This window comes from Gallinula chloropus (assembly GCF_964237585.1).
Source record: "Gallinula chloropus genome assembly, chromosome: 17".
Taxonomy (NCBI): Eukaryota; Metazoa; Chordata; class Aves; order Gruiformes; family Rallidae; genus Gallinula; species Gallinula chloropus.
In genome coordinates, this window is record NC_140102.1 from 3604082 (window position 1) to 4180797 (window position 576716).

Sequence of the window (576716 nt, forward strand, 5' to 3'; positions counted from 1 at the left end):
TGAACAGCCAAGCAAGGCTGAATTTCATTGAGTTAGCCTTTGCACATGGCTTGGTGGGAAGACTGGTCTGTGTGTATTGTTTCTGGGTATAATTTTGGATGCTTTAGCATGACCATGCTAAAGGGTCTCCTAGATTACAGCACTACAACTTTAAGACATAAAATGCTTATCACTGTTAAAGTAGAGATTGCAAATATACTTCTGACACGATGACATGCAATTCCTACAGCTGTGCCACTGGATCCACATCTCAAGGACATAATCCTATCTGTGATATTGTGGGGCCTTTATTTTGCCCAGTAGGTGGAAGGTAAATTATTTCCTTCCTTTGATGTGTTGATAAATATACCATCAAACATCCAACAGGTTCCTGAACTTCCTCTCCATTCAGGAATATCTGAGACTTCCTTCATGCTGTAGAGCTGCTGCTACCTCAAGGTTCCCTGTTTCTCTGCAGCCTTGAATTGCAACTTACCCTGTTGTGAGAAGAGGAACATCATCTTTCCTCCATGCTCATGGGGTGAAGGTAAGGTCTGATCTCTTTAAGGGTTTATTCAGTTGCCAGAAGGATGTGTGAGCCTATCTGCACACAGAATTGGGGAAGAGTTGTGCAACTCACATCCATACTGCAGGCTATAGAACCAGACTCTCCCAGAGTTCACTTGTTTCCCAGGCCTGTCTTAGTCTTAGATGTTGCTGCTTGGTTGCAGTCATTAAACTCATATCTTTGCCTGCTGAATAGGCTCCTAAGTTTCACATTTACAGTGTGGTAATTATCTTAATCATACTATAGTATAGAAGAAACTTCAGTGAGGAAAATAAAACCATACTGCTCTTGTTGGACAAACTTTATTTCCTTTAATGTTCTGTGCTTGTGTCTTATTACCTGGACCTCTCCCACTAATAAGCTTTTAATGACTGTTCCCACTGATATCATAGCAGCAGATTCTTTGCATGCTGTCTTTGTTTCCTGGAATAAAATCAATTAAGCTTCTTGTCTCTCTGACCCCATCTTCTATTAAGGCTTAGCACAACAATTAGGAGCACATTATGGTGTTCATTCTTTTATAATTTTGGTTCTATGGACATTGCAGCAAGTCAGGTGTCAGTGCAAAGATTAACTTTGATGCAACACAATGCAGTATTTGTATTAAAAGTCTTCAGTGATCTAATTACTATACTTATATCATTCAGTTTTGCAAAAGTGATTTAATAAGCTCATGATACTTTTCAATCCTTGATTTTTTTTGGTGAGTATTCCAATGGACAAAGTTATAAATTGGTGGCAGGCAGTTTTGAAGAATTTCAGACTTGAAAAATAGAGCTGCTGGAAAGATACTTCTTGAATCTGATGTTTCCAAATTAACTTAAAGTTGAACATTTCAAATGGAAGTTTTTTAAATATGAGTTTTTGTAGAAAGCTAGGGGTGTTTTTTCTGTCAAAACTGCTTCAACTTACTTTTGACCAGCTTTAGAGAAAATGTTCTTCAGTTACTATAGCTAATGGCACGATCACTTCATTGCAGTAGGGAAAATCAGCACTCCCCTTTGCATTCTTTTTTAAAATTCCTTTTAACTTTAAGCAGGTTATGGGACCTAATTGATCAGCTCCTGCAGTCTTTTGCTGCTAATTGGCTAGATGTCAGATGATAAAGGGAATAATATCAGTTCCCATCATTTCACAGGAGACACTTTGTACTAGATATTTCCTTTTCTCATCAAATGCAGCACATGTGGTTCTTCTGTGTAAGTCCTGTGAGCAACCAGGAGAAGAAAAAGGGTAAAGGAGCATCTGCATTTAGTTTGTTCACTTGTGATACAGAGAAGTAGTCCTGTCCTACAACTATCAAGATTTAATTAAAAACTGAAAAGAACAGAAACAAATTGAATTGCAAACTTGGTCATGTTATCATCAGTTCTGCCTTGGCAGTTTCTGGAATATTGAATAAATTGCTGTACTTGCTGTGATAGCCTCTGTTGAAAACTTCAGTGACATTTCACTTTGAAAAAGGAATTCATTGTTCCCCCCAAACGTGATGTTCTGAAAGTCAAATTTCCCTTTCATGTCTATAAGCAAAATTTTCAAAGAAATTTTTTAAAATAATTGGACAGAGCTATTCATAGGACTTAATGTTCTTCAGAAAACTCTAGCTTTGTTTATGAGTAGAATATGGCTTGTAAATAAGAACAACAAAATATCTGGAGTACAGGCATGTCTTGCCTTGCTTACTGTGAGAAAATGGAAGGTTACCTTTAAGTCTCTTCAGTTTGCCATGGTGGTGGGCAGCACTTCTGTCAAACCATATAGAGACCATGCTCAGGACAGAGTCATGAATCAGTCAACTGCTCCCCAGCTTTGCCTCTACCATCACTGCCTTCACTACCTGCACAAGTCTGACACAATTCATTGATCCTGCTGTAGCTCCTAGAATGGGTAGGTTATTACCATAAGAAAAGGATGGCAACAGGACACCAGACACTATTACTCCATCACTTCCCAGCCCCTATTCTCAAACACAAGGAGACCAGTGACCTAATGTCTAGCCCCAGTGTAGGTAGCAATGGCAGAAGGAGGGGGATATATCTGTTAATTGTGTGTAAAGACTGTAAAATAGTGTATAAATACAGGGCTCTGTTCCTTTTCTGTACTGAAACATGAAAATGCTGTCTTTCAAAGGAAAAAAAGTCATCTCTGTGAATGTCATCTGAGACTGATAGCTGTGCTTCTGCACACCAGGCAGAAGTTTGGATTATGCAGTGATTACCATACAGCCTGGTCTTAAAATAATTGTGTAGCAGAAGCTGACAACAGACCTACGGAGTGTCTGAATCTCTCATATCTGTAGAAATACTCTTGAGTACAAGCAAACAACAAGCATAGGTGGACAGAAAGTATGTTATCTGAGTCCTGAATGGCTCTTAGGAGACTGAGGAAATTAAGGAAATATGGAAATCATTTGATCAAATCTTTCCTCAGTCAGTATTTTGTTGGGTTGGTTGTCTTCTGCCCAGAACCTAGATGAAAGGAGCTAAAAAAGCACAGAATCAGCAATAGCAGACTCAAAATTTGGCTAAATATTATATTGACTGATCTAGTCACTGGTTATCTGGGATACAGTTCATAAAAGTATGCAGCTTTCTTATTTGGGTAGGCAATGTGTTCAATTAAAGAAAGAAGTGTTTTTGTTGAAGGTGATTTTTGGCAAGAGGGAAGAGTTTTCTGACCAGGTTCCTCTTTTCATATGCTTTCATAGCTCACTGAATCAGAGAAGCTGCAGCCTGGTCCCATGTTGGGTACTTAAGTAGACAGCTGCCTGCCTACTCAAACAGCTTGCACAGGGTAGAGTTCTCATTATTTCTCAACAGGTATCTGAAAAAAGCCTTCTTGCTTAGGCTCTGACACACTCTAATTATGAGATGGAACAAAGAAACAACCCAGTTTTTTAAAGAGGAGTTGAGTTGTGATTATTCTATTGATGCTAAAACTTGCTTTGATACAATAACATCCCACATTACAGCTACAAAAATTCTTACAGGGCCTTACAGTCTCCTAAGCAACTGCACTTTCTGCTAAGAGATTTTCTGCTCTAGAGAGGTGCAGAAAGAGTCTTTGTCTCTGCTTTGTCTTTACAGTAACTGAAAAGAGTGTGAACGTTAATATGTCTATTTTAATAGTATTTAATGTAGAGGATCTAGTGATGGTCAGTGCCTGAAAATTGAAAACAAGGAAAGGTAAATTAATTTGGTGGCTGCAACAGAAATGTTATTTTAATACTTGTAGACTTGAGTATACAGGTGGGAAAGAACAGCTTGTGACTTTCAGCATCAAGGAAATCTCAGCAGTTCAGTGTACAAGATGCACCTAGATCCTGCTTTGCCAGTGAAAAATAGTTGATGGAATGACCTGTAATCCTTTTTGCATCCTCCCATGATATTCAAATCCTTCTTGTTCTTCCATAGGTGAGGACACCATTGGGACAAATGAAACGTTCTTGGCAAATTCCATTCTGTGTATTTCTGCCATCCCAAAGCCGTCAAAGAAATTAGATCACTTGTTATCCCTTGGCAATTCACAGCTTTCACACAAGGCTTCTCTGTACAGTAGATATCTTTTTGTTTTCCTTAATTAACCTTAAATGTTTTAAATGTGGCTCTTTTTAAAGTCCCTTGAAATGAAGTGACAACCATAACTGAGCTATTCTGAATTTTGATCATTATATTTCTCTAAAAATAAAAACTCAATATGAGATTCATTTAGAATTGTGCACCTGGGGAACCTCTGATTACTGCTTGGAGTATTCAAGACTATTAAAATGTTCACAGTGAATATTCCTTTCTTGCTCGTGGCACCAAGGGAGAATATCAACTCCTTGAGGACTGGAAAGCAGTGAGGGTGCTTACTCTGGTGCCAGGGCACAGATCTGGGTTACTTAGGAGGATGGTGTGTCTTAAGTGATGAGACAGATCCTTTATCAGCTATTTAGTTCCTTTATGAGTCATCTCAGGTTGTGAACACTTTCTTCTCCTGAAGAAAAAAAAAAAATCCCAATTAGGTCATCAGAGCAACTCTAGCAGCAGTGAGGGACCTGGTTTTGTTAAGAGACACTTTTACTGGTGCAGGAGCTTTGGCCTGTGCTGGAATTTCTAGGCTTGTCCTCACTATGAACCTCAACATCACAGTACTAAAAGAAATTTGATTTCCTGTAGGATTTCTTCCCAGTCACTTTGGAGCTGTTACAAGGTTTTCTGCAAATCCACTGGCTGTGTTGTCCATCCAATGAAAATGCCAACGTGTATTTGTGCCTTGAAGCACTTGCCTTCCAAGTTGTTCCTCTCTCTTCTTCAATAGTAAATGAAACCAGAAGGATTTGTACTGGTTTTATCTATACTAGCTGCAAGTTGAAAGCTAGGGCAATAAATGTTTGTTGTCATGTTTTGAGGAGGACTAAAATCATGTTGATGTACTAAAATAGCAGCTATTATATTGTTGTAGCTAAAGAAAGGCTAGAATACATGTTGGGATGAGATGCAAAAAATCAGTGCACAGGAAAATGAAACACTCCAGAGGAAAACTAAGCATTCAGAGGGGAACTGTGCCTTGTAACACTTCATGCATCTGTCAGACACTGAAATGAATTCAAGTTCACACTATACTGGGTTTTTATTTCTTATTCTATTTTTGGTTTCAGATAAATTAATACAGTGCTTAATATTGGCCCTGTGTAACTTGAGCTTTCTTTATACAGCGTAAAAACATAGAATTCAAAGGTGTTGCCATTTTCACATATGGCACCACAACACCAATGGAAAAATTATTATGTTTTAAAGTCCTTTTTCCCTTCCTTATTTAGGTACTAGAGAGAGTTAGAAAAACTATTAAAATGCAATAAAATTCAAGCAGAAAAGTAAACTGAAGAGCTGAAACATAATTATCTCTTCCTGCAAATGATGCACAAGCAGCATTTAAAGCTACCAAATAAATGATACGAGTCATTTGATAGTGTATTAGGACACTGAGGAAATTTAGATACAGGACCAAATTGCACCCTGATGAAACGCCACTGTCACTAATGAAGTTGAACTCAAAAAGAATTTGTCATGTGCAGGAGTCCTAATTGTTCTGTAGGTCATAGTCTATTTTTAACCTGCCTTAACTAAATATTTGCAACATATAAACTTTGTACTTCAGGAATGATAAATCTGACTTTTGAAAAGGCATTGGTTAAAATGGATTTTATGGACCCAAGCATACACACATAAGCAAACAAACCCATAGTTCTGGTCTAATTACTACTGATGTTGGCTAACCTTGCTACTGGTAGAATAATTGTGTTAGAGCCTTCCATCATTTCTCTGGAAATATTTTTTTCTTTCCAGTGACTGCTCACCTTTTCAGCCTAAATATTTATTGGTTTCAGTATTGTGGTGATTTATTTCTATTTGTTTTTAATTTCCTTGTGCAGTGTTTCAAATGGTACCACAAGCTATGAATGGCTTGGTGTTAAATTATGTAGAGGTGCCACATTGCTCTTGAATGCATGTTTTTGATGAGGTTATTAAAACTCTGACAATACAAATTACCATAGCAACAAAAAACATAAATTCACAGCCTATTCCAACCTCTGGAGTATGAAAATATTTTAGAGCACTCAAACGCTTTGCAGCATAGCGCAGCTCACATGGCTTGGTTCATTGTGTCCTAATATATATCAGTATTCATTGGTCCTCAAGCTCTCCAACAGGCAAGAAGTTGTGACTTTGTTTTGGGTTTGGTTTTTTTTAATATGAAGTATTGGTTCCAGCTCAGTTCCTTGCTGACGACTTCCTCTGTGACCTTCAGGTGATAATTTCAGTATGATATTTCCACATATAAAGCAAGAAACAAATTTCTGACAAGATTTGTCTCTGATAGTGATAGAGTGGGGCAGGAGTGCCCCACTTATCATCACTTATTATCATCTAAGGGATAATACAATAACTTCTCATTTTTGTTTTAATGTTTTAAGAACACTGGCTTTGGAGTAGGGTCTGTTGTGCAAGATGCTATAACAATACTGTAAATCCTTATTTTGTAAAAAGCTATTAGTTAACAGGTCTCAACACAGTGCTGGAATCGAGGCATTTTTGCTTTATAGTAGTGGAAAAATTGAAGGTAGAACTAGGATTAGGAGAACTGCTTCCATTGTCCTCAACATACTTCATAGCAACAATTTTACTACTAATCAGCACTTGGTGTTTGGAGCCAATTCCATTGGCACCTGTTCTTTATGTGAAGAGTAGAGTTAAAACCCACCTTTTCTCTCCCTATTCAGGTTGTTGACCTTGCTTTATATTTAAAATTACTGTGCAATTCAGAAGGGTTTGCTTGGGCAAGATAATGTATGTATCTGTAGAAGGCAGACTGAGAAAAGAACAGGAGTTCCTAGGTTTTTGATACCTTTCTCGTTATTGATGCAAGTAATTTCACTGAAGCCAATAGTGTAGTCATAGAAGTAAGTAGTAGTGATTTGGACTAAATTCTTAGAAGAACAGGAAAGCAGTAGGGCATGGTTTCATACCTTTGTTTTTTTAGGTCAGTTTTGTATTCCAAGGTTTATAGAGACATTAGATGGTGACCATATGGTCTATTAAGGTAACCCTACTATTTCTATTGAATGTTTCTGTTGTGAAGTCAAACTGCATCTGGTAAATTTAAGCTGGAAATATGTCCCTATTTTCTCAAGACCTCTTGTTCTGATGTTTAATACTAAAGCCTATATAATCTGCCTGGCAATGGGATTCTTTTTTTCATTAAAGCACTGTATATTTGACACTGCATGTGTGTGAATGCTCAGATACACCATTCAGGTTTCCTACATTTTATAAATGAACACTCTGTCCCTTTTACCAGACAAGGACATTAAAGCTATCAGCAGGTAATGAGTTTTGCCTCAAGTTTGTTCACTGGCTAAAATATACAATATGAATATACTTTATGGCTTGATTTAGTGAAATATATAGTGCAAACAATAATGTATTACGGTTATTCTGGTTCAATCATAAACAAGCAAATAAGAATCTGGATTTAACAGCAAATTACATTATTTAGAACCTGCATCATCTGTTTTTATCCCTGCATCTAAATATAGGTTACATAATCAGATTTATTTTATGGAAAGAAGGTATTCATTTTAAACAATTTATACCATTTAAAACATTTAAGTAGTTTTAAAATGTTTATTGCTTTATTAATAGGCTGTAATTCAATTTTGGAATAAATAGGATTCCTAATCTGCAGAAGCTATAACATGGAAGACTCTGTTTTACAGCTCGTTTATTCCTGTGCTAAATACCAGCAGAGAACAGAATAAGTCTCCACTTGTTGAAGACTGAAAAAAAAACCTTCTGAGACAAAGCATCTATATCTAGTTAGAACTAGTATTGTTTTATACAATTATAATAGTTAAAAAACTTTCCAATTCTTATTTTCTCAACACTGTAACCTTTCCGTGCAAAACTGGCACAATTTTACTAAGTAAATAATGTCATTCTTATCATAGCTCGAGCTCAGCCACAAGATACTCTGTTTAGTCATCAGTAAAGGATCCAATTTGTTCTATTTTTACTTCCTCTGCAAGTGAGAAAGCAGTGCCATGTTCCATTGCCTTTGCTGGCATTAGCTTGCAGGAACCAGCAAGAACCTAACTTGTTCTGCAGTACCATGGGAGGAGTGAGTTTTAAGCCAAAATTCCAGTTGTCTTATTGGCAACATTGAAAAAAAAAATCTGTTTGTGCCAGACTTGTCCTAAACAGTTGTGACAATGCATGAATGGCTCTGTTATTACTTCTCCTGTATCAGAGTGAAGTGTTACCTTATCAAACCAACCAAAAGTCTGCACTAAGGATTTCCAAGGCCTGAAAGGAACTCTGCAATGGTTGTAAAGAATAGAAGGAAAGAAATATAAAACCACAACCAGGATTTTTTTTTTCTTTCAAAAAGGGTCTGGGAGAAAGTGGAGAAACTACAGACCAGCAAGTCTGACTTCTGTCCTAGACAAAATGGTAGAAAACTGTAATAAACTGAATTGATAGACACCTAGACAAATATACTGGAGAAGAGACAACACTGTTTTTGTAGAAAGAAGTAATATTTCACAAATCCATTAGAGTTCTTTGATGGAATCAATAAATATGAGGAGAAGGGTGATCTACTTTGTGCTGCATTAAATGGATTTCCAAAAAAACTTTCAAATAAGATTCATCATCAAAACTTTTGAAAGTAACTGAGCTGTCACAGCCAAGAGGAAGGCTGTTTCTGAGAACTATGCTTTAAGAAGCAGCCAACAAAGGACAAATATCCAGGTTTCAAAACAGAGAGAGATTATTAGTGGGTCCCCAGAATAGTGTGTTGCAAAGTGGACTAGAAATGGTTGAACAAGTTGAAAATTTTTTTCTGACCTACATAACTCCTCAAGGAAGACAGTATTCTGAAGTAAGGAGCATAATAGTGGAATAATTTAATTTGTTAACAGAGTAATTATGCAAATTTGTAACTGCTCAGGGGGATTTTACTGGGCAGCCACAGAGAAATGGGTAATGCCAACGAAACTGTCAGTTGTTTCAGCCAATGCAATGGACCACTGCAGCATGGCAACTCAGATTCTTTACCATCCATCCATCCAGTGATATTCCTGTTTTAGTATCTTTATCCCTAATTTGAGTGGGGTTGGAGCAGGTAGCCTCCTTAGATTCCTTCAATCCTAAATTATGCTATCATTCTGTGGTCAAGAAAACATCACTGAGGAAAGCAGGGCTTGACAGGATTGCATCACTGGTGCCAAAGCAACCCTCATGACACAAGTCTTTCACCAGTTCTTAAGAATTATGAGTTTTTTCTGATGCAGACTTAAAGAAGCTTTCAAAGGGACTTCAGACTGAAGTTATTTCTGTACCAGGTGTGGATACAGGAACATGCTGCTGGTCCCTCCAATCTCATTTTCATGCTGGTGCAAGGAAATGAAATGATCATAAATTCTGTATCAAGTTCAAAGAACCATCTCTGAATGTAACCCCTTTCCAGACATTGAAGGTGACTCTCTAAGGGAGTTTCCTCTTTATGTAATTTGCATAAGAATACTCAGAAAAGATTTATCCAAGGGCCAGTGTTGTTGGAAATGGTGGTAGCTGAATAAAGGTATCATCAGAGCAAGACCTTATGGTGGAAACAGAGGTTAAAAGGAATATGATAGGACTAGATCTGCAAGAAGCAGCATTTCAGAGAATTATTTGACATCACAAAGCACTTTATTTTCTTTCCCCCACAGTAAACCTGAGTGATCTTAATGACAGAAAATGAGATCCAGCAGGTGTAAACTGCAGCAGTTAAATATTCATGAGTAAAAGTAGGAGCAGGAACTGAATTTAAGTACAGGGGTCAGTACAGGGTAAGATTCTTCAGGGCAGTGAAGCAAAATAGCTGTCAGACTACAGTGAAGACAGTGATGAAAGGACAGCTTGAAAGAAAATGGTAATGGTCAAAGTCAGCTTATAGGTAAACCTATGAGGAAGAGACAGATTGAAAAATGTTCTTGAAATGTGGCTGAACCATTTGCAGAGATAAAATATTTTGTGCCAGAGACTTCAACAGAAACACTGGAGCAGAATTCAGATGAGATATGAAGACACAAAGGGACTGACTTCTCACCTTCTGCATAGACACTAGGTAGTGTCTAGAGACTAGATACTAGGTTGCTATTGATAAATCCACAACCTTTCTTGCAAGTAAGTGTCTCAAAACAGATAAAATAATGAACATTCTGAGGGGTGGCTCTTCCTGATTTTTCTTGAATGGAATGTCACTAGGAGAGAAAAGATGTCCAGTAGTGAACCAGTTAGATCAAACATTCAAAGTAAGGAAGATAAGCTGGAGTATTCAAACTGAGAACTGACTTTGTATCATGATTCAGAGACACTTGCTTTCCTGATAGAACAACAGGAACAATTCAACTGCCTCAAATATTTTGTATTAGCACAATTTGATGATACCTTCTAACAAGTAGCTGTTGCAAATATTATCTGCAAGAGTCAGGATGTCAGATGTTTGCAGAGACAATAACTTTGAAATAGGAACAGTTCACATTCTGTGGCCTAGAACTGCTTTATAAAACCATTGCTCCATAGAGTGTATCTAGAAGGGGTTCTTGCTCCACACGTAGGCTGGCACTGTGCATTTCATGCCAATATGTATCTGGAGAGCATGGGATCAAAAAGTTAGTTAAATCTCCATCAAGGTGACTAAGCATCTAAGCTGGGCATGTGTCAAGGAAATAAACCCAGTTGCTTTCAGCTACATATGAATCACCATCCAGTGAACAGCCCTCAGTGTATTACAGTGTTGGGAAACATGTCTGCACAGGGACAAGGCTCCTCTTGACTTTTTATGCATGTCAGAATCCATTAAAAAAAGGTGCAGGTTTTAGAAATTCCCTCCCAGACTGCTCAAAATCCCCCAAAATCAACAGCTATTGCAGAAATTTAGGCCTTTGGATAGTATGTTTGGGCTTTGATTATTTGCTGTTGGTTTTGGGGATGGGGAGTTAGTATGTTTTTATGGCACAAGATATTCAGAAACAGAGAGAATCTCTGAACTTCATTCTTCAACTGAACAATTCATGAACAGAGAAAATGGTATCAGAGCTATTCACTGATGTCCTGCTTTATATTCCATCACTTCTTGTATTCTCAGCAAGATAAATCTGGATTTTTGATACTAGTTATAAAGATGTGCTTGAAGGTATCTTCGACTTCCAAGTAAAAGCAACTTGCTTAAATCTTGAAATCATTTAGGCTCTTTTATTACTTTTTTTGGCTATTTGTTTGGGGTTTTTTTAATAGTTGTGTGCAGTTGTTATGTTTTTATTAGAGCAATAGTATCTTAATCTATCTTAAAGTACAGTTTAATGTTCCTAGTTATTTTTCTGCAGGAGGATTTTAGAGGCTTGCAGAGAAATCTTTTTTTGATCAAAGCAGCTGTAAACATTGCATTGTGCCACTGCTGCTTTTCTGAGACATTGTCAGCATATAGGGAAGAAACAAAGACAAAGAACAGCTATGTTGGGTTTTTTCTCATTCTTCTTAACAAATGGAACTAATTGAACTTGGAATTTCTAGTTAATTTGAAACCATTTGTTTGCATGATGACTAGCTTGCTGAGCTACTTCTGGGAATTCAGGTCTGCTGGTAAGATTTATAATTTGGATATATTTTCAAACAGCCTCATGTTCCAGGGAACCAGGGAAAGAAGTCTTGGCTTAATGTGGAGTGTCCTGCAGTACCTATGGGGCTTTGTTGGGGTTTTGGGTTATTTTTCCATGCAGGGAGATCCCTTTCAATTATTCAGTGCATGCCATTCCCTGACTTTGGTTTTCCGGTTTATGGTTCAAATGTGATGATGATGGTGATGATGATGATGGTGGAACAGAAACCTGTGAACAGAAGTAGCATATTTCATTACCTATCTTGTCTGGGGCTGAATACCATACCTGGGCCAAAATGAAAATAGAGATTGTACATGTGTTTGAAAATACAACGTGGCACAAGTAGAGTCTACATAGTACCTTGCATGGCACAGTGTACTGCAGTAAGCTAAATGATTGCAAAATATTTAGGTCACTCCCTAAGACACCAGTGTCTCAAGATTGTTTAGTAGGAAGTAGGATTAGAAGCTGCTACTATTCCAGCTCTGAGAAGACTGGAAGATAAAAAAGCAAATTGATAAAAAAATTGCTTTAAATATGCACCACTGTCCAGAAAGCCAGCAATGGCTACTAACTGCTCAATTTATTCCAACAAAAATGGCCTTAAATAGTAATACTCAATACAAAACAGGTGAATAGTACAGCAAGAAAAGTCTGAGGCCTCTAATCCGTAGTGATTTGTTAAAGATCCTTAGAGGGTGTAACACTTAAAGTTATGCCACAGAGGTACTGATAGAAGAGTGATGTTTACTTAAGTTTCTCAAACTGCCCTTGGGCACTAGTATATGGCTTCCCCCGAAATAGTGTGGTACAGAGTTGAATTCTAGTTTCAGTTCAGAATGTTACCTTCTCAAAAGTCTTGGGTGCCAGCTTAATAAAAAAGGTGAGGGGCCCTCCATTCCTGCAGTTGCGATTTGAAACTCTTGTAAATACTGATGTTGGGCACGTTCCAGTCCTATATGTACCTCAGAGCCTTCAGAAGAAGCCAGAGTTCCTCTCTAAAGACATGAGGAACTCTATTTGCAAGCACTGGAATCACTCAGGGTTTTTTTAAAGTGTCATTGGGCTCTGTTTAAAGCCTTTTCAAGAAAGACATCTTCATCTAGTAACCTTATGTAGTGTACATCCATGGAGGAAAGGAGTTTAATTCATTCACTAAATGTTAATATACTAAAGAAATGAGAAGAATTGACCCTACCCTTAAAAGATGATTATAGAAAGTTAAGGCATGCTTAGTATAACATCTGGATGTGTAGAAATGAAACCATAGTGAAGTGACTTCAAACAAGAAAGTACTAGAAGACTTTCTGGCTCTTCTAAGATTTCAAGGGTTACTTAAGAATAACAGCTTTCTGTTATTGACTCTCTTCTAGGCTGGGCAGTGCTCAACTATCCCAGCCAAATACCCTGGTGCTCAAAGCCCTAAATGCATCAGGATATTCCCTCTGTTTCTGAATTAATACTGCAAGGGACAGAAGTGCTTGGTGTCCAGCTCATGCACATGATTTCATGAGCTCTGTGTAACCAACCAATAAGAAAATCTAGTTAGATCAGTTCTTTTGCTTCCCTACTTAAATGTTATGGGACACTGGGGAAAGAAATGGGGTATTTATGACAAAATTTTCAATCTGTTTACGTTTTTGGATGAATGTTAGTTAAATGCTGAAGCCTGGGAACACTGAGTATTATCTTGCATTTATAAAATATATACTGTTCCAAAGGATTCCCAAGCATGTTATAAAATTAAATGGGATTTTCAAGAGGAAGTTTTAGATAAGAATAAAATCTGTTGGGGAGGGAAAAAATCAAATGAAGAAAATCTATTGCCCCATTCTTCAAAATATCTGCAGAGGGTAGCTAGGTTGTTTTTCCCTACACTGATAAATGTATTTGGTGCTCTCATTTTGCAGTTTCCATCAGAATACTATTAAACACTTCTAGGAGGTGTCTTTGCCCTATCATTGTAGAAAAGGAAACAGAGGCAGAAGGAGATAGAGTGACTTTTACCAGGGTCACATTGGAAATGCCTGTAGAGGCAGAAGGGGTATCTTGATTTTCCCAGGCCCACATCAGATTCTCATCTATTATGAGTCTGGCCATTAGGTAATACAGACCAGATTTAAATTGATATAAACCTCTGTATTTGGCCAGGAATTAATGGGGATAGGGCACTTTAAAGCGCCTGAGCATCTGACCACAAGCTGTGATACTTGTTTGTGTGTGGAACTGATCACGTTTCTTTTACCTTTAGAGTAGTAGTTAACTGGGAAGAGTGGAGCTATGACTGGTCTTTGCTACTGTCCCTTCAGAAGGGATTCCCACAGTGATTTGGACAGTTACTCAGGGCTTCTTTTTTTACAGAATTCATATGTTTTATAAAGTTCAAACCAGTCACAACGTGAACTTGGAACCAATGTAACTTTTCCTTTGTACCATGACCTTTGTGGAATGTCCATCAAACCCTGGCCAAAGCTTTATGATGTGCAGACAAAATTTCAAATTTGAAATTCACATCATAAATTTGAAATTTGTCAAATTTCAAATACCTGTATGTATGTTTGTTTATTTTTTTAAAGGTTTTTCACAGTTTGAAGAAATTTTTCCCCTTTAGATACGAAAATCTGTGTAAAGGGATGGGAGGTAAACATGCTAGTTGAACTAAAATGGTTTGTATGCTGTTGCCTTATTAATCATGGTTAGCTGGATGTTTTCTATAGCATCAGCAGATTTAATTTACAGTAGAGGCTTGTTAAATACATAATCAAGCACTGCACAGAAATAACAAACCTTTTAAACTAGGAATAAAAATTACTCCTAACCAAGGAATAAAGACTGAAAAGCCATAACTTCCTCCTGTTGCTAATCTGTTAAATGCCATCTATTAAATTAATGCCAGTAGAGGATACAATCTCAATTAATTTCTATGTAAGGGCTGTATTTGAATCTTGTGGGTACTTGTTAATTTAGGTGTCACACCGTGGCCACTTCTTGTGGCCTCTCTAGTCCCCGACACAGGTCAAAAGTGACTCAGAAGATTGGTGCCATCCTGGTAGATCATAGAGATAATTATTGAGAAATGAGCCATAGATCTTTCTTTCATTAGATGGCATAGAAGCATAAGCCAAGCTGTACATATCCTACACAACTTTTGCAATGTGTGATTCCCATTTTCTCTGTGAAAATTGGAAAGGAGGAAAGATGAAATTATGTGCTCAAGTTTACACAGAGTATCTGAGTTTAACCAAAGAGTTTCACATAGCTCTCTGAATTCCTAATCCATATGATATCCAATTTTCTACCTTATAGGACTTCAAACTTTACTTTGATAGGATCACAGGTACTACATGTAATTTCTATTTACATGTAATCAAAGGGTATTACTTACTGTGGTACTTCCTCCCTTTGCTCAGCACAGACTGAAAGCTGTGTGTTAGACACCTTCTTTCCCTATTTTTCTTCACTGATAAAACATATTACTCCAGAGTGAAAAACTTGCTGGTTTGTGTATTTTGGTGTGGAGCAGCCAAACTCATGTTGTACGTCAGTATGAAAAGGTACTGCAGTAGGATTGTGGAAGTGTTGTCCTTCCTATGAATGGAAGCTTTCAGAAATTTAGACCGTTCTACAGGAAACAAAAGAGATGGTTTCCATAGCTACTTACATTTCACCATGAAATTCCTCCTGGGAAATACTGGAAATTAGGGCTTTTGTCCTCCGCTTAACCCCGGAACCCTATATGTATATTGTACTTCTAAGACTAAGCATAAAAAAAATGAGATGCTTTTGTTTACAAATCTCAAGTAGTCTGGGAATACATCAAGTCAGCATGACTGCAAACAAAAGAAGAATGGTTGCAAATGGTTGGGCAGTTTTTCTAGAAAATCAAATTATTTTTCAGATGTTTGTGAGAGAGAATTTCACTTGAAGTGTGGCCAGGGGGATCTCAGAAGGTACCTGCATCTACTGTGACAGGAAAATAAGTTATTCTTGTAGCAAAACATAAAATACGTGGTGAAGTCAAAGCCATTATAACAATCTAAATATGAAATATATTATGCAATGTTTAAACAGATCAGGATCACTAGGGACTTAGTACTTTGGGGAAGGATTTGACCCCTTTTTTTCCTGAAGAAGAGCCTTCTCTTCCTGACACGATGCTCCCCTCGAGAGCGCTCACACCTTTTGAACGACTGAATATGCTTAAAGATAAAATAATAACCGATTACACACAGTGCATTTTTATTAACACTGCAGTAATGCAGGTCACCTTCAAAATAGATTCCTTTTAGAAAACAAGCAGAATGGCAGTCAAGCTATGATTTTAGGCAAATAATTATCTTAAATGCTTAGTGTCTGTTTTATTTTTATAAAATAATGTATTAGAATAAGTCTGTTTTTAATGACACTGAAGCGAGGTTGGAGGTTTTCAGATAAGAGAAAAATGTTGGCATGCAATTTTCAACCAGGATTTGTGAATTATTCCTAGTTCTATATAATCCTTGATCTCCTTTGTCAAGTACTAGGGCTAATACTCTTGGCCCTATTTTTAAAGATAATGAGTAAGTAGCATGGGAACTTAATAACTTGCCCAGGAAGTTCAGTCAAATTAATTGATAACATAAAATATCAAAACAGAAGTGGATTCATCCCCCATAAATGCAAGCAGGGACCTTTCCAAAGTCCCGTTCAATTCTGATGAGAAACCATATCTATTTGTACAATTGCTGCAAAATGGATTTATGCTTAGAGTGCATTCCACCTCCGTTTCTGTCTTCCTGTACTTGTGGGGAACACAAATTCATGGATTTGTCTGTCTTTTTGCTGCTTTTGTTGGGTTGCATTTTGTAATAATGTTTGTATCTCAGAGAAAAACAGCTGCAGCCAAGTGGGTAATACACAAATATTGGGGGAAATTCTAGGACATCAGTACAGAAATACAGGCTTTTACCATTCCCTATACATCGTTATCCTGTTGCACAGGTTCTTGGCATGACTGTTTCAGAAATGGCTGTGGAACCAATTAATAATAAATTATTGATATTGGCAGCTGCTGTGCGTTTTTCCCCAGCTGTTACTCACACTTAGACATGCCACATTTCTTGAATTCTGCTCTAATTTACATAAATGGGTGAATTAATTATACGGACAAACGAGATTTTTTTTTCACACCCCTTTCCCATTTGAATACAGGAAAGAGCACTCCCAGGCTCCCTTGTTTAAGTGACAAGCTGTTCTCCTTCCATCTATGACATTTTTGTCTTCTTCCTCTTATGCCAGGGGAGTTCTGGCCACCTTCATACATGTCTTACCCCAGTGGGAGATTACTGCCTAAGAAGTTGAAACAACAGAAAAGAGCTGTGTGGTATTTGGAGATATAATGTTCTTTTTTTTTTTTTTTCAGTAGTGGAAATGGCACCTGAGTAACTGTGATTGTTCTTGCCTTTGATTTTGAGTCTACTCACAATTTTTGTGGATTTCAGCTCAACTTGTTTGCTCTCAACAGTTTCCAAAGAAACTATCCAGGGCTCTTGCGTTCATCCACTGTTGTCAGTAGAAGGTAAGAGGCTCAGAATTGACAGTCCACGTCATCATGCAGTTAGCTGTATTACTAAAGAGCTGCAAAAACTTAAGTCACCTGTAGAAGGAAATTTCTGGGCACAGGTCTGAAATTTACAGTAGAATTGAAAAAAGGGCTTTAACACTATTATAACCAGTCTTCAGCTGTAGGTCACTCCTCCTCACAAATGAAAACTTAGAGATATTTCTCATGACAGAAAACCTACCAAGCTCAGAGATAAGTTAACTTATTTAAAAGACTGAAGACAAAGCCAAGGAAAAGCTAAAAGCACTACAAAGAAAAGGCACTTTAATTATGAGGTTTGGCTTTTCCTTTGTTTACTAAGCACTGTTGTTCCATCTGCAAGGTGTGAGCAAAACTTAAGTTTACAATCTCAGAGTAAACCTCTGCAAAAGTAGAGTCTAAGTATTAGACATTTTTGAAGCCAAACCTGAGGTTTCCTTTTCCTGAGAGGTAACAGAGTCTGATAGTTCAAGCAGAGATTGCTAGCAAAGAGCAATTCTGAGTTGCTCTTGCTCTGTCTGAAGAAGCCCCTTATCTTTTAACTAAGGTTTGTGTGTAGTCACAGTGTTGAGTCCTCATTAGAAATCCTGTCAATATTGTGGTGGTGTTTTAGGCCCTTCTTTAAGAGCCCAACCTTAACAAAACACCCTAGTGGATAGCTTGCTGCAGGTTTAATAATGATTTTTCATTGCTGGATGATTTATTCTAATTATCTTTCTTTTGAAGTATTAAAGTCAGCAGGAATGTTTCTTGTGAAGTTTCAGAAACAGGATACTGCAAGAGCAACCTCCTCACCTTATCGCCTTCTGTTTCTCAGACTGCTGTTCAATGCTTTTTTCATCTGTCACTGCAATTACACTGTATTTATGTCAGCCGTGTTTCTAGCAGCCTCTTAACTAATAGGACTTCAAAACCTGGTATTAGGGAAAGCATGTTGAAAAGGAACAAGAGTCAGTGTTTCATAGAGACTTTTGAAGTCACGGCCATAGCAACATTCCAGGACACCTCTGGACAAATGGGGGTGGGGATGGCACGTTGCTGATGAGTGGGCCAGGTCTGGTTCACTTTGCAAACAGAACTCTGTTGGCTGGTGTGTTTCCAGATCCTGCTCCACGTTACTTTCTCTTATTCCTAGTATTTGCAGATTGCATTTGTCCTCTTGAATAGTTCTTTACATAAACATTAACTTCTGCCCAGGAAGGGGATAGAGAGAAGGGGTAGCCTCCACACACACACCTCCGGGAGAATCTCCCATTGCTGTAGATAAATGACCAGCAAGTACTGTGAGTGCATGATGAGCAATGAGAAAAGTTCACCCTCTACAGGGATCCCCCCTCTACAGGGGGAAAGAGCCAAGAAGCAGAGATCTGACAACCATCAGTTTCCATATGGAGAGTTGAGCTCTCATGGTACCGACACATGGGTTGGAAGGTGACCTACAGAGGTGACCCATACATAGACAATGCAGGATGCATTGATGTAATCTCAGACACCTGGGTCAGTGCTAGCAGACACATGATACCTCATTCAATAGCACAGACATTAATTTCGTTTTAAAAAAAACCCAGAAAACCAAACCAAAATGAACAAACAGAAAAATCTTGTCCAACTCTGATAGAATAGAGACCAGCTGAAAGGGCTGCTGGAGCCAGTCAGGCTTCCAGGATGCAGCAGATCTTCTTTTGACATAGTACCATTTTGATACTCTGTGCTGGTAACTGCAAGAAGCATCTGAGTGATGATTTTAAAAGTGTTCTAGTTTCAAGATTTTTTCCTACTGGTTGAATCTGGCCTTTCTTCTTCAGAACAGAACTAGTTGTCTCTACTTGTACGTACAGACGTTAGAACCTCCATCTCCAAGTTTTGAGTACCAGCTTTGCTCTCTGTTGGATTTTGGGGGTTTTTCTCTGTGTGTTCTTATTCCCTGGGAAGTGCCTGGATCATTTCTTCAAGGGTTAGGTCTAGCAGATGAAAGCATGGTTCTTTCTGCAGGAATCATGTTCAGGACTTGCTCGCTATCTGATAAAAAACCTCAGTAACCAATCTTCTTACTTAAAATACACATCCTTGATGATTACTTTTTGTTTCGGTTCTCATGACAGAGATTCCTTTTGCCCCAGTGTATTCTTCTTTGGCTTTTAGCTAGACTTATCTCTGCTGAAAGTGTCCTATTAAATCTAGGATTCTGCATTCTGCTCTCAACAGGGGCCCATCCTGCTGAGCCTTGTAGGTTCATGCCTATAAATCTGAACTTTCTGGCTAGGATCTGTAAGTTTGTTGCCAGAGGATTTGGCTCTCTTTTCATCTGACCTTTATGGCTCTGACTCCTCTTTTGAGATTGTGCCTCTTCTCCTATGCTCAAAACAAAGCACTTTTAATCTCCATGTGGTATTTAAGTCTCCAATCATGATCTGATTTCTTTTTTAACCTTGTGGTCTAGTCTTCTTCCCCCTTAAGCTAGCTTTGTTTGGAGGGGATCAGTTTCTGTCTTCCTGATCAAAACTGATCCTGGCGCTCTCTAGTTCTGCTCATCCAAGCCACTGTAATCCCATAAGAAGCATCCCACAGACAATTATGCAGCCAGATGTTGTTTTCTGAGATGCTAATAAAATAGCAGTTTATCAAAGCTATAGTCAAGTCTCCGCTCATGTGCAAGTGCTGCTAAGTTGGTAAATCAGGTGCAAGAGTCAGAAGAGAGGGACTGTGAAACCTGCTATTGATATTCTGTATTTATCCAAAGTTCTTTCTTTATGCTTACTCCTGCAGAAAGTATGTGCTTGAAAACCCTTTGTCAAGATTGTTTCAATTTGTGTTGAAGGTAACTTGGTGATTTCTGTTTGCAGGATGTCTGTGTAGCCATGGGCACAGCCAAGAGAGGGTCAATGGCTTGTCCAGCCTTCTGCTAAAAGCAGGATACTTGCATATATGTGGGAAATGTCAGAGCTGAGAGCAGAACCACAGGGTGTTCATCCTGTCCAGTTGTAGAACCTCTAAGGTGGGTGACTAGTCTTACCTCTTAGTTAATGAGGTGCTAGTCTTCTTCCATGAATGATTCTCTGAAGAATCTTGAATCTTTGAAGTTTAGGGAAGCTTAGGTTTAGTTCTATAATGCTAGACAGTATGAGTAGCTTCTCTTCCCTGCTCAAGTTTTCAGACTCCTAAGGTAACATCAGAGAAAAAATCAGTAGCTTTATCCTCTAGCACCTTCACACAAAATACAAATGCTTAACCCCCATCTTAAACTGCCAGACTGTTATAAAACTAAAATAAGGCCAAACATTAGCAAATGTGCTCCTTCTCACACAAAAAATCTCAACTTTGCTCAAGATGAAAGTGGTTATTATTTTAAGATAACATACAGCATTGGCGCCTCTGAACTACAACATTTATAAACCATAAGTCTGCTGACAGTTGGCAGCAGTGGTGGATTTTGATTAAGTAGGCAAGCACACTGGAAAAACAAAAAATTCTGTTGAGCCTCTGTATTTATCTCTTCTCCAGACAGAAGGGTGGGTGAGCATCTGCCTCCACAGATGAGTGTGAGGCGGCTCCTTGGCCAATATACATTGCAAACAGATTAAAGACACCCAGGCTGTAGTTTTTTGTTGTTGTTTCTAAGCGGGAAAAAATATATAGGGAAGATGAGAGAGGAATTATTTACAACCTAATCATAACCAGCCTCATACAAACTTCAATTGTTTTTTTCAGAGGGGAAGCGTCCAGTCTCCACGTGCATTTCACTGTCTATGCACCTAAGTACCTAAAAAGATGCTGTGAAAACTCAACTTTGATACCCGTCAAATACCCCACTGGTATTTGATATAAAACTGACTGGGAACTGCTGAAGTGATTCTTGCAAAAGTGCCACTTCTTTGTAAGGGAAAACAGAGAAATTATGGGAAAATTAAGATTTTATTCAAATAATTGAAGATCTCTGAATTTAACACATGAACACAAGAATATATGAGAAAATCAGTTGAGTTTCTACTTGTTGAGTAGATGGCTTAGAACATCAAAACCCATGTCTCCAGGATACTTCACCTCATTTTTACTACTTTTATTTGACAAGTGAAAGATCTACTTGACAGTGTTCAGATTTAGGAGGGGTTTCATTCCTAAACTAGATCCTGGACCTGTAGTATAGAGAAATTAGTCTTAAGTCTTATGAGTAGCACTGCAGCATGGAGTCAGAATTTTATTGCTAAGGTGACCTAAATAGCATCCATTGCTAGAAGGAGATGATTTCAAAGGCATAGATGGTCTTAATATTGTGAGCTGGTGAGCAGAGCCTGAGCTGTGTGGGAAGCTTACAGAGATTTTAATCAGTGAAGTAAAATTTCTGGAGAGGATTCAATCTACTCTTCACTTTTGGGACCTTGAAGTTTCCAAAGCCTATCTTAACAGTAATTGACATAGCCAAATGTGGCAGCAATATTTAAGGATGATCTTACCAATCCTGAAAAAGAGCTGTTGTGATTTAAGTTTTAATACAGCTTTTGAATGCAGTCTTCTTGCTAACTAAATGTTCCATCTGGCTTGGCTGGTGTTTGTCCAAGTTTTCCGATTTCTTGACCTGTCTGTGCAGGTGTGGACTGTGTACTTAATTTGTATGTATTTTATTAAGTAAAAGCAGTGTTGGGGAGCAATGCTAGTTTCATATCCCTGAAAAAAAGAGGTCAGCATCCCTTAGAAACTGGTAAATTTCAAGTCTATTCATACTATTATTCCAGTCCTGAAACAACCAATTACAAATTGCTTAACAGAATTTTAGACACGATGGTACAAACCTGGTTCAAAGCCAGGGACTTAGAAATGGAAGCTATTCTATTGAACTGATGTAGCAAACATCTCCCTGCCAGGTGTTTATAAGCATGTTAAAAATAGTAGACACTGTGATCTAGGCGTCTTTCATATACAAAGCATACGGGATTTAAGTATTTCACAAAGTATTCACAAATTTGCCCATTTACATGTGGAAAACTAAAACACCAGAAGGCAGCAACTAGCCCAAAGTAACCCTGCAAACCAGCAGCAGAGCTGATGATTGAACTTCTGAACTGCAGTCCAGGCTCTACCCTTTAAGTTACATTAATCATTACTCAAAAATGTCACTGGTAGCCTCCTGTGTCCTTTAACTCTCGTATTACAGCAAATTGTCTGCTTGCAGTAACACAGAAAATGTGACTTCCCAATATTCACTGTGTGCAGATAGATGTAGTGATGAAAGAACAAGGAAGGAAACATCTTTTGATCCACTTACCAGCCAACTCAGTTCATAGGCACAGCATAACTGGTCTGTGTTTGGGGTGGATGGAGGGTGAACTATGCACAGGATGCCCTGTGAAAGAAGGTTTGGGGATTGTTCTAAAATCCGCTTTAAAAAGTAAATACATTAAGAAAATGGAGCTTATTAGTAGGGCTGAGAAATAGAAATCAACATAAAGAATGACAGGGGAGAACAGCCATGAGAAGAAGAAAAATAGACCCCAGCTTGTGTTGCTCTCTGACCTGAAATATAGAGTGGTGAGCTAGTCAGGTGAGAAATCTGCACAATCGAGAATAAAACTCAGCTGTCATCTCATAATAAAAGTGACTAGTGCCTCTGGGAATGAAGAACAAGCTATAGCTAAGCAAATTGCAGGGGCTGTTTATCATCACATAGTGTTGTACGTGCTTTTCATTTACATGTTACTTTTTTTCCCCTCCTTTCAAATTTCACCCATAAGTCATGGGGGAAAAATCTCAATATTCAGCTCCATTAGACAAACTTATTCTTTGAAATTAAGGGCAAGGAGCATATGGAAATTCCTACAATAAAGAACAAACACTACACCCAGAATAAAAATCAGCACTGTGCAAGATTGAAATGAGTGCCATTATGAATTATTTTGAATCAGACCATGATATGATTGAAATTCAATTACCTCTTCTGCTTTGAAGGGCCAAGAAGCTTGGTGAACACCGAGTTAGACTGTAAGGATTAAGAGACAAAAGGATCTATGTTGATCGTTTTTCTTGGTAATTCTCTTCTGGCTTGATGTTTATAACCTATTCTGACAGCCCAGAGGTTATATATGGTAAATGTTGCTTATGTTTTAGTTGTGCAGCTAGTCTGTTCATCGAGATTATTTGGTGAAAGGCACAGTATGCACAGTTGATCTCTTAAGTAGCCAGTAGGTCTTTGGTAGAATCAGCCTTGTTAGTAATTTGCCCTGGATCTCTGATTCATAGTGAAAATTTAAGAGTAAACCACTTTAGATCTAGTTTGCATATTTTCTTTCTACTTGTCTATGTTCAAAGGCTTTTTTCTTCTTTTGTTAGAGGATACACCTTGTCATTAAAATCTGATTTGAAATTCTAGGGTGAGTGCATAGTCAGTGTGGACCCAAATAGTGCTACAGTTATAAAAAAAATAGGTAACATATTGAGTGTTCAAAATTTTATGGCTGTGGCCTTTTATAGTGCTGAGTGGCAGTAAGATAAGCATTCAAGCCTGTTGGTCATGAGAAATAATTTTAGTAGCAATTTATAATGCAAATTATTTTGTTAACACTTTTCTATGAGGTGGGTTTTTTTTCTCAAAGTGAAACATAGTCATCCTCAAAAATGTTTTGAAAAGGACTAAATGAATCCTTTATGCTAATAAGAACTGACATTTTTAGTTTCTGTAGTTGAGGTTGCACAGATTGTTTTACAGGAGCTTTTGGGAAGGAAGTTTTTGTTTCCTAAAGTAAATTGTATTTGTTAATATAAAAACTTAGTTATGTTCACTATGGTGCTACAAGTCTAGCTTCATACCTCAGGAAAATCTTTCCTAGTGATTTATGTTTATGTCTATGTTTTTAACTGATGTGCTACAGGTTATGGATGTGGTGTTCCACAGATTTTATGTAGGTACAAAAGTTGGTTGACTAGGACAAAAACAGACAGAAAAATGATACCATATTTCCAATGCAATGAAAGTGCATCTCTCTCCACCTTTGCTCCTCTTTGAACAGCTGCTGTATGTTAACAGGCATAGATCCATTTTTATTGAGTATTAGCTGAATTGATTTTTCTAAAGAAAACGAGGCAGCATTCAGTGAATGAAACCTTCATGGATTTGTGAAAGTCAGATAAGTCTTTTAACTTGTCAACCAATTTGAAACAAAAGGTTTTCTTTCTAGAAAAAGGCTGCAACCTTTTGTTACAGCCTTTTTCTTTGAAGGGGGTGGTGTGTGTCATTCAGTTCCAGAAGCAGATGAATTTGCAAAGCAGGATTATTGTTTTCCCTCACTGCCATCAGGGTAGAGTGAGTGACTTTCTTGCTACTGAAAGAATTTACTCTAGGTCAGTGTTACTCAGCCTTGAGTCTGTAGTTCTGTGGTGGACTTGAGAGTCTCTAGTGGCCTTTGAGGAGGTGGTTTACAAAACAATTCTCAAAATACCTAAAATCAACTCACTCTTTCCCCTCCAAATTGTAAGCACTAACAAAGAAGGAAACAAAGAACAGGGAAAGCATCACACCTCATTTTTTTCTGGCTACAGATGAAAATGACTTTGTGGCATAACAAAGGAAGTTGAAAAGTACCACTTATAGATTAAGATTTTAGGAGGGAAGAGAAGGGCAGATTGCTAAATTTTTACTCCTTCTCTTCTTGACCTTCTGAAAGCATTTTCATCCTTGATTTACTATAATCCAGATCATCTTCAAAAGGCTACATAAATCTGTCAAGTTCATGTGTGATCCTCAATGTAACATGCTGCTTCCAAAGCTTAGAAAGCAATGGGAATCGAAGCAGAGACTACTTCTCATAACCTGTTTTAGAATAACCAGCTAATTTGGAAAACTCTAAAATCAGTAGTGCCTCAATGTACAGTTAATTATGTTGATCCCATCTGAACACCAGCATGTTCCTCCTATTGAAGCCTCCTGAGAAAAGATGACCTTTCTGATTGAAGGTAATTTTCAAACAGCCTCATGGAGACATGTGAGATGCCACATTAGCTCTGATTTCTGTCAGATAATCTCTGTGGTCTGTTATTTGGGCTGCTTAAATTGCTGATCACCTCCCACTGCAGACCTGGTCAGAATGTCCAATAGGACAATGAGGTAAACTCTAAGTTAGTCAAAGCCTTATTTGGGAATTCTGTTTTGTTTACTCTAACCTCTTGAACCTCTTGGTATGCAAACATCCACTGTGCTGGACGACAGACAACAAGGTTGAACTGAAGTATACCCCTTCTCATTTTCCCACAGCACATTCCACTGATTTAAATCACTTACAAAAAAGGTGATATGAGCATCTCAGATTCATTTAATATGGAAAAGCTTGTAACTTTTGACTTTCTTTTTGAGTTATGCAGTTATTTGGCTACATCTGCTCTCATCCTGTTCATTTTACACAAGCATCTCTGCAATTCCTGTAACTGTATACTCAAGGACTTTAATTCAGGGTTGAAATGAGCCATGCAGATGAGGCAAACTGCAAATTTAGAAAAGATTTAAACATTCTCCCAGTTGTGTGGGTTTTCTATTATTATGAAGATACACTGCCCTTTTCTCCCATGCAAAATGTATCTACCCAATGGGCAGATAAGTAGAAGATAATGTTTCCTTTCTCTTATATTAATGCAGTGTGTAGAAACACTTGTCCTCAAAAGAATCACTTATTCAGGTTTTCCACTTTGATGCAACCACAGGGGATTAAACACAGGAATTATTTGTATTGGTATGAGCTTGTGTGGAAGGTTTGTAGACCCGCAGGTCCTATGGTACTGATTACTTTTGCCAAAAGTTTTATATACAATTATTGAGTTGCTGGAGCTTTGACAGAGGGAGCACTTTATAAATGCAGAACTGGATTCTGTGCATTTTGTAACTTTCTGTCACCAGGAGCAAAGGACATCACTTTGGTATCAAACTTCCCATAGTTGATTGGCAGTTCTCTGAATGCTTCTGAGCCATCTTTGGCTGTGCAGACTTCAGAGTAGCAGTAATATTTTCACATAATTTGTTGTATCCCATAGCTCAACAGACTTGCTTGGTGATGTGGATCATCCTGGATGATGATGATGATCTGTATCTCTCAGCTGAGCTGTTATCTCCCATCCTTGCAGGCAAATCTTTAAACATTTCCACCAGGATGGAGAAGTCAGTATCAATTTCAGTGTGGAAGCAGAGGAGATCTTGCTTTTGTAGCCTACAGAATTTAGGTTTAAAGAGAAAGCTTGGGCTGAGATTTGTGTTGCTGAGGAGATAATGCGTTTGTAGACAGATTTGTTCTTTGTTTGCTCTCTTGTAAATATTTCCTAATTCACATTTTTAATATGAATTCTATTCCTTTCTTTCATGCCCTTTCAATGTGTGAATGTGATTAGCAATATTTTTTAAAACTAATAACTTGTAAGGATTGCAGCGCCGTAACAGATACAAACTGGATTTGAATTCCATTTTAGAACTCATTCAGAATAAAAATAGGCTTTAGGCATGTATGCAGTCCTTGCACATGTCCCCACACTAGCAGAGATATCATGCAACATTTTGTTAATGGCTGTAAAAGCAACTATAGCAAAATAAAACCCTTTAGGATAGAGAGATGCATATAATTAGAGTTGTAGATCTCAGATTAAGTCATTTATCTTTGACTCCTTATGAGATGCATTGTCCTATGCCCCTGAATACAGTCTGCACGCTAGCAATTACACAAAGGCAATTGCTATAAATGCCTTTGCCTTCTCTGGAAATTAGAATTCAAATTTTGTCCTTTGAAACACTCAGCAAAGTATGTCTCTGAAATTAACATTCAATAGGTAACACAGAATTATTGCCACATCCATTTCCTTCAGCTCAAACTAAAAGCCATCCTTAGCATGGTTAGTTCAATCACCATTTCCTCTTGAGAATCTATGGGCTGCAAGCTGGCTTGCTCCTTTCATTATATTACCAGTGGCTTTTATTTTAAAAGACAGTCATATATCCTGGAGCCCAAACTCACTGGAAGGTTGCTATCTTAAAATATACCTTCCTGTGGCTGAAAATTCAGAAAATAATAAATAGGTATTCACCATGAACTCAATAATAATGCCTTACAGATGGAGTGGGATGGAGTAACATGTTTCATTTGGGCTATTAAATTTAGTAGAGGTTAGATAAGATCTTAATAAGACCTTAGCTCAATTTACATAGGAGCCTGGCTCCTTCTGTCGTATGCAAGTACCTGGACACAGAGCCACAAAAATTCTTAAGCAAGGAAGACAGGGACCTGGTTTTGGCTTGATCCTGGTAGTGTGTATGTGATGAATACTTAACTTTGACCTCACATTACCATCAGTGCTCAGTTCATTAGCTCTGGCATTGGTGCTTTCTGGGTCTCAAACTGCTGTGAAGAACTTCCTGTATCTTCCTTCTTTAAGCACCATATGTAATAGAGCTTCAGGCACATACAAAGATGGTATCTTGTCATTTAAGACCTCTTTTAAACCTATTCACACTTCAGAGAAAAGCAACAGATAGAGATCATCTGTAAATACGGGTCAGCCTACTCTTAGACAAGGGCACTGGTGAAAGAACAGCCTGCTAATTTTCTAATTGGAGCAAGCCTGGAACTGATAACCTTTTTCTTTCTGTATGTTTCCTTCACTTTTTGGTTTTCTGTGGGAGTTTTGTTTGTCAGCTTGCTTATTTTGGTTTGAGTTCTCTGATGGAATTGGAATTTGAGTTGTGATACTCTTCTTGTCCCTTGTCCCTTGGCTGTAGCCCGTGTCATTATTTTCAATAACTGAAAAAAAACAACTTTCACAGTCTTTACCTGTGCACTACAACATTTCTGCTTATTTATAAGAAATAAAACTCACCAGTGATCATAAAAAAAGCATTCCAAAGAAAATAATATTCTCCATTTTCCAATCTCAATACCTGTTCTGCTGAGCAGATCCCAGCTTCAGGTCCACTTGCAGAGGAGAACACTCTGAATGGATTTTTGAAGTTTCTGATGTCTTTTACTGCTTTTTGTCCTTAGTGTCAGTGAATGCATGAGAACTAGACAGGTACTGTCCTCTTCCAAAAAATAGCAAAGCACACCAAAGTGGACTAATTATCTTTAGAAAAGCACTGGTTTCCTTTGTAGAAATTCAAGCTATTGTCAGGTTGAGAAGTAATCAAGCAAAAAACTTCAGTGTAGCTGAATACAATTGATTGTGTTTCAAGGATTACAGGCAATTTAAGGCATGGTAGGAATGCACTTCCCTTTTTCCATTTTCAGCTGTTTTCCAGTTACAAAGTACTCCTGTTCTGGCATGAACATCTGCATTCATTTGGCCAATGACACATTTCTGATAGAACAATAAATTCTCTGATGGTATTAAAACCTTATATTTTTCCATTCTCAAACTTGTGTAGACAAGAGTAAGAGATGATGCAGAAGAGAAAAATTATGTCTCTGTTATTGCAATAACAACTTTTTGTCAACACTTGATTTTTCTTGTGCATTTCAGCACTGAACAACCCAATAGCACCTGCCTCATGCATTTGAAAAGTAGAGTTTCCACTGAGGGCAGGACTGAGAAGACCTTTCCACCCAGTTTTTCCTTCATACAAAGACTAATCCAGGCACAAATTCATGTACTGAGTTACCTTACATTTTTTCCCATCAAGGCCTACTTATACAAAATGCTAGGCATCTTCACTTCTCTGTGTAATAACTAGGAGTGGGACAGCCTTCAATTTAACTGATATTAAACTTTCTTCTGGTCACTTTGCTTAATTATGGCCATGAGTATCTCAACTGAAGCTTCTGTGAAATTGTGTCTTATTCCTGTGAGAAGAGATGAGATTGCAGATTTGACATGTTCCTCCTGCAAGCTATGTATGTGCATCAGCTGGGAGAATTATGTCCACAGAACAATAGAAAGCTGCTGTTCTTATTTTACCATCTTTTCATTCTCTTTTCCTGAATTGTTATTCCCTGAGAACCTACAGATGATATACTCAGAAGAGGGGAGAAAAATCAAAGTAAAAAATGTTGGTTACTTAAAAAATCTTTTAAAAAATATGAAATATCTACCCAGTCCTAACAGCATAACCCTGCAGGGTACACATTAATGACCCATTAATGCACTTCTCAGGTGGTAAATGGCCCATTAATGCTCCCTTGACATACCAGTTTGTATAATTTATTCAAATTCACAGGCAGGGCATGAGGGAAGAGGGAAGCAACACCACAGAAATGGGTATTGAGACTTTAACATCACAGGTCTTGCTCTTTCTTGGGGGGGTGATTCTATATAGATGTCTTTCAGTCACATCTTTTCCTGAAGGAAACCAAACCCTGTAACCAAAGAGAATGTTTCTCATTGGACTGTTAACATCCGTAAAGCAAAGAGGCTCTTTTCTCCCATGTTCTTTTGCAGCCCATTCTCACATCTGCAGCATCCCTTCACTGAATGTTTTTTCCTGAGCTTTGTCTGCTCCAGTTCCATTTAATAGACCCATAACTTCAGAATGTCTGTATTTCTTTCCCTAAATGTCTCAGTATCCCAGTCACTGAAAACAAGACCTGACACATCAAGAAGGTTTTACTAGTCACCTTCATATTAGTGGGGCATCAGCAGGAGGCTGAGACCACACGACTGTAGGGGGACACAAATCACATGAGAGGTGCAGAGCACTCAAGTGAGAGCAAAGCACGGAGCCACATTTTGCTCCCAATACACCTGTGTCTTATTCCCACCATCCTTCCAAAAATCTGGCTCCATCATGGTTCAGAGGTGGCTCTGGGCTTCACACTGCAGCAATAATGGTAAATCTTGCAGAGAAAATCACCATCATTGACATCTCACCCTTTGCCAAGACTAGAACTGCTGTGGCTCTTGGCCAGGCCAATAGCAATGGTGATCTCCCAAGCCTGGCAGGACCCTAGGAGTGGTCTGGTTGTGACTGTGCAGTATTTCCAGGCTCCCTAGCTTCACTCTGAGCTAGTCTGTGTGGCATGACAAATCATACCTGTATAATCTGTATCAGATATTTGCCTAACACATTCTTTAAAATCTCCAAAGACAGAGAGTCCCTGTCTCTCCACACAATCTATTTCAGGGCTTAGTTATCCTTAGTTTTACAGAATGTTCCCTATGTCTAATCTATTTCTCCCCTGTTGCAGATTCAGCCCATTACTATTACTTCTCCCTAAAATAAGCACACAAAAACTGCTTATTCCTTTTCTCCTTTGCAGCAGCCTTTTATGTGCTTTGACGACTATTATCCCTTCTTTTTGCTGTCTTTTCTCCAGACTGCAGAGCCCCAGATCTTTCAACCTTCCCTAGTAGGTCTAGTACTTTGATCTTTCTTACTGTTGGAATGAGTCAAGTTTTTTGCCTGAAGTGTAGTTTCCAAAGCTCCATACAGCTGTAGGTGAGTGGAGAATGACATGGTGTGTCACATGGCTGATATTTGTGTTTCCTGTATGGTTTAATCAAACTTTTGGTTCATTTTCTGCCCTCTATAATCTCTAGCTTTTGCTTTCCACAGAAAAGAGACCAGATTGTGTCTTTGACACTTCACTTGTAAAAAAAGGTTGATCTTGACTGTAGAAGTTTGTATTTGTTCTTTGTGGGTTACATCCTTTTTTCACATCTACTTATTTATTTAGAAGTAATAAGCAAGAGGAAGATAATTCTTAATTTACCACATTAATCGCCACAGTGACCATCTGACCCCAGCTGAAAAAAAGTTTTTCCTCAGGTTTTGACGTTGAATTTATTTTCATTTTAATTTTTTTTTCATAAATAGGTAGTATTAGCTTTCCATCTTTTTTACATCTCAACTTAAAAACTGTCGTTAATTCTCTCTCAAATTCTTCAACTGCCATGTTAAAAAAGTGAAAACTCCTGATGGTTGTGTCAGCCTGTATTTCATTATCAAATTAGGAAAAAATTTCCAGTATTTCAAGTAACAAATATTAAGTTTGGCTCATAGTCTTTCTCCTTCCACTTATGGTTCAAATCCCAGACTATATGGGAGGGAAGTTGGACCTAGATGATCTTTAGGATCCTGTCCAACTTAAGCTATTCTATGATTCGATATTCTAGAGTCTTATCTTGACTGGTTTCTTTAATGTCCCAAGTGCTTTCAAATATTACACAGGACCTGTGGTGTCACTCACATGTTGAGCATGAAAATATACTTCTAGATGTTCACACTGCTCAGGAAACATCCTCTTATCTTCCTTCAGATGCTGAAAAGACTCATTTTTCAGCATGGCTTTACTCTCCAGCTCAGAGCTCTTGTTAATTGCTCCAGGGGAAGAATGTGCCTTACAGTCCTTACTGTAACAGCAACTTCTGCTTTCAGCCACTCTATCATCAGTAGTATTATTTTTGTTACATCTTCTGATCTCTGTCATGGGTAAAAAATGGCATGAAGGCTTTTGAAATAGATTGTGACAGTATCATGATATGTGATCAATCACAACAGAAAGTGGTTCTCTGGTGATATATGTGTGCCTAATATTGACATTTCCTGATTTTAAGCTCTTTGCTTAGTAATGCTGAGCAGGGGTATTTGGAAGAGCAGTCTGACCATACCTGTCCCCTTCAACGTTCATAGTTACTGAACATTTAAATCCCTTCTGATGGATCTGAAAGTATGATCTACAGCTCACTGCTATGCTGTGAACTATGGTAAATGGCCCATGACTGGTCTACAGAAGCATATTAAATACAGTTTGGTTTAAGATTTTTAGGAATGTCTAGTGGTAAAGAAATATGGATGGATGACAGACACTTAGCATTCCCCAAAAAAATGAGGTCTTCTGCCAGCAGTAGATTTTTCACTTCTGGGTTTAGATCAGCTTAGATATTTTTCAGATGAGTTGTGCTCTGTGGATGTCTCATACTGTAGCATACACTTGGGATGTTAATTCCTGATATCTTTATCAGGTAGTCAAACACATGTTAGCTCTATAGATATCTGTTCCACCCATGAACTAAACCATATACATGCATGTATGTGTATACATATATACATACAATGGAGCTTTGGAGGGTAATTATTTGAGCTGCAGGGTCATCTGAACTTTTGACACCTCATATCCATGCAGTGCAATCAGCATCTTTTTGTTCCCTCCCTGTGCTCAACTGAGCATGGTGGTGGCAGAAGGACAGCCAGAAGAGTGCTGTGGAACCTGTTGGCATCACTAACGATGCAGAACTGCCAGAATGGGCACACGGAGGCTTGGTGAAAAGCAGCGCCCACACACTCCTAATGAGGACAAAAGGAGGAGGGTGAGGCTGTGCTAGCACAGAGGCAGTGCCAGGCATCTCCTGTTGGTGGGCAGCCTGGAGAGAAAACAGTATTGTCTGTGTGGGATTTAAAGCTGTGTCAAAGCCTTCCTTCCCTGCAATGTACTGTTCCATCTGCTGTTTAAGCAGAAAGTATTAGTGTAGGTGGGAAAGGAAGTTATGCACCTAGGAAAAGCTGTTGTCCTGAGCTAGTTAGAAAAAGCTCATGGAAAGATGGGAGACACACCTGTGCATCATACAACAGAGGTTTTCCCAGGGAAGGAGCAGCAGGAAGGGGAGGAGAGGAAATGCAAAGAGCCAGCCTGGGTTGTGCAAGAGACAGGATTTCCCCTGACCCTCTTGGAGCTGCACCAGCTCACGCGGGAGCAGGATTCACACAGGGATCCCATCCGCAACCCAGCCAAGGCCCACTCCAGCTGAAGCCGTTTCAATGGAAACTGAGAGAAGAGCTTCCTCTCCTGACAGCGCTGCTAACCGCTGACAAGGTGCCTTTTTTTAGGGGTTGAGGAGGGCGTATAGCCAAAGGAATCCTACATTCCTTATGCTAAGTGCGAAGGTTGCCAAAATTAGCACACGTACCCAGGGTGCACAATAAGCCATTTCCCGCTTGATATGCCAAGAAGGCTGAGGAATCTGTGAATTATGCTGTTAGAAGGAAGCACGTATCCAGCATCTTGTCCATCAAAGCAGAAAACACCTCCAAATGGCAGCAAGAAGGAACTAGCACTGCAAGAAACAGTGATTAAAACCAGCAGCAGAACCTTGCAAATAAAATTCTGAGCTTGTGTAGACAGCTCCTAACTTCCTGCCAAAAGTGAAAAAGCAGCATACGCCAGAGCGTAAGCAAGCTCTTCAAATCTACTATGCAAGTGGCTCTTTCTCCAAGCAAGCTGGAGTTCTGAGTGCTGTCTTAAGGGAGACATTTCACACTACTTCTGTAGGTACCGGAGCAAAATTGCTTTAGCCATAGTAGCATTGCATGGCTCTTTATTCCTTTTTGCAGAGGTAATAACCATCAGCTGAATAATTTAGGCTAAAACATTTTGCCCCATAAAATTTTTTCCCATTGACAAACAGTTATTTCTGTCATCCACAATAACCATTTTAAAGGACAACAGAATGAAGCTGAGTTTTTCATTTAACACTTTCAAACTTTTTTTTGTTTGGGAGGCCTGATTTATTCATAGTATGTGTGATGTTTCAGCGTGGTGGCATTTGGAGCCAAGAATTGAAGAAAAATATGATCCATTGGCAAGAAAAAGGAGAGAGATGTATTTATTTCTTTTAAGCAACTGGCCCACTGTTTTAGCAATGAGGGGAAGAAAGGGACTTAATTTCTTACAAGAAATCTTTTTAGATTTTTATGTATTCATTCTGTGAATCTGACAAGGAAGATCGTGCATGTAGAAGGAGGTTAAGGCGTTCTCTTCCCAGATGCAGGTAGTCAGAAAGTTCCTCTAATAGAATTATACTTGTAGGAAAGCTGATGAAAGATCCAGGTTCATGGTTTCTGAGCAGGGCTACATTTGTAGAAGGAGAAACAAACCAGGTTCAGTGTCCATTGCTCTGGCCAGGCCAAATCCCCTGCCAAAATAGCAAGAGATGTAAGCAATTATTTGAAGTATAGTGGAAAAATGTGTAGGTTCTATGCTAATGTAAGATGTAGGTAAATGGACTTCTAATAGAAAACAAGCCAAGACCTTCTTAACAGTCCTGTTATGTTCCATGTTTGATCCTGCCTCATGTTCACTTACTTAAACACACTTTCTTGAATTGCAGACTGGAGCATGTGGACTCTCTCCCCTTTGCATGACAATACAGCCTGGTAACCCTTGGGCTTTTCTTTGGTCACCCAGATAGGATGAGCCATAATGATTAACAACATGTATTATTTCTTGGCTCTGCTTGTCTTTAAACTGATGATTCCATATATCCATTCCACAGCTTTTGGCATTGGCTTCACATCAGGTTGTGACCTGAGGTCTCAAGGGTACAAATAAGAGCAGCACGTATTCGTGGGGCTCAGCAGTAAATATGCTACTTCATGGCTCAGATTTTAGCTTAAGCAATACATTTCTGGAGGTATAAACAAAAAAGGACAAAAGAAAATGGAAATAAGTTTTTGCAGTGTTCTCTTTAGTTGCAGAGATCTAGTATCTGATTGCATCTTTCTTTTCATGGGTATGAGAGAATGGTCTTCCTGGGTAGTACCTACTGCTAGTGAGTTTGTTTCTCCTGTAAGCAGAGTCTTCACAACCAGCTTAGAATTGAAATATTGTTAGGCCATTGTCTAAATATAGTGGTAATATTAAAACCCACAGCAAGTAATTTCTTCCTTTTCTATATTGAAGATGAATTTTAAAAATGGAGCTGTAAATGCTGAACATTGAACACAAACATTTGTGTGTCATCTCCATGGAGGTAGAGGAAGCTGGAATGATGGAGGGAACCATGGCTGCAGGGCTGGCAACAAAACTGCTGTTGAAGAACAGGTCACAATTTAGGGTTTTCTCTGTTTGTCATGCAGCCCTTACCTTAAGGGCACTGAGGAAATCTGAGTCCAGATCGTGACACTATTATTCCCACTAGTTAAAATGCCCAGTGTCACTTTAATCAATGATTCTGATCTAAACTGCTGTGTGGATATAAGCCAAATGCTGCTCATATCCAGGTGCTGGTCCAGGCATACCTGGCATTCCAGATCTAACCCTTGTCATCAGATTTATCTGACACTTGTTTAAAAAAATGAGGACAAAGTTTGGGAAAAGTTGCTGTCAATATGGACTTTTTCTTACATTTGTAACTAAGTGAAAAGCTGAGCGAGCTAACCACCCTTCCCCCTTATGCTTGGTGCTCTTTGAAGGTGAGTACATAGTATTGCAGTGAGAGCTGCCAGAATATGAGAGGCAAATAAACAGGATCTGCCCCACTGTTTTGTAGCCAGAGTGTATAGCACCTAATCTGTAATAGGGGAAACCTGCAACAGCAGCTAGTCTAGGATCAGCTTCAACCTGTACCTGTGCAACACTCAGAGAATCACTAGGTTGGAAAAGACCTTTGAGATCTTTGAGTCCAACCATACCTGTCCTCTACTAAACCATATCCCTGAGTACCTCATCTGCCTTTTCAATGCATCCAGGGTCGGTGACTCAACCCCCTCCCTGGGCAGCCTGTTCCAGTGCCTGATAACCCTTTCAGTGAAGAACTTTTTCCTAATGTCTGATCTGAACCTGCTGTGGTGCAGCTTGAGCCCATTACCCCACATCCCATCACCTGTCACTTGGGCAAAGAGACCAACAACCAAATCTCTACACCCACCTTTCAGGTAGTTGTAGGCAGTGATAAGGTCTCCCCTCAGCCTCCTCTTCTCCAAGCTAAACAACCCCAGCTCCCTCAGCCGCCCCTTGTAAGGTTTGCTCTCTGGCCCCTTCACCAGCCTGGTTGCCCTTCTCTGGACACCCTCCAGGACCTCGATGTCTTTCTTCTAGTGAGGGGTCCAAACCTGAACATGGTATTTGAGGTGCAGGCTCATCAATGCCGAGTACAGGGGCACAATCACCTCCCTGCTCCTGCTGACCACACTGTTTCTGATACAAGCCAAGATGCCTTTGGCCTTCTTGGCCACCTGGGTACACTGCTGGCTCATATTCATACTCAGTGGATGGGGGCACAAGTCTGCCCAAAGCCTGCCAGCTGCAGAGGCCAGCATTCTACAGGCAAAGTGCTGAGTTAGGGTGCCTTTAGTGAATAATTCCTTTTTGTTCAAACAAACTCTGGAAAAGCCAAGTGTCCTGTGTGTGATCTGGAGTTTCTTCTTCTGTGGGGAAAGTTTGTGAGCTACAGATGTGTTATATTGTATAATGTAGTCAGGAAGAAGGAGGAATTCCATGGCTCGCAGCCTGCAGCAGGGGCTTGAATCTATCCTGGAGTCACTTGAAGCGCTCTCTTTTTCCTCTTAATATACTGGTTTTATTTCACTTTTTAAACATGAACAAGACTCTCAAACACACACACAAAAATGTTAACTGAACTCCCAGTGTGATAATCTTCAGAAATGTGACAGAAAAAAAGCAAAACTGAGATTTGAAGCCCCTTGCTACATGAGTGTACAATACCTTACACAAGACCATGCTACCACAGGGTAGCCCACAATGTGGCTGTAGTAGCTATTTGCTCCCTCTCCTAACGATTTGATATTCCAGGTTCAAGGCACCAGGTTCACTTCAAGCAGCCCATGGGTTTGAGGGGGTAAAATAATCAAAACAGAGACTTTCCTGAGTATACAGGTTGGATGTGACCCTGTGACATTTTGTTGTAGAGCAGGCTACTTTAATGAGTGCAAGAGCCAGTGTTCATCTTAAATCAAATCTTATTCCCTTGTGTATCCCTGCTGCCTCTCCAAAGCTGCAAATCCATTTCAAAGGTTATTAGTTTGGAAACACTTTAGGGGGTACATCCCTGTACTAAAACTGTAACTGCCTGCATTATTTTGGTGGCAATAGACAAAGAGAGAAAAGCTGTCTTTGATTTTTTTCTTTTCCTTTATCTACTGCATTGCAAGTATTTTTCCATCCAATTAATCCCACTAGGTTTCTAATTGAAGTGGTGGTTTGCATAAATATTAATCAGTCACTAAGAAACACAAAGGGTCAGGGGCACACCAAATGAAGGAGTGTGTTTGGTACGTGCTCTGATGTATCTTTGCTGAGCTCTCATAGTGCAGAAGATGCTTGTATTGTTTTTTCCCTAGCCTGTGTTGAGTTTTATTGTTAGTAGCAATATAGGTAAGTAAATTATGCAAACATGTTACTTGTTCTAATTCTCTCTCAATGCCACTTCAATGGGAAGTAAGTGGCTAAATATATTCTATGTTGGTCTGGTCTCTCAGTCCCTCTCTGTCTTAATGAATGGAGAAATATTTCTTCACTCTCCATAGAGTAATATGTTGTGAGGATAAATAAATTAAAGTCTTGGAGGCCTTTATATGAACAGGGTCCATGTAATCTGCTATAGAAAATTGCAAAGCAATGTTCTTGGTGCTCACCTTGGCGATGTAACTCATTTGCTGCTGGCACACGTTCCAACTCCAAACTGTGACAGATATTTTACTTGTAGGGTTGTTTTGATTTCAAATTTCATGGGCTTGATCTGACCACTTGATTTGACCCCTCTAACTCACATCTTAAAATAAGGAAAATGAAGGAACTAGTTATGAAGGTGGATTGGGAAGGAAGGAAAAATACTGGCCAGGTTTAGGTTTCTTTCTTTGTTATCAGCATTTAATTACAGAAAAATGCATCCCTCCATAGAACTGGCAATGTTCTGAAACTGCATCTTGTCTTCAGTTCTCCTCCTCCTTTCCCTGGGCATCCAAGTTGTGACCAGAAACAAGCCAGGTGGTTTGATGAGCAAATATAGATAGAGCTGCATAATGACTGTTCAGGTTCTGCAGGGCTTGAGACTGGGTATAGAAAGCAAATGAAGGTACCTGCAAGATCAGATTATTTCATCATAAAATTACAAAATCGTCCATCTTCCTGAGAGCCACAGAAAAATGTATTTTTTAAAAGAAAAACATTGACAGTGTCATACTTTATTCTACTCTTGGCACAAGACTGGAATTCGCTTTTCTTCATGACGTATTTCTGTATATTTGCATGAAGGCAGAAAATGACCATGACAAGCAAGATTTAGTTTTATCAGACAGAGGAAGGGATGGAGTTGGTTGCTGTAAACCCAAGGAAGTTGGCTTTCCTATCAATAGTTTTCAAAGAAGTTGGAGAAGGTGGACAAATGTGGCAAAATAGCGAAGCTTTGGTGTTAATAGTTTAATGTTATATATCCGTTTTCCATCCATTCTTGTACTGCAAAAAACAAATTCCCATTGATAGATCCAAGATGTAGCCTGGTGCTGTGTTCATTAGGCTTTCCTGATGTCATTATTAAGCCTGGTAAAATTGAAGACACTGATAAAATGAACTTGCCGGGGGAAAATGGTTCTGATGCATTTGTTTTTACAACTTACCCTGTGGTGACATCAGACAGCCTCACAGGTATCCAGGGAGCACAGATACAATTGGAAAGGGGACAGGGAAAGAAGATTCAATTTTTCTTCTGCTGAAATGCAAGGAGTTTTGGGGAAACACAGACAGTTCAGAGATATTTGCCTTCCTTCAGGCATGCCATCCGTGGTATAAGCTTCAAAATAAAACTCACCAAAGTGACAGTGCTTTCTTTGCTGCTACAGTGAGGAATTCAGCTGTTCCAGGGAGAATATTTTTTAACATCCTTGGGATGCAAGGCTAGAGAGAAGCCTCAGACCATTGCATATTGACAGCCATTCCAAATCCTCAGACATGGGAACTCTCTCTGTTGTCTGTCCCCATGCAATAGTCACCTTTCAGGACACTAAACCAGAAACTGTGTAACAGACAAAGAAATAAAGCCACAATATGATGGAGCTTGTCAGCTACTAATCTGATATCTACACACGTACACGTTCTGTGTCTCCTTGTATTAAATCATTCTGTGCAAGTATTTTGCTATTAAATAGAACAGGGTATGATCATAATCAGATGACCAGTATCAGTTTACCCTGTCTCCTTTGTCAAAGCTTTAAGTTATGATCATGTCACTTCAGAGCTCAGTGACTCTCATTTGTTGAACTTGGTAATCGATGAAGTTTGTTTTGAGGTTCTGTGTTAAACCCTGGTACATGTGGTATCAGACATACTGAGTTAAACTCATGTCAGATCTCTCTCATTGAGTTGTTGTGCCACTGGTTCAAATAAAAAGAGAATCCCTGAGAGTGGACTCAGAAAAGTTTACAAACTTGCTGCTATTTGCTGAATAAGGTCAGGATAAAAAGCTAAACTGCAGAGCAACCAGTGGTTGGGGCGAGCACAGGATTGGGGTAGGGAGACATCTCTGGGGGTGCAGGTTGGTCTTCCTGATAGAAGATGTCTTGAAAATCCTTTTCTTATGCCATGAAACCCTGTGAAGTTTTGACAAGCCCTGCTATTTTGTCTTCATGGAAACATCTCGGGGATGAAGGAACTACAGGAGCCTGGTCATTAGGTTGCTCTTTAGGAGACCAAAGATCTAAGTCTTTTAATCCTGCAAGACCAGATTTGAACCTGGGTCTGCAGTAACTGGCATGTGTCGCTGTTACACGCCTAGGGAAGGGTATAGCTCATGAAAACATCTTATGCTTTTGACAAACATTCACTTATAGATGAAATATCTTTTTTGCCAAAAAAATGATAAGCCATTTTCCCCTTGTCTCTGCCAATTCCTTTATTTTTCTTTGCTTTCATCCCCAAACCTCCTACCCTTTTTCTGTCTTGTCTATTTTGATTCAGCCCATGCCCTGAATGACTCCTGTCTTGCTATGTGCTTGTACAGTGTCTATCACAACGGGTTTCAATCTGTTAGCACCTAGAGGCATTAACATAATGCAGGTAATAAGGTCTAAATTTAACTTGCTCACAACTACTTTTACCCACTCTAATATGCATCATCCTCTTCAACTGACAGACTCGAATCGCATATAATAGCTGCCTAGCTGCAGTACACAGATGAGGAAGCTGATAGAAAGCATTTACCTTAATAAAAAGAATATTTTTCACTTCCAAAACCCTCAGCTTCATTTTTCCCATTGCTTTCAGAAGCTTCATGTCAAGATAGATTTTTCTCCCACTGTGATGCCATTAAATCTCATGGCTGGCATAAAATATGCTTTATGAGTTATTAAAGAATGTTACAGTAGCTGAATTGGGCAATCATTAAATAAATATTACTAAATAGTTTATAAAAAGAAAATTTAAGTGCTTGCCATTTTTACTCATTCTCCCTAGGAAGGATGATTTTATAGTTTTTCTTCTTTTATCTATTTTTATGTTCTGGAATGAACTCTACAAACTTCGTGGTTCATGCAAATACCTGTAAGATATTTACCTGATTAAGATCCTCTGAATAAGAAATAAATAACCAGGGGGTTCCTCAATTTCGGTGCTTAGTTTCATGAGTCTCCCAAATGAAAAACTCCAGAAAATTGAGTTCAAGTCCTTTGGTCTATAATTCTTTGCTTTTGCAAATCTTAATCATAGAGGTTACCAGTAATAATCAAATTATGTATGGGAAATTGGAAAGAAGTAATTCAGTTCAAAAAGTACAAAAAGAGTAAATCATAAGGAAGAACCTTTCAGAGTTCATCTGGACACTATACACTGGCTTTGGTTCTTGGCAAAGATTATCCTCTTGCTTAGCTCAACATTCAGTGTGCACTGTCCCCAGTGAGCCCCAAGGACATCCTTCCATGAACAGGAATGAGACTGGTGACAAATTTCCAGAAAGTCTGTGATGTTAACTACTTTAACTTCAGCCAGCTACAATACTGTCTAAGCACATGATCCAGCTTTCTTCAAGATCCAATGCCAGGTGTCCTGGTGTTTGGTTGGAACAGAGTTAATTATCACAGGAAGCTGGGAGAGGAGACAGCCAGGACAGGCTGACCCATACCAGCCAAAGGGGTATTCCATACCATATGACATCATGCTCAGTATATAAAGGGGTCTGGAAGGACAGAAGTCGCTGCTTGGGATCTGCCTGGACATCCAGTTCTAGTGATGAGCAAATTGCATTATCACCTGCTTTGTATTCTGAGTACTGTTGTTATTTTCCTCTTCCTTTGCTGTCCCAGTGAACTGTCCTTATCCCAACTCACAAGTTTTACTTTTTCCTTCCAATTCTCCTCCTTATCCCACCATCAGTGGGCAGAGAGAGTGATTGCTTATGGTGCTTAGCTGCTGTCTGGGACTAAACCACCACAGCAGGTTTCTAAACCACAGAGATAATCTTTTGGAAGTACCTGGCTCACAACCTGAACAACCAGTTTAAGAGGAACTTCAAAGATCCACAGAAACCTGTGCTGGACAGCTCTGCTTTACAGTTGTTTGTACTGAGTGGGACTGTATGGAAGAGTGTCCCTCTTCCTGAGCCTAGTTTACACTTTCTAATTAGCAGTTGCCTGTTCTTTGTAGTGCAAGTCTCACTTTGCTTGGGGATAATGTGCTACAGCTTAGATGCTGCCTATTGGGCTGAATTGAGACCAAAAGAACTTCTGTCAGTTGTGTTGTATCTTAACAAAGATTAAGGCAGAGCACAAGAACAGGTACAGCCAATTTGGTTCCAAGCTGGTGGGAGTAGCTCAGCAAGGAACAGCACTGAACTGAGCATTTTTCAGCTGTCGATTGATGAAGGAACAGCAAATTCACATCAAAATGAAATTCTCAGACCAGGCAGCCAGTTTCTGTGTGTAGAAATGTCATTTTGTCTGTCACAATTGGATTAATCCACTGCAGCTGACATCTGAAACCATAGGTACTCTCAGTGTAATCCACAGATCAATGTCACACAGGCTGGTAACAACTATTATGCTGTTTCAGTGTTTCCCAAGTAGAGATCATAGATTCCTGCTCAGTACCAGGGCATTAAAGACCCAAATATTATTATAGTTACCCAAAGATCAGCAGAAAGCAAATCCATGTTGTGATTTCTCCATGTTGCTTATTTATTTATTTTTCTTTGGAATACATTCTTATTTCTTTATTAACTCTTCTTCTTTCTGAAGGTCTTATAGCTTATGGTCCATTTGCAGCTGCCAGCATCTCTGCTAGCCTCATTTCTTCTTTGGTTGAAGCAAATTATGGGGCTGCAAGGTCTTGACCTTTTTCTAAATTCAAACATATGATGATTGGGTCCAAACCCTTGACATGCAGCTTCTCTTGTCCATCTCTACCATAACTGAATTTCTCCTGGCTCTTTTCCATTCAGTTGTCTTCCATTTCAATAGATTAGAAAATAGTTCCTACATGTTTAATTATGCCTCACTTCACTCTGTTCCTTCTAGCCCATTCAGGCTCCAGTACAGCGCTTTGTCTGCTGACAGACTTTCCATTTAGGCTGGCTGATGTTCAGCCTATTATACTTTCAGCCCATACTGACTGAAAGAAGTTGTTATCTTATGAGACCAGGAGCATATGCAGCAAAGTATAGTTGGCCAAAAATTAGGTCAACAATGTCACAGGTGTGCCTTACAGTTCATGATAAAATTGATCATTAAGAGCTGTGAAAACAAGGTTTAACAGTGGACAGAGAAGTAAAGAAGTAATCAGAAGAATATTTCCCTTTCCTCTTTTAACAAGCTGTAATTTTGCCATGTTCTATTTTGATCCCTCTGGGGCATATAGCCTGGGAAATCAAAAACTAAAAAAAGAACTAAAAAATGTTTTAAAAAGAGAAAAGTAATAATAAAATAGTTCTTGTGTTTAAATATTGCAGTAGAAAAGAAGCAACATAGAATCCCTCACTAAACCCATGATGAAATGGAACAAGTGCAAGCCTATAGATTTCAAAACAATTATTAAGTTCGGTTCCAGAGAGATGTTGGTGCTTAAATCTGCTAGCCTTCCTTTCAGGAAATGATCTCCCTGGAGGGCCCTGGTCCAGAAGCCCACTGAGGCCAACAACAGTTTTTCCACTGGCTCAAATAGTCTTTCAGTAAAATCTTAAAAAGCAGCTGGCACTTTGGTTATGTTGAGGTTATCACTGTGAAAACTCGACTGACTGTGGTAGCACCAGTGTCTTCTATCAATGTTACATTCACAATCCAACTAAAGTAAATGACATAGAAACACCAAACAGAGGATAGACCCTGTGTTGAAAAAAACCTGTCCAGAGTAGGAGCTTGCCTTTATTCTATAAATAATCATATGTTTATGAATATATTTAACTCAGCACATTGGGATGCGTGTCAAGGGAATTTTGACAAACACATGAAGGTGCTGGAGGTGAAATGAACCCTGATTTAGCTACTTGATTATCTTCTGCAAGGCAAATGCATTCATATTTCATAGATTCAGAGAGCTCACCAGTAACATCTAGTATAATGTGGTGTGAAAGCAGCACTTCCTCTGAGCCCAAGATATTTGACCTACCTTACATTAACTCCCCATCTCAAATGAATGTAGTTCATCTTTTCTTGCAACATAAATATGAATGGCATTTTAAACTGCTGAAGGTGTTTGTTTCCTCTGAGATGCACTTTTCATTTGTTGCATTAGCAGGACAGATGAGTGATAGCACATTGTATAATGCTGGGGAGTAAAGTACAAAGTCAGTGTGAGCTGAAATACAGTCAGGGATACTAGTTTGATTGTCCCATTGAATGAATGAATTATGTAGGGAAAAGTAAGGATGTGGCAGTCTTCAGGCACTGAAGTACACAACAGTTGGTGAAGTAAAAAGATATGGCAGTAGCTGTCTGATCTGTACAAAAAAATGCTAATATATTGGTTAAGGGATAGAGAGACTAAGCATCCTTCAGAGCTTGCTTTATGAGCTTGACCTGAAGTCTGCTGAATCCAATCAAAAGATGCTTATTGATGTCTGAGGATGCTGAAGCAAGTTTTAAGTGTTTTTCATCTGTTAACTTCAATTTTTAATATCTTGTCTTCAATCCATATGAACACCCCTAACTGATGCTATTGGTAAGTATGTGCTGAGACTGAGAACATTGTATGCTGGCCATGCCCCCCAGGCCTGACAGAAATGTCAATTAGACTTGTAATATGACAACAAAAGAGGAGTGCTAAAGAGACATCACATTTTTGGAAAAATGTGTGAAAATTAATGACAGAAGAGACGTTATTTTTTAGCAAAAAAGGATAGAATTTGAAGTGCAAAACTGAAACAAATCACTGTAATCATATCAGCCTTCTCAAGCTGCCAAATTCTACAAGACCTGGTGTGGTACACACATGCGTGTGCACACACACACACACTCCAAAAAAACCCCTGCTGCTTTAGTCCCCTAGAAAAATTTGTGGAAGATCCCTATCTTAAGAAGATAATAATCTTAATTAATTATTCATCGTAATTCATTAAAAATATTACCCAGAGCACTCATGTGGCTAAAATTGTTGAAGGAAGCGGATGACATACATTTTAGCCATCCTTGACCTTCCAGAGGTTAGGCCCTATTCTAACCATTTCATAGGGGCTTCACATAAAGCCCACAGAGAAAGAGTTCTGCTTTCAGAGGGCTGTTCATGCTGCATGTCCTAGACTGTGCCATGAGACTGGCTTCTCTGTAGTTGTTGCTCTTGCTCTACTGTGTCTCTGGATGTACACTCAAACCTGGGGCAGAAGGCAATCTCGAAGTGCGTCTGCCTGGGCCGACATTACACTGACAGGCCTGGGGCCACACTGCCCTGACAGGGCTCCAGTGGCTCCCCAGTGTCACCAGTAATAGCTGAGCTGCCTTAAGGCCCATCACTTCTGCAGTGGAAAACTCCACAATAATAGTTTTGCCATTTCTTGCAGCTATCCTTTTCACAGCACATTGTACAGCTCAAAAGTGGTCTCTAAACCAAGGCCTAGGCCATGACCAGCTTAGGCCATGACAGTCGTGGTGCTTTTCACCTGCAGTTCCCTGGGTACAGAGGGAAACAGCGTTAGTTCCCCTGGGCACTGTGCAGTACTGCTGCACATAGACAAATGCAGGAGGCAAGGAGAGGGTGTGAGTACTGGGATGGAGGAAAAAGCGAACTGGCTGGGGAGAGGGGATGACATTTAAGGTACTCTGGGATAAAAGGATTAGGAGGCATGATCCGTCAACCAAAGTGTTTCATGTAATGAGGACTTTCAGTGGAATTTTTAAGACTTTTTTGGGTATAGCCTCATTTATCTCTGTTGTTTAATAACTCCTCCCAAACTGGGAACTAACGTCTATTTCCTTTTCTGACACATAATTCACTGCTGTGGGAGGAGATTGTGCTTGTTCTCTGGATTTTGATATAATTTAGATGTGTTTTGAAGAGGAGGCTGGCACAAGAGTATCTTTAGTATCCCTTTAATGAAATGGTGTATTCTGGTACACTGCAGACATGAAGAACATCATGCTGGTAGTAGAATGCAGTACATTGGGAACCACAGGACAGCATATTGTAACTTCTGCCCTCTGCCTCATGGACAGGCTGTCCTACTCCAGGCTTTGGACTCAGGGAGGTAGAATCATTCTTAGTTCAAAAGACAACCACTGCAATGTCTCCAAAACATGATCTAGTCAGAAATAGCTAAGGAGTTAATTCTGTGCTGTAAAAATGTTATTTGGAAACTGCTGCTTTTAATAATTGCCATCTTTTGATATACTGGATATATTTTACCAATCCAGAACTAACTTTTATACTTAAAACAAAACTGAGAACAAAGGCTGCCTGTGTGAAACCTAACTGCTTTAAACACAGCTGCAGGTGCCTGCACAATGTACACTCTGAAAGGGAAGCACTAAAGTCAGAGAACTTAAATGGCCATTGAACTATTATGTACAATGAAAATTTTTGGCTAAACATATATTCTTATTCCACTTCATAGTACAGCATAGATGTCCCCGGGGTAAAAGTCACAGTTGGATATGAAAACATTGTACCAATGACCTAAGGAGTGCTATATGCATCTCAGCCCTCTACTGGAAGAAATTTGGAGCTTGTAAATGTGGATCTGACAGAAATAGGCAGACACTGATTTTTCTGATTCAAAACCATCTGTATTTTAAAAAGAAAGTATGTCCTTTTCATAAGGAAGAGTTGTAGACAGTTCAAAACATCCTCATGTACTTCCAGACCAAATAGAATAGGAAACTTTCAGCCTGGTGGAAAGTAAGACATGACTCCTTACACATCATAGTTCCTTTTCCCAACCCCTTCCTTGGCAAAAATTGGTCAGGCTTATGAACATCTCCCTGTGGAATAATATTCATGAGAAAAATCTCAGCTAACCCACAGTATATAGCATACTGTTTGCAGGTAGAGGGTAGGGATTTTTCCAGTGGCCAAAATATTCTGTGACTTTGGAAAAACATGTAAGTGGATTTTATTCTTACCACTGCACTGCACCAAGGCCATACAATGCCACTTAATGCATCTGATCTGAGGAAGATAACATAAGATATGCTAACTTTTGGGTTTCTATTCCCTGACCATATCATTTCTGCCAATTGTAGAAATAGCTTTGACTAGAAGGGAGGAAAACAGTAGAAGCATGATTTAAACTTCACTGTGTTGTAACTTGAACATTTGGCTTGCCCATATATTGTTATATTGTTACTGGAATAATTAGATAATGTGAAGGGAAAGAAAGCACAATTGCAATAAAATCTCTTTATTTAGGTGCCAGTTGCCCTTGAAGGTAAACCAGGTCTCTGTGGATGCAGGAAGCAGGGCTATCTCTGAAATCCAAGAAGAAAAAATGTTCTCAGTGGGCCCAAAGTTGTCATTTACCCTCCTGGTGCATTGCCAAAGCTTAGGTAAGACTGAAATTTGATGCAAGTTCCATAGGTGAATTAAAGAAAATTGCTTTCTAATAATTTGGTGAAAACCACTGCTGTAGTTCAGACGTGTTGACATTAAATAGCTTTTGATTTCTGGTTTGTTCCATAGTGCTAAGATGATGCTGGAGGCAATTAGCTGCATTTGGAAGTAGGGGAATGATTGATTGTTCTGCTTCCTCTCAGCTGCTTTGTGGGTTTAACTTTTATCTACAGTTTAAAATCAAAGGGTTCTTTTCTTTTTTTTTTAAGCTAGTTTACAATCTGTTGACAAAAGGGCCTTCCAACTGAATAGATCATCTGCACTTGCTTAGCTGGATTAAAAATGACAATTACATTTGATATTATTTTCTTGATTATTTCTTCCAGGAAAAATAGGCTTCATGGTGTAATTTCTGTTTTAATTTGATGACTTAAGAGCTTTTTTTAATCTAGAAATTTCTTCACTTCAGCTCTGATAAACAGTAATAGATCAGGATGTGTTTGATTTGGTTTTTAAATCACTGTCAGCTCTACATTTGCAATCGAAGTCAATGAGGCTCTGTGCTGACTTCGGTTAGAATGAACAAACAGGGATATAGACTCCTTTTGGATACATTTAAGTATATATCTTCAAGAATAGTCTTACACCAAACATGTCAATGAATGGCAATTACTGGTAACAAAACCACATCAATCCCCTGTTTGGAAAGCAATATTCCCTGATCTTAATTAGTAGGTGAGAGGCGTGGAGGGACCTTGGTTCCACGCACTACACTGTGAATGTCACAGCTCTTGCTAACCTGCACTGCAAACGTTTCCACTCTTGTCAGTTCTTCCCTGGCTTCACGTGTCACCCAGGAAAGACAGGACAGGCTGCCAGAATTGTTTCTACATGGCTGGTAGCACAGCCAGCTTTCTCTTGAGATGAACATTTACCAGAAGGCAGGATCTCAGCACCTTTTTGGAGTTAATACTATTTCTTTACACTCCAGCTGCTGTTTAAAAAAATAAAAGTCTCTGGATGAAAAAATGCCCACAGGGTCCAGGGGCTGATCTCCACAACAAACACTGCCTACAGCCACCGACCAACAGGGATGAAAAGGGGAGCTTACAAAGGCAAGTAGATTTACAAAACGGTAAGCAGGAAATGCCGCTGTAAACATCATTGTCTTGGCTTTATTTAGGGACCTTGGGGATAGTGCAAGCACATTCCATGTCTCTCTCATGCCTTGTTCGGTGGTTACAGCTCCTGAATAGAGAACAGAGACTGCTAAACTGCTGCAGCTGGCAAGAAGGAAAGATGAATGGGTTCAGAGCCTTGCTTCCAGGCCTTGCTGCAGTCTGCTCAAGTAGCTGCATGAAGAAGGAGAGATCATCTTCACTATAGAAAGAGAGAAGAAATTAGAGGAATATGAGCTGGAGGTATTGCCTAATCTCTGAGCTGCCCCTCAGGGCAGCTGTGAAATGCTCCTTTCTCAGAGCAGATGGAAACTTGCCATCTGTCCTACCTAGATTACATCTGGACAGAGTAAGAAGCTTTTGAATAGCAGTTGGGTTCAGCAGTTTGTTGTCATTCTCAGGGTCCAACTATTTGTTCTTAGGTTCCATCCTCAAGCTTAGCTTATAAAGACAATAGATCTATAAATTATCCAAAGAAGAGGGCAAGACATGCACAGACAGGCAAGACAAAGAGGAGCAGGATCAGAGATTTTAAGGCCAGGACAGAATTCTCTGTCTCAGTTTGTAGCCAGTGTGCATATTTATGATGCAGAGATGGGAAAGGCCCACAGAGAAAATACAGCTCACAAATCATACATTTCAGCATGCTGCAGAGTTTTTTAAAGTTCACTCATGTCTCCCATGCTTGTACTCCATTAATCATTCTTGCTCCTGAAAACAAGGGTAAACTTGTACCCCCGATCTGCATTAAGATCATGTCCATTTCATCTCACAGTTTTATCTCTTTCAAGGCAGTCTGCCTCAGCCTTCCTTCTCATACAAGTGAGTCAGACAACCACTGCTCTCTTAATGGCATATGGCAGCATGAGAGAACTGGTGACATACACCATCTCTTGATGTAAAGGTTCTCCTTAGAGACCTCTCCTCTGCCTCCAGTACAATCTCATGAGGTGTTGAAGGACAGACAGTTCCTTTTTTTGGTCTTAAACTCCTTAGGTAAGAAGCACTTGTCCTGGGATTAGCTGATTGGAATGTTTTCTCCTTCTGTACTTTGACCCACTGTGCAAAGTGGAATAGAAGTTGAAAGTGAGTGTTTTGTAATATTTTTACAATTTACTTTTATTTAAAGAAAACTTCAAATCAGAAGTTTATGACTGGTCAGCATGCCTTTTTTCCTTTGTGAATGGTCAAACTTGAATGCAACAAATAGGAGATCTGATTCTGGATCTAAGAAATCCTAATTTTACACTGATGTACTTTTGCTAGCTTCTGTGGTGCTGTTCCTGACTATAAAACTGCTGGTGGGATCCGACTCATACTCTTGAAGTTGACTCAAAGCTGCAGGACAAATGTGAAAAAAAGAAATGGAATAAAGCAGCTATTCCCTGGCATATGTTATTGCAGCTGAGTGTTGCTGAAACCTCTCTGCACTCTGTTCTCCTGTAGCATATGTGCTATAACTGAAAGGCATAATAGTATGAAATAAAAATTAATCATATGTTTTTCTCCAACACCACCTATCCAAAAAAAACGTGACTTCCAAATACAATCTAATTAAGCCTAATTCTATCACTGAGTTCAACAGATTAGAGGAGTGGATGTAGAAGTATTGCAGCTCTGCTCACTGGTCTAATAAAGCTATCTCTGGAGCTGAGCTCTACCATCAGTGCTAACCCCATGAAAAGGTTTTTCCTGCATCGCCATGGTGCTTTTGGTGTGCTTTATCAGTCCTCTGGCAGGATGTATTCACAACCAGTCCTGACCTTTCCAGTGGAACAGTTTTTTGGGGTATGGGACGTTATATCCTGCTGTTGGCTGACAAAAAGATTAGTTTCTGCTCTAGCTGGCAGTGGAATTATTCTTGTCAGTAATAAATACTTTTAATATAATATTTGGATGCTCTTGGTTCAAAAGTCACTGAAAACCAAATGGAGGCTTAGCCATTATGAAGATAATTAAAGCAAATTCTGAGAGAAATTGAACATATTCATTTCTACATAAGCTGGGATTTGTTCTTTCCTTTATGACAGCTGTAGGATTCTCAGCATGGTTTTCTGTATTTTACTATCTGTCCTTTTTCTTACTATCATCTGCACTGTACTGGTATTTATAGTTATATGAGATTATGATCAAGTCTTTTCCAATTCAATAGCCAAATATGAAAGCCCTGAGAGAATAAGGATGGAACATGAGAATATAATGCCTCCTGATGGAGCTATAGCTGCTTTTTCAGTCTTTCTGCAGAACATCTTTAAGACAGAAGGCAAGTATCATATAATCTAGTCAAATGTTTTTCATTCTTTAAACACACACACATGTGTGTTAGATCCCAGCATGAACAGGGAAACACTCTTGCTTTTAGCATTCCTTCTTCACTCTGCTGTATTGATTTGATGGTAAGTTGCATAGCATTACCTGCAATTATTTGTCATTTTGCTCTTAAAAAAATCATTTAAAGTCATGGCATGGGCTGCAAATGAGATGTTCACTGGGGTGGAACTGCAGAATCCAAGTTACACAAGCTTGTGCTAAAGGGAATTTGTCTTGCATATTTACAGTATAGCCTTCACAATTTCTGTCTATTTTTGTAGGAGCTGGAAAGACTAGAGATGTTATATAAAGGGAGAATTACACCACAGAGAGCTGGTTGAGAAATCAGAAACTGCTCAGTAAAATTCTTGGTAAGATTTAATCCCAACACTGAAAAATGGGGAAAAAAAGAGGGATAAATTGTCGCGAAACTGGTTGTAAAAACATGTGGAAGAAGAGTAATAAGGGACATGTCAGCTCATCATTCTAAATGGGGATCGTTTTCATCCAGAAATAAAGGGTTCTAGTTTTAAGCTAAGTGTCTTCTTCTGATTTGAATGTACATCCTGGCATCATCATAAATCCTCCTGCTAAACAAGCCATTAGCAAGGCCACTGCTAATTTCAGTGTACGCAGCATTGATCACAATAGAAATTCTCTCTCCTCCAAGTTCTTAACTTCGACTCCTCAGACTCCTTAGTTGTTTCTTAGGCAGAACCAGGAGGGTTCCCATACCTAATTACTGTTAGACAATGCAGCACAAAATCTGCATTTATACAAGTAAATAATGTATGTTAACATCAGTTCATAAATCAGATTAATCACCCACAAACAACAAACATGCAATATAAATGAGAATATTGAAGTATATACAAGCCAGAATGCAAAACACCACTTATCAGATGCTAAAAAGCACTTTACAATGTTTTCAGGAGACCACCTAGGGTGATACGTGGGCAGAATCCCACTGAACTCTACAGGACTGAAGGAGTGAACCCCATCTGCAGCAGGGGGAAAAGTGACCTCAGATACTCATTCACTGGTAAATCATGACCAAAAATATTTAATTTAATGTTGTTTTGATACATCTTTTTTTTTTTTTTAATGACGATAAGCTTAGCAAATGGCTTTTTAATTTTTAGTAATTAGGTTTAATTAAAATGTAAATGGAAGTTCAGAGGCACCACCTTCAAGAGATTTTTTTTTAAAAAAACAATTTAAAAAGTGGAATTGATCACTTACCATCAAAAAAATAGCAGAATTTCAAGTCACTGTGAAAGGGGCTGACTTAACAGCAGGTCACAACTCTCATTTCCCACATGTTCTTCCTACCTGCAAAAGTTTTCTGCAACAAAGGGGAAAAACCACCTTGAATTAAGCCATTGTTATTTTTATATTTTCTGCACACCAGAAAAATCAATAGTTCTGATTCTTGCCAAAAGCTCACAGTGCTACTTTGTTAGATCACCTGCATTTCAATATGATTCCAGAGATTAATCATTACTAGGAAGATTCTGATTCTGAGGTTCCTACTAGGCTTCCAGTTATCCTTGCAATCTCATCTCCTTATTTTAACTCTCAAATAAGTCCCAGCTTTGACTGAATGAGCTCTGCATCCTATCTACTGATGCAGAGCAACAGATCCTTCGTGTGTACTTCAGAGAAAAGGTTTGGCAACACATAACATCAGAGGATATAAACAGTTGCTCTTCATTCAGTTTAACCACTGACATCAACACTTTCTAGCCAAGAATGACATGTGTTGGGTATAAAGTTTTTCTAGTAGGGCAGTAAAACTTGTGTGTGGCCCCAGTTTCAGCCCTTTTGGTGCTGAGCTCCCAGATGAGCAAAGTACAGACTGCACCAGGGTAAGTGTCCCTGTGCTGTCACATTGCAGTGGTTGATCTTTAGGCACTAGCATCCCTGCAGTCACAGAAGCAAGTTCAGCTTTTATGCTTGCAGAGTTCTTGACTTCTTTGCAGAGTGCTGTCTGGACCTGATTTTTTTGTGGTCAAGTGCATGTCTGCTAGAAATATGGTTAAATTCAACTCTTGCTTCAGCTCAGAGGTTTCCAGGTAGGAAAGGGATGGCATTGATGCATTTTTTGAAAATATTTTTGAGCCCATCCCACCCCTGTTTACCCTGTGATCATGCAACAGACGTTTTAAGGGAGGAAAAAGGATGCCATTTACAGGAAGACTCATTTCTAGAAAGTGTGATAGAAGAGATGGGTTTTTTTTGTTGTTTGTTCAGAAGTAAAGTTCTAGCTCATTTTCCAGAAATAAGTTTGTAAAATAAAGGAGAGACCAGTCAAGAAGATAGCAGTGACCTCAGTCACAAATGTTTAACGGTAGTTTGCTTTCTGCACACAAATGTTCCTTGAATTATTATTATTTTTATTATTGTTGTTGTTATTATTATTCCAAAATTAATAAAAATATGAAGATAAAAGCTTTTAGCCAACATCTGGGCAAATACTAGTTATATAATAGTTCTGAATGAAGGAGGACAGCAGCAGTACTGATGATATGCCATTGGTTTTTTTTATTCATAGCTTCTAGAACATGTATCTTTCCCTCTGTAAAGGAGGAATGTAAACAAGCTCTCTATGTGAAACTGGAGAGGACAACTGGGGTGACCTCTACCAATCCACAACTGCTAGGGCAGCTATTGAGCAGCTTTGAATGGCTCTTGTTTCAGTTTGTGATAGCAGCTGTGATAGCAGCTCCACTCCTGATGTGGAGCATCCCTGGCGTGACAGTATTGAGGTAGCTATTCTCAGGTGAGAGATTTTTCTTCCCCACTTCATCTAGTAAAGACAGAGCATGTCAATCTAAGGACTTCCTCAGGAGCAGTGTCTCATGGAATCATACACAATCACAGAAAATACATCTAAAAGGGAACTCAAGATTTTGTCTCGCCCTATATCCCACCCTGGGGAAGGATAAAACCATTCCTGACTGTTCTTAAATATCTCTGATAACTGAAATCCCAGAGCTCTCCTGTCCCAGAGCTTATTCATCCTGATGTGGGTTGTATTATATGAGGGGCAGAGCAATACTGAGGGAGAGAATCTGATAGTTCCTTTCAGCCAGGGTACAGTTAATGTTAAATGGATGTAAAGATTTGGGTGCATGTAGGCTTAGGGGTTACTGCTAGATATTTTTAATTTGGTTTATGTTCTGGTGTATCAATGTAGTGGGCACGCATGGCATGTTGCAGTGCATCAAATTCACAGAAGAACACGTTGGTTTCCTTTATGTCCTGATTTAAGTATTCCAACACTGATAACACATATTAAAGCTCAGAGGGAAATAACCATGTTCATTCTGGCAATTCTGCCACAAGCGTGTTTTAAATTGTAAAAGCTCTTGGCAATGATTCACTTACTGAGTACTTTTAAGGAATAAAGAATCTAAATAATAAGGAAATCTGAGTCATGAGCAGCAGCCATGGAAAATATCAACTGACATAAAATAACAGTGGCTCGTGAACGCAATCCTTTTGCTCCCTCACTCTTCCCATAAAATTAATTAAGATTGGAAGTGACAGAAAGATGTCCAAATTTGTCAGTGCTAGTCCAGCATCCTTCAGTTCCTAAATATATCCTACTTCAAGCAGTCCCTCCAAGATAACATATTTGAAGTATTTTTGAAGAAATATTTTTAAAGTACTTGTAAAGACTTTTAAAAAGTTGTCAGTGTTCATTTTCCCTACACATCTGTGGAATTACACAAGAGGTAAATTTGGCCCAGTAATTAAGAACCAAATGCTCTAGTGACCTGCAAAGACCAAAAATAAACTTGCTTGCTTGAGGCAATAGATGACCTATTGGAGAATAAAAGTACTCATCATCTTCTTTGGGCAGCACTTAGGATTATGTGAGTCCCTTGTGACTAGGTTTTGAAAATTACCTCCCAATGGAGAAGTCTATTCCTATCTAACTGAGTAAAATAAGCCCTCATTTAAGTGGTTTTATGAAGGAGCAACATTAACCTATTCTTTATATTCATTCCACTAACTTATCTATCTCTTAAGTAACTCACTTTTCTACTAGTGACAGTCAACTGTAAACTCACCTTGTGGAAATGTTTTAATGCCAAATGAGGTATCATAAAAGGCTGCATGTACCATCAGCTGCTCAGACTGTATGTCAGATTTTCATTCCACAGCCATTAGTTCATTGTCCTACATTAACAATCAATATTTTATTAGTGAGCAGAATTTCCTGTCTTTTTACTTTTTTCTTTTTTTTTTCATATATTGTTGCATTTATTGTGTGTATGAATCTGGTTGTCTACAGGCAGGTAATGGTGGGTTGGTTGGGGGTAATAACTCACTAATTTTCTAATAATACATACAGTTTAAGGGGAAAGGTTGGCAACCTTAGTTGGAAGATTAAATGAGTGAGACTCCCAGAGATTCCTTTAGCTGGAGAAATTGATTTATAGCATGCAGAAAAAGCTTTCTTTTGGAAATTGAGTGAGCAGGTGGATGCAATTTATATAAATTAAACCTTGGGTTTGTTCCTCTGGCTTGAGGGGTTTTTTTTCCTGTTTCTAACAAAGCTACTGGTGCATAAACAGTGTTTGGTTCTTTTTCTAAATGTTGGTTCTGTACAGCTGTTTTTAATCATTGAACCTTTTTGAATCAATTGTAGGATTAATCTAATTGCAGGTTCACTCTTTACTCCTTATTCTATGGAGCATAGTGCAAAAAGAAAGCTGTGGCCAGGGAGAAAAATCACAGCTTTGCATTCTAGTCTCGTGTCACTTTCCTCAAACAGTCTCTGATCTATCATTACAATCAAAATTCTTTATCCTGAAAATTGCGACATGAAATTTTCAAGCTTAAAATAGCACTTCTGTGAAGCAGAGATTAGATTATGCAAAGTGTTAATGCAGCATTAACTGAAGAGTCCCAATTAAATAATTATAAATAGTTACAAGTCTAGCCTTTTTAATTCCAGAGCACCGTAGTTTAAAAGTTTCACACTTTCCTTCCTTCTTCCTCTGACAATGTTCGTGTCACTTAAGGAGGACTGAGACCTCTGCAACATCAGCTTTGCTTTTATTAAAAACAGAATACATAAAATTTCAGTAATAAAACTAACAAGTATTTCTTTGAAAACAGTTGCAGATCTCCCTGATTGATCTCCCTGAGACACAGTCAGTAATTTAGACGTGTTTTCAGAGGCTGTAAAAGGTGCATGCTGACACTATATGGTAAAAGTCCAAGTAGAGTGGAAACGATGTGTAGTGACTAACACATGGACATCTACAAGGTCAAAACCAGAAATATGCCAATTTAGTAGACTAAGTAAAATATTTTTTAAAAAATGTAATGATCTGGACTTTGAACACTTCTTAAAACCTCTCTGGACACTGGTATTGGGATCATGAACACATTTGTATACAGAAGTATTCAGGTGTACATACGGGCACTGCTGGCTGAGAAAAGTTGCATCTTGATGTACATTAAGACACCTTCTTTAGGAATTATTCAGGAAATCACAGGAAACAGAACTTTGTTGACAGTCTTGGGAACAGGATCTGAGCAGGCAACCTCTGAATTTTTTCTGCCCTTTGATTGTTGACTTTCCATGGTCATATACAGCTCTATTTCTTTTCACCTTGTCCCTCACGCCACAGTACACCTATGTGTATGTGTCCTTACAGCCCAGAGCATGTTTTTTTTTCTTGCTTATGTATTGAAAACACATTTTTCCCCCCTTGGTTCCTAGGCAGTGACTGTTGTTGCAGTTCACTAGTAAAATGTGGCTTGTATGAGATTTGTTAAGTCAAACCCAACTACTCTTGTATGACCTTTTTTACTCCTTGTTTCTTTTTTAATCTGTGCAGTAAAATCAGAAAGAAGCAGTGAGATAATTTCATTATTAGTTAAACTAATAATCTAATCATAAAAGATTATTACATGTCAGGTACAAGAATCTACAGAATTTTTACAGGCTAAAAAATTAGTTCAGCTGAATGGATCATTTCATTTCTTAATTCAGTGCAAACCAAATGTGCCTTGAATGCCTGTTTTATCTTCTTCTGCTCATGGAATTTACATTTAAGTAACAGTTACCCGAACAATTATAGCCTGATTATTTTAAAATTTTAGCATTAATATAAAAATATAAGCCTCTTAAACTCTTAGTTCTTCCCACTGGTTTCTGGCTGTGGTAGCCTTGGTTACATCAGCCATTCTAGTGCCCCAAGGCAAAGCGAAGGGGTAGTAGTTGGATACTGTTGGAAACACACAGTCCCCATTTGATTCCCCAGATGTTAATGATGCTTCATGTTGATTTCTGGTCCATTTTGCAATGATTATATTTACTTTACTAGGGCTGTCTTCTTCATGCACACCAGACGTTGCTCAGAGAAGCAGCAGTACTGCGAGCTGCAGAGCTCTGCTCTGTGCTGTGGAGACACTCAGACAATGGCCAACATGCTCTTTGTGAAAGTATAATGACTGTAGCCACTGTTGGCAGACTGAGGCTCCAGACATCTCTTGATTTCAAGTGCTGGTCACTTCTTTCAGGACTCTCCTTTGGTTTTTACTTCTACAAGTGTCTTGAATCACCTTTGGCATGCAATAGGAAAAACTATTATATCCTTGCCTAATCTATGATGAAATTAATGTTTCTCAATGGGATGATCTCCCTACTCTGAAGGGAAAGAAATTTCCCTTTCTATACCAGCCAGTTATGTCCTGAATAGATACAATTAATTATTTCACTAATCTCACTAAGCATTAGGTTAACGCTCCCCGCACGAGATCACTTCCCAATTATTTAGCTAGTAACATCATCAGCAGAACACCAACTTGCCTGGGGAATCGGAGGCAATCAACCATTACATAGCCTAGACACAGAGTACAGGCTCAACTCCCTGAAGACAGAGATGTAATGATACAGATTACTGAAATGATAGCTCTTGCACAAGCAGGCCTTTTTTGATTTTTTTTCTTCTTTTTCTCCAGTGGTGGAAGATACTAGCTCAATTGGTAAACTTGTTACAACCCATTGCATTCCATCAGAAATTCGAGGCAGCTGTAATATCATATTTTTCTTTTCTGCAGAGCCAGGAGAATAAAAAATAAACAACAGGATGGGCTATAATTTGTTTCTCCCCCACGGACATCAAAAGTTATGCTCAAATAATTCTTCTTGCTGTAGCGTGACAAGTTACCTCTGATTCATACCTTGTCATGACTTCAGGTAAGACACTAATTATTTACCTAAACCGTTCCATGTCTCATAATAATGTACTTAGCAATTTATTAGACTTCTTCATCTCTAAAATACCTTCTTCCTGAGGCAAGCATTTTAAGTGATCTATAAAGATGTGGATAATCAGAAGTCATTATCTCAACCTTAGTACAGCAGGGACAAAAGGGAGGCAATCTCATATCAAACTGAAGACAGGACAAACTTGAAAATGAAATTTGCACTTAGCATTAAGAAACAGGAATATAATTCCAGATTGGCTGATCAAAGCAGTGAGATAAAGAGTTTTTGAACTCTATTAAGGCAATCATACAAGCTGCTGAAACATTCGCTTGCTGGTAAGACGTCTTGCTTAATTGCTGAAATGAAAACTATGAAATGGCCCTAATCCTAAGGCACAGGAAAAGGAGAACAGCTATTCTGCATAAGAAACCTTCCCACATCTTATGTTTTATGAAATTTTCACCTCAGAGATTCTGATGTATGTCTTGGTGAAGGCTCTGTCTCCAATAGTGTAATCAGAACACACAACATTAATATTTAGGACTAACCTACTGAGGCTCTTGATCTGGCTGTATGGTACCTGGTAAACCAGGGATTCCACTGAGGTATTTTCTCTGATCACCTTGTTGCATATTAGTTTTTCAGTGATGCTGAGTGAGTGTCTACCTGAGTGTGTATCTGAACAAGAACTCCAGTTGTTATTCCAATAAAACATCTTAGAATGTCCCTTCACACAAACACACACACACATATACCCCGCTTCTGTCTTACTTGCTTTGGAATTTTAACCCAAACCAAGAAAGAAAAGGGAAGAAACCCAAATGATACTTTTAAACTGATACTTTTAAACTGATACCAGATGGCTGCTGGCTCTGAAGTGCCACAGGGTTGTGTACTGAATAATAAGCAAGGGAACCTCTTACAGCTTGGATCTTTTTAAGCATTGTGAGACAGCCTGTTGCATGTCAGAAGGATGTGGACAAGTGAAATAACTGTGGTGATGCAATGACTATGCAAGTTGTTTGTAGCAGTAAAATAAAGCCTGAAATACTAAATTAAGTATAGGATCCTGCCCAGAGAGGAAGAGAGAAAAGTCAGGATTATTAGCTCCATAGGTTGTTCTTTGTGAAATCTCTGATGCTTGAGATTTCTTGTGCATTCACTTGCTGGTTTACCAGGGATTGCCAAACTAAACTATTAGAGTTGATCAGTGTAGTGCACCTGTTATCTTTCCTTTTACTTCCTCTGGAACTGCTTTTGTGGAAAGCTACAAAGTATATTTGGCTTTTCAGGTAAATGCATTTAAAATGGCAAAACAGCCTCTCCCAGGTATTTACAGTGGCAAAATAGAGTAAACAAGGAAAAAAAAAAGAGGAGAGAGTAAGAGAAAGGAGGAAATAGTCAGTCTTTGAGAAGCAATACTGTATGTACTAGGGATTTAAAATTAGCTTTTTATTAAAATATTAAATTGCATCAGTTTGTTGTTTTGGAGGTTTGTTTGTTTATTTGTTTCCAAATAGAAAATATTTATCAGATCCTTTCATTAGGAATTTCTTCTTTCTTTTCCAAATCCACATTCCTCCAGGGAATGGTGACCCCTTTCCCTTCTTCTAAAAACTGGATCTCCAAAGGCAACACATCTCCTGTAACAGATCTTTCCCCTTGACAAGGAACAGTCATGACAAGATGAGAAAGCTTAGGTCTGACACTTGTCCCTTCTGCAAACCAATGTGTGCTCATCAACCAGTTAACCTACAGCTGGTATTTATTTCTGATGACAGAATTATCTAAGAGATAAGGCTCTAGCGTGTGACTCAGGAGACCTGGATTCTATTTCTGATTCTGGTACTACTGTGTGACACGGGGTTTCTCAATTCCCTTCTTTATCTGGTTTTGCTTTAACCCTTTTTGTCCATTGAGAAATACATTGCAGTGGAGTGAGGGGTCATTAAGGCTGTTTGGGTTTGTGGTTATCACTGCAACACTAATAGTATGTGAAAATAAAGCACAGAAGTTGGATCTACTGAGGAAAACAAGATACATGATCTTGTGAGGACAAGACAATGCAAAGACTGTGGGCTTTATCATTAAAATAACCTAATGTTACTTTACAATTATTTTTTTACATTATTTTCTATGAACAGTGAAATTACTGGTGTTTATTTCACTAAAACATAGATGCAGCATTATCTTTCCTGTTCCCCTCTCAGCGGGACAAATAGTGACCATGTAGTGAAATTTTAAGATACAGCAAAATGTGAGGGCGGTGAACTGATCTCTGAAATACTGTGTTTCTGGCTGACCTTTTTCTTTTAAAAAAGGAAAAAAAATCAATTCAGTTGTGCCTAAACATCTCAAGTTTGAAGATCAGCATTAGATTGTCATAATCTTTATTTAGTACAGTGTTGTGCTGAGTTATTTGTTTAAAGCTGACGCTTTCTGACAGTATTAGGTTACATCTTAGGCAGATACTGTGAGTTGTGTTTGAAGCTGCGTCTTGGATTTACTGCAGCTGCTGTAAATATCAGTTAAGCAACCTTCATAAATTATGCTAAAGGCATTTCTCAGTTATATAAGAATTATTCTGATATATAGATGAATTTCTGCCATCAGATACTTGTAAACTATTATAAATCTAGTGAATGTATCACGTTTGAAATTTTATATATAAGGGTCATTCCAATTTACAGTAGTATGGACCCGTCTGTTGTATTCTGTATAGCACACCCACAAAATTGACCTTGCAGTTAGTGTAGCTGTTGTAGTTCTCCCGTAGCCTGGCACAGCTTCCAAATATATAAGAAATGGTGAAGGTTTCTAAACCTGATGTTGTACAGCTGGAGAAAGAGGTTACTCAAATATAAGTTCTAAAGGTGCTTTGCTTTGAGCCCTGGGCACAAAGTCCTCACAAGGCAGCAACAAGCTCACTAATGCAACAAGCAAACAGAGATGCTTTTGGACTTAAGCATTAACTGCTGTCCTCACTGGTGAAGCCAGGAGACAGAGCCCATCACTGCACAGAAATTACTTGTGCAGCCTTCCATTTGATTCTGAGGTAGTGTAGCCTAAGTTATGCAAGTAGGTTTAAGGTTAATAACTGTGGTCAGTTATTGCCCACAGACCATCCTTAACTCTGTCATTGTGGGGTTTAACGAGCAGCTCCTGTGTGCCATCTCTTTCAAAGCCACAGCACCCAGCTGCAGTCCTTTGCAGCATGTACACACACCGGAACCGTGCACCTCATTGCTCCCTTGCACTGATTGTACTTTTGATCTTTCACTTTCAATGACTCATTTCTGATCAAAGGAAATGACAGGAAGGAGCGAGCCTCAGGTCAGCTTTTGCGTCTGAAGACATAACTGATCAGCTGGCAACATAAATCCTCAATATAAAACCCCCTAAACTCTGTCCCAGAGGAATAAGCCAGTTTTGTATGGCAGCCCTAAGGCTTGCAGTGACAAAAGCTCTTCTGCACAGGTCTGGGAAAGATTCCTGGTGGGACAAATTGTCCAGTTCTGCGTGGCATATAAGACACTAAGCAAATACAGGCACCAGGTAACTGAACTGAATGCATTTTGGACCACCTGGGTATGTGCAAGGAAACCATTTACAAGGCCAAAGACACCTGGTAGCAGCAGACATAGTAGGAACTCTGTCATAGCCTAAGTCTCAGTGTAATGAATCCTGCCTGGCCTTCAATTATTAGGAAGAGCAGAGTGAAAATGAGTAAGAGATTGGAGCAATAATAGACTCTCCAGTGACACCGTAATGACGGCAGCTTAAAAGCGACTGCTGGCTGGATGTCCAGGAAAAGTAAATATACTATAAATCATTTGGCTGCAGGAGTTCAGCTCTAGGCATGCTTCTCAGTTTAGGCACCTGTATCGCTCTCTGCTTTCAGTCATACACAATCTCTAGTGGAGCTGGCTGCAGTGAATGCATAAGAAATTGTCCTGCTTTCATCTGAGACAGAGTTAATTTTTTTCCTAGTAGCTGATGTAGTGCTGTGTTTTGGATTTAGCATGAGAATAATCTTCATAACACACCCATGGGTTTAGTTGTTGCCAAGTAGGTCTAGCGTCTACACCAAGTAAAGGATTTTCCAGCTTCCCAGGCCCTGCCAGGTGCAGAAGAAGCTGGGAGAGCACAGCCAGGACAGCTGACCCAGCCTGGCCAAGGGGATATTCCTGGTCGTGAACCTCATGCTCTGGATAGAACTGGGGCAGCCAGCTGGGAGGTGGGACCACTGCTGGGAAACACACTGGACATCAGGGGGTGGGGAGAGATTTTTCCCTTCCATGTGTAGGGGAAATGCATTTGTGCATCACTTATTGCTGCTGCTGTTATTATTTCATTGATGATGTTGTGGTTATTACTACTGTTGTTATTATTCTCTTCCTCTGTGATGATGTTTTCATCTCAACCCACAAGGTTATTTTTCCATTCTCCTCCCTTGCAGGGGGAGAGGTGAGTGAGCAGCTGCAAGGTGCTTGGTTACCAGCTGGGGTTAAAACACGACAGGAATGTATAACTTGTAAATATTGTGTGAGTTTTGGGGGTGCCCTATCCTCCATCTTTGTCCCACCCTTTTTCAATGGCAATCCTGGGAGTTGCAAATATATGTGTCTCCTCTTCTGCCCTCGCTCTACCTTAAAATATAAGGCCAAACCTCAGTACTTCCCTCTTCCCTTGATGCAGTAGTGTGAGAGAGCAGTGTGGATCTTTGGGTTACCAGCCCTTCCTGCCATCAAGCCATATTATTTTTGTGTAAGTAGAGCTCTGGAGATGCTGAACTGCCTCTGCCTGCCTCTGCCAAAGAGAATCTCTGCTAGGGGATAAATGAGATGTATGGATTACCTCTGTGATGCATTTCATAGCTGCCCTTGCACTGAGGGAGTCTCACTAATCCCAACCCAACATAGCAATAAGAATTCAGTAATTAACTGTAGAGACACAAAATTAAAAATTTAGAGTCGTCATAAAGCAACAACTGCCCATTTGGTACCTAGCCTGCAGCAGCATCTAGCTCCTCCAGCCAGGGCTGAACACATGGTGTGCAAACATGTCTGTACGGGTAAGATCTTGGAGTGTAAAACATCAAGTGGCATGGAAAAAAATGAGAGGGAAGTATGGCAGTCAATTATATTTATAAAGGGCCTGATCCCAAGCCCATTACTGAATCTTTCTATTAACTTCAAGACTAGCTTTGGACTATAGCCAGGTATATTTGCAGTGACAGTGAATCTATTATTATACCTTTCTGTCTGCAAAAGCAAACTGTAGGAAAGGGAGAATTCTTACAGTGCAGAATGTACTGAGCTATCACCCGCTTTTGGCAAAAACCTGTAATGTAGTTTTCCTCTAATAAAACCAGTAATAATTCTTCAGTCATAGCTTTATGATTAAACAACATTGAGGCAATGCTTTTTTAGTTCTTATCTTAATTTGCATAATTCCCAGGCTGCAATGCAGAAAAAACCTTTTGAGATATTAACTAGATTATAAAAATGTCATGTCAGATTTGAAAACTGTCACTAACATGAGAGTTCTAATTATGAATAAATTAAAAAAAGTGAAACTGCTTTTCCTGTGGTGAGAAGATTCTGCATTATGCACAAACACTGAAGCTTAGAGACGTTCAAAGGCTGAAAAGTAAAAGTGAGATAAGAGAATGGATTATTCTGGAAAATAGGCGAAAGTAAAACTGATAAAACATGACTATTCAAATGATATCTTTACAGGAGTCATTACAACAGAATTAATGTTGTGGGAACACAGAGAGAAGCAAAGTTATAAAGCATTCGAGCCAGTACGCCAGAGATTTGTTTCACTCAATGAATCCCAGCACTTGTAGCAACAGATTAGTAACCAGAGATGCAACCAAGGGTGTGCAGGACATGCATGGAGCCCTAGACCATAAAGCACACATGCACAGCTTGGCAGTGAAGAACATCCTTATATTTGGCAGCTGTAGATTACCTGAGTGCTGTGAAGGGTAGGCTGATTTCACTGAGGTTATTCTCATAGTTCAGTTCATTCCTAGGCTCTAATGTGTATCTGCCTCTGTGCTTGAATGTCTGTCTTCCTTTAGACTTAACAGATATCACTGGTTTTCCCAAACATCTGTCTCCTGAGTGGGACCATGGGCTGCCCCCAGCCTCCTTCCTCTTGAGAATGTACCCAGAGCCAAGGTCTGTACAATACGGGCAAGAGAAGTCTCATCTACTCCTAAATGCATTGTTACTTGATTTGTCCCAGAGTAAAACTGTACCAGAACACTTAGTAGCCTTAGGGAGATGATGTGAAAACACAAATTTTGACAGGAAAATATATTAGATGGTTGGGGAGCCTATAAACCCTTTAGCAGAGGTAACCACACCACTCAGATCTGGAAGCAGCTCAGCTCCGTTTGCGCTAGCTTGGCAGCCCAGGGCCAGCACTGCATCAGGCACGACAACCTCCCATGCAAAACAACCTGTTACATGCCTGACAGCCACCACATTGCTCTTCAGCACACAGTCTTCCTGGCTTGGATTGCCACCAGCCTAGAGAGGACTGCATCATGCCCTGTTGCACAATGCAGACATACTGCAAGGGACAACCACAAGTCCTTGTCTGCCAGTGAATAAATTTCATCTGCTTACCCATGGTGACGTTTTTGCTGATGCATCTTCATTCCCAGTGCTTTCTCTTGATGCCACATTAGGCCTCTCCTGTGCTACAGCCACCATTTCCACTTCAGTGTGGATAAACCCCTGGTGAACATGCAAGGCTTGTTGGAAGACTGCTTGACTCCAAGTCACACCATTGCTCAGCTGCCCTGATAACCAGGGCGGAACCTTTTTGCATCTAAATTAGATGAAGTCTGTATTCTTTGTGGAGGCAGAAGAGATTTGCAATTGCTGAGATATCCTAAAGATGATTAATTTAAAGACCCAAAATAAATAAAATCATTACCTCCATCTATTCTCTTGACAAAGATTTTTCAATACAGGAAAGAATGAGTAACCCCACATTTAGGTAGAAGCTGGAGTATCTGCTAAAGTGTTATTTCATGTTTAAACAGACTTAAATTTACCACATGTAATGGATAACAATATTTCAAAAAGAGACTTAATCTATTTCATTACATTTTATATTGCTTTGTTTAATAAATCATCTCCCACTAGAAGTCCAGTCTAAGATGAATTTAACAGACTTTATAAATGATGGGTCAATATCAACTTTGTCATAAATTCATTTTTACTTTGGATACAATCCCGGTGGGTACTTTTGTATTGCTTGCTTGCAAATGATCCATAATTCATAATTAACTTTGACATAAAAATGTGACAATGCATTTTCTTTTGTCAAGTGTGGGATTTTTCCCTTTAATTTTTCAGCAAAGAAAAATTAATACTACTTTAATTATGGGACTAGATAATGCTAGTTTCAGTTTACTTTTCTGTGTTGCATGGGATGGTTTAAAATCCATCCAGCATCAATAGGAGGAAAATTTAAAATACTCACTGGCAAAATGGAAGAATGGTGCATTTATGGTTGTCAGTGGTTCATGGAGGTTCAGAGGGAATTCATGTTCCCTAATGCAAACAAAAATGTTTCGATTCTCTTATTACTCACTTTGCTTTTGCACATATTTACAGCAGCTTCAGCATTTCTGTGTTAGCAAGGAAATGAGCTTGAGGCAGGAGGCTCGTTGTACAGATGAGACCATTGACTGGAAACATTCCATCTACGTGTGGGACCTGAGGGTGCCACTTTCCAAGAAAGCCAAAAAACCAGATGGCCCCCAAAAATAGTCTAATTATTGACATGATGTTTTGAAACACTCATGACATTTCGGTGTGAGTGTAGAGGATGTCTCAAGGTTACAATTGGGATGGGAACAACTGCAAACTTGGCTGTAAATGGGTGATGGGTAAAATGTGGAAAGCAAGTTGGCTAAACAGATTGAATACTGTCTTCAACTATGTGTTGTACAGGAGTGTGGAATGGGAACAGAAACAGAAAAGCCACATATGGGAGCCTATTTTAGCCTGAGAAACATGACTTGATGATCTCTGAGGTCTTTCCAACCTTAATGATTCTATGATTCTATGACTTAACATCTGTTGACTTTGGTATGGCTTTCTTTTCTCAAATCAATTATGTGCAAGATCCAGTCTAGAAGATAGAACAGTGGATCCTGCTGCTTCTGAACAATTCCTTCTGATACAAGTGCCACCCATGAGAGCTGCACTATTGAATTAAAGTATCATTTGGTTCCATTCTGAAAAGCAAGATTGGAATCTATCTGAAATCAATCTCTGCTGGTCCATCCATAGCTATACATTAACAAGATAATCTACAAGCTACACAGTTCTGGCTGGTGCAGAGAATTCTGAAACAGTGTTTCTGATAAATTCTTTTAATTGTGCTTGGTGCAGGAGAATACAGTCTATAGAAACATACTACATATCTCTCCACTGCTTCAGGGAAGATTAAATTAAGGGAGCATGCAGCAATCCTATGTAAAAGAACCATTTATCATAGGAAAAATTCCCAAAAGTCAATCTAAATGTCCACTTCAAGACTTATCACACAATTTTTCTAATCAAGAATATTCAGTAACTTCAGGGAAAATTAATTACCACATCTGAGCACATATACAACAGAACAGTCTGGTCTAGGAAACAAATCTCCCCACAAGTAAAAGAGCATGATGGGGGTGCTACTCCATGTCAGACCTCACAGTCACACTGCTGTTGTTTGCATTAAGTTCAAAGCTGAAATGAAAACCATGAAAAGCAAGCAAAGAAAAGCAGAAATACAGTAGGTGTAAAAAAGCCAAACTGGAAGCTGTAATTGCTGTGCTGCATGTTGCTGCATTGTTCTGGTTTGCAGTCATTTTCTCACATATCAGGTTGGGAATAAAATGAGAGTGATCTCATTCCCATTCAGCAGGCAAGGTACTTGCTGAGAAATCCCAAGTATAGCAACACAGAACATCTGTGTTTCTGGTTCCTCTTAGCTTCAGTGATCAGCATTCCTTCTTCTAGCTTTGCTCTTCCACTAAGGACATACAAAGGTAGTTTTGAACCAACCCACCTGTGACATGATTTCTCATTGTCCTAGGCATGGAAAAAGCCTCTGATGGTGAAAGTTTTCATAAGCTCTTTGACCATCTCGTGAGGTAGCAGCCAGTAGCATCTATCAGCACAGAAGTAAGAAAATCCATACTACATTTTCTCACTTCTGGTCTCTTTTGTTTTAAAAGCAAAGTTATACCTGCTTTCCTCTCTGCAGGTACTCCACCTGAAATGAGAGTATGGTGAGGTTTCCTTACCTCGTTATCCTATTTGGCCATGCTTATCAGATCACAACCTGGAAAAGATTCTCTGTGGAAGTCTTTTGGAGGGGTGATGGATGAATTGCAGAGGAAAGAAGCAGGTAGCTTTAGAGTGGTTGGAACTGCTGTATAATCTCTTGGCTTGGGCACTGATGTGTTTTGAGTCTTTTTCAGTTTTCCCCTACCTGATCATTAACACTGTTTGGAAAGAGCTCTGGTTTTCTTTCCCATTAATCATCTCTGGCACATCAGTGGCATTTTTCATTTTTTTCCAGTGTTCAAGGTCAGCCTTATCCCATGACAGGGAAGCCCTGTGTCTTTCAATCGGAGATCTGGAAATGTATGGGAGCTGAGGTCAAAGTTGACACTTCCAGTTAGCTCCCAGGCCCTCTGTGAGAGCATGGGGTGCTTGCTGGGACCTTGAATTCTGCAGGGGTTTTCAGATGCTGATTGGTTTTCCCTGTTTAAACTGGATATGGAAACACTGGCAGTAACCGTATGTTCTCCTTTGCTCAAGGCTTGTGGTGTACCTAGTGGTTACAGTGGCTTTTAATCCCTGTTGAGAATTACTCCCAAAATGCAGGACTTTAAAACTGCACTGTTAGTCATTTGTGAGTTAGGAAAATGTCTTACCTTGGCTGATACCATTCCAGTCTTTGATGCTACATATTTCTGTTGCAGTCAAGCATCATGAAAAACAGTATCATTCTAAGCAAACAAGTACAGAACCAGCTCTAAGAATAGGCAAAATGGGTGCCTACTTAACTTAGAATTCAAGGGCAGAGAAAGAAAGGGAAATAAATCCAAAAAGGTGCAATATTGCTTGTTTGGAAGCCATATTTGTTTCCTGTTGGAATTGGTGAGAGTGATGAATTTAATTTTCCTAGTAATTTCCTGAGAAGTTTGGAAGTAAATTAGGACAGGAGCCAAGAGTCAGCCTTCGTTCCCTACAGACTAGGCAACCACCAGAACTGGATAAATTAGCCAAAAAATTTGGCTGTGTTACTTTGTTTAAAGTCCTGTGATTGAGTTAAAATTCACTCTTAGGCTAAGCATGATAGCCAGGTCTATGTCTATTAGGAGCTGCATTTAAGTTGCAGTTTAACTGGCCAAATTTTGTTTGTCTCCTCCTGCCCAAATGTATCTGGCTCCTTGCAGTAAGTTTTCTCATGGAGAGTTTTCTGTACAGATGGGCAACCCATTTCAATTGTAGATCTTCACAACCTCCAAGCTAGCAGAGGGTATTTCCATAAACAGCTATTTCCAAATTCCCCAAGGAGATTCAGGGAATGGGCTTCTCCTTCCAGACTTTTGAACAGAGTTCAAAACTGAGTTACTAAACCCTTCTCAGTTTCATAAAACTGTTTGGTTCAGATTCTTGGAAAAAAACCTCTGATGTCTTGTTTTGTATACCTGTCACATTTCAGACTCACTTTGAATGTCATATTTAAACAGGAGCTTCATGTAGATTTGGGCTTGCTGCCATTCTGCAGGCAAAATTCACAGTGATTTGAGAGAGAGGGGCCCAGTAGAAAGCAACCAGAGTCTCTGTAGTTTTATTAATTGACAGAAAGGCTTTTATTGCTTTTCTGGAAAGACAAAAATTCTGCAGATAAAAAGTGAAAATGTTCTGCATCATAACACAAACAATTGATTTTGTCAACTTTTCAGCAGTTGTAATGGTGAGAAACATTTTATCGACAGGCACTATAAGCTTCTTTTGAGAACTTTGCTATTTAATAACTTCTGAGACAGAAAAGTAGAGGAAAAGTAGGGAAGAGATGTGATAGGCCAATGCAATGCAAGTTCTGACCTCATGCTAAGGTAATCCTAATGCAGTGAAGCTTTAGAGCCTTTCTCTTTCATTAATATAAATGAAAATCTACTGAATGAATTCAACTGTGTTTCTGGATATGATTATTCTTTAGCTGAATAAGCAGAGAACGAGTGATTATAATTCATCACTGACTTCTAGGTACACAGCTTTCCTTGTGCATTGTCCTTGTCATGGTTTAGCACGAGCCAGAAGCTCAGCACCACGCAGCTGCTCGCTCACACCTCCCTGAGTGGGATGGGGGAGAGAATCAGAAGAGCAAGAAAACCTGTGGGCCATGTGTGCAAGCAAAGCAAACCAAGGGATTCCTTCCACACTTGCCATTGTAGGCAGGTGTTCAGCCATCCCCAGGAAAGCAGGGCTCCATCACATGTAACAGTGACTTGGGAAAACAAATCCCATCACTTCAAATGTGCCATGTTCCTCCTTTTCTCTTGTCTTTGTAGAGACAGATAGAAAACTCATGAGTGCAATTTTCTGTTATTTACCTCCTGGACAGTGAGACTGTGAACTTGGTTAAGGCCTCAGGAAGCTCTGACTATATAAAGAAATATCCATCTCATTGTGGTTATGTCAGTGGTGACTATTAGCCTTTGCAAGGCACCCTCAGAAATTCACTGCTTTCAACTTGAGTCTGCTCAGACTGAACTAATGAATTCTACCAGGGACTTTAATGGGATACAAATGACTTAAATGGGACACAAACTAGGCCAGCTTGAAACACATTTAGAAATCCCGTCCATAATGAAGTACCACATAAGTTTTCTTCTGAAGTAGAAGAAAACTTCTGGTTTGGGTTTTACTGGTTTGAGTTTTACACATGCAAACACTGCGCTCAGAGCTGAGTTTCACTGTTCTAGTATCTCAAATCCCTTATGGATACTGCATGATTGCAGGCAGTAGCACGTGAAGAATACAGGCTTTGGCACAGCTGAATGGGTTCTGCTGGAGCTGATGGGCATCAGCTTTGAGTAACACCTGTAGGATTTGGCTCCAGAGTTTGTATTGTTATTAATTTGCTGTCATGTAGAGTAAACAGTTTTTCATCTTCAGAGTTTTGTGACGGCTTGCCATGTCAGCAGAGACAGGATTGATTCAGGAAAGGCCATTTCAGTTATTTTCTCTCTGGCTGTACAGCTCAGGAATCTGGCATTTCTGACATGAGTGAAGGAGAAGAAAAAAATGAGAAAGTCTACACTTCTATCCACAATATGCTACAAAAAGCAAAGGGCAGATTAATTGACATACATTAAATTCCACTGTTAATCATAATTCTGGCCTGATGCTCAGGTGTGAAGTGGAGAAACAATTGAGGGTAAGGGTGAGGCATGTATCAAATGATCTGGTATATTGTACATACTGTCATAGATGCCACTTGTTCACCTTTGTGATATGGGGGATATAGAAGGGAAAAGAAGATGATAGTATAGTACAGTTTCCCAGTGGACAGAGTGGATTCTTCATGCTGTAGTTTTTCCTTCCTGGATGTGTAGGTGTGAGATTAGCCTAGCAGTCTCCCTGTCATGTTAGTTTTGGCATGAACTTTACACTGTATGAAAGAAAGTGACATTTAGTTAATGGGAGAAATGAGCAAATCACATTTACCTCGTAGTGGTGTTGACCTTGTGAGTAAGGTAGGTCATTTTATCTACTTTGATCTATGTTTATGATCTCCTTTTCCTTTGCAACACAAATAATTAATAGCTGCATTCTACCTTCACTATAAAATTTGCAATGATGCTGCATGGCTCTGGTTTTGCTCAAGGAGCTTAATGCTGAAGTATTAAAGGAGTTGGGAGATGAATGTTTCCTTAGGAAAAGAATTATGTATCATGGTATGTATGGTTCAGCTCAATGTCATAATAATTATTTAGGCATTGGCATTGACCTCACCAGATTTTTTTTTCCTTTAGTATTAAGGATGGAAAACATTGTCACTAATAGCCTAAAGCAGATGCATCTGCTATCACAGTACTGAGTATCAAAGTGAATGATACAGCAGTGTTCCATCCCTGAAATATTAATGGACACCTTGATTTTCTGAGTTTCTGTCTTCAGTGAGTGCCTTAATCATGGTGAAGTGATAGAAGATCTACTCAAAGATCAGCTTCAAACCTAGAATGACAACAGTATTTTCCAACTGAGGAAATAATACCAAGGTACTCTGGGCACAGTACTTCATATTTAGACTGGGGCGGTATTCCAGGACTGTGTGGAATGGCACAGTACCTCCACAGACTGACAGAGGTTGGAGATGATTGGTTCCAATATGATCTCCTCACATTTGGGGAAACAGGATCCATTTGCTAAGCAGGTCATGTATTTAAGAGATGGTTTCTTCTGTAGTCATGAAACATCTGCCTAAGCACATATGTCCCTTAGCCAGGGGATAGACAAGGGTTTACAATTCCAGTTGTGAGCATAAATATAGCTCTAAATAGCATCTGGACCATGAAACCAAATTTAAAATACTGAATTGCAGGCATTTAGGGGAAAGGCAGCTTGACTAATGCTCCGTAATCACCAATTTCAGATGAAACTCATAAGGAAAAACAAGATGAGAGGGAGATTATGGGCTAATTCTGAATTTCAAAATAATTGTCAAGAGCATAGAATCTGTCAAGTGAATTCTGCTACTGACTGAAATTGAAGCAGAATTAAAATTTGCTTATAAATTGCAAAATCCTATATCTAGCCTCATTCTTTCCCACATCAATGTAACTTTCTGTCCTCAAGCTATAGTCTTCCAGGGGGAGCACACAGAAATGAAAGAAAACTTAAGGAAAAGGCTTATCTCTTTTTCCCAAAATCACAAACTCTGGTTTTCAGAAAAAGAAGACAAAAGTAATTGCTTTAGGACAAAGGGAAGCAAGATCAAATGAAGCCAATTTGACATGTGATTAAAAAATATATTAAAAAAAAAAAAGAGAAGTCATAATGAGAACATTGGACTTCTTTCCCAGAAGAAGAGGAAGTGGATTTAATGGAAAACATTTTTCTCTTTGATCTGTGTATGTGGATAGGTATTACAGCAAAGCAGCAGCACCCGTATATCATGGTGATGGCATCGTATGGATAGATAAATTTAAGACAACTCCCTGTTTATGTGGAAGGTTGTCCCCAGTAAAATCAGGGGAAAACTCTAATTAACTGCAAAGGAAGAGAGGGGAAGATTTCATCTCAAATAATTTTTTAAGGACAAAACATCTGAATAGTGACATTAACAGAAAACTGTCCTGCTACCTACCCACTGCTTAATCATAGAATCATAGGGGTTGGAAGGGACCTCAAGAGCTCATAGGGTCCAACCCCCCCGCCAAAGCAGCTCCCCAGCTCATACTGCACAGGTAGACATCCAGATGGGTCTGGAATCTCTCCAGAGAAGGAGACTCCACACCCCCTGGGCAGCCTGTCCCAGGGCTCTGTCACCTTCACTGTGAAAAAGTTCTTCCACATGTTAATCATCTTATTACACAAAGAAGGACTTTTTTAAAATACCTAACTGGAGATGTAAGATATCCTTAAGGAACTTCTTAATGCTGAGATGCTTTAAGCATGAGTAATTTCACTAAAAGTATTGGTACTAATCACCTGCTTTAGGTTTAACACGGGTGTTCGTTCTGTGCACACTGGTGCAAGGCACAAGCACGGCAATTGCTCCCTAAGTTTAAGGAGGACCATCTCCTATGAGCCCATTATTACTTTGCTGTTGATGAAGAGAAATTAAACAGAAAATCTGTTGCTAGACACAGTCAACTAGATATATCATCTCTCCTTGCTGAACTTTCTACAGCCTTAAAATATTAAGTTAAAATGCTTTGTTTAAACTAGGTGAGAAGCAATGAAGTACCAAAGATCTTACATGAGGTTAAAAAACTTAGAACTCACTGTTCCAAATGACCAGGAATAAATTTGCCTTTGAGCAGCTCTTCCTAAATTGTGGGTTATATCCTCTTGCAACTACAAGTCCCTGTGTTTAATGTGAAACAAATATAACGTTTATCATCATAACAATGTGCCACTCTGGTGTTTTCTCTGGACATTTGGGACACCTGTAGGGGATTTTCTAAATCTCATTATATTAAAGCAAAAGTGATTTTAGTTGCAAGATGTGAATTATATGGATCAGTGAGCATCAGTAAACAAGCTTATTTTAAACTGATATCTTGGAAAACCTATTTCTAAAAACAATTAGTAATGAATTACTTTTAGCACTTGGGAAGGTCATTAAACCGTGTTCCATACATTAGCAAGTGCTAAGAGTATTTACTGCTCAAAGTTGGGGATGGAAAAGCTGTGAAGTTTTTTCCAGCCAGGGAAATAGACTGGGCAGTGAGAATTGTCAGCTTGGGTTCAGGAAACTCAGCAGTCATGCATTCTGTGCATATAGCAGGGAAGTTCAAAGGGGCCGAAAGGGACATAACACTTTACATAAAGCCTTTCAGATCCTTCACCAGCTCTCAAACATCACATTCATCTTAAAAATATTTCAGGATTCCAAATAGAGTGAAATTTGAGGTCAGTATTTTTACGCCACTCTAGCAGTTCAAAGAGTTACCCATTTGCCCTCCTTGTAAATGCTGCTCTATCAAACTCTTTCATCACCACTTTTCAGCTCTTAAGCCACAGAGAAGAAGAAAGGAGAGTCCAAAAAATAAGTATACTAGGTCCACTGTCAAAATTGGTTTTAGACAATCAGTAAAATGACCTGGGATGAGTTCCTAGGAAACCTCAGCATGTTGTATCTGATGAGTTAGGATATTAATATGCAGTTTGCAGAATTCAAAACCGACACAAAGAGCTAGTTTAATTTTTAACTTTCTTTAAATCATGTTCAAATTGGGCTGTACATTGTGATTGTCTAAAGGAAGCTATGCTTTCTGGATACAAGATCTGTCAGATGCAGAAGCAACGACTTCATTAAGGTGGGCTGTGAATTAACAATGTGGATTAAAATATTAAAAGATTATCCCAAGTAAAGATGATGGTTATGGATAAAACTGGAGTCAGGAACATACCTTGGGTTCTGTACTCAAGCTTTGGTTTTGTCTTCCCTCAGACTCCATTTGTAATTTCACTATCAATGCAAATGCAGGAACTTCATTTCCTCACAGATTATACCAAGGCAATGCTACCTTTTAGCACCGTCTCTCTGTTTAGAATAATACTATAAATCATACCCCACTGAAACTAGTTCATCATTGAATCTTCATAAGGTGCTACCAAAATACAAATAATACAGGGTGCCCTAGGACAGCTATCTCACCATGGTGATGTAGAGAAAGGTGGAAGGATTCTACCTGAAGAAATTTGGTGTCGTATCACACAGATGCCAAAAGACTTATCTGAAAAACAGAAGAAAAGCACAAACTAGACCAGAGGAACTGCCCATCCAAGATTTTCATGGGTATCTCCTGATGGAGAGGAGAAAAAGTAAGCCATTTTTCTAAAAAAAAGAAACAATGCAGATATTGTTCTTATAATGGTGATGTTCACGGAAAAGAAAAAGGATTAATAAACCTGTGATTACTGTAAAACATCCTCTATTTTTTCTGCTTGATGAAAAGCAAATTCTACTCTGTATAAAATCCAGAAGACTTCACATCTCATTTCAGTGGGATTTAGTTCCAGCAATCACTGAGTTCAGTTTAAAAGAAATTAGTTATTTGAAAGAAATTTATGCAAAAAGAAGAGACAAAAATGGAAGATGAGATAGTTACAAGGCCAGATATCTATCTGAAGTCATGTTTCCTTCTAGTCAAATTGATTATAATGTCAAAGGATTTTCTCATCTGACCATGCATCAGAGGAGTGTGTGCAGATAAGTGGTCATCACTTTAAATGTTTGACTTAAACTGGCAAAGAGAGAGAAGTAAATTTTTTCCAAAGTTCTTCAGTGTATGTAAACAACTTAGTGTCTAATTCTGTTTGCACTATTGACACCTAGTCTTAAAGAGCCAAATTGGACAGCTTTTCCTTAGGTAAAACACCCATATAAATCAGTGAATCAGAGGCACAGGGGAAGGAGAAGGAATGAAACTGAGATCCTTTGGGCTACAGAATGTATGAATTCGTTTTAATGAGGTTTTGATTACAAGCAGTAGTGCCTTGGAGCAAAAACTACAGCAATAATCTCTAATGTATTATTTTGGAGGAGAAATTTAAACATTATAATGTTAATCCAATGAATGTCCATGTAGGCTAGCTAATGATGAAACACTGTATATTACACACTGCTAACCAACTAATATGAGGAAAGATGTCTTTTATGGGATTATGTAAAAAGAGATCAGTTTCATCAAGAATGCAGCTACTCACTTGGAAACCTTCCCATTCAGTGAGTCTCAGGAATCATGAGGGATCAAAACCAGATATAATGAGATCATTTTCCCCAAAGTGAAAATGCAGTATGTGATTAGCCATTATTGACTATTGCACAGAATGGAAAGGAGTTCAATCCCATATCCATATCCTCTCACATGATGAAGTCTGACTACAGAAAGAGGCCTATAAACATAATTTTTTTTCGATTGGAGGATCTAAGTTCTTTCATTATGGAGACATATTGTAAAAGGAAAATGGTGCTATTATACATAACTGATAGCTTTTTCTGAGACTACTGCAAAACTTCCAAAACAGAGCACAAAATGGGTGAATTAACCCTACAGTGCTTCAGCATCAGTTCAAAATTCACAAGAAGTTTATCAAACCATTTGCCTAAGTTGGAGTATAAAAAAGCCTGAACTTTTCATAGATTCTTACATTGTATCTTGCATTTGGCTCCAGTTGAAAGCTGGTCACCTGGAACATTCTGGTCTGAATGCATTTACGTGAACGGAATCCAAATGAATATCACAGTCCTGGGCTGTGAAATTGTGTGATGAAAAATCTTGCAGAGACTGAAGGGGTTCTCACCTAGGGGTGCTCACCTGTGTGTACAGAGCTCTTTGTGGTTTTTTGCTGACCTGAAGTTCCAAACTTCCAAATCCTCTTCTAAGTGGTCCTGATACAAATCTCAAAGCTACAGTCAAAACATTCAATGCTAGCAGCATTCTCAAATATGGAAAACCTCAGCACTCCTAAAATGAAATTCCTTTATTTTGTTCATTTGTCTGTTAGTAGGACCAGTAGCAAGTGCTATTTGTTCTTACACATCCCAGCAGAGTATGAGTTATGAGACTATTTTTCTCATACTTCCACCATCCAGAAAGGGGTATAAAGGATCCAAGGATCTGGACTGGGTATTGCAAGGAGGCAGTCTGCAGAAAGGAAAGCACATTAGCATTTTTTTACAACCCTCTCAAGCTGAGTTAAGTGAATGGAGTAGAAAACTGCACATCTGCCACAACTGAGTACAATGAGTTGCCGTCTGTTGTGCCTGCAGAGCTAAGAAATCTGAGCAGAAAAAAACCCCACTTCCTGGACAAAAACTGGAACAAGCCAAGGTGTATCTGGGAATCCTGGGTGGATGCCTGATAGCCTGAGCTTCTCTCCTTTTTCATGTATATTGTTTCTGCTGACACAGGAAAAGGAACACCTTCCCCATGGTGGATAAAGAATTGCTCCACAGGCTAGTCACTTTAGAAAAATACTTGATGTTTTTCTGATTTATTTTAATAGGGTTTAACTGTTGGAAATGAGGGAAACTAGCATGTGCCTGTCAGAATACTCAGTGGAATACCAGTGAGCTCTTCGTGTTCCTTGGTGGCAACCCAGCAGCGTAGAATCCGTCAATGCTGCAGACCTGCTGTTTGAAACTCAATGCTCTGCTTATTTAGTGGATCACATAAGGCACTGCCGAGACTAAGATATGGAGCCTGAGTTTCATGCAAAACCCTGTGTGCATTCTACAGCCCAAAATCCAAAGCAAACATGTTCTGACATGGCTGAGTGAAAATGAGTATCGCCTCTGTATTAAGATGCACTCAGAGATGTACTAAAATACACTCTGGAAAAGGAAAGAAAAAGAAGGGGAAAAAATGTTTTTATGAAGTAGACTGTGGATACAGTGAGTGTAAGACAAACACTGTGCTGAGCAGAAGATGCTGGAGGACAGCACAGGAGGCAGCTGGCCATCAGCCAGCACAGCCTGACTCTGTTGAAGTAACCTTCATCCAGCTCTTCCAAACACATGGTGCTTCCACACAGGAAAATGTGCCGCTTCAGCTCTGCAGCAGGGCTGAGGCTGCACACTCTGGGCACTCACTGGGCTCCTTCAGACACCCGCTGATGTGGTACATGAGGAGAACACACAGGATCTTCCAAAGCAGGCTCGCTGATGGACAACATACAGGAGCCTTCTGTGTGCAACAAAAGTCTTCCATTTTTATGAAACTCCCTGATCACGGGACTGTGATGAGAAGAAATTCCCTTTTCTTCCCTAGATTGAAGAATTACTGAGTGCCAGACATGAAAGCAGGCTCCCCACGGGCGCTGAGGCCATCACAGAGCCGGGCCCGGCCATGGCTGCCTGCACTGGGGGCTGCCACCATCTCAGAGCAGGAGATTGCTGAGCGCACCAATCAGAGAAGAGCTCCGCCCCCAGCCTGAGCTGGGTTGGCTGAACCTGGCTACAAAATGGTGGGGGTGAAGGGGTGGGGCTTCCTGCCCGCCTCAGAAGTGGTGCTTGTCAGGGGCCTTGTGGTTTGGCTGGCCAAGCGCCCAGGCCTTGCGTGAGGACTGCTGTGATTATGCGTGTTTTTCTGCCCCTGGATTAAGGTGGGTGATGGTTTAATCCCCCTTGGCTGCCGGTGCTGTAGTCCCTGAGGGCTTTGGGTGAGCACTACCTGCCGTTTGCTGTAGAAGCTGGAGCAGAGTGAGGCCTGTGGCTGACGCTGTGGCGCTGGGTTCGGAGCGGGGTCTCTGTGGTTCCCCCAGGGCTGCATGGCAATTGAAGTAAGAGCTGCTGGTCTGCTGGGCTTTGGTGTCTTGTGCAGCAAAGTGAGCAGGGGGTGATGGGGACCCCTTTGTGGAATTAGCTAAGAATTGCTGTGTAAGGGTCTTACCACGAGAGGTGAGTTTTTCTGAGGATGTAGGCCTTTGTTTCTGCCTGTGAGGGGGCATCTTTATTGTTAGCTTTCTGGATGTGGCTGTTAATTCCATAGAAAGCATTTTATATCACTTTCTTGTAAGCTTTCTTAGTCTATTTGCTGCTAATGATTTAGGATATACAGCTGCTTTCAGCTGGAGAATCTTAAATGTTGAGGGTCACAGCTGCCAAAAATTGAAGGCAAATCCTGTAGCCAGCCAGGTGTAGGGATTAGAAGAGCTGAAGAAATCAGGGCTATAATTGAACCCAGGTCTTCCAGGTGGTTTCCTTTTAATGCTCAAGGCCCTGATTGAGCCCACAGACTGAAAATGACTCAATGTGAAGTAGTAAAGAAGCATCTAGCTTGAGATCTTAGGCTCTGGGGTGTGGGAAGGAGGATTGCATTGAACTGGACTCCTTGCCTTTTTCTTCTGTTCATGGTTGAGGCTTCCATGAGCTCCAAAGGTGCACCTGCTGGGAAGTTGCACATAGAAAGGCACGTTTACTGGCACTGTCAGCTGATGTTTTTATGATATAATTAAATAGCAATTACTTTCCTTCCTTCCTTCTTCCTCTGTCTTCCTACAGAGAGTTGTGAAAAGAGCATGTTGAGATCTATTCTTGGTGAAACCGTGCAATTGCGCTTCTTTTTCTGATTATTTTAACAGACACTTTCTTTGCCTAAATCCAAAATAGGAAACCTGGCAGCATAAGTTTGAGGCACCTAAAATGTGATGTTAATTTTCCTGGGTCGGTGACAGTGCTAAAAGAGATATTTGATGGAGTTTTTTAATGTTTTGTATGCTTTTACAAAAATAAGACCTAATAACTATTCATTTGATGTTAATATATATATTGGAATATTGTCCTTTTTCTCCATTCTTGCTGTAAAATTAGTTTCTTTAGGTTAATTTCATGCCCAGTCATGCTTGTTTTCAAAGTTCCTGGATATTTTGTGTCCTTAGATTACAAAGCTAAGGTAACTTACAATGGTCAGACTGACCTACTTTTCTCTAGCATCCTCACACAAACATTTCCATATATACATTGTGTGTTTATGACTTTACATCTACAACTCTTTTTTTCTTGTTTTTCATAAATGATTTACTGTAAACTTGACGTTACTTGTCTTGACCCTATGGCAGGTTTGGAGTCTTCCATACTGGTTGTGGCTGTATTTCTGAAATACAATGTCTAATGAGTTGTGTAACATATGAAGAGAAGTGAAGCTCATTTAATATCAAATCATTGAAAACAAATCCAGCTGTCTCCCTTTTCAGAGTTAAATTCAGACTGTTAGCCTTAACTGCTATTAACGCCCCTTGAGGCAAGACACCACGTTTATGGCAGCTGTTGGTGTGGTATTGAGGTTTACCTTTTTGTGTGAAATTCTCATATTTTGCAGTTCTTTAAGTGAATAAGCCTGGTACCAAAAAAAAAAGTGTCTGCATAGTTACCCTCAGGAAACAGCTGTCCTGAAATGTAAAGCTTGGCCAAGCTGTGGCTCAGCAATGTGGCTCTTTTTTCCTTCTGTGTTGCAAAGTAATGTCAGTTTTAAGTCCAATGCATCTGTCCTTAGGAGTTTACCCAGAATAGGCTCCACATAATATCCTTCCAAACAATTCACCCTTAGTAATTTCTCAAATGTAATATTTCTTTTTGCTGCATCCTGCTTACACCGAGGTCTGGTATTGTGCTTGGTAACTGTCTTCTCTGTCCTCCAAATGAGATGTAGGATAAAAAAAATCCCAGACAAGGTATCTTTAGTGCCATTTAAATACTGAACAAAGCCAACTGAAATAAATAAAAATATATACACACACACTTTTGATAACTAACTGAAGTGAAGCCACATTTGTTTTGTGGCTACACAGCTGGATGATTACACTGGAAACAAAGGGATGTTTCTGGAGAAGAACTTGACCCCTTTAAAATCTGGCTATCATTTTTATAATCTCTAGCACACCTTTGTAGGAATAAAAGTTCCTGAAACCTAATGGATTCCCCAAAGGAAAGGAATTTGCATTGCAGCTCATTTATGAGTGTTAAAATAGAAGTTTATTTTCTGAACTGGATCTCACTGGAATTTTGGAAAGGAAAGCAGGCAGAAATCCACTTTAGTTGTCTCTAAAGGAAAAATCACCATGTCATTACTCTAGTACATGATTCTGTCCTAGACAGTTTTAGTGAATATAAGAACAAATCTTTTCTTGCTTGCTTACGTTCTTGTCTTGTCTCTGAAAGGTTTTTTGTAGTGTTTGTCTTTTAGTGTATTCAAATATTTTTATTCTATTTTTTTGAGCTTAGTATTGTTTCTAAGGAAACCATACAAAGCATTGACTATGGTTATATCTGCCATTAAGTATCTCTGATTTTTCAGCCTGACTGAAATTACTGCCATTGTGTATCAGCAGAGTCAAAGTGCTTTAGTACATCAGCTAATTTATTGACAGCATGGGTTAGTGAGAGTGTCAATAGAATGACAATCAAGCAGAATAAGTCTTATGGCTCATTATACTTTTAATCAGGGTTAGCAGACATAAATATAACATAGACTGTTCAATCAGACAGAGTAGTACTAATCCAGCGTTAAGATCTGCTACGTCTCCATCTCAGTTAATAAGAGTGGAACAACGTAGGTAGTATGGATGCATCTTATTAAAGCTGTGACAAATACATTTATTTGCTGTTATAATTTATTAAATTGGCAGATGATAGTGCATGGAAAAAAATTGCAGGTTAGACACGTGTGCTGTATATGGCATTATCTGTTGAGGTGCTGAGTGGAGCAGTGTGAAAGCTGAAATTTTTTAGCCTTGTGGCAACTATGAAATTCAGGGTGAAAATGACTATTTTAGACTCACTCTTTAAAGCTGCATTAAGAGAACTTGTTGGGGTTTTGTATAGTCCAGGTTTTGTTTTGACAGCTTTTTATTTATTTGATCTCTTACCTTTGTTAATAATAAAAAGGAATAAAGTTTGAGCCAAAATAATTTCAAATCAAAATGCAAAAGTTTCACTAGAAAACTTCTGGAAGAAGCATTTTGGAGTTTCCAGAAATAACTTAAATGTGAAATTTGGCAGAGCAGACTGTTGTTGAAATTTCCCATCACTCTTATGGTGTGGCATCAAAATGTTAATTTTCTGGAAAAATCTTATTAAAAATTTTGACTGGCCACATATGATTCTGCAGGAGTATAAAGAGATAAATGCAATCATAACAACCATAGAGCTAAGCAAAGTTACATTTAGCTCTTGGGACCCAGTGTTTGTCAATGGTGCAAATATTAAAGCTGTGCTCTCTACCCCACATATTTCTTACTTTCTTACTGTGTGCTTCCCATGTCAACTCAGATGATTATGAGATAAAGCAACTAAACAACATTGTGCTTTGCAAAAGTCAATTCTGAAATACTTGGTGCATTGTATGCAGCAGCAGATGTGTTTGAGAGCACTGGCACAGACCTAACCTTACAGTCAGAATTGCACCAGCTCCTGTGTTGCCCACCCAGTCCCCTTCCCCTCAGAGACTTCTGTGCCTCTCTAAACTATCTAGACTAAGTATTTAAAGTAATTCCAGATCAGTGCTTCCCCCTCACACATCTGTAGTTTGGCACAAAAAAAAAAATGATGTGCAGGAGATAAAACTTTTAAGATAAACTCATAGAAATAGTTTAAATCACAAGAATAATTCAGTACAGAATGTTCCTGACTGCGGGAAACAGAATCCAACTCGAATATTGTCAGATTTCTGGAATCAGAAAGAGGTATTGAATGTTGGAGGTAGTTCAGAAGTAAGAGTGAGCTGCAGGGACTCATATAAAAGGAAACATTAAAAGAGTGAAACACAGATAGTTTGGCTGAGCAGTGGCTACAGAGAGACATAACAGCACACAAATGTTTGAAGGATCTGAGCACCAGAGAGAGAGGAATTTTGAATGCTAAAAAGGCATTTTTCTAGGAGTAATGGGTAAGGCTTTACAGAGTACTTCAGGAAAATCTAAGAACCCTCAGCTCTGCAGTGCTGGGGTATTAGCCACACAGAGGGAGCTCTGATAGTGCCAGAACAACTGAAGTAGAGGTGGCACAAAAGGTTTCAGTACTGGGATGGCTTTTGTTTTCTGGCAAGTTGAATTTTCTGGATGTCTTTCATGACTTAGTTTTGGTAAAATGTGGCTGCCACCTCAATAGGCATATTTTTAGATTGTGCAGTCTGTATCGTCATTCCAAAGCAGGCTGTTTTGGTGGGAAAGACCTGAAAGACTCAATGCTTTATCGTGTCACAGCACAGAGGAGCACTAGACTCCAGAGTAGAGGAGGTGCACTGGATATGGAAAAAGCACCCACAATAAAGGCTTTCTCTTGAAGATGGAGATGAAAGCAATCACTTGCAGGCATCCTTTAGAAAGGAGAATGGAGGAGAACCTTTTCAGCTGCAGAGATCTTTCCCAGTCTCAGGGACTTGACCTTAAACTGTGATAAGCATAATTTACTCTTTGTACAATTTCTACTGAGGGGTTAGTCCCCTTGACAAGGTGCTTCTCTTTATCCAGCTATCCGTTAGCCAGGTGCAACACCAGAGAAAGTCCTCCTGTATATGTATTTATTGTCAAAACTGTTTGATACAATATGTCTCTTTATGGTGATTTTTTGTGTGTGTGTGATAATGGGACATCCCTTACCTTTCCAGAACATCTTTTTTTAGCCAGTCATTTTCACATACTGTGCAAGATGAAAACTTGTATTACTTCAATGGTTGAATTAGTAACAATTTGGCAATTGAAGAACAGCACTTTATTGTGAAAATGCTTCTGTAGCCATTAGCAACTCTGATTTGATGTCAGGCTTAACTGTTCCTTAAAACTGAAATTACTTGTCCTTGGAGATGCTGAATAATAGCAGGTGCCTCTGAGAGTAAACCACCATGTCTGTCTATCTTGATAAGATGTCTCTCTTAAAAGAAGAGGGATACTTTGACATGGCAAATAATGCCTGCACAAAATAAGTAGCAGGAAAGAAAATCTTGGATAAAAATACAAACCCTTCCTGCTTTCATCTTTCAGCCAATTTCCCAAGGTACTGATGGTACAACAGATGAATCGGATAGGAGGGTCTTATTAAACATATGCAAACTGCCTGAAGGCTTAGAGAGTCTCATGAGAGAGATTAGTAGAAATAGGTGGAATGGAGATTTAAGAAAAAGACAAACATACAGTGATCCAGTGTTCACTGACACACAGAAATGTGGCAGTGTTGTAATGTGAATTGTGCAGCGCTGCATGTTACAATATCACATGTAATACCCGGTGAAGGTAGAACTTAAGTGGGAGCTCCAGTTGTGTGGAGCAGAGCTCTGAGTGCAGAGTGGCTGGAATAAACTTGAGCTGCAGATCAAGAAAGTTTTGGCATAGCAGCATTCATGTGTTGACTCTTATTTTCATGGACCAGACAAAACTTGGAAGTTTGGAAGCAGTTGGGCAAGGAGACTAACTTAGTGGATTTAATGAAAAAGTATTTGCCACAATTGGATAAGAGAATATTTCAGATGCCTTATGTTTGTATCTATTGTTATATTATCTTTTCTTCCGTAGTAGAGGGACTTTTCAAAAGTCTCTCACCTCCTTAACTATTACTGAAAAATAATATAGTTAAAGAAAAATCAACTTTTTAAATCCAAATAAAGAGCTTAAGAGGAAAAATGTTGCTGCTTTTTAAACATATCCTTTACTTCCTCATTGAAAATGTGAGAACATAACTTACTTGATAAAAGTTAGCTTTTTGTCATTGGAAGTTGAATATTTGGCATAATTTTGTTTTGTGTTGTCCTCCAAAAATGAAAAGACTCATTGGAAGCTGTAGAGGAGAAAAGAAATAATTTATAAGCCTGGGTAGAAAATGGTGTATGTTACTAGGCCAGAAGTCTTGTAATATAATTCAGATAACTTCTTCAGGCAGAGAATTACAAATGCTGAGATTTTATAGTTTTGAATTCTGAAAATATTTTCCCTGAGGTTAATGGTGAAGTTTCAATCCAAGGTTCACCCTACAATTTTCTTTGAATCAAGCTTTCCAGAAATAGGGAGAGATATCTAAAATGTGTTCTCTTTAAAATGCTATTTATAATACACATACTAGTGTCTAGAAAGATATTTATAGTGTTACAAATGCATCTGGAAATAAATATTGTACTGGAAATAGCTAGATTTTGATTTATTCCTGGTGCCTAATAACGAGGCAGATGTATCCACACCCTGTTGTGAAAGTATCAGGAATTTATCATCTGTCCTTGCAAAGTAGAGACAAGGACAAGTTTGTAATATAAATAGGTGTGGTCACTGAACCCATTTGCTGCTGCTTACCTAGGCCAGGAGACAACCCAGAGAGTGAAGTAACTTCCCTGACAGATTTGATGCTTGTGCTGCTGCAGAACTTGATCAAAAATTCCCCCCATGTGTGATCAATAACTGCAGCCATTGAAGCGAAAATAGAACAATTAGTAACCCAAGTGGGAAGCTGAAAGGAACAGGCTAGTGAGGAATGACACCGATAGATGCCAGCAGTAAAGAGTGGGAAAATAAAGTAGAACATCTGTCCAATTTACCTAATTGTGTAATAAAAGTAAAAGGAATCTTGCTTCTCAAAGTATTGCACTGAAACTTCGTGCACAAAATATTCAAAGCATGGCAAAGTTTGAGGAAAGGAGAGGTGATGCTTTGTGTTTCTGGAAACCTGGCTGATGCGTTTTCTTCTGGTGAAGGTCGTGACTGACTGGTTGCATACTGAAACAAAGTCAGACACCTGCTTTCTCTTTCCAAACCTGCTTCTAGCCAGCTGAATCTTTTTCCCAATTTGTGGTGTTCTTTCACTTTTTACCTGTTGTCTGTCTTGTGTAAATCAAAAGATCTTTAGGGAGAAGGTTGATTCAGGTGGCTGTAACTTTAGCCTTGGCTGGAGAGTGGCAAATGTTATTTTAATACGAACAATATCTCATAAATAAGAAATCCAAGATTATGATACAGTAAAAATTACTTAGCCTGAGAAATCTCTGCCTAAATATCAAGGAAATGTTGGGTAAGTAAGGATAACAATTTTTCAATGCACGTGTTAGGTGAGAAGGAAGGGGTCTTGCTGTAGTAGGGGAGTGTCGTGTTTGAAATTCTTAACTCTGTACTAGGCAGAAGTTTAGGCATCTGTGTCATGAGATGATGTGAAAAGGTAATAGATATGGCCAACCAAAACCTGTAAAGTGAAATTCAAAAGAAAAGTTTCGATTACAAGAATTTCCAACATAATTTTGAGTTTGTGAGGTTTTGGGGTTAATTTTTCTAGATATCTCTTACATGAGAACCCTAAGAAAAGTGTTTTGAATCAGATGACAAGCAAGTTTCGAGATACCAGTGTCTTTTACAAGCTGAAAATTTTGGAGTTTGACTCAAGTTAGTAGTGATTCAACACAGCATAGGCAAGTACTGCATACTCAGAGAATTCCAAAATGTGCCCATTATTCACCATGCCAGCTATTAGCGAAATATGAAGAAACAGAAGTTTCAGTTATGAAAGAAATTAGGGTTTGGATTCCTATTGATGATAAACATAATTTTATATCCAAAACACTGGACAATGCCCCCTTAGAGAACAATGAAGAGTGTAAATCCCATAGACAATGGATGTTGAAAGCTGTATAATAGTCTTATCACTTTCTGTAGCAGCCTTGGTTGAGAGAGCTGTAATTAATTATAAGAAAATGACAAATGGTCAAGGCTATGCTGAAGGCAGTGGCCCTGGTACTTGACATTGTAATGCAACCAGGGAAAAGCTTGTCAAATCAAGGTTGTGTTAATTTATTAGGCAGCTATTCGTGCCAAGTTGAATAAAAGTAAGAAAAAAAAAAAGGTGGGATGTTACTGCAAATATTAAATATTGGATGGATTTTCATAATCTCTCTAACTTGAATAAAATTACTTTCTTCTTTAATCGGACTCCTGCTCCAGATGCTTATTTACCTGTCAGTCACACCTCACAGTAGGCCACTACTGGAAATCCATACATCATCATTAGTTGGTTATATCCTATAGTGGAATAAAATCTTTGTTTGGCCAAATGTGGATTTGATTTCTTGTCTATAAGTTACAAAGCTTACATACACACTCTTTCTAGCTTAATCTTTGCCAAAATACGTGTTTCAAAATACCTCCCTGAGCTCCTCCAATTCTTTATAGGGCACTCTGCAAAGTCACTGAAGTCCCAGGGTTCTATTGTTGGGTTAGCATTAGGGGAAGGTAGATGCCATGGCTGGGCTGTGTGTACTTAGGTGTCTGCTTATAATGCTTTTTTCTGTCTTGTTTATTTGAACCATAGTTCCTAATGAGAAGAACTTTCACTTTTCTTTTTTGGTAGCTATGTATGTCCCAAGAGAGGTTTCAATAGGAATATACTTATGGAAAACATTAATTCTAACATTAATATTTGTATGTAAACAAAATTGAGCTCTTTGCTTTCAGCATGTCTCTTTGGAAGCATTTGTTGTTTTTTTTTGTAGATGCAAAAAGTCATTTACTGAAGCAAAGTGAATGACATGTGACAAGCATTGTCCAAAACCCTGAATCCCTGTCTCCTTCCAACATTAATACACAGTCCCTATAAAATGTCATTGTGTTCTCAGTCCTTAGAGCATCATGTTACTGTCCAAATGAGCTTGTGTAGGAAACAGGCCTTCAAAGGCCAGGAAATATTCCACTAATTCTCCCTGAGCAACAGCATATGGGCATTTAGCACAGATGCTGTTCTAATTATGATACATTGGGAACTTTATGTCAATAGTCCTTAAATCTGCAGCTCCAGTTATACAACAGAGTATAGGTGACAGTTGTTATAAACCCTAAGGATTCTTAAGAGTCCCCTAATCTTCTTTAATCTATGCATTTTGGGGTGGGGTTGTTTGTTTTGGGGTGGTTTTAACTATAGAAGATTCTGTAAGGATAGAAAAAATCCTTTATGTAAGTGAATGACACTTCAAATTGTCTTTTATTCTCCTCTGAATATTGGCTGTCTGGCTATTTAAGTAGTAAACTTGCATTTGACCACTATCACGTCGTAGACCAGAATGTGGCAATGTTTACTGGTACTGCTCTTGCAGCTTCCCAGGTGGCTGTCACCAGCTCATCACTCCTGTTTTTCACTATTCATTAAACTATACCAGGAAGAGGCGACTGATCTATCTGTAAAATAACCAACCCCTCCTCCAAAAATGTGTAACTTTAAATCTATCAGTTGATTACTAATACTTATGTAATTTTGCAGCATGTATGTGATTAGACACACCTTTGGCTGAATGTTAAGCATATGTCTACTGTGGCGCAGTTCCAAGCAGTGCTCTAAATCTGTCTATATAGTGTCTAATATGTGGTTGGCATTTGAAAATAGTTTGGAGGGCTGAACTTCCAATTAATTTCTTGGTTTGCTCTGTAGGGTGGAGCTGGGGCTCCAGTGGTCTGCTAATGTGCAATTTCTTTCCACTGCTAGACTTCATATTCAGAGGATTCTTGCTGTTCTATTTGAATATGGCCTGATAATGGCCATAGTTCTCTACACTGTGTTGTGGGTTTGTCTATATGTATGCATGTGTGTGTATGTATAAATGTGCTGTGGTGTTTCTGTATAAAAGCTATATGAGGACTGCTTTCTGATACTGCAGTATACTAGTGATGAAGTCCCAAAGACTGATGCCACAACACTGCAGTAGCAGAGCACCCCGCTGCCTCTGCTTGCTGAGAGTTAAGAGGTGCACTGGATGGTATGCTTCTGTTGATACTGGCCATGCTCTAAATACTAAGCAACATACAGTCACCAATTTGTTACCAGAGGGGGGCCATTCAGACATGTTAACACAGTTAAAATGAGGGGATTCTTGACATGGATAAGAATCCCAGTGGGCAAAGCCACTTTTACACCAGTAGTGCAATTAAAGTTGGCCCTGAAGCAATTGGCCAGCTGGAATGAGACGTATTTTCTTAGTGCAAGTTTGCTGACTGAAGATGAGTCTGTGTTTTTATTTTTTTGTTGCTGAGGCTCAAGACATGAAAATGTGTCTGAAGTCTCTCATTTCCACCTATTGAAAATGCTTTTAAAAGGAAAGAAATAAACAGATGGCTCTCATTAGCACAAGAGTGCTTTAATCTTTTGCACATTTTAAATTTTATTTTCCTTTCAATGTTTGTAAGTAAATTGGTATAAAATTAAGACTTCACCAGAGCAATTGAATTTCACACATTTCAATCCATGAAAAGAGAGGTGGACTCCATCCAAATTGCAACAACTGATGTAATCCTGGCTTCACAATTATCTATTATGATCAACAAATGCATCCTAAGTGAATGAAATCCAGCAAGGCTGGCCCTTTCACATCTTACTCAAGCAAAACTCATTTGAAAGCCCTGGGTGAAACTGAGTATCTTGGCTCTACAATTCAACCAAATAACTTATTTTAAACTGGAAAGATACAGGGCTCATCATTTTGAGGAACACGTGCAAGAAATTGTGGATAAAAATTCCTTCTGGTCTATACTGCCAGAGTTGCAGGGACATCCAAAATAATCCCCCAATAGCATGTTATGGGGGTCACCAGGCAAGGATGTTAAAACACTTTGATTCTTCTCATGGCTCACTAGGCAAAAGGTTTCTATCTGGTGGGCTAATAGGAGCCTAATGCCCAACCCTGAAGAAGTAGAGGTTGCTAGAAAGTCCAGGTGCAGAACTTTGTATTCTGAGTTATACTTCTTGTTGGAGTGATCAGTAAGATCACTGAGGAATATCCTGAGGATATTCCTTGTAGCACTGAGATGACAACCCAGAGTTAGGTTATGAATAGTGGTTATGTCACGTTGTTTGTGAAAGCAGTGCTCTCTGGGCATAAGGGCAAATGCAAACAGAAGGTTTCTGATATCTGTCCTGTTAGTAGTATTCCATTCCTCCAGGTTTTCTGTGATAAACACTGAGGTCTGATCCTCTCCTATTTGTTTTAGAGAAGTTGAATATTGGAGAACTGATAGATTTGCAACATCAGAAAATGAAGTTAAAGACTCTTTGGGGGGTGGGGGGAATATATCTTAATTCTGTCCTTCTTAAAGCAGAATTGTGTATAAGCTATCTCTTTTATTTCCTAGGAGTTTTCTTAGTTTCTGAAAAAGAACGTTTGGGTTTGGTGCCACTGTACAGAATTCAGATTTTAAACGAAGCTTAACATTTCAGTTACATCAAGGTGTTTTGTTTTGAGCCCAGCTCTTTAAAATAACAGATGTTTTAATAGAAAATGGAGACCATCTCATTCTGGAAAATTATTTTTAAATTGAATAATTGAGCATTCTCACTTAGCTAATATAGAATTTTTCAGGTTTTGCTATCTAATTGCATTATTTTAGAGGAGGGAAACTATTTGAACAAATAGCATGTCAACATTTGAATAACTTTAAAGGATTTGGCACGTTTTTCTTGCAAATTTTCTTCTTGATATGAAACCAAAAAATGTTCCATGTCTGATTAAAGTACTTTGCACACAGTTCTCTGGACAGTCAGCTGGTTTGTGTAGGTTGCTGGGCAGGCCAGATAGCGTTAGCAGCGTTTGCTTTGCTGTATTTCCTAGGGCTGTCGGGATTTCAATTCAGAGTCATTCAGTCAGAGTTCAGATTAGAAGGAATTAGCTTTACCTCCTTTCTGTTACTTTTAATATTTAAAATCAGGTGTAAATGACACTACTGGTGATACTCACTTTCATGGAAGGAGTTCCCATGTCATCTTGACCATATTCTAAGCCCCAAAGCTGTATGGATGTCAAGAGGTCTTTGTAGACAATCCTCTAGGCTCGTGACAGAATAAAGTACACTGCATCTGTCAAGAGAAGTGTTTTTCTTTCTTGTTCTTAAGGCTCTACAAGATGAAGAGTCCACACACTCTCCAGCCAATCTTTTCCAGTGCTGAAACAACCTTAACTGTTGAGAGCTCTTCTGGCTATCTAGCCAGGAGCTTCTTTGCTATGTTTTTTTTACCTTATTGCTTTTGTTTCATCTTTCACAATGAACATACTGTTGCTTTGTTCTGAATGGCATTTCTTCCTGTATTTAAACACCATTGACATGCTCCTCCCTCAATTCATCTCAGTCTATGCATATATTTGCACCTGTACAGGCATATACGTGCAGGATGTGTTCTAGTTAAAAACATGGAACTCTGCTAATGATAACCACTTATTTTAACAGCAGTAGAAAAATGAGACCGTCAAGCTGTCTTTTGTCATCTGAGATACTTCTTGCATAGCCAGATAAAATTATGACAAGTGACAAGTCAATTATATGCCATGAAAAATAATAGTTCCCAGGAAGAAGCAGTCATACACAGTGGTGGATAATCTGAATATCTTTGAATTTATGCACACAAAGCTGAGTTTTAAAGTAAGGAGCACTGCCTCTTTGTTGTGATAGATACTTTTGGACTTAAATGTACATGCCCACATTCTTCAATGCCACCTTTTACAAAAGGCAAGTTTGTACTGTCAGTTGTAGCTCTTCCTTCAGTTACAGTTAGTTAATAAATACCACACTGCATCAACCTCTGCTGTGTCAGTAAAGGGTTACTCAGAATTTAGCTAATGGATCTCAGATGAGAAGTTCAGAGGTGGAGGGGTAAAATAGAAGTTCTTTCACAATGTTTTCTGTGGTTTCACTTGAATACTAGGTGGTGTTTGGGAATGCCCTGCTCCTGTTGGCAGCCACTTTAGATAAACACTGATATAATTCAGATTTTCAACTTCAGTTTGCTATCTGTTTGCTACTGGAGAGCCAGCCCTTCCCATGCTGTGAACTGACCAGGGAAGGTGGTGGGATGGTCCTGTAGTCTAGAACAGCCTCTGTAATCATTTAGTGAAGTCCTAGTTCATTAACAGCTGTATTCATGCCTTTATATAATTACTGGTGACTATTAAAGTAGTTAGAAATAGTTTGGTTCAGCTAGTAACCTACAAACTGATCTTGGAAAATCATTCTCATGGAAACAGTTTCTATGGTCAGATGCAGTACCCTAGAAAACAGCTCTACAGGGACAGTCCTTACATTTCCTCATCTCTCACATCCACATGTTCATTAAGATATATATGATCCTCACTCAACTAGAGATACTCAATTCTGTTAAATACCATAATTCCATTATCAAACCACATGCAACAGCAATATTCAATCATTTACTGTTGTTTTAATGTTTTTGGATTAGAAGGCAGTATTTTTCTTATCCTATCTCAGAGTTATTTACTATTCACTGGTCTGCTTTGACTACTAAGTTCTTTCTGCACAAGCAAAAGTGCAGGTCCCAAATTACTTGCAAGTCTAGAGTCACATGTGGCATAAGCTAGAATTTGTTGTACTAAAGCTGTTCACACTGCCAGAGTCTCTTTCTGTTTAGTAGATAGATTCTGAACTAGAATTGCCTTTTGACTATGCCTATTTACTTATATTTTAAGATCAAATTTTATCTTCTAAGGGGGGGAAATGTAGGGTCTGATCATGGATTCACTCAGCTTTATTTCATTCCTTGTGTAATTCATGGGCCTTAGGGTAGTTGTTCCTCACAGCAATCTAAGTTAGATCAACATCAAGCCTCCTGCTTCTAAGTGCTCCTAATTGAGCTGAAAACTACATAACCAAGTATCAGCAGCAGTTACCAGATCTCAGGATAACAGCTAAGAGGAGACTCCCAAGAGTAGGAATCCCTTTGAGCTGTGAGAGTAGAAAAAGGCAATAATGTGAACTGTATGCTGCTCTATCAAGATCAAATGTTAGATGAACTCTACTGAAATAAACTTTCCATGGCAATGCAATTTCAACACTGCCTGTGGATTTATTTTAAAGGCTCAGAAAAGCAAATAGAGGAGAAAGAAGGCAAATTAAGGCTTTATTTTAATCAGGATTCTTACTTTTGAAGTTTGCATTTTATTTTTAAATTTAGGATTTTTGAAATGGTTCTCCTTTCCTCCTTTCATCATCTGGCAGCAAATAGAAAGGAAAGCCTTTTATTTCCTTGGAGGTACCTATAAACCATGACTTCATCAAAAAGGATCTTGAGATGTTGACATCTAACCCTTTAAGGGAAACAAATTATGAAGGCCTTCCCACAAAGGTCTGACAGTATCAGTTAAGGCATTCCATGGATGGCCTTTTAAAAGCACATAAACCAGATACCCATATGAGTTTCAGGCATGCATATCTGAGGGCAAAATGTGCCCCAAAATTTGAAAGCACTGCTACAATGTTTTCTGTATGTTATCCAGGTAAATGTATTTTGTGAAAGGAATTTAAATCCCCAAATATCTGGAATGCTGAGTTAGAGTATCACACTTGATAGAAACCATTCTCTGAGGTATAAGACTGCTACTTTCATTCCATTGGGTGGGTTGTTAGCAGACTATGTGTTTTGTTAAATCTTTTTTTTCCTCCTTTAATGAAATTTGAAAAGATCTTTTTAGCCACAAGAATCTTTTTCAATCTCTTTGATGTTGAAGTATAGCACTGCTTTATTATTAAGGTTTTGGTGCTAGTATTTTCAATTTGTGTTTATATAAAAACAAGCTATAAATGTTCTTTCTTCTAGCAGCTAATAATCCATATGGGGTAGTCCTGTATCTTTTTCTTCTCAGGTTCTCTTCTGATGTTTACTCTCTCCCTGGAGTATGTTTTTCTTCCATCAAGCTTCTGTTGCCTTTCCACTTGTTCTTCTGTCATATTCAACCCATCCCCTCCATCTTCTGTCTTTCCTAATAGTCCTTTCCTCCCTACTGCTGCCTGCAGGCCTCCTTCACTTTGTTCTTAGTAAAGTGATGCTGTTCTTTTCTTTGCCAAGTTCTATCCCTCTTAGACATCAGATCAACTCTCTGTCTTTGCCATTATATCCTCTTGTAGCTTCCTCCTTCTGCAGGCCATCATTGCTGGCACACTCAATCAGCTTAAAAAGTCATTGTGTCTGCCACAGCCACTGGCTTGGGTTGTCACTGCCTGCTCACTCCTGTTAGCACATCTTTTCTTCCTTAATCTCCAGCCCATAACTGCAATTTGTAGTTATGAGTGGTTACCTCTGTGTCTGAGTCCTTGCCTGAGCTCCTATCCTTACCTTCTGCTGTCTAATTTCAGATTACTCTCTGCTTTGGCAGGGGGGGTCCTGTGTAAGCAAATAAGACAAGGTAGAAATAGTAAAGCTTTTTTCTTGAAAAACCTGCATGAAGTTATTTCATTCCCTTATTTCTCTATTTTCTCTCTGTCATAACAAAAAATCAATATACTTCATGATATTAAGAAATGTGAATTGAAATTAGGGCAGTTCATAATTTAATGCTGTTGATTTGCTGGTGTTTTTATTTAAAAATACATTGTTATTAGCACTGTCAGACTGTTGAAGCAGTTTATGGGGAAAAATACATGATGCTTCTCAGAGCTCCCACTTTAACACACCATGTCTGTCCTCACATGCACTGTTCTTCACCCTTTGTTAAGAAATTTTCAAACTTGAATAATGGAAAGAAAATATGGCTCTGTACCCCCTCCAGGAAGTGTGGGGCTTTGTAGTTCCTTGGTAAAGAATGGTGCATTAATGAACTCAGGCAAACACCTAACACTGATGCCAAACCAATTGCTCTGCCGTCCCTTAAAGCACTGGCTTTGTCTTTAGCATTGATCTAGACCTTAGGGAAAAGCTGTCAGGAGATGAACCACCTATTGATTTGGTCTTCAAAGCCTTCTGGTGTGTCAGTTGCTGTGAGAAAGCTGTGCAATGTAGGGAGACAATTGGGAAACAGTAACTTTGTTTTGAGTTGGCAACACTTCCTCTGAGTGTTCAAGCTTTCTGTTGAGCTTGGATGGGAACTATTGGCCAATTTTGCATCTAAGTAATCAGAGGGAAAGCCTTTGGGGTGTGGTTTCCCTTTCTCCTATAATTTCTGAAACGTGGTGTTCCTCATCCTTGGTGCAAGGTTGCAGTTACAGTGCTCTGGAGTTAACAGAGCTCCTGGGTAAAGAGGTAACATGGTAATACAGAAGTAAGCTGGATGGGAAAACAAAAATTTCATTTTGCTTATTCTGCATCTAGGAAACTGAGGCAAGAGATTCAGTGAATTAACCCAGGCAATGGAGCAGATCAACTGATCTGAATTGTAAGGGTACAATCCCCTCTTGTATTAGACTTGAGGCTTTTTTATTGACTGAGAAGTGAACCCAAGTCCATCTGAACAGGTCAAAGTTAATATAACATTTTAATTACCATTCCTGCATACTATTAAGCTTACAGATCTTCACTGTACTTAACAACTGAGACATAAGTGTATTACTTTTTACTGTAGAGAAAAATCTGGATCTTAAAATACGGAAAATGAGCTTGAATTCTCAACCTCATAAATGTTACTGCATTAAAACAGCTATGAATTATGGCTTGAGAGTCTGTTTTATGAAGGATATAGAAGCAGTGTCGTTGTTACTCCTCCTTCATCCACTGTCAGAAGTTTTACATTAGTGGTTTAAGTTAGGGCTGCAATATATATATAACTGAATAATTTGACATGTATGGATTACCAGCTGAATTCCAGCATCTATCAGAAAGATTGGAGGGGCTGGAGAAACCGGATTTCTACATGGCCAAGTACCTCTGTTTAAATTAATTTACTGCCTTCTTATTAATATATTGTGAAAATTTACTCATCAGAGTCAGTTCAGAAGCTGGGATCCTTTCTGATGTAAACAGGTTGGGCAGATGCCTTTTCATGTTTCCCTGTAACTTAGATTTAACTTTCAGCCTAAATGGTGGGGCTGTTAGTGCTGTTTGGGGGAAACACTGCTGCTGTTCTTGAGAGAAAAATGTGTCTGTTCATCTTCAGCCAACACATCTGAAAACTTGAAGTACTGAGAGGAGTGAACACTGGAAGGAACCTCTTTACAGCACTTGAAAAGAGCACAGACTTGCAAAAGAATCTTTCTTTCTCTTGCACCACAAAAGGATGAAGTATAGAAGGAACCCTTAAAATCAGAAAGCACTGTGTTTCTGCTTGTGATGCTGTAATATAGAAGACTCTACCCTTAAAACTGCCCTTAGGGCATCAAAAAATGTTTTTTCCAAGGGGAAATGCTGGGCTTTAGGGCAGCAGTAGGCATGATATATCACCTTGCTTCACTGTGGGAGGAAACATGCTAGTTCACTGGAGAGCTGTAGCTACAGGCAGCGTGCCAGGTGCCACATCATATGGCTTCAGCTCTTCAGATTGCTTCAAAAGAGAAAAAAAAAATCAAGTTGAACAAGTTCAGCCCCAACTGGCATTTAGGTTTTAGGTCTATTACAGACATGCTATTTCAGGCAGCATTTGTTGCAATACTGGGTCCTGGGGAATAGGTATGGGAGTCTAATGGAGGAAATGAGTAGTGTAGCTAGTGCCTCTATAATAGAACACTAATCCTACCTCTTTCAGAACTCTGGCTTTTGTAAATATGCTGTTCAAATCATGTGTAGAGTTTGGCCTTTTTTAAAAAAAATCTACCAACTAACCAGTATATTAAAGTAATGTCATTTGATGGGTCCACCTTCCTGTTGTCTTTTTTTTCCCAGCTCAAACATTACATCTGTTATCGCTTGTGCTGGAGGGTGTGATTATCCTCTATAGATAGAAATGTTCTATTGACTGAGTCAAAGGCATTTAGTTCGTCCAGAGAAGTTATTGTTTGGAGGCCAAAATGTCTCCAGTTCATATCCTAGTTCTTGTTTCCATTATTGTATGTGTGTGATATTAATTTCTGTCTTTGAGGGGAAAAAGAAATCCATCTAGTGCTCTGAGAAGAGGGGAGAAATGAAAGTGAGTGTCTGTAGACATCTCCCCTGGCATATCTTTCCATCTTGGCAATAACAAATAGTAAGGGCTTCAATTTAAATTCACAAATCAGTTTTTAAAAATGTTGGAAGCTGTCCCAATTTTTATCTTGGGTAACATAGTTTTCCTTTCTTGACTTGGACACGACTTATATGTTTGTGTTGTATAATAAAAATTTTAAAAATATCAAGTAATGCAAAAAAAATCGACTATGATACACAACACTTAGAGGAGAGCAGTGGCTCTCCCTAGTGTGGGGCCTCCAATATCAGATTAACCCAGCAGATCTTTCTACAGAAGTCAGTAAACTGAAACTGTGAAACAGTTAAGCCAAACAAAACAGCTACTATGATTTATATTTACTTAGAGAAATACATTACAGTCATCATTGCCTTTTATCTCAGTCATAGTGTAGAAAATTACCTTCCGCTGTCACAATTTATGAACACTCTTTGAATGTTTATCATCGATACACAATCATTACAACAGCAGAAAATGAGCAGGGTGCTTGTTAACAGCTCTTCATGATATTCCAGTAATTTAACTGGAGGTAGCAAAAAATATCAGAGATGGGGGAAAAAAATACAGTTCAAGTTACTTTCCACGAATAAAAGCTCTGTTGCTTGAACTCAAAACTTCCTGAAGGAGGTAACACTTGTTGAGTGAGTGTGAACTCTTTGAGAGGAGAAGTGTGAGACAAAGGTCCAGTAATGTTCTCAGGGGTTGCCAGACTGATCAGTCGCAGATCCTGAAGGTCTTGTTCCCAGCCTGCAATTCTTTCTTCAAGCAGTGCTTTCCTGCCTTCTCCCAGTGTTACTGGAAAAAGAGCTTCCTTTTTCCAGTAATGTTTTGCAGTTACAAGCTTACAAGTTTGGCCTTAAAAGTTCCACCTTTGAAATACAAGTCTAATTCTTGGCATCCTTCATCCATACCCATATCCATTTAGCTGTGTTATTGTATAGCTGTCAGCAAGCCAGAGTGACTCAAGTCTCGTAGAACAGCCATCCAAAACTGAACACACACAAAAAAGATTGAGGGCAGAGAGCATTCGAGTGGCTACCCTCCCTACCTCTGTGGAAGGCAGCCAATTAATTTATTTAAAATAAAAGTATTTCAGCCAGCTGGATAGTGGCACTTGGCTGCCCTTGCAAGGCCTCCTTGGCATTTACTCTAGCCATGGGGTAACTTAAGTATTCAGCATGTGTAGAGGTAGCTGTCGATACCTAAGGCTGTACACAGAATGAGGAAACACAATACCCCAGCAACAAGTAGCTCAGCATAGCAAACTGAAACACCCAAGCCTGACCCTTCTTGTTCAGTCAGTATGTTCATGTGGCTGTTGAAGTGAAAGGCACCAGTGTTGGACCACTCCTCAGCTCTCAACCTGCTGTCAAAATACGTGGCAGTCTGTTCTCTTGGAGGCAGGACTGTTAAAGTATATAATGCACAGGGCTGTGTACCTGCTTGGGAATGCAGGCCACAGCAGGGGAAAAGTGAGGAGGATCTATGCATTAGGACTTAATTTCAACAAATTGGTTCTTTGAATGCCACAACAAATAGATATGACTGAGTGGAAATGTGAGGCATTTCTTGCATTCAGAGTATAAAAACTTGTGTCCCTAAATGGAAACACCTAGAAAAACAAGGTCTTACTCATTTATATCCTACTTGAGACAGCATTCTTGGTTTTGAGCTATCTTTTGGAGGCATTTTTGTAAGCTGGACTGGTGTCATCTGCTGTGTGTGTTGAAGTGGGGCTCCCCATTCCTTGCTTAGCCTTCATGCTAAGTCTGTACACAGCAGTGGTCTCTATCAGGTGACTGTAGCAATCAGAGCTGTGTGCTCTGCACCTTGGCATGCAGGTTCTGACAGGGTGGAGTCACAGACTGCAACATATGCATGGGTCTGTGGTGTACAGTAAAGTCCAGACAAAGAAAATATGTCTGCTCTTTAATTATGAAATTCACTACAAGTGTCCCTAACTTTAAAAATGCACCACAGCATTGGAATTATTTAAGCAAGTATTACCACAGTTTCTTCTCTTCCTTATAAGAGATTGATGTATTCAAGGTCATGACTCGTGCTGCATTGATTTCTTGCCAGGGGATTTAGATCTTAAGTGATGGATTGTGTTGTGAACTGATAATTTTTTTAAAAAATTAGCAAAACTTCACAGTATGCCTTCAATTGTTAGTATTTACTGAGCAGTGAACGTATCACAGCTCTGTATTCTATTACTGCTTCCCTCTGGAAAGAGCATTTAGAAGACAAAAGCCCTTTTCAGTGGCCTGCCATGCTGTTTGATGGATTTTGAAAATGCATTCAAAAATGATGAGCTTGATGAGCCAGGCCCTTAGTTGGTATAAATCATCCTTACCCCACTGGATTACACCAGCTGTCACTCTCTGAAGAGTTGTCCAAAAGGGCCTTTCACTGGCTACCTGGCAGGGCTCAGTGTGTGAGCTCTCATGTGAATTGTCCTGATGTGGATTGTGTACTGCACCATCCGTGCTCTATTTTGGACACTGGGAGACTTTTTTGCAAGCCAAACAGAGCCTCACTGCTGCTGGACCCAACTGCAAATGATAGCATCCATCATCGCTTCCTTCCTACTCCACTCAAAGTAGGTTCATGAATCTGAACCATAGCAAAGCAAAACTTGGTTATCATTTATTTCAATCTTTAAACCAGTTTTCTTCAGCCCTATTTCCCCCTGTATTTAATTTTCTGCTATTCTGAGTCTTTGACTGCCATGACAGAAATGCTTGCTTAATTTTCTGTTTTTCTTCCTTTAATAGAAAAGGGTAGAGGAAATAAATAAAAGGGTTGCACTTAGTATCATGAGTGTTCATCCCAGGAGCTTTTCTCTCTGTAGATTTATCTAATCACAGGAACACATAATTAGTTGTCCAGTGCCAACTGATTGAAAATTAGACTATCAAGGGGGAAAAAATATGTCCCTGAGATGTGGAAAATTCAGGAATCATTCATCAGAATTCATTTGCTTTGATAGGGCTTTGATTGCTTTTTTAAAAATGTTCTGGTCTGTCCAAAATATAATTTTTAAGCAGAGGAGAATCCACTAAATTGTTTGCTGTGTGTGTTCAACTCCCAGCTGTGCTCTGCCCTTCATTTCCTTTTTGGTCATCTATGTTAATATATCAGTAACAGCATCCAGGTACCAGGTAGTTCAGGAAAGGGTTGCCTTGTGATGACAAAGATGATTGTTCTGTGAAGGTGAATGCAAAAACTGTATCGCTGTATATACTGTTGATGATGGATAACTGGATTATGGCTATCCACTGTTCCAGGAGTGAAGGGGCATTCCTCCCTGGATATGTCTTTAGGAGCCTGCACAGTGTTTTCTTACACCACCTGTAATTTTGTTTCTAGTGAGCACAATGAAAGTGGGTGTAGACTGCAAACTACAATGGGATGTCTGAATTGTTTTGCACATCCAACACGATAGAAAGCCCATGGAGACCATGAAGTCAGTAAGAACACTTTGCAGTGCTATGAGCCCAAATAGGGTTTTGCTCTTAGAATTAGTAAGTGAATTGCTGTTCATAACTAGCTCCATTTCCCACATTTGAGTTACGTAAATCAATGACTATATCAAGAGACAGACAACAGTTCACCTTGATTCTTGTGGTTGAACTTGTGTTGAGCATTTGCCATCTGAAGTGTTTAGCTGTACGTCCACTGGAATTCTGTGCTAACAGCATCTTCACAGGACAAAGGGCTGTGGCTGTGACTACGTGGAAAACACTGACCAAAAGCAGAGGTTTCCAATTGATATGAAGTATTCAAGCATGTGATACTGTTGCATTTTGGTTGGTTTTCTGTGCATTTGGAAACAGCCCATATAACTTCCCAATTTGTCAAATGCTGTTTAGGCTTTCAGTTCCTGATCACAAATATTTATTTCATTACCTCAAACCATCAAATCATAGGCACAGTGCTGAGACCAAGAACTGTACATGTGAACTTCTGGTTAGAGCACAATGAGGGAAGAGGAAGAAAGAGGTTTTGCCTGCTGCCACGGTCCCCAGATGGTAATACTGCTTGTTGTCACTACCTATAGCTGTATCTCATCATAAAACTTGGGGGAAAAAATCATCCTGTGTCAGCATTGTAATGTTACAATATCAACAAAGGAAAGGAAATTGTATCTCCCTCTGCTACTCCTTGTGCTGGCGTTCTCCACTCCATAGAGTGTGCTGGTTCTGGGGCTCTCTATCTTTTATGAGATTATAGAGGAGGCTACAGAAGGGCATGACATGCTCCACACCATTTGATACTATGCTGATATGGCTTGCTTCAGACAGTGAGAAGTTGGGTCCTTCCAGCCTGTACTGGAAGGAAAACTCAGGGTTTCTTTAAGTGATTGCACTCTCACATGGAAGCGAAGCAGGAGCATGGCCCTTGAAAAACAAAATCCCATTCTCCACCTCACCTATTGACTGTTCAGCATTCACCACCATGTGTTGCAGTGCTAAGACTCCAATAAGACTTCATCAGTCATGGTTTTGCAGTCCTGCTAAAAAGAAGTTCAGGTTTCATTAAACAATGCTGCACGCTGAATGGATAGGGTAAAATTTAGTGAGATTAACTGGGCTGTATTTCAGCTGCCAATCATTTTCAAAGCAATGAGCAATGTCAAGGTAGATGAAAAACGATGTATCAGAGAAGTGTCACCATTGGGAATGATACAGTGACTCCCACATAGAGAAGGGATGTATATATTTGCTTTAATAATGTCAGAATGAGTATCTCAGTTTTAATTTTTTATAATACCATTTGGCAGGTTTTGAAGGCTGGTGATATTTTTTTCTGGGAGGGCTCATATCTCTTCTTCTAGAGGTGAGCAGGAAAGAAACCCTTCACCAACCAGTTCCTGTTAATTGTAATATTATTCACTAACTCTTGCAATTATTTCAGGATCTGTTCCAAATAATTTTTAGCTGGATCCTGATGATAATGAACTTCCAAGGCCTGTTTTCCTACAGCTTGCTGTGTCATGCTAAATGGACTGCAACAAGAAATGTTGCTGTGCCTGAGCTGTACTGGAGCCAGATCGTAATTTGCAAATGTGTTTTTTGGGAGCTGCTGATATTTCTCACCACCTCCTTGCAGAGTGAGCAGAGCAGAACGCTTCCCACTGTTGAAATCTGAGAGTGAGAACTTTCAGGTCGATCTTAACAATGACCAGTACAGCATAAAGCAAGACTTTAAAGGGGGCTCAGGAATGTGAGGTAACCTACCTCCCTTCTGTTCTCTGACAGATGCTTGCAAAACACATGGGATTTTGGAAGGCAGAATATCTGCCTTCTAATGGGTAAGCTCCACCTTAGATATCTCAATTTACCCAGGGAATGTGCCTCCAAAATCAGTCATTGTGCTACTGGATGATTTAGTACTTGCCCAGCTGGTGGGTGGGTGTGTACGTAATGTATCTCTCTCTCACACCAGTTTCTCTCTTACAGAGAAGAATGCAGAAATGGGGAAGAGTAGAAGTAGGCAGTGGAAGAATTAGAGCACTGATACAAGGTAATTAATAATCAAATATGCTTTAAACTATATGGAGTCCAAGAGACAAATTCTGAGGTAGAGCTTACCTGTTAGTGAAATATTGATGCAGACCTTGGGTGCTCAGTGATACTCCAGCCTCAGCTCCTGTATGATCAAGACATGCTGTGTACAGAGAGGATGGACAGACTGTTGGGTCACCATTTGTTTAATTGGCAGTCATTACAGGAGCTTGGGTTTCTGCTACAATGAGTAGAATCCTGGAAACCATTTGGACAGGAGCATCTCAAATTGTTTTGGAAGTAGTATAATTATCTGGAATGTCATTATTTTTTATCCTAATGAAGTGGTTGAAATCTTGCACATTTTCCACTAGTCATTTCCAAAGACAATTGATCCATCCATGCACAAAAGATAACAACTTGACTGTCTGGTGGTATTTGCAAAGTAATAAAAACAGCAACATTCTTAGGTGAAGTAATACAATTAACATATCCTTTCTGCAAAAGGACAGCATGTTTCTTCTTTTCTTGTAATGACTTGGGTGGCTGGATAGCAGTTATGGGAGGTTTATTCTTGTTCTTCAAGGGCAACAATAAGCCATAGTAGGAACATACTGTAATTTTTTCTCCTCTTTATCAGGCGTTTCATTGTTCAAGAAAAAGTGTTTCAGAAAAAATGTAAGATGGGATGAATGAACAATGTGCCTGCTGTTTGTGGAGATATGCACAAAACAGACAGGAATTAAAAACTCTCATCACAAATGTAATTTTTTTTACTGCCATGAGAATGTTTTCTTCAGCACCATAATAGAAACTCCTACCATCAAATATTAAAACAATTCCTCAAAAATAAATTCTAATCACATTAGAGCAGTTACGTGTAATTTGATGGCTCTTAACATGTGGGCCAAAAATGTTCTTCAGTAGCTGCGCTCGTTAATGTCACTATCAGCATCTCTGTCATGAGGGTTTTCTGCAGATGCTTACCTCCTCTCCCAGGGAGGTAACCATTCTGGTGGCTGCAATAAAGCAATGCTTTGGGAGCCTCGCTTTTGGAGTTCAAATTTAGACCAGCAACACAGGAAAAGCAAATTGACAGATCTTGTTTTCAGTGCTGCTCTATTCTTAGAGAGGAGCTACACTGGGAGGATGAGTCGTTTTAAAGAGTTTGCCAGCAAATGGTAGATTCTCTTCTGGGTCACGAATTCTTGTCACCTTGTGTATTAATAGGATCTGCCAAGGTTTTATCCTAAGTTTCATTGCTTACAGTAAGTGGTACGGGTAACAGAACCACAAAGATTTGAGCATCTGTGACCCATATACTGAAGAAGGGAAAAACAGCCGAATAAGGACACAATGTTTGAGTCAGGAGCTTGATTGGTTTAGCAAAAATATGTATGTGATGCCCAGAAAATCCATTGGAGAGCACTGCAGCAGTGTAAAGCATTGTAGGTAATGTGGGATTATCTCAGATACCATGTGATGCCCTCACAGAAAGCTGCATGTTTGTGTTGTGAGGAGATTTTGGGAGTGCCACACTCAGACGTTGTCCTCTGACTTCAACAGAAATCTTTGTAAGCTTTCAGCAAATGGCCAGCCTTGTGTGTGTGGTTACAAAGCTTAGTACCACCAGCAATAGGTACTGAGGCTCCCACGCGTTGGTCTACATGTTTCATGCTATTTATGATAAAAAGAAGAAATTTAATTTCTCAGTCATGTTTCCTTGCATTTTGAAGGGTCAGAGGTTAGACTGCTACAGAATAATAGCACAGCAGATGTAATCCTGAGAGACTCACAATGCCAAGTCATACAGGATTGCTTGACTGTCAGCATCTGGTATTTATTCCTAGGCAGCCAGAATGTTTTGGACCCATTGAGAGACACAACTGGGAAAGACTTCACAGCAGGGACACCCAAAGGACAAGTTCTATGGGCACAGTGCATGTCCATGACTTTGAGGTTGTGGTTAATTCATTTTTCAATTTTGATGGAACCAGAATAGCTTGTCCAAGCCAGGGATTTGCTCTGTTAGAATGTGAATTTTCTCTTAGTGATAATGGCATTGCTGCTGAAGAAGGGGGTGGATTCTGTAGTATCCTCCACTGCATTGTATCCCCTCAAGATGTGGAAGCAACTGAGAATTTTTCTCTCCTCCCAATATTTCTTTCAATGCTGTTGACCATGACAGACCTTCAGTGTCAGGGATAGAATTGCCCTAGTGCATTAAGCTTCCCTGCACCACGGTAGCTGATTCTAGCAGACTTCATCACATTTGAATCTGTCCTGCTGCCTCCCTCCCATCTGCAGGAATAAACTGTCTCCCAGGTATATCTGGCAGATATTACTAACAGGATTGTTCTATGGAATAAGGGAACCTTAGTTTGCCTACTGATGGCAGTATAGAACAGTTAGCTTTTTAATTAAACGGTAAAGAAACAAATGAATAATTATCAAATAGATAATGTGAATTAGCCCTTATGTTATACATTAAATTCTGTTCCAGTTATTGGGCTGTAGTGCACTGTTGCAAAGCACTAAGCTGAAATCCATGCCCTAATTATTTGGCGTGATGTGAATGTTTCAGCTTTTGTACTAAATGAATGTAGGTAAAGATAAAAACGTATTAAAAAAGCTAGGATTCTAATGTAAGATAGGCCAATGCTAATTACTGGCTAATCATTGTGTTAGAGTAATTATACTATGTGCTTTCACAGCCTTGGTTAGTGCCAAGTTGAACGCTAGTGTGTAATTTGTCAGAGAGGAGTTAATTTTTCTTGCTATCGTAACAAGATAGCATTTTCCTCTTTATTTCTCAGTATTCTTCAGGAATGTATGATTTTTACCACCGTTCTAAACATTTTTCCTGTCTAATTTAGGGCAGGTTTCATTCTCTGTTGTACTAATGGGAGAGAGCACTACCAGGTCCAGTTAAGTGGATGTGATGATTACATAAGGCTGCATTTTCAAAATTATGATCTAGTATTGGCCTCCTTATTGGAGCCAGACAGACCTTTTCTCAAACAGGTATGATGGCAAGCAGTAATTTCTTTTGCATAACCAGCTAGGAAATCTCCCAGGCCTGATACTGCTGACAACCAGCATCAGCCTTCTCTTTCTGGATCCAAAGAAGTGCAGTCCTAAACTTACAATACACTTAGCATCCTAACTACCTGAAAGAAATACAGTCATGAAGCTGATAGCAGTGCAAGTCAACACAGTATTTTGAAAGAACTATTTACCATGATAGCAATTATGGGAAGATGGATGGTTTGAATCTCTAGAGGAAGTGAGTAGCTGGCAACAGCTATATTATTTGCTTAACTTTTGTTCCCATTATTCCACAGACATGTGGAATATATCATTAATTTTAAAGAGGGAAATAAAACCAAGTTGAAGGACCTGGATTCAAAGGCAGTACTAAGCAGCACCATTTATTCTCTCTGTAATGGCTTGAAAATTCTGTGTTGAGCTTAGTATGACAGAACTGGCAGAAGAGTGCTTCCAATTAAATACAGATTCTTTGCAGATTAAAATTAGAAACTTTTCCTTAGCTGAAGGGGACTGTGTTAAACTCAGTGGGGACAAATGGTTCTTGGATTCTTAAAAGTTAACACTATATCTCCTTTTTATACAGGTGGTTCTTCCTGTCTGGCTCACCTGGTAGAAAAGCAATTTTTTTTTTCTTTTTAGGTTTTATTAAAAAATAGTTATTTGACTTAATTTATTTCCTGCAAAATCTTTCTATCCTTGATATACCGAATCCCTTTCTTGATTCAGACTGTTTTGATCTTGGAGAACATGTCTAGGTTTTGGTATGGTTTTTTGCTATGTCTGAAAAATAGTTCCTTTTCTGAAGATTCCAGTGCAGGTTTTCACATGTTCCTCATGATCTCTAATTGGAAATAATCTTCAAAAGACCTCAATACCTGGCATGCTTTTATGAGAAGCTGGTCACTTATTTTACTACCTGAACAGATGAAGAGCTCTTTTGAAAAACCTGACCCCAGCTCTAAGTGCTGAACACATTTCAGAATCTGATTTGTTGTTTTCCAGCCTGCAGACAGTGGGATAATTATCTGTCTCCGGTATGAATAGTGAGGGAGAACCATGCTTCTGGTCTCTTGCCTGGGACTCCATGAGTCCACCTATACTAATAAATTCAATGGGCCTTGAGCACAGGCTCCACACTAGTGTTTGACCACCCTGAACACTCACACCATTAAGGGCAGTGTCAGCGCCTGGCCATGGTCAAGGATCACTTCCATTAAGGACAAAGCAACTTCCTATTGTGGAGGGAAAAGGATTAGTTGTAGGGATTAGAGCTTGTGCATTTATTAGGGTGAAAGGAGGAGAAAGAGGGGGGCAAGGCAGGATTTGTTAGTTGGTATGTGAACAGGCTGATGTATCCAGCTGAGGAACTGACAGATGATGATGCTGTTACTGGAAAACCTGGAAGCATTATTTAGTTTTATCTGCTGGTGATGATAGATTCTCTTGTATTTGCCTCTTTCCAAAGGATTTATTTCTTTTGTGAGAGGATTATGCTCTTCCAACACGGCCCTGAATGGAAAGTCTACTACCTTTCCTGATTTACAGAGAGTATAAGTGTAAACTAATGTCCCAAAGGTTGCCTTTCCAGGCTTTTCCTCAAAGTGTGATGCTACCAGGCAATTTGCCTCCACGTTGCAGGGTGACACAGAAAGCTTCAGAGGAAGCTAGTAGTAATGGGCCTCCTAAAGATGTCACTAGAGTTGGCTCCGGTGACAGACAGTGTTAGAGCTATCTGTTTATATCTAATATTAATGCCTTCAGTTTTGAAGAGACGGGCTAGAATCTAGGCTGTCAGCAAAAATGTCCCCTTTCTTCATCTGATGAATCTAAAAAACTGTCTAAACCTGACAGTGGAATCTCATTAATGGTGGGAAAAAATACCGACGTGTGAAGACTTCACGCCAAACAAATCTGAGGTAGGAAATCTCACCTCTCTTTTATGTCTGTGTTCCGAGGAAACGTCACCTGAGAGACATCACAAAGCTTCTGCAGAGACATCAGAACCACCCTCTGTGTTATGTGACTGTGCAGTAAGGCTCAGTGGCTGGCGGTCTGAGCGCCAAACGCTTCCTATTAAGCGTGTAGCCCCATTAACTGGCATATAGACGTTCAGTATCGTCTCTTTCCAGCCTGATCCTGCTGCTTTCAGAAGCAGTAATGAACTATGAAGCGGCTTTTTGTGAAGACAAAACCAGGCCCTGAGTCATAGTTAGAGCTAAGGCAGTGATTACTGCAGTGGTAACGGCTGGATTGTAGTGCTGACCTGCTGTAAATGCTTGGACAATCCTTTCCCACTTGGAGTTTCTATTTACCATCTTCCAGTATTTGTCTGCCTAGATTGCCAGGCTCTGTGGGGCAGGATTGGTTCTCATAATGTTTGCTGGGCTTTTCATAATAGAGTCTGAATCTCGGGTGGCTGCTATTAATCATGAATTATGCATTAATGGTAATGTTGTGGAGTCAAGTCACAGAATCTTATCTGATAACTGGCAGAGATGAGAATTATAGGCTGTATCTTACAGGTATGTGAACTGTGCTCTAAGTGGCAGAGCTGGAGGATTTGAAGGCAGAGTTGCCACTGGAGCAGGAATGGAAGGGAAACAGAAAAAGGGGCTTCACATTTTATGAAGCCTGCTTCTGTGCATGTCACTTCTCAGTTTGCTCATTGGCTTTAAGTGAGATGGAAAATCAGTTAATCTACCATGCAAGGTCATTTTAATAAATAATTGAAGGCAACTTGTAAGCAGCCCCTTGTAACTTTGAAGAGTTACTCCAGAGTCAGCTATGGGTCTGGCTATGGAGTTGTTGGCATGAGCAGGTGGAGGGCAGACTAGCTGCACAGAAATGGTGATAGCACATATGGAAAGCTATAGGAGGGAGACAAAATGCAGATTAGTGTCTGCAGTTTGAGATGGGTATTGAAATAAGGGAAGAGAAAGGACACACAACACAATGAGAAAGAAAAGGAAAATTTGCACGCTGTTGTAAATCTCCTGACATCTGTGGACAGCTGCTTCAGCATTTTGATTTAGATTTGTGATTAAATTTCCCATGAAATTAAAAAAAACCCTCAACATGATAAAGAAAAATATAAACCAGTGAAGAGGAAAACAGCTGACCTAACATTAAAGCAGAAGCAAAGAAACCTTCAAATAAGAATATCAACAAATATGTCAACAAAATCAGCTTATTTTCCTAGGAGAGGTAGCTACCCTCATGCTGATATAAGTTATTGCAGTAGATTTGCATCTGGGGTGATTAGGAGCCAGTGAATTGGCTGAGTCTCTGGCATGATATACTTGTCTAGCACGTTTTAATGGGAAGGAAACCAGACTGAAACGTGCTAGATGCAAGAACCCTGCAGATTACAGAAGTAATAAGCAATACCTATTATTGAAAATACTTGGAAAACCACTCTCAGACCTGAGATTTTTGCATCTTCTTATTGGTCAGTTAACAAAATACTGAGTCTGCATCAACCCACGAAGTCCACTTTTAAAATGGCAATTCCTGCACTCTGCCTCATACAACAGATTGCTTTGGTGAAGAATTCATCACCAAATGATATCTCTGATACAGTGAGAACTTACAACCAAGCTATTAAATACTAGGCCACTTAAAAAGGTTTGCAGTATTGAGTCTGAGTGTGACCTTCTGCTTCATTTGCCTGTTGAATGTATTAAGGTGATAATGATACTGGGCTCATCCTAGAACACTAGGCAGCCTGCCACTTATGGCCATCTTTCCAATCAAGGATTTAGTGTCCTGAACCTAGTCCAGGCTCTGGCTGGTTGCTTGACACCACTGGCACAAAGCATTAAAAAGAGCAAAATACAACATTGATGTGATTGTGAGGGTGGCTCTTTGAAAATACAGCTTGGTGCTATCTGCAGTCAAGCAGGCAAATAGAGCTGTAGGAACAGGTAGAGAAAACAGAGTAAAAGTAATTGTGCTTCCCTATGGTCTGTGGTGACCATGTACCTGGCTGGACCACTGTGGACAGTACTTGTCACCAGACCACACATGGGTAGTGCTGAAAACTTGCAAAGAGGCACAAAGGTGCTGAAAGGCAGGGCATGGCTGACACAGAGGGAGAAATTGAACAAGGTGGAACTTAACAGCTTGAGCTGGAGTGAGTGTGAGATATATAAAATTGTGAAGGAGATGGAGAAGACACATAGAGAATAGTTATTCATTACTTTATTGCTTTTTGTAACACAAGACACAGGGGTTCACAGTGACATTGTCAAACTGCTGGTTCAGAACAAATAAGAGGAATTAATTTTTTATACAAAGTGTGATTAAACTGCAGATCTTGGTGCCATAGGATGTTGTAGCAGCCTGAGGTATAAATGGTCTGAAGAAAATTCATGAGAGATTGGCTAGGTATGAGTGGCTTTTAAAGGGAAAGGCCTGGCTGCAGTTTCCAGCTGGAGTCACTGAGCCACTGGCTGCCAGAGGCAGCTCAGGGGGCTTAACAGGGATAGGATCTGATTTCTCTGGGCAGTCTGTCTTACCCACCATCAGAGGAGGATAGTGAGATCACTGCACCTTTGGTCTGATGCCATATTGTTAATCACAGAATCATAGGGGTTGGAAGGGACCTCCAGAGATCATCAGGTCCAACCCCCTGCCAAAGCAGGGTCCCTAGGACAGGTCACACAGGTCAGCATCCAGACAGGGCTGGAATATCTCCAGAGGAGGAGACTCCACAATGTTTTTACACTATTCCAAAAATTACAGTTTGGGGCACTAACCAATCAGCAAAGATTAAGATAAGAGATCCCAATGATTTTTGGCATATGACACTCCAGCTACCTTCCATGCTCAGTTACAGAGACAAGGCAGCAGTCCTCTGCTGTAGAAGTGAAAATTAGCAAGACCCCATCCTGTGTGGTGCTGCTGTTGCTGTAACAAGCTGGGTAACGCACCCCTGTTGTTTAGAAGCCTCTGGAAGAGAAAAGCCAGCTCTTCAATTGCAGTGTTTCGGTCAGTGGGGACTGCAGGGCAAGACCAGAACTCTTCTACTTCTTTTTTCTTTCTCCTTTCCCTCCTACATTAACAGTAGCAACAGACGTTCTTGTGTGCAGGACTTGTGCATAGGCAGCTGCAGGAGCCAGCGGGTGGCACTGTTGTTGCAAGGAAACTTTAAAAAAAAATCCTACCCCATGTAACACTTCAGGAATGTTTGGATGGAAGTTTTCCATTGAAAACAGCAGTTTTGCCGAAATTGAAACATTTCATGGCACATGTCGCTTCTCAATGAATTTTTAATGGGGGAAAAATGCAAATTCCTCAGTTTGACTTTATAATTGCAGTTTAGCTTGCTTTCCCTTATTGATTCTGTTTATTAGCTTATATGGATATGTAATTTCAATATAATTCTTAATTTTATAGGTTTTTTTTTTTAATCTGAGTGAATAAAACTCTCAAAAATTAAATGGTCCTACTTTGTGGAAAAAGAAACATTTTGATGTTCAGGGATTTATTTTTTTTTAGATAATACTCCTTTTTAAAAGCCTTTCAACTGCTATCCCAGGGGAAAATATATTTCTGAAGGTCTGAATTTTGTGTTGTCTGGATGATCTGTATTTTGATCTGTTCCAAACTGGTGGTCTTGGCAAGAGAACATGCTTTGAGGTGCTGTTTCCTGGTGCTATATGAGTGCTACCCAGCAGAACATGCACTGTAGTGGGACATCTCTGTGGTGTCAGGCAGGCAGCACCACACCTTGACATCTTTGTAAGCTGTCAGGGGCAGGAAATGGTGCCAACACGGAGCTGGCTGCAGTCTTAGGTAGTTACTGCTTTTTAAAAATAGCCAATTGGAGGGGTCCTGCTGGGAACAGCTCGCTGTCTCTGTAAATTAGCGTGGTGGAAGAGTGATGGGTGTTTACAGAGGGACTAAAGGTAGAAACTGGGAGGCAGAGAGAAAGAGAACTTGTGAACTGGAGAGGGAACACCTTCCCTTTTTCTGTCTTCCAAAATAAAAATAAACACACCCACTATTTATTTATATATGGCTTCTCCTGTTTGTTATGTCAAATGTGCTAAACGTGGTTTTGTTCTACACAGGGTAAGTTATTTATAGCGACTTCTCATACAGCCTTGTTGGAGGAAGCCCAAATTCTTCATTCTGCCATATGCAAAACTTACTGCAGTTACTGCAGACTTCTCAGATTCTGCCCACTTCATGTCAAGTTAGCACAGCTACAGCTTCACTGTGCAGAGCAGTGGGATTCAGAGTGACAAACACAAGGGCCCTGTGGAAATAAAACCAGGGACGGGGATTTTTGGCTAGAAGATCCAGAATTGGTACCCATAAAGGTACTTGTTTTCTGATTGGGATTGATGGCCATTATAAGCTATTAGGAGCAGCCTGTGTCTCTCTGGATTGCATGGCACAGCTACTGCAACACCATACAAAAAAAAAATATTCAAAATTTAAGCATATACAGGCACCTCACTGAAATGAAGGTACCTAATTAGGTCAAGAGAAATTCCAGAGACATGTTGCATGTAACTGTGCATAAATGGGTTTTTTACATCGGGCCATACATAAGGAGCTTTAGATGTCCTAGGGGAAGACCACATTTTCTGGGTTCCCTCCAAAGATAGGTAGCTGTGCTTTTGTTCTTTTAAGTGCTACACTGAACTCTTTGAGAAAGCTTAGCAATAAAGAGAAGCACATCCTTTTTTGGTTTAGTTTGACAGTTACTTTGGTGACTGTGTCAACAGTGGAGAAAGAACCAAATTGTGTTACTACCTCTGTCAATTCTTAAAGAGCACTGCAGAGTCCCCCCCCCCTCCCCTCCAGTGTGGAAGAGAAATTCACCCTGTGCTATTAATAACTGTGGGGCCTTTTTACCTTTAATAATTAACACACTGCTAGCTGTAGCTGAATGTGCCTCTTTCCGATTCCAATTACAGACCCATTTGGACCAGTTTCAGCTGAGGGAAGTGGCTGAGCAGCAATATTCTAACAGAGACCAAGATCTGAGTGAAATTGTTTTTCTTTGGCCCACACAGTAAAGAAAAGTTTGGCCCTCAGGTGTTTCAGAAGAATAAAGTACTTCTGTATCTCTGTCTTTCCAACCCAGGAGACTGCTTCAATAGCAGAGCCAGTTCCTGGAGCCTGCTGACAAACACACTCACCTGGCCTAAGGTAAAAGGAAATGTTCCTTTCAGTAGGTGACATCTGTTCACACACTTGCCACTTTTCTCCCCAATATTCTGCTGAGCAGGGGACTTGCTAACGTTTTATATTTGTGGGGTGTCAGTATGTGTTCCTTGCTAGTGTATGAGCAAGTGTGCTGGTTTCAGCAGGGATAGAGTTACTTTCCTTCATGGTGGCTGGTGTGGGGCTGCAGTTTGGATTTGTGATGACAACTGTGTTGATTATAATATGGAGACATTTTCATTTCTGCTGAGCAGGGCTTACGCAGACTCAAGGCCTTTTCTGCTCACACCATGCTTCAAGTGAGTAGGGTGTGGGTGCACAAGAAGTAGGGGGGGAACACAGAGGGGACAGCAGACCCCAACTGACCAAAGGGATATTCTTTACCATATGATGTCATGCTAGATGTCATATAGAAATGGCCAGGCTAGCAGGGAGGCAGGATCACTGCTTGCAAACAGACTGGGCATCAGGTTCTTCTGCTGGCAGTTCTTTTCCTCTGCAACTGTATTTGTGCATCACTTGGTATATATTTTTATTATTTACATCACCTTCCTTTGTTATCCTATTAAACAGTCTTTTATCTCAACCCATTAGGCTTTTTTTTTTTTTCCATTTTCCTCCCCATCCCAGTGCAGGAGGTAGGTGGGGGTTAATATGAGCAAGCAGCTGTGTGGTGCTTGGTACGAGCTGGGGTTAAATCACATCAGTGAGACAGGAGAGACCTGTCTTGCTCCCAGATTGGCTGGCCCTAGTGTTTTCTGCCTGAAAGAGTTGCTAGTGCAGCTCTAACAAGAGGTTTAGCATTTAGCAAACCTACTATGATCCTTGCAATGTGATTTACTAGTCTTGGATAAATGTTGTTAGTGTTTTGCTTGCAGACAGGCCAGTTTAACAGTAACAGGTTAAATGCATCTCAAACTATAGCCCTGCTTCAAAAGGTCTGCTATTATGCAACAAGAAGTAGAAGGGAAACAGTAAATTCTAAATTGTGATTACATAGCAGCTAAAACTGAGTGTTGTATATTCTGCCTTCCTGCCCTTGGCTGTGCAATCCTATACCTTCCATAATGTGAGAAGCTGTGGGAATTTGATCCAGCTGAAAAGTAGCTTAAAAGAACCCCCAAGTTTTTGTTGGTATGGCTTCCCACCCATGTCTGGATTAGCTCAAGCTATTACAGCATTAAACCCAGAATTAGTCAAAAGAGGTAGTGAAAGAGGCTTGGAATTGTATCGGATTATGTCACATAGGAGGATGTTTTTAATAATTATCACTCTGCCTTGGAGTTACACTATCAATCTTTTTTTAGTACTTGGTGAAGTGTTAATTCTCATTGTCTGTGGCATTTCAATGGCTATGCTCATTTTCAGCTACCTGTTAACAATTAATAAAGCTCTCGAGGGATCTTCTGATTTTCAAATTATTTTCTCACCACTTCAATTGAAGAAGTTGTGAGATGGAAACATTGTAGGGCTAAGGGTGAGAAATTCTTCTGCCGAGTTATAAATGTGGGTGGTAGCAGCTGGGGATTAGAGAAAATTCCACATACACCTACAGCAGTGTAAGAAAGGTTGTTGCAGTGTTAGATGAGGTGACTCAAGGGCATTTAAACAGCATATATGCCAGTTAGAAGTCATCTACACATGCTGACCCTTGAGGGACTGGCAAGCTCCAGAATGAGGGTTACTCAAAATCAGATTTAATTTTTCAGTAGTTTGAAAGCAGGAAGCAGATTAAGAATTTACTGCCATGAACATGCAGTGCATCCAAACCAATCCAAAAATCTCACTGCAGAACTCCAGTCCTGAATTTATCTTTCCTGGGTTCAGTCAGGGAATAGGATTTTATTTTCCTTGGCGAGCCTGGAGTTTTCAGTGAAAGGTTGAAATTATGTGGTTTATCTGTGCTATTCAGATTTAAGTTTCATTTTTTCTATACACCATTCTTTATGTAGTTTATTGCAGTGTTGGTTCCTCAAAGGCATTGTCATCCTGCCTTAATTTGCCACTGTGTGTAGTGTTTGTTCCCGGGTCAGGCTGTACATCCCATTAGGCATCTCCGCTCGTGATCAGAGCGTAGGTAATGAATCACGTCTGCCAAGTGTCTGAGCCACATCCTGGAAGATGTAGGCCAGGACAGCTTCAGTCACAGAGGAGAAAAGGAAAAGGTAAATAAATGAGCTGCAGTTCTTACACAGAATAATTGCTGCATTTAGAGTAAAATATACTGTATTTTGAAATGAGAAAACAGTATTTTCAGCAAAAATTGGATATGACTTGAAGCTGAGTTTTCCATTGGAAAACTATTTCTGACAGAAAAACATTTGATGGGTCTATGCTTGATCTTGATTTCTTAAATGAGAACAGGGATTCTTACCTGCTTCAGCAACATGCACAGTTTCTCAATGACTGGGCCTAAAACGTAAATGAACAACTTAAAATTGCAAGTAATGTCATGTTCTGGAATGGAAAAAAAATGGAGTGGAAGAAAACTAAGAAGCTGAGAAGGGTGAAGTTTTGAGGAAAATCTGATAACTCCAAGATGACATTTCAAAATTTTTAGCACTATTACAGAAAGTAAATAAAAAAAGTTTTTCAGATGTTTTTAATGAAAAGAATTTTAACAAGCTCTGTTTGGGGGGAAAAAGGAGTACTCACATTTTTGTCTAACATGAAAATGAAGACAGGATTGCTTCACACATTTTGGACATTTTGGTAGAGGTCATTTTTTGGGTTTCTTCCAGCCTGTTCACCCATCTGTAATCTTTTCAAATACCCTTAATCGAAAATGTTACACCAATAATGAGGAAAAACAGCATGTTCTTTGACAAAGTAATGTAAGAAAAGAAATCTGACTGTAAAAGAGAGCATAACAGGCAACAAAACTGGAGATTAGAGATCAATGGCTTCATCCTCAGGGTTCTTTGCAGTTTATGATGTGACCTTATGCTAGAGAGCCAGTCTGCTGGGGAGCAGTTGAGTGATGATTACATACAAAAGACATTGGACGGGGTCCTGAAGTTCTGGGTTCGGTTCTGTGTGGGTGAAACTGTTTACAACCACGTGTCAGTTGGCCTGTGCTCCACCTATATTGGAAGGGATGACAATACTTAAGGACAGAGGCTGATTCCTTAGTGTGTGTCTCAGTAGCAGCACAGTCCCACTGCTGCATCCCATCACTTACTGGGTCTCATAGGTTTGCCTTGGTTGGGAACCTGTTCTGCTGGGCCAGAACCCTTTATGAGATTTCAAACACAAAGAAAGTGCAAGTTGGTTTCCAAAAGAACCAAATACAGTCGAATATTCTACATGCAGAAATTCCACCAGAATCCCTGGTGTCTTAGGGTTTTGTGAGTCACTGTGACTGTGGTAAAGCGAAGTTCAAGTCCCTGCTTGAAGTTCAAATCCCTATAGTCCCTGCTGGGGGATAGTCAGGTGTGATCTTGTTCTGTGTTTGGACCAGAAACTCCATTGCAGCCTTGGCCAGCCTTCCCATAAAACTCATTGCAACTTAAAATGAGAGAATGTTTGGTTTAATTTCAATTGTTTTATTTTCTGAAAATGCATTTTGTCAGAAAATACTCAACCAGCTCTATTTTTTTTTTGTGCTACTGTGGTATTAACTGTAAATAATGAGTGGATTTTTAAAATGTCTGCAGGAAAAACGTCTAGGATAAACTTTCCTGTAACACTGGAAGATGCTAGTTAGATTCTTCTGATTCAGTGCTTTGTTATGGCTGGATTACCCTGATTCATGGCCATGCAGACTGTAGAAAAGCAGTGGGTTAGCAGAAAATGTAAAATGGGGAAATTTGAAAAAGGTATATTGGATTTACCTTAGGTGAGAGCAGAGCTCATGGTTAACTCTGATCTATGTCACAAGATGGTCACAAGATGTTTTGTCTACACTTTCATAGCCTTTCAAAGTCCACAAGAAGATGCATTTGTCATCTCCATGGAAAGTCAGGAAAACAACCAACACAGACTTTAAGACAATCCATGAGTAACTCCCATAAAAATGGTAGCTGCTTAGGAGGTGGAGATTTCACTTCTAATGCTGAGCTTTTCTCCCTGCAGAATATTGCTCCCACCCTATCAATATTTTAGAAAAGAAAGAGAAACCTTCTGCAGCTGCAGAGGCAATTTGGAGGGATTAAAAATTTATCCTGTTTTGAGCAAAGCTTTCAGCAGGTGCTAGAATCCACTTAATCACAGGTGGGTAACCTGCACAGCATCTCCTTCTCATGGCTGAACACTGGAGTGAGGGTCCTGGCAGTTCCTTCCTCCAAAGTATCTTCTGTCAGGACCTGCTGCCAATTCCAACCATGGTGAGCCACATGTTTTGCCCAGAATAGCACAAAAAGTCAATCTAAGATGTAAAAGTGACCTTTTTTCTCCCACTTTCTTTCATTTGGTGAGGAAACAGAGTTGAGCCCACTCTTGGAGCAGCTCAGTTACCATGGCAGGGTTACACAAGGCTTTGAATTTGGCTCAAGAATTAAAAGGGCTAATTAACATTAGCTGAAACTCAGAATTCGTGTTCTGCAGGAAACTTAGACAATTCCATGTTGATTTTCACTCTGAAGGAGAAAGAGGCATGTGGTTTAGAAACTTCGCTCCAAAATATCCCCCTTGCCAAGAGTTTTATTGGGGTGGAGAAAGAAGAAAATAGAAAACCTCCAGTTGAGATTCAGAAATTGAAACAAAACTTTAATTTCTAAAATCCTTCTGAACATATGCTTTCTTCCCATCTCTAAAAGAAGCCTAATTAAAACATTTCCTTTCAAGTATTTTTCCAGTTAAATTTCATCATGTTTATAATGTTTAATGGAACATTTTGCTTAAACAAAACAGAATTTTTCAGGTGTAGAAACATCACTTGGGAGTAGGGGACACTTCTTCCTTTTTTTGCTTGTCTATTTGACACCATCACGGTTCGTTTACTAATCCATATGAATGAGCAAATACACACAATTGCAGAGGACAGAGCACTTGTAAGTCTTTTCTACTCTCAAGAGAGCAAGTTGTGGCTGACAATGATAGACTGTGTAGAGTAACCATACCATTTGTTTACAGAGCTCATGCAATTTCCACCCACTAGAACTAATTGCTTTTATCAACACCAGTAATTAGAAGCACCAAAGAAAAATCAAATTTTCTGACTGGGAATGGTATAAAACAGTGTGTAACAGTGTAGTGTGACAGTTTAGCATAGGACAGATAGCATTTTGGGAAAATAATGGAGTCAAAGGTCTTGTTGATACATAGAAAACTGATAATTGGAGCTTCCTGCTACACTTGTGGACAAATAGCATACATTCCACTGCAACTTCTCCTGGTCATTTTCTTTAGAAGTCTCTATGAAAACACACTGGGATTTACAGGGACACACCACTTCTGATTAACTGTTCATTGGGAAAGTTTTCTCAAATGGAGAATGACACAGCCAAGAAGAATCACTGTCTCATGCAAGTAGAAAAATGGGCTGTCAGGAGAATCTGATGTAGTCAAGAGCTGTGGTTAAAAACCAGTCCTTGAATCTAGGTCTCCCACTACCCAAATGAGCATTTTAATCATCAGGGTGCTTGAATACTGTCATATGGGTGTCCATCAGCTTTGATCCTGTTCTGTTATCTAATAGGAACATGTTGGAAAGCTGAAAAACGTATTTCCAGTTAGTATGTTGCTCAGTGAGCCTATGGGAAAAGCAATCCCATCCCTGTCATTCCTGTCCCTGAACCACTGCCTGGTCAGACAAATGCTCTCCTGGACATGGGAAGTACTGGTGCCAGGACTGCATCGTTCCACCTATCCAAACTGCAAATATATCCAGCCTTATGAGAAGCAGTCTAGTGGGGCAGGGGGGGAGGAAGATGATTTTTCAGGCAGAGGATTCAAGCTTTGTACCTCAGTGCCAGGCAGGTTTCTGCATCATTTGTGATAGGTAATAATGTAAATCTATTTTTGACTAAGCTCTAAATAATTACTGCCAGAAAGCCATCATGGTGCTGATGAGTATTTATCCAACAGAAGAAAAACAGCATGTTGATTCTTGAACCACAGAAAGCCATAATTGTCATTTAAAATCTGGCATGTTGTTTAAAATACTAAATTCATTATCTTTCAGAATCTTTATAATTATACATCTAAACTATCACTCTGAATATATTTGCAAGTGTAAAGAGAAATACGTTCTTGTTCTGACAAGGGATTAGCCTGTTGGTTGTGTCATTTTTAAGATCTTCCTGCATCTAAATATCAAGGCCCAAACTAAAAATTAAGTAAATCCTAGCTGCACAGAATAAAAAGCCCATTCTGGTTCAAAGTTATTAGTTCAATTTACAGTTACCCAAAACGTTATAATTATAAAATTAAAACACTTATTTTGAACATCTTTGCTCACATAAGAGCAAACGTTCTTACTTCTCCCCTCACAATAAAATGACCATATAAGTTTATATATTTATCTCTTCATAAAAAGAAAGAAATGCTGGGGAAAAAAAGCCCCTGGAATATTAAAATTTCTCAGCACCAGATATACTAAGGGCTGTGACAGGGTATAAATTTTCAGAAATATTAAAAGGAGGGGGGGAAAGTCAAACTGTGACATTAACATGATGATAACAGCCATTGGCTCTTGTTCACTAATTCTACCCCAGACTTTCAGCAGTGAGATAATTGGGCTTTCAGTGACTTGTACGGGAATGGATCTGACTTGGATCAGACTCTGGTTTTTGGGCTGGCTGGTGTTAGGTGGAGTTACTCACTGGAAGAGTTTAGATAAAAATAATAACCCTCCAAACTAAGTTTTCAAGAGCAGAGACTGTATGCCAGACAGGTAAATCACAGGCAAGTCCAGATGTTTAAATCGGCTCCACACTCGTGTGATGTCTGAATGTAAGCAGAGCTCTTGAAGATCCAGAGCTTTGAAAGCTTGGGAGAGCAAAGGGTGCACCTAGTGCTGATCTCCGTGTGAAATGCTTTGCCAGTAGTGGGGGGAGGAAATATCAAACACCACTCCTACCTTAAGAAGCGTGTTGTGGCTTCACGCTTTAAAATGCTATTACAAGCATGGAAGATGTTATCAAAACTTGAGAGTTTGTAAGATGATTTTCACATCATTTCTTCCTGTTGGAACTAGGAACTAGGAGACACTGGTGAGAAGGCCTGCAGATCTTGTTTCAGATGTTCTTTCTGATGTGATTTCTGACTGTATATAGAGACCCCAGTGGTTCAATGCTAAGATTTAAAAGGAGTGAAGTCCCTCTTGTCATTTTAAACAATCTAGATACTGGTGAATATTTGTATCTTAAATCAAAGATTAGCATTTCTTTTCAAAGCTTCCTCGGTGCAGCAATGCTTTAGTGACATGTTCATTAATAATAACATATAATCTCTTGATTCTCAGTGACTCCTGAGCAAGGAAATTCAAGGAGCAGGACTGATTATGTCCCTTAGACTTTTTTACTGCTGCGTGTGCCATGTGTTCTGGCAAACAGCCTTTGCACACACCCACCCAGGGGTGCATCACTGCATACTGCCCCCCCTGCACAGCAGCAGCAGAGAAGCACTGTCTGGTTGTGGCCTGAGCTGGGTGAGTCTGCTCATCAGTCCATGTTCTCATGCTGCTGGGCAGCCTTCCATTTCATTGCAAAGACAACTTATTTCTCAGATAACACTCCTGTTCTCTCAAGTAACAGTGTTTTGGTTTAAAGTTGGCTATCAACGAGGTGCAGTTTTCTAGGAATTGCAGACCTTGGAGTGTATGGGCCACTGGGACAGCTTTCATATCTTGGATGTCTGGTGTACTATTTATCAATAGCATCAGGAGTTCTTGGGCTTGGTGTCAAGAGTACATAAGGAGCTCTAGTTATGAGAAACACAACAAGAATGTGGCCAGGTACTTTTAGTCTTGTTTGTGTGCTCCTTGTACAACCTGTGCAATTTTGTCAAATAGGGAGAAGAGAAAATATCATAACACTTAAAAAAAAATACTTTCAAAGTTCTGGTGCATATGATGTGTTTTATAGAAAGGGAATCGAGCTGAAATAGTACTGTAGTGACATGTGCTTGATCACTAAGGAGAGGAGATGTAATGACTTTGGACAGCAACTGTCAGGGTTAAGAAAGTTATTTGTTCCATTGGTTTATGGCGCAGACTAGTAGTATTTTATTGTCAAACAGAATTAGTTTTATATCAAGAAGAGTGATTACTTGGGTTCCCTGTGTTTGAGATTAAACTTGATGATTTCATGTCCATTATTGATTTAGGCTTTACATTCAGAGAAGTAGGGGTTTATATTTTACTTAAGGGGATTTGATCACTGTAGATGGAATCTTCAATGTTTTCTGCAAATAAATTAGTAAAGTTGCTATGCTTCTTACAGTAACTGAAGAAAAGTGAAGGGGGATAGAAAAAAAGCTGCCTTTATCTCAACAAGGCCAGTGCAAAAAGATCTAGAGAAGATGGTAAAAATGCTACTTGGCTTTTCCAGTGTGCAAGGGACATAGACCTGAGTGGGGCATGCACAGAAGCAGGAACCACACAGAAGACACTGTCAGTGGCACACTGCAGCTCCAGATGATATGTATTTAACAAAGGGATACCAAAAACTCACTGTGTATCATCTCTATCCTGAAATTACATCAAAGAAAAGAGGGACATCCAAGGTGCTTTCCAACATTAGAACAGGGTCAAGGAAGCACCAAACGTGGGCAGCTTCTGTAGGAGGCAAATGTGCAGAGTGTGCAATATGTGTCACCAAAAATAGCCCCTTCTGAAACATCTTAAATCAGTCTTTTAGAACATGCCACCAGAAACCAAGCAGGCAGTGCAGTCTGATGTGGGTCCTGCTCTGCTGCTGCTGGGAAATCTGTAGCCAAGAGAAGACAGATGGTTTGTGGCCAGCCAGGGCTCTGCTCCCTTGGGCAGTGGTGCATGTCTACAGAGGGAGGAGAAAAGCATTTCATGAAGGCCACTGTCAAAAGTAGGCCATTTCAACTCAGAGCTCTGCATGCAGCATTCCCCAAGGGATGGATGGTATGGGAAGCTATCTATTGTACCTTCACTGTGAGCAGTTGTGGGAGCAGAAACAAGTCCTGCTAGCTTTATTTAGAGCTGTCATATTCAGGCCATTATGATTCCAAGATCCCCTGGCTTCCAAAATCCTGTCCTTTGTTACAGCTCTCCTCAGACACCGATGTCTTAGGAGACACTGAACTACCATTGCACCTCAAAAATTTGTGGGGCAGTTTGGCTAGCACTGAGTCATACTACCTTTACTGTCACTCTTTCCACGCTACTCTGTGTTTGTACATTGCCTCTCTGACTTAGCCAATTTTCAAACACCCTAGAACAGGGACCATAATGCACATCTTTAAAAGTACTTAGACTTAGCCAGTGCCTGCATGCAGGATTTTCACCTGCATGCTTACATAGCCATGACCTAGCCAGAATCACTGTGCAGCTAATCTAAAAAGACCCCATTGTGCAAGTCCTGACACAGTGTAGGATGTAGGGAGCTCTGGCTCAGCACTACATTTAATCTCTCAGCCCCATGAGGTTTCCCATCTTCATCCTTGTCTCTACTTTGCCTACTACTACTAGATGGTAATTCAGGAAACCAGTTGTGTTGTGTTCCTTGCCCAGAATGCAGTGCACAAAACACTTTCTGTAACTAAGCACTTATTGCACAGTTAAATGGTGATACTTACCAAGATGTACAAGAGATGCTGTTGGCCAAGGCTTGTGCAATGCTATTTTCCCTTCTGTAGTTTGGGTTACTCCTAGTTCCTTTTTCCCTGCTGTGTATTTGGTTCATGAGGGACACAGCAAACCACAGTTCTGTCTCACTTGTGATATGCCCACATCAGGTGTTGACTACCTCAGGTTTTATTTTGTATTTTGATTAACACTCTTTGCATTTCACAGAATGGCATGGAGAACAATTGTGCTCCATCTTCTTTATTCCCTCCCATCACATACTTACAAACATTGTCATGATTGCTCCTGAGACAAAGAGCCTTCTCCAGGCTAAACAGTGCCAGCTCCTCACATGTCAGATGCTGCAATCCCTTAATCATCTTCATGGCCATTCACTGACCCTGCTCCAGTATGTCCATGTCTTCCTTAAAGTAGTCCAGAACCATTATATTTTTTTTTTTTTTTACAAATCTGAGGGTTTGTTTATCATTTTAGTTTCTCTGTTCAGTGAGCTGGTTCCTATTTAATGGATCACTAAGTTATAAGTGCAATAGCAATGACAGAGCATGTGTTCTCTAGTTTAGTGTGTGGACAAGTGCCCTCTTTTGCAGAAAACAGAACAACTAATATTGCTCAATAGCAAAACAGTTGAACCAAATGCCTCTCCCTGTGGTGACAGGTACCCCTCATTATGGTGCTGCTGAGCTTTTCTTGCTGTAATGCTTAAGCAAAAACCCTGCAGATGTGGCTAAGTCTTGCTGCCTGTCTCATTGGTTGACATCATAAATCACTTCTGATGCTTTGGAGAAACGTTACCAGTGGTACTTGGGGACACAAGCCCTGTTAGCTTTCAAGAAGATTTAGCCTTCTTCCCACTTAAAAGATTTGTTAAATGTATTTGATACTCTGAGAGGTGTCAAAACACATGTAGATGCCAAAGAATATTTGGAAAATCTTAGTAGCATTTTGCCAGGGCCTCATTCCCAATCCAGACCAGTCGTTAACACTGGTCAGGGTGGCAAGGATCTGGGGTCTGCTGTGTTTCTTCCTTGCTTATGTGCTCTTCTCCCTTGATCAGCAGAAGCTGCTGCCACCTTTCTCTACTCTACTGCAGTGTAGGAAAACAGCTGCAACATTTTTGTGTGTGCAGGATTATTTCTTCCCTGACTACAATGACAAACAAGTCTCAGTAAAGACAAGCCAGGTTTAGTATGTAAAAGCAGTGTTAAAAAAGATGAAACCAGGCAGAAATAGCTTCAGTAAAAAGAGCATATAGTTTGTAGTAATTAGGAGCCCTGGCACACTTCTAAAACATTTGCCCTATTCATGAAAAAAAGCGAAAAGCTGTGAATCTATTCTGTGTTCTCTTTTTATATGGTACAGATAATTGCATGATGTATCCTTTACAGAGCACGTGATGCTGCTACCGAGAAAATACCAACTAGTCCCAAATTCTTTGCTAATACAGCTACCTTGGTGTTTCTACTCTGTAAGCTTTAGTGTTACATTTTGTTATCTTTCAGGAAAGGGATTTCCAAGAAATTTTTCCATGAAAATTGGCAGGCTTTAACTGCAGAAACACCTTGTCTATGTAACCTGCAGATATAATGCATTTAAAGGTGAGTCATGCTCGCCACCTTCTCAACATGACATCTTCTGCCTTGAGTTTTTCAGAGGAGTGTTGTCTGCTAGAGGCTAGCTCAGGCTCTAGAGAGAGGGGGACTTCTGTCATGAAGAGTCCAGTATCCCTGCTAACAAACCAGCCTGTGAATATAAGCAGCAGGTGATTAATGAGGCCAAAGTAATGGCCAGGTTGAATGGCTCCAAGTGCTTTTATGAAGTAAGGTGGAAATTTTCATCTTTAAAATTGGTGGAAAAGGATGGCAAAAGGCCACCCTGTGCACTAGTATGTTTCTAGGTAGGGACACTATCAGCTTCTGGTAAGTCAAGGGAACTAGTAGACTTACATATTAGATTGACAAAAACACATTTCCATTATTTGGATTGCTGGCACATACATTGCTGACTCAGATCACTAGAATTTCCATTTAAAATACTATACATCCTCATGAGTTACAATGACCAAGAGCCTAAAAAAGTAAGCCACAGTAAAAAAAGGTAGAACAGTCAAATAACAGCTGAACATACAGCAAAATCCTTGCTTTGATCTTTGTTTGCCTTCAGAAATACTGTCAAGTGCCCTTATTTGAATGAAGCTTAGTTTAAAGTGGAAGCAGTCGTCTCAAGAATGCTACAGCAGCTCCTGGGTACATAATAAACTTGTTAAGAGAAGAGATGGCTGATTTCTAGGGTGTTACTGATGTCCAAAATCCTCCCCAGCACTTCAGGCAGGGTTCAGGAGGTGGAGCAGTCTCATGGTTCTCAGCATGGTAGGCATCAGCATCTTCTAACTTGAAAAGTCATCAGGAATCTCAAAATGGGTCACTACATCCCTACTGTCACCAAGTACCCTGCCAACTTTTCTTTTTCAATATACTCTCTGATGGTGGTATCAACAGAAAGAAATTCTGCTAGAGAAGATGAACTCTTTCCAAATTGGGTAATGCCCTTAGAAACTTTTGGCTTTTAGTGAGCTTATCTAGAGGAATACAGCTTCTGTAGGGCAGCAAATTAAATACCTTCAATTATGTGCTCAGCTCCTCCTGGCACAAACCCAAAAAGTCTGAAATCTTTTACTAGTCTGCATTTTGGTGATGCATTCTTTGGTGCTTTTAAACCACTCGCTAAGTTAGAATGATGCATTAGAGATGGCTCAAAGCCAGACAAAATCTTGAGCAGCTCTCTTCTGCACTGGGCCAGATCTATCTGAGAGTCAACACAGGCACCACACACAGTGTTTACAAATATGCCGGACAAAGAAGCTCATTTTATGCATTTGTTTTCAGTGATTGTGTAACCATGTACCTACACAAGTGTACATACCTCCATGCTTTTACATCATTGAGCTGTTCTAGAAAAGTAAAAGCAGCCTGTATTATCTGGCATTGGCTGAAAACCCTTTTCTTCATATTGGTGTCACAGAGCTGTCCTTGAACAAATCCACACTGTAGGTTTTCTTGACTTTACCTGAATCCTCTCCCTGTGGTTATGGACTTCAGTAGGATGTCAGCATGAGACACCATAGTGGTTCTCAGCTTAGATTTTTTTTCAGTGAAGCCTGACTCTGTCAGGGCCTTGTGTGAGCAGGGTTTTCAAATGTCCCTTTGCTAACTTGCTGTGTAACAGGGCAGCCATTGCTACTTCTGTGTCACACACAGGGACCTTCAGGATGCTGAAATGGCATCAGTATGGACCAAGAAACAGAATGCTGCACCATGTGTGTGTTCTTTGTCTTCTTCTGTATCACCACAACAGGAGGCACTTCCTACCTCGTTAATAACAACTCAACATGGTGCTTTTGTACAGCCACATGGGAAATCCCAGAATGAGCCTCAGTGAGGTAAGGAAAAGCAGCCACAGCCAGGCTGACTGGTAACGTATGAGGAAGTCTGGATGTCACCCTATGTGTCCTGCTTGGATAAGCAATGGTCTGCTGTTTCCTTTCTTGGGTACAGTCCCAGACCCAGCCCTTCCCTGGGTCAGGCAGACCTGGAGTCATCAGTTAGGCCATGGTGTCTGACAGGTCTGCTGTGGCCAGCAGACAATGTGCCAACAATGCTGCTGTGGGTATATTCAATGATGTGGTATTTGGGCTGAGCCTCTTCCCCTCTCCTACTTGGAAGATTACAAGCTGAGGAGAGCCCAGCACCACAGTGTTTCCTGTTTGTGTGGACCCCTTCTCCTGTTCTGTGGACACAGAGGTGGGGGCTTGGCAGCAGTACCAGTATGTGTTTATTCTTTAGTGAAAAAACTGCTGAAAATGGCCTTTTGTGCTTATGGTAGAGTTGGTTGGGACCCTACCTGACCTATTCTATTCAACAACTTGATGTCAATGGAATTCACATCCTCTGGCTTTGAACAGAGTTCTTAATTTTGCTTTTTGTACCCTGCTGCACAGCAATCTCTTCGGTCCTTGCCAAATTCCTCTTGTAACCTGTCTTTGTAAATCAGGATTTGGAAATGAACATGTGATTTAGACTTTCAGAAAGAGACCCCACAACATTTTCATTTAAATAGGCTGATCCAGTGCTGTGAGCTAGATATCAGTAACAATGGCATGTGTATGTATGCTACATCCTTACGTAGTGTAGTACAAGCGGCATAAATAGGTGTTATTTACCATTCCTGGGAGTTAGAGATACTCTGTTCCCTGTTTATACAAACCAATGGGGCCCATTATCAGGGCTTTAGACAAGGTGTTCCCTTCTGTAGGTTATTTCCCTGCAGTAGCCAGGTAGTTTTACTTAGTTTGCCTGTCTGTCTGGGGTTTGGCTCTGACCATTCACTGTATAACAGAATTGAATTGAATTGAATTGTGAAAGTGAAGCACACTTTTAATCTATGTTGGAAAGAAAATGAAGTACCTTGTCAAAATTAATTTTCCATGGAAGGAGGAATATTTTACCTGAAATGAAAGGTTGATTTATAGCATACAGTATAGCAAGTGGCACCTGTTTATATGTTTCAATTCCTTAAATATTTTAATGTTACTAATTCATAATGAACAATAATGTAACACTCTGCTTTCTTCAGGGAGGTTAAGCTTTTGTTACAGAATTTTGAAGTTTCTGTTGGCTTATTCTCTTTAAAGAAGTTGCAATTAACTCCTGCTTCACTTCTTTAAGCACCTTTCCTGATATGTGACATTTTCTGTGATGAGAGAGAATCACTGCAAAGATTATAGACCTTGAACTTCAACTAAAGAACAAATTTCATTTCCTACATCAGGTCTGACATCGATCCATACCAAATTTGTGCCCAGACTGTGCATTTCGTCTGGTATCTTGATCAGTATTGAGTGCATAGTGTACAGATCCCTTCTCAAGAACAATTGGTATGCATTTCAATGGACTTTTTTCCATTTTAAGATAGGAGTGTCTGATAAAGGAAAACCTAAACTCACACAAAATCCCATTCTATAAATTGTTAGTTTCATAGAATCATTTAGGTTGCAGAAGACCTTTAAGGTCATTGAGTCCTACTGTTAACCAAACACTGCCAAGCCTCCCACTGAACCATGTCCTTAAGTGCCATATCTACACTGTATCTACACATCCTCACTTTATAAAAGAAGTAAATTCACTTACAAATACAGAAACTATAAATTCCACAGGCACATGTACTCAGAAGAAAGGAAGTCTGGAATGATAAGCAGGGAAACATTCAAGTGTTGTTAAGTATTGATGTATGTGTTCCCCTTGGCACTCACCATGGTCAGACTGCTGAGCACAACTTCTGTGGCCTTTGGTTTGGTTAGCAGTGATACCCAGAATACCACCAATTCCTGATCACATTTAAAGTCATAATGATTCCAGTGTCACCTGGTATTATATCCTACTCACAGCAAACTGTAACCCTGCTAGTGTGCTACTTAAGCACAGGACATAACTAATGGGTAAAGTCTCAGTGTGGAAGTATTGTAAAATGTTATCATTCCTTCTAATGAATGCAGAAATTATAAACTTACTACAGATAGAGTTAGTTGAAAATGAATGCTTTGTAACTGTCACAGATTTCCAGATCAGAATTTTGGGTTTATGGCATAGACTTTTTGCTTTTAGAGCTTGCTGCTTAAAAAAAGATCTGATGGATAATATTTTGTCATAGGAGAGTGTATTCCACTCTACATCCCAGTTTTAAATTAGAGGATTAAAAATATCCATTGTTCATTTCCACTATATCTTGACCTCCTTGCTTGCTTTTTGTCATCAGATCCCATTGATTTTGTTTTAAACAGACCAGGCCAAGATTATCAAGAATGATATGACTTCATCTGCTTTGGTTTATAAACCCTTCTGCTGATATGTTGTGTTTTCACAAGTGTGTAACACTATGATACAGTCTCAGAACAGGTCTAAAAACATGATCCACTTGGCTTTAATTTCTTAAATAAGATGCCTCTTTCAATAAACCAGCTGAATTTTATTCCCTCAGAAGCTTTTGCAGGCACTAGCCACTTGGATCACCAGAATAGGGAAAAAAAGAGTTATGCTTCAAGGACTGTATTGGGAGGGTGCAGAATTCATAGCTAATTCTGCTCACTGGCTTAATTTCAATGAAAAAATCTCTTCAGCTTCACATTGACTGCACAATGCAACATGTCACCAGTAACCTGTAGCCACCATCAGTCGCTCCATTTGCTACCAGCCAGAGATGCTGCTGATTGGAAACAGCGGGGTCCAGTTTTGTGTAGTACGAAGAGATATCCAACCTCTTGGGCTCCAGACCTGACTGGTAATTGTCTGTCTCTGGTCCTGTCTCAGTCCAGCTCCTAACAAGACCAGTGGGAGTTTGAGCTGGGACAGCCTTCAGGATTTGGCCTATTTAATTTGTGACAAATATCACTATGCAGGCCTTCTGGCTGCCAAATCCTGAGGGCTCACTATTTTGGAAGAGCGAAAAAAGTTCTGTTAGTTGGGCTTTTTTTTCCCAAATGACTGCAGGTAATTGGTTTTGGTTACACAGCAGACACACATGGGTAGTTAAAATTTACACTTGTGGTAGTTGTTCTGAACAGTTGAATATAAATGTGTTTGTGTGTGTGAGAAATAGAACCAAAAGGATTTTTTTCTCTGTAAAAGCTCATAGCTTGATCTTTTGTAGTGAGTTGTAGTGAGCAGAGCACTGAAGTGTGAATAGATCCACTGGTATTTCTTTTACGATGCTGCTGAGGGAAGGGTGTCATAGCAATGGTCATACAGGGACCCAAGGTATCTGCTACTACAACAAAAGTGTCATTTACAAAAGAAGGTGGTTATTTTACTGTTATGAACATGAAGTTGTGACCAACTGGAATTTGCACCCAAAGTACCTTAAAGTTTAGGTTCTCTGAGGCACTTTGTTTTCAGTTTTCAAGCCATTCAGCCAATTTAATTTATATAAAAATGTAATTTCTAATGTATTGAAATGTCATGTTGATCATTAAATCAGCCAGGTGATGTTAAATCACTCCCAATAGTACAAAGGCAGCCCATGCCTTTGCAGTGAGTTTGTAGAGTCAGATCTTGAACATGGTCCAGCTCAAAACAGCAAAAGAACAATGGAGGCATCTCCTGAGCATTGATCTCCAGTCCTGTACTGTTGGGAGGGGGAGGTAGGGGGTGGCAGGTACACTGGGAGGTTTCAGGAGTCTCTGTTTCTGGGTCACTGTCTCCAAGACCTCGAGCAAAACTGAGCCTCAGTTTTGTGTTTCAGCATTAGCAAGCTGCTCTCTCAGCTCTTGCCATGAGGCCAGGAGTCACTTAGTTTTGAGGCTTTTTGATTCTAATGGGAATATAAGGGAATTCAGAACACTGAAACAAGAACCTGGCCTGTGATGATTCACACTGAAGAGCTTTAAATCCAAACATCTCTCTCTACTGTCCTTTGCAAGACAATGGTCACTTAGTAGGTTCTCCAGTTCTTTACATTGTGCTGGGTAAGCATGACTCACGGCAGGAAAAGAGGGCTGGACCACTGCTTCAGGGAAGCTGGGGTGAAACACTTTGAATATGTAATCTGGTAATTTGTGTTGCTTCGAGCAAGGAGCATGTGAACAATCCTTGTGCTGGTGATGCTGCTGATTTACTGCTCACACTGCAGGGGCACATCACCCTCAGCCCAACCAGCAGATCACCTTGACCAGTATAAATGCAAAATGGTGTAGTCAGTTTAAAAGAATAGATCACATTAACATCATGTTTATTTCTCCATCAGAATCAGCTTTGTTCACAGTCTGTCAGTTGCTGCTTTTCTGAAGAGGGTAGTCTTTATTTCAGACATCTGCCTACAGAAAATAAGGTTTCTTGTAAAGGGCACATTTAAAGATTAAAACTGAGGCTTGAATAACTTAATCAGCATACAAATTACACAGATATAAAAGTTCTCTTTCATTGTCTTAACTTACAGTTTATTTTGTACAGAATTCATCATGTTATACATCTAAGACTTATATTGTATAAATATCTTGGGTGTGATGTATATACATATTCAGTGTTATAGATTCAGCAATGAATGTATGCATTTCACAATACACTATAGTGTATTTCAATGTAGTGCACATGATTTATATTTCAGAAAAGAGCATATCCACTATGAAAAATTGGTATTTCATTCATAGGGTACTCTACCTTGAAATACAGGGTTCTTCCATTATAGAATGGACTGGTTGTACTGTGTTGTATGGCTGTAAGGTTTTCTTGTACATTCCCCAGTACACATTAAGAAACAGCAGCTCAAAATATTAATCTCTGTGGCTCTACATCAAGAGGAGAGCAGGGCACTGGTTTCCTACGTTCTGATTTAAATGAGGAAGAAGGTGTGGACAAGCCTCATGGAGTTAGGCTGGGTGTGATGGCCAAACAAACGAAGTTCTCCACAGGTAAGAACTAGAAGCTTTTCCTACTCCGTTCTCCATGTGCCAGTGTTCAGCTGCCAGAAACCACTCAGCTCTGATTACAAGAGTTGAGGGTCTGGCATCAGCTTGGTTTTTAAAGTTCACAAACTCCCCGTGACCCACTTGTTGCTCACAGAATTTTTCCTGGGTGTCTCCTGGTGTATGTGTTGATACTACATACTGTCTTTTCTTGACAGCAATCAAAAAACCACCCACAGTGTCTTCTGTATACATGCCATAAGTAAGATCTGCTGGTTTTTTAGTATTAAATCACAGGTGTTGCTTTCTTGGGCACCTACTGAAGCATAATTCTAATTAATCTGTCAGTATACATACACACATATTGTGCCTTTTGATCATTTGGCTACATTTGCTTTGTAATCTCAAAAGCAGAGATTCTTTTATTAATGTATAAATGCTGTTCATTTAACAGCAAAGTGGAATATTACATATTCCATGAATAAAACACTTAAAAGAGTCATTGAAAAAAAATTGAGGGGATTCAGAAAATTGTGGGCTTTTAAATAATTTAAAATTTACTTATATTTAAAGTCTCACATAATTTTTAAACTAAAATTTAAGATGTTTCATCCATATCAACTCACAACTGTATTTTACATCAAATATGTTCATCTAAATTCTCTATCCAAGTTTTACTGAGATAGAATTCTCTCTTCCCCCTTCCTTTGGTTTTTGGGTTGCCATTTTTCCATGTAAGAACTTTCACATAACAACTGGTGATGTAAAACAAAAAGAAAGCCTCTATCAATTTGCATTTATACATTTTTTTTCCTCACCCACTGCCAGATTAGGGGAGGGTGTATTTTGGGGATAGCTGTATCCAATTCCATTGTTTAGCTGATCACAGTAGTGGCTGTACTCCTTCCTCATACCCTGTACTTGTAATTTAATTTTTGGGGTAGATAGGTGTATGATGCCTGACTGCAAAAGTCATGACTCCAAAGAACTCCCACAGACATTCAGCCACTGAGCCACTTCACTAAAGAACATCACAACCATGCTGACAGATGCTGTACCAAGCCAGGACTTTTCCATCCTATGGTAAATAGGACACAGACCCTGCTTACATGTTGGTAGCTAAGTACACCTCTAAGTCCCTTTGTGCTCGGTGTGCTTATATGGCACTAACTAGGGATGGAGATCAGCATCTGGGGCCACAGTGAAGAAACAGGTCATGGAGCCCACTGCTGTGACATCATAGTTTCACTGGTACATTGGTAGACATGCAGTCATGAAAATAGCTGTGCTGTTTGCCCTCTGCAACTACCACCAGCAAGTTGCTTCCTCTGGTTTCAAGACTAAATTTATTTGCAGTTGATTTACGCTCGTTTAGTATTGTGCCAACAATACTCCTGCTTTATGGTTGGGCCAAATAAAAAAATAACATGTTGGGAAGAAATGTTAAATTCTAAAAGAGGAGTTTTTATGTTGTTAGTAATAAGAATCATAGCAGGAACTTACTTCCATATGAGGTCTGGCTCATATAAAGAGGAAAGAACATTTGTTAAATAACCCAAGATTTCATCTGATGCACAAGTGCTACATCCCTTATGAAGCAGCAGCATCTCCATGTTCTATTATTTTCTCTACTTAGATGATAACAGATGCCAGCCCCTTGCTATGCAGCTCAGTGCCAGCAGACATTAAGTCTCTAATCACTTCTACAAGCCTGGTGTCCTCACTCTCTAGTCTCACCACTGAAACTCTTGTATTTTGCAGTTATATTAAACCTGTTCCCAGTTGTGGACTAGGATCCAAAAGCAGAATTTCACATAGTTAATGTTGCCTGCTCTGCTCTAATATCAGAACTGAATTGTAAAATGCAAATCTTATCTTGATTAACCTAAAAGATGGGAACTATGGTATGTAAGGCAGTTTTAATTTGGATCTTGTGTTTATTGCACAGGATCCATCACAAGAACATGTGCTTTATTGTTTTTGTTAAGTATTATGTAGATTATTTTTTCTAACTGTAATTTTCAACTTCTTTCATTCATCCTTCAGTAAAAAAAAACACATAATGCATATGCAATGGCAACTTTGAATCTCCAGCATGTTTTCCTTGTTAAAATTGGGAATAGCCATTTTATAATGTGCCCAGCATGTCTTTTCTTTCCTTCTTCCTTTTTTAATGAAACATGGTTTAAATTTTTTCTTTTAACGACCTTATGGTCAGAGATGTTTTAGACAAGGTCTGGGGCATTAGCTATTGAGCATGCACTTCTTTGTCCTGCTAGACTCTCCCATCAGGGTGTTAATGAGTAACAGTAACTCCAAGCCTTTGCTTATTTGCTAGGAAATTTCCTTCTTATTCTATGCATGTGATGATACCACATTTGACTTTCTCATTCTGAAAGTAAGGTGTATTGCCAACCAAGCTGCTGTTTCAGCAAAGCATTTTCCTTTGAAGTATGTGCTGTTTTGTTGCAGGTTACTTTTTCATGTTAGTAATGACAAAAGTAAACCCAGGGCTACTCCTTGGTTTTTTATTTATTTTCCAGGGTTTATTATTGTATTTACAGTTCCCTGTAAGAAGATACAACCCTTTCCCAGTAAGAGTTCTAATAACTTTCTGTGTTTCAAATGCTAACGACCCATATACCCATATGGAAAGGAGAAAGATAATCAGCGATGAAGGAGGTATCTCTAGGGGCTGATGCAGATGAATAGAAAACTTAAATCATTATAAATATTACTGTACTACACTTTGGTACAACCAAAAAAAAACCAACCAACCCCTTCAAAGAAAATAGTTAATGCTCCCTAAGTCAAATAAAATTCATAAACAATAGGAAAAGAAATTAACCACATGGGGAGTTTTATATCTGTAAAAAATAATAAGACTACTTGGCTGCATTGCACATAGGCAATAAAATTAGATTCATTCAGATCCCTTTTAATGTAAGCCTCATTTCAGGCTGTAAGCAAGAAATGTCCACTGTGCTTTACAAAGGACGACGACTAGAAAAATCAATGCAAACAAATATCCCTTTCGTTTCTGATTTATCATTTCTCATGAGATGACAAACAAATGAAGTCTCCTCTGAGTCTGAGCGTAGTTGTATTAGCATTTTTCTAGTACCAGGCAGTATACAAAAACAGCCATCCTGTGTGACACCTTCCAACACCTACAGGTAGCTGTTTTAGGGGCACATCCTGGTTTGTGGTGAAACAGGTTTAACTCAGCCAGCCTCTTGTACCTGCTCAGTGATATCAGGTTATCATCTCAGTAACTCCAAGGTTGGACTGTCTTGTTCCTATTGCTGACTGGACTGACTGCTCCACCATCCATAAACAGAAGGCATAAAGGTGATTACAAACATAAGAAAGTAGTTTTACATATTGTCTTGCAGTCTTTCCATATAGTCCCTAAGTTCCTTGGAATCACCAAGATTCATATCTTGGCATACCCATTTAATATTATCATCACTGTCAAATAGAATTGAATTGGTGTAGGGGCCTCCATCCTCTGGCAATATTGTTGTATATGAAGTGAACTTTACTCGCTTCTGCTTTGGCCCAGAAGGATTTATAGGTTCACTTTTAACTTCTTTTTCACAAAGGTACTCAGAAGATCTGAGGATATGATTATGAAGAGTCTTCTGAGAACTCCCATTAAGGAGAAAGTTGCTTTCTTCAAACTGCATTCCTCTGTCAATCATGGTAGTGCACTCCTCTGACGGGAGCGAAATGTCAACTGGGTTTTCCAGCAGTTCAACCTCATTTCCAAGCCAGACCCAGTCATGGGAATGGGGGATGTTCCCTTGCTCACTCACAGCAAACCTTTTATGCCTGTACTTCCAAGCAAATGCCACACAGTTGATCAAAAAGACTAAGATTGCTAAGCAGAAAACACACAGCAGGGCATACATGCCAATCTCCAAATCTGTTAATCCTCTTGAAGTCAATGTGAGATCACTGGGACTGCTTTCTCCTGGTATTTCTACTTGTGTAGGGAAACCTGTGAAGGCAGTTGGGCTATTTTGGACCTGGCCATCCTCCAGGGATTCCTGATCAATGGGAGATATGAAAGTTGTGCTTTTGTTTGCATTGTCCTCGTGATTGGACATGTCCTCATGGTTTTTGGACCATTCTTGTGCTGTCCTCTCTTGTTCTGCAGGTTTCTCTATAGAATTGCTTGCATGGCTTTTAAAATCTCTATCCACATCATCAATGTCATTAGTGCTTCCCTTTTGGTCAGAATCTTTTTGACCAAACTTCACTTTGACACTTCCTTTCCCAACAGCCAGAATACTCTTCCTCTTAGTCTTCTGACATGGCTCACTGATGACCATTTCAATTTTAATCAAAGGTCCTTGCCCATCCCCTTCTGCCACTACCCCAGGCCATTTGGACTGAAGGTTTTGGTGTGCAGACACTACCATCTCATCCAGCGAAGTGATGGTGATAGAGAAGTCCTTGGAGTCGTAGATATCTAACGGTGTCACCGACCCATCACTGAACAAAAGCCAAGCACTGACTATGGCTTCCTGGAGAGAGAGACGATGAGAAAAACACATGTGGAAGGTAAGAGAGAACATACCAAACACTCAATTGTTTAAGTCTGAATAAATATACAGCTTAACTAAGACTTATTTTGGATTTTTAATTTTTTTTGCCATAAAGTCTGCTCCGCTTATCATTTTCTTCTTGCGGATTTGTGCTCTCTAGACCACTTAGGCATTTATGTCATCTTCAGGAGCTATCACAGACACCTTCATCTAAATTTAATAAAAGGTGCTGACAAAAAAAAAGACAATTCTTTCTTCAGTCTAAAGTGAGAAGCTGCTTTTGAGTGCCAAGGCCCCTTGATGAAAATAATCATATCTCCAAAGTCCTGGTTAATTAATTTCATAAAGGCTCTATAATGGGGAATTTCTGTAACACTGCAGCCCTAATGCCATATCTAATACAATGTGCAGAGCTGTCGTGTTGGAATGGGGATCCCATTATCCCATTCAGCCCATTGAAACTAACTAGGTTAAGAACACATCTCAATGCAGTATTTTAAGTCTTCTGTCATGCTTTCAAATACACAAGATTATATGAAATACACAAAAGTGAATATAGTCCTTTCTGCAAACTACAGAAACACTCACCAACTCACCCTTTTTAAGGATGTTTTGACCAAAAAATTTGTCTTACTGCAAACTGCCAGTGCTAAAAAGATAGTCACACTTCTCTTGTGATACAGAGTCTCTATTCTATAGTAAATACAATAAAAAAGATATGCACTTTATTCTCTGTTCTCATCTAAAGCTATTTAATTCCTCAGATGATATGGTTCACATTAAGCACAAACTCCTCAGCTTTCAGCAGTGCAGACCATGAAAACTTCTGCACGTGCAGCCAAAAGCTGAAGGAGGGAAGGTTTAGATGAGATATTAGGGGTAAGTTCTTTACAGAGAGAGTGGTGAGGGGCTGGAACAGGCTGCCCAGAGAGGTGGTAGGTGCCCCACCCTTGTGTAGCTCCAGGCCTGGAGGTTGGTGACCCTGCCTGTGGCAGGGGGGTTGGAGCTCTGTGATCCTTGGGGTCCCTTCCAACCCAGACCAGTCTGTGATTCTATGAAAAGGTCCTTTTGACTGAACTTACTTTGTGAGACTATTAAGGCATGGGGTTTCTACCTCTGCTTACACAGCTAAACTACTTTTCCCCAGAGAGAAAGTGCCTTGAGTGGCATGTACATGTATTATGCATGCACAGACACATCCATCACTTTCCCTGTGTTGCGCAGGTCTCTGAACTAGCTCTGAAGCATTTAGTGGTCATTCTGGATGGGTGTTTGCTCCTGTAGGAGTTGGTCAGTAAGATAAATAGCCTTTACAGTGTGACATTACTGCTTTTCACAAAATCATACCTTTATATGTGCTGTCCAAAATTTACAGCAAGTAGTCTTTCCCTTGCTTCTGAGAAAGCACAGTAAACAAATTCTATGTGCTATTTTAGATCATACCTGTTTTGGAGTATGAAGGATGTCATATGCAGAGGCAGTAGAAACAATAGCTCTCTTATTTCCTTTGCTGATTTGTAAGGAGAGGGACAAGCCTGAAACTAGTTGTACTCCTAGATCTGTAATGGTTACACGGTCATCTAGAACTATCACTGTCTTCTCTGCCAAGATGGAGTCAGAAAGAGGTGACAGAACCTTGAAAGAGAAAGCAAACATCTTGCATGAAACAAAACCCAACTGTGTTGTAAAGCAAGATTAGGCTAATCAGCATAACATTTCAGATGAATCTTGGGTTTGCCACATCCATGTATGAGCTATAATTGAGGTTTCTCCTAAGACATAACATTCATTTGCTGCTAAATTACTTTATTTACTAAAATAATTTTATAAAACAACTGATCACTTCAAAATCACAGCTTCATCCAACAATAGATTCCATTAAATGGGATTCTTTTTCAAAAAAGGCATTTGTGTGTGGTCTATAAAAGCTATGAATGCAGCATAGCACAAGACAGTGTAAGACACTGACTAACGCTGACATTTACTAAGGGAATAAGTAAGTGTACAAAGCCTGGCTGATAGGCACTTGGCCTGATGCCTTTATAGGGACAGAGGACCTGAATGAAACGAAAGTGTGATTTGCAAAAGGACTTTGAGAATCCCACTGGGTGCCTGTCTGCAATTTTCAATGCCAAAGTGGTCCTGTCAGTTTGCTCTAAGACCTTGTTTCTAACATGCTCAGAAGGAGACAGTCATCTTTCTGCCCATGCCAGAAACAGCTGGTGCAAGCCCAAAACATGTGAGGTACGATTTGTCTAAACTAATGAGAAATCTACAGTGTAGGTACCTGCATGGAGCTAGCTGTCTTCTGCTCTCTTACAGTCACTGGAGTGAAAGAGACATTTTAAGGGCAGGAATCCTATGACCTCTCTGTGATGTTTGGTTTAGGCTGAAAGGAACTGAGTCCTAAAAGTACCTGTTCCTTTGTGCTGACTACAAAGGAAACTTAGCGTGACTGGAACATTATGAATGTTTGCAGCTAATAAGAACAGCCCCAGTGTTTGTAAGCCTTTATTTTGATTTTAGAAATATGCATGAAGCTAGAGAGGTAGGTGGTGGGTAAGAACACCCTGAAAGACTTCTGAAGATTATTTTTGTGTCCATTTTTTTGTATTTCATTTTGTGACCATAAAGGGACTCATCTTTTAAAGACAGTTAAGCATACAAAGATGCATGCAGATCTATAAGGCCCCATTTAAATTAAAAGCAGCTAGTTATGTGCATCATGTAACCAGTTTCACTAGTCAGGAAACTCTCACTTGTAGCTAGTCCCATTAACATGGATAAATCCCTTTCCAAGTTTTACCTAGAGGTATTGTATGGAAGGGACAAACAGCAAAAATGAACACACATTCAGACTTCCTTTCATGTTTATCATGTAACTTTTCATCAGCTTGTTTTTATCTGACAGCAATTAATTGTATAAGATAACTAGCTATTGTGTGTATCCATAACTCTCCACAGAAGCTGCAGATACACCTTAGGCCATACCTGGACCGTGGTGATGCCATGCTCACGACCAACGAGAACTCGGCCATCTTGAAGCTTGGCAATCTTGGGTTCTTCCACCTTCATGAAATCGGTCACAAGGTCAGTGATGTCAAACTGCCACTCAGAGCCTAGCATATAGGTCAAGTGGCCTCCAGGCTCAGAGGATTCAGCTACAAACTGTGTGAGGACTCGCACCATGGCATGCTGATACTGGAGAGTACAACCTTTTCCTTTTTTCTCATCATCCTCTTCATCCTCACTGTCACGGGTCGGCCTGTAAATAGATCCAGGTTTGTTATCTACATTGCCATGGTCTCCCTGCAGCACTGCAGAGGTTCAGTCGTATGGTAGTGTCAATTTGATTAGTGTCATAATCATCTGCTACTGTGAGAGAGGTAGGAAACCAGATTTTGGGTGTGTAGGTTGATAAATGCAGGTGAGATGCTTGTCCAGCCTCTTTTGTGCTGTACACTTTAAAAGCTACTGTCACTTCTGTTAGTGAGTTCTTTCTTTGAGTGGGACCTCCCAGCAACTTGAAAATATGTCTGCTATTGCTGGGATGTCAGTGGAACCACCGCTTGTTCACCCAGTCTCCAAGTGGCAGTCAGATCTTGTGGAGGGCTAAGGAATGTTTATGAGAGGGCAGGGCTGGGACAACCCCCTGTAGCAGCTCATCAGGGATGGGAGATGTTTTAATGTCCTTTCTTCTACCTTTGCCCATAACATTTGTATCACTTTGCTCATCTTCAAAACTACTGTCATGCACTGAGGGCTCCCTGCTGAGGTAATGCCATCACACCTCACCCCACAGCTCTGCCTCGGGTTCATTAAGCCATCTGCATTCGAGAAATACGCTGTGATTTCACCTGCAATCGCGTACAGTTCACACGAGCATCTGGTGTATTTAGTCATGTAATGACCTCACAGGGCTTCCAAAAAACCCAAGCAGGCACTTCAGTCACCACTCAGGCCAACAATTGCTCTGTTGTACAAACACCATGCCAGGCTGCTGAGTCTGTCCCTCACCCCCCCAGAAACAACTGCATATTTGCTATCTATCCTCCCTGCAAAATACAACCCATGGCACTGTAATAGCTTTCCATACACCTTCTGTAAGGCATCGCAGTGATTTGTACATGATAGTAGTGCTGTCACACCTGAATTTTGTCTGTTTAAACCCCAGTTTCCCATCAATTTTTAAAACAAATTTATTTTAACTTCTGTTTTACTATTGTTTACTCCTTGGGACAAACACATGGATTCTCTTATCTCTTTCAAGCCAGGTATTAAGCACTAGGTGGTCACACTTTTACTCATTACACCTCCATGCTGTGGAAATCATTGCTCAGAAATAATTTGCTTTACCCCTTGTTTATTGAGCTGAAGCCACCTCTATAGCAAGGCTGGGAAAGATGGGGTAAGCCTCCTATTTTTCACAGTATTTTGGGAAGTAGTTTTGTGTTTACTGTGTTCCTTTATCTTCTCCTTTGAAATACTAGCTATGAAAAACTATTATAAACTAGAGTTGCTTTTGTTACCAATTGTTTTATGACAAAGTTGCCGAATAGTAAACTGAAAACATACCTAAGAAAAGCCCTTATGCTCGTCAACATGATAGAAAGTCCTGGTGTTACAGAATCTAATGCACTGGAAATACATTTTCAGTGCATCAATTGTTACCTGAAAATATATATGTATGTATGTGTGTGTGTGGCCTCAAGTAAATGGTATTTGGTACAGCTTTTTTGGGTTTGTGTGTATAAAACAACAGGGTCCATCATTAGTTGCTGAATGAAACGTCCTTGAATAACCACTGAAGAAATTAGTCTCTCAGAACTCGACTAGATGTGTATTTCATGGAAATTATTTCAGTTGTTCTCCCCTTCCCAACACAAGTGTCAGTCTGGAATGAGCTGAAGCCAGCCAGTCAGCAAGAAGCAGCAAGGAAAGTACTAGAAGGGTGATATTCATACAGCTTTTGTGGCCCATGCCTATTTAGATTGCTTTTGGCTTTGTAATGCTGTAAAAGAGTCTATAAAGTCCTTGATAGTCCCACTTCCAATTTATTCCTGCATTTTGACTGACTTCAGCTCATCTAAACCATTACTATAATAATCTCAGACTTTGGGAAAACCAGGTTTAGCTCTGAGGTTTCAGGATTTGACCATCTTTTAGTAACACAGACAGTAACATCAGTTCCTCTGCAGAACTGGAGAAGAATGTGCAGGAGTTATTCGGGTAAGGAGTTCTTGTGGGATTTGGGGAAAAAGAGGCACAGAACCAGTGGGAACCAGTTTCCTCATAGGAAAAGAGACATGGAACCAGTGTTCTGTGGCTTGAAGAAAAATGTTCCCATGTTCAACACTCATGCTGATTTCATGGTTTTTTTACAGACCTCTTATTTCTGTTTCTGTTACACAACCAGATGTTTTACTCAGGTCCCATGTCTTACTGTTACTCATATTTATTTCTGCACTTACTTATTTCTACTTTCACTGTTTACACTTCAGACTACTGGGCAGTTCAAGAGGAACTCTGAGAGACAAATTTTCAACTCTAGTCCCATACAGCTCCAAAATGTGAGTTGTGAGAAGAACCACCAGAGATAAGGAGTGTGGCGTAAAGGCACAGAGAGACAGAGAGAGAGAGGACTTGTTGCCAGGCTTAAAACTGTGTGGGCAGCCAGCACTACCAACTACAGAAGATGATTCAAGTGCAACTCCTTCCTTGTGGCATCTCTAACAAAGGTAAGGGCTCCATTTCCTTACAAAGACATGTATGGCACAAAGACATGTATGTTGGTATGCTTCTCCTGAGAAATGCATGGTTGCAGGCAAATGTGCAACAGCAGAAAATCATCTCTAAACCACGACATGGGCAGGACACTTACTACAGCAATGCAAAGTAAAAAGAGAGAGGCTGGAATTTTCAACAGGAGCTTTGTATTTACATCTACCATCTTAAATTCTTCCCTTTTTTTAAACAAATTCTCACTTCAAATCTTAAAGGCTTAAAATCCTTCATGAAGCAGTGAGCTCATTTTCTTTTCAAGACACATCTTCATCAGTATAAGCTGTTGTGGTTTTTTGCCCCCCCCTCAGCCATCTCTGGCCATCTCTCAGAATCCTTCTCACTGTTTCTCTCTGCTTGGCAAATTTGCTTTTCTGGAGTGAACCAAGGTTGCCAGAATTCCATTTAATTTCCATTCCACACAGAGAAAGCCTTTGCCAGTGAGCTGAGTTAAAACAGTGGCCCTGTTACAAGGCTGCCTGCTAGCACTGATCTCATCAGTGATCTGTCAACTTTATATTATAGACACTGCCTGTGAGCAGTTTAAGTAAGTCTCTCTTAATTTGCACCACTCTCAAACCAAGCATCAAGTTCTTGGGCCAGATGGTAATTTTCTGTTAAAAAACCCCCAAAGAAATGAGTTTTGATGGGCTTGAATTTGTAATACTCATTAAAGAGAGCCATGTATTTCAACTACATTTGCAACACATCTAAGTGAAAAAAATAAAATCTATGTTGGATACAAAATACACACCACTAGATGTTGATTTAGTGGAAATTACAGAAATGAGTTGCACATACCTCTGCTCACAGTTCAGGAAGAAATGCAATTTGGTACCTTTTACAGCAGCCCACCTGTTAACAAAAATCTCCACGGCTTTATCATCGTAGGACTCTGAAGTCAGTTAACTAAGGGGGTAAAGTTCCAGCTTTGTGTGGATGTTTTAACTCACCAAATGAATGGTTTGTGTCCAGTTTCACTTTACTTGCCTTAAAGGATGGCTTTATTTCTGAGTGGCAGCACTCACAGAGAGGTTTACCTAAAGCAGTTTCTTTTACCTTCATTTAACTTAGCCTAAGTTTCCTGCTTTTTTTCCTGTTAGTAGACAGGACCAAAGTAGAGCTAACACCTAATTAACCATTAGTTTAAAAGGCTGCCATTCAAAAGCCATGCCTGGCTTAATTCATAGTTTTTGAAGGTTTATGCTACTCAGAGCTCTGCAGACACCATGGCTTACTCATGGCTGCATCAGGTACTGTTCGGTAAGGCCAGACACTGGTAAAAGTCCAGTCAGCTCGGAGGTGTGTGCTGGAGTCATACTGTGTGATGTCTGCCTCCCAGAGAGCCTCATGAAAACAGTGTGCTTATCTCAGTTGCAAATATTTACTTAAATTAAACTCCCAGCTTTTTCTGTGAGGCTTTAGCCATGCAATTCCTATTAATGCAGGGTGAAGCCACTCATCCCATGTCAATCCATGTGCATGGAGCTAGTGCAGGAACTTCAAGAAGGAGGTAATTATTTTGCAGATGCATGAGGAATCAAAATAAATATTCTTGTTAGACTAGCAGAGTCTGCCTGGACCTCTTCTATAGTCTAATATTTGACTTTAATTTAAATACACACCTTTCATTTGCTGAGATTGTGGATTTTTCTGTGGCCCATTGCAGCAGCTGAGTTTCTGTCAGCCTGTGCTGTTTTGAGGACCATGTACCATGCATTAGTCATGAGCTGATCCATGGAGCTGACTTCCACCTGGAAAGGGAGGCACTTCATATCTACAGTAGCATACACCACAGATCAAATTATCCTCTGGATAAAGCTTTGCCATACATTTACAGACTGATCTGGTAAACTGTATCACTGCTCTTACATAGGGGAGAACATCTTCTTCCCCCAGTTTCTGGCAGCCTGTTTTTACTTTCTGCTCCTCTAGCAAGTTCCTGCTCTTACAGCAGTCCAGACCAGGTGAAAACCAACACAGTTCATGTGGGGTTTGTAAAGTATTTGTAAAGACCCTGTCTTTTTCCTTCCTGCATGGAAATGAATCAAGAAGTTAGGTAAGCAAACATGCCCGTAGTCACATGTGTTTTACAATTACAAACATGACAGGGTTTATAGGGAGATCAACAAACATCATTGGAAAGAGCAGATGTGATTTGGGGCATATAAATACTTTTTCAGGTCTCAATTAGAAGCAGTTATATTCAGATGAAGAACAGCCACGCAGGAGTTTCACAAGTGGTTTTTTTGCCAACAGCACCAATGAAAGCATTTAAAAGATTATTGCAAACCCAGTTATATTTTGCCATCTGGCTCAGCCCCTCCAACAGCCATGCTGAGCATGTGGGAAAGTGAGGCAGTGGGGGAGCCAGAGGAATGTTTGGGGGTCACTGAGGTGTCTGCACAATCCCTGTAGAAGTGCTCAGAGATGTTACCTTCTGTATATTGATGCATTACCTTGTAGCAGTGATTAGTTCTTGCCAGAAGACAAGGGAGTGGTCTGCAGATACTGGTTCTACTGGGCAGGAGGGAGAAAACTGGTTTGTCTGTGGTGAGGTGGGCAATGAAGACACATTACAGTCCTTCCCTGACTACACCTGGGGACAGTGACATAGTTTTGGTTGACCTGTAGGCCACGTCTAACTAAATCTAAACTTAAGACTGCCTAAGCCTGTTCACAGGGTCTTCTGAAAGAATCCAAGGGTTTGACCATCTCTTCTTTTCAGAGGAATTTCCTAAGGATACACATCAAAAACCTCATGGAAACTGCAAATACTGAATCTTACATGAAACTGAAGTTGAAGCAATGCAATGCTAAGGCTACCATGTCTGTTGGGAAATGCTTGGACTTTGGGTCATTTTAAAGCACTCTCTTTTTCAAACCTATTCTGAAGTATCACACAAGACAACCTTCTCACCATACAGCACTAACGCTGCATTACAGATACCTGGGGTGGGGGCGGCGGGTCGGCACTGTGAGGAATTACAGGCTGAATCATTGTTCAGAATAAATAAATGTGGCCTTCAGGCTGTACCACTGAATGAGGATTCAGGGAACCAACCTGCAGCTCCTGATTCTAGTCCTAAAGTCTTGTATGCTTCAGGTCACCATTAAGAAACTCAGCATAAAAGCTCCCCCATGTTTAGGATATAGGGCAACATGTAGCTATGAAGGAGATGGAGATATAAGAAGATTAAAAATTAGAGATAGAAATTAAAAAAACAAAACCAAACAAACACCAAAAGGAAAAGCCCCTGAATCTCAGGGTAAAGCCTACCCAAATCTAAAAATAAAGAAGATGTAAAAATCTTACTTACAAAGTAAATGTCAGAGTGAGCACAGCTCATGCTAGTCCTAGACTGCCTATTGATTTAGAATTACCCCCCCAAACTGAACCCCTCCATTTCCATGGAAATGTTCCATAACCTAAGAGATGATTTATTTCTAGTTGAAACCTTTCCCATTCACAGGGCAGGGGCTGCTGACATACGATGTCATAAACTACCAGCTGCAATTCTGGGGAATGATGCAGTGTCCATCCTTCCACCCCTCACGGAAAGCGCTTGCTGAAGATGTGCCAGCAGCTCAGATGCAATCTGAGCAGCAGCAAACTCGCACTGCGTGCCAGCTTGCAAACAGAGCAGACTCTCAGACCATTATCTTTATTTCAGCTGGCCAAATAAATCAGAACTAGACACTGGGGGGTAAATTTCCAGCACTGTCTGTAATGGGTTTAAAGTCAGAATGTCCACGACCGTTAACCACAGTTGAATGTCTAACTGAGCTCACTGCTGAAAGTTTACTCCTGTAATAAACATCAACAGCCTAATCCTGCAGCCTTTTACTCAGCAAAATCCCCACTGGTTTTAGCAGGAGCTGTGCCTCAGGGACTGTTGTGGCACTAGGCACATTACAGGCAGAAGAAGGTAAGTTAAGAGAAACTTTCAGCAGCCAGCATATGTTCGTCCCTCACCTTGCACATCTCCTCCTGCCACAAATGGCAACTTTGCCTTTATCACTGAAGCAAACATAAAAACTATTTGTGTGCCAGATCCTCATCACCTCCTCCATCATGGCCAGAAAAGATGTCCACACAGCCAAGAGGTAAATCAGTCCCCTTCTTTGGAGCTCATTATCTGAGTATCCTGTAAACTGTGTCCTGTTACCCTTAGTTTTATGTCCTCATAAAGTGTTAACTGCACTACTGTCTGTTCAGAGTCTCAGTAGCTGAGATGTTCTCCTGGGCAAATCGAGTGCTTTAGCTACAACTGCCACAGTGTTTAGCACCACAGCTCCTGCTGCCAGACATGCTTTTCTGCTGTATTATAAATTTGAGCTGGTGTCATGTCTTTTTCTCCAGTGATATTTTTCAATGTAGCCTCAACTCCACCAATACAGCAGTGTTCCTGGAAGTTCTGAATCTTGCAAACTATCCAAATGATGATGACACCAGAATGGGTATTTTTCAGTAGGGAATGATGGGAACAGAGCTACAAATCCTCACCCCTCTCCCCCTCATTTCCCCATCCACGTTTGTCCCAGTAGAATCTGTTCATCAGGATACAGTCTTCAATAGGACTGTAAGTGGGGAGTTTTCTGAATTCAGATCTGCTAAGTAATGCTTCAGCAAGGCCTGCTGTACCGAGACTCAACAATCACTCCAGGTCACAGACTCACAAAGCCGTTTGGGTTAGAAGGGACTGTTAAAGATCATCTCATCCAACAGCATTGCCAGTGCCCAGTGACCTGACTCCCTCCTTGGCTCTAATTTATTTAATGCTGTAGACAGAAACTTAAGCACTGCAGTGCTGACTATCACACACACACACACACACACACACACACACGATGTTATATCCAGGAGAGGTCCAGGTCCTTTTCCTCAGATTTGCACATCAGAGTGTATGATACGATTTCATGAGATTGTGTGGAATTGATTAATGATCTAGCCAAAGCCACTGACTTTTAAACTATATAGATCAGGATAAAATGTAGCCTACTGGTATCATTGCTGGATGGGTTTATGAAGGCTGAGACAGCCTGGAAAGCTAATTATAAACAGGAGTGTTCAGATTCTGAGAAATACTCTAAAAATTCATTGTGTTGTAAAATCGGGGGCCCTGGGCATGGATCTGGACTGTATGGGTGCTGTCAGCTTACCTTTTGTTGGAGGTGACAGGTATCCTCCAGCCTTTGATTTGGCTGAGCTCGGTATCAGAGATCTCTATCTGCAGTGGGAGCCGTGGAACCCAGACTGTCACTTCTAATTGAGTAGTAAAATGCTGGTAAGTGAAGTTCACAATAGTATCCACTTTGCTTTTCATTTCCTTGCCATTGACAAAGATGGAGTCACATCTGTCAGAAACCTTAAAAAAAAAGAAAAGGAAAAAAAGAACAAAAAAAAGAAAAAAGATTAATTAGGAAATGAATAAAAGTTCCTGAGGAAGCACAGGGAATGATGCATCAGTCCAAAGACAACACTAGTAATGTGAGTCATGCATATTGTATTTTCAGTTTTCCAATTAGTAGCAAACAGTGATAAATGGACCCCAGGGAAACGGTTCTGCTTTCCTCAGTGGATACTACTCAAACCACAAAAATAATTTAGTGATGTTATATAACCTATGTGAATCTTTTATACTAGGCAAATTAAACTCTTCATGAATCAAACTCCATGTGCATCAAAGTTTATGTTTACAACTTGCTTAAAGAACCTGGAAAAAATGGGGCCATATGTTAGTAAGAAAAAGACTGACTCAGAACCATAAAGCAGAATCTTTCCTTTTTCCTTGGGCACAGTAATGCTGAAAGATCCCCTTATGGCTCATGAGAAGTGCAGCAGAAGCATTAATTTTTAGAACTTCTCAGTAATTGTTTTAACAAAATGTATTCATAGTCGCTTTGTATCACTGTAGGAAATGACTGCCAACGCCAGCACATGGGCTGTGTGCTGCAGCTGAGCTACCTCGTGGTCCCAGGGATCCTCTGACACAAAATCAAGGCCCTGAGAACAGATCCTGCTGACACAGAGAACATGGTATAGTACAGACACACGTTTGACCTGCGTCCTGGAAAGACAGAACTTAGTGAGGTACTTTTTTAAAGCTATTTATGAACGTGTCTGGACTTCCAGATTTTATATATGTATATCTGTATGTATGTATACACATCCATTTAGATTAATGTGCAACATGCACGTGTGCTTGTATCTATATACAGGTTTGCATTCTGCTTTGAAGCAAGAGAGCAGTGATACATCTCCAACAGAGTCCTATGGTTTTAAATTTTTAAAGCCACAGTTTCTGAGATACAGTGGTGTTACTGGAATGAACTGTGTTCTCTTGTCAGGGCTGTTCTGTCACGTTGTATAATGCACTGGGACGCAGATCTGAAGAGATTCTGCTTTGCTGGAGTTGCTGGGGTAAAATGTGTAGACTTTAGGGGGGAATATGCTGAAATGAAGGTTGGTTTTGCTCCACAAACATACCTCAAATCTTTGCTGGTATTAACATGAATTAGAGGTTACTGAGCCAAGAAAAAAACCCCATAGAACGTGTATAACAATCTTCTTTTTTTCCTCAAAGCCAGTCCTAATATATGACATTGAAACTGTTTGTCCTGTTTTAAATCTTAGATCAACACTGTTTTTCTCATCAGCTCTAACATGGTATATTGCTGTTAGATGGACAGTACCTGAGTTCTACTGTCATGAAAAGAACAGTGTGTTGCCCAAATAGGTCTCATAATGCTCTTCAGATTTATAGGCAACTTGTCAAAGAATTGGCTACTTCAGAAGCAAAAAAACACAGGAAACAAGTTTTATTTACAGAATTATTGTGACATCATTGAAAGCTATAGTAACTCTCAATTGAGATAAACATGAAAGGAGAAACAGTTGGGAAATGTGCTCTGTTGGTATTTCTCCACTGAACGTGGATCACATCAATGACTGTTTCATGCTTAGTGAGACCAGGCAGCCAAACTTCTCAGATCGTCCCTTTGATAACACGACTATAACAGCATTCTTCTCTACTGCTTATTATTAGGTAATAGCTTTGCTAAAAATATTGTCAGGTGCCTTGAGATTCTTGTTAGAAAAGCTCACTGGATGATGTTTTTCTCTCCATGTCCAACACCCATATACAGAGTCAGAGATGCACCTCCATCATAACCATTTTCAAGTCACCTTCTCAGATCCTGATCAACATCCTGAAACTAGAGTCAACTGCTTTTTTACAAAGGGACTAAGGCAGGCTGTGAGGATGGGATAAAGGAAACAAGTCACTCTTTTGGAGAAAATACACCTTCCACATAAATGCTTAATGAGTGTAAGAATTTTAAAAAACCTAAAATCTACCTTAAAATGGACACTGGGCTCAGGAGTACCACAAATGAGATGGCGCATACTCAGAGTCTTTGTTTCCCCTCCCATAATGTGTCATGAGCGTCTCTGGAAAGTTTAAGACCATTAATCAAGCCCATTAATTGAATGAACAGCTGAGATTCTAAATCATAAAGCCTACATCTAGGGAGTTTTGTAAGAATTAATTCAAGACAGAAATAATTAAGAAAACTCAAAGAGGGAGGGATAAACATCAAGACTGGATCAGGGGAATAACTAATATCTGACATGACAGCAGCTAATATTTTAGATTCTCTTTTTGCTGCTTTAACTGTTCTTGTCTCCTTGTCAGGCAAGAAAGGTGCTAAATTAGGGAACTGAAAGATGGACTTTGATTATAGCTGTAAAAATATCAGGCTAGGCTTACAAATTTCATAGATTATATGTCTAGACAGAGCCATTCAGTCATTTATAAGCTGACCAAGAGGTAAGTATAAATCAGTATATGTAACTATGCTGTACAAGTGGATGCAGAGCCACTGTGTAGAGTTAAGTGTTATCTTCTAGAAAATGACTGAGCCTTGATAAGAAAACTTGGAAAGAGACATTATTGTTGTTTCAGTTCTCTGTCTGGAATTTGGTTTTACTTTGTTCAGTACAAGCAAACCAAAGAATTTAAAGGAAAATTAGGTTTGTTCAAATAGGGGTGAAAAACCACAGCAGACACCTAAATCTCTCACCTGAGGAAGCCTCTGTAACATTCACATGCATTTAATTACTGCCATGTTTCATTCACTACACCTTACAGCATCTGTCACTTAAAAGTAGATTTGGCTCATGTAAAGGAAGCAATAAACTTGAACATGTACAGAAAATGCCCAGCACTCCTACTTCACTTGGTATCTGCTACAGACCCAGGACAAAGAATTCATTTCATTCAGGCCTTCAATGAGAGCTGTGATTTCATGCTAGCAGCCCTCTGACACTCCTCCAAAGTGAAGAGGGCAAGAGACATGTTGAGCTTTGGGGACTCAGTGCCAGCTCTATTCTTTAGCCGATGGCTGGCAGCAAATGTTCCTCTACCCTTGCTCCATACTTTTCTAGTCACACTGACTGCCAGAAGTGGTTTGTGATGCTGCTAGAAAGGGAACTCCAACAACCTGCTGCTGGAGTTTGGGGAGTACATGCCTGTTTACACCAGAAAGTGCTCAGGTTCGCCATGGGGCAAACTCTGATGCAGCAAGGTGACACGGGCAGAGTTACATTAGCAGGTGACTTAACACACAGATTTCTTTTGAGCTGCTGAACCTGAGGGAACAAAGAAGGGAAATACTGTTAAATCTCACCTGCAAACACTACACAGTGAAAAGATGCAGCAAAGATGCCAGTGTCTCATCTACAGTGCACTGAGCAAGCCTGTTTAAAAGTCTGTCGCTATCCACTGGCAACTGCCTGACAACATCAGAAAGTGCTATTTGAGACAGTTTGCAACCAGGAGGGCAGGACGGCCAGCGATGTGCTCTGCTATGTAGGTCAAGAGAATGAGAGCTGCAATTAACCTCTCTGGGCTTTGAAGCAGGTGGTTGGCTCCAATCCCCCCAAGTAATTGTAAAAAGCACAATTTGCCCTGTACAGCCTGTCACAGCCTCCTCGTTTCAGACTAATCCGGTACAGAAGTAGCTAGCGGTCCAAAAGAGTAATTGGGAAACCCTTTGGTATTCTGGTCAGCAAAAGTTTATACACCCCTTGGGGAACAGGTAAAATGGAGGGAACGTGAACTGACAAGAAAACAAATAATGCCTGTGGCAGGGTTCATCTTTACATGCAGGTTTGATTCCAAAGCTCACACCTTTACCCTCAGTTTGCAGGCCCTTTTGTAAGGGGACTCAATGAGATGTAAGAGTAATAGTTGCACTCCTTGTGCCTGTTAACCACTCCAGAATTCTCAGTTAAACTAGGTTTTGCTGCTGAATGCCTGCTTTAGAGAAAGAACTTCTACTTAAAGCCACAGTGGCTCTAAGAGTGGTACCAAGTACAGTGCTGAACTCCCCTATGGCACTTTTCATCTGTGGATTTTTGACACACAAAACCAAAAAGGCTGATGTTATTTTTACAGCCCATTTATAGGAAAGGAAACAGAGGCACACCAGTGTATATCAGAACTGGGTTTAACACACAGCCTTTTCAGCTGAGAGCCACACCCATTCAGTTATCCAGTCAGATCCCCAAATGATTTAAATTTTATATTCAAAGAATTCACCCTTGGAAAAGAGGAGGGTTTTCTTTACACATGCTTTCAAAAGAGCCTTCACTGGTAGTTCAACAGAACTGGCCTTTACAAGAGATTTTTCCTGGAACAAAGCTCTTCTGGTATCAAAAATGCTTAGATTTAATGGAACGGATGTGCAGACTTCTCCAGTTTTGTAACCCTGGGTTTTTTTCAACAGCAAAGCCCAGCCTATGCCCATTCCTGCCTGGGACAATGCTAGTTCTGATGTCCAGCACGTGAGGCAGAGCCTAGGACATGGTTTGGCTGCAGCCACCCAGCCCCTGACGATGGGCCTACCCAGCCCTCTGACAATGGGCCTACCCAGTCCCGCTCTCCGGAGCTGCGCAGCAGAAGCGGCCGGAGTGACAGACAGGCACCTTGTGGACATCTGTAAAAGGTCAGAGGCTCAGTGCACAGTGCTGCTTTGCAGTGAATATAGAAGGGATGCAGCAAAGCCTCATTATTGTGGCAGAGGCTATAAAGAGAACAATTGTAACAAGATTTTTAAAGTGAATGGTGCCTGGAGTAAATGGCTCATTCACACAATAATCTTAAAACTGTAATTTTGTGGTATTTCCTGAATGCTGCTTTTTTCCACCTTTTCTGTGGCATTGTTCCTGGCATTGTCTTGTTAGCCCATTAGGAAGGACTTGCTGAGCTACTTCAAACCCTTACAGTGTGTGTTTTTCTTCTGCCTCTTGCATCTTTTTATACAGCCACAGCATGGCTATATTGGGGGTTTTTCTGGTTTGTATAATTTTTGTACTTTATTATTGCTACATGTTTGCTTTAGAAACACAGTCTGAAATTACTTCCTCGGTCTGAGGAATCTGGCTTAGTGTTTGGATGATAGTGGAAGACAAAAAGGAGGAGTGTTCTTCCTATCCTCTTGTTTGTCCCTTGTTCAAGCAGCTGGTTAGTTCTGTGCCTCCCCTGGCTCCTGTACCCTTCTGCACTGTGCACTGCTGAAGCCTAAACCAACAAAGAGACAGAAAGGTAAGTCTCATGTCTTGGGAGAAATAACCAAAGGTTTTTCCCTTTTCAGATAAGAAACGCTGGTTTTATTTACAGTCAGATTTATGCCTGCTTGTAGCCGGTCTAGAAAATACCAGACTTCTTGTTTTGGCTGCAGCTCTATGTGATGTCACAATGTGTTAATTATTCTGGTGCACACTATTTGCCCATATGCACATGTCAAGTGGTAACACGCAAGTAGAGATTTTCATTAAGTTGGTTTTTTTCCCCTTTTAAAATGAAAACTAATTGGCCAAGGTTGAATTGCAGTTCTGCCCCAGAGCAACATACTGACTGCTGTTGAGCCTGCACTGCAGAGACAGTTGGGTCTCACCCTGTGTGCTCTGAACTGTACACAAACCTCTGCAAAGCACTTCTGGGCCACCCCATGAGACTCGTGTTTCTCCTGTAGCGGCGGCACCGGGGCTGTGCGGGACTCCTGCTGTAGGAAGTCCTGTTGTCCCGAGACCCAGCGAGGTGAGCAGGACACTGCCCTTGCTCCAACTGTGTTGGCCAGGCTGGGCCTATCCACTGCTTGTGGGAGTGGTACAAACTGCAAACTGTGTTAGCAGCAAGACTGAAAGGAAAACCCTTTGTCCAGGAAAGTCAAGATTTGGAAAATCAAATAATCAACCAAAGTGCTGTGTGTTCAAGAGACCAGAACAGCATGATGCTGTGAGAGAGGCTTTTGGGGGGTATCAGTTACACAGATGCACGCAACTCCACGTGGACAACATGACATCATTTCAACAGCAGCTCGGCAGCAGTTAGCACAATAGAGTCAGTGATACCCTATTGTTTTACTGAAGAAGCCTCTGCTCATTTTCTCTGTAGGTGTCACTACTTAACGTTCCTGATGAAGAGAAGCAGGATATTGGGGGAGGAGGGAGACGAGACTAGGTACAGCTTGTAATGATATGACTGGGTATTTGAAGTTTTACAGTGTTTTACCTTTTCACCCCTATTGAAATGCACTGAACTAGAGGGAAGGACGGCATGGAAGACATTAACATTTTGGTTTAACAATAGAGACAATTGCTGTGGCTTAGAAAAGGTGCAATGATCCATGAATGTACAATGAGAATTTAAAATCCTGCTGTACTGAATGAAGTGTGCACTATTCAAAAACTGTTGATCTATGCAAAATTATTAAACAAGACATGAGAGCTGCCAGGATTTCAGTCCCAGGTGCAGAGCAGCTGCTCTCATTCACTTTCCAGCATGCGGTGCAGGGGCGTTCCTGCTGGATGCTAAGTTTGGCAGGTGCACAGGTTGAAAGGGGAGGACCAAAGAAGGTGAGTTGTGCTTTCAGACTCCAGCCTGCTTCTTTCCCAGGGCTTGGTTCAGGCTCAGGAGTAACTGCTGTGCATCCACAGCGGTGGTGCAGCTGCTGGGAAGGGCAGATGCTCTGGCATTTCGTTCTTACTGATTATGCAGAGTGAATACTGGAAGTGATTGGGGGGCAGCTAATGGCAATACATGGTGGCTGCCAAAATGGTTTCTGCTCTGTGTACCAAGTTCCTTTTCTAATCTGCTGAGCTTTTAATTGCATTTTTTTTCCTACAAAAAAAAACCAAGCTGAGGAATTCTGTCAGAATTGTCAGTTATTGTTTCTGCTCTCTCCATTGCTTTATCAGCACCGTGTGCAGATTAAGAAAGAGAGATCATCTTCATTAGGTCAAATCAATGGCTGTATTGAGACGCTGGTGTCTTTAGAAGGTAAGAGAATGCCTTTGTTCACAGTACCTGCACTAGATAGCGATTGCTCTGTCAGGAGTGGCAGCTCCCTTGCCCCAGAAGAAATGATGCTTGATAGCAGTAACTGGAAGATAGTGGTTATGTTGCTATTGGTCTCAGCACAAACGTTTCTACAGATGGTTGGGAAACCAGATGGGACTCCATTTTGATGCATGAAGGAAAAATGGGATGTAACTGGTAGGGGATACAGCATGCCTTTCTTAGGTTTGATCCAACACTTGTTGAAGTGAATGACTTTCTACTGATTTACTGGCCTCAGACCAGGAGCTTTAAAGGATGTGAGGACTTAGCTGTCTATTGTGCTGCAATGACAACCAACTGTGACACAAGATTGAAACAGGGAGATTTTTAGGCGGTGTTTTGTCAGAGGCTGAAGTTCTTTAGTGTATCATACTTCAGGTTGTTTGGACAAACTGCAATTATCCCTTGATGGAGCAGCAGTTCCACTGCCAGGCTGCAGAAGAGCAGGTGCACATGACACTTACCTCATGTGGTTCAAGCTTATTTAAATCTCAGCACAGTTTGTGTTTGGGGGAAGCTTCAGGAACACACTTTTTTCATTCAACTACTACTTTTGTTGATAGCAAGAACACATGGACCAGAGCTCAAATAGCAGTATTTCCTGCTTCCTTGTCTATTTGCAATTGATACTGTGCCAGTCCCATTCTTTTAAGCAATCTAGTATGCAAGTCAGCATGGCTTCTACTTGCCTTGTCACCATGATGCAGTACCTCTCCTGGGCTAACATCCTTCCCAGACAGACATGCTTATCTCTGGACAGACATCTTCATTCTTTGCAGTGAGATAAAGGATCTCTCACCAGCTCAAATTCTAAGTACATGCTTATCTGAGGTAGCCTTTGCTTAAGCTTTGATCCTTAAACTTCTGCAGAGCAGGCATTACCACCACTTGTTAGTTTAAGCAAACATCCACATGCTTCATATTCATCAGCTGGTATCCCAGAAGGGCTTAAGAGTTGTTTATCTGGTGAAATCCCAGCATATGGTGCCAGTTCTTTCATGCACCAATTCTAATTGCAAACACTGAACCTGTTCTGTAAAAACTGTTAATTAGGTGAAGCTAACACATATGTTTCAGCTATAAACTAAGGTGTTGGGGTTTTCTTTTCCCCACCTCTCTCTCTTTTTTTCCCCACTTGAATTACTGACATAACTGGGGTTATAGGCTGACAGAATAATTTACACATCATTGAGAAAAGTAAGAGGGGGGGGAATATCTGGACAGATGTAAGAGACTTCAGTTCCAATGAAGTTCTTAATAAAATAATGGGCTTTAAAAGTAATCTTCTGTGTACTAAGTAAACTTGGTGTTCATGATTCATGGCTCTAATCCCTGTGACTGAAATTTAAGATCTAAGGCTCCATGAAATTAAAAGAAAAAGAAACAATTACATGGTATTCATTCCATTTCATATATTGCCTATGCTTCAATTTTTCCAATGAAATTTTAACAGGAGAAATAGGGGTTTCTAAAGAATGTGAATGTGAAAAACCCCAGCAGGTCAGTTGTAACTGCTGAAGCAAACCAGCTCTTCTGTGCCTGCTGCTTTCTCGAGGGTCCTGGAGAATACACATCACCTCCAGATTTCCTCATCTCCTGCAAATATGTCATGGATGCTGCAACACAGCATGCAAAAAGCTCAAGTACAGCCCTTGTGTAGGACACCAGCCACTCAGCCCCCTCCCAGCTGCACAGAAAGCTGTGCAGTAAATAGGATGCTCACAACAGGAGTACAGATGAAGTCCTTGTGCTGCTCCTGGACTACTCCATAGAGGAAAGGAGCACTATATGCTGCTTCTCCCACTGAAAGACAACTCACCCCTTCCCTGTGAATGTAATTTGAATATATGGCAACTACAAAAGCACTGTGAAGCCACAAGCCCAGAAGACGACCAGACAGCCAAGTAATACAGCTTGTGAGCTTAACATAGTATTAAGAGTAATGTGTTAAGTCATGAATGTTAGCCACACTGATCTAGCCTTTAATCATACCCCAGTAATGAAAGGATACACTATCCTCCCAAAGGATCAATAGAAAACCAGGAAAAGAAATCAAAAAAGAGCTTTTACATACACAGCAGTGCACTTATATTTTGTAAAGAAAGCTCTGGTCCTATGCCAAGATTTTAGTGCATCGACATTTATAATTCTTCCCAGCTAGTTTTTAGTCTCTGAGCCACAAATAATTCATTAATTAGTGAAAAAGGAAAAAGGGACATTCAGAAAGCAAACACGGTTAACAAAAGCAGCCCACAAGCTGCATTCATACAGCCAACTGCTTCAGTGGAATTATTTGGGGAGAATGTCAAGAGCCTTTACCTAAAAAAGCTACCATCCTCTGGGCTCACAAGACTGGACTGTATACTACAGTGTTTTATTCATCTAATATCAGATGCTGCAGAAGATGGACATTAGGAGGGAGTTCCCTGCTCAGCAGGTGGAAAGCGCCAAGTGGCACAGAAGGATGGAATTCAAAGAATCAACTATAGACACATGCAAAGATGGTGCAAGTTCCTCAAATATACAAGCTGGCCAAACAAATTCTAGACATCACTAGCTCACAAATGCTCTTGCACTGCAAGCACTACAGTCCTGTTTGTAATTTTAGCACAACGCTCAAAAATCCTTGGTGCTTTCCATGAAAAGTCACATTCCTGAAGTCGTGTTTGGCTGTGAAAAACCAAACTTAATTTTTCAAATGCAAAACCCCTGTAATACAGTTGAAAGATGTGGACTCTCTAAAAGATGAATACACAGTTGGGTTCCAAAAGAGCCCCAAAAGTATTTTGAACCTGACTTTTTAGCCAGTGTTGTCACTTTTCCAGAGGAGGGTCTCTCTCTATATCTGCAAGGCCAGTATTGCTCTTGCAGGGAAGACTCTTGGTCAGTCACTCAGGGAAACAGCGGGAGATCCTTTAGGATGACTGCACTGGAAAGGAAAAGTCTCCATGTATCAAAAGTACAGCCCAATTTCCATTCGAGTGTACAGACTTGGGGCTGTTGAAAATGTCAGGAAGTGACTGAATGACACAGCAGATCTTTCCCAAGAAAACATTTCATCTCTCTCTAATGTCAGCCTGTCAGCTTGCCTCCTTAATGCTAAGTGCTGGATTTGCTTCTGTATATAAAGAGTACTATGACTGTGCTGCAGACTGTCTGCTTCAGGTGTGCCACAGCCTCCACTTAGAAGCTTAAACTCTGCATCTACGTTGGGAGATATTAGTTGTCAAGCTCAGCATGAGCATTGGCATAACTAATGTGGTGCAAGTGGCTACATTTGCCAAAACTGTAGGCTATGAGCAATGAACTTACTTTCACCTTAACTTTTGCTGAACCCTTTCCTGGTCAAGGAAAAAGTGGCCCCAGAGCTGGATCAAGCTGGAAGATAAGGAAGCTCCAACTGTCAGCAGAGGTGGCAACCTTAGAGATGAGAAGCAGCCTGCCTGGAGACATGAAAGGACCTGGTAAAAAAACATGAAGACTCCAAACCCTATTGGGCAGGGGAAATGAGATGGCAAAGGTGTAACTGCCCAGGGGTTTCTTTGTTCAGGGTCCCTCTGCAGAAGCACCCAGCTTCAACAGTTACAACTGCTGTACAATCCAAATAACTTACTTATCTCATGGGAGCTGGAGCCAGAAACTCTGCTGTGTGAAGCCTAGGGTGTAGAAACGTCCTTAACATATAAATTCCAAGGAATCACTGTACTGTCACTGAGCTGCGCCTCAGTCAGATGGAATCCCTTGAAAACAGGCCCGCTCACCCACTGTTTCTGACAGCTGTACCCCTGCACATCCTCCTACTCCCAGCTAAGGTTTCTCCCCTGAAAAGGAGAGGTGGATGAACAACCTCTGTGGGAGCAGAGGCGACCAAGCCCAAGGGTGCCATGGGGAGAGGCAGCAGTGGCACTGCTGCTGAGCCACAGCAGGGTTACAGATAGCTCTGGAGTTCCAAGAATAGAAACCTGATCCACTAGCAGTAGCAGCTGCCTTTGTGCTCTCCAACTGGAACAGGAGAGGAGTGAATTGTCCCTCTGGTGCAGGAAGAAGCAGGGAGTGGAACAGAACAAATCCTGCTGAAGCAGCCCTGGTTGGGGAGAACACTCAGGGTGAAGTCTGCTCTACTGCTGTCTGCTGTTTGACTTTTATTGTGGCAATAAATCCAAACTCCAACAAGGGGGAAAGCAGCACATCTTGGCTAGAGTTGTCTATGCAGAGCAGAGGAAGAAAATGCCTGGTGCAACTGTAACACAAATGTTTGGTTACTGCACTGATAGTAAAGAGTATGTTGTGCTGAAGTTGGAAACATTTTTCTTATTGACATGCATCAGTTGTGTAGGTGCTGCATGTCTCAAGGCTCTGCTGGACTAAAGGGCTGCTGATATCTCCTGCTAACAGCTCCCACCTTTTTGCTCTTGCATTATCATGCTGGAGCTTTCAACCTTTAGGCATCTTCCTCCCTCCCTGCGCAAAGGACAGTGTCACAGAACTGGCATTGCCAAGGATGGCATCTTTCCCTCCACGTTATTACCCAGACATGCAGTTCAGCCCCCAAGTGACCCACACCTGCCACAAGGCCCTGAGCAGTGTTTATATTTCTCTAGAGGTTCTTCACTAGTCATCTCCATGTATTTTACAAAGACAATTAACTGTCATATTCCTTCTCTTTACAAAGATGGGAGCACAGCTCACTAAAACCCTCAAACAGGAGAGCCCTGAGGACACACGGTGTGTGGCCCTACACTGAGCAGCCCAGGGTTGCCAGGTCCAGAGCTCCAAGACATTACAGGAGAAACATGGTGCTGGGGGCTGCAGATCTAAGGCCCTACTGTGCTCTGCAAAACACAGAACAGACCCCAGAGTTTGTTCTCCTCTTTTGAGGAGAATTTTTTTAAAACCTCCTAATCACAGGGAGAACAAATGTCAACATGCCTACATTTTGGATCACGTAAAATTTATGTTTTTCCACAGAGCTCTTCAGAAACCATGACCTATCAAAATCAATAGTTTGCTGTTGACTTTAACTTAAAGGCAGAGATTGAGTTCTCAGAAAAATCAGTTTAGAGCTACCTGACTCCTCCATTACTCTCTCCACTGGATCATCTGTGCTCCAAAGCCAGACAACCTGGGTGGCCTGAGCTTCTGTCTCCCCAAATAAGACCCCATTAAAATCCAGCTACAAACGAGTGTTTCTTCTTGTCTGTCAGTCTTTCTCCTATCTACAGCCACAGCGAATATACTTGTATGAACTCTGTCTAAATGCCAAGAGAGATCTGCAAAGCTCTTCAGGTCATCCATTGAATCTGGGCAAAAATAACCATTCCAACCCATGCATGAAAGATAAGTGACGAACCACAGAGTGCTGCCATAAGTTTTCTGTTGTGCTTTTGGATTTTTCTCTTTCGGTTTGTTTTTTATCATCTTCCCTTAGGGCTCTGTAGATACAGAAAAACATGCCACAAAGAATGTAAAAAAAATACAGGGAACAGAACAAAAAGGTTTCTTTCTATTCTTAGAGTTAGACCAATTCACTTCATCACAAGACAAGCATAGGTAAAAGCTGTATACAACATACTATATATCCCAAACCCTGGAATCATAAAAAAACATAGGAATTGATTTGGCTCTGGTATGTTATCAGAGAATCACAGAATCATAGGGGTTGGAAGGGACCTCCAGAGATCATCAGGTCCAACCCCCTGCCAAAGCAGCTCCCTAGGACAGGCCACAGAGGTTGGTGTCCAGACATGTCTGGAATCTCTCCAGAGAAGGAGACTCCACACCCCCTGGGCAGCCTGTCCCAGGGCTCCCTCACCCTCACTGGGAAGTTCTTCCACATATTGGTGCAGAACTTCCCGTGCTCCAGCTTGAGGCCATCACCCCTTGTCCTGTCCCCACAGACACTGAGAAGAGGCTGGCCATTCCCCCTGTATCCCACACTTCAGATATTAATAAACATTAATAAGATCCCCTCTTAACCTTCTTTTCTCAAGGCTGAACAGCCCCAGTTCTTTCAGACTGTCCTCATGTCATGTTATGGCTGCTCTTTCCTAACCAGAAAGCCTAAAGGTGCATTATGACCCTAATGGGAAGTACACTCCATCAGCAGTGTGAACAAAGAAAGAGCAAACTAGAACAGGCTGCTTGTTGTGACCACAGGCATCTCTTTATACCTCTTTCATGATGCCACATTTGCCTAATCACCCAGACATATTCCCCAAAAGCCTCTTGTATGGTCCTTGGGGAATAGGAGTTCATGTAAAACCTCTGCCATTGATGGAGCGCAGAAGGAGCCTGGCAGCTTCATCAGCCCCTGTCACCAGTGTCAGTCTGCAGGAGAGCTGCTGCCACTCCCTGTCCAGAGGGTCAGTGGATGTTGGAGTTGCAAGGAGTTCAGACACTGAGGCAAGCAGGTGTTGAGGCAGTAAAGTTAAGTAAGTGCTGCTGTTACAGGCATCCTGCTACTGAATGGATGAAGACTGAGACAATGTAAAACAACCTGACAGTACTTCCAGATTGTGTCTGAGAAGGAAACGACGTCATTAAAAAGAGTGTGTTGTTAAAAAGGCCCAGAAAAAGGATGGGGGAAGTTGTGTTTAAAAGCCCAAAGAGAAGAGACAGGGAAAGCAAAATGGAAATAAATGAAGTAGGTGGGTAGTCTGAGTAGAGGGCAGGTTGACAGCAAAGTGCCTGAGTGAGCTGTTGGCCTGCGTTCTAGGAAACACTGTACCTGTATTACAGGTTCTGCAGGCTGGGCTCCGTGAGCCCAAGATGAGCTCTTTGCTGTGCCTGGAACACAAACTGGTCAGTTTAAAGGTAGCAGAGATTTTATAAGAATTTTAATCACATTGCCAGTCCCAAGCAGACTCAGAGACATACAATGAGATGAACCAGAGGGGTGTGATCCAGATGTGAGGAATTCCATGCACAGCTACAGAAACTATTGTCACATGAAATCCTGGGTTGTTTTCTTACTTTCATCTCCTAGCTTGCTACAGCTACAAAAACAAGTTAATGTGCAGCACAGAGCTCTTTTTTTTTTTTAAACTAATGAGTATTCTTTTGTAGTATTGTTCTCTGGAGACACTTCCTTCTCAATTCATACAAGTTCACCAGAGGCAATGTCACCCAGTGCTGCGATTGTCACATTCTGCCCAAGCAGAACACACATCCTATGCAACTAACTCTGTATCCCAGGCATCCCTACAGCAGGGTAACAGGTGCTATCCCGTGGCTCTGTACTCTGTGAAATCAGCACTGAAGGCTTTCTAGATGTTTTTGCCTTTATTTTCTCTAAGAAACTCGTGTTCCCTCTCTTCTTCACTGAGCTTTTCTTAATACTGGCTCCTCAGCTGACATCACATGGATTTATTTTTTTATATTTATATATATATATATATATTTGTAGCAAGTGCACTTTGGGCACTATGATAGGATAACTGTCATCTCCTCCTCTGTGGCTTCATTTCCTATTTCATCCTGAAATCTTCAAATAGTTTCTTGCATTGATCTCCCACCTCTGTGGCAGAGGAGGGCTTAGTGAAGTTTTATTTGGGATTTTAACTACACCTGATACCAACAGCAATACATTTTTACCCCTGTCTATTCACCTAATACTCTGCTTTCATATTCTTCCCTTTCCGTTGTGTCTTTTCAGCTTGTCTTTCTGCTTTGTCTCTTTAAGCTCTTAGAGCTTATAGCTGTGTGTCTTCCCCTGCTTTATTCTCCTCACACTTTCAAAAAGAGCTTAAGAGAGTGGCATCCCCACCTCTTAATTTATGTTGGTGGTGAGTGCCTAAGATGACCTTTTTGAGACATTCAAGAGCTGGACAGTCAGTGCCTCACAGGAGAAAGACTTGCTACACTTGCACAGACGCCTGCGATCCAGTGGGATACACAGTCACAAGGGAGGTGTCTCCCCGTGCCTGCAGAAATAGCTACACCTAAAGAAGGATTATCAAAGTCACCTGTAAGAGCTGGGCTCTTGAGGTTGTAATGAGGCTGGAACCTCTCCTGAAAAACCTCCTGCCTGGCATGGGGCATCTGTTTTACCACTGAGCAGCAGCAGGGCAGAGTCGTGATGTTCCTGTGACCTTTTCCTACACTACTTGAGCAGTTAGGCTTAAAACAATCCCAGCTTGGAGCTCTGCCTGCCAACACACTGGGGACAGAACACGTTCCTAGCCATGCACTGGTCTTTGACAAAGCCAAAAGAGTCTTCCCATCAAAACCAGTTTGGCTAATGGGGCAGGTACCAGGGAGTATCGTGTGTTTATTTTGTTTGCTAAAGGGTAACCTGAAAAGGACACCAAGGTTCTCACCACTGACTTGGTCCTTCACACTCCAGTCTTTCAAGGAAGGAAAAGTTCACTGGTTTAAAGGAAATTATTTCTGCCTGCCAATAATCTCATCTTTATGACATGACACCCCCCTGCAACAGGCACCTCTGCAGTCAGTTTTGGCTACCAACACTATTAGATTATGTTTACTGAAATAACTGTATTAAAGCCTCATGTTTTATGCAGGTCACAGATGTAGCCCTATTGATTTAACTTGAGAGGGCACCCTTTTTTGTGTGGCAGTAAGATGTTTGCTTTGCTACACTTTGCTGCCTAACACAACAGCCTCAGCAACTGGTGTAGGTCACCGGTTCTCAGTGAACTCCTGTTCAATGCAGGGCATTTACACTTATTGATTCAGCATTAAGGGCCATTTCTTGTGCAGATATATTCTGCTTTGCCAGCCCACAGTCCGTTCCTAGCGATGCATTCAGGTTCAAGGGGATTATTCAGCAAAGACTTTATTCAGACTGGAATAACCAGAACACACTTGAGTTTCCCTGTGCTGCTCAAAAGGCTGCTACCCAGAAAACACGCTCGTACTTTGAGGCTTGCACCTTGCACACTTTACTGAGCCTGAAAGATGCTGCTGGGGTCTTCAGCAGCCATGGAAACATGGTACAGAAAGTCCATTTCTCCTGAGGGGAAAAGGCCAGCTCAGTTGGCACAGGTAGATTGCACCAGTGGGGATCTCCCCTCCTGCCTGGAGAGCCTGCACAGTGCCTGCAGCAAAGGGATTCGCAAGGCTGTGCTGAGCTGGGGAGTTGGGAAGGGGTGGGCTGCTCCACTCAGATCCCTGCTTTACAGGAAACCTTATATTTCTTTCCTTTATTTCTTTTCTTCCCATCTCACCTTATCCTTCTTTATTTAGAATCACCTTCATTTTCAGGTACCTCAGGCTTTTCCCTAAGCTTGCTGCAGCTCTTTCTGAACTCCCAGTGACAGAAAAATAATTCTATGGAAGACAGGCAATAGCAACCACCTTCAAAATCCCTTCAGTCTCACTAAATAGGAACCTTTCCCATCCTGACCCACAGACACACACAATGCCAGCAACCTTCTCCAACGCATCGAGCTCCCATACCAAACCACCTGTGTATTCTTCAAATGGGCTGAAGCTGGAGGCTTTTTCTTACAAGAATTAAGGAGATTGAAGTTGGCAATAATGTATTTTTCCTCAGTAAAATTAGTTACACAAGATGAAAATATCAATAATAACATAAGGCGATTAAACAAACCCCACTGTCACGTTTGCTAAGAACAGAAGGTCTCAGCAAATGGCTGTCTACTACACTTTAGACAGCTATACTCACCACCAACATTGTAAGAAACAAACAAGCTGTAACTTAAATATGGTTGCACAGTATCCACAGAGAATACTAGGAAACATCCACACATTGTGGGCTTTATGAAACCAATAGCACAGAAGAGAAGCCTCCCAGTATTTCAAGTCTCCACAGCACTGGCTGGCTCTTATCCACCCCACCGTGGCAAAATGCAGTTAGTTAGGATCCAGCTGCGCTCCTCTGGTTTCCTCCCAGCATTCTGCTGCATGGTAAGGACACAAAAAGCCATCCCTGGAGCTCTGGAGGTGGCTAACAGAGATCTATTCCCCCTCTACTCTGCCCTTGTCAAGCCCCACCTGGAGTATTGTGTCCAGTTCTGGGCTACCTGGTATAAAAAAGCCAGGGATGTCCCAGAAAATGCCCAGTGGAGGCTATAGAGATGATTAAAGGCCTGGAGCATCTTCACTGTGAGGAAAGGCTGAGTGACCTGGGGCTGTTCAGCATTGAGACAAGCAGCCTGAGAGGGGATCTTATTAATGTTTATCAATGTCTGAAGTGTGGGACACAGGGAGAAATGGGCAGCCTCTTCTCAGTGTCTGTGGGGACAGATCAAGGGGTGATGGCCTCAAGCTGGAGCACAGGAAGTTCCACACCAATATGAAAAAAAAGAACTTCTTCCCAGTGAGGGAGCCCTGGGACAGGCTGCCCAGGGGGTGTGCAGTCTCCTTCTGTGGAGATATTCCAGCCCCGTATGGACACTGACCTGTGTGATTGCAATACATCCTGTCCTAGGGACCCTGCTTTGGCAGGGGGTTGGATCTGATGATCTCTGGGGGGTCCCTTCCAACCCCTATGATTCTGTGAAATCTGTCTTGCAGGACAGACTGCAAGGAGAGACACAACTCTAAAGGTCTGCTCTAAGAAATACACACCCCATAACTCAGGGCCACTGTTTCCCTTCTACCCTTTACTTGCTTCAGTGTAACTTTGTGCTTTTTTACAGTACTTGGGTCCTGATCATCCCTGGGTAACTTTGCAAATGTTTGCTTGGCACGTAGAGTGCACAAAATGTGCTTAAAAACACAGCAATGAAAGATCTACTCCAAGGCAGGATTTCCTCACTTTGCACTGATAAACTCACTACAGGTTGAGGAAATCTAACAGGCTTCAGCTTCTGTGTGGCAGGAACTATTTAAGCCTGCAGTTTGCCAGAATAGGTGTATCGAAATCTATTATTTGTGGGGTGGCAATAAAAGATGTGGAGAGAAAATCTCCCCTGGCAACATGTACTCTTGAAAGGCCCTTTCAAAGCAAATGTTCTAGCAGTGAGAAATACTTCAGCACGCTGCTTTCCGTCTTCTCCTTCCTCCCCTCCCTATGCTCTTAGTATCAGAATAATAAATTTATTTGTGCCCCATCTTAGGAATCCTTTTCACATCACCTTCATGCACTTGACTGGGGAAGACCCTACAATCAAAGGTTATATTCTTTCACACAGAGCTATCAGTATTTTATGTTTCTTCGCAGCCAAATGTAATCAGCTGGCCATACAGCATTCAGTTTTGGGGGGAGAAATAATCATTGTATTCTGAAATACTGATTGCATCAAATGGCAACTAGATTGGAAGACAGTAATCATGCTGGGCTCAGGCTATTAAATGCTCGCTTGGAAAATTGGAGCTTGCTGAGCCTCTATGGAAAGAAATGAATTAAGAAGGGAAACAATAAGGAAGGGCATACATTAATTTTGCTCTGCAGTGGATAATAGTGAGTGTAAGAGATCTAAGGAAGTACTGTGTGTCTTAAGGATTTTCAGAAGAAAACCTGAGAGCCGTTGGAGAGGGGTTGCAAATTAAATCCAAACACTAATCTCAGAAGCAGCAATTGGAAAGCAGCAAATAAATAAAGCATATAAATAGGAGATAGCATCTCCTGCTAGGAACTTCTCATTTCTAACAATGCAGCTCAAAGAAGGAACCCCCCGCCCTTGCAGCAGTCCTGCTGGGCAATCTCTATTCCCTGTTCCCTGGGCAATGTCATTCCCTTCCTCGCTGCTAAGCCACACGGGGTATTTGTACAAGTAACTCAGTGAAGGATTAACTCCCAGAATGGCTTTATTGTACCAAGCCCCGTGCAGCTCTTGCTCAGCCCTGAGGTCTGCAGGGTAGGCACTGTGTCCACACCACTTTCGGATGGGGTAGGTATAGTGCCAGCATTCCACAAACAAGAAACACACGCTGCTCAAATACTCAAAACACCCACAGCTTCTTCAGTGACTACGCAGGCATTGTACAGCCTTTTCTGATGCTTGAAAGAGTGCATGTATCTCTGCTCACTATTCTCCCATTTACTGCAATACAGCCTTTCCTCTGGCTCATGACAGGCTCTGGACCCAGGCTCATGTTTAAGGGAGGTTTTATTCTCCAGCCCAGGGCAGGACCGTGCTGCTCAGCCCGTAGGACATGACAGGTGCTCTCTAGCAGGAGGTGGCTGGAATTCTCTTTGAAGGAGCCACAGAGTTCATTAGCTGCTGGCTACGAGCTGCTAAAATGTCTTTTTACAGTGTTGGGGCCAGATCCTGCACTGCTGCTCACACAGGCATCCTCACCCTCGCTCGGTAAATGGCACTATTTGCACAACTATTATGGGAGCAAAACCAGACCAGGAGCGAGCATTATATCTGTGATGTACATCGATTTTATACACAGGGATAGAGACATCTATACACAGCACAGCCCCGTGCCTGACTCTGCAAGCCCGGACTCCCCGTTCGGAGCAGAGCAGTTCACCTCGGAAGGCGCTGGTCGCGTTGTGGAACCTGCCTCCCGCCCAGCCAAACCCCTGCGGGCATCAGCCCCACCCCTGCACACCGCCTCCCCGGGCTAATGACAAACGCTGGGGCTCAGGACGGCTCCTGCCCGATGTGTCACCCGGCGAACCTGTCGGTCACCGTGGACACCTTTTCTCTGGGCACATTTTGAAAAGCAGAGCTGGGGGTGCCCAGCAGCTTCACCCCCATTTCAAACCACTGATGAGACAAGTAACGCATCCAGATGGGCACGGAGCCCATCCTTTCCTTAGCTCCAGGGGGTGCAGGGATTCCCTGGGCAATGACAGAAAAAAACAACTCTATAAAAATGCCTGTTGGGGGGGGGCGGAGGCTGTATTTTAAACTGCAGCAAACATGGCTGGGTGGAGAGGCCAATGCAGAAGATAAGAAAAGAATCAGACTTTGCTGCAAACTCTTCCAAGCAAAGACTTTGGTTTGTGTATCTACTGCCACACTTTATAAACAAAGTTGAGTTCCTGCCACACAGTAATGAACAGATCTGTACCAAACGCAGAAGAAAAACCTTGACCAGCTAAAGTAAGCAAAGTTCTCTCATGATCTCTAGGAGTTGGTGTTAGCAGGGCCAGTGCTGGTATCTGCTGGACCACTGGCTGCACTACCAGACACACACAAGCAATATGCTCATTTGTTCTAATACTTTTCCTCCAGAGAAATTCAAAGGAGTAAAATTAACCAACCTAATATTACGCAAGAGTGATTCATTTTCACACTGAATTCAGTGGAGAGCTGCTAATTCCCCAGCCAAGCATCACAGAACTCCCAGTCTGCTCCACTGAGGAGATGGAAAATGTAGAGCTGATGGGTTCAGGTTCTATTTCCTTCTGAAGAAATGCAAACTATGTATTTTTTAGAAGATACACCCAGACCATGTTCCAGTAACCTTACTTGGCTCACAAAAGCAACTCTTTACCTCTCCAGTAATTAGAGGAGGTCTTGGATGTGGGACAGAATGTTTCAGTGCAGTGACATGACTATAGATGACACCTTTAGGAATCTACAACACAAAATACAAGGCTAAATCCTGCTGTTTCTTTAACCCTGAAGCCACTGTTCCCACTGAAGCCTGCAGACACTCGCAAGCGTAATGCAACTGGAAGAGAAAAGCCACACCCCAGCATGTATCTTCTGTTCCCTGTACTTCATACACCACATAGAACTTCACTCTGTTCTTCCATCCTTAATTAATGAGTCGTCTGACTCATTAATCCAGTATTTAGCCACTATTCTTTCCCCCATTCCCCTTAGAATCCCAAATACGCCCCAATCCTGATGTCCAAAGCTCTTCCTAACTAGTTCTCCCCTTGTTGCTGTTCCTGGGAAGGAAATCCAAATAGTTTTTCATTCTTATTTCCAATTCTGTATGATGAGAATGCAAAAACATTAATAATTAAAGCCACAGCAAGAACAAAAACGCTTTCTACCACAGAGGAGAGAGGGAGCTGGTTACTGACAACAGTAGGTGCTTTTTATGTCAGATAAATTAACTGCTCTTCAAAAAGATGGTGGTGTGTCAGCCCCATCATCTCCATCCTCAACTCCAATTATGTCTCTCAAGGGGACACACCTCAGAACACATTACTGAAGTGCAGGTATGGGTATGTTAAACGGCAAGAAACATGAACTCAAGCTGCATTCAGAATCCTACTGTGACCCACAGAGCCCAGGAACACAGAGGTTTGATTGCTGAGTGTGCCCGTCGCTGCCGAGCTGCCTCAGCACTGAGTTCTCCAGGAATAAAGCTCGTTTGTGGGTTGAAGGATTCAGCATGGTACGGGGATTTTAATGTACATTTCTGTGCCTGGAACACCATTGCTTACTTAAAATGGGACGCTATGCCATCCAGAAAGCATCATTTGCTGCCCTGTCCCACTCAAGCATCACATCAGTGGAGAGGGCGGAAGAAGGACCTTTCTCTCATGCTGTAGCTGACAGCTAATGGCTGTTTTAACTTCACATGGAGCAAATATTGCCCTCCAGGACACCTCTGTCACTCCAATGCCTTTCACACAGTTATGTGACTTCAGCTGAGAGCACGTTTTTTTGGCCCCAGGGGTTTGGATGACAATGGGGCTCTGAATTAATTTGCCCAGCCAGAATGACAGTTCAAGAGGTATAAAAGCCTCAGAATCCATGAGGTTCACTCAGTCGCAATTAAAATATTTAAATGGCCAGCTGCATTAAAGTTTATAAAGCAGAGTTAATTTCCTACAGAACTTGGAGCAAAGGCCTCCAGAAGTTTGTCATTTTCTCCCAACAACCGCTACTAAGTGCTGCATTTGCGTTTGTTGAGCCTGGCTTGAGCTGTTTACTCCGTGCATCTCCCAGTATAAAATATTCAGAGTTTATCCTAAGCAATATCATGGTTCAGGCTAATGATTGTTTCCCAGGACTGGGATCCATGCCCTTTGCATTTCTGCTCTCCAAGCAGCCAAATGCTAAGCCATAGAATTGTTTTCTTCCTCTCAAGCAGCAGCTGGTCCCTTGGAAGACACCATAAGCATCTCTGCCGAAATCTGTGTAATTGCACATGTCGGCATGGTCTGTTCTGAACGGAGCCTCTCCCAGACAAAACACTCTTTTCTCAAGCTGGCTTTGAAGACTGTGTGTGTTTAAAAATAGCTTCAGGAAGATACACACATATATTTTGCTATAAACTGTGTACAATGTGTACTGTGTACAGAATATTAATTCTTCAATATGTGATTGTGTGAGATTGCCTCCCTGGCATCGTTACTGCTATACACGGAGCTGCTTTGTGTGTAAATACTACTCTAGGCTGAAAGTTTTAGCTTGGCACAATCATAAAACACTGTAGATTTCAACCTGTTGCTGTGGAACGAGTGGTTTTAAAGATAAATCTTTAATATGCAGTAAATGGCTATGTTACTCTTTTCTGATCATACTTGGTCTTGCTAGAAAACTAATTAGCAGAATTTGGTGACCTGAATGTCAAAACCTCTGATATTTCAGCAAAAAGCAAAATCCTTAATTCAACAGCTGACATACTGTAGACAGATCTGCTATACTCCCCTGCCTATCTCTCATGACTCGTAACAACGAACTTTGTCTGGGGGCAGAGGATGGCCAAAATAATGCCAAATCCTAAAAAGTTCCAATTTACAACTTTTTCGAACTGCAAGCAGCTCAATTGTATTTAATTATTGTTCTAACTTAGGCATACCTGTCTACAGATACAAAAGACAAGACACACAGCCTTCTACAGGTTCCCTGGCAATAAATCCCACTGGGCAAGGAGTGTCCTTCTCATCACCTGAGACAGAGCCCAGCAGCTTCACAGTGGAGGTCTGGAGTAAAGCTGAGAGGTCACCCAGAACACCTCAGTCCCAAGCAGGATCCTCAGCTCCTCAGTAATCCTTCTGTTCAGCTGAGGAATGTTTCACTGTCCTAAACCTCCTGCCTCTGCCAGGCATCAGGGGAGTCATTATTTCAGGGGCTTTGTAATGAACTGCAGGACCTCCCAGCTCCCCAAGACAGATGGAGATGAAGCTGACAGTGACTTGAGGTTGTTAACAGCTGATTTCATGGAGCTGACAATACTGACTCACTGGCACTAATCAGGTGAGATTAAAAGGACAGCATGGACAGGGAGATGGACTCGCCAAATTAAACATTTGCACTTCAAAAGCTTTCTAGTTGAACAGCTGCCTGCCACAGCCCCGACCTGTCCCCTGTTCTGGGGCAAGACAGAGTGGTTAAGCCTCCAGGCCTGTCAATCTTGCACCATTCAGAAGCACTTGAAAAAAAAAAAATCACTTAAAAAATAAGATCTAGTTCAAAATGAATTGTGTAATAAACCAACTGGCACCAAAGTAAATCCATCATGTAAACAAACAGAGGGTATTTTCACTGATTCCAGAAAGAGTTTGGACTCCTGGAGTGAGCTGGTTTCTGCGCGAGTGACCACAAAATAAAGCTCTCAGGCAACACAGGGATAGGTACTCAAAAATATGATAGATGGAGAAATATGATTAGCTCCACTTTATGTACATTCTTGATCACATACTTTAATGGCAAAACAGCTGCAGAACTTCCAAATGACAAGCTCTGGCTTTGTTCTCAGAGCTCCTGCATAAATAGCTGTAGTTAATGCCAGCCAGGCGCCTCTTTCTGTAAATTGTCCTTAGAACGTGCTGTGAGGCTGCAGCAATCATTCCCAGAAATTCAGTATCATCTGAACTGCAGAACCACAGCATCCCTCCCTTTCCCTTAGCTGTTTGGGGTTTTTTTTCCCCAGCAGTTACTGAGCTGGGGTTAGAGATCACTGTGCTCCACGTTGTTGAGTAAGGTCCTCAAGTTTCTCCTCAGCTATTTTTCTGGAAGAGGGAAGAACCTTCCTCAGACTCAACCTATTTTAGCTATTACCTTTCCTGCCTTTCTTACGCTATTTTTACTGCACATTAGATAAAGCCTAGCTGACTGCTGCTAGGAAAATTAGGTCTTCTATTGTTTTAACATTAATTATGGAGAGTTCAAGATAAGGTTTGTGTTAGAAAAGTAGGGGGTAGGAATGGTTTGAATTTTACTTTCATTATAATTAGACAGGAAATTATGAAAAGGTGAAAAATAATTCACTGAAGTGCTTTCCTCTAGCAAGCTAACAAGAAAAGTGCATTCACTCCCAGGCAGAGTTCATGGTATATTATCACAGCACAATTGTGCTTAATGTGTGCTCCTGCCGGGGCACATTCAGCCTGCTTCCACTGCACTTTACACGTGGGCAGAAATGGGCAGGATGAGGCCCTCTGACTCCCTTCTGTTCAATTGAGGGCCCTTTCTGCTACAAAAAAATTAGACTAAATTAGTCCATGGTGCAACTCCATGGAAGCCATTTGAATTACTGCAGAGATTAATTTGAGCCATCAGTCAATTCCTGCGCAACTTGCAAAGGACATGGAAATATGACTAATCGAAGAATGAACTAATTGGGCAGCTGTCTCCCTCTCATTTGTGCACTACTGAGATAAACATTTGGACTAAGAAGCTGTCCTTATTATAACGTCCTCACTTGATGCTGCTTTGTGGGTGATGTTTATGACTACCATGTAACTACAATGTTTTCAGAGTTTTTCTTCATGGGAAATTACTGTGGTTCAGGCTTTTAAAGACACTTTTACAGGGAGAAAAAATGAGTGTGTGGACCTTGCTTGGAGCTTCTGAGCAGCTATAAAGACTGTGCCAAAGCCATCAAGTTAGACCTTCCTCTGTAATACAACCATCTCAAGGTGTCCCCTCCATCGCTGATGTTGGCCTCACTCATTATTTACCCCCAACTACAGCCTGAAGACCAGTGAGGAGCAAGTGAAACACACCATAATGAGCCAGCAGGACTTCAGCAGTGCTTACACTTTCTGGCAGGATGGATGAGCAAAAGGACTTTGCCATGGCACAGCTCTTTTAATCATTTATCTTCAAGGAAGACTGAGGCCCCATGGTTCAGCATACACAGAGGAAGATTCATCCCACCATGCCTACAGCTCCTTTATCTCTCAGTGTATCACCCATCACCAGAGTAACTGAATGATTTCTGCATAAATTCTATCAAGCTGTCACCACTTCTTTCCTTTCAGCTTCACAACCCTATTTAGCTGTGGTCTGCAGGAAGAGTGGGACACTGGAAGAGAAGTTCTTCAAGAGAGTCTGTGGCAGAAGATCCCTGAAGTTAATGAAATGGCAGTGGAGATGAGATAAAGATTTATCCAAAGACAACAGTAGATTCAGAGGTTACATAAGGTAGGCTGAGGCTGGGCAAAAGATGTCTTTCTCCACCTAGTTTGCAGATAAGGAAGGTTCCAAGGGGAATGAGTGATTTACCCACAGTCACACAGGGGATCAGCAAGAGATATGGAAATTAATGCTGAAAAGCATTTCAGTACCTTAATCATAAAGTAAATCTTTTCCCTCCAATGCCAACATGTTAAATGTTCCTTTTCAATAATGGAACAAGCAGAAGAGTTTAAATGACTTACAGTAATGTTTCCATCAACATTTTTCAGAGGGTAGCCAGGTCAAGTTAAAATGGTTGGTCAGTACAACGTTGTTCCAGCTGTACAGACCAGCAGTTGTAGGGTCCAGGAGCTGTAGGTAAACTGAGCAACTTTACCTAGGAGATTCCTTCCAAGATCAAGTCATGCTGGGGTTGGAAAATGCAAGGTCAGAGTAATAGGTGTGCTTTACATTGTATTTACCATTAATTAGGGAGGCTCTGAAAAATGTGGACTGAAATATTCTCCTGCTGGGAAGCTATTAAACTGTTAGGCTGAGGGAATATATGGTTTAGAATAGGAAAGATTCACATCTCCTGTCTCCAAATAAATCACCTGTACATCATCTATCTATCTGACCATCTCTGAGTAGTATTTATATCAAGGTGATATCTGGGTGGCTGCCCAGAGAAGCACATTTTTGTATAAATACAGAATAGCCTGGGCCAAGGTCTGTTTTTATTTAAACTGCTTCAATTCATTGTGTCTTAATTGAAAATAATGGTGTTACTGCAGTGATCAAAGAACTGTCCCATTAATTTTCTATTAAATCATTAGCTATTAAAGAGAAATAAAAGGTTAAAACCGCCAACACTTTATGTTAAAAAAAGGGATATCTCTCCAATTACAAAGAAATGATAAAGGCAGAATTAACAGTGAAAGGAAGCTGAAGATTAGGCAATTGCATCCCAAATGCCTGACAAGTCTTCCTAGAGGGTTTAGCAGTACCCCCTATACAGAAAAGGCAACACAAATTTGGAAGCAAAGTCAATACTGACTTTACCAAAGGGGCTTGCAAAGGGAATATGCAGTTTTCTGAAAAAATATAGGCACATAAACCCTCTACTAAATTTTAACTTGGCTAATTAATCGTTATGGATTCAATCTTGCAACCAATACATATATTTCCAGTTTAGAAATTATGCCTGAGCAGCATTCAGGCTGAAAGCTCCGCTCTGATTTGTGACTGAAATCCATTTTAAGGATGCTGCAATTTGCAGGAAAATAACATTACTCCTGTTTTATATCACCAGGGTGAGGCAGGACGGACTCAGTGAAGACCAAATACACACCTCTTGGTTTTGTTCATTAATTCATTATATTAGAGTTGGTACCAGGTCTGGGAAAGAGTCCCAGACGCAGTCTCTTCTGCCCGTGGTTTGATACCCAAATAATTTCACAAAGTAGTCAAATTATAGTGCAAATCTTGTAAAACCTGTGCAGAATTTTGGCCTGTGTTTTGATCTGCTCTATCCATATCACTGAACCTGAACACAGATCACTCATCAGCTTGAAGGTGCTTTGGAACAGGTCTAATCCCACCTAGAAATACAACCCATTTTGAAAAAGCAAGAAAGGAAGATGGTCAAAGGGCAAGAGATTTGCTTTCTTGAAGTGTATAAATCCACAGCTGCAACTGGAAATCTTGTCTCTGCTCACAGAGGTCAAGTCTTATTTAGTTGCCAGCTTCAGTGGACCTTTTAAATTGGGGAATCAGAACAACTTCATGCCCAGCTTTGACAGGATAACCATAAGGACAACCACTGATTGAACTAAATGGACTTTAAACAGGCAATGTTTTGAAATGTAACATCTCCCTGATGCTTGCAGATACTAATTTCATTAGTGGAAGAGGATTAGGAGTCCTTTTCCTGACCTTTTCCTATCTGGTTCATTCCAGTATTCCCTAAGTACAGCAAGTCCTAGAAATACTAGAACTCAATTAATAGAAACAAAAGTCCACATACAACATCTTTTAAATCTGGATCTGTTTTCTGAAGTGCAGAGAAAAAACAATTCTCAGCAATCTGTTGATGATACTTGGTGCTTGAGTTTATCATATGAACAACTCATCGTGAACTGATAAAGAATAGCTACTAATCAGATACACAGCAAGAACAAAGAATAGTGAAATTCATCAAGAGTGTGTGTTCCTCTGACAATTAAGTTAGTCACAAACAGAGATATTCATTCATATTCCTTCTGGTAAGGACCTTAAAGGATATTTGGTTTCTAGAAAAAGAAAATGTGATGCTATGGTTAAGTCCCAGCCAGCATCATGCTGCCCTCAGCACCTCGTTCACCCCTCCCCACCAGTGGGATGGGGATGGGAAATGGTAGGAAAAGGTAAAACTTGGGCTGGAATAAGTAATTAGAATACAAAACGCAGTCTGCTCACCCCAGAGCCTGATGCACAGCCCAGCCCTGAGCAGCAACCCTTCCTCCTCTACCAGCCCCCTTTATATACATGACATCATATGCTATGGAATACCCCTTTGGCTAGGTTGGGGTAAACTGTCTTGGCTTTGTCCCCTCCCAGCTTCTTGTGAAAGTTAAGTCTACCCCAGCTGAAAAGCAGGAGATGTGATTTTTTCTTTCACATCTGATATATAGGAGAGAATATAGAAGCCAGAGCACAGGCTGAAGACTCAAGAGACCTACTCCATCGCTGGCTGAGGCTTACAGTGGAATGATTTGCCTTTGAATTAAATGCAGGTAAATCTTACTGAGAAAAGCTGGAAGGAAATAGAGGTTGCCTGACTAAGGCTTTTGCCCAAACCCATCTTGCCCTTGCTGTAGCTACCTAGGCTCAAACGGATGTCATCTTTCACCTACTTGGAGGTTTCAGTAAGTGGAAATACCTACAGTTGCTCTGCAAGCTCTTTAACTGCAAATTCATTTCTTTGTTGTTGGACCTAAAATGTAATGAATTTTTATTGTTTTAAAGGATGTAATTTGTTGAAAAAATTAGGAACAAGCTCATTCAGAGTTGTCAAATATAAGGTGATTTTTTTTTTTTGTTCCAGAATATCATCCTCAAAATAAATAGCCTTGCTGTGTGCAATTCTTCAGCCAGTAAAACACAAGCTATCTATTGGGACCTTTTCAGTCCTATCTACAAAGAGGTTATAATAATAAGTTAAGAGTACACAGGTAAAGGATGTGTGTTTCTGCAATCTGCAGAAAACTTCAGGCTAAGTCTGAAATACATTCACACATGACATAATTGATAGCTAAAATATCAAGAAGAACTTGTTTCTTGAAAACTATAGAAAGAGTTTATCATTAGATCTACAGGTTACAGGATTACTATTTAAAAAGGATGACTGTATTACCCTATTGTTATAGGATTTATGTATAATATACTGTGGTTGCCTGGAATTGAGGCAAAGAAGCTATCTTTCCAGGATTACTCGAAGAAGTTCATAGATAATATAAAAAAAACCCAGGGTTACACAGAATTCATTGTAGTCAATTCTTAAATTCATTTAAAACAAAGAAAAAAACACCCCTCAAACCACAGAATCAAACAAATAACCCTACTAAAGATATTCAAAACTACTTCTTTTATGACTAAAACTAATAATGAGCTAAAAGCTGAAAGCCATGTAATGGTGTCAGAAGTCATCCAGTCAAGGTTATGATAAAGTCACAGAAATGCTATTTTCATCTCAGTGTCAGGGACAGAGAACCAGCTCAACATATCATTTAAAGAAAAATAAAACCCCACCAACTCACAGACCATAACATTGTTTAAAAGCCCCCAAGCTCTTGTTTTAAGAATACTTGCTATAAGGTTGTCATTTTCCATTCTCTACCATGCTCTTTAGTACCGTTCACCATCTTTACTTATAAGAAATTCCTGACTGGAAAGCAGGTGATGAAGTCAGAAGCACATAGGACACCTTGCTGCACACTGGTTTAATATACTGCATTATTACTATTAAATAATGAATGCTGAGAAGCCACACAAGAGCAAAGATCCCTGTTTGGGGAGCTGACTGTTCCCAAGTGGGATGTATCAGGCAACACGTTCCTTCTCATCAGCCCTGGCTGGCCAGTGCAAGAAGACCGGGACTGCTCTTCCAGCACCCCCTGCCCTTTCTGCTGTACAGACACACCAGCACATATGGCTCCCCATCAGCCTGTGGAAACGCACTCACCCTGCAGAGCCTCAGGAGACCATTCTCCTCACTGTGTGCACAGAAAACCCCACCATGGCAGACACAGCCATGACAGCAAAGGAACCGGTCGATGTAAAATCCTGAATGTGAGCTAGGTCCCACTGCAGTGGTGGAGGAGGAGAAAAGGGTGAAAACCCCACTCTCCACCCGATGTGGGTGCCTTACCTTTATGATGTCTTCATCAGCTGATTTGCACTCGGTGGAGTCTGAAACATCGACCACGGACCCGTCCTCCTGCACAGCAACAACCTTGAGTGGGACAGACACCGTTTTGCCCGTCAGAATGGCCGTGTTAAGGACTTCTGTGTCCTGCAAATAAACACAAAAGAGGGGTGGGTGTTAGAGAAACCTAAAACCACAAGCCTAAACCCACAGGAGCCAGACTGGTGATGTGAAACCTTGTCTCTGACAGGGACAGATGGAGGAGCGAACACTCCTTGCACACACACGTCCAGCTCCCTGTGGTCAGTGGTTTAACAGCTTTCTAAGCCCAAAGTTGCACTTGGACCCTCAAGTTTGTTTTTGACAAACACATGGATTTACTCTTTTTGAGCCCATTTACAGGTTTGGCTGCTGTGGCAATGAAATCTGTACTGGAGGTACGTGGGAAGGCATATCTGCACCTTGGCAGAACCACAGCACTATTCGGCTACGATCTCCAGGGGTGATGGTGACTCTTCCCATCCTCTTACCCCACATCACAACAGTGATTTGGGAAGTGATGATCAAGCATTACAACAACAGCATTTCTTTCTTACTGTTCCAGCTAACAGCGTTGCAAATTGCCCATTTTCCCTTTTCATGATAGAAGTACATGATGAGAAATATGCATGAGGTAGGGTATTACAAACTAAGCAGTGACATCCATATACAACTTTTTAATCTTTCCCCATCAAAATCCCACCTAGAGATGTTTTACCACATTTATCTCTAATCCTGATGAATTCACAGCACTGGCACTCTAATGACTCCATTAACGCAGCCTTCCTCTGTGTCTCAGTATGGCTGCAGTTTGATTAATTACTCCAAATGAGTTGCCACAGAGGTCCCTGCCTTGCGTAAGCAGGTATGCAGAGTGGAGGGGAACAGCCCCCAAAGACCTACAGAGCAGCTTGTCCCTGCTTAAGCAGTGCTTACTGCAAGCCCAGAACGTGACACACGTGCGGGGCAAGGAGCAATCTGTGCGTTCACAGAGGTTCAGTTTGGCCTTCTCAAAAAGCTTTCAAAGGGAAATTCTGCTTCAGATCAATCTGCTTTTCATTTCTCAACTTCATGAAACTAATTGCTTGCCAGTTGGAAGAAAAAAAAAAGAAAAAAGAAAAAAAAGTTGCTTCCCAGTAATCTAACTTTAAATCCCATTATTAGAATGGGTGGAGAAAGAAATGGATTTTAGTGAAAAATCTGATGGCAGCTTGCATAGGGAGATATATTCACTATCATTTGCTTCTGTCTGCTAGTGAGATTGATAGAAAATAATGGGCATTGACCACAAGCTGAGGACAGCTGGAGAAGACCGATAAATACTTGCAACTAAGATGTATTATTAATCAATATTCGGAAACTTCTACAAAAAGCACCCTGAATTAAATGAGTTGAAGTACTAATAACACTAGTGCCAGCTAACTAATATAGTCTACTAGAGCTTTATGGGCAGTCATGTTCCAGAAAATCCTTTAAGCATGTACTTGAGTCCATTTCTGTTCAGAACAGCACTAAAAGTACGTGCTCAACTTGACACTTAGACTTCAATGTGATTTAAGCATTTAAGTGTTGTCCTGAATAGAGATGCTTTGCTGAGTACTACCTCATGAAATAAATGCACTGTCTTTGTCCTGCTCTCTGCGAGGCACAAACCAGATGTTTTACGCTGTAAACGACTGTGTAGTTTTTATTTATGCTGAATGGGCTCATTTATAACCAGCTGCTATCCACGAGGGAGGGACACGGGGAAAGAGATGTGACAAAAGTAGAAGTGCGGAAGAGCAACTGTAAAACCTTCAAACAGACCTGAGGTTTGAGCAAAACTAAGAAGAAAATGCGCTGCCAGGTGAAAGACAACAATTAGATGTACACCTCAGGTGGGAAGAGGGTGAGTAAAACAAAGAGATACAGAGGGTGCTTCATCCGCAAGTATGTCAAAGGAGAGGTAGGGAGATTTCACCAAACCAACAGCACCTATCTCATAACTTCTAAGCTATCACTTGAATCTAAGCATGTCAGATATATGATGCAGACGTGGAAGAAGCAGCAGTTTGCCAGCATGCTGTTTCTAAGCCATTCTGCTACAAGAGTCGTCTTCAGCGCATCCCGGGAAACGGTACTTCTGCCAAGGTCACAAAGGACGAACGCGTGACTAATTCTGCCTCCAAAGCCACTCTGTTAGCACAGCCATGGAACTCCTACATGTCAGGGGCAGGCAGCACTTGTATGCAATTATGGTCTAATCGAAAGCCCTCCTGAGTCACAGATGAAAGCTTCTTTTGACTTCAGTAGACTTGGAACCAGGTTCTCAACAGGCCTAAACTAATTCCTCCTTTAGTTTTTGCGCTGTTCATTGTGTCACCCTTGTGCTGACCCTCATGTGTGACAAAGGATAAACAAAACCTCTAGCCTACTTTTAACTCTAAGTGCTGCTTCGCTACCAAGCTGACTTGGATGCTCTGAGGGATAATGCAAAGTTTACAAAGACATCTGCATTCCTTTCATAAACTCCCTGTGAAAGATGAGCATGAGAGACGAGGTCTTAGGAGAGACACCTTGCGACCTCGGTATTTGTGGGTGCTCTGAAATATGCTCATCGTGCTCCTGACAAGAGCGCTGTCCTGAACTTTCCCTCCTTCCCAACGTGTACAGGTACCCACTGTGCTAATTAGCTGGTGCTGCTTCACAAAAACTACACTTCACTGGTAAGCAATTCTCCTATATAAATCAATATTTCAGATGCCCGATGCCTGGCTCGAGTGTTGCACAAGTATAATAGGCTGTGTAAAGATCTTTTTAAGAGCTGGCTGTTTATAGACTGAAAAAATATATTTCCTCTGAGGAAGAAATATGAAGCTAGAACTGAACTAATTGACTGTCCATTAGATTTATAAACAGACTGGGGTTTTTTAGTGCATCTTCAACAAGTAATAGCATTTCATCCAAATTCTGTTAGACTTAGTTTATGTTTCCATGGTAGGGTTTACTGTAGGGGGGAAAAAAGCAATACTGAATTTAAGATACCTGTGTTGGTTATTGCTAACAGCATCTGAAATGTAGAGAGGGGTAATAATGTTGATTTACATAGGCAGGTCCTCCTGCTTGGCACAGCAGGAGTGAAACATCTGGAGCAACACCCAGGGACAACCAGCACAAACCTGTAACTGCTGACACTGCAAGGTTCAGGGTGAAAACCTGGGAATTCCTTCCTATTTCTTTTGTTGAGGGTTTTAGCTCCCAGATCTTGACCAAAACCTTCAATTCATGCAGCCTGGGTGGAAGTTACACATTCATACCATAGGCTCTAGCCCTGAATAATAATGATGTGCGTGTTTATCTCCAGCTCCTTCTCTCTACCTGAATGCATTAGCACTTCAGCAGAGCTCTTCTTAATTACAACTGTAACCTGCTAATAGCATTTCTTTGTTGTCTGAAGGAATCTACTTCTTATCCAGCCTAGGCTAAATTAAAATTTAATACAACATCAGGTCGCAACAGAACTAGGAAGCAAATGACAGCTGTTTAATTAAAACCTAAAGCTGATTAGATGGCACTACTGAGAGAAATACTCAAGAGGAAGAGCAGAAAACTACTGAAACTCAAGGCCAGGATAATGGCTTTATTTAAATATGAATAAACCCTGCACACAGCCATAGTAAATGTTTGACAACTCATTGCTTTGGACAAATGGGGAGAAACGTGAACAGGAGACGTGTCACGAGTCATGATAGAGCTGTGACCAGAAGCAGGAATGACTGCGATAGGTTCAGGAACCAGTTGAGGAACTCCAGGCACAAAGTTCCCAAGAGTGAGTCTCTAAGCAGCACCACAGCCACCTAAATCCTGCTCGGGCATGTGATTCTACAGCATCTCACCCACCTACTGTGAGCCGACATGACCTGGTCTCTCCAACTCTTCCAGTTGAAAAATAAAGACGTGGAGAAATAGATGATGAGTCTCACAAGAAACCTGCTCCAGAGTCAGGAGCTGGACACGGGTTACCCAGTCCCCAGCCCAAAGCCACCAGTGCATCTCTCCAGCCAGAAATCCTTTCCATGAAGTTTGGCAGGGTACAAAAGCCCCGCGCTGACCCAGTTTACCGTGACAGATATCATCCCTGTGATTAATGCACAAGCTGGATGTGTTTCTTTAGAGGTTAACAAAACAGGCTACAGTACAGTAAACCCAATAAACACTCAATTGTAAATCAGGAGGGAAACCTAAAGCCAACCCTATTCTGCTGACAAATGCTACAGCTAAATGCCTTTTGGCATTTAGCTGAAATGACTGTCTTCAGTGAAGAAGGCATGGAGCTGAAACATTTGTCTGCAGAACTGTGTTCCTGCATTATTTTATTTTTTTTTCCCCAGAGTGAACCTCATGAAAATACATTTGTAATATTAGAAAGAATCTTTAGGAACCAGTTCTCTTGTTCTCTTGCCTGGAAATGGCATCTCTTAAAAAATGTAAATTATAGGGCAGATTGTGACATGTGGGCTGGGCTAGAGGAAGGGTTTTTTTTTAATTTGATAAATTATTCACCACCTTTTTCTTCAGATCAAAAGGCAAGGCAATATAAGTCCATTAAGTAAGCTTAATATATAAATTAGATGCTTTGCTGAAATTATTATAATCCAAAGCAATTCTGCACTTCTCCCCCCTCATAGCTGAATACCATTTTAGGATTCCAATACATATTAATGAAGCCTGGTTGCTAGAAAGCTATTTATATTTTCCACCATTACACCAGGTAAGATGCACCACTTTGCCAACCAATGGTGAGAAATAACTACTGAGATTACATGTTTATGAGACGCCAGAAAACATACACAACCTTGGCAAAGAGGCCACGTTGTTCTTTGACCCATTTTCCTCCCCACACTCACAGTCAGTCCACCTCACGCCATGGAGCCAGACCCCCAGCAGCACTAGCTGGAGGGGTGCTGGCTGCTTTGGCAGGTGGCTGGTCAGTCGATACTTGTGGGCTGAACTGGCAATCCTGCCTGCCCAGGACTTGCCTCGAGTGGGTAGGAGTCGTGTGTGTGAAAGGAGTTACAAGTCCTAGCAAAGGGCCAGACAACGGCTGATTCTTTGTTCTGCAAAGTCCGTTTTAGTGGAGCCATTGTGGTATCCACTGAGCACCAAGTGTAACCGAGCACGAGTCCTCCTACCCTGACAAGCACACATGTTGCCACAAGGTCCTTCCTGCTCCCCTCCAACCTTCCTCTGTTCCCTCATTTCAGCTCCTTACCCAGAGTATCGTTATTGGGAGCAACCGGTTCTGACAGATGGCAAACCACAACTACTGCAGGCTATCCTGTCGAAGTTAAAGGTCATCTTTTATCTCCTTTGTTTACCTGCATAATAGCTTCACTTCATATTGGGATCCCAAAGGAAAAACAGGCAGGCGCATATTTTCTGCAGGAGAAATTAATTAATGTAGATTGAACCATACAGAGAGGTTCTTAATCACCAATTCTTACAGAACAATGTAAGCAGCAGCTATTAGCCTAATTGAATTTTATCGTAGATGTGTATTAGTGTGTGCTGCAAAAACAATTTGCTATAGCACAAAAAAGCACACTATAGAGACTCCAAAGTGGAATCTTATTTCATAGCTTGTCTTTTGGCCACAGATACACTGAAGGAACCTCTTATCTCAGCAGAGTATACCTGGCACGCACGATCAGCTGGAGTGGTAATTCTGCCTTGGAGTTCATGGGAACTAAAGCTGAGATTCATTCCATTACCGTGGGTTTTGTAAAGGAAACTCAGCTCATTTTGAGGTTCGTGTTGGATGAATAAGCAAAACCTGCTGCTGAAGGTGAAGCCTGATTAGAAGCACAGATACTGTCATATCTACGACCTGAGGCAGTTTTATTTTACTTTTTATAACTCGGAACAGATCTGCCCCCATTAAGCAAAGGTTCAGAACACAGCCCAGTGCACTTGGCAGAAGTAATTGCAACCTGTCAGGCAGTCTCCACTGTCTCAGCTAAGTACCAGTGCCTTCTGCATGAGGAAAAGACCTTTCCTGAAACCGGGCTCATGCTATTTCGCTTCAGCCCATTATGTCCCAGTAGAGTTTATTCTGCTCTGAAGTGCATAGTTGAGGTAGAAGGGAAATCCTTACAGTTGGAGACCAACTATCACATCTCTGATTTTAGTTGTCTTTTACCTGTGCAGAGAGCAGACACCAAGACCTCCCAGCTTGTGCTTCAGGACCTTTTGGTACACCAAGAAATACAGGACCTGAAGTCAGACTAAATGTATAGTAAAGTCTGCCAGTCATTCACACAGGAATTTACCCTAGTTTATGGAACATAACTACTGGATTCACTTGAGTACCAACAGTAGTCAAAGATACAATTTTCTGGCTCTGTATCTTTGTCCCACAGGCTTAATAATATTTACCAACGTTGTGGATGGCCATTTTTAAGAATCTATTTCAGACACTTCTCTAATTCCTTTCTTAGTCATCACAATTTCCATCGAAGCGGCTGAAAGGAGGGTTTTCTGGAGGGAATTCTATGTTTTCTGGAGGGAATTCTGTGCCACCAGTGCAATGGGAGAGCTGGCAACTCACTGGCTTGAAAAGGCTTCATTTTCACAAGTGCAAAACTACAGACACTGAAACATAAGGTTGCGTATCACATGAGTTTAGTGCCACAATCTGTGTGCTCGTCTTCTACCATGAGTGCTACCTGGGCAGAAATCCATGTCCTTCTGTAATAACAGCTGTTTAATGCTATAGAAGAATGCACAAATTAATTACAACATGTCTACATGACTTCCCAACATCCTGCAGGAGCATCCTGTCATGGAGGGACTGTGGGTTCTGTCTCTGCTTCAGACACAGTGGCTTGTTTCAGTAAGCTGTTCACAGAGCGGCTGCAGCTTATGAATACCTATTTATGAGCAAAACAAGATACATGGAAAAGCAACTGCAACATCCTGCAAAGTCCTCTCAAATCCCCTGAGAGGAGACAGTTGTCTAATATTTGCTGGACAGGGGGTTCAGAATTACTGGATTTTTTATCTTCTCCCTCAGCATAGTTCAAACACTGGTTTAAGTCCAGAGCTCATCACATACCAAGCAAATTCAACAAAGAACTGGATTTTCTGGACAGAGTCAGATGCATATACGTGTTAACTGTATTTGAGAAGCACATTATGGAGTTTAAATGGAATAGAGATCTACTAGATGCTCACATTCATCACCCTGCAAAGGGAGGGATATCATTTTCCAAAGAACAGGGATCTGACAGGAAAGACCTATGCTCTACCCAAAGAAGTTTGGGGTTTTTTTCATGAAGATGGTCTGTCTTATCTGTCAGGACCAGACTGCTGCACTTACTTTACCTGTGTAAGTAATTTCATGGGCTTGCATTTGACTACTCTCAGATGTAAGCTTACACACACACACACACACACACAGCAGCAGGATGGGCTTTTCAGACAGTAAGCACTTCGGAAGCAGTTTCCCACCGCCTGCTCCCCCTCAGAAAGACAACTCTCCCCCCAAAGCACCTTCATCCTCTGGCAGTTCCTGTCTCAGCCCAGCAAAGTGACACTGAAAGTTTTATCCCTCTCCATTGCCTGTTAATGGGCTCAGGTGACCAGTTTAGCCTTGATGTCTAGAATTAGGGGAGAGAAACTTGATCCCCTCCTGCTTCCAAAATTATCAACAACCAGTACCTGCACCTTACTCTTCCCTCCTTTACTCCTAGGAGCTAACAGTATTCCTAACAAGTTTTACACCCCTGCATATGTTTCCAACAGTGACTTCAGAGATGATACAACCATGCCTTTTAGCTACTTCACTTCATAAAGCTGCCTATTGCTCTATTTGATGCAGTGAAAATAAAAAGCCGGATAACGTATCCGTAGCCAGCGCAGGCATCTGCCTTTACTGTCTCTGCACAGTGTTTTATTCCCTGATTTTTAGGACCATCCATCAGCTGCACGTTGCTCATCCTTGCATTGCCACTCCACTTGTACAAAGTGCTGCCTTTCAAGTCTTCCACATTTCCTTCCTACCCAAACAAACACTACAGAAGTCTCCTGCCTGTGTTCAGAACCGCCTGGAAACTTCTCTGACAAGGAGGAAAGTTGCTTGACAAAAATGAAGAAGCATTAAAAAGACACTTTTGAGAAAGGGGTCTTTTGAAAAATCTAAAATTAAAAACTCTGTGGGTTTTTTTCCAGATAAGAATCTTGATTTATTTTAAGTGAGTTTTTTGAGAGTCTTCTAACTGATCTAAGGACTGTCTAAGCACCACTGGAGTTTCCTTCCTTTTTCCCTCCCTCCCTCTTGGCTTGAATTTTGTTTTTCATTCTGATTTTTCAGTCTGTTCACCTTGTACCTATTCAGAAGCACTGCCTTGTTCTGACATGCCCCTAGGTCTGATTATTTCCTTTTTTTTTGCTCAAATTTTAGAAAGAACAACCTCTTTTTTATTCAAGTTCAGAAAGAAATCCCTTTTTTGTTTGCATGATTGAATTTCTCAGTGAACTCTATGCAGGGTATTTATTTCCTGCAGACTAGGACAATATCGTCTGTGTGTTTCAAAAGCTGAGCCACCGCTTTCAGAATATCAGTATTTTTCCAGAGTCCATCAGTTTTTAGGAGACACAGTCCCTCAGACTAAAGAATGCTTTAAAAACCTGTGAGAGGGGGAAAAATAGATGGAAGAAAAAAAAAAGACTGACTGGATTCTGCTCTCAGCAATACTGATTCAAGAGGCAGTAATTACAATAAAGACCATGAAGTTACACAAATGCAGAAGTCCTGTGAAATCAGGATCAAACTATTTAATTTTTCATATTTTCCCTGTCTCCTTTTAATCTGTTATAAAAATTACATATTGAATGATTTATTTAAATGACTCCTTATAGCATCTTGACTTGGCATAATACTTCAAAACCAGTTCCCAGCTCTGCCAGGGACAACAGGACAGTTACCTTCATTTTATAGCTAAAATAACAGAGGCAGAAGAAATCCCACCAGGCCAACTACAGATCAAGAAAGGGAATCCCTATTCTCAGTGACCTGGATCCATTCTGAGAGGTTCCACTCACACTTGCTGTATTCAGGCAGTTGGTTCTGTACAGTTTGGATACCAATTCCCACATCTCTCCTACTAAACGGCCTTTTTGCATAAGTGGTAAATGCTGAGCATGCACATCTCAAACAGTTAATTTATTGGTTGGTTAACTGAAATTCAGCTGTGCAGCAAAACAAGTGTCAGTGGCTGTGAAGAAATAAAGGCCTAAATAAGGCAACCAGTAACAGATACAAGAAAAGGAAGAAAGATTGGATTCCTTGTCACCTTTCTTAAGTGGAAAATGATAATGGCATATTAGCATATACTCTAATGCCACAAGCAGCTGAATGCACTCAAGAGAAAACCCCAGAAAACCTCTTACCACAGAACTATGGCAAAACATTCCGCTTTGAGATGGTCAGAGTGTCAAAGTCACCTCACAGGTGGTTTGAAATGGGCCAAGACAATAGCAGACAAGGGGGGTGACATTAATGTTTCTCAGGAACAGAAATAGAAAGTGACAGTATTATTGGTTTTCAATAGAAGCATTCTGTAAACAGACAAAGGTCTTCCACTTACTATTCTGTGAAAGCAAGGATATATCAAAAATCACAGCATGTTTCTTCAATAAAGAATTTTAACGATGGTTCCTTGTCCCCACCCCTCAGCACCAAACTCAGTCCAAGCAGGGACTCCCAATGTAGTTTTGAAACTTTTCAACTGTTTGTAAACTGTGGGAAGTAGTGGCTGACTTGGCTCTCCACCTCAACAAAAGAGACAGAAGGACACAAGGAAAATCAAGAGAGACTTCTGGTTTTGCTTCCAAGGTATTATCTTCTTAATTAGACTTCAGAAGTCATTAAGACATTATTCAAATTCAAACTTTACAATCTATTTCTTTAGAACCTGTTACATTATGAGTAATGGGGAACATACCGAAAAACTAGGTACAGCAAAAGAGGAAAAAGAGAATTACCCAATTCATGTTGAAGAACTCATCCACAAGAGCTATCTCAGTGGAGGAAAACGTCTCCCATTTGCTGCCATTTTACTTAATGGGAGACAAAAATTACACAACCTGATTCAGTTGCAAAGAGGAATTAGATCACCACTGCTGGACTGTTCAGATGGAATGAATATTTGCTATTTGCCTCCATTAAAGAAATTTATCTTCCTTAAAATTGGCTGTGTTAACCATTCATTCTTTACTTTTCCTCTAAAAACGGGCAGATTTCCAAATGATAATACCTTTATTCTTTTGCAGTACCAAATTCATATTGTTTACTGTTGTAGGGTGGGAAGAAGGCCAGGTCTAATGCCGTGCTCTTTCTTGTACTGCAGTTGATGGGGTCCTCTCCCTACACAGTCATTGCTCCTGCTAAATGGACAGACAAATACAAGGGAAGATGCTTTTACAGAAGACACAGCTTAAGAAAAGATAAGGCTCTCTGGTACTTTGACACATCATTTTAGCAAAGGACTGACAAAGAAGGAAAAAGATTTGCACCTAAAGGTCTTCACAAACGTAACACAGAATTCCAGCTCAGAAGTGCTTTCAGTTGAAAGCTCCCCTATACAATTATCACACAGAAAAGAGCAAGCTCTCCTGACTTTCCACTTCTCCTTATAATTTTGGCTCTGTCCCTTTTTGTCATGCACCTGGAAGTATTCAGCCACGTTCTTGCTCCCTGATGACAGCTCACCTCCTTGGTGGTTGAAACGCGCTTGCACAGCACAGGTATGAACCGGTACTTCCCACTTTCATTTTTCAAGTGTTCCCCCAAAAAGGGAGGGGCCTTACTTGAATCAACAACACCCAGTAACAGTTTACTTCATAAGAATACAAACAGGACCACAGCAAAGTTCTGCTCTGCATGTATTGTGACCTCGTGGTGAGCTGAGGACCCAGAGGTAGAGCATCTCCCTGCACTACATCACTTCTCTCACTGTCTCTGCACAACCTCCACATACTATTCTCAGGTTTTTAATGACCAATACTTTAGGAATAAAATCAGTGCTCATATCACAACTGAAGCATGCTTATGCTGAAATCCATGCCATGAAGATACAAATGTGAACCATGAGTAAGAGTATTCACCTACAAAAGCTGAACCTGGGTCTGGGAACCAGACAGTCCACACAAAGAAATCAGAACATGGTGAGTGAAGTATCTCATTCACACTGCTGAATTTTCCAAGTTTCTAGGCAACAGGAATGATCTGTAAATGGAAAAACTGGATCTTGAAACAAAAAACCGTGTTTCAATACATCTTTGTTCCTTTGCTATGATGCAATTTCATCACTTTCCAGAAGCCCAAGAATTGTTGCCAGAAGGCACCTTGTAACAAAAAGAAAAGAAAAGAAAAAAATTTATCAAACCTTTCAGTCCACATTCTCCTGCTTCACAGCAGTTAGTTTGCAAGGACAAATGTTTGCTCTTTTCATGGCCAACATGATACAAAGTGGTCAACCAGTGCCCAACTTCTAAAGTCACAGGACCACAACAACTACATCAAACATGCCTTTCTATTTGCTTTTCATTTTATGTCAAATGACATTGACATTTAACTAACTGCCCAAAGGTCACACTCTCTTAAACACAGCAGTACCTGGCATTTTAATGCTGTTTCACTTCCTTACTGTTAATGAAGCCAATCGTGCAAGTTGGTGTTGATTTACTTTTGGATTTTCCTCCCAGTGGTGGTGTAATTGAACTCTGGTACGTGTATCCAATGCAACCTGACAAAAGCTGTTACAGACAACAACCCAAAATAAAACTGTAACCTTACTTCTTCCTAATGACAGGCTGTGACAGGAGCTGAACAGATGACATGTCAGGTTCCTGGCCAGGTAGTGCTGAGCTGTGTCACTGAAGAGGCTGAGAAACAACAGCCTGAGACAGACTCAACCTCATACAGGTTAAGCAGATGCATTTCAGGAGGCAGCCATCTGACCGGGCTGTCACCAGGCAGCCCAGGCTTGCAGCAGCTTCCTTCTCTACAGCAGCATCTCTGTTTTGTTTGGGTCTTTTTTCCTCTTTTCTTGGCTAAGAATCTCATAAACAGAGTTTCAATCTAAAAAGCCTCATTCCAGCATGCATTGCTATTCAGTCCAGAGGGGAATAAACCTAGAATCTGGGAAAATTAGTGCAGAGGAAAAGACTTGAGAACCCATTAAGCATAGCTGCGTAAGCAGAGCTGCTGGAGTCTATATATTCACCAACTTTTATCCTAGCTCTTCCCACTTACTCTGCTTGGTCTCCTGAGAAAAACAAAGGCAGAAACCCTGTGTTTGATTAAAAAAACATTGACATGAAAGGTGAACTGGGATATGATATATAAAGATTTTGCTATTTTTACATGTGCAGTGATATTTAGAAAGGTTGGAAATGATGTTTAGATTTTATCTATCTCTGGCCAAATGGATTGCCAGAGGATTTTTCTGACAGCAGCTGTCCACAATTCGATGGCAGTGAATAAGCAGAAAATGTGCTAGATTCTAGGATTTCATTCATAAAATGTTGCTAAATTATTTCCAGCCACTCCACAGGGCTCCTGCATGGGCAATGAGTAAAGCACTGGGCAGCTCTGCACCCAATCCTGAGCACCCCACGTCCAGATGCATCTGGGTGAGACAGCTCAGGCTGCTGTGTAATCTCCACGTTGACGCTCTTTGGCTACTTATCAGACACCAAAATACTTGAGCTGTTTTGCACTTCCAGGCTGCACTCCAAAGAGTTTTGGTTTAGACTACGTGAAATTGCACCTTGCAGGTTACTCAACGTGGAAGCTCCTACATGACTTGGAAACACCAGCCAACAATGTCCTTATTCACTTGTTTCACAGAACCTCAGGCTTTTTGTGTCTCACCAACCAATCTGGCTAGTAATTCTCCCCTGGAATTTCTAAACCACCATAATTTTGCTGCTGAAATCAACACCTCTAGCGACAACATGTTTGTCCTCTAAGAACCCGTGTCCTTTTGAAGGGAGATTCTCTTCTCACAGAGTTTTCTGAGACACATTGCACCGATGACTAAAACTGGAATATTTTGTTCAGATGCCCACAAGGAACAATTTGAACATTATTATACATTGAAAAAAATAATACACAGTGATTAATTGAGTAGATTAACCTCCAAAACACTTGGACAGCTGTTTCAACATACTGTCTTTGAGGCCAATATGCTGAAACAGATGTTCCTATATGTAAGGTAAAATTGCACGCTTTGTTTTGCAGTGTGAATTCTCCGGGTCTGTTTCATATCTTAGCAACTTTAATGTACACCTGGTGCACTGCCAACATATTTTTATAATTTGCATACTTCCCCCCCCCCCATTATTAGCAACTTCACCAACATCAACTCATTTGTTCAGCAATACGCTCAAAAGTCAAGTGGCTCTGCCGTCTTTACATGGGATCCACATACTCACACGGTGCCCTGGCTGGCTGGAGCAAGCTGCTTACAGAATGGATGAATGAATTTGATTATTTTTGTATATAGTTTTACAATAGCACAAGTGTTCCTTAAATGGAAAGCACATTCTGGTTCTGGGCACTTTCTTCCCTTGTTTCCAAGGCAACTCGGTGCACAGACACATGCAAACACACACGTGCATGCTATTAATATTCTTTTCTGATGTGAGAGCAATCTTCCTTTATCAATGAAACACGAGCCAGCTTCTGGAGTAGTAAAAGCCTAAGACAAACTTCTCACAGAGCAACTCACAGCAAGAAAACATTCAAGAAACTTTTACCTTCCTTTGTACACTGAGACTTGCATGTTATGGAGACTTTCCTGTCTCTTCTAGCCAAATAAATAAGGAATCCTGAGGCCACCTCACAATGTCCTTGCATTTGCCTTCTACAACACAATGCTTTCAGTCAAGCTCTTCCAAAGAGAAAGAAATAACCTGGGAGGTCGGTTTGCACATCCATGTCTCTATTCCCTCCCACAACTAAGTAGCTGACAAAAATGATGGCACTTTGGTCCTAAGGAAAAGTCTTAGCGCCTCAGTAAGCCTTGCAAGAGCCAGTCAGCAGGACTTGCACATCTGCACCTCTCACTTGGCACTGGAACACGCTGAATCTGTTCAGTGTTTTAATGAAACTCATTTCAGAACAGGGTCTAGGCACAAAAATGATTCGTCATGCTCCGTACTGCATGCTAAATCACATTTATACCCTCTGATTCTCAGCTGTAATCCTCTTTGGAATTTGCTTAATTGTTGGGCTATTAAGAGCAGGGGATCAGGTACAGACACTGAGTACTGCGAAGGCAAAGGAAGAGCCTGACCCATTCTGCTGTTTATCTCAGACATGAGATGTGACAAAGAGGGGAGGCAGCTGGAAATTGCAAGAGATGCTTGGAAAGAAATCACTTTCAATCATTGTTGGTTTATTGTTGTTTTCCATCTATCTCATTTTTCCCTTTGCATAACAAAAAGGCCTGCTGATTGCCGTTACTGCCTGGGGTTTTTGCACTTGTCACTCCCCTGTTCCTGTAGGTTTTCAGAGTACATCTCCTGGCCACAGTTGGCTCTTGCCTATCTAAATAGCCTGTTAATCACAACAGAATGGTGGTACACACAAAATTGGTCTATCCTTAAGGGTCAAGTGCCGTTCCCAAAATAAAACCTACTTCTAAAGTACATGTCAGGGGTGTTTGCAGTAATACTAAGTTAAATGGCAATGCTAGGAAAGGGCAAGGGGAATTCAGGCAACGGGTCTCACTCAGACTGTGCTTATAGTGGGTGTGGATTTGAAGGGACATAAATGTGATTTACCTGTAGGCTTAACAGTGGGCAATTATGCTGAAGTGGGATGCTACTTACATTGAATTCGGTTCAGTTTAGGGGCTGATTTAGAAACAGCCGTCTGTGATTTATTATACAGAGAATACAGTGGAATTCCACTAACAGCAGCAGAATACCTATGCATTTCACAGCAGCAACACCAGGGACCTCTTTTCCATATGTGAATGATGCTCCTCCTCCTCTGCATAAATATTTGGAGCTGTAGTTTAAACTGTTCTACTCTATCATAAAAAAGCTCCATTCTACTCTATCATAAAAAACAGGTAATTCAGAATACCCAGCAGATCTGAAGTTGCATTATGCCACCTTTTGTTTATAAATAATTTTTAAAAAGAGCAAAATCCTCAGTCAGTGCTATAGGAAATCCCTGGCTTCAGTGGGACCTCCCCTATCTTGCACTAATAAAATAGTTTATGAATACAATTCCCTTAATTCATGCTCTCCCTAACTTTTCAAGATTGCTACTATTAACTTGCACACCATGTAGCCTTAATGATTTTAGGTTACAGTTTCTATTACAAGCTTCTATTTATAAATGGTTTATAAGGGAGACTAATCAATATTTAATAGGCATTTTAAGTGTGCAACAGACACGAGTAGCATATGTTAGAGAAGGTTATAGGCCCATTAATAGAAGGGTTATAAACACCTATAAGCTCTGGCTTGCAAGTAAACCCATTGGCCCAATAGGATTCTGGAATAACTTTACTAGCAGGTTATCCAATTAATAACAGTTTTATTAATAACTTTGTAAACCCTTTAAAATAGAATCCTGTCATACAAGGAGGCAATTCTGTGAGCTATCCCATTGACAAGCAGCAGGGAGAAATCTCTAGGTTTGTTTTTTAAATGCCACTGTCATGCAGTAAGCTTCGACTAACACCCTCACCCTGCCAATGCAAACACCATTACGGTGTCATTCTGGGACTGGGGTGTTTTATCATGCATCCTTAGGGTTAAAGCCTGCTCAAAGCCAGAGCAATTTAAGTCTCAGAGGAGTCTCTAGAGCTGCTTGCAACGCGTATCTGCGCGTGTGGGAGGGCACAACTTCGCCTTTTTATTTACAGAGCCATTAATTAAATTACTGCAATTAAATATCAAATCAAATTGCATTAAGATAACATTAAGCACACAGGAAGTGAGAATCAGCGCTTGTCTGAGGGTTAATGGGAGCTCCACGTGGTTAGCTTTTAATGCAGCTCTCTGTAAACCATACCCTGAAGGATGCAGCTAAAAACTGACACACACAAAACCCAAAACTTTCTGCAAATATTCTATTACAATGTCCTAGTTTTTTTTCACCATTTCCAATCGTTTCTGTGGGTTTCCTGCTCTTTATCTCTGGAGGCAAGTTCCCCTGCCTGAAGTGGAAGAGCTTTAGAAACGACAGTTTCTGATCAGCTCAGCAGTTGAGCACCACAAAATTACTGCCTTGCAATTAGTCCACGGGGCACATGCTTCAGCAACAAATCCATTACAGATTATGATTATTCTACTTTATTTTCAATCTAATTCTTCTCTAATTAACTGTAACAGAGATTTCTAGGGGAAAAAAAAAAGTCAAAGATAAAAGTCTGTTTTGCCCACTCTCACAGCCACAGAACTCGAGCTCTGACAGACCCACAAGCAGGTGCCCAGTATCTCCTCATGAACCCATTCTGAGGTCCTCTGTCACACACCAGCTGCGCCACGCAAATCCCAGCAACCACATCCCCCAGGCAGCTGGTAGCTGAGCAGGAGGTGAGATCCCTCACCTTGCATCACCTAGGAAACAAAGGGAATCCCCCACAAAGTCTTCATTTTTGTGCCATGGCATTAAAGAAGGACTAAGGCTTCTGGTCCTCCTGCAGTGAGGAAGGCTACTGGGAAATCAGCTCTGAAATGGACACTGTTGTTACTCCTTGCAGATTCTTGCTGTATTCTGAATTTAATGGGTTTGGGAGAATGTTACTGCAGAATTACAAGAAAAAAAAAGAAAGAAAAATATATTTGCTTATCCACTAATCAAATTAGCACAGAACTCTGTGTGCCTATATTTTCAACTGGAGAAAAACATTAGAAAGATTCAATATTTATGTAATGTTTTACGGAATTTCAATAGAAAAATCCAATATAATTTCCCAATTAAAATCACTTGCTAGTTGACTTACATCCATTACTATTATCTCAAGCTGCTGTATACTGAAGCTATTCACACAATAGTGTTACGTGAACATACACAGGTTAAAAATTAGTAATTACTGTCTAGACAATTCACTGTTAGCTATAGCTGAGTGAATACAATGAATAATTTATTTGATGAATTTTGCATTCCTTTTCCTCTTTGTGAATTGATCATGACCAGTTAGGAAAACTTGAAAATGTACTCATTTATCACAATTATTTTCTGTGAATAATTTTTAACCTGAGTATTTTTCCACCAAGTAAAAACTATTCTAGCTTGTGGTCTGAAATTCACTTTATGGGATACAGAAGCTATGAAGAGCATTGGGATTGTTGTTCTTATTTCCTGAGCAGCTAGTCAACTAGCAACAATGCAAAAGTGCTCTTGGAAAAGAAAGGTTGTAGATCATTTTGTTATACAAGTTATGTAGTTAAGAAAACAACTCATGCAACTTATAGCAATAACCAATTCTAAATTTTAAATGGCAAATTTACAACTGAAATTTACTGATAAATGTAAGTATGTGAATGCTATCATATGTTCAGTAAAAGCTCAAACATGCACGTGTTTCTGGGAATTTATCATTGTATTTCTACCCTTGCTGTAGATCCCTAACACACTTACTTTTACAAACTACCTGTTGGTCACTTTACATTCACTTGAGCTGCTGCTAAACAGCACCAGCCCTTGGGAGAGCTCAGTCCTGGATTTTGGGTGGAGAATACAACACAGCTAAGCTTTTATTGTAGGAGGTACCTGTTTTACAAATATCTGTGTAAAAATCCTTACACAGGCTCCTTCTAAGCTGAGCTACTGACATCCCTAGGTACATATGTGCATTACAAACTTCTGGAAAAGTAACTGGAAGAGACACTGATTCGATCCTAAGTCTTCCTCTTGCCCTCACCACTTACACACATTTTGTGGGTATCTGAGTAGAGCAGGAAAGGTTCAGAACGAGGGACTGAGAGCAGGCTGCTCCTCACAGTCTGTAAAGGAGGATGAAGTACATCATCCTCACTCGACTTTAAAAGCCCACAAGTGAAGGGAAAAATAAGCAATAGCTGAACTGAGGGAACACTGGGGAAATGTGTCATATGGTGGAAAATGTAAACAGGTATTTGCATCTCTCCTTACCATCCTGAGCTGGGTACATTCTTAAAGTCTCTGCAACATCACTACTCAACCAAAAGATGCTGCCCACGCAAGACGTGCTCCTTTTTCCCTTCTCAGCACTGGCCCCACTAGGAAGTTCCTGCATCCTGCCAGCTTGAAGGATGCTCTTCTGAGAAGCCAGCACAGGACTCCTGACACCCCCAGGCAGCTGTGCCTCTGCTCACCACTCTCACAGTGCTGCTGTGCCCCATCCTCTTGTCAACATCACCGGGCTGGATTTAAATGCACATAACTCACTGACAGTAACTGTCAATGCCCTTCTTCAGTCTCTGTGAGAGCTGCAATCTGCAGAGGTGTCTAAGAGTTAAACAGCAAGGTCCATTCAAAAAATCCCATGAAGTGACTATCTGTAGCTCCTGGTGTCTTAATAACTTCCAGAAATCCAGCCCTGAGATGCTCTTGAAAACCTCATCTCAAATTCTATAAACATGACTCAGTACTTCACAGTCATAGGGCTCTCACACTTCATAGGGCTGGAATTTTGCTTTTAACATAAATTGCTGGTCCCTAGAAACCAGGTAATATTACCTGGTAAACATTTTTGATTTCTATCAGCAGAGTTAGATTTGAGCTGGCAATTCTGGAGGCAAAAAACTAAGCAACCATTACAACTCCCTATTCTGACACAGAATTTAATGGCATATTTTTCCCTTTGAAATTTGCTCTTCATTAGGTGAGCTTCAAAATGGAGGCTGAAACAATAAGTGTTTTTAACTCTGCAGCAGATCAAATGCATTTTGACATCCATACTGTAAGGAAGAAATGACACACTAATGAGAGACAGAGATCAAATAGTCTGTTTGTCACTTAAATCTCTAGCAACATGAAGTACACCAAGCCTGTTAACCCATACTTGGCACAACAAAATGCTGCAGAGTCCAAAAGCTTCCACATTTTTCTTCCCAGCAAACTTCAGTTCTTGTGGCTACTCCTCTTCTGCAGAGGCCAGACAACGCTACAGGAATTTGCTTGCTCCTGACCACAAGGAAACACCACAAGGAGAAAGGACACATGAGGGAATGGGGATGAATGAAGTGTGGGGTTTGGATTATATTCTTTGTATTTTTCCTCCTACTTCTTGTTACAACCCTATTGGGAAACTGTGAAGGCTGCAGATACTGGCTGTGATTGGTGTGTGAGGGCAAGGTTCTTCCTCTGCAGGAACTAGGAGGATGCTTGGGTTCTCTCCCAAGCTCCAGTATAGAAGCTGTGTCAGCACTGGTCTCATGGCACTGAGGTTTTGGGGAGTGGTATTACCAGAAACTGTGGGAAGCAAGCTGGAATGACACATCATTGCTGTTTCAATGCATTTACCAACCCAGAATTAGAAGGTCTCAAAGCTCGTTCAAAACTGAATTAGCTTCTGCCTGGCCTTTAACCACAGATTTCGGTATGATGCCAACATGTCACCCCTGGATCCATTTCTCTCCCTAGCCACAGCAGAGAACGTGTTAACCACCTCTCAACCTGGAATCTGCAATGCCTGCTCCTCTCTGCCTTCCTCAGTGCTGACGCCCTCACTCCTGCCACCTCCCCAAAGGAGTGTTGTCTGCTGCCTTGGACTGAACCTGACAGAGCTCACAGGTGCTGCCAACCAGCACAAAATGCAGTTGTGCCTCCCAGCTCCACAGGAGGCAGAGTTGTGAAACTGCTAATTCAAGAACTAGAGGACTGAGCAACACAGAATATTACAAGGCTGTCCCAAAGCACCATCTAAGAGTATCTTGATTATCTTAATAAAGCTGTAGCTTACCACTCTCAGTAAAGCTCAGGCACCTTTGGAAGACATTTCTTTAAACACAATAGCTGCTTATAGGCTAGATTACAACTTCTAAAGCTCTCTGATTGCTGCTCTGCTCCATCTTTATGATGCTATTTTAATTTAATTAAAAAATAGAAATTACATGTAAAATAATTATGAAGCCTAACTGATATTGGGGCCATGTAAATCAGAAGTAACTACGTTAAGGTCAATGCCAGCTTTGAACAAGTGTTGTGCTAAATACAAATGACCATTTAAAAAGAAAAGCTTTTAGCACAAGATAAACATAAGAAACACAGCACAGCATCTGCTTGGCAAGAACACTGTCTGTTTGCATAAGCTAAGGACTATATGTATCACTCATACATATATACACAATGCAAAATTAATTCATGCAGAAGGGACACAGCTCGCTGTACATCTTACAAATACAGGCTGACAATTAAATAGTCCTAATAGAACTTACTCTCCAGCTAGCAGAACAGCTAAAAAACAAACATAATTTTGTTCACGTTTGCCCATTATACTCGTGTGCTGATTTAATTAACAGTAATTTCAGTATCTCTGAGATTTCTTCTCTGTTTTACAAATGATGCCCTTTTGATGAGGGTTTTAGTTCAAATTACTGGCCAATCAGCTGCAGACCAAGACTACAATGCCAAGTTAATTGGCAATAAAACCAGAATGAGCACTCTGGAAAAAATTATAGATGAGCCAAATTATTGGGTAATTGTTAAGGAACAAGAAGTGTCTCATTTTAGGTAGACAAAGTAAACGCTTTGCAGTTCCCTCCAGCACACTGTGTGTCCCCAGTCTGGGACCTGTTAATCATCTGTACTGCTCACAAAAATCACTTCAGGTTGGCTTTGCTCATCCTGCTTGCAATCACTCTGTCAAGAGGTTCACTGTGCCCTTATTCCTGGCCTGCAGGAGGTCCTGCTGCTCTTGAGAGTCTGTCAAGGCATCCCTCTGTCAGCTTGCACTGAACTCAGCCAGCTTTTCATAAAGATAGAAGCAGCAAACCTAGACACAACCAAATAGCCCTCCAAAGGCAGCAAAGTCATATCAGCTCCATGGAAGAGCACCTCTTAGCACTCTCCTCTGCACATTTGTTATTGGAACCACTCACTCCTAACAAGAATTTAGTGCCTTTGCATCCTAGCAGAGGGTTTTCTAAGAATAGTAACTCTCCACGTAGATCAAAGAGACCCAAGATCACTCCATCTGCAAGAACACCTGGATGTCCTTTTCCCCTTTATACATGGAGAGCAGGTTAACTCTCCCAAATACAGCTTGATTTAGAAACACCTGACCAATACCTAGAGCTGTTTGTCAATCAGCTCTGAGTACAGTTTCTTCCCAAGACAGGGGTGTGCAGTTCAGGATTCAGGCATCATTGGTCTGATCCTCAGGAGCATCTCCAGAGCACGGAACTTCTGAGAAGAAGGCAGAGCAGAAACAACATAGAAGCAGCAATGCACACAGCGCCTGTGTCAAAGAGATTAATCACAGGAGCAGACACAGCACCAGCTGGGAGCAGGGAGGATGAGGCCATGCAGCTCACCATGGCCACATGGAGCAGGGAGGAGATGTGCAGCAAGAGTGGGGAGGAATGTTCCCATCCTCTCTCCCCAGCAGTTGCTTGCCTGGATAACCCTAACTTGATTCCAAACCTGTGTTTTACAGCAATGACAACAAAGAAAAGCAATGCCAGACTTAGGACATTGGAGGGCACGTTGCCTACATAGAGATGCCCATGTGGGATCAGAGCAAAGCATTCCCACAGCACAGGCAATTCTGTCCCATGCCTGGTATAGAACGATGGAATTCTTTTTAAAGAGAAACATGGGGTATAAAAAGCCAGCTTGCTGTGCTGGAAGGGCCTTCATTTCATGGGGTAATCGTTAGCATTCATCCAAACTGCAAACAACTAGCAATATGTGGTCAAATCACTGCAATTTGGTAAGCTTCAGGGTGACTTCCAAGAGGAGGATTAGTGGAAAATGCTGCCTTTAGGACTTGATCCTGAGTAGCTTGCAACAGGATCTCTGAGGCACTTGGCATCAGCACTCCCTGCATATTCATTAATATTTTGGACTCTGGTTGTAACAAGTATCAGCAAGTGTATCTAATTTAATGAAAGAAAATTGTTGGTTCGCAGTGGAATAAGATGGTGCTTTTACTCAAGCAGGCATAAAACATGAGTATGAAATCCCTCATATAATCTCTAGCTATTGTCATTCAATGTTTATCATCCAACACAGTTGAATACAATTCTTGTCTTTGATGGATGTGGCACACAATAGCTGTTTTCTTGAGTGCATCATAAATATTAATAGTATTCACAGGGCTCCTTAAAATTTGTCATGTCACACTCAAAATGCCATGATTTTTGTCCCTCCAATAGCAAATTCTCTTTTTGTTTCTCTCTTTACGTTTTACTATCAAAATTAAATGGTAGAGTATGTTTTACTGAGCAGAGGGGAAAAAAGGATAATGGTTCACACCACGCAGTTCCAAGACCTAGCTCAGACAGCCAGAATCTGAAAGGGAAAAAGATGTGATATCCTTTGGAAAAATAGAGACCAGTTCAGATTGAAACATTTCATGAAATTGAGGTGATTTGGCTGGAATGCAATTTTCAGAAGAACAGTGAGAAAGAAGGCTGACCTTACCAACATGCTCCTAACTACCCTATTCAGGATGGGACATTTTCACTTCCAAAAGAAGTTTTTTTTCAAAATTAAATATTTGCACCTCAGTTCTACAAGGAAAAGTGTTTTTCCACTGTTGAGTGATTTTGATCAATCCCAAACAGCTTTTCTGAACTTGTTCACAAAGCACGTTCTCCCCTACAAAGAGAGGCTGAGGGAGCTGGGCTGGTTCAGCCTGGAGAAGAGAAGGCTGTGGGGGGATCTCATTGCAGCCTTCCAGTCCCTGAAGGGAGCAGAGAAACAGGAGGGGAATCAGCTTGTTAAAAGGGTAGATAATGGAAGGACAAGGGGGATGGAGTGAAGCTAAAGGAAGGAAGGTTTAGATTAGATATTAGGGGGTAAGTTCTTTACAGAGAGAGTGGTGAGGGGCTGGAACAGGCTGCCCAGAGAGGGGGTGGGTGCCCCGTCCCTGTGGGTGTTCAAGGCCAGGTTGGATGGGGCCCTGGGCAACCCTGTGTAGCTCCAGGCCTGGAGGTTGGTGGCCCTGCCTGTGGCAGGGGGTTGGAACTCTGTGATCCTTGGGGTCCCTTCCAACCCAGCCCAGTCTATGATTCTACGTTGGTATCTCCTGGTTTTGGTCAGCCAGAGGGAAGCCAATGTGGTCATTCCTCATGACATTCACTCCCATCGTGTTTTGCTTCCAACTTATTTCAGAGTCAAAGTCTTTCCCTGGATCAAGCCTAATAAAATCTTCAGTGGTTTGTATTTTCATAGAATCATAGAATCATAGAATTGTAGGGGTTGGAAGGGACCTCAAGAGATCATCGGGTCCAACCCCCCTGCCAAAGCAGGGTCCCTAGGACATAAAGAACCTCCCCACAGTGGCTCGTATGTTTCAAGGAATCTTTTAAAATTTCATCTTCCTCCATAAACTTCACCCCATGGTTGTCAGAACAGCTTTACAAAACAAAACCATTTAATCCCCTATGACAATTAATTTGAAGATGGTAATAATTGCAGAAGATATTATCTCTGCTACAGAGACATAAAACACTCACTATGGGCATGGGAAATATAATAATACAAAAGAAGAATTTATTTTTTCTTAATCTGCTCTCTCCCCATAGTGGCTAATTTGCTTCGAGTTCAAAATCAGTCCTTCCAGTGTGGGGTTTTAGGGAACCTCAAGGCTTCAACCCTGCTCCCATTAATTAATGTTAAAATTCAGACTGAAATCTGTGATCTGGGAGTCATAGATTCTGGTTTCATTTTTAAAGAATCTTGTTAATTCCTAATATTTTTTTGGATTAAGATCTACTTTATATTGAATTAACTTTTTAATATTTTTTCCCATGCAATGGTGAATTTTGTGAATGCTAAAATAACATTGTGTGCAGCTCACTACACATGTGCAGTAAAAGAGAGATCCACTGTGTAAATTGAAGGGGTAAGAAACATGCATTAAATGCAGAAGATAAACATGTATGGGGCATTTTGCACAGAAATACATTTTAATCAATCCTTACAAATATGTAAATCACCTGGGTTTGCTAGAAATGACTGTTCCTACTCTGTTATTTTTGACACTCCAGGATGAAGTGTTCTGATGTTTTATCAGTGACCCAAGAGACAGCAAGAAAAGAAGCTGCTAAAGCTTGATATTTTCTTAGTTTAGTTTAAGGTGCAGGTAAGCTTTTTCTAAGTCTGGGTCAAATTCCATCCTGCTCCTTTAATTGGTGACTGAATATAAGCTACATTGCCATTAACAATAATTATTTCTGTAGGAAGAATGAATTCTTTAAAGCTTGTTCTTTTGGAACCCTCCCTTTTTGCTAGGAGGATTCAGCAGTGCTCTGTGTACACTCAAATCCACACAGACACCTTTCAGCTTGTACCAAATGACAATGAATGCACAGAAAAAAATCCTTTCCCCCAAGAAGGGCAAGAGAACTGTCCTCAGTGAAAGTTGTGGCAGAATCTGAATAATGGAAGAGGACACAATCTTAGCAGCCTCACAGAGAAGAGCTGGCACCTGCCACTGCTCCCAGCACAATCCAGGCACACAAAGCCCTGCCTCCTTTAAGCAGAGCATCCAAACCCAGGTATCTGAAAGAGGGGGTTTAGTTCAGCCATCATTTTTGGAAAATCTTCCCACAAAAAGTATTCCATTCTTGGTCAACCCTTAAAGCTGGAAAAAGGCATATGCAGCCCTTACTGGGAATGATGTATCTGAACACGACAGTGATGGAACAAGAGCACAGGGCCACCCCATCTCCCCTGCAAATGGGGATCTGGTGGCATTCATCCCAACCTGTGTTTACCCTCCTACTCCTCACTGGATACTCAGCAGCCAAAGCTAGAAGCAGAGCAATAAAACCCACCCCACCTTCAGCCTGCATTCCTGATTTTTCTAAAACAACTACATAAAGTGTTGCACTCAGCAGGTCCCTTCCAGCCTGAGTTATAGAAATGGGCATCTTTAAGGACAATTTTTCCAGGTGTTCTTGTCAGGATGTTTGCTAGCAGCAACTGGAGATGCCATTATTCAGCCTCCTATTTAAAAGAACCCTCAGTAGAGTATATACAGCCATCCGTGGTTCTATGTGATTCACAACATTAGTAAACCATTAGTCAACCAATAGCTTCCTTTTCCTGGGGAGGAAACAAGATTTCTGAAGACACAGATTAAATGCTTGTAGGATATACAGAAATGTTTCAGGTTCTCAGTGCCCTGGTGAAATATTGATTGTTGCATTTGAAAAAACATTTCAAAATAATGACAGTCTGGGAATTACAACTCTATTACTACACAAGAAAGGATCTGTAACATATATCTAAAAAAACAGTGTTGCCAGTCATAGACCAAGCCATCATTTTCCTAGATAAGAATAGAATGGGAGATATTTGTCTATTATTAATCCTATTGCCCCTCAAGCCTTCAGCTTCAGCTTGGAGCCTTCTTACAAAAAACCCAGTTAAAATACATCTCTTCAATGTCCTGTTCTTCACTTTGACTAAGTTCCTGGTTGCCTAGAAACTCTCTAAAAGACCTGGATTTTTTAATTTATTTTTATTTTTTCCCCAACTGTTAGTTACATAACAGATTAATCTCACAACATTTATTTGGGACAGAAACCTTGATGACAGGCTCAGAGCTGCTGAAGTGCTTGTTTCTTGTACCCCAGGAGTCAGACTCCACTACCTTGCTACCAGCAACTTTCCCTAACTATGGTAATCACAGGTTATGTCTATTTAGATCAAGAGAGACAACTGTGAGAATTTTATCACCTCTGGCTAGAACAGATTTGCCTGTACTATATCAATTTCTGTAATGAGCAAGACATACACTTCCACTTCATGAGATGATTATATCACAAGATTATTATATTAAGACAAATTAAGGCATCTAGTTTAGATCCAACTTTATAATGCTCTGACTGATGTGTTGGATGCCTAAAACACACCTTCTGCTGCATTATACACCAACCACATTAGAACTTGCATCCTACTTTAGAGCCATAAAAGTTATTTTAAAATAATCAGAGACTCACAGACTGGTTGGGGTTGGAAGGGACCTCAAAGCCCATCTAGTTCCAGCCCCCTGCCATTGGCTGGGACACCCTCCACTAGCCCAGGTTTCCCAAAGCCCCATCCAACCTGGACTTGAACACTGCCAGGGTCCCAGGGGCATCCACAACTTGCTCTGCAGTGTTTATAGTTAGTAACTGTAACATTGGAAGGTAGATTCTTTTCCTTTTTTCAGTAACATAACAAAATAGAGGAACCAAAAAGAGTTTCAAGTGTGGTTATGCCCCACTTCCTCACCTTGATCTGTTATTCTACCCAACACAATGAAAATGGATCACCTTTCTACTTTTGGGGACATTAGTTCCACATGTTAATCTGTACACCAGCTGTTCCAAGAATCAATTATCAGAGACTTTCACTGTCAAAAAAGAAACAAGATAAGCCTCCCAGGAGCAAAGCAGCTGACATTTTAACCTGATAGTGCATCACAGAACACTGAACCCAACAGCCAAGGCCAGATCCACAGAGGGACTGAGAGCCATGTTTGTATCTTGCAAGAGGACGGTGCAGTAATGCTCAAGCTAGAAGTCCACATGCCATTTCCCAATTAGCCACCTCAGTACAGTGTTCAATCTTGTTTGTGTTCTGTAAGTTAAATTTCTCAACAGTTTTTTATCTTAAAAGCTTATGTCAAAAACTTAGATGAAACCAAATATTCCTTCCACTCTCCTCCAAAGAAACATCCAGGAGTAAAATAGCCCAGCTTCTAGACAGGTTTCAAATTAAGGGAGTAATCCTGCCATCCATGCATTTTTACCTGAATTAAATCGTCTTAAATAGTTATGCACAGCTTTAGGTGATAAAACAGCATTTATATTCTCCAAAGCCACTCATCTGTGCTGTCATTACTTCATGATGGTATAAATCCTGCCTCTTTTCCAACCAAAACAGTTTTTAGAGATAATAAGCAATAGTATTGTAATACTTTTTTAAAGTGTTTTAAAAAGTACCTTTAGGAATATTAAAGTGTGACTTAGAAATCATTCAGAAACAGGTAAAACTGAATAAGACTGATTTAATTTCCATTTAATTTTCTGTTCTCATCAAGTTCAGTTTATTCAGGTCTGATTAATTAATGTCTGTAAAGTGTTCTGAAAATATAAACCACTACATAAATACTAAGTAATAGTAGAGTACTTAAGGAAAGAATCATTTGTTAATTTGCATGTAGTTTCAGGTATTAGCATTTATTTTTTGTTCCTATAGAAGCAGGCCCATCTGATCCCTTTTAACTACCTGAAAATGCTCTAGCAGTCACAGGACAAGGTATCCTCACGTATTTTGCGTGTCCCAGTTTACAGAAAATGAATTTAGAATGATTTGCCAAGTCTTACTGATAGAGGAACACGCACACACAGAGATGGTTCTCATTCATTTCCAGACCCCTTTTCCCTCATCACAGGAATGTAGCTGCACAGCCCCCAGGGCTCACACAGCAGCACCCTGAAGGGTTTCAAAGGTTCCTACTTTTTTGAGCTTTGTTTTTTCTCAGCCTGTTGTCCAAAGAATTCAGAAATTCACTGGACACTTCCAACAGTCCGAAAAAAGTGGCTAAGAATCATATATTCCCCAAAATATTTCAATCTGGGTATCTTATGCCACTTTGTCTCAATACATAGAGTTTTATACCTCTCTAGCTATCTAAGAGGACAATTATGTGTATATCCAATTTTCATGCTCAGAAGGGGTGAATTTCCTAACCCAGCCTCATCTACAGGAACTAAACCTCACAGGAACGAAACGCAGGCTGGTGGCAGAAGCCCTTTGGGAGATGAGTGATTTAGTAAAGCAAAGGTTAGCTGTGACAGGTATGTGAAGCCCAGAATCCTGTCTGCTGGTCTCAGCGTCAGTCACACCGAACACCAGACAAAACAAACAACCTGGTTTTAAACTGGTGTAAGGTGCACACAGCAATACCAGCTGGGACTCGACCATACACAAGGCTGGAAACGGTGCCAGAGAGACAATAAGCACTTTGCACTCTGAACTGGTTTTGAACCGGTGCTGCAGTCACCTGCTCTGAGATCATAAAGCCAACTTTGGACTCAACAAAAACTGGGGGCTTTCTTTTGGGGTTGGCACAGGCTGAAAGATACACTCTACCCTCTTATGTCCTTTTAGGTCTTCAAACATTCCCAAAGTAAAACCAAATGTGTTTTCCCACATGACTTCAGCAGCACACCCACAGGGTCACTTCCTTTTCCATGATCATCTCAGCAGCTGGGAAAGATGGAAATGTCCATATAGCTTCATGGGAGCATTCCCCACATGTCCCCATGCAGTAAGTGCTGTAAGACTGAAGCCTTTCAGCAAGCAACTGATTTGCAGGCAGTGTCAGAAGAACTCCACACACAAAGCTAACCCTTCCAGCAGCAGTAGGACTGTCATGCCTGGCATCCAAACCAGCTCCTGGGAGAAGTGCAGGTTGCCAGCAGTTGTGACCACCCATGTTGATACTTTTGCTTTTCTTTGCCATGCCAGCCAGGGATGGTCTATGTTCCCACAGCATATTGTCCCTGCACTTTCCCACTGTGCAGAGTCTCCATTCCTCACCCAGAAGATGAGATACAATTATCAGAAAAGAAATCCTAAATTACTGGACTGTGCTGTTTCCATCTGGATACAGTTCCCTTGGAAATCCCTACTGTCTGGCCCTGTGAAGCCATTGAAACTGGATGTTTCAATTAGAAGGAGCTCAAAAATTTGGGGAGAACTGTCAGATGATGCAGAAAACAGGCTTTCTTTTAATACAGCATCTTGGGTTATTTTCTCTCATTAGTGCAAATGTTTTATTTATTTACATATTTTGAATGCGCTGAATTTGGCAATAAATAACCCTGAGGTTTATTATATGGAGGATCATTCAAATTAAAATGGATAGTTTGGAAGAAATTCCCAATATTCCAAGATTGTATTTTAGTCCTCTTCCAAAAAATATCCGACATGCCCCCAAGAAACCCCCACTGTTTTTATATTTATCATACAGGGGGAAGAACAGTGAGCTTTGCTACAGTAAATATTTCTACTTTTCTCCCAAGCTAACACGTTTCCAGTTATTTCCTAACATCCCCATCAAGGCTTTAAACTCTCTGTTCCTGTTTAGTCCCAGCATACAGGCATTGCAGTTTATCAGAACTATTTTCATGGAGTTATGGGGCATAACCTCATCTCAGGACCGTGCTAAGAGCAGGCATGGAGCACAGCCAATGGGTGCTACCCTGGCTGGGATTTCACCTGTAGACTCCCAGGCCCTGTTTCCTTCTGTGCATCTCAAAGCAGTGCTGATTAATGCCCTGCTGATTTGATAGCAAGGAACTAGCCAGAAAAAAAATCTGTAGTATCAATTCATTACAGCAAGACTGTCTGCAAATAAGGAGCTTTTTTTTGCTAAATAATGTGAAAAAACTAGCTGTATCTTCACTTTGAAAAACCCAAAAGCAAAAAAAAAAAAAAAAATCAAAGAAAAAATGCCTTTTAAGCTTGCTACCAAATGTGAATGTTAAGAACAGGAGATTTGATGTTAAGGGCTTCATAAACTTGCTAAAGCGAAAAATCATCTCTTTTCTCATCAGGCTATTATTCAAATGTTACCATGCAGCCCACCATATCTTTATCTACAAAAAAAAAGCCATGCTGGTAATGACAAAGATATTCCCACTGCTATCTCCAGAGTCACCACCATGCAATGACAGAATAAATTATCTGGAGACTCTTTTCGATTTTCTCCTGTTTAAGAAAGTGGCTTGGAAAGCAAAGATAAACTCATGACCAACTGCAGCAACAGAACAGCAATATTCCAAACCACATGGAAAAGGCTGTCTCTGTATCAAAAGAACCAGAGTGGCCTACAGAAGTATTGACACATTAAGGTTCATTTTTTGTTTTGCAGGGTTTCACAGCTCATTTCTTCTCCAGTAAGTTCTTCCTGAATCCACCTCACTTTTCTTCTAGAAAAGGGGAGATTTAGATTGGATATTAGGAAAAGTTTTTCCATATGAGGGTGATAGATCACTGGAAGAGGATTCCCAGAGAGGTTGGTGGAGGCCCCATCTCTGGAAATATTCATGGTCAGGCTTGATGGGGCTCTGAGTGACCTGATCTAGTGAAGATGTCACTGCTTACTGCAGGGAGGTTGGACTAGATGACCTTTAAAGGTCCCTTCCAACATAACACATCCTAGGATTCTATGATTCCTACTGGAAAGAAACATTTCCTCTTTGTGACACTGAGCTGCACTTCTACATGCAAATGCTGGTGTCATTACCACTGAACCACCATGAGGATTTGGTAATTCCATCAAAACGTTCACTCCTGCAAATCAAGGACTAAATGCTTTCCTCAAACCTTAAAGTCTCCAAGGAACTCTGTTTTCATCTATAAATATTCAATGTTTACAGTGAAAGTGTGGATACATTGAAAAGGAACAGCATGTAATTTATGTTCAGTGCAGTGGCAAAGGTATGGAAACACAATGGTTTCCAGACCTGTCTGTGATGCTTTTCTGGGGGTCCAATGTCCAGGAGATGACAAAGCATTCCTTTACGGATAGCTCCTGAGCCCAGTAGGAATCTGTTCTACCAAATGAGCCAGGCAAGCCCTGAAGAGGAGTGAAGGTTAAAATGCATTTAGCTCAGTGAGGAACTCTGGGCCTCAGGAATGTGTTTCTCTGAACAGCACAGGACAGTGCATACAGCAATTCTTTTTTGCTCCTGACTGGGTGATGCAATGCCAGACCCTGCACCAGTGAGTGACTGTTAAATGAAGCAGCACTGCAAACTGGCGGACACACGGGAAAGAAATGCAAATACAAGCTGTGGTTCCTGCCACTGCTGCCATCAATTCTCCTGTCAGCCTTGGGCCAAGCCAGTCAAGGATGCTCACATGCAACAGCAAAGTAATTGCCCACATAAGATGCACATGACTGAGGTCATAAATTCCCAATAGAAGCTTTTTCCTTTACTCCACAAGTAGTTTACAATAACAAAATATCAGAGGTTTGATTAGCTCCACTCTGTAATCGGGTTCAGCCTCAGATTTTGTCCAAGGACATTTAGAGACAGATGAAGTGGCCAACATCTGCCATAACTGCAAAGAGATGGAGTAAAACCCTGGCAGAGACAGCAGCAAAGCTCTGATCCAACATTCACAATGGGCCTTTGGGTTGGATTCATTTTTCTTTTGTATCTGTGGTGCTCTGCAAGGCACAAACTCCTTGTTCCCTGTTTGCAGCCAGCAATGCTATGTGCAAAACACTTCACGCACCACATTCTGTCATTATTATAGGTGATTCACCTTCAGTTCTTGATAATATCCCATCCAGGTAATTAGAGTTTTGTTTCATCTCCTACATGCTTCCAAGAAAAAGCACCAGAAGACAATTCTCTATTGACTTTTCTGCATATCATCTCCCCTGTCACTTGGCTGCCAGTAAGTGTAGCCTTTGGCAGTAGGAAATTAAAATTATTTAGGGTTTTCTTTTACCTTTACAAGCCTCTTTCTTTGCTTCTGTCCTAGGAGGAGAAGCCTAGTGTCCTAGCAGTCATGCAGAGGAAAACACTGGTATTTGTTTGTTATATGGTGTAACAGAAAGAAAATCAGCACAGATCGACTGGGAAAGGAAGGGCAAATGTTCATGAGAAGTAAACAAAAATTACCAGAGTATTTCTGAGGGAACTGGTGTAACATGCAGGCTTTCTGGCTGTTTCTCTAGTTTCCTCTAGTTTTTTGCTGTCACTGGTCATGTGTAAGCTTAAAGCTCTAGTAAAGTCCATCAAACCCAAATGTAGACCAAAGGTTTCTCTGCTGGAAAAAGGTGTGTTTGATTTCTGAAGGAGGTATTTGCTTTCTCAAAATAAACCATCAGCTTTAAGCTTTCTGCATACATACACCTTAAATCCTGCCTGGAAAACATAGCCAACACCTACAATTCAGAAAGTATTTTGTCCTTTCACTATAACTCCAAACAGACCTGTTCTTAAATTGACACTTGGCAGCTACCTGGGCTGCATGATTCTATTGGGAAAAGCAAAGCAGAACACAGTCCAGTTGCTTGGTTTAGCAATGAAGTTTCCCACACATGGATGCTAATTTATTTCACTGAAAATGTCCCAACTAATTGCAACATTTACCCTCAGAGCACACGCGTGGTGGTGGCATTAATACGCCCAAAGACAATGGCTCCCAAGGAGCTATTACCATGCACCAGCCCAATAATCCACAAACGGGAAAGATCCTCACAGAAGGCTCAAATGGTTTCCAAGGAGCTGTTATGGCATATCAGGTAAATAAAATATTATTGAAATGTATTTTTTGCATTTAAATCACTTGCAGCAGGTGCATAGGAAGTAGCAGATAATAAAATGGCTCCATTCCCTTGAATACTAACGAGAATCAACGGAAACATTTAGCAAATGGAAGCAGCAGCAAGTTCTTACCATTGCAAGAGGAACAATTCCCACGAACATCGTTCGGCTGACAAAGATCTCCGAGACCACCAGTTCGCTCAGGGAGTCGTCTCGAGGGTATTCCACCTGCCAGGTAATTTGCTGGGCTCCTGCCAGGCTGCTGGTGTTGTCAATCTCAAAGTCCATCTGCAGAATCTCGTAGGAGGACATGTTTGCTCTGGGGAAAGAAAAAAAAGATTGTCCACAACATCAGGAGGATGTTAGTTGCAAAATATATTTTCATTTCTCTTTCCTACACACTCAGAGATTTACCAGTTAATTCAAATGCAGACTTGAAGATACCAGCAGAAGCCAAAATCAAACTACACGCTGGGAAAGTGCTATATTTTATAGATAAGGTGACACTATATCTTTTAGTTTCTTGAAATGGAGGCATTTACCCATTAAACTCAGGCATTCATTCTCTGTAATCACAATGAACTTACAGAATAAGGCCCAAAACCTGGGACTGCATTGCACAGATGCTGCTAAAATATTTAATCTAAGATTATTATACTCTTTTTGCTGCGAATATTTATGCTTCAAAACAACAGAACACTTGGCCATTCCTCACGTCGTATCAGAAATGAGCTGGGGTGGGGATGGAAATGTCTTGGAAACCCAAACTTGTCTTTATCTCAGTGTAAAAAATGGATTCACAGAAATTATGCATGAGAAAAAATGGGGGGTAGATTCTCCTTATTTTCAGTTCATGAAAGCTTTCTTCCCATCAGTGGTGCAGACTTGTAATTATATAGAAATTGTCATATGTTTCTCATCTGGAAACAGAAGTTTAAAGGTAAAGAAATGAATGGAAATGTGCAGCATTCAAAACTGTATTTTAAAATTACTTCTGCTTCTTTTCTTAGCAACAACACTCAGCACTCTCCTCTGGTCCAACATTGTGTAAATATTAATAATTAATCCTCAGGTTAGAAAGACAGATCTTGTCTTCATGTAAAAACAGACACCAAGATTTAATGAACGGCACTCGGCATTTCCACAGCAGGGACCTGTTTAGAAAACAGACCTTTGCTCAACCAGCACTTTACCTCCACAAAAATTAAGGTGCTTTACAAAGCAGCATACAAATGCCTGCCCTGATTTCCCTGAGACACCTGACAGCTTACAAAGCACAGAGGTGGGATGGAAAGGCAGCTAACCTCACTGCAGACCCGGCTGCCGGAGCCTATTCCACTGAAGAGACAAAGAGTGTGAGCACTGCTACTGAACTTTCAGAGCACATGCTTATAAAATGGGTTAAAATCTTAATTGGCAGCATGTTAGGTCATTCTGCAAGGACTTGAATGTGCTCTCACTGTGAGCATGAGAGAGCTTGTTCCTGAAGTAGGGATGTGTCCTGGGCATACAGGCACCCCCCAGTAATCACAGAATCACAAGGTTGGAATAGACCTTTAAGATCATCAAGTCCAACCCTCCCTGTCCTATGCTAAACCATATCCCTGAGCACCTTTTACACACATCCAGGGAGGGTGGCTCAGCCCCCTCCCTGGGCAGCCTGTTCCACATCCTGACAACTCTTTCAGCGAAGAACTTTTCCTAACACCTGCTCTGACCCTGCCCTGGTGCAGCTTGAGCCCACTCCCCCTTGTCCCATCACCTGTCACTTGGGTGAAGACACCAACACCCACCTGTCTGCACCTTCCTGTCAGGTCATTGTAGGTGGTGATAAGGTCTCCCTTCACCCTCCTCTTCTCCAGACCACTGACCTGCCCTCTGTAATTTCCCCTCTCCTGTCCCACAGTAGATTATTTGTTACTCTGCAGCAGTGACACCAGGAGCTGCACTGATAGAAAGTTTTCAGGCTGCTGCTACAAACAGAGACTTAAAAAACATCCTTTTCCTCTTCCCAACATGCAGAGGCAGAATCTGGGTTTGCCATATGTTTTTGAAGGCACATTGTAAAGGAAAAAAAATGTGAACAGGAATTGGTGATTTTTATGTTTTCTTTCTGACAACAAACAACACAAGCATATGCTTCTATGCCTCGAGGATAAATATTTTCCATGCCAACAGAAGATAATATCCACCTCCAGGCAAAACTAGAAGCTATTAAGGCATCTTTTGGGTGGCCAAGCAGAGAATCAGCTAAAAGCTTTTAAGACAAGTGTTAGCACATAATAATAGGGGTGCAATTAAACCATTTCTGTTAAAAAAGTAACCATTGTGGGTGCCACAATGGAGTACTCAATAGTTCTCTGTGTATCACTTGTGGCAACTTGTTTATCTGAATGATATAAAATTAATTTGCTCACAACAGAGAAATAAAATTGGCTGTAGACAAACTATGCATCAAGATATTGAACCTGTCAAGGTATGTTTAGATCTGCAATTTCAGTTTGATCCTTTCAAGTCAATAGTTGCCACTCACAAAAACACCCACGAGTGGTTTCAAATTTGGAGCAAAACTACTGATGGAGAGTTTTGTTTCAGAGTCACCACTTAAATATTGTCAGCTTAGTCTGCACTGATAAATCCACATGCCCCACTGATTGGCACTTCTTTGAGCTTGGTCCATCATAACTTCAATTATTCCTTTCCTGGTTTCCTTTTCACACATCCAAAAAGTAACCATAACAGTGGGTTTATATTTTTCAGACAGATTGGGATGCAGATCTCCCTCAGAAAAGTGTGTGTGTGTGTCTTGCCTACATAGCAAGCTGAAGTAATTGCCACAGAGTAAAATGACTCTTTTGCCTGTAAATATGCAAAGACCTTCACTGCATCCTTAGCACAGCTGCATAGCTATAAAAGACAGAAGTTTCATTTAAAGGCAGACGTGGTTATACACTGCTGGATTAGAAATGAGTCTCAGTGCATCTAGAAAAGAGCAGGAACTCACATACATAAACCTTCCTCAGATCTAACTAACATTAATGCATGAACTAAAGTAAATCTGACTTCCCAGCTGTCCCAGGCCTTCCTAAGTCCTGATTCCAAAGAGGATCCTTATCATCACCTGGAAAAACAACATGGCTTGTCAAATGTTTTCTGCTTTGTCTCAGAAGCAAATCATGTATCACTTATCGATTAGAGAAGGATCCAATTTTCATTTGGACTTTTTCTGAAAGAGATGGACTTATTGTATCTAACCATCTTTCCCTTGCAGAGTTTCTCCACTGAGTGCATAGCTTGAGCAAACCAGTATTCAACTTTCAGGACTCCTTCATTCACCAGCAGGTTTCCAGTTACCTTCAGAACAGCAGGTCAATGAATTTTCTCTAAAATTATTGTCTCCCTTTTTCCCTCTATGGAACCAAAATCCAGCCTTCAAGCAATGCCAGGTGTTAAGAGTATCTGGGACACAGAGTATCCCACAGAGTAATCATAGAATCACTTTGGTTGAACGAGACCTTTAAGATCATCAAGTCCAACCACAGCCTAACCCTGCCTAGTCCACCTCTAGACCATGTCCTCAAGCACAACATCTACACGCCTTTTAAATACCCCCAGGGATGGTGACTCCACCACCTCCCCGGGCAGCCTGTTCCAATGCTTGACAATCCTTTCAGTACTGAAATTCTTCCCGATATCTCACCCAAATCTCCCCTGGTGCAATTTGAAACCATAATCCACCCTCTTTCTCCTAAGCCTCTTCCCAGGTTACAACTAGAACAAGATTATGATAAAACCTGAAAAGTTAATTTCTTTCTTGCTCAGACTAGAGCCTTCCTATGAGTCACGGAATCTCTTATCCTACGGGGCCTTCTTTCCTAACAGGAAGATTGGTTCTATAGTCATAATTCTTGCAATTTATTAACCATCCTCTATAATACCATGTGGGAGACCACTGCCTTTTTCCACTGAAATTGATGGAGGCTGCGAAAGTAAAACCAGAGATAAATTAGACCATAATGGAGACCTTAAAGGTTAGCATTTACTTATGTCAGCTCCATTAGCTGATAAATCTACATCGCAATACCTGTATCTAAATTTCTCTCCTGGTTATGCAGCATTACACTATAACCCTTTCTAAAAGGAGTCATTCCACCCTGCCATGGCAAATCTCCAGCTTTTAGTTGGATTTGTAGCTGGTGGCCAGTATGTTGGGCTTTGTAGTCACTGGTGATCTGCCTGGTGAAGACAAAACGCTACCAATGGGAAAATCCTCTAGCAGATAAGACGACGACTGTAACTCATGCTGTTATCAACCATTAAATCCTACTAAACCAAACTTTATCCTATGAAGATTTTTCAGCTTTTCCTTGAGACTTACTCCATTTTTCTCTTAAATAAGTTTGCACTATTGGGAAGGGTCTGATGGAATCCAAAGGCTATAAATCACTTCTCCTTTCCACATCTTTCTTCTCTTTTTCAGTTAAATATTTCTATTGTCCAGTGAAGTCTTTTCCCAGTTTAGAAAGATTTTGCCAAACCCTAGTTTAGAGGAGCAATAAAAAATAAAAAGTCAAAATTACTTTTATAAAAAAAGATTATTTCCTGCAAGCACAAGGAAAAGACCTTATAATTTTAGGCAGCTGGCATGCTTGCTAATAAGTCCATTTCTATGGAAATGAGTTCATAACTATTAATTTTGCCTGCTCCTGATCTATTCTTGATGAGCCTTTCAAATTTAGAAAAGCGCTTCATGATTCTCTCAATTTGGTAATTACTAACTCCCTTTGATGAATCCAGCCCAGTGTTTCAGACATGAGACATTCATTACACATTTTTCTTTCTGGTGAGAGGAGAAAAAGAAACCCTAGGCTGGGATTTATTTCCTCTCACAAACTCCAGCAAGTAGGGCCTCTTCTTCAACTTGCAATTTATAATCTTATTTGTGTACTTTCACAATATTGCCTCTGCTAGGTGCTAGAACCCAAAAAACTTGAGATTTCTGCCCAATTTCCTGTTGGAACTATATATCTAATGCTTTCAAGCCAGATCCCCAGCAGCCCGGTCAAGCTTTCTAACATACACAGTCTTCATCCTGCCATTAGCAGGATGGTTGTGATCCCAACCTGGAATAGAAGAGAAAGAGTCTAAACACAGAATGGTAAATCCATGCCAAATAAAGCCAGCTCTGGGTCCAACAAGCTCTAGTATAAGAAGAGTTAATGAGGACAGGGAAATGTTGCTAAGTCCCAGAGCAACGGGCAGCTGCAGGGCATGCAGAGCCCACCGGCCTTGCTCGGCTGTCCGAGTTGACCCTGGATTATTTCCTCTGGATGCACATGAGGAGCGAGCACTCCACCCAGAGACTGAGCCTCTCCTCACTTACAAACACTCTCCCTGTGGAACAAGTTGGAGGCTGCACAAACCACTCGAAACACAAGGTCTGGGTTTCAAGTGCTCCTAAGCACCTCAGAGAACTCTCACATTACTGCAGTCTGATGCCTTGTAGAGACTCACACCGGTTTTGGAGGGCTATCTATCACCTCACCTTGTTACATATATTGTGACTGATTTTCCTCCTGACCCAGCTAGTGTAGGCACACAGTAGGAAAAACAGACATATTTTTAAACTGAATCTCAAAAAAAATTCCACTATCAGCTTTTGTTTCTTTACATTTATTACCTTATTAAGTATTTATATGGAACTGCACAGGCTTTTTTCCCCCCAAATAATAGATTACTGTGAAGGACCGATGCAGCTCTAATGTTAGAGGTTTTAATACGTACCACAAAATCACCTGGCATTGAAATAATACTGAATTTAATTTATTGCTGATTTTTGTCTAAGCCAAACATGGAATTATTAAATTAAGTGCTGGAATGATACACAGTGATTGATGTTATGATGGCAGTGACAGCCTAAATAGTTAGTAGCTACCTTAAATAAACAAATGCCTGCTATTAGCTATTACGCAAGATTTACATTGCTAACCAGACTGAAGAGCCTGCCCTGTGCATTTGCAGAGAGAATGATGTGCAGAATGCCAGGGTGAAGGATGAGGGTGCAGAACGCCAGGGTGAAGGATGAGGGTGCAGAGCACTTTGCCGTGCGTTCAGCTGAGCGTGCCACTGGCACACGGAGGGTTTGCTGGCTCTGGCTGCCGGTTCCTCAACAATTTAGTTGATAAAAGTCAGACCCTTCTATTAGTGCAGTTGGCTATTACAGGAAATCACGAGTTTCATTCATTCATAAAATGATGTTTTCAGTAAATGGCAATCTGCTTGAGGCCCACAGCCGTGTAAACACAACTCGAAAAAGATGGAGCAGATACTAGGTAATTGAAAATAATAAAGTGTCTGGTATCGTGTGGCTTGAGAATCTTTGCAAGGTTAATAATGGTCAGTTCTTACTCTGTGACAAATTGTCACCAAATGCAATGAGGACAGGATTACATAAGCAAGGTACATTAGTTTACAAAATATTTCAGTAATACAGGTCTTACTCCTTTGATCTCAAGAGGATTAATTTCATAAGTACAGTTTACTGAAGAGCAAACACTTACAAGAGGAGGCTTTTCAACAACTGATTGGAAATGCTCAAGACCCTAATTTCCTGCTGAAGTCAAATGAAGCAGCAGACTGCCAGGACCTCTTGGGAAAAAGATCTAGATTAAAGGTCCTGACCTTCTCCCCCTAAGGAAATTAATATCCCAGCAGCCCAAGAGGAAGGAAATAAGAGCAAATACCTACTAACAGAGCAGCATCCAGTTTCTGAATTATGAGGACTTGCATACTGGCAGCCCTTGTACTTTGCCAAGTGCCACTTCCCTGAATACAGGCACTGGGTAATGGGAACTGGCAGCAGCTAACACCTTCAAAGCCAGGATATCTTCTAGCAGCTACCACATCCTTAAGCACATCCTGCTTGAGAACAACTTACTGGGGTGAAAGTGCTACCCCTTGTGTTACATACAAAAAGTTTGACTTGATAATGGATGGATGTAACACCTAAACCCTTCTCTCCCAGCATATATCATTTTCATTAGCTGAAAGGACACAAAGCTGTGTACAAGCTCACAGGCAGCCCACTCAGTCTGTTCTCCCAGGGTAGTTTGCTGAGAAAGGGCCTCATCCTGAGCAGCACAGGAGATGGGCCTGGTTGAAGCCCTGCATAAAGAAATGCAGATATCCCCACCGAGCACTGCAGTGTGGATGAACATCCCCAGAAGCCGGGGCAAACTACCTGCCAGTCATGAGTATTTCTGCCAGGTTTTGCACCAATGTGAAAACATTCTGATAGCACAGTGCCACTGCCCCTTCCAGTGTAGCCCCTGGAGGCTTTTTTTACCTCCTGAGGGAAACCAGAGAGATGGGGGTGCAAGGAAGACACAAACCCTTGAAGAAAGCCCTGCTCACTCTTCTCCCATGCCACAGCACATGAGAGCAAGACAACAGCCCCAAACACTGAACAAAGACAGGATGGATGGCAGGATGCAAGTAAATCTGCAGGGAAGGAGGGAAGAAGTTTGCTTAGTTTCAAAAATCACAACTTACGATTTTGTCTGTAGCCTATGAGAGAACTTGCTTTGTCATCCAGTTTACTTTATACCAGCTACAGGCTTATTCAAAACATTGCTTGGTGCCTGATCTTGTTTTTCTTTCTCTGCCGTAAAAATTCCCACTCTTCCCTGATGCATGGGCAATGTAAATGGCTACAGAGGACAAAACCAAGCTGCTAAATCTGATAAGAATGTATGGGTTGACACAGCACTTTTTAATCATCCAGTAAAAGCCATAAAAAAAACAAGAAGAAAATATTTTTGTTCAAAACACACCACCAAGACCAGATATTATTCATGTTATTTTGCTTAGCCAACATTTTCCCACAACTGAAAACAATAAATCTAGATAATGAGCAAACCTTTTAAGCTCTTCAGCTTCTTCCACTGCCAATTCACAACTGTGCTGCTCACTAACAACTTGCAATAACTTCCACTTTATTTGATTTTATCAACATCATCATGACAACCCTGGAGACAACTGAGACAATTGCTTCAATTATTTTTATTTGCTTCCATCCTTGTGACAGTGTACAGAAATTCTTCTGGTAAAAGAGTCCTTAGATACTATTTTAGTTAGCCTTTAACAAAACAGGACTTTTAGGACCAAATTCAGTAGGGGTGTAATTGCTGCACTCTGTTGGTAACAGGCATTGGTGGGCACTGGGACTCCATTTGTTCCTTTGTCATGACTCTCCCCTTTTGAAACAGCATGTAATCTTTTGGGGTTTAAAAAAGCATTTTGATTGCACTGGAATATCTGGAATATTTTTCTGACTCCTATTTAGAACCTCTTTATTGCTGTGCTGTGTATTTCTTAAAATAAAGCTCTGCCAAGAGAAAGCATCTTCCTGGGGAATATAACAAACACATCCAGTAAGAAATTGGGGCCAGGGATTTAGCTGATGTTGGATGCAAATATAGAGGGAGCTATTGTTGTTTGAAAAATAAGAATGATTTTATGATGAAAGATTTATGCTGAATCCTAACCAGTTAATAAATATCAACAGCCCAAATGGCACTTATAATTTTTCTTCAACTATTCAGAAATTCTTACATATTTACATGCCACAATCACACAGTGTATTTTCAACATTGCTGTGCAAGCAGCTGGAGTAGATTACAAAGGAGAGATGGGTTTTTAAAGAGCCAATGACTGAAAATTCAAGATATAAATTCAGTGATATAAGAACTTCTTTGCAGGGCAGGAAGTCTCACAGAGACCATCCCTCCCCAAACCAGATCACAAAAGAACAAGGGTATTGCTCTCTTTTACCATGGGCTGTGTTGCAGCTGAGCAGCCCAAGGAACAGGTATCTTTACCCATGCTGCATGTGACATCAATGCAGCAAACATTTCAGGGCATCCAGAGACTTGAGGGTAGAGACAGGGAACGCACCCTACAAGATGCCTGCTGGAAATGCTTGGTGATGTGCTGCGATGCAGTAGGACAGGGTCCAGGTCTGTCTATAATGCCACCACATAACAGTCAAAGAACTTAGTTTCCTCCAAGTAATTACACAGAAGAAACACACTGCCCTTCAATTCAGCTCCTCCACTACCCCTACACTAGGTTATTGGCACCTAGCTCAGGGTAGCCCAAGGTGCTTCGCTCAGAGTCTGGCTCTTCCCCATCAAACTCTGAAATGGAAGATGTGCACCAGTTTAATTTACCTACAGACTCTTCCAAATTTATTGTGAGTTTCAGGAAGAGTGACTCTACATAACAGCTCCTGAACTCGTTCAGTTTATGTAAGGCTTTTGAACTTTATATTTACAAATACGTACACAGCTTCCTCATCTTCCTCTATAGGAACAAGAGCTTGGCTAAATGACCTGCATGTACCCTAGTGGCTCAAACCACCTTTCCAACCACACATTTTCCTTGGCATTTTAACCCCCTTATGATGTTTATATTCCTGACATTAGCATTAGGTGATCAGGCGCTTTTGTATACACCAAGTGCATTAGAAAAGAAACACATGACTAGATCTGGGAGAGGTTGCTAGCAACCCAGTTGCTGGTTTGATATCACGATTGCTATTGATGCTGACAGCTGGATCTCCTTGGAGAGAAAAATCAACCGGAGGGGATTCAGAGATGCAAACTCCCCACACACTCAATTTATGAATGAAAGGGAGACAAGCTGCAGACTGTGACACAAATATACCTAATGTGCCGGAGGATACATGAAAACAGTGACAAATGGTGCTCTCCTCCTGGATTTAAATAGCCTAATTCCACACCTTTTGAACTTAATCCTGTGCTTAACGGGCAGAGAGTGTAAGTAAGTAACAGAATGCCAAGCAGCTAGCAAGGACAATGGGAAATTTAAAAAGAAATTTAAAAGACGTTTTAAAAGGTTTTTTCTTCCTAAAGCTTGCTAAGAGTGCACAGAACTCAGGAGTCTGCTGAGAAGCTACTGAAATACCACCTGCATGAAATAATTGAAGAAGAAATCAAAATAAGAACCTGGGCAAGAATTATTCTATTCCTCCTCTCTCGTCAGATTTATACAAGATGAAGCATCTAGCTCAAGCCAGCTTTCTTTGAATCTAGTGTTCTCTTAGAAGGAGAGAGAACGTGCAGAGCGTCCTGTGGTTCTTCACGCCTCTGCTAAGCAATAAATGGCCATGGTAACATCCTCAAAGAAGGCAAGGTAGGGATCAGTGTATCCCATTAACATTAACACAAATGGGACCTCCTCTCTCCCCACTTCCCCCAAAGGCACATGGTGTGCATGAAATTGCTTTACTTTAAGGGCTGATAATTGTATTTTGAAAAAGAGTTCAGCTTTTCCTCTCACCCTTGATACCCACTGAACAGGCAGCAAAAATGTGAAACTGGCATAAAAACATCCGTTTCCCATGTTTTCATTAATAAACAAGATTAATTCCCCCAGCTGAGCAAACACAGGGTGGATGAGGGTTTGCATTCAGCATACAAACAGAAAGAACCATCTGCAGTAATTCTATGTACCTCTACCCTTTGCTAGTTGAGATCAGCTTAAAGTCCTGATCTTCACAAAGACGCTAAAAGCAAGAGAGAAACAAGCAGTTATAATCTAAGTTGCTTCATTAAAAGCCTATTTTTGTCCTAGAAGTGAATGCAAATTTCCCCAGAAGTGCAAAGATAATTTCAAATAATAAAAATCAGAGGGGTGGATTTAATATTTCCCTTTTTAAAAATCATTCCACAATTACTTTCTAATGGCATGAAAATAAGGTCAACACAGCAGTCACCACATAATGTCTCTAGGTCACCTTTCCAAAGAGTAATCACTACTTTGTCACACTTGCAAGACAATGATTTCCACACATGATGAATTCAAATGTAGTGACAGCTAATGGGATGCACTGGGTGACTGCTGGGATATTGCTCACAGCTCAGGTCATATCATGAATAAATGAGTTGAAGCACAAGTGAGTGGTAAGTGAGGTTAATTCACTTAGGTTCTAAAAAGGAATAATTAGACACGGAAAGGGGAGAGGAGGTGTTCCCACCTTGCCTTCCCCACTCCCCTGTTGGTATGGTAGAACATCCCCCAAGACTTCATTTCAACGAATTCCCTCAGCAATAAAAACTTTAACCAGAGGAGGGAGTGGGGCTGAGCCAGTTTAGCCAGTGTGATGCAGACCAGACACCTGTAGCTCTGGGAAGAATCCCTGCATTGTACTGAGGACTTCCCACATTTTCTTGGGGAGCATGAGCAATCTATGACCTGAACAGAACAGTAACAAAAATAGTGGTGGGGTTGGTATGATGCTATATTGACTCCCTGATTACCCACTGTAATAGTCACACAGTTTGGGGACTGTTTTGCTTTTGCATTTTCCTTCCTACAATTAAAAATGTTCCCTAAGCAAAAATACCAGCTGTCATGAAGAAGAGAGTCTGGGATAAAGGGATCTCTAGAAAAAGAAGGCAGGTTCCTGCAAGCACTGCAAATCCCATCACGCTATGTAAAATATCCAAACCATTAAGGGTTAAGGCAAAGAACAATTTACAAAATCATACTCATTCAATTCCTCTCTTTTCTGCATCTTTTCAGAATTTCATAAGCCCTTTCCCTCCCCTTCCACCCCCTCCCCAACTCCCTTCCCTCCTGTACAAGAATACACTCAAGCCCTGGCAAATTGTTTAGCTGAAATCCTTCGATTTTGTCGAGTCCTGGCATTCTTTGAGACAGCTGTATTTACACCCATTGCTGGTGGGTAGTCATGCTGGAAGCAATTAGCTTTCATGCTTTTTCAATATCCCCTTTCAAAAAACTTTGAGATCCCTCATTGCTATTGATTTAGATGTAGAGATGCACAGGAAAAAAAACCCCAACAATCCCCCCCCTCCCTCAAAGAACATTCATATGTTGAGCTCCTATAGTCTAATTTAAATGGAGCAACTTCATCTCCCCATCACCTAACAGGTGCCTCTGCCTTCACAGACACATTCCCAGCCCATCAGGGAAAATGCTCAACAGCCTTGAAAACCATCATCACAACACTCAAAACCAGCAGCTTCCAACTCTGTTGGGTCCAGGAATGGTTCAACCAGCCAGCATCTCTCAGTTAGATCGACAGGTTGCCTTTGAGCATCTCTCTGGAGTTTAACAACATTTTCAAGTGTGTCCTTTATCTTTTTCTAAGACAAAATCTGTCACTGCTGGACTACTTAAAAAAAATTAAAATAAAAGAAAGAAATGGAAAGAAAAACATGGTATGATAAGACAGTAGCAAAATGTATACTGATTGCAGTAATTGCATCCATTCCTCTGTCGGAAAGTCTTGTATTGTATTTCTAATACACGCTGATAAGTGCATTCACAACATGATTAACTGCCTCCAGACAAGAATGGCTATTATGTTTAACAGACTGATTAGCAAGTGACAGAGCTGCAAACTGTACTCCTAGTAAATTGGCTGCTTTTAAATTACAGCAGCTTTTTTATGGTTCCATTTTTATAATGCAATGGTTTGTTACACATATGCAACGTAATTCCTATCTGACAATAAGTAATAGAGGATACTGAGCTTTTAACTTTTAATCTTCAGATCTCAATTAAAGCATCGCTCATTTTCTTTTTAATTACAGTGAGATCTGCACCATACATGGTACTCATTAGGCAACATCCTGTGTTCAATGTCTCTCAAACACTACCCTTAAACACAGGGACAGCGATTCTACTCCACCTCTCTGAGAAGTACTGCCTTATACAGGCCACTGCTTTTGTGGTTCTGTAAGCAGTCAACCAAGGCAGGGTTTAGTGTAATTTTTTCCTCTGCAGTTAATTCCCTCTTCTTTGCTACAGGCACCTTTCCCACGGACTTTCACAGCAGCCCCATGACCTCAGAGCAATGCAAAGAGAAGGAGCATCAAGTCTGTACCACCAACAGCTCCGCTCACCTCCTGGAACTGAAATCAAAGCAGAGCTCTCAAACCTGACATCAGTTCAGACTAGCCATGGCATCAGGCTTGCCCATACTACAACCAGGTCTGTTCATCCTCAAATGAAAGGAGCTCCTCATTAATTCCCTGTATTTTGTAGTAGGGTTTAGGCACACGGTTCCTTCCAAGGCTTCTGAAAACCCTGCATCAAGCGTATCATTCTGCTTCTGAGGATTGCTTTTATTTTTATCACTGTAACTGATGAGAGCACCAGGCTTGGATTTGGGTCCTCTGTGTATTTCATACAAACACAGCTATAAAGACAGTCCTGACCCCAGAGAGCCTGCAGTCCACGAGACAGAGACAGAGAAGAGATATAACAATCTGCACCAATTTAAATTCATACAGAAAGCACAAACCCTTTAAGTACAAATTTATCTAGAGACTTTCAAGCTCAATGACATCATGTACTTCAAACCAGCTTATTTATAACATAAAGCTTAGTATAACTTGTAAAGGAGATAGAATAAATCAATTTGCTCTATCACAGAACTTCATCAGATACAATACAGATGGCTCTGCTACCAGGGTTAAAAATAACCTTCACATTTTTAAATCAGCTCAAGGCATTTATCAAATTAGGAAACTGGTGGAGGAGGATGTTGTCTAGCTTGTATACAGTACTGGGAATATCTACCCAGCAGTTTGGTGCTTTTATTAATCTTATCTCACTTGTTTATAATTTTTTTCTGGGCAGTCAGCTGAACTGGTAGCATTCCACTTCCCAAATCATTTATCTTTGCTAAATAGCAGGACAGAACAACTTGAAGTTGTTTATTGAATGTAGATGGGGGGCAGGAGGGGGAATCATCCAAAGGGCAACCTGATTTTAGAACAGACCATAAAACACTTCAGTAACAAACCCACTGTAAAGCAAACCTGGTGTCCTGGCTGAGCCATCCAACATTTAATGCTGGATAAAAAAAGGATGGTAGGAATTCACAGGCTGCAAGAGGTAAGCCCTATAGTAAATTAATTGTCAGGTAGATTGCACCATGGAAGTGGCCCTGTAGATCCTGGCATCTTCCTGCGTGGTCCTCAATGAGTCAGCTCCTGTTTCCTGGCTAATCTGAACCAGGCAGGGAGACAGAGTGCAAAACAACCCACAGCCCTGGAATTAATACTGTTTGAAGAATGAAATTCATTTGTTTCTCAGCTTTCATCACTCTTGTTCTCACATTCCACCCACAGAGGGAAAATTAGGTGTTGATGTTTGCTCAGGATTTATTTACCAAAGGATTTACTGGAAGGTTTTTGAAGGAGCTCTGTCCAGATCCTCACACTAGAAGGAAAACCACAATACCTCAGCACCTCTGGAGAGAAGGGACATAAAGCCAGCATGAGCAGCTCCAAATGAGTATGCCCAAAGAGGCAGGACCATTCTCTGTGCTGGAAGGAAATTCCAATTCTTGTGTAACCCCAGCAAAACGAGCAGGGAGAGCTCATGCTGTGACCACTTTTTTACTATTTTTTTTTAGATCAGGTATAATAAGCTCCATGGTCAGCTAGAGCTTTGACATCCACTGCCTACTATTTCTCTTCATAATGAGCTCCCTAAAGAAGACCAAAAGCCTTTGTAACTCAAATAAGGCCAGATCTCATCACAACAAACCTCAAATATATAACTTATTAAACAGGAAAAACTCCAAGCCATTAGATCAAACAGAAGAGAAATAGAAAGGCTGATACTCAGCTCTCCCCAGGTCACAGTGTCACTGCAGGCAGGCCCTCCACACTTGGTCCCAGCCAACCTAGAGACTTCCTGAGCTGCAGCAAACCCTGACCCATACCTGGCAGTCCCCAGGCACACCCCTCCATGCCCCCTCATGCCTGGCTGGCTGTCTCTGCAGCAGCCACCAGTGACCAGCTCCATACTTTGTCCCTTCTCCATATCCACGTCCTCCCTTCCTGGGAGGTTTGTGCAGCTCATGCCCAAGTCTCACTGTCAGCTCTGTTTAGAGCCCCCCTCACTGGATTATAATGATGGCACCCCCACTTCACCATCCACGTCCTTGTACAATCTCTCAGCATCAGAACACTGACCAAAGTAAGATCTACTACTTATTCAACCAAGAACTACCCAGGAGATTACTTCCTTGAGTAGATGCTCAATGTACAAGGCAGGGTCACAAAAGAAGTTTAACTCTCTGAAAAGTCCAAGTGAGCTTTACAGCTGCTTTCAGTGGGCAGAAGATGAAGATCCAATTGCATCTAAATCTAATCCTTTTTCCTGAAGAGGCGTGTAAATTAAAAAAATTAATAATCAAAATATAATCAATTCTGGCTAGAATATCAAGTTCAAAGTTTACTTCTACCATTATAAGATAAATTTAACAAAAATAAGATACCATTAGAATTCATTAGATATATGCTTTAGACTTATTGCTTTATTAAAATATATATTAGCCATTCCCTACTACTTCAATTTATCAGCTGCACCATGCCCATAGATTGTTTTCAAGAGGATTACACCACCACAACTAATTATATGGATGCTTCTGCAGGTTATAATTGAAAATGAGATCAGTTGATAAACTGCTTTGATAAGGATTCAAACACACAGGAGGAAAAGGCAGTGACATCTCTCCCTTCTGGTTTTGCTCCTCTGCAAAGCCTTAGAAACACACAGAAATTGCTTCCTGCTCCTCTTGCTTATTTGAAGCTCACCTCTGTCCCCAGAGACACCCACTGGTTGCAGCATCCCTCTCCATGCTGCTTCCCTGGCCTCCCATCTCCATTTCCCTTTGTGATGCCATTTGGCAGCCCTCTGATGCTCATCCCAGATCATCATTCCCACTCTTTGCTGCTCCAGTGGCACCACCAAGTCCCCCACAATCTCCTTTCTAATCACCATTACCAAACTGCAGCTTTCTGGAATACTTAGCAATCACCACCCCTAACCCCAGAGGGGTCCTGACACCACCAAGAAGCATAAGAAACCACATCAGCAGAACCTGCTTGGGGGTGCACTCGATCTCCTGAGGTCCTTTCCAACCCCTACAATTCTGTGAGTCTGCAATGAGGGTGAAGGATCAGCAGCAGCTCTCAATATTATGCCAGAATTGAGGTTAATCTTTATCAGCTGTACTTTCTAATGATTGTTTCAGAGGCAGCAGCAAACCCAAGTGCTGTGCTGGCTGCTATTCCTTGACCACAAATAGAAAGCAAGTTCTTATTAGTGTAATTAACGTGGACAATAAAACATACACAAACTTCTGCCTGCTTTGTGAAGCTGCTCCCAGCACCTAAATCTCACATCATGGGTCAAATTCAGCGTTTGACACAGATTTGGTCTGAAAAGGAGGAGGGATGGGGTTTTTTTGAAATAAGTCTGTTTTCAAAAATTACTTGTGAAAGACAAAAAAACCTTGAGGGTGTTTTCCTCTGCTCATAAACTGAGTATTGAAACTGTGCTACAAGACAAAAGCAGCTTCTCCCATGTTTCTCACAATGTGGTATTAAAGAGTATTCTTAGGTTTCGGAGTTATATTTGTTTTTAAATTGCTTTTAACACAGGAACATCAGGTTAATGAGTTTTATCCAGTTTGACTGGAGGCACTGAAGCAGACATTGCATGTGTATAAGCCTGCTTCTTCTGAAGAATAAAGTAATTCCATATTATTTATTCTGGGATGAAACAATGACATCTTCAGCATAGGACCATGAACAGCAGAGAAAGTCAGGCAGTCCTGATACACTGAAACGTCAGAGAAGAGGGAGAAGAATTCATGAAAAGAATGAGAGATTTCAGAAATCAAGGGAATTTTTTTTTTAGTGAAGAATCAGAGAGAAAAGAGACCGGGATTTTATTTATTTTTTAAAAAAAATCAGTACTTTCCAGTATCCCATTTTATTCAAACCTTTTGCCTTCAGAACACCTTCAAAATACTTCTCACCAGGGCACCATATAAACAAAGCAGACTGTGGGAGGTAGGTGTAGATTATCAGCTTTAGCTGCAAGACTTGTACTTCTGCATATCATTTTCAGCAGAGGCAATGCAGGAAAAAAGCATAAAAAGCTCTGAAATGGGGAAGCAGATTTGAAGGCAGTCTATAGAGCAGGTTACTAACACCTGTTTTCATCAAACTGTCTTAATACTAGGGGGGGTTTGCAATTTGTGAGTGAATGCAGAAGCTATTACTTTAAATTTTCAACTTGAAAGTTAAAATGTGAGTGTTCCAAGGAGACTTACAAAGCAGAAGGAACAAGATAAAGGCTCCTTTCCTCTTACACAGTACCTGAAGTCACACTGATTGTAAACTACCTTTAATACTGGTCTGTACAAACTGTTTGTATTTGGCTTGAGGGACTGAGAACACAAAGGTCTTTGTGGAGTCAGCCTAAGGTCAAAGCTTCATCTTCTTGGAGTCCCCTCATCATGTTACTTTGTCTCCTAGACTTTACTTCTCCCTCTTCTTCCCCTAGGAAAAGTATTTCCTGTGAGACCAGCATATTGTGAGCTGCAATCTCGGACTTGGTATCATCTCTTCAAAGCCCCCTCCATGTAGCTCCAGGCCTGGAGGTTGGTGGCCCTGCCTGTGGCAGGGGGGTTGGAGCTCTGTGATCCTTGGGGTCCCTTCCAAGGACCAGACCAGTCTATGATTCTGTGATTCCACCCTCTTCCCTTGGAAGAAAACAGGGGTCCATGTCCCATAGAGGACACGATCTGTATGGCACATGGGAGCTTCATCTCCAGGTCAGTCCCCATGAGCACCAGACCAAGCTCCCTGGCACAAAGCAGAGACACAGAGCCCAGATCCCTGCCTGCAGCCCTGCCCAGGTCCTGCTGCAGGAGCAGGGGTGGCATGGAAAAGACTAATGATCCAGTTGGGCAAGGGCCATGTCTTTTCCTCTCTCCATTTCAAGTCTTATTTATCAATCATCCAAAGCCTGGCTGGATATCAGCTTCTAGAAATTAACGTATCATGGCAGGAAAAAGCTGCAAGAAGATCACTCACACAAAGGTCTAGTGAATAACCCAGCAGGTCACAATGTTTCTTTGGAGATCTGCAAGCAGCCAAGAGATGACAATACTCTAATTAAAACAGCAAGCTGAAACGTATCCAAAAGGCTTTCCTTCCTATCCAGCCCCTGCTCAGACAGTAGGCAATGAAGTAAACATCAAGTTGCACTGGGAGTTGCTTCCATAAAGAAAATTTGGATAATGAGGCAACCCTAAAAGCTCTTTTTATTTTTTTTTTCTTTTAATTTAAAACTGAGAGGACCATGTGAATAAAAGGGATGGTGTCTGAGGCAAAAGGACAGATGGTTCTGCTCCCAGAGCAGCGCACAAAAACGAGGCTTATTACAAGCCTTTTATTTTACTTAGGGTTTTTTTTTATTTACTCTTCCTTCTCTCTTCACTCATCTATTCATCTACCCATTGGAGTACTGAAAATTCAAGTTCTTGTTCTTCCGATTCATATTCAAATCGAAACACATACGTGCACACAGCACAGCTTTCAGAGGAAAAGTTTGAAGAGTTTTGTTGAGGATTTGGGGAGCTTTTTCTTATCTTTTTTTTTTTCCTAGTGTAAAACAAGCCAATTACAGAGGCTGAATCAGTACCTTTTAGATGAATATGCAGGAAATGAGAGGAACATGGCAATGGTGACACATCTTCCAGCCTGAACTCCCTGGAACTTGTAGCATATGCTATTATCTTACGTATAATGAGTAACTTGTAATGTGTTTATCTCATCAAGAAAACCACTCTTCCCCTCATTTTTGCATTCCCTGGCTGCTTAATGAAGTAGTTTTGCTTTTGACGAAGGTAAATGCATAAATATCTCTTCAGAATGATTCCTGTGCATTGGTCATGGTCTCTACAGATGCACTCACATCCTTACCAGCCAAGAATCACAAGGCTGAAATAGACCTTTAAGATCATCAAGCCCAACCATTCCCATTCTATGCTAAGCCATATTCCTAAGTACCTCATCTACCCTTTTCTTAAACACATCCAGGGATGGTGACTCAGCCCCCTCCTTGGGCAGCCTGTTCCAGGCCCTGACAACTCTTTCAGTAAAAAAGTTTTTCCTAATATCTGCTCTGACCCTGCCCTGGTGCAGCTTGAGGCCATTTCCCCTTGTCCTGTCTCCTGTTACTTAGCTGAAGAAACCATCGCCCACCTCTCTACACCCTCCTTTCAGGTAGTTGTAGGTGGTGATAAGGTCTCCCTTCAGCCTCCTCCAGGCTGAACACCCCCAGCTCCCTCAGACACTCCTCATATGATTTGCCCTCCAGCCCCTTCCCCAGCCTGGTTGCCCTTCTCTGGACTCACTCGAGGACCTCGATGTCCTTCCTATGGCGAGGAGCCCAGACCTAAACACAACACTCGAGGTGTGGCCTCACCAATGCCATACAGGGGCACAATCACTTTCCTGGACCTACTGACCACACTGTTTTTCATACAAACCAGGATGCCATTGGCCTTCCTGGCCACCTGGGCACACTGCTGTCTCGTATTCAGCCTGCAGTCAACCAATACCCCCAGGTCCTTCTAAATCAAAACCAACCAAGGCTTCAAAGGCCTGTGGGTACAGGCTGTTTTCCATAAAGCAGAGTAATCAGGTAAGGCCCGATGTTATTCTCAGTGTGGGAGAACGCACATCATCACACTGAGTCACCATTCAGTTACATCCTCGGGGACCCCACTCACACAACAAAGCAGACCTGATCCTGCTCACACGAGGTGGCCCTGGTGCTACACCAACACAAGCTGCACCCTGCAGTACCTTCAGTGCCCACGTCTCAGATCACAGAGAACAGAGCCATTCCTGCTGTGCTGAGGACGACATTGGCCTCTCTGCAGGGACTCCTGGACAGACACCCGAACACCAGGCCTGCCTGGCCCTCCAGCTGATGGGCTAACTGCAACTGAAAGGCTCTTGCAGGCTCCAGTTTTTCCATCTAGAATTATTGACCCAGCTGAGAAAACAGGAACCAAGTACAGCAATGTCCTGCTGGCAGCAAGCTTTTTAATGGTTTTATTGAATGGATTTCAAATGAAACATTTCAGGCCAATCCAATAAAACGAAATACTCCAATTCAGAGCAGATTTTCGTGAAATAAGGGGTTGCATTAATAGTTTCCTGTCTGAACACTAAACACTTGCATAAAAACTGGGATATCCTGGATTTCCTGTTGAGAAACCATTCTAAAAACAAATTGCTGAGCCGTTCTACTCATCACAGGTGGCTCCTTGCTTAGGGCTCAGCTGTTTAAGGTACATGGGCTCTGGTCTTTCATCTTGATGGCAACTGCTACCTTGATTCTCCATTTGCTGTGGGCACATCGGAGCACCCACTGGCATGGAAAGCAGCAGCACTGTGACAGCCACACTGCAGTACTCCACATCAATTCAGAATGGAAGTGAACCCCGTCCCACAGGACATAAAAAATGTGTAGGGAGACAGAGTGTACTCAATCAAATCAGACACGGGAACTAATTGCAATGGTTCTGTAAAGAGACCTATAGACATGAGGACCAGTCAGGAGGGCCATCATTTTCCCATTCGTAAGGAAGTTGTCCTTGATCCACCTGGATCATAGCTCCAGTTCCGGAACAGCTGAGCAATTGCTACCAACTGAACCATCAGCACTACCATCAGTAGCATAATGATACTTTTCCTCTCACTTGCAACATATATCCTTCCCACACCTTTACTTATGCTCCTTAACCTTGGCAAACAAAAATCATGTGCTTTGTAATTAAAAAAAGAGAGAAAAGTATTTAAAGATAAAAGTATTTAAAGCTAATAGTCATTATAATCACCATAATCAATTTATAGGAAATACACTTAACTATCACCATTGCAATCTGGGAACTGTTCTGTTATAATTAAGAGGATAATTACCTTTCACTATTTTAACAAACTCATGAATTAAAAATTTAAGACAGCTTTGCCAGCACAAATTTATTTGCATACATTATAAATAACATGCTCCCATGATATTTTCTCTTTAACTCATCATGTCTTAAATGTGTAGGTATATGTATATATATCTTTATAGCAATGTTCATTTAGAGAACAACAGTGCATACATGCTTTCATTTTACTCAGCTGGATGCATGCAAATCTGTTCAGTGCTAGGAAAAAAAGCATGTAGAGCAAATGATTCTTTGGGCTAAAAGGTAGAGTTTCAGCGGCACATTTTTCAGGTGCCTGTACCTCAGTTACAGTGAAAATAAGAAAATAAAAAGTCTGGCTTTGTTGGTTTAAAAGACTGTCTCTGCTACAAAAATCATGTGGTTTTATCTTTTAATTTGAATTGAGCATATTCCAATTTAATTTAAACTTAACTGGGAGTTTAAAGAAATTGAAACTTTGGCCTTTTTGGACCTCTATTCCTTCAAAATTGACTTATCATCATATTCACTTATCACCACTTTTACTAATAGCTTTGGAGTTGTCACCAGGAAACAAAAACATTCCCACACAGAGCCAGGAGGAAATATTGGACCCACTGAGCCACAAGGCAGAAGAACCTGTGCACACCAAGACAGACCCTACATCACATTTGCAAGACCTTCCTATCCACAGGAGAGCTCTTGCTTACTCCTTATGCAACACATTTGCATACTCTGGGTGTGCAAAGCTCTTCAAGAAGGGTTTTATTCAGTCATGATAAGCAGTGAACTCACCTACCCACAATGACCACCACTGCAGCCAGAAAACTCACAGCACCTCAACTTCCACACAAACCTACAGACTAAAGTAATTTACTGAAGTTACTTGGCAAATCATTTCAAATGTGAAACAACGTGGCAAAATCACAAACAGATTGGGAACAATTCAAAACAAGCAGAAGCAAACACAGAGCTTTTGCTACAAATTGTACACCCAGCTCAAGAAATCAGGTTGAATAACTCACTGTTATGTTTTGGTTTGTCACCTGTTATGGCCCAGCCCAGAGCAAAAACCTTTGCTGAAAATGAATGTATTCTGCAGAGAGTTCTGTTCAGCAATGATTTTATATGGTTTGCAGGTGTAGGTCACGGGTGAAATATAGACTGTGATCCCTGTTGCTTGAAATATAGATGTCTTACAAACAGTCTTATAAAACAAGCACTGTCTGGAAAACTGATGCTTTTTTAAAAACAGAAAAAGTAGGGACATGCTTGTTACTGAGTTGAAATAAAGATGTTTCTGAAGACTGTAAAGGGACACGAATTAAAATGATAAGAAAAGATGAACTGCAAGGATATTTGGTATGTAGTTATTTAAGCAGAATACACTTAAATTGCAGAAACAAGCTTAGTTTATAAACTCAGATTTTAAAATCTAGTTCTGCTTCTGGAAGAAGAAACAGGACTGGTGTTAGATGACTATTTTAGCCTCTTTTCATCTATAAAAACATACAATATTAAATTGGGAGGAAATGCAAACATTAGCTAGGGCAAATAATTAGAAAGAAGCACCTAAAGAGATGATGCTCACAGGCACTAAATAACCATCTACATAGAAAAAATAAAGTGGTACTTCTTGGGGAGATCTGCATAAAATATGCTAAATAATGCCAAGAGGTTTGAGAAGCAGCAGAACTAATGAAACTGAGCTCCAGACTTGGATCTAACAGGGTTAGAAGAGACATTTACTGACATTGGCTTTTCATAAAGGAGCTCTCCTTGGTGAGTTTTCTTGTGTCCCAACAAGCACAGAGAAGATGCTGTGGCTTTTTTATGAGTCCTACCACAGACTCTCTACTCTATCTAGCATTTTTATTTCATTAAACTTACAGGAATTCAGTATCTGTGAAACCTAACTCTATTGAATTTTGGTTGGGACTGTAAAAATCTCTCTCCTGACAGGGCTCAAAGAGGACCACAAGTAGAAGGTTGCATGTTTTACTGGGTATATCAGTGATAAAAGCCAAGTAATCTGGAAAAATAAGTTGACTACTGGAGGAGTTTAGATGGTGTCAGAATTAAAGCCTGAAGTACCAGTAGACAGAGAGGTACTGGATGTGTATTATCAAAAAGAGAAAAGATTGCATACTGCTAGACTGCATAACAACTTCAGAATGCCATCTCCTGAAGGACACACACAGGGCTGTACAGGAGAAGGTCTGCTTAGGCCTGCTCTCACTCACCACTGAGGATGGTGCATATAGTCTCTGTGGTTTAGTGTTAAGCCTTTACTGTGACAAGAGCAGCTTCACAGCAAATGGAAAGCCTGAAGCCCATGTCAGTACAGCTGCAGTCTGGCACTATCACGCTTTGTGGCTGCCAATTTGAGATTTTCATGGATGATAGTGTTCAGCAACACCATGACCATCTGTTTCTTCCTCCTCCTCTTCCTCTTCTTGTTTCTCTTTTGCTTCTACTTAACTCAGTCTTAAGAGACCACAGTATACTGGAAGCAAAGGCAGATTAAATTTGCAGTGCATGATACAACATCTGCTGATTTAACACCCAGGGGAAAAAAGGAGGAGAAAATTGCAGTGAAGCTCTGAAAGAAGGTGTAACATCAAGGGTTAATGGGGAAAAGGGAGCAGTTCGAAGCACAAGTCATGGCAGTTGTGATTAACAGCCTGTTTCCCTGGGTGGCAGGTGGAAGAGCAAGGCTCCATAGAGGCTGTGTCAGAAGACAGGAAAGATGTGATTGCAGCGTGCTGTAACCAAAAATAAAGGCAAGCAGCTCCCTGCTTATCTCTGCAGTAGCCTGCTATGCAGGGGGCGAGCAGGAATGGAGCAGCTTCACTCAAGTGCATTGCCTCTACTTTACCCACTGAGTGCTTTAAAGCAAGTGATCCTTTCGATGCTTTGCATTTCGGTGCTTGGAGCCCACGTCTTCCCATGACAATGTACCAGGAAAGTTTAAACTTTCCTTCTAGGGATTTAGATTAAAACCAAGGCATGCCTACACTGCCTCTAATTCTGTTTTATAATTAAAAGGATGCTTTGCCTTAGGAAAATTCCCATCCTATGTCAGCAGTTTATCAGATGGCTTCTAGCTAAGGGGTGTATTAAAGGACAAGACCTGATTCTGCAGCCACATGGCCACATACAGGCCTGGGAACTGCATGCTATAAATAACCGGTGCTCAGCCAGGCTGAGGTGAGGGAGAAGAAAACATCCCACACAGAGACGACTTTCCCATTTGCTGAACCATTCCTTCCTTCTGGAGGCACTGCAACCAAGCAACAGTGTGGGTTCAGCAGGTCACATCCCTGCCCAGTCCCAGCTCACTTCATCTCAAAGGACATTAAGAAACAGGCAGTGCAGAGCAGAGGGAGGAACAGGGACTGGTTAGGAGTCAAGTCAGACCATTGGCACATCCCTCTCCTTACTGTTATCCCAAAGATCCCTGAGGGAGGATGCCTAAGGGAGAGTGCTGGGACAGGGCAAGCCTGCAGCGACTCACACCATACCCCTCAGCCAGCCAGGAGCAGCCTAAAGCACAGGCAGCTTCAGGGAGGGGAAGAAATTTAATATTACTGAGTGGATTTTTCTTCTGTAAAGATTCCCCTTCTCTTTCCAAACCTGGGGAAACTTTTAGCATCTACAACATCCTCTGGCAAGGACTTCCACAGGTTCTGCAGGTGGTGAAGCAGTGCCTCCTTTCATTTTGAACCTGCCAGCTGCCAGTTTCAAGCAATGTCACCAATTCTTTTGTGGGAAAGAAGGAAATTTCCCCATTCACCTGATGCAATGTTAGTTTCTTCAGACCTGACTCATTTTCACTGAGATTGGCATCATCTCTATGCCGGTGGATATATTCCCTTTCCTGCAGCACACAGATGTTGCCTTCCCAGCTACTAATTTTTATCTCTTCTCTTAATTGAAATTACCTTCTGCATCCTTAGTTTTATAACTAAATGCCCTGCATGTTGACAGTAATGCAGTTCAGAGAAATTCAGTTAAAGTAGGTATATTTCTTTAAATATTAAATACTGGAAAGATGTCCATTGAAGTCCATTGAAATGAGGATACTTGGAAATTATGTGGTTAAAAATTATAATTTCTTTCAAATTTCAAAAGCACTCCAAAGCCTGTTCTTTCTGTAGCTGCATGGAATCATGTTATTTTTGATGTAGTGAGGACCTGTATCAGTACTGCCACCATTATCTACTGAGGAAAAAGATTTTCTACCTTTTCAAAAGCTGAAGTCTTTAATTTTTGCAATTGTGAAGGTGAGATACTAGCATGCAAAGCAAGGCTAACACAGTGCTGACATGACAAACAAGCAATGTGTCTTGCAAAGAAAGGAAAGATGCCTGTTGCTTAAACTAAGCTAATAGACTTTAAAAGAGGTAGATATCTCCAGTCCCATACTGCAGCAGCAAAAACCTGAAGCAACGAAGAGTGCCAAATATTATGAAACCTGTAACCACAGTATGACTGAATAAGCCTTCAACCAAGCATTACAAGAAAGGAATTCCAGTGCTCAGCACAATGTAATTTTAGAGGGAAGTGGATGTTCTGTTGTGATACAACACAAATGAATATAAATGAATTAAACCTCTTTAGCAGCTTCTCAACAATGATGTGTATTAAATGCCTAGAGAAATTCTTCCAGGCAGCAGTGATTAAATAAATGTAAAATGCTTTCATATTAAAAAGGCATGATCCTGTTTCAGGAAAGAAAGGTTTGACTTCCTTTTCACTCCAGCTTCAAAGTACCTATGCTGAGCACAGTAAGACAGGTCAGCCTCAGCATCCTCCCAAAGCTCATCAACTGCAAGCGCTCCTTCAGGGAAAGAAAGGTACTATCAAGCCAGCACAGCTCCCAGTATAGACAGGATTTGCTGGGAAAAGGACATGAGGATAAGAGCTCTTAAAAAAGAGCCAGGTTCATTAATCCCCTGTGTCTGTCAGTCACTACTATACTGTGGCTGGTGAATGGCAATAGTATCCTCCCATCACCCCAGAGCAAAAGGCTGCCTGAGCCCAGCTGCAGTGGTCAGGTGCAGGGGGAGCCAAGGATGAATCATGCACTCCAGTGTTTTAGCTGGGGAGGTCTCTGTGTTAATGATTGGTTTAACAATTATTTATGCACAAACAATCTCCCAAATTTTGTCTGCAGAAAAAATACAGCAAACTAGCCACAAGCTTTCAATTGACTCATTCCCTGCATCCCACATGCATGTGAACGTGACAAGGTTCCACGCCAAGTCATAGGCAATTGATCCATGCCTTTGAGCCAGTAAAACACAAAGCAGCTGGCTGGTTTTCTGCTGGGATGCAAAAAAAAATCTTCCCCTGAGAAGTATCATATCATGTGAACCTCACCTTGACTAAAGCTCCCTTACCGAGTCAGCAGTCAAGAAGAATGCTGTTAGGAGGCTCACAAGAGGCTGGCAGCTATTCAATCAAAGAAAGGCCTGTTTAGTGGGCTTACATTATTTAAACCTCACTACTGGTTTCACTTAAAGGTGAAATACAAAGCAAACATTGGGGATCTAAACCTGGGCAAAGCCAGAAAAACGTTTACACGTGTTAAAAATATACCTACAAAACTAATGAGTTTTAAATAGAGCTGCTAACAGAAATGGGGTGTTCAATGGCTGAAATGCCTTTAACAAAGTAGCAATAACCAGCCTCCTAAATCCAGAATTTCTCAAGACAGGAGATGCCCTGACAGAGAGAACCTGTCACCATGCTCTGCGGCTCAGGAGTTGCTGTGGCAGAGCACTGCCAATCTCGTTGCAGGGCCGGCTGCCTCCAGCCTGGTACAACAGCAGGCAGAGCCAACACAGCCAAATAAAACCAAAAGCTGGTTATACATGACTGCCAACTGGTCACAGGCTGCAAGAAGTGGGGATACTCTAACTAGTCCTCAGGGTAACAGGCAGACACCTACAGCAGTGTCACTTGTGTCTTCTGCCACCCATCACCACATATAAACAATGTCATTTACAGACAGAAACAAGTTCAGCTTTGGAGAATCAGCCCAGCCTGTGGAAGCGCTGGCCAGCCTTCCCAACATCTCTCACTTTGACCATCAGCACCTCTTCCCTTTAAGCAAGAACAAACCCCCAGTTTTTCTGCAAAGCTTCTGAGAAGTTTGATCTGTGATGCCTGCAATTCAGGCCCCGCTGACGTTCGTCACTGGCAAGCTGTAATTTCTGTTTTCCTAGCAACCCTACACCTCTCCTCTTGCACCTGCCTGCCTTGCCCCCTCCTCACATTCGCCTCACACCGTGATCACAAAAGCCTAGCAGTAGGGACCATTTTTCTGTCCTACAGCACCTGTCATCTGAAGCACTGTCTGCTGCAAATACTAATTCCAGCAATAATGACGATGACAGCTCTCCTTCTCTTTTGTGACTTCTTTTTCTGTTTGGTTTTGTTTCGTTTTTCTTTCTAGCTTCTTAAATTTCATCTATTTCTCAGCTCTGGTATGTTTTTAAGAAAAAAAAAAATCTGTATATTCTCTGAAACCCATCTTCTAAACTACAAACAACAATTATTTCATGTGGCCACATGCGAACACAGTTCTTGCCACTAAGCACCTGACAGCATTTCAAGCATTGGGAAACTTTCTGTGCCTAATAAAATGGTGCCACAGTAGATTTTATATAACTTATCTTTAGAAATTATGTAAAAGAATCCCACCACACACCTAGACCGAAGAAATTCACCCATCACATATTTAAATGCCCAGCGGGGGGTTACTAGTTGGAAACCAGTAGATTTACTGAAGGCAGTTACTGGTCAGAGAGGCTGAGTGTGAAGTTTTAACTGAGATTTATTAGAACCAGAGATACAGGAAACAGAGGTCTGGAGATAACTCAGGAACAATTTTAACTGCAGAGCTCCAATTTCTTACTGACACACATCACAAGTTGTTGAGGACTGGTATCACTGCCATCATCGTCACACTGTCCTTCCTGATAGCATCAGTCACACAGGCTTCACCTTCACTCCCTTCCAAACAACAGTGATAATTCCAGCACTAAAAATGGGAATTCTCCTAACGCCTCTTTGGTAGAAAGAAAGGGAAAACCTCTCCAATGTTTAGGGTAGTTAAGAAAATTAACTTTCCTGTATCCCCCAGGACAGAGAGAAACAAACTACCCGAGTTAAAAGACCAAGGCAAGGGGTATCACCAGTTTTTCCCCACCTCTGTCCTCAGGGTGTGCTGGGCCCTAAAACAACTGGAAAGAGAAATCAACGCCTAAATGTGCTCCGAGAATTGCCCCAACTCCCACCCCAGCCCCAAACGCTGCTCCAAATCAACATGATGGAGAGGGCTGGCATGCTACAGGCCAGAAAAATCAGGGCATCTAGTGGGCTTCACCGCCTTCCCCAACACTGATGCTGCTGCAGCACTGCACGGTGCCTCCTCAGAAGGCTGTACCTTAGGAAAGAATAAATCTACAAGAAAACTATGGTGAAAAACAGATAACCACCCTATGACAGCACTCTCTTCCATGATTTCTCCTCCATCCTCATTGCACTGCTTGCGGCTGAACCACCACACAGGACTAAGCTGTTTTCTCTTGCATCTGCCACCACTTGTCTCTGGTTTCAAACAAAAACTACATCTGAGACCCCTTCCCAGCAAAGCACAGGGACAGGGCAAGGCTCTTTACAGATTCAATTCCACCACCCCTGAGCGCCAGGCAAATAAATATATGGTATTTCAGAGGCATAGGACATAAATTCTGGCTTGGTTTAGAACCCCGTGGGCAGTAAAGTGCTCTGCCCATTAAAACATAAATTATCATCTGAGTATAGCTGATGAGAGGCTGGAACTAATAGGAAGTGGTACTAAATCAGAATTATAGGAATGCTCTTTCCAGTCTGACTGCAGGAATTTACTCTCCTCCCAAGCGTGCCTCAAGATGGCAGACAAAAATTAAGGCTAGTTTGCATGGGAGCTCAGAAGCAAATTGTTACTCTCCTCAATTACACCCTTATCAATAAACCTTCTTCTTAATGCCATCAACTATAATTGTAGAACACCTGTCATGCCCGAACTTCCAAGTCTTTATGAAAAGAAGACTGTGTTCAGTTTTGGGCCCCTCGCTACAAGAAAGACACCAAGGTTATGGAGTGTGTCCAGAGAAGGACAACCAGGCTGGGGAAGGGGCTGGAGAGCAAACTGAGCAGCTGAGGGAACTGAGGTCTTTTAGCCTGGAGAACAGAAGGCTGAGGGGAGACCTTATCACTGCCTACAACTACCTGAATGGAGGTTGTAGAGAGGTGGGTGTTTGTCTCTTCACCCAAGCGACAGGTGACAGGCCAAGAGAGAATGGGCTCAAAAGCTGCACCAGGGCAGGTTCAGATCAGACACTAGGAAAAAGTTCTTCACTGGAAGGGTTCTCAGGCACTGGAACAGGCTGCCCAGGGAGGGGGTTGAGTCACCAGTCTCAGGGAAGGTCTGTTACTCTGCTTGTAGAGATGGAGAACTGAGGCAAAATGCAATAATGTAGTGATGTGCCCAGTGCAGTGCTGAAATCTACAACAGATCCTGGAATTTAATCCAGATCATTGCAAATTTTCCCCATAGTTTTAAGACAAACCAATTCTTAACTCCTCTTCCAGGAATTAGGAAAAAGAAATCATGACCATTTTAAAGCACTTAAAGACATCAAAACTGCCAGCTTATTTATGACCTACAGATAAATCAATACATTCAAGCAAAGTTTCTGTTTCCCAGTAATATTTTCTTTGGCTCCTAAATTTGCCCTTTTCTCCAGATGCTCATTTCCTAAGCAATACTAACGCACATCCCTTATTTATGGTCCATCTATGCTATCCTTTGCTTTCCATTCCTCAACAGGGCTGAAAGACGCTATTGAGACACAGCTCCTAGAGAACGGCTGTTCACTACCTCACGTCTAGAAAGCGTTGCGAGTGTCACAAAGAAAGATTGCACTCTGCTTCCAATTCTATAGTCTGTAACACGTGCTTCTGGAGGCATGTCCCTGGGCATTACTGAGAAAACAGGATCCTTGACAGAGATATATATTTTTTTAATGATGATTGAAAGCCATAATAAATTGAATATCAATGTTTAGGAAGAAATAACAGCTATGAGCTCACAGCACCCATAGATGCTCTGAACATCTGCGGAGGAATCCTCTTAACTCGAGGTTTGGCCTCGTGTGCTACTTGTGCTACATAACTAAAGTTACTTAAACTCTGCTGGAGAGCTATATAGAGCAGAATTGCCACAAGCTAAAGCAGATTACAATGGTTTCTTGTTTTCTCCCTCCTAACACAGTGATGTACTATTGTCCATTAGAAGAAAAGTGGCAAATCAGTCCTGCATTGAAACGGCAGCCCTTCACAAAGCACAACACAATTGGGCTGTGTTTCCATGCCATCTGAACTAAACAGGAGTGGAATTGTTACACAAGTCCCAAGGTGCCCACTGATGTAAGATGTTGGTTTTATTTATTGGAGAAGACACTTGCATACTCTGGGAAAAAAAGTGATTTGCTGGCCTTAAATCATCCACGCGGGAGCGACTAAAGAGAGCCTGCAAACACATCCAGTAGGGATTTAGGGCTGAACACGAAAAGACAGGACTGAATGCACCAAAAGAACATGAGTGAAGATAGGTTTAAGAGCCAGGGGTGCAGAAAGCAACAGATTTTAAAATCGAAGAGCAATCTTATCTCCCGTGCCCCGCTGCCCATGGAGCAGCCAGAATGATCACAGAGTCTCACAAGCTGTGGGGATGCTGGAGACTTGGGGTGGGATTTCAAAAACCCTAACAGCTACTGAAAGACCTAGTTCAAGTTCAAGCTAGTAAGGGCTTCCTGCCTCAGACATCCATCCTTTTTGGCCTGTTTCTTACAGTTTGGGACAGAAGACACATACTTCCTTGGACCTGCAGCTCAAGGTGTATCCTGAAGAAGAGATCACAGGAGTGGGTGACCAAAGTTCCCCTGCCTCCATACCCACCAGATGATTTTGGGGGCAGACCCTGTCCCTTCTCAACAGGGACAACTATGAGAGCCATCCAAGAGATTTTTTCATTGCAGTGACCAAACCAAAACTCACATCTTGTTCTTTTCATAAGCCCCCAAACAGTAACATTTGCAAACAGAGAGTCTTTGTGTAATTTCCTCTATCTCTCATTGCAATGTTTCCCCTGAGAGCTTCACAAGCTCTGTTTTGGGCTGTTCAGCGTGTATCCTGATGGGGCCAACCCCAGTGCCCAAGCTGAGGACTGGCTGTGTCTGACGACGGGTCTTGTTGGGCTGCATGGTTGTATTTGCCTACTGCACTATGCAAATCATGCCAGCCACACCAGAACAATAGGAACAGTAAACGTTATTCAATTCCAAAGAGTACAAAGTATGCCTAGCCCAGACATCATTTCCTTGTCATTAATTCGTACTCAACACTTCATAAACTTGTATCGTAAAGAATGCACTTGGAATTTAAAGAAATTCTGAAATTCAGCAATATCCAATGATCATGCTCAGTGTGTACTCGGCATGAGAGAGAAATTGTTGTGTCTGTCTGCTGTTGTGAAGTGGTAACCCATATGTTCCTCACATTAGGAAGATATTTAATGTATGCCCTTGGCAAATAACAGACTATGGAGCAACTGAAACAAACAGAACCATCACCCAAAGATGAGGCATATTTCTGTTTGGGTTTTTTTTAAAAAGTTTTCTTTAAAAAAAAGCAAGAGGCAGCTATTTACAGTAAATTAAAAAGATATCTATCAAATCTCACTTATGGTAATATAAAACTATTCCTGCACTTTAATTATTATGACGAACTAGTCTCCTGTGGCTTGTTCATTTCACACAGCTAAAAGAAAAAAAATGTTAACAGTCTTCTAATTATATCAGTTTTCTGTATTAAAAAAAACTGGCTTGCATTTATTACCCTGTCTAGGGAAGCTATGGATCATCTTGCTATTCACTTAATGCTTTTAATTTACATATCAGAAATACTAATAAGTGTGGTGTTATTAGATCATATTCCCTTTCACTTCCAACCCAAGAAAATGGTCCATTTTATTTAGCTGCCGCAATTAAATTAATTTATTTTCCTATGGCATGGTTTTTGATAAGGGCTTTTATCAGAAGTTCGACTGTATTAAGCTTAATAGGACATCTCTCATTAAAATAAAATGCAAAAAAAAGAAAATATGTTTCATTAAAATCAAACAATGGCTTTGCCCCCACCCAAGCCCATTTTGGCTTCATTAGCATTTTTAATAGAGGAGATAATTCTGCCTTTCACTTCAACAAGAGCCACAATCTTAAGTTCTGGACTTGTTTAAATTCAATAGATTATTTCAGCGCCACGTGATGAGCAGCAGTGCTGCCTCTAGAGATGGCACAGCAGAAATAGCAAAGCAGCTGCATTTGGCACGTTTGGGATTCATTTTCTGTGGTGCTCACAGCACAGCACCCAAGGATTTGCTCTTCACTCCCCAGACTATTTACAACATATTCCAAAGATATCAATGAAAAGTTATCCTCTAGTCCCCTGCAGTCCACTCCTAGAAGACATCAAAGTGTCTGTTTGAAAAGGAACTGACCCATGGCCTAGAAAATCCACACACTTTATTGGGAGAGCTAGTTCTTGTTTCCAGCAGATACAATCTCTGGGATGTCTACTTGTTAGGTGTCCAAAAGGAACTGGAAAATACAAATAATTTTTCAAAAGACAAAAAACCTACCTGAAAAATCCACAACTTTCAGGATAAAAAAGATGTTTGAGAGAGACTGAGATTTTGACTTCTTGCCATTTCATCTCATTTCAGCTCCCACTTCTAATCTGTTTCATCCAGGTAGGATGCAGCATGTCTGCCTGCTCAACAGCTCCAAGCCTTTGAAGCTCAAGAAAATGGGGCTAGGAGACCAACCCCAGGGGTCCAACAGTTACCAACACTTGACAAAGAAAAGAAAATCACATTCTGATTTTGGTTTGATGCTAGTCAGGAAAGGAAAAGGAACTTAACAAAGATCTTTGGGTTGATTCTCAGCCATAGAGAGATCCTTTCACACTGCTGAAATAGAGGAAAAGAATCTCAGTGTAAGCGAGATTTGAGTCTCTCACAGATAAGTAGAAACTGCTTAAGAATCTGCATAGTACACACACCCTCCTGATAGGTGATAGACAGACTAAGGAAATAAAATGCACAGTGATCAATGTGCATACACATCCCATCCATCATTGCCTAAATGGATCCAGAGAGTGATTTTATCCTAATAACATGATGTCAGTTAGGATCATCCTTTTGTTCTTCTGGCACCTACTCTGCTCTCCTTCTTCAGAAGTTTCTCAAGAATTTTCTGTAGTTGAAACTTTTGCTAACCAGCTGCATTGCTATCTCATATCCTCTTTAAACAGATTTCTGCTCACAGTCGAACAGACATTATCTGCCGTAACAAAGCAGCAGCCCATATGCAAACTTTGCTTGTTTGCACCATAGTGTCCTGTGCTTCAACTCCAAGCCAAGATGCCCATATGGCCACTGGAAAGAAAAAAAAAAGGAAGAAGGGAGGGGGGAAAGAATGTAGAATAAAAAGTTGAGTTGTTTCTGCTGGAAGAAGAGAGGGATTGTCAATACAGAAAGAGGATTAACGCCTCAGCTGTGGAAAAGTAAAGTTTGTCATCCTGCTGTACAATACAGCAGCTGGGAATTGAACAGATGCAGGGTAACAGTGTCTTCTAACTCCTTCCTTCCTTACCCCCTCTGGGCCCAGCCTCCTACAACGAGGGACCTCTGAGACCTGCTGGGATCAGAGAGTGAGTGCTGTAGATCCGAGCAGCCCCCATGCATCTAGTAAAGGCAAAATGGCCCACTGAGTTCATGGCATTATTCATGTAAGGCAACATTTTTATCACACTGCTATCACAGAGAACACTTCATAAGCTGCTCATATATCACACATGGAGGAGCTAAATAAAGAGGGTTGTCTTCATTGCCAAGATCAGTTTTAGGGAAGAACTTGGGTTTAAAGCCAAACTAGAGCTAGGTTTGAATTTTGATTCAAACAGCTGGCAAGCTATACTCTTAAAATTCTAGCCCAAAATAATGAACCACACCCCCCCCCCCCCCCCCTTTCAAAATACACATCCCCAGATCCCTGGGTATTTCTGCTTTTTAGGGCTGGCCCAGAAATAGTACCATTTCAAACTGCAGTCTGCTGAGAATCCCAGCATCAGGAATACTTAAAGCAGAACTGAAAATTATTGTGTCGGTTTCAGACCTGCATTTGGGCAGGAGAATAGCAGCAGCAGCAGCAACACAAATGATTGCACAGAGGAAGCAATCTGCCAGCCCCTGTGGAGAGTACCTAGAGCATATGTTCAGTGCAGCATGCAAACATCTTTGATTGTACCAGGCAGATCAACAGTGCTCCGGCTCCGCGTCTTTAACAGTGGGAAGCAGGAGATTGTGGCATGAGCCTTCTCTGGCTCTGCTGCTGCTGTCTGAGTGTATTATATTTATACATTTTATGGATCATCACTTCTGCAGCTCTGCACGTACAGTGTGCTGGTCACAAGGATGGGAAACGCGTGGGGTGTACGGTGGGGTCCTGGTGACAAACAGGCTGCTTGATCTGCTTGGGCCACAGCTTTCTTTAGACTTGTCTGAATGTGATTTGCATTTTCAGCCCTGCTGTTGCTTGTATTTGCTTCTGAGCTAGAGCGAATTCAGATGTCCTTCCTGCCTGCACAAGGTTTCCTTGTACACAACAACCCTTGGCATTTCTTCGGGCAAAGCTGACAAAAATACCAGCACACAATTTCCTCTCGTGCCCTTGTTGCCTTGCCTAGGTGGCTCCCAGGCTCAACTCCTCTGAAAATAGACCTGTGGACCTGTAAATGTCCCTAATATATAAAGCTGTGCAAAGAATTGATTTTTTTTTAATGTGACTGAATCTGAAAAAGAATAAAATTGCAGTATTTCTTCAGATCAGATAAATCAAAATTTACAATTTTGTGATCATTCTTGGAAGGTCAGAGCCTTCACCTTTTGAAAGCCACAGGATGAAAATTTTAAAAGGAAATAACAATGCAGCCAAGGATATTTTGGGGAGGAAAAATCCATCTACTTTTCCAAGGTCTAGAGAAAATACAGATCAAATGGTTTTCCTTATTTTTAACCTAAATGGTAAAAATATAAACTAGTTTTAAATGAAACAAAAATTCACTTTTCAGCGAACAAAGAAATGTTTGCCCAGTTGCATAAGTAACATATATATATATATATATATATATATCTCAAGATAATTGATAATAGATAGTATTATTTCAAAACCAACCAACCAAAATTTTAAAAAGTAGGGCCACGAGACCAGAGAACTTTCTTCTCTCTGGCTCCCAGTACACCTCAGCAGTTCCCAAGTGCATGCCAAATTTCACAACCACAACAGCAAGAACATAAAGACGACAATTTGTGTCATTCACTTGCCTTTTGGAAGTGAAAATTAACTTCATAACCTCGAGCAATAAGTAGCTTCAAATAATTGAAACAATAGAAATTTTGATCTACCACATGCAATTACCCAAACAAAACTGTACCAGGACATGGGGTCTTACAGCCACGTTGCTGAGAAGAAAATGCTGACTTCCCTTGTATCTCCAACTATTACACTCTTATTTTTATCCCTGACAGCAAAAATTAGCACTAAACCAGTCTCTTATTTCTGTTTTTCCCTGAAACACTAGAGCTTTTCCTGTTGCACACAGTATTCCCCTTTTTACTACCTATTCCATTTATTTTCTGAATCTTGGCAAGATGCTAACCTAGTCTGTATAACCACAGGCTACAGCACTCCAACTGCCAGACGTTAATATATCTGTTTCAGTCACTCATCCACCCCCAAAATTGACAGTTTGAAGAATTACCAGCTCCCAATACATGAAACTTAACTAAGCCTGGACAGCTGTATCAGTGAACAACCTAGATTTCCATGTTAATATGACCTTGCTCGACACAAAGCACTTCAGGTATTTTATCAGCTTGTCTGAGAAGCATTTGAACTCTTTGGAGGTATAAAGCAGGGAAAAGAAAGCATATTTTGCCTAACTATGGATTTACCAAGCATAGTAGAGTTGCACAGCTTAGAGCAGCATCCATCTGCCAGGCAGCCAACCTGATGGAGCAATGCAGTCGCCCATCACTGCCAGGTCCTGCCCAACTGGTAACTACTCTTAATGTGGGGTCTCCTGCTCCACTCACAGACTGTTCACGTTTCATATTGTCATAGCTTAAAAGTTTGATGAGGGTATGAAAAAGAGATAATAGGACACATAAAATAAGGACCAGCATCAAACAGATGAATAAAAACCAGCTTCCTGATTCTCATAACAAAAGACACTGTGGGACATGTAATTAGCTGTAAAACTATAGTTATTTTTGAAATATTTTATTTGTACACTGTTCAATCTTCATTTTTTGGTAGAGTTTATTTGAGGACCTGGCTTGCCCAAGATACCACTTAGGTCTAGAATTTGAGAAATTTAATTAAAGGGTAATGACTAATTTCTGGAGTTGGAAAGATTTTTTTCTCTCATTTCCATAAAACAAATTGCTAAGCATCCTCAGAAAAAGCTCTAATCATGACTTCAATCATGGCCAGCAAAAAGAGGGCTCCCAGCTCAAACCAGCTGGGTAAGAACTATCTCCTGTACAATCCAGAAAATACAGAACAGCTTCTCAGGCTGCAACAACTCAGAAAGGCTCTGGGCTCATAAGTAGTTTGATAATAATGAAAATAAAAGTTGAAGTGCAGAGGGAAATATAAATAAAACCCAAAACAACCCTATCTTTTCTCAAAAACAAAGAGTACAGGTTGGCAAACTGATGCAGGATAACCTAGAAAAGACCCTACAGGGCAGAGAACAAGAGACAAGCAGAGCTTGTGGGATACCAGCACCTAAAGAAAGTATCTGCAGGCTTGTAACTGTGGGGAGAAAGAACATGCCAGAGCAGGTGGAATAGACAAGCTGGAGAAAAGGCTAGAAAAGAGGAGGAATTAGTAAAAACAGAGGAAGGATCTATTTTCTGGGACACTACACAGCAACAGCTAACTATTCTTGTTCAGTTGAGGGCGTGGGCCATTGACTTCAATAAAAATAAAATTGGGCCCTAAAGTTGTAATGAACTATTTATTAATTAGTATGCCCTAAATGTTCGGAAAAAGCTATTACTTAATGTGCATTATTCTCCTCTCCAATCTTCTTTAAATGAAAGGACTTGATTGGATTGATGATAGGACTGAGAAATAGAGACTCTTGCCATCTGAAGATGCCCAGTTACATCCTTTTTTGCTTAAATTTCATCAAAAGCTAGCACAAAAGGGATGTCAATGACACAAGAGCAGAGCCAAATGCATCTGGCTTTCCTGAGTATAATTGTAATATCAAGTGCCTTGTTGGGTTGTGTCTTTTGGAAACAAAAACAATCCATTGTGATACGCTGGAAAGGTTCCTTCTCATCTGCATGGAACTCATTTAAAAAGGATGATTTAAAACAAAAGAAACATTATCCAATATTAGAAGCAACCGTTAGCAAAGCTCATTAATGCAATGCACTGAAGCTACAGCCTCTGCAATTCTATTGCACAGCTAAACTACTGTAATTAAACCATAGTTCCTCTGTGTTATTTAGCAAAGTAAATAATTACACCGTGCCCCTGAGGTTTATTGTTAATTTGTAGCATCAGGCAGAAGCCCTTGCTGTCGTTTCTAAACCTCCATTTTATGGGACCGTGTCCCTGTAGTGCTGCCCTGTTACTGTACTGAGCGTCCAAGTGGTTGCACTGACATTTCATCTGGTTGTGCTCCACATCATGAACACCTCTCAGATACACACTCACGTGTACCCCTGGCAGCCATCAAAACTTCAGGCCTTACAGGCAGGTCTTAAATTATCAGCATGGGTTTATTTCACAGGGAGGCAAAGCCTGCGTTTCCCTTAAGCACCAAAAAGGGTCTGGATTCATTTGCTTATTGCAATTTGACATCTTTTTTTTTTGGTCCAGAAACATAAATGATAGCTCAGCAGCACTAACATCACTTCCAGCATCGCTGCTCCTTCGATAAGCATGGCTCTTCCTCTCTTCCTGCATCCTTGTTAGGGGAAAACCCCCACACTGCAGGACTGCATCTGAGAACAGAAATTCACCCTGTTGGAGAATATCCATTTCCCTACAACGTGATTACAGCTGCCCAGCTAATTGAACCAGAGCAACAACTAATAGTAATTTAATTTAAAAAATCAAAAATTGTTCAACCCATCCTTTATCTCTCAGGATTTTAGGGCATGCTGAGGGGGCATGCCCAGAACAAACCTGTTCTGGAAGCCCCAGAACAAAAGCAGAGCCTGTAGGATTACAGCTGCATCCAGCCCAGGAATGGAAACAAGGCTGGGACTGAACAAAGGGGCGACTGGTCCATTTTCAGTGGCACACTTTGACAAGCATCCAACGTCCCTACACAGTTGGTAAGGCTGGGAAAGGAAAACAAAAGCACAACGCCCCTGTAATCTCAGCATTGAAGCGAAAATGTATTCAACAACAACCCAAAAGATGAGACCACTAATTCCCACACATGAGCACAAAATGAGTAACAGATGTCAACTTCAGTTTCCTGTCTGGGAGCTGCAGCTTTCTGCTCCTCAGGAGGAAGATGTGGTTTCTCTTGCTTTCATGCTCCTCCCTGTGGCAGACAGGAAAGGTCTGTCTGCTGGGCAACACAGTGCAGAGACTTAATTCTCCTTCTTTTGGGCCATTCCCACAGTTTCCTTTAGTTAAAGAGCCAGGAAGGACTCATCACGGCTCTATGTGCCCCAAATGAATCAGGAGAAAGCTCTCTTACATGACCATGAATTTGCTAATTCCATTGCCTTGGAAAGCCTGTACATCAAATACAGTAATAGTAATAGTAAAGGTGATGAAATAAATGTATCCAAGATGGCAAAAAGAGACCCAAGAAAAAAAAAATTCATTTCCACAGGATATTGCCATATGCTCCTCATATTTGCTAGCATCTGAATCAGCAATTTTTATCTGCTTGGCCAGGACAAGAGATTACGTTTCACTCCCTCATAACAGAAAAGCTCTTTAAAGTTGGGTGTTTATGCCTATAGACATATAATAAAACACTGTCTGGAAAACTCCACATTCAGTGCAGTACAGTTGGGAAGCTGTGATGTTGGGCCAGGATCTCAGCTAGCAGTAAAACGTTATGTTGATTAGCTCAATACGACAACCAAAAAGAACACACATCAACATCACTCCCCCTGCTCCAGCTGAACTACGCAGATTTGTATCTGCTGTGCTCCTGGCCTCTTGTACTCTGCACTACTCTGCTTCCTAAGGCGCTGGGATGACAGCCGGAGTATCGCGGGGCTTCCTATCTGTTATTAAAGAGCGTCTGCTTTTCAACACAGCTAAGAGCATTCTTCCCTGATCCATGAAAGAGCCACATTACCATCCCTCTCTATTGCCCTGGTGAAACTGAGATGCTTTGTAATTACCTACAACGCACTCAAATATATGTGTGTGTGTGTATATATGATATGCAAAGGAAGTGAGAGATCCAACCTATACATACAATTCAGCCCTTACAATCTTCATGGTAAATCAACATCAATAGCATTCAGAGTACTGTAGAGAACACAGTAAAGTTGTGAAAACCACTCTGCAGATCAGAGAAGGAAATGTGGATCAGATTTTTTAAAAGGATTTTAAAACCCTTCAAAATAAAAGACACTGAACTGAAAGATATTTTTATGTAGATATTATGGTTTGTCATCATTTCTCTTAGGAAATACATTCTGAAGTTGACATTCCAACATAAGTAAAGAGCTTCAGGGTTTGGGTTTTTTTTTTTTTTGGCTGGAGAAACTATTTTCACTTCCTGCACAAGGAACATTAAAATCAGAAAAGCAGCATATGAAATCTGCAGCTTTCTATAACTGCTGTAAATCTGGGTGGGTCCCTGCAGCTCTGCAAAGCTAATTAGCAACATACCTGAGACTCTGCATCAATGGTTAAACTTTGAGCTCCGAGTCACTCCTGAACATCAAACTCTTACTTCCAAAAGCAGCATGCTAACTTTTAACATCTGTATTTTAACTGAAAAATGTTGACACTGTCCAAACAACCCAAAGTTTGCCCCCCATGAACTTTTCCATCACTGCTATCAGATCTCTGCATTCCCTAACAAAGGGGAAATAACGGAATATAGGATGGAAAAAGACCATATATAAGCTATTACTTGTTTTATAGCAATAATTTAGTGAATCACCTTTCCCCATAGTTGGTTTTTAATGTACTGTGCCATGTTTCTCATGGTGCCTCAGCCTCACTTCCTTTTGCTTTTCCTGTTGGCATTTAATTTACTGAAACAAAAGGATTACTGCTCTATCTTATAGTTAGACTGTGATGATTAAATGTCCACCACCATATTATTTTTTAAGCAGCAGTTTATGTAGCTTTGGTGAATTGTTACACGTACAATCCAACTTCATTGTGTGCTGTGATCTGCAAAGTAAAATACTGTGGCTGCTAACATAGTTCAGGGCACTCTAAATCATCTCAGAGATTTCCTAATACACAAGAAAGGACAAACTAGGATTGAGGGTGACCTACTGAATCATCTAGGCCATTTGCTAGCTACTACAGGGTACCGCTCTCTATTATCCCATTTGTAAGCTCTGTTTTAGCAGTGGTGGTTTGACTATTCCTTAGGGAGCAGTAAGTGTTCCAGAGCCTCACCGCCAACAGGCACAACAACTAGTGGACTGAAGCAGCTACATCTCTGTTGCCAAAATAGAACAGAACACACACACACCAAAAACAAAGGCTTTACAATATTAAAGTGGTTGTGAAAACCAAACAGTCATGGAAAAGGTTGACATTTCAAACTATAAGCTAATTCATCCACTTTGAGCTGCACAAATTGCACCTCTCACAAGATAAACCTCCCACGGATGCCAGCCCCAGCTATCACCCGTCCCAGACCAAACCAGAGGCTATTAGGGAACCTGTGTGCATGCTGCTGGTGCCACTTAAAAACCAACATTACCTTGGATTTTGTCCAAGTCAGTCTCATAAACGCTCAGCCATGATGCTGATAATTAACTAAGTTTGCAGTTAAACACAGGCATAAGGGTTTTACTCACACTTCCTTTCCACTGAAGTCGCCTCCTGTATCAAAGCACAATTCCAGATTTCTTCTGCCAAAGGCCTGATCCAAACCCCAAGGAAGCAGTGGGAGTTTTCCCACCAGTTTTGCTGGGTTTTGGATTAGGACCCTCTGCAGGACACATACTGAGTTTGGATAAACAGGCCACTTACTTTTGGCAATTCATGTCCATATATCTGTCTTGAAAACCCCACAAAGTTCCTTTTCCAAACCTCTGGGTATATTCCCTCCTCCTTTCTCTGGGTTTCCTATCCTTTGCACCATTCTTTGCCTCTTTTAGGAGGGGAAAAAAGAAAAGGCTAGAGAGTAGGCAAAACTGGGCATCTGGACAGCTCTACTCCTGGCCTGGACCTCTACTGACTCCTACTTACATACACTGCAACATATACTACTCACTGCTGCTCCTCAGCCACTGACAATGCTCTCACTTGCATCCCCACAAAGCATCCACTTCTCCAGACAAGTCTTCAGCTCTATTATTCAAGTACTTAACACATCCTTTGCCTTATTGGTCCTTGTAAATCAGATTATCTCATTAGTACAGACATTTCACTTTTACTGTCAATTTCTGATTTCCTTGAAGGTAGTGAAAGACAGACAAGGAGTTATATAAGGAAGGATTTGTCTTAAGAAGCTTTACAGGCAGCAGTCTCTCATCTTGATAATTCTTAACAGGTAGTTGCTATCTTTTTTCTTCCTTTTTTCCCCCACTCCTACCAGTTTCTCTCTTTTTCAAAGTACAATTAAGCAGGCTGACTAGATTGCAAAGTTTTGATACAGGAACCCCACTTCTCTCCCCTTTTTGGTTGATCTTTTCAAGTTTGTCTTTAAAGGTGTTTTAAAGAGATAAAGGGAAAAAAATAAGGCAGCCTTGATAGATAGGAAACTTTGTCCTTAGGGGCTTCCTCCTTACCTCAGTCTCTTCAGAATTCAGCCCAACAACTTCTTTAAGGCCAAACTGTTTTCCTGAGGAGCCGAAACGTGAATGGTATCTCTGTTCTTTCACACTTTCTAATTACCACTTAAGCCCTGTGAAGGAAAGCTTCCTAGGTACCAGCAGGAGGAGCAAGGCAGCAGAAGTTCTCAAACCCTGCTATGTACAAGAAAGAACATTCCCATGGGCGATGGGCATGACAACAGGAATAGGCCAGGGCATAAAACTCTCACTTCCACAACAAAAATTGAGTATTCTCTCCCTCAGCCATAAAAATAAATAAAAAAAAGAAATCCTTAATATGAAGCTTCTTCCTGGAGGCCTGCAGAATCCCTCCTTGTCTTTTACACCCTTCCTGTATATGCCAAGTGCCCAAATCCATTACCTTGACAACACTGTGCATCACTGTAATAGCATGAGTCAGACTTGTGATTTTTGTGGCCATAACAAAAGCAGACTCCCATCGATTGGCATGGAGCTCCCTGTTCAAAACTATAATTTCAGAAGGATACTTGCTTTAAATCTTGCTGCTCTCTACTTTGGGTCTTGCCAAACTTGCACATATACCAAAACCATTGGCTTGTTTTATGGTCTCATTTTAATGGGTTTGTCTGTATTCCAAGACCCAGCAAACAAAACAGATCAAAAGCCCTCCATAAGGGGTTTCACTCACAGCTTCCTCCTCATCCTTTACATATCTAGTCTTAACAGGCTGAGCTCAGAGCCTGAACCATTAGGTGGTTGCAATGCTCTGTTCCCGACTAAAATCCAAGCATGCAGGTGTTTCACTTAAAACCCTTTGGCATCAGCAAAGCTGGACCAAAGGTTTACCCTGGTGAAGGAAGGAATGAAAAGGGGATAAACCAACAAAACTGTACATCAGGTTTCTACTGGAGACCCTACAGCTCCCAGCAGGTATCGATCCAAAGACAGGGACAGCTGCTGACTAGCAGGTCACAATAACCAGGGCACAATAACAACAAAAAACGACTAAATATTAGCACACAACAGAACATCATCTCTTACAACATCCAGAAGAAAAGGGGTCAGATTTCTTGTGTTTAGCTTTCCTTTCTTTGCCAACACCCCCTTTTGGGTCAGCTGTGCTCTATCTAGTTTAGTTTATGGACACGTGACAGGGACATTCCCTGCTACGAATTTCTGGCAGGATACTCCAATGCGATACTCAAGCAGCATGTAGACAAGCTCATGATATCCAGTGCCCACTGGATTTCTCATCAATCCAACAAGGCACAATTTACTTTTTTGCCTTGTCCCCATTCATGGGCTTGTGACTATCAACCTCTAGCACAAGGCAGTAAAATGAAGAATCACATTTTCTCAGTCCTGTAATGCACTGACTGCTCAAGCAAACACTGAAGTGATGAGAGGAGTGATTTCTCCACTTGGTTTTAGCAGACATGAGGACGTTACTAGGAGATGTGAGCACCACTGAATATCAGTGACACCGTATGTGTTACATGAGAAAGAGCTTACAGTACTCTTTGAAGCTGTGATGTAGAGCTGTATAGAAAGAGGAAGGAAAATGGAAACTGGATCGTATAGCCATGTGGAAAGATGACATCTGCCCTGGTAACAAAGCAGGAGATTAAATAAGATAAGGTGTGTACTCCTGCTAAGCCCAAATCTGTTACAAGATCAGAAATCCTTGCAGAAAACAGGGGCAGCTCATCCTGCCACTTCGGTAGGGCCACTGAGGTGCAGGGAGAAAGATGGAGGAGGCAGGAGGGAGGGGAGGACTGTAAGGCCAACATGAGCCTGCGGTGCACCAGAGGCAGCAGAGAGGGTATCCACAGTGCCCTTGAATGAGCCCTCACAGAAAGCCTTGATGGGGATGACTGGTATTGACAACCGGATCTGTGAAGGGGTGGGAGACTGAGGAGGACTGTTCCTGAGGTCTCTCAGGAGATCCCAAATATTTAAGGGCCCTGAGCCTCCCATCTGTTCCTGAGAATGGGATGAAGGATCTAATTAAGGGGAGATTAACACGATAGGCTTGAGGCAGCAGTGTCTCTGCTGGAGAAAACTCAGTTACCTGCTGGAGCTCTTTGAAGAAGTAATACAATAGCAGAGGATAGTGAAAGGGAACATCATTTTCTACAAGTTTTCAATAACTTTTCATGTAATAGAGCAAAGGCTCTAACATATCCTTAGGGGATAAAATGCCGTAGTTCAGAGGAAAAAAATGAAAACAAAAAAAGGTAAATCAAAGCAAGATATAAATTGAGTTTCAGCACAGTATTCTGGGCTACTGGGTGGTAAAGAGCTAATGACACACCAGCATGGCCTGTTCAAAGGAAGGACCCATCCCTGGCAGGACTGCAGTGTTCCAATCTACATACATATGTTCCATCTTCAGAGCATGAGGATACCCGTGACCAGAGTGTGCAGGACAAAGCAACGGCTGACAGAGAAGACCAAGAGGCTCTTCAGTCAAGTACTATGAGGTGAGTAATGGTGGTGCAACTGAGGCTTATGAGACAACACTTCAAGGGAAAATGTAAGGAAATAAATAGCCCTTGACTAAAGGGTGAAATGAATGACAACCTGAGTACCAGAACACATATACAGTAAGGGCCTCATGGGATTTTCTGTCATACTGCTGCAAACTACCATATGAGCTAGCTACAAAATCCTTCTGGAAATGCCAAGGAAGTTTATCTGCCTTTTTAGGCAGAGGAAGAGAGCATCTATTTCACAGTGTTCTCTTGATTACTCCTCTTTCTATGGTTATCAAAGACCTGTGGTTCAATTGAAGCTCTCCTGGAGAAATGAAGTCAACACTTGTAACCAGTGCATTAGTCTCTCTCAGCTAAGGACATGGTCCAAGACAAGAGTCAAATCCATGGATGCCACTCTCTATCTGTCTGAGGAATGTGTACCAACCCGCCCAACACTCTCCTTAAGCATTCAACTCTGATTGCTGTGTTCCTAAGTCCCTTGTGAGACAGGTAGATGTTCATATTCTCATTTTATGATTAGAAACTGAGGCACGAAGAGTCTAAGCAACTTGGCTAGTTGCAGAGGGAGCATCTGGTTTAGCAGAGCGCTGAAGCCCAGCTCCCCAGCACCAGGCAGGCAGCCAAACTCCTGGAACAGCTTCTGTCAGGAACAATTCCCATATGGAAACAAGCCATGAACACAAGGACAGCCTAATTACAATTAAAAAGGAATCTTCCCAGACCCAAGTAGGGTAGCAGCACACAACATATAGTTAACCCTTTTACAGCAGGACCCTACACTGCGCAGGCAGCCTCTTCCCATCCAGAAGAGTTTTGGAAAGTACCTGCTGCTCTGACTGCCCTGACACTGCCACAGTGTGGACTGAGGGCACACTGATCGTCCACGGCCTAGTTTCACTGCTCAAGTTGGTCACCCACAACTGCCCAGCAGCCCTTCTTTTCCACATCCCTCCCCATGAAGCGCCTGCTGGAGCCACCACACCAACCCCATCAGAGCGTGCTCTGCCCCAGCAGAGCCAAGCTAATCGTAGGGCCTCCTCTCCCCTCACATGCATGCTGCCATTTTACTGAAAATACACTTGTTCACTCTAGTTAAATCCCCTCTGTGCTTTCCTTTGGAAGGGAGGATTTCAAAATTTGATTTGTTTTAGTCACTAAGTACTCTCTGGTATTCCCAGCAGCTCCTTTAGCTGACAAGGTTTATCCTTGTCGCCACTTTGTTGTGTTTTATGAATAGGGACCCAGCAAAACCCAAGACACCATTTAACACAGCGCGCATTAGTCTTTTACCCTGCGCTGCTCGGCGCCTGGTATCACTCTCTCTACCAGAGTGTTACACACAAAACGGTCCCTCTAGGCAATGTACTCAGTCAGGAAGGATATTAACTCCCCCCAGCAGAGCGTGTGACTGAAATGCCGACGCTCCCTGTAGTTTAAAGCGTGACTGATACAATATTTGTGCATATTAGAGAGGCGCTGATCTGGTTCATACAATGGCGGCCTTGAGAGAGAGGCCTACAAGTGCCACAGGATCACCCACCTCAGCGTCAGCACCTCCTCGCATGCCACCTCTGCGCATTTCAGTGCTTCTTCCCAAATCCACAGGGCAAGAGCTGGGCATAGTGTGCCATCCCTGGCAGGCACTGCTGCTGCAGGAGCCTGTGCAAGCCGGATATCCCATTTCCGGAAGGCTCCGACCCTTCCTCTCAGGAGAAAGGGCCCCTCAGGCTGTGCCTCGCCCTCCTCTCCTCACCCCACCCCGCTTCTGGTTAAAGCGGGTGACAAACGGGTTTATTATAAATCTATTTCAACTGTTTCTTTCTCGACTAAGGACACAACTGGTCAACCCTGAGGTGCTACCAGAAGTCCAAAGGTGTTTCATCAGCAGAGAAACTGGGTAAAATGTCCTGCCCAGCACACGTTCTCCATAACTGCAGAGCAAGGCCTGCAGATAAGAGAATGCTCACTGCACTGAAGAAATAAACAACCTCAAAGGAAGGTGCCACCCAGCAAAACCATAAAAAGCTGATACCAGAGTATGATTACCCATTGCAGGCATCCAGAGATGGTAAACACCAAAGAAATACAAAGAGAAGAAACTGGAACAAGGGAAATGTAAAGCTGTGGACGCGTGGAGTTTTGGAGCCTGGCTTTACCCATCACAATGCACATGCACTGATCTCCCACAGCAAATATGGAATAAAAACCATTGCATATGAGGCAATTACAAGAGAGTTGTTCCACCTCTCTCTATCCTGATAGTTCCACATGAGAATATGTGCACCGGTGCACTTCAAGGTTGACAGAAAAATCAACAGTAGTCCTCCTTGCCCAACGTCCTTAGGAAAGTTTGCTGCCTTTGAAACTGTGTGTTTTGTTAATTCTGTTACATCGTGCTCTCTGCTGAGCTTTTGTTCAAAGAGAAAGGCAGGGTGTCTGACAAACACAAGCAGTTTTGACCTTGCGATCTCCAAGTGCCTTATGTTATACCCAAGAAACCAGACAAAACCACCCCTGCTGCTGTTTTACACTGAGAAAATGTAACTGGACGACAGCATAACAGCTTGCTCAAGTTCCCACTGAAATTAGTGAGAGCTTTTTCACTCACCTCCCTAGGAACAAAACCCCTCCAAATGATTCCAGCCTCCCACCAGTCTGCTGCTCAAAAATCTTTTAGGCAGGAATTCACCAAAGTAATCTTTAAAATTGAACTGAATTGCATTTATGCTTTGGGTCAACCGTAGAGCCCTTTAAAACCTCCAGAATCTTCCATTATTGACAGTAAAATTAATTTTCAAAGCATTTAATAAGGTGAAAGTGAGATCTTTCCAAGTAACTCTTGCTTTGAAAAATTATGATGTATCATATTCATTAGCATCTGTCACATTACACTGCGGGACAGAGTTCTCTATGAGTGACAGAATATGTTAAGTCAGTACATGCAGGTGTGTGACAAACAAAATCAGTGTAATCACGAGGCTCAGAAAATTGCTTTTAATGTTATGTTTATATATATAATTCTGTTAAATTACCTGGGCAGGATAGAGAAGGATTTTACTTTTACTGCCTGGAAATCCTAAAATTGCATGTATAAAGGTGGAACTTCACTCACAATTTACTGTAAGGACATAATGCAGAATGTAAAGATGTGTCAAGTAGCAAAGTGACATTCCAAGACAGGTAATAAAATGACATCCAATTGTTTCAAATCAATGGTGGGAAAGGGTTTTACATACAATTAAGTAAAGAGTCACAGCAGGTGACTATATTCTCTTTCAGACATGGACTGGTATTATCCACATCAAAAATTTTCACTCACCTAGACCCTTAAACTTTAATGGAAAGCTTTTCAGGGTACTTGAGGAATTAGCTGGTTGACCTCTGTAAGAGCTACAGAAACCATCTCAAGTCCCCTGCTAGAAGGCTGCAGTGTCTGTTCTGAACCTCAAGAAGCTGATAATGGGGTACAGAGGGTTTCATTGCTCAGTCACTAGTTCAAATCTTGCATAAACCATGATGACGGAGAGTCATTACCAGGGGAATACAGCTTGGCTTCTGCTGTGAAAGGAGCTACGAATCTTCCCCTGCTCAGCAGTGAGCCTTACCCATGTCATGAAGACCCCTACCATGTTTAGTGCTAGGTGGCCTCCTTCTTCCTGGCAGTCACAGGGACATTCCAGGTCATCTCTCCTGCTCAGAGGATAGGAGGCTGTCTCTGTTCTGCTTCAGGCCAGGGAATGGAGCCCTCTAGCCCATCATATAGACTGACTGGGACCCTCAGCAAACATTTTAAAAACGTCGCATTTGTAACTAAAAATAAAATGCCATTTCATTTGGTGGCTGTGTAATAGTGATTTTATACAGCACCGTTAAAAGTAGAATTCACATAGGAGGAACTGCTGACTGCTGCTAAACTGCAGAATTTTTAAGTTCTTTGAAGCAAGAACATGTCAATCTTTTATACGTCTGCAAAATGCCATGAACATCTACGGCAGTCTATAAATCATAAAGGGAATGATACAAGCAAAGAGGAGTTATGGGATCTTATCTCTCTGGCAGATTTTGCCCTATGGATAAGGTAGCTTACAAAGCAATAATGAAATATTATCAGCAAAATAAAGTTTTAGTGGCTTTTTATTCTTAACAGCATTTTGCTAGCACCATGTCAATAGAAGCGGAGCTTCATCTGGGACCAAAAAGTTCTGATTTGCATATGTTATCATGCAAAATGAGATTTTATTCTACCCTTGCCTTCAGAAACACTGAGCCATGCATAAGATCAGATCACAAAATTAAAACAATTTATTGTACTGGAAGTCTCTTCTGTTAGTTTTGGCCAAGTTCCCAGTTCAAGCGATTAGTGAAACCACAGAAATACTAATTAGCAGTGCAGGGATCCTCAGAACTTAACCACTGCTAGCATTCATGGTGTGTTAACATGTAAACTGACCATGCTCATCTTAAAATTACTGTCTGCTCCATCGTTAACTGCCAAGACAGGAAAGCAAATGACCACTTTCAAAAGACAGATAACTTATGCCTGAAAACATGGTAGCCCTCTTCACCATAGTAGTCTAACTGTTCCTTATGCAAGAGCTGCCCTCCTTTGCATCACCAACATGCAAAAATCATGTGTCAGATCACATACTTTCATGAGCTCATCCTAAGGATCCCTAATTTTTTAAGTGTTCTTTGTTTGATTCCTCATCTTTTGAGTCTGATGAAATTTTCGGTATTTTTCATCAGTCACAACAAGCAGAATTGCACTGTTGTGTTGAAATGCAAGTGGAACCCTTCTTCAGAATCACTTGACTCCACCAGTCAGTGACTTAGAATGCAAATATTTGAAAAAAACATAATAAAAGTCGGAAGATTTCTCAATATGCATCACCAACACTACTTAGTAAGATTCCTCTGCATATATTCCTCTGTATAGGGCTACAAAGATGATTAGAGGGCTGCAGACCTCCCCTACAAAGAGAGGCTGAGGGACCTGGGCTTGTTCAGCCCAGAGAGGACAAGGCTGCGGGGGCACCTCATTGCAGCCTTCCAGTACCTGAAGGGAGCAGAGAAACAGGAGGGGAATCAACTTGTTCAAAGGGTAGATAATGGCAGAACAAGGGGGATGGAGTGAAGCTGAAGGAGGGAAGGGTTAGATGAGATATTAAGGGAAAGTTCTTTACAGAGAGAGTGGTGAGGGGCTGGAACAGGCTGCCCAGAGAGGGGTTGGGTGCCCCGTCCCTGAAGATGTTCAAGGCCAGGTTGGATGGGGCCCTGGGCAGCCTTGTGTAGCTCCAGGCCTGGAGGTTGGTGGCCCTGCCTGTGATCCTTGGGGTCCCTTCCAACCCAGACCAGTCTGTGATTCTGTGATTCTACGATAAGAGTCCCGGTGTTGTCCTAGTATTTTATGGTAAATAAATGGAACTGCAGCTGAAATTAACCTCGCTCATAAAACCCACAAAGGGCCCATGTATCATGAGAGCCACCACTCTGTAGCATCTTGAAAACCTAAGAGGATTTTAGCTGGTTGCCCAAGGGCCAGGTGCAGATCAGGGGATAATTCATCCTGACCAACCCCGGGGTCTGGGCTTCTGAACAGCCTTCATTATACAAGATACCGTTTTGCATCTGGCCAGAAGCGAACCTAAGTGTTCATCCAGAGGCCCAATTAATGGTCTATTTAAAAGAAAATTAGGACTCAGGTACAGCATGTGCAAATGAGTAAATGTAAGCTACCCCGGCCTTTTGGGGCACAGTCTGTCTCCAGTGTTATACACTATCCAGCACCAAGCATATTATTAGCAAATATTAACAACACAACAAACCTTTGAACAGCAATATCAAAACTGGTTGGCTATGAAGGAAAACCAGTCTATCCTCATGTCATCTGATGAAGAGCTGTTTCCTGACTTTTGTTCAGCATCACCTGGTATAAATTCAGGGGTTTCACCTCTGATCTCCCAGAATTTAAGTGGCACCACATACATTAGGAAAGCTCTGTAACAGGAGACTTTCAGAAACACTTTCCACTTGCAAAAATGCTCAGGAAATTACAATCTAATTGGCAGCTCTACAGAAAATATCCAAAAAGCTAATTAAAAGGCTCCTCCTAGACCAGGCCCTAACCCTGCCATATCCCAACTGCAACACACACTTCATATTCCAGAAGGCATCTCCCACATAATGGTTTAGCAACCTACGCTGCTGCCATGAATAGAAAAGCACATCAGACTTAAGCAGTTAAATTTGCTGTGCTACCTATGCTGGAGAAGAACCATACAAAGGAAATAGCAGCACAGAAAATGAACAGGATGGATTACAGGCATCAACTTTAACAGATCGAAGAATGGCTTCTTTCTTTCATTCAGTAATATATTTGGAGGAATAAAGCTTGTGCTGACAAAGAAAAATGTAACAAGTGAGTCTAGAAATAAACTTGCAGTTAGCATTAATTTTGTCAGAGAGAGTTCAAAATTCAATTTCAGATTCACATTTTATAGGAAATTTCTACCTAGGTCACAGACTTATCCTACAATTTAGTGTCAGCATGAACCTTTAAATTAAATTTTCTTTGAATTTCCTTTGGAATAGGAGGACAGATGGAGTTAAGGAAGGTCAGGAATGCCAAAAAACATCTTAGTTTTGCATTTAAGCATGAGGTATTAGTGGAAAAAAAATAAACTGGAGCTTTTATGTGTTACTGTGCTTTGTTAAAAAAATTCCTTATGTATAGAATAAAAGGTACAAGAATCTAATCAACTGCTCACAGCAGGAATCCAGAAGTACCACTTACGGTGTGCATCAGACTGACATATAATCACGGCTGAAAGAGAATTACAGCTCACATCACCACATCAGTTCTGACGATCTCCACTGGAGCTTGGGGGTGGAGGAAGAGGCAGAGAGAAGATGGCCAGCAGACATCCCCTCATCAAAAAAGTAAGACCTAAAGACTGACACCAACCCAGTATCACAGAATCACAGAGCTGTAGGGGTTGGAAGGGACCTCCAGTGCTCATCAGGTCCAACCCCCTGCCAAAGCAGGGTCCCTAGGACAGGTCACACAGGTCGGCGTCCAGATGGGTCTTGAATCTCCAGAGAAGGAGACTCCACACCCCCCTGGGCAGCCTGTCCCAGGGCTTCCTCACCCTCACTGGGAAGAAGTTCTTCAACATATTAGTCCGGAACTTCCCGTGCTCCAACTTGAGGCCATCGCCCCTTGTCCTGTCCCCACAGACACTGAGAAGAGGCTGCCCATTTCCCCCTGCATCCCACACTTGAGATACTTATAAACATTAATAAGATCCCCTCTTAGCCTTCTCTTCTCAAGGCTGAACAGCCTTCACGAATTCACTGAATCACAAGAGGCAAAAGCGTAAATTGCCCCACTGCAGGTGATCTACTTCTTGTTCCATTCAACTGCTGAAAGAAATCCTGCACCCACCCATCCAGTTCTCCAGCTCTTTATGATACTTGTTAGTATATTTAAAAAAAAACCAAACCAGAGAATTTATACTGTAAAACACGAAGAAAGGATCCCTACAGTGTTGTTAAACTCTTGTGCAAAGAATAAAGGTACAAATGCCCGGGCATCTCCAAATCAACAGAATCCACAGGTATTTTCAGCTTCTAACAACATACTTGACATTTTTTTCCACTCCACAATAATCTTTTCAGAAAATGCTTATGTTCACCTGGCTTGGAGCAACAACACACATAAAACATGAGTAATTGGAAAAATGGAGCTACCTGTAGATTGGCAACCAGGAAGGGAGCTGCCACCCTGCACTTGACCCGTTCTGCTCTGCTGCTGCCCCTCCGAAATGAAAGGGAAGCTCCTGCAGCCATGCAAGGCTGACCACATCCTCCCTGTCACAGGAACCCCCTTTAGCCAGCTGGAGTGAATATTCTGGGAAACCTGGGGAGGTGCACGGAGGGAAGTGCTTCAGTTACAACCTCCAAGTGTCAAAGTCTTATTTTGTATTGTACCTACAACAGCCTTCTTCCCAGAGGCCAAGGACAGATATCACCCCAGTGACAGCATCACCTCACAAAGCTTTGAACACAGTCGATAGAAATGCTTTGGTGGGATGGAGAATATGCTATGATAGGGGCTTGAACTTCTCTTCCCTCCTTGCAGGGAGAAAGATCTATGTTCTAGGGTGTGTAGGAAGGAACAGAGCACTTGTTAAATCTGGCTAAATCAGATGTTGGACTGGGACAGTCAGGTCCAATTTCATACCAGCAAGTAGCAAGTTTTCAATGTTCCTGAAATCCAAACAACTCTTGGTCTAGTATCTAGATTAATAATCTAACATCTGCAGAAGAGCTGAGCACACTATTTTAAAAAATTAAATAAAGGCACACAAAGCAGAGTGGGTAGCTGCACTTGGCTTTGTGAACTTCAGCTGAGGGTCTAATGAGCTCTCCAAAAGCCTGGCCCTGAACCCAGTATGAGTCTACTGAGACCTCCTAAAGACAGTGTCCTACACGTGCACTCAGTGCCTAATGCAGGTGCCAGAGATGGAAATACTGTAGTATTGATTAATAAACAGTTCATAAGCAAGAGTAATAGCATAATTGACAGTAATCAAATGAAAATGTTCAGTATATATCAGAAGTGAAAAGGAGAGTAAGGATGGAAACAATCTTTCTTAAAAACTGTTTTTAAGAGATACATTATTTTCAATTCATGTAAAAATCTTGTCTTTCTGAAAACTGCAAGACTACAAGATCCATGTCCCCACCAGCCCTGGGGTGAAGGCACCCACCTATAACATGGGAAAACCAGCCTCATACTTAGGAACTACCTCAGTCACTCTTTCTCCTGCGTTATACCTACACTAAGTTTATTTGAAAGCAATGGGAAAGCCCAATTAATGCATTTTCAGCCGCTTGGGGTAGGTTAATAAGGGCACCACTCAACAAAAGAGAGTCAATATTTGCCAAGGGCTGTCACTCAACTAAGCCGTGTCTTGAACCAAGGGAAAAGCTGTTGCAACCCAGATTACAGTCACAGCTAAGGAATCCCACATATTATTAACTCCTTAATGGTATCAAAAGGGAAGCAAAAAGTTTCCAAGAAACAAAGGCTTGGATTAACCTCTCTCCGTTTCTATTTCTCTAGTTTAGATCTATCTGAGCTAGCCAAGTAGCATCCCTGTATGTTCTGGGCAGGGAAGGGCACTTCTGTTGCACAACTGCTGAGGGGCTGGCTTAGGTATCTCACTTGAGATGAATCATACCTGGAAGCACTTTAAGAGAACACAGGCAGGTCAGATCCAGGCATCTCCCACTGCAGGTACCCAAATGTCTCTTCCAGCAAAGACACACGATTCCCATCCAAAAAATCAAATGAGTATCTACTGTGGCAGGACGCTGCTACTGTACAGAATCACTATCTGCCACAATACAAGTGGGGAAATATAGAGAAGACAAAAATACCTCATTCCTCATGCCACATCCTTTTTGTCAGGCTCTTGAAAGAAGTCATCTTCTACAGTGTGTTGGCCAGCAGGTGCTGTTCACTGAATGAATACTTGTTTTTATTACTAAGGTCTTCACAGTCAACATGTTCAATACTCATCATTACCATTTTTATTTTTTTAAAAAAAATATTATCTACTTTTCCTTTAAGGCAAGGCTTGGGAGTGACAGATGATCCATCAGCTTATCTGCTGATTTTTAATGACAGCATTTTGCATTCATTATTCCCTACTTAAATCACTCTTTTTAAAAGAGGAATAACTTATTTCCTCCTCTTGTCACTAGAGAAATTAAATGGTACACCATTAAGAAGTGTGCTTGTCTAACAAAAAGATACACCAGTCACAGATTTAGAAAACCAGCACAGAAGAAAATTGCCTAAGAGGGAGAGTGAGAAAAGGAACACAGAGCTCCAAATACCTCCAAATATCCACTCACTGCTGAGGTCAATAACTTCTAGAGTTAAATCTCTGCACTGAAAACCCCTAAGAGAAAAGCCCAAATAACTCTTTCTGATTGTGCAATGCTGAGCACTCCTTTGGCTGAAGAACTACAATGCATTAAGCACGTGGGTGATGCAAGGTAGCCACCTTCTTAGCTGACAGTAACTGGGGCTTTTGCTTGGGGGAGCCTGACAGTCTCATCCTGGGAGCTGCAGGAGCATCCTGAAATAGGGTACCACAAAGCATCCAACACTGTCGGTCCTGCTATTGCACGGCAGCCTAACACAAGCTCAGCACATGAGGGAGGATCTGTGATTGCCTGCCCTCAGCTCAGGGCAGCTCACAGTCTAGGCACAGGCTAAGAACCAAAAAAAAAAAAATGCAGCACCTAGAAAACACACAGAACACACCCCAACAGCAAAGCTCGTCATGAGATTTGTCAGTGCCAAGCTTTTGAGCCCAGCTGAGTACAAGAGCTGCTGAAGAATCAAACTTGTTCGTTAATTATACCAATAAAAAAAAGGAATTCTTGTGAGATGGAGCTATTGGCAGTTGGTTTTAAGGAAAGCTTTTTTCCTAAAGGTTTAGCGATTTGCCTTAATGACTGCAATATTTCACTGCAAGCCCCTTAACAAGTATCCTGGGAAAATCTACATAGACCAAATTGTATAGAAAGAACAAACACAGTTAGCTTTCAAATACCTGCATGCACGTTCCCAAAGGCAGTGTGTCCAACTTTATAATGAAACAGCGTCCTACATTTTCAGCAAGGTGACAAAGGGGAAATAACTCTTCTTGTATTACAGGCTGGTATGATGAGCTAGTAAACAGCTCTGATGCAAGCTGCTCCATCCAACAGGTCAGGTACCCTGGTCAAATGAGCTCCCCAGTATTTTGCATCTTGTCACAGAGCGCTTCTAATTACCAGTGCTCCCTGGAAGATTTCATCTCTGGCCTTTCTGTACTGGCACCAGCTGCCCTCTGGAGTGGTATAACCTCTGCATGGTTCTCCTTCCGGCACCCCGGAGGACCAGGGATCATGCAAAAGTGCCCAAGTCTCCATTTACAGGTTCATCACCTTAATGAACGAACAAAGGCTCTTAGCTTAGCTCCAGTTCAATGTTCTGCTCAAGGAAACAGTGAGGTTTAAATGAAACAAACAAAAATCATATGCTGACCCTGACAGAAGCATCAGCTGATCTTTATTTTCTTAATTTTAAGATAGTTTATAACTTTTAAGTTATAAATTTCAGGTTATAAACACAGGGTAGAACCATCAATGGTGAAATAGTTGAAAAATTCAAACCAAATGAAAAAATAATCTATGCAAAAAGTAATGCTGGGATGTTTTCTAACTTATTTGGCAGAGAGGGTTCAGATAAATCAGAGTAACAAACTTAATATTTGCCTGTCTAGCAACAGCACCTCCCAACAATAAAATGAGTTTAAATTTTTGGCTAAGTGCCTAATAAATGAGTTGTTAGCTTTTGTACTTTAATGCACTGGCTGTTAAGTAAGCAAGTCAACACATCTCAAACAGAATTCAAATGTGTGCAGTAGGCTCCACTGCAAGTCAAACTCATGAATTGGTAAAAGCAGGAATTAAACATGCCTCAAAAACCAGCTCCTCACTTTCCCATTCATTCAACAATCTTTTCCAGTCCTATTATATTGAAGAACAATCCAATTATGGTACTTAAATCTCTGTGTACAGTTGCCAAAAATAAAATCCTTAGCAACACTTCCAATATACTCAGAAAGGCTTCTGCACTACACAAGATTTTGGTTTCTGATTTCCATGGTATTTCCAGGTGTGACATACTAGTGCTTCTCATTAGATATAACATAGGTTACCATCAAGACTTGTATGTTCCACATGCCACTGTCTAATTGCTGATTCTGAACATTTCTTTTATCATTACACCCAGCATCCACAGATCCAAGGTGAGTACTTAAACCCCAGGATGTACTTCAGGGGCAGGTGACATAAAGGTGCTCTTCTGAATCTAGACTTAAGTTTGCTGAAAGAATATGTTTTTAAACTTGGAGTGTATAAATAAGTACAATATTTACAGAAGAATCAGGTAAAACTTTTATGGCAAAATGGTTTCAATCATGTCTCCTTCCTCACTCTGTGATCTCCACAAGGCTCACTGATGCTCTACCACCAGCCAGGTTAGATCTAAAGAGTGGATACTGTGTTTCCTGGGTATTCAGACAAGCATACATCTACAAAAAGGTTTCCTCAAGTCTAAGTTGTCAAGGGAGCAAAAAAAAGGTGACTAAATTATAGAAACAAAACCCCAAAATCCAACACACATTTGCTTTTGTGCCTTGAGTCAGAATATCTGTTATGAGTGATGGGTTCTACAGCCTCTTTTACTGGGGCTTTACCACTCAGTCTTATGTTATCAATTAAGCATGGCTGGAACGTGCACACACATGGCTGTGAAGCTTTAGAAATCCTACAGAACTGTACAGCTTTTTGAAACAGGCCTCCTGTGGAAACTCACACACAACCATCCCCATGACCATTAAAACATACTGCATAGGATGTAACAGGCAGCAAACCAGTAGAGACTCAGAGAAGCCCATTGACTTTTGAATATGTCATCACTCCCTTTGGCATCCAATATGGAAAAAGTATGCAAGCAGCAATGGATGAATAGCTATTTGAACAGTCATTCACTCATCAGCATGCATTTGAAATGTGCTCCCAGCCTCCCTGCTATATTCCTGCAGTCCCAATTATGCAGACTACCCTACCCTGAAATTAAACTTTCCCAACTGTTACATCAATATTAAGATTCACATCTAGGAACGATATACCCAAAATGAAGCTAATTAGGTCAAATTAAAAAACAAGACTCGTTTCAGAATGATTTGGCTCATGTTTCAAAAGAAATGTCACTCAGAATATGCTTTGGATCAGTTTTTGTGGACCACACATGTGAAGAGTTCATTTAAGCCACATGTGCATTGCTGCATCAAGAAGAGACCAAAGAACTCCCTGATTTTTTCTTTTTTTTTTTTCTTTTACATTTAAATGCAAAGTCAGGTATTAAGAAATTACTTCCATTTTCCTTCTATGAACTCAGCTGCCAATACAGCAAAAAAAAAAAAGAGATCATAATTGAAAGGGCTTAGATTATAAGTCAAAAATTGGTCTGTCAAACCACTTCTTGAAGTCGGAAGTCTTCAGCTACAAACACAACACAACTGACATACAACTGCCTGATCTATCAAGTAAGTTGAAAATCAGAATTCATTTTATTGAGCCACAGATCTGCAGCAGGCATAAAGGTGACCAGGTGGTCAAACTTGTATGTTCCTTTTCTCATGATAGATCTGCCATTTGTCATCATTTTCTTCCCATTGCTACCAACAACGTAGAGGATGGGATACAAGAAGGAACTTGCTACTTCTCAGCACACATCCTTCTACACCCAAGAAATTTTCTCTTTTCCTCAGTTTGAGCCTTTCAATGCCTCAGGCCCTTGCTCACCAAGATGTGCTACACATAGTCTAAGTTTGAAGCTTCTTGTGGCAAGTTAAAAGATCTTTATCAAACATTAATTTTCTAAGTTAATTTCATGCCTCTGCTTTTACTGTATCTTCTTAATCCACTGAGTACAGGTGAATACTATTGAGTTCTTCCAACAAGCCATTCCTCACTTTTCAAATTTTCAAGAGAACTGTGTATTTACTTTGTTGGGGCTCCCTGCTGAACTACACAACAGGTTTTTCCAACTACCAAAGATACATTTGTTCAAAAGGATATCCTTGGGTCATAATAAAGGTACCATACCAGCACAGCAAGAATGGAATGAGAGGAGTCACTAAGTCATTACCTTCTTGGACTGGTGAACTGGGGTCAGGAAGCAATTATCTGGACTACCAGTCAGTAATCCCTCTGACCCATCTCCACTGGAATCTTTACAGAGCAGCAGCGAGCCTAACTAAGAAAGAGGAAGAAACAGCCATCCGAAAGAGCTGGCTGGCCAGGAGATAATTCATGTGGTTGTAAGGCTATTAGACTCCCAACAGGAGATGATGGATAGACAATTCCATTGTTCTTGGGCTTGAATGGGGAAGGGGAGAAGAGAGAAAAAGAATCCCTCCAGAAACTATACTTTCCTATTTGATCCTAGAACCACAGCTTTCTACAATAACTTGTCCCTCCTACTGCTGTTAATTTGTCTATTATTTTTTATGTCTTCTCTAAGCTACTGTGAGGTGTCAGTGCTTTTATCTTATAGAAACATTTCCAAGCAGGCTTGGACTCTTTTATACAAAAAGGCATACATGTAAAGAATAAAGGTTAGTTAAAATTCTTATAACTCAGGTTTTCTTTGTGACTCTATTGAGTCATTTATGTTTGAAAATGTGTGTGGATGCTTCTCACTGGAACGCTCTTTACACAAAGCAGAACAGACTCCATCACTCATAATAAGAGGTCACAACCTTAAAAGTGGTGCATAAAAGATAAAACCCTCTTCATCAATGGCTCAAGAGACAGTGCTGTCTTGGGGTCTGGCCAAAGGCCAGAGAATGAACTCCTGCAGGATCTGCACACTCTACATTCAAAGCACATTTCTTTGCCCATGACATCTCTGACCTAAGGAAAGCAGCAAGTGCATAAGAACAGGAGGGAAACACCCAAGCCAGTACACTGCACCACATAGTCTATGACTTCTTCCCACACCTTAAGCTCCTCTGGTTTTTAATTCAAATCCTTCCTTTCCAAAGTAGCTGAAGTATGGCTGTATGGATTTCATGGTGGAAACAGGCAATCCAACTGCATCACCTGCATCAGACCAGTCTAGGAGAGAGCAACAGCCATCAGCTTTCCCTTCCCCATCTCCCCAGCTTTTATTCACTGGCTCTTCTCTATTCTTTCTTGTCTGCTTTACACTTCTCCTCATGTTTCTTTACTCTCTGCTTCTCTTACTCATTCACTTTAGTACTATGTGAACTTCATGGCATCAGGCCCATTGCCTTTGCATGGGCCTAGAACAGGACGGAGCAAGGTTGTCTATCTGTACCAGTTACTGCTCTTTTGTGTAAAGCAATGCATGCCATTGATCTTCTGTCAGCCAACTGTTGTTGCTGATGGCACTTTACATGCTCAGCGTCCTCAGGCCAAGCAAGTTCCTCTGGCAATAAACACATTGGTAGGTGTTTCACGGCACGGCCTGATGCCTTCCCCAATGTGGTTAACAGCACACCGCTGCGCGCTACAGCAGGCCGCAGCCACCCTTCTTCATAGGCCTATTTATCCATGCAGTACCGACCAAGAGCACAGACACTCCACATACGACCAAGCTGCATCCTCCAGAAGGCCAAGTCACTGCAGTAAATCACTTCATCAAACAACCAGGACCACAGCAGGCTGTTCTGGACGCAGTGGGAAGCTCTGCTCCACGCTGCCATTTCTTGATGGCATATTTGCTCGGAGGCACTGTGGGACCCAATCGTGTCATTCTGGAGCAGAGTGGTTGTGAATACGGTGCAGAAACATCTCCAAAGCCTGTGAGAGTGCTCAAATTTGGCAGAGCTAGTGCTGAGTACAGCCAGGAAGCCTGATAGCACCCAGAGGGCTTCCAGGTGGAGTGTTTGCTTACTGCCCTCGGTAAAGTGGGGACTGGAACATGGAGTGGGGAAATGGTAATTGCCACAGTATGAGCCTCAAAGCTTCTTGGCAACGTGAAGAGGGAGAGGAGAGAACCTCAGTTCTTATTTTCAAGACATACCCAGAGCTTTAAAAACAAACCCAACTGATACATCTTTTCTCAGCTGATTATCAGTTCCAATAATGCCTATTTACTTTAAATGAATATATGCACATATCTTAACTGGCAGCCAACTTCACATCTTCCTTTTGAGTGATATTTCTGGTTCAAAGGGTATTCCCAAGCACACAAAAGGAAGTGAATTATTTTAAAATAGGAGGATTTATTTGCATACTTATAAATACATTAAACGACTGCTTTTCCTGATTTAAAGTTATACTTATACAGACACCACCATTACCATTTTATAAAGTAATTTGAATTGTTTGAATTCTGTAAACACCTCTTAAAATGGTAGAGGAATGATGATTATAGATCCTTAATTTTTTATTCAAGTTTAAAGATAGATGATGTCAAATGCCAGACAGCTGAGCTGGTCTGCATCAATTAAAAAAATATAAATTTCCAGGCAGCAAAAAAATACTTCTGAGGACATTTGGGGAAAAAAAAAATCCCTCTGAAGATTTCACCCTCCCTACTTCTGCATTCTGAGTGTCCCTCATGCAATTTTAATTTATGCAGTGATTGATATCCTGAGAGATGGAAGTTGTCTTATAGGCATGGAGATAAAGCAATCCCTAAGTGAGAACCAGTTTGGTCTCAGTAACACTATACTCGGCACTGCAGGTAAAATCAATTTCATTAACTTTGCTAGTTAGCATAAATATTAACTCTGCCAGTTAGAATAAATATAACCTGATTTAGGTACTAGTTTATCAGAGATTCAGACTCTCCTCCCCTGGTAATAATCCAACACAATTTAATACAGTTTTCCTGCATAAGGAAAATAATCTCTTCTCTTCATGTATTCCCTTTCAAAGCAAAAAGTGTTTGTGCCATCAAGTTTCTCCTGAACCAAAGGCCAGGTCATGTGAACGTTTTGGTCTTCAGCCTCCCAGCAAGGAGACACTGAGCACCATGAAATACGTTGGATTCTGGGGCTTTTCAAATGAGACTCTATTCCAGCTCACCAATGATTTGAAATAAACTAATCCTATAAAACCCTAAATCACTCCGGAAAAGTTCCTGAAATCCCATTTCTGTGGATATCAGTGCTGAGTCATGAGCTAGCTTGCCAAAGACAGACCATGCTCTTAGGACACCTTTTCAAGGCCTCTTGCCCTAGTCCTACTGCAGCCTAATTTGTTGGCTGTTCCTGAGATGCTTCCTGAGAACTCCAAGGTGCAAGGGACAGAAGAATCGCAAGGCTCTGCATCTTCTGGTGATACACAATGGAAAAAGCCTGCATGGTCTTTACAAAAATTGTCTGGAAATTACAAAGCATTTGTGTCTGGTATACTCCTTGTATTTTGAAAACATTTTCTGTACTAATTCAACCTAAGGCCTACACCACAGAGTATGATCCCAGTCCTTCACAAGCACAGCTATTCTGTGTGGGAGGCTGAAAGCACTCAATTTTTGTCTAAGACCACCAGCTCTTACCTTCTCTATTCCTTGCATGATGCACTCCACACTCAATGCAAAACTCCCTGAAGATCCTTTCCTATGGAATGGGAGAGCTGGGGCCCAGCTGCAGGCATAACACAGGAGTATTTGTGCTCGGAGTAGAAACTGTGCCTTTTGGAAACAAAGCACGTCACTGCTTCAACTAACCCTACCAAAATGAGCTTCACAGAGTCCTGCCCCAAGGAGGGAAGGCAAGGGAGAATAAAGGCAGATGCCAACAATCAATCTCCTCACTCAATGAGCTACCAAAAAAGTCCTTTGAGATGGCAGCAATAAGGGCAAAGTCAGGCTTCCCACAGATCAGAATAGATGTGTGCATATATCCTTGTGCGTGGATATTTAAAATAAATCTCTTCCTTTTATGCTCTTTGTTCAACTACATTATCAAAAAGAGGTTTTAAATACAAGCTTATGGGACTACTAAAGAGGTGAATTTATGAATGTATTCCTAACAAAACACACTCTGGAAAGCTTTAATCTATGAATTGTGACAACCTTGGACAAAATGGATTTTTAATAGAATATAATGTAAACTGCCTGAAACATTGCGATAAGGAAATTTTTTAAGTAATGCACAGAAAAGGCATGATGCACTCTGCATGAAAGGAGGAAAGGTCTTAATTTAAAGCATTTTAATGAACACTCAATTTGCGTAGGGAAATGTGAGAAATGGAGATGAAAACCTCCCGATAATGATAACGCTGCAGAGGGGAGAAGGAGAAAGATTAGAAAAGTAAGCAAATTTGAAAAGGCTCCAGCCGATAACGCTGGCTAAAAGGAATGCAGGCTGGATTAGGAGCATGTCACAGTGCAAAGCCACTCTTCTCCTTGCAGGCAGCGTCTGTAGCTCTTATCAGAGTTGCACACTGGGGAAGAAAGATCAACCCAAGTGCAAAGCAGTGGAGAACAGGCCCCTTGCTGAGCTAAGGGCAACGAGGAGAGTCAAAGATTTCAGTGAACACAGTTGTGACTTGGGGCAGTTTCTTGCTTTTGCTGAACCTCCCAGAGGTGTGCCAGCTTGCAGGGCTGCTGAGGCTTTCTGCCCTCTCTCAGAGCCCATGAGGGGTTGCAAAACCATAGCAATGTTGGCCATCTCTTCCTCAGAGAACACTGTCTGGGCTCAGAGCCTCAGCCAGCTCTCTACCAGCGTAATGCCAGGCAAGTCGGGAGAACTGAAATTACTTCCAACAGAGGAAAAAAAAACTGTCTCCCCTGAGGTAGATACGCTTCTGTTTACTAATAGCTTCTGCTCTGCAATGAAAGAGATTGATCCTGTAGTCTTGCTCATACATAAATTGCCTTTAATGAAGCTCCTTGAATTACTAAAAGGAGGAACAGATGAATCAGGTCTAGTGACAGTTTTGCCACATTGACCTTAACAGAAGCAAGTTCAGGTTTCTGCTGATTTAAATAAACCCCCACATAAACACTTAACCCTCCTCAAAAGAAACACAAGGGCCACCATTATGACCAAAAAGGCAAATTAAAGGAAAGATCAAAGTTAAATATTTACTCTAAGCACTACAATATTTGCAAATCTGGAAATGATCTTTCAGCAGTTTCTATTTGCATACTTTAATTAATCCAAAAATATTAAACTAATCTCACAAAGGAAAGGGTCAAAGTATTAATTAACTTGAGATTCGTTGCTTTTGTGCAATTTAACAGTTCAACACAAAGCAAAAAATCAGTTTTAATAAAAACTAAGTTACTGTGACAGGTATAATTTCATGGATTACTGAAACCACATACAAGGCAATAAGTTGCAGTGTTCATCCTATTTTTTCCTCTAACTTTAAAAATAGTTGTCTCATTTCAATAGAGAGATTCCTCTGTCACACCAAATGATGTTAGGTTTTCCTTTAACCTCAGCATTTCACTTTCAAACCAACAGCTTTCCACCTTGCTCTGAATAGAACAGGGGTCACAGTTGTTATAGGCAAAAAACCAAACTGCAGTGTTAGCAGAGAGCAGATACTGCACAACCACCCAGATCAGCTGCCTGAGCTAATCCAGGCTGAGATTTCACTGCTGGAGCCATCACGTGTCATCGCTCCAGAACAGGCACAAAGGTTCCCCTCTGAGCTAGCATCTCCATGGCTGAGATCTCACCTCACCAAAGGGACTCACCAGCTTTTTTAAAAGCTTCTGGAGGATGTGGGAAATCTTGCCAAAAGACAAAGGATGTGTTACCAAGTCCAGCTGCCAGAGTTCTGCTTTATCAGTACCGCAGCCCATGAAACCCCAGCAAAACAATGATGGAGGGTGGCTAGAATTTCCTACCTCACCACCTCAGAACTGGGATTTAAACAAACATGCTTAGGCAACAGGAGGGGGACTCTCTCTCAAACCTTTTCTCTTTCTTATTAAATGTGGAGGAAGTGCACGAAAGAGGTAATGAACTGAAAGGTTTGCCTGGCATTTCATGACAGAAAGCTCTGTAGCACTTGACTTAACCAGAGTCACTGAGCAGGGAATCACCTCCCCTCACTTCACCGCTTACAATGCAAATGTCTCTGTCCTACTCAGTCGCCTCCACTCTTCATCTTTACTGGAGAGAAACAGGCACTTTTCACTCCTTGTTCAGCAGGCCTGTTTTACACATCCAAGAGGACTCTCACCTTAGCAGTGCCTATCTATCCTTGCTATTAAAAAGCAGACTCACCTTAAATAGCTTTCACCTCAACACTTGTTGGGTGCGGAGAGCTTGATGGGATTTGTTTGTTCCCATACACAGCTTCAGAAACTAAACAGAGTAGAAACTCTGCACTTCAAACTTCTGGCAAGGATCTTCCCAGGTCTAAACAATTACTAACAATCATTTTTCTCCCTTACAGGAGCTTTCAGAAAAAGATGGATGCAAAAGACTCCTCAAATAAGAATTCTGACATAAAGTTTTGCAATTTCCTAATTACGATACCATTTCAAGCTAAATTTATGCACAGTGTTCTTTAAGTGTAGGGTAACTGTATGATAATGGAGAGAAATTGCTTGTATTGTAAAATACATAATTCTGACTAACAATGTAAATTTCTCATTACCTTTGATATAGCTTGTGGGAGCATTTCCATAACAAGCGTACACAGCATTCAGGAGAGAGTTCATACAGGCTCATAGGTGTTTTGCAGCAATAATGAAGAACACTTAATAGCTATTACTTTCATAGCTTTTCAAATAAAAAAGACAGCATTGTCCTACACTACTTTCAATTTTTCTTCATATTTCTCTAGTTTAATCCATTTCTTTCCGTTGGCTTTTTGGCAACAGGAATTCTCTTGCTGCCCTGAAGGTGTACGAAAAGCAAATGTGAGCCAGGACTAGTTGGCTGCCTCCAGTTTAATTAGATAATCTACTTCTAAAGCTCAGAAGTAAAACAAAAGGGAAAAAACCTCTCATCAGATCACCTACAGCTTTTCCAAGGAGGCTGAGAAGGAAAAAATACTGCTATTAAAAGAGTGATATGACTCTAAGGAAGCTATTAGTATGTGTCTCAGCATTTTAGCCAGGGTTAATCACCAAAGCACTTGGCAGCTTACCTGCTCTCTGCGTTTGGGTCGTTGTGCATACATGTGATGGTGGCCATGGTCCTTGCACTGTCCGTCTCTTCTTGAACCCCCCACTGGTCTGCATCACTGACCCTGATGTCCATGATCTTCACGCCTGGAGCTGTCCGAATTCTGTGGGGAAACAACAGGGATGGCTTTAGTTACAGATCTCCTACAAATAAATCCAGAGAGGTAAACAAGGAAGATGAAAGGATATATCCCCTCTTCCATTAGTAACAGACTGATACATTGCAACTGTAAGTCACTCGGCTTGAAAAATATAAAACAGGTCCAATCATTTTAAAGAGATGAAGTATGAGTTTCATTATGTGCAAAGCCAGTTAATTTTCAGCTTGAACAATGTGGTGAGAATAAGAATGCTTTCTGCTTCTGTGGCACCAGTTTGATATAAATGAAACAGATGTGACTGAGCATAAGTTGATTTAATTTGTTGTGTCTGTCCTGCAGTTTAAGGGGGAGAATCAGAGCACTGGGATATAAAATACATCCTCTTTCTTGCAAACCTTTGGGAGCAAGGTGCCTCTTAATATTAGGGCAATCTGCATGGAAAAAAAAATGTGTTTCACTTCTCAAATGCAGGAAGGAAAGAGAAGGAATACGTAGATCCTGAACTGAGGGATGAAAAGATTTATACCATTGTACTGGGATTTATCCAACTGGGCATGTCAAACTCTTGCTGCTGAAAACAGTATGATGTTGACATGGAAAACCTTCATTCCATAGGCACGGCTAGAGTCTGAAAGCAGTTCAGTAGTTGGTAAATGTCACCATTTTTGGGCTTAAAAAATTTTGCAGGAACAAAAAAAAAAAAAATCCCTGCTCCAGTGAGGCTCAGTGTGAGGAACAGATTGCCAAGGAATGGGAAACAAACTGCTTTTAATAGCAGGGACTTCACTTGTGCAGCTTGACTCCTGAAACAAGGCTGGGATTTCAACAGGAGTGCTGCAAATATGCCTGGAGAACAATTAGGCAGAAAGCAACTGCTGTAGCGCCACATTCGCCACTACTGTGACTTAATTAATTAAAAGCAGAGCCAAGAGGGACCTCTTAGTTGTATGGTGGAATGAAACAGCACTGCAGAGACTTGAAGTGTTACTTAACAGTGAATTGTGATGGATTTGCCCCAATGCCTCGTGGCCAGTTGGTGCTCACGTTACTCTAAGAATTTCCTTTAAGTTCTGGCTGAGTTCATGGGTTTGGATCAAAGTAACTTCAACACTCCATGGGTGGCCTCTTCCTCTGAGAAGGAATTAATTCATCCTGCTTTTATGATATCCTTATTTCTGCCTGTAGGGCTTTACTGACTTGATGGGCCAAATTCATGCCTGGCATAACCAATCTGATGAAAAATGTTTTCTGTAAGGAGAGAATTTTTTCTTTATATTTTTCTAATTGTCTCCTTTGTGTTTCTCCACAGACATTCCTATCTCGAAACAACACGCCTCAAAGCTTACGTGCCCCTTTCCTATCATCTCCTCTTCTTCTGTCAGAGGAACATTCATTTATTCTGTAGTAATTATACCAGACCAAATCATTCCTGCAAGACACCTACATGGCTTCATTTCAGACTGACTTGTAATTTACATGAGACAGAGAATTAGGCCTTCAGCAGCACATCTAATTCTCTATTTTTTTGGTTAGACTTAGTCAACCTCTCTTGAAAAAAAATCCTTAAGGCCTGACCAAAAAAAGAGAGGGGAGGAGGACAACACACACCTTTTTGAAAAGTTTCTCTTTTTCCTAGAAAAACTTTTTTTTTATCAAATTTGCCCCCTCACCAACCTCTCAACTTCCCATGTTCTTTCTTGACATGTCTGGAAACCTCAAGTCCACATTCCTCCCACTTCAAAGCCCTGGTTAATTAAAGGTTAATTGAAGGACAGAAGATGCTGGGTGTGGCAGGACAGCTGGATTCATCAGCCTTTTTCCATCTATCAGGAGCTTGTTATGTCCTCCTACACAGCTTTTACACTACAGATATCTTCACTCTGCAGCATTTACTTCATTCTACTCTGATCCAAATCTAGGCTGGTGGTTTACCCCAACGAGGATGAAAAATAACGTGGCACAATTCCCTGCCAAACCTGAGCTGGCTTTAACCACACAGGATCCCCTCAGCAGGGAAGCTGAAGCTGCTGCTCCTCTTTACCTCCACCAGTGGTCCCCACGCAGCGTAGGGGTAAGGACGCAAGAACCCCAAAAGGCTGGCACCCCTCTTGGGCCATGTCTACCTCCCTCAGCCCAGGAGCTTTGCTGTTTCTTGTCTCATGTCTGAATGCAGCCAGGAGATGCTTTTGGCCTGTCTGGACAGCAGATGAGACTCTCCCAATGCCTGTCCTGTTAGCTCACCACTTGATTTCTCCTTCAGGGCACTGTCCCTTAACAGGAGGCCTTCTGTTTTTTGGCAAGGCTGTCTTGTTGACTGTGCCTACAGCTTTTGCTTGCTGCATATCCACTGTCTTGCTGGGTTAGCATCAAGTGAGCATCACATACTCTGCTCCCCAGCTACATTCTCCAAAAAAGTCTTAGAACGCTGCATTTTAGGAAAATTTCCAGTCTAATCCCCTGCAATGCATCTGCTCTGGTGGGCTGAGACAAGATGTCATTTTGCATTTTTGGATATCAGTGGAGCCAGGAAGGTTGAAAGAAGGAAGAAACTGAATTCAGCTTCTCGCTTAGGAAAAGTCAAGAAATTCAAATGAAACCAGCCTACATATGGGAGGTTTGAGCCTACTACTCTTCAGATAAGTGATTCATATCTTTAAACCTGCCCCCAAACTCCACAGGCACAAAAATTGTTGTAAGTATTGGGGCCTGAGGCTTTGAAAAGCAGTCAGAAACTCCTACCAGAGCATTTCTTAACTGGAGAAAGGAGGGTGAATGGCTAGTGTGTGAGCCCAGGTGCTGGGTTTATTGCCCTGCTCTGTGCCAGGCTTCAATTAGAAGCTTGGGTGGATCATTTTGTTTTCTTATACCTCCCTTCCCCACATACAAAATACTGGGAGCTCCAAGGGAGCTGTAAGGATAAATAGAATTGCTTGAGAAAAAGCTGATGTCCTTTAAATTTAAATAAAAAATCTGCCATCTCAGGGCTTGAAAACATGGAAATTACCTACTGAAGTGTTTCAGAGAAGTACAGCCCAAGAAGTAACTCTCAGCACTGCTATGGCTTAATTCCTTTTCCATAAAGATAATGGGGAGGGGGAAAAAGAAGAGGGGTGAGGGGGTAAAAAGGAATAAAACATGAGCTCCAATTGGAAATTTGGCAAAACTGACATCTCATTTCCATGAAATACTTGCTTTCTCAAAAGCAGAATTTTCAGATGGGAAACTATCCTGTTAAAAAGCACCTGCCCACCTTGAAAACATTACAACTTCTGTGGCATTTTGGTACCTCAGTTACCAGAGATGTAAACGAGCCAAGAGGAATACTGAATGAGCTCACCAGAAGTTAGCCTGCAACAGGGCCCCCACGTTACATCCTGTACCCACAGCCTGTATCACACATGAGATCATCACCATGCCTTCGTGATGCTCTCCTCCTTAGGGGTGGAGCAGGTCCTACAGGAATGTGACTTCCTCAGCTTCCTCAAGCACCCTGTTTCGTGACACTTAAGAGGAGATAGCTGGGAGTGGGGGTGAAGTGTCAAAGCTGTTCAGCACAGGGAATCAATGAGACAACAGCTTCATGTGTGGATTTAGCCCTCTTCTCCAGCTAGAAATGCAGAAGAGAGGAAGCTGCTTTCAATTTAAACTGCAGAATGCATTTGGTATCCCTGGCAGTGTTTTCTTCCCTGAACAGTGCATCTTCCATTTACTGGGGAGTATAAAGATGGAAAAGTGATGGACTGAATGGAGCAGGCACAAGCAGAAGCATCCCCAGACCTGCCAATTTGGAACGACCAGGAACTACACTGAAATGCAATCCCAGCCTTAAGGGAGCCAATGGGATCCTGGGGGGCATCAAGAGGAGTGTGGCCAGCAGGTCACAGGAGAGGATCCTCCCCTTCTACTCTGCCCTGGTCAGGCCCCACCTGGAATATTGTGTCCAGTTCTGGGCTCCCTGGGATAAAACAGACAGGGATGTCCTGGAGAGAGTCCAGAGGAGGCTACAAAGATGATGAAGGGCCTGGAGCATCTCCCCTGTGAGGAAAGGCTGAGGGAGCTGGGGCTGTTCAGCCTGGAGAAGACTAAGGGGGGACCTTATTAATGTTTATAAATATCTTAAGTATGGGATGCAGGGGGAATGGCCAGCCCCTTTTCAGTGTCTGTGGAGACAGGACAGGGGGCAATGGCTGCAAGTTGGAGCACAGGAAGTTCCACAGCAACATGGGGAAGAACTTTTCCCCAGTGAGGGTGAGGGAGCCCTGGGACAGGCTGCCCAGGGGGTGTGGAGTCTCCATCTCTGGAGATATTCCAGACCCATCTGGATGCCGACCTCTGCAATATGAACTGGGGAGCTGCTCTAGCAGGGGGGTTGGACCCAATGAGCTCTTGGGGTCCCTTCCAACCCCTGTGATTCTGTGATTCTATGAAATGTATGCGACCCCACAAACACAGAATAACAGAGAAGGGGTTTGGGGTGCCTAACAGAAGGAAAGGAGAAGGTACAATAATCACCAAGGCTGGAAAGTAACTTTAGGGCTGCAAGAGGGATTTAAAGAGTGGAGCCCTTAGTGGAAGTGGTGCAGGGACTTCCACTGCCTCTGGGTCAATTAACAGCAAAATCTGAAAGGTAAATGCTTTCTTGCAACACACCCCCAGCAACACTCCCGGCAGCAGTAATTGGGAAGTAAAATCTTGGCAAAAGGAACTTTAAAATAGAAACAGAAGGAAAAGATATTTAGGAAATAAACCAGGAATGTGCTCACAGCAGATGGAAAATGCTCAAAATGATGAGGAAAAAAAAAGACTTTTTCAGAGCTATTTTAGAAAGCCTCTTATCTCCCCCCACCCCACTATGGGGGAAAACATGATCTGAGCTAAATTCCCTCTCAATGACGTACTAATAATAACGGTTATGATAATAAATTTAATTTGTCATTTCCAACCGTTTCTGTAGCTGGCCCTTCAACATGCATTTTTAGCCCAATTAAAAATAAAATCATTATCCTTCCCCTACAGGAAATCCAAGCTGTAGGCCAGTTTAGTTAACTTGCCTAAAATTATACTGTCTCTGCAGAGCCAGAATGAGGGTCGATACATCCTGATTCACAGGCTCCCACTGCAGCCAGACGCTCCCCCACCCATCTTCAAGACCAAACCAGAGCAGAGCTCAGTAATTCTGGGCCCTCACAGAGCATTTTACATATTTGAAGAATTGCACAAACAGCAAGTAATTAGTTCTGAACGAGGTCCCTGGGGAGTTCCTAGTTAAAATACATGTGTTTTAAGTTACATTAAGCCAAGTACTACAAATTGAAATAATCACTGAATTCAGACATAACATCTGGGGACTCGTGGGGTGTGGGTGAGATGGGCAGCACTTCTGTAGAGGAAGGAATAGAAGCATCACTGTATAGGGGGAGGAAGGAAGTGGAGTTTGCTGGGAGATAGAAGGAGAAGAGGGTGCATGATTCATCGCTGCCACATCCAGGTGCATTTCATGGCATCTGGGAGGGAGGCACAGTCTGGAGTTCACTGGTGTGAGTATATGAAAGCAAAATGTTATAGCAGATGGAGGACTGAAGTGGGAACAGACATCCCCAAGAAAGGCACCATCCCTCTCTTTACCATCTTCCTAAACCTCCTGGCCAAACCTCTCTACAAATAAACCACAAATACAAGGAAAATGAGGTGAAGCAAAGTCACCCTGATAACACATGACAGCACCAGAAATTAAGCATAGAGCTGCCAAGGAATATTTTGATATCTCCACCATAAACCCATCCCAATTCTCCTGCTCCAGACCCCCAAGACCAGAAAGTGTCCCCTGCAATGGCCGTGCAAGACCAGCCTGGGGGCAAACACAGTGTCTGCCACTGTGGGTTTGCAGATGAGAATGTCACACCTAATAGAGATCATCTTGCACACCCTCATCTTTCATGGAAATCAGATTTACATCTCAGGGGATCAGGCCCTAAATTTTCACAAGCTAAATAAGTGTTTATTTTCTAAAGTATTGTTCTAAGAACTTTAATTCTTTGTTCTTTCATATTTTAAAAGACTTGTCATAGTTTTAGGTTCAAATTACTTAACCATCAAATTCTCCTTAAAATAGCAACACCAGGCCAGCTGTGTTTGTTTCCACGATTCCATAGCAATGTCACTATGAGTAAAGCTATCTCTGGAAGTATGTAAAATACACATCTAAACACACAAAGAACCTTCAGAGATCCAAGCTCTCTCCAAAAGGTCACAAGTGTAGAAGGACAAACAATATACGTTGCTTCACTGCAAAGTAAAACAGCCCACAGAGCCCTGTGGAGAGATGTAGGTAGATGACAGGCAGAGACAGAGGGCAATGGCCACACATCAAACAAGGAAGCCCCAAGAAAAAGCGTTGGAGAAATGGTACTGGTGGGTAAGAAACTCAACAAGGCCCTGGTGTCAATCCAGTGGCTTTGAAACAAAGTGGGAACTCATGGTGGGACAAAAAAACCCCATGTTTGCCCTTGCCTGGATAAAGACAGTTCAATACTTAGGGGCAGCAGCTTGAGATTTGACCTCTGTATTTCATCCATGCTAAAAACCACCCCAGTGACCACCCCTCCATTGCAAGTCCAATGTATAATTGGCCCAAATTTGTTTCCAAAGCAAGACATGGATCTACTGTGCTCTGCCTGCCTTGGCCCCATTCCTCCCCCAAAACACCTCCCTGTTGCAGGGCCAAAGCTTCCTCAGCCACCGCTCCCCCCTTTCTGCATCGCGTGTCCTCAGCGCTCTCTCACCTTTACACCACCTCAGGAAATTTGTCTTTCTCTCCCTCCAGTATACCTCAATTTCTCTCTGCATCTGTTATTTTTATCTAACCTTTTGTAGCTGTCTCATTTAACCCCGTCAAGCATTCGGGGATGTGGTTTCTATGAAAGCAGTTATTACTGTCATACAGCAGAGTATCTCTATCCAACTCCAGCTCCAGGATGAAAGTCAATGGCAAAGCACTGGGTAGGACAAAGCAGACAGAACAGGGACAGTGATCAGCACAGGGCAAGGCAGGAGAAAAGTTGCTCAACAGACATGGAAAAAGCCCAACAACACAGAGAAGAGCAAACCTTTTCAAACCCTGGAAAGGGTCAATGTTAAATATTTAGAATGATATTACCACTCTTCCACCCAAAAAGGTGAAGCTATCAACCTCGGGGTTTTTTTCAGCCCACCAAATGTTTCAAAATATGCTAAACATCAAGCTCACTAGCATATTGGATTTTGAATAATGAAAAGAGTAAACAGGATTTTAATTTGGATTCTGACAGTAAAGCACTTTCCATGTGATAAATTAACTATTAGAGAAGACAAATTAACACAACCTACCCTTGAGTATGATGGCTTATGATTTTGAGGAACCTTTTGCAGATGCATGATCAAAATAAAGCAGGCTGAAAAACAGGAGCTGGAGATGGAGGGGGGAGTATTTTATCAAAACCCCTCCCTTTTTTTCCCATCAAACTGTAAGTGTAACCTCTCTTAAAAAGTGCAGCAGATTTTCTCAAGAACCCCCCCATTATTTCCTAAAAATGTCTAGGCATTTTAGGAGAAATCCTCAGCCAGTCTAAATCACCAGAGATCGGTGGATTTTATAGTGATTCTCTACTACTGAAAATTAAATTTCACAGCTGTGAGGCAAGGTCAGAAAAGGAGGTGTAACCTCTGATGAGTATTTTTGGAAGGGGTAGGTGTCTCAGAAACATCTTCTAGATATAAGACTGTGCTTGTGAAACCAGCAAAGAGTATGTGATTGTCTCCTAAGCAGTCTAACATCATGTTGCATTTCCAGACCCAATGGAAAATTCTCCATTTTACCAATTTTTTTAAAAAGAAAGAAGACCTTTTAAGATTCCATCTTCACACTTCAGCAGAAGCTCAGTTTTTCAATCTGCTCTCTCCATCACTCAGGTAAGCAGAGACAGCTTAAAAACCCAGACATCCTAATTAGCTTGAAATTAAAGCTATTAACTTTTATTCTTATTTATTCCTGTCCCTGTTTATATGGGTTTCCAATACTGCTATGGAAACCTGAGAGGTTCTGAAGTCTTTATGTAATAGGAGATGAAAACACCATCTCCCACAGTGAACACGGTTTTCTTTGTAATATGTCAACAGTGGAATTTTGTCCCTCTGAAAGAAAAAGGGTTGCCAGGCACTGGGGCAGGAGACACCAGGTCCAATTCTATCGACTCAAGACATTTTATTAACCATTTAACTGTCTAGGCAACTTCAAAGTGGGAATAAGGATGTTTGTTCACATTCTCTTGGAAATTCATCCAAGGAGAAAAACCCCAACTATTTCTATAGAGACACTGTGCATTTGTAGACTTAAAATATTGTGCAAAATAGCGTATTTCAGTGAACTTCTGTAATTTCCCAGTAGGTGTTTAAAACTGTGGGTCAAAGAGTTCTGTAGCAATTGACATTTTCTTAATAAAACTCAAAGCCAAAGTGGATTTGCATCCACCTGAAAACACCATTGTGCCTCTGACACGCAAATAACTTTGATTACAGTACAAGTTAATGTGGCTCTAGATGGTGCTGAAAGGTTCTCCTTCACACCAGGAGAACAGGTCAGATGTTTGGGTTGCTGACCCCTATCTCCCACTAGACACTCATGCTACACCAGCACAAGGAAGCAGATTAGGTCCTCTGACCTCTGTGTGCCCAGGGAGCAGGAAACAAAAACCCAATTCCTAACCCTGGCTTGAAACTTTACACTTTCAAAGTATGCAGTAAACATGGTCTAACCATTATTACTACTGATCAAAAGGAGACAGCAGGAGTTTTTCCAAGTCTAAATGATCCTTGCACTACCAAACAACTCCTAACATCCTTTTCTCATTAGGATGCACAACCAGGTCACACCTCTGCCTCCTTTGAAAGAGGAGAGATATTTTCATTCCTTCCACTGCCTCCACTCGGTTAACTGAGTTATGATGTGCTGATCATCATTCAAAGAGCTCCAGAGTGCCCGCTGCCATGCGCCCTTAGACATCTCCAAGAACTGCAGTATGCACCCTCTTCCTCCAACACAACAATCTGTGGTGTACCTTCTCTGAAGAGAGAAGAGGTACAACGCTGGAGTGGTTTTCTGTAACACGTCTGCAGAGCAAAAATCAAAGCCCGCTCAGTCTCTTCAACCTTTCTCTGAAAGATCTAAAACACTCAGACTATGTCCTTTACCTTGAAACCAATGCAATGCTGTAATAGATGAAACTCTTCCTTTAAAGCCTAGAACTACAGGAGAAAATGCATTACCAAGTCTGAAGGTGTCCAAAGTATTTGAACTTGGAATTCTTGCAGTCATGCAGAAACACAGCTTTGAAAACTATAATGAAAAAAATCAAAGTAAGTCAGAGGTTTCCTCCTGCAAAGACAAAGATACTTACAGGTTTCCTTTTATTGAAAGGCTCCTTTCAGAAATCAGCACTGCAAAAATGTTTGCAGTCTGAACAGAGTTCAGGCCTCCTGGGAGACAAAGGATTTTTATAAAGGGGTCATTTTGCTACCTCTACAAATAAAAAAGCAGCCACGAAGGTCACAGTTTCTGGAAGCACCTAAACAACAACAAAGTAAAACCCTTCCATCCCTCTCCCTGCAAAACTAGGTAATGAGCTCGACAGCATTGTCTTGGTCAATGTTGGCTGGGGGTTTACAGCATCTAAAATAGTCCATCACTGTGGCAAACTTGCTCATCACCTCACATACATCCTCTCATACATTCCTTCTACGGAAAAAGTTCATTAAATACAATTCAGACTAATATAATTATCTTGTTCCAGACATCACCATATATGACTTAGTGTCAGAAAACTTTCCTGGGTTGCTGTTCAGTAGTACAGTCAACCCTGGAGGTTGTTGTATTTGTTGGACTGTTTGTGTTGGACCTGCTCAGGGCTGGAGCTGCCCCCAGACTGGCCACCATGCAGAAGAGGCCTGCGGTAGCCAGCCTGTGGCTAGCCTTGAGCCAGCATCTGTAGCCTCACCCAAAACAGCACACAGCAGTGGCAGTCTGCATGCACTGAATCGGGTCTCACCTTGCCCTTCACACAGCTAATATACCTCTTTCAATGGTTTAAAGAGTACCAGGGGGAACACCAGCAGTGGGCCCACAACAGGTTGATGTAGAGATCAGTGATGGGCAACATGCAATTCGATATGAATTCAGGTGAAGCCATTTATTGGGTTAAATCACACAGATTAGAGACATTTGTTACTGCAAACGTGGCAAGCTAAAAAACTGCTAATTGGTTACACACACTGTTCACACCAAACTGATTGGTTAGTGATTATAACAGGTTCTGATAAGCACATCTTACAGCTAAAAATTGTTAGTTTCCCTGTGATGTCTAAAAGTATCTGCACACCTGCTGTGTTGACCATTTATTATGGATGCTTCTTGACATGTTCACTTACTCTCAAATCCCTTCCCACAACTCCTGCTTGGTTTAGGGCAGCCTGTACCCCTCTCTTCAAGGCCACCCTGTTCTAAGAATGTGATTACCAAAGACCTCTCTGCATGAGGAACTTTCATGTCTCACAGGAACGTGAGGATATTGTCAGGGCCTGTGTCTGCTGTGAGGAGGGTCAGGCTGCTGGCAGGGCCTGTGTCTGCTGTGAGGAGGGTCAGGCTGCTGGCAGGCCTGCTGCCTTCCCTGACAGGTTGACATGTCTCTTCATCTTAGGAGATGAGGCTGAAAGTAAGGGCACACCTGGTAATGGTCAGCCTCACCTAAAAGATTGTTTAGAACTGCACCAGTACAAAAACCAAACAAACCAACAACAAAAAAGTATTAAAAAGAGGAGTTTGAAACATGATTGCACCTCTACTGAAACCAGTCCCAGCCCTTGGCACATCCAACAATTGCTTAACAGCATGATGTGGTCTTTAAGAGATCTCTCCTGCATTTTGCTACACTTGCTCAGAACTCTACATTAAAAAGCAGCACAGAAAAGGTTGTTATTAGGAGCTCCACCTAGACTGTGGCAAGGAGACATCGACCTGAACACGAAGGACGGAGTTAGAGGGGAAAGGAAAGAAAGGACAGTGATGAAAACCCTTCCAGAATTAAAAAGGCCACAAGAACTTTGCCTGAACTAGTAGTTGTTGTTTTTATTGGATTATTTTATGGGGTTTTATGTTGTTTAATCGAAGAAAGAAAATGGATGCCATAAAATATGCAGAGCTAACTGGGGCTGCAGAGTACATTGCTGAATATTGCTAGTAATGCCAGTTCCCCTTCACTGTCAAGAAATAAAAATGCTGTTCTTTATACTGGTGTCACATGGAACAGCAGCCCTCTCACGCCTGCCAATCAATCACCTCAGAGTGCACCTTTACCTTGAGCAGTATGTGCTAGGACGGTGAATAAGGAAAGCTCAGGAAATAATCTCCCTTGCCACGAGATAGAATTCAATTCCCAGTATAGCTCAGCCCAGAACCTCTCTTGAAAAGGCGGCACCATATATTACAGCAAAAAGGCATTTTCCTGCTGCTAGTGAAAACTTTAGTGAGCATTATGATTATGTGGTTTGTACTCCAGTCAGCAACGACCACCAAGCAGCCTAGTAATGTGTGAATTCTGGAGAAAACCAGCCCTCCAGCTGGGATAAAATATCAGACAGGGGTTTTTTCCTCTGTTCTGCTTTCTTTACGCTAAGATTGTTTTCTAGCTACACACATCTTTCCAAGATTCTCCCAGAGAATAAGCACTTCACAATAAAATTATCCCCCTGTGGTGCTCAGGTAGCCCTGGTTAGCCCTGTTGGTTTCCCAACAGGCTTTTTTATCTTTGACAGCATCGGTTTGGTTTCTTCAAGCAGCGCTTCTCAGAAGCTTTTGGAAGACTCTCTGCAGGTAGATGGAGCTTTCACCAACAACTTTTTGAATCCCCCTTGGGATACCAGCAGATTTGGCACAGACTTTGCAAGCTCTGTCTCTCCTCTGAGCACAGCTGATGAAGGCTGTGCAGGAGAAGCTGAATGGGACCATAATCTACTGCAGGGAAGCCCACATAAAGCCCCACAAATGAACAGTGCCAAATCACTGGCTCATTGGATTTCCCTACAATATTTCTAACCATGAAGACAAGGAGACAGTTTGTCCCCTCTAGACACCCTGAAGGTTCCAAGTCTCTTTTGCTCTGCAGATCTGGCTAAAATACCCTTCTGCTACCTGACAGACAGACCCCGGCAGCCCCAGCGCCTGAGATGGGCAAAGAGGTCAGGAGGATCCAGCCCTCCAAAGTTTGCTGCTCACAGTGCTGCCGCAGCTCAGAAAGCTTGTCCAGCCTTGCAAAGCTGTCAGGAAAATTTACCAGCCACCACACAGAAGCTGCTTGCCGTTTACCACAGTGATTGATGGTAATGCAAGAAACTAATGGCATTTTACTTGCCTGTCGGAAGAAATTACTCACCCTGGGCCAGCAGGATTGGGGAAGGATTCTTTAATCCTTGCAGCGATTTTTAAATTAAACTCTAGTGTTCACAGGGCTGAACACCAGCCACAGACAGCAGCTTGCTTCAGGATGGATTCAAACATGATATAGCACATGGACAGATAGGTCTGGCACAGCAATAAAGCAGAGTGAAAGGCAGCTGCATGCTGAGCTTCTGACTTTTTGAAGAAAGTTTACAGATTTCAGGGGACAAATTCATTTCCAGATTGTATCATCTCTAACAAAGACCTAGGTACTGGCACTCTGCATGTAGTTACAGGACCAAAAGGCCATAATCAAAAATTGGAGGCAACTGATCTATGGGATACATGAAGATGCTCCTGTTTGGTCTATATGTGCAGGAAAGTACAGCGGTATAGGGGGTCAGTTCAGTAGAGTTGACAGGAGCATTCCCTCTGTAGCTTTCCTTCCAACACCAGTACTAAACCTTCCTTCATCCTTTTGCCTTTTCCCTTTATCTTTGCAACCAGTCTGATTGCCACCAGGACCGCTCTGTTCTGGCTTTACCTGCAGCACCAGTGTTCCTCTGTGCGGATGGTGGATCCTCCATCACCATTCAGTCATGATGTCCTTGTTAAATGAGCTACTTCAAGAGTTCGGGGGCAGACAACATTCATGCATTAGCTGGCAGGTCAGGGGTGAAGGACTCCAACTCCTTCACCAGGAGCTGATTCTTACAGGCTCCAACTCCTAGTGCCTGTCCCTGGGGAGTTCCAGGAAGACAAATAGCAAGGGATGTCACACAGCACTTTTAAGGATAGACATGAGCTGCTCTTAGAGTTTTGATGTTTTCTCAACTGGAGAATGATGTTTTTATGATTTATGCTCCTACACATCCTCAGAAACCAAATGGTTTCCGGAAAAAGTCACAAAGAAAAAAAGGGGGAGAAGAAACAATTTAAGTTTCATGGAGGCTACACATGTCTAGATACCAGTTACTAGAATGTCTCTTAAACTTTCAGCATTTCAACACATCTACTGTGTTTGCAATAACAAAAGGGGGAGAAGAAACAATTTAAGTTTCATGGAGGCTACACATGTCTAGGTACCAGTTACTAGAATGTCTCTTAAACTTTCAGCATTTGAACACATCCACTGTGTTGGCAATAACAAACACTCTAAAAACGGGCTTTCCCACTGGGAGAGTTGGGGACGCACTGAATCAACTACCTATAAAAATGGCTACAATCCTTTCCAGCGTGCTCGGCGGTTTTCAGTGAAAAACACTCACAGTGAGATGCTGTATCCCGCTGAGCATTAAGCACTTCCCATTCCTGTTCTGCTTTTTCAGCTCTAACTAGTCCCTAACCCTGTAAGTCATGAATTTGCGATTAATGAGCCTTGTTTAGAGAATGTGAATACTGAAATTGTTCTGATACATGGACTCTAACCACAGAAAGATGATCTAATTCAGAGAGGGAATCTGCTGTGCTTAGGGGGGGGATTCCAAGCCCTCAATAAAGGAAATCAGCTGTTAAGTCATTTTAACAAGGGGCAGCACGCTGTGCTCGGCTCCGCAGTGCCACACGATGGTCTCACAGCTTGGCATCTGGGGACAAAATCATCTTCGTGCGTTAAGGATGCTGAACATCTGCTTGTAAATCTGGGGCTGGCCAAAGAATGGCTGCGACTGAAATGAGGATGGTGTAAGAGCAGGCTTCCACCAGAATTCCTAGCCAGAAGAAACGTGCACACACACATACCCACACACATGCTCCTTTCGTCTAACACAACAAAGGACCAAAAGCCCAGGGCTAAATTATGGCTGGTTATGCTTGACCAGGAGAACAGCAGCCACTCCTCTCCAGCTTCAAGTGAATGAGTAAAACAAGTGCTTTCATGGCCCTTCTTCCCTGCATCCAGAAGAGAAACACCTTCCCTTGGGAGTCTTCCTCTTCTGGGGTATCCAGAGGAGCAGGTTACCTCCCCAGCTAGCGACATGGGGACAGGCAGGATGACTCTCCACTCCAGGCTGGATAGCAGGACTAGAGAAAGCCCTGTATGCAGTCTGATCAGCCCAGCCTTCTTGTCTCTTACCAGGTCATGAAAAATCAATAGAACAGTGAAAAACAAAAAAACGGTATTTTTAATGAAATAAAGTCACCCATGATGTGCCCATCAATACTCAGAAATAATCTGGGGGCTGGAGCGGCTTAATTATACGTGCAATGGTTTATAAAATGCACCGTGATGGAATGTATGTTCCTTGCTCAGCTGCTACAGCAGTGACTTTCAGACATACATCAGGAGGCTAATCCTGGAGACCAGGAGATTAATTTCTGGAGACAAGCCCTTTTTCCCCTCCAGCTCCTCCCTGGCTCTTCAGAGAAAATGACCCGGTCTGATCTTAACACATCTTGAAGAAGACAGAAAGATTAATTATGCTCCTCCCTATTTCATCTTCATGGCACATCTGAGCAGCTCCTACAGCTGTGAGACCTTTATTTCCAGGGTCCCTTTGATTGTACTGCTGAGATATTCAAAGACTCATTAAACCTAAGGGGAAGTCCCATTCACCCAGCCTTAGTATGGGAAGGAGGTAGGGGAGGAAGGTTTAAAGTTATCTTGTACTTAAGGTAAAGAGACGGTTGGAGAGGATTTAGTCATAAATCAAGCTCTCCACCCTCCAAGAGTCACCTATCCTTGCTGTGCTCTGCATACAGGACATGCTGCTGGAACTAAAGGGCTGAGACATGCAGCCTGCTCTGAAAACTGGGTGACTCTGCTTGTTGCTACAGAACCACCAAGGGATGAAGAAGGGAAAGCCAGGAAACCTGTGGTATATTTTTGTGGACACAATTTTGCACCTACATATCACAACTGCTTTCTAGTGGCCACACTACCATCAAGTCACAGCTCAGCTTTCAGAGCAGTCTCCTGCAAAGGTGGTGCCTGTGGATGCCTACGTGATTGCAACTGTAATTATTTCCTCCAGCTATTCCTGTCACTATATCTGACCTTATCTTAGAGTCAAGTACCACAGCATTAAAGTGACAATATCTCCTGTACAAATAATTGCTGATATAAAACCTTATTCTCAATTACTAACATCAATAGTTTGTGGATATTAGAAGCATAGCCAGTGCATTACTGGGCCTGAGATTGCTTTCTAATCTGATAGTTAGACTATAAATTATCTGATTTGCTGATGAAGAGCTCAAATTACAAAGGCACCATTCAAAAACTCCCTAAATACATGGATGACTTGCTCTGATTTTATGTGGCATGGAGAAAGTGTTCCTTTCTTTCCTGGTGGTGGTGCCTTCCTGACTTGAATCTTCACTGTCAAGCTATCATCCTCAATTACCTTCAGGCACAGCTATTTTCAGGTGTAACACACTGCCTGCCAGCATAGCAGTAGGCTTCAAAAAGTGGGCCTCCAAGCTATAGTCTAAAGCTCATCTATCAAAAATACCAATATTATCCTTCTTTCTTACCTTTTAGAATTGTGAAACCTCAGCAGCACCATTACAATCAGGGTTGTACTTACTCCTGGGAACATTTTATCTTATTTTCAGATGGGGAAACCCTTTCTTTACAGACCATTCCTGCAGTTAAGATCTCTCTGCAATTTTATGTGAAATTAAGTAGCTAATGTCAGGCACGTGGTGCTGCAAAGACTAAATCATGATATTAAGGGAAGTCAAGGCTCAATTTCCCTGCGTGCTGCAGGTGAGAGATATCCATGGGGAAAGGCTGGATCTGGAAAATGTAATAAACAGTCACAGGTGAATATAAAATATAAATGCAAAATGCACTTCTTCATATTTATTACATCTTTTACATCTAAATCAGGCAGATTTCATTCCACAGATTGAGACTGATCTGAAGTAATTTAGTGGGAGGCTGGTAGTTGAAACACATAATCACATTTCTAGAACAATGTAATTACACTGAATTTAATGTGATTTCCTGCCACTGGTTTAGAAGTCTCCTCCTCTCTCCAGCCTCCTCCACGTCCTCAATCTACGCTGAGCATGACACTTGATGTAAGATTACTTCTAGGTAGCCAGGTAAAGCATTGCACAAGGGCAGAAGGTATGCTACAACTCCCTGAACTCCCCAAGACCACCGTATGAAGACATCAGTGAGCTGAAATCTTAATTAGTAACTTGAAAAATCAACCAGCAAGTTGAATTCTTAAATTTCTAGCAAGGTGCTGCCTCAGCAGATGACCACTGATTTTAGATTTCATTTTCATTAAATATCACACAAGGAACCATTCTGCTAACCAAAAAAGGGCACAAGTCAGCTCTGCTCTATGGGGCAAAGGAATTTTACTCTTAGCAGAAGAGTCTTCAGGCTTTTGTATGTTGTAGAATCTTCTGAGAGTGCTATATTAAAGACTTTTTATAAGGAACAGGCTAATAAATGGACATGACAGGTCATACCCATTAAGCATAGCTAGAAAATACTGGGGGGAAAAGTAATTACAATCTGAATGCAGATGAAGAATTCGAATCTTAAAACAAACACAAGGACAAAGGGCTGGAATTTTATCAAAGTTAGGAATTAAACAGCACAGGCATTGATATTCATTTAACTCCTCCAAATGAGTTAAAATCTGATCTAGAGAGAGAAAGAATGCAAAAATGACTGTCAGGAGAGCATGCACTGCCAGCCAAAGCACACTACATAAACAGAAGAGTTACTCTTAAAAAAACCTGCCACTAATCTTATAGCTGATCAGATGAAACCCAGCAGCATGAAACAATTCAAGTAATCTCTCTGCAGAATAATTTCAACTAGCAAACAGAGCTGTAAAAATCAAGGCATATTTACAATTGATTGGCAAACAGAAAGAGAAATTATTAAATTGATCAAAAACGCTATTTGCTCTCGGCAGCTCGTTTAGCTTTCTGCAGGATGTTTCAACATTTCTATTACTTCATTGGGATAAATAAGTATTGGAATATAATGGATAATGAAGCAGATGCTAAAAGACAATAAAAGTGCATGGGATATTTTTTTTTCCTTTTAGCAGACCAATATAAGCTTGAATGAAATAAAAGTTTAAAAGCAGGTTTTAAAGCTGGGGATGGTTCTGAAAAGTAAACGAACAATGGATTTAAAGCAGTATAATTATCGATGAATCACAACACTCTGGAAATGGCCTCAGAGAGCTCCAAATGCATTAGGAACTGCAGAGAGGGAGGGTGAATCGGGGAGGAAAGAGTCCCTAAAGTTGGCAATGCTGCAGACCTCGCTCAGATAAACCACCTTGCATGTATGGAGCAAAATGGGCTGCGTTTAGGTTGTAAAGCCAAACCCTGGGATTCACTGTTCCACGGAGGTTTTCTTTGGCATGAAGAAAGCTGTGGAAATACCTCGGGATGTGCAGGGTTGCAACAAGCCAGGCAGGAGAGCTCAGGGCCTTCCAGCTGCTTTCTGACACTATGGATATTGAGTGGTGCTGAGCAAAGCAACGTGTTGCGCACGGCTCCCGTGGCTGGGAGATGCTACGGCAAAGTGGCAGCGACAAATGCAAACACCTTACAAACAACAAAGGATGGGAAAGCTGCTTCTGGGAAGCAACAATGTCTGTTATTGATGTCTCAGCAGCCTGAAGACCTCAGCACACGGAGAGGATAATGGGTTTGTCATCTCCCTGCCAGGAAAGGGCTTGAAGAGGGTTGAAGAGAGGCGGTGTTTCAGCTCCATGCCCACCCTGCCACCCCGGTGCACAGCAGGGAAAGCAGCATGAGCTCTGCCACAACGCCTGCCCACCACCACCAACCCCAACAGACCGAACCCCACAGCGTGCCCAACACACACTACAGCTCAGTTCTTCCTTCCTGAGCCAGACAGGCTTCCCAGCAGCCTCAGCATTTCCAGATTTCAAATCCTTAGTAGGATTTTTTTTCAAAGAGCGAATACATTTGCAAAATTAATTTGGGGCTGTAGCTTCTTAAAAGGTACCCATTTCTACATCAGGCAGATTAGCAGCAGAGCCTGCTAGAAGTTACAGTCTTAATCAAAACCAAAAATGTATTAAGCAGATTTTCCCTTTTGTTTACTGAAAAGCCTACTTTCTTCAAGGTGACTCAAGACATGAGGCAGTCTGCTTTAACAATAAGAGTTTTGCTGGATGCCAGAAGCTCCCCCTTTTCATCACCGATCGCCTTCTACAGCTCAGGGAAAGAATTCTGCAGGGAGTACATGGAAATACAATAGGGGATCAGGACTCTTATTAAGTTAAATCGTTCAGTTGCAAACCAGAACCAACCAGACAGAAACACTGCTTTTCAAACTTGGACAAAAATGGTTAGAAATGCAAAACAATTTGGCTATGGCAGGATTACTGCTACATTGGCTGGGAGGTCCACCCCACTATTCAGGGGTTTTCATTCTGCAGCAAAAGGACTGTGAAAGTCTCTGCTCACCCAACCACCAACACAACAGTTACATATTCAGATTTCTTTCTGGAATAAGTGCAAATTTGCTTTGATTGACTGACATTTCATCACTTAATACACTCATGGCATGTCAAGGAAAAACTTGACTGAATTCACAATGCTGTACTGATTGAGTTCCTAACAGGAACAGCAGTCAGAAGGACTTGTGAGTGTAACTTTCAGAATCACATTTGCTAGTTGGTGTAGGGCTTTTTGCACCAAAGAGGCTCTCCACCTATGTGCAGGACATTCAGGGACACAGAGATGGACACCTCCTCTCTCTCCCACCCCATGCTGATGGCACTCCAGTGGCTGCAGAATATTATTTCTCCAAAGTCCTGCATTTGAGACATGCAAGTGTGGAGTGAGAAGCAGCTTTTCTAGGGACCAATCTATGCAACAGAAGCTAGAGACCAAATGAGGAGCAAAGGTCTCCTTCACCCCTTCCACCCTAAAAAATCCCCCAAGTACAAATTACTCAACCGCAGAGCTCACCGGTGAACAGAGGACACAGGAGGTAGCATAGCTGGAGGCCAGTGTCTACCCTAAAAATAGGGAAAGATGACAAGGAAAACTGGCACAAGAAAAAACTCAAGTCAAGTTTGAGTTCTTGGCCATGGCCCCAACCTTGGGGGTTGCTATCTGTCTTACAATGGTCAGCTCCTTCCTGATCTCAACCGCTGCCTATGAATGGAAAAAGTCTTCAGTTTTCCTCTGCTCCTGATCCCTCTTCTGAAATTTTCACATTTGTTTAGAAAGGTCTTCAAGACAGAGCTTTCAAATGAACCTAAGCCTTGCCAAATTGTTTTCCTTCTCTGCAGAGACCTGTAAGGCCCTGAAGTGACCTACCGTCTGCATTCATGACGTGGGTAAAGAGGATCCCTGGCTGCCTTCACCCTGTTCTAATGAGACAAAGAGGGGAACAAAAAACCACAGTGCTCTTCAATAGTTAAAACCAAACAGTTCCAAATAAATATTTAAAGTTGCCCTGATTGTTAGATAAGCAGCTTCTGCAAAGAGACTGCAAACGTTGCAATTGTTTTGCCTTACGTTCCCCAGCAGCTGGAAGCTCCAAGATGCCAATTTCAATCAGAAATTTTCCATTTCAACTGCATTTGGCAGTTTGTTCATGGGGAGAAGTGCTTCTCGAGGCGTGAGCTTTCAGAAGATTGCAAGGAGGGAAGCACAGGTGGCTTTTCTTAAAGCCTGGGTCAAAGTACAGCTTTCTGTAAACACTCCTTTTAAAAAGTAAATAAATAAATAAGAATAAGGTGCTGTGCCATGCCTTCTGCACTGCTATTAGGCAGCCAAGAGGCTCCTGCTAGACCAGACAAAGCCTTCAGTCAGTCCCACGGAATATTCACAAGACAAATGAAAAGAACAGTGGGAGGAATTGGCTTAAAAGTGCATTCATTGTACTTTCCCTTTCTTTAAATGTAGTAATATGCAACAGCTCCTCGTGGTGTTGAATGGACAATACTATTATACACTACTTTTTTTCACTCCAGCACTTCAACCATTTATAGTTACGTTCTTCCACCTAATGACTACCTAGATGTTGTTAAAATCCATCACACACTATGGGCCAAATTTTGAGGTCCCCACTCAAGCCTCCCTCCAATGAATTCTTAGTAGGACTTTTGCATTATTAAGCATCACAGATTCCGCCCCCCCCCAGCTGAAATCTGAATAAAGAACACAAGAATTGGCTCTGATCATTACCATAATGCTTTCATGTTTTCCACAATGCCACTCAAAAACCTAAAAATATGGTATAGAAGCCCTGCAGGGAATTAATGCAAAGTGTCTGCATTTGTACCAGGAACCAATTGAAGACAGATAGACAGACAGACAGACAAAAGATATTTGAAATCAACCTGGAGGATGCATTAGCAGAAGCACTTCTGAGCAACTTGCCATTTAAAGCAAAATTAACCACAATTAATTTGGCCCAAGCTTTCTGCTGCTGAGAGGCAGGCTCCCACAGTCAGAGCTGTGGGCAGTGGATGGCAGGAATCTCATCCACAGCATCCACCTCTGCTGATATTGCCAATTCTTCTGCTCTGCTGGTGCCACTGGAAAATGCTGCAACAGGATTCAGGCCAAATTTGCTTATCGGCTCTGAACCATGAGGCCAGCCAGCAGTATGTGCTGAATGGCACTCTTTTTGAGGATGTCATCTTTCTATTTATATTACCTAATTCTTCTTCTCCAACTCCCTGTGGCAAACCAACAGTTGAAATCATACAGTATAAGCTAATAGGGTTATATAAGTGTCCATTTGCTGTACATATGCTCTCCCCCCTAAGGCAAGCAATCACCACAACTCTGTAGAAAGAGAGGTGCACCTCCCATTTTTGATGTCTAAGCACATTAGAGATTTGGAGGTGCTTCAGAGAGTCTCTCTACCCTTGTTGGAGGAGGACATGTGGGTAGCTGAGTGAGAAACAGGCAGCACAGATTCTGCTATGGAGGCAAAATGAAACCCGAATGAGAGGTGCAGAAGCACAGACACCTGCACCTCATCTCCCCCACGAAACACTAAAACCAAGAGAGAGGATGCCAGCTCCACATGTGGAACTTCTCAAGGTGCTGCTGAATAGACACAACCCTCAAGCTTTTTCCCCAGGCTTAATTCCCTGCTCTGCCTGCACAGAAGCAAGACATTTCCTTGCTATGGAAAGAGCTGGCTTCCCTGTCTCTTGATGGTTCTGTCTCCACCACCCAAGATTTTTGCTTCTCTGTCCTCTTCTGGTTTTCCCAGCATCATTCTCCAGCTCCATTTTTGCAACACAAAGGCAAAAATAATATACATGAACTGTGCTGTTTTAAAGTGAACTGAGTGTGTGGACATGGATACTTCCCTTGTTTCAGATTTGTCTAGAATACTTAAACATAAAAGAAACAATATTAATCCCTGCAATCTATGAATTTCTGTACCCTTCAGCCCAAGGTATGTAAAAATGGTACAGGTCCTATAACATCATGGACTTTTGACACCAGATTTTTGCTTTCTGGAAAAAAAGGGTTTAAAACCTCAGAAAAACCGTCCAGGAAATCTAAACCCATATGACAAAGTTTAAAATACACATTTTACTTACACATACTCACTTTTTTTGTTGTTTGCTATGTTCTACCCTTGAACTGCTCTCAAATTCAGAAAGTTCCATTTCTAGACCCAGTTTGACCCTTTCTCTAGAACACTGAATACACAATCCAGCAGAGGTGGGGACTTTGCTCTTACACACACACCTGTTCTACCCACTCAATAAGGTTGTCACTGCTCCCTCCTTGGCAGGTTGAAGGCACAGATGCTCCAAGCTCTTGAGGAGACTTGCACTGACAACACTGCGGCTTCCCAAACTGGCTACTCCCCTCGGTTTTCCAGCCAAATCCATTAATTAGGCCTGATCTGGGGAGCTCACATGTGCTCGTACTGTAAAATCCCCTTACGGAGCAGTGGCTTCCACTGAAATGAACCTGTGCCAAGCTCCCCCTTGACACACCAGCCAACAAAAGCAGAGAGAACAAGCTGATGGGGCCCCACACAAGCTCACTTCTCACACATATGCCATGTATGCCCTCAGGAGTGGGTCCCTGATTCAGGGTGTGACAGGTTCCTGACTCCTCCTAGTCCCCACACTGCACACACAAGCCGAACTGGTTTCAAACGTCCCTGCGCTGCAGCGTTGAGCTGCTGTCCATTCGCCTCCCTGGCAGACTCAGCAGCCTTGTCAAATATTTTCTCTTCTCTCTTTGCTTCCTCCCAGCAGTCACATCAAACAGACGTGTATTACCTGCCTTGGAAGCCGCTGCTTTTATTCTCCAGGTGAAGAACTCTAGTAGTTAGCGTGCATACCTTTCTGAATGGTCTTCAGTGAGAAAATTCAATGTTCCTATGCCAGGGAATAAACAGTCACTTGCTTCTCAAATTTCCTGTTTTTCAAGCTGATAAAAGCTGCTGTTAGAAGTGATAGACAATTTCTAGACCTCCCAGTTCTCAGCTACGCTTTGCAGAGTGGTTTCAAATACTGTTTGTGCCACCATTTCCCTCACTGATCTGCCACGGATGACAACACGCAGCCAGCTCCAGCTCCCCCAGCAAACAGAAGCCCCCCAGTTTGGGGTGTAACTCCATACTGCTCTTCCTTCCCCCAATGCAAACAAAGCCAGTTTGGCAAGCAAAAGGATACCAGCTTCAACACAGCTACATCCTATTAATGCTGATATAGGTGAGACCTTTAAAAAGTCCTGGGGAAGACAGATTTCACTTTGCTGAGATTAAATTTAGACACCAGAAAGTATAAAGATGAGGGAATTCAATAAACTCTCATTTATCTTTCTTCTTCATTTCAATGAAGTTTGCCAATACCTAGCACTACAGTTTTACCCTCGTGCCAAATCTGCAAATTCAGTCCCTCCAATCTTTGTCCTGGTTTCAGCTGAGATAGTGTTAATTTTTTTCATAGTATTTAGTACAGGGACAAAACTGACTCACACTGTCCCTTCTTCTATATTAAATGTGTATTCTGGGAGGGGAATCTTCCCAGAACATAGTTCTATCACTCAAAAAAACCCTCCAAGTTTCTGAATCTAGGTTTATGTGACATATACCCAAGATACATGAAATTCAGCAACAACAACTGGAAATGCTGGATTCTTTTCTGTAGAGCATTTACTGCCTCCTGCCAGCAGACAGTTTTTACTGAACTCAGTGAAAATGATAAGAGCTTGTGTCAGGCTCCTACATCGCAGAAAAAGAATGAGCCATCACAGCATATGAGGAATATGTCATTTTCTCCATCTTTTCCTGGATGGTGAAACAGAAGCACAAGGCAAGAGAGTGAATCGCTCAAGGCCACACCAAGAATAGCACCAAAATCCCCAACCATAGGACACGCTACATACTTGTAGTAACAAAATATATCTGTCACTGCACGTCACACAAGCTCATTCAAACTAAGAATTTATCACTTGCTTCGGACTCCAGCCAGGTGACAGCAAATACATCACGGAGCTGTCAACAATCTGCTAATCTTGGCTGTGAAGTGTAGGAATACCAGAAGCTTAAAAATACACTGGTCCTTCAGAACCCATAAATTTTGCTGGCGCTCTCTCACATACCACTGGGTAATAGGTCTATTCCAGCAATTTCCCTCCCGCCTCCCGCAGCTCGGCGGTTGTATTTTGCATGCTTACTTAGAGACTGACAATCAGACGGATGAGGTAGTGGAAATCACCCATGGGTATACAGATAAACAAGGACCCTCTCCGGCTCCTTGACTGAGAAGAGTTACTGGCTGCAGAGTTAACTTCAAAGTCTGTACAGAAACTCCAGGACAGACTCAACTAGATGTTTCAGAGCCTCTACAGATACAGCTGGAATAACATCTCTGTCCATATGGAAACCTGGCTTGTTGGGCTCTTTGCTTTCTTGAGAAGGGAAGAAAGCAAAGAGAAGCAAATTGAAGACTTTTCCTCCTCTGTCTAACACCAAGTCTAGGCTTGCACCTTCTCCCAGAGAGTGCAAAAAGGTTGGTGTAGTCTCACGAGTGAGTATCCTAAGGGTGACTTCAGTTTCTCCTAGCACATAAACTTGGACAAAATATTAAACTGGTGGTGACCATGTGGATCTTTGACTACAAACACAGTAGAAGTTTCAAAGACAGTTTCCTCACAAATAAGGGCTTCTTCATGAAATTCCACACTGGAGACATTTTTTCTAGACTATGAATAAGCAGCAAACCTCCTTGTTCTTCAAGTTATGATGCTTTACAGTCAGCAAGCTCACTAAAGGGCTACGTTAGCCTGCTGAGCCTTAAATACTACTATGTCTATAGCTGTATGATGTGGCCTGGCTACAGAAGGCAGCTTAACTCACCACTCTTTGTGCTAATTCAGTTCTTTAAATGAATTTCTCTTACACCAAATGGCTTGGTGTACCTGCCATTCTTCATTTCCTACTCCAGCCACAAACTTCAATTTTCTCTCCATAGCACTTAAACAGCGCGTAATTACAACTAATTATTGATCACTGAGGGATTACTAGTTGACAAATCCAATTTTCACACTGTTATCAAGCATGACTGACTGTGGACTGGAGAGGATAAAAGGTACCTGCGCTGTCTTTAAATCTTATGGGTCTATAAGCTGGGTGGGACCGGCACCGTCACCGTTATTAAACCCATCAGACTGCAGTGGCACCTGAAGGCCAATGTGTTTAGGGGCCTATTATGTAAGACACTATAAATCTGCACAAAGTGACAGTCCTCAGCACCCCAAAGAGTTCTGCAAGCCTAAAAAAAGCCAAGTCTTTTACATCTGTAAATGTATTCAATTTGGCTGCGTTTGTATCACTTTTTGCATTCCATTTCTGCAAATATTCTCCCAAGCAAGCTAGCTGGCAGAGATGTTCAGAGAAATAGCTTGTTTCAGGGAAAAACACCACTCAATTTTCCTCAAAGCAAATTTTAAATTTGCATGCTTTGGTGCACCTGCTGATCACACCAAATTGGATCAATGAAGGAAAGGAGAGCACTGTGCAAGCCCAGTGCCTTGAGAAAGCAGCTCACACCCAGCCCATTAATGTTATTCATTTCCAGTTACCCAGAAATCAGGAGGCTGCTGTTGCATGGTCTGTGTGTGGCACAATCGAGGCACTGTGCAAAGAGGGCATTTAAGAAAAAAGAATTTTAAAAAATCAAAAAATCTGAGAGGAAACAAATACAGGGAGCTGCCCAAACATCACTGAACGGAGTAAAAAGCAATGTTTTTCTAATAAGTCACATGATTAATTTTTTCCCAGTTGTATTTCAATAGAGTTATTCACGTAACTCGAACAGACACAAATCCCAGTGTGAAAATATCCGTGCTCTTGTAGCCCAGTGGCAGCCCATCCAGCATGACTTACAACAAAAGACCGAAAGAGTCCACTCCCGTGGTACACACAAATTGGTTTATTATTAAAGCTCATCCAGCACCATTATTTTCTGACAGCGAATGTGTTTTTTAACAGAATTGAAACGTCCGTGAAGAACATTTTTCTTGCAAATATTTAACTTTTCTTCTGGGAAAAGAAACCCACATTTTTGTTTCGCGTCTGTTTAACATTAAGATACATTTCCCTTTCCATTCTGTTCCAAAGGAAACGAGATACAATTTAGAAAATGCTGCATTAAATCTCCCTGGCTCCTCAAATATAAAGAAACCTGAGAATGAGCCTCACATAAAGAAAGATTGCAAGTGCCTTCCTAAGGACTTTATTCATTAAAAAAGACTCAACTCTATTCTGCTGCTTGTCTATGAAAGTGAAATATGATTTTATTAAATGAAGTCCTTAATATGTTTGCTAAGACTCTGTCAGGCTGAACGTTAACTACATTCCCATTGTTTTTCAAGCCCAGAAGAAAGTTGCTCTGTAACGAGACAAGCTTGCTTATAGCTGCTTAATGCACAGAGCAGGAGAGAAGTCGCTATATGAAGAGAATTCCCAACATCCAGCACACCCGAGGGGCACGGTGCATTGGTAAAAAGACATTGCACAGCTTTCTGAAATCCCTGGGGGTAGGAGGGGGTGTAGAGAAAGAAAGTCAGGTGCTGCATTTTGGTGTCAGGCAGCGCGGCTGCATAAGAGAGGACAGAGCCATTGCACACCCCAAGTCGTGTGGAGGATGCCCCAGCAGAAAGCTGCTCCTCCTCAGTAAGAAATAATACCCGGGGGGCATGGAGAGGCAAAAAAGTTGCTAAATCTCCCGCCATCGAAGTATTTTTGTGGTGAGGTGTCGAGCCCATTCAGGGAGATCTCAGTAGCTTCCCAGCCCAGTCCACCCCAGGCACCTCTGCCAGCACCAAGCTCCATCCTTGCCCAAAATTATTCCCCTCCCGACCTGCTGTTGATTCTTGCCCGAGCTTTCGGCTGCCGACACAAGCCAGACACAAGTCCACTCTGCCCTCTCCTGGCCTGCGCACACATCCGAGCCCGCGCAGCCCTGGCTCTCCCCCCTCGGCTGAGGCCTGGCATGGAGGGGATCCAGGTGGGCTGGGAAAAACCTGGGCCTTTAAGGGAGGGACAGAGCCCCAGGGAAGATGGATGGACTGGGCATCACCGTTTTTGGGGCAGCATGAGATGCACACACAAGTTTGCACCTCCCTCCCTGCCTCACGTTGGGTACTTTCTCAGCCATCCCAAATGCATTTTGCCCTGGTAAGAGAGCTGAAGAAAAAGGCGGGAACATCCCCTCCGGCCCCAAAGTCCTCCCAACAGTATGAGGGTGGAAGGGGCATTGCCTTCCCCCCTCTCACAATGCACTGCATGTTTGAGGTGTATCACCAGAACGTGAGCAATAAAAATAGTCATTTGTAGAATGGAAGCAATGACAGGCATTTCTTGTAAAAACACCGGGAGACGTTACAGATAAAATAGCGTCACATAAATAGGCTGAGCAATAGAACTATTATCAGCAACGTTCTGGGGGACGCAGCAGTTTAGCAAAGGAAGTGAAAAATAGCCAATGTGATTTAAGAGGCAGAGAGAATGTGCGCTGGCAAGTTGTAATTACCGAAGCTGAAACCCTGCCAGGATCCTGGTTGACTGCCTCTGGGCTTGTGAAACGCAACCCAGAATCTTCAAATGACCGAATAATTGGGACCTGGGTTTCATGTCGCCAACAGGACACCACCAACGACACAGCCCAACCGGGACAGCCATCCAACACAACCAGAGGCACCAGCCCCTAACAACACTCATGATTTCACACGTCTGCAACCAAATATTGACCTGAACCAGATCTGCTTTGCACAGTCATTTTTCTTTCAAGGTGGTACAGCTGCGGGTTTCCTTCGACCATTCTTCAACTTCAGCACCTTGTAAGCATCTAACGTCTAGTCAAAGGACATCATCCATCCATTTTATGGTTCCCAGAATGCAAAGATATCTACCCAATTTCCCAAGAAACATTAATATTAAAGTATGGCTTTCTCAGTCCAAATCATGCAAGCTGAACAAAGTTCTCCTGACGTTTTATGTCAAGGTGATTAATAATACCAAGAAGAAGAATGAAATGATACCAGATTATAAACTATTGTAAATCTTTCAATCATCCAAGAATAATGAATGTATATTTCTTAGGAGAGCAGTACAGATTTAAACAGAACCATTTTCGTTTTCTTGTCAATCAAGATGCTATTTATATAATAGGAGAAACAGACAATGAACTCATTTAATCTTGAAACGGTGTAGCGCATTTGAAGCAAGGGTTATAGGCACTTTTAACATATTTTTCTTTATAAAAAGGAATCAAAAACCCATCCTAAGCTACAGTTTCCAACACTGCTTAAGAAAATGTTCCATCTTAACCCTCCTTTCTGATCACCAACCTTTTCCTCTCCAAGCAAGAGCCACAGCAATTTCAGCATTCCAGTCACCCAAACGCAGCTGGACTTAGAAAGCCTCAGCTGACACAACCTCCTTTTTTATTCAAACACTTCAGTAAAGTATCCATGAGTATGGTCAAAACTGCAGCAGCCTACACATGCACCTGACCAAAAAGTCCCAAACTTCCTTGCATGGATTATGGAGAAAGGCAAAAAAGCAAAAGCAAATTCTTCACAGGTTTTTCCAGAAATGCTGTTTAGACTTTGACCACCACCCCAAGACACGGGCTACGGCCTTGTTCTGCTTCTGGCTGCAAGGGGGAACTCTGTGCTCTCTGACCCCTTGAGGCAGACTGTCCTAGACGTTACCTCAATGCAATAATTAATAAATAATAATACTGAATTTGAGCTCATGCAACCCATACAGGCTAAATGTTCCAAAGAAAAATGAATAATGCATGCACAAGAGATTCATTTAGGGGGAAAAAAACCTAACTTCAGTTTGAAATAAAGCCCTGGTTGCCTTGGCAAAGAGGATTTAATTGCTGTAATCACTACATCTCACATAAGGTCGCTGTTTGAGGGAGTCCACAGTACTGCTATTCATTCTGTATCTGCTCCATAGCAAATAAAGGACTACTGGTCCCAAGAGCATCAGTGAAATACTTCTGAAAAGGTTTAAATTATTTTTAAAGGGTTATTAGCTTTGGCAAATGAGTCAAAAGTCATCTTAGCTGAAGAGCATAGGTACTTATGCCACATTATGGAGATAACAGCAGGAAATGCCACAATTAAGACTGTACTACTGGTGTTACTGTGTGTCATTAAAAACAGTACCCAAAACATGACCGTTCCCTATCCATCTGTGTCCTATCTACCTGCCCACCCAAGGTTACTACTGCCCCTAACAAATTTCCCAGTAATTATCAGAAATATGAAGCCCAAGCACTGGCACACACACGTGCCTTGCACACAACCAAATTCAAATAGTTTCACTGGCACAAATCCTAAGCAACTCTACGGAAGTCAATTAAATCACCCTTCTCTTCTGTGTAAGAGAGAGAAGACTCTGGCCAGGCAAATTAAATTAGAGATGGGCCAGAGCCAAACTCCCAGATCCAAAACAACCCAAAACTCACAATGTATTTAGATCCTGGTCCAGATTCTCACAGCCTGCTACCGCTTCTCCCTCACCCTCTGCCACCTCCCAGGATGGGACAAACTTTTCAAATTGTCCCCAAGCATCACTTGATTCATTTTATCATCATCTTCCATCAGGGATTAAAGTGCTCATACATGTGCTTCCTGTGCCACTTGGCACATTTCTTGCCCAGACCCTCATTAACTTGAGAATATGTTTAGAAAGCCCATGAACAAGGCACCGTCTATCCCACACTTCTGCTTCTCTTCCTTTCCCACTTGCTGTCCTCAAGGACCAGTGCAATTAAGAGACTGGGGATTCAATGCAAATGCATTTGAGGACTCCTTCATTAATACCACAAAAGCCTGGGCCACACAGTGAGAAAAAAGCAACCCAGAGAGTTCACTTGGCAGAAAAAATTAAACAAAAGAAGGATGCAGTGGGGAGGGGAAGGTGTATTTTGGTCCTAGTGAGGAACTTAAATGAAAGCATGGCAGGAGCAGAGGGAGACCAGCTGGAGCCGTGCCTGATGGCTCACAGCGATGAGGGGGTCAAATTTGCCCCACAAACAGGGGGCTGTTTGAATACAGCCCTCTCACTGGCACCAGCCTCCTCATTGGGATATCCCTGGAGATGCTGCTGCACTGACCCAGTGCCCTTCTCTGCTTGGAATATCCACAGTGATCCTAAGGGGAATATATTTTAGAGATGTTTTCCCTTATTTGTGCGTAACAGCACAGGGTGAAGCTCTGCTCTGCACCAGGCATTGACATGCAGCACTGCTCAGGGCAGGAGGTTTTTGAAGTGACAGACTGGAAACTGGGGGTGGGGGGCGGGTAGATGAACCCCCCCACACAAGGCCAGCTCTCTGGCCTCTGGAGCTCAAGAAGAGCTGCTGCTGCTGCACCCCCACACAAAGCAACGCTGGCTACACTGCATGTGGGGCTTCTGCAGCTCCACTAGCACAAAGCATCACCTTCTCGCACTGCCCCGCTCCCCAGTGCCCACGGAGCCTTGGAGAGCTGGCAGCCAAACACTGCAAGAAGTGAAATAGTTTTAAGTGTAAGCACCATTTGCTGTGCCTTGGGATGGCAGACTCATTTGTCACTGTTTTCTTATCCTGCAGCTCTTTTGATTCATCTGGGATCCAATAACTTTGTTAATATGATTTCTTTCATTCCCTGGCTGAGTACAGCATCTGAGGCACACATGGCACCTAGCTGAAGCATTAAATACCTTTCATGAAGCACAGGTCCCTGCACCACTTTGTCCAAAACCAGATTTTCTTAGGAATCCTTTACTGGGGGGGAGGGGGGGGACCAAGAGAAGCAGCCAAAAGAAGATGATACATTGACAATTTTCTTGTAATATTCTCTCTCCTGCTCTTCCTGAAAGTTCTCCCTCTACAAAGTTGTCAGCTAACCATGACACTGGCCTTCTCATATCAGAGCATGCAAAAACCTATGGGTAAAGCAATTCTCTGTTGTGTCAGCAGGAATATGAGGAAATTGAGATCAATGTCTTCACTCAAACAATACTTCATCAGCTTCATGGGATAGTACTGTTTTTCACCAGGATAAAATGACAGGAATGCAAAGCCCAAAACATTTGTCTCAGGAAGAAAGCGAATTTCAAAGTAGACACATTTTTGTATTTCTCTTTTCATACTGTTCATTACACACTAGAAGTAACTGCTTCAACAACCAAATCACTGTTGTGTCTGACTTGTTTAAACAAGACCGTGATTTACTGCGCTGCCAGCTAATGAAGAGCCGTACAAGAAGCTGATCAATGCCATCATTGTCCAACAGCACAAAGCAGGGACTACTCAGCATATTGTCCAAAACAAAGACCCCCCCCCCTTAAGCTCCCCACCAGGGACTCACTCACTAGGACACACAGTTTGCAAAATGCCACAGCGTGTCCCTGAATTTAAAATGATCATTTAAAGACAGGAAACCTTTTCTGACCTCTGTTCCCAACCTGAGTACAAGGTAGGAAAAATAACCCAAAAAACCCAACACATCACCAAACACACAGAAAGGAGGGGGGAAAAAAAGCCACCACAACAAAACAAACCAAAAAAACAGGAGGAAATGTTTATCCTGCAGCTGTCTTCATTAAATTATCCTTTGCAACACTGTGTATTTAAACACTTGAGTCACTTGATGGCAACTCCGTGTCTCATTAATGGAGGTAACTGAACTCAGAGCGATGCACTCACAGGCAAAACAACTCCCAATTCTATCTCCAGTGGCTTTCCCTTCCCATGGCACATCTGCACCAGTGTTAATCACAGCAGGGGTAAATCATCTGTCCTTCCTGCAGGCAACACCTACAGACAGGAAAGTCTCCGGTGAAAGAAGGGAGAAGGGTAACAGAGAGGCTGAACCTTCATCAGCCCCATAGATGGAGCTCCTCATCCAAGAGGGATCACCACCCAGAGTGCCTTCCCATGGCTTAGAGGCAGCCTGAGCCAATGCAACAAACCAAGGGTGGTTGCATTTTAGCAGTGGTTTCCTCCAAAATCCACTTGCCCCCTTCACAGACACACTCTGCTCATACCCTGCTCTCAGCACGACCGTGCCACAGCTGCTGACAGTGCACTGCAGATCCGCACCCAGCCCCGAAGCGAGCGCCGAGTTGTGTAGGAGCTGCCTGGAGTTAATTAGCAGGAGCTGTCATGTCAAAGCTCTCAGAGACGGGGATCAGCTTAGGAACAAGCTTGTAGAACCCGAACCATTTAGAAATGTAAAATCTCTTTCCATTACCGTCAACAAGGCTGAGTTTGTGTCAAGTCACATGGCACACTGGCACCTTCCAAATCCACGGGAAAGGCTTCTCACATCCTCTCCCTTTGCAGGCACAGCAGTGGCTGCTAACATGCTGGCAGACAAGAGGTTGTCGGGGCTCCTGATTTAAACCTTTTTTGTCACACACGTGCAAAACAATCTGATGTGTCAAACAAGATGCGCTGCCACCAGTGCCACGCCGCGCTGCTTACCCACTTGTAGCTCAGCAGACATGAGATGCCTGCTCACACCCCAACTGACTTAAAATCAACACAACTAACTCTCTTATCTTTTTTTTTTCTCCCCACTTTATGGTTCTGAATATGATACAGCAAGTTAATTTACATAACATTGCCACGTCCCTTAGCGCTCAGAGATGCAGATGGGCAGATGAATGAGATAGCTGTGCTGCTGGCAGGACTTGAATAGAAGAAAAAGTGGGGTTTCAAGGCAAACCAAACACCTTTTCCAATGGAAAGTGGCTTCTTGTTTCATTCCAGCTGTACACAGTGTTCTTCCACCATCTACATGAAATATTCCCAAACTGTCAAAAACAACTAGCAGCCAAACCACTGTTTACCTCCTCAGTGAAAAGCTCTGGTGAAATACTCACACAGGCTAAATATTTTTAGTGAATCTAATTCCGCATTTTGTTTAACCCCTCTAACTCTCCAGAACATTTCCCCGCTCCTGAGGGAGAAGGGAGCATCCCTAAGGCAGTGATGCTGAGAGTAAGGGAACAGGCAGACACTGGGGACACTCAGCACAGACACCCAAACTCAGCACCACAGCCTCCCATCACTGTCTCATCCTCTTTTACCTTAAAGAACACCTTAATAACACTGCAGTAATGAGCAGCTACGTTCCTGGACAAAGCAGCACGCTCAGGACCCCTTTTGCAGGGTGACAGAAGTGGCTGTTGGAAAACATGGCAATAAAAAGCAGCGTTTTATCACCATGATGCTGCAGTCCTGTCTGGAAGTGCTTCAAAGCCAACATCCACCAAGTACCAAGAGCTTCTCGCTGTCGCGTGGGGCTGCTGCTCTGCCTGTTTTATTCCTATGAAGAGTGATCGCGGACGGCTGATTATTGTAGCAGATAGTTGACCTTTATCTAAAATTCCATTAAAAGGCTTTATTGACTGTAGTCTTGCAGGGTCTTTCAGGATTCACTGGGTCATTTATTCACTGTCGGATATCCATCGGTTTTTAAGCTTTTGGGACTGCTTGAGCTGTAGGAAGGAGCTTTATTTTTTGTTATTTTTAACTGGTTTTAAGACTGTATAAGGGGGTGGGGTTTCTCTTCTTCTCCCTTGCTAGAGTGCCTAAGGCAGAGAAGGTTATCTTAAAGCATGGAAAAAGGAGAGAACACCTGGTAGTGTGGTAAGACTACTTCCAGGACGGGTTGGCTTGTGCACGTGGGTGCAGCACAGCCACACACTGCAGGCAGGTACCCAGGGGGATGCCGTTTTCACTTCAGCCAACACACATTCAGGTCTAACAGCTCCATACAACATCCTCCTGAAATGTTTAACTCTGTACCATCATGCCAGACTTCCATCAGCCAAAGCCACTTTTTTTCTGGGCCACACGCCCGTCTCAAACACAAATAAGAAAAAGGAAAGAATGGTTCAACCCTTTCTCAAAGGGTATTTATAGAAATGGTTTATCCAAGCTAAAAAAAAAAAAAATCAAGTCTGGTGACAGCTCCCCCCAGGCTTCTCAGGAGCATCCTGAAAGGATGTTACTCCCTTTCCCATTCAGTGACAAGAAGAAAAGAAAGCAGTGGGAGGAAGACAATGTATGCATCGACTGAAGCAGAAGATCTATAAAAAAAAGAATAGCATGAATTTATCTTTAAGGAATGTGTTATAGTGCATTATATACATGGGGCCTGGGTTAAGGTTGCATAGATATCTCTGGCATTTCCAGACTTTGCAGAGCTTGGTATTTTTTATTAATATTACATATTACTCTTTCATATTTTTCATTTCATTCAATGTACATTCAGAGAAAAGGCAGAAATAACAAATTTGAACATTTGTTCTGGTTTTACTAAAATCTTCAAGTGAAAAACAACTATTCTCAAGTCACCAGTAATGTGGTAATTCTGTAATTATTTCTAAATATGAACTAACATTTCTGAATCATTTCAGAAGTGCATTTCTTCTCTTTCTCAGCACTTTCACCTCTGCTGAATTTTCATCCAAAAACGAAGCTTCAGTTAATCATTTCTTTCTCTCACCCGTAACAATCTTGCCCTGCTTCCCCATTCATACCACCTTGGTGATGAAGGCCACGCAGAGCCTCCTCCTCACACACAGCCAGGCTGCACTCCCCACAGTCTGTATGCTCTCATTTTCTATGCATTTCCAGATCTAAACCCTTCTGTTTTCTTTCCCTTGTTTGCTCTTGGCAGCTATTGGCAGGAGACATCCTCTTAATGATCTTTTTCTGGCCTTCTAGACGACTGCTCAGACTTCTACAGATCTTTCATTATTAACGCAGAAGCCTTGTAAGTCAGTTTTAATGGCCTGTGCAATTTTTATTCCTTAGCAGGAGACTTAACCTCCTCCATATGGATATATGTTTATTAATATAAATCCTTAATATCATTTTTTTCCTAGCGAGAATAATCAGTAAAAAGCCAACTGGCATGTATTACACCTTGTACTGGTTCATCCAAAAAAAAAAAGAAAAAAATCAAAAAGTAATCTTTGCCCTGCAATATGTGGAGCATGGCAGAGAGGAGAGGATAATCTTTTTTCCCTGAGGTTGCCTAGGCACCGAACGACAGCGAGCTTTCTTTGCACGGTCCCACCATTCCCCCTCCAGACAGAGGACCCGCATCCCCGACCGCAGCCGCTTTCATTCCTCCAGCGTGGGATTCATTACCTGGGTTCAGCCCCTCACTATTATTCCTGGAATATCTCCAATCAGCGGTTCTATTCTGATCGGGCAGAAAAGAAGGATGGGTCTTGTGGTAGGGATGTGGAACGAATGCAGACAGACCCATTTTTTGTCTGTGATTCGACAAATTGCTATTAGAGCTCAGCCTTCATTACCAGCACATCCTCACTGACGATTTAAATGGGGAAACTTGGAAAACGGGACAAAAACTCTGCCATTTAGTTATAAAAAGAGTGTCCTGGTTTCTTTCCTATAACCAAGGGGCAATTGTCCATTTATTCCATTAAATGTTTTCCTGCTGTACAAAATGACTCCCATTTTTCTTTTAAATACATCCTTTGAGTCTCAGGATGGAGTTAAATAATAGCACACACCACAAAAGAAATGCAAGCCATTCCCAGCACTACTGGATGAGATTTCTGTCCTACCCATTAAGCAACAATTGTTTTCCCCCCGTCTCTTTTACAACCCTTCCATGTCTCTCTAGAGATTTCTGTTTAGTAAATAGCAAAAAAGTTGGTGTTACCCCTTATTTAGTCATGATTTACCTCATTTACTATGGTTCATCTAATTTAGTTCTTTCCCCATTTACTATGGTTCATCTAATTCTGGCAGTAAAGCAGGTAACAGAGGTAGCCCTGTGCATCAACAGACTGAAACCCTGTGCAACACTGATGGGTGTAGTGGTCCTGCTGGAATCTCAAAGCTCTGCTTCATTTTTCCTTATATTTTTTAAACTAGATAGCTCATAAAAAAGTTTAATCATGGCAATATAGCCCATTTTACTCATCTTTATGGCTAAACCATGTTTAGTGGCGACCCACCTAACACAATGGGCAAAATTTATGTTCACAGATGGTAAATTTTACAGTACAGACCAGACCAGCAAGGCCACAAATTAATCTCCAGTGTCATAAGAATTTCATTGCACACATGTATAGATCATCTGTCAACAAAGTGAGCAATATGACTGTCAAGGCACGGCAAAAGCATTAAATTCACACTTAGCTTCCAAATTCTGCCCCTTGACAGATCTGGGTCCTTCAATTATACCAAGCCACACTGGCTGGAAAAGAAACAAATTGTCTGGACCACAACTAGAGCTCCAACTCAATCTTAAATGTATTGAATGAAAACAACCAACCAAGACTTATCCTGAGGAGGGAAAAAGCAGTTTGGATTGTGGAAAGGGACTGGATGTGATAGGAGAAGCTTCACATATAACCTGCAGCATCTCCCTGTAAGGGACATTGCTGGAAGAGTGGGCATTTAACAAGTGAGTATCTTTCAACACAGCACGTTTAGATTAGATATTAAAGGGGAGGTTTTTTACAGAGAGAGTGGTGAGGGGCTGGAACAGGCTGCCCAGAGAGGTGGTGGATGCCCCATCCCTGGGGGTGTTCAAGGCCAGGTTGGATGGGGCCCTGGGCAGCCTTGTGTAGCTCCAGGCCTGGAGGTTGGTGTCCCTGCCTGTGGCAGGGGGTTGGAGCTCTGTGATCCTTGGGGTTCCTTTCAACCCAGACCATTCTATGATTCTAAGATCTCTTTTCAGTTTCCAAACTTGGTTAAGAACCCCAAACTTTACCATAACAAGGAAAAAATCTGCTCTCCTATGATAACTAAAGTCAGTTTTGCTAGAACAAAATCCAACACAAAATACTACACAACCCAGCATGAAATAATAAAGAGGTGCATAAAATTGAGCATATCTGTTCTTTTGCATACTGACAGAGCTTGAGGTCAGCATCAGATGCTGTGTTGAGAATGACTTGATTTTGATCTATCATCTCAGATGAGCCAGACTGCAATTCACCCCACTATGCTTGTAACAGATATGATTAAAATCTATCAGTTATATTAGGCAAAAATATATTTCCCAAGGCAAACATTCACTTCAACGTCTTTTTCTCTGGCTGTAACACACAGAAATTCTATGTATATAAAAAAACCTTCTGGGTTTTTATGGACATTAGCATTGAGCTGAAAAACAGGGAAAGCCTGTGAGGGAAACTGCATAAATTAGATGCAGGCACCATATAGTGGTTGTATTTCCCTTGGAGTAATTCCCTGCCTACTGTGTAAACTTCAGGTGAGTAATCTCTCCATGGGCCCCAAGTATGTCATTCAGAACAATCCTTGCAACAGTTGCTGATGGTCTCTCCTCATCCTGGAGGACAGGTGAACCATCAGCTGAAACGTATTTTGCATTCAAGTCAAGGTTAAATAAAAATACTCGCTGTTTCTCTGCTGAAAAGCACAATGCAAGCAAAGCCAAATAAAAAGACCAGACAGGCTAGACTACATAGAGCTGACAGTGAATTTTCCAAGGAAATATTTCTGGGCACGTAAAACATGCTGATTTATTTTAACAGAAACATCTCCTGGAGATGAACTGATTCTGCACACTTTTCAAAGGAGGAAATCCCCATGGAAACCTGACTGCCTTCCCAGCAGCTCGGGAGCGCGGAGATGCACGCTCTGCCTGTCGGGAGGGTGCCACAGAGTGACTCCTGCCTGATGGCTGGAGACAAGTGAGTCACGGGGGCCTGTGGGTGAAGCTGAGGGGCTCAGTGACAGCCAGGCTCTTACAGCTCACCCTGGGGGTCCCCAGCTTGGAAGACCTTGACTCCCTCAGTTTCTGCATCCTTGAAACCCCAGGTTGGTTACTGTGCTCAGCACTTCCATAAACGGTTTTGCTTTTGAAGGACAGCATTTCAAAGCTATCTCTGCAGGAAGTTTTTTGTGCTTTCCTGACCAGCAGAAGTATCAACACACTACCCTTGCATAACGTGTTACAAGGTAAATGTTATTTTAGAAATTCCAATGGGAACTAAACACCCTCATCTTAGGCTGCCTCTAATACCCAGGGCATTTTATCGGTGGTGTGGCAAAGAGAATAAAAGAACAAGAATTAAGAGCTGATGTTAAATCCTTGCAGAGCCTTAGGCAAATTCCACAATCTCTCTGCTATAGCACAGAGGATCAATGCACAACTGCTGACACCTGACTGCTCCAATGAGGTTGGTCCATCTTTTGACAATGGGTGGTGGCCAAAACCGTATTTAATGAGAAAAAAAAGCAGTAAATCCAGGTAAAGGCAAGAAAAAGTTTGGTGAGTTTGGCAAGAATAAGTTTCCCGACCCAAGCTTCTTAAAGTCTGGTTAAAGCCTCTGATATTTCTCCCAGGTTTCCCCCTCATCATGAGTAGCTAGAAGTGCTTGGGATATTGTGGAGTGTTTCCTTCCCTCTGCCTGTGCACGTGCTCTGAACCACTTGTCCTGATTCACACACAGCAATGGAATTTTATTAATATGCATGTGCTATTTCTCAAACCCTGAATGATTTCAAAGTGCTGCATAAGGTTTGCTGTCTCTTGTCTCCACATCCCTCCCCAAAGTGCCCTTCTGTCATGTTAGGCTCCTATCGTCCTCGGATCAAGAAGTTAGAAGTGAGGCAGGAGCCTGTTTTGAGGTTTGTTAGCACGGGCTGCAACTCCCCCTTTCCCCAGCGTCCCCCATTCTCACAGCACATGACACTTTCCAATTACCTTTTGGCCCTTTTATTCCCCCAGTCTGGCTCACATTTCTCTCTGAATTTGGTCTCTATGCAGCTCTGAACCCACAGTCTGACAGCTAAGGACATAAGAAATATGCAGCACTAACCCTCAGGGTGGTTAGAAATGCCTGAATTCTCCTATTACAGGCAGATTCACAAGTAAAGGTCACCAGAAAGTCTAAAAACTTTAAATAAAAAAAAAAAAAGTAGGGCATGCAACAAGCAGTCAAAAGCTTGAGGAAGCAGGATGGGCTGTCTTACAGAAAAACTGAAGACGACTTATAAAGTTTGGATCCAAATCCCAGCTCTGCGAAAGACTTCCTACGCAAGTTGAGGCACGTCTCATTTTCTCACCTCTCAGCTCCTCTCTGTGCCATGCAACAAAATAGTTCCTCACTACATATGACCTGTGCAAGACGTATCCCCTGTACTTTGGAAAGATGATAAGAAAGTTGATGAAGAGAGAGGAGGTTTTACCAAAGGAACAGAAAACTCGCCTGCAAACTGTCTAGCAAAATGGATGGCAGCAGTTTACAGAGGCAGAATTTAAGAGGCAGAATTATGACTAGAAGCAGAGAGAATTAAAACAAAAAATAATCATACAAACATTTATAGCTCACACTTTAAAATCAATTCCTATGTTCTAAAAAGTGTCATCCACACAGATAATTCGTGACTATTAATAGTCTGGAGTGGAAATACTCACGTTCTCTCAGGAAAACACTGAAGGTAACCAAAGAAATTGCACCTGGTAGAGATTTGTCCCTATTTGTAGACTGTTTAGCATTACAGCACATTAAAAATTCTCTTACCTTAATACAAACTGGTCTGCTAGAGAGTCATCAGCCAGGGAAACATGAAAGGTCACGACGTCACCTTCTCTGACCGGGTTGAGTGGTAAGCGAATAACGATGTTTTCATCTAGCCTCAGTGAAGACTGTTTTAATTTGTCTTGATTTGGGTAAACAATGATGCTACCAATCCTCTCCATAGCTGACAAAGCCTTGTGTTCATTATCTTGACCTGCATGGATATTGTTTTCCCATTTTGCATCCTCTGGAGAACATTCCCCATCTGCTGTGTAAATCTTATAGAAGAGCTCCACGGTAATCCCTTCCAGGGAGGCTGTTTCCTCTGAAACCAGGGGTGGAGGGGAGCTGAACCAGCTAGGAGATAATTCCAGCTCTGCAACACATAATCCTAGATGTCCTGTCAATCTACAGCTGGCCACAACTTCTCTAGACTCCAGGAAAGCATACATCTTCACGCAAGGCAACCTCTCCTCAGAATTCAAGTCATCCCAGTCCTTCCCCGCAATATAGAACAAGGTTTGTATTTTAGGTTTGTTGGAGTAGATGGAGCTGTCAATTATGTGAGATTTTAATTTCCAATTAAAAGTGAATTTATTTGTGAAACCAAAAGATGCAGAAGTCAGCATGAGGTCCAAGGGAACAGCCTGTTCAACAGAAAAGGGTCCATATGTGGCATTTAGGAGAGGTGGCAGTTTGGCTTTGTATATAAAGAATGAATCCACCCTTGACTGCAAACTGGAGTTCCTCATGATATCCTGGTTGGCTTCTTTGAGGAAGAAGAAAACATCAGCATTGCAGATGTGATAGCTTGCGGGGAGGTACGTTGGCAGGTTTGAAAATCTCTGTATGCTGTCCATGATCCCTCCTCGGCTCTCCACCACTGCAGGCCAAAGATAAAAGGAAACAGAAAGATAACTCTAATGTTTGCTTAGCATGGCCCTCAGTTTTTCTTAAAAGCAACATGTTACCAGAGATCAATACTGTTAGCCACCATTACAAAACAATCTGAGACAGGTACTATGGTTTAACAGTGCTGGCTGAAAGCTCATACACTGAAAACATCCCACTACATCAGCACACAGCTCCCTTCCCACCTACCCCAAACTCCTATCTCCTTGAAAACCATTAATCAAGTCCTGGATAAAACGAGGAAGAGATTGATTGACCACATCCTAATCTGAGTTCAAAACTTTTCACTGGTTGGTTTTTGTGCTTTTCTTGCCAGCTCAAACTTACAACTTCTCCTCATCCATGTTTCAGTATCCATAAGAAACCAGCACCTTGCATATTTGTAGGCAGCAAACCCAAATGTTTTCTTTAGTCTGCCATGGCAAAGACACAATGACATGGGGGGTTGGAAATCCCCATCACTCCCAATTCACTTTCACCAGTTTGGAAGTTAGTGGCAAACTGATAAAAGCTTTGTGTTCTGGAAACCCAAACTTTTCCCACACAAAAAAATCAAGGGGTTGATAGATGTCTCAGTGGAATGGGTTTATAGGCAAGAAAGAACTTGAGAGAAGGAGAGAAATCCTTTACATGCACAAAGTTCACAGGCACTTAGAAGGATTTTTTTGGTTTAATTCCAGAAGAGAATGGAACACACGTTTGGAAACCACAAAAGTTCCTCTACAACACAATGGTCAATCCTCCAGTCAGTGCTGAGCAATTTTTCCCATGCAAGAAAAGATTCCAGAGGGAGGGAGGAATCAAACCGATGTCTTTGGTTTGGGCCAATCTCTAATTAATAGCGAGATATATTCAATCTGGGCTGCAATTCTACCAGAAAGAAACGGAGGGGCTTTTAAACTAACAATTCACAGACTCCAACAAAAAGCCGGTGAATACAAACTCCTGGGACTGCCACAGAAGAAATAAACAGAAACCAAATGAATTAAAATGAAGCAGTTTCATAATGCACAGTGATAACAAAGGAACAATGACAGATCCTAAGGTCAAAGCTCTTGTTGTCTCTCGCTGAAGCTTAGCGGCGCTTTTACTGTTTGTCAGGGCTGGGGAGAGCAGATACACAACACGACAACCACACAAACAATTACACCTGTTACAAGCCAGATGACTCAGATACTTGGAGCCACCATTTAGTGCAGATAAAAGCTCTAATATTTAAGCTATTTTCTCAGGTTGTGTATTTTTAAAGCCTACACTTACCCAAGACACATTGTAGGGTGAATCTCACCCATCTGACTTCCCTCCACTCTCCTTCTCAGTTGAAATTCTGCTCATTTATTTTTGATAGCTTGATATTATCTATCCTTTAAATGCTTCTCATTTCATCACAATACATCTGCTTTTACTTTTGCTAGATATTTGTGTCAAGGTTTTTCTGCAGCCATTCTTGTTCTTCCTGAGAACAAGTAACCATGCAAAAATACACAAAAGCATAACAAAATTTCTCAGCAGGAAACATTATCAGCAGTCTCCTCTCTCACAGCTCCACCTGGGGACCAGATAAGGGCTTCCTCTCAGCTCCATAAGCAAATGCAACTACAGAGCAGCTGCCATGCAGTCACTCTACTTGGCTGTCCTCTCATTTCTTATGCCCATGCATAAACATGTTGGCCCATCACACACCAGTGCGGCCAACACCTTCCACCAGCTGCCCGCAGACCTGGGCACCAAACTGAAATACAGAACCTCAGATGATGAGAAACCTTCTTCTCCCTCATGTGAGCACTGACCTGGGCCAGTCTTCTACAGTATTGTAGCTCACTTAGGGGACAACCACTTTTCTAGTGGTGGGTTTTTGGAGGTTTTTTGTTTGGAGGGGTTTTTTCCCCTTTCCTTCCACACCTCTTTTAGTTCAGATGTGAACGATGGGCAGCTGACACACTCCCTGCAGCATGCAGGAACTGAAGATGACAATTCTCTATGGGAAGTCAGAGGGTGTGAGTACTAATAAGCAATTCTGGAAGAAGACAGAGGTAGCCCCACCAGGCAATAGGCTGCCCAAGCTACAAGTGGCCTGCAAAGCAGGAGAGACAGACACCAAGGAAAGCAGTAGCAGAGATGGACACCACTGCCTCATAGCACCAGATACCCAAAGCAGGGAACCCACAGCAACCTACAGTAGCAACAATGAGCAGAGGCTGGTGACCACTGTTTAGCAGGTCTCAGGCAGTGCCCCACTACCGCTTGCTGTGCTGCTCTGTGGGAGCCCCAGTACTTTTACCCCACCACTCAATAACAAAGCACTTGGGAAACGCACAGCGGGTCAAACCTCATCCTGCTTCCAGCAGGAAGGGAAGGAAGAAAGGACATCCATGCCAAATCTAGAACCAAAGCCACCAAGGGATGTTTTAGCAACTCCATTACCACCCTGCTATTTACAGAGCACCTCCACACAGCACGGCTCACCCTGCCGTCGTGCAGCTGCACAACTCCATCACTGAGAGGGAACTTTGCTCGTGTGAAAGCCGAGGCAGCCAGGGGAGGAAGGGTGTTGTTTCTTTACTGAGAAGCCCAATGCAGACAAGCACCTTCCTGGATTAACTGTAGATAAATCAAACTACTTTCAAAAGCAACACACTGGAGAAGCTGCATTTCTCATAAAGTTTGTGCGGCCGTACAGGTAAGCAAAGTTCACAGACCAGCAAGAGAACCCTCCAAGTTCTGGGGGAAAAGCTAAAATTTGCCTTCTCCCAAGACACACCAAATTGCAGAGGAGATTTACACACTGTCACAGTTCCTGAGCCTAAAGAGGAACCAAAACCGAGGCAAGGCTTAAATACATTTGTGATTACATTATAGAACTTCCCCCCCCCATCATCCCTTATGCAGATATTTTATGTCTCTCAAGCAGTGATTTACAGGAAGTTTAAAAGGCATGGTTTTCCCTTTCCTTCGTTCCATTACACTGGAAACATTCAGTGCCTCTTCTCAGAGCTGGTATGAGGACTAAGATATCAGCCTGCTGTAACTCAAACAAAATGAGACACAAATTTTATCTGAAAGCTTATATGGGAAGCCATAAACACCAGTAGACAGGGCTGGGCTTTGTCCTAGAACCAGCCTGCAACAAAATATGATATCTGAATTCAGCAACATTTTATGATGCTGTAGGAACATCTAAAAAGGAATATTTCATAGGCTGGCAGGCCAACACCCCACCTTTTTAATTCAGCACCACAGCATCAATCTCCTTACAGTACAATCAGAAACAGGACAAGCTCCCTGCTTTCTGGTGTGCAACAAAGCCACTAATAAGTCACCTGCCCCTTTAATAAGCACTCCAGAAAGATCAAAAGAGGGCAGGAATTAGATCAGAACGTGGGTTAGTACTAATTATGTAACAAAAGAGAGGAAGAGTCGAAAAGTAAACGGAAGCCAAATGAGCATCCCCAGAGCCTTCACTATCTCAAAGGCTGAACACAGGCTGTTCCTCAGGCTGCTGTGGCACTGGGGGCATTGAGTGGAGATGTATGGAAACAACGTTGCTGGACATGACTTGAGATATTTCACTTCAATTTCTAAATATCCTTTACCTTGTAACAGTTTTCCAGCAGGAGCTTTATCCCATTTAAACCACTCAGACCCCTAGAGCAACAGGTCATCGCTCCCATTTTATGTCAAAACCCCTCTCTCCAGAGCTGGGCAACAGCCTCATCGCCCAGTTCATCTTGCAGACTCTGAGGGTGCAGACAGAGAAAAACCAGCTTTACCATGCTTCTGAAGAGCAGAGAGAGGAAGCCACCATGCACACAACCAACCATGCAATGGGGAGATGCCCTTCCCCACCCCTTACCAGCTCAGGCCTGAAAACAAAGTTCCTTTCTCTTGTCTTGATAATTCTTTTTATTTAACCATAAAATCATCCATCACTTTTGGTTTTAATCTGCCTTGACCTCGGAGTGATGCCACAAAATGCAGCACAGGACTAAAGCACACACAAAGTGGTAGCTGCAGGTCGCGCTGTGCAATAAAAATCTGCCATTTGCATAACTCAAGATTTCACCCACATTATGTTTCTTAGAGTTCATACATTTTAATAAGAAGCAAAACAACTGTCCTACTAGAAAGTAGTGGTGGCAGCAGCAGGTCAGCATTAAAACCTGAGGCATATTAAGCTCCAGTAAGAGGAAAGTCTTTAAAATCCAACATTTTTTTAACTAAAAAGGAAAATAAGTCCTGTTGGAGCATAAATCCAAATTCCATAGCTTAATCTTCCCTCTACTTTAGCTAACTACTTAACAGGAGCCAAATATTCTATAAGCCCTCAGTAATTCTGAAGTTGGAGGAGCAAGGAACAAGAAGCATTTAAAATTGCAATTATTTTTTTTTTTTCCAATATCCTTTTTCTGTGAAAACAGCCAAGAAAGCCAACCCTGCACCTGTGGAAAAAAACTGTGAAAACATTAAAATTCATCTTTCTTGCAGCATCATCAGAATTGTAGCATGAGATCATACAGACACTCCTCTTTGTAAAAGAGGAATAATTTCAAGTAATGTGGTGCCAGTAAGTACTATGATGTTACCCATGACTCATACAGAAGCAATCAATGGCTTGTCTGTATAGGAGAAAAATCACCAGCCCCTCCCACCAGCCCTCACTAAAGACCATAAAGACCAAACTACACATGTACATTATTCCACTATAAAAATGGCTCTATTCATAATAATTATTTTGCTCTGGAAATGCAGGCATTATCCTTGAATAAAAACACACTGCATCACAGACTAGGGTGTCTACACAAGGAAAGCTATTCTGGAACTGATAAATTATAGGACAATAATTAATTCTGGACCAGCTGTGTAGGTCACTTTCTCTCACACATGCAAGGGGCAAGACCTGATGCTGTTTAGAGACCCCAGCAGTGAGAGGCTGTACAAGGTGATTTGCCTGCCTGAAGTTGAGGAACCTCTGACTCCTAATCCTGGCAGCAGGAAAATAAGAATGATGATTATGGTGTGAAAATCCACCACAAGCGTAGACCTCATTTGAGCACTGTGAGTAGGACAGGTTTGAGTTGTGAGAGGATTTAAGGAGCCTAGATGCTCTCCTTGACTCATTCAAAATTTAATAAAATAACCGTGAAAGGAGAATGTCACTGTTTACTTCCCACTTTCAGAATCCATCCTGTGACTCATCTCCTCAGTTTTACATTAGAGAAGAAAAGGAGGAGAAAAACCCTCCATAGTCCCACTGAGGAACAACTTCCATCACCTACTATTCAAAAACAAGCCTTACTCCTTTAGTACTTGAGGCAGTTACACAGCGAACCACACTGGCACAGGAAAAAACATAATAACAAACAGTCTTTTCAACTATAACAGAATAATTTGAAGATATAAATGACACTGCAAGAAAGAGCTAAGAAGAGTTTCCAATATTTTTTTAACATTAAAGTCAGCCCAGAAGCTGTCAACATATAAAAAATTGTAGCATAAGAAAAGATTATAGGATCCCTTTAAGCTTTTCTCATTCTCCCTTCTTCTTATCCTGGTTTGATGGAAGGATAGAACTTGATGTAGAACTCAAAACAAGTTTACAATCCTTATATTCAATCATGATTACACATTTGTGGAGAGACAGACATTTGCTTTACAAAACATTGCCAGGCAGGCACAGCTCGTTTTGAAAGACAAGAAAAAAAGATGCCATTTAAAATAAATAAATAAATAGTCTATTTGATCCAAACATCTGAAACTGAAGTGAGGTTAATTAACTTTTGTAAGCGCAGGACAACGTTTCACATCCTTATCTTCAAATGCCTCAGTCAAACTTCCCCTGCCCAAGCTTTACTGCAGCTATACAGCCTGGCCACCCTCCGCAGGAGTCAGCATCTCGCTTTAGATGGGTATCTAAGCACACTCCAGCCTCCCCTTCAAGTAAATCACAGAAGAGGGTGTCTCCAGAATTCATCCATCCTCTCCTCGACAGTTATATCTCAGAGGTGATAAATCACCCTTGGGAGGAGCCTGATTTTCCCTGTTACCCCGCCTGCTGAAGGTGGCCAGCGGAGGTTATGACACCTACAGGCAGTGGAGCCGCCCATCAGCTCTGATGGCTCACTCTTCACTAAAGCTTCTCTTCCTACACTGCATGCCTATGTTGGCCCATAACTCTGCTTCCAAAAAGCTTGAAAGCAACATCTCAGGCCTCATAAATCTTTTGTCTGCTAATATACATTCTTCAGTGCAAAATTAAACCATGCATATGAATGAACCCCCCGATCAGGCCACGGGTGCAGTAATAAATTGCATTACTCTGTTCCAAAGCAAGTCAAATGCTTTGCCTGCTTACTGCTGCCAAAAAACAAGTTGGATGTGGAAGTTTCTGAGCCAATGCTTACTGCAGTTTTTAACTCGCATGCTTTTTGCACAGTCACCCAGACTGAAAGACATATGTACAGCAAGGCCACCTACAGATAGTAATAAAACCATACTGTCTGAAAGGCTGCCTATAAATCTTATTAAAGTAATCCCTTCCCTGAACCCAGATTATTACATTCACCTTTATGGTAGAATAAAAATTAATTTTCTCAGCTATAATAAGTGTATGATAAGAAGGCATCACTTGGGACTAAATAAAGATTATAATTAACTCCAACTGAATAAATCTAAATTTAGCTTGGGCTAGCAATTTGTTTTCATACATTTTCCTCTACGACTGAGTGAATAGGTACGGCAGGATTAGCATCCCATGCCAGTTCCAGCACTGCTGGTGCAGAAAGGAGTGAGGCAGAGTGTAATCCAATACCCAAAAGGCCTGAAGATTAATTCAGGGTTCTCTATCAGCAAAAGTTTGGAAAAGTGGAGAAAAACAAAAAGGCTCAAAACTGCCATTAGTCCAGTAAGGAAAGTACGTGGTGTGTTGGACTCCAGAGAGAATACTGCTCGCTGCACTCCCCAAATCAGCATTATGCAAAGAGAAGACCTCTGCCACAAGCTGCTTGAGAGCATGCTTAGGGGCAGCATCCTCTGTGCTGGCCTCATCTTATGCTTTCCTACTGAGTCTCTGCTTTTGGATGCCATCAAAAAGGGGCTGCTGGGCCAGATGGATCTGTGCTCTGGCCTGGTACAGCCATTCTTCACCTGCTACACCTCAGAGGTGATGCCTAAAGCAAGTGCAAAACAACAAGACACAACACTACCCAAGCACAAGCACACACACACACACAGACACACAAACAAAAAGGGGTAAAGTAAATGCATCAAACAAATATGCAAAGTTTATCCTGCATTTTTTGTAACTTGGCTGAAAATAAAGAACTCTTACAGCAGCACTATACCCAGCAGATAGGAGATTTATTGGGTTTTTTCCCAAGGAAACGAGGCTTTACTTATAAAAGGTGGAGGAATTGCCTTGTTAAGCCACTACCTCATTATTTGTCATTCTCTCGGAAGATGACTGTTAACAACTTTATTACTGAGAAGGAGGAGTTCAGGCTTGTTTATCAAAATGGACTAAGTGTTTATCTTAGCCAGGGAATAGCATGCAACCCAAGCAATAAAGCTACTGCGCTTCCTCCCCTGATTTCCATGCTGGCCCATGCAGACATGGGGTTTGCCTGCAGAAGATTTGATCCGATATAAAACTACTAAACCATTATTATTCCAGCAGAATGGATGCCCAAGAGGATAAGCTTATTTCCAAAGACTGGAGGTTTTTTAGCAGAAAGGTGACACAGTCTGAAACACAGGCACACACAAAAAAATCAGGATGAAATAAGACTAAGTATGTAACACACTACACCAGTATAACAACTTCAGTTCACCTCTTAGCAGGGTTTAACTTTCCTATGCAGGACACCCTTCTGCCGCCCCTGCCCCATGGTTTCTTTTTGAGAATCACCAGACTTGAGGTCAAACCCTGCCCAAGTAAGAAACAGCTCAAAATTATGCTCTCCAAACCTGAGGAGTGCAAATTCCTCCTGAATCATTAATGCTGGTTGTTAGAGCTAAATTTGTCAGAGCTTCTGAGCCAAAGATCCAGCATGTCTGTAGGTTAAGGAGTAGAAATTTTATTCCAACAGGGAGAAGAGACATCGCCTTTCCTCCAAATGCTACCATCATGTCAAGGCCTGGAAGGACCTGAGATAGAGGACATTAAACCTGTGACATCTGTAACTGTAAGAAGACTATTCCAGGTAAGTTTTAGAGGCTTTTATTGCTCCCTCTGAACCCTGTAGAGCAGGAAACATGGTAACTAAGACACCTGGTCTTATGAGCTGGAGTAACAGAAAAAATGGTCACAGTAAAAAAATTTTAAAAACTCTCTAAACATCCTTAAAATAGCTTTTCTTGAAAGATACTGGGATGGTTTCAGCATCTGAGTAGTGTGCCCATCCCCATACCCCATAAAATCTTAATGTCATCATGTATTCTATTTATTCATCCCCATCTCCCTCTCACATGCTTCAGGCCAAAGCCTTCATTGTTAAAAAACATTTATTTCAATGTGTCTGATAGAAAAAACTAGAGGTTAGATAAAATATATGCCTGTAGCACTACCTATGTGTTGTGTAGAAGCACTCTGTGGTCCCATCCACGCACTGTACAAAGCACAGGATAACAGTGTTCCTAAGCCAGGCCTCCACAGCCTGCCAGGGCCAGTAAGTTTTTGCCCAAAATATGCTTTTTACTAAGGAGAAGGGGATCATCCCAATGGATGAAGGACACAGAACAAATCCTGAAGGGAAATCTATAGAGAAGTGTGCACAGGGGCACTGAACACTCCAGATGAGACATTCACAGGGATTCTCCTTCAAGTCTCCATCTGCCACCTCCAGCTCCTGCCTCCTCTGCCAGAGGCAATACAGCTGTTTGCAGAACTCAGGGCTCCCAGCCCAGGCTAATTCCCTGAGTGCTAGAAGGGAGTTTTCCTCTATATCACACTCAGGTGCAGATAACTGACAAAGCTGCTTTACCTGCCCAGACTTCAGTGCAAGGAGAGTGCCCAAGAGAGGAAATCCCCAGTGAGTTTTCTCATTTAATGTGGCTGTTGGAATTGCTCTTGTTGCTCTGCTGGGCTGATCACTGGCCTAACTTGCCATTTTAGTTTCAATCAGGGGTGTTGATACCGTGGTTAAAAGTCACAGGCTGCTCTTGGCGAATTTCTCTGTGTCTCTCATACAACAGCAAAGGGGAAATTGTCCTGCCAGTTACAATTAGAAACATTAACACAGTGGCCAAAGGTCACAAATTCCTCAGCTGAAAGAACTGAATGACACAGCCACTATTCCAGGCTAAACTAGAGCTTAAAACCAGCTGATTAACCAAGGAGGGTTTCTATTCTGGTTACCTGGAGGGGAGAGACAACTGTTAAAGCTGTGCACACACAGAGGCTTTGCACAACCTGCTGCTTGGTGGGCAGAAACCCCATAAACACAATCAGTGAACACCACAACCTGCCTCAAGGTGCCTTGTCCAGGCATGAGCAGCGTTGGGATTTCAAAAAGCCTATTTCTCCCCTCCACACACAGCTCAACTCTCCTCAGCAGGAGGTGGAGATGCCAAAACCAATCCTGAAAGCCAGGGTACCACCAGCTTGGGAAAGGCGATTTGTGCAGATGCCCTGAGTGAAGCTAAGTCCAGTGACAGTCCCAGGGACTGCAGCAGGGTTCCCAGACCTTTGCCCAGTTTCCCACCACACAGCACTGGTCCTGGCATTGCTCCTTACCCCACTGCAGACTTGGTGCTTCCAGCTGCCAGCACTGCAATCCCCTTTGTATCCCTCCTGACATCTGATAAATAAGGTTTGTTGCAGCTCCTGGAGGTTTTCATTGCTAAAGAGGAGGTTAGGAGAGGGCTCCCTACTACGGTTATCTGAAGCAAAACTCATTTTCCCTCAGTGATATTTCATAAACAACAGAAAAGGAATATGTGTACGGGAGCATGTGAATATATTCTCCAAACAGAAAGGCCTTACAAGGCAAAGACATTCACTAAAGGCTCCAGGTGATTGCAAAAGTAAATCTCTTAAATATATGCTCTAAACTATTAGCCAACTGTGAAATATTTGTATTCGGTGTCAAAACATCTATGTCACACAAAGCCAGGAGACTGACAGGAGAAAGGGCAGGATTTATGTTAGCTGGGGTCTATCTGTCATGGAGATAGGAAAGCTGAGAGAGAGTCCTTTTATTAAAATCACTCTCCTGCTGCAGATATTGATCTAAGCAGCTAAGGGTGAATAGCAAAGTGCATCCCCATCTCTCAGGAAGTTCCTGTTACAGCAGCAAAGGAGTGAGGTAAATGCCATCACAGCCCCAGCAACTGGCACCCCAAAAGGCAGGGAACAGAGGGCACAAGTATAAACAGCATCCCATGACACCATGGCACAGCTGCCTTCCAGGAACCAGACAACACCTCTCAATCCCATGTCCTGAATCTTCAGGAAGCCTATTTTGCTCCCTGAGTCACGAACACAAATTGCCATTACTCCCAGACTGAGCTCACCATTAAAACAAGACAGTTGACTGCATTGCTTGTATCCCCATTTAAGGGGAAAATGCCATTTCAAAGGACCCTTCACAAAATCTGCTTCAGGGTTTTCCAATTTTTCTCTAAGCAACAACTTCTGCCCCACTTTGGGCTGTTCCCTCCCTGGCAGTTCTTCCTCTGCCCCTGGAGGGACCAGATCTTGGCTGTGTTTCTCTGCAAATCCCAGCTTATGACTGCAGTCAATGGCCTCAAGCATTACACCTAAAGGCAAATGAAGTGCCATAACTTGAAGTTCTATAAACTGCAGGGGTTCTATACTACCTTTTACATCCCTCTGTCCACAGGTTACACAGGTATGTAACTTTACAGCACTTCTGATTCTTCCCACAGAAGCTTCTTGCCTTTGGTGCTACTAAAAAATTCCTTGCACGAGCCAAAAATTACAGGATATTAAAATGCTGGCAGCAGATTCTCCAAAGGCATTGTCAGAAAGTGGTAAGGTAGGTCCAAAGCCTTTCTCCAGAGCGATGGGCTTTCACAGGATTCTCCATCCTGTTGTTTCGCAGCTCTTGGAGGAAACGAGATCCAAACCAATGGGCCCGAACAGCCACTGGAAACCACAAAAGCAGCTTACAATAAAACCCCTGTAAAATTATTAAGAACACAGATATGTCTTGAATGCACAGAAAATCCTCTGTCTTACCAGCACTCATCCATATCCCACTGTGTCTGTAATCCCAGGAAGAATATACACCACACACAGCTCTGCTGGGGGACGGAGATAAAACCTAACAGGATGCAGAGACACGCAGAGCAAAACCCTGGGTCCAGCACCAGCCCCACAGCTCTGCCTGAGCACTGGGAGCAGCTTTCATTTCACTCCTCATTACTTCTGGATTTCTCACCTAGACAGTGACCCTGATTGCACATGCTGATTTTTGGGACTGTTAACAGTGTAGTTAGTTAAATCCCTGGTTAAATCTTTGCAGTGATTAGGTCTGTGGAAGGAAGTCAGCTTTCTCTTAGGTTTCCCCACTGAAGTCCATGAGGTGCAGGCTGCTGCCTCCACCAAGATTTGTGCCACCATCCTGCAAACACACAGATAATTTCAAGGGTGTGTACAGTCTCACTAAGTCAGGGAGTTTTCCCACTGGGATTATTAAGCACAAGCTAGAGTACAGTTTCAGGACAGAGACCTCTGAGGCCACTCAGCCTTTTAGCTGCTGCAGAAAAAGCTCCATGGCTTTACAGATTCACCACTACAGCGGTGAACTAGATAGTCCAGAGCTATCTGCACCTTTTTTCTCTGAACCCAGTCTTCAACCTGCGCTTTGCATTGCTCTCAAGCAACCAATATTACACTAACCAGACTCCCAAAGCAATATGTGCTCTCTGACTCTCAGAGGAGCACCCACACAGGCCTAGTTCCTCAGTTCAGACATCATTCAGTTATCAATTTATATCTGCCTCTCAAGGACCAGCACATGAAAACGTGAATCCTTCCTTTCTGGTGGCAGCTTTTTCCCCACCACCACCCAAAACACCCAGAACTAAAGTTTCTGCTTTCTCTCAAGATTCCTTTACTTAATTCAACGTTTTCTTTATGGAGTGACAACAGCCTCAAGCAACTCTATTAATTTGTTACAGAAGAAAGAACTTTGCATTCCTGGGGTGGTTGCTGACCTCCTCCCTTGCTCACTGAAGGAGTCCTGCTCAAGTGCATCCCGGTATCAGAACAAAGCCTAATTTTTCATGCTTGAACGCATTATTTTACTCCAGGAATACACATTTGACATATTTTACAAATTCACAGCAGATGCTGTCAGAAAGGACAAAATAACCACCCCTCCACACTGCTTTTCTCCTACTAGAGTGATCAAAGGCTGCAGCTTGTCATTCACACGTGGAGAACGGCTCCTCTTGGGGGGAGAAGAAGGAGCTGGCAGCCTCACCCAGGACTTCTTGGGTGTTTGTTTCTCTGCCTGTTGCTGATCAGTAATTTAGAGTTCGATTTTTCTAAACACAATGAAAATTCCCAATAGTTCTGGGGGAGGCAGTTCAAGAAGATCTTGTCAAAATATTGGTGTGTAAAGAAAGTGAAACCTTATTATGGCTTTCATGCTGTGATGCAGCAAAAACAGTTATCTTGCTCACAGACAATTATTAACTTAGAGGCAAAGAATAAAAACTCTCAAGCAAAACCAAAGTTGGATGAGGTCATACTTGCTGTGTGGTTCACCCATGTTAATATATTAAGGTAATAAAAGATAATGAGCACTAGCTGACAGCATTTTCAAACCTTCAAGAGATGAGAGAAGTAAATCTGATCAGATTTAAGACTGACTGAGAAGGCAACAAGCAGGATCTAAGCCTTTTCTGGATGACAGAGCAATTATAAAATTTAGAAAGAGTCACAGAGCATCACTATCATAGCCCAACCTAACATACTAGTTAGGAAACTCCACGTCATCAACATGATGATTAGTGTAGGAAGACAATTTGTTTAGGATTAATTTCTGCCTTGACCACAGCAGAAAGTGCCCACTTGCCAGCGTAAACTACCCCAAGGGTATGAACTGGATGCACACTAAGTCATAGCAGTATTTCTCAATTTGCCCTATTACCTCTGAATTGAAAGGGTTCACTAACAGCAATCCATGACAGCTTTGAGAAAAGACTGAGGACTGAGAGATCTGCAAAGTGTGGCAACAACCTTTCCATACCAGGAGTGTTTATGCAGAGGGTTAGCCTGTAGTAATACTTGTCAGCTGTTTCAGGGAAAATGAACCACTTAAGAACTGAATTTAAACTGTATTAGTTTAATGTAGAAGTTAGAAGTACAAACAGCACCTCTGGACCACTTTTTACATTAAGACAAGTCTGCAGGCCCAGTTTCTGGCTGGAGTAAGACCCTATAAATCCAGTATGACCTCATTGACCCTGTTCTTACTTGTGTGCCTCTGAATGCAGTCTGTCCCACTCCTGCCGAAGGCACCAGCATTGCTCCCACCCTAGACCCTGCAAACTCACATCTACAAGTGCCTCAGCTCCACAGCCCAGGGTTTGCACAGGGACAGCACTCATGCATGGCCCAGTATTTGTGCTTGCTGAGGATCCTTCTTCATTACAGCTCCACATCAGCACTTGTCCATCCAAAGCTGCTGTGATGGGCAATGCGAGGGAGCAGCAAAAAGCCGCCTTCACCTCCTGCTTAGTGGCATCTCCTCTAAACCTCTGTGTGGAAACATCACAAGTGCAGTTCAAGTTTCAGCCAATTCAAGTCATATCTTATTACATCCACTAATGCTCACCTACCCATAGCCTAGAGAATACAATTCAGCAGCACACAGGTCACTCATTCTGCTTCATCTGGTGTTTGTTACTGCACATACAGGCACATAATTCACACTGCATAATTTATCCACAGGATTTAAACCATGGAAGACCCAAAGCCGATAACAATTTCTTCTTCTTTATATTTTCTTTTAGAAAATTCAGTCAACTTCTCTGATTCTTCTGAATTACACAAAAAGATTATGAACCTCTGGCTATATTCTTCCAGGGCTTGAGCTCTTGGCCAGCTATGATCAGTCAGATCAATTCACTTCTTTTTCTGTCTTATACCTTTGACTCTGGTTGTTTCCCAAGTGATGGAAAACGTATGCACGGAGGAAATCTCAAACATGCTATTCTAACATTTGGATTCCATTATCCTAGAGATAACATATAATCCTATAATGATATGTAATAAATTAACATTTAATTTCATATCAGAGAGTTCAAAGGGATCACAGCCAGCTGGTGCTAAAATAAGCATTTGCTAGAGGCTGCAGAAGTGGTAGCTGAAGATGAGGAGGGAGATCTAAGCCACACTGATGCTTTGGCTTGGCAAGACTGGTTGGTAAGGAAAAGATAAAAAAAACCCTGATATGAAAGGGTCCACCTCCAAAACCAACCAACCTCTGTCCTTTTGCTGTGTAGTGTTTGCAGTCCATCCAGTGTGGAGGAAGGGAGGATTTTCCACCTCAGGGCTAACAGGCAGGGAATGTCATCATCACGCAACGCTGCACAGGGGACTTAATTCAGTGCTTGATCTTTCCTCTGTTTGTCAAGATGCAGAGATCTGACAAGGCTGGGAACAAGCATCCAACCTGGGGTTGAGCTCTCTCCAGATGCAAACATCTGTATGCACCCCCATTTTTCCCCTGACCCTAAATTATGCACATGTGGAGCTGATGAAAGGATGTACAGCTTCAACACAAGCCCCTTTCACACACCTTCAAACACAGTGCTAATATACTGACCGCTGCACAACCTCCATCAATAACAACAGCTATTAAAGTTTTCTCTATAGATTCTTCCTTAATAAAGGTACACAGTGACTCTGTTGAGGATGATTCATTTCTCTTGAATTCAGGCAGAATTAAAAGCCCCGGGCAGGAAGACGCAGCCTCCCGAGCTGCATGAGGCAATAATGATCATCAAGGGCTGCTGACCCAAAGAGAAGGGAGAAATCCCTGACTTGCCCTAGTCCCTCTGACTTCTGCCAAACCAAGAATTCATTGTTAGGGTAAGGAAACAAGAACTGTCTTTATCTTCCTGGACACTCCACATTCTGTGTCTGTTGTCCCAGCTACATAGAATCACAGAATCATAGGAGTTTGAAGGGACCTCCAGAGATCATCAGGTCCAACCCCCCTGCCAAAGCAGCTCCCCAGCTCATATTGCACAGGTCGGCGTCCAGACGGGGCTGGAATATCTCCAAAGAAGGAGACTCCACACCCCCTGGGCAGCCTGTCCCAGGGCTCCCTCACCCTCACTGGGTAAAATTTCTTCCCCATGTTGGTGCAGAACTTTCTATGCTCTAACTTGAGGCCATTGCCCCTTGTCCTGTCTCCACAGACACTGAAAAGGGGCTGCCCATTTCCCCATACTTAAGATATTTATAAACATTGATCAGATCCCCTCTCAGTCTTCTCCAGTCTGAACAGTTCCACCTCACTCAGCCTTTTCTCACAGGGGAGATGCTCCAGGCCCTTCATCATCTTCATAGCCTCCTCTGGACTCTCTCCAGGACATCCCTGTCTTTTTTATACCAGGTACATCCAGGTACATTCCTCATGGAAATTGCAGACCCAGCACTTTATCTTTGTTCATGCCCAGCAGGAAGAGACTTCAGCCAGTAGTCAGATTCAGGTCTTTTCTCTGAATCCAAAGACACACCTCACTGCTCTACCTCAAACTGGAATACACTTACAAAAATAAATTCTCAGGTAGCCAGGAAAGTCAAGAATCCAGAGACAGTGTTTTAAGAAAATACTGCCAAACCTCTTTGCTAGATTTCAGTGAAGACACACCAACCTTACTGCCAAATTAGCTAGAAAGTGTAAGGCAGTTTAAAACATCAAGAAAAAGGAAAGACAGAAACTTAAGACAGGTTAGTAAAAAATACACAATGAGTTGAATTTCACAACTCTGGACACTGACCACAGTTTTGTATCTGAATAAAACTTAATAAATAAAGATACCAAAAAAAATCTGAAGTGATATGGAGTTATCTTTGCTCTAGCATATAACACACATTTCTATTACCCTTTCTGGATTAGCCAAATGAAGATCAATGTATCTATAAAACTCAATGACATGTTAATGCAAACCTTAAAAAAGATAAAATGCCTTTTATCTCAGTCTTAGGAAAACCTAATAAAGAATTAACAGTCCATGAAGCCATGGAATTTCACTCAAGGCTTTGCTTTATGCCAGGCCTTCCTACTCTATTAATTTTTAACAGACAGGTTTCCCCAGGCTTTGGGACATGTTGGTACAATTGTACATCGTCACTAAAATTGACCCTATATTTTCCTTCAGAGCTGGGGTAGGAACCTTGTGGCAGTATGTGGACTTAAAATATAGACAGACACCCTCAACAGATTGGTACTGTAAATCTGGAGCAACCATTAAGATGAATAAACATGAAAAAAAATGGGAGAGGAATATTGATTTTCATCATGATCTGACAATTAATGAATTTATGAGCCCAAACTTTTACCTGCTGGATGAGCACTTTGGATCACAGCTCATTTGTAACACCAGCATTCAGATTTACATCAGAAGCAGCTTCCAGGAATCTACTACTGCAACACAATGTTGAATCTTTCAAGGGATGCAGTCAAATATCAGCCTAGGATCTGAATCTCAGAATTAATGAGCCTTCAGTGAGGGCCACACCGGGCAGCTGGGATCCATAAAGCCAGACAGCCCCAAGCTCTGTGGAAAACCAGTCTCATCCAAGCTCCCTGTTTATTTCTACTGATAAACAGATGCCAGCCAAAAACAGAAATTTCAATTGCCTGTACTTGAAATTAAATCCAATACTTCCACATGCATTTAAAAGTTGCTTCCCCCACTGACAGTAAAGGAAATGCTGATACTTCCCCCTTTTACTAACATGGGTGGGCTTGTCTTGGATGCCAGACTCCTTTTAGATATCCACAGCTGAAAACTGAGGCCACAGTGCCCAACTGCAGCAGGATGCTTTTCTAAAGGGAACATGCCAATAGCAGGAGAGGCACAACACAGATCCCAAGATCATGCAAGTCTACAGGGCTGACAGGTTTGGGCTTGTGAATCAGCACCGGGAGAAAAGAGACAGCAGTAGGCATGGAGAACAGTCGTGAGGAAAGCAGGGGGCAACAGTCCAGGATGGTGACAGGAAAAGCTGTGAGCAAGAGGAGGCAGCAGGAGCAGGAATTCAGCTTGACTGGATGAAGATTGAAAACCTGCTGTTTTCTTTAAACAACATAACAAAAAGTCATCAATCGTTGGTTCAAAAAACTAAAAACCATTTTGAAGCTTTTTCCTCCTCCCTGGAAGCTGTCCTGCCCTTAATTCACCTGGGTCAGGTAGGGAGAAAGGCTTTTCTGCCTCAGAAGTCCCACCAGCACAGGAGCTAAAGCTCCTCAGACTCCACCAGTCTTGGGCACTATTTGCACCAGTTTACCTGGGACCATCCTTATCTCCCCTTTCCACTACCTCTGCTTCTCCCTCTGGCTTTGGGAGGAGATCTGCTTCTCGCATGCACTCCAAGATTAATTACTCTTGGTTCCTCCCACACACAGTGCCTTGGTCTGGAAAATTTATTTAGAAAACTTCCCAGGCAGCATTATTTATCTGCTGGCCTCAACATCTGCCTGACCATAAAAATCAATACCTGACTGATGACAAACATCATACCAGTTGGATGGAGACTGTCCTCTGTAAACTTTACTACCCTTATTCTGATGGACTTCAACCTCATAGCATGAAGACCAAGTGTCTCCCCTGCTTCTGTCTTGAGGCACAAGCACAGGTCTCTGCCAAAGCAAGAAACCAGGTATGGGACAGGAGGAGAGAACACCCTACCCTCCCCATCAAAATATACGTCCCATGTTGTGTTCAGCTCTGATGCACACCCACTGCCTGATACACACCACTGCTTGGCTAGTCAAATGCATCAGTAAAGAGGTAAGACAAAGACTTCACTTAGGACAAGAAGAAAGGACACCTAACCCATCCAATAGTTAAGTCCCCCTTTTCTACAACACCACCCCAAGCAGCCACCAAGGAGCTGTAGGTACCCTCACCACCCTACAGTCTCATCTCAACATTTGTGTTCAGGATAAGGAGTTGAATGACCTAATTGTCCTGTTGTAAGAGTACAGAGTAAGGCTTTCATACTGAGCTACAGGCATCTCTGCCTCTCCATATAAATGTTGGATGTGGAATAACAACCCTGTTTGCACTGCAAATTCATTTGTTGGCAACAAAACCTATTTTGCCATCTTTACTCACCCAACATCTTATACACACCAAGTGCATCTGGATCACCAAGGTGGGATGCTAAATTAATCAACAGGAAGCACTGCCTCCCAAAGGCAGCCTATTCTAGATCAATTCCTGGCTAGTCTTCAAGGAATGCTCTGCCACTCTCATTCATACAGAAAATTGGTAAGAACTGCAAACAGAAGAAAATGCTGCTCTGTGCAGTGGGGTTCAGACCAGCATCTTCTGTTGCCTGACATGGAAAATTCCATCACCAGACCCCAAAATCTGCCAAGAGTCTATTCTGAGAGCCACTACTTTTAAGAATTCTCATAAAAGCCTGCTGCAAGCTTAGAAAACCCAAACAAAGGGTTGGAAAATAAAGACTTACTTAATAAAAAGCAAAAATTCTAGCCCCTACCTTTAAAACACACCCTTTGAATCTCACCATCTCCACTGAATTTTAAACGAAACTTAGAGCCAAATATTTATAGGCACCAGACTCCAAATGAACCTCCCTTTTGGTATCACCCTTCGAGCTCTCAGTTCAAGGTTGGGCAAGACAGAAACGTGAAGACGGAGGGTGAATTAGCTCAAGAGAGGGAACTTGTCAATCAAAGCTGCTAATGCAAGACCACAACAAAACTCAGGTTTAACCTCAGCAGTGACCACTCTTGATGATGTGGCACTTTGACTGCTTGTCAGCAACCTGCTTTGAAGAACAAGTATGCTGCAGAAGGCTTTCTGAAACTTGGCAGGGAAAAATGCACCAGTCTGCTAGGCATCCATCAAGGCTTCCTGTACTCTGCAAGCAAAGGATTTCTCAACAAGTTCCAAGTAAGTTATAGAGAAAATAAAATTAAATAGATCAGAATATAAAGGATCAACACAGATATAGGCTCCACAATGTTCGCCTATATGCCCTGCACATTAATTCTCAAAAAAACCCCAAAGCACTTCTTACATAAACACATCTGATTAGGGCACAGCATTGGACATGGAAAGATCCTGTGTTTTCCCTCACTCCAAGCTCCAAGGATACTGGGCTGTTGAGTGCACTCTGAGACAGAACATGCTCCCAACACAGCATGGGAAAGAAGGAGATTTAAAGCAACTCCATCCACAAATACGAGGTCTCCACATCAGGGAGCCCCCAGCACATGCCCAGAGAAACTGGAGGTGTCTGCAAGGGGCCAGACCATAGCCCAGAAGAGGAGAAGAGGTACAAGTCTTCCTCTTCTTCCTGGCTCACATCTGGATTTACTGGGTTTCCTATCCTCACACCAGGAGGGGTGCAGATGTGTAAACAGACCTCTGATATGGACTGCAAGTAGGTTTTGTCTCAACCAATTTATTTATACCTGCACAGCCCTAGAGCTCACCTGGGTTTCCCCATAACACTGGTGTGTCTCAGAGGGCTGCTGTCTGAACATAACTAAGTGCAGGATTCACCAGAGATTATCATATTTTAAACAGAACGTGCTTCCAGTTTTCTTCAGGGGTGTTAGTTTTCAGAAATGCAGTATATTTATTCATGCAGTTAATTGGATAGATTGTAATAAAAACAAAAATATCCGTTCCTGCTTCTCAGTGTAGGAGGAAAAAGGGAAAAAATACAGGTTTTAACTGATCAACAGCCTTATCTTACTTTCCTGAATGCTTAATCACTATGTTTCCAGCATATACAGCTTGCAACAAAGACCCAAACTAGTTAATTTTCCAAAAGCAAGCAGCATTACAAAACCTGAAAAGCAAACAAGCCAATCTTCACCTCTTGAATATGAAGATATCCCACAACAGCAGGAAATTAAGTCCTAGGAAGTCTGGGCTCCTGACTGTACTGCTATGAGGGCATCGGGGTGCCCGGGTGACCGGAGCAGCAGTGGGGGATGGAGCAGGGAAGGTTGGATTCGTGTCCTACCACAGACCTGTGCAATCCCCAGCTCTGGGGCTCTGCATATGTCACCTCCAACAGCGCAGAGCCCACACCAGCTTCAAATCTTGTCATTTTATCAATGAGAACCAGAAAGGTGTGAAGCCCAGCTTTCACTGCACTTTATTATTTTTTTAGCATAAACTAAAAATCAATCCTGTCTTGTTAATAAAATTCCACAACAACAAACCAATTAGTGAGACTCATTAATTTTTTATGCATGTTACTAATGTGCAGGAAGCCCGCTGACCTTTCATTGACTGGTGCAGCATACATTACACACTTCACGTGTTCTGCCGCCTTTTCTTTGATGTAGTAGTTGCATTTCCCAAAAAGCAAAACCCAGCTTTTCAGGGCAGCTCAGAGCTGGCTTCTCCTTTCTGCCATGTAATTCTGGATCATGCCTGCCTAGTCCAGCAGGACCAAAGGATCAGGGAAGCACAAAGACACCTCCAAGCTATTTCCACCTGCAGACCAGACGCAAGCAAAGCCTGGCCACGCATGAGGATATGTGCAAACACAGAGACTCCATAGTCACCAGTATGCAGAAGAACTTCTTCCCGGTGAGGGAAGCCTGGGACAGGCTGCCCAGGGGAACATGGAGTCTCCTTCTCTGGAGATATATTGAAGATCCATCTGGACACCAATCTGTGTGACCTGTCCTAGGGAACCCCCTTTGGCAGGGATTGGACTCAGTGATGTCTTAAGGTCCCTTCCAACCCCTACAGTTCTGTGATTCTGTCAAAGACCTCTATCTCTGCATGGCCTGAGGATTGAAAGTCCCTGTCCTGCTCACCCTTGAGACAATGACAGCTTCTACCACACTCAGTACAGCAAAGGATGCTCACTGATGGTTTCACAGCAACTAGCCCAAGTGCCAGTGAGTCCATCCCAGAGCTGGCTTTTCAGTGTGGCCCAGAGCACAGGATGCACCACACTAAGGGATGAACGTGGCTGTTAAGGCAGTAAAGCAGAAATAAAAGAGTTTAGGAATAAAATGAAACTTCTGCTTGAGTAAAGACTTCTGGGTCAGGCATTAAATCTGCCTGGTATCTCTCTCCAGTGTCACTGCACACCTATTTTCTCCTTGTAAAGCACAGTATTGATTTTTAAATGTTTTCATTCACACTTAGAAGCTTTCCAGGATTGGACTTTATCTTCGATATTATCTGCTGAACAGTGAAACACTGGAACAGATTGCCTGAGAGCACCACAGGGTCTTCATCTCTGGGAGTCCATAAGGACAGGCTATCTGCAAGGTATTTCATTGGTAGAGCTGAGCTTTCCTTGGGACAGAGAGATGGACTAGATGAGCCTCCATGTTCCCTCCCAGACCTACTTCTCTATCAGCAGTCAAGCACCCCTTGCACCTGAAACAACCAAGAGGGTCAACCTGCCCTTTGAGACATCAGCAGTGTTTCAGGGGTGGAAAAGATAACAGGTTATCCTACCTCATGTCATCCCTCTAAAAATCTGGTCATCTCAGAACTTATCTATAAACCATATTCTGAATTTCTCAGATCTTACCAGTCACCTCAATATATTGTACAAAAAGATGAGCAACTCTTCAGAACTGCACACTCATCTGCAACAGTTACTGGGTCCAGTATAGTCTTGTCCCAGTACTGGCCTGCTCACCCAAGACTGCAAAAACACATATTTACCCATGTAGAGTTTTGAGACCGCCAGAACAAAAGGAATGACTCCTAAAATTTGCTGCTAGAGTGTTACTAAACTCAACAGTCCAATGTGCAGTTACAGAATGCAATAACCTGCTGTTCCCAAGGGATATGGGACAGGAGTCACAGATAATCCTCCCCTTTGTTATTTTTCCAATCCACAACACAGCAAAAGTGACTGTGCCCCTGTGCAGGAAACCTTTCTGGTTTGGCCCTTCCAACTGCAGCCCCCAGGATCTAGTGCTAATGCAGCTGTGAGTCAAAATTGACCCTTACCACCAGTTCTGTAGGGAACCTGAGCTCACATGCCAGGGAAGGAAACAAGGCTGGACAGATTTTCAGAATGGTGACACATGGAAGGACTAAGAGACCCCACAAAAGAGTCCCCAGCCACCACAGAAGGACTAATTTAACAGCTGTTTGCCATCCATGGTGGGTACCAAGCCCTTGGGGAACACAGCCCATGTTCACCATGGGTATCAGTCATTTTTGGAGGGTTAATTTGCTAAAATACAGCAAAGTGGCAAGTACTAAGAAACATTATCCAAGCGACAAGAGCTTATGCATATTTTATGAAGCATCTTCAACCACGGTTCAATGTATCCAAGAATACTTCTGAAAAATGGCAGATTCTGGAGGGGATTTGGAGAGGAAATAACATATAGAATAGGAGGACAGATGTTGCTAATTTACGATGCAAAGGCCTTTACTGAAAAGTGCACATTTTGCTTAAGATTCTCTACAAACGCTATTTTAATGCTGATTTCCTCCTCTTTAGAATTTCACAAACTCTTCTCTATAAGAACTTCAGCTTGGCTCAGAAGTTTAGCTTGGATCAAAAGCAGCATCTGTAATCAGCAATTAAACTGGGGCTTCAGTGCTGTGCATGGCTTTAAAAGCACATCCACTTTTTAACACCACCACTGGGAAAACCTGTGTGTTGGGAATATGATAGAGCACTTTGCCTTCCCACCTTCCACTCCTCCCAGAGTTACTGGCACTTTTTGACCTGGGTACTAAACTCAGAGCAAGGACAGCATGGAAGCCCACGGACGTTCCCAATACCCTATGAGGTCAGTAAACAGAAACAAGCATGAGCTCTTGAAAAATAAAACGTGGGGTGGGGAAAGTGGGATATATTGGCTCAAAAGTGAGATAAATTGGCCCAAGTGCTTCATCAGTCGCTCCCAATGCCTCACACACTATCACACCACCTTGCTTTTCCTACCAACGTTGAAAAGCATTTTGAACATGAGTCAGTTGCTTCTCCTCCCTTCCCGCTCTACACCAAAAGGTTTGAAATAAAAATGAGGGATGTGGGCTTTGTATCCCACATGCAGGAGCCTACACAGATATTTTTTCTCTGCTTACCAGCCCCTCCACATGGACATGTGGCTTCACTGCTCCTCTGCATCTCTCAGAAGACGACAAACGCTACAGAGCAGATTATTTTCTGCAAGGTTGTGACACTGCCGGGGGGGGGGGGGGGAGGGGGGGCTCTGAAATCCCCCTTATGTGTAAATATCAGTTAAAAATAAAAAAGGAAAACCATGCACCAACTTCTCCTTCTGGCATTCATTTCAGACACTACTGGATCATGCCAAAGTGCAAATGAACAGCAGACCCAACTGCGTACAGATGCTGCACTGAAAAACCTGATGTCAATCCAGGATTTATACTGGTTTTTTGCTCCTAAATTAAGGTGGCATCATAATTTCACACAGGTGTAACCTTAAGGTTACATAATTCAGTAATCAAATAATTTAAGAATTAGGGTTCCCTGTACGACCATATTGGGGATGGGAGCACTAGGGCTGTCACAGCCCCAACAGAAGAACATGGCTGAGGGCTGTGGAACTTCCTGGGTTCACATTACAGTACAATCTATATACAACTAGACTTTTCCCCACCAACTTTGCTCAAGGTGAGGCAAATCAGGTGCCCATTTCAGGGAGCTGCAAGTCATGGTTTCACTCGCTCCTCGCTCATCAGTGCTTTGTTTCCAGCACATTGTTCAGGCTGCTTTGAGCACAAGGCAGCTCATTTCTTCTTTTCTTTCAAGCACTGTATCCTTACTGGATCCTCCCTACATAGCTCTGAGTGATGCTTCTGCTCAAGCCCACAGCTGGAACAAGGAAAAAGCCTAAAACTTCACCCACCATCCCTGGCACAAGATTCAGGGTTGCCTCAAGCTCAGCTCTACTTCCAACACACAACAGCAAGTGCTGGGTTCACAGCTGTTCTGCATTTTACTTCCAAGGGTGCCTCTCAACTCTTCTGCAAATCGAGAATGCAGAGGTGGGTCCCCAGAGAAGAAGGAAAGGCAACCAGATATCCCCACAGCAGCGTGGGCTGCACCGATTTCCTTGGCACCACACACAGAAACCATGGCGAGCGCAGGAAGAGAAGTTTCATAATTCAGTGGCAATCTTTCCAGCCCAAACGATTAACTACCATCAGAGTTAAAAGCTGCTGAAAGCCAGATCCTGAAAAGGTGGGTGGGGGTAGCAGCACTCATTGCAAGCAGTGCTGGTGTCTGAGCTTACTGAAAGCAAAGGGGCTTTCTGCCTCTCCATTAGTGCTTCATGAGACTGCAGCGTGTCACGTAGTCACATAGCCACAAGCACACCCCTCCCTATGAAGAAGGCTCTGGGCATGCCCTACACCCCACTAGCACGAATCCAAACCAGTTGCTGCTGCCCCAGTCCCCATGCTGGTATGGGTCCTGTCAGCAGCAGCCAGCCTCAGGGAGGGTCTCCACACCCCAGGCCAGGGTTACAGTGCAGACACCTGGCCACATCCAGCACAGCCCCTCAGCAGCTCAGGGTTGCTGTGAGCTTAACAATTCTTCATGTTCACATATTCCCACGGTGCTTACAGGGTAGAGTGATTACCCTGCAGAACACTATCTCACCCATCCCAAGCTGAATTTATTTACCTTTTTGTTTGTTTGTTTGTTTTAATCTGATAAGTTGAAATTTCAGTACACTTGTCTGCAAAAACACTGCATTACTGAGACGTATAACAAATACCAATCGTTTATAGACTAGGTTATTTATTCCCAGTGTATCTTCCTGCCTTTTACTGGCCACGTCTTTTATCAGCAATAACCAAGTACCTTTCAAGTTGACAACCTGTTTGGTTTACGGCAGGAAAACGCATCCAAGTGCTTTTCAAGTCTGCTCTCCCTGCACAGAATCCAAATAGCTCAATGAACATCATCCCTGCAAAGTTTAGATTTGCTATGATTCACTTTCTGATGTTGTTGTTAATCAGTATTGTCTTAGGATGGGAGTCCTAAGGCAAATCAAACTTCTCAAAAATCAACAGTGACGGTTGTGCCAGGACCAAGTCTGCCAGTCCAAATATTGCTCACAATCACAGTGTCTAGAAAGACTAATCATCATAACCATGGCCCAGGTAATTTGAAGATGGCACGCCATTTCTAGGTAGTGATAAAAAGAGCTGGGCTTCAAGGGTATAGGAAGAAATTCAGCTAATGGAGAAGTCCAAAGTAAAGTTAGAGGCTGACTCAGAGAGCAGCTTTCAGGGACACCCAGACCGCTGGGACCCCCAGGGGACACATGTAACAGCCAGATTTCAAGGCAAGAGGAGGAAGCCTGAAAAATGGAGAACAAGGTAACAGGAGACCAAATGCTCAGAGCTGGACCCCAGACTTGCCATGTCAGTTGAACCATGGAGAGATGTTTTCAGTTATGCATACAGAGGAATCACAGCAGTGGCTCCATGGGGTATGTGGCCACCTCCCATCCCCATTCCCCTCCCACAGCTGGGTACCATGGGGAATGAGCCTGCCTTCCTCCTCCTCCCTACCATCTCTCCATCTCCTCACCACCACCTTACTTCACATGGCTTTTCTTTCCTTTCAAAAGGGTTCACGAGCAATAATAAGGCTTTTATGTTTTAATGTTGTGATTGTACTCAGTCCCCCGCTCTCCCCCAAGCCCCCTCCAGGTTCACGGCAGTGACACCTTCCCTTCATATTCCCTCTCCAAGAGCCTTCATTTCTCTCCCTAATTGAATTGTTGTCATGGAAATCATTCCTCCTCTCCATCTTACTGAAAGGCTTTTAAAAAAAAGCCAACAAAAAAACCCACAGCCCCCTGCTCTACCTCTTTTCCAGCAATCAGCTACATCATGTCTCCCCCTCCCTGAGCAACCCACAGCCCCAGCAGCTACTCCTGCCATGCCGTGAAAGCCCACACGTGCCCTCCTGCCCTTCTCCCACAGTCGTGGGCTGACCTGACCAGAATATCTGGGCACCACCACAATATATCATTTTAATACATCATTAGGGTGATCACCATATTTGCTACACCACCTTCCTCCTCAGACATGCAATACCCCTAACAGCTCTGGAGCCATTAGCTATCAAATGCAGCGCATAGCCACAGCCACCTGTTCTTAAATATATATATATATGTGTGTGTGTGTAAAAATGAAGTGTTTGGATTTGTTTTAGGGTTGTTTTTTTTAAAAGCTTCTGCTTACATAACAGGCATCATTTTGCAGTCAAGAAATTCTGTTTGTTTTTCCAGGATGGAAAGTTAATTACTGAAAATCACCCTTGATGAACTTCCAAGGCAAAGGCTGCTGGCTCCAGAAACAGAGCAGGGCTGATCCGGCTCCAAAGAGAGAGGAAGACATAACGGTGCTCAAAATATAAGCCATTAAAATGCTGTGCTGGGTGCCCGTGCCCAGGCCTGCCTGGCAGCCAAGGGGCTGCAGGGCCTTCTGCGAGGAGAGGCCGGGGCTGCCCACACCAGACAAGGCCAGTCCCAGCCACCTCACCGCAGGGCACAGCTGAGCCCCCAGCAAGGGTGGTGGCACCTCTGGGAAAACACTTTTAAAAAGGGCAAAACCCACAGAGAGATAGGAAAAGAGTGTAAGAAACAGCTCTGTGAACACCCAAGCCAGAGCAACGGGAGGAGGAGGAGGTGCTGCAGGTACCAGGGCAAAGAGTCACCCACAGCCAGGGTGGAGAGACCACAGGGGAGCAGGAGGAGTGGTAGATGAGCTGCTACGGACTGACCACAGCCCCTCTGTTCTCCATCCCCTTGTGTTGCTCAGTGCAGGAGATGGAGGAGATGGGAATGAAGGAGCAAAGGGCAGGCAATGAAAGGGTGTGGGTTATCCTCACAGCCAGCAGTGCATTCACAGAAAAGCCTGTGCTCAGAGTTGGGGCCTGTCAAAGGTCAAACCATCCAGAGAGATCTCATCAACTATGACAGCAGTCATGTTTACTGGAAGCCTGGAGTAAGGTTTGATGAAGAGGATGTTAATGGTTCAGTAGCACATTATATTGGAATACACAAAGAAAAGCCACTTCACTTGCATCAGGAATCCCACCTGTGTTCCTAACCACCCATGGAAAGCAATCCCCACACAGCCACGCTCACACTGGCCTCATGTCCTTCTGAAACACATCCACAGCACTTGCAAATTCTGTGCTTTCCTCTGCTCTCCTCTGCTCATCTGCACCTCCAGCCCAACCCCAAAGCAAGCCACCACAAGACTCCTCAGTTAAAAGAGCAAACTGTTAACCACTCTGATAGTAGGGACAGCACCAAACCCAGGCCACCTTCTTCAAGTTTACATGACATACAAAGGCCAGCATGAGGCCAAGGACAGCTTTCCACACTTCATAATACATAGGGCCTGCACAGAGAACCAGGATCCTAAAACCCAGATAGGAGACACAAGCGGGCATTCAGCCATGACTAACACCCCAAATATTCTCAAGATGGAAAACAAGAAATCTGCTCTGTGATCATTCACTGACAGAGTCCCATAAAGCTACTAATTAGAATGGTGTTTACAGTCCATATTTCATTTCATTTGATGTTTTTACTCTGATTAGTTATTCTATCACCTGCAGAGAGCTAGTTAGCTGAATGCAAAGATGTCATTGGACTTAATCAAGTAAAGTAGCATTTCATAGAAGCAATTCAGCTAGCTCTGTCCTCCTCGGTGCTGTTACCCTGTTAATAACTTTTTTTAAAAATGAAAGTTGAAAGCTGAGGAGAGTCAAGCTAGGTCAGTATTCAGAAGAGACACTTGCAAGAAAACGGGTGAGCTGCAGGAAAAAACAAGATCCTTTCTTCTGCATAAACACCCTAGCTGGACATCACAGCTTCTGGAGGAAACATAAAGCAAGGTTCAGTGCTCCTACAGTCCCAGTGCTTCTCCTAGGAGGAGCAACACTCCTCCCAGTGTCTTCTCACACAAGCCATCTAAAGCCACATGAATTGCTTTGAGATTTCAAAGATTAGAAGGCTTGCTTTCCCTCCCAGCCAGGTCATCAGCAGTCACAGTCTCACACTGTGCCCTGCACCCCACCAAGCCCTCTCCGGGGCTGCTGGAGCAGTAGCATCATTTCACGTGTCTTCCCTGCACACAACCCAGCAGAGTGCCTTTTTATCATTACATGGCATGCTGATTTTTGTCCTGCTGATAGCCTACTATAACCCCAGATCCTTTTCCTGAAGTGTTGCCTAGCCTGCTATTTGCCATCTGCAGCAGTTCTTGCCCCAAGCTATTACTTGGCCCTTTTATCCTTTTTTCCAGATCACTATTTCAATCTGTCCAGATTATTTTAAGAAAGCATTCTGGTTCTTCTTCCTAGGAATCTGCAGTCCCTCTCGACTTTATATCACCTGTCAGTTTAACAAACGTATTCTCCATTCCATTATCCAGATTGATAATGAAAATATTGAATAGAGATGGACAGGAGCCAGCCCTGCAGAGCCTCACAGATTTTCTGGGAATCCAAGATAAATGGGCTGGTCCATAAAGCCTTGACTCCTCTTTCCCCTTTGTTTTAAACACCAATACCACTTGTACTGTTATTTTTCTTCCAGGCAACTTCCACCTCGCACTCTGTGATGCTGCAGCCAAGGCTCTGGGGCATCTGAAGCTCCTAAGACCCTGCTGAAAATGCTCAAAATTGCAGTCAAAGGGGAGGTCTCCCATCCATTAGAGGCATATGTGGGGCTACTCACTCCCAGCTCCCTTGATGAGAAAGCCTGGCACGCCAGCACCTCTGGCCTTCTGCTCAGCACTCTCAACCAGCACCCTGACTGGTGAAAGATGCAAATATGCTTTTCCTTTAGAACAAAAATTGTTGGTTTTTCCCCCCATTTAGCTTCCTAATCACAGCTAGCCAAGCTTGAAAATGCTATCCTGCATTATGCAATAATCCACTGAGAGCAGGGAGGTTTTGCATAAACTGTGTGCTGTAATGAAAAGCATTTCCCAACCCTTTGCTAGGAGGGGGAAAAAAAAGAATAAAACCCAAACCAAAAATACCCAAACAAAAAAAGCAACCCACACAAAATAAACAAAACCTCTGTCCTCCGAGATGTTCACTTTTACCAGCTATTTGTTCCATTTTAGTCATTCACCTACTGACTATATTTCTGACAAAAGCAAAGCAAAATCGGCTCAATTTGCAGAGCTGGGCTGTGTTCACCTCTACAAAAGCCACATACAGTTTTGCCCCAAATTCCACTAAAAAAAAAGACCAAAAAACCCAGTAAAGGCTGCTTCTCCAACTGAGGGACTGGGGTTTCTCTTTTGAAGGGAAAAAGCCATTATTTAGTTATTAGAGTGGAGAAATATCACTCTCTACAAGACACAGAGCACTGAAATGTTCTAAAATTAATAAACTACTCTACTTGGTGCATTTTAAAATTAGAATTCATTTTTCAGAGAACCTGTATGCAAAGTTGCAGCCTGATGCAAATTAAAAGAGTAATAAACACTTCAAAAACACGTTTATAATAGAAATGCTAACAAATCCTTAACTATAATGATAATGGCTTGCTAGGCAGCTCTATAATGTAAAATTAATCCTTAACATGTCTTAATTTTTTTTCCACTGGGTCATTTAATAATGTGATAACTCATTTCTTTTCTCTGCCTTCATCTCTCACATTGCCATGGAGACAATTGTGAATCAGATATAAATAAAAATACTCTAACACTGTGGCACCACATGTTCTTTTGATCCGTTGCCAACACGATTTTAAAATTACAGGAATTCACAGGAGCTCAATAATTAACAATTCATTTGCTAAGAAATCACTTCTTTTTAGCCAGTTTCCTGGTGATTTGCTAACTCAGGACTGCTCACAAACATGGGCAAAAAATTAAAAGTTCTGTATTTCCTTTCAAATACCCACCTTGTGCTTCAATCAGCAACTCAGAGACAAACAATTACGGTAGGCCAGAGCCCAAAAGCCAGCACTGTTTCCTTTTGTAGGCTCATCAGTCTCAGTGTGGTTTCTAATGGGAATAAATTTTAAGGCAATTTTTAATTGTTTGAGCTGAGAACTTAGAAGGAAAACAGAAGTCTGCAGCCAACAAGTTTATTGCTGGCCTCTATTATTAGAGCTGTCAAAACGAGCGCACTGATCCCTGCTTCTGTATTAGTTTGTTAAGTACATACAGCAGTAGAAAGATTAAGATTAATTATGCATTAATGATCTTGACACCCCTTAATTGCTACTCACTGATAGAGGCCATAAGCCCTGATATTATCCACGTTCTCAAAAATCCTGATGCAAAACTCTCCTCTGCAACAATGCCACCATGAATTGGGCCGGGGGCAGGCCTAGGCCGGGGGCAGGCCTGGGCCAGCGGCAGGCCTGGGCCAGGGGCAGGCCTGGGCCAGGGGCCTTTGAGACCAGAGGGTGCCAAATTCTATCTCTGCCAAAGGAACACGTGTTCTCAAGCAACTCCAGCACTCCCAACACCTTTTCACTGTCATCATACATAACCTACAGTAACTTGCACCTCTGCACTCATGGCATGAGGACAGTCCTAGCACTGCCCGGGTCACAATTAAAGACTTACTAAAGCTTACTAGAGAACTTCACTGCCTGCTTAAACCTTTGAAGGCAGGAAGGAGCTCACCAGCTTGGGTTTTACAAAGGCTCTTGTGTGACTCCAGCATTTTTACTTGCAGTTACATAAAATCCTTGGTTACTCAGCATTACAGTACCATCTACATGGTTTCTGTACAGCCTCACCAGGCATTTCCAGCCCAGCATCCCAAGAGGAGACATGTTTCTCTGCACAGCATTTTCCATCTTCTGCTGCCCTAGAAGCAGAAGGGGCAGCATGGGCTGACCAAGTTATTAATCATTGCCACGTCTCTTCCATTAAAACACATAGGCTACGACTCTACAAATACCTCTGTGCGTCACAGGGAAATCTCACGCATATGAGGTCTTGTAAAAAGGCCCCCAGCTCTAATAACTATTTTGTCCAAAAGGATTCAAAGTGATTTAAGAGCTCAACTCTGACTCTCAAGAGCAACATAAGCACCTACGGAGTTTAAATAATAGTGAGGACTCAATGGCTCAGAGCTTTCCTTCCCAATGTAATTCCCACTGTAGCAGTTAATTATAATTACTGATACCACAAGGTACGGCTTGATACCAGCCCCATCCTTTTGGTGACTTACAATGATCTGCTTTTAGAGCAGACTAGAGAGAGAAAAGAAAAAAGACAGACAAAAAAAGTCCCCCTTTCCCAAACAAGACCTGCTTAGGGCTGGTCGATGGGGAAATAACACCGGTCAACCAGCCCCACCGGCTGCCTGCAGACAGAGAGCAGCAGCTGCTTCAGCTTCAGCTCTGCCCTCTCCTCCTCTGCAGTAACTCACAGGTGGATGAACCCACCAGTCCATGCTCTCAAAAATGGGACATCAGTGCACTGGAGCCATTTGCCCTTTCTCTGTCAGCATGTAGAGGGAATGGCATTCAAACCCTGCTTCAAATCCAAACACTAAACAAACACAATAGATACTAATTGGATAAAACCTAATAGGGAACTCATGGCTGGCGACCAGCAAGGGAAGATAAACACAGAGCACCAATTTTGTATCAGGTGAATCAGGCTTTTGTGACTCCCTGCCACTGGTATTTTATATCAAGCAAAGCAAAGCGAAGTGGTATATTAGAGGAAGACACAACCCAAAAATGCAAGAAAACTGCATGGTGTTCAGTTCCTCACAGCGGGTAACACCAGCCTCACCACCATGGTGGGACACGCAGACCTGCCACACACGGACACACCACCATCAGATTCCTGGGAAATAACCCTAAATAGCCATGGGAGGTATCAGAGGACGAAACTGCTGAGGAAGAGAAAAGCAAGGACAGATCAGGGCTCTTTCTCACTTTCTTTATAATTTGACCTAAATTACGTGCTCATACAAGAGCAGCCAGGAGGGGATTTGGGGAAAATAAGTTACTTCGGGGACATTAGCCTCCTGCATATCCCCACCACAGGGAAGCTGCACAACTTCCATATCTCTTAATGGGAAGCCTTCTGCTCACTGCCTATGTCCAATTACTCCCTTTGATCTGGCTCAGTAGTCTAAAAATACAGTTAAAACATAAACACCAACATCCATATCACAAAGAGTGGCAAAACAGGAGGAGATTTTTAGTTGAGGGAAAGGACATAATCCACAAAATAACTGTGACATTTTGTCATATGCACTGGAAAACTCTTTGACACCTACAGCCTAGCTAAGACATTTGAAAATAAAGATGAGCTTCTAATCAATACACAGCCTGTCCTGGGGAGGAAAGCAAGGCATAACAGTGACACAGTATATATCCTGCTATCCCAGTAGGACAAATCAATGATTTTCTGAATGCCAGGCAGTACCATACTCTTCCTCCTCCTTGCTGGTGCATGGGGCTCTGGATCAACCTGAAAATATTTAGAATGAACCAGTCTGATGACCAGACCTCAATTGTGGTATTTGGTACAAAATTTCAGAGTTAACCCCAGCTTAAGCAGTGGGGACTCAGAAATAATGCACCAGCCCCTGATGAGCAGGGCTGGCATCGCTTGCTCTTAAGTCCCAACTCTGGCCCAAACAGCTCCAACTGTTCAGCTTGTAACTAGCTTAGAGTGGAGAAAACCTAATGGAGCAACACACTGAGAGCTTTGGGGAGACTTGAGAATGGAGAAACCTCAGTCCTCAGAGATGGGTGCTAGAGTAAAAGCTAAGGCAATAGGTAAGACTGACGTGCACATAAGTCTTCTACCACCCAAACCCCCTTTTCTCCCACTCTTCCTACAGTTTGCTCTGAAAAACAGTTACATAGCATCAGGTTGTAACTGGGGAGGTTCCTTTCCTGGAAGGGAGGGAATATGAGCTATTCCCACCCAGAGACACCATCCCACCCCAGGGAAATCCATGGGAAAGACTTGGGAATGGAACTAACCCAGATCCAGAAGCCAATAAACGGCTTGCTTGAAATGGATTTCATTAGTGGCACTGGCTTAACACACTCCACAGAACAACTCTGTGGGAGCGCTGGTGGCAATCCCCAGCCACTCTGCCCACCCCAGTTCCTGCCAGCACTGCCCATGTGGTGCCTGCCCAGTGTGGGACATCCAGAAGTCTCGTGGCTACCCAGTCAGCAGGACTGCCCTCAGCCAAGCAGCGGGAGAGAATACAGCCGGCGCTGTCAGCTGGAGGAGCTGTACCTCCGGCTGGCTTAGAGGCAGCCAGGCAGGAGTTACGATGGCAGCCTAATTTTGCAAACATTATCTCTGCTTTACGACCAGAGAACTGAAACACGCACAGATGAAGCCTCCTCTGAAATTCAAAGCCCAGCCACTGCGCAAAACCGAACACAGATCTCTTGATCCCAGCCTAATAACTTAAAACACAAGAATATCTCCTCCTCTCCTCCATCCAAATACCTCAGTAATCACTAAAGATTCAAAAGGGAGCAGGAAAGCCTACACACCAATTAAATTGTGTTTCAGTAGAATATCAGTTTGGTGATGGATGCCCAGCGCTATCCCATGCGCTCCTTCTGCGGGGTTCTGCTTTTCATCAGCTGCTGTAGCACAGAGTTAATGACACACGAGCTTCCACCCTTGTTAGGATTTCGCTGCCTGCGTTGGCTCACAACGGCTCCCCGTATTTATTAGCAGTTTGATAACAAAGCGAAGCACTTGTGAAACTGGCCCCAAGCTCCGCTCGGTGAACTGTGAATTAACTGTAAATATAATTAGAGCCGTACCTCACACTCGGGACTGGGAGGAACAGGAGGTCTGCCCCAGAGCTGTTACTACAGCAGTATGCAAGTCCAGGGCCGATAAAAATAGCAGCCCCAGCTAAAAGAGCAGAATTAATTACATCAGCTGTTAAAGCAAGCTACACAGAGCGGTTGTTCCTCTACTTCAAAATCAAGAGGAAATTCCTCAGTCCTTCCTGCAGTGTTTGAGGAACAAGCGATGGTTCGAGTGGCCACCGTCCCCTCCCGCTACATTACTGATTTCCAAGAGGTCTGACTCCATAAACTATTGCTCAGTCCACAGAGAAAGACTAAGCTAAAACCTTCTAAGACAGATGCTCAAACTGATTTTCCAAAGTACCCATCTGCACCCTTTTAGAAAAATCCAGCCTTCTGGTACGATGATGACCACCATCAGAGAGGGGGGTCTGTCCCCCCAACAAGGGGACTGGTGCTCTTGTAAGGCAAGCAATAAAAGATGAGCATGGTTTCAATGGAAAAGCAAAGAAAGGTGTGAGCTCTTACAGCTGAAAAACTAAGATATTTTCAGGAAATGCTCAGAGAAAGAGGGAAGGCGACAATGGGTCAGCAGGGACAACTTAAACAGCTTCAACTGAGCACTTTAAAGATGAGATGGAGCATTCACAGAAGGGGATCCCTCAGCAAAACAGGAACAATGGCGACAAGTCAGAGTTTGGAAGACACTGTCTGGTGGTCAGGAAGGTCCTCCCTCAGAGGGAGCACAAAAACAGGGCCCAGGGAGGGGAGGAATCTCTATCCCCAGGGGAGTTTGGAACTCAGGTCAGCAAAGCCACAGCTGCCCTGTCTCCCATGAGCAACAGTCCTGCTCCAAGCAGGACTCTAGATTGGAGACCTCCAGAAAATCCTTCCAACCAACCTTTCTGCAGCATCATGAGGTATCACCCATGTGATGCATTTGGCAGGGGTGGGAAGCAGGAATGCACAGGCAGAGAAGAAGAGAAGGGCTAGAGCCCTATGGATGACATGTTATTCTACAAAAACCAGCTTTTCTATGAAAACAGTCTGACCTTTTGCAGGGCAACAAGCCCAGCCATGCAGCAAAGAGGCACATGCAGCCCTTCCTGCCCAAGCTGAGGACAGAGGCTCCAGCCCCTCCACCATGGGGAGGGCTGGCACAGAGAGCTTCCCACAACCCAACCACATCCTTCAGCCTCTCCTCGCATGGCAGAGACACGTCCTACCCCCAGGGCTGCAGTGACAGCAGGGGATACCTCTGGGTAATGCAAACAAAACCAGGGCACTGTACCCATCCACACATCTCTGACTTAAATCCCTGACCGCAGAGGCAGGCAACACACCATAAATTGAACAAAAAGCCTTGTAACATAATGTCTCCTTGTGTTGCCTTCTCCCATAAACAAGCAAGATTTATACGTTCCTGGGGCTATTAACAAGAACCATTTGTCTTTATTTCTGCATTAAACTAATGGAGACACCAGCAACATTGATGAGCCTCATGGGATTAATTACTAAAGCTGTTTTCAAGGGGTTATCTATGGACTTGGTTTCCCTCCTACTAAAGGAAACATCAAGCATTTTTCAAAGCACAGGATGAAATTTCATTTAAGAGCCCAACGGCCCATGTGAGCACAATCATTACCAGGCTCAAACGTGGCCTAGCAAAAAATTACAAGTGTCCAAAAGGTTGACGACTCTCTCAAGTTTTCTTTAATTACTTCAATTTACAGCCATTAAAGCAGCATGGCAAATCAAATCCAACGTGCTCAATAAAAACAAGAGACAGACAAACACCAGCAGGTCCATATGGGTCCACTGATGTGCTGATGGTCAAAAACAAGGTGGTTCTTTTAGATATCCATTTTCATCCAGCCTGGAGGAACCTGGAATTCAGAATGGACCCCTTTCTAGGGAGAAGGACAAGAGAAGGATTCTGAAAAACAATCCTGTTCCCACCATAAACCAAAGGGTCAGCAGGGCTTAATACCCTACAGTCTCATGTTTTCTGTAGGTTCATCTTCCTGCTGAGTGCCCACCTTGGGTCACAGAACAATCAAACGAGGGGTGGAAGGACAAGACCGTATCGGAAATACTGGAGACAGTTTAAACTTCATAAATAGGAGCTTTCACCAAGACAACACAAACAGAAATGAGTCATTAACTTAATTCATTTTATGAAAAAGTTGAATAAAGGTTAATAGAAAATTAGTCATCTTTCCTTAGGTTTTTTTTTTTCCCTACCCACCCTACATAATTTAATTAAAACCGTGCTATGGAGTTCCAGAGGATGATTAAAAATAACCTTTCGTTTTTCTATTAAACTCCTCAGGTTTGTACAGGAATTCCTATAGAATCTTATTAGATTTCTGTTTACCTCTGTTACATTTAATTTCTATTCTATACATCTTTTTTCTGGAGTCCAAAGGGATTTTATGATGGGGGTGGCTTGTTAAATAAATATTCTTTCCTACAGCTGGCAGTCCAAACTTGAAATTAACACCAGATCAGTGCAAGAGAGCATCCAGAGTGTAAGAACTCCTAAAAAAAACCAACATTATTAGATTTGCTTTGCTGAATGGGAGACAGAAAGGCAGTGGAAAAATGTCTTTTCTATCTATCACTGCTGTAACTTAGCTGAAGATGATGGGAATAAGAACGTTGGTATGCTCATCATTGGTCGGTTTTGGGTTTTTTTAGCCTTCTTGGTATTTTAATTTCACAGCAGCACATGCTGGAATACAGCCCATAGCAACTCAGTCGCTGTGCAGGCTTGCTGAAAGCAGAGAATGAATTTTTCCCAGTTTTCTTATGTTGCTGTGAAGCTGCAGTACAGAGCTATGTAGCATTTATTAAAACAAGGTTAAGTTGCTTTACAACAGGTAGGATTTATTCAACAAAACCAAAAAGAAAAAGGCTCCAGAGCTTGCAGGCATGTAAAATCTATTCAAAACTGTAGAGAACATCTCTAATATCCTTAGTCAAGCAGATACTAGTTGCTGTCACTACCCTTGAAAATTTGATCCAGCTAAATTCATTCAGCTGTTTCTGTGTTTGGGCCATCCACGCTGAATTGCTGACTAAATCTAGACAAGGCAGAAGCCTAAGAAAGGCTTGTACATTCCATCTGGGTTTGTTATCCACCTGAAGGAATTGCACTGCCCTGTTTCTTTTTTTATGGAGCAAGCGACCAGCAAACCTCCCAGCCAGCACCCACCCTGCTGCCCTTCCACTGTACAAGGAGCAGGGGCCACATTTGGGAATTTGCACAAGTGAGACACAAGGAGATGCAGAAGCTCGAAGCCGCTCATGGAACTGCCTGCCAGCACGTCTGCCAGCACAGGAATCTGCATCAACAGCACAAGCAACAGAAATAGTGGTGGTTGTTCCTCCTCCAGCAACACCATCACCCACTGCCACACAAGGACAACAGTGCAACAGTGAGGAACTGGTTTCGGGGCTGGAAGATCCCAGTTTGATGCCAGCTATCTCCTGTGTAACTCTGGTCTGGGTATTATAGGCTTGGCTTCACTAAGCTGGGTTTGCTCAAGCCCTGCATATCTTAATGGGAGTTAGGTGCTGAAATACCTTATTGGACCTTAGACCATGCTGCTGCTCTCATCCCATGGGGATACTTCAGCACTTCATAGAATCATAGAACAGTCTGGGTTGGAAGGGACCCCAAGGATCACAGAGTTCCAACCTCCCTGCCACAGGCAGGGCCACCAACCTCCAGGCCTGGCTTTCCAGTGCCAACTCCCAGGAGAGAAAGAGTCACCTGTAAACATCCAAGCACACATGCTCACATGAGTTGGGAAACAGATCTGGCACATGGCACACATCCTCACCATCAATGCTTAAACCCACACACACTCCCTAAGCCTACAAGGTCAAAAAGAGCCCCTCTAGAAGCAGTGCCAAGGTCTTTCCTGGCCCATGGCCACCTGCCTCCGCAGAACAAGATTGATGCACCAGCAGAATATGCCATTTTGAAACTAATTGCACAACAAGAAAAGATTCTTTAATATCATGCAGCCGATCCTAGGGGGAACAATTACTAGAAGATAAAAAGAACAGAGGAGGGGAAAAAAAACCTTCTGTGTGCAGAAGATAGATTTACACAGTTTCTACATTTCATTAGGAAAGCCTTCTGTGGGTTTGACAGTCACCTTGAGCAGCATTAGGAGAGGAGGGAGGAGTCAGTAAACATTCAGGAGCCATAACATTGCAGCTCTGCCCTCAGGTAACTGTGCTGCCATTAAAGGCCAAATCTAATAAGAACTCGTGCTGGCTTGCAAGCCAGAAAAGCCTTCAATAATCAATTAAACTGTGAGATAAGACTGCAGCTGCTTCCATGTACGTGGACCACTCAAGTCTGGGTCCCTCATCAATTTTCTGCGATCAATATACATCAATGCATCGCTGTCGGGCATCCATCCGTCATCCCCACAGGCTGCGATCGAACACCACTGCCCTGAGCACCTAACAGGAACCACCCCCTATTTTTCTTTGCAAAGCTCAGATGAGGTTTGACTAAACCAGTTTGTTCCTTGAGAACAGGGCTCGAGCACTTGAGGAAAACTTTTTTATTTAGAAGGAATACTAAATAAAATGAAAGGGGCTTGAATTCTTTAAGACCCAGACTGTAAACCCCAGCTATTAACTGCAAGCAAAGGATGCTACAAGCAGGTGTTTAATTGCCAGGGACCCAGTTCCCCCACAATTTTATTGCTGCTGAACCTCGCCTATCTTTCCATCCTAAAATAAGATTTTCCTTTCTGAGTAGAACAGAATAATTCCTAATTTGAATTCCACTGCACAACAGAAACAGCCTGTAAAATCTTAAAAAGAAGCCAGTTCCCTCTAGCAGAATAGAAGATATATTAGGCTTCAGGACTGTATAGAGCAGAACATAAAATTAAAATAACAGACATCATAGAGCTTGATAGCATCTTCCAATCTCAAAGATCTCAAAATGCATTACTAACTGCCATTGCTCTGTTAGACAACTGCACATCTCTAAAGTGAATCATATATTCTAGAGGGGAGTTTAGAAGCCTTTATGTAAATGGGAAGTACTTTGTTGATCCACAAAACGCTACCAGCTCTGGGAGGGAGCACAGCAGCACTACACAAAGGTCGTAACATTCACCATAGGTGTGCCTGTTACTCCAGCTCAGTTTAGACAGCACAAGTAAATTAGCATTTACTCTCTCACCAGCAGAGAAAGATCATCCCATAAGTGTATTTTCATCAGCTTTATGTAATTCAGGATCTTCGTTTTCCCTGCTCTCCCCAGTACTTAATGCCTAAAGAACATATTCCATGGTTAAAAATTGGTATTGCTGTAAAGCAATGTAATAATAATATCCTTTTTCAAGCCAACTCCCACAGGCTCCTCAGTAGATGGTTTATTCAGAAATGATAGTTAATAGTTGCCTCAGTGTTTTCATTAGCAACTACTTTTTTCTAAGTTTTAGTTTTTATGGAAGCACAATCTGTTCTAAAAAGTTTCTCAAGTTCCCAGTTCAGTGTTGTTGATTCAAAGCAGTCCAATAGATTATTTTTTTTAAACTCTTATTTCCTTTTTTATTACGTGCCTTTTAAGAATAAGCTTGCTTTATCCTTTATCCTCTTTCTGCAGACACAGGAGACTCAGATCTATACTCAATATCCAACTTCCACAAAGAAAAACTCATTCTAACAGATTTTTTTCTTTACTTTTTTTTTTTTAAATGCAAAACCTAGGAATTCAATTTTTAGGTCTCTCAAATACCTCCTGATGCTGATAAACAGGAACATAATCCAAGCAAAATAAGTGTCTCGAATCCTCACAGCTAAATTCCAATTTCTGTGCAAATTTCAAATGTTGCCCTCCAGTCCCAAGAGTTACACGTTGCACAAGCAGATAGTAAAGGCAGTGACCTGATATGTTCTGCCAAGTATATAACGTGTCATAAAATACTGCAGAGGAGAGCACAAAATTAGCCATTCCATCACCTTCATAATCAATGGCAAAAAAAAAAACCCCACAGGACTCTCCCTAGCTGCCAAGCAGGTCTCCAAACCCTGACATTTTCTTTATGAGAGCTACTTTTCCAAGTCATTAATTTGTCAGCTTTCGTACAATATTTCATAACTCCAGAAGAGAATAAACTGAGACATCTTGAAATCCAAAGCCCAAACACTTCCCATCCACTGCAACCAGCAAACAACAGCTGGCTTTCTCCTAAATATCCACCACAGCACAGCAGTGCCCTCATGCCTGTACGTCACCTAATGCAATCTGAAGGTAGAAGATGGGTACGCTGTGCTTTCCCCACTCAGCAGGAAGCAACCTCTCTGTTTCCCATGATGGGAGTAGACTTCAGTAGGGGAAAACATCAGACTGAAAAAATCTGATTCAAGTGGGAGACGTTGAGCGCTTGAGCATCCATGATGCCATCCCAAGGAACCTCCAGTAGCAAAGAAAAGGAAATCCTGCAGGACCGAGCATGATTCCCAAAGAGTTAGCCAAGTTTTTAAAACTCCAGTCCTTGCACAGCCATCCCAAGAGATACCAGCAGCTAAATTTTGCCATATTTCACTGCAGGGAAAGATGACTACCCTGAGCAAAGCCTGTCAGACTTATTATTTTCTCTGCTCTCTGTAAAACTCTGCACCACACATAACAATTCGTTATAGATTTTTTTTTTTTTTTTTAAGGAGAAAGCAATCTACTCAATGCCTATTTGCATGGGAGGGACCCAATTCTGCATTTTTGACTCAAGCCCCTGCTCACTGTCATGGAAATCAGTTGGGCAACACAAGAGGCACAGGCTGAAGACACATGCAGCCAGAGAAATTCAAGCCCTTCCTGCAGGAAAAGCACCAATTTCACTAATTAACACTGTCCTTGCAAGTGGCATCACAAAATAGCCCAGATATATCTAGGAACCACCCCTGCCAGGAAGGGACAGCTCATGTACAGGAGGTACAGAGCACTGTGGGGAAGGGGAACGGACGGACAGACATGGGACACGTTGTCATCACTGTGATGGCATTTCATACGTGAGCACACATAAATATCTAACTGGAATTTCATACCTACTAGAAATGGATTTTAGCTTTTGCTGTGCCCTTTGCCATTGGTGTGCTGTAACTACTTTCTGTTCAATTTAGTACAGCACTATAAATACGAGCGGAACCTTCAAAACCATCATTGTGACGCCCAACCGACCCTGCGCGGAACAGGCCTGACACCACCACCTAAGATAGTTCTAAATTGCCTGGCTGAAATGGCAATTCCCTCTGCCAAGAGAGGGGCTCTATCTCATTGGGAAGAAAAATTGATTTGCGTGAGGATTTGAAACGCTTCAACTTCATTTAGACTAATCCCTCTAACCACCAAGATAAAGCCAGTTTAGCAACCCCCCCCCCCCCCCCCACGCACACCCCATCCCTCCAGACAGGGCCTTGTGCCACACACTGATCCAAGGAGAAAACACACATTAACTTTTTTGCTGAAACACAGTAGTGAAACCATCTGAGCTGGTGATTGACAGTATCTTTCAAAAGATTGCCCAGAAGCAGGACAAAACTTGAGATTTCCAAGTGCATCCATTGCTTATGCATCCTGTAAGGCAAAGACGTAAACATGTAGGCCCCACCTGGAGTACTGTATCCAGTTCGCTGGTATAATAAAAAGACAGAGATCTCCTGGAGAAAGCCCAGTGGATGCTATGAAGATAATTAAGGGCCTGGAGCATCTCCCCTGTGAGGAAGGGCTGAGTGACCTGGGGCTGTTCAGCCTTGAGAAAAGAATCCTGAGAGGGGATCTGATCAATGTTTATAAATATCTCAAGTGTAGGACACAGGGGGACATGGCCAGCCTCTTCTCAGTGGTCTGTGGAGACAGGATGGGCTCAAGTTGGAGCATAGCAAGTTCTGCACCAACATGTGGAAGAACTTTTACCCAGTGAAGGTGACAGAGCCCAGGGACAGGCTGCCCAGGGGGGCGTGGAGTCTCCTTCTCTGGAGACATTCAAGACCCGTCTGGATGCCTCCCTGTGCAACCTGTCCTAGGGACCCTGCTTTGGCAGGGGGTTGGACTCGATCTCTGGAGGTCCCTTCCAACCCCTACAGCTCTGTGATTCTGTACCACCTCAGAAATTTATTTTCTTTTTGCCCTGATATGCCCCAAACAGCTGCCAATTATCAGATGAAATAAAAGGGGATAAAGGCAGTTTCTGTTCCTGCAGCCAGGACCACAACAGTTACCACCCCAAACAAGTCACGGCCCTCAAAGGTCACCCCTTGGAGCGACAGAGAAACACCATCCTCACAATGGTGTAAGGAAAGTCACCAAATTACTCCTAAGGACTTTACAGCCTCGAGAATACCAGAAGAAAAGGAAAAAGAAAAAGAAAAAACCCAAAAAAAAGAAATACACCTCCTTCCACTTGCATGTGCTATATGCATTTCTATATACCATACATGCTTCGTATTCCTGCGTGCATGTTATTATCTAGGGATACATCAGAAACTGCTACCAAGGTAACATGGATAGTAATAAACAGCAACCAGGGGAAAAACACCACCGGGAAGACAATGCATTTCCTCAGGATGTATTTTCATCCCTCCTCGTATAACTTAGTCGGTTATTAACATATCAAATATTGGATTTGTATAATTTGACATCTTTTGCATTTTTGGAGAATTAAGATCAGAGTTTTTAATAGCTCTTCTGAAAGGAAAAAAAAAAAGGGGAAAAAAAAATCTCATTAATGACTGAAGACGAAGTGCTCCGAAATTTCTTACATGAGGGACTCTCCAGAGGAGACATATTTGTGTGAGTCAACAGCATATGTCACACTCAGAAAATAACACATTTGAATGAGGTTTTCTTTCCCCCCTCTGCTAGTTTTATTTAATGAACAAACAGAGCAAACCTTCAGTACATCTTTTCAAAGGGATGCACAGCAAGGCATGGGTTAAGTTGGTTTTCAAACTTCAGCACGACAGGTAGAGAATTTTCCAATACTGGTATAGATCTGGGGAGAATGGCTGCACAGGGCAAACAAAAGGATTTATTTCCCTTTTTATGATAAGATGACAATTCAGGAGCCTAGAAAATCCTTAAAAAGAAGTCTCTAGTGGATGGATGCAAACAGAAATGAGCCCGGGCACCTCTGCTGCTGTTTTGCTGATCACATTTCTATACCTAGCCCAGATCAGCAAAGGGAAAATTGAGCTCTTTCAGGGGCCAGATGGACTCTCAGTCTCAGGTGCTGACAGTTTTCATTTCTTAACTATTTTACAAATGAATGTGGATGTTTAGGGATGAATTTCCATTTTCATACATGGCCTTTCTGGGTATACCTGTCTTGCAAAAGAAGCTGCTGCTTGATCATGGCCCCAGCTCATCCAAAATAAAAAATAAAAAAAAAAAAAAAAACAGAGAAGGCTGAGGACAGTAAAGATTTGCCAGGGGAGAGCTTGGGAAAGCCTGACACTTCCCCAGTGCACATGGAGTCAGGTCCCCCAGCTTTCATGGTGACCCCTGCATTGCTCCTGTTATTATTATTATTATTATTCCCAAGGGAGCACCAAAAGCAGGTACAACAGGAGGGAGGTGAGGTGGCCTTTACTCTGCCCTGTCAAACACTTAACATAATTACCCACATCCACAGCTCCTTTGTAACTGGAAGCGATTCACGAGTCCAAAGGAGCTCGACTGGAATTTAAATTCCCGGGGGAGGCTGTTGGGCTGACAGAAAGGAGACAGGGAAAAAAATAAAAATCTCAAAATGGGTACATTTGATCTGAACGTCTCATGGAGACAGATATTGAACTCCACAGCGCTATATTTAGACTCGCTTTTCAAAGGATAAATTCACTTTAAATTCTCTTCATTAGGTCTCATTCTTCAACGGTGGTTTATTCTGCTAAAAGCAAAGCCACTCAGAGAGGAGTGCGGTGGCAGAGGACAGAGGGAGCTTGGTGGTTCCTTCCCCACCTCAGAAACGTTCCCAAGAGGATGTGGCAGGGGAAAAGGACACATCTTGGCTCAAGGGCTTGGTGCCAGCAAAACAGGCTGGAGGACCCCAGCCAGCCAGCGACCAGCACCACGGCTGTGCCCACCCTGCCCTCACCATCTGGCAGGACCAGGGAGCCTGTTCCCCAGCGCACAGACCTGTGGGTCAAAGCAGGACAAATTCCCTCTGAAACAGCCAACCCTGCAGCAATTAAAGAGAACCAAACCGCCCTTTTTAGATGACTAATTGTTAGACAAGATACATCCCACATGTGGCATACTCCTCCTCAGCATCACCAGCACAAATTCAGCATGCTGGGGGGAGCTAAAGGCATCGCTATCTTCTGGCTGCCTGCAAAAAGCCACATGGCAGATGATCTAGTGATGGGTCCTCGCTCCAGAGCCAAGCCAAGCTGCCTCTCAAGTCCTGTCCCCACAGCAAAACTCAGCATCCCTGGGGACGTGGCATAGGGGATCCCTGCTAATGCAGCGGCTCAAACATTGCTCCAAGCACAGGTCAGCTCCTCTGAGTGAGCTTTGCTGTTTGCAAAACTTGAGCACAAAATGCACCAGCACCCCACAGGCTGGATCTGGCCCACAAAGAGTCTTCAGGAGGCATGATGAGGTCTGTGCTGCTGCAGTTTCCCAAAAGCCACAAGGAAAAACCACCTTCCAGATGCAAGGCACCACACAAGAGCCTCTGTTACCAAAGTTCTCACCAAATTGCAGCCCGGAAAGTTGTTCAAGCTGCACAGAGCACATCCCAACTGATCAGACCAGGCATGACCCAGAGGTGCACACACTGCTCACCATGACTCTCCTCCAAACACTGCAATAATGCATCTTCCAGAGAGCCATCCCCGTGCTCTAAGCCAGCTCAGATTTCAGCAGCCACATACTTCAAACGTCTCCAAAGAATACTAAAATGAAAACTCGGTCACACTGTGCTGTGACTACTGTGAAGCACTATTAAAAGAGAAGCTAACATTTGTTTTCAATTACCCAGCGTATATTTGAAAGACTTAAAACCATCCCCGATGTATTAAATAAATGTTGTGTGTTTACTACGCGCCTGTGCATGGAAAAGGAACATTATCTGACAACCATCTCCAAATACCAATATTGTACCAATATCATTATATTGACATATGATGAGTCTCCCTGGGCTTCAAAATCATGTTAAAAAGTAAAATTGGAAAAAGCAGAGGTATGCTGAACGCTGCTCTTGGAGATCCAGAGTAACTGCAAACGATAAAGCCAGTATTTTATTCCCTTATCTCCATTTTGTTCCCAGCAGATCACGTTGCCATTTTAGTCAAACTCTCCAGACAAAATGACACAGAAAGGAGGAAAAGTTTGTGCCAAATGCAGAATGACATCCATAAACTTATGAACTAACTAGACTGACATTCAATGCAATGCAAAGTGTTTGCCAATCAATAGCCATGAGCATCAATTCCCTGCGAGCAGCATTCCTGTGCCGTCAGCCTCCCACCAGCAACAGGCAATGCCATTTGCTGCTTAACTTTACGAGCGCCGTAATCTCCCCTAATCAATGATATCGATGGGTCTGCGAGATCGAAACCCAGCAAAGCACAGCAGCACCGGGGCAGCAGGCAAGGAGGAATGGATGTGTGGTAACGACACAGCGCCTGGGGTACGCGGCGCTCCGGCGGTGTTGCTTAGCAATGTAGCCCCTGCATGCCCGTCCTTACGCTGCTGCCTACACCCGGGGAGGAGAGAGATTTCGACAGCAGTCAAAATACTGATGAGGAGAGGCAGGAGGAATAACTGAATGTAAAGTAAATAATAAGTGTTCTTGCCTTTTCTGTGCGGTTTAACAAAAAATTTAACTCCTGACTCCCCGTAGCATCACGGGAAGCAGGCAGGCAGCGGATGGGGCTGGCTGAGCGAGATGCTGTCTTGCTTTTCCTGCTGGCAACCCAGAGGCTTTATCACAAAGCTGCCCATCCCTAGAAAGAGACCCAAAAAGCAGCCTGCACTGGGAGTCGAGAGAGCCTGGGTACATCCCCAGTCATTCGGGATCAATAACACGCTTGTCTCTTTTTCTGTCACAAACTATCAGTGGAGAGCACAACTTCTCCCAGCTACTGGAAAGCTTTGCTGGGATCTCCACTCAGGATGGATTAACGGCACCAGAGATTGATTCCAGCCACTGACAGCTGTGACAAACGAGAACCATCATGTTTAAGGGCTGCAATGCCATATGCCAGACATGACAGGCAGGGCTCTAGCGCAGTGCTCTGGGTTGGGAGAAGTGGTCTGCACTGTACCTGCAAACAGGGCAGAGAAGAACCTGGACTGCCTGAACTGAAGTATCTGAACCTGAGCAGAGAAGCTGCTTACATTTGGATCAAATGAGCTGTATGCAATTGCCTCACACAGGAGAGACAGTGAACAGCAGAGCAATAGCAACTGTGTAAGTTGTTGGAGTTTTTGGTTGCTCTTTGCATGAAGCCCTTCAATTAAAAATTCAATTCGGATTTGTTACACATATTAGGTGTTTAATCCCTGCTGATTTATTACCACAAGTGACCTGCAGTGTGCATAACATAATTCTTCCATTTCTATATTGCTCCCAAATACCCCCAAACAAGGCCACAGGGAGAAAACAAACCCAGCTTCTCAGGACCCTTTTCAGCATCTGCTACAAACAGCATGTTTCTGCTCAGCGACTTGCCCAGTTTGCTCAGTACAGGTACCTTGACACATCCCACCCCAGACCTAGAGATCCCCATCAGGGGCCAGGTAAACGGTCAGCAATGCTATGCCAGACGAGGCATCCCTCTCGAGCACGGACAACGGATGCCTCCTCGTCAACGACTGAAAATCCCTCCGCGTCAAACCCTGTCAGAGCAGTTAGATCATAAACTAATAACTGTCAATCTCCATTTATTTGCAGTGCTGCAAAGAGGCCTTTCATAATTCTCTTAGAGATATAAAACAGGCGCTCTGATTTTGCTTTAAATGAAAACATGCGATAGCGTTAGCTGCCGGTAAACCTCAAAGTCAGTGTTTGTACAGCATGAGAAACATTTGCAAAGACAGGAGAGGAATGGCTTCAGGCCTCAAGACTTTAAAATCCACAGCCCATATCCCACAAACTTTTGGTCCTCTGCTAAAGCACGCCATAGGATCTGTGCCTGTGGGTATCCCAGTCACCCCAAGGAGGCTACACTTGTGCAGAGGAAGCTGCAAAAAATTGATGCCCTATTGTTCTTTCTCTTGAGGAATTTCTTTTTTTTTTTAAATTTAGAGGAGGCTATAAGAGACCCAGAAACTGAAGTCTTCAGCTTGTGCACAAGGGACGTAGCACTAATTACACAACAAAACTCCTCTAAGCCCTCTCCTAAGCAGAAGGTGAGACAGCATCGTTCATTTATTGCAGAGGATTGTGTTCTTCCAGATGCCACGTGGGAAACTCTGTCCCTGCATTTCAGGCATCAAAACCTCCTGAAGAACACATCTGACTTGTGCTCATGTGGTCCCAAGCCCTTCACTTTCTACCATTGTGGAAGGTGGACAGGCAGAGGTGATGCTGGTACATTAACAAGGTATCTCGGAGTAAATTCCTAGTGCATAGATCTCCCACCCCCTTGGTCCCTGGAGAGCGAGCAGTGACTGATTGGCTGGGTGGCTGCATGGACCTTGTAACAGAAGCACTAAAACCAGCAGCATTTGCAGACTTCTAGGGCATATTTACATACTTCCACGACCTGAGCAAAACTTGACAGTTCCACTATGCAAAGCCAAGTGAGTACTCCTTAAATCCCACCTGAAAGTGGGCAGACAAACAATGGAGAAATGAAGAGGTGGGAAAAACCAATGCCCAGAGAGGTGGAGATATCCAATCCCAGATTATTTAACTGGCAAAGGAGGCCAGACAAGTAGCCAAGTCTACCACAGCTCCTCGATGCCACTAAGCATACAAGGTGTGTATATGTATATATATGTGTGTGTGTGTGAAATATTACCACTACTTCCAATGCTCATCACACAGAGGGTAATTTGCTGTTCCCAAAGGTGGGCACATAAAACAATGCTGAGTCAAGTGGGGTGACCAGCTCAGCCCCACACCTCCTGCTCCTGCTGCACGCTGCCAGGTCGACTCCTGGGCAGGAGGATGCTGTATTGCAATACGGGATGTGGGAGCTAAAAGCTCATCTCTATTCCTGGCTCTGACAGGCACCAAAGTTACTGCACATCTCTGCCAGTTCCCTCTACCTGTGAAACAGGGATAACTGGTACTTAGCAACTTGCTCCTACAGATTGTGGAGCCCTTTTTAAAAAGAACCGGGTGTGGAAAAGGGCTGGTGGGAAATATCTTTTAAAAAAAATGCTCTAGGTGAAAATCTGAGGTATAGCCAACTCACTAAAACAAGATGCAGCCTTTCAGCTGCACCAGCCCTGTAGTTTCTCTTCTCCCCTGAAGTTAAATTGAGGCAATTTTCATGAATACGTTAAATTGGCATGAAAAACTAAGAACGAAGAACAGTTTGTTTCTGCTTTGGAAATTCTCCTCTCTTGGCCTCTTCAGATTTCTTTCCAGTATCCAACATCATCTTCACTTTCAATTTACCTTCAGTGTTATCACACATCCTCATTGGAAAGAAAAAAAAAACCCTCAGCAATAATTCACAGCCCTCATTTCAGGGTCACTTAAAGGAGATTTCAGCTGCCTGTCACGATACAGCTGAGGACTCCAGATTATTCATCTGTTGGTCCTGCAGGTGCTGTCTTGGTGAAACTGAAGAAGTGCTTATCTAATGGGAGGGTTTGTAAGAGGGAGCTGAGAGACTGGACAGGATGGTAGGGAGAGCACAGAGTAAACGGAGATCATCATAGGGGGCAAAAAAGCCCAAGGAGGATCTGGATCCATCCCAGTTTAATGCAAGGCAGAGCTCGACTGTGCTGGAAATACTGACTGGCTGCTTTCCCAGGTAAAACGCCATTGCTTGAAAGAGAGAAAGAGTCAATTACAGCCTCAAGGAACCGCCCTGCAGAGGCAACAAAAAGTTATTCCAGAGGATGCACTGAACCCTCTCCATGGTTAGAAAGAGAAGAGATAGCTGCCCCCATGTCAAGCCAAAACTTAGGGAACATGGGAAGATTCAGGCACACTTTGCACCCAGGTGAGACCATCACACCCTCTGCTCTGACATGCTCCAGCTCCCCAGGCAACGCTGATTTAGTCAGCATCTGGCACATGGATAATGCAGAATATTTCAGAGGAACCTGCAGGGCAGGAATCAGAGCCTCCAGGAAAGCCCCATCCACAGCAGACAGCCCCAGTGATGGGGGTGTTTGTAGCCAAAAGCTTCAGAGACCTCCCAGGCTCAGGGGGAGACAGCCAGGCTGTCAGCATTACCTAACCCCACATCAGGCCTTCTCCAAGGGTTTGGTGAACCTACCTGTGCACCCAGTAACCAAAATCCTCCTCTCAGGGGTGTGGGAGAGGAGTGTTATGGTCCTTGAACTGACCACAGCACATTGGGGCTTTGAGCCCAGCAGGGGACCCCAGAGCAGATTTAATCTACCATTACCTATAAACACTCAGTTTTTGTTAGAGATGACAAAGAGCTGTTTTACCAGAGAGAGGATATATACACAGACACGTATCTCTATGGTGGGTATGTGTATATATAGAATGCACACACACACTCTCTTCCCAGCTTCCAAAGCAGAGGATGACAGCATGTTTTCATATAGTACATCTGAAGTAAAGGTCTTGTATCAGTGCTACAGCAGAGAAAATTTCATCTTGCAACTAAGGAAAGAAGGAAAAAAAAAGAGAGAGAGAGTGCTTGCTCTTTATCATGTCTGAGGAACTCAACTATAGTGATGAGCAAGATATAAAACCCTCAGACAGCAAAGCAATGATGTTCTGGAGACCATATGCATAAAAACTCCTGCAAGCCCTTGTTAAATGTTCCTCCCCTCCTACCCTCTAGCCTATACCTCCAGGGTGCAATTTTCAGGAGACAGAAAGATTTAATGCTGCCTTGGTTAAAATAAACCCCTGGATTCTTGCTGCAGAGACTGTCGTGACAGCATGTTCCTCTGGTTTATTATATTAATAAGCAGAGTCATTCAGCACTCAACAGGATGTGGCTATTTGACTTGCACACAACTGTGTCCCCAAGCTGCAGCAGTCCAGAGGCCTCCCCCCTGCCCCTCCCTGCAAAATCACTTTGTTATTTCAAAGCAAAACATCCACAACTCCTTACAGCCAGGGACAGACATGCAGGGGGTTACCAGGAGCGTGCTGAGCCTGAATTTACCCCAACCCACCTCTGCTCACCCCTGCTCCCTGACAGGTTTCTTCAGGGCACCCAGGGATGTCCCCCTCCCCAGCCCTGAGCCCTCTGTCCCATTCCCATCTCCATCTATCTCATCCCTGTCCATGCAGGGAGCCTGCTGAACCTCTTGCCCACTGATAAAAGCCAAACAAGCATAGAAAACAAAAAGGCTATTAGGATAATTTTTAGAGCCTAACCCACAGACAAAGCTCTCCTCCTTTCCCCTGGCTTGAAAAACTCTGCTACCCTTCCCTTTTTTCCAACCTGCAATTGCATGAACTCCCCCTGTTACCTCTAATTACTGCTCCCTGCCTTGGTTTCCCCAGCAGTGAAAGGCACACTGGGCAGTGCTGCACACAGGGCGTTCTGCAGATGCCCCACACACAGCACTGCTATTCCACCTTTTCTCTGGGGTGGTTGGTTCAAGCACGGCAGAAAGGAGACCACATCACTGCTGCAACCCCTGATGCCATTACCCACATGTACCAACCTTTCTAGTCCCCTGCCCAGAAAAGCTTTTGGGGGTCTTCTTAAGATACAGCCCGAGTAACACGTCGTGTTGCAGAGGTTTTATGCCAAGCAACCACTGGATGTTGGTTCCGTGCTGATTATGCCAAACCCAGCTGTTTACCTTTGCTAGGACTGCAATTATTTTGGCAGTAATTGTAAAAATAAATTGGGGAGGGAAAACAACAGGAACTTTCCAGTTTGATTTTCAAAACTAGAGCACTGCCAAGCATGATGTGACCTCAGATGTGCAGCCACTTATTTTTTAAAAAAAATCAACTGAGCTTGTCCATGCATGGAAAACAGACCATTCTGCAGGGTTCTGGGCAAAAATGAGTCCCAAAAGGCTCAGAATTCAGCCCAGCCACATCTTCCTTATTTACCCCCAACTGCACAAGCTGCTGCAGCACCCGCATCTTCCCAGCAGCCCAACAACCACATTAAAACTGACCCCAAACACAGGGAATAGGGTCACACAGCCCAGAAGACAGGCACGTTGACTGCCACCTCTCCACTTCACAACAGGTTTGCTCTCCTCTATATAAAAATACCAATATGGACCAAGAATTTTTGAAGGTACCCATTTTGCAGCTGGAACAACCATTCCCCAGCCCTCCATGCAGTTCCCTGCTCCTCTTCCTCTCCCTGGATCCCAAGCAGATGCCAAGCCATGGAAGTTATTCTTTCATTTACAGCATCTGGTTCCTTGGCAGACTCCTTGGGCAATTATGTTGATAGCTTTAAAGCTGTCTCTAGCTCTGCTTCATGGGTTTGCTGCTTTTGGCATGTAGCAGTCCCTTCTCATCTTCCCTGTCCATCATTTTGGTTGAATGTTCCTCTTAAAATACAGGAATTAGACCACTCACATCTCCTTCTAATTAGGAGCAAAAATAAACACTATCCCATGTCTCTCTTTAAACACAAGCACTTGCTTTACTTTCACAGCCATATTGGGGAGGCCCTGGGCACACTTAGGGTCTTGAAGCACCATGTGCCTTGAGTCCTTTGCAACCACTGAGGCAGCCTGGACAATTATACATCTATGCAGACACAATCCTGGTTTTTATTCTTTTCTGGGGGGAAGGGGTGACTGCATCTCTGCCTGGATGCCTCCTCTCCCCAACAGAGTCACTTTTTTTTGCCTGCAGACAAAGAGGCAGAGAAACTCCACCCAGCACCTTGGAAATCCCTCCCAGAAAGGGGTCTGAGTGAACAGGCTCTCTCCAAGGAAGCACGCAGCCCTGTCTTAAAAACAAGGGCACAGGGAAAGAAGATTTGTGAGCCCCAAAGGTCCCCCAACACCATGGGGAAGATTTTGCATATTTCCTGCCAGGAAAAGGCTGTAGATAAGGGAGAGACAACATAGGTCCCATCCCTCATTGTCAGCATGAAGCTGCCACCTCCTAGAACAAGAGGATAAGCTGATGTTTGATCCAGTTTCTCTGATTGAAGTTGACAAACACAAAGGGAGAGCTGCATACCTTTGTGAGGACCCACAGGTCATTTCAGATGAACGGGCACCATGGGGTGACAACCTCTGGACACCCCTGGCTGCCACAGGGTTCCCCTTGGTGACCCTCAGCAAACACCAGATGAGCTTTCCCAAAAAGAAAGCCAACAAAGCCCTATGGTCTCAAGAGCAAGAGTGACCACCCAGAATAAATCTGGTGGAAATCCAGCTTTTAAAGAGGCACTTAAAACCAACCAACTTCACCCACTACCATCAGGGGATGCTTCATGGAAGCAGCAGCACCTTTGCCAGCTCTGTGTCTCACCAAGAGAAACGAGCTGCAAACCACTCTGGAAACACACCCACCACGATGGCTCCTGACCTCCCAAAATGCTCCCTCTGAAGAGGAGGAAGCAGCAGCCTGGCTACTCATCATTGCTTCCTACCATCGCTGGCTCAACGCCCGGAGCAGAATTAATTGGCCTGGTTTAGGAGAGCATATGTCCAACTGGATGGTGCTTCTCCACCCCGAAAGAAACCACGAGCCCTCATCCAAATTCCCCAGGACCACCAAGAACGGCTCACACATCTCCAAACCTGGGGAATGCATGGCCATAGCCAACAGCCACGAAGGAAAACCCATCAAGGGACCCTTTTCCTTTGCCTTTAGCAGCTTAAAGCTTCTCTGCCCCTGTGCAAACACAGAGTCCCCACCATGAAGAACAGACACACACATTGACAGACCCACACGAGTGGTTCAGCCATGGCATATCAGGCATGCTGCATTAGCATCCAATTAGCAGCCTTGTTGATTTAACAGGGCCATTTGCTTGAATAATTGATGCTTGTGACAGGCAGGTCAGAGAAGGAAGAGGGATGTTGTCCTCCCTGGCTGGGAGGGAAGTTGGACACTCTATCAATCCCCATCCCTGGCATCCAAAAGCCTCATTTGGAGAACAGAGTGAACAGACCAAAGCTGGTGCTTCCTCAGCACACCAGGAGCAGCGGGGACAGGATTCCTCATGGCATCAGCACTAACACACACACCCCTCCCATCTACCCTCTCTGCTGCAGAGGTGTGGGGGCCCCGCTGCAAAGTTCAGAGAAAGCATTTCTCCTGGGCAGAATGGGACTCAGGGCACATTTATCTATTTTGAAGGAGTAAATCCATAAAGAGAAAAGTACAGCAGATCTCCAAGCCTTTACACACATTTCCATAACTGCCTGCAATGATGCCCAGGCAGCAGCCTTCATTACAAAAATCACAGAACATTAGGAGGTGGAAGGGACCTTGAGAGATCATCTGGTCCAACCCCCCTGCCAGAGCAGGATCACCCAGACTGAATCGCACAGGAACACATCCAGGCTGGTTTGAATGTCTTCAGAGAAGGAGACTCCACAGACTCTCTGGGCAGCCTGTCCCAGGGCTCTGTCACCCTCACAGGGAAAAAGTTCCTCCTTATATTCACATGGAACTTCCTCTGCTCCATCTTGCACCTTGTCCTATCGCTGGTCATCCCTGATCAGAGCCTGGCTCCATCTTCTTGACTCACTCTTCGCATATTTATAACCATTAACAAGGTCACCCCTCAGTCTCCTCTTCTCCAAGCTAAAGAGTCCCATCTCCCTCAGCCTCTCCTCATAAGGAAGATGTTCCACTCCATCATCTTGGTGGCCCCATGCTGGGCTCTTTCAAGGAGTTCTGTGTCCTCCTACACCAGAGCTGAGGCCAAGAGCACTAATTAGCAGGATTTTAAAAAAGGAGGAAAGGAACCACCACAGTTATCCCCAGACAAGGAGTACAGGCTCAGCCTGATCTCCCATGCTGTGCTGGAAACACAGGAGGTTACTGCTCTGGGAGGGTGGAGTGCACAGGGTTTGGGATGAGCTTGGTCCCCCACACAGGTGCTGCAGACCCAGGCCAGCCCATTGTGGGTGCTAGGGCAGCAAAGGTGTAAGACACAGCAGCCCATCCTCACATCCACCACCTTTAAAGAGAGGAAAGATTGGAAAGAGAGAAATCCTGGCAAAACATCAGTGGGCACCTCACTCTCTTCATCAACCCATGAGGAGGAATCCACAGTCCTGAACTCCTGCCCAGCCGGTCTCAGCACCCGCTCATGCTCGTTGTAGAAGATGCTTGAGCTATTTTAAATCACAGGGCAAATGAAAATTGCTTTTTTGGGGTTTTTTTTGTCCCCAAGCATTCTCTATTTTGGCAAATTCTTTAGCTTTATGCTGTGCAGAACAGTTTTCCAGGGGGACCGTGGCAGCACGGCTCTGCCACATCCCCGCTGCTCAGCTCCCGCCGTGGGAACCACTACATGAAGCAGTAAGATCACTGATGCAGTTCCCCACCCCACAGCCTCAGCCAGCTCAGGCTCCAAATAAACTGTGTCAAGTTCAGCCTCAGACTGGCAGTGAAGACGCTCACTCACTGAGGCAAAACACGACCCAGCAGAAACGATCCCATCATCTATTTGAAGGGTGCGACGGTTGGGTTTCGCTTGGGGTGTTTTTAAGACCTGTGAGCAGTTATTTTTGAGCACTGAGATCTTAACCCTTCATTTATCCTGGGAATAGAAGTGGGAGATGGGGAAATTATTAGGGTTTTTTTTTTCAATATTTGTCACCCTGCCAGTACTGAAAGCAAAGCCAGAGGACTGCCAGAAGATCTCCTTTGATCTAAATAAGTATCATTCTCATCAACATTTCAAATCACAGAATCACAGACTGGTCTGGGTTGGAAGGGACCCCAAGGATCACAGAGCTCCAACCCCCTGCCACAGGCAGGGCCACCAACCTCCAGGCCTGGAGCTACATAACGTTGCCCAGGGCCCCATCCAACCTGGTCTTGAACACCCCCAGGGATGGGGCATCCACCCCCTCTCTGGGCAGCCTGTTCCAGCCCCTCACCACTCTCTCTAAAGAGCTTCCCCCTAATATCTCATCTAACCCTTCTCTCCTTCAGCTTCATTCCATCCCCCTTGTCCTGCCGTTATCTACCCTTTAACAAGCTGATTCCCCTCCTGTTTCTCTGCTCCCTTCAGGGACTGAAAGGCTGCAATGAGGTCCCCCCACAGCCTTCTCTTCTCCTGGCTGAACAAGCCCAGCTCCCTCAGCCTCCCTTTGTAGGGGAGAACACCCAAACCCCAGTCAAACTTTTCCACCATGACCCTAAAGAAAAATACCTACACAACAAAACAAATCCTCTCCATACATGACTTCACCCTTCAAGCCAGGCACAGTCGCTTTTCAAAAAAGAAAAGGGAAGAACCAGACCTGGACCAGGAAGAGCCAAGCTTGAAGATTTGCATCATCAGCCCAACATCACCACTCACAGTGAGTTAGAAGCATTTTTTAAATACATTTATATATATAAAATATAAAAATAAAAGATTCTACATCAGGAACCAATTTACTTGTCCCGCTCCACAAAGCAATTATGCCCCAGGACCTGCAGCTAAATGGTTGGAGCTCATGTAACTGGAACAGCAAAGGAAGCAGCAGAGAACTCTAATGGCTTATGAAATTCAATTGAAATTGATGGTTAGGAGAGCGAAACATTTAACACCCTACCAATCTAATGTCAGCACATGCACACACACACACAGACATGTACATGGACCCGAAAAGGTGGGAGCTCATTTTCCACTCACTTAAATGTCTGTGACCCTCAGGGGGCTCTAGGGAAGAAGATGCCACCTTCACACAGCAACTTAAACAATATATAAATATTTTAACACCTCCTGACTTCCCCCCCCCCACTGGCACCTTTGATATAAAATCCATCTTTTGGGAAAATGACAATGCATCATTACAACCTGCCCCATCCCCTGCGCTGGAAGATTAGAACCCACGGTCTGCATTTCATCTTCAGCTGGAGCAGGAACTCATAAGCCCTCCTTCCTATTTGAGAAGACTTTGAATAAACTGCTGGCAGCTGATGTACTTTGCCAACACAGATCTCGTTATGAAGCCTGTCTCTGATGAACAATAGAAAAATATTGTTGACAGGGGTGTGCTTTTCCATCAACTCAGAAGTATCATTTTGCAGAATATTTTCACAGCTCAGCAGAAGATGGAAAGAAAGACAATATTATGACTGCATAAACCAAAAAAATAATTCATTACAATTAGCTTATAGTAGTTTCCTTGTTGGTTTTGGCTTCCTTCAGTGAAGTTTTTTACTATTTAGACCCCCAACTTGACTTAGAAAGCCTTCAGGCAGAACTCATCTTGATTAAGGATTAACCTGGGTAAAATAGTCAGAATTTGGCCAAAACTCTTTAGAATGATGCTTTTATCCACAAAGAAACAAGAAGATCCACCAGAACCTTAACAGTATTAAGTGCTCCCAGGCATATAGTCCATCAGGTGTTTTGGGATGCAAGGAAGGAACTGCCATGTCCTGGCAAGCATCACCCTGTCACTGATCAAGCGACTTGAGGCACACAGACATCACTGGCTCCCAGAAAAAAACTGGGAACACCACATGGAGCATCCATCAGGTTGCTCCCTGGAGCACGATGGTAGTAAGCAGGGGACATGTTTGTGTAGGAACTGCACATAATCACACCGTAACTGAGCCGACTCCGGTGTGCGGGACCAGCTGATTCATGGGGAGGCTTTGATGTGGAAATTAATCATTATAACTTTTAATTGAGCTAATGTAAGCATCATATGTTGCTAATTACACAATGCAGGGGGAAAAAATAATATTGCAAATGAATTTAACCGCTTAATCTAATCAGGATGGCAAGTTGTGTTTTAATTACAAATTGTTGTGTAACAGCAAAGCATCTGCTGCACTTCACGACTCTGGTCCCAGAGCAAAGCCTCACTGCATCTCACTCAGGTGCTCAGTATCCAGCTCAGTTGACCACAGCCCCAGCAACACCCCCCAAACACCAGGTCGAGCCCACAGCTCCCACCCCAGAGGCTGCAGCCTTGACTGGGAACAGCAAGTCCATCCTTCCAAGGGCAGTGGGGACATGCCACCTGCGCCCAACTTGCAGAAACACAGAATCACAGGGGTTGGAAGGGACCCTCCAGAGATCATCACGTCCAACCCTCTGCCAAAGTAGCTCCCTAGGACAGGTTGCACAGATCAGTGTCCAGACGGGGCTGGAATCTCTCCAGAGAAGGAGACTCCACACCCCCCTGGGCAGCCTGTCCCAGGGCTCCCTCACCCTCACTGTGAAGAAGTTCTTCCCAGATTGGTGTGGAACACCCTGTGCTCCAACTTAAGGCCATCGCCCCTTGTCCTGTCCCCACAGACACTGAGAAGAGACCGGCCATTTCCTCCTGTGTCCCACACTTCAGACATTGATAAACATTGATCAGATCCCCTCTCAGACTTCTTGTCTCAATGCTGAACAGACCCAGGTCATTCAGCCTGTCCTTGTAGGCCCACCCCAAACACCTCCCCACCCGTAACTTCTTGCAACCAGGGCTCCTTAGGGACACCTTCCAGCTTGCCAGGGTCAGACCTCCCCCTCTGTGACCCCTCTTGTAACCGAATGACCATTTCAGCACACAGCAACAGCAGAGATCCTTATAACCATCCCCCAGCGCAGCACCTAACAGCTCACACGAGCAAGAATCAAGCAGTGCCTTTGGAGCTTGTTTCTTCCACATCCCAACAGTTATAGGGAAAACAGGAAATGCATGAGAAAATAAAATGAGATTACAGGGTGGAAAGGGGAGGAAAAAACCCCTCTCGTGCTACACACCATTCCCAGACTTTGTCATCTGACGTAGTGCCCGGAGCAAGATTATTTTCTTACAACCAAATTAAAATCCCTGAATTCTGTGGGTTTGAATGGAGACGCTGATACAGCCAAGCAGCTCTAGCATGGCAACGTCCCTGAATAATGCATCACCTTGAGAATGTATTACCATGAGACACACCACGGTGACAATGTTCACTGTCCAACGGTACCTGCGGCAAAGAAAAACATCCACTTTCCACTAACTCTGCTGGTAATTAACTAGAGAGTTTCAGGGAGGGAAGAATACCTCTGAAATGTTACGGCACATACACAGCATCTAAAAAGCAAAGGCAATCTATTTTTTTCCTCATATTATTATTTCATTTGATACAGATTCTATTTGTCAAAAGGAGGGGGGGGGGGAAGCCCCCCCAGCCTCTGAGCGCATTAAGGTGCTTTAGATTCTGCCAGTTAGCCACATTAAAGCAAAAACCTGCAGTATTTTTTAGGGTTTTTTTTAAAAACACCAGGGGGCTGATTACTGTGAGCCCATTGGAGGTTTCTCCTACTAAGTGGACAGATGGATTGCTACTTTTGCAGCTTCTTTTTGTACAGCGTTGGATTCCGTTGCTGGGGGCAGCCTCTGGTCCAGCGCTCCCCAGCAGCATTTCTTTCCCTGCACTTGCCACTTCGTTTCCCAGCCCGGGGCTGAGGCACAGAAGAGACTCTCTGCATGGTGCAGGGATGCACATACACTCTCTGAGGATGCACCCAGCCATGCCCACACTGCCTTGAGCCCTGCTCCTCTCTCATGCCCACGCTGGGGGAGAGGGAAGGGCACACACAGCCCCACACATGGATTTTCATGCCAAGAGAGATGGTGGTGGTGCCAGGGACAGAGATGCTACCAGCGCCAGCCAGACTGAAAATGAGTTCCCTCCAGCATCCCAGTAAATAAGCTGGAATTTAAAGGGTTCTGCAAGGCAACAAGGAAGTACAAAGCACTGCTAAACATGACACATCTCCCTGACTGTTTTTTAAAAGAGAGATTCTTACAGAGTGAATACTGAAGCACTTGCTGCCAGGCTTCATCCCTGCTACCCTGACCAACTCAGTGAGACCATTCAGGGTGGTGAGCCACTCAGGAACGGTCATGAACGTTTTGGGTCTCCAACCAGCAGCCATTGCATTTGCAACCTGAGATTCTCACAGGCAAAACACAGATGGGCAGGAGAACAACTTGGGAGAAGCTCCTCAGAGTGCAGGGAAGGGAACTGCTCTTGAGAAGGTGCTTTTTAGGAAATGGCCCTCTTCAGGGGACACTGCTTGCTGTGCCCACTGTTGGGCATCACCCCGCTGCAGCCCAAGGACCACAGTCCCTTTAAGACAAGGGGACAGAAGGAGGGAACACTCAGTTTGATGTGAGGAAGTAAAAATCCACCATGAAAAGCAAACTCCAGCCCCAGGAATGACTAAGCAGAGAGCCAGGCTCTCTGCCATACAGCTCCACCATACAGAAATGCCATCCTGGGCAAGAAACACCCCCAACACACCCAGACTTGCAGGTAAGGACCCAGTTCACTGCTATTTATAAGCGACCCCGTCTGTCTGTATCACCAGCTGATGCAGAGATAGCAACATATGGGTCAATAATAATTTATCTAAAGATACACGTCAACCCATCTCTCGCCCGCTCTCAGACAAACCTTCTACAATAGCCACGTCCTTTAACCCTGAATTATCTGCCTCTGCTCATCTTCAGGGAGAAGCAGCACAGCAGAGGGAGAGGCAGGCAATTCACTGTGATCTGAAAGCTCACTTTCTAAATCAAATCAATTTTTCTAACGTAATTTGCCTAATCTAAATCACTGACCCACACATTTTCTCACAATCCTTTGACAAGAGCTGCACCAATTGAAGCAAAGCTAAAACACTTCAACCAGACCAATTCATAGAAGTCTTTAGAGGAATTCTTTCATCACTGTAATTAATTCTTTAAGTACCACAGTGGGATGCTCTGAATTCAAACCCAGTCCAAGGAGTAATGATTATACTAATGGGAGAAGCTGTGCAGTAAATAAATGCAAGTGCCCTGCTGAAAGAGATCGTTTTCAATAGGAGACTGCCATTCAGGGAGAGAACTGCCTTCTGGAGATAACAACTTGGGTGATGAAGTCCCACAGACCGGATCCTGCACAGTAACTCCCAGAGCCTGCACACCGCCCGGGCTGAGCACCCTGGCAGATACCTCTTAGAGCTGGGGCAGCTCCTGCTCTCAGCTCTTTGCTCATCGTGGCCACAGTCCCACTGCAGTCGCTGCCTCCAACACGGATCTGCACAGCCAGCTGCAGACCCCTCCTCACCTTCAGCCAGAGCCGAGCATCCGTCGAGCATCAGGAGCGGCCGTGAACGCTGCAATTCAGCAGCAGCTTCTTAGACCCCAGGCTTTGCAGCCAGGACTGAAGTAAACTGCTCGTGTTGGACAGGGCTTGATGCTGGGAGGGCACAGCCCCACAGGGACCCTGCACCTTGCAGGAAAACCCCCTACACAGGGCACTGGCTAGGGGCCAGAGGGATGCTTTACTGGCACTGTGGGCACAGGAGGGCTAGCAGGGGCTGCTGTGCAGCCAGCGAGGAGGTGTGGGGATGGAGAGCCCCAGTGAGCTTGGGAAACCATCCACAAGTTTGCTGAGTAGTGGGAGAACCAAAGCAATGACTTGTCTTTGACTTTCCCTTTGTGTAAATTGGCTAAATGCAATAAAGTTTTCCTAATGCATTTAATGTGTTGGGCTGCAATATGCTCAAAGACTTTAACTCTGGATGCACAAGATGCTTTGAAAGAGACGTAACTGAAGCTGCGCCCGGGAGCTGACGCCTGTCAAGGCCCCGCATCCCCCAGGGCTCACAACAGACACCAGCAATCTCATTACACCACTGACAGCAGCGCAAACACGGAGGGTTTTGTGGTGAAAGAAGGTGTGCAGCGTGGACACTGGGGTTTTAAAAGCCCACATCTGAAGGACAGCTCCTCAGAGCAGCCCCTAAAAAGGTGTCCACAATCCCCATGGGCTGCTTGGCTCTGTCACTCCAGGGAGGCGATGGGGTTGGGACCACGGGCTGGGCTCTGCTCTGTAGGACAGCCTCAGGTTTCAGCAATAACAAATGTTGACTCTAGTTTAAGACTTCCCATCAATCTGGGATAAATCAAACTCAGCTAAAGAAACAAGTGCTAGTTCAGCCCTGTCCCACTCCCCTCCCCAAACCGATGGTGCCCTGCAATGCCAACACTGGGGTATCCTGAGAGCGCTCTGGTACCCACCCACACACCCAGCAGCACCCAGGATGGGGGCTGGAGATGCCAAGCAGCTCAGCCACCAAAACCAGGCAGGGCTGAGACACGGAGGAAGAGAAGGTGTCTCACCAGTGCTTAGTGCACGCTGGCCAACAGACTGGCCACACCACCACCGCCGCAGCCTCCCATCCAAGGTGAGCCTCACTCCTCAACAAACAGCAGAAGAAAAATCATCTGTCTCCATAAAATAACCCCAGAGCCCAGCACCACCCAATACCTCCACTCTCCATGCCAGCAGGACTCTCAGCATGGGGTCACTGCCCAGGGTCCCTCCTGGGAACAATGGGAGAGCACAGACCACATCTCCAACAGTGCCCACTCTGTTCTCTAAAGCCCTTTGAGAGCCACAGATGGAAGAATGTTGAATGATTAATATCTGAAAAGGGAAAAAAAAATGCTTCAACTGCAATAAAATTCATGCTAGGTTCTGTTTTTCTCATCTTTAATAGAGTTGAGCCTTTTTTGTACCAATACTCATGCTAATAACTTTTGGTGGGCTACTCCTAAGCAAAAAGACAGGAAATTAGTAACTGAAATGCATTTTTAAAAAAAAGAGGAGGAAACCTTTGTATATTAATTCTCAGAGCTGTCAGAGATGAGGATTTAATAATGTTAGTAACTAAGCTACTCCATTATTTCCAAACACCTTGGAGGAGAATGTCTTAGTGGGGAGATGAATTAGATAGTGTGACTGTAACTGCCTTCTGAGTATCTTCAGAGCATAATCTATGGCTCATCACCACATGCATTTCAAGTCCTTGCCCTTTATTCTCCAAATAACCTCCAACTGTAAGTGTATTTCCATGCCAGGCTCAGTTCCTCCTTTCAGAGCAGTTCCCACTCACTGTTTAAGCCCCTTTTGTGGACCTGCCTGGGTTCGGTTTCGGATGGGGGACAAGGATGGGAAGTTGTGGATTCAGGTCATCCAGTAAACGATGGAACAAAGCAGAGAAGAAGAGGAGAAAAAAAAAAACCCGTAGGCAGAATATGGGAGAGGTGTAATAGGCTGTGAAACGCTCTGCCAAAGGAAGCAGCAGAAGTCCTGCTGCCTGCATCACTGACAACCAGCCCCGCTCGGGAACAGACTGTACTGAACTGTCGGAGATGGGAAAGGCAGCTGATTTGCCAACTTTTCCAGCTCTAATTCCTGTGATTTGGGGATGGCTGAGGCACACTGGCCTCCGAGCTCACCCTGACAGAGCTCTGCTGCTTCCGGACAGCTTTTACCATCCTCTCTAGATGCAACCTCTCAAAAGCCTGTTCCATTGTGCCGGTCTGCATCACACTCAGTGAAGGACAGTCAGACTTCCTGCATTTACCACTCCCTAACCCCAGCTCTCCTGGTGCCTTTCAAACCCACCACCTACACTTCAGACCACAGCTGCAGTCCGGGACAGAGGCACTGAGGGCTGATGGCTGCTGTCTCCACCACACCAGGTGCTCACACTGCACCCACATCCAGACCAGCCCCTTCTAAATCTCATCTCAGACTCACTCCTCTTTCCATCAAAACTCCGGGTACCAAAGACAGTCACCAGCTACCGACTATGCGCCGAGCTTCTAATTACTGCTCGTTGCATAGAAACCTGCTCCATCTGCTCCAGGGTTCCCTTTTAGGGTGTATGGGCTCCTATCTCTTTTTTTGGTGTGAATTTCATCCTTTTTTGAGCTGCAGCATAACTGTTTGTTTCAAGAGCTGCAGCACCCATTAAACAGCTCTCCTTCCCCGCCGTGGCAAAGGTCTCGCCGCTAAGCCAAAGCCATGGTTAATTGACACCAGCTCCTAAAGTGAGATATAAAATAGTTGCATCTGTCACTCATGCAAACAGCTGGCTTCAGCAGCCCTTCTGCTAAATAATGTACAAAGGTTCCTTTTCCTGACTCCAGGAAGATCCTTTATGAAAGGAATTAAGGTCTCTGGTGCTACAGAGCCATGCCCTGATCATTCCCACGTCTTTAAAAACCTAACATTGCTCATAAAATTCATAAGTAACATAAACCCTGTTCCTTCCACTACTCTCCAATCAGGAAAACTGGGTTTAAATCACCTGCTGGCAGGTTTATTACAGGGCCCACGAGCAGATAAGGTCCTGTGCACCAGCCCTCTGCACTTAGCGGGAAATAAATCTCTGCTCTGCCATCTGCTTTTGAGACACTCCTGTACAAGGAAAACAAAACAAAATACAACCCAAACCCCAAATATATCTGTACCTCTGATTTAATCTTCTGAAGGGTTTTGTTTCTTGGGGAACAAGGATGACATTTTCCCCTCCCCTCTCCAGCAGAAATGCTTTTCATCCCAGGCTGGTTCTCCCTGCAGCTCCCTCGGCAGGTGACCGAACACTCCCAGCATCATGTCCCTGGGGCACATGTTACTCCTGTGCAGGGAAACAGGCTTGGGACAGGGAGAGCTGCTTGGCCAGAGGCACCATTCCCACACCACCCAGGGGCAGGTCTTGGTGGGAATGCTGTCTTTGGAGCCTCCCAAAGCATGCTGGCCAGAACATGGACCTCGAGCCCTGCTTTTTCACTTATCCCCAGTCTGAATTGCATTGGTAGAGTTTCTCCAGCATTTCTTCCCCTCCAGGCCAGCTTGGATGTGAAGCTAGAGCTGCCTAACACGGGTGGTGTTACACCACCCCTTCCCCATAAGCCTACCTCCCATCCCCACACAGCCTTGAACCCAAGGACAGCACAATGCCCCATGGCAGGAGGTCACAGCCACGCAGCAGCGCAGCCCCGAGCACCCTCTCCTGAAGATTCAGCAGCATCATCACTGAAACCTCATTTTTCTGTTGCAGATCCCCTCTACCATGTAAGAAGTGATGGGGCAGAACAGCTCTCCAGAGCCAGGTGGTACAAGCATGATGAGATGAGTGGAGCTGGTTTAGACACGATTTCCAACTACTTGGCTCAGCAAGTGGCAGCTCCAGAAAGCCCTCTGCTCCTGGCTTTCCCCCACCTCCTTAAGGCACCCCTCTCCTTCACCCCTTGAGACCATCAACACCAAAGAACAATTAAAATCAGGAAAAACACCCCAGCATTGGGGTAAAAACCCATCAAATGCTACACTTAATTTGTATTTCCTTGCCTGAAGTTGCAAGAGATGAGATGGGACGTAATCACCACTTTTAAAATCATCTCCTATGACAGGCAAATTGATCAAGTGGGGAGGCCGTGCTGCTTTTGAACTTGAACAAACTGATTTTCCATGAAAGATGGTGTTTACATTGCCTCTCAGTAGCCTGCTGAAATATGCATACCTCTTGCCATTTCATCACCAACATTTGGGAAGAAAAAGAGTGTTTAAAAAGGAAAAAAAAAAAGAAAGAAAGAAAGAATGAAAAAAGAAAGGAAAAAAGAAAAAAAGGAAGAAAGTCTGCTCAGCTCTGGAGTGCATCATAAATTCATGAAGCTTTCTGAATGCTGTCAGAAACAAACACATTTATGTAAACAAAGGCAAGCTGAAAGCGTGCTGCAAGAGAAATTTTGGATAGCGTGGAAGAAACGTTGATATTTACATTGTGCCTGAGCCTGGAGTCCAGTGTGCAAGGTGCTGTGAGAACAACCAAGTCCCTCCACGCTGAGTTTACCCACCAAGCAGCACTTGGGTTACCTCCTGTTGTGGCACAGAGGGGAATGGAAATACCCAGGGCAAAGCCAAACACCCAGCAGTCCCCATCCACCCCCGCAGGTCACCTCCAAGGGCCTCTTCGCTCATCACTTCTGCCCACCCATCCTCACGTGGGAATGGCTTCCTCTGAAATGCCAGCTGGGAAACTCCCAGCAGCATGAAATCAAAGCCTCTTCCACGACATCTAGAGCACCACATGGTAACTCACACTCCCCAGCCTCCATGGCACTTACTGCGAGGGGGTTTGACAGCCGTAGCTGGGAGAGCATCTCTCTCCCCACCACGTGCCAGGGCATCGGCTGAGCCACTGCCAGGGGTATGTGCTAACACTGCACCAATAGATCAAGACAGTGCTTGTCATTAACAAACATTAGTTCTCTTCAGGCAGAGGGAGAAAGGGGCAATCAAGTTCAGTGAATTTAATTTGCTGAGCTGACAGTATTTCAGCAGGATGGCGTCTCATTCAGTGGGATGCTTAAAGCCAGAAGATGATGGGTTCCCTTGCTTCTCAGAGGACACAGGAGATGGCCATTGCCCCCTCTGCTCCCCAGGCACACCTCGGACACAAGGCAGGTTTACAGTCCCCTCCATAAACAAGACATCACTTGGAGAAGCCACCTCTCATCATAGCAAAGCATGTGCTTCGTGTGAGCCTCAACTGCTGGAGCTGGGAAGAGACACACCACCAGCTGTCATCACACAACGATACCCTTAGTGAGTAACCACACCCTTTGCTTCCTCCACCCCTCAGCAAAGGGACCCTCTTGGGTCCACAGCTCTGAGCAGCCTGGCTTCAAACCACGCTTCCGAGGAGCTACAGAGAAGGGCAGGAGGACCCAACTCAGGGAGGGATGACCAGGGTGCAAGTCTCTGTCCCATCAGCACCAATGACAAAACCCCATGTAGACTAAAACCCTACACAGCCCAAAGCCATGTCGTGCTCCATGGTGCACAGACTCTTCTCTCCAGGCTCTTTGAGACAAGGGAATCCTTGCCCAGAGATGCCATGCACACCAGACATCTGCCTGGGCTCAGAGTGACCAAACCCACGATGGCAAACCCAGCAGGGCAATTAAACTAACAGATGCCATCTCTGGCTCAGAGAGACATCCCTGATCCAGGAACCCTTCCCAAGACACAAACCATGTGCCAATCTTGACGACCCTCAGCTCTGACCTCCTGCAGCTGCTCCTGGTTCATACCTCGCTCGCCACGCTAAGCTGCTCTAAACACAGAGATAATGGAACTCAGAGTGAGAGCCTTGGAAAGCCCATCACTCCCAGTAATAAAATACAGCAAATTAATTGCACTTTATTGATTTTATTTTTCTTTAAATGTAACTATTTGGGCATTCAAACCTCAGGAGACTCGATTGATCGGCCAAAGAGTCAGGTGTCAGTGAATGGAGCTTTGCAACCAAGCCTGACCAGCTGAAGAAAATAATCAAACCCTGAAAATAAGTGAGTGACAGGGGCTTCCCCGTTCTGCTCACACAAAGGAGGCGGCAGCATCCACAGCAGGAGGGGTTTTGAAGTGAAAAAAGCTGCGCAGGGCAAGTCACACAGTTGCCTTGAGTTCCCAGAGATCCCAAGGCTGGTCTCAGTGCATAAACCCAGAGCAGCTTCACTGACTTCAGAGCTGCTCTAGGTTTATATTGATGGGAAATAAAATCAGAATACCCGAAATATATATATTGCTGTAACGGATGCTGGAGCAAGAGGCTGTATAATCATCTCAGGCTTCTACCCCCACCCAAATCTCATCAGTTTGGATGGATAGCACATAAAATGTTGAAACCTGCACTAATGTGGGGGAAATAGTCTCCAGTTCAAAAGTTAGCACGATCACATTCTGCAAATCTCTTGTACCACAGATAATACAGGTCTTTTGGCTTTGTTCCTGAAGAGCATCGGGATAAAAGAGCCTCCACATTACGTGGAGTGACACAGGGACGCCGGATAAAATAAGCACGATGCCTCTCCACCCACACCTCCCAGGAGCCAGAGGCTAAAAGCGATTCACAGGTCCTCCCCGGTGCAGGGATCGCCACAGCCCGAGTCTGTGCCGCGGGGCCCGAAGCCGCGGGTTAGCTCAACGCACCCAGCGCTCCCCATCCCCGGGCTGCTGTAGCCCCCGCCATCAGCAGCCAGCCCCCGCGTTCCCACGGCAGGGATGTGAGCTGGCGAGATGGCATCAGGCAGGGAAACAAAACGCTCAGGTAACTCATCCAGGTCACTCCCAGGATCCCTATTCATATAACCTCGGAGACAGCCCCGCCGCCAGCAAGGAAGGCGGCCAAAACCCCTGCCTAGATGCCAGCAACAAACGGGGGCCTGCTGCCAGCAAGAGACATCCTCGAGCTCGGCGGGAGCGGCCTTCGGCTGCCAAACACACACACACACAGCACACCCTCTGCTCACACGCCAGCAGCCGGGCCGCCAGAGACCCGGGGACAGGAGAGTGATCTCTTAATTGGACCTTCACAGAGCTGTTTAGGGGACCTGCCTGACAGGCGAACGAACGCCACCTGCTTTGAAGAGGCTGGAGGAACCCAGCCTGGTGTTACCTCCAAGCCCCCGAACCGCAGCCTGCCCAGAGCCGGGCCCGGCGAGGGGGAAGGGAGCGGAGGCAAATAAACAGGGAAAATGGCAAGTGCCCAACACGACCGTCTGTGCGAGCCGGGAGCTTTGCAGAGATGGCAGCGCCGCGGCATGACTCATGCAGGTGTCTCTCCCGTCTGTAACAACCCAAACCAAGATGTGGTTTGTTAAACTCCCCCCACCTCCCCCCAATCCAGAGGAGAAAAGCGACTTGGAGCACAGCGAGACGCGGCGAGGTCAGCGCGGCGCTAGAGGGAGGCGTTCCCGGGCACCGCCACCAACTCGCCTCCTTCAGAAGAGGTTTCCCCACATCCCAATCCCCCTTCTCCGCAGGCAAAGGTCGCTGCGGTCCATGCCAGGGGTGGGACAGGGCAGGGGCAGCGCTCCGCTACGGAAGCAAAGGGATGCTACAAGCCCAGAGAGGAGAAGGAGGCGCGGGGCTGAGGGTTTGTTGTGCACAGCTTGAGCTGAGAGCACCCGGCGAGTTTCTAAGCCGCACACGGCGCGGGGAGGCTCTCAGAGAGCAGGGGAGAGGGATGGGTACGGCGGCAGGTTCGCAGCCACAAACTGTTTCAAAGTGGGTTTCCATATGTTTGAGCGTTCAGAGCGCTGGAAGAATTACACCCACAGCCCGAGCTCACCATGGTAGCTACCCACACAGGAGGAGACAGGAGGGGGGGGAATATCAGAGGAAAGATTATCATTAATGTGTCAAAGCAGTGGGGAGAGGGGAAAAAAAAACACCCAACCACAAAAACAGCTCCTGAGCTGCTCTTAACTCTCTCCTCGAATAAAAGGAGAGCTTCAGAGCTTCACAGAGCACAGGGCATCGGGCTGGCAACGGAAAGCCATCGCTCTGCCGGGGCAGGACTGACCCGCAGACAATTCAATCTCCTCATTGTGTACTCAGCACCCTGCTCCCCCCCAACCTACACCCCACTTTCTGTGCCCCGCACCCCACTACCCGTGTGCTGCTCCAAAGGCTTTCCCAGGTGCCCCCATGGTGGCACAGACCCCAGGCAAAGATAGAAGCTGGAGGGCTGGGGTACACAGAGCTTTTTTGGGGTGAGCAGAACAAGGATGCCCTTCAGTCCATCACGTGTGTGCCCCGGCAAGGCTGACGCCTCCATCCTGCCCCTGTAAGGACCTTTCCTGAAATGCTTCCCCGGCACAACGCGTTCCCTGTGCCCTCCCCAGGACACGACAGCCGCTGCTGTTCCCGCTCCCACAGATCACTCCTTTTTCACCTAAAAATCTCCCTATTCGGTTATGTTCCTAAAGCCCCGGTGAAGTTTTCCCCCCAGCAGCCCAGGCTCCAAGCTACAGCCAAACACAAGCACCATCCCGAGCAGCAATAAAGGCAAACGAATCGCTCGGCAACTTCAGCACCGATGCACCTTAATTAATTCGCTTTTAACAACCCCTATTTATTAAGAACAACATCTGCCGGGGAGCTCACACGAGCAAGCCGAGGAAAACGTGCCAGGAGAGAAGTCCTGCGAAAGACTTTCCCAGGGGCAGCGCTTGGGCTTGCCAGCCCAAACACCTGCACCCGGGACCCACACGGCTGCTCCCGAGTGCAGCCAAGGAGGAGAAAGAGCCGGGGGAAGAGGAGGAAAAGCAAAGGAACAGAGAGGATACCCCGAGCCCCGGGCGCGCTGCCGCGCCGCTGGCCAAAACCTGAAGATGTCTGCCCCCCACCCCCCACCCCCCCCAAAGGGCCTGATCCTGCACCCCGCCAGCCCACGGAAACCCCCGCTCCTTAAAATTCAGGGCAGGAAAGGCGGCACAAGCGCGGGTTTACCGAAGAGATTTTAACTCCTGAGCATCTCTGCTCCCCAGCCCCGCACACGCCAGGGCAGCCGGGGAGGTGCTGGGGGGTCGGGACCCCGTGGAAAGCCCCAAACCCCGCGAACCTTCCCCAGCCCCCAGCGCTCTGGGAAACCCAAACTTTGCCTTTTTTACCCCAAGCCGGCAGCGGCCGGAGCGGCGGGGCAGCCCCCGCACAAGGGGCCGGGAGCCCGCGACACGCGTGGGAGAAACACCAGGGAGGGGACTGGGGGTGTACGGGGTGGGGGGGTGGGGGGGAGTCTGCTGCGGGGGAGACGGACGGGGACAACTTCGCGCGCCCAAGAGAGGCGTGTGTGCGTGTTACCCGCCCGCGGGTGCGCAGGGCAGCGCGGGGCGCCCGGAGGAGGGGGCCCTGCCGCCCTCCGCGGCCACGTCGGCGGGAGGGCTGGGGAAAACAGCCGCAAATAAAAACACCCGCGAGCGGGGAAAGGGGGGAGGGGGAATAAAATAAATAAAAAGAGTTTTTAAAACAGAAAAGCCTCGGGGTCGCGGCGGCGGGACGGGGGGTTACCTCGGCACAGGAGCAGCAGCGGCGCCAGGAGCAGCGCGGGGCCCCGGGAGAGCATCCTCTTTGTTCCATGCCCAGAAGTAGTCATGGTGCTGATTTATTTGGAGAGGGGCGGCTTAACGGGGCGGGGGGGAGCTGGGGGTGTCGCGGCGGAGCCGCTAACCACTCCCCCCGCGCCCGCCCGCCCGCCCGTTCCCCTCAGCTGCGCCGCTCCGTCCGCCCGCCCGTCCGGCGGCAGCGAGGCCGGACGCCCCGCGGAGGGGAGGGGGAGGGGGAGGGGGAATTCCCCACTCCCCACCGCCCCCGCGCTCACGGCCGCCCCCGCCTCATCGCCGCCCCGGGGGGCAGCCGGCGCCGCCCCCGCCTGCCGCGGCGGTAGAAGCAGCAGCGGCAGCAGCAGCGCTCCCCCGGGGCAGCCGGGCGCCGTGCCGGGGGCTGAGGCGGCGCGGACGGGCCAGGGCCGGGCGAGGCGAGGCGAGGCGAGGGGGGAGGGGGCGGGGGCGGTACCGCCGCGCGCACCTGCGGGGGCGTCGGGGCTCGCGCCGTCCGGCCAAGCGGCTCCGCGGGGCCGGGAGCAGGGGGAGGGGGAGGGGTGAAGGGCAGCGGAGCCCCCGCGCCCCGAGCACGACACCCCCGGAGAAGTTTCTCGCCGCCGGTGGGCTGGGGCCGCCCGAGGCCGGTGCGTGCCGGGGCCGGGCCGGTACTCCCGAGCTGGCGGCGGGGCGAGAGAAGGAGGTGGGGGGGAAGGAAGAAGCGGGGGGGGGGGTTCCCTCGGCGACGGCCGCGGAGCGCCGAGAAGAGCACGGGACCCCCCTCGCGGCCGCCGCCGTCACTGCGCGGAGCCGGCTGCGGCGGGCGGGGGGAGCACCGGGAGAAGGGGGGGGGGGGGGGAGTGTGCGCGGGGGCGTTGCAAAGGTGGGCACGGGGCGTGCGGGGAGGTGCGTGAAGAGCCGGGCGTGCGGAGGGCTGCGCAGAAGAATGCGGGCAGGGCCGAGCGCGGGGCGTTGCGCAGCGCTGCGCGGGGGGCGTAGCACAGACACACACACCCCCCCCAGCAGCACAGGTGAACTGCATTGCCCTGCCCCGGGGGTGGCTTTGATTACAAAGCCGAGCGCCACCTGTCCTCTGCAGACCTCTTACCCCACACCCCCACCCCCCAATCCAAAAATAACCCAAAGCTGGAGCCAATAGATCACCGAAAATAAACTCAGCCCTTTCAGACCTGGGAGTTGTTACCGTGATTGCAATAAAAACAGTGAAGGGGGGAAAGGAGAGGAAAACCAACAAAAATACCCCATCCCCTTGGGTTCTTCTACAGTTTTGCAAACATATCTCTGAGTTTGATTTCCCCCCCTGCATAAACAAGCTTTTATGTAGTATTTGCTGTAATCTTGTTTGCCTCCACAACCACTCCTATGCATGTCATAAAAAATTTAAGTCTAATATTTTACTGCTCTACACAAAGAGAAAGGTGAATGAAGGCTCATCTCCTGGGTTGGGAGATGGTACCTTGTGGCCTGAGAGTCGGGAACAGAGATTGGCCCCAGGCTGGAGGAGTTTGGCTCACGCAGGTGGGGGCCAAGAGAACCCAAAGAGTCCGTTTCCCCAGGGTAAAACTAATTTTAAAATGTTTACATGGTAAAAAAACTAATAAAAACATTTTTAAAGCTGCTACAATGAAGGTGATGCTGTCTGCTCTCTGCACTGGATACAATGAAGTAGAAGATTTAGCTGCTAGTAGGATCCTGGTGATCCAAACCCGGCTAATTAGCTGCTTCAGGCATCCCCGTTTCTTCTCCGGGAGGTGTGGGGGGCGAGATTTGCTTTGCCGGGGGAGGGCGGGCTGCTGGGAGCCGGGTCCTGCCGGCAGCACCCAGTGGGGACGGGCAGCTGCGGGGCTCTGCCCGACGTGTCTCCTGATTCGCCTCATCGCGGCTCAAACCCGGAGCCCGAGGAGCGCCAGGGAAGCGCTGGGGTGTTCCCGGCAGCTCCCGGTGGGTTCGGGGCTGTTAAACACCGTGTGTGGCTTGTGCCGGGGGTGTGCAAGGGGCTTCCCGAGGGCAAAGGACAGCCAAAAGCTGGCCCTGACCCTCGCCCTGCCGCCTGGTTGCGTGTCCAGGGGTGCGGTGCACGGAGGGGAGGGGGTCACGGGACAGCTCCCTCTTGCAGAGCAAAGGCAGAGACAGCCCGAACCCGGAGGCCAGCGGCTCCTCCGGCCCCCCCGGTCTCTCCTGCGGGTCCTGCGCACAGCCACAGCCTCAGCTTTAGGGCAGCCCTGGGACACGGAGTTCAGGCTGCACCTCTGGAAGTGCGACTTTATAACCAGCGTTTGACACAAAACCCAACTCGAGGAACTTTACAGACTGAGAAGGTGCTGACAAGGGACCGGTCCTACTGAGAAAGACCCAGGGGCGTTGGCAGGAGGGTGCTGAGCCCCGATCCTGGGAGCTGCAGTCAGGGCTGGGCTGGTTAATACCTTCCCAGCCTTGTGCTGAGATGTAAGAGTAAGCTCAGCTGTGAAGCTGTACTGCTCCATCACCTGCCTTTCAGCCAGACCCAGCAGGAAGATCCTCTCCCTCCTCTACAGAACACTTCAATGCTTTCATTGTCTTTTAAATGAAGGCGAAAGGCATCCAGGTAAAAATAAGGTGGAGAAAATGTGTTAGGTGATGCCCGCAGACTCCAGGAGGGTTCCTCTGGCGTTGCCCTCTCTCCCTTCCCACCGTTAAGCTTGTTTGTGTTACAAGAAACAAACCCTAACAAAATAAAATACAAACTGCAACCAACTCCTGGGAAGGTTTCGCCGCCGAACACCAGGGACTGTGCACAAATAAAGGGGTGAAGCAGGAGTTACCACGGGGAAAGGGGAGCAGAGATTTTCCAGCATGGAAAGCACCTTGCGGGGTGAGCCAGCGATGGAGGGGGGGGGGGGGCTGCCAGGGATTGCTGTCAGGGATTGCTGCAGGCATTTCGAATGGGGAGCAGACCCCTTTGGGAAGCTAGCTGATCCCTAACCACATGGGACACAGGGATTCATTTCCCTCAGCTGATCCCTAACCACACGGGACACAGGGATTTATTTCCCTCGCCCAGTTGAGAAGAGGTGTGAGGAGACAGGAGGGGATTATCAGGGAATATGAAAGGAAAGCAGAAGGAAGAATTACAGGTGAATCAACCAAATGAATAGCTGCAGCTATTACAGCTTCCTCCTCGAAGCAACAGGACAATAAATGCTCACTGATGGAGTTCGCTCGATGCATCAGGGCTCCTGATTCCTGCACCAGCCACTGAGCCATTTCCAAGCTCCTTAGCTGGCTTACAGCATGGCTTGTCTTTTCCCATCTTCTTCTGGTGTGAGAGCAGCACCAGCTAAGTGAGGAGATGCCACCAAGCCGCCCAGAGCCTGTCGGTGCCGTAATCTGGGTCTCCCATATGTGATCCTCAAAATAATTCTTTTCCCAAAGGGGTTTTTAAGCTATTCTGGTAAGATTTCACTGTGCTTGCTTCGTGCCGGCGTGGTTCTGCACGCAGAGGCAACCTGTGTTATGAAAGACTTGAAAGACTTTGCAGCATTCTGGAAAGCTGTTGGGTCTTTACATCACTCAAATGTCAAGAGACTGAAGGATCCGGAATGCCCCTCAGTAGACAGCAAGGATGAGAGTTTTAAAGATGTCTTAAGTGTGTTAAGAGGCAAAATCCCATCTGGGAGACATGGAGAGGAAAGGATGGAGGCCAGATCCTGGGCTGTGTTAACACACTTAATTCATGGAGGGAAGAAGGAGCCTGAGTTCCCCCCACCCGGGGTTCTGTATGGCTGCCAGCAGCCCAGCCTTGGGCCTTACACCCTATACCTGCTCTGCAGGTTGGTATAACTCTGCCCAGAGCAGGGAAATCATCACCATCCCCATTTTACAGACAGGACTGTACATCAGCACTGCTTCTCAGGGGTAATTGGAAGAGATCTGAACCCTGTGAGCTCTCCTTCCCCCTCTTTAGGAGCTTCTACACCACTGATGGCAGCATGGCTCCCCTGTACAGGAGGAGAGGTCCTCTCTGCCCCTCTCTGGTCCCCGGCATCAGCTGCAGGTGGAGAAACCACAGGACCAAGTCAGGGGGAAGGAGCCGCTGTTCCCTGGGCAGCGTGGGGCCGGCGTGAATCACCGTGGCCAGTGATTCACCCAGCATCACACCAGGAACCTGTGAGCAAGGCAGGAACTGAATCAGGGTGTTGGGGTTTGGGGCTTTTTTTCCACTTTTAATCATCTTCTTTCTCATTATTCTTAAAGCCTCTTCCCAGAGGCAGAGGTAGGGGAGGGGTGGGGGGGTTGCTCACCAGAAGGCAGCAGGTTAATAACTCCCAGGAGGAGAAGCAGAGAGTGGTGGGAATTGTGGTGCCCCGCAGCAGCCAAGCACCTGTGGAGACTAAAAGGTGATGAATTGCCATCATTTCTGCTCCCTCCTTTACCTGTGTTTAATTAAATTGGTTTAAGACAGGTCTGAGCAGGAGACTGACTGATTTCTCTGTAATTTAAAACACCTTGGGGGGAGGAAGGGGGTAGGTGATGTTTGGCAAAGCCTCTGTGTGTGTGTGTGCAGAAGGTTGAAATGCCTCATGTCTGGTGACCAGCCCATACCCCCTGCCCAGACCCTGGCCTGGCACAGCCAGCATGAGCTCCCCACAAAGGAGATGGGGCTTGGGCATCTGAGAGTGGCCAGTCCCATGGTTATGGTCCTCTCCTCTTCCTCAGGCCAAGGGTGAAGGCAGGATCAGAGAAATGGCTTGTTGATGGCAAGGAAGGGACTTTGGTCCTGCAGCTAGACAAGCTCAGAAGGCTGGGGTGGGAGCATGGGAAGGTTCCCAGCATGGTCAAATCTGTGCTGGGGGCCAGGAATGGGATGGGGGGGGGGGAGCTGGGCCGTGGTTCATCACATGCCCCAGGTATTGAGGAGCACAAAAGGGCTGGGAAACGTGTGTTCATCCTCCCTCAGGCTCCAGCTAGAGAGGCTCAACGGGTGATGCACAGAGTACCCCACCTCCACCAAGTCACAGTCACAGGGAGCAGCTGGATGCTGTGAGCACAGGAGCCAGAGTCTCTGGAAGCCACCGTGACACACCAGGGCAGGACAGAGGGAAAACAAAGTGGGATGAGTTAATCTGGGATGACAAGAGACGCTCTGTCCCCCACCTCTGCTCCCGAGGAAAGTGTTTTTCAAGGCACCAGGAAAACTCTCCTTGAGGAGCTGCCCTGGGTCAGAGGAAGGGTCGGGTTAGGTGAAAGCCCTGCTCACGTTCCCGTTCCCATCAGCAGAAGTTTCCCCACCAATTTCAGGAGGAGGACTGGGGCCTCCTCCTGTACCTCAGACCCCGGGGTGGGGGGACAGACAGATTCCTGGGGACAGACACACAAACCTTTAAAGAGAACAACTTCCAGCTACATCCCAGTTTGGTGCAAACTGTCATCCGGCCTGGTCGTGGCTGCCGCCAGCGGCCTTGCAAGCACGCGGCCTACTTCTCACAGGCCAACCTGGTACCTCTGGGAAAACAGCAGGAGCCCAAGGCCTCTTGGAGATGCACATCATAAAGCGTCCTCTGGTTAGTCTTTGTTTTTCCTAATAGCCAGGCATAAAAACAAAAAGGTTCTTTAAGGAAATAATTGTGTACGAAGAAAATCAGTCACACGCCAGGTAGATGCTGCTATTTGCATAATTACAAGGAACCTGATTTTATCTCCTAGTCAAAATAAAGAGGAATGATCTTGTACTGTTGAGGATGCATCTCTGCCTGAAGCGTTGGCGCTGACTGAAACCCCCCAGCCCTGTACCGTTGGAGAGTGTGGGGCCTGTGGCTGGTCCCCCTGGGACCGTTGAGCAGTTGCAAGGAGAAGCCCTGATCTGCCCTTTCTGAGAAACCTCCTATGGTCCTCCCAGTAGCACCCAAGCACAGATCACAGGGATGCTTCAGCACTGGGAGTACCATGAGGAGATCTTCATTAATGCTCTTGGGTCCGTCCACACCTACAAAGGCAGCTCAGACCTGAGATGCACCAGCTGGTGCCGTTCAGGCTTCCTCTGGTCTGTGGCACTCACACATCCTTTGAGTTTCCCCCATGTTTAAAAGCAGGGGAGATCACACCCCATTGCAGGGTGTGGGCATGGGCACGGGAGGGACACAGCCAGGAACTGCCATGTGAGGAGGATGAGGAGCTCAACCCCCAACACCACACAGGAGTACTGGCAGCCGATGATCCCACATTCCCGAAGCATTCAAGACTTGGTCTTCCATGGAAAAGAAACCCAACCCCAAAAATAGAGCCTTTTCCATGGAGGTGGCAGCTGGGAAAAACTCTCAGGTAACTCCATCGCTGAAGAGCTGCTAAAAGCAGGAGCCACACAAAGCTGCCTGCCTGCAGGCTCATTAAAACAGCCTTTGTGCACCAGAAATGCACATGAAGAGCCGCACGCAGGACCTGTCATCCTTACAGATTCCTTCTCTCATGTTTGTTCATTCTCAGCTAAACCCAGAGCTGCCTGAAGCCGTCAGAGGGGCCCTTTCAAAGGCAGCCTGGAGACAGAAAGGGAGCACGCCAGCGCCCGGGAAGCCTGGCTAATCAGGGGAGGGGGATCCGCCTGGTTTCCTCCCTCCCTGAGCCTCGGCTTTGAAGGCCTGTCAGCGGTGAGGCTGCTCCACATCAACATTTCCTACTGAGAGATTTTCACCTAGAATACCTATTTTCTATTTTATTAACTCATTGTGCCTGGCCTTCACCCCACAGCACAGCTCTGGGACCTCCCAGCATGTCACAGCCATTAATGAAACGTGGAGGGGGATGTCCTGGCACCCAGACCCCCCCTCCCCAGCCCAGGCTCATGGTCTCTGTGTGTCACTGAAGGGATATTTCACACCACGATGCCCAGCAGGCTGGGTCAGACTCTGGGATCTTTAGCAGTTCAGGTCCTAATAAAAGAAAGAGACTTTTGCCCCCAGGAGCACCACAAAAATTAATGGATATTATGACTAAGGGCTTGAACAGGACGCAAAGCCGTGTGTCATGCAGCCCTTGTGTGGTTTTAGCAGCTTATTACCAGCCTGTTTACATCTGTCCCTGCCTGACTTCAGCCCAGCAGGAAGGAATAGAGTGAGCAAAGTGAATTAGGAGCAGAGATGCTTTGGACACAACTTGTCAGACTCCCCTGGCATCAGGTAGGGGGGTGCTGCTGGTGTTTGGTGGGTCAGCACCCAGCAGGTACCAGGAAGATGCTCAAAGGGACAAACCCAGACACATCCCAGCCCCAAGACCTGTACCTTCATGCCTGCTGTCACCTGCACAGTGCAGGCTGGGGACATCCTGGCGCAGAGTGGATGTGGCCCTGCGTCCCTCCAGCCAGCTGAGCCCCTCGGGCTCTCCCTGCTGAGGCAGGGGGGGTCAGGGCAGGGCACAGGAAGCGGGATGGAAAACGCCATTGGGATGCTGCTGAGCTGAAAGCCCACTCCTGCTGCAGCCCCAGACGTGGGCGTGATCTGCAGGCACGTTCATTATGCTGAACAATGCCTTTGGCTGGCGTTTGAAGAGCTGATGGAGCTGCCTGTGGCGTGAAAGGCAGAGGTGTGAGTCTTCTCCCTTCGTTGCCGTCGGTGTCTTTCATCTCCAGCCGCTCAGCCAGCCGAGCGCTGCCACCGTCCGCAGCCAGGCTGGCAAACACAGCTAATTAGAGACACATCAAAGGGGTGCGTGGAGAAAAAAGTGACTGTGGGGGCTCTGGCTGCAGAGGGGAGTTTGTCTTTCAGGCAGGACAAGTGGCTTCTCTCCCCCTTCCTGCGTGGAACAGGGGCCCTGGGTGAGATGGCAGGAACGGAGCACCCGACTCATCCTTCGGTCAGGGGTGGGGTTGGGAGACAACGTGTTGCAGGGGAGAATTTAACAAGGGTTTGATTTAACAAGGGCAAGTGTAGGGTCTGGCATCTGGGGAAGAACAACTCCAGGTACCAGTAGAGGGTGGGGACTGGGCTGTTGGAGAACAGCACAGGTGAGAGGGACCTGGGAGGCAGCAGGATGACTGTGTAATGAGCCCTTATGGCTGAGAAGGACGATGGCATCCTGGGATGCATTAGAAGGAGGGTGGTTAGTAGGGCAAGAGAGGTCCTGCTCCTGCTCTGCTCTGGTGAGACTGCACCTAGAATATTGTGTCCAGTTCTGAGCCCCCCAGATAAGGGCATAGAACTCATTGGAAGAGCCCAGCACAGGGCCACCAAGATGATAAGGGAGTGGAACACCTTCCTTCTGAGGAGAGGCTGAGGGAGCTGGGCCTCTCTAGCCTGGAGGAGACTGAGGGGTGACCTTGTTAATGGTTATAAAAAGGCAAAGGGCAAGAGGATGGAGCCAGGCTCTGCTCAGTGATAGCCAGCAGTAGGACAAGGTACAAGCTGGAACATGGGACATTCCATGTGATAAGGAGGAACTTTTTCCCTGTGAGGGTGAGGGAGCCCTGGGACAGGCTGCCCAGAGAGGCTGTAGAGTCTCCTTCTCTGGAGACATTCAAACCAGCCTGGATGTGTTCCTGTGTGATTCAGTCTGGGTGATCCTGCTCTGGCAGGGGAGTGGGACCAGATGGAAGGGACCTCAAGAGATCATCTACCTCCTAACGTTCTGTGATTGGGGCTGGCAGCCCCTGCCATGAGTTTTGGAACAAGCAGCCGACCTGTCACACAGTTTCTTTAACCCACCCCCCCTGCCCTCACAGCAGTGTGTTATGAATTACTTACAGGTAGTTGTAGTCTCTGAGCTGGTTTAATATTTTATCTTGTTTTCAGTGGTTAGATGCAGGACAAGATCCCAGAGAAATCCAGGTCTGGAGCTGAGTCCTGTTAACCTGAGTCTGTTGAGGAGCCATGACTGTGCTGCTCATCCCTGGGATTGAGATGTGATACACGTGGGAATTATTCCTACCCAGTAATTCCTCCTGCCTGCATTAGCTTCTGGGAGAGGGTGCAACAAACCCAACGGACCCTATGAGCCAAGAACTTGTGCCAAGCAGCTCCCTAGCAGGAGGAGAGCAGAGTGGTGTGTGACAAAACGAAAGTCAAGCAAAAAAAGAAAGCTCAGGGTCAGCCAAAAATCCCAGCAAAACCAGCTGCTGAGCTGGGCTGAGTGTGTCCCAACCCTCCCTCCCACTAGAGCAGCCCAAAGCTTCCTACCACCCTTCACCAAAGGGGACAGCTCAGCTCTCACAGGGATTTCTTCTCTGCCAGTGTCAGTCTTACCTCTTGCTGTTCATCAGGGCACATCCCCGCTGTGGCCATCCCTTGGAGCATGGGCCAGGTGGAATAGAGATGATCCTTCAAGGTCCCTCCCACCCCACACCACCCTATGGTCACATTACACAGGCTGCCATTGCAAACCCCACAGAAACCGGCGCCTGAAACCCCCTTTTTTCACCCAAAAAGCTTTCCCAAGAGCCTACCTGGGTTACCACCACGTTGGCCTCATCCTTGGGTCTGGTGTCACTGAGCCAGAGGTCCCAGGGTCGTGCCAAGGCCTGGAGAGCTCGGTGGGTGAGGCACTTCCCTCTGCAATCCCTGCAGAGCCCAAGTGAAGAACAGCCCATGGCAGCAAGGGCAGCTCCTCCTGCTTCGGGCAGCGTCCCTCCCCTCCTCCCAGCAGCAGGAGGATGTGCTGCTCCAGTGTTTTCACAAAGCATCTTAAAACCCAGATCCCTCAGGGGTTCAGAGGGGGTAAACAGACATCAGGCCAGAGGAGAGCAAGCTCCTGGAAGCTTGAGCAACACATTGTATTCTGTGGGACAAGGACCTGGACCAGTGGCCCTGCTTGGCTCACAATGATGTCTTGTTAAGTCAGGGTGATCCAGGTACATGGACAGCACATTGCTGAATGACCCAGAGAAAAAACAAGTGGTTTTCTCTCTCCTTTAATAAATGAGGGGGAAATTTCCACTCCTTGGAGCAGGAGATGCTCTGAATATTTATGTTATTGTTCCCCAACTGAAAAAAAACCCCAAGAACTGCTATAAATGAACATATTTGGTGACCCAATTTGAGTGGCTCATTACAATTAGATCAAGCTAATTGCCAGCCTTGTATTTCATTTGGCAACTTGTTAAGCTAATTGAACAAAATAAAACTAATGAACAATTATAATGAAGTTTATAATTAGACCACTGGAAAAAACTCAGTGTGAGAATATTTAAGGCATAATGAATGTTGGGGAAGTTGAGGGGGTGGAAGGGGGGGGTGTCAGTAAATCATGCTGCTCTCTGCCACCAAAACACTTCTTCCCAGGAGCTGAAGTTCTTGGGATATTACCTACTCCCAAATTAGGTCAGCCAGGCATCTTTTAATTGTTAATTACATTCCTGTACATTCATGGAACTTACACTGATCCTAAATTCAGGAATTAGCCTGCTAGGGAGGCAGCTCAGAGGTGGACATGAAGTTGTAGCTCCTCCCAACCCCATCTTCACAATATAAATCAAAGCCTCTAGTAAGGGTTTGTGACCCTACAAGTGAGTAACAAGTGTGTGGTGCAGACAGGGGAGTTCACAAAACCCCAACAAGCCAACATATCATTACCCCAAACCTTCCAGTTCAGGAGGCAGAACCAGGGAAGAGCACCACTCTCCACATGATCAGAGCCATTCTTAGAAAAGACAAGTTATTTCCAGTGCATTCAGTTCCTACTTTAATATGAATAAACCCATCCCAGCTTCCTCTCACCCCCTGCTGCTGAAGCACAGAAAATTAAATACCACACCAAGACCCAGAGAGTGACCTTCTGGAGTTTCAATTTACAGGGTCAAGCAGGTACCCACCAGCACCAAATAGAATTGTCACATCAGACTCCACACAGCTTAAAAACTTCTCTTTCTCCAGCCTGGACATGAAAGTAATTATTTCATCTAGAACTCGGTGGGGACTCAGGTTTTGCATCAGGGAATAAAGGCAGAAACGGTGGAAACACGTTCAAGCCTTTTCTCCTCCATGTCCAGAGGCTTCCAGCACTTGAGCTCTGAAATCAAGTACCAGTTTTGATGGAAACCTGTGGTGTACAGGGCAGGGATGAAGTCTGTGTGGTCCAGACAGACCGAAGGGTGGGACATGAGAAGAATCATCACCCAAGCAATTAAATGGTGTGGCAGTGTCACACTCACTAGCTGCAAGCCCAGTGACAGTAACTTTCTTCCTAGGCAGCTGCTTCACTTTCCCAAAGAATAATAAACTCATTCAGGAAAAAAGCTGGACTTTTAGGAGCTATTGAAGTCTCTACTCCCCCTCCCCAGTTCTAACTCCAGCTGCATTAGGAGACAATCTCTGTTCCTGCAGCAGCATCTCAGTATTTTTATGCCATCAGCACCAGCTGTCTCATCTCTCAGTCTAGCTGCAGGTTTCACCAGGGGATTGATACCATCCTGGTATCAGTGTGGGCTTGGGGCTGGCTTTGGCACACTGTGTTGCATCACCTCACCCTTAGCCTTGTTTTGGTTGGGTGTTTTTACCTCTGCAGGTGTCTTCTCATCTGCCATGGCAGAACAGGTGGCACACATGGGGTCAGGGCTGCCCTGCCCTTGAAGCTGGGTCCAGTCCCCTTTAGCACAGGTGGGAGAGAGTTTTGGCAGGGAGGATGGAGAGCTGTGGCTGCCCACCCCCCTCATCCCTAACCAGAGCATGGGAGGGGGACAGACATGTCCTCAACCCCCACATACAGCTGTGGCAGAGATGGAGTGACCAGCAGAGCTGCCCCAAGAGGGAACTGAGCTGAGCTCTCCCTGCAGTGCCTGGAGCATCCTCCCATATGCCAGGCAGGACAGCAGTGCCTGCATTGTAACCCCCCAGCTGACAGACAAGGATTACTCTCACCACACCAGCCAAGGCAACACCTGTAGTTTTCATCCATTGTACAAAAGTCAGGAGAATCCCCTCCATGTGCATTCCCTGCTAGGCAAAGCACCTGGACAAAAGCCATCAGGCCTTTTCCTCCCTCACCCCAACAGCCCAGCAATCCATTTCACACCAGCAGCATCTAGCAACTCCCTTCCCCAACACATGTACAGAGGAGAGAGGACAGCAGGCTGACAGGCTGATCTCTCCCACTGCTTCCCCCAACAGTTCCATCACTTGGTAACCACCATGAGAGCCCCTGATGTGCTAAAAGCTCACACACATGCCCAAGGGCTCCTATGGGCTTGTGCTGGTCTGGGCATTTTCTTCCTCATTTCCCTCCCCACGTGCATGCCCAACAATAAAATGGGAACAAACCCTGAAGTGAAGCATAAGAAAAGCTCCATGATTCCAGACAGTCAAGTTCTCCTTTAAAGCCTTGCTTGGCATTTGCATTATAAGAACAAATCCCATACAAGAATCTCTCTCCATGCTTTCTACTCCTGCATTAATTCATGAAGTGTCATGTATCCAGCCTCTTTTATTATACATGAGAACTAGGCAAATTAGAATCCTCAGTTGAGTATCACGTTGGCACACTCAAGGCCACCTCCTCAGGCCCCATGGAGGCTCAGAAGTCACACCTGTTTAAACTTAGCTCACCTTTTAAACCAAGTTAGTTAAACCAGCACAAGTTCTGATAGTTTTCTTCATGCAATTTATTTCAGTTTAGCTTTAACCTCTTTGTAGGTAATGTAAGCTTTAGAGAAATGCATCTGGTTTAAAGAGAAATAAATGTGCTGCTGGAGAAGTTAATTACAATTGAGTTCTGGGGTGTAGCTGCCCACTTGCTGAACTGCCAGAGTCAGTCCCAGTCCCATCATCCAGGTGCCCACAGGACCAGCAGCACCAGGTAAGTCCCATCAGTTTAAAATCCACTGCAAAGGAAGGAAATGCAACTCATTAAAAAAACACCTTTTCCTGGGCAAGGAAAAGTGCTGCAGATCCAGGCAGAGCTCACAAGAGGTGTAACAGCACAATGAACAGACTGGGACTCTCCTCCAGCTGCTTGGGAAAGGAGCCTGACATAAGCTCTGATTTTTGGAAAGAGCCCATTGCAATAAACTGGGGCTTAATGAGAATTGGGCTGTTTGATCATGATCCTACAGCTCATCCCCATCAAGGCTAAGAGAAAATTAGCAGTTGAGATGAGGGTTTGAAAAATAGGTGTTCAAAGCTATACTCAACATACCCAATGATCTCTCAAGGTCCCTTCCAACCCCTACAGTTCTGTGATACCAGAGCCCAAGTGAACAGGCATCTCCTAGGAGTGGGCACTCACTGCCACAGGATCACAGCATCCAAGGGCTGCAGAGGCAGGAGCACTGCCTTGACCTCCTGCTCCAGCCTCACCTTCTCCTGCCCCAAACACACACATCCCCATCCATCCACACCCAAACCTTTGCATTGCTACTGGTTTCAGCCCTCCTCAGGACCAGCCTGTGCTGCTCAGCTTAGACTTGTGCTTAGAAAGCCAAGGGTGGTGCTGGCACTCTTCTCTTCTGCAACACTGAGTCCAGGGTGTTGGAGAACAAGGTAACACATTTCCAGTGGCATGCAAGCCACACAGTGAGAAGCAACACACTCCCAGTCCTTGGCAAAACACAGGCTTAGATCAATAGCTACAAGTGTTAGAAACAACCTCTGTCAAACCAAACCAGAAACCAGAAACACACCCATCAGTGGGACTGTTACCCTGCACCAAGCAGCTCTTAACTTCCTTTAAATCCCTACAGAAAAGGGGAAAAACACTGAAGAAGGGGTTTTATTTCTGAGCAGACTCCTCATTAGTGAGGTGAGCCTCTACATGTATGCTTTCATATGCTTTTGTAAACTAATTAACAATCTGGGACATGGTGGGTTTTTTTCCAAGGGACATTATCATTTGGGCTGGAGTCTGGGGCTGAATGCTGATAAGCCTCTTGAACTTTGCAAAACCACTTGTCAAAAGTAGTAAGATGAGAATTCGTTAAGGTCTCCTAATTAAGAAGTACAAGGCCCAATTAAGCTTTCACTAATGTGCTACATAACCCAGTTAAACAATGGCATGCCAAGGATTTTCCCACCCCCACCAATGCTGTTTTATCACTTAAGTTCATCTCTGACTGGTGGTTTGGAAGAATTTCTCTGGCCATCAGGAGCAATGATGAGAAATTGTGTGGACAGCTGCAGCCTGCTACATTAATACTTTGGGACAACTTATTGTTCTGCAACTGAAATTGTTCTGAGACACTCTTTGACTCACTAATAGCATTTTAGAGACTGCTTCCCTCTCCTTTGCATAACAGATTCACTCCCACTTTACACACAGATCATGTAGAGCAAGATGCTCAAACTGATGTTGATTATCTCATTATTTGAATCTAAAAAGGCCCCTAATTCCCAGCAAGGAAAATGCATGTGCTCTCAGCAGCTCTAAGGCTGCTGTACTGGACTGTGGCCATGCTTCACAGCAATTCCTACCCTGATTTTATTTCTGGAAGAATACAATCTATGGCATGTAGCTTCTTTCTACAAAGAAGGTAGAAAATGAAATTGCATCTTGTTTCTGTTTAAGATCTGATGATTTAAGAGCTCAGATCACCCCTCCTCATGAAGGGAGAAAGATGAACCAAGCCTCTTTTGATTTATCACCTCAGCTCTACAGGACAGAAGAGATCCAACCAGTAGACAGACACCTCAGGAAACCAGTAACAAGCTAAAAGATTTAAGTGGAGCAATTGCTCAATGCAGAGCTCCAAAGATCACCTGCAGGAAGACCAAAGCCTTCATATGCACTGAAATGTCTCTGATCAGAGTCTCAAAGGTGGGCAGAGGTTAAGTGCTCGATGAGGTGACCCACCAGAAGAAAGGGAAGAGTAGAAAGAGAAGTGAGGAGTTATTCAAAACCACACTTGCTCCACATCACTGTCTGTTCCACACTGACCCAAGCAGAGCACACGGGGCAGTTTCAAACACATTACTTGACAAACCCATCTTCCCCACCTCACCCAGGCTGTCACACCTCTGAGCACCAAGGACACAAGTGACAGAATTCAGGGACCTGATCTCTTGCTGCTCCTGTGCTGCACTCCACCACCAGCCTTCTCCAGCAAAGGTGCATCTCATTTGCAGAGGCACTCACTGTACATGAACCTTCTCCTCCCTCACCAGCCTGGAGAGCACCCACAATCCACACACTACCTAGGGAGCTATTTAACAGCTCAGATGTGGATAGTATGGCCACATCAAAGCCCCTGTGTGTGCCAGTTGGAGCTGCACCTCCTAACATGAAGACTAAAAGCAGCACTTACATCCAGGGATATGGGCAGATCATTCTCAAACATCTTCCACCAAGAATCACTGGGCCACCATCTCCCTGCCAGAGCATTCCCTACTGACATTGCTGTTCCCAAAAGCCAAACCCCAGTTCTGCCTCAAAAACAAACCCCTTACTAATGCATTTTAAATATTATTTTAACACCCATTTACCTGGGTGACTGACTGCTCTGCCTTGTAAATGATATCCTCTTAAATATGCATGTGTTAAACTGAAAGACAATAAAGGCCCCTGGGAAGTTGCATTCCATCAGGCAGTTACCTGTGTTTTTAAAATCACTGAATAAGTAATTCACACAACCAATTTCTCTTGCACATAACAATAAACAATTTTATCAGCTGTGCCCTGCTTGGGCTGTTGTGTACCAGCTCATTTTATTTCTTTGAGAACCACCACTAAGCAGGGAAATTAATTGAAATCATAAGGTAGTGGGAGGGGGAATTACCTGCTCTAACAGGAGCTGACAAAAGCACATTTCTAGAAGGGGAGTGATAAAATGACATCTCTCAACAAGTCAAGGGCAAATGGGCTGATTCCATCCCATAATTCAGAGCTGCTCTCAAATTTGCAGAGGACTGAGAAAAGTACCTCACCTGAAGTACCTCCACTCTGTTTCCTTGCTGTCAAACATTTGTCATTTTTCCAGAATGAGCTCCATTTGCACAACACACACACTGCTACAGTCTGTGTAACTTCCCAGTCCAAACACTGTGAACCCCAAGTTGTAAATCAGCAACTCAAATGAAGGGGGCTGCACGTTCAAGGTACCATCAGTCACATGCTGACAGCTCCAAAGCATCAAGTCTTTCTGGATAAAAAGAAGCTGCTGACCTGCTTCTGATCATCACCTCAGGCACACTCTGTGAGGGTTATCCAGTGTGGAACACCACAGAACCACGCTGCTCCAGGTGTTTGCTGCTTACACTGTGGTATCAGGAGCTGCACCACCATGCCAGACCTGATCCGTGCAGCCAAGCGTCTGGGTGCCACCCAAGGGGGTGCAGGGACCCCCTTGAAATCACACTTAATTGCAATTACTCCATGCCCAAGCCCTGCAAAAAACACAGGAGGCTTTTAATCTGGGATGGGAAGCAGAGAGAAAAGCTTTTCCTCTGCAAGATGTGGTGACTTCAGATCCCTGCTTTCACGCCAGGGATACTCTGAACTGTTCACACCTGGATAGAGCATGGCCACATCCACATCTCCATAGCACAGTCCAAGGAAACAGCTTGCTTACACTACAGGAAAGCAAAGATAAATGCAGTTGGATGTTTAGAGGGCAGGATTTGGAATGGGAGGAGCTGCACAAGTCCAGAAAGCACCTCCAGCCCCACCACAGCCTCCTTTCAAGTGCAAGTCACTTCACAGCCCAGTGCAAGTACCCACTCTGCCCCCCTCCCTGGATTTCCCAATCTGTCAGGATCCAACACTTCCAAATCTCAAGACCCTTGAAACCAGGTGAGCCACAGAAAGGTCATTTGTCTGCACAGTACAGTCTGCATCACCCACTAAGGCTTGATGGCCAAGTAACTTCCAGAATATATCAACATGTAACTATATTGGGAATTTTTTGTTTGTAACCACAGTTTGAGAAAGGCTTTGCAACATCCAACATTTGCAAGAGATCAAATTCTATCCATTAACAAAACTTCCTACAGTTTCCAGCAGAATAAAGAATTAGAAAAGCAGCCTCTAGGCATTGTATATGTTCTTAATGTATCCGTGCTTCTAAACTATCTTTAATTAATGAAATATCCCAAAATTACTTATTAATAAGGATCTGTGGGCTTTGTAAACTCCAGACATTTTGCATGAATTAAAGAACAATATAATGAAGTTTTAATGAATACAAAGTCACAGTTAATGTAAAATTTATATATAGCATGCCAGAGGGGAAAGCAGTTTCAAAGTACTTTTAATCATAGGTTATTGGCAGCTGAATGGTTCATTTTTATACTTTTTTAATGGGTGCTTGGTATTTCTACTCTTGGGTTTCTGCAACCTGCAGATTGGTGTCCACAACGACTGTGTTAGCTCTATCCACCACGGACCACCTGAGAAGGGTTACTCCCCAGCTGGTTTATAGGCAGCTTCACTCTCCCCCAGTTATTAGCAGTGGTATTTGAGATATTCTACAACAGCCTTCAGGGTAGTGGCACTACCAAGCAGGGATCTATCAGAGGGTGGAAAGAAATACAATGAACTTGTACTGGCTGAACACAACCAACTAGATTTTACCTGAAGTGATGAGTACACACCTTTTGGCACACAGATTTTAACACCATTAACCTATTGCAACCTACAGCTTCTTACTGTACTGATGCAAGGCATGGTTTCAGTGGGCTTTCTTCCACTCCTGTTCACCTGTGACCTTCTCAGCCAGCCAGCCATGCATACTGATCTAGCAGCACTGCTTGACTTGTCCTGGGGCTCTGCATAAGAAAACAGGATAAAATTTTCAGAGAACAGATTTGTAGTGGGGCAGACTCAGATTAAAGCCATTCAGATCAGTAAGAAATTCAGCTGAGAATGATCCCATGACACCCAATCGAAAGGAAAATGAAAGGCAGTAACTGAACAGCTGAAACAGATGTAATATTATATAAAGAATCAATTTATTTTAATTAAGTCCTTATCGATGCTGAATGCATTCAACAAAATTGTAAGTACATCCATGATTTTAAATGCATTAAATACTTAACCCACAAAATGCAAATAGTGCAGGAGACACTGGATGCCAGAGGGTTGGTACAACTACTGCAACTGTATTTTATGCAAAACAGAATGGTTTAGTGCTTCCACTGTACTGGATTAGTATGCTCATTACAGTATTTTTTTCCCTTTGTAAACTGGAAGGACACAGGGCTAGAAAACATCTGAAGTCTTTCACTTTCAACATGACATTTAGTAAAAAAAGTTACAAAAACCCATCAGCTTTTAAGAAATGAACACACTGGAATTCCTCAGCTAACTCAACACTGGCTTGTTGCCTTACAGCAACAAGTCTTCATAGGCTTAAGTAAGCCTATAAAGAACTTATAAACAAGGAAGCAAAATGCCATCTTCAACTGCAATGTTAATCCAGAGTAATGACAGTCAATTCCATGGAAATAACCCCAAATTACACCAGGAATTAGGAGGAGGTGGTTGGCTCCTGCACCTCCTGAACCCCCCTCCAAGAAGTCTATCACCTAAAAGCTTACAACAATAGGAAGGTTACACCACAAAACAAAGCAGCAATTACCTTCAAGGGTACCGTGAGATATTTCAAGACTGAAATTAGTCTGAGTCAAGTCAAATGGGTTTAGTGCATTATGATTTGGCTTTATAAAAGAGTTTTAATGCACACTACATGTAGAATGCTCTTGTTTTGCAGTCAAGTAGGTAAAATCCTTATATTCCTTAGAGGTGACTGAAACACATGGACTTAAAACATTGCTAAAAATCCAGTTTTTTTTTTAAAAAAAAACATTTTATGAAAGAAATATTCAATTTGCAGCTGTAACTTATGCTACTGGTGCTCCCATTTGATGGGCTGCTGATGTAAAGCTAACCAGAAAAAATGTGCTCTCATATATAAATATCAAAACAGGCAGGTTCTTCCTTCCAGGCTGGAAAAAAACATGCCATGATATATGACATATTTAACCAGCAAAAGGGAGCTAAGCTTTACCCAAGTCTTTCATAAAGCACTTAATGAAATAGTTTTTTTTTCTTTTAAGAGAACCACTGGTATTAAATAGAGCTTTTTCTTTACATACAGTATTGGTATATACAAAACAAACACAGAACAAAGACAGATGCAAAAATAAAACCACCAAAAGAAGTGACTTCAGAAGTTCTGAAGCTCAGGAATATTTTGGTACAGGTCCAGAGTCTCTGGGTTTGAGAAAGCTCCCCGCTGCTCAACTTCTTTCCCAGCAATTATTTGCTTCACAGCTACTTCCACTTTTTTTCCATTTATTGTGTACTGAAAAACAAAACCAGCAATGGGAAAGTTATGCTTTTCATGTAGGAGCTTTATGGAAATATTCATTAAACACCATCCCCCCCCCACCAACCCCACAGCTCAACGAAAACTTGGCACAGCATCTTCCCTTCTGTGTTACATGTGCAGCACCAGACCCTTTCTTCTGAAAATCACTTGAGGAGTACATGGAATTTAAAAGAGTTTGTAACTGATTTTGGTTTATTACTCCTGTTCAAGAGCACTGAAAACATGACCAAGCTCCAGCAAACTAATGAAACCAGATCAGTATCATGGTATAGACACTAAAGATCTTTAGTGTTTGATGTTCTGCCACATCCCATTTCCAAACAATTTTTTCATTTTCTAGGGGTGGGCTCAAAGCCCAAATCCACTGGGGCTTTGGGAGAGGGAAACCATGAGTTTCCTATGGTAAATGGCCTTTTTCTAATCAGGTAAAGTGACACACTGAGCTTGAATGGTCCTCAACATTAAAATGTTTTAAAACAAATCACAACAAAGGCTTCACCTCCCCATATAAATCAAGAACTGGTTTAGATTGTGTTATTCAAAGTAAGGACATTGCATAGAACAAAAAAACACTACTTTGGATCTTCTTAGGATCAAACCAGTGTAATTTCTGACCAGTACAGTTCAGGAAGGAAGAACTACCCCCAAGTTTATTACCACCTTCCTTTGGACTGGTACCACCAAGAACTTTTGGAGGACAAACTTTAAAAAGCTGACCTCCAAATACCTCCTTAAGTCTTGTCTGTCCTCCCTGGGAACAGAAACTGCACTTGCTTTACCACTGAATCTGCTGATGGAGGCTGTTCCTGGCCTCCAAAGCCACTGAAACTCCTGAACTCCAGACATCACCTTTCTTTAAAGATATTTCAAAGCTGGCTAAATAATCCTCAACTCAATACAGTCTTGCAAGATCGATGCTGATACTAAATCAAACATTTCCTTATTAAAACTGCTGAAGTCATGTGCAATCCTACCCTCCTGAACCACCTTAGCCAAACACTCTTCCTCCTCAATGATTAGCAACCTAATTTTCCCAAGTGTTCAGAAACCAGAAAACCTCAGTGACCTCAAAGGGAATTGCCCACTTTAAAAAGAGAAGATCAGACAGACTGTTCAAAGCAAAGTTGTTCACTTTAAACAGGAAAAATCGTGTAGGATGATGACCAGAAATGCTTATCTGGTCAGAACTGGGAAGAGTTGTGCTAAGAGGTTGCAGCATGTTGTTTAACACCTGGATCTCATTAAAGCCATGCTCTGTATTGCTCAAGTCCTAATTGCTTCAGCACAGCTATGCTGTTTCTACCAGTACAGGGTGTCAGTGTACAGCCAGGATGGGATCATACTTTCAGATGAGGATTCAAATACATTCTAAAAGTAGCAGAAAACAAAGAGGTTTCCCAAGGAAAACTTCCAAAGAAAGATAGGAGACAGCTTTGATCACTTTATCATTGGCATATTTACCTGAAGGGTAATTAAAATTCACTGAATTGTAAATTCAGTCAAAGTGTGAACTAATTAGTGATCTAAACAGGCTTTTTTGAGGGGCAGCCCATCAAAAACACCTCACTGCCATCAACTTTGCTCTGTATGTCAGGGTGATTTAAGCAGTTTACAAGTTCAAGGCTTGACACAGAACTAGGTTGCAGCCCAGAAAATCTAAACTTCACCATTTAACAGAGAGGGGATTTCTACACTCATGCAAACACATGGAGCCATGTGTTACCTGCCAACAGGTTTTATCTGGCCTGAAGCAGAAGTAACTCAGAGCCAGATCCCTGTGTGCACTGTGCAGGCTGGCTGTCCTGAAGCCTACACCACTTCCACAGAGAAACAGTCACTGGCACCAGGGGGGTATCAGAATGTCTGATGTGTCTTTTCGCTGGGCACATTGAAGTCTGTGTGCAAAGAGACTTGAGACAACTACATTCTCCTGCTCAGAGGGCTCTTGAGGAGATTCAGGTCTATAAAATCCGGGCATCCAACTGAAGACTTCATAGAGCAAGGAAGAGCACTGTAGAGTAACACCACTTCAGAAGACCAAGCATGCAGAACCTTTAGGTACTCCCATTCCCCACACACCCCTCATAAGCACAAGTATTTTATTTTAGTTCCTGCTACAGTTAAGAAAGCAATAGAGATACATTTAAGTGACTAAACAGATGCAAGAGTGAAATGGTTTAACAAAATGACTTTTTAAGTTTGCTCAGTGCTCTCAGCTTTCATAAGAATGTCATTTGCAGCAGGAAAACAAAAACAAGTTTATGTGCAGCCAGCAAAGCTGAAGTTAAATCACCTTTTTAATATTTTCCTTTAAAAAGCTTAAGTATATATTACTGAGAAAAGCCAACACACATTTATAAACTGAGAATGGGCATTTTTAGGTATTGTTAAAAAACAAAAACACCCTTAGCTGAAAAGGAGATGAAGTGATGTTGCCAGGCAACGTAGACAAACTATTTATAAAGCTCGAATACACTTTTGAGATGCTAAAATTTCCACACATGTGGGTTTGAAGAGCAATGACAACTGCTCCTTAATTACTATTCAAGGTGACAAGGAAGAAAAAGTAGGCAGCATTTTTCATGACATACCGGAATGCCTTTGGTTTCTAGAATGAGGCTCGGAACATGCCTGGCAGACAGCGCTACACGTATGGCGTCGCGGATCCTTTTCACCAGACCCTCACTGAAGGCATGGTTTAATGCCATCTTCAGGAAGAGTATCACCCTCTCCTCCCCATCTTTGTTGTACTGAGGGACACAGAGGCTATCTGAAACCTCCTCAAAGGCTTCAACTGAAAATAAAAGGAAGAGTCTTTATCAGCACTTTGGTTTGTACGTGATTCGGGATGGAGATTCTTTGCGGTTGCACCTAGAGAAGCATCACCTCCCCTAGAGCTGCTAAGGCAAAACTGATGCCCTGTGGCTGGGTTATTTTACAAGCAGCTTCCCCCCATGTGCTCTGAAATTTTAACCCCTGCTCAGGTGAGAATCCAGGTTTCAGGACCATATTTAGGTGCAGGCCAAAAAAAAAAACTGATTTCTATAGCTTTTGGGACAGAAAACAAGCTTTTCCACTAAACCATTTTCTTTGGCTTTCCTCACAATCCCCACTGCTGCATGGACAGAAAACTGACATGCCTGGTCACACAAGAACAAGGAGACAAATGGTCCTTCAGGCTCAGATCAGCACCCTTGCAGGCACACAGTTTCACCGCCTTTCCTGGAAAGGCAGTCTTTGAAATACAAAGCACAAGCTCAAGAGCTTCCAATTATTAGGAAAGTTACAATAAAACCAATGTCAAGAGCTTGTCTGGGGCGGGGGGGGGCCCTCAGAGGTTAAGTATTCTCTTAAAATCTGCGTAATTAGTCTGTAAGGCTTTATCATATGAAAGCAACATCTCATGGAGAGCACTAGTCATCTCCAGCCCCACAGATACTTCAGGAAAGCAACCAATTTCAAGCCCACATCTACAAACCCAAACTTTAATGTTAATGCTAATTTGCTCTGTACCATCCTTCATTTGAAAAACAGCAACTGTCTTGTTCCTTAATCCTTCCAAGCACCTTCATAAAGCTCACACTTCACATTTCAGGCAACAATGTCAGAGCTGAAAGAGGTAGAAAGCTAATGTCATACCTATGTTATAGATTTCAGAACTCCCAAATCTTACTCCATTTGGATTTAATGTGCCATCACTAGAAAAAAAAAATCACATAAGAAGCATTAAACTGTGATTAGACTTCAATGAAAAAGTTGATACAATTAACCAAGCTAAAGTTCCACACAGTGAATGTGCAGCCACATTAGAAACTGGATTTTAAAAGAATGATTCAAAAAGGCTTTTTGCTCATTACAATGAACCCCAACATTATTTATTCACCTTTCTTAGTCCCTCCCCTTTCCAAGTAGCCTACAAATACCCACACACCACTAATGACAAAACAGACTGAGAACCTTTGTAGCAGCATGCCATCATACTGCAACTGAGTACCATCCCCTTTCAGTCCTACAGCTGGAGCATGTTTCACACGTAGCAGCTTCACACCCTATGTCTCTGGAGTAGCTTTAGTTGTGATGATGCCAGACACACATTCAAGGCATTCACTCAACTGCATTTCAAACAGCAGCTTTTAAAAGCAAGCAGAATGTTTAGCCCCAGTTGTGATCCTGAGAGTGTGTGGTCATTAACACAAGCACAACTGATTACCTGACCTTCTATAATTGTTTTACTGTGGATCAACTCAGTGGCAAAGCCAACAGGACAAGTCTCCTTACCACCTTTCACGTGCTGCACTCTCAATTTGAACTCTTACAGATGATCATGATAAACCATGGAACACAAAACCAAGCCCAGTGCTCTCTTGTGCTCACATATGCAAGAGTGAGGTAGAACATTTAAGTGGGCTCCCTTCCCTCTAATCAGCTGCTCAACTTAATTGAAGGGTTGAAATCCACAATCTAAAGATTTAACAAAACCTGTACTGCTAACAGGCATGATGGGGAGTCGCACACATGATGCTCTAAGGTGAAGTTTGCAAGGTTTAATGCTTCTTTACTCTGAATGCTTTCACCAAAATACTGTACCTGCGACCCAGCATGACGATTCCTCCTGTCTTGGGATTAATTTTGCAGTAATCACCATGGGCCCAAACACCTATTAGAGAATGACAAAGTTAAGCAGCGGGTTTCTTATTCATCCAGTCACAGAAGGTGTTTGTGTAACTGCTCATGTTAACTTGGGAAGATAAACACAAAAAAATCTATCAGACATACTTTAGAACTACTCACAGCAAATGTAGCAGTAACTACACAAACAATCCACATGGCATCTACTACCAAGAGCTAGGACACACAGGAGTAGCTCACACAGCAAGATCAAACCCTAGGTTATCTTCTGATTGCTTGTTTGCATGACTACACAGCATCCTTTATAAAAAGGATGAAGGCTGCTCTGCACACCACATTGAAGAAACCAAAAGAATTTTCCACAAAGATAACATTCCCACCAGTCTTCCTTGATCCTCTTTTACAACATACAATTCTTCATAAGCAGCTTTCTGGGCTTGCACAATAGGTCTCAACAATCCCCCAGGGAGCTTATGTACTTAATGTTCTTGATTTGTGTTAATGTAAAATCAGATTTAACATTTTCAGAGCTGGAGTAACTTCTGAACTATTCAAGACTGATAGTGCTACAGCTGCCTGCCACAAACAGAAACACAAGCCAACTCTACTCAGATTTTTCCTCAAGAGCAAACCAACCCCAATTATGTCCACTTAAGTTCAAAAATGGTCTTAACTGTTACCACCTTAAGCCCATTTACAAGGAAAGAGAAAAGGGGTTTCAGACAAAACCTCTGGACCACAGTAATTTCACTCTAACAACTATCACACAGATTTTTTTCCATTTACTGTTGTCAGGCTGACATGCAGACTGCAACTTCCACGTTCCCTCAATTTTCCTATACAATTATCTCCTGCTGCACGTCCTGACTTCTCTGGTGAATCCGCTCTGTACTGCTGCTATTTATAGGAACACTTCAGTCTCCAAAAAGAAGCAGCTTGAGGCCCTGCTCCTATAAAAGCCCCTGCCCAGTAGGCAGTAAGGAGTTCAGCATCGCTGTGCCAGATAAGCAAAAGCTGAGGATGAGCAGAGTCCTTCACAATTAAGAAGAAAGTCTCTTACCCACAGTACCTGTTCCTTTACTCTTACTACGACTGAAAGACTGTATGAATGCAGAATATGCATGTCTGAGACAGCATATACTTAAATCCTCATGCTAATGGGGTAGCAGGTCAGCACTTATCCCTTAGGATTCACTCCTCCAGCTAGGTAGGCACTCTGGCAGAGGCACAGTAGCACTCATTAATGGAGGACTGCTCCCTGACCTGTTCAGCACTTTCATTTCACACTCATGCCAAGCAGTTTATGTCTGTGCTACAGATTATCAGGCTGTTACAGTCATATCTGCCTAATGAGTGCAGAAGCTAAACAGGATTGGAGCTTTCCAGAGATTAATAAATTGATTTGGATCCATATTCAAAGCAAAGAGCTAGAAAGCAGTGTGAGATGATGAAATGTGCCATGGAGTTCTCACCCTGAAAATCTACATTCAATGCTGTACCTAACACAGAGCAAGAATAAAGCTGAACCTTCCCAAAAGCAGCAATACAATCTGTGTCCTTGGGCAGCCTGAGCAGTAACCAGAGCCCTTCTCTACATACCTGGGAATTTTGAGAAATAAGCCTTCCTGTATTTGCTTCCATTCTCATCGTTCCAGAAGTGTGTAGGCTGACAGGGAATGGGTTTGGTACACACCAGCTCTCCGCTCTCACCCCAAACTGGCTTTCCTGTTTACAAAGAAAGATGTATTTTCTGCATGTCATTTCTGTAAACAATAAGGTACCAGAGCAAAGAGCATCACCAGTTACTCCTTACACACCAGATGCTGACGTAGATATGAGATGAGCTGTGACTGGTGGCCTTAACACCTCGGGTTCAATTCCTAAACTCACCTGTATCTTAAAACCTCAGTACCTTCAGGAGAGTTACAGCACAGGGAGGAAGCCAGCTTGGCATCCACAGCAACACAGCTAATTAGCACACACACCCCAGAGGCTAGAATTTAACCTTGATGGGCTTTAGCAGAGATGGAAGAGGAAGGGCTTTTCACACAATGGTTGTCTTTCCTAGTCCGATACAATCCAGATCGGATGGATCCAGATCAAGGGTTTAGGACACAGGTTTCCAAAGTGAAATCAATCCCTCATTTAACAGGTAGCTGTTTACCCATCTGATAAATGAAACTTAAGATCTATTTCATAAACGTGCAGAATGTTCTGGATAGTAGTTACCTTCATCATTCCATGCTTCTACAGCCATCCCAAGATTTCTGGCCTGAATCTCTCCTTTGTAAACTGGAATTGTAACATTCTGACCCATGAAACATGAAATTATATCTGTCCCACCTACAATAAAAGAAGTGCATTTAGAATACACAAGGATGCTTTTTGGAAAAAGCAAAACTGAAAGCTGTGCAAGAACTCCAGAGCAGCAAACTACCACCTTTGCCAAATGCTTCTGACCCTCATTAAGTAATGAAGAGCAGGCAGTATTATCTAGTTATGTGACTTATTAAAATAAGATTTTCTTACTTCATATGTCTTTTTATACATGTATGCTCTTCATGCTGAAACATTCCTTAAGGCATAACTTTTCTTCTTCCAACAGTTTCTTTAATCTCATTTAAGGAAATTTATGTTTATGTAAGAGTGAGAAGATAAACAGGTCCTTGTTTACAGACTTCCACATTTAAAATGACTTCAAAATGTTTTCTTGTTTGTTTTCATTAGTTTGAAGTGTCCAGCCAAGCTATTCCACTTGTTATTTACTTAGCTTTTATATCTTGTTCTCATTAACACAGGCTGGGGGGAGAGGGGAGCCATGCATATAGAATGAACCATTATCTTAATAAAAATAGATACTGTCAAAGGGCTTATTTAACTGAAATACTTATAGACTTTCTAGAACTTCAAGGAAGTAGTATTATAAGACAAATCAATCATGTTAGCTTTACTCAAAAATAGTCTTCTGCATTGGAGGCTATTAATGTCTACAGCAGCAAGTTCAAGATCCAGCACTACTCTTACTTAAGACCAGAGGAGGAGGTGACTTCAGTGGCAGAATAGTCAAGACTTTAAAAATCAAACTAAACTGAGTTAAAAAGCCCTTTGAAAAAGTCAGTCCTCATTACAAAGCAGAATGAGGAGTTCTGTGGTGGACCTTATGTGAATAGAAGTTGCCTCAGCTAGCACTCCTCACAACAAACTGCACAGTATGTGGGCTTGATATTTCTCTAATTATATAATTTACAAAAAAATCTGTCTGCAGTGCCAATTACTTGGCACAAAAGAATTGAAATGGGAACATGGAAAAACCTCTCCAAGAGGTATTTTCTGCTAAAGTCAGCTATTTGCAGAACAGTATGTTCTGTAGGTTAATAGACTCTTTTCTTGATCTCACCCTGCTACCCCTAAGGACAGCCAGTCAAAATAAATGATCCTGCTTTAAAAAAAGCTAAAACCCAAAACATCCACCATGTCAGAAACATTCCACCTAAAAGCCTTTGAGTGTATGAGCTTCATTACAGCACACTGAATTATGCAAAAAAATCTCCTCACTAAAAAGACAATTAATTCCAGTTTAACTATAACCCAACCTGAACCATCCAAGGCTTAATTCTCCCAAATACAGAGCAGCAAACAAGAAGGAAAAAAATCACAGGCACTGAACAGGATTGGTAAGGTGCACACAGCATAGAGGCATCACCTGAAATGGAACCCAGGAGGACGCTGCTTTTTATGTGTTTGTAGACATACTCAAAGCTTTGAGATTTGAGTGGTGATCCTGTAGACAGTATAGTGTGGAGTGTCTGGAGATTGTGTGTTTCACCTTTAAAGAGTAGGAAAACCAACAAAACAGGTTAAGGGAGAATTATTACGTTTTTTACAAGGGTTTGTAGCTGTTTGTCACTACAACCCCGAATAACTACATTATTACTTTGTGACAAGATGCAAGGTCAGAACCCTGAGAGAAGAGACAGGAGGGAGGACAGGAGGGATTCAACAGCTGTTTGAAGCTTACATGGTTTTAAGTTTTTCTCTTCTAGCACAGCCAGCCACTTTGCACCTGTTCCAAGGATGGTGATCCTAGAGGGGGAAAAAGTTTACATGTTTTGTGTATTTAATTGTGCTAAGATTCTGAAGACCTGCAATTCCCACTGCAGTAAGCAGAGGCTGTAAGACACACTGTGCATTGATCAGTCAGGCAATGCTGTTTCTTAGAGCTAAGTGCAAGGCACGTCCTTTTGAGCAATCAAAACTAGTCAGATCACATGTCATTTCTAGAGCTTTGAAACTTCTAATTCTATCTTTAAATATGAAGCAAAGCTTCCCCACCTCATGGAAAACATTCACAAGAATTCATAGCTGCAGAAACACTCCAAAGTCAGAAAGTGTTGTAACGTTTACTTCATTAATGGGCTGTAATTGCCACTAAGCTGTTTGACAGAACTGCTGCCCTGTTAGCATTCTAACATAAAAATTTTGCCATTTCATTGCACAGGTTACCAAAGAACACTCCATTCTGAAGACAGCAGCCAGTGGTTCTCACATACCTGCTCAGTTTCCACCAAGGACAGCGAGTTGCATTGCCTAAATGAATGTAAAGTTTGGCCTTGCTGACTGACCATCTGAATTCCACTCATGAAAAGTGTATTTAGAGCTCTGATACAACATAATTAAAACTTGAAATGAAGTCTGTACCCCTTCCCTGCTCTATTGATGGAAGTGTTAGGTTAATGTTTCTGCCAACTTTGAGGAAATCCTCTTCCCTACTGTTTTATATTACAGCAATGAACTCCCTCAAGAAAATGCACAGACAACTACAGGTAAGGGAGACAGACTAAGTGCACAGAACATGGGCCATACATACATCAGTGGAACTTAAATCTTTCCTGTTACCCCAAAGGCACAATGGAAGGTCAAACAGCTCTTGCTGTGACAGTTTTGGACACACAGAGGGCTAAGTCCCCACCACCAAAACAGGACATCTTCCTTTGCTGTTCAGCTGGACGACAGTTAGAGAGGCTGCCACCTTTTCAGTAGGGATGGGCTATTTGAACAAGCACCTCAGTGCATCGAGCCATTTCTCAGGTACACAGGAACACCACCAGGACAGCCCACAGAAGTACCACTCCTCCAGCTACCACGCACCTCAATTACATGAATCAACATCACTTATGTAACATCTTACTTCCATGCTTCAAATTATTCCTTGTTTTACAGTTAGAAAATGTAATGCTCTATTTTCTAAGCTCCTTGACACTTCCTCTACAGCACGTGTAGAGCCTCATCTATTATCTCCTTCCAAACACTATACCACCAGTCGATGGTGACTGAGTTGACTTGAACAGATCTACTGATGTCCACTTAGGTAGTTCTTGTCATTCAGCACAAGATACCTTGATGACACTAGAAGAATATGCTATCTGAAGGGAAGTGTGGTGCATCTCCAGAGAAGTAAGGTAGTCTTAACATGTTGAAGCCTTTCTTCAATATGTAACATATGAGTGAGCTGGGAACAGACTGCATTATGAAGAACCACACAGATGGCCACCGCTTTTAGCACCAGATTACAAAAGTGAGACATGCAGACACATTTCAGTTATCTTCACTTACTTTTGGCATGTAGAAACAATGGTTAAAAATATGCTGTGTTATTTCTCAATTCTAAATTTTTGCCTGTTGTTCCACTGGGGTTATTGGGGGGGAGGGGGCTGGAGAAGTGTCTGAAGTTTGTGCTTTTGTGGTTGGGGTTTTTTTACTAGAGGCATTCTGACTAGGCATTAACCTCCAGTTATAATAGCCAGGGAAAAAATATCAGTCTTTAAACATTATATGTCACAGAAGACAGAGTATAAATTATTAATTATCAAAAGTCAAAAAGTAAATCTTTTGGCATCCACTTCCCAGCACAAATTAATACATTTTAATTCTCAATTAAAAGTGACACAACAACATTTTACCAGTAATGCAATACAGATCTACTCCTTATATCCAAAAAAGAAATTTAGAAAAAGAAACATTAAGTTTAACCAGTGGTGAAAGCTGAACATCACCACAGGGTTTTGGAGCTGTTTATGCAATCCCTGCCATTTTTCAAGCCTTCGAGAGAGGGCACTGTGAGAATTTTCAGGGATAAAGGACTGAGTAAAACAATTAACAAACAGCTTGACAGGGAGAATTAGGCATTATAGATTAAAAAGCAAAATATGAAAATATAAGCAACCCCGCTGAGCCTTTCCAGTCAATTTATGTCTTTAAGTCCAAGTGCTGTATTGAGCCTTATGTTGAGCTGCTTGAAATAAAAGATTCTTATTTTCTAAGTTCTGAGTGTGCTGAGAAATTACTCTTCAGATTGCTCCCAATTACTGCCTTTTGAAAAGGCTGCTCTCAAAAACCCACTATTGAACCAAAATTCTTTGTTTGCCTGGAATCCAAACGCTTGACTCAAATTTGAAACAATCAGCTCTTTGTCTCTGCTGCTCCCTCTCAAAGATTGTTTGAGTACAGAATTTTGAAGAGTAGCTCCACTCAAGGCTAAGCCAAAAGATAAACTATCTCTAGATGCTAGTTTCTGACCAAGGACATGACACCTTTTCATGGGGCTGATGGTACATGGTCATCACAACAGCAGCAAAGACCATTCTCCTGCCATTTGATGTTGTTTACATACCCTAGTCTGTCAGTCAAGTCCCAAAGCACGTTTGGTGATGGAATTAGAGGAGATCCATCATACAGGACCACTGAAGCTCCTGTTGCAAGAGCAGTCACCAACCAGTTCCACATCATCCAGCCAGTCTGGAAGAAAAGAAGATACCTACATTAGTTTCTATCTTCTAAAGCAGGTGTCTGCTTCTCTGGCAGCTTTGTCACAGCATCAGGAGAGCTGCCTGCTGTCATGTTGGCAGAGGACTTACAGGTAACTACAACACAGTTGGCAGGTGTAGCTTTTGGCAGAATCACCTGGACCAAGGCACACTCCCTGCCTTACACAAGAGGAGCCATCTTCTCCAATTTCCTTGCCAGAGGTTTTTGTGCTTTAAGAAACTGCTAAGCCAACACCTGAGTTTATGCCTAATCATATTATTTAGGAAGCAAAATAATAAGGCTGGGGTGCTGTTTATCATCTCACCTGTCCCAAAACTGGATCAGCTACATGTTCCTGATGGATGTTCAGCCAACATCCTCACAAAGGCCTAATGAGCTGGGGATTCCATAGCTCCCTATACACATGCTTTTAAAGCATCAGTCAAGAGACAAAACTTTGAGACAATGTATATTTCTATATTTATAGTAGTAGCTCCATGGAAGAATCATTAACTCACTAGCACTGTTGAAGTTCAGAAAGGAACTCATAAGGACAAACATTAGTCTTCCCAAATAGTTACACTGAAGTCTTCTATCACTAACTTTCTTTGCTACAACATTAGGGGGAAAAATCCACCCCACAGGTCAGTTTTATTCGCTTTCCTTTCCAAAACTTAAGAGTTGTGCAGCTTTCCTCCATCAAAACAGACATTATAGAAATTCTCATCTTCAGTAAGGGCAAGCATGATGCAGGAAGGTGGAGCCTTTTCTGCAGGTGATATTGATGAGGCAGTTAGATCAATAACCTTAAGAGACTAAAAATCAATCCATTTCCCTCTCTAATTAGATCAGAAACATTTAACATGGATTTGACCTTTCATCTGAAAGGTCCCTATTGCATTTTATTATTTCATCTGATTTTTTTAAACTCAGTTAAGCAGGACAATCCCTTACAGAACAAGAATTAAAAAGCCATAAAACATGTACTTATAGCTGTAGGAAAAGCTCTCCCATCTTTATAAGAAAAATATCTTAAATGGCTTTTTTAAAAAGCTTTCGTAAGCCACACTTGCCGTTGTATAGTACATAATAATGTCATTGCTTGTCATGTTGCCATGAAGAATGTGCTCCTTCAGATGCTGTATTAGTGTACCCTGAAAAAAAAACATAGGGAAAGAAAAATCTAAGTTCACATAAATGAAAAGCAAAACTCTGACAGCACATTAAGACTTCAAAAAACCCAATGTTGCCAACCCTTCACAGGATGCACTCTGGGATTACAGGCAAGTGTTTCCTTTTAACCAGTGCTGAAGTAAATCCCTGGGCCTGGCTACCTGGTGCAGCAGCAATTGCATTCTCCATTTTCTCACATAACTTTTCAGTCTCTCTCATTAGGCCTCAGCAATTCCCACTGCACATCACTTGCAATCCACGGAATGAATAACTTGCTTCACTTCCAACTCTGCCCAGCCAGAGTACTCCATGCAGGCCATAATTTTAACAGCATGCTTTTACCAGTCAGATTCTCCAAGATAAGCCCCTCAGTTTCATTTTCACTATATCCAGGCAACCAGGAGGAATGAAGGACCTGGAGCTGCTATAAATGACAGCTGCTGTTATACATAAACACTATTTATCCAAACTATCTTCTCTGTTAACATCCAGGAGACAAAACACCTAACTACACACACCTCTTGTAAACAGAGGTGACTAGCAGTGTGAAAAATCTCTCTGCTCAGAGCATCAGTATTAATAATGTAGTTAAATATATTATTTCCTTTTCTCTTTTGTTGGAAGTGCTGCTGAAGTACTTTTCTCATTATCATTAAAGCACAACTTCCAAGGATAAATAACTTTACAAATTCTTCCCTACGTCCCTTGACTGCAGTGACAAACTGATGTGGTTGATTTTAAAATAAAGATGTTTTTTGCACTTATGCAAGGAGTTATAGTGGAACTATTAAGAGCCTCATAAGCGTGAAATAAGATTTATGCTGAAAGAAAACAGATTACAGATAAACATTTGAAATGAAAAAGGAGAGTCATAAAACTGGCACACGCTTCGGGAGAAAAGGCAGAAAGCATTAAATAAAAATAAAGGAGTAAATCTTATTTTCTCTTTGCTACTCAGAGGAACCAGGTCTGAATTCACCTGCTGCGCTCTGAATACACTAAGATGTCACAATGCTGCCACCTAGCCACAGTTACCCTTATCTGCGTTTCAAAATTAACAGGACTGTAAAGGTTGCAAAAGGTGTTAACAGAATGATTCTATTTATAAAAGCATGAGCATTGTCTCTGCAGGAAAATCTGAACAAGACACACAAATTAAAAGTCAAATTCAATTAAATTAGAATCATAGAATCACTTAGGTTGGAAGAGATCTTTAAGATGAGTCCAACCACAGCCTAACCCTGCCTAGTCCACCTCCAGACCATGTCCTCAAGCACAACATCTTCATGGCTTTCAAATACCCCCAGGGGTGGTGACCCCACCAATACACACTTGCTTTCTTCCTCCATTTAGCTGATGCTATTCCACAGATTTGGAACCAAAAGGAAGTTTTTTACCACTGACTTTAGGTAGAGGCTATGAACTATTCCCCTGCAAAATCTGGTAACTCATCCTGGAAACAAAGGCATTGTGGTGGAAGGCTGTTCTGAAGAGCTAGCAGCCCAAGATGCTCTCAGACTTATTCATAGGAATTGCTTATTTATAGGACTGGTATGACCCTCAAAATAAATCCTAAGCATTTAGCATCTCATGACACTGATCTGGCAGCTGATACAAACTTAGTGGCCTGCTTGTCTTCATTGGGCTCAACATATGGCTGATAAAGTGCTGAGCATCTGGAGTGTCAGAAAATCAGTAGGCACTGCTGCTTCTGAGGCACACTGTGAGTACAGAAGGGACCACTGCTAAGAGGTTACCTAGCTGAGAGCGTGCAGCTACTTGTGGCTGCTGGCCCTGGTCTCAGACCAGCCCTGTTCTCAAGGCAGCATCTGGAGTCTGAGCAGGAGAAATCCTCTGAGCAATCTGCCTACAGTCAACACAAGAAGTCTGTAGAAGCACAGCTATTTAAGCCCAGGTCTTCAAGTCCTTATGATGGATAGAAATTAACTGATCAGGATTTTGTCATTTAAAAAAATCCCTCCTCCAATAGTTGGGAACACAGAATAACCACAGAGGAGCCTGTATGAATGGGGAAAGCAGTAGAACCAACATTTGTAGGACTTCAGAATAGTAATTGCTCAAAAGTGTTTTTCAATAACCCTCAAAATGTCCTCCTGTGGCACACCCCATTGTTCAACATGACACAGCTTCACTTCCAAGACCAGAAAAGTCTTACTCCCTCTGAGGCACTACTTTCTAAATCATCTCCTTTGACCTGGCTTCACTTTCATTATTTACATATGCTGTTTCACTATGTCAAGAGAAGAGTATGTACAGAGAAAAGCCAAGAAACATACTGCAGAGTTAGATAAACTGAGTTGGGAATTTAAAGCAAGCTGCCTATTAGCATCTGTAAGATCTGTACAGTACAAAACAGCATCAGAGCACACTGCAAATAGGCAATGATGGAAATGTCTTCACTGAAGTGCAGGAAGACACGATGTTTTTGCCTATCAGAACCAAACTCTGGTTAATCTGAGGCTGGAAAATGAGACCGTGGGCTAATTCTGCTTATGTTGAAATCAATGAGAATCCTCCTATTAGTTACAGTGGAAACAAGATTAAGCCAAGAACAGAGGAACCCAATCAAGTGTGCAGAAGGCATCTCAGAATCTCTTTGCATGGGTTTTATTGTCGGCCCTGTTCAAACTGACAAGGCATGTAAGCCAAGGAAGCCTCTGATGCAACTGTTTGCTATTAAGGGCAGAGGTGTTAGCACCAGAACTTATGAAATAAACTGGCCCTGAAATACAGGAACTACAGAGCTGCTCAGGGGCAACACAGGATCCTCATAAATAACACAGGTTCAAACCATCACAGCCTTTATTCCCCAGCAAGGTTGGGTAGCCTGTACTGAACTCCAAGCTAGCTGTATGAATTGATTCAGGAGGAGAGCAGAGGGATGACATTAAGGGCAAGCTAAGCTGCCTACAGATAACACAGGAAGAGAAAGAACTTTTACAAGAGAAAAGTCCTGTTGTCTGATCTAGGTGTGTTTTTCATCTCCCTACTGTTTATCATGCATCACTGAACAAAACACCTGTGCTGTTTGTGCTAATCTATCTTTGCAAGTACTTAACCAGCCTAAAGCCAGCACAGCTTCAAAACAGCTGTCAGACTTCAATACACACCTCCACCTTTCTTCTTCACAAAGATAGGACTCGTGTCCCAAGGGGACCATTTTGTATGTCACATTCTGTCTGGTATGATCTTATTGATAATATATAAAGCAGAGTGTTTACAGGCAGCATGGGATTTGTCTGTGGGCAAGTCCTTCGGTCCTTGCCATCAAAGGGACAAGAACTACACACTGTGGGTGTAACATGAAAGAGATCCTGCCCTCAGGTTACCTAGACAACCCTACAGCCAGTCTCATGGGATACAACTTTTAGAGCAAACAGCAGAAACAGTGAACTATGGCTAATAGCTGTGCAGTTAATTCATACAAGTTCTTATAAATGTGCTAAATAAAACATTCTGCCTGCCTTAAGGGGAAAAAGCCCTGGTTTCTATTAAGGACTATAATGCTAGAGGTAAAGTTTCAATACTATGCCTGACTGCTGGAATCATTTCCTCAGCTTTTCTAGGTTGCCTAGAACAACTTTTAGAAGAGGAACAGTAAATGGGTATATACCTTAATATAACAACAAGATGCTGCCTAAAGCAAAGCTTCCATACAAACAAAACCTACACCCAAAGAAATAGCTAACCTTCTGGACTTCTTTCTCAAAAAAGACAGAGATTGATGAGGATGATATGCTCTGAACTGTTAGATGTAGGGAGTAAAGTTTAAGATAAAAAAAATCTAGATAATAAAAACTGCAGTTTCCCTATGCACCTCAACTTGACAGTGTCCAAAAATCACTTCCAAGCACCCAATTCAAGTTTTTGCCTTTGTCTACAACCAGTCAGGCCAGTTCTGCTTTTGTGACAGACACTTGCTCCCAGGTAGCAGCTGAAATCTCTGAAAGGCATCCATGACAATCTCTAAACCAAATTATTTTATATCCTTATTAGTCTGTATCTGCTTTCAAACACTTACAAACAGGAAGTTTCATTGCCAAGTTACTGAAAAACTGTCAGCAATCAATTCTTCCTTAGAGTACATTGTGATACAACACCATTGGTAACCCAGGTAAGACAGAGATAGTGCAGTTTCAGGAGGGAAGACTTACCCCTGCAGAATGAACCATGCATTTTGGTGCCCCTGTTGTGCCTGATGAATACATGATGAAGAGAGGATGACTGAAAGGAAGCTGTTCAAACTCCAGCTGGGGGGCCTGGTCTCCTTGCCCAGTAGCAAGGAAGTCTTCTAAAAAGACACTGCATAAAACCAGAATAAAGGAACATTTAAATTAGCCCATATAGAAGATTGCCTCTGTATCTAATAACTCTTTTACAATGAACTATACATTATTTTTATTCCTAGCCTTTCTACTCATTGTTTGAATTGCTAATTGGCTTTGCTTCCCTTGTTTTGAAATAAAAATACATTTCACAACACAATGAAATCAAGCTGGTAAATCTGTACATATAATCAGCTGCCAGCCTTAAACTCAAAGCAGACTGGAACAACCTGACCCTCAACCCAAAGTCCAGACCCCAGCCATTTCCAAAAGCTGTCTAACATATGTAATCCAGACCAGTAAAGAAGCAAAATTAATTCTCTCTTAAGATGTCACTTGAATTATTAATTGTTCATTTAGAAAAATAACTTTCTTCTCCCTGCTATAGGCTACTGAATTTTGCCTTCATTTGAGAATGATTAATACCAACAGTGGCTTTGTAGAAGCAAAACATGTTCAGCAACATAGCACTTGTTAATTGTGGGTCCAGCTTCATACTGAAAGCAGAAGTCTGGCTACATCCTAGCTTTTGTAAGCTCAAGAGGTCAGAGTCTCAACAGCTATCGGCACCCTTCTCATCCCTAGTTAGGGCAGTCACAGATCAACAGCTCCCATTACCTGTTTGGAATCTTAGATATATCTATGGTTTCTCTTGAGGAGACATATGGAATCACCACCACTTTTTTTATATCTGGAAGCCCTGAAGGAGAGAAGAAAAAACATTCAGCTACATAAACCAAAGGTCTTTTCTGCCCAATTGGATCCTACAGTGCAATGCACCAGAACATTCTGATGTACTGAGTACTGGATACACTTTTAAATATTAAGAACCCCAAAAGATGGAATTGTTTCCTAAGACACAATTTCTTTGATATTTCCAGCCTTTTAAAAATACATGTGTGAATCTGCAAGCCTTAATGCTGTAATACCTCTTCATTTGTCTTCAGCAGAACTTCACTTGGGCTTAAATAAAACACAGCATTATCACTCCCTTCCCTCCCCACCACTTACACTGTTGACTAATTCATGATGATATATTTAAGCTAAACTAGTAAGAATTACACAAAAGACTGGCTACTTTTAACTCAAATCCATTCTGAAATTCCAGGTGGCCACAGCGATACTGTAAAGGAGGAAGGACAGCAACAAAATGTCAAGTCCCTTTGGCAGCACCAGCTCTGAGTTGCCACAGAACAGTGTAACTGTGACTGGGTGGTATGTAATGAAATACCTTTTACCACGCTAAGCAGCTTTTCCAAGTGGTTATGTTCTTTGCCATTGTATATAACAGCTTCAACAGAGAAGATGAGCTTAGGCTGGATTTGGGAAAATCTGTCCAATACACCCTGGGGACAAACAGGAAAGAAGAGAGTTTTTAAAAAATCAAATTAATTGCTACAGTAGGAGAACTCACTGGATGCTATGTGCAAATTTCAGTTCAAAGAAGGATTAAGGACAGGCATCAGCAGGAGAATTGTTAACACTGCCTGTTTGTCTTTCACTCACCCAAGATCTTCAAAGTACAACAGGTTTGAAACAATCTGTTTCATGACCCCAAATATATCAAGCAATAACACAGAAAAATCACCACACCACAGAATGTTGTTCACTGAAGGATCAAGTTCACAAAGCTATCTAAGCAGTTAAAAGTTCACCTTGAGAGTCAGACTTACAAACTCATCTAAAGAGGATAAGCACCTAACTGATGTGAGCAGGAGCCAGGCACTTGATTTATGTGAAGGCCCAGAGGCTGCATCTGCAGGCAAGTGCTCTACACGCTGCTGTATGCTGCCCCCAGTGCTGCTTTAACAATGTAGCTGTACTTTGGGTAGTCTCCTTGGGGGTGAATCTGAGAAACACTGGTCTTCTGGAAGATGTATTTATCACAGGGCAAGCTGGCCCTTCACACTGGCAGCTTTGTTCTGTTGCTATTAATAAAGAAACTGTACCACTGTTTTTTACTGGAACAACTAGATAGTGAACACACATACATACTACAAACAAAAACCACCACAGCTCTTTTAAACCTCTGGGGCAGGACACATTTAAATGCCAAGTTTTCAGGCATCTCCTCCAGCTTACACTGTTTTCAGGAACTACTATCACATTTGAGATAAACCCCTTCTGGCACTTATTTTTTCCCAGGGACCCTGCATGCAGCAGCCTACCAGAAAAGGATCTTTTTGTATTCAACAGCAAAAAGCAAATCTTTTTAGTAAAAGCTCTCAGCACACAGTAACCTTCATCCCTCTTTAGCTACATTACTTGAAGCATTAAGAACTACAAAATTACCCAGTACTGTAAAACTGTCAGCTAACTGTTCAACAACAATCTCCTAAATCACACTGCAAAAACCAGACTTCAGTCATGTGCTTATTCTTCCCAGCATTCTTTATACTTCTCTGCTTCCTGCTTTGTATTCTTCTCTGCAGCTTAAACAAGATAAATTGTTACCAAAGCAAAAGATAAATGCAAAACCAACAACAACTAATCTCTATCAACTCCTCCTTTCCAAGCTGGGCTGGTCAGGGTTGCAAGAAAGACTACTGCAGGACTCCAGAGGTGCTGTCCTGAAAACTTTGCCATGTTGTGTTTCCAGGAAAGCTCACTGAACACCACAGGTAAGGTACAGGGCTAGGACTAAATATGCAACTGTCTATGCTGAGTATGTCACTGAACAGCTTTCTCTCCTACCACCCAAAGCAGCATCTCTTTCCTTGCTCACATCACAAGAAAATACAGCAACCATTGACACCTAACTTGTTTTAAATTTTAAATTAATTGATAATCATCAGAATCCGTTTCAGTGGCAGAAGAGGTTTTCAAGCAGCTCCTAATGCATTAGCTAACAAACTCAAACACAGATTTAATTAATACATCAGTTACCCTCTAAGGGAGTATAAAATCTAATTTCATGCTTTCTTAGGTATATTATTGTGCCTGCTTCTTGGTACCATTCTCAGAATGGGCCAAGCAGCCAAGTTAGACACAGCTTACACGTCTGTGTGTGCATACACAGAACATGCACACCCCATACCCATGCTGCCTGATGCTTAAAAATGAAGAGCAATGAGATGACTAAGGGTACACTAATAGAAGAATCAAATCTGGAGAGAAGCATGAATCAAAGAGAGATGACTACAATTCTCAGGGTCTTAGTAATCCTGCTAACACACCCAGTTGGATTCATTAGCACTGACAGGATCAAACCCCACGGGACAGCCCAGTATGATACAGACAGATGGAAGATGGAACGTTAATCCAACCAGGCTGCTCAGCAAGGGATCGCTTTCATGCAAGGCTCAGGTATCCCAGAAATGGCTCATGCCACCCTGTGAGCCTCAAATCCAGAGCAAAAAGCAGTGCAGGCCCCCCTGAATGAAGCTGCACTGTCTTCACTAGGGCCCACCAAAGGTTTCTCCCCCAGTTCTAAGAGCAAAAACTCTTTGCAAATTTACACAGCCAATAATTTATCATGCACAGGCTGCAAAGAACCACTTCCCTATTAAATATACATAAATGAATAACAGGGACTGGAGAAATGAAGAGGAAGCTGCCAAGAGTGGCATTCTGTGTGGGAGGGAGCTCACTGGTTCTCTGACAGCAGGCTTGTGAAGGCTCTGGATGGATGGCATTCAGAGCCTGCAATGTGTAGGCAGCTCTGGAGAGTGACATTTCTACACTTCACAAACATATATACACAATTGGATTTGAAATGTTGAAAACACCAGGCTATTTCCCAAAACACAAACAGAAAATCTTCATTTATGTTAACAGAACTAATGTAACTGCACAGAAGGAGTATCTTTTCCTTAGGGTGGAAGCCAACATCCCTGAGGACCTCTGCTGATCTCCCTTAAGATTTTAGGATTTGAACTCATGCCAACACATGCTGCCAAGCCAAAGGAGAATAAATAATATCGGTGGCAGGACTGCTCCCAGGCTAAATTTCATTAAGAAACTCTATAACAAAAACTACAAGCTGGGCACTGAAAATAGCACATCAACAGGGACAGAAATGATACCAGCACCCTGTAACACAAGCAAAATGAACAATCGTTCCCCAGTTGAAAGATCAAATCACATTGCAAAGAAAATACTCCACGCTATCATTTTCTGAGCAAGCAGAAAATATTTGTAGAACAGATTGATCATTACATGCTGTAATGATTTTTTAAATCCTTTTTTTCCCCAATGATACACCCTGAAGTGGGGGAAAGTGGAATGCTGCTGCCCTCTAGCGCGAATGCGGGGAGGAGAGGTCCGTCTCTTTAACCAGCTCCTGACTGGGGTGAAACACCCAGATGGAGGGGATACAGTGCCTGAAGACTTTGATATCCTCTGGGTTCAGTACATTCTCCAAAAGCTTTCATGCAAGCTTTCAGATAAAGGTTCAACACTCCATTTTAGAAATGATTTGTGCCTGTTGCTGCTAATGATGTGTGAAGGTTTTCCAAAGAAAGAGTATGTTCCCAGATCTCCCAGAGCACACTAAGCTCTGCTTGGATATTGTGGGGATTTTTACCACACAGCACTTATGCCAACATTAAAAAGAGTTAAACAGGTTAGAGGTATTAGCCTTAAATTCCTCACCTCGTTGGCAAACCTAAAGCCTTCTGGAAAAGGCCAAGCAGGGTGTTGCTCAGCTTGCCCACACAGGAGGGACTATTTAGGCAAAGGAAGTGGAGCATGGTGAAGCAGCCACAGGAAAGATTTGGGAAGGAAGGGCTCAGCCCCACCAGCTCTGTTGCACTGCTGCTCATCTGCACGTTTAGTACAATAAAAATGCACAACTATGGATATTGCCTGAAAATATCCCAACAGAGAGCGAGCTAAAGAAACTCAAATTACTCTGCTGAAAGCCATTGCTGACAGCTGCACACGTGGGGTTTCACTGTCTGTGGGAGCTAGAAAAAAATCTGGTGTACTTTGCTGTGCCAGAAGGTGGCAGCAAGAGTAAAGTGAACAGAATCTATCTGCAGTTTCACATCTATCTGAAATTCACAGCTTTTCTGTGTCACACAGCACAGCTACTCACGTTAATGCCAAAGTCTGGTGAGGTTGAGCTCCAGATAGCACCGATACTTGCAGCAGCCAGCATCGCTTCCACTGCATGAATGCTGTTTGGGAGGTAACCTGTGGCAGAATGTGAATAGTTAGTGATGGAAAAGAACTAAATACCAAAGCTTACAGGAAACAAACTACACAGTAGCCAGTTTAAACAGATTTAAAAAAAAAAATAAAAAACAAAAAACAGAGTCCTGGGTTGAAGCATCCCTAGTGAATCAGAAAGTAAAATCCGTTACAAGGAATTAGAAATCATAGAATCACAGTCTGGTGTGGGTCAGAAGGGACCCCAAGGATCACAGAGCCACACACACACACACATACACACACACACCAACCTCCAGGCCTGGGCCCCATCCAACCTGGCCTTGAACGCTTCAGGGATGGGGCACCTACCCCCTCTCTGGGCAGCCCCTTACCACTCTCTCTGTAAAGTGCTTCCCCCTAATACCCAATTTAAACCTTCATTCCACATGTAGAAGTACTTGTGTCAGTTTTGTATCTCCAAAGAACACAGCACTGTGCAGAAGAACAGAACAGGTTGATAGAAATACAGCAACTGGGAGGAATAAGTATGTGGAAGGAGGTATTATAAACACTCAGTTCAGAAGCAGAGATCCAGCTTAACAAAACTAAGCTTTGTCTCATAGGCACAGCCAAAATCTGAAACACTAACAAGCAAAACCAGTGTCTCTACTGATAAGGGAACAGTACAGCAGGACAAGCCCTGGAACATTCCCACACAAACATAGCTCTTCAAGTTTATCTCATTAGCTTGCAGCAACATCTCAGGATTCAAATTCACTTTATTAACTCGTAGAAAAGAAATTAATGTCAAGAAAACTTTGTGTTTTCAGTGGGCTCAATCTGAACAACTCAAACCAGCGATATTAGTTTCTTCAGCCAGCTTGATCACATCAGCAAGTGTGTAAGCTGCTGTGCTTTTGGGAATCACAGCTTTGAACACAGCATTATAACTCACACCCTACAACTTCTGGGAAAAAACCCACAGCTGAGAATAAAAGCCTCATACCATACTAAGATATGAATTAGTCCCTACAAGAGCCTACAGTTTGCAGTGCTTTGTTCAGTGAAGCTCTTAAGTATATAACGCACAGCAAACCCTCACACCCATAAAGGCATGATTTATTTTGCTATTTCCCCCTTGGGGTCAAGGTTTATTATACAACTTGCAGTATCCCAAAATTCTAGTGATGTTTTTCTTTATGAGACACCTCCCCCTCAAACAATTATTTGAAATACATGAGCCAGAACAGAGTGAAATGCCATTTTCTGTGGTGGAAGTACTTCCCTTTAATTTGTGGCAAATATTTCCACTGAGCATTTGTTAGATGGGTTTGTGAGTGTGCTGGAGTACAACAACTAAAAGCTGTCTCTCCATTGCTCTGGAGTAGTCTGTACCTTGCCATAGCTTACCAGCATCACTTCTACTCTAGGTTCTCTTTACCACTCCTACAAAAGCCCCTGAGGCAAGAACACAAGTCAGTGCTGATTATTATGAGCCAGACAATGAAATCATTACTGTCATCTGTCAGTTGACTTAGAGGTGGTGTTTGAGTTGGAGGGTATCATCCAAAACTGCCAAAAGGTACAAAACATGCAAGGCAGCTCACTCTGCATTCCTGTCTCTCCACACAGCATCACATGCAGCCCACCTACTCACTGGGATCCTCCTGTATTTGTCTTAGTACCCAGCAGGGATAATGAATGAAGATGTTGCTCTGTTCTGGAAAGAGATCCTCCAAAGACAGCAAGGTAGGAACTCATGGTGCTTCTCTATTCTATGCAGCACAGAACACTCCTGAGCGTAGTTCAGATTAAAACTGGATTATCAAAAGTGATTTCTCTCTCCCATCAGAGATTCTGCAAGCTAATTACAGCAACTGTCATGTAGGTTAAACTCCCTGCATTCGACTCCACCCCTGGAGATATCAACTGACCCCTGGAGCAGACTGACAAGTCATAACTGTCTAAAACTTGGTCAATGTGAATGTTGCTGACAAAGATGAAAAATCCAACTTTTCTAGCCGGATTCACATCTGGGGTCACAAAAGAGAAACTGATGTACAGCTAATATAAATATTCATGTTTGTTAATATATTTAACTAAAGCCTTCATGTTCCTTGATGCAATAGTGCAACTGAGGATCATATCTAGCATTTGTCACCAAGGGTACAGTCTACAGAAGGGACTTCTTTATCTTAGCTTACTGCTTCTTTACAGCTGGTACAAACAGAAGAAGCTACCAGCTGTTACTACAAGGAGGATCTTCATACCCTCTGTGAATGAATCAGGAAGCAATTCAAGAGGGTGCAAAACAAGAGTTGGGAACCCAGCAACTAGGAATTCAGAGCATGTCATACCAAGAGCCCCAGCAGCATTCCTCTTGACTTGTAGCTATGTACAAAATCTCCATAAGCACAAAGAAATAAAAGCTTTATTTTGGCATAAATCCTGTGACAAATCTCCAAGCAGGAGAAGTGATATATTGCAAAAATCCACACTGTTTCAGAGGCACTTGGAGTCTGACCTGCTCAGGACAGCACTCTGTCAGCTGTTTACTTAATCTATCATACATTGAAATTAAACTTACATTTGTTCATTTACACTACAGTACTTCAGCAATAGGTGAAACAGTCCAAAACTTTGATATAATCATGCCAGAACTGGCAAAAGCTCCATTTCTCAGAGCTGAGAAGACAATCCCAGCAAGGATCTAATGCCCTTCTAATAAGTGTGTACCCAGAAACAGAGGCATCCAGAGGCTGTCATCTGAATAAACACACAAACTTGGGCCCCACAAAGATTTAGTTTGAGCCTTGGAAGAATGTGTCAGAAGTAGGGAGCTGCAACTGCAACAGCCTCTCAAGGGCTTTGGCTATTGATCTACAGCAGCTCTCAAACAGAAGACAATTCCAACACCAGACATCCGGTTTCTTTGATATTAATATAGCATTTCATACTCCTGTAGGACTTTGAAGTGGTCATCCTACCTCACATTACTGTGGCCTGAGACTATTAGTAACAGCCTAATCTTCTTACAAAGCTAGCTTTAAAACCCACGTAAGCAACTAGGGCTAATACAATTACCATAGATAAAATACCAGCTTTAAGCAATAATTCATTGAGGTTTTGTTGAGGATTTTTTTGTGTGCACACAGGGAAGATCAGTTTGTTTCTAACTGCTGACTTATAGTAGAGCAAAGCTGGCTACAAGGGTATAATAGAGGCAATGTGTCTGGAGATGGAAGCCACAGGTATTCCCAGTTTCATTTTGCTCCTGCTCCAGTCACTGTTACTTGCCAAACAGATGGCCACTGGGACACCATGAGGACTTTGCATTTGGATTTGTGTAGCTTGGATTAGGTATTGTATTTGTTTCTTCCAACTGTTCAAGCATCTCTTCTCCTGAAACACTCTTGCTGTATTGTCAGTGATGTTTTACCACACATCTGCTTCAATTATGTTTACTATGAAGTGCTGACTCCTCAGTGATGGAAAGGGAAGACTAGGATGAAACCAAGCTTTAAAAAGTGCTGACACCACTGCTTGTCCACCCACACTCACCCACCTCCAGCTTCAACATATTGTTGTCATGATGCAACCATAAATTGTATGGAACAAACCAGGGGGTATGTTAAGTCTGATGAGAAGTAGAGTCCTGTCTGAGGCAGCAAAGCACAGAGACAAACTTCACAAGACAACCATAGTAGCAGCCTTGTGTGTAATTCTGACAGCTCAAGATTTTGAGGGAAAGTGGCAACAAAGGGCATCAGAACCTGGCAGGCTGACTACATGTTACACAACTATGTTAATATTCCCACCCAACACTCAACATCTCTCCCCCATTTTGATTTGGGACTTGAGAAAAGTCTGCAGACAATCTCCAGCTGATGTAATGGTTTTAGCTCTTCCAAGGACTGCCAAACATCCTCTGGCATAGGAGAGAAGCACATGAAAAGGTGAGACCTAATTTAAAAAATACACCTATATATAAATAGCTGGATTTGTTTCATGGGGAAGCTCTCCCTAGATACAGGCTGCTGCCCAAAGGGAACGCAATCTGTTGAAGCAAGGAGTCAAGGACTGGGGACATCAGGGAAAAGGAAGGAGGGGGAACTGTGCTGAACTGGTGGGAGCTGGTACAGGTTCATCTGACTGAAGACTACAGGGAAAAGAACCTCCTACCAGCCAGTGTAAGGGAATAGAGTGGAATAAAGTTGAATGAGGAATTGCTCAGAAGGAAGCCCATAAAGATTCTGGGTAATTTAACAAGCTCTGAGCCCAAAAACATACCATGATTTTCAGGAAACAAAGAGGTTACCTAGGTTCAATCTTTTCTGTTAGCCAAAGAAAAGGGCTCTGTAAGGATTCCAAGCACAATGCATGCCTGCTTCCACAACTAAACTCCCAACAGCCTGTGAAGATGTGCTCGAGCAACCCAAGTGCTCACAGGGCCCAGCACAGTGCTCGGTACCTCCAGCAGCTGGGCAGAAAGGTCTCAGCTGGGGAAGTGCCAGACAGGAAACTTTTGCTCAGGAAATGTATAAAAAGGTCAAAGGAAAGCACAGAGTTGCAGCTTACTCAAATAATGGGAGCTTAACTGCAGAGATTGAGGGAGCTGGAAGCCAAATGATGTTTTTCCCCATATTTTCAAGTCTTTCTGCTTGATTTTGGGGTGGACTTTTTGGTTGTTGTGGTGTCACTGTTTAAAAAACACAAGACAGACTGCAATTTGTGCCTCTTGATGACTAAAAATCCTTCCAGGCTTCCCACTGGAGTCACCACACATTTTCTCTCCCATGAACAGGGCATTAAACTGCACAGTTCACACCACCATCCTTTACCTGGAAGGAAGCCCTAACATTAAGGATGAATTTTCAAACTTGGAAATGTACCTCCTGCAAAATGTGTAAATAAATAGTATGGTTTAGATCCTGCTTAATTCCTACAATCTTAATTACTCATCAACTGGGTTTTTTTTATTTATTTACAAAAGGTGAGCCACCTGCCAGAACAAACAAGAGTCCAGAGTCAGCCAGCCTCCAGTTGTCCTAAGCAAAACACTATTGTTAACTAAAAGGAACTAAAGTTACCTTAGTTAACTATCTGCACCACTGTTTCAACAGTAGTTTTTCCTCCCACTAGAGAACATCTTTCTCCTGCATAGCACACCTCACTATGAGCCATTGAAGATGAGCACAAAACAGCATCTTTTTTTATCTTTTCCCAAATGTAATATGGTTTTGATTAAAAAATATTTAAGAGACTGATTAAACTGGTTTTGATTAAAAGTTCCAGCACTGATGGCCAGGTCATGAACAGGACTTCAATTTGCACCTTGAGACACAGAACCTCACATAGGTAAAATTCCTTATTCTTAATTCAGAACAAATGGTACCATTAGATATGGCTGCACCTGGTCATACTTAAACATCAGTATTACATCTGTTACCCTGGTGAGAACTATTTTTTTCTTGGAGATTAAAAGCATCTCATTTAGCATCAGACAATGTGTAAAGTTTAAAAAAAATGGACTTAAACCTGACAATCAGGACAGCAGTGAAGACCAGCAGGTTTCTACTCACAGGAACACATAGCTACAGCTTTGTAGTCACATGTTTACAGCTCCAGTCCTCCCCAGTGTAGGGTGCTCACACACAGTTCCCAGCCACACAAAGTTTGGAAGCATATCCAGGAATTCCTCTTCTGCATTGCCCATCACTCCCTCACAGCATGGCTCATCATGTGAGATGTTAAACTAGAACAGAGGGGCCTTTCTGCCACTTAGAATGAAATTTAATCCTTCAGTTTAGTAAAACCAGTGGTAAGCATGAAAGAACTGTCTCTTAAATTATAAAGCAGCAAGGAATAGTGTATTACACCCCTACAAGCAGCCTACAAAACAGAGCATGTGTTTTGTACCCCTCAGAAGTTTCATCACAGAAGTTGAAAGAATGCATTCTGTGTGCAGCACAATGACAACCAACATCCAGAGAAAGCACTCAAGGGGTCAACAAAAGCCTCTCTAGGACTTGTTTCATGATGTTCAAGTTCCCATTCTACACAAATATTCTTTCACCAGTGTCTTTGGGGCAACTTTAAACTACACACCACACCCTCCTATTTGATGCACAAAATAGAGGCCAGGTAGTAACACTACACTTAAGTTCCAAGCACTCAAGCTTTGTGGAGTGTAGCTTGGTTTCAGGCAGAGGCAAGTTGTCAGATATGAACAGGACAGTGTAAGACTAGAAATGGAGACAAAATTAAGAGCACCTTAACCTAGTCTTCATTCAAACCAACCTTCCTGACTTGGCTGGATGGTTCATACCCAATTAAGGATTTAGCTCTACTTCATGTAAAAACAAGCCACCAACTGTGATAATTAAATGTGCAGTTACCAGTCACAGAATACTCACACCATATGCATGAAGCACGGTGTGTCCTGCGCATATTTTACACTTGCAGGTCATTTGTGTGTTTAATAAAAATAATGCATACCCTTCTGCGTGTGAAGCCATGATGTTCCAGTTCTGGTTTGTACCATACAGAAAACCAACCAAGTAGTTTCATCACTTTGGGTTTGCATCATGTAAGAACTTATCCTTAGGGTGATGGCCAAGTATTGCTCAAAGAACAGGTGAATCCAGTAGTAAGACGGATCTTATTACTTATGTGCATCTCCTGATGCACATCAGGAGAACCACCAGGTAGGACTGAGAGCTTCAAGGATGTTACAGTTTAGACTTGCACCACAGTGACAAACCTGAAGAGCACATGTTACCAAGAACATGAAGTACAGAGATGAAGTAGCACAACTGAGAGATCAAAACCAATAGTTTAGAAACAAGGGGACTAAGGCCAGAAGCTCCTTTCTGTGCCTGGCCTGTCTACTGCACAAGCCAGTCAAGACAAAAAGCTGTTTGTATAGAGAAATCCACATGACATTCTTATGATAGGAAATACTGCTCTCAAACTTTTTGAGTTACCAAATGGATGACAGGGTTGTTACTATTAAGCTCAGCATCTGTATGACTTGAAGAGAACAAGGGGTGAGCAGTAACACTACCACTATTCTGGAAGTCACTACTCCCAGGAGCATCAGTGGCAGAAGGCAGTGAAGCTATGAAGGAGGTATTTTCCTTCCCCCTCCAGTGGTACAGAACTTGTAGCTAATCCAAGTTCCTTCCCTCCAGAAGCATATTTCTTACAAATGTAAATATAGCAGCATAAGAGCCTTTTCTTTAGAATGTTTCTGTGAAATAGTATTTAATATTCATGTTTCTATAACCTTGACTACTCACTTGCATGTTCCAAGGAAGTTTCACATCTTGTCCTTTAAAGTTACTTACCCACAACTCTGTCTCCTACTTTTACTCCCATCTTCCTCATGGCTGCAGCATACAAAGCTACAGCTTGTCTCAGCTCTTCAAAAGTAACTTTCACTATTTCTTCTTTGCCTTCCTCTGAGGAAAAAAACAACCAGTCAGAAATTATGCACTGCAACATAATTGGAGTCTCACACAAACAACTATTTCTCGAAGAATACAACCAACTTTAGAGACATTTCCACTAATAATTATACTTATTGTGTTTCAAGTTCCTCTGATGTGGTACCAAGCTCTCATTTTAATAGAGATTAAGTAGTATTCATTTAGTAGGCACTAAGATTTAACAGGAACATACAACTGCAAAAATGCAAATTATTCATTGGCAAGCAGCATGTTCTTAACAAGCATTCAAAGTAAATAGATTGTACTCATCAGGGCTACTTTCTAACCTGGAAAGAACAACTTTACTTCCCTTTTTGCTCAGTTTTCTCATTAGGTCTAGGAAGCAGCAGCAAGGTGCCAGCTTCAGGTTTTATTATGGAAAGGCACCACTGACTAGAACATCATGCACATATAGTTAAAAAGCATGTTCAAAGCCAGGCCTTGGTAAACATCTGCATTTGCCAACATACCACAAAGCAAATAAACTCAACTGGACTCCATTCATCTCTGAGAAGATCTGCAGGGTGTTTCCATTTCTGTACTGAATGTTAGATGTTACATAAGCTGTTAATGAATCACTCATGAAACAAAATTAACAAATCTAAATGTTTTGAAAGGCAAAGTTTGGCATCATAAAGGTTCTTTCCTGTACTTCCTCAATGTGACTCGTGCAAACCACTGGCCTGTCCTGCTCCCAGCACTGCTTATGAAAACACAAATGCCTACACTGTTTGCCCTGACATAGCAGGTCCCTGCAGAACAGCTGCCAGTCTCATTTCCTTCAGCAGGGGACAGTATTTTTTACTCTGTTGCCTTCTTCCATCCCAGTAAGGCTGGACCTCATGGAGCAAGAGAGCAGGTTGTGATGGGGAGCAGAGGTGTAACATGTAGGTCAGAAGCTGAACACAGGCTGCTGACAGATTCAGTTTCCAAACAACCAGAAACAAGATTCTGATCTCCCTTTGTGATTTAAGCCCCCAGGAGAAGGGAGTTGTAGCTAAGAGTCGCAGCAGGAGCCAGTGACAAGGGAAGCTGCTTTGGAAAGTCACATTTACATTCCTGTGCTCCATTACATCCACATCACTCCCAAAAACCATCCCTTGTGAACACCCAAACCCAACCCAGGTTCCTAAACCACCACTCTGACCTAGCAACAAAAGGGTTAACAAAATACTCTGACTTAAGAGATCTTAAGAAGATTAACCACAGCAGAAGGTCATGAAGAGAAATGTAGGTGGAAGTCTGCTCACTGCAGAGAAGTAAACATGTTCACTCCAGCTCTGGTACAGTATTCAGCTGAAGATAATTTTCCTCCTTTTGCTATTATCCACCTGTGATCATGGAACACCAAGCAGCAAGTCTCCAGTACACCTCATGACTTCCTAAGAAACAAGATCTACAGGGACAGTGTAATCACCTATCAAACCAGACAACTCACTGAGTTGATAATAACTCCTTCAATAATTTGAACTCAAAGTATTTGGCTCCACTCTTTCCTCAAGTTGCATGTTTAGCTTTTAACATTACCAAATCAACCATGTCATTCTACACACACTTACTAAGTAGTGTGTAGCTTTGAGCTGTTGTATAAGATGCACTTAATTACATTCATTTTTTCTCCATTAAATAAATACATAAGAAGCTTTTCTAATGATCTCAAAATCTGAAAACAATGAGTTCATCACTTCACAGCCAGCTTTCTGTCACAAGCCTCATTTCTGTGACCTCACTGGATCAATTCTTACTACACCAGAACTGGGTCACAGATTTTCCCATTCTGACCTGGCAGTTGATTTTACTTATATACTATCAGAGAGGTTTCTTTCAATACCTCTAGATGTAAAATGCAACTGATAGATATTTCTTCTTCACAGCAAGCTTAGAGAAGACAATTATGTTGTGTCATTGTTTTTCAATAGCTATCAGAACAGTAATAATAGATACACAACTCAACCTTGTAGAAGCTAAGGCTTTTAACACCTACACAATCAATCCACAGTTCAGCATGTTTTTTCTGCTATTAAGTGGTGATCATTATTAAACTATTAAGCATCATCACTGCTTGGTCAGGCTTGTGCTAAGGATTAAGTCCAGCAAAGGGGAAGCTCAGAACACAGCTCCCTAAGGAGGCACTCACACACTTGCACAGAATCCAATCCCATCTAATGGATTAGAATCAATGTTTCAAAGTTACCAAAGTCAGCAGGTATAGGGAAGGCACTTGATCTCATTACAAGTACACTCAGATTTTTACTGGACTTAAAACTTCCCTGGCATAAAAAACAAATTTAAGATTGAGCTTTGGTGTTCCAGAAAAGTAAAGTTTCATGTTTTCCATCCATGTAACCATCCTTCCTTTCTGTAGTGTTAAATTCCTACCCATGCCTCATGCAGTCCTTGGCATTCCCAAAGTAATAGGTACAGGAAAAGGGTAGGAAGGCAACACTGCCAAAATCATTCCTGGAAGGCAAGCACTAGGCACCTATTTATGGCAAATGTTCAAGACAGCATGATCACCACTACCTTAATGCAGTTAAGCACACTTCAGAAACCTTAATGTAGTTTGCCAAGGGCTTTTCAGAACAACTTGTGTAGCCAGAGCATGTTTTGCTGCTTTTTGCAGAGCTGTATCAGATTCCACAGTTCCTGACTCTGTTTTCTTCTTTTCTCCTCACCCAAATGAGTTTATTTCAAGATTTCATGAACAGTCCAGCTGTTCTAAGGCCTAGTCCTATGAACTAGAGAAACACAAGCCATTAATTCTTTCCTTACTTGCTGCATACAGTGCAATCTTGTCATTTTCCTTGTGCTTCAGAAGATTCTCTGCATAGTTCAGACGGCTGCCTTTAAACCACTCTGGGACATCTGCAATGCTTTTGGATGTATCAATTACCTGAAGGGAAAAAAAGAAGAGAGTAATACATTTCTGGACAACTGTAATACCATTTCTGTTCTCAGAGCATTGTACAGGAACCTGCTAATTAATTCCAAGGTCTCCATACACTCTATAAGGTAAGAACATTTCCTCCCAGCTTACAGATGGCAAACAGGCACTAGATCCTGTAATTACAGACCTGGAGCAATTAAGTATTTGTCAACTGTGGTAAGCAGAGGCATTATTACATCAAAACTAGAAAGAGTTCCTTGCTGACAGTTCTACCTTCAGAGCAGCCCTGAACACACCAGTGAGGCAAACCACCCTGGCTACAGCCCAACCACTGATCTGTGCAAGCCACAGCACACTGGGGTTTCACCTCTGGGAACATCCCAAATGGGAACCAAGAGTATTGCAGCTCTCAGGGCATAAGCTCCAGCCTCCTCCTTACAAAAAAAAAAAAAAATCAAAGCTTAGGAAGGTGTGAGTACCCATTCTTCCACAGCATGAGTCACAGTGGCCAGAGACCAACATCAGGAGCTTACACAATAGCCATTCAAGTGACTACCTGGCTCAATAAACAAAGAGTTCAAGCTTTTTATTCCCATTCTCCATTTTTAATGATAGTTACAGCTTCACCCAAAGCACAGCACTACCACCAACCTCTACAAATACTGTGTTACCAGCTCTGAGTACACATTCCTACCATCCTTGATGTGCTGGTTTCTAAAAAGGACTGGCAACCTCATAAACCCTTATTATTTAATCCCCCATTTAACACTAAGGCATGTAAAGATTTGAAAAATGTAGTGAAGAGGCAAAAATATACTTAGCCAAAACAACTTGCCCCCCATCTTGAGCTAATTAAGCTTCAAACCATTAAGTTACCCCTCAGTTAAGACTATACCTTTCCTAAGTGATAGGTAAAGAGCCCCTAGCATTAGCCACAAAGGTATACAAATCCCTTCCAAAATGCCCCACTGTTTAGAGATTCAGCTGCCCAGCAGCACATGTATTTTGTAATCTTTCAATTGAAACTATTTATAGTTGTGGTTTTGAAAGCTCCTGGTTTATACCCTCAGGTTCTCTCTCAAGGGCTGCAGATGGATTACTGAGACAGCATTCTTTCTGACCAAGTAAAAGGCTCTTCTAAAAGCCAGATGCAACCCAAAAGCCTCCCATTCCAGAAAGAAAGTCTAATATTTGTGTCATTTGAGATATGTATTTCTGGAGGCAGTCCTAAAATTAAGTTTTAGAAGAGGAGTCAAAGCTCATGAGGAAATGCTCTGCTCTATTACTTGATTTCAAGTGAACTTTCTAAAATGAGCAACTCGAGTAGGTTTCTCTGCTCACAACAATTAGCTAGAACTAAATGACAACATTCACAGTTTATCAACTCAGGCTGCAGCAATATTTTTATCCCAACATGCATTACTGCAATAATTAGAAGTCACTCTTACAACTGACTCATTACTGACTTCTTTAGCTTGAAGGCAAGCAAGCAAGAGGCTTTTAGTATTTTCCAGGATGAGATCTAAAATAACCCTGTTTTTCCCTGAAGTTAAACACCCCTTCAGAGTTCCACTAGCATAAGATGCTCAACTGACATACTTGACAATTATTTTCTTATCAGGCAAGAACTATGGCTCCTAGTTAAGCCCAGTCTCCTTGACTGGTGTATGTTGTTCCATGAACAACCCCATCTCTCCCTTAGAGGCAAGTTCAGAAAGCAACAAAAACTCAGGGTCTGCTGATTTAGTCGAAGATCCCAGTTCTAGCAAGTTTAGACAGATGCAGAGCTTTGCACAAGCCTTTCACTTCTGACAGTCCCAACAAACCCTCAGTGAGTCAACTGAAAAGGGAAAGTGAAGTCTACAGCCCTCACCAAGTGAGTAATGCCTTACTCCTACATGCAGCAGCACTAAGTCTTACAAGGCCAATCTGTGTGGTGAGGTGAACATGCCAAGTGTCAGCTGTACTCCCATGCCACCAGCTCCTGTTCCACAATTGCTCTTCACCACAGCTCATCAGCAACCACTTCCCAAGCCTCAAATAAGCAATATCACATTAGCAATACCCTCTGCCCACTTCTATGTCATTTCTCCTCCTTCAAGTGGTTTGCTAGTTGGGCTACAACCACACACTGCCATGCCCCAGAGATACTGCTTACCCTAAGCAGAGCCCATGCAGATCTCAACCCTTACCAGGAACAGACCATCCTTGTCTCACTGTGGGAGATGGCACATGCTATAGGACCTGAAGAGTGTAACAGCAGACCTCAAAAGGAGATACCATCAGAATGCTCAAAGCAGCAACTCTGCAGGAACAACAGCTGTCAGGTGCTACTTGTAGCAGAGACAGAAACAAGTTGAGACTACATTCCCCATTTAAAAGAACAGCTATTTATTACTTGACATTACAACACCAACACTGCCACACCAGTACAGCTCCACACTGCCAAGAACTGTTGGTTCTTTTCAGAAGTAACATGAGCACACTTACAACAAACACTTAAAACCTTTACTAAGCTGAAATAAACCACAAGGTATTGCTTCTTACAATGGCCTGCGCAAGACGTTACACTGTCTGGGAACAAAAGGAGTCAACTTTGGTTCATTACAAGTTTTATTTCCATCAAAGCATAATGCTCACTTCCAAGACACTTCAAACCTCTCAGCTGTTTAGCTACCACAGAACAGCTCAAGTACTGTGACCAGCCTTTCCTCCCCACATACAGAAACAGACCAATGCTAAGTACTAACAGCAAGGCAGCTTGGAGGCTCAAAGCTTGAATTCAGCCTTGAAGCCAACAGTACTGTGTGAAAGCAAACAGCACCAGCCATAAAGAGTGAGTCAAGTATCTATCTACCAGCTGACTCCACCACTCCTGCTTTATCATCTCATATCATAGCAAGACCTATAGAATAGGCATGCAGGGGCCTAGAAGCTCCCAAGTAGCCTCGTTAAAGCTTTCCCAGACATCCACATCAGCCTGCTTCTCATTCTCAGGCAGCACCCTTTAGGCCACCATTGCCTGCTTCAGTCTCTCATCCAGTTTCAGCCACTGATGGTGCCTGAAGGAACAGACTTCCAGGAAGACATCTCCTGTAAGACAAGAGAACAAGTGTTACACACAGTTGCAAAATAGCTCCTCTGAACTACTTGTTCAGGACAATTTGTATTTATACAGAAATTTAGAATAACCTTGCTAGCAGCACAGAACAGGTATAGAAAATAGACAGTATCCAAATACAGCCTAGCCAGATTCTGAACCAACATCTGCAGAAAAAGATAAAATTGTTTACAATCTTCAGCCTACATATTTCAAAGAAGCTGGCTACTCACTAAATTTACTCTGCTAAAGGGCAGGTTACCTTGAGACACCTGAGCAGTTTCATGGCAGGAAGAACCACCTGATCTATCACATTATGCAGTACAGAAATCTGTAAGACAGGAATAGACAAAAGAAACTCACCATTTCCCTCTGCAGAGCTGCCAGTACTCCTGGTGTTCTCAGAACAGATGGCCTCCAGGGATTAAGATACAAGTCCAGCCCTTTATGTCCCAGGAGGGTTCTTCTGCATCAAGCTTTTCAAGTAATTAGTCCATCATCTTCCCCAGATGGAAAGCCACAGGGTGATGTTGATATCCTACACCAGAACTGTAGAAGGGCTCCAGCTTTGCCCTCCACTTGCAAGAGCTCTGAAGTCACCTTTACCTCCAAGCAACACTGCAGCACAGTCTGGTATTACACCTCTGATTGCATTCAGCCACTGCCATTCCCTCAGAGGTATTTCAAGCCTACATCTGATTGCAGAGACCTCCATAACCAGTTCTACAGAACTCAAGTAGAACAGGTGTGCTTACCAGGTAAGCTGACTCAGGGAACATAAGCATGAACTTAGCTGCACGCCAGCATTTACAAAATCAAGATGATATTTCACCAGCATAATCCTAAAGTGGCAGGCAGTCTACTGGGAGACCCCTCACCAGCAGCACAGGCCACCAAGAACACATTACCTCAAAGGCACTAGAGCAGAATTGTTTAGAACAGAACTTGAGGCTTTCACTGCTAAAGCCTGGCCCTGTATGGAGCCAGGAGTTGGACCTGATGATCCTTACAGGTCCCTTTCAACTCACACCTTAGAATCATAGAATACACTATTAGCAGCAGACCACCACCAACAATCACAAAAATTCAGGACTACACACTTTGATGGAGCCTTCATATCACTTGCCAAGGTTCCAGGAACAATTCAAAAGATTGACTGCAAAACTGGTTTCTCTCTCCTTTGCGTTGCACTTGACCCCTGAAGATAAACACTGACTTACCTCATCATACAGGCGAGAGCAAACGATGTCACTGTACTTCCAGAACTCTGCCCAGAAGTCTGCGTAGGATTCCACTGACCACTGGTACAAGTCATCATAGTTGGCTAGAAGTAATAGATATCTGTTAGTGTTAGGCAGGGAACCACAGGAATTTAGGTAAACTACAATTAGGGATATCCCTAATTACATCTGTGGTTAAAATAACCAGTAAAGTAAACCAGATTGAGTAGAAACCTGCTGCCCACAGCAAGTGACTATGGCATCAGCAGAAGTAGTCCACCTGAGCAGATGACATCTCATCACCTGTATTACAAGCCACTTGCCACCACAGAGATGGGGAGTTTTTCCTAGCAACTCTGTGCAACATCTACCCCTCACCAGTGAAACTAAAGATTAGACAGCAGGACAGAGTCCTGCTTGCTGACACTTCCACTCCCTATGCTATCAACATGACATTTTCAGGCAGCAGAAGATAAACATGTCTTCCTGACAAGAGACACACAACACTGCTCTAGTCTGGGACCAGAGACATCTGACAGCATGGTGACACAGAGATTCAATGCACTCACGATCTAACTGTAGTATCAACACTCTCACAAAGGAAGCATACATTATTTCTCAATCAATGAGCTCTAACAGACTGCATCTTACCTTCTCATGCTAAAACAGCAGCAAATGGTGCTTTCAAAGCCACATTCAGAATGCAGATGTCTGCCAGCTAGATATTAGAGCCATGACCTGGCATTAAAAGCCTGGAAGTGAGCAGTTAAAGCCTTAAACAGAGATAGATGACAGACCATGAGGAGTGCACACCAAAACCACAGCTCCAACTGAACACTGGAATTCAGTACATAAAACAGTTTTAAGCATGAGAAACTGCAGCTGATGTCTCATCACCAGCTTAAGAGTGACATTCCCAAGTCGTGTCCACACTGCCTGAAGCTCTGCCAACAGCCAAGTTACACATGAATAGCTCCCACCAGTGACAGCAGGAAGTTTCCTGCTCTGACAATTATGTTTCCTATGGCACCTTCAGCTAAACACTTGAAGTCACTTTCTCCAATTATCTTTAGTTTATCATGCTGTTACCCAGCCAACTGCTTCAGAAGTCATCTCTGCATCCTGTTCCTACAAGGAAGACATCTTCTAGCTTTATAAAAGCTAGAAAAAAGCTACTATCTCTACACCAGTAGTCACACTTGATCACCACAGCTGTTTCCCCACCCAGCCCTTCCCTTCCTCATCTTGTTCCACTCAATCTTTTCATCAGTGTGAGATTACTTCCCAGGTGTTTCTGACATAGAAGTAAAGGCAATAACTCTTCTCCCTAACTCAACTTTTGCCTGTATATTGCCCCAATCACAGCCTCCTACCTACTTTTAAACACTCCACCCAAGTTTCTCTTCACTATGCTGCACACACACTTCAGCTGGTGGGGGGCCTTTACCAAAGGAAAGCTCAAGCTTCCATCTCCTCCTTCAAAAATCCAACTGCAGCACATGCTCCTAATCATTTAGTAGATACAAAAAGCTACAAGTCACCACTAATGTAGTTTCTTACAATAGGGACAGTTTGTCCCCAAGTTAGTATGCAAGTTCTTCAGGGGACAGACATCTTATTCTGCAGCTAAAGACTGTGTTTCCTTGCTACATTTTCAGGGTTGGACAGAGCCCTGCTGTTTAAAGGGGTTTATTGCCTTTAGCTCTCCTCAGTCACTCCACATCTTAAGGTTACTCAAAGAATACATTCTGGTTGTTGAGTAGCATATAGATAAGTGAACATCAGTTCAAATCTCATGGAACTTCACAAAGGCTTCAATATATGCACAAGAAACCACTTTTAACTGGATACAGACACTTCAAAATGGGGTGAAGTAAGTTCTCATTATTACAGCTATAAACACAGGCAGCCCATCTGAAACTGCATTCAGTCTTGATCATCTGAGTACCAGTTACATGACATTTCTATTCAGGATTTCACTAAAGCCCCATGGTAACTTGCTTCCTAAGGGGGAGGAAAGTTAAAATGTTAACTTCCCTGATGATCTGACTTGCCCACATACTAAGCTCTTTTCCAGATATCAACTGCTAGAAGTACAAGACATATTGCCACAACTCCAGAATGTCTCTGCTTTTGTACTGGTCTGACAAATTTGTCAGGGCACTTGCCAAAACTACTCCCTCTATACCTCAGATGACTACAGGAAGCCTACACAGGCAACCTTGTCCCTAAATACTTGCAGAGAACGGACAGCACAAAACAAGCTGGTCAGAACTGTAGGGTTTGACCCCCATGTGTGCTGAACCCCACCCAGTTCGTGATGTGAATGAGCCCACAGAGCCAACACCACTGACCCTGAGACCCAGGAGACACCACTAACCTACAGCTCGCAGTCACTGAAGCACAGAACAGTCTGGGTTGAGAGACAGCTCCGGGGCCCAACCCCTACTCACCGCAGGGCTATCTCCAGAGCTGGCAGGCTGCCTCCAAGTCAGAGGGCTGCACACCTACTCACAGTCATGGAGGTGTTTCTGAACGAGCACGAAGCAGGGCTTGAAGTTCCAAAGCTTAGGCAGGCACAGCACAAAAGCCTTCGCTGTCCACCACTGAACCAGCTGATGCACTTTCACTTCCCAGTACACTTCAACACCACAAACCCATACCCCTCAAACAGGGATGAGCACAGCCTTAAACCTCACACGCGTGCTGTCAGAGCACCATATTAAGGCGCACACAAACCTCACGGCCGTGACAGCAGCCACCCCTCCTTCCCACATCCCCTTAAAAACAACAAGTCACTCCGCTGCCGCCGGCCCGGGGAAAGCTGGGCCCCGGCAGCACACGGCAGGCACCGCCGCGCCCGGGCTGACACCCGAGAAGGCTGCCGGCGCTCCCACCCTCACGCTAGATGCGGCGCCGGAGGCCTCTGCGTGAGGCACGGGCAGAGCATCGCGCTCACGGCCCGGCACCCTCAGGCCCCGGGAGGTGTCAGAGCACCCGCGGGCACCTCACCCGCCCTCTCCGGGGAGGACGGACGGGCCCGCCCGTAGCCCTGCCGCGGGCCCGCGGTTAAGGCCAGTCCTGGAGAAGCAGAACCCCGCCGACCTCCCCCCGCCGCCTCAAGCCGGAGTTCGGCCCCGAGCAGAGCCCGAGAGCCCCCTCGGCTGGGCGCTGCCCGCCCGCCCCGCGCTCACCCAGGCGGAGCCCACAGCTGCTGGCCACGGCGGCGCGGAACCGGTCCATGTGGGTGTTGCGCTTGGTATCAGGCTCCCACATCACCTGCGACTCCATGATCTCGGGCTCCCGGGACATGGCAGCGGCCGAGCGACCGTGTGCGGGTCCGTCCTTCTCTCCCACCGAGCACCTAAACCGCTCCGGACGCCAAACGCCAGCCCTCACAGTGGGGCGCCTCCTCCGGGCGCAGCGCTTTAAGGGCCGATGAACGTCTCTCTCCGTCGTATCGCTCCGTAACCTTCCGCCTGAGAAAAAAGAGTGCGGGGCGTCGCGCCCCGCCCCTGCCCGCCGAGGGGGCGGTGAGCACCGCGGGTCGCCGAGAGAGACAGGGAGGGCGGGTGCGGCCCAGCCCCGCCGCCGCCGCCCCTCGGTCGTGCCACCGCCTCTCGGGCCCCCCTCTCCCGCTTGAACCGTGCGGTCACCCCCGGCGGCTGCCTCGGGCTTGCGCAGGAGGGCGCGACCGGTGAGGGATGAATGAGGGGCGGGCGCGCCTTGCGCCCGGCCACGGCACGGCCCGACTGCAGCGATGCCGCTCCCTGACGGGGCTCTCAGGGACCCGGCGGCACCGACCCCCCGGACCCTACCGCCAAGTGGCCACCGCGTACTCCCCCCGCCCCGGTGCAGGCCTTGTCCCGGCGGCCTCCGCCCTGACAGAACCCCCGCGGCGGGACTTTATTTAATCACCACGTTATAACGGGATTAAACGGCAGATCCCGCCCGTGCCCCTGCGGCGGCAGGTGTGGTGTGGTGCCTGCAGCTCCGGGGCCACCTCCCACAGGTCTGTGCCCAGCTGACAGCCGCCCGGCCGGGGCTCTGAAGGCACCCAAGACCCTCTGCTTGGGTCTCTGCCACCTCTAAAGGTCATGGACCACAGGGAGCAACCATGGCTTCACGCTTTCCAACCCATCTCTGCTTGGTTTTCTTACTATCCCAGAGAGGTCTGGAGAAAGCCCTGCTGACAAATGGCTCTGACCCAATAATGCTGCAAGAAACACCCTTCTCCGTGGCCACACTATCCCAGTTACTTTTGCAACGCGCCTGGCTTAAGGTATCTTGCACCCTGGCTTAAAATTGATTGCTTCTCTTTCCAAATGCGAGGTCTGGCCCTTATTGACAACTGCACTGTCGCAACAGCTGATTTTTGGCTGAGAAGCGGTGGTAGCGAAGTACTTAACAGCAACCTGCAAGCTGATGTGTGTGTACGTGCTGCTTATGTAACTGTCCACTTTAAAAGGTCGTGATTTCCCTTACGACTCATAGAAACCTCAAAAAACTCAACAAATGGCAGAGGCATGCAGTGTATGTGGAAATCAAGCACACGTAGCAGACAGGGGCATACGTTCATTCAGAGTTTTGTGCTACCAAACTGTTTCATTGAACTTGCAGGCCACGGCGACATGATTTGAACAATCCCGCGGGTTTTATCTGGCCGTACATACAGCGTTATTTTTAAATAACTCTCTCTCCAGAGCCTAGAGGACTTGGCGAGGCTGGGGGTGGAATCAGGGCACATTATCTGCTTTTATGCCTTGGCAGCGGCGCCGGGGGAGGTCAGTGGAGGTGTGAAATCCGTGGCAGGGACGCACGGCCAACGGCCTGAGATAAGGGAGGGAGGCAGGCAGGGTGCCCGGCCTGCCGCTCTTCCGCTGTTCTGCCTGGGCTTGGATGTCACAGCCTGTGGTGAGGAAAACTGCCTAGAAACCCCATCCACGGAACACTTTTATTTCTGCCCTTCGGGCTGTAAAGACATGTACTGTGATCCACAACCGATGTGGATGTATATACTGGGGCAGGACTCCCGCAGCTGCCTGCCTCAGGCTTGGGCCGGTTATGGCCTCCCATCCTCTGGTGGGATCTTCAGCCCCACGCCTCAGCAGCCCCAGCCCCCGTGTTCCTTTACACACACACCCTGCCCGGGGATGATTTATAGCCGGCCCTGCTCCGAGGTGAAAAGGCGAGTTTCTGGTCAGCTTTCCTTCGGCTCGCCGAGCATTGCACCTGACACAAGAAGCGGGTGAGCCTGTCATGGCCGGCTCTGAGGCGCCAGCACAGGAAGCACGGCTGTGATTTACCGTTTCTACCTAATTTTCCTGTCATCCGGCCCCACTCTGAGCCTCCCCCCATCCCTCGCCGTGCTCCGAGGGAGTCACAACTCAGACGCTCCCCCACACGCCGTCCCCCCCCTCCCCGCAAGGTCTCGGCGTGCCGTCAGCTGCCGCCGCCCCTCAGGCGCTGTGGGACCAGCCGGCCCCGCGCTGCGGACGGATCCCGCGCAGCGCACGGCGGCCGCGACGCCGGCGCGTCCTATTGGCTTCCACGCTCCTGGCCCCACATCAGCCCAGAACCCGCTCTCCTCGCGGCTTTGCTCACGGCAGAAGAGCCGACACCGTGAAACGCCAATGGGAACGGAGGTTTCTCAAGCCCTCTTCTCCTTCGACCAATCGCAGGCCGGATCAGAAAGAGGTGTGCCCAATCGGGGGGAGGAGGTGTGGTCCCGCCGTGATTCCTCTCAGTCCTGAGGGGATCCCGGCTGAGGGGACCCGTTGTAAGGGAAAAGGAAAAGCAGGAGCGGAGCCGCGGTATTCCTCCCCTCAGGGCAACCCCTGCGCAGTCAAATCACCTGAGAGGGGGCCCAGAAACCCTCTCAGTGAGCTGAAAGAGGGGCGTAGCTTAAATTGGAGTGACCAGTTTACTGTTCAAGGAGGGAGGGACGCGCTGGGAATTAGCTGAACAAAACCCGGGCTTTTAGAAGAGCCTGGCAGAGCTGCTCATTTGTTAACAGCACCCTGATTTATTCATTTACTGTATCCTTACTTAGAGTGCACTATGACACCATATTCCGTGCCCTCATTCCAGTTTTGCCACAGCCAAACTCTTAGTTTCCTCTTTCAAAGGTGACTTAGGACAAAATGGGGGGAAAATGGGGAAAATAAGCAAGTCTTTAAGGAGAAAATGGGCATTAAGAGGACTGCAGCGATTATTAAAACTATTCTGGAGACTAGGTGAGGATAGCTGGAGGAAAATACCCTGAGCAAGATTAACCAGAATAGGCCATGTTCAAATCTTTTGCAGTCTTGCTTTATACCTACTAATAATAGGTTAAAAATTAAATCACATTTTCTGCTTCAGGTTAGAGATGGGACCCTTTGAAAGACACTTCAGACCCGATTAACAGTAGTAACGATGATGGTGCTACCTCATTTGTGGTCTGTGAGGTAACTAGTGTGCAGCTTGTGAAATGAGTGATGAAATGCACGGACCTGTGAGATAAAGAGTTTTGCAATAATACCTCATGGTAAGCTGTGCAGTATGCTGAGGCCTGGCCACGTTCCATTGATCTAACACCTGGATTAGGAAATCTAAAGATTTTGGAAGGTTTTTATAAGATCCTATTTCAGAGTGGCCACCAGCTGGTTAATGAGTCTGCATAAGAGTAAGAAACTTCTGGTTCATTTGACATCCCTGATCTCTACAATCTCTACATGGTGTCAGGAGTACCAGTCGCCAGGATCAAAATTAAAAGCATTTGCAGAAAGAGATGGAAAAAGAGATACTGCTAACAGCAGAACATGAAAAGGCCTCCAATGACGAGAGGTCACAAAGTGTTGAGGTATGACAAATTGAGGCTGTAAGATGATGTAAAGACAGAAAAATAAGGGTCAGCGAGGTTACAGACTGGTGCACAGTAACACCAGTTGGCTTTCTTTAGGACTATGCCAATTTTTCAGCATAAAAATGATTTAAAAAGAGAGAACCCTATGATCTGCTAAAACTTTGATGTCTAGAAGGCCCCACTTTATTCTAAATACTGTTCAGATTGTTGCTAAATCCCTATATCTGAGACATCTTGCACAGTTTATAGTTCAGGAAGCACAGAAGTACATTCATGCTGCTTCTTTACAGCAGGACCTCAGAGGATCTTTCTAGAAACCTCAAAGTTGTCCTAATTAGAAACTCCAGCGTGGCTGAGATCAATATTTCATGCCATGATGCAATGTATTCTTTGAGCAGACACGATTTCATTTATTTAAACGAGAAGGGTGAAATACTGCATAATTTCATAAGAGCTGTGGATTTGGAGAGATGAATGTACCAGAAATAGGCTCATGGAGACAGGTCAGGAAATCAATTAAATACCAGGGAAGATTCCAAAATTATCCTGACCTCATATGAAGGACAACCCTGAGCGCTGGCTTCCAAAGGCAGCTGCTAAAATGGGCCCTCGAGTCTCTGGAAAGAATGGATGTAAAGAAACATCATGCACTTTGCAGACCTGATTTTGAGGGGGATCCCATGATGGAAACTCACATCTATAAGTAGGAACATCCCCAGATTTGTGGAAACAAGACCCATCGGACCAGAAACAGCACAAGGGGACCCTGAGAAGGCCGTGACAACTGGAAGCAAATTGAAGAATTGTGACTGGCATGGGAAACCTGACAGTTAACAACACAGCAGTCGTGGGTTTGTACCACAGGTTCTTTACATGCAAGAAGTGCTTGGAAGTGGCCGCTTTCCTGAGTGCTGGGAGTCTGGGCTGATAAAATGCACTGAGGGCTGATAACCAGAAACCTCAGAAGAACCTCAGAAATACCCATTACCAGTTGCCAACCCCTTTTGGAAGAGTATGAGATAGAGCCTTCAGAATATACACAGGTACTAATGTATCAGCACTCTAGAGGCTACCTGAAAAGAGAATGAAGGCACCATTTATAAATATATAAAGAATGTATATCCTACTGAAACCAAGTACAGTTCTAAGTATCTTCCTGGATCTGGGCCCAACCCTTTCAGGGCCAAATATAAATAAATGCTAAAAGGTCTAGGCCACTCTACTAAATGTGAAATTAAGTGTTTTGGCTAGACTGTAACTGGGAAAAAGGCCATAGCAAAGATGTCTATATTACAGATGTCTGTGCCAGTACTCAGCAACCGGGCTTAGGCTTGGCCATGAGGTCTAAACATCAAGGGGACAGGGTGTAAAGTTGGAAAGAGACACTGCAAGTTATTGTAGTGACGGGAAGAGCTACCAGCTGCACCCCTGGCTCTGTGGGAATTCCCCAGGAAGGTCCAGGAAAAGCAGAACTCTGCCCTGCAATTCCGAGCAGAGATCCCAACTGAGCAGTGTGTAGACATGGTCGTGGGCCACCTACTTTCCCAAGCACAGGAAGCTCTGGCGAAGGTGTCAGCATCTCCTGTGACTTGAAGTTACTGTTGGGCACTTAGCAAACGCTTTCTGCCCCAGCTCACGTCACCACTGGATGCAGAATCTACACTACAAACGCCTGGATCTGTTTTTATGTCACCATCCATGTGTTCCCATCTTGTCTAACTCAAGCTCCTGTCAATTAACAATGAATCAGACATGCTCTGAAGGCAGTAACACAGTTCTCTATCTCCTGGGGATTCTTACTTCATTCTGCTAACATCCTGGTTGGGTTTCACTACCCAGAAGGAGCTGATAACATTGTCTAACACTCCCCAACTGTTTTTTTTTTGTTGGCCTGGTTACTCAAGAAAGATCAACATAAGACCTGTCAGAAGAGGGAGTCACATCATTAAGCGTGCTGAATTTCACCAAATGCACAGGAGTCATTTGGTGTTTCTCAAGGGTAAAGGGTATCTGAGAGTCCTTCACAATCCCTCGATCTGCAGGTGATAGTGCCTGAAAAGACAGATGTAGTTTTTGGACGTTATCTTTCTGTATTCCCTTTGTCATTTGGGGATCGCGCCAGGGCATCTCCTCAAAGAGGGATACCCACGTAGGGAAGGCAGCTCGCTGCACTCTGTGAAGATTGTGATGAGCCTCCAGAGCCTGAATAGACAGCTGGGTAATTCAAAAGCGCCACAGGAGAGGACCTAGGGGCTAAGAAAGTCCATCATGAGTCAACAACACACCCTTGCAGTAAAGGCCAACAGCTGCAGGAGAGCAGTTTGGTGCTTTTGAGACCAAATCTGGGGTATCCTGCCCAGGTTTGGGCTGCTTGCTGCAAGATGGGTATCCGTACTGGAGCCAGTCCAACTGGCAGCTGGGCAGGACACCGCACTGGAGACTGCTTGGGGAGGGCAAAGGCAAAGCCTTATCTCTGCCTATGCCTGCCTGAGCCGGGGAAAACAGAGCCAGAACCTTCTCAAAGGCGCATGCTGACAGCAGGAGAGGCAACAGCCCTCCACTGAGTCAGGGGAAATACGGAGGGGAAAGCAGGGGGTTATTAAATATCAACTTTATCTTGGGACAGGCCAGATACTGCGGTGGGTTCGACAGCGCAGGAGGTTAAATGCCGGGACTGGCTGCTGACCGGGAGAAGCTGAACCCCCTGGGCCAGACACCGCACCAGCCCTGCCCTTCCCCGGGCCGGGGCCCGCACGAGAAGCCCCCCGGCCGCCCCATCCCGTTCTGCGCCTTCAGCCCCTCGACCCTCCCCGCTTTAAGGGGGCGGCGCGCTGGCAGCACGCACCGCCCGCCCCCGCGTTCGCTGCGCGGCCTGTAGGCGGCGCTATAACCGCGGCGTTGCCCTGCGCGGGGAGCGGAGCGCAGCGCGGGAGGCCATGGCGGCGGGGCGGCTGCCGGCGCTGCTGCTCCTCGCCCTGCTGCTGGGCGGCACGGCGGGACCCGGTGCTCGGGCAGCGCGGAGCCGCGGCTCCGACAAGCAAAACAGCTTCCGCCGAGCCGCCAGCGGCCTCTACCAGGGCGTCAGCGGCCTATTCGGCGAGGACAACGTGCGGGCCCTGCAGAAGGTGAGGCGCCGGCCGCTTGCCTCCCCCCCCACCCTCCCCGCTCTCTCCCGTAACCGACCTTTCGCTTCCTTTCCCTTCGCGCCCTTTCCCCGCGCCGTTGCTCCCGGGGGTGACCAGGCGGTTCTGTGAGGCAGAGCTCGGCGGTTGGCCGCCCGCCCCCCTCCGGCGCCGTGTTCGGCGCTGGCCCCGCGGGCGGCCTCGTCTTCGATGCGAGCGCGGCGGCGGGTGAGGCGGCGGAACGGCCGGCGCGTTGCTTTGGGGAGAGAAACAGGAGGCCAGGCTCGGCGCGGGGCGAACTGCGGAAGATATTCCTGAAAAGAACCTCTAAATAAAGCTCCTTGTAGGTGGGGGAGGCAGCCAGGGCAGACCGCTGCGGGTGAAGCGCGGTCTGTCCGCACCCGCACAGCGCCCGGTGCGCGCACATGAACCTGAAGGGAATAGGGCACGCAGGACCCGCACAGCGCTCTGTCCCCCCACACGCCGGAGGAAGAACTAACGCTGTTCAGTTGACCAGTAAATGCATCCGAGGCCTTCGGGTCTGATGCTGGGTAAATCTCTTAGTTGCTGGTTAAAAGTAACTCTCTGTTTTGCCTCACTGCTGTCCATTGCTAGCAATAGTGCTTTCTTTAAACTTTGGAACAATGGTGAAGCTAAGAAAGTGCATTTTTAAATCCTGGCAGCACATAAATTTCTATACCAAAGTACCTAGAACAAAGGCTGGTAACAAATTTATAATTCACAGAGTTAAAAAATGTTTATGGACTTAATGGTTTGGATTTTTTTTTTTAACCTTGGGGACTTCAAAGCAGCCTGCAGTTCTTGTTTAAATAATTATAACTTGACTTGTGGCTTAGTAGGTCTCAAAACATGTTTGAGGGGTTGAGGATTTTTTTTTTTTTTTAATTTTCGATTTTATTTCTCAGTTTTTCTCAAGGTTGACAGAGAGGTTTGTGAATGGGGTGGATATATTAATGGACACATTCTGGAGAATATGGACTGATTTATTAGATGTTCTTGGAATTGATGGTAAGTGTGATGCCTGTTAACTCTTCAACTGAATCAGCCTGTATCAGTGTTCACAAGCATAGGCCAAGTGGGAAAATAATTACATGTTATCACGCTGCATTAAACATCCATCAGTGGTATCTCTGTCTGCTTCTCATGGCTTTGATTTTGCTGTTAGCACCTTCAAACAAGAGGACTAAAGCCAGTTCTCTTTCTGTATGTGTATCTACAGGATGTCTGTAGAATGCATTGCAAGTCCTGGTTGGTTTCTTGGTATCGTCATTAAATGGATGCATGTGGCCTGGCCAGGAATGGTGCAGGGAAGTAAAGGAGGACTAGAAGAAGGAAGGGTGCAACTGAGAGCCTTTCAAATATAATTTTTACCAAGCAGGATCGTTAGCCTCAGTATGAACTTTGACCTTAAGCTCTACAGTAGTTTGTCTTTAAAGAACCTTTAGCACCTCTGCATTGAAGGAATTAATTCAGTTGCATCCTTGGAGCTGAGCCAGCGACTTGAAAAAGGTCCATCCTGAAAGGAATGAACTAGCTCTCTGTAGAGAACACAGCCATGACCCCACCGCATGACCCTGTGAGGCTGTGCTTGCGTTTCATCCTCCCCACTTTGGCCTGCACTCATTAACATTCTGTACGTTTCCCTTTGTTTTTCAGCCTCCAACTTGACTCATTATTTCAGCCCAGCAGCGATTGCCAACAACCCGACCCGTGCTCTTCTGCTGATCGGTGCAATTTTACTTGCCTATTGGTTTTTATCTCTCTTCCTTGGATTCTTCTTCTATCTCCTGCACATGCTGTTTGGTCGCTTTTTCTGGATTGCCAGGGTTGCCCTTTTCACGCTCTCCTGTGTGTACATCCTCCAGAAGTACGAAGGTGACCCGGAACACGCGGTCCTGCCGCTCTGCTTTGTTGTAGCCGTCTACTTCATGACGGGGCCGGTTGGATTTTACTGGAGGAGGAACAACAACAGCAGCCTGGAGGAGAAGATGGACCACCTGGATAGCCAGATCAGACTTCTGAACATCCGTCTTTCTAGGGTGATTGAAAACATGGACAGAGGCAGTGACCAATGAACCAGCCCCTATAGACCACTGCACACCAGCTCTAGAGAATTCCTAAGCACTGTCTCATTCCAAGTTACAAAGCAACAAATCATCACATGGTAAAAAGTGTCCAAAGTTAAAACTTTTCATCATGTGTAAGACTTAAGTTATCTAGGTTATACACTCAGCCATTCTAGTTGTAGGGGAACAAAAAGTAATTAAAAAATCAGCTGTATATTCAGAGAGTTTTATCCAGTACTAGAATTTTCTCAGTAGATAAACGCTTACTTTTACAAGCATTTAAAAACATCTTTTGTAAAGTTTTTATAAAAGCAAATTGAGTAGTCTTTCAAATATTGAAATTGAGCTAAACATATGCAAATTTGACACTTAAAAAGTTAAAAAGAAAAAAAAAAAATACCAAGCTACCAAACACTTCCATTGAGAAGTAACTGCTGTGGGTCCACATTTTTTTTTATATATATATATTTCTTTTTTAAGTTCTGAATGTTTTGTTTTTATTGTTGGCTTATTGTTGGCTTATTCCATTGCCTTGAAGTTGCCTTTTGTAAGGTATCAGATGAGGAATTTTCTGGTATCCAGGCCAAAAAATTCACACCGTGGCTTTTAATAGGAAGTGGGGAAGGAGGGAGAAGGAAGATTTAATGTATGTTAACTCCTTAAATGCCAGTCCAAGGTGAGGAACTGAGAAGTGCACATGTGGCATTATTCCATTGCATTTCATCTCAAGAACTTTAATTGGGTGTCTGGAAGGAAATCTATTCCAATAAATTGACACAAAGGGAAGAGATGTAGAGTGGCAAATCCCATTTCATCTTTGATCTTCACAGTGAAGCGTTTTCCAAGCACGAGTGCATAGAGTAAAGCATGCTTTTTGTCTCAGGACCCACATACTTTCTCAACAAAGGCAGCAGTTAAAACACTTGCAAATATATTGTTGCTTAAAGCTTTCTCAGGACCAGTAAGCGGCAATAAATTATCTTCAGGAAGATCTGGATTTTTTTCTAAAATTGTAATAGTTTTATAGGAGCTTTTTGCTTGAAGCCTGTGTCCTCACTATACTGGTTTTTGGGGAAAAGTGAGTCACCTGATGAGAAGGGGGTATTAAACAGCTGCATTTCAAAGCGATGTAGGACCTTTGAGGCAATTTTATTTTGAAGGAAACTACGTGTAACCATAGAATTAACTAGCTTGGTAGGCTACCACTGGCTTTGTAAGGTTTGCTGAAATGCATTGAAACAAGGTAACCTCAGGGAAGGAAGTCCAATAAGGGGTTCAACTTGGTGGCCTCTGGCATTCGAGGACAGAAACGGTGGCAGGGAGGGGAAGCACCTAAACCATAGTGATGCGCTCAGTATTGATCCCACGAGAGGTAGAAGGGACCATGGCTGAAGAACTACATATTCCATAATGTCTAAATGAGCAAGTAAAGATAAAAGGCAACAAAAAAAAAATTGGTCTGTGGTAGGGACTGGCTATACAGGAAGGGGAACAGTAGGTGACCCACGTTGCTGTTGCTTCACCCATGAGTGCTGGCTCCGGAGGGACTGAGCACAGCATTGCTTGGTCGTCGGCTTCTCGTTTCATTGGGCAGAGCTGCTGTTGGATGTGATGCTCAATTGAATGTAACTGTAGGGTGAATTAGTTTTTCTCTTTATGCTGAAGTTTAATACTCTTCTTAAAAACGTGTTACTTGCCTCACCTCATTTGGTCTGTGTGTGACGTGCACAAGTGATTAAGATCCACGTTAACGGCCTTTGCTCCAAACTGCCTCGCTTCAGTCCAACGCTGCTGAAGTTCAGTTGGCTCTGTTGGAATCCATTTTATTTTTGTATGTCATCAATGAATCCCCCTGCACCCCATTTTTCAAGAAATCCACATTTAGAGTTGCCAAGTAATTGCTTTTCATAACTTGAAGTCATTCCCATGAACAGAGACGTACTATGGCAACATCCAGCCCGCTGTGAGAAGCTGAAAATGTGAATTGCTGTATATTCCTTTTTACAGCTCCTTTTCCATAGTATTACAGAGTCTTCCCTGTAAACTCGGTTTTCCAGACTGTATTTAATCTCTTTCCAGACTGTTGTGCACAGAGAACTGGGCTAAACCACCCACCTGGGAACGAGGAATTGGTTAGCATGTAGGTGTTTTCCTAAGCCTGGGGACTGAAGCCTGCAAACCTCGCTCGCCTAAGCAGCTCCATCGACTTCAGTAGGACTGTGTGCATTTTACCTAACCCGTATTTAATGTTGAAGTGAGAAATACTGAACCCTTTCTATATTAAGAGTTGTCTATGATAAAGGTTTTTCTTTTAAAATACTATATCAACATTGATTTGGATTATAGTTTCTCCTTGTCTTGCTCTGATAATTTATCGTAGTTTTGTAAAATCAGCACTCCTGTATTAATGCTCTTAATTTTGATCACCCTGCTGCTTGAGAAAAAGTATTTTTGTATTTACTTGCATCCCCTGTATAGCAAAATGTTACGTGAAAAAGCGGTATATAGAAGATTGGATATTTTTAATCAGTATTTTTCCCAGCGCTGGGTTTTCATGTTAGTCAACTTCAGAAGTAATGATTTTTTTTAAAGCACAATCTAATCTTAAAAGAAAAAAAAATACATATATATATATATATACACACACACTTTAAAAACGCTCGGTATTTTTAAACATGCACTGTAGTGAAAGCGCTTTTGGGACATGAATGTGTATTGTAGTTAATCTCTTTCAACTTTTGTAAATACCCTTTTACAGATATTTTTCCACCCCTAGTTTATCCGTTGAGGTTTTTGCTCTCTTTTCTGTAGAACCCCTTCCAGTGACAGTGGTTGCACTGCTTTTGTCTTGCCATTGCTGGGGGGAGAGGGGGCATCGCCTTGTCACCCACGGATAAACCAAGACCCGGAGTCTGACAGGAATGGGAGCGAACCCCAGATCTCCCAGCTCTCCCTGCCTTTTGTCCTAACCGCTACCCAGCTTGACAGCAGGTGGGTAGCAGTGCTTAGACACCCTCCTGAGGGCCCTGCTTCCCTCCATGGAGGGTGCACTCTGCTGTGGGAACAGTGGTTCTCCTTTATTGCCCTGCCTGTTCGCAGCAGCTTCCTGAAATAAACCCCCAGCATCACCTTGTGTGACCAGCCAGCTGATGGGAGCGGTTAAGGCGAGCAGTGGGCTGTCCAGTATCAAATCCTGGCAGGGTCATTAAGTGTTTTAAAACATTGTACTTTAAGACCTGATCTTTGACTCCACTGTATTATTTCCAGTGCATTCATGTTTCTTTGCAGAACTCACATCCGTGGCGGTTGCTCGGACAGCACGCCCCTCACCTGTAGCTAACTGATCTGTCGTGCTCGGGATGTGGCGCTTGTAAAAGTGGTATTGGGTGTTCAGAGTGCAGTGTGTAAACCTGGTGTAATTCAGTGCTGTACTTAGTGCGTACTTCAAACTGTGATTTGCTTTTAAAGACTTGTCGCATAGTTAGTGTGGAAAATAGACCAGTATCAACCTTAGCTCTTGGATGGCGTAGAAGTGTTTTTAAGTGTGATTTGGCTCACGTACTGATCTGTATTTGGCAGCTAATGACGTAAATGACCATGAGTTCTCATCGTCCGGGTTGGAAAATAAAAGGTTTTATTGTACTCGCATGTATGTGACACTTCTGGGTACCTCCATGGATCGTGATGGGGAACTGACCTTCTCCTTGTGCTGGGAAGCGGTGTGCCCTGCAGTAGTGCTTCCCACCCTGGGAAGTCACTAACAGGGCCTTTCCAGATGACAGCGTTTGAGTCCATTCCCCTGTGCTTCCACAATCTGAAGAGATGATGTATGCACACCTTTAAGGTAGGATCCGTGGGCAACAGGGGATGTACCGCTGATGTTCAGTGGTTACGGATAGATCAGCCCTGTTCTCCACGGAGCTGTACATGCCTTTCTTTCTCCTCCAGCGACGGGGCACCTCGCTGTGCCGCGGTTGTAGCCCGGCGTCAGAAATCGCCTGTGGTGTTGCGACAAAGCTTCCACCAAACGCTGCCTGGCCCCTCGCACGGCGCCCTGCCCTGCCCCGCCGCGCTGCAGCCCCGGGAGGCGGGCGGAGGGGCGGCCCTGCGGCCCGGGGTGAGCGCCGGGAACCGGCGCCGTGCGCCTGCGTGCGCCCCGCCCCTTCTCGCGAGACCGCGCGGCCGCGGGAGCCGCACGTGGGATAGTCCCGACCCGACCCGTCCCGCCGCGTCCGGTCCCGGTCCCGGTCCCGTCCCCGCCGCCGCCGCCGCCATGGGCCGGGCGCGCCGCCGGCACAACTGGAAGGCGCGGCTGCCGCAGGGCGCCGCTGAGCCGCCGCCCGCCGCTGAGCCGCTGGAGCTGCCGCTGGAGCTGGGAGGTGCGGTGCGGCGCGGCGGGGCGGGCCCTGGCCCTTCTGGGCTGGTTACGGCACACGTGGGTGCTGAGCCGGGAGCTCTCGGCCTGTCTTTACCGTGGCTGCGTTACGCGCTCGTTGGGAGCGCTTACGTGAGGGTGGCGGGTGCCTGGCACAGGCACAGAGCGGTGGTGGAGGCTCCATCCCCTGAGACGTTCAGGGCCAGGCTGGCCGGGGCTCTGAGCACCCTGGCCTGGTGTAGATGTCCCTGCTCGCTGCGGGGTGGGACTAGATGGGCTTTGAGGGTCCTTTCCACCCCGACGCCTCCTGTGGTTCAATAGTGTATTCTGGGCTTTGCGTTGTGTGTTCCCACCGTCACCGTGCTTGAGCAGTTCCTTATTAAAGCAATTAAAAATATCCTTACACCTAACATTCGCATTCCAGGATGTTACTTTCAGGACCACACACCCATCACACTAGTTTTATTGCTCAAACTCCACCATCACAGATTTTTTTAGCATGAAAACCGACTTGTGCCTGGGAGTGGCTGCAGGCTGTGGGGTCCCACTGTCACCTGCCACCCCCTGGCCCTGGGGGAATCAAATAAAACAGTAAAATGAAGCAGCAAGAATTTCATAGTGCTGTTACATAAGTCATGGAAAGTTACCACCACGGCCAGAAGCAAGCACAGGGTTATCGACCCCCCAGTTTTTTGTGGTCTTTTGCCCTTGCTGATGATGTGGGGTTTATTATTTTTGGCTTAGAGGAAAGAGGGGGGGGTTGTGTTTGTTTAAGAGACAGCTAAATCTGGGATGGTTTGTGATAAGGCTGTTGGGCTGTGTGCTGAAAATAACCCTCCTGGCAACGGGGCAGTGATTGAACACATGCTTTCAGATGGAGCAACGCTGAAGGGGATCGATGCAAGCAATGCCCTGGTCCTGCCAGCAAAAAAAGCCAAGAAGAAAAAAACAGCTTGTGTTGTGCAACAGCAGAAGAAACCCCTAAGCAAGAAGCAGAAGAAAATCCTGCAGAGAGTGTTAGAGCAGAAGGAAAAGAAAAAGCAGGTATGTTGCTGCGTGTAGCTCCAGCTTTGTGACTTCTCTTAGGTGACCAGATATCAGTGTGAGGGAAAGGCTGATGCCAGTAAGTGGCTGTTGGGATTCCCCTTGTGCTGTGGCTCTGGCAGTCACTGATAGGTGATGTGATTGCTCTGTGAAAAGCCAGAGGTGGAGCGACCGCTGTGCAGTGCCAGTGGGTGCTGTTGGGATATGAACCATCCCGGGTGTCTCAGGGACATGCAAATGCTGAAGCTGAAGAGTTTTATCTCAGAACAGCATGGACTGTCCCTTTGCTGGGTGTTCTGGCCAAAACATGCCACTGCCCAGGGGCTGTAAGAGTAACTAGTGAGGAAAAGCATCTCCTGGATGGCTGAGGTGGTGCAGGAACGCGCCGTGTCTGGGTTCCAGTTTGTGTCTGGGTTCCAGTTTGTGTCTGGGTCCCAGTTTGTGTCTGGCTGCTGGTTCCTATTCTCTCTTTGACCCTGACCAAAGAGGTGATCGCTGATGGAGTAGATGACATATTTTAAAAGCATCCTTACAGATTGTGTGGGAAGCTTTGTCCTGCTCCAAAAAGCAAAGCTGGATGGACCCCCAATTGCTACTGCTTCTGGAATCGTTATTTCCAGCTCTTGTGTAGTTTCTCTATGCAAATAGAGCTTCTCTGTCTTTGTAAATGCTTTCCAGGCAAAATTCCTGCTCGTTTCAGTGTCCAAATAATGGCTCTGATGAATGAACTCTGGTTTTAGAGGTGGCTTACCACTGTGTCTGTCTGACCTCCACCCAGCGCCGTGTCCCACGTGAGGGAGCTGAAGGGTGGCTGCCATGGCTCCAGCCCTCACCCCAGCATTTCAGCTCAAATCCGCTTTCCTTGCTGTTGTTTGAAGGGAGCAGCTGAGCTTTTCCTTGCAGCGATGAAGGGTCAGGTTTGGGTCTCTGGTAGTGCTGCAACGCAGGGCTGAAATCTTCCTCGGGGAGGACTGACTGTGTATCAGCAGGAACATCTTCTCAGTGTCTGTGGGGACAGGACAAGGGGCAATGGCTGCAAGTTGGAGCACAGGAAGTTCCACACCAACATGGGGAAGAACTTTTCCCCAGTGAGGGTGGCAGAGCCCTGGGACAGGCTGCCCAGGGGGTGTGGAGTCTCCTTCTCTGGAGAGATTCCAGACCCACCTAGACGCCGACCTGTGTGACCTGTCCCAGGGACCCTGCTTTGGCAGGGGGGTTGGATTCAATGGGCTCTGGAGGTCCCTTCCAACCCCTGTGATTCTGTGATTTCCCAGAGCAAATACCCTTGGAAACTCAAGCTTGAATCTCAAAATGAAATCCTTTCCTTGTGAATATAAACACCTGTTTTGTTGTTTGTTTTTCTTTTCCCCAAACAGCGAGCTGAGTTGCTGAGCAAGCTGAATGAGGTCCAAGCTTCTGAGGCAGAAATGAAGCTCCTGTACACTACTTCCAAGCTGGGAACTGGGGAGCGCATGTATCAGACTAAAAGGTAAAGCTTTACTTGGAAAGAACCTTTCTGGTTTGTTTATTGCTGTGGTTGAAAACTTGGCAACCTTTTTAGCTATTTTTGCTCGATTTATTTTTTCTTACTGCCTACAGGTTCTTCAGAAGGGATTATTTTAAGTAATTTTCTATTTTTATCTGAATATATTGATGGTTTCTTGTTAAACATCTTGAGATGATGGTGTTTATAATAATGCTACACTACAGGGTTGGTGGATAGATGTTTCCTTTGTCATTGTACTGGAAAACATTGGCTGATGCAGTCCTTAGTTACTGGATTTACCAAGGGCTGTGGTTGGCAGAAGCTGAAATAAATTAAGCTACAAACATGTCTTCTAAATAAATTGATAGAAGTCCATAGAGAGCGTGCTGAGATGTGAATCCAGCAATCAGGATTTTGTTAAAACCTCCAAGAATGGAGAGCCATGGAGAACTGGGATGACCTCTCCAGGTGACCTCTCCCTGCACAGGGTGCAGAGGCTTCCAGTACTTGAGTAAAACCTGGGTTCAGGAGGTGACTTCTGATAAAGGGACTTCTCTGGTCCATGTCTGGCTTGGGGTCCTGCAGAACTTTGGCCCAAGTGTGGTTCCCATGTTGATGTTCTGTTCTAGGATGATACAGGAGCCAGGAACTGCTGTACCTGAAAAGATCAGGAGCATCAGCGGTGCGAACAAGAGAAGACACAGCTCAGAATCAGAGCCTGAGGAAGAACCCAGTAGTTCTGAGGAAGAGAAAGAAGAGCAGAAACAAGAAATTGAGAAGTCTTTAGTGAGTGATTTGAAACCTGCTGAGAAGGAAGAAGAAGGTGTGAAGAAGGCAGTGGGCAGCCAGCAGCCAGCTTGTCCGAGTGCGCCGGTTTGCCAGCCAGCCTCCACCAAACCACCTTGCAAGCCTGCGGTTTTCATTCCTGTGGACAGGTCTCCTGAGATTCAGGTGAGGCTCTGTGAGCAGTGAAGTGCTTGTTGAGGGCTTGGGGATTATGGGATCTTCTGCCAAATTGGGTCGCTGTGGACACTGCAGCACTATCTGTGTCTCTGGGTAACACCACGTGGCAGCAGCATCCTCAGTCTGGCAGGTTGTACACGTATGGTTCTGAGCTTTAAGCCTGCCTAGGAGAAGGAAAACTAGTTTTGTTTTAGGGTGTGTTAAATACAGAGCCCATTAGAGGTCTTTCATTGTTGTCTGGAAAATCTTCTGAGGTCCCTGTTCGGTCTCTGTTATGCTGGATCTTAAGCTGCGTCGTTTTATTCCATTTGCTGTAGGCAGGGTGTTCTGCAGAGGCAGGACTGAGAGGGGATCTGATCAGTGGTTATCAATATCTGAAGCGTGGGACACAGGGGGAAATGGGCAGCCCCTTTTCAGTGTCTGTGGAGACAGGACAAGGGGCAGTGGCTGCAAGTTGGAGCACAGGGAGTTCCACACCAACATGGGGAAGAACTTTTACCCAGTGAGGGTGAGGGAGCCCTGGGACAGGCTGCCCAGGGGGTGTGGAGTCTCCTTCTCTGGAGATATTCAAGACCCATCTAGACGCCGACCTGTGTGACCTGTCCCAGGGACCCTGCTTTGGCAGGGGGGTTGGATTCAGTGGGCTCTGGAGGTCCCTTCTAACCCCTATGATTCTGTGATGCTGTGAAAAGCTCTGCATGGTCTGGACAGACGAGGCAGGGTTGTGAGAGGAGTTTCTGCCTCAGGTGTTGTATTAATGAACTCCAGGGACTGTGCAGTTTCACACATTAACACGCAGGGCTTGCCAGCTGCTCTCTGGGCAGCAGTTCTGATGACTCTAGTTCTTGGGCGTGCAGGGTGACGTTAGCTGGGTTAGAGCTTCTCAAGCCACAAAACTTCCAGAATCCTTTTTTGTGGGCTGTTTCATCCCAGGTAGGTAACGGCTTTCAATCCCAGGGAAGGCAATAAGGGAGCGAGGAACCAAACAGTGCAAGTAAAATGGGTGTTTCCCTTTATTTAGGAAGCAAGACTAAAGCTTCCAATCCTTGCTGAGGAGCAAGTCATCATGGAGGCCATTAGTGAGAATCCCATTGTCATCATCTGCGGAGAGACGGGCAGCGGGAAGACCACTCAAGTGCCTCAGTTCCTCTATGAAGCCGGCTATGCCAGGTATGAGTCCTCTTTTACACCCAGCAAATGTCAGGAGAGATCTTCAAGCTGAGCTCAGTCACTTCTGGTTCGATTTGTTCTCTTTTGGTATGGCTGGACTGAGCCTGGGCTTTCCTGTGCAGCTGTAGTAGCTGTGTTGAATGGGCTTTTAAAACACCTGAAGGGAATAAGACTGACTTGTAAAAATCTCTCCACATAAAATCTTTTGAAACCTCCCAGGTAAAAGTTTGATTCAGAATCCCAGGCCTGTTTTTCACAGAGGAGTTTTATTGCCTGCTCATCTCTCAGTGTTTAACAGAGGTTTGGCTTTACCTTTGCAAGAAAATGGGCACATTTCTTAAAATCTTTGAAAACAGCTGGGCAATCCCAAAGGGATGCTGTTGTAGAAGTGGTAACTGCTTCATTTAGAGCCACTGTGCAGAAATCCTATTGTCACCTTACTGTTTCCCTCTTTAAAACAAACAGCCAAACAACCCCTCCTTTTCTTCCCTTCCCCCCTTAGTCCCAGTGGTGCAATTGGGATCACGGAGCCTCGGCGTGTGGCTGCAGTGTCCATGTCCCAGCGGGTCGCTAAGGAGATGAACTTGTCACACAGGTGAGAAAGCAAGCTGGGACCTTGCCTGAAAGATCACAAGAAGGTGCTCTGCCTGTGTGAAAAGCTGGAATCGAGACTCAGGCATTTCTTGTTCCATCTCTGGTGAGGAACTGTGGAAAAGTTCCATGAAAACTCCTCTGTGGGGTTGTCTGTTAAATCACCCAAACCCACACGTGCAGATTTTGCTACTATTGGTTATAAGTTACTTTTCAGAGAGAACTTGGTGAAGGTGGAGTGTGGGGAAGTGGTCTTAGTTTGTCTCCACACCAGTGAAATGCTTCAAGGGGAAATTGATGTATAACACAGCTCCTAGCATTCCACACACACCAGGCTCCAGCGAGCTGCCAGGCTGCTTTGTGCCTTAGCTTGGCATCAAGTCGTCATTCCCTTAGGCTGAAGTCTCTGTTTCTCTCCATGCTTTTTCTTGTGGCCACCCTGGTGTTCCCTCACAGAGTGGTTTCATATCAAATCCGATACGAAGGCAACGTGTCAGATGAAACGCAGATCAAGTTCATGACGGATGGTGTGCTGCTGAAAGAAATCCAGAAGGTGAGCTTCTCTCCTTGGTGTTACAGCAGGGAAAGTGTTTTATGGCTGGAAAGAGAGGCCAGTTTCTTTGAGTGCATTTGTTGCCAACCTCTCAAAGCAAAATCCCTTTCAGCACTGGAGTTGTGTTTCATCTTGAAGCTTTATATCCCTGCCTGAGCCCCTGAGTGTTACATTACACAATAATCTTGTGTGATTCTTGTGTTACCTTGCTGTGCAGAATAAAAGGAAGGAAGAGACTGGGGAGCTGGGCTGCCTTGTGTAGGGTAAACACATTAAACTTTGCTCACATGTGTGGAAAAACAACAGCCATGAGGATGTTTGGGGCCGGTTTTTACATAGCTGCAGGTTCTCTTGGCTTAAGGCTTTGAGGTTTCATGTGATGAATTGCTCTCTCTTCTCAGGACTTTCTGCTTTCCAAGTACAAAGTGGTCATTATCGATGAGGCCCACGAAAGGAGCATGTACACAGATATCTTGATCGGCCTCTTGTCCCGCATCGTGCCTCTTCGGGAGAAGGTGAGAGGCACAATTCCTGTGTTGGGTGTGGGGGTGCTGGGAAGGGGGGTGGTGGCATGAAGGGGCTCTGACAAGTCAATGGAAATCTGGCAGAAACCGTGAAATAACACTCAGATAACGTTTGTAGGATGGAAAAAACACAGATCCTACAAAAAGGGGGAAAACAGTGCCAACAGATACCTTTTCAGGCAATACCCAATTCATTTTAGACTTAAGTGCCCCAAGACACATGCAGATAATGCAAATCAGGAGAAGCTAAGAAAGCAAGATGCTTCCTGGAACGAGCTGCCCACAGCAGTGCTTTGGAGGAGATGTTTTAGGGCAGGCACTGGAGTGTTTGGTCCTGACTGGGTTGTGGACCGCAGGGCAGTGCTTGGCATCTTTTCTTGATTGATTTACAGGTGGAGAGGGAAAGGAGTGGGTTTGAGGCCGGTTGCTGTCAGTGTCAGGGTTGCCAGCATGGGGTTTTGTGTGTTATGTTAGAAGGGTCTTAAATTAGAAGCATTAGTGCTTTAGAAGCACCGTGTATCTGTCACTTGACACGTTGCTCTCCTAAGATTTTGGGCACTTTGGTGCAGAAACCTGTATCCAACCCTGCTGGCTTTGGGTCTGTGTGCTGTGTGGCTTACCTGCTGCCTGGTTCCAGGCACGGAGTAAGGTGTTTGTGTCCCTGCAGAAAGGGCTGCCGCTGAAGCTGATCGTCATGTCAGCCACCCTGCGCGTGGAGGATTTCACCGGTAACAAGAGGCTGTTCTCAGCTACACCTCCTGTTATTCAGGTATGGCTCTCAGCAGGGTCTGTGCCTGAAATGCAGTGAGGGTTTCCTTTCAAAAATTAACTCAAAAGTAGGGGCACTCTAATCTTTCCACTCAGTGCTGAAATCATTCAGATGTCAAGTTAGGAGAAGTTGTTTTGTTCAGACTATTGTTTCTTTCAGGACTTGGTGTTTTCCTTTCTGTTTTTATCAGAAAAGTGCCCTGGCAGAACCCCATTATCTTAAAAAAACTGTAAGTTGCAGTTCAGGAGAATTAGAAAACCTTAATCCAAGTTCTGGGCTCCCTGGTATAAAAAAGACAGGGATGTCCTGGAGAGAGTCCAGAGGAGGCTACAGAGATGATGAAGGGCCTGGAGCATCTCCCCTGTGAGGAAAGGCTGAGTGAGCTGGGGCTGTTCAGCCTGGAGAAAAGAAGACTAAGGGGGGACCTTATTAATGTTTATAAATGTCTTAAGTGTGGGATGCAGGCCAGCCCCTTTTCAGTGTCTGTGGGGACAGGACAAGGGGCAATGGCTGCAAGTTAGAGCACAGGAAGTTCCACACCAACATGGGGAAGAACTTTTCCCCAGTGAGGGTGAGGGAGCCCTGGGACAGGCTGCCCGGGGGGTGTGGAGTCTCCTTCTCTGGAGAGATTCCAGCCCTGTCTGGACACCGACCTGTGTGACCTGTCCTAGGGACCCTGCTTTGGCAGGGGGGTTGGACCCGATGATCTCTAGAGGTCCCTTCCAACCCCTACAGTTCTGTGATTCTAAGTTGATGATCTGAAAGAGGGAACAATTTTGGTTCCTAGCTTGGGTTTGTGCTGTTCAGCAGAGACAACACTGCTAACTTCTGTGTGCCTGGTGTTCTGGAGGTGACCAGAAATACATGGTGAGCTTCTCCCATGTAAGATGTAATGATTGTGTTGGAGTTATCACAGCAAACACCCCCTTTATTTTGGGTATTTCCTCTCCAGGTAGATGCCAGGCAATTCCCTGTAACAGTGCACTTCAACAAGAGAACCCCCCTAGATGACTACAGTGGGGAGTGCTTCCGGAAGGTGTGTAAAATCCACCGAATGTTGCCCCCAGGTAAGGTCCCTGTGAGAACCTCTCAAATTCTTTACCCTTAGTGTGTCTATAAAGTTTTCTGGCATGGGGTTTTTTTGGGGTATTTTGTTGTTGTTTTGGGGTGAAGATGATTTTTTTTTGATAAGTTGAACATTTGACTGCAGTGATACATCATGTGCTCTTACTTAGAAGGGTTTTCTTGTGAAGATTTCCCTTCAATTAAATGACAGTTACATTAGCTTCTCAAGGGAGCAGTAGAGGACAGATGCAGTCAGACACCCTGTTCCTACTTCACACTATATTCCACCTGTCTTATCAAGAACAAGATCTGAAGCTTTCCAAAATGAAATACCTGTGCTGAGGTTGAGAGTGGTTTCTTCTCTTGCAGGTGGGATATTGGTGTTTTTAACAGGCCAGGCAGAAGTTCACTCTCTCTGCAGAAGGCTGAGGAAAGCCTTTCCATTCCAGAAAACCAAAACTGCAGGTAATGCTAAACAACTCTTTAGCTTTGAGTTTCTCTCACTGAGAATTGAGCTGGCTTTGCACCTGAAAAAGACAAGGGTTTATTTTAAAAAATCAAAAAAAAAAAAGGGTTGGAGAGAAGGCTCAGTGTCAATGATTTGGTGAGTGATGGTTAAGTTTGTGCTGGTTTGAGTTTGGGGAAGAGTGTGTGGTGTGTGGTGCTTTGCTTTTGTTCCTCAGCATCATTGCATCTCTTGCTCCTCCCCAGGGAGGGGGCTGAGTCACCATCCCTGGAGTGTTTAACAGATGGGTAGATGAGGTGCTCAGGGATATGGGTTAGTAGAGGACAGGAACAGTTGGACTTGATGATCTCAAAGGTCTTTTCCAGCCTTGTGACTCTGTGATTCCTCCCTGACTCTGGTTGGGAAGCAAAGTGGAAGTGCTGCTGCATGTGGGAGATTTATTTTGTAGGGTAGTGGAATTTCCTAAATTTGACTTTCTGAAGTTGGACAGTCAAATTCTAATACAGCTCTACTAGTTGTCACCTAAACCTTGAGGGGCACAGTTGCTGTGTGTGCTGCTGTCAAGCCTCTGTATGGCTCCTGAATGGAATGGTAACGTTTAACCTCTGTGTGGTCCTTGTTCCCTCTGCCTTCAGTGGGCCTGTTTGCCTCCTTCACACTGGGACACTTTAATCCCCAGAAGGACCAGAATGGGACCAGACTTTCCTTTCTGCCTTTTCCAAGAGGAAAGCACGCTCAGCTAACAGGAATTTCACTGTCTTTGTAGGAGAGGAGGATGACAAAGAAGAATCAGTGGAAGAAATCAGGAAATTTAAGAGATCAAGGAAGCAGAGGAAAGTTCTGGTAATGTGTGATGGCTAAAACTCCTCTGAGAGACAGGAGGGAGCAGGTACCTCCCTGCAGAGCAGCATCCCCTGTAGCTGTGTGTCTCACCAGGCTGCTCCAGGCTTGCACGACGCCGTGTAGCCTTCAGGGAATGCAGCAGTGCTGCTGAGACTGGTGTTGGCTGTGTTACAGGCAGCAGAGTGCTAAAATGTGTCCCTGGATATTATGGGCAGGAGATGGGTTTGGTTGAGTACTGACCATTAAAACTGTAATGGGAGGAGTTCCAGACGTGCTGGCTCCAGACCTGCTCCTCACCTCACCATTTGTTACCCAGAGTTGGGACTGATGAAGGGCAGTGTTTGGCTTCCTCCCAAATCCTACATGTGCTTTGTTAATGGGGGATCTTAACGTTGGAGATATGCTGGCTGCTGACTGGATCCAGGTAGCTGAAGGGGCCTGAATTAAAGGGATTTTGTCCTTTCCCACTGTCCTCCAAGTGAAGCAGCTTGGCTCAGCACAAAATGCTATTTATTTAAATACTTGGGTTATTCTCCCCTAATGCTGCAATACAAATGAAAACCCAATCTTGCTGTTACCTTCAGGCCAACAAATGTTTGCAGTAAGTGCTCAGCTTCGCTTTCAAAGCACTAGGAAGAGCTGTTTGTGTCCCCTTTTAATGCTCTGCCATCATCTTTCCTGTCTTTCTCAGACACTCCCCAAAATTGATCTGGATAATTACTCTGTCGTACCAGTGGATGAAGGTGATGAAGACAGAGATGCTGACACTGATGATGATATTGCAGGGTCTGACCTCGACCTTGACTTAGGAGATGGAGACTCAGAAGAAGGTTTGGCACTTAGGAAGCAAAGATTCTGTGTTAAGATTTTCCAGCTTCAGCTCTGTAGCAACTAGCTCGTTGGTTTGAAATGCAGTGGTGGTTGTGAAGACCTTCTTGGGCTGAGCCTGGAAGTGGACTCCCCATGTATTTAAGACTGTTGCCTTGTTTCTTCACAGATGAAAAATCAGATTCGTCCCTCCCACTTTATGTGCTGCCCCTCTATTCTTTGCTGGCACCAGAGAAGCAAGCGAAGGTAAAGGCTGAGTAAATGATCCCTGCAGATCTGTGTTACTCCCTGAAGCTGTGTGGGCTTTGGGAGTTAAAATTTCCATCCTGGTGCACCCATCTGTGGGCAGACTTGAATGGTGGGCGGGTTGGGATGGGATCAAAGCAAATCCTGCTTGGGCTGGGATCTCCCTGGCTTGCTGAGAGGTTGTAAGTGAGGGTCCTGCAGTGTGCTAAAAGGAGTCATGGCCACAGGGCACGAAGTCAGGATCCCACAGCCCACAGGCAGTTGGTGCAAATTCCTGCATCCCTCTGGGGCTGGGAGGTGGCAGCCTGTGTCTCAGTATGACTCAGCACTGGTGGCCGCTCTGCCTGGAGCTGAGGGATTTACTGACCTGATAGAGAGCTCCAGAGCTGCAGGCAGGCAGTTAGGTCTTTGGTCTCGCTCTTGGGTTTCACCTGCAATGTGTTAGCACCCCTTTGCAGCCCACCCAGGCTGCCTGCCCTTTGGCTGTTGGTAGCAGTGCCTTTCAGGTGCCCCTCTGTCTCTTGCAGGTGTTCAGGTCTCCTCCTCCAGGCACCAGACTCTGTGTCGTAGCCACCAACGTGGCTGAAACCTCACTGACCATCCCGGGCATCAAATACGTGGTCGACTGTGGGAAGGTCAAGAAACGTTTCTATGACAGAATTACTGGGGTTTCATCTTTCAGAGTCACCTGGATATCTCAGGCTTCAGCGAACCAGCGGGCAGGTCGGGCTGGCCGGACGGAGCCGGGGCACTGTTACAGGTCAGCTGCCTGCTGAGGGGAGGGAGAGGAGAAACAAAAAGCTCAGTTTCAGTGTTCAGAGTTTCAGTGTGGAGTTGACAGCTTCCCTCAGCTTCCTGCCCCTTTCACAAGGACCTAGTGCCACTTGAAACATTCCAGTATTGCACCTCTCTGAAACAGGAGAGGTGAAGCCAACTGCAGACTGGCTCTGGTGATGTGGGTTTGACAATTTGGCTTCTCAGGGGCCTTTTTCATGCTGAAAACCCTTATTTTGGTGGCCAGATCAGCATGGATTCCAGTCCAAACCAAGACAGATTTTTGTGAGCAAGGCAGTATGATGCCCCAGCTATGTACATAATTACATACTTCTGTAAACAGTACCCACACCTGCCTTCTTTTTTTAATCCCTTAACCATTTTCCATGTACATCTTTTGAATTAAGATTTCTTTGAATTCTCAAAGCAGCACTTCTGATCCACTAGGTTATACTCTTCAGCAGTCTTCATGGACTTTGAGAAGTTTTCTGCTCCAGAAATAACCAAGCGGCCGGTGGAAGACTTGATTCTGCAGATGAAGGCGTTAAACATAGAGAAGGTGAGGTGTAAATCAGCTTCCTACCACAGCACCCGTTGAAGTGGTTGCCCTTAGGAGCCAGAAACAAACACAGGTGGCTCTTATCGTCCGTGCTTGTGCCTTGTGTTAGATTCCAGCCCTTGATTTTAGTTCTGCACATTGCAGAAGCTGCTGTAAATTCTACCAGGCCCTAACAAACATGTTTGTGGAGGTAAGAAGAGTTAACTAGTGTTCTTAATAGTGGAAAAAAAGCCAAACATCCAAATGGGTTGTGTTCTGGAGATACTGGAGCGCTCTCAGAAAGCACAGTACTGACAGAGCTTAAAGCTGCCTGCCCTAGGCGGTGCCTGGAGTCCGTGGCAGCTCAGGCTGATGCTGGTATTCCTGTTTCCTCATGTTCTTGTTCTCAGCGTTTCCTCCCATTATATGTCCTTTCCTCTGGCTCCTGGCAAACATCCTAAATGTTTTCCTTTGGCATATGTAACCAGAGGGGAGGGTTTCACTCCCTTCCAGGGCTTCTTACTGCGTTCAGACTCTCTCTTCTTCAATGGGAGCAATGTCAGTGATGTCCTGAGAGGCATTTTCCCTTGGTGTCCACAGGTAATCAACTTCCCATTCCCAACACCACCTCCAGCAGAAGCGCTTGCAGCAGCTGAGGAGTTGCTGATAGCCCTGGGTGCCTTGAAGGAGCCCCCTACAACAGGAAGGTAATGGCTGTCACCCCCACAAGTTTTGTCTCAGCAGCAGTTACAGAGGCAGCGGGCACTGCTCTCCTCCTGCCTGCTCTTCTCTCTCAGCCCTGGCACCCGAGGCTGTGCCTTTGTACAGAGTCTGGCATCGTTTTTACAGTCTCTGGTTCACCTGTATTTGTTCTGCTGGCCCTGAGTTACTGTAATGAAGTTGCCTCACGAGTTGATTTTTCCCTTCCTCCCCCAGGCTGAAGCAGCAGCTGGCAGCAAAGCTGAGCTGCCCCATTAGTTCCCTGGGCAGAGTAATGGCCACGTTCCCTGTAGCCCCCCGCTATGCAAAGATGCTGGCACTAAGCAGGCAGCACAACTGCCTGCCCTACACCATCACCATCGTGTCTGCCATGACCGTCCGGGAGCTTTTCGAAGAGTTTGACAGGTGAGTGAGGCTGGCACCCTGCTGAGGGGACACATCACCTTGTGCTGGTGCCTCTCTTACACCGAGGCTGCTCTGTGTGTAAGCAGGACCCTCACTCCTGCTGCTCTGTGTTCCTTCCAGCCCCGCAGTAAGTGAGGAAGAGACGGCGAAACGGAAGGGGAAGAGAGCAAGGCTGCTGCAGATGCAAAGGGTGTGGGCTGGGCAGGGCCCGATGCAGAAGCTGGGAGACCTCATGGTGATGTTAGGTATCACAGGCAGCGCTTCCCCTTGCTTTCCCCTTCTGTTCCCCTCCCCATCACCCTGGGCTCTCAGCTTTACCCAACCAAAGCCGTCCTGGGGCTGTGGGACATCAGCAGGACGTTTTCTGGGCTGTTCTCTGGGCAGTCTGCCAGCGTCCCAGGCTGACCGTGGGTAGGAACTGTGATGGGCACCTGTGTCACCCTGGCAGCACTGTCCCACGGTTGGTTTAGTTAGGAGAACTGGTGGGCTGAGTCGCTTTCTCCACCTGACTTCCAGGAGCAGTAGGGGCCTGTGAGTACGCCGGCTGTACCCGTAAATTCTGTGATGAAAACGGGCTGCGATACAAAGCCATGCTGGAGATCCGGCGCTTGAGGGGGCAGCTGACAACAGCAGGTGGGTTTTGAGAGGAATCACTGTGTGTGTTCTCTTTTGGGGAGGGTGACAGATCAACTGGGCTGTTTGTTGCACCCTTTCCTCTTGCAACTTAGCTCAGCCTGTTCTCCCCTCCCAGTGAACTCGGTCTGTGCTGATGCTGGCCTCTATGTTGATCCGAAGATGAAGCCTCCAACAGAAGCTCAGGCGACTTATTTGAGACAGATTGTGCTGGCAGGGCTGGGGGATCATGTTGCCCGAAAGGTTCAGGCAGAAGAGCTGCTGGATGACAAGTGGAAAAATGCCTACAAGGTACACAGCTTGATTGGACCTATTTCCCTGTCGGTGTCACAGAGAGACAGTCCTGTGCAAAGCCTGGAGTGTTGGGGCTGCCTGTGCTGGCTTTCCATGACTTCCCTCCATGCAGTTTGTTTCCAGTGTTGCAGTTTCCCAGTCCTGATGTAGGAATTGTTGTAAAAGAGCTAAGAAGCAGCATTATGCCATCTTGCAAAGTGCTTCCAGAGAAGGTGAAGCACAAAATTAGGAGGTTATTAAAAGCCTCTGACACTGAAGGAAACCCTATAAAAGTAATGTACAGAGCGAGACTGAAAGTGGGTGCCAGCAAGGAACTGGATTGCCAGTAACTCACTGTACTCTGCTTCCATCCTCTGTGCTTTCTTACAGACTGCTCTCCTGGACGACCCAGTGTTCATCCATCCGAGCTCAGTCCTCTTCAAAGAGCTCCCAGAGTTTGTGGTGTACCAAGAAATTGTTGAGACAACGAAGCTGTATATGAAAGGTGAGTGAGGCTGCTGAGGTGTCCACACTCTCTGGGAATTCAGAAGGGCCTCAGCAGAGCATCTCCCTTGCTGGGTGCTCTCCTCATGGAGTGCTTGTGTCTCCTACATTTGGATCCTTTTTTAGAGCTGGATGAGGGGAAAATTTGGCCTGGTTTATACTTCTGCTACAGAATGGGGTGGAGCAAAGCTCAGGTTGCTAAACAGCTGTGCTGCACCAGCCCTGTCAGCAAAGCCTCACCGACTGCAGAATGGAAACCTGTGCAGCTGACTTGAGCAGTGAGGTCCAGGTACCTCTGTGGAGATGAGGTCCTGGCTCCTGAGGAGGTGGGACTGCGTGGTGAGCACTCAAGTGTATGTTTTCCCTTCCTAAGGTGTGTCTGCAGTCGAGCCCGAGTGGATTCCTGCCCTGTTGCCACCGTACTGCCACTTTGGGAAGCCTCTGGAAAATCCTCCTCCATCGTACTGCCCTGACACGGGCCGAATTCGCTGCCACAGGCCAAGTGTCTTCTGTAAGTGTCTTGAGAAGTGTCCCTCGGGGGTTTTGTCCCAAAGCTGCTCTGTGGTTACTGTTAACATTGCTTTTTACAAGACCACCAGCAGATCCATGCAGCTTTGGGCAGTTCAAAGAGCTTATCAGCAGTTTGAGTAGCTCTCAGGGGGTTGTAGCATTTCAATATCAACATCTTCCCATTGGTGTGGGCATTCTATGGCTGGCTGCTCCCATGGTGAAGGAGCACAGCTGGCTGGGTGGTGGCACCCCACTTCTGTTAGCCCTTGGGTTGTCACAGCTGCCTTGGAAATGTCCCCTCCTCTTCGTGCATTTAGGAGACTCGGTGTGATCTTTCTTCCCAGATCGAGTTAGCTGGGAGCTCCCTGCTGTGGAGGTTGATTACCCAGAGGGTATTGATCGCTACAAATACTTTGCCAGGTTCCTGCTTGAAGGAAAGGTGAGCCTGTTCCAGCAGTGTTACTTCCTTGGTGTTATCAATAAGGTTTTAGCCCAGTTTTTGGAGGAGATGAGCCATTCCTCCTAACTTGCTCGTGGCTGGAGGAGTTTGCTGCAGTTGGTGGGGTGGGGAGAGCATCTTTAAAGTGTGTAACAGTGTTTGGGCAAGAGACACCCCCAAATTTAAGCCTTGTTTTTTGCAAAGGAGAAAAGGGGTAGCTCATGCCTTTGTTCTGAGGTACAAGAGTCATCTTAGCAAGTGGGTGACGACAAGATTGGTGTGGAGACATGGATGTGGAGACATGGATGGGTGGGAGATGGTAATAGAGGGTACAGGGTGGAAATCTACAGTGGTACAAGATCATTGGTGCTGGTTTCCACAGAACAATTCATTTACCTTGTCCATTATATACTTTCTGTAACAAACCTTCCAGGTCATTGAAAAGCTGAGCTCTTACAGCCGCTCTCTGCTCTCCAGTCCCCTGATAATGCTGAAGACGTGGTCCAAGTGAGTTCAGTTTGTTATCTCCACTGAACACTTTTAACTTCCTTTGGAAAGAAAAAAGCAATTGAATGCTGGGAGGGGTGTTGCAGATAGTGATCTCAGCTGGGAGAGGAAAAATGAGTTTTCTTACCAAGAAAAATGGTGTCTCAGGAGAATTGGGCAGGTGGAAGGGCAGCGTGGAGGAGCGCACGCAGCCTGCTGGGCACGCTGAGCTCTGCGGGCTGCTGCCTGCAGACACACTGCTCACAGGCAGCTGGGCACTGCTGCTTCCCTGGCTTTTCTTCCCAGTTTGGCCAGTTGTACTGGCTTCTCAAGGTTTCCAACAGACAGTGTTTTTCTTGTGGTTTGGATGATGTTCACACAACTGTGACCCTCAAAAGCACCATCAGTTATGGCTTCACGCACTGCCCCCCCTCCCCGATGTCCTCTCTCACTCACCAAAACAAGCTTTAGCTGAGCCTCCTGGGAGTTGTCCTGGACCTGAGGGATGTGAGGGGTTTGCAGGACTTTGGGAAAAGTCACTGATGCTCTCTGAGGGTCACACAGAGTCACAGAACGTTAGGAGTTGGAAGGGACCTTGAGAGATCATCTGGTCCAACCCCCCTGCCAGAGCAGGATGACCCAGACTGAGTTGCACAGGAACACATCCAGGCTGGTTTGAATGTCTCCAGAGAAGGAGACTCCCCAACCTCTCTGGGCAGCCTGTCCCAGGGCTCCCTCACCCTCACAGGGAAGAAGTTTCTCCTTATATTCACATGGAACATCCTGTGCTATAACTACAAAGTGTTTCCCTGTTAAGAGGGAAACTCAGGGTTGAGCACAGGATCTGTGGATTCCTTTCCTCCTTCCTGCCTGCTGCGCAGCAGACAGCTTCATGCTGCCAGCAACAGGTTGCTCCTCTTTCTTTTAACAACAAGAAGTTGTGGTAGGGGGAGGAAACTACTTCTAGTGAGCTGTCCTGAGCCAGTGGCGTGTCTCTGCTCCAGAGGCTGTGTGTTCCTACGCTGGTATTTAGCCTTTCAGAGATACCAAGCATATGGATTCAGGAGGATAAGTGGATGCTGGAACACTTTGCTGAGCTGTGCTAATGAATATTGCTTTATTGCACCGTTTTCTTTTGGACTGATGCAGGCTTCAGCCCAGGACAGAATCCCTCCTGCAGGCTCTGGTTGCAGAAAATTGTGACAATCGTGATGCTTTACTGGCTGCCTGGAAGAAAAACCCTAAGTGTAAGTGTGCTGCTTGTTTAATTATTGATCCTATCAGTGCAGAGCTTGTAGTAGCTCAGCCACAGTTGGCATTTTGAATTCTGATTTTGGAAATGGCCAGTTTCACTTGATACACCCCAAATAGTTCCTGTTTGCTTGCCAGAAACACTAACGGCCCATGTTTGGTTCTTGTGAAGGAGTGGAGGGTCCTTTATTTTGGAATGCAACATTTGTTAGAATTTTAAGAACTTCAGTTCTGTGGTTCTGAGCCCAGTTAAAGTGTTTTGTTTGGGCTTTAGTAAAACCAGACCACAGTGATACTGCCAGTGGGTACAGGAGAAACTCTTCTCATGCAGAGCAGGTTGTGAGAATTCTTTACAGAAGCAGCAGCAAAGTGTAACCAAACAAAGCACAGAACTTCTCCACGTGGGATTGCAGCTTTCATGTAACTCTCCCAGGCTTGATACTTTCATAGCAGCGTGTCTGGGCTCCAGCACTGTCCCAGGGATGGAAGATCAGTCCTTGCTCTCAGCAGGAGGAGCCCTCCTTCCCCAGCAGCACCTCTCTCACCAGCAGAACCAGTCCAGTCCCTCCCATAGCCATCTCATCACTCCTCTCTCTCATTCCAGATCTGCTCTCAGCTTACTGCCAGTGGGTCCCTGAAGCTATGCATGATGACCTGGCCAAGGCCTGGCCGCCGGTGGCACTGTGAAGCTCCTCTTCTCCAAGGTGTTTGGAGAGTTTGGGTTTCCCTGGAAATCTGATGACACAGATGGACTTGCTGACTATTAATGATACAGTGATACCTTTTTTGCAGGCAAACTGGGTGTTCCTCTGGTTTTCTAGGAAGCCACTTGTGTTCCTAGGAGGCCTACCAGCTGTTTGGCTGGTATTTTGTAATATTCATATTTGGATAATTTTATCCATTTTATTTTACAGATTGGGTGGTTTTTATCTAGACTTTCTCTTTTGGACTATATTAGTCATCCAGACTGTAATAAATATCTCTGGTCCTTACTGTGGATGGGAAAAATGTTTTCTCTGTGGGATGCTGCAGTAAGCAGCAGAGTTTGAGATCCTGGTGGACCTCACACATGACTGCAGCTCCCCTTTGGTCCTCATTGGCCCTGGCCAGAAGCTCAGCAGCAGGAGGCTGGCAGGACAGGCAGAACAGAAGTGAGAAAACTGGCGGGTTGGGATAAAGATAGTTTAATTAGTCAGGGGGAGATGAAGGGGAAAAGGGTGCAGAAGCAATCTCATACAATGACCAGCTGGTATCCAAGCATGACATCATCCAGCACAGCTCAGGTCAGCTCTCCTGGTTGTGCCCCCTCCCAGGGTCTTGCCCACTCCTGGGGGAAGCAGGAGGAAGAAGGGAAAGCTCTGACACTCTGTGGGTGCTGCTCAGCACCCACCAACACACTGGGATTGTATCAACACAGACCCAACTCAACTCCAGCCCAGCCAGACCCACTACAGTCCTGGTATTTCTTTTCCTGCTTCTCTAGGAATTTGCCATGAGTTCAGAGGATCCATCAATCTTGGTTTAAATGCTTCTTTTCAAATCTCTGCTCATCCCTTGCTCGGTGCTGCACGCACTTGGATCTCCTGCTGCCCCTGCTCTGCTCTTTGCTTTGCCAGTCCTGCGTTGGATGCTCCGGTGCCCCTGCACCGGCCTGTGTTCCCTGGGCTGGAGCGCTTTGGGAATGCAGCAGCTTTTAGGGAGCTGGGCAGACTTTGACCGCATCATCTGCTCATTCTGCAGCACCAGACCACAGGCCCAGAAGAAAACGTACAGCTGGGGTTTGCCTTCACCTCTCCCCTTCCCTTGAGCTCACACGCTGGTAACCTGCTGTTGCCTCTAAAAGCTCCATCCCAGAAGGAGTGTGGGCAGGGGCCCCTCCTGCGCTCAGGCTCTGGGGGAAGCTGGTGCATCCCGAGGGTGGAAGATGCTGGTGTTACTGTGCCCACAGCTCCCAGGCGCTGCAGGGGGACAGGAATAAGCGTGAGCAGTATCTGATGCTGCTGAAACACCAGCTTTGGCTTTCCAGAAAGAAGGGGATGGTAGTGTGAGTGCTGCAGAGTCCAGCAGTAATGGGGGGGGGGCGGTGCTGAGAGCCCCTGGCTGGGCCTCCTTTCCCCTGAGCACGAAGGGAGGCTGTTTGCAAACTCCTGTGCCCGCGGAAGGGAACATAAAGGAAAATACCGAGGTTATTTACACAATACTGAAGGGAAATTAGGGCTGCGGCGGGGAACAGGCCGCCGGGAAGGCACCGGCAGCCCAGTGCTGGCGGGAAAAGCCGTTCCCTGAGGGGCATGGAGAGCAAAACAAGTGGAGATGCCGGGGATTGAACCCGGGGCCTCATACATGCAAAGCATGCGCTCTACCACTGAGCTACATCCCCTGCTTATGGAAGTTGTTCCCACGGCTCCCATACAGCTCTGCGCGACGCCGGTCGGGCCCGGCGGGCGGATCGCTCCGCTCCGCGGCGGCGGCACCGGCGGGAGCCCCGCGGGGATGCGGCGGGGAGACCGCGGGGGCTCCGCGCTGCGAGAGGCGCCCGCGTCCTTCTAGTCTGAGGCGGGAATCGCGTTTTCCGTGCCCGTCCTCGTTAGTATAGTGGTGAGTATCCCCGCCTGTCACGCGGGAGACCGGGGTTCGATTCCCCGACGGGGAGGTCGCGTATTTTGGCCCCGGTTGCCGTTTTCCCGCGCAGGGGTTTGTCGGGCACCCATCTCCCCCCCCCCCGGGCGGCCAGTGGGTGGGAAAGGTCGGGGCAGAGATGGATTTTTATGCCCGGGGATTCGCCGTTCTTCCCGGGTGCCTCTGGGGGCATTCAGGGGGAGCAGAGGGAGGCCTGCGGAGGATGGGGGAGCGGCGCGCCTGAGGGACCGGGTGGTGCCGCCGTCCCGGGGGAGCCACGCGTGGGGAGGGCGGGAAACCGCCGGGGGCTGGGCGGGGTCGTATCCGCGGCCAGTGTGGGGCCTTCTCGCCGCCGAAATAGCTCAGTTGGGAGAGCGTTAGACTGAAGATCTAAAGGTCCCTGGTTCGATCCCGGGTTTCGGCAGAAGCCGTCTTTTTTTCCCCCCCCACCATCACGCCGCGGGGCCTTTTGCCGCCGAGCGGAGGCCGGACCCGCGGGCCCTGCGAGGGGCGGCTTCCGCGGGTCGCACCGCAGGCGCTCACGCCTGCGCGGTTTCGCGTCAGGAGCCGCTTCCCCGGCGGGGCGGCTGCGGTGCGTCCCTTCCATGGGGCCCCCCTCCCAGCAACCTAAACAGACCGTCCTCGTTAGTATAGTGGTGAGTATCCCCGCCTGTCACGCGGGAGACCGGGGTTCGATTCCCCGACGGGGAGGTTGTAGCACTTTTTGGAAGGTTTTAGCTTGGTTTTTTCCCCTTATTTACACTCCAGAGGAGGCCACAGAGATAATCGGGAGGGCTCCTGTGAGGCAGGCAGCGGGAGCTGGGCTTGCTCAGCCCGGAGGAGGCTCCGGGGACCCCTTCCTGCGGCGCCCCGATACTTACGGGGTCCCACGGGGAGAGGGGCTGGTCACCAGGGAGCGCGGGCACGGGACAAGGGGCGATGGCGTCGAGCTGACAGGGGGCAGGGTTAGGGCAGGCGTGAGGAAGGAATTCTTTACCCTGCGCCCGGCACAGGCTGCCCAGAGAGGCTGGGGCTGCCCCTGGGTTCCTGGCAGGGTTCAAGCGCGGGTTGGATGGGGCTTGGGGCACCCTGGGCTGGTGGGGGTGTCCCTGCCCATGGCAGGGGGTTGGAACTTGATCATCTTTGAGGCCCCTCCCCACCCACAGCGTTCTCTGATTATTATTCTCATTTCTGAAGGGTGTTTTTTTTTAATAAAAAGCGGGTTTGTGTCTCCAAGAGCTGTGTGAAGTTCACGCGCGGCTCCCGGCGGAGCCCCGCATCCCCTCCCCGCCCGCGCCCAGGCGCCGCGCCGGACCTGGCCGCCAGGCTGGGCGGGCAGCGCGGGGCAGGGGGATGTAGCTCAGCGGTAGAGCGCATGCTTTGCATGTATGAGGTCCCGGGTTCAATCCCCGGCATCTCCAGCAAGGCCTTGCTTTGCTTTTTCTCCTTTCTTTCACATTTCTCCCCCTCCTGATGTATTTTACCCAGGGCGGAACCGCGGAACACGGTAGCGTGAAGGCCCACGGTGGCAGTTTCTCAATGGCACAAAAGGGTTTGGGGCTTTTTTTTGTCACAGGGTTCTCCTCAGGACTATGCAAACACAGAATCTCATGTCCCTCTGGGTGTTCTGTTGCCACCCTCCAGCCCTGCACACACAGAGCAGCCCAAAAAAGGGGGAAGAAGCACTACACCCTGACAATCAGGGCTGGGATGCCAGCCTGCTACCCCTGCTTGTTATCTCTTCATCTCTGGCTCAGGGGCTCTGCACCACACTCCCAGAGCCCAAGGCACAAATCCTGGGCCACCACTCGCTGGCTGCGATGGTGCAGGAGCTTCTCCCTGGCTCTGCAGCACCTCCTCACCTCTCAGCTCTGCAGCCCCTTGGCAGCATGACCAGACCTCGCTCGGAGCAGGTCAGGAGGAACTCTGGGCAAACAAACTCCCTGCTGTCATCTCCTTGGGCTGGCTGAGCTCACGCAGTTCTGTTCCACCTGGGAAACTCTTCCAAGCTGGGAGGGCTGAAAGATTAAAGCACAGAGAGACCAAGGCCCGTGTGGAGCTTGAAAAAGCTTTTATCTCCCCAGTTCAGTTCCCAGCAGCTTATCTGCACCGTTATCAACCGCATACCCAGCGCTCTGGCAGGGGAGAGCCCAGACAGTGTGTGACATGGCATTTCCTGCCAGGGCAGTCAGAGTGCTGCTTGTGCTATTTATTAACTGGTGTTACTTCTGGTTATTTCCTGCAGCACCCTAAGCGTGAACATCTCTGTTGTAAACAGCTCTTGTTGTAAAGATCTCTCCAGGCAGCTGTGCCTCTGGAACATACCTGGCACGTGAGGCAAGGAAGAGATGGTTCCTGCCCCAGAGAGCTTGTAAGAACAGGAGCAAAGGGACAGACTTTTTGGCAGGGGAAATCAGTATTTGTCAGTTGATCATGGTCTGTTAGGGCCAACAGACTATTCACCAAGCAAGGGGTACCCCACACACACTGTGGCAGGAACACATAGCAGCTTTGTTCACAGAAAGCCCCTCCCTGCTCAGGAAACTGCTGTTCCCAAACCAGCCTGCTGTATTTAACCTGCCCTCTGCCTTGCAGTGCGAGTAGGACACACATCTTTAGGGGTGTGCTGCTCCACCTCCAGCTTCGGGTATCAGCTATAAGCTCATACAGGATGCATAGTGGCTGCCTACACTAAATAGATGAACAGCAGCACTGTATCATCTGGATTTCTTCCCCTTACAGATCTCCATCTTGTCATGAAACACGCTGCCATGAGCCTTTTCACCTATTTTCAGAGCAGCCCTGAGTGTAACTACAAGAATAAGTTTAGCATTCCTCGCTTTCAGATGAGGAAAGACCTAAATCTGAAAGGCTATTGCAATCTTTTATATTTATACAACAGTATAATCCACAGAGCACAATTCAAACCTGAGAGGAAACCAAAACACTCCTGTGGATTATTTTTTTCCCCAGCTAAATGACCCAGTTATTTGGGAGCACCGTGATTACTCTTGCCATGCTGAGTTTTACTACAAACTCAATGTACCAGCAGTGAGAAGCTCCGCAGAGCATTCCCCTCCTGTAAATGTGTCAGACAAATGCAGGCTGGTTTCCTCAAACCAATCACAAAGCTGTTGCTGGGCTTCTGCTCCTTTCCTACTGGTGTGCAGCTCTGGGTGTTATCTGTGTCCTTCTGGTAGGCAGCGGTTTTCCTTGGGTGCAGGCAAACGCAGGATGGCGTAGGTGGATTGAACCGAAAGGCATTTCGTGCATCTTGCAAACAAAGCCCCATTTTGTTCTCAGCTATGCCCCTGAATCGCTCTAGAGTTTGACTAGGATGGCACAGGAGCCAGCAGAGCACAAGAGCGATCTCCCAGGAGGTGCTCTGTGAGCGAGAACACAACACAAAGCAGGCAGCATTATTATTTTTCAGTTGTGACTGATTTTACCCCAGTGGCAAAGCCTTAGTCCTGAATTATAAGCTGCATTTTACCTGAGAGGTGTGCTCTGTGTGCACACAGACATACTCGGGGACTGTATCTCACACAGGTGCCCGCAGGGCCCCAAGCCCTTTGTCTGCCAGGCCTCTTCTGCTCCCTGCTTCACCTCTCCCATCCCTGAGTCACCCGCAGCCCGGTCTCTGCCCCGCAGGCTGCTCTGGCTGGCACCCCCGCATGGTTGCAGCAGCCAGACACCCAACAAGCGTCCCCCACGCCTCACCCCGCCGGCCGTGGAGGACACCAACCTGCCTGCAGGCCTCACCTGGGCCAGGCCCTGCGGGCCTGTGCCGCCTCAGACCGGGCCTGGCTGGAGGAACCACGCTCCCCCACGGCTTCTTCCCTCCCCTCGCGTAGAAATACGCGTCACCCTCGGGCCTGAGCCCGCGGGTAGGGGGTACCTCAGAGCCTACCCCCGCCCAGGCCCCCAGGCAGAGCTGCGCTGCCCTCTACCTCGGGGGAGACACCACTTTTAAAACGGGGACGCAACCGTTGGACTTTAAATCCCCGAAAGAAACTTGAGGCGCTGGCGAGAGGCTACAGCCACGGAGGCGCCCACAAAACCCAAAGGGGGGGTCGGCGCGCTGAGGCGCCTCAGCCCCCGGTCCCGCTCCGGCGGAGCCACGCCAGGTTTTCCCTCGCGCTCCTCCACGCACATGCTGCCGCCCCCCGAGCGCGATAATGAGCCGCACCGCGCCGAAAAGACATCGACTCCTCCGCTGCGACCGGGCCTTGATTCCTTCCGCCCACGCGGTAGAACGGTGGCGAGCGCCACAGGAAAAAGTAGTGCGTGGCGGAATGATCTGAGCCGCAGGGGCGGGGCCAAGGAGGCTATATAAGGGGCGGGAGGGGAATGTGTGGCGCAGTTGCAGCTGTTTAAGGCGTGGAGGTTGCTTTGTTGTTGGTTTGGCCTGTGAGCCCGGCGGTGAGTACGCGCTCTCTCGGCTTCGCTGTGCTGCCCCGGGGAGTAGGGCCGCTTGCCGTGGTGGCGGCAGGGCGTTGAGGCGTGCTGGGTGGCCGGGTGGGAGGCCATATACGGCTGGGGCGGGCGGGGGGGAGGGGGAATGTGGCTGAGGAGATAACGGGCGGCGCGGAAAGGGTGGGAGGGGAACTCGGGCAGCGATGTTGTCCTCTCGTTTAACGGCAGCACCGTGAGCCCGTGGCTGAGATGGAGAAGGGCGGGAGAGGAGGCTCCAGGCAGCCCTGGGAAAATGGTGGCTGCGCAGGCGCACCAGCACCTCAAGATGGTGGCGAGCGAGCGCGCGCGCCTTGGGCGGGAAGGGGAAGGGGGCGCGTGCGCGGCTCCGCCTCTCGGGCGTGCGGGCGGCTCCTTCGCGGTGACGCCACAGGGCGTGGCGAGGCGGGCGGCCGTTAACGAGGCGCGCGAACCGCCGGTGCGCCGCGGGCGGGGGCGTGATGCCGGTGGGAAGGACGGGTGGAACTAACGGCCGCGATCTCTGATTCCAGAGCAAAATGCAGATCTTCGTGAAGACCCTGACTGGCAAGACCATCACCCTGGAGGTTGAGCCCAGTGACACCATCGAGAACGTCAAGGCCAAGATCCAGGACAAGGAAGGCATTCCCCCTGATCAGCAGCGTCTGATCTTTGCTGGCAAGCAGCTGGAAGATGGGCGCACCCTGTCTGACTACAACATCCAGAAGGAGTCCACCCTCCATCTTGTGCTGCGCCTGAGAGGTGGAATGCAGATCTTTGTGAAGACCCTGACTGGCAAGACCATCACCCTGGAGGTTGAGCCCAGTGACACCATCGAGAATGTCAAGGCCAAGATCCAGGACAAGGAGGGCATTCCCCCCGATCAGCAGCGTCTGATCTTTGCTGGCAAGCAGCTGGAAGATGGGCGCACCCTGTCTGACTACAACATCCAGAAGGAGTCCACCCTCCATCTTGTGCTGCGCCTCAGGGGTGGAATGCAGATCTTTGTGAAGACCCTGACTGGCAAGACCATCACCCTGGAAGTTGAGCCCAGTGACACCATCGAGAATGTCAAGGCCAAGATCCAGGACAAGGAGGGCATTCCCCCCGATCAGCAGCGTCTGATCTTCGCTGGCAAGCAGCTGGAAGATGGACGCACCCTGTCTGATTACAACATCCAGAAGGAGTCCACCCTCCATCTTGTGCTGCGCCTCAGGGGTGGAATGCAGATCTTTGTGAAGACCCTGACTGGCAAGACCATCACCTTGGAGGTTGAGCCCAGTGACACCATCGAGAACGTCAAGGCCAAGATCCAGGACAAGGAAGGGATTCCCCCTGATCAGCAGCGTCTGATCTTCGCTGGCAAGCAGCTGGAAGATGGGCGCACCCTGTCCGACTATAATATCCAGAAAGAATCCACCCTCCATCTTGTGCTGCGCCTGAGAGGTGGAATGCAGATCTTTGTGAAGACCCTGACTGGCAAGACCATCACCCTGGAGGTTGAGCCCAGTGACACCATTGAGAACGTCAAGGCCAAGATTCAGGACAAGGAAGGCATTCCCCCTGATCAGCAGCGTCTGATCTTCGCTGGCAAGCAGCTGGAAGATGGGCGCACCCTGTCTGACTACAACATCCAGAAGGAATCCACCCTCCATCTTGTGCTGCGCCTCAGGGGTGGTAACTGAACCAGCAGGTTGTTGCTTGCTTACCAGTAAAAGTTCCTCTGCACTTGTTCATTCCAATAAAGCTGTTGCATCCACAAAAGTTCATGTCTCAAGTTGTGTGAACAGCTGTTTATGCCGTTAGCCAGTCTCACTCTCTAATAAGCTGTAATTACCTAGCTTCCCGTACAGAGGTGTTGCCGAACTGCTTACACAAGGCTTTTGTGTGGCTGGCAAGTGTAATCCTTCAGCTCAGTGTTTCCTGAGGTTGTGTAAGTGCTCTTAAAACCAGCTGAAGCTCAGTGCCAGGCAGCAGGTGTTAGGCAGCTGGGAGGTTGTATAATCGTGTGTGTGTAATGTGAAACTGCAGTTGTTTTTGAGCTGGGAGGCTTGGATAATAACTGCTTTGCCCAGTAATTGCCAGGTCCTGCCCCTGGTGTTTCTCTGTTGTGTGGGTGCATCTAAGGCCAACAAGCTGCTCTCAGGGTCTGATGGCAGCTCTGGGATGCAGTAGGACATGGCTACTGTCCTTGCAAGCCCTCAAGCCACAGGCTGGAGAGGTGGTGTGGCTAGCATTGGGTTGTGCATCATTCAGTTAGGGGCACAAGTCATGTTTTTAAGAGCCTAAGCATATTGAGCAAACACAGAAGCTGAGGTGTGCTACCTGCTCTCATTCCAGCTTTCACCAAGTGAAAACACTATGGCATTGGTGAGCTAAAGCAGATGCTGGGGGGCAGTTCCATCTGCTGTAGAACAGTGAATCCTCCACTGAGGTGGTGTGTGGTGACATGGAGGTGGCTGAATGTGGGAGGTCCTGAGTGGTTAACCACTGCACTGGGGAGCAGGGAACCAGAACTGTCCCGTGATTACATGGTGACCCTGGAAGGGGATGTGGCAGGAGTTGGAACAGCTTTTGGCTGCTTCCTCACCCCTTTGTGGGACTTGCTGTGCTCTCTCTGTCTTGAGGGAAGAGCAGCGTGGCTCCGTGAGAGCTGTGGAAGGGTAAGAAACAGGTTCGGATGTGAAGATGGGTGCTGAGTTGGAGGAAGCCCTTGGTACCCCGTGTGCCAGGTAGGAGCTGATTACACATCACATCATCACTGGGCTCTGGGTGTGCTCCTGCGGGCTTGCACGGGACAAGGGAAGCCTGAGGTGGTGCAGGTGCAGTGCCCCTCACCCGGTACCTGTACTTGTGAGCTCATGGAGCTGAACCCTGGCCTCTTGACTGTTTGAGTTCATGCAATGATTCCAACCCCAGGCCTTGGGCAGGTTTGGGTGTGCTGTAATGGGGCTCCTCAAAGTGGGCATTCCCCGGGGGGAAGGGAGCTGCTTTTGGGTACAAAGAAGCTGCAGACTGGTTGTGCTTTAATAGCTCCTTTTTCTAGGTGCAGGGGAAGCTTTGCCTTGGAAACAACTGCAGGCAGTGCTGATGGGCTTGGTCACTGAGGGGCAAGAGCTGCAGCAGCTCAATGAGTTAGAGGAAATGATTTTAAAAGCCTTAGTAAAGCCCCTGCGATGCCATCCTTACCGGTGCCAGTAACCGCCCGGCATGCAGTGTGAGAGGCTGTGCTGTCACCGGGCAAAGGGGGAGCTCAGAGAAACCTGAGCTGAGTCCAAGTGCTGATCTCTGCAGGTTGCTGTGCTGGATTTGATGAGCTTCAAAGGGCTGTTGATGGTGGCAGCGCAGAGACAACAGCTGGGGTAGGATAAGCCAGAGAACAGCAGTGTTTGATAACAGCAGTGAAGCATTTCCTGAATGTTAAGGCTGTCTTGTTCCAGCCATGAAAGTATCTGCTGTCGTCTTCGTGCTGTCCCACAGAGCCTCAGGGGTGGTACTTGGGTTTGTTGTTTTTCAAAGGACAACTCCTTTCACGGGGTTTCTTCTGAGCAAGGGGATTTAAAGGAAAGGAGAATGCAGCATGTGCTTTGTGCAGGGCCTGAAAGCATTGCTGCTGGGGAAACAGGGTATGGCCAGCAACTGCCTCGGCTGCAGAGACCCAGCCGGCACCAGACAGACAGACTGGTTGCTCCAGCAATTAAACACTGGGCAACAAGGCCTAGAAGGAAAAAAAAGAGATGTAATGAAGGTTAACAACACAGATGCAGGTGTTCCACCAAGGTGAAGGCCATGGGAAGAGTCAGATCCTAGCCTCTGCCTGGGTGGGAACAGTGTCCCTCACACATCATGGCAGTGGTGTTTGGCAGTTTCTAGACTCCTTAGGTCGGACCAGTTTCCAGTTTGGACAGTGGGGTGATGTGTATAGTTACTGTAAAATAGACTGCAACAAACTGGACTCTCTGTTTTTATTTTCTGCTGCCTTTTGGACTCTTTGAGGGATGAGTCTCAAGCAGGCTTTGATTCAGGTCCACTCCAGATGCACAAAAGACCTGATTCCTTGGAAAAACAGGTGAGTAACAAACTCATGGATATTTTCTTCTTGGGGAGAGCCTGGGGTTAAGATCAGGGGCTTGACAGCTGCTCTCGTCCCCTTTCCAGAGACACCAAGCCCTGCTGTGAAACTGGGCTGCAGCCCCCCCCCCCCCCCCCCCCCCCAAACCCCATGACCCCTGAGGAACCTGGAGCATCCCCGGGGGGGGGTCTCATGGGCTGTATATGTGCCTATATAGAGGACAAACAGAGGATCACGCTGGCAGCCGTGGGGACCATTGCTCTGCTTCATCCCTTGCTGCCGGCCAGCTGTGACATACTTCTTCGATGCCCCCGAACTGGATTTTCCAGCCCCAATTATCCCCGTGCCTGGGGCAGCAGCCGCAGAAGCAGTCAGGGACACGATGAGGCTCTTTCCCCATCCGAGCGGCGGCTCCGGTCCGTATTTCACACCCACACCCTCTTAAATCTCCCGTATCCCTTTAAATCTGGCATGCACCAGGGTACGGACGGTTTTATGCGGAGAATATCCACGGCCCCGGGTGCGCGGAGCGAGGGGGCGGGGATCGGCCAGGCCCTGCCCCTCCATCCCGCCCCCTCCACCGCCCCGGGCCGGGCCGCGGGGCCATAAAGCGGCGGCGGCTCGCCTTGGCTCGGCTCTGCTGTGCCGCGCAATGGCCGCGGCCCGACGCCGGCTTTCGGTGGGGCTGGGGCTGGCCGGGGGGTTCTGCGCTGTCCTGGGGCTCTGCCTGGTGCTGGTGGGGCCCGTCATCATCAGGGAGCAGGTTGTCAAGGTCAGCGGGGCGGCGGGTGGCCGCGCGTTTGGTGCAGGGAGCGGTGGGGAGGGGGGGGGGGCGTCGGAGGCGGGGGGGCGGACCGGAGTCGGTGTGGGGCTGAGGGCTTGGTGCGGGACTGGTGTGTGCTGCCGGGGGCTGGTGCGAGCTTCAGGGGTGCAGCTGGTGCATGGGCTTGTTTTCCTTGTGGAGGGTTTCCCAGAGGAGCGAGAGGCAGCCGGGCGCCGAAGGGTCTCTGCTTCAGGGCCACTGCCGCAGCTTGCGGGGGCTTGGCGGGTGTATGGGGGCTTGGCATGGTCCATCCTTGGTGGCAGCAAACGCGCCTGGTCTGAGCGGGGCTCCGGTCCCCGTTAGCGTGAGGGGTGGTGCTGGGCAGAGCAGCCAGGCAGGGCTGAGCATCCAGCCCAGCACCGGCCCTTCCTCCTGTCCCTGCTGCCCCTACCTCCAGAGCTCCTCTGGTAAACCCACGTGTGGGTTACCACGCTCAGATGTACCCTGGAGAGATGCTTTCCAAACTGGAAGTGGTGCAGCAGGAGTGCTCTGAAGGAGCTTTCTGCATGGAGCGACCTCCTAGTCCTCCTCTCATCCTAAAGAGCTGCCTCTCAAGACCTGCCTTATCCAGGAGAGAGGTCCTGAGGCGCAAGGGGTGTTTGCTGCCCACAGTTAAGATGTGGGGTTGGGGATGAGTTCTTGGTCTGTTCAGTAAATGCCACACCATCTTGGGAACCAGTGCTCCTGTCCTTACTGCTGGGACACCAGTTATCCTGCCGTAACAAACCAATTGGCTCATTCACATGTTTAGTCAAACCTTTTTGCCCCCCCAGCCCAAAGGAGATTTGCCTCCCTGCCTGGGTGTTTCTCCAACCTTGTACCTACCCAGGTCAGGACCTGGGAATGTGCTTCTTGATGGAAGAGGTAAATAAGCAGCACCCTGTAGCTGATGGCTTTGGTTACATGAGCCAAGAAGTCTCTGCTGAAAAGGAACTTCTGCTTAAAGGCATCCTCTGGAAGTGCTGCCTGGCTGACAAAGCCAGACAGTCCCGTGGCTTAGGCGGTAAAAGTTGATCTTTGTCCAGTTTCATGGGCGTCAGGAGCTGGGACCTGCAAATAAAAGGTTGAAGGGCCCCTGCAGAACAGGAATGATAGGGTTTTCCACCAAAACCTCCTGCCCTCTTTTTAGCTAATCCTGATTCCTGTTACCTGATTAGCCTAAATCCTGGTAACTCACAATGCCAACAGAAGATGAGGAAAAGACCAACCCTTGTTTTTCCTCCGTTTATCTCAAGCCATTGGTCTCCACATCTTCAGCATGACCTAAAATGCCCCTGAGCACTTCTGAGGCTTAATATGAAATGGGAAAAATAAGTGAGTGGTGATGATGGGACGTGTCCAGGGCTGGTCTCCAGAGTGCTGTGGGAAAAAGGGGCTGGAGTTGGGTAGGCGAAGGCTGGTTTGCCCATCCTGGCAAACATCCCTCTGTTAAGGTGGTGTGTCCTGATGGAGAAGCACTTGATTACAGACAGGTTGTAGGTTTGAGCTTATCTGTGAGTAAAGTCTGTAGGGGAACACACAGGAGAAATAGGGAACTGGGAGCCCGTCTCCTGCCCTGCCAACAAAGGCTGTATCAGCGTTGGCATCTGTCCTTGCAGCCAGGCTGCCTGCAGCATTGGCCCTGCAAAGCCTGGGAACATCACTGTTTTGGGGCGCCACAGAGCTCCCTCAGATACAAGCTTTACCCCAGTGAGAACACATCAACTCATCCATCCACCTCTTAATGCTTCTGCTCCACCTGGGACCTCTCACGCTGTCCTGGGGAAGATTGACATCACCGTCTCTGCCCTGTTAGCAGGGCGATGAGGATGGGGTGAGAGGATGTGGAGGATGAGATCTGGCACTGAGGTTGTGCTTGCACACCTCAGTCTGAAGAGGAAACCTCAACTCTGTGTTTTACTGAGCAGGGTGGCAGCAGCTTCCCTCCTGGGTAAGCAGGACTTGGGCACTGCGGATAGAGCTGCTGCTCCTCTGGTCTTGTCTGGAGGAGAAGGAGGGGAAGAGCAGCAGACAGTTCCTTTCAGTTCCTCCAAAACAGAGATCGGGGTGGTCAGGAGGGATCAGGCATCTCAGTGACACTTTGTAACCCGTCTAAGTGAAAAATGCTCTGGTTTTATTTCAGACACGTGATTGGTTTGTTTTGACCAACAAGTCGCTTCATTCTAAGGCTACCCTGTTAAGTGAGTCTTGCTTAACAGCATCTGTGTACAGAGAGCTGCTGTGCCGGGATGGGAGAGGGCTGAGAAAGGGAGCTGGGCTGCAGCTCCCTCTCTGTACACGTTACATAATGCCATGCATATGCAATGAGGGATCCAGGGGGAGTGCAAGGCAGGAAGAGAAAGCGAAGGAAAGCAGATTCAGACTCCCTGACACCGTAAGGATTAGGGATTATAAAACAGGCTAAATTAAAACTGAGTTTCTCTTGTTTTCTGATGGCTTCTTTACCATAAAAATACCTGGGCAAGTCTGTGCACAGTCAGACTGAGCTGCTCCAGGGCAGAAGAGCTGCTGTGGGCTGCTGAGCTGCAGCAGGATAATGCCCATGTACCTTCACCACTTAGTGGATCAAACTCACTTCCATAAACAGGCTGGGTTGCTCAACCATGGCGAGGGTTTAGGCTTGCAGAGGAAGCAGAGGTGTTGGTGGAACATGCCCAAAATAAAGGCTCAAGTGGGAACAGGCTGTTGTCTTTAAGGAACCCCCCGGGAGGCAAGGAGGAACCAGGACAGGTGGGACCTGATGACAGCTCCTGTTCCAGGAGCTGGTGAAGGCTCAAGTAACATTTAGGCACCTGCAGGCACATCCCAGCAAGCAGCACAGCGAGGTGGAAACCAGGGTTCTGTATTCATTGGCCTTGACCTGCCTTCTGGCCAGCTGTGAGTCGCTGTGGGGTGGCAGTGGACATGCAGCAAAGGTGTCCTGCGTGGTGCTGTCGGGACACAGCTGGGTCACCAGCTCTGTCTGCTTTTTGGGAGTTCAGTGGGGTGCTCCCCACTGGTACCTGAACCCAAGTGTTACCCCTCCCAGTCCTTGACTGCTCCTGGAGCTGCCAAACCTGGCAGGCATGCGGAGGCCTTTGGGACAGGGTTGTTTGCACCAGGCAGATCAAGCCTGTGGGGATGTGAGTAATTCAGTGCTGGCTTGCCTAGCAGAGAGCGAGCCTCCAGCACATCAAAACAGCTCCAGCATCCTGTGGGTAGGACCTGAAGAGCTGAGTGTGAATAAATAAACCTATAGACATCCCGTGGCATGAACGTGATGCCTCTGCATATATAAGAATGGCTGGTTTAGATCTGGCGTGGCATCAGTCTGCATAACGTGCCTGGGTCCTCTGGAGAAGCCACTGCTCTGGACTGGGCCTGTTGTGGAGCCAAGTGTGGCTGTGCTTAGCTGCAGCCACCAAGCCCAAGAGTTGTGTCTCCTTACCCTTTATTTTTATTGTTTGTCTTTGCAGAATGTCAGGATCGACCCCAACAGCCTCTCCTTCAGCATGTGGAAAGACATTCCTGTTCCTTTCTACATGTCAGTGCACTTCTTCGAAGTGCTGAACCCCAAGGAGGTTCTCCAGGGAGCAAAGCCAGTGCTGAACCAGCGCGGACCCTACGTTTACAGGTCAGGTACCTCTTAAGGTCCAGTTGGGCGTGAGCCCAGCCATCATGCTGCCTGCTTCTGGCTGACTCCTCTGCCAGGAGGGCATGGCATTAGCATGTTTGGTGTGAGTCCAGCAGCCTAAGACTTTAAAGCGACCCAAAGGTGCTCTGAGCTTGCTAAAAGTACAGGTGGGACCTCTTCCTGGTGGAGCAGTAAGGCCCATCAGTGCTTTGCTGGCTCAGGGAGCTCAGTCCCATGCTGGGACCTGTTGGGCAGCCACACCTTGGGCTGATACGTTCCAAACACAGGCATGAGAGGTGCTGGGGTAGTGCTGGGTATCCCTCACCTTCAGAGTGAACTTGTTTCATCCTCACTGTGCATTTAGGAGTCCAGCTCCAGAGTTGGAGTTGCCTCAATATCAAACTTCATGGATTGGCTTAAGGCCTCTTATCTAACACGAGACCCAGAAGCTGCCGAACACGAACCATGGTCATGAGAGCTGGTATGGAGCAGTAAAGCTTACTCAGGCCCAGCTACAGCAGGGCTGGGTCTGTTTGCCATGGCTGAGGAATCCCAGAACTGCCTAGGTTGGAAGACACCCTTTAGGTCACCGGATCCAACCATAAATGGTGCATGGTGACTGAAGCCCCATACGCTTCTCTGGCCCTGAAACACGAAGTGGTGTTGAGTTGAGTGTGTGAACTCGCCCATAAATAGCGATGGGCAACACATCAGTGCCCACACATGTAGGCAAAGTCAGGTCAGCAGTCTAAGCAAGCTCATGTGGGAAGATTATTGGTTTAATCCAAAGCTCTTTGACTACCACTGGGGAGAAGCTGGCAGTATGTATATGCCCTTGTTTCCCCCGGGATTGCCAGGTCACACTGTAAGACCATGTGCATTCTGTATGTTGTGATCACATCAGTCCTTTGGCTTGGGGGAAAGGCTTCACTTACTGTAAATAACAATAAACAAAGGGGCAAAGCTTATTAGTGTCCTTGTGTTCCCGCTGAGCGAGATTAGTGCCCTTCCCTAACGAGGGCCATAAAACAGAGGCTCCACAATAAAGAACTTTCTTTTTGCTGGTGGGTTGCTCCCTCAGGAGCTGTAACAGGCTTGTGGTGTTGGGGATAACCTCATGCTACCATGGAGTATAGCTGCTCCCATGGCATGGAGTGGTGCTGGATGGTGTGCTGGAAGTGTTGTGGCCCAAAGCCTTGGGGAGTGGGATGATGCTGGGCAAAGAGTTGAGCTGCCCTCAGCACAGAAGCCAACAGGCAGCTCTGGGACTAATCAGCGTGGGCTCCTTGGTGGAGCTTGTGTCATCTTGTTTGGTCCTCTCCTGTTTTGCAGGTTGATTTGGCGTGTGGGTTGGTGTAGGTCTGCTTATCTGGGCGTCTCTCTGATAGGGCTGGGCTTTTCTGTGTTGTAGGCGAAGTGACAGAGGGAATTTAGGCTTCAGTCTCAGACTTCTTGTCAGCTGGGAAGAAACACTTGGTGTCTGCAGAATCCCATCTGTCAGGGACACTTCACTCTCTGGCTGCCATCTCCTCCTGCTAGACCCTAACTCTGGTCAGGGTGTTGACAGCGCCTGTTGCCCAGCATGTTGCTTCCCCTGCTGTCCCATGGCTTCTTGCTGGGCTTCAGGCTCCTTCCTCTGCTCTTCAGCAGCAAGCCTAGGCCTGCACAGCCCACCTTTGCTCCACAGGCTTTGCAGGGGCACTGCATGGGCGAAGGTTCCCATGATCTCTCACATCTCTTTGCAGAGAGTTCAGGTATAAGACAAATATCACATTCCATGACAACGACACCGTCTCCTTCCTGGAGTACAGGCAACTCTTCTTCCAGCCACACATGTCCAACGGCACTGAAGAGGAATATATTGTTGTGCCAAACATTCTGATGATGGTAAGAACTTGCTCTCTGGATAGGTACCGACTCTTGAACTTGTGGGGTGGGCGATGGTGCCCGATGCTGTCTTGAAGCTTGCTTCCTTGTAGGGCTTAAGGTTCATCAAGCTTTGAAGTGGTTAAGCTTATAAATGCAGTTTTCTGCTTTCTGGGTGTTGGTTGTGACGTTGGGCTGTTGTCCTCCTGAAAGCAGAGGGTGCAAAGGGGCCGGCAAAGCAGCTGGGCTGAAGCCTGCAACCTCATCTGAGTGTCTTCTGGGGAAACAAAGCCCGTGAGCCCTCAACAGCTTTCTTACCAAACTGGCCATAAATGGTGCACCTCAGTTTGCCCAGTGGTGCTCCAGTGAAGCAGAAGGACCTCTCTTGCTTCCTCTTTGCTAAAGACAGGGCTCTCATCTCAGAACTTTGTTTTCTTTCCCAGGGAGCAGCTGTAATGATGGAACACCTGCCAAACTTTGTGAAGATTTTACTGAGTGGAGCCCTGGCTGGCCTGAAACAGGAGGCGTTCATGAACCGGACAGTGGGGGAGATCATGTGGGGCTACGAAGACCCTCTGATAGATGCAATAAACATGATTGTTCCTGGCCTGATCCCTTTCAAGGGGAAGTTTGGCTTATTTGTACAGGTATGTAAACTGTTGCTTGGGAATCCTAAAAATCACAGCACTATTGGTCTTAGGGTTGAGTGTCTGGGCTCCTTGCCCTTACAAAGTGTTTGGAGCGGCTCTGTGTAGCTGGTGGTGGTTGTATAAAGCTGCCTTCATTCTCCCCTCAAGGCAAAACATGCATGTTGGAAGCTGTTGCTGGCAACTGAAGTAAAAGTTTGGTAGCTTCCAGTGTGAAGCTGCTCTGGAGCTGAATGCAAGATCACCGCTGTATTGCAGTCTTGCCACGTGCAGTGGGTTAATAGTTTGTGTCTTTTCTCCACAGCTTAACAACTCAGATTCAGGACTGTTCACAGTGAACACGGGCATGAAGAACATCAGCAGAGTTCACATGGTGGATTCGTGGAATGGGCTGAAGAAGGTAAGTGTCGGGCAAACCTGCTACACTGGGGCGATGCCTGATCTCCAGATAAGCTGGAAGCTCTCGGTGCTGCTGTATCTCTGGGTCATAGGTTTGAAGGTGAGTTGCAGCAGTGGAAGTCCCACAGAAACTTCTGTTCTAGCAGATGGCCAGGAGGCAGCCGTGTGATAAGAGGCTTGTCTTGAAGTGTGAAGTTCAGCTTATCATCAGTATCACTTGAACTCCCTTGAAATGCTGATGGAGCTGGCTGCTTCTAATGGTTGAAGTCCCAGGTTCCTGTGGCCTGTGCCTAAGGTGTTATTTAAGTGTCTGTGTTAAACGGGTGCTGCTTCTTCCCTTGTGGAATTCCACTTTTAATTAAAACCAACCGCACCTACAGATCAACCACCACAGGAGCACTTGGGACAGGGGGATCTCGTCCTGGTTTTCCATTAGTTGGGCTGATGTTTGAACAGGAAAGATCTTCAAGCTCTTCAGTGTTTCTGTCTCAAGCAGCATAGAGTGGTGGGTGCTTCATGCAGGGGTGGAAGCCAGCTCTCCAGCAAGCTCCTCCTTCTGAGCTCTTCTCTCTCCCCCTGTCCCCAGGTCAACTACTGGCGGAGCAACCAGTGCAACATGATCAACGGGACCTCAGGGGAGATGTGGCCACCGTTCATGACCCCAACCTCGCTGGAGTTCTACAGCCCTGATGCCTGCAGGTGAGACCACAGTGGCCTGCTTGTCCCTGTGGGGGTGGCAGGAGATGTAGTGCTCATCCAGTGCATGCAGGGTACCCGTGTGGTGATGCAGAGGGCAGTGCTCAGTGTTGTGGTACCTGAGCTTGGCAGAGAGTGTAATTGCCTAATTAGCAGCATCTCGTGATGCTCCTAAATACCATCCCTGGAGAAGTCTAACTGGCCCATGTTGAATCAGTAGAAAATAACCAGGCTGGATAAGATGTGGGAGGTGAAAGGGAGAAGTAAAAGTTGCCAGAAGGAAACCCAGCTGTACCCGTTTGGGGAACTGTTATAGCTGACTAAACACTTGCAGAAGTGACATTGGGGGTCAGCAGGGGCTTATGCCCTCCAGTTTCCAGGCTGCTGATTTTATTTAACTATTTTTTCCCCCTTTGCCTAGTTCCTGTGCTGCTGGCCTGTGTATGGCAGCCTGACCATAGCTGGTCACGCAGCAGGGATTAAAGTACCACCAGCATGGATATTCCTGGAGTTGGGAGGAGGGGATGCTGGGATAAAGAGGAACCCTTGGGGAAGATAATGTCAATTCAGGCTTTGTAGATAGTGCTGCAAAACAAGCAGGTGCCCATGCTGGATAGGGAGCAATGACCTCTTCAGCAGTCAGCTGAGCCCAGCATTACTGCAGGAATTCCTGTACACAAGGGACATCAGCAAATACCGAAGTGACCCGGAGCCAAGGACTTTCAGGGGAGTTCATTGATAATCAGAGTTTAAATACACATGCCTGGTTCTGTAAAGCTGCAAAAACCTTCTGGGGAAGAAAGCACAATTCTGGGCAAGGCATAAAGTGAAGTGGAAGAAACCAAGTGTGGCTTTTTGTTGGTGTGGGAGGCTCCCGCAGGACAGTGCCGTGGGTGAAGAGGCTCTGCCTCTTCCTCAGGCAGTGCTGACTCTGCACCCCAGATCTCTGTCTTGGCCTCTCTGCTAGCCCAGATGACTAGGCAGGAGCCACAAACAGCTGATAGACAAAGAGCTTGCCTTGCAGCCAGGCCTCTGCGGGCAGGGAGTGCGTGAGATGACTTATCTCCTGTGCTGTTTGCACCTTGAGTGCAGCTGGTGCGGAGATGCAGCTCCCTGGATGTCCCCGGCAGCTAAGCAAGGCTTTATCCCTTCCAGCCTCCTTGCTGGAAAGTGAGCAGAGCCAAGAGGCGTGTGTGTAACTGAATGGGCCCTGGATTTGGTACAAGAAGGCAACTGTATAGAAACACATCCCTCACAGCTTGCCTGGGGTTGTCTGTGTCTCTAGAAGCCTCACTTGAAGGTGTGCTAAAGGAGTAAACTTCATAACTGGAAACTTGCACCCAGCCCAGCCCGGCGGCAGCATTAACACAGCAATAGCATCACTAGTCTGTTGTATTGTTAAAACAATCTTGTTGTATAATAGAGCTCAGAAGATAAAATTTTCCACTCCCCTGACAGCCTCCACACTGGAGTTGTGCTGCAAAAGATGTAGGTGGTGTCCATTCCCTGTCACAGAGCACTGCTACCTCGGAGCCGAGGCTTACACAAAGAGGGTGTTAGCTCTTGGAGAGCAGCCCTGGGGGATTACTACAGGTCTTTAAACAAGTCTCATCTCCATACTGAAAGCAGACTCCTAAACCCGTGGTTTCTCTCCATAACTAGTCCTGACTGGCCTTTTATCTGTGCTTAAAACATGGAAAGCCAAATGGCTTAAATACTCATTCCCCATCCAAAGCACTGCTCCGGGCGTTTATCTTGATCTCAAAGTCTAAGTTACGTTTCAACTGCATCTTATCCAGGGAAGATAAGAGCTCAGTTCTGGGCTGGGAACCTGTTGGCTAATCCTGTTCCTTCTCCACTGAAACCCTTGCAGATCCATGACACTGGTGTATGAGCGGTCCGGAAAGTTCAAGGGTGTGCCCACCTATCGCTTCGTGGCACCGAAAACTCTCTTTGCCAATGGCACAGATTATCCACCCAATGAAGGCTTCTGCCCCTGCATGCAGTCTGGCATCCAGAACATCAGCACCTGTAGGCTCAGTAAGTCCTCTCCCCCTGATACTAAACTGCAGGGATGTGGTGTGGGCTCAGCTGTCTGGGAATTCATCTCTGCTATCAGCCAGAGGGTTAAAAGGTGCCACCGGCAGGCTCTGAGTGCGTGGCCTGCTTGCTCGCAGTCCCACAGGCATCCCAGTGAGCAGGGAGAGAGGGAAAACCCCTCCTGCACGAGGCCCCATCGGTTCACAGTGCCTGTGACAGCCTGGTGTTTGTGGGGATGCACAAGGATATGGTGGGAGGGTTACGTTCCCTGAGCTGGGGAGGGAGCTGGCAGGGGAGGTAACAAGAGGCAGGCCATGTAATTGCCAAACTCTATGTTAACTTTGGATGCTGAGTGCAGGTCACAGAAGAGTGAGAATGCAGACAGTGTCCTAACCTGTCTGGGTACAGTGAGTTACCACCTCATTGTGTGCAACACACATTGATGAGAGGGGGAAAACACGGGGTATTGTCCCTCCCAGAGCAACAGAATAAGCTGCAGGGAGGGAAGGGAAGGAGCTTCTTCTGGTTGGGAGGAGAAAAGTGTAAAAGCCCGTTCAGAACAAGTGCTTCAATGGCTTAAAAACCTCCAAAAAAAAGCCTGAGATGTGTTGGATGAGCTCAAACCATCTTTGTTGTTGCCCAGATGCACCGATGTTCATTTCCCATCCTCACTTCTACAACGCTGACCCATCCCTGGTGAATGCTGTTGAAGGCCTCCACCCCAGCAAGGAACAGCACGCGCTCTTCCTCGACGTGCACCCGGTGAGTGAGCCTGGGGGATCCTCACCCTGCAGAGGAGCCTCTTCTTGTCTCACCCCAGGGGTCCAGCCAGGCTGAGGGTGGGGGGAACCTGCCACCCGTGTGAGTGGTGGCCTCGCTCTGCTCTCGTGGCACTGATCTGAGCTGGTTCCATAGTGCAAAGACTGGCGAGGGCATGTGCAGATAAAAATGTCAAAGCCATAAACTAATTGAATGATTAGCCTGGCTTCTAGAGAATTGCGGAACTAATTATAAGCATAATTGTTTCGATAAGCACAGGCAAGTTCTTTCCACTGACTCAGGTCCATCACACCAGGAGGTGTACCTCGCAGCAGCCCAGGTACGCCCCAGATCCCCAAACGTGTGTCACCATGAGAGGTGACTGGCAAAGTCTGAAGACCACACTGCAGCTGCATGAAGCTGTTGCCACCATTTTTTGGGATTGGTTTCTCCCAGTCACTCAACCTTGCCCATCTAACGGGCTGCTTTAGCACGGGGCTGCTGCCGTGTCACGCTTCCCATGTATCTATAGCATAAGGGCAAAGTCACCCCCTTAGTGGTGATGAGCTGGGGTGTCCTGAGCTGTATCATTGTCCCAGCTGCTGATGGGAAGGGAGCTTTAGGATCTTCCGCCCATGGCCTGTGTGGTATGTGGTCAGATCTTCCACTGGTGATGTCTGCTCAAGCAAGAAACCAATCCCTCCCTGGAGGTAAGGTAAGCTCTGCTGCTTATCTAGGAATTGGGTTCTCTCTGCTTTTCTTATCATAGCTATGGAAATCTAATTAAGTTTATTACAGTATCAAACATCTACTGATAACAGCACAATTAACTATATTCTTATCTAGCTTCAGCCTGCTGAGTACAAACAGGGGCAATCCCACAAAGACTCTCTGCCCTTAATGTGTTACAAAACTGCAGTGTCATGAGAAACCAATGCCATAGCGCTCATCAACAAGACCAGCTTGGAAATGGGGTGTTTGCATGGTCTGAGGGTGTTGCTGGACAGGAGCTGTTGGTTCCTAGTTCTGAGAAATGTTTTGTCCTTTGCTGTGTGAATCTTTTGTATTGATGTGTTTCCATCCTGCTGCTGGGGGGATGAACACAGAAGAGGCTCATCATGCTCCAGAACCCACTAAAGTTCCTATTAAACCCCCTTGCCTAAGGAGTCACTTGCAGGTTACGTGTGCTGCCTGGAAATTTGAACTTGTCTAGGCTCAGTCCTACAAGCTCTGGGTCACACAACACTTCCCTGGGACGTGCTGCCTGCCAGCTGGATGTCTGCTGCCTCCTGCAGCAGCCCTGTCTGTCCAGGTTAGCTCAGTGCCTTCAGACCACCCCAAGGGAGGTGCTCCCTTCTGGATGCTGCCAGCAATCTCACTGGCTGGTGAATGTTCAAATGGAGAGGACAGTCTGCAACGTCTCATGGAGACAGTGCTGTCCCTCCGTGAGCAGCCATCCCCAGACCAATACACCTGCTTTGGTGGAAACCACAGCCATGCTCCTGGCCTTGTGTGTGGTGACTGGAGCTGACCTCCAGATGATCCAATCCTTTTCTCTGGAAGGTGGTCCCTAGAAGTAGCTGTGATGAAAAGCAAAGGCTGGCTCTTCTGCAAAGCTCTCCAGACAGATGTTGGCTGTACTGATGAACTGGTTGGTCTCTTCCTATGCAGATGACGGGCATCCCCATTAATTGCTCTATCAAGCTTCAGCTGAACCTGTACATAAAGCACGTGTCTGGTATAATGTAAGTAGCCCTACTAGACTAGGTGACCTACTAGAAACGGCCACCAGCCTTTCTCAGGCCAGAGTGCTGCTGATGCTGGGGTCACCACAGAGTTTATTTCTGCCAGAGGTGAAGCAGCTTTGATGCTGCCAGTTGTCACAGTTGCAGAGGCCAGCCAGCCCGTGTGGTGAAGTGTCAGCTACTCCAGTGACCCCACAGTGCTGTCCCTTAGCACCACAGCATGTGGCTGCCTCTGTGCTTGGCTCCTGCAGCCTTCCTGCCCCTGGCTGGGCAGACAATGGCCACACTGTGAGGCACAGGAGCGGTTCACCTGCACTGTGCTGCTGCTCAGAAGGTGTTACACCAGCATGGAGAGGCAAAACATGCTGTGTCTTCAAGGTTGACAGTTGATGCCTGTGTCCAGAAGGATACTTTTGGCTCTACATGAAAGCAAAGCAGAAGGGCTCTAACAGTTGTGTGCTCCCCAGGGGCTGGAGCTTGGTGCTCTGCCTTGGTTGTGCCCACCAGCAGACAGCCCTGTCACCATGGACTAGGCCGCACCACCCCGTCGTACCATGCAGGTGATGGGTATCCCAGAGCTGCCTGAGTTTAGCAGTGCAGCTCGTGTCCCTGGAGCCCAGGTTTGGGGTGATGGGTGCTGCTGTCCTCAGGGAGTTAAGTGTGAATGCAATGTGAGCTCTGCTCTCACATGAAAGGCCCAAGTCAGACCTGGTCCCTCAAGGGGCGAGCAGTCCCCTGAAGCAGCCGGACTTACAACCTCCTTACCCTGGTCCCTCTCAGCCCCAGGCCCATCCCTTTAGGAAGAACCAGGGCAGTAATTGTAGCCTGATTGACCAAATCTTGCCTGTGTATTTCTTTTTCTCTTCTCTTTCTTTCCCACTCCCTAGTCAAACAGGGAAGATCAAGCCCGTGGTCCTGCCGCTGCTGTGGTTTGCAGAGGTGAGCTGCCTTCCTCCACCTGATTCTGCAGAACCTGCCCTGTGGGAGGGGGGAAGCTGCTTCCCCATCGCCCAGGGCAGGGGAAACTCCATGTTGGATAAAGCATTAAGCCAGCCAGACTAATTAAGCACCAGCAGAAGGCTTTGCAATACTTGGTTGTATTGTTAATCCCTGTGAGCTGAACAAACCCTGCACTATGCTTGCTAAACCTTTGGCTCTGTCCTAGCTATGCGGTTGAGCAGGGCCTGGAGCAGAGCTGCAGCATCCCTGTGCTGCTGGGGAGAGCAGGATAGAGCTCTGCGTGTGTCCAGCTCGCTCCACTGTTCACTTCAAGCTTCTAGCCTGACTGAATCTTGCATAAAACCCCTAAATTCCCTAATCTGTGGTGGGAGAGGAGCTGTGCAGCTGGTCTGCCTCAGCTCTGGATGAGAGGGAAATGTCACTGACAGCTTTGCTCTCTCTTTTTCTTTTCCTATTTTTTTCTTTCTTTCTTGTTTTGAGCAGAGTGGAGCCATTGAAGGCTCAGTCCTAACACAGTTTTACACCAACCTGGTGCTGATCCCAAACCTGCTGGACTACCTGCAGTATATCTTCCTTGGGCTGAGTGTCCCACTCATCATCGCAGCAGCTGTACTCATGGCAAGGGGTCAGGTAAGAACTTGCAGATGTCTAATAGGAACTGCTGGTAGTCAAATCAAACTTAATCAGATGATGCAGATTGGGCTGACAATCTAACACTCCTGAGGAAACATTGGCTGATGCCACGAACCGTGTCCTAATGGTGCCAGAACATAGCAGGGCTTCCTCAGCTGTCTTGAAATTGGGCTGCAAATAGATAACATGAAAGCATTCCTGGCCATCTCAGTACACAACAGGGATGGAAACGTGTTCCTATAGGAGGAGGCATTTCCCAGCTCATCCATCTAATGAGCCTAAGCCTAGCTCATCAGATCAGCCTCTGTGGAAAGCAGCAGCTCTGTGCCATTGCACAAATCTCTGCAGGGTCCTGATGGTTTTCTAATCCACACAGAGCCTTCTCAAGGGGGGTGTAGCTGCTTGAGTGCAGCTTGTTCACAGAGGAAATGCAGTCGCTGTGTTCTTGCAGAAGGGGCACAGATGCTGTGGCTGCTTCTTTACCCAGGCTGGACCCTTTTTCTCCCTGAAGCTCCCTTGTTTCCCTGCAAACCACTGCAAATAGCTCTGGAAGTTAAACCCTCTAGGTCTTTGTGGATCTGGGCTTAGTGAGAAGCAAAGTCCCTGGAAGCCTGTGGGGAGCTGGCAGTGGGGTGGGATTGCCCACGGTGGGCAGGGTAGTGAGGGTGCCTGGCTGGCACACAGCTCTGGCTGAGCTGCAGGGACAGACTACAGACCAGCTAAAACACTCGCCAGAGATCCATGGCTCCGAAACCTTAATCTGCTAACACTGAGCTCTGTAAAAGCTTTAGCTCTTGAAGCAGAGATCTGGCTCCCTCACGTCTGTCAAAGCTCATTTAGCTTTGCACTACAGTCAGACAGCTCGAGCTGGCTCTAAAGCTACCAAAGTGAAGAGGCTGCTTGTGGGGATAAAGGCAATGCTCAGGATGAGCAGGCTGTGGTGAGAGCGTGTGTGAGAGGCTGCTTTGCCTGACCTCCTCTAACTGCCCTTACTGAACCACTAATGCAGACCCACTTCAGACAGCACCAGGGTTCACCAAGTATTATGTAATTGGATTTTAACCAAACCTACAACTCCTTAATTGACTTAAACCCATGATCCCAAATCCCCTTGTTGCTCTGTGCAAGTTCCCAGCTGGGTGGGAGCGATGCTGGGGCCGAGGGCTCAGTGTTGCTGTGCTCCAGAGATGCTCAGGTGTCATGTGCAGGTGTCTGTGGGCAAACAGATATCATACAGCCAAGTGCCAGTGCATCCAGAACATGTTGGTGACTGCCAGGCAGCTCTTTGTAGGATCTCATGCAGCCCTGGGCTGGTGCTTACTCACCCTGCTTTTTACTAGGTAATTCCTGGTAGTAGAGAGCCCTAACCATGCCAGAAAAGGTCAGGAAGAAAAGCTGGGTTGTAAATTCACTCAAGTCAACTGAATATCTGCTTATGAAACATCCCACACCCAGGCATAAGCTGGCTGTATTTGGGTGCTCAGCCAAAAGTGCCATGAAGTGCCAGGACTATAAAAATCAGCCTTGGGAAATGCCTGAGGAAGCTGTGCAGTAGCACACGAAAGTCTCTACCTAATGAATAGATAAGAGCTTGTAAAGTGGAAGACAGCACTTTGCAGCCAAGGTATGTTCCTCATTTGATTGAAGCGTTGCTGATCCAGCGATGATTGCTCAATCACGCACGGGCCTCCCTCTTGAAGTCACAGGGGATGTCAGAGGGGACACTGAGCTGGGGCATTGTCTGCACCTCCACGTGTTTGCCAGCTTGAGGGTCTTCAGAACCCAACTCCTTCTTGGAGTATCTCATGCACCTCTGGCTTCTGGAGGGAGCGGTGTGCTCTAAACCCAGTCGGATGAGGTACTGTGGAACATTGAGATCTTAGTTTAGTGTGTAGCAGAGCCAGTCAGAAATGAGTCTGTTTGATCTGCTGTTGGTGTGAATCCATCTGGGTGTGAAACACACCCAAGATGCAGCCTTGGAGCTTTCTGCTAATGGCCTGAAGCACGTGTGGTGACACACTTAAAAGGTGAACAGACCATTCCACAACTGGCTGGACACTGACTACAATCCTAACTAGGGCTTAGTTGAACCTAAATCTTGAAATCTTCATTAATAACTAAATCCTAGTTAAACAATGATTTTTAAAAACCAAATCTCCTCCTAAATTTGGAAGCCTTGTTGTGGGATTCCTGTCCAAGTGCACCATAAATGAGCCTGATTGTCTTCTAGGGAAAATGCTCTTTATTTTGGAGTAGCAATAAAAAGAACTCAGACAGTAATAAGGCCAACCAGGCCACCTCTGCCAAAAAGCTGCCTCCAGTTAAGGGGACGGTGTTGCAGGAAGCCAGACTGTAGGTGGGTACCCAGTCAAGGTAACATGCTTTCCTCTCGTCCTGATTTGATTAAGCTTTGCCTAAAACCAATCAACTGGGGACATTTACTGTCCACATCTACCAGACATGTTCTCTTGGTAAGCTTTGATACGATGATGTTGTCTCATGGCTTTATTCAGGGCAATTTAGATGTCTTAATACTCACGCCTAACGAGGCTGCAAGCACGTGCTCTTATTGTTTCTCCTGGGGTACCTGGTCTGCAGCCCCCCCAGTATTATCAGCGGGTGAAAAGTAGGATTGGTGGTGGGGAAACGTTCTTCTTGCCTTTCCTCCCCTTCCAAGTGTCTGAGATCCAGAGGTAAGTTTGTTTGTTTGTTTGTTGTTCTTGTTTGGTTGGTTTTTTTAATGGATAAAAATCTCAGAGGGGAGTAACAGAGGTGGTCAGCTGGTGGGTGTCACTCCCCTCCTGATGCAGGGAGCCTCAATGGAAAGGCCTTCAAGAAGGAATAGCTGATGAATAAAATATCTGGGTTTGTATTACAGGATCACAAAATCACTGAATCATTGAGGTTGGAAGTGACCTCTGGAGGTAATCTAGACCATCCTCCCTGCTCAAGCAGGGTCACCTAGAGCTGTCTCTTGATATCTCCAAGGATGGAGATTCCCCAGGCTCTCTGGGCAACTTGTTACAGTTTTTGTAGTTTTCAGAGGAAAAAAAAAAGTGTTTCCTAATGTTCAGACAAACCTGATTGTAAGTTCATGCCTGTTGGCTCTCTTCCTGTCCCCTGGACACCACTGAGAAGAGCCTGGCTCTGTATTTACACCCTCCCTTCAGATACTTGTATATATTGGTAAGATTCCCCAAGCTTTCTCTAGGCTAAACAGCCCCACTTCTCTTGGCCTTTTTACACAAGATGCTTCAGTCCCTTAATCATTCTAGTGGCCCTTTGCTGGTCTCTTTCCAGAAGCTCCATTTCTCTTGGTCTGGGAAGCCCAGCAGAACTGGACACAGTACTACATGTTTGGCCTTACCAGTGATGAGAAGAGGGGAAGGAACACCTCCCTCAGCCTCCTAATGCAGCCCAGGATCCCATTAGCTGCCTTTGCACACACTACTTGCTCTTGTTCAACTTGGTGTCTGTCCACCAAGACCCCCCCAGTTCCTCTTCTGCCAAGCTACTCAAGGGTTGGGTGATTCTTAGCGTGTCCTGGTGCATGTGGTTATTCTTCCCCAGGGGCAAGGCTTTGCCCATCCTCCTTTTCAAACTCACAGGGTTCCTGCCAGCTTATTTCTCCAACCCCCTGAGGTCCCTCTGAAGGGCAGCATGACCCTCAGTTTTGTGCCTTCAGCAAACTTGCAGATCATTAATAAAGATGTTAAACAGCATCGGACCCAGTATTGACCCCTGGTGTACACTGCTAGTCACTGTCTTCCAACTGGACTCCATGCCCCTGGTTGTTACCCTCTAGGCCTGGCTGATTCAGCCAGTTTCAATCCATCTCACTGCTCATTCATCCCAGACTTTGTAGCTTCTCCACGAGGATCTTATGGAAGACGCTGCTGAAGGTGCTACTCAAGTCCAAGGAGACAATATCCACTTCTCCCCCTTCATACACAAAGCCATTCATATCATCACAGAAGTTTATCAGGTTGATGAAGCTGTGCTGACTATTCCTGATGACTTTCTCGTCCTTCACCTGCCTGGAAATGGTTTTAGGGTTATCTACCCAGGGATTGAAGGGAGGCTGACTGGCCTGTAGTTCCCTGGGTTGTCCTCCTTGAGCTTCAAGATAGGCATGATGCTTTGCTTTCCTACAGTCTTGGGGCACCTCTCCCAGTTGCCATGATTATGGGGAGTGGCATGTCAGTGGCATCAGCCAGCTCTTTTGGTGCTTTCTGGGTGCATCCTAACAAGGTCTGGGGATTTACGTGTGTCTAGCTTGCTTAGGTGTTCTCTGACCTCGTCCTCTTTGACCAAGGGTACTTCTTCCTTGCTCCAGACTTTCCTCTGGTCTCTGGGGTCCTCTGCCTCATGCAGTAGCAGGCCTGCATGTCCCCTAGCCTTCCTCTTACCACCCCGGTACTTCTAGAAGCTTTTCTTCTTGTCTCTGACATCTCTGGCCAGATTCAATTCCAGTTGGGCTTTGGTTCTCCTAACTTCATCCCTTCATGCTGGGAGAGTGCCTCTGCATTCCTGCAGGATTACCTGTCCCCGCTCCCACCTTCTGCATGCTTCCTTTTGGCATTTGAAACTGGCCTGTAGCTCCTTGTTCATCCATGCAGGGCTCCTGGCATCTTTGCCTGACTTGGGATGCTTGTTGGGACAGGCCACTCTTTATCTTGGAGGAGGTGATCTTTGAATGTCAGCCCACTATTTTTATTACCTATCTTCCCCAACCTGAGCTCTGTAGTTGCTTTGGATAATTTCCAGATGGCCCTGGTAGTATCATTGGTGCCCATGCAGAAGAAGCAGTGAATAATAGTCAAAGGGTTGGATAAGCCTCTCAGTTCCTCCACAAAACCCTGGATCCAGGTCCTCAGCAAGCAGCACCTGGCTCTAGATGGCTGGTCAGGCCGGCAGATGGGTGCTTCTGTCCCCAGGCCTCTGTCCCTAGCAGCCAGCAGTGACCTACACTGTCACTTGCTGCTTCCTCCTGGGAGTCCTGCATGATTTGGGGTCCAGGGAGTCCACGTGCTTTGACTGAAGGCACATCTGGTTCTTCAGCGTTGAAGGTGGTGAAGTTGTAAGCCTTTAGGTGGAGCAGTAGCCTTCCTCTTGGTGCCAGAAGGCACCAGCTTCCATCCTTTACCTTCCCCGGAGGTTCACTTACCAATACAGAAAGGCTGGGTGCCATCTGTCTCTACTGCAGATGGGGTCTGGGGGTCCTCAAGCTGTTGCATGCCTGAGAAGACCCTGTCCATCTCCCTTTCAGCTGCTCTGATGCTGACTTGGTCCCGTAACTCTTCTGCGTGGTGATGCAGCTCTTTGGGCTGGGCCTTGGGAGGTGTCACCAGGGTGGGTAGGCAGGAATGGAAATAGCTGCATCTTGTTAAGGGGGGGGATGCAAACCCCTTCCATTTAAGAAGCCTTCAGGAGCTGGGCTGGGTCAGCCTGGAGAAGAGAAGGCTGTGGGGGGACCTCATTGCAGCCTTCCAGTCCCTGAAGGGAGAAACAGGAGGGGAATCAGCTTGTTAAAAGGGTAGATAACTGCAGGACAAGGGGGATGGAGTGAAGCTGAAGGAGGGAAGGGTTAGATGAGATATTAGGGGGTAAGTTCTTTACAGAGGGAGTGGTGAGGGGCTGGAACAGGCTGCCCAGAGAGGGGGTGGGTGCCCCATCCCTGGGGGTGTTCAAGGCCAGGTTGGCTGGGGACCTGGGCAACCTTGTGTAGCTCCAGGCCTGGAGGTTGGTGGCCCTGCCTGTGGCAGGGGGTTGGAACTCTGTGATCCTTGGGGTCCTTTCCAGCCCAGCCCAGTCTGTGACTCTGTGATTCTATGAAAATGGTTCCTGGCTGTGTGAAAGCCCGAGAGGTTTGGGGCACGTGTGTCTCAAGTGGAGATAACGGTGAGATGTGAGGTCTGGCCAGGGTGCCACCGCCGGGTGCTCTGCTGTAACCACCCCCCTCTCCTCTTCAGAGAGCCACCCCCGAGAAGAGCCCGTGCCACCCCGCCGCGCAGCGCCAACCACCCCCCTCCTCCGAGACAACGCCGCTCCTCCAGGACGCTGGCACGCTGAGCCAGGATGACGCCGAAGCCTGAGCTGCCATCCCTGGCACGATTCCCACTGGGACACGTCAGAGCTGGGGGCGAGACCTGCTCTGGATCCTCGGAGATCTGGGGAAGGTGAAGTCATCCTGGGCAGCTCAGCGGTGACCTCGCACACCACAGCGAAGCCACAGGACAGTGCTGGTGTGCCAGCTACTCCTGTACTCAGGAGGCTTCCTCCAGCCCCCCGAAATACAGCGCTGGGAGAGCCCTGGTACCCAAGGGGCCCACGTTTGCCACAGCCTCTTTCTCCCCACGTGCCAGCGGGGATGAAGACGGTCGCTGGCTGATCTAACCAGTTATTTTGTGATTTAAAACTGCCTGTTGCTAGGGATAAAAAGCGCTTTAATAGGAACCTTTAAAATAAATGGGGTTGGTTTATGGAGCACTGATGGGATTTAGTGGTCTTTTCCAAAGCTGCTGTTCATCCAGTGCAACCAGGGCTCGCTATCCCGAAGCTACTGACAGTTTTACTGCCACTTGACATGACTGGACTACACAGGGACTCAGTGCTGGGTGCTGCCACTCTCCTAAACCCTCCTGGGATGCCTGGAGCACCGCCCAGGGTTGCTCCTTTGCTTTAAAAGTGGTGACTTTCAGCGCCTCGACTGCGTGCCACGACCTCGCGCTCCAGCAATTCCAGCCTGGAGCCTGTTCACTCGGCCTTGCTGTAGGTGATGGAGTGAGATGAGCCTTGCCAAAAACTCCATGGTACACATCTGACCTGTCACTCAGCTCCTGCCAGTTGTCCCTGCTGCTTGCTCAGCCATCCAGGCCAACTCTTCAGCCGTGCAGCGTCTGTGCTGGGAGACCCTCGCGTTGCTCTGCCCATGCTGCCTGCACATGAGAAGGGAGCAGGCAGAAGCTTGACCCCTTGGGCATTAAGAAAGATACTTGTGCTTTTAAGATGGAGGAAGCTACATGCAGCTGTGAAAGTAGTGGTGGCCTTAGTAGGTTTTGATTAAAATATTGCAGATTTCTGAAATGATGTCTCAGAGGATGCAGGGCTGGATGGTAACTGAGGGCTGGGTGGGCTGGGGTCACGTATTAGTAGGGAAGAAGCCCAAAGCACAGGGATGTGCCTGGCTAACTATTCATTGGTAGAGGTTCTCCCTTCCCTGCTTCCAGCCATGGAGCCAGGGTAGCCCTTGGGAAAGCCAGAGGGGCCAGTGCTGGTGCCTTTGAGGAGATACAGAGTGCAGGGACTCTCTGGTCTCTCTTGGACCAGAGGACTTGTTGCACTGTGGTGGTCCAGGAACTATTGTGTTTGTCTAGGAGCTGCTAGTAGGGTAAGCAGTACTCGTCCTCTTACACCCCATCTCTCGCACTAGGCAGAGTGAGCACGGGAGCTCAAACAAGCAGTTTCCTGTGCTGGGGTGTTCCCCACAGGCTGTGTCCCCAGCCCTGCAACTGGGCTTGGGCTATTTCATCATGGAACTATCATCATACAGCTCAGGTCATGAAGGAGGAGGGTAGCAGCTACCCAGAGCTTAGTCTGTTGGCAGGGCTTGCCTAGATCCCCAAAGCATATCTGGGAGGCAGGGTGGTACTGGCTGAGTCCTGTCTTTTGGCCGGTACGGCTGGATTATTGCTGAAGGGGGTGCTTAAACTGCTGCTGGAAGCTCTGGCCTCAAATCCAAAGCGATCCAGGTAGAGCCTCAGGAAGCGGGCACAGGGCTGGGAACCATCTCGGACAGGGCACGAGGGGACATCTGCCCCAGTGACACGTGTACACACTCTGACCCGGGCACGGGGAAGCTGGCGGCAGTCGGACACCCACCCTGGGGCTCCGGGGCTGCAGGGCAGAGCCCTGCGCTGGCGGGCAGGGCAACCAGAGGAAATCCTGGGGCGCCGGGGGTGTCCCCGCAGAAGCAGCAGCTGCCGCGGGCCCGCGTGTTCCGCACGGCCCCGGCGTGGCCGCCTTTGTCCCTGGCTGCCGGCCGGGCCGGGCCGGGCCGGGCGCTGCGGCGCGGCGGCCGCCGGGGGGAGCTGTGGGGCCGCGGCCGGGCAGGAGGCCCCGGGGCCGGGGGTGGGCGCCCTCCCCAGGTGCTGCCCCTCCCACACACAAAAGGGGCTGCCCCCCAAAGCGCTGCCCCCCCCCCGAGGAGCTGTCCCCCCTCAAAGGGTCTACCTCTCCCCCCAGAGGCGCTGCCCCCCCCGAGGCTCTGCCCCCCCAAAGGGGCTACCTCCCCCCCCCGAGGCGCTGCCCCCCCTCAAAGGGTCTACCTCTCCCCCCAGGGGCGCTGCCTCCCCAAAGGGGCTACCTCCCCCCCCCAAGGAGCTGTCCTCCCCGAGGCGCTGCCCCTCCCAAAGGCGCTGCCCCCACAGAGGCGCTGCCCCCCCCCAAAGGGGCTACCTCCCCCCCAGAGGCGCTGCCCCTCCGAGGCTCTGTCCCTCCAGGCGCTGCCCCCCCCCCCAGAGGCGCTGCCCCCCCGGCTCTGTCCCTCCCACGCAGGGAGATCACGGCGGCCGGGTCCTTGTGGCGGGGGGTGCGAGCTCAGCCAGCCGGGGGGTCCTTGGGCTGGAAGGGAGATGCCTGCACACGCCACGCCTGCATTAACTGCGGGGTGCTTTGCAAAGCCCACTCTGGTTCCCCCCTACCCCGGGAAGATGGGGAAACTGAGGCAGGGGTAGAGAGCTCCAGGCCCCGGCCCGACAATAGCTCGGATGGGCGCAGAAACTCTCTGCAGCTATCTGCCACCCCCAGCTGCCCCTGCCCACCTGGGGCACCCCACTGCCAGGTCAGGGCGATGGGCAGAGCCCCTGGGTGCTCATCCCCTGCCCTGTGTGCTGGCTGTGCCCGCAGCTGGCCAGCCATGTCGGTACAGTTATCCACCTGCGGTCAGACTCCAGTGCTTCAGTCACCTTGTTGGCTGCTTGTGAAGTTTCCAATCCACTTAAAAACGCTTCTCATAACCCCCCAGTTCTTTCCCTGGCCCTGGCTCGCTTTCCCTTGCCAAGTCCCTTTGTACATACTGTTCAGGGCTGCTACAGCCCAAACACTGGCAGGACACAGCCAGCACCCTGCTGCAACACACCCACCCCCCACCCCTGCAGCAGGGCCAAGCATCCCCTCCTCTCTAACCCCTACTCCAGGTACATTCTCCCCAAGGCTCTTAATTGGTCTCCACAGCCTCAGTAATTATCACAGCAATCTCGCTTGATTGCTCAGGGCTTTGGGAGCTCCCTCTCACCCAGCCTGGCACAGCCACGGGAGATGAAGCCGTCTCCATCCCCCACATCCCCAGCTGAGAGCAGTTCCCTCTTGAGTTGGGCAGCAGTGCAGGTGGGGGGATCAGAGGAGATGGGTGGGGACACTCTCAGGGCTTAGTGCCCCCTTTGTTTGCACTCATTGTGCTACAGAACCTCCACCTGCTCTGCTGGAAGACAGACCAGGGATAGCACAACCCTCCCCACCTGCACTGGGGGTTGGGTGCTTTTATAAACGTGGTATAAATGCAGCACAGGAGGTATTCCTGGTCCCTTTTCCCAGCCCTATCCCACCTTCCCTGAAGTACAGACATCCTGGCAGTTCTCTGGGGCTGCCAGGGATGGGGGCTCAGACCCTCCTGCAGCAGGAGGCCCCTCCACCTGTGCCACAGTGCACCCAGGTGCCCATCACCAGGACAAAACCCCAGCAGGCACAGGAAGCTCTAGTTTGAGTCCCAGCAAGTCTCTGCTCTCCTTCTCCTTGCTGCATGCAGTTTTGCTCCTGAGTACAAGCAAGCTGTGGCTGTGGTCCTCGGCACACAAGACCAAGTCCTTGAGCAATGCAAGGTGGTGAGTGAGACTGCTGCAGAGGCGGTGGGTGGCTGGGTGGGTGGGTGGATGTCTGGGGCAGGTCTGTGTCTTTTATTGCTTCAAAAAGTCAAAACAAAACGTGCAAAGAGTGGAATATGTAGCTGATGCTGTTGCAGTTACAGGGGTGGCATCATGGTGTGTTGATGGGGAAGTGTTTTTCTCCCTGGAAGCTATAGGGTACCCCACTTCATGTGCACACAGCCACCTGTGTGGGGCTGTGGTGTGGGACTGGGGGGGCCCAAAGCCCATCCAAGAGGTGCTGGGAGGAGATGAAGTGAATTGTGTCACCCGGTTTCCCCTTCCATTTGGTCATGATGTACTTCTCTGCCTGGGAGGAACTAGTTGGAGGGAGGACAACAAGCTCATGTGATTTTGGAGAAGAGCCTCTGTGGTTTGTCTGTGCCTGGGCACTGCAGGGTTTGCAGGTGTTCCCATGCTGGTTTGGTTTAATCCTGTCTGGGCTGGAGATCTCTGCTGTGGTGCAGGGCTTGGATCCTTATTGGATACATAAAGCTTAAACCGAGCATCCCACTGTGTGTGAGGAGGGATCCCTGGGGACGGGGTGGTGTGTGTGGGGGGTGCATCTACCTTGTGTTCAGCTGCTTCTCAGCCCGACACTGAGCGTTTCTCCGCTCTGCACCGCAGTGCTGGCACACGTGGTGCCCGGCAGCCCTGGCCCTGGGCTGCCCTTGGCCGGCACAGCGCTCTGCGCAGCCGGCTGCCGCCTTGGCTGCCGACCAGCCTGCCCGGGAGGTGCCCAGTGCTGCAGAGATCTCTGCCCACACCCCATCCCTGGCAGTGCCAGCAGCCCCGGCGTTGCCCCCAGCCGTGAGCTGTGCTGTGGGTACCCCCTCCGTGTGTTGAGACCTGTGTTGAGACCCGTGTCCAGGGTGTTATCCTTGTGGAAAGCAAGCAAGAGCTGCTGGGCTTTGGCAGGGAAGTCTCTGCTCCTGCGTGTGCGTTGGATGTCGGTGTTAAACTTTATGGTGCTCAATGCCTCATATTCAAAGAGTGTGACTAAATGTCCTTCTACCTCCTGCTCCTGAGGACACAGGAGCTTTGTTTTATCGCCTCGCCAGTCATCAGAGTCAGGGCTGGAGCATTTCTGGGAAAAAAATGCCTGTGTGTGCACAGCCTCCTCCACCCAGGGCTGCTGGAAATTCTCCTGCCCTTCAAAAAGGGAAGGAAAAAAACGTTATGTGCTCCTTTCTTTGAGTGGTTCCTTTAACTGAAGTGTCACTGTGTCCTGGCAGTGAGAGTCACGGCTGGTGGCGCAGAGTGTTGGGGATGGATGCTGTCTTTGGGATGCGCCGTCCTTGCTGCTGTGGGCTCCTCAGCCTTCCTGTGGTGGTTCACATCCCAAACTCTGGCTCTGTTGGGGTGTAGCAGACCATGGCCCCATACTGAGTCCCTGTTTCCCTTTCTCATTGTGGTGTGTGCCTCTGTGGGGCTGTGCCCAGTGGGGACGTCCCACTGCAATCCGGGGCTGTGGGGCTCGGCGTGGTGGCGTGGAGCCAGGGTTCCCTCTGCTCCAGGGCTCCCTGGGAGTGCTTGTTTTCTGGAGCAAGAGAAACAATTCCTAAAAAGGAACAGTCAGATGGAAAATTGATACCAAATGGTGATATCAGTCCCTTGAGGAATAAGGTTTGATCTCTCAACCTGTGGTTCCTGGGGGTTAGGACATGGCCATGCAGTGCTATTTTAGAGGGATTCTTTTTGAAAAGAAGTTTATTATTTTCCCCTTTTCTAAGTTCATGATTTTCCCAGACATAAACTGGCTGCAGATTTGATGCTGATGGCACAGGCTGCCGCTCTGGATGCGAGCAGCATCCGCAGGATACAGAGCTGTGCCTGGCCCTGCTCCGGCTGCTTCATGGGTCCCACAGGGCCAGGGACCATCCCCAGCAGCTGACGCTGAACCTGGGTGGGTTGCCAGCCCCACAAGGTTGCTGTCCTCAGCAGGCAATAGCCCCCCTACCCTGGGGACTGCTGGCCTGGTTCCCAGGCTGACAGTCCTTCCCATCCCCACAGTCTGTCCCTGTGACTGAGGATGCTGCTGCTGAGCATCGTTTCTGGAGGCATCCAGCTGAATTCCTGGGCTTGGTAACGTTGCCGGTGGCTGTACCGCTCTCTTAAAAACTGTATCTCCCTACCTCACCTAACTGCTCTCTGCCTTTTCCATCTGGACTGGTTTCTAAACTGGTCCTTGTAGGAAATTGCCTGCTGCGGCTCCCTGGGGCCTGGGTCAGGGGGCTTCACCTCATCCCTGCAAACCATGGGGTCCTGCTGCATGTAGTGCCAAGCGTGAGGCATCACACAGGCCTGGCAGCTGTGGGGAGGGGGAAGCTGAGCTTTGACACGGGGCTTCCAGGGGGAGGAATTTCCAACAGCTGCAGATCCCAGCCTCAAACCAAGGCAGGAATTTCCAGTGACTGCAGGTCCCTTCCCCAAAGACAGCATTTCAAGGAATTACCCTCTCCCCCCCACTCATCTGCAGACTTCCTCTGCTTTTCCAAGCAAGTCTCTGGCTTGGGGCCATGTGTGCGGAAACCAGAGCAGAGCGGATCCATGGGAACATCAGGGGCTGGAGGTCGGGGCTGGCCAGGTCCACAGTGCGTGGCTCTTATCTGCATCAAGTGCCCCCAATTAAGATGCTGAGCCGCTCCCTCTCAGCTCTCTCCCATGTGAGCACCATGTTTCCAGTGTGCTGGCTGCCAGGAGGAGCAGTGAAACTGCCTTTGGTGCCAACAAAAACAAACAGCGAGCAGGATTTTGGGGTATTTTGAGCGGTACTTTGGCAAACAGCAGTTCCTGGTGTCAGTAACTCAGTCCCCTTGCTTGGGGGACCCTCGTGGGGATGCTCTGGGTCCAGATGAGCTGGGAATCCTGGCGGAGTGTTGGGGAGATCCCTGTGGGATCTGTCTCGCCCTGCATGCCTGGTGATATCTCTCTTGCCTGACCCCATGGGGAGACAGAGACCGAGGGGCAGAGCCTGCCTTGCTTGCAGAGAGTGGCTGTGTTTGTTCCTCTCCCTTCTCCAGAGGATGCTCTGAGCACAACATTAATTTCCACATCCCAGTAGGGGGACTTGGGGGGGGCTCTGGCTGGATTTGTGAGGAGGTGACCCCTCTCCCTGGCAGTCAGGGGTGAAGACAGGGATCACATTCCCCTTCCCTGCTGAAAAGGTGCTCGGTGCCCTAGCTGGAGCATCCCTGGAAACACATACCTTGTGGATCTTCTTTGGCTCATAAATACTCCCCTGCCCTCCCCAGTGCCCCTGGCAAATAAATTATCCCAAGCTACGTTTCCCCATTTCAAAGCCTTGTGAAAGAAACCAGAGGGTTCAGCAGCCCTGGCTGGCTGGAGCAGCTCACATACCATCCATCCATTCCCATCTGATCTACTTCATCCCCTGTTAAGTAATCCTTGAAAGCCGAGGTGGGTTGCAGGCCCTCTGCATGCCTGTAAATCACCAGGGCATGGCACATGCTGGAAATGAGCTGGGATGTGAGTGTGTCCCATTTGCTCTGGTCTGAAGGGTGTTGTGTCCATCCCCCCCCCCCCCCAAAATCCCACAAAGAAACAGGCCTTCTTAAATGAGGGGTGCAGCTTCTGGGCTGGGGCTGCCCTGTGGCTATGTGCAGTGCATCTTCTGCACCTCCTACCTTGCTCTGTCTGCTTTCCAGCCCTGGGGGTCCCCAGGATGGAGATGCAGCCCCATCCTGCTCCCTGGCTCCTACTGCAAGAGGGTTTTGAGCCTGTTTTGCTCCAGGAATCCCACGTGTGGCCAGGCTGTGGGCTCTCTCCCTGGCAATAAATCACAGATTATTCCTTCTCCCCCCCCAAAAAAGGTCATCTGTTGCTGAATTAAATTACACAGTGAGAGCAGCCGGAGAGGGCGCTAGGTGCCGTTAATTGGCTTTCCAGGAAAGATTTCAGCAGGGAAAGTTTAACACACCAGCCATGGGTCCACACGGTGCCTCCCACGCATTAGCCCTTCTCCAGGTCCAAAATCCAGCGTGCTGATGGCAATCACCCAACGGTGGTGGCCAGCCCCAAGGCTCTGTGGTGCTTTTCCTCCCTTAATTGAAACCTCGAGGGCTCAGTGCTCCTCCCCTGCCTGCACTGGGATGGATCTGAGAACAAATTCCAAGGAAGGAGGGGGGAGGATGCTGAAATAAAGCAGATGGGTTGATTGTGGAGGTCAGAGTGAGGGAGAGGATGCCCTGCCAGGCATTGTGTGATGAAAACATACTTACTGTTCCAGCAGCTGTCAAAAGCCTGAACAGATGAGGCAAGGTGCCCAAGGAGTGTGCAGGGATCTCATTTACCTGGTAATTAATGGAAATCGTGAAACAAATCAACACATGCTCCCTATGGAGAGCTTCACGCTTCGTCTTTAAAGCGCTGATGGAGAGACCTGGGTATAGCTCAGATCTGAGAGCAGCAAGTGCTGCGGTGGGGCTGAGGCAGGATGTGGTCCCCATCGCCCCATCACTGACAGAGCTCCTGGTACCCTGGGGGATGTGCTTACCTGGGTGTTCCTGCTGTCATGTGTGGCTGCAGGTGGCCTGATCCAGCCTGTGCTGCTCAGGCACTGCGAATTGCTCTGCCCTCGCTGCACTTGGGGGACTTGTGGTGCTGCCTGTCACCAGCAAAGATGGCTCAGGGCTGCAGAGCAGGGATGAAGATGTTACCATGACCCCCATCATCACCTCTCTCTGATCCTGCTCAGCTGAACACGTTGCAGCTGATTTTCCCAGTCCAGCCCCCCTGCCCCATGTACCAACCCCACCAGGACAGGCATGTCGGAGGCAGCCAGAGCTGGTGACCAGACGCGCCCTTTTGGTTTTGGCTGTGGCAAAGGCTTGTCCTGCTACAAAGTGCTGTGCCATTTTTTATTGTGAGTTAATTAAGTTGGCTCAGTTTAAATATACACCCCCCCCCATTCTCCCATCTTTTCCTCCTTCCAGAGCAGCGATGTGCTGCTCTGCAGTGCTTTTGGATGGGAGCAGGCACACTTCCTCTGATTCAGGGATTTTAAGGATGAGAGAGCACTTTGGTTCCCCGTCTCCTTGTTTATTCACTATGTGCAAAACAGTTTTGCAAAACAAAATCTTGCAAACAATTAATGCCAATCAGACTTGCTGACAGCCTGAGCATCAGCTGAGCTGTGTACGGTGGCATCCAGGCTCTGCCTGCTCTTGGGTACTTCAAGGGAGGGGGAAACTAACCCCAAAATAGTGAAGGTAACTCACCTCCTTGGCAGCATCCTGCCAGTAGTTAGCTACTGGCATAATCCCTGAAGCATAAGGTTTATAATAATCCCTTCCAAAAACTTCATCTGAATGTTAAGCATATAGTGAGGTGCAGTAAATGCCAAATCCCTTTTGAAACTTGCTAAAAAAATAAATCTCATTTGAAACTATGCAAATGACCTTTCTGTATTTCCAAAAAGCATCCTGCTCCTGGAAAATCTAAAAAAAAAAAACCCCAAAAGCAAACCAAAAGCAATGCAAACCAAACCCAAACCACTTGCTACTGGATAAAAATAGAAAAATAAGCAGTTCTTGAGGCTCTGTGATGTGCTGGGGCTCCCCTGGCTGTGATGGAGGAGGGTTAGGTAAGGGTCCTGCCCCTCCCTGACAGGTCCCTTACAGCCTGGGCTTGAGCACACTGCCACACCACGGTAGTAAACCCTCTCCCAGATACCCTGACAGGAGGAACTGCAGCAGCCCCTGAGGAATCGGTGGGCTCTGGCTCCCTTTGATGTCGCTCACGTTATAATTAAGAGATAATGTCAATAGAATAAAACATTGTCTGGGGATAATGGTCTCCTGCTGCTACAGGAGTGTCAGGGCGAAGCCAAATCGTTTATCAAAAATGAATGTTGAGGCAAGCCCAGGACGTTTGTTTTCACAGGGAGAGGCATTAATCCTGGGACAACAGGATTCCAGTGCTCTTACTTCGCCTGCGCCCCGTGATTGATGCCAAAGCATCGCGGTGCCCGCGGGCGCGGCTGAGCGATGGGCTCTCCGTGCAGCATTATTGACCAGGTGGGTTTTGACTTGTTGAAATACATGATAGGAAAAGCAAAGAGCACTGGATCATACGGCAGAGGGTCAGTAAGTGTGGGGTTTATTTCTAAAGAGCTCTGTGTGTGCGGACTCTGGCTGCGTTTCGGGGATGTGGCTGCCTTGCTGCTGGAGGCATTGCTTGGTCACTGAACCCTCCATGGCTGATCTCGAGGTCTGCTCCCATCCCCAGCCTGATTTTATGCTGCTTCAGAGGTTTTTCCTCCCCCTATCCCCCACCCCAAACACAGGCACTGGCCATGCTGCTCTGGCTGGGCTTGCCTGGGGTCTCGGTGCAGGGCTGAGCAGCCCACTGGCTTCATGGATCTATTGAAATGCTGCTGAGTATAAACACCCACAGCCCAGCTGAGGAGAGGGTTCCTGAAACCAGCTCCTTGGCAGAGGCCTGGGGTAGCTTCAGCCTCATCCCTGGCACCATGAAGGGCTGGGGTGCTGGGAAAGCCACTGCTGTTGGCCACACTGCCCGCTGCGATCACTGCTGCATCCCGAGCTGGGGAGAGGGCAGCCTCTGTGCTCCAGCCAACGTTCACATTAGAAGCTGCAAGGTCAAACCCTGAAATTGAAGGTGTGTAAGTGCCGATTAGACTTGAAGCAGAGTCTCAGGAGGGTGTAAAAAGCCCTTCCAGATTTATTCCCCCCCCCCCCCCCCGCCCCCCTGGATTTGTTAGCGGAGAGAATTACACACCCAGCAAACATTCGGGCTGCAGAGGAACACAAGCGCTTTGTACCGTCTCCAAATCGGTCTCCCTGATGCAGCTGCTGGTACCTGGTGAGCAGGAGCTGCTGCTGGCACCAGCACACTTGGTTCTCCCTTGGCCCCTCTGCGGAACAGCCCCTCTGCTGATACGCTCCCCACAGCTCCCTGCCTTTCACAGGAGGGGGATTGGGCTGGAGTGTAACTGGCTATTTTATGTGCTGGGTGGTCCTGGAGGAACTAATTGGAGCTGATGAGCTGACTTTGTTATGGGGTTTCTCTTAAATCATCCCCTTGCCTTGCGCCAGTCCCAAGGTGGGGTGGCAGGCAGGGGTCTGCTCCGTTACCTTGTCCTCTCCTCTTTCCCTGGCTGTTAATCCTCTGTTGCATTGGGATGCTGTCAGCAGCCTGTGTGCAGGACAGGGACTGGGGTGCGTGTGGACTTTTGGGTGCAGATGCTGTCTTTTGAAGCTCTGGGTGGCCCTGGTCTCCCTGGGGAGCTGGGGGGAGCTGCTCCTCCTTTTCCAATAACTCCCAGCTGCATGTATGGCCACCTGAGTTGAGTTTGGCAGCAAGGGGAAACCAGCAGCAGGGGGAGAAACCCCCTTGATGCTTGAGCAGCAGCAGAGATCCACAGAGGTAGCTGGGCTCTGGTGGGGTGTGTGTGTGCCTGGGCAGCGGCACTGGGGTGGGTGCTGGAGCCTGAAGCAGCCTGTGAACAGCTTTCACGTGCCCTGTCCCCCCAGGGTGAGGAGACACAGGCTCACTGGGGTTTGGGGTGTTCTCAGTTGTTTCTATAACCTCCCTCCATTGCTGACTGCCCTTATGGGGCTGCTCTGCCTGATCCCACTGGATGGGTGGGGTGTGCAGCTCAGCCAGGGGTAGGGGGGAAAGGACATTTGGGTCCATGTCTTTCTCTTTTCTCTTACTTGCTGGCTCTAGGGTGAGCAGGGGCCATGAAAAATCCCCCCTTGCTAAGAGGAGGCTGTGGCTTTCTGCTGTGGCATGGCTTGGGGAGCATTATGAGCATCACCCTGTGAGCATCATGCGGACAGCCAGAGCCAAGGAGCGAGACCAGCTCATTACAGGTGGAGACAGAGGAGCACAGAGTGACATAAAGGATCTTTAAAAGGCCAAGACAGGGGTCAGGGAGAGCCCAACCAGTGCAGCAGCCTGGGGGGCCGCCTGGCCATGTGGCTGTGTTGTTTTGCAAAGCCAGGCATGCCAGGGTGGGCTGGGAGAACGAGAGATGTGTGTGCCATGGTGTGTTGTCAGTGGAGTGATGCAGCCTGTGAGCAGGGAGGGTGCTGCTGCCTCCTTGGCTCTCCCAGCCCGGCTGTGATGAGTGTGTTGTGTTGTGGCAGCCCAAAGCACAGCACTGGCCCAGAACCTCAACACAGGTGTGTTCTGTGTGTGTCTGGCTTGAAAAAAATGTAATAAACCAGATTAGATTCCTTGATTAGATGCCTGAATCCATGGGTAGCACCTTTGTAAGGCGGTAGCAGAGAGGGAGAACTAGTTCCCCAGCTGGGATTTGGGACACCAAAGCAGGAGTTTATAACTATTTTTGTGCTCCTGTGTAGCTTCAGGCAGGCTAACCAAAAAAGAGGAGGGAAGAAACTATGCATCTTGTGGGCTGGTGTTAAAGTCTGAGGCCAGAGAGCTTCAGCTTATCCTAAAAGGGACAATTTCCACCACTACCTACTCACTACTCCTTGGAGGGGTACTCAGGCCAAGCTTAAATATAAGATGGGGGGGAAAAAACAGAAGAAAGTCTTGCCTTGTAGCTGGCAACCCAAGCCTGAGGCACAGTGAGACCCTGCACAAGTTCTTACCCTGGCAGCTGCAGCTGTATGATATTTTAGCTGGGAAATGATTTGCTCCAAATGAGGGATGCTCAAGGGCATCCTGAGACCCTGGAGAACCTTGTGCTGGGCATTGGAGAAAGGCAATTGCTTGTCAGGGTCTGTATGTGCAGTCCCTCTCCTGCAGCAAGGTCTGCTCCTGCTGCAAACACCAATAAAGATGTCAAGCCGATGCGTGTGGGGAAAATAAATCACAGCATTTCTTTCCTGCCCGGAGCATCAAGGTGCCTTGTGATGCGGCGTAAAGGGGGAGCAGGGGAGAGATGTGGGCTGTGATGGCAGATGTGTGCTGAGAGTGAGGGCTCTCATGTGCCAGGCACAGCCCCTGCCCACTGGTGCTGACTGCCGTGGCTGGGCACAGCCACCAGCCCAAGCCCTTGGGATGTGACCGCAGCTTGCTGCAGGGGGGCTGCTTGCCCTGCTGAGCTGCCCATCGCTGCGGCCTCAGGGCAGATAGGAACAGGACCCCTCACTTGAGAGGCTCTGTGTCTCCTCACCTTTGCTCTGTGCTGTGGGGAGGGCCTGACCATAAGACACCATCATTGCCTGAGAGGGGTCAAAGGAAAGAAAAAAATAGGTGGAAAAACTTCAAATGATGAAGTGCTTTGAGGCAGACCTGTGGTGTCAGCGTGGAACAGCCAGCCCTGATTTAAACAGCCCCTTCAGTAACTGACCTACACCGAACAAATCCATTTACAGTGTCTTGTTTCTCCTCACTGTTTAACTACCAGAGCTCAGAGACGATTCCTTAAATGTTAATGGTGCAGGAATTTGGAAGCTTTCCCAGAGTTGCTAGGGGAGCTGTGCAGGAATATGTCTGCTGTGCTTGTGCGGTTCAATTTCCTGCTGAACATCAGGCGGGCTGTTCTCGCCTACTGCTTGGTAATTAAAGTGCTGAAAGACCATCACTCTTGGAGGTGGATGGTGCTTGTGTTCGCCCCCCCGGGGTGAGGACCAGCTTTGAGCCTAGCTGTGAGGAGGGCGGGTTGCAAGGTGTATGAAGATGTGTTCCTAGCCTGCTCGGGTTGTGCTCCTGCCGTCTCACAGCTTGGATGGGGACCTGCAGCCAGTCTCTGTGCTCCAGGCAGTTTGACAGACCCTGCAGGGCTTGGGTCTGCATTGGATCCCTGCTGCTCCCATCCTTGGGGGGCCCTTTGCTCAGGGGTTTGGGTGAGGGGTTTGCCCCCATCCCTCCAACAGCTCGATCCCAAGGGCTCGGTGTCAGGGATCTGGCAGGTGTGTGTTGTACCCCATGGATGTACCCGAAGGGAGCAGAAAAACAGGAGGTAATCAGCTTGTTAGAAGGGTAGATAATGACAGGACAAGGGGGATGGAGGGAAGCTCAAGGAGGGAAGGGTTAGATGAGATATTAGGGGGAAGTTTTTTACGGAGAGAGTGGTGAGGGGCTGGAACAGGCTGCCCAGAGGGGGGGTGGGTGCCCCATCCCTGGGGGTGTTCCAGACCAGGTTGGATGGGGCTCTGGGCAACCTTGTGCAGATCCAGGCTTGGAGGTTGGTGTCCCTGCCTGTGGCAGGGGGTTGGAGCTCTGTGATCCTTGGGGTCCCTTCCAACCCAGACCAGTCTGTAATTCTATGATGTGTGTGAGCCTGACCACTGGTGTGGGTTTGGGCTGCACCTGAGGGTGTCAGCACGTCTCGAGGACCCTTTCCCATAGGAGCATAGCTAGTGTTGTGCATGATAAATCAGGTTTTAATTAGGGCCTGAAAGGTGGCAGTTGTTCTTCCTGCGATGGAGCAGGTGTGAATGCAAACCCCAGGGCTGGAGAGCGAAGGGGAGAGCCCTGTCCAAACCTCCTCTGTGCAGGCAGCAAAGGGGTGGCCATGCCCTGGGGCACCCTCCTGCCCCATGCCAAGGTGGGGGACAGGGACAGGCCCTGCTTTGGGAGCAGGGAGAGCCGGCCTCAGCACCGCTGGAACGCGCTTACCACGGACGTTGCTGGTGAAAACAAGGGCTTTAAAAGGAGCCGTGAGAGGGGAGCTGGCATGTCCTCCTCTGGCTCTTCTGACTCTAAACTTGGATCCGACTCCTTCCACTGTCTCGTTAAGAACAAGTGCTTGGCCCGAGTTTCATGGCAAATTTTGACATTTTAAAAATTGATGCCTTTTTCTGCTCATAACTTAAACTGTCTAGTTTATCAGAGACATATGGAAAGTTTATTACATTCTTATTACAGATCCAGCCAAGTGAGCTGACTAATGAATGTGATCTTTTTTTTTCATTATTATTCTTTTTAAGCTAGGACTTGGCATGAGAGCCCCCTTCCAAAAGGGAGGGCTTTGGGTCGAGAGATAAATCACCAGAAGTTCCCCCCTCCCCCTGCTCCATCCTAAGAGTACAGCTTGGCAAAAGCCACAGTGTGCCTGGTTTGGGGGTGGAAAGTGAGGTGCAGGTGGCAATCCAGGGCTTGCAGGAGGTTTGCTGTGTTGCCAGGTGATGACCCCAGCAGTGTGGCAGCCTCTGTGCTGCCAGCTCCCTGTCACCATCCTGCCCACACCACGGGCAAGAAGCCCAGCCAGACACCAGGACAAACTGCATGAGTTAATGGGAAACCATCATCTTGTTGCTTAATGCAGCTTGGGGTTTATCACGAAGTAGTAAGGACACAAATTCCCTGGGTGGCCTGTGGCAGCTGGGGCTGTGAGGGTGCAAACCTGCACCTGGATTTTGGCAGCTGAGGGAAGCGTTAAGCTCTCTGCAGGCTGCTCTGGGTGAGCTCAGCTGGGTGTGAGAGAGTAGAAACACAGCCTCACGCTGGCTGCCCTCCAAACCTCCCCTGCCCAGGATGCTCCTGTGCCCACCGTGGTGCAGCAGCCACCACCTTGAGCAGCCCCACACCTTAACCCAGGTGCCCGTCTAGCACAGGTCTCATCATGTTTTTAGGTGGAAAACAGTGTGTTTCTTGTGTTGCTGTGTTTGGACTTGTGAGGCCACTCTTGGAAGAGATAGGCTGCATGTGCCTGTCCCATCCTCCTGTGTGCTCCTTGGCTGTGCCTGGTCCCCTCCCCCAGGCACCGTCCATCCCTTTCCATCCCCTGAGTGCCACCTCACATCCTTCACATCTGATGCCACAGTTTCACCCTGTCCAGCACCAAGTGTTTCTCTTGCTCAGAAGATGCCCCTTCCCTTTAGTGCTGCCCTGGAACCAGATGCACATCTTCCTGGGTGGCTCTGGGCACAAATCCTGTTTTTTTTTCCCTCTGTAGGAACCTCTCACTTCAGCTCTGGTTTGATTCATGAATTCAGCTGGTTGTAACTGATATTATTGTTGGTTTTCCACTGCTCAGAATATCCGCCCGTATCTCTGCTGCTCTGCAGTTTATAGTGCCCACTGGGACCATGACAGCAGCGCTGCAGAATGCAAGGGGGTTGGCTGGGGCTCTTGGAGTTTTACTGTCTTGCCTTGCATAAGGCAAAGGCCTCCAGGCCAGCTCCTGTGCTTGTCCTGCTTTACAGCTGGCACATCCTTGTGTGTCTTGGTGTGTCACCCCATGCAGCAGCTCCTTCCACCCCCACCTGCCCTGTTTACGCCTCACGTGCTCTGTGTCACACTTCTACCATCTATAGGCAAAACCTCCTCCTCTGACTCACCACTCGGTACTTTTCCCCCCTTCAGTCTGTTAACTTTGGCATCATTTCCTCTTGCTGGAAAGCACTGTAGGGGGTAGCACACACGGGGCCCTTCTCTGGGAGAGGTTTTTCACATTAGGGATGAGGCTTCCCTAGTTTTTCTCCTTTGCTGTTCACTCCTCCTGTGGCTGCATCCTGCTTTTGTGCAGTGTGAGCGGTGTATTTCCCTGCAGAGCCTGGGAAACCATCCCTTCTCTAGGCTCTGCTTCTTCCCTGGGTCTTTTTGTAGACCATGTTCACCAGCCCTGAACGTGTTTGTGGGTCTTGGCAGAGACCTTCCCTGCCTGCAAGGGTGCTCGATGAGCCAGGGATGGATTTCATGCTGTGTTATCTCTGCAGCCCTTTCTCCTTATGGCTCCACACCCCAAGCACTGGCTGAGCCTGAGGTTGCTCTGCTCTGTTCCTCACCTCTGGTCCTCCTCTACAGCAGCTTAGCACATCTCTTATTAAACTTGGATCCTCGAAGCATCAGCCATCTGGTGCGTTTTAGCTGTACAAAGAGCTATTGTTTGCTGCGGAATTGCGTTCTGGCAAGGTGGCTCTGCTTCTGGAGCTCTCCAGGGCTTTGCCAAGGGTCCTTCTGCTCTGCTGGCAAGCGCAGGTGTGTGCAGAGCAGCCTTTGTCCCCGGCAGAGGCACTGCTCCCATTTTCTTCTCTTGTTTTTTTCCTTGTCTAATCATAATCCTGAAGTTTCCCACGGTGAGCCTACACGGAGAGGTGCCCTCATCCTCTGTCAGGGATGGGATCTGGGGGTGCCCTTAGCTGTCTTTTCACCGGGGTGATGTCCTGCAGCTTTGAGCATTAAAGTGTTGAATCTCTTAATGCCCTTCAGCATCCAACCTTTCCTCAAAGTCAGGGTCACAACACGCTGCCCAAAGCACATCCCTTGGGAAGCTCCGTGAGGCAGGAAGCGAGGGGTTAAACTCAGAGCCCTGTTGCCAGCTGGGGACACTGGTGCATGACAAATGAGGGTTTATGCCTTTCCCTCAGCAAAAAAACAGAGCGCTGTAGTCAGCCTAATTTTGGAGAGAGCCGCCTCTGAACCAGGGTGACTCAGAGGCGTTTCTCCCCCAGCCGGGCGCTGTGTCTGGCTGCGGCAGCCGCTGGCTCGCAGGTTGCGTTTGGAGATGCTGACACATGGCATTTCCTCAGCATCTCGTTGGGAAGGGCGGCGTGTCTGCCAGCACTTCCAATTTGTCACTGTCAGGACTGGCCCCATCTTCTGCTCGTCTCTGAAATGTCTTCTGATGGGTGCCGGGGAAGTTATTGGCATATAATTTATCATTTAATATTACCAGAAGGGTTTCTTCTACAAACATCCCCCCAGTGATTATCTGGATTATGTTAGGGAGCTCTGCCCTTCACCTTGTGCAGATCTCTCTGTGTGTGTCTGGTGCTCTGCTGTAGGGCTGGGGAGGAGAAAACTGCCCTTGATGCAATGTCTTCTCCACTGAAAAGCCTTATGAGCCCGCTGAGGCTGCCCAACACGGCCCCGAACTGCGCCGTGCTCTGGATATGGCACTGGGGACTTTCTTGGGATTGCTTCTTCCCATGGGCATCTCTCATCAAGCAGCTGAGGGAGATGTTTCCCCAGAGCGTATCCTTCTCTGTGAAGGAAGGATTTGGGGGTGAATAAAGGTCACTGAGGTGCCTGGACACCCCTGGATGGTGTGAGGGGGCTGTGCCCCTGGGAATGGAAGTCTTTTGTGTCACTCATCAGGGTGATGACAATTTGGTGTTGCAGACGAGTAGAGAGGTGTTGTATGGTGCCTGGGGAAAGCAAACCTGTCCCAAAGGCTGGTACAGGAGTGGGGCAGAAGGCACCTTGGGCTTCTCCCTTGTTCAGTCCCCTCCAGTGCAGAGCACAGGGCTGATCCTGATGCTCTCCAGTTCCTGATGGTGGGACTTGGAAGCTGCAGGAGCACTGTGTGGGCTGTGGTAGGAGCACAGAAGGAGGCAGCAGACTTACACGTGGCTTTCCTCAACTCACAGCCAAAGGTGGGGGGTGGCAGCTGAGACACAGTGTTTCTCAAAAGGGACATGGCAAAAATGTCTTTGTGTGTGTGAGGACCAAAGCAGATCTGTGGGGTGGGACCTGCAGTGCCATGAGCTGGGTGCCTGCTTGTTACCTGGTCCTATCCCTGGTGCAGGCATGGTGGAGCTGAGTGCCACCCTGGGGTGCACCAGCCTGGCTGTGGGCACCACATGTTTGTGCTGAGCACCCTTTTCAACCTGTGGCCTTCCTCCTGGACGTTCTAAACCACATCATCCTGCAAGGTGTCCAGTACCTCTGCAGCTCTGGGGCAGCGTGGGTGCTTCCCTCTGCCCGTGGGCTTGGCTGAGAGGCAGCTCCCAGCACAAACAGCCCTGACACTGAGCCCCAGTCTGTGCCACATCCCTTGCAGGGATGGAACACGCTACCCCTTGCTCATGGCTGCCTTGGCCACTGCTTCCCCCAGCTCCTCCCAGCCTCCTGGGCTGCAGCCGTGCAATCAGTTCAAACCCTGGCTGGCGCCTTGACTAGCACAGGGCAGCTTTTCTTGGAAGCTGGCTCATGGTTTTATAGTTCTGCTTTATTAGAGACATGAAAGTGATTTTTTTTCTTGTTGTTATTGCTGTTTTATGAGCCAGACTTCAAAGGATGCAATTACACAGACTGGGCAAAGACCTGCTGGTATCTCATGGAAAACTGTGGAAAATCCCATACCTTCAGAGCCTGTTCCACAGCTAGGATGTACTTCTAGGTTTGATTGAAATTTCTCAGGAAAAGTGCGGTCAAACAAGGTCTTTGGTGCCTGTGGTCATCGTTGCCTTCCTTGGCTGGACATCCTCATCCCCCATGACATGGCAGGAGCAGCTGTGGAAGTCACTGAGATGTTGCCAATGTTGGGTGATGGCTTTAGGATCAGAGGGGATGAGTTTATGGGAGACAAAGGAGCTGTTGCTGGTTAATTATCTCAGGAAAGTGTGGAATGGCTGGAAAAGGGAATGTTTTTCCCACCAGAGCTGGACAGTGGTTCTGCCACAAGCCACTCTGGGCACGGCTGTGTCTTGGCTCTGAGTTTCCCCATGTCCTCTCTCCAGCTGAGTTTTGCCCCTTCACTGAGGTCCCTGGGTGGGGGCTCGCTGTTCCTTAGGGACATTGCACACAGGCCCTGGTCCCAGCTCAGGGAAGGGGGGGATGCAGGGCAGGTACCTCCTACCTGGGCATCCTGGGGATGTCGGGCACCTCCTCTGGCAGACATCCATACAGGGCTGGTCCTTCCCACCTCCTCCAGAATCTTTGGGAAACAGTGTCACATCCACAGCTGTCTCAGTCCCCACATAGCCTGGGGGAGGTGCCTGCTTCCCCTCCTGCCACTCCTGCTCTTGCTGGGTAAGCTGTTGGTTCCCAACAGGAACCCTGACGGATCGATGACATTTTGTTCCAGTTCCATTGCAGAGGGATTCTTCTGGTGAGAGCTGCAGCTCAAATGACAGCTTACCTTCTGTCCCCTGAGCTTCCTTGCACAGGCACTCCCTGAAAAGTCCCCACCAGCTTCCCAGTTTCCGAAAACAAACCTCTGGCATGGAGTGGCTTCCAGAGAGGCGACGGGTCTCTCCTTCCTGGCTTCGTTTCACCGCTCTTCCCCAAGCCTGTGGGCGTGGGGAGCTGAGCCCTTTATCAGCTCCTGTACACCAGGAAATTTTGTAAGTGTCTGAGAAGACCCTGAGGCTATATAAAAGTTCAGCTTGTGATTCATTTCCTTCCTCTTCAGGGATAGGCTAATTTGAGTGTATGCACTGAGCATTAATTACCTTCCTTGCCACGGTTTCCTATTCAGGCATCCTTTCCCAGATGACTTTCTGCTCGCTCAGGTCCAAGGCCATAAAAGCTCCCCCTATTAGGAAAGGAAATATTTTACATCAGGTTGATACTGTCTGCCTGAGGTCATCAGGAGTACAGGGCGAGTGGCAGAAATACACACTGAGCTCTCTCCTTCCAGCCTGAGAAGTGAATCGATAACTCATCGATTTAAATTAAAGCATCTGCCGTGCACAATGCCTCCACGTGCTCATATTTGCAGCCCCCCCCCCCTCTGTGCTTTGTGTTGGGGATTGGAAATCTGCTGGCCCTGTAAAGGGTGCAGGGATGTGGCCCTGCTGACAGCACGCTGTGGCTGACACCCTGGGAGAAAACCCAAACCACACGTTCCCTTCCCCTGGAAGGATCCAACAAGGTGAACTTTTGGAGATTGCCTCTCCTGGCATGTGAATTATGTATGGAACAGGCAGAGGTCAATATATCTGACTTCTTCATGAGGTAATTAAGAATAAATGTGGGAATTCAGGCAGAACTGTTGCCCCGCACAAGAGGCGAGAGTGACTGTGTGGAACTGGCTCTGAAGCGATTGGCTTTGGGGGAAGGGGGATGCTGCAGGAAACACAGAATCACAGACTGGGCTGGGTTGGAAGGGACCCCAAGGATCACACAGTTCCAACCCCCCTGCCACGGGCAGGGACACCAACCTCCAGGCCTGGAGCTACACAAGGTTGCCCAGGGCCCCATCCAACCTGGCCTTGAACACCCCCAGGGATGGGGCATCCAGCCCCTCTCTGGGCAGCCTGCTCCAGTCCCTCACCACTCTCTCTGTAAAAAAAACTTCCCCCTAATATCTCATCTAAACCTTGCTTCCTTCAGCTTTAACCCATCCCCCTTGTCCTGCCATTATCTGCCCTTTTAACAAGCTGATTCCCCTCCTTTTCCTCTGCTCCCTTCAGGGACTGCAAGGCTGCAATGAGGTCCCCCTGCAGCCTTCTCTTCTCCAGGCTGAACCAGCCCAGCTCCCTCAGCCTCTCCATGAGATGATCATCCCAGGGATACGGGGGGGATGTGTGGCTCCAGGAAATCCCATCTGTCCCTTTGCTTCTCACTGTGTCCTGCTGGTACCTGGGCACTGTGCTGGACCAAGCCACTCTTGCTCCTCCTTCACAAGAGTGGGAATATCCTACATTTTTCCATAATTCATTGGGTTATTTGCTGCTGAGGTGTCCCTGTGTGTGCTCAGTGGGGTTATTACCCCCAAACTGCTGACCTCAGAGGGGGAAGGGGGCTGTGCACTATACCTCATGCTGTCTCAGGTGTCCTGGGATAATATTGACTCCTAATAAAAAACCATAAATCTGAGCATTCCTCCCTGCTCAAATCTCTTCTTGAAAGCTAATTAAAAAGTAGCTGTATTAGAGAGCACATTTATGGTCATTAGTAAACAGTCAACTAACTAATTTCCAAGATTGATGGCGCTGGCGGCAGGTAAATTATGGTCTTTGGAGAGTTTTCTTGCAAATGATCTGAAAGTAAAGTTTGTTCTAGCCTGGGGGAAACATAAAGGAAATGCATTTAATGACCACAAATTGCATGTGCTGATAGTCTCAATAAGATATTTAATGCCTACTTGCAATTTTAGCTGTTGGAAAAGCACCCCAGCCTTAATAGCAGCATAATGACTGTGTGTCCTCTCCACCCCTCAGCTGGTTTGCTCTGGGAGCTGCCGTCTCCAAGCAGCTCAGGAGGCCCTGGGGGAAGGATTTCCCCCTCTTACCTGGTTAGGGGAAAGCTGTGATGGATTAAAAAGAAGCGTGGGACCGTTGTTTTCCACATTTGGTTATAAAAACCTGCTGGTCTCCAGCCGTGACATGTATTATGGGCTCAGTTTCACAGTTAGAATAATGTTTAGGTTGGCAATGAAAGCCCTGGCGATGCTTGCAGGGGGAAAGACACTTGCTGTACTGGCTGGAAATTGCTTTCAGCCATGATAGTCTTCACTTCTGCCCTGGTCCAGCCTCTCCACCCACACTGACAGGTCACTGCAGTATGTCTGAGGGTGGGGGCTGTGTTGCAGGCTTGGATGAGCTGTGGTAGATGGGCAGAGGGTATGATGTCTCCTCCAGACTTCTTTTCCCTGGGCATCGTGGCAGGGGGGATGCTGAGAGCTGCCCTGGGCTGGCTGCAGGTCACATATACAATATTAAATCCCCAATTCTTATTTTTTTTTTCCCCAAACTTTATGCATGACTAAGAGCACTGAGGCCAATACTGAACAGCCCTGGGTCCAGAGAGGTTGTAGATGGTCCTAAATGATTGAAGGCAATTTCCCTGAAGGGAGCCATGGGCCCCTGGCAGTGGTTAGTGCTGGAGCAGAAATGCATCATGTTTAAATGTAGGATACTGGAGCAAGCACACCAAATCTTGTTTGCTGTATATCCTTTCCCTCATTGGAAGGAGCCGTTATTTACACACACAAGTGTGGGGGGAGCTTCCTTGCCTGCTCCTGGACCTACACAGGGTATCAGTGACCGTGTTTCTCCTTGGTGGCAGCAACTCCATCTGAGGGCCTTCTTCCCTGCATGCTAACTCTTAATTATATGGTACATTTATATCATTAAGGCTTATCTGCAACCCTTTCCTTCCCCCTGTTAAACTGCTGATGCATCTCAAGCGGATGAGGTGGGAGGGATGGGTGTTATCATGAGAATGGGGCTGTGCTGGGCTGGGACCTCCAAGGATGTCCCAACACAGCTGGACAACCTGTGTAGATGCAGCACTGATGCTCTTGGCTTCTTGCCTGCATCACCGTGATGAAGCCATGAAGAGTGGGGATGTCACAGTCCCCTGGCTGAGAGAAATGTGCCGTGGGTGAGGGGCTTTGGCATGAGCCTGGCTGCTGCTGGGGGGGTGGAAAGGCTGCTGTTTTCCCTTCCCTTACTGAAGAGGTGTTTCACAGGCCTGGGAATGTGCCTGATTATTAAATAACCCCCAGGATGGCTGGGGAGGATGCCTCCAGGGATGCACAGCTTAGCTGCGAGGGGGAAGGGCTCCCCTCTCCCCGCAGCAGCAATTAAGTTCTTGTAAGCCTGAAGCTGTAAGGGTGCAGGGGGAGATGGGCAGCAGTCCCCTGGCACCTCCAGTGCTGGTTAGGCGGTTTGTATTTCAACTACATGGTAATTGGCATAAGTCCTGACAGGGGCTGCTCTCCCATCCTCTTGGGATGGGGCTGGCACACAGGAGGATGCTGTGGAGGCTTGGCCTCACTGCCAGAGGTAAATCCAGCTTTGCTATGGGAATTGAAGGGCTTTTCATGCCTATATTTTGGGGTGCCTGATTTCTGGTGCGTCACAAGAGGGCTGTGTTCCTGCAGAGATCTGAGGGCTGATGTGCTCCCCGATGCTGGTGTGGGTTTGGGATGTCAGGGGCTGGCCCCGAGCGTGTCTTTGCAGCAGGGGAGGTCCTGAGGCTGTGAGAAGCCAGGGATTCATTGCCCAATTTTACCTTTATATAGTGCCTGATTATCTTGAACTACAAACAAGGTTTTCCTGGGTTTAGAGGACTCATCTGTGCCTCTCTGTCTCCTCGTTTTCTTTCCATAACTGCTGAGGGGTGGATGTGTGCTGTGCCTGAAACCTGTTTGCATAAAAACATTAAAGGAGCAGATTATTTAAGAACTGGGAGCATGGGTGGGAGAGGAGGCAGAAGGCCAGACCTGTGGGTTTTGGCCATTAAGCTGCATATCATGCTTAATATAGCAGGTGATATCTTCAACATCTCCACAAGTTCAGGGCAAGAGCCAAGAAAAAGAGAAACTGGTTCTTGTCAAGACCAGCTTACTCTTACTAGGCACTGCCATCAAATGTGTTCCTTCAAATATGGCCTGAGCTCCATGGGTGTTTCCTGGGGGAATTGCAGAGGTGCCCATAGGAGATGGCAGTGGTAGGTAGATGCTGCTTCTCCTTTCCTCCCTTTCTGTGCCATGGGAAGGCAGGACACAGTGCCTGGTCCCATGCAAGAGGAGGTCTTGGGCACCCCAGATGCTCTGCCCTGGCTTCTCCGCTGGCTGCAAGCCTGGGTCTTGAAAACACCAAGTTTGGGTGTTTTCCCCAGCTCCAGGGTCTGTGTCATGGGGTCAAGCTTTGGGAAAGGTCTTGTTGAGCAGCAGAGGTTTAAAAAAATGAAAACACCCCTTCCCCCAAAAATCCAACCCTGTGCTTTCTTATGTATCCCCTTAACTCCCTGGGCTTTGGGTCAGGGCTGAGCCAGGGGGACCCAACAGGTCCGTGCCCTAGACCAGCCACCTCTCAAGAAGCCAAAGGCAAAAGTCCCTGGGATATTTGCAGGGTTTTGAGTGAGTTTGGGGTGCATTTGTGGGAGTGGAGGCCCCACTGGGTGCCCTTGGTGGCAGGGAGCTGTGCCAGCCCTTGATGGCTCTCGGTGTGGGTGCAGGTGGCACGGAGCAGTGGGGTACAGCAACCACTGACCTTGCAGGGCTGATGGCTGAACCCTGGGTGTCTTCTGCATTTTTGCTACTTAAAGCTCTCAGGAAAGGCTTCAGCCCCCAAATGTTTATCTGTGTTAATAAACAGAGCCAGGCTCCTTACGTGGCTGCTCTTCCAAACACAGCCAGGCACCCAGGGACCGGGCTGAGCAGGGAGCACTGCGTGGCCATCCATGGGCACCCATCTGCCAGATCCCTCCTGGCCTTTAGAGGATAACTCAGGCTATGGAAAGCCCCTTCCTTCATCCAGCTTTTACAGCTCCTTTAATCATTTTGGCACTGGGCTTGTTGTTTCCAGACATCTCCTCCATCCATAGCTCCCAGTGAGGTTCCACCTGGGTGCTGAGGTTGCTTAAAATATCCCAGCTTGGCACACGTGTGTGTAGCAGCTCAGGAGATGTGAGTGCTGCAGAGATGATGGAGATACGTCAGAGGGCACGTGAAGCTATGAGAGGAAACCAGACCTTTCATCTGGAGCCTGCCTGGGGCTTTTCCAGGCATCATTAACTGGAGGGAGGTGATGTTTCCTTTAATCACCCCAAGGCCTGAATTCAGCCTGTTTTCCTCCTGCATCCTCAGCTGATGCTCTTGTTCAGGGAGAGCACAGGGCCTGAGGTATCCCCTTAATCCATCACACCAGCTCCTCTCACCACTTCCCCCCCATCCCCATTTGGACAAGCTGCAGGGGGAGGCTGGGGGACTTGTGCTTTGGCTTGCATCTTGCTGTATGTGTCTAAAAACACATGTTCTTGCCCGTGTTGTCAGCTTTTCCCTTACTTAGGGCCAGCTTTTCCCCCTGGGAGCTGTGCCTCATGGTCCCCTGGGATGTACTGGTATAAATTTAGGGTCTTTACACCCCCATCTGGTGGGGGATGCCAACACAGTTGTTTTTCTTAGGAATTCAAAGCACAAACTCCTCCAAAGAGCTGGGTACCCCTGTTTAAACCGCCCTCCTAAAAGCCAGGCTGGGACCACATAAACCATCCCTGACCATTTCACATGCTCCACATGCTTTGGCATCACTGTGGCCTCCAACCTGGAGCAGCACTGTCCAGACCAGTGCCATGCAGCCTGATGCACGCATTGTCCCTGCTCCAGTCCTGTCTGCCACCTTCTACAACCACATCCTGGAAATCCCTGTGCTCACTAGATACTGTGGGTACAATTTTTGGCCAAGGGATGCACGGAGGAGGCAAAGCCCCTGAGCAATGGTTAGGAACTTCCTCCGTGCAGGCAGGAGCAGGAGGTGCACTCTCTGCTTTTCCAATCATTTTATTGTGGAAAGGACTGAAAAAATCACAGCCCTGCGAGGTAGAGCATGGGGGGAGGAAGAGAGGGGAAGCTACTGGCAATGGTGCCACGAGGCCACGGTGAGGGGCAGCCCTCACAAGGCCAGAAGGGAGGAGGCTGAGGAGCAGCACAGGTTCCCTTGCCCCACGTGGGGCAAGATCCTCCCACTTCCAGGCATTTCCAGGCTGCTTTTCCCCCTTTCCCCAGAGCCTGTGCCTTCCCTCACCACCCTCGATCATTTTGACTGGGGATGGGAACTTTATCTTCATTGTTGCCCTTGAAGGAGATGTCATCGCTCCGGCGTTACCGCAGGAACATTGTCTTCTGCTTGCCAGCACCAGGCGTTCCTGCAGAGCCTCTCAGCAGCAGGCACTGCTGCATTAGGCTTTTTCTTCTTCCTTTTTTTTTTCCCTCTTTCCTTAATTTTCCAAGGCTGAGCTAGGAATGGGGAAGCTGCTCTGGGGCACAGCCAGTCTCGCTCACCAAACAAAGCCTGTGTTTGGGGTAATAATTGGTCAGCTTTGAGGTTTTTTTTGGTCATCTCCATGTCTGGTGGGACCCAAAGCCTGTGTGGGTGTGTTGCTGAGGGTCTGTTTGGTGGCTGTTTGGCGTCTCAGTGTCATCTCACTGCCTAACCCCCATCTAAGAGAAATAACTTGGCTTCTCCCCAAAATGCTGCTCCTAAATTTAGCTTTATCTCCCCACTGTGCATTGCATCACAGGCACTACAGGACTTAGTGCCTGAGTGAACCCATAGGCAGATGTTTGTTGAGCATCTCCATGAGCCATCCCCCTGCCCCGCTGTCACCTCCAGTTTTCAATCATTTTAATTCTTTAGCAGCAGCATCCCTGTGTATTAGCTTAACATGTCACTGGTGTAATATCTGTGATGCTGATTAAATTAAAGGTTTCCCTAAAACCAAGATTCAATTACGTGTGTTAATCCCTTTCCCCCTCCCTGAGGAGGCGTTTCGGGGAGCGCGGTGGGTGCTCTCCTGAGAGGCTTTACCCAACGCACAGCCTGAGTGGCTGGGGAATTAAAGGCCATGAGAGAAGATGCTACACGGTTTGGTTAATCAAGAATAAGGAATGTTTCCTTTCCAGGCAGGAAAATCCCACTTTATGCTTGTCTCCAGCCTTCAACTTAATGAGATTTTGCTCATTTATCTCTTTAAAAAGAAATGATGCTGTTGGAAATGGTTGTGGTGCTGTCTCCCCCGCGGCATGGAGAGCAGAGATGGAGTGAAATGGTAGTTTCAAAATGTATTTATTATTGTTTGGATACCAGAAGGACCTGAGGACCTTGATGAGGGAATAGCATCCCCCCTCAGCAAGTACACTGATGATACAGAGCTGGGAGGGATGGCTGACATGCAGGACACTGAGCTGCCATCCAGAGAGACCTGGCCAGGCTGGAGAGCTGGGCAGGGAGAAACCAGATCAGGTTCAACAAAAGCAAGTGGAGAGTCTGGCACCTGGGAAGGAATAACCACTTGTATCAGTACAGGCTGGGGGGGAGCTGCTGGAGAGGAGCTCTGTGGAGAAGGACCTGGGAGTCCTGGTGAGTGACAGGGTGGCCATGAGCCAGCAGTGTGTCCTGGGGGCTGAGAGAGACAATGGGATCCTGGGGGGCATCAAGAGGAGTGTGGCCAGCAGGTCACAGGAGGGGATTAATGTTTATAAATATCTTAAGTATGGGATGCAGGGGGAATCAGCCAGCCCCTTTTCAGTGTCTGTGGGGACAGGACAAGGGGCAATGGCTCCATGTTGGAGCACAGGAAGTTCCACACCAACATGGGGAAGAACTTTTCCCCAATGAGGGTGACAGAGCCCTGGGACAGGCTGCCCAGGGGGTGTGGAGTCTCCTTCTCTGGAGAGATTCCAGACCCATCTGGATGCCTATCTGTGCAATATGAGCTGGGGATCCTGCTTTGGCATGTGGTTGGGTTTGGGTTGGATTGAGCAAGGAGAGGGCAAAGCCAAGAAAGCAGAGGTGCTAGGGCTTGCCTTGTCCTCTCCTTGAAGAGGAATTTCCCTCCCTGCCCCATGCTTGGGAAGCAGCACTGAAGGTTTCCCAGGCACTTTGAGAGCTGCTGTTAAAAGGTGCTATCAAAATGAATAATGTGATTTTTTTCAGAGTGGCCCCCCCGTGACTCATCCATCTCTATTAGGGCAGAGAGACCCAGGCAGTTATGGGATGCCCTTGTTAACTTCAGGAGGTTGGCTTTTTCTACTTTTAGGGGTGGTTTTGCTCACTGGGGAGATCTAGCAGAGGATTCTCAGGGCAAAGAGATAGTTTAATGCTAATATAGCACAGTGTTTATTAAAAGGAAATATTTTTCACTTCAAAGAATCTATCATAGAAATTAATTTAGAAGCAAAAATAATACGACTTTATCTGGCTGTAAAATCTTGTCAATGTGTTATCTGTTTGTGGTGGGTAACCAAGTTTGAAACTGGGTCCTCACTGGGGTGGTTGTTTCCTTCCACAGGCTGGGAATGAGATAACTATCTTTAAAAAAACTCTGAACTAATAAAAAGTCAACATTTAGTTTGGCCTAAAAAGTGGAAACCTCTCTCTTCTGCAAGACTGCTTGCTCCCCAAGACACTGCTGACCTCAGGGAGATTATTTTTAGATGGTCTTGTATTTAAACTTCTTCCCACCAGAGTGTGATGGGGCCAGAAATCAGGACCTGTCCCCAGAGCATCACTGGGCTGCTTGAGTTGCTCACTCAAACCCACCCAGACCTGTCTTTACTGGGGCAGGAGGAGAAGTAGATGCTGTGATGGTCAAGAGGGTGGTCCATGGGGCAGCATCTCTTTGGGCCTTTCCTCTCTGGCTTTTTAAGTTATTTAGCTGGTGGGTTGGAGCTTTTTTCCCTTTAATTTGTGAATTTTATGTGAAAGGTTATCAAATTAAAGCAGGGGTTTACCAAATCAGAGCACTTTCCTGGAAGCTCAATATGTGTTCTTGCTTTTTTCTGCCTATTAGAAAGAAATATTATTATTTTCTTCAGAGGAGGGGAAAAAAATAAATCCTGGTTTTAATCTGAAGCCAGAAAATAATATATCTCTCCTTGCTGCTGATGGCTGTGAAAAGTCTCATTTGGGAACAGGGAAGTGTCACTGCCCTGTGCTGCTGGCATGGGTTACCCAGGGGTGATGCTCCTGCATTTTCCATGTCAAGAGGATGGAAATCCTGGCTGAGAAACTCTCCCTGTGTCCCCCTGAGACCCTGGCATGCTGTAATACCCTATATTTAACTTCAGAACCTGCTCAGGCTAAATAAGAGCCCTTTTATAGGGAATGGGAAAAGTTAAACATATTGCTTGGGTTTACAAGTCGCCGTTAAATATTTGTTGCTGGGCTGTGATGGGTTCCCATTCTGTCTCTAGCTCACCCTCAGGTCTGTTTAACGGGATATAAATAAGCCCAGAGGGATTCTGTGGCCACAGTGGCCCAGCTCTGCCAGGGACAAGATCCCAGCACTGAATTTTCAGAGGGATTTTGGCTTCCCCCACCTCCTCCTCCTCCTCCTCCTCTCCCCATACCGAACCTCCTGCTAAAGCAATAAGTCAGCTTTATTGATTATGTCCAAGGCAGTAATTCAAGAAAGCTATTTAAATTCGGGAGAGGAAGCTATGGCAATTATAAGTGTCTGCAGCAGATGATTAATCATTTTTGTTATGGCTATCAAGGCACGAGACAGGCATCTTCTGTGAGGCTTCCGTGAGTGCCCGCTCTTCAGGAACGACTTGGGTTTCGCTCCCTTATTGCTTCATAATGTGGAAGAAAAAAACAAAGCAGCAAACTGTTCTTCATCTAAATCAATATGCACAAAGCTTTATGGCATATTGGTAGAGGAGTGGGTAAAGTCCCAGTGTTCTGAACTCGTATTCTGTTTAATCCAGCCAAATCCCAGCCCTAGCGCTGTGCTCCCCTTTCCTTTATTTCTCTGGAGTTGTTCCTGCTGTGATTTGGAGTGAAGCAGGCTGATTTCTTGCAGTATTTGGTGCACGTAAGCACCGGTGAAAGGCTAAATCTGGAGCCCTTGCAGCAGCTGGTGCGCTCGGCGGAGGCTTCCTGGGTTGTGGAGCATCCCAAGGGACGTGGCCGTGGCCATATCTTAGTCCTTGGTGGGTGTTTGGGTCTGAGCCTGCATGGCTGGCACTTCACAGCACCTCACTTCTGCCCAAATCCCTGTGCCATCCTCTTCCCCATCCACTTTCTTGATGCCTCACCCCCTGCCCAGCCTCCCGTGGTGGGCTGCAGGTCATGATGCTGGGGGAACATCCCGTGAGTTGTTCCTTGGTACCAAGGGAAATGCAGCCAAGGGGAATAAAAGCCCCATGAAGTGGTGGTGGGATGGGGTGGGATGTGACTGATGGGGAATGATTCAGAAGCAACTGCGTACCAGTGCAGGGAGGTAGATGTCACGTCACTGGAGAGCTGTGATGGTTTGCTGGGCAGGGCTGGGGCACTGAGGAGGGGAAGGGACAGAGCTGGCTCTCATGTCTCTGTGGTGCATTGGGGTGCTTTGAGCAAGGAGAATCCCAGCCCAGGCAATTCCCAGCTCCCCCCAATCTGGAGCTGGCCTCCTGCCCTTCCCCCCCCCCACCACCTTGCTTGGGGTGTGCTGCAGATGAAGGTTTTTTGGGGCTGGTTGTTGCTGTTCAGCCCTCCTGTGAATATCTGGCTCTTCTAGCCAGGGAAAATGGGCTTTTACACCACTCTCTTAAATTACTACTTACCTTTGGTTCCCAGTGAGCCCCCAGAGCTGATAACACCAGCAGGTTAAAGCTGGGCATCCTTGGCTGATGGCCAGGCCCCATTTATACCACAGCCAGGTTTTTTTCTGCAGAAAGCCAGTTAAGCAGAACATTTCTCTGTAAAAAGCTGCAAAAGAGATCAGAGCAGCAGCTCTCCCTCTCCTCTTCCATCTCCTTTGCTTAGTGACCTAGAACTAAATGTTTTATTATTAGAAGGAAGGAAAAAAAAAAGTCATATATATATATTCAAGGCAGGTCTTTGATGCAGGGTTTTGAGAGGGCTGTTCTCTACAGCAGGATGGGGTGATGCTTGCATGGGTCACTGCTGAAGAGGATAAGGGGCCTGAAGCACCCTCTTTAGTGGAGAGAGTGCTGGGGGGGGGTCCCTGTAAGCATGTGGCCAGCCCCCTCCTTTCAGCTGCTAAAGGGGGGCTTTGGAGCAGCAGCCTTGCTTTGGGAAAGGTGAGGGGCAGGTGGGGCTCAACCGTCCCACAGCATGGGGTCCTCTCTGGGGCCAGCTCAGGGTCCCCTAAAAGGGACCAGCCCTGGTCACCCATGAGCTTCTGAGGAGAGCCCAGGGTTTGGTCACTCATCCCTTGTAAAGCTGGGAGAGTGGAATGGGAACCACAGGACAGTTAGGAACACGCTGTCCTGATGGACAAGTGAGTCTTGTCCTGGGGGGACCTAATGTCCCCGAAAATGCAGCAACACACCACCTTGGCACGCTCCCTTTCCGCCCCCTCAGAGCTGTGCTGGCTTTGATTAAATCCCTCATCAAACGTTTATTTTGCCTGAAAGGAAGCTTTTGTTCTCATTCTGGGTTATAAAAACTTCAGTGCCAAACACCCAGTGAAGAACATATTCTCCAGCTCAGCCCATCAGGAGGTCACTCCAGTACTGTGGTGTGTGACTGGGCATCTACTGGGGCAGCAAAGCCTGGGGGTAGGGGTGGCAGGAGGGAAGAGGCACCTCCTCCACCCCCCAAAAATGGCTCCAGCAACGTGAAGTCTCATAGAATACCCTGAGTTGGAAGTGACCTGAGAGGATCATCGAGTTGGACTCAGTGGTGGGTGAGGACGTGGCACAGGCACCAGCAGCCCTCTCATGGGCCAGTGGGATTGTTTTCCTTTTGGGTCTAATTGGTGGGAAAAGGGGTAATTGTTCAAGCAGTCACATTGCTGTGTGGATGTGTGACCATGAGTGAGAAGAAAGCAGGGTTTGATTGAAATGACAGGTCTCTTCCTAGAAGATGCTCTCTGCTGTTAGCCCCGCAGCCAGGTAGGGCTTTGGCTTCCTCATCCTTCCATCAATATCACTTACTCCAGGGCTGACAAAAGGGCTCTTCCCTGGGCTCTGCTTCTGAGTACTGGTGTGTGTTTGGATGGCTAAAACTGGCAGTGGAGAGGTGAGATGTTCCTCACCCTGCTGAGCGTGGGGGGTTTGTTTTCACTCTCTCCCATCAGCTGGGAGCGGCTATTAGGAATTCTCCTGCGAGAGTCGGCGTACGAACCGCTCTTGGTTTCTGTCCCAGTTACAGAGTGACAGGATAGAAAGAATTGATGCTGTGGTAGTGAATGTCAGGGAGAGTTCTGCTAGGGAAATTGCCCTGAAAAATGTATTTGATGGTTGCCTTGTGCCTCTGGGTGTGGGGTCCACAGCCCCTGCGAGATGCTGATGGTTTTCATGTTGAAATGTCCATGTTTTCCATGGTAAAATGTTAATCTATGTCCATGTTATGGACACCATGAGGTGGGCATCATTGCAGTGCTGGGTCTTATTAATGTTTAGCAATATCTGAAGTGTGGGACACAGGGGGAAATGACCAGCCTCTTCTCAGTGTCTGTGGGGACAGGACAAGGGGTGATGGCCTCAAGCTGGAGCACAGGAAGTTCTGCACCAATATGTGGAAGAACTTTTCCCCAGTGAGGGTGGGGGAGCCCTGGGACAGGCTGCCCAGGGGGTGTGGAGTCTCCTTCTCTGGAGATATTCCAGCCCCATCTGGACACTGACCTGTGTGACCTGTCCTAGGGACCCTGCTTTGGCAGGGGGTTGGACCCGATGAGCTCTGGAAGTCCCTTGCAACCTCTACAATTCTGTGAATCTGTGACCCCTCAGCTGGGCATTGTCATATTTAATGGAAGAACAATGCACAATTAAAATCATGTCTCTCCAGGCAGCTCCTGGATTTGAATATGACCCTGGTCAAGACCAGAAGCATCTAGGATGGGTCCTGTGTTTATCAATAGTGGGGATGTGAGGTGTTGCCTTCCTGGCTTTTCCAGTTTTCCTCTCTTCAGTTTTCAGGGGTTTTTTTTGGTGTGGTACACACTGTGCCATGGACCAACAGAGCTTTTCTAGAGAGGTTTGCAACCTTCTATTTGGGTTTCACAATGGGGGAAACAGAGGTGAAGTAGATTATTTGGCGAGCTGTCGGTGCTGGGCTGCAATGGGGATGGAGAGAGCAGTGGCAGCTGAAACTCTAAAAACTCCTGTTTGGTTTGTTACTCTCTTTTCCCAAAATGTAAATGTCTTTTAAATAGATGGACTTGGCTTCTGTTTTAGTTCCCTGGTTCATTTTTCCCTGTCCTTTTACGCCTTTTTGTGCAGAGAGGGATGGCTTGTGCAGCACAGACAGGAGGAAAGCCAGGCTGCAAAGTGTGGTTATTTCCCCTTTCCCTTCTGTAATGCTTGGGAAACTAATAGCCAGAGCCTCCCTTTTGGAAGCAAACATCTCAGAACTGATGGATGCTGCCATTTTACCCTGCATCACTTTGATCATATTTTTATTTGTGCTATACAACCTCTCCCTTCCATTAGCACCCATGTTTTCAGGTCTTGTTTCCTCATAAATTTTCACTGTGCTGGCTTGCAAAGGTAGTGATGCTTTCAGCTTCCCATCACGGCTGCTGTCAGCGAGTGGCCAGCCTGTTGGGATGAGCAGATGGAAGGACAGTACAGCCACCCTCCAAGGGTGAAGTTGGGGGGAGAGCCAAGGGGAGAGTTTGCAGTGGGGGCAGGAGGAAGATGTGAAAGTCAGGAGGGAGATGCTCTAGATGGACTGGGTACCAACTTCATCGTTCTTTTATTTCATTTTGTGTGAGACAAGGACTAGAAGCCTGCTGAGCCACTTCTCAAGATGTTCAAAACAAATTTAAATAAATAAATCTTTAAAAATGACTGCAAACAACCCCCGGACAGTCTGTTGGAGCTGGAAATCTCACCACTTACTTGAGACGACCTTTTTTTGGCTGCGGGGAAGGGAAACCGAGGTTTGTGTTTCTCATAAATAGCAATCTCGTATGCCAGCAGGAGGTGCAGAGGGAAAGCATCCCCCAGAGCAGCTCAGGAGTCACCCAGCTTCACAGTTAGCCCTGCTGCTGATTTGTGCTTGGGTGATGCTCCTGCCTGGTGATGCTGGTACCCACGCTGCAAGGCTGTGTCTCCCTGGGCATGAAATTCAGCAAGCTGGTGGTTGTGTCCCCAGGAGGGACACAGAGAGCTTCAGCCAAAAAGGATAGAGGGGAAGATAGATGTTTTTTGGGATGTATCCCCATCCCTTGGTGGTGGGAGTCTGTGGTGAACATGCAGTGGGCAAACTGGTGCAACAAACCCCGTTTGGCAGCAAACTGATCCATGTCAGGGACCTGTTACTGGAGAATGAGTAGCCCAGGAAAGAGCTGTGGGAGACCCTCTGCAAGGAGCCATCGTGTCCCCATCCATTCCCTTTCCACCTCCGAGAAGTGACAGGGAAGGCATAAAAGCCGTGGGTGACACTTTAAACTGAAACTGGTCAGTGGTGAGGTGGGATTTGCAGGATTTAATGGGGAAAAAACCCACCCCATATTTTCCTTTCCATCCCCCTTTCTGTGATGAGCTTGCTCCTGAAGTCTGTCTTCCCCACAGCCCCAGGCTGGAAGCTGCAGCCTGCCTTCAAGCCTCTAGAAAGTGAGTTTTCCTGGTCTGTGGGAATTACATCAGCACAGGTACCAAAACCCATGAGGATTCACCCCAAGATGAATGACTGGGCTCCACGGCCCAATTTGGTATTTTTATCGCTCTCTTGGAGCTCTGGCAGCATCGTGGGGATGAGAAGGAGCAGCACAGACCAAAAGAGGTGTCAAAGGAGATGTGCATCCAGAACCCCTTTGGGCTGGAAGTGAGGGTTTGCCTCCGGCCAGCGGCCAGGTACCGGTGGTGGCTCTTGGGCACCTTTGGTGGCTCCAGTCACCCCACGTCCCATCCCCAGGGCTGTCCCAGGGGGCTGTGTGCCTGCAGCAGCACAAGGCGCTGTCTCTTTGGCAAAGCAATGGGGTAATTAATTTCAGGGCCATTGTGCAGCAGTGGCAGGCTCTGATTTATAGCCCAGGGAACAGCTTCTGGTTCAAAGTGCACATCCGTTGTGTTAATGCTCCATGATCTTTACCCCCTTGAGGAAATGGCAGAGAATGAGGAGATTATTGCCACCAGACTGGGCTCCTGGTATTACCATGATAAAGCCAGCACAGATGAGGGGTGGGCTGTGCATACAGAGCAGCTTCCCCTCCCTGCAGTAAAGAGCCCTCCCCAAGGATGGGGCTGATGAAGGAGTGTGGGTCACACAGTTCCTGTGCCCAGCTGCTGTTTGGGGCCCTTTTTGTTTTCTGGGGTTTTTTTTGGTTCCCCCCTCCCCCATCGTTCCTTTTTGTCTGTTAATTGTGCTGCTACTGGGTACTGTAGGAAAAGAGGGTGATGGGACAGGCTGGGGGGAAAAGCCTGGTGGGTACCTGGCTCCTCTGGGGAGGGGGTTTCTGAAGGTACTGAGGGATATGGTTTGGGAGAGGACAGGTACAGTTGGACTCGATGATCTCAAAGGTCTTTTCCAACCTTGTGATTACATGAATCCCTCCTTTTCCCAAACAACAAGGCTGGGAAGGGCAGATGGGTGGCAAGCTGGCATGCAGGGTATTCCCCATCCCCAAACACCTCCAGTCCCCTCCTGCCACCCCTACCCTCAGCTTCTCCGTTTGGCAGCTTTTGGAAGCTGCTGCTCAATGTGTGGAGTCCATGAACCCATGTGAGCCATTCACCTGGCAGGAAAACATCTCTTTTTACTGGATCCTTTTACTGTTTTGGTTTCTGCTGGTTTCTGGGAGTACTTTCAGCCCCAAGACCTGGCATGGTGGGCAGGCAGTGCTGAGGGTTCCCACGAGCAGCTGTCTGCCTGCAATGAGTCTGTCACACCTTTCCCAACACCAAGTCCAGACTGATTTCAGACCCCCAAGGCTTTTGGGGGTTTGGCTTTTCATCCTCATTGCAGCCTTCCAGTCCCTGAAGGGAGCAGAGAAACAGGAGGGGAATCAGCTTGTTCAAAGGGTAGATAATGGCAGGACAAGGGGGATGGAGTGAAGCTGAAGGAGGGAAGGGTTAGATTAGATATTAGGGGGAAGTTCTTTACAGAGAGAGTGGTGAGGGGCTGGAACAGGCTGCCCAGAGAGGGGGTGGGTGCCCCATCCCTGGGGGTGTTCAAGGCCAGGTTGGATGGGGCCCTGGGCAACCTTGTGTAGCTCCAGACCTGGAGGTTGGTGTCCCTGCCTGTGGCAGGGGGGTTGGAGCTCTGTGATCCTTGGGGTCCCTTCCAGCCCAGCCCAGTCTGTGATTCTCTGATGGTCCCTGCTGAGGATGCTTTTTGAAAAGAAAGGGCTCCGTTTCTCATCCGCGTCGTGTCTGCAGTAAACACCCTGTGACCGAAGGGCCTTGCTGAAAGGGCTTGGGGCAGGTCAGGAGATTGCTGCAAGGATTTGTCACATTTTTGGCTGAGCTGGGTACCTGAGGCAAAACGAACCCCTCCCCAGTTGCAAGGGTCCCTTGTAAACCCCCCCCAGCTCTTGGGGATGATGAGGACATGGACGTGCTGTAGGGATGTGCGCTGGGTTTGGAGCTGGGCAGGGTACACGCTGAGGGAAGAGCTCTTTTTGGAAACGCTTCTCAACCCCCACCTGAGGTTTCATTTGGAAAAGATTTGGGGTAATTTCATCCTTATCTGGTTTTCCTTCAAAAGCACCCTGGTGTTGTGCCTGCTTTGGGGTCACCCTGATCCACAGCAGCAGTGAGGGGTCACCTTCCCCAGGTCCAGCCATCCCTTCCCAGGGCCTTGCCCAGACCCTGGGTTGTTCCAGCAGGATTTGGATAAAACCCAAAGCATTCAGTGCCTCAAACAGGAGGACTCTGCACGCTGCTGGGGTTTCTAGGTGTTATTCTAATACTAATAATTAATACAGCAATGTGTATAATCCTGTGCACGGAGAGCTGAAGCATTCCCCAAAGCTTTTTTGCATCATAAAACTCCTAATCAAATACAGAATAGATCCCTGCCCTCTCCATAGCTTTAATCCTACTTCTCTTCCAGAACTAAATGGCTTTAAATTCCTCAGTCCCTGGTGTATTCAGCTGCAGAGGCAAAAACTTTGCCATTTTAAAATCCTCCCCTAGTGCCAGACCCAAAAATCTCTCCAAACACAGACTCCATAATCCTTGCTAATTTATCAAAGGTGCTCCTGAATGCTAATTTTCCCCTGCTGCACTCCTGGATCAGAATTACAATTGATTGACTATAAAATGATAATTATACACTGGGAGCTTTGCATTGTGTAAACACCTTAAATTGATTCTCCTGCCCTGCCAATTGTGAAATTCTTTCCATCGTGTGCTGGCTCTATCTGAGATCGAAATGATGATGCCTTTTAAAAACTTTTCTACCATGTATGGATTTTCTTGTTTGAAGCAGGCAGCGAGCCTGCCTGCTCTGCTGGAGGATGCTGGAGCTGTGGAAACTCCAGAGGTTGAGGGAGCTGGGCTTGTTCAGCCTGGAGAAGAGAAGGCTGTGGGGGGACCTCATTGCAGCCTCCCAGTCCCTGAAGGGAGCAGAGGAACAGGAGGGGAATCAGCTTGTTCAAAGGGTAGATAATGGCAGGACAAGGGGGATGGATTAAAACTAAAGGAGGGAAGGTTTAAATTAGATATTAGGGGGAAGCTCTTTAGAGAGAGAGTGGTGAGGGGCTGGAACAGGCTGCCCAGGGATGGGGTGGATGCCCCGTCCCTGGAGGTGTTCAAGGCCAGGTTGGATGGGGCCCTGGGCAACCTTGTGTAGCTCCAGGCCTGGAGGTTGGTGTCCCTGCCTGTGGCAGGGGGGTTGGAACTCTGTGATCCTTGGGGTCCCTTCCAACCCAGATCAGTTTAAAAAAAATAACCAACCAAACAAAAACCCCTCTCCCTGGAAACAGCCTGTGGAAACAGGGGTTTTCCAAGGGCTGTGTCTGCAAAATGAGGTAGGTCCCTGCAAGGACTGCAGGCTCCAAGGGTGACAGCCAAAATGGGGCAGTGGCTTGGGTGCTCGGTGGAGCTGCTGGAGATGCTGTGGCTAGAGTGAGCCTGTCTTAGGATAGGAATAGTTTGGTTGGAAGGGACCTACAATCATCTCCTCCACCTGCAATACTGCACATCCCTTCAAAGGCCACAGTTCACCCAGGGATGCCCTGATTTCCCTCCAGCCTTCCATTTCCACATACATGGGTCTATCCCACATTAAAATAGTGATTTCCTCTGCAGAGACAGGCTCTTCACTTTAGATGTTTTAGGAAAGGCTTGTTTTACATCAGTACACTGGCTATAAAAAGAATCCCCAGGCGTAGCAGGGCAGGGGAAGAGCCGTCCTTCAGTTTCTTGACACGTTTGTATTTTTAGTCTTCTGCTCTGAATAGAAAAAAAAATAAATATCCCTGCAATTTGTCTCTGGACTTCAGTGTGAGTTCATATTTCCCATATTCCAGGGAGGGCTCGTTCTGTGAAAGGCATCAAGAGGCATCCCCAGACAGCCAAACCATCTGGAAAACCCAGAAACCTGGACTGAGCTGACTTGAAAACAAACTTCCCTTCCAATCCTCCCCAGTGCTGCGGTCGGCTCTGCCAAGGGGAGCAGCCACCACGGCTGCTGGGCTGCTCTGCAGCTCCTCTCTCCTGCCTGGGGTTGGGAAGGGGGGGAAGGGGAGGGTTTTCTCCCTCCTCTAATAGGATGCTAATGGAGCATTGATAGGACCACGCAGCTAAATCAATATTGCAGCAGCAGTGCTCATTGAGATGTGTGTGAATGCCAGCTTTTAATGGCTGTTTGGTGGGTGCATGTGTGGCAGGAGGATGCTGTTGCATGAGGACTGTGGATGGCACCCAGCTGGCAGTGCCAGGATGGATGCAGTTAATGCACCAACCCCCCCACCCCGCCGCTGTGACCCTGCTGATGGGTGAATAAGTGAGGGCAGGGTCCCTTCCCCTCATCCCTCTCCTGTTTGCTCAGACCTTGCAGGCTGATGGCCATCCATCACTGTCAGCCAGCTGGGAGCTGAATGGGGGAGAATGAGCCTTGGGCGGGGGGTGTGGGGTGTGGTGGTGCTGATGTTTCAAAGCCCCCCCATGTGTGTGCTCAATGGACACAGCATCCTGTCTATACATAGGGGAGGACTCTGCCACATCCTGCTGCCACAGAGGATGAGCAGTGGCTGTGGTTGAGAAACAGGACCAGAGGGAGAGAAAATTAAAAAAGGGCTGTAGTTGGATAATGAAGTCTGGCTTATCCACTGTCCCCAGGGGCTCCCACTTGCGGGGAGGCTGGCGCTGTGCTCGGCCCCGCAGGAGGCGTGCGGGGTTTCACGGCGGTTAGCGAGGTGTGGGGAAGATGGGGCAGTGAAGGACCATGTGCTTTCTCCCAACTGAAGTGCAAGAATTGGTTTCCCTTTTGCTTTTTTCCATTTTTGGGGGTTTTGTTTTGGGTTTTGTTTGTTTTTCTGATTTTTTTTTTTTTAAATTTAAAAAGAAGCTGCTGTGGGTGTCCTGCAGTTGCTTCTGTGATTTCAGCTGGTGGGTAACCACTGGGCATACCCCAAAGCAAAGCCAACCTTCCTGGGCTTTGGCAGCTGTTGGGGCAGGCAGGGGTATCCCAGGGAGTGCTGAGGGCTGGGACAGCAGCTCCTGGGAACACTCAGACTGGATTTTCCCTTATGCTTCTGAATTTTTGGAAATCTCTTCTTCAGTTGTTCCCTTAAGTGGATGTTGGATGTCTTCCTGACATCTTCCTTTCCTCCTTTTTTTTTTTTTTAAAGCTTCTTCATCCAAATTCTTTGCTCTGTTATTCCTGTTATTCCCCTACGGATCGTGTTTGCATTTGGAGGGGAGGGAGCTGGCTTGGTAAACACAGACCCTGGCGCAGTGAAGCCAGAGGGACTGCAGAGCTCTGTCTGCAGCCTGAAATCCCTTCCTTTCTGTCTTACTCATGTAAGAGCCTTGGTATGCACAAACCCTGGCATCCCACTGGCTGGCAAAGGTTCTCCTTGGCGTTCTCCTTGCACTGCATTATTTACTGCCTCACCAAGCGTGCAAACAGGGTGCTGCATCGCACGCCTGCCCTGGCTGCGTGGTCTGGGAGGAGTGGATTGCTCTGATTTAGCACTTCTGAGAGCTGGAAGAGTATTATTGTTACCAAGTGGATGTTTCCCCATGTCGCTAGGACCCCCAAACCGGTGTCCATCCCATCCTCTGCTGTCTCTGGGACTGGTGCAAAGGCTTTATCGGTGCTGGGGAGGGCAGGGGAGGAAGCAGCCCCCTGCTCCTCCAAGGTGCAGGGAGGAGCAGTGCGGGTAACCGGGAGATTAGGGGAGGAATGTGAACAATTTGGGATGAGCCAGCGATCCCTGGTGCTGGCTGGCACGGCTGGGGCTCCCTTCCAGCAGCCGTGATCCCCAGGGCCCTGCGTGGGCTGAGCACTGAGCAAGGCACCGTGGTGCACAGAGGGGCTCTTCCCTTCTCCTCTTCTCCAGGATTGTGGGGGAGCCCCGGGGTGCAAATGTGTGCAGCATTCCAAGAGATCCCATAAAACCCCCAGCCCCATCACAGAGCCAGGCTAACAAGGGGAGAGGTGCTTTTCCTTCATTAAATGCACATGGCCACATGCAGAAGCAGCATCTCCCTTCCTCTTCCCTCCCCTCTGGGGTGATGTGGAGCCCATCTAATTGTGCCATAATCAGGTGGGAATCTAAATCCATGTCACAAAGTAAATTGACTTTAATCCAGTGGGCAAGTTGGGCTTGATCAGCAGCTACACAAAGGGCTGATGGGCTTCTTCTGCCCAGCTGGGTTTTTGGTGGGTGTCCCCAAGCCCAGGGACCTGGTTTTTAAGCAGCACCTGGGCTTCCATGCACTGTGTGGATGGGACCTGGGCACCCTGGGCACTGAGGGATCTGTTCCACCCCTGAGCTATGTTCAAAGCACCCCATCTCAGTCCTGGTTTTGGTGGGAGGCACCCTCAAAACCCCCTCAGTGCCATGGGCAGGGACACACCCTCAGCCCAGGGTGCCCCAAGCCCTATCCAACCCGGCCTTGAACACTGTCAGGGACGCAGGGGCAGCCCCAGCCTCTCTAAGCACCCTGTGCCAGGGCCTCTGGGAAGGATTTCTGCCTTCCAGCTCCTCTCCGGCTGCCTTCCCGCAGCTGAAGGCCATTCTCTTGGGCCTAGCTCTCCCTGCCCTCAACACCACCTCTCCTGGAGCCCCTTGAGGGACTGGAAGGGGCTCAAAGGTCTCCCCACAGCCTTCTCTTCTCCAGACTGAACCACCCCAACTCTCCCAGCCTATCTCCAGAGCAGAGGGGCTCCAGCTCTTGGGTCATCTCCAGGGTCTCCTCTGGACTTGCTCCAACAGCTCCATGTCTGTCTTGTCCTGAGGGCTCCAGTGCTGGACACAGCACTGCAGAGGGGGGGGGGTGTCTCCCCAGAGCAGGATAATCCCCTCCCTCAACCTGCTGTTCCCACGTCCATTAAGCAAAGCCATGGGGTTTGGTGGCCTTTGGGGTGCTGCCCTTGGCCAGGGAGCAGGCTCGTGTCTGGGCTCGTCGTTGTCTCCGCGAGTCGGCGTGTTCTGGGAACAGCGTTATCGCTGGAGTCAAAATAACCTGATTTATGTGCACGGTCCTTTTACTGTTACAGCCAGTTTTACTATGTGGCTGGTCTGGTTTTCCTTTCACCTCCTTCAAGTGACTCATCTCTGCATGCATCTGGTGTCCTTATTTCAGGCTAATGATTCATATAGAGACGGTGAGGCACGGAGAGCGGAGGGAGAGAGGTGCAGGGTTGGTGCCTCCATGGGTAGACTCGCGGGGTGAGTCACGGCAAGCCGCCAGGCAGGATGCAGCACGCCGGGCGCTCCAGCTTCCCAGGGAAAAACCAGTGACTTGAAGGCAGTGGGAGGCTCAGCCCATCCCAGAGACGCTGGCATCGCTCGGGGGGCGGGCAGCTCTGGCTCCAGCCTTTGCTCCTTCCTGAGCCAGTTACTCATCAGTGCAGCAGCAGGGAGAAATACTGTGCAGTGTGGAAGGGCATTTTAATCACCGTTTCTGAGCGATCTTGGATTTCAATCAGTACAACCAGTTGCTTGGTCCCACTGTGGGTGGGTGCAGTCAGTGTGAGATGCCTGTTCTCCCCCACTCTGCCGTGGTGACCCCCTTTGTCCCTGGTGGGTTTAGGTACCCCAGCACCTTTCCAGTGACCTGTTTGTGCCGGTGCAGCCCGGGTGCTGGGTTGTTCTGCCATGGGTATTGGAGGGGTTTATTGGCCACCTGAGCTACATGACAAATTAAGCACAAAAATAGATTTAAAAAAATTTATTCTGGCCAAAATATTAGAGAAAAACCATGAGCTGCAGGTGGGGGTGTCCAGCAAGAGACATGGTCAGCCCCAAAGCAAGGACACCCAGCCCCCCAAGGAGGAGAGCAATCCTGCAGTGTGGGTATGAAACACTTTGGTGCACAAGGAGTTTCTGAACCCATTGTCTCATTTTTCCCAAATTGCCCCATTCCCAGCCCAGGAGTGGGAGAGCCAAATGGTGGGGAAGTGTGGGGGTTCTGTCTGCTCCTGTACCCCAAGGAGGAGGGACAGACCCACACAAGAGCAGGAGCAACAACTGCAGAAACAAGATTCCCAAGCCACCCATCACAAAATGACTTCCACAAGCAGATAACTCCCAGGAGTGGGATGCCAGGAGCTAAGTGAAACTGTGGCATAAGCCCTCTGGGCTCGGTGTGGTTGCAGCGGGGATGAATTTGGCCCGGAGCTTTTTGTTCAGCTGCATTGAGTTACTGGCCATCTGGCTCAGCGTGCTGTAATCTGCGGCTTCTCCAAGCCCAGATGGGGAAGCAATATTTTTTTCTCTGTGTACATTATGTTTCCCAGAACGTATGGCCCATACATTTAAAATATTTGAGAACTGCCTCCTGTACTAGCAGATAATCCAGAGCAGCAGCATCAGAGATTTCTTTGGAGGGGAATTTATTTCCTTGTGTGTTAGGTGGTTTTAAAACAGGATCCTGGGAAGCCCCAGAGCTGGGAAGGGAGTGGTTGGCTCCAGGCACGCAGAGGTGCTGGGCAGTGGAGGAGGTGGCAGCATGAGTATTGCCTAATGCTGATGCTCTAATAGTAATGTAGGGGGGGTTTTTTATCCTTTAGTCCATTTGCAACAATTGGGGACCTAAATCCCTGCCCCTTTGCACCCTGCCTGACCTTGTGTTAAACAGGGAGGTAGCACCAGGCGTGGGAAAATGGGGCCAGCCCAGCCTGGAGAGGGGGTCACAGGGGGATCCTGAGCAAAAGGGGGGCTCCTTCTCCCTCCAACAACCAAGCTGCAGCTTTGCTGTGCTCTGCAGCCCCACATCCACGTGTTCTAGAGCCAAACTAGCCCCTGCCAGGGCATGTTTGGGGTTGGTACCTGCCGGGAGGCGCAGGGTGCTTTAGCCATCCGCTTTGCAGCAGATGTGGCTGAGCATCATGAGCATCATTCTCTGAAAGGCAGCAGCTCCAGGCAGGGCTCTGATAAAGACCAAGCACTTAAAAATATGTTTGTGGCTTAATTTTATACCCCAAATACACGGCAGTGTGCTGCATGGCTCAAGTGAATGATTTCATATGACACTGACTATACGGACAGCTTAGCTTATGAAATGTATAACTCATCCGGTGTATGGAAAACCAATACATCTTCCATATGGGCAACAAATCAGAGATGATTATCCTCAGGGAAAAAGAAATGGCCATGCTGTATTGAGTATTTTGACTTGGAGTAGATGCAAGTTTTCATTCCTGCTTCATGACTAAATTTCCGAAGCTGAACAGTCAGATGAAATGATCTCATTCTTCCTCTGTGCCATGGCACAGGTTTGCTGAGAATTTCTTGCTCTGTGCAGGAGCTGGAGCGGGCTGGTTTCTAGCAGGGGAGGGGAGCGGGAGCCTTGCCAGCAGCCCCCAGTTTGTGTAAAGGAGAAGGATTGGTGGTGACTCAGCGCTGGGTTTATGGCTCCGGTGTGATGGAGCACGCCATGGTGAGCCAGCTCCCGGAGCCAAGCGCCGGTGCCAGTGACAGGGAGAGGGTCTGAGCTGGGAGCCAGACTCCCCCAAAACAACCTCAAGCTCTTGGCTGAAGGTGGCTGTCTCCAACAGCAGGGAAAAGCTGGCAGGGAGTGGGCAGCATCCTGCTCACCACCTCCGGTTTCAGCAGCCAAGGGCCACGGCCTCTCGGCCACGGTTCCTCCTCCTGGTACCGGCTTGTAAATATGTCAAGCTCAGAAGATGATCTCGTTATGGGAAGGTTATGCTAATGAAATGTTTCCTGAGATCAAACTCATTTTGTGTTCAAAAGCATTAAAATAAATGGCTTCTAATTGAATCTTATAAACGGTCCCCTCCTGATAATGAGCCGCTATTAATTATAATTGAAGGAAAGCAGAACGTAAACACAGCAGCAGCACGGGGCGGGGGGGAGGCAATGGCACGCTGGGGCGGCCGCAGCTCTGCGCTGCCTGCCCTTGAGGGGTCCCAACCTCCCTTTCCCCCCATCCCTTCTGTGCTGCCAGGACTGTGCTCCCCAGGGTGATGCACAGGGGCTTTGCCAGGGCCATCTCCAACCACCTGGAGACATCCCAGGGGACCCTCCTGGGCGTCCTTGGAGAAGAGGGGAAGCAGACGTGTGTGCTGAGCTCCTGCAGCCTTTGAAATCTCAGTCCTTTATTACTACCATCATTGTTATTAGGTTTTTTCCTAATTTCCATAGGTCCAAATCCCTGCCAGGCACAGTGTGTGCTGTCCAGCCAGGGTGACCTCATCCGCTTCAAAGCAGAAAATGGGCATCTGAGCTCAACCAAAGAAAATTTACAGGAATTCATCTGTCAACAGGGACGTTTCCATTTAATAAGTGCTCGGTTTGAGATCACATTAGCCCTTCAATTATTTATAAGTTGAAATTGTACAACTTCTCTGCACGGGTCTAAAAAAAGAAGCAAATGCCTTTTGCTTTCCCTCCACCTGAGCCCATCAAGTGAATCTCAGCAGGGCCACAACATGCATCCCTGGTGGGGTGAAGGGGTGATGGCCCCATGGGGCTGTCCCCAGGGCAGGACTGGAGGGGTTTTGAGTGCTCTGGATGTGGGCTCAGCAGAAAAACCCACTGTGGATGCTCAGCCCTTGGCTGCCTTTTGCAAGGGGTGCGTGTGGCCACAGGCTGGGGTGTCCCTAGGGGGGAGCTGGGAATGGGCACGGGGTCACCTTTGGCACCTTCCTCCTTGTTTTTCCCCCTTGGACATCTCTATTTAAAGCGCTGCTCTCTCTGGCATGCCTCTCCCCACACATGGTTGTGAGATGGTAGGTGGGCAGCACGGTTTGGGCTGGGATTTGCTCTGCCCACCCAGCTAATGCCCTGGCACGTTGCTCTGGAGTCACTAATGGCCTTTGCTGCTATGTCTCATCTGCTTGAAGGGATTAAAAGGGAATAATTAAATAGCCAGCAATACAGCCATCGATAAAATTGCACTGGTAATGACAGAAAAAAAGTACAGCCAGAGGAATATAAAGCTCTACTGACTTGTGCATGGTGAGGGAGTGCTCCATGTTGGCAGAAATCATTAAGCTGGGGCAGGCTGTGCCCGAGGAGCTGTGTGTCCCCCGGGCATGCCTGGGATGTGTGCATTTAGCTGCTGTGAAATCAATGAGAGCAGCTCAGATTTCCAAGCCGGAGCGAGCCGGCTATTAGCCAGCGCTGATGCTATATTTGAAAATGTGCTCATCTTGTGTGGTCAAGGGGAGAGAGAGAAAAATTCCTTGGGAAGAGGGATCACTGCCTTCCCCTCCTTGGCATGCTGGCAGTATTGTGTCCCTGGAGTCCTGCACCTTGGATGTGGGGGGGGTAGAGGGGGTCCCATAGTCCATTTGCAGCCCAAACCTCCCCGATTTCAGCAGCAAGGGGTGTGAGTAAACCCCCCAGCTCTGCAGAGGAGGGGGTGTTGATTTGGCACAGGGGATGCTCGCCTGGTTGTAATGTGGGGGTGAGGAGGAGATGATGGAGGTGAGCACATGGACTGGCGGATGGGGTTTCAGAGGTCAGCTCGGTCTTGCTGGGGGTGTCTGCAGCACCCAGAGGAGGCCCCTTGGGCTGCCCCAGTGCTGGGAAAGCGAGGATCCCAGGCAGATACATGAGGGGTACATCCATCAGGATGCTCCAAAGCCTCTTTGTGCAGAGATCCTTGTGATCAGAAGCAAGAATTTTGCATCCCCTTGGGTTGAATTTTGCTCTGTCCCAGCAGTGATTCAAACCCACCGTGAACTTCTGCAGGAGGTCTGTGCACAAAAGGATACACATTCCACTTACTCCCTGGTGCTCGTTGGGTACTCCCCAGCGTGACACAACAGCCTGTGTTGATTTTCCTGGCAGTGGGAGGTTGAGGCACCCCGACCTTTGTCCACTTGTCCTCCGGTGTGGGGTGAAACCCGGCTTTCTGGGGCACAGGGATGGAGGGAGCTGCCAGAGCCAAGCACTCAGTCTGTAAGGATTCCCCACACACACACTGTTTTATGGCTGGGAAAGCCAGCACTAACGTGCTAATTAGATTTAACACCCGAGCTAGGAAAGTGGCAAATTAGCCAAAGCTTTGCAGTGTTAACCCTGTGGCGGGGCTGGGTTTCTGCATCCCACATCCCTTCCCAGAGCAAGCTGGGAGGTGTGAGCTGAGCTCAGCTGGGATGACCAGCACAGCCGGCTGCTGGGAAAAATCACAAGGTGTTTGGATGTGCACTAAGCCTATCACTCCATTCTCCAATGCCTCCTAGTGCAAATCCATCTGCCAGGATGAAACTCTGCATCCTGCGGCCCCTTTTCCACCCTCTTGGTGAGCGAAGGTGCCTGGGGAGGGGAGAGCAGGAGCTTGTGCTGCTCATACGGACCCCCCATCACGGTTATCATAATCAACTGCTGAGGTTCCTACCCAGCCCTCAGAGTTGCCCCAGCTCCCAAGGGGAAAGCACAGAGACCCCCTCACTGATGGCACCCCCCATGCTGACAGCACACACAAGAGATTGGGGTGGGGTGGGGGGTTTTAAGCAGCACATAAAATCCCATCGTGCACTGAATCAGCTGCTTGTTTCAACAAGATGTGGCAGGGATGGTAATTGTATGTTGAGTGCTCTCCGGTTGATTAAGAACATATTTATTGAAGTTTATCTACTGTAATATGTATGAGTCTCTTATTAGATAATTGCTAAACCTCAAACACCTGTTTAACAGATCATATATATACCCCATTACATAGTTGTTAAACCGCACTGGTTTTAATTCATCAAAGGCGAATGTGAAATCCAGTCTAAATTAAATTCATTTTGAGGCACTTTAAAGGAGGGACTCCCTCCCCTTCCCTTGTGCAAAGGGGATATGAGCACTCTACTTCCTGATGGTAAAGACATCTTAGGGCAGCTCTGACCTCTGAGTGCAAACATCACCCCTTTGTGGTGGGGATCTGGCTCACTGGAGATGCACCCCCTCAGAAAAAAGCAGCACTCAAGTGTTTTCGTTAAAAAAAACCATCACCAGAATGAAAAAGGCTTGGAGTTAAACCCAGGGATGCTGCCTGACTCTGTCTGTAGATATCTAGGAGAGAAAAAGGGCAGGGAAGGGTGGGTGGCTGTGGGGGGGCTGTGTGAGGCTGAGGATGGATAAGCCCCACACAGGACTGCGATGGTTTGCACGGCTCTATCCCTTTTTGCTCTAAATCAGCGAATTCCCAATTCAGCTGCTGATTTACACCCCCTTGGAGTGCAGCCCCGTGCTGTTCTCTGAGCATCCCCCTCTCCCCCACCCCCGTGACCCCCATCCATCCCACCTGCAGTTTGTATTCCATGGGTTTGAAACCCTTGATCCTCCCCCTCCCCATCCGTGTGTGCTGCCTGTGCAGACGGGGTCCACCCCGCTCCCTCCCAGCCCCGCGGTGCCGCGTGCGATGAGCAGCCTCAGCTCCTGCCGAGTCGATCCTTTGTTTTCTTCTCTCTTTATTTAATTGTTCCATGGGGGAATCGCTGAGTGCCCTTCATTTTGCGATGCAGAACTGGTGTTGACACGCTTATTTATTAAATGAGTAAGGGTAAGGCCCTGGGAGACGCTATTTAAATAAGGGAAAAGTCTTGCTGCTGGGATAGGAACGAATAAACACACGTTGCGCTCGGGGAGCCCCTTGGTTTCCATCCTGGACCTGTGAAAAATGTTGCCAATGTGGTTATTTGCACTGGGACAGGCTGCCCAGGGGTTGTGGAGTCTCCTTCTCTGGAGATATTCAAGATCCATCTGGACGCCGACCTATGCAACCAGTCCTAGGGAGCTGCTTTGGCAGGGGGGTTGGACCCGATGATCTCTCGAGGTGCCCACCAACCCCTGTGATTCTGTGATTCTGACTCTGGAGCAAAATGGGATGTGAAGTTAGAATCATTAATCATTAAGGTTGGAAAAGACTTCCAAGATCATCTAGTCCAACCATCAAGTTACGAAGGCTTCACCCCACTGGAGACACATCCCCACGGACCCATGTCTCCCCGTCCTGCCTCGGGTACATGGTCTCCACCCCCATCTGTGGGGGTTTTGTAGTGAGGTGTTGAACACCCAAGTGCTATTTGTTATTAGCATCAGGCTGCAGCTTGGGCACGTGGCACTTTATCTGCTTTACCTTTTTTACAGAGCAGGCTGCTTGCCGTGTCCTTCCCAAGGACAGGGATGGGTGAGTCAGCTCAGGGGGCACAGGCAGAGATGGATGTGGGAACAGGAAGGGACCCCAAGGTTGGGAAAGCCCAGCTCAACATCACCATTGCTGCATTTCTTTCTGGTGTTTGCACAAGCCCAGCATGATGGCAGGGAGGGGGGTGGAGGGCTCTGCAGGCAGTGAGAGGGCAGACTGGTACCCGGCTTTGCTGCAGCCCCTGCTCAGAGTCAATCTGAGGCTTTGGATGCTTTATCAAGAGTTTCAGCTGTAAAATCAACATAAATCACACAGTTGGCAGGCTCTCCCTCTCTGTCTCTCTCTGGTTATTTTCTGTTCGTGATAAAACAATGTGGAAAGGAAGCATGCAAGCCAAGGGGAGGGTGAGAAGAAACAAGATCCCTTATCTAATGCGTGCCTGAGCTGCTCAAATGTTTCTGTATCAGCAATTATTTTGCCTGGCTTTGGGTTTTTGCAAAGCTCTTGAGTCTTGGAAATGTGGTCTGAGATCACACTGGCAAAACACAGACCCAGATTCTTCACCCTTCCCTCTGATCCTTCAGTAGGTTCTGGCTGAGGCCCGTGAAACACCTCACGTGCGCTCTGGCACCGGGGGGAACAAGCCGGAGGGATGGACTTGGTGGGCTCTGAGGAGATGCTGAGCATCCTGGATCCCCCAGCGCTGGTTGTCCTCAGCCTCTGCTTGCTGGATTCATTAAAAACTGGGCAGGATCAGATGGTTTGAGGCTGGGGAGGGACTGCACAAGCCGTGTATTTCATAGCAGGCTGCTCTGCTCACTCCTGAGTGCTGTGAGTGGAGAGTACTGTGGTCCATGCAAACGCTTGCAAATGCCCTCAGCTAAGGCTCTGTGCTCCATGCAAGCTTGCACAGTGAATATGCATTAGAGGGATGATTTCTGTACACATACCCACCTGTGATGGCCCAAACATTTAGGGAGAGAGCTTATAAACTTCTTGTAAAGTAGAAAGAAAAGTGAAACACACACACACCCCCATGCCTCACTATTAATAGGAAGGGAATAATATCTCTTCATCTATGTCTGAAACCACCTTTAAAGTCGTACATATATGCTATGTTCCAGCTAGAGCAATATACAGCCCTCAGAGAAGCAATATCCCCAAGCTCTGCTCCAGCTCCTGTGTTGATTTGGATGTTTTTAATATCACATCCAGGCACTGGAGCCCGTCAACCACTACGCGGAGCGTTGGTTTAACTAAGCCAATTTAAACCCTGTAACAATTATGAAGAGATGGGCTCGGATGAGTCAATTTGTCTCGAGCGTTTTTCTAGCTGAACTTAATAATATTGGAGATGGGAGAGAAATTGGAAAGGAAAGGAAGAAAAAAAAAAATCCACCCTCTGAGCTCAGTTCTTTGGAGAAGCCGAAATACCTAATTCACTGCAGCAAATGATGAATGTTCCTCCCCTCTTCTAATTACATCTTGCCTTAGTCACAGCGGTGTCTAGTAAATCTCCTTTTGAGACTATACACATCACATACTGTCCTTGTTTTAAAAGAAAAAGGAGATGGGGGAGAAAGGAAAAGTTTTTGATTAGTTTTTTGTTTTTTAAGGGCAATTTGCTCTGCTCACACAGGGTCTGGAATTGGCTTTTTGTGCTGCTCATCCCCTTTGGTTTTGCTGCTCTTTCGTGGGTCACATCCTAAGGAAAACCCACCCCAATCCCATGAAGTTTGGTTAAAAATGGGTGAACGGAGTGGTGGGCTATGGAAGTTGTAAGGTGGGTGTTTGTATTTGGAGCTTCGTGGGTGCAGGTGGGAGGGACAACATGGGAGTGTGCACTGGTTGTAGTGCTGGTGGTGATTTAATTGCTGCACAAACGAGGGGGTTGCATGGCCATGCCTAGGAGATGTGTACCTTGCTCACTGGCAGTGCCCGTGGTCCAGCATAGGTGTGGTTATTCCCCTTATTCACGCTAAATTACAACAAAACCTCCTCAATTAATAGGAGATGCAAATTATTCCATCAATAAGGACTCGGTAAGATTAATTTTTGGCTGGCTGGCTGGGCTGCCAGAGGGGGGAAACTGTTCAAACCCCTCCAGCACCCCAGGAACGATGGCCAACGTCCCCCAGCAAACCTCACTGGCCAAGCCCTGCCTGCGGGCAGCCCCGTTACCTGCAGAGTTGCTCTCCCCAAAATCTCCCTTTTGCATCTTAAATAGACCTGCCGTGGGCTAAAGTGCTTTTTATAAGGGACATTTATCTTCCTAATCTCTTGCCTGCCTGGAGGTAGTCTCCATTCTATTGTGATTAGAGAATTTATCAGCTAACACGAGTTTTAGAACATTTGAGTGGTTTCTTGGCCCTGAGTGGGTGGGAGGTGGGTTTGCCACAGGGGCTGGGGAGAGGAAAAAAAAAAAAAGAGACAGATTTATTTAATTTTCAAGAAAAAAAAGATAAACTTTGGGCTTGCTGGTGGGTTCTGACACCAGCTGTGGGCTGAAAGCCCCCGAGGAAAGCCCAGGGAGGAGGGGTGGGAACCCCACTGTGGGGCTTCTGGCCATATAATTTCTGTCTGACTTTTTTTGGCTGAGTCACAATGTGAGCAACATCTCACGTCAGGGGTGTTGCCTGGAGTGGCAGAAATGAGCCAGAAGCTGGGATTTATGGCTGGATTTAACAGCAGGTGATGAGGCTGGTGCCCACAGAGCCCATCGGTGATGGGGGCAGAGAGGGCTGAGGGAGAGGAAAGCGCCACTGGCCTGTCCATGGGGTGACAATCAGGATGCCAAAGTGGGGGTTTCTGTCCTGGAAAGTGGCTGCAGCACCCCATGTGCTCCCTGACCCCACCACAGACTCTGAGCTGTGAGGGTGGGGAGACACTTCTGCTTGTATCTGAGCGTGGCAGTCTGGGTGCATCAGAGGGGGTGCCAGCACAGAGCTTTGTTTCCTGGGAAGTCTGGCAAAATAATGCCTTTGAGAAAAGAGGGATGTGATGAGTCCAAAGGCTTGACTCGCTGAGAGGCTGTGAAGTTTTAAACCTCCAACAGGGTCTGGGAAGGAGATGCTGATGCTCCTCCCGGGTCTCGGGTTGGAGGCAGGTGCCAGGTCCCAGCAGCCGGTCGGGATGGGCTGTGGTCCCCATGCTGGACATTGTCCCCCCTCCTTGCTTTCCTTGGGACTCAGCTACACCATGCAATATACAGGGGCCCCTGAGCTCCCCCTACCCTGGGCACTGGGTTCACCAATCCCCTAAGGCAGGGTGATGCTCGCGATGCGCTGCACCCCCTTGGCATCCTGAACCAATGTGCCCATCATCTTCCCACCCTCCTCTTTCAGCCCCCAGCACTAGGAATAACTGGGCTTCTTCTAGGAGGGAGAAAAAAGTAGCCATCAGCCCTTTCCATTGCAGCATTGGCATGCCTGTCCCTGTGCACTGCCACCCTGTGCCTTAGCAGGCTGTGAAAGGGGCCCTGTGCCACCCTGACACCTTCTGATGTCGTGACTTCCACTCTGCAGCTGGAGAGAGAAAAGTGGTTTGGGAATCTGCTTGGAAGCCCAGCTCATTAATACCCTGCCCAAAGCTTTTATCAAATAATTAGCTCTTGTGTTGCACTTCCCAGTCAGCAATAAATAAATAAAGAGGCAGATAAAATTAGCATTACACTTAAGCTGTGCTTTTGGAAATGGATCTGCTGACCCTGCCTGAGGCCACTTCCCCGGCTCGGCTGCTGGCCGCTGGTCACGGGGCTGGGGAGAGGCTTGGGGGTCTGAGCAGCTCACCCTGAATTTGGCAGAAGGAGCCAGCCCTGCGTGCTGAGATGTACTGGGAGCTTTGGTCTGGTTTGTGTGCTGGGGTGTGCTGTCCCTGTGGACACATGGCAGTCAGGCAGGAGGCATGAGCAGCGTGGTGACAGTGGCTGTATCCTCCCTGCATCCTTGGGTTGGGTTTGGTCCCTGTGGCGGCTGGGGAAGTGCCAGATCATGGGGAAAGCTCTGCTGGATGTGAGGGATGAGAACACCCCCACTGCCATGCGGTACCTCCACACCAGGCTCAGCACAAGCCCACATGGGCTCTGTGGGGTCAGTGGGCCATGCTCCATGGCCCCCCTGCCCTCGGGATGTCCCTTCTCCCACAGCTCCCCACCACCATCCTGTAGCCATGCCACAGATTGAGCTGGGACCATAAATGTGCCGAAGCTGCAGTTGCTATTTGGGCTGTTTATCTTGTTTGGTCTAATTATGCCAAGAAAGTCATTATAATTTTATGCTCTTTGGATTAACGTTCTTGCCCGGGGCACCATAATTAGTGTATGGTTTGTAGCTTAATGATTCTGAGCACAGTCAATGCAAACTTTCTAACTGTAAATCAGGGACTTGGGATGTGGGGACTGACATGATCGTGGCTCTTCTCAAGAAATCAGCAGTTATCTCCCCATTTAGAAGCTGGGCATTTGGCTTCACAGCACCCATGAGCTCCCACTCCATCCTTACACATCTCACTCCAACCTTACACATCCGAGATGCTGCTGAGGTATTGCAACGAGCCACAACCCTCTCCCCAGTCCAGAAAGCCTTTCTCAGGATGTCTCTTGCTCTGTGGGCATCCCATGGGGTGTATGTTTATGGGGTCCTCAGTCCTTCACCCCCTCATCCTGGTGCTGCTGCGGAGCCATCCTGCCCAGGGAGCACACGGCACCACTCAGCCATCTCAGGAAATGGGATCCACTGTATCCCTGGAAGTTTGGCCAGCATTCTCTGAGGAGCAGGCAATTTGGATAACGATAATCTCTCTTTTAGCCCCAACTATTAGTCATTTTAAGCATCTTTTCTTTCGTGAGGTTACTGTCAATGATGACTGGGGATGTCCATGCTAAAATGGAGTGAGTGACTCATAGCATGGACCTGGGCTCAGGGGTGCTGTCCCAGTTGTGAAGGGCTGCAGCACTTGATATTGGTATTTTAAAGAATATTAATATTGATAATATCAATATCAATAGAATCCCATCATCAGACACATTGAGATCCTGCAAACTTGCATCTCTACATCCCCCCCAGCTCAGATCTTCACTGAGGGGTAGTGATGGAGCCAGAGACCCCCAGCTCATGCCTGGCGTCTGCTGTCATCCTCCTGGTTTCTTATTTATTGCTTGTTAGGCTGGTGATGAGCTCAGAGCCTGTGTGAGACACTGGGCAGCCAGACTGCAGACAGCTTGGCTTGACAGATCGTTTGGGTCAAATCTGAAGCTCTTAGGAGAGTTTCACAATTTCCCCCTCCCTCCCTTCCCCTCTCCCACTGGAAAATGTCCTTAATTCATTACTGGATTGCTAACAGCATCAGGGGCTCTGGTTTTGCCTGAAGGATGTTCTCGTGATGAATGTCATGGCTTTCCTTGAGCACGGGTGCAGGGGAAGGTTAAAGAGCCAAAGCCCGTCACCCGTGGCACTGGGATCTCACCACATATGTTCAGTTTCCACAGAGAAGTTTCTCCTTGCAGCTGATGGCAGGCTGGGAGCGATCCAGGGTCCTTTGCAGGGACTCTTCCCTGGGAAATGCTGCTGTCCTGGGGTGGTCTGGGCACATGAAAATGCTACAGGCTCTCCCAGACCCCCACTGTGCTCTCAGCAATATTCAGAGGCACTTTGTGCCTGAAGCCCCTCGAGCCCACGTGTCCCTGTGAGGAGCATATTTGGAGGGCAAATCCTCTGAGGAGCAGCTGAGGGAGCTGGGGGTGTTCAGCCTGGAGAAGAGGAGGCTGAGGGGAGACCTTATCACCACCTACAGTTACCTGACAGGAGGGTACAGAGAGGTGGGCAATGGTCTCTTCAGCCAGGTGACAGGACAAGGGGAAATGGCCTCAAGCTGCACCAGGGCAGGGTCAGGTCAGATGTGAGGGGAAAGTTCTTCCCTGAAAGACTTGTGGAGATGTGGAACAGGCTGCCCAGGGAGGGGGCTAAGTCCCCACCCCTGGGTGTGTTTAACTGACAGGTAGATGAGGGGCTCGGGGAGATGGTTTAACACAGGACAGGGACAGTTGGACTTGATGATCTTAAAGGTGTTTTCCAACTTTGTGATTCTGTGACCAGTGCATCCCAGTGCTGCATCCCATGGCAAGCCCTGGGGGAATGACCGGGGCGGGTGTGGGTGCTGCTTTTCCCTGGGGACAGCTGAGCTGCCATAAGCAGGTGGTGAGTTGGAAGCCTTGAGCAGAAGAACAAATGGTGGTGAGGAGCATGTGAGGAGCAGCCATCCGACTTGGTGCCAGGGCGATTGAATTTTCATGCTGTTTCTGCAAGGCTGTCTTAAAAACCAAGCACTGCCATAACCCAGGGAGGGGTGGAGGGAAGGGGGAGGTATCTCACTTCTCCACCACCTCCTAACCTCAGGGCTTTCCCTTTCATCTGCTGGGGGAAGAGGCTCTGATGCCTGGTGCTGGGTGCTGGGGTTAGCTGGTGGCACCGTGGCTCTGCCAGCTCCTGGTGCTCAGGCCATGGCATCGTGGTTTGGAAGTGGGACAGCGAATGAGCTCACTGGTTGGCAGGCAGCCAGCCTGCACAAGTGGTGGGGAAGCATTTTACACCATTGAACAAAAAATGCCTTTTTGTATTGACTTTTTTACCTCCCTGGGAGCTGGCAGTGCCCAGGGACACAGCATCCAGCACGCCAGGGACTCCCAGCTGCTTGTGACACTCCAGGCCCATGGCACAGCATCTCAGCAAGGACTCATGACCTCTGTCTCTCTGTAGTTTGCAGTGGCTGGAGCCTTTTTTCTCCTCCTGAAGGGTTGGTTAGCACTGTGCTGAGCGCTGCAGTGCTGCTGTCTCTCATTCCAGCGGTGGCTGCATTTCAGGAAACTAATGAAGTGCTGATTTGCCTTAATTGGCCTCTCAAATTTGCTGATCACTCTTAAGGATCTCAGGTTAAAAGGAAAGCTGGTGCCTGTTGTTACCAGGGCTGTGTTTCACAGCCAGCGCAGCACAGAGGAAGTTGTCAGTGCATAGAATCACAGAATCCCAGACTGGGCTGGGTTGGAAGGGACCCCAAGGATCACAGAGCTCCAACCCCCCTGCCACAGGCAGGGACACCAACCTCCAGGTCTGGAGCTACACAAGGTTGCCCAGGGCCCCATCCAACCTGGCCTTGAACACCCCCAGGGATGGGGCACCCACCCCCTCTCTGGGCAGCCTGTTCCAGCCCCTCACCACTCTCTCTGTAAAGAGCTTCCCCCTGATATCCTATCTAACCCTTCCCTCCTTCAGCTTCACTCCATCCCCCTTGTCCTGGGCTGGTTCTGAGCTTGGTTGTGATTACCCATCCCTGGGGACTCGCCAGGACAGTGTGGTGCTCTTCGGTTGGCAAGACAGATGTACAGGGGTCAGGCTGATTTTTGGAGGTGGCTTGGTGGTTAAGTGGGGTTTCCTGTGGCATCACCCCCACGGGGCAGTTCTGGCATGGAGCTGGGTGTCCCTGCTGGCATGGAACCACATGTCACTGCAGTCCCCAGCCCTGCTAAACCCATGGGAGTGGCTGGAAGGGGGAAAACCCAACACAGGGACCTGTGTTTGGTGCTGGACTGTCAGACAGGGCAGCTGTGGTGTTCTACATGTGAGCCAGAGCAGAGATGTCAGGGCACGGATGCACAGGGGGATCAGAAGGGGTGGCTGATGCTTGAAAACACACCGGGTGAAAACACTTCACGTCAGTGATGAGCTGTCTCTGCACTCACCTCCCCGACACATCCAGAGACACGTCCTGACCTGGAGCCCCGGGGGGAGAATGGCGCTTGTGTTTCAAGGGTGACATTGGGTGTACAGACCCAGTGAGCTCCTGACTGAAGGAGCTGTGTGAGTAGTCATCTCAAGTTAATGAGAGGTGATGGGGAAAGGGCGCTGCAGCACGCTCCCTGCCATGCTCCGGCTGCGTAGCAGCGCCTGATGCGGGATGTGCTCGGCCGTGGCACAGCGGCTGGGGGACGTGTGCTGCCACCAGCCTGCCTGGGAGCCCGGCAGCAGGAGAAAGGCCTTCATACCCTTCCCTGAGCCCCAGGAGCTGGCGAGCACACACGGCTCCGGGAGGCTGTGGCGGGGCAGCAGCCCTTCACTGCTGAGCTGAGTAATTTGATGGGAAGGGTGGTTAGTGTTCCAGGGATGGCAACAATCATGCTCCTGGCTGCATTGTCACTGCAGCGTTAGAGGGAGGAGGGGGGGTGGGATTGACTCATGGGGGTGACCCTGCCCTGCACCCTCCAAGTGATGTCCCTCATTTGTCACCCTGCCCCAGGCTGTGCTAGCAGAACTCCCTCTCATCTCCGGGACACGTGGGACCTTGCCATGGGGGATGCTGATGTTTGGGTAGGATGTTGGTGTGCTATTGCAATAGGAATAATCACTTTGCAGGAGGGGGGAGATTGAATCCATAGCTGACATCTTGGCACAGGCTTTGCAAAGCATCGCTTTGCCTGGCAGTAGGGAAAAGCACACTCACCCAGAGCAGAGGGGGAATCTGGGAATCTGTTCCTTTCCAGGGCTTGCATCTTACTTGGCTCGTTTGGGTAACAGCATCTTTGGGGAAGGGCAGCGGTTGGGAGTGTTGCCTTCTGGTTGTGATCTCAATAAATGCTGTGTTATGCCACTGCCACAGGGCAGTCCAGCCTGGCAAGGAAAGAATTCCACATCCCAGAATTCATCCACAGTTAAGTGCCTGTCCTGGGAAGTGAGCTTCAGGAGGAATCTGGTGCTCATGTGAGCGTGGAGGAGCCCTGCTGGGGCTGAGCAGCTGGAGCCAGCCCAAGGCACAGCTGTGGGGAGTTCAGTTACTCCACAACTTCCAAAGTTACATTTTTCTGTGGTTCCCTCATTTGAACGTGGGATAATGCAGATGCTGTGAACAGAGCCCGCCTGGGAGGCACCCACAGAGCCAAACCTACGGTGGGGGTGCGCTCAGGCTGCTGGAGCCACTTTGGGCAGCGGTGGCACAGCAGGGACAGCGGGTTCAGGAGAGCATCCTGGCTCTGGGTGGAGGCAGGGATTCAGCCAGTAACTTTGTGGGGAACAGTCTGGGACCAGAAAGCTGGATGCCAATGTGGGGCCAAAACCAGAGCACCCCCAGAACAGCTCACTTCCCCATGGCTGAGATGGTTTGGGAGGGAGGGAAGCCCAAATCCTGCACTGCCAGGTACGATACCTCCAGCTGTGGCAGCAAACAGCCTGCACACAGCAAAGTGACACGTGAGCCACCATGTCCCTTTGCCAGCATAGGGTGTCCTCCCTGCTCATTGAATGAAAGTCCTGGTCCAGCTCAGTGGTGACCATTTTGACATGGGACACCACGGGCACGTGTTTGAGCTCATGCACCAGCAGGGATGTGCACTTAGAGTGCCCATGTCCCAGAGTATCCATCCCTCTGGCCATCCCACCCGGAACAAGGTCTGTGCTGGAGGAGCAGCTCAGTGCCAGAGGGGCCTCTGTGCACGTACCGTCCCCACGCGTGGAGGGGAGATGCTTTCGCGGCGCCTGCGAGGGCACCGGTGGCGGCTGGGATGTTGGCTCAGGACAGAATGGTTTTGAAGGTGGATTTATACAGCTTAATCTCTGAACTCTCCTGTTATACATGCAAGAGCCCAGCTTTACATCTGTCAGGCTGCCAGCCCTCCCTCACCCCCGCTCCCAGCCAGATCCCGGGCAGGTTCCTCTGTACAAACAAGCCGGGCTGTGCTGACGGATGCAAAACCCCATTAACAGGACGTTCAGCATTGCTGTCATTCCAGAGATGCCTGCAAGGTTTCAGCACAGGGAAAGGCAGCCATGTCAGGGACACCAGCACACACGGATACTTCTCATTCCAGGCCACAGCCCAGGCTTATTTTAAGCACCCGGTGCCCATTTTTATCCTCCTGCCAACACAGAGCCCCACGGGAGGGTCCTGGCTTGCACTTGAACTGGTGGGATGTCCCCATCCCGCTGTGGTCACCTACATGGGTTTCTTCTGTCTTCTGAGTGGGGAGGAGATCTGCTTGGGAACATGAGTGAGTGCCTTCCCTGTCCCTTTGGGGAGTGCCTGGTGGCTGTGTGAGCCAGGGAGGTGTCTGCATCCCATCACACTGGGTTCACAGCTCCAGGTGTCAGGGAGAAAGCTCTCCACCCAGCACCGGCCATCATCTGGAGTTGGGCGTGTGGTGAGGCTGGGTTTCCAGATACAGCAACCCCTCCTGCCACCTCTTCTTGTGTCATGGCGTGTTGGCTGAGCTGCTTGGGGACTCTGCCAGTTCCCTGCGTGTACTGCCTGCACCCATATCACACCCCAAAGTCTCCATCCTCCTAAACTCCTTTCCCAAACATTCATGCTTTACCCCATGCTGCAGCCTGCAAAGGTACAGGGATGATAGGGATGGAGATGATGGATGGACTGAGCCTTGCCTGGACCAACCCGTGGCTGCACCCAGGCTGGGCAAGCAGGTGAAGCCACTCCAGAGGACCATGGCTTTTGAAGGCAAACACAACAGCGTGAAAGTCCACCATGGGCACAGAGCAATGAGGTGGGGAGGAGGCGCCGGTCCCCGTGCAGAATTAGTGGTGCCACTTCAATATTAAATGCAGTTGCCATAGAAATATTAATTGGGAACAAAATCTGAAGATGGCACTTAAGCAGAAGATGGAGCGTTACGGAGAGATGAGGACAGCGATGAAAATAGAACAGTTAAAAGGAAGATTCTTCAAAGGAAGTCTCATGTAGGTGAATATTTAATGCACAATCAGCAGGTCGCCGCGTCAGCGGCGCTTCTAATATTGTAGGGTAAAGAATGAGAAGCGCTCGCTGGAGGACAGAGCACCCTCCTTTCCAGCCAAGGTCACCAGGTGCTGAAGGATGAGCCTGAGGATGGATCCTGCACTGGCAGCAAGTTTCTGCTCTCCCCCCTTGCAGCAGGGACAGGGTGCAGGGGCTGGCCAGGTGCTGTGTCTGCGAACCGGCATCTGCTGCGCTGCAGTGCGCTGGCTGCCTGGGCTGCTCCCAGCACACAACCCAAAAGTTAGAAGCCCACGCTGGACATCTTCCTTGCAGTCTGGATTCTCTGCCTCCAGGCAGACTGGCAGGAGGATCCCAGCCCTCAGCTGGGTCCAGGCCTCCTCTTCCTGGGAACATTCGCATGAAGGGCAGGAAAATGCTCCCAGCCCTGTCAGATGATGTGGGGGAACCAGCTCTCTCAAGCCCTCTTGCCCTCTAAGTGTGGCTTAGACCTGGTGTTTTGGGAACGTGGCTGAAATGCCCATGAGCAGGGAGGATTTTTAGGTGAAGGAGTGCTGACACAAGGCAAGGTGTTGAAGTGCCCCTTAGAAAAAGTCCTGCTGGGACCACGCTACAAGGGAGAGCCAGAGCTCTCCAGGGAAGGATGCGCTGCCGGGACACATCTTCTCCTGGGGGTGCAGTCACTGGTGGGGAAAAAGAAAAGGACATTGCTACAGACAAATCCCAGTGCAATTTTTTTTGCAAAACTGAAAAAGAAAAGTAGGTGACAATAACAAGCATCTCCCTGTGAGGCAGCACTGCAGCCTGGCAGCCAGTGCTGGGCCCAGGGGATGAAGGGCAGCTTCATCTTGCCACCCCAGCTACTCCAACCTGATAAGCACTGGCTCCTATATTTCCCAGAGAAGATGGTTACTTTTCCAGGCTGTTGAACCCTCTCATCCCTTTCCTCCCTCTGCTTTGGGAAGGCGTTTCCTGGGGGCTGTAATGAGGGATCTGCATTCAGATGAGGACAGGGATGGAGATGGGGATGGAGCATCTCACACAGGACCACAGTGTCCCACACTGTAGGTAGTAACCCCAGGCATTCAGAGAAAGTCCAGTCAAGGTTCTAGCACCCTGCCAGGGCAGTGATGCAGGGATGGGGCCAGCAGCTCTCACTGCCCTTGCCTCTCCCCAGTGGCAGGCAGCTTGGAGGGAGCAGGGCGGCTGCAACCTGGCAGGGAGCAGCAGCTGCCTGGGCACATCTATCTCCACCGATCTTTCCACTTAAAAGGAGGGAGGATTACAATGAAGCCCTACTTTTCCCAGGAACCACCTCCCACTGTGTTATGCTCTGAAGTTAATTGCAAATGAGGAGATGGAAATAGCTTATTTTGACTTTCCTTAAACAGTGCTTCATTGATTTTTTTTTTTCCCCCTTATTTTTTTTTCCCATCTCAAGAGGCAAGCCTGTATCTATTGGAAAATAGCAATTATTTCTGTAATTCCCTAGAATTAGTGGAATTAGTTGAATGGGTAAAATTTGAAGCGAAATGCTGATTAGAAACATACTTGAGTTGGAAGCACCACGAGCGTCGTGCAGGAGCATTGGGTGCTCCTACTCCTTCCCTGGGGCATGACAAAGCTCAACGTTGGTTTCTTGGAAGATACTGAAAGATATCTGGGTTGTGGTGGGTGCCTGTACAGCCAGACCTGCTTGTTGTGAGCTGGAGAGGAGGTGATGCCCCGTTGCCTTTAGCAAGCTGCAGATGTGGCCGTGGATGTCCCGAGTGGATTTGCAACTCGGGCAGAGGCTACAGTAACACAGCTGAGGATGAGCCCATCCTCCTGCTTGAGAAAAAAGGAGGAGAAAACCCACCCCAGCCACTTTTCTTAAATTAAACAGGGTTAGAGTGGTCCATCCTGAGCATGAATGGTATGATCCAGGTCTTGGGATACTTAGTTCTGCCGAAGATTTGGGACTTGTGGTACTTCACTCCCCCCCAAAAAAATCAAAACGATTCCATGGTATTTTTAATAACCTGCCAGTTTAACTCAATTATGAGAGCATAATTAACTTACTGAGATGAAAAAGGCGATAAACCTTTGATTTCTTTTTTTTTTCTCTTCTTGAAGGATGCTGCAGATAGATTTTGAACTTTGTATTCAATTACTTAAAAGAGAAAAAAATTAACAGGTTTCTGATGAGAAAAGCATACTACCTCCTTCATAAAGAGAGATTTATTAAGGATAGGGAGCGAGTGTACCTCAGGGCTCAATCATCTACTGTTTTTTTTTCAAGGGGTGATTCAATTACTTTAAGATGTGTTGCCTAAAAGAACAAACCGGGCTCTGTTACTCGGCAAATTAATCAAGTTCCTTTAGTGGTTTCTCTGGGTTAATAATTTCATTTAGGCTGCCTTCTGTTTCGTGGTTTCATCCCTACCAAGAAAATTCTCAAATGGGAAGGAGGAGGGGGCTGGGGGTGGTGGTGGGGGGGTGTTATTCATTCCCTGTGCAAGGCAACAAACACTGGGAGAAGTTCTTTCCGTGCTCGGAGGTGCCTGTGAAAGCAGCAACTGGTTGGAAGATTTAAATTGAAAAAAAAAAAAGAAAGCAAGAAGGAGGGGGGGTGGTGGAAAAGAAGTGTTAAGGCTAATATTTTCCCTGTGTAAAAAGGCCATTTGGATTTGTTGTCATCTGTGAAGGGCTGTGGGTTTTATTCGTAACCACTGTGAATGATGTTCCCTGGCTCCTGCGAGCCAATCCTGAAAATGTCACTAGTTTTTAACACGTTTTTTTTCTCTTGAATATTCATAGCTCTGCTATTCCATACAGATGGAGAGAGCTTTGTAAAGCTGGGCTGCCCATGCCCCTCTAATTGGGGTGTTTTGCCAATGCCCTGCCCTGGCTACAGGGGAGATTGTGTCTGGATCCTGTGCTGGGATGGTTGCTGCCTCTGCCCAGTGTAGGTGCAGTGTGGGCACAGCATCCTTGTACCAGTGGCTGCCAGTCCTGTGAGAACCCACCATGATATTTGGGGAGTTATCCCCCCCAAAAGCAGTTGGTAGTAAAGTTTTCTCAGTGGAAAGCTAACTGCTCCCACTGCCTTCATCTGGAGGGCAGAGGATGAGGATGTTCAGTGGATACAAGGCCCCTTGGCACAGCTGGACCATCTCCTGTTCCCAAACCCTGCCAGGGAGATTTTTTGGGGGAAAAGCTTTGGGGGTATTTTCATAGATGATAAAACATCTCTAGAAAGGGTGTGCTCAGCCTGATTTTATTCTCCCATTGGCTGGTTATAAACAAAACCAAACCCCCCAGCCTGGGCTGGGTCGGCTTTGTGTGACACGTGGGTGTGGGAATGCCAAACTCCCCAGCCGGCAGCGTTTCGGCTGAGGGGAGAGGGGCTCAGAGTGACCTTTCTGCCTTAAACCAGGACTCCCCCAGGCATCAGGGCTCGAACATCAGAGAGCAAATATCCACCCTGCAAAAATACCCCGGGGAAAGCAGACAGCCTGGGGAAGGGGGATGTGTGAGCCCCGTTTTTCCCCCGTTAGCCCTAACGAGATGCTTCGTTAGGGGCCCGGTGGGAACCGCCTCCCTCCCTTCATCCCGCAGCTGGGACATGGATGCTCGTGTCACGGCTTATTGCTTTTCATTTGGGCAGGGTTGAGCCAGTGATCAAGTTAAAGGGAGGGACTGTGGCAGTTCCCAGAACAAGAGGTCATCTGTTTTCTTTCAGGGGATTTGGCTCCGATTTCATCATTTTGAAGAACAGTGAGGCCCTTTTATCTGCTGGGGAAGGGCTTTCGGGGAGGGGGGGCATGGTAGGCTTGTCTCTGCCTTGTGTGATAACTCATTTTAGAGCCTCACACAAAACCTGGGATCTGCTTTTTCTGCCTTGGGAAAGTGCCCTAAGGAGGCAGAGCGGAGGCTTGAGGATGCTGCAGAGCTGTTGCATCCCCACACCCCAGGACCAGGTGGGTGTGCAAGCACCAGCCACGCTCCACACTGAGCACCCCACTGCTTGCACGATGCCATGGAGATGGCCAAATTGCCCTTTTCACCCTTTATTTTCCCAGCAGCACCTGTAATAGCTCTTTCCAAGGCCGCAGCACCCAGCGGCAGTCTTAGCCTCCACCTCCTGAATGCATTTTTGGGTTGAAATGGGAGTGTTGGTGTGCTGAGGGTGGATATTTTTAAAGCAGCTGGCAGACTCTGCAAAGCAATTATGCTCCAGGTTCCCAAATAGCCCCGAGCCTGGTCACTGGCTGAAAATGGTCTGTCTCTCCTGGGCTGGCGTGGGTCGGGGTGCTTCACGGGCAGCCCTAAATGTTGGGATTAGGTACAGCTGGAGCTTGAGAGAGGCCAGAGGGGTCCTGAGTCCATATGAAAGGGAATGGCTCCCAGATGTTGCACAAAGCCCACCTTTGGGAAAAGAAAAATAATCTCTGATCTTGTACTGAGGACTCCAGGCTTTAACTTCCCATTCTTCCCACCCTCTGTGCTGACAGCAGGCTCTTGGTGCTGCTGGAGGAATATCTTTGGATGGGGAATATCTTTGGATGGGGAATATCATGCCTGGTTAATGGTGGCTCTTTGGGCAAACAATTCCCAGGCTTTTTTTTTAATTCTTTCCCACTTAAATTCAATGTGCTCAGCCCATCCTGCTGTCAGCTGCTTTTACATGGAGAAAAATGGGTTAATTTTGAAAGTGGGTTAATTTTTGGATGCTTCTTTTCTGGGGATGCATCAAGGGGCTTGAACAGGGGTTCATGGGTGCTGGAGCAACCGCTGTTTTTTAGGACAGTAACTCCCCCTCGCTGTCCCCAGGACAGAGGTCCAGGAGAGCCACCGTGCCTGGGGAGAGGGTTTCTCCAGGGAAGTTTTCTCCTCCCTTTTCAGCAGCTCTCTGGAATCATGGCTGAGGCTTGGGACCTGCGATGCCTGGCAGACAGCCCAGACCCTGGCAGTGCCCAGGAGGGTTTTTTCATCCCGCATAGGACGGTATTTCGGGAACAAGGTGTCTGCAGGGGGCCTGGGGGCAGGCAGGGACACGATGAATCCCATGCCATTCATCCCTGGCTCCATCTTTTCTCCCTCCAGTTTGCTACCAGACTTGCTTTTCCCACGCGAGCGAGGGAAACAGTGATCTCACTTTAATTATCACTGTCCTCCTCTGAGCAGAAGGTTATTGAATTAGAGATGGCACCACACCAACACTCAGCTCCACCTATTCCCCTCTTCAATCCCTCTTTGCACACCTCACTGCTCCTGGCCCCAGGTTCCTCCAGCTGCCCATCACCGCCCTCTCCCTGGCCAGCTGTTCCAGCTGTTGCAGGCAGGAACATAACAGTGGCACAGCCCTTAAGAACTCTTTTGCTTTCAGGCTTTTGAAAACATCCAGGAGGGCTGAACATCCTGCCCACCACCTCGGTCCTCCCTTGGCTCCGCTCTGCCTGCCAGGCTCTGGCTCCTGCAGTCTGCAGCAGGATTTATTGCTGGGGAAATGCAGTGCTCCTACTCAGGAAAGTAGGACATTTGCTTGGCAGCTCGAGAAATAATGGGAGATGGGTTTAATTATTCCACAGAAACGCTGGGATTGTGCAGATGCCGAACTTAGGTTTAATATAATTAAGATAACTCATGTCTATAAACATGTCTGGGACTGAACCTGATGTTTGAGACGTGGATCCAAGCTTGTGGGTGTTTTTTTTCCTCTCCCCGATTTCAACTGGAGCTTTGAGGGTCCAACATGAGCAGGATGCAGCCAGGTTTGGCCCTGTGCCTGACCCTGCTGGGCACTGCTGGGCCCTTCAGTTTGGGACAGTGATGCTGAGGAAGATGGTGGGGGTGTGTGTGGGGGTTCTGATTCCCAGCTGGGTTTTGATGTGGGTGCTGGCATTGGTTGTGGATAATGGGATAGAATAGAGAAGGAAAAAAAAACCCCAACCAACCCCTCAACCCTATTACTGATGGTGTCAGAGCTTTTGGATCAAATCCAGCCTCTTTCTTCTTTCATAGCCAACTGCCCTTTCTGCCCTGCCTGGGGTGGCTTTGCAGCCTGGCTGAGCCCAAATGCTTCTCCCAGGCTGGATGCTGGGGATCTGCTTTGCGAGGTGAGCGTCTCCTTGGCATGGCAAATCCAGGGACTTGTTAGGCACTAAATAGCTGAAATACCACCTTGTTTGTCTCTGCTTCCACCTCCCTCTGGGCTCTTTCCTCCCTCAGCGCAGCTTGTTCCTCCCTCCCTGGGTTCCTGCTGCTCTTCACACCTTGAAATGCCTCCTAACACCCCTTGTAATGGTTTCTCAGCCCAAAATACCCAAGCTGGGATGTTACTTGCTAATGGGCGCCTTGGGCTGGGGTGTCTGGGGAGCTGAGAACCACCAGCCAAAACCCATCCCTTCACCTCATCCCTCCAGCACCGGCCAGTCCCAATCCCCATCGATCCAGGATGCGATTAATCTTCTCATTTTTAACTTTGACTTGGAAATCCCATCCAGCAGCAGCAGCAGTGAGGTAAACGTGCGGATGACACACATCGCTGCGGAGTAATTAGACCAACACACACACACAGAGGCACAGCAGTACTGATTTCTGCATTAGCATGATAATGAATGTTCTCACTAGAAGCTTGTAATTATGTTTCCTCTTTTTTTCCCCTCCCCCTGAAAGTATAATTAATTATGAATACAGCCAGAGTTTGACGCTAACGCTGCTTTTTTTTTTCCCCCTATTTTTTTTTTTAAATCCCTTTTGGTTCTGTTTCTGCCCTATTAAAAATTTATGAAGGAACCAGAGGTAAAGCCATTTTCCCAGACAGTCACTCCTATAAATTCAGTGGGAATAATATTAGGAAAAAAAATAAAAATAATCATAATAACAACAGCAGAAGGCAGGGGGGGACTTGGCAGAGGGTTTTCTCTGCTCTTCTATGGGCTGTTGCCCAAGTGAGACAACGCAGTTGCCAGTCGAAAGCTGTGGTCCATCCATGTCATGGGGAATCAACTTGTTAAAAGGGCAGATAATGGCAGGAACAAGGGGGAATGGGTTGAAGCTGAAGGAGGGAAGGGTTAGATGAGCTATTAGGGGGAAGTTCTTTACAGAGAGAGTGGTGAGGGGCTGGAACAGGCTGCCCAGAGAGGGGGTGGGTGCCCCATCCCTGTGGGTGTTCCAGGCCAGGTTAGATGGGGCCCTGGGCAACCTTGTGTAGCTCCAGGCCTGGAGGTTGGTGGCCCTGCCTGTGGCAGGGGGTTGGAGCTCTGTGATCCTTGGGGTCCCTCCCAACCCAGACCAGTCTGTGACTCTATGATTCTGTGGCAGCTCAGTGGGATTGCTGCCAGTGGAAGTGCCTGTGGGTATGCCAAGGTAATGAGCAGCCCCCGGAGGTGCTGCCCCTGCAGGTCCCCTCCCCAAAACCACTGCAGCTGCGCGGAGTGGTGGCAGTCATGGTGACACATGGGGTGGTGGCAGTCATGGTGACACACTCTGTGAGGAAAAAACTTGGTTTGTTTAAAATAGAGGGGGGAAAAAACCCCAAACAAACCCACAAGCGCTTTCAGTACCTTCTTTAGGAGAATGAGGTGCAAAATCCAGAACTTCTAAGGAAGTGCTGTTCTTTTTCAAGTCAGCTCACAAAGAGGATGTGTTTCTCACTGACAAAATGCACCAGGACCCTGGGATGCCACTCCCCGTGGTGCCTTGGCCGCATGGATGTGGGATAAACCTCAGGGTTTGGTCCCAAAGGGCTGTGCTGGTGTGGCTGCTTGCAGCGGGGGAAGATGCTTCCTCCCCGCCTCCAGCGTGCCTCATCATTTCCTTGTGAAAACTGCCTGCTCACACCCCCCTTTGGGGACAGAAAGTGGGGAAATGGTTGAAACTGGCTCAGAGGTTTGGTGTAAACATGTGATAAGTGGGGACAGGGACCGAGGATGAGCTCTTCACAGGATCTCCATCCCTCCAGCCACCCCAAAAGCCCCCCCCTCCCAGTGCTGCAGACTTTGCCCCCCGCCAAGGAAGCCTGTGTTGTTTTTCCCTCCTCCTCCGCTGGTTGCCATTCATCCCACCAGCCTTCCCTTGCCGTAGGTGTGAACTGTTTTTCTTTTTAAATTGCATTTATTCTAACAAATGTCTCATGCAAACACAATTGCAGGTTTGCTGGAGGGAGATGCTATTTGCAGGCAGCCTCGCACAAAGGCAGATTTATTCCCCTTCCATTCATTTGAAGCTAAAGTAATAGCTCTAACTACAGCTGACTTATAATAAGCGCGTTACTGGGAACAAACCTGTATTCTGCATGTATTTCCCTCTTTGTCAGCTCCATCCAGGCACTTTTTCTCACTCTCTCTTCTTTCCTCTTTTTTTTTTTTATTACAATAACAAAATCAGAGCCTTGTCGGTGGAAAGTTTATATGCCCTATTTATAGAGCTCTGCTGTCTCCTGGCTTTTATGTTCTAGCATAAGTAGCTCTTTACCCTCTGCTTGCAAGGAGCCTAGTGTGAGCCTGAACAGAGCCGGCACCTCCATAATAGCTCTTTTATCCTTCCCTGTGGAGGGAAGCATGCCCTGCTTTCCATGGACTCACCCGCTCTGGCTCCAGCCTTGTTGGAGACAAGGACCAGTCCCTGTGGGGTTGAGGACTCTGCTCTGGGAGTTTTTGGGATCTGTTTTGGTCAGTGGGTCGTTGAACTTGTGTGTGTGGGGAGTGTTGCTTGAGGGAATAGGGGGTGGTCTGTGGGGCAGGGCAGCAGCATGGTTGGTTTGCAGCTCGCTCTGGAAATCAGTGGGTCTGTCTTGTGATGGCTGGGAAGGCATGGCCCAAGTTTGGTGTGGAAGTTTGCCACCTGCTCCATGACTTGTGTTAGTAAGAAACAGGAAAGTGGTCCCCAGGGAGTTTCAGTGATCACCTCAGTGACTTTTGTAGCCAGGCTGGCACTTCAGCACAGTTTGTGTCTGCTGGTCTGCATACACAGGCCAGCCCGGACTAGCATCACCTACATGACCTGAACTACTCTGTTCCTCACCTCAGGGTGTTCTTTGGGATGGGGACTTGGGGTGGGGCCTGGCAGAGATGCTGAGGGAGGGGTCCTGCAGGCAGCAGCCCCCCACACATGGTGCTGAGGCAGAAAGCAGAGAGGCTGGGTGGAGAACAAGCCAGAGTCACCATTACCTGCAGCAGCCCTGCAGCCCACACTCCTCAGCGTGCCAGCTCCCCTGGCTGCTCCCCAGTCCCCAGGTCCCTCGTGTTAATCCTTGCTGGCACGCTGGGGAGTGGAGCTGGTGAGGAGCTGGGTGCTGGTGTGTCCATCCTGCTCGATGCTCTCACGCCGACACACAGACACACGCTCTCAGCAGAAGGCACAGTGTCTCCTCTGTTACCGTGTGTCCTTCGTGACATGTCATCAGGGCTCGGGCTGGACTCTCCCATCTGTTCCAGGCAGAAAGATTAGGATAAAAGGGGCTATTGTGCAATTCTCCTTCCAACTAACTTTAATCCTCATGAAGGGAAAATCTAAATGCTAAAAAAGCCTGGATGAGAGTGCCCTGCTCAGATGAGATGTTTATAGAACAAATAACCATTATATTAAAAAATAAAAAGGAAAAAAATTAATTATTAAGTTTATTGCTTAATAAACTGTGATTCAGGCAGTAATGCACCCAGCTTCTGCCCAGTCCAGAGCTGGGGCTAAGGGAGCGCAGCTCTGCCGCAGCCCAGCTCCTCCTCAGGGCTTTGCTGGCTGAGGAATCGGCCCGTCTGTTAAATATAGCTGATGAGCTGTTCTTGAATTGCACCTAATTACGTCTCCTCTCCAGTGTGCCAGCGGTTCCCAGCTCTTTGGAACGACAAGGAGCTGGATGATTGCGGCTTGAGCTCCTCAGGTGGAGTGAGATGCCCCTGTGTTATCCTCCTGTTTGGCTGTCACGTACTTGGGAGGAGGGAAATGGGAAGGTGAATTCTCTGGGAAGGGAGGGGGAAAAAAATGAGGAAAATAAAAATCCCTGTGAGATTCCTTCTGAACTCTTTGCTCATTAAGATGTCAAAAGGGTGGGTGCCCCTATCTAAGCAGGGCTTGAATTTGTGGCAGCCGTTGGATGGGGAATTTGGTGTTCCCAGCTCCGTGGCCACAGGAAGATGCCCATAGCCAGCTCCCCGACAGCTGCAGGATCCCTCCTGAAAAGCAGTCTAATTTAAGCAAATACAAGTCTCCACCCCTGGGGACCTGGGCACCAGGTCCTGTCCTGCATCACCTCGTCCACCACTCTGTGCCTCTCCCATGCCTTCCCTTTGTTAAAAAGATGCTCCTCTGTCCCAAAAGCAGGGCTCTCACTGGAGTTTAAGTGGGTACAGAAGGGGGAAATATTTTTTTCCTCAGTCTAAAAAACCCACCAAATGTCTTAAAGTGAAAAACCTCCACAAACAGAATTCCCTATTCCCTGCACTGAGCAGCACATCCAAAGTGGAGGAGCCTTTGTTTGGCCAGGAGGACACTGGAAAAGTAAGAAAGGGCTCTGGACCTACTCCCACTTCAGCTTGGCTTTTTGGGGAAGAAAAGTGAATGCTGCTCTCCCTGTGGGGCTGGAGGCTGGAAGCACAAGGAAGCTTTGAGCTCCCATCCATGTGAGTGATGTACTTCCATGGGACTTACTGCTCCAGGGCCATGTCAGGTCCCCAAAGGCCACCATGGGATAGGGTGGGACAAGGTACAGAGTGAGGCCGTGGGCTGAAATGCTGGTGAAGGGGTACCCAAGCCCCTAGGAAAGGGGTCACCCCATGCAGATGCATTGTCACCCAAATGCTGCAGGTTGAGTGAGGATGGGTCCCCTCCTTGCTGATGCTGGGGAAGGCTCCTGCGCTGAGCTCCACTGAGAAAGAGCCAGCGGTGTCGTTACAGACACACATCTCCTCCGTGGAGGAGGAGAAGAGCCAGCACGACCAAAAATATGCAGAAGATCACTCCCTGGTTAGAAGTGGCCTGGCTACTAGTTCTAGTCTCAGGCGCTTGGCTTTGCTGTGGGAAGCCCTCATCATTTTTCTGCTCTTTTACTCATAGCCAAAAACATGATGAAACCAGAACTGAATGTGGGTTTTTTTTTTTTTCTCTCTTTTTACAGTAAGCATCATAAATTATTCACCCATGAGACTCAACTGAATTTATTACTCAAAAGGAGCTTCCTTTTGTCTTCAGGGGCTTGGACCTCAGAGCCTCCTCGGAGCCTCCCCTGGGGTGGCCCAGAGGTGACCAGCATGTCCAGCTGCCCAAGGTCCCATCCATGGGAACCCTGGGCTTTCCCAGCCACCGCAGCCCGAACACAGGGGGTATCACCATCAGCTTTTACCTGCCATCCCTGTGGTGTCCTGGCCCACACTGTCACCATGGTGGGAGCAAACCTCATGAGATGCTGTGGGTGCAGGGACAGAGACAAGGCAAAAGCAGGTTTTGGGGCAAATCCCACCAGGCAGTGGTGACCCCCATCACGGCACCCATGCACCCTGAGCCCTACCTCCAGGTCCTCCTACAAATGCATGTCCTAGGACAATGTCAGCCTAATCAGCACCCTCTTCGTTAGCAGTGACCTATAATTAGAAGCAGCAGCCAGCCATCTGCTTTTATCTCCTCACATCACATGGTGCCTCTTCGCTGTCCTTTATTACCGGCCATCATTTTAGATCAACGTTTTCCCTCCACCCCCAACCGTGTCTTATCTCACTTTCATTATTGCTAATGACCAGCGCTGGCAACACTCTGCGAGGAGGAGTGAGAGCAGGGCAGTGCTGGGAGTGCTGCAGAACTCCAGCCCATGTTTGCTGCCTGCCTGCCTGCCCCTTGCTGCCTCCCACCTGGTGTTTTGGGGGTTCGCAGCCTTTCCAGTGGACATACCCCCTGCCTCATGCCACTGGGGCTGAGAATAAGAAAGACTTGGGGAAAAACACACCTGCTCTTCAATAGTCTGAGTGTTTTCCACGTTTTACAAGCTCACCCTTGCAGGGGGTTGGACCTGATGAGCTCTTGAGGTTCCTTCCAACCCCTGTGATTCTGTGATCCTGCTCCCAGCGAGGATGGCATCTGCTGGGACATGGAGAAGACACCTTTATTGTCCACAGTAAGCAGCCAGGGGCTGCCAGGGAGCAAGACCTTGGAGGCAAGGAAGGAGAAAACCCCTTTTTATATACCTTTAAATTTGGTGCCCAGACAAAAGCGTAAGACATATAAATGGATTAACAGCCATGGTTTATTAGCGCTCCTTAATTCACTTCACAGGGCTGAGGGAAAAGTTATTAGCAGATGTATGGCCAGTAATAAGCTAATTATAACCCTGTCAGATCAGAGATTTGAAGAGGTGGGTAGTTTTGTGTGTGAGATAACTATAATTGTCTGCTAAAGATTATGAATTAATATTGATTTAATAAAGCTGTGGCCATTTATTTCTCTAGTAAAGACTAGTTAGTTATTCTGTGAGCTGCCCCAGCACCACAGGAAGCAGCAACCTCTCTGCCAGAGGTTTGCATTTGGGAGGCCAAATTGTGTGTGGGACTGGCTGCTGAGACTGTGTCCTGCCCATCAGCATCCCCATCGCTGTCTTTAGACGGGATGGCTTTGGTGCCTGGCTCTGTGCCCCGCTGCACTGTGCTGGCTTAGCCCCAGGGTCATGATGCACCTCGTGGGTGCAGAGAGCATCCCCTTGCACGCCTCCAGACCCCGGGCCCGGCACTGGAGGGGGTTGGGCTGGTGTGTGGTGGGAAGCGCAGTGAGCCAGGGCGGGCGTGCGAGGAGCCATGGGGCCGCAGCGCTTCTGTTGTGGGTAGGAAGCAGAGAGTGTGCCACACTTCTGCCGAAGCAGCGCATTAATCACCCTGCTCTGATCTCCTGCTCCTTTTAACCATTCATCTGCCTGGTGCCCGTAAAAGGCGTCTGTGCTCGGCACCAACGGAAGGCACGCTGCTGCCTGGGGAGGGGTGTTTGCTTTTTTAGTCTCATTGGGGGTGGAACTTTGCTGCCAACACGTTTCATACACCCTTACCATAGGATGCCACACTGGATGGGGCACCTGAGCACGGCCAGCTACCCTCTGCTCAGCAGGATAACTTCCTATACCAGATGCCCACACTGGGGCCAGGGACTGGGCTGGCCAGAAAAGCACAATGTCTTTGCAACTTCATCATGCCAGGATGCTAATGGGGGTCCCTGCCCCATGACAGGGCTGATGCACAGCAGTAGGATCGCCCTCAAACTTTGGAGATGAAGCCAACCCTGGTGCTGCTT

At 44.8% G+C, this 576716-nt stretch overlaps 6 protein-coding genes across 7 annotated transcripts; 4 read left to right on the plus strand and 2 right to left on the minus strand.

The window, feature by feature from the left end:
* Nucleotides 1-133068: 133068 nt before the first annotated feature.
* On the minus strand, nucleotides 133069-383356 carry TMEM132B (transmembrane protein 132B; the record flags this gene model as incomplete). The annotated part of the gene is made up of 9 exons (XM_084272218.1): nucleotides 133069-134223; nucleotides 135688-135879; nucleotides 137236-137509; nucleotides 145189-145394; nucleotides 175038-175181; nucleotides 207714-207900; nucleotides 272818-272958; nucleotides 312432-313311; nucleotides 383272-383356. The coding sequence occupies 9 exons, from the start codon at nucleotides 383354-383356 to the stop codon at nucleotides 133069-133071; spliced, it is 3264 nt and encodes a 1087-aa protein (XP_084128344.1).
* An 18952-nt stretch (nucleotides 383357-402308) lies between these two features.
* Nucleotides 402309-442592, minus strand: AACS (acetoacetyl-CoA synthetase). 2 transcript variants are annotated; one of them, XM_084271975.1, is made up of 18 exons: nucleotides 442472-442592; nucleotides 439278-439381; nucleotides 434843-434963; nucleotides 431930-432043; nucleotides 424525-424622; nucleotides 420718-420832; nucleotides 420105-420186; nucleotides 419316-419463; nucleotides 415041-415121; nucleotides 413834-413958; nucleotides 411182-411246; nucleotides 410867-410989; nucleotides 409393-409506; nucleotides 408763-408888; nucleotides 407122-407191; nucleotides 406174-406232; nucleotides 405126-405328; nucleotides 402309-402507 (listed from the first exon to the last, which is right to left on the minus strand). In XM_084271975.1, the coding sequence occupies exons 1-18, from the start codon at nucleotides 442587-442589 to the stop codon at nucleotides 402370-402372; spliced, it is 2004 nt and encodes a 667-aa protein (XP_084128101.1). In that variant the 5' UTR covers nucleotides 442590-442592; the 3' UTR covers nucleotides 402309-402369. The 2 variants fall into 2 exon arrangements, with proteins under 2 accessions (XP_084128101.1, XP_084128102.1); XM_084271976.1 differs by lacking the exon at nucleotides 410867-410989.
* Nucleotides 442593-449060: 6468 nt separating this feature from the next.
* Nucleotides 449061-451773, plus strand: BRI3BP (BRI3 binding protein; the record flags this gene model as incomplete). The annotated part of the gene is made up of 3 exons (XM_084272121.1): nucleotides 449061-449249; nucleotides 450173-450275; nucleotides 450924-451773. The coding sequence occupies 3 exons, from the start codon at nucleotides 449061-449063 to the stop codon at nucleotides 451340-451342; spliced, it is 711 nt and encodes a 236-aa protein (XP_084128247.1). The 3' UTR covers nucleotides 451343-451773.
* Nucleotides 451774-455551: 3778 nt separating this feature from the next.
* Nucleotides 455552-473769, plus strand: DHX37 (DEAH-box helicase 37). Its single transcript, XM_084272302.1, has 27 exons — nucleotides 455552-455712; nucleotides 456583-456752; nucleotides 458129-458241; nucleotides 458868-459189; nucleotides 460223-460371; nucleotides 460874-460966; nucleotides 461419-461515; nucleotides 461917-462030; nucleotides 462707-462808; nucleotides 463761-463875; nucleotides 464243-464338; nucleotides 465106-465182; nucleotides 465874-466012; nucleotides 466180-466256; nucleotides 466784-467016; nucleotides 467478-467589; nucleotides 468169-468275; nucleotides 468505-468693; nucleotides 468814-468938; nucleotides 469210-469326; nucleotides 469445-469617; nucleotides 469990-470104; nucleotides 470477-470614; nucleotides 470958-471052; nucleotides 471486-471559; nucleotides 472688-472785; nucleotides 473394-473769. Exons 1-27 carry the CDS (start codon nucleotides 455607-455609, stop codon nucleotides 473474-473476), a joined length of 3429 nt encoding a protein of 1142 aa, XP_084128428.1. The 5' UTR covers nucleotides 455552-455606; the 3' UTR covers nucleotides 473477-473769.
* A 5996-nt stretch (nucleotides 473770-479765) lies between these two features.
* UBC (ubiquitin C) lies at nucleotides 479766-481612 on the plus strand. Its single transcript, XM_084272007.1, has 2 exons — nucleotides 479766-479830; nucleotides 480373-481612. Exon 2 carries the CDS (start codon nucleotides 480379-480381, stop codon nucleotides 481522-481524), a length of 1146 nt encoding a protein of 381 aa, XP_084128133.1. The 5' UTR covers nucleotides 479766-479830; nucleotides 480373-480378; the 3' UTR covers nucleotides 481525-481612.
* Nucleotides 481613-484563: 2951 nt separating this feature from the next.
* Nucleotides 484564-504578, plus strand: SCARB1 (scavenger receptor class B member 1; the record flags this gene model as incomplete). The annotated part of the gene is made up of 12 exons (XM_084271796.1): nucleotides 484564-484683; nucleotides 488190-488347; nucleotides 490093-490234; nucleotides 490657-490860; nucleotides 491165-491260; nucleotides 491846-491958; nucleotides 493829-493995; nucleotides 494639-494757; nucleotides 496426-496499; nucleotides 497387-497438; nucleotides 497943-498089; nucleotides 504065-504578. The coding sequence occupies 12 exons, from the start codon at nucleotides 484564-484566 to the stop codon at nucleotides 504185-504187; spliced, it is 1515 nt and encodes a 504-aa protein (XP_084127922.1). The 3' UTR covers nucleotides 504188-504578.
* Between the last annotated feature and the right edge of the window lie 72138 nt (nucleotides 504579-576716).

Excerpts from the sequence above, each read along its gene's own strand:
- AACS (XM_084271975.1), bottom strand. The coding sequence starts at position 442,589 with ATGTCCCGGGAGCCCGAGATCATGGAGTCGCAGGTGATGTGGGAGCCT. Across the intron at positions 432,044-434,842 it reads GATTGCACTGTATGCAGCAA|AGGAAGGCAAAGAAGAAATA; the intron begins GTAAGGAAAGAA and ends TTTTTTCCTCAG. Across the intron at positions 420,187-420,717 it reads GCTGCTTAGCGTGGTAAAAG|GGCTTCCAGATATAAAAAAA; the intron begins GTATTTCATTAC and ends TCTCTCCTTCAG.
- DHX37 (XM_084272302.1), top strand. The coding sequence starts at position 455,607 with ATGGGCCGGGCGCGCCGCCGGCACAACTGGAAGGCGCGGCTGCCGCAG. Across the intron at positions 455,713-456,582 it reads GCTGCCGCTGGAGCTGGGAG|ATGGAGCAACGCTGAAGGGG; the intron begins GTGCGGTGCGGC and ends ACATGCTTTCAG. Across the intron at positions 468,939-469,209 it reads AGACCTCATGGTGATGTTAG|GAGCAGTAGGGGCCTGTGAG; the intron begins GTATCACAGGCA and ends CCTGACTTCCAG.
- UBC (XM_084272007.1), top strand. The coding sequence starts at position 480,379 with ATGCAGATCTTCGTGAAGACCCTGACTGGCAAGACCATCACCCTGGAG.